The sequence below is a fragment of the Gopherus flavomarginatus genome, chromosome 1 (genome assembly GCF_025201925.1).
Source record: "Gopherus flavomarginatus isolate rGopFla2 chromosome 1, rGopFla2.mat.asm, whole genome shotgun sequence".
NCBI classification, from domain to species: domain Eukaryota; kingdom Metazoa; phylum Chordata; order Testudines; family Testudinidae; genus Gopherus; species Gopherus flavomarginatus.
In genome coordinates, this window is record NC_066617.1 from 85,979,591 (window position 1) to 86,556,306 (window position 576,716).

The 576,716-nt window shown below is 41.9% G+C and overlaps 1 protein-coding gene across 1 annotated transcript; it reads right to left on the reverse strand.

Moving 5' to 3' along the window:
• Nucleotides 1–283,346: 283,346 nt before the first annotated feature.
• On the reverse strand, nt 283,347–286,765 carry BTG1 (BTG anti-proliferation factor 1). Its single transcript, XM_050935956.1, has 2 exons — nt 286,426–286,765; nt 283,347–284,631 (listed from the first exon to the last, which is right to left on the reverse strand). The coding sequence occupies exons 1-2, from the start codon at nt 286,571–286,573 to the stop codon at nt 284,267–284,269; spliced, it is 513 nt and encodes a 170-aa protein (XP_050791913.1). The 5' UTR covers nt 286,574–286,765; the 3' UTR covers nt 283,347–284,266.
• Nucleotides 286,766–576,716: the final 289,951 nt, after the last annotated feature.

The window sequence follows — 576,716 nt, forward strand, 5'->3', positions numbered from 1 at the left end:
TTCAATCTTTAAAGGGGCCATTTAGGGATATAGGGCAAAAATCTGTTGGATGATTGAAGTGGGGATTGGTCCTGCTTTGAGCAGGGAGTTGGACTAGATGATCTTCTGAGGTCCCTTCCAACCCTGATATTCTATGACATTTTGTTTCAGGTCAAACCAAACAAAATAGTTTCAAAATTTTCAAAAACAACAAAGAGTTCTTGTGGCACTTTAGAGACTAACAAATTTATTGGGGCATAAGCTTTTGTATGAAGTGAGTTTTAGCCCACAAAAGCTTATGCCCAATAAACTTTTTAGTCTCCAAGGTGCAACAAGGACACGTTGTTTTTGCTGATACAGACTAACATGGCTACCACTCCGAAACATGTCAAAATTTTCAGCGAATCAAAAAAAATTGGAAAAATTTATTTTGATTTTGTCTTTTTGATCTTTTAAAATAAAATAAAAGGAAATGAAGGGCAAGATTCATAATAGTGCAGCAGCAGCCATATGCTCCATAGCTCACTCATCTGCTAGGAAGAACAACTAGGTTCAAGTCCCTGCTCCAGAGGAGGGATTCAAATCTACCTCTTCCACATCCCAGATGAGTGCTCTAACCATTGGGATATTTGATCTAGGGGGTACTCTTATTCCTTAGTGAGATCTGACAAAGGGCAGGAAAGAGAGAATCTTTCTAGCAGCCTTTTTAAACAGCAACAAAATATGCTACCACAGTGCGGCAGGTTCTGTGTAGCCAAAGCAGGAGTAGCCTTTTGTGAACAGAAATATGTCTAGCACAGGAAGAAACAGATGGTTGGTGGAGCAGGCGTCAGTCTGCCACCAATCAATAATGTGAAGCCTGGTGCTATATGATTCTAATAGAATTTGTGGGAATGAGAAGTGTGTGTTGGCTCATAATTCAGACAGATATGATTCAGACATAGAAAGAAGAAAAGAAAAATCAATATTAGGAAATCTCATCTGTGGTTGCCATCTGCAGGCTCTGAAGATTGAGCTTTCTGTAACTTGAAACATTAATCTTGATGATCTGCAGGGGCTAGGGAGGAAGGAAAGGGAACACTGGGTAACAGAATAAGACCTCTTAACAATTTAATCATTAACCTCTTAACCATTTTCCGTGTCACTCAAATAAAAATTCAGATTGAGAGCACAAAAGGTGTGCATCTTTTCAATACTTTGAAAATCACATCACAATGGTAACCCAAATGTAAAAGGAATTAATCAGAAACTTCCTTTTGAAAAGTCAAAAATGGGGATACAAGTGAGACCATCATTGTGTCCCCTACACCCACTTCCAAGAAAGAAGCAAGCCTCTCTTTCTACAGCACTTTCCTCAAACACACATGCAGAAATATCAAGAAGGCCATGCTTGCACGGGTCATAATTTAACATAAAACTATCGATAGTAGATCAATCATTTGTAGAGAGTTACCACTGCAGCTTAATATAGAAAAGAGATTAATGTATTCAGTACAACCAACTGCAATTTAAGGGTTAAAAGGGCAGAAGACTAACGTTGTAATCAACTCAAATCCCATCTAGAGTGAAAATGATTCAGGGCCGGGAAGGAAATATAAAGAAAAAAGAGAAGCTAGATACAATAAATGATTATTTTTTTAAAGTGCTATTACATCAGGACTGCACACTACTTATATCTGAAATTCTCTTCTTAGACAAGGGTTTGGCAAACCTCTCCAGATATGTGATATAAATGGTTAAAAAATCATTTTGATTTCCAAAGCTATTTTGAATGCTTACTTTAATTCTGCTTTTCTGGTCTATGTCTTAATCAAATAACCCTGTTGCAAGTTAGCCAAGGGACACAGCTGGAGCAAATGGTAGGAAATCAAGGAATATAATTTTCCTGACTCAGAAAGATTGAACATTTTAGGGTCAGTGTGCTTAGTCAGTAGTGACAGAGGAAGAGGGTAACAGAGAAGGACAAACTAACTAAATAGCTTCTAGGCTGAGAGGAGAGCACCTCCATTGCTGTGTTCATAATACAAAACTAATGCTGGCTTTGTAAGATGAAAAAAATCATGCATATTTCTCATTATAAATTCTAGGCCAATGGTTTTCAATCTGTGGTCCGCAGACCCCTGGGGTCTATAGACTATGTCTAAGATTTCCAAAGGGGCCTGCACCTCCATTTGAAATATTTTAGAGGTCCACAAATGAAAAAAAGTTGAAAACCGCTGTGCTAGGCCATAGGTTGACAAGGGAACAAAATAATGCCAAGTCTTTTCCACATGTGAAGCCTCCCTAGCACACAGCTGCAAAAGGTGTTCTGCAAAGTTTAGCAAAATATTAAGAACAGAAATGTACCTCCTGACTATTTGTGTGGTTGCCTGATTTTTTAGCTCAGTGGCTCTCAAACTTTTGTACTGGTGACCCCTTTCACATAGCAAGCCTCTGAGTGCAACCCTCCTTATAAATTAAAAACAATTTTTAATATATTTAACACCATTATAAATGCTTGAGGCAAAGCAGGGTTTCAGCTGGAGACTGACAGCTCGCAACCCCCCATGTAATAACCTCGTGACCCCCAGTTTGATAACCCCTGTTGTAGCTTGTGTAGGCCAGCAGAAAACCTATAGTTGACCCTGTATCTGACTATGAAGAAAAAACACATCGGGGCCCTTAAGTGTAAAACATTTTATTAAGTAAGGAAAGTCTCAAGTTAAAGGGTCATAGTGTTTAGGGCCCAGCAGATCATCTAGCTTGACCTGTGCTCCACTGGCCATCTAGACAGCCCACATCAAGCCAACAACCAGAACGAGGCCAAAGTATTATAGCCCTCAGGATTGTTCAGTTATGCTCTCCAGGGACAAATCCTAGAAGCCTTACTCAGCTAAAATTCCCACTGAAGTAAATAGAAGTCTTGACTGAATTAGGCCTCTAGGATTTAGCCAAAGGGTTCCTGTTAGGTACAGAAACCATTGTTTTAATGATATTTGATTACATTATAGAGTTTGACTTTAGAGCTTGTTGAATGCTGCAATATCTTTTCTGCAGGTGGTCAATGGATTTATCAAAGAGATAACAGGCAGGAACATTTTGTGTAGTTTAAACAAAATTAAAATGACATTTCCATTTGTCTCATTCTGTCCTGCAGCTTTTGGCCACAGACTTGCATTGGGGGCAGTATAGCCCTGAGACCTATTTCATGCCCATACTAAACTAGCCTTGACTAGCGTTGTGTAGGTCTGGGAATTACCTCACCCCCATACTAAACTAGCCTTGATTAGCCTTGGAATTTCACTGCTAAAATGCTCCACTGCTGCTAAGGGACCCTCACCTCAAGAATGCCCCTAACAAGAGTTATAACACCAAGAGTTGTAAAGTAGAGGCACCCAGGCACTGGAAAGTTTAGGGAGATACAGAAAGACCAAGAAAGGGTAAAATAGATACGTTTCGACCAGCGAAATTATTCTGACCATCTGCACAAAAAAAAAAGGTCATAAATAAGTTACAATTCAGGCATGAAAGATAAAATGTAAAAAAAATATTTAAGCAGAGAGGAGGAAACATAGGTGCCAGTGAGCAACTGGTTAAATTTTGTTACCTACGGGTATCGAATAATGTGATTGGTTTAGTGAAGTTGAAGGAGGTAGCTAGTTTTATCTATATAATGTGAATAAAAGCAGTGCTCTTTGGGAACCATCTCCAGACTGCAGTTCAACATCAAGCTGCCAGAACTCTGACCCCTTTGCATGTTCATGATGTGCAGAAGCATCACCGGAAATCCCCAGACGAGTAAATCCTGATGGGCCATTGCGTGAAGTTTGTCTGGATATTGGGAGTGGTGAGCATAAGAGATTTGCTTGGCATAGGTATTCTCTCTGTGTTGCTAATAAATAGATGCGTAGAGCATAACTGTGTAAGGCTCTTTCACTGGGAAAATGTTCTGCAGACCCATATGGTCCTGAGCCCTGTAGGTAAGGGTGAGTACTTACACTGACTAGGATTTCCCTGAGTCCCACAGGTGAAGATAGGTACTTTACACCCCACACCCTCAGTAGGGAAAAAGTGGGGGAACCTAAATTAACCAGGTCATGCTTTGAGCCCTCCGTAGGGTATAGGCGACATGCCCTAGATTTTTGCAGGTAACAGCAGTGCAGAACCTCAGCCCCTCAGCAGGAACACTGTGCTTCGCAAAGGCCACAGGTGCATGGGGAAATGCACCTACTGCTACTCCCCTTTCAGAGGGTGCAGCATATGCTCTCCTGCATAGCCAGCCAGCTGTGCTGACTGCTACAGAGGGAGCACAGCCATAGCCGCTTTGGAGCAGCTAGCATCCAAGTGGGTGTTGGCAAGGAGTACTCCCTGCACTGAGGATAGTGCAAAGACTTCAATCATAAATAATAATAATTATTTATTAGCCCAGTGACACCCAAGTATCCCCATCAGGCCCTGATTGCACTAAGCACTGTACAGACACACACAAAATGTGTCCGTTTAATACAATATAAGAAATTGTGTCCAGCGTCTGTCCACGATGGGGAGAGACAGCATATGTAGAAATGTAGGCGCCAGCCAGCCACCATCTATTTTAAATTTTCACACTGCATGCAAGTGGCAATTTCCAAATATCTATGTTTAGGAGATAGCAACACAAGTCTGTATTTATGAAGTGATTCTTCTAATGACTAGATGGTCAATAAATATTTCTAAGATCTATTTGGGCGCCAGCTAATTCAGAGAGACACCACTAGCCCTCCTCCATTCTCACTGGGCTATACTCCTGTGTCTCTAGGAACAGTTTTGTTTCAGCAACTGACCAGGAAAACCCTCCTTTGTCCTGCTGATTACAGGTAATGTATGTTTCATTCTTCCCTGGAATTAGAATACAGTTGGCTTTCCTTAATTTCCATCAACCAAAACAAAGCTAAGTAGCACTCCTCCATAAGTTTTCCACTTTCTAGAACTAAACCATTATATTGTTTTCAGATAAGCAATGAGCCCCAAAGTACTTCAGCAAGTACCTAACTAGAGCAGGACAGGAAATGTTTGTTCCCAAAAATGTTTCTGATGGAAACAAAAATGACTAGCTTCTGGTAAAGGTCCCTTGGCAGCAGGGCCGGTGCAAGGAAGTTTTGCACCCGAGGTGAAACTTCCACCTTGTGCCCACCCACAGCCCACAGCTCCTTGTCCCCCCTCCGCCCTGAGGCGCCCCCCTGCGACAGCTCCCCCCCCTGTAGCCGTGCAGCATCTTCCCACCCCAGCTCACTTCTGCTCCGCATACTCCTTGAGCATGCCGCCCCCTCTCTAATTCTTTTCCCCTCCCAGACTTGCGGCTCCAAACAGCTGATTGGCGCTGCAAGCCTGGAAGGCAGGAGAAGTGGAGCAGTGACAGCGCTTGGGGAGGAACCACTGTAAAAAAAAAATTAGGGGCACCACTTTTTGGTGCCCCCAAATCTCGGTGCCCTAGGCAACCGTCTAGTTTGCCTTAATGGTAGCACCGGCCCTGCTTGGCAGGCCTGAGAAAATGGACAGGGCATATTCTTTCCATTCACCCTCAGGCTTATAATACATCAGGGGACATTGATGTTTGTTGAGATCAGCATGGGAACAAACCTGCCAGGCAGTGTGGCTTTTTTACCTGAGTTAGTTAATAATTTTAAACAAAGTTATATTATGGTATCTGTGTCTCCTTGGTTCTGTGTCCACCTCAAGGAAAACTCTTTACATTTTGGACTGTTTGAATTCTAAGGGGATGTTTCCTGTGTTATTGGACTTGGTTGTTCCACACAGTTTTCTTTTCAGAGCATGCCTGTGCACTAATACATCTGGGACCAACTTCTTTCCCACATCACACTGTTCTTTACTATTTCGCAATCATTTAATTCACACAGAACTGTGTCTAAAATACTGATTAACGGAGACAACTTAATGCTGTGGAATCAAGGGCAAGGAAATACCTTTGTTTTCAGCTTTTATTTCACAAGTAGGTGAAACTGTATGCTATCATTATTTTATTAATTATTATTATTATTACTAGTACAGTAGCACCATTGAGCCTCATCTAGGTCAGGATGCTGTTGTTCGAGCCTGTACAAACCTGTAGTAAAAAACAATACCCTGAAGAATTTAGTCTATGGTGAGATTTTTCTGCCTATATTTTCTCTCTCTCTCTCTCTCTCTCTCTCTCTCACACACACACACACACACACACACACACACACAGCGGTGGCTCCAGGCACCAGCACGTGCCTGGGGCGGCAAGCCACAAGGGGCGCCCTGCCAGTCCCTGCAAGGGCGGCAGTCAGGCAGCCTTCGGCAGCTTGCCTGTGGAAGGTCCCCCAGTCCCGCAGATTCAGCAGCAATTCAGCGGCAGGTACGCCAAAGCCGCAGGACCGGCTGACCTCCCGCAGGCATGCCGCTGAAGGCAGCCTGCCTGCCGTGCTTGGGATGGCAAAAAAGCTAGAGCCGCCCCTGCACTCTCTCTCTCTATCTCACACACACACACATACACACGGACACACTCACAGTTAATTAATGTAAAGCAGCTCCCACATCCAGGGTTCCTTTTAATTATATAAACCTCATTATAAAAACAATACAATTTAAAACATAAACCTAGGCATTACCAAGCATGGAAACTATCATTTAAGGATTATAACTATCATATTTACATAATTACTGGAGCAACCATAACTATAAATTAACCGAGTCTCTTTTTGCATGGAAATTTCCTAGTTTTTAAAATCCATCCCTAAATCAATATAAAGAGACCAGAAATTTAATATCAAATTTGGTAAAAAGCATATACATTGGGTGGCATTTGTTTTATGCACTTAAATATGGGCCTAACTAAAAGCATATAAGTAGAAAGGGACTGTCCAAGTAACTGAAATTATTGATGTGAATTGGAGGTCCTTCCTAGAGTAGAATGCAGAAGGCGGGTAACAGCAACTCCAACATCATTCTTGGCCTGCCAATGACACATGCCTTGCTATATCCTGTGAGCTGTCTTACAACTTCTCCTTGGAAAAGTTTTTAAAATGAAAATACAGCCTGGTTTCTTGTTTTTTCTTCTTCCTCCTAATCATGCTAAATCCTAATCAGTAGAAGAAAGATAACAACCATAAGCTGAAATTACCAATAATGATGAACAAATATTTCTCAATACACCAGTCGGGTTTCTTTGTCCTTTCTGATCATGACATGATGTCATTGTTCTGCAGCTTTGGCCTATTTTCTGCATTGCATATGATGGGTCGATTTGATTAAAATAAACATCTTACATAACAACCCGGCTGTGCACTCAGATTTTTTTTCTTGTTTCAAGGAAATTTTCCCAGCATGAATCCTGCACATACAATTAACATTTGCCAAATTTCATCTGCAAAATCTGCTAGGGTATATAAACATATTAAAAAGCACAGCTGATGTGCTCCACCATCCTTTCCTCCCTATAATCATCACAGCTTTGTACTAGGGGAGGAGAGAGAAAGAGGCAGGTTAAAATAGAAAATCATTCTCTTGAAAGGAGAATTTAAATAGAAGATTGAGGATCAGAGCAATTGTATGGCTGGGATTAAATAAATCAAACCTTTTCAGCATCTGTTCACAGAGAACACAAGAGATCCACCATAGACTAGAGTCACAGTGGAACAAAATATGCTGACCTGGTAGCTTGCAGTGTTCTGTTAACAGTATGGACAGAGATGGATTGTTTTACATACTGTAATCAATAACACAGACTATCGGCTCTCTTTTATTTTATTGCTTCATGTAATTGTTTTGTTTAAATATGGGCCTTTATTTGTATGTACCAGGATGGGATAGGCTACCGGATTGAGGAATGGAGAAGAAGAATATGATAAAATTATCTTTAACAAAAAAAGATTAAAAGGAGAAAATTCCCAAAATATGAAAAAAGGAACTACCATTATCCAGTGTAAAGAGCCATATGCTTAATTCTTTCACAGTCAAGCAAGAAAGTTTGTACACTGTGGATGGGATTTTCAGGAGCATTTAGCATTGGTCTTTTTTCCTACTGAAGTCAATGGGAGTTTTACCATTGATTTTAATAGGAGGAGAGTTGGGCCAAAGCTGAGTGTTTCTGAAAACAGCATTGCCAGCTCTCAATTTTCAAACTCATGGTATTGGTTTAAATAGCATGAGATTTTAGAAATTAATACATTTAGGGTCATTTTTCCTTGCCTTCTGGTTTTGAGCCCTAAGCTCTCAAGTATCCAAGCTTTCCTCTACAACCATGAGGGCTAGGAACTTACTATTGTAAAGAAATGAAGTTGTGATTCTCATGCAATCATATCACTCCAGGAACTGGAGCTTTAAACACACACAAATGAAAAACATATATCATGAGACTCATGATAAATGTCAAGAACTGTCCGCTTTGCAAAAATATCACCCTGAAGCTCACTCTTGGAGTAGGGTGACCAGATGTCTCATTTTTAAAGGGACAGTCCAGTTTTTTGGGAACTTTTTCTTCTATAGGCGCTTATTACCTCTCACCCGGTGTCCTGTTTTTTCACAGTTGCTATCTGGTCACCTTACCTTGGAGCCATTATTTTCTCTACATGCTTGCTATTTCTGCCACTGCAAAACTGCTAAAAGGCTCATGTAACACGGCTCCTACCAACTCCCATCTTCTCCATGGTCTTTGGGCTTCTTCCTTACATTGTCCTGTCAAAGCCCTTAGTGGTGCACTTTAGTGAAAGAGGACACCTCTGTCCATGTTATATTTGACTGAGATCATGAGTGGGGACTCAGACTCCAGGAACTCTTTACCCTTCAGCCTTGCCCTTTACAAGTTGAGGGATTTTTGTTCCTTTCAGGGCAGTTTGCATTAGACAACCATTCAAGAGTGGGCTTCTTAAAACAAGATTTATGAAAAACAAAGAAAAAATTGTAGGAAAAGAAAAGAAATGGCTTGTATAACATACCTCATCTGAATAATTTGCAAAGCCCAGCATAAGTTACAGAGAAAAGAAGATAAAATCTTATGTTCTTTGCAAACAAATTCCCTCAGACCTTTTTTTGGTCAGCCTGGAAACCAGCTCCCTTGCTGTGTTCAGAGATCTCTTTTTTTTCCCCCACTCTCTTCTACTCAATCTGTTTATCTAGTCCTTAATGTTAGAGTTCATTAGCATATCAGGATGAGGTTTCATCACTAGTTCCAAAGGAAAGTTTTATCAGGAGTACCATCTGGAAGAAATGCCCATGTAAGGTCAATTTTCCCCTCAGTACTCTTAGATGTTCCCCACCTTTCTGTCTCCAAGGCCAGAATTCCATAGGCCATCCGGATCTCCCTAAACAGTTCTTCCAAGTCAAGGTGGCTGGCATTTGATTCAATTATCCATTGTTCTGGGTTTAGTAGTTAGTTCAGGCTCTTATGCTTCTTTTAACATCTCCCCTATCTGTTTCCCTTGCAATGAAATATATACCACTGACATACCCCAGAACTTCTGTCACAGGCCTCTTCTGGCTATTCAGTTTAGCCCTCTCTCGAGAAGAAGACATGGGGCTTGATTCTTCACTCTGTTATATCAGTTTTACCTTTATGTCCACTGGTTTTAACGGCATCATCCTAGCAGTGAACTGGCACAACAGAGTAAGAGTCAGGCCCACAATTCCAAATGCAGAAGAATTAAAATCTTCCTCTATATTAAAAAAGAGCTAATTCACATGTGATGCAACTAACTGCATAACTCATCTCTATATTTTAATAAATAAATAATTCCTAAACCCACCTACTTTAATTTACCTTATTGCAAACGTGCCTTCAATAAAATGGCCACCATGCTACAGAACTACATTTACCAAATGCCAGGCTTAGTGTCAGGGTTCATATCATCTTCTCAGGTTTAACAAGCTCAAACGTCTAATCCTGTCTGCAACATGGCAAGCTCCAAACTATAAGGGAAAAAGGCAGGGTAAGTACAAGTGCTCTATCTCTCACTGGCAAACCCACTAGGTAAACAAACATATAAATCAATTTACAGCAAGCAACAAAGCACGATATCCTTTACCAATTGACCCCTTAGAGAGACAGGTAGCCTAGTGGGTAGCACACCCAGTATTGCCTCTCTGTAGTAAGGCTATTCAGTCCAATTCCTCACCTAAGGGTGTGTTTAGCTTCACCTTGGGTTTGCAGTGTCCTTGCCCTCTTTTTATCAGAGGGTGAGATAAATTGGAATGTGGCTTATGACCCACCTGCAGCAGAGACATCTGGTAGGGGAGTGCAGGCCCACCCACTCCTCTGGGCTCTGATGTAGGGCCCAATGAGAGTCAGTGTCTGGCACCTTGGAGTGCTCTCAGAGTTAACCTCCCTGTGTCACTTCCTACCATCTGTCCCTCCTCCAATGGCTCCAAGTCAAGGTAACAAAAGGCATCAAGCGGAGTGCCCCAAGGTTCAGTCCTGGGGCCAGTTTTGTTCAATATCTTCATTAATGATCTGGAGGATGGCGTGGACTGCACTCTCAGCAAGTTTGCAGATGACACTAAACAGGGAGGAGTGGTCGATACACTGGAAGGTAGGGATAGGATAAAGAGGGACCTAGACAAATTAGAGGATTGGGCCAAAAGAAATCTGATGAGGTTCAACAAGGACAAGTGCAGAGTCCTGCACTTAGGAAGGAAGAATGCCATGCACTGCTACAGACTAGGGACTGAGTGGCCAGGCAGCAGTTCTGCAGAAAAGGACCTAGTGGTTACAGTGGACGAGAAGCTGGATATGAGTCTACAGCGTGCCCTTGTTGCCAAGAAGGCTAACGGCATTTTGGGCTATATAAGTAGGGGCATTGCCAGCAGATCAGTGCTATCCTTTTACCCCATTTGGGCTCACATGAGGTTTGTACACTCCATCACACCAATCAATATGACATCCACCACCTCTCTCTGGGGAGCATGATATTTAGTTGGCCTCTCAAATATTTACATTTCCCCAGAAGTAACTCCTCCTATAGTTGAGCTTCTTAAAATGTATAGGCTTTTTTAAATATTAGTTTCCCCAATATCCTTCTGCCTTTGGGTAAATTATCCCTAACCTAGCCTAAAGGGATTATTATAACAGAGTATTTCAAAGGTCATTTTTAAGATATCTCTCCCCAAGTCTCCACTCCCATTTCCTTCTCTCTCTTTTTTTGTAAATTAAATTACTATACTGGTAACATTAAGGAACATATTTTGAAAGGAGACATAACCCAGCATCTAAATTAACACGCACCCAGCAATTTTTCAGGGTACCCAAATCTTGTATTTGCATATGCTAATAAGGATTTAACAGACAAGCTATCCAATTTGCATGTATATATCCATGTGTGTTTTTATGCCTGAAAATGTGTTCATGCAAATACAAAGGCTGCTTTTGAAAACTTTATCCCAAACACTTAACACCTATAAAAGAAAGAACATTTCACCCTGACTTTGAATAAAGTATTTTCAATGTGCTGGACTTAAGCCAAACTGCCTCTTGTAATGTTACAGAAATATGTGATGCTAAAGACCAATACATCAGATCAAATGAGAACATATCCTTGGAATTCTGAGTTGGCGGCAACACTAAATTCTTAACTCATCTTTAAATTTAAAAGTGCAGCATAAATTAAGGCTAATGAAATTATATAAAATTAAGTTATTGCCCAGGGCCATGAAAAGGTTCACTCTTTATTAAAACAAGCTAATTCCATGTTTAATTTTCATTCAGAATCTTCACAGATTGTGGACATTACAATCCTACATGGTTGATTTGAAATCACCAACAAAGAATATGTGTACTTTGAATATGGGGCCTGATCCATAACTGAAATCAATGGGAGTTTCAATAGTGAGGAATCAAGCCCATAAGCAGCAAATGATCTGAAACTCTCAACAATGTGAAAAGTCTGTATGCGAATTATTCTTAAGATTTGACTTCTTAGACACACTGAATTTTAAGTAAGAATTTCTTAAATAGTCTGTAGCTGAACTTGAAAAGTACAAATTGTGGAGCAATTGGTGTCACATTAAGGCTTGATAAGAGAATGACTTTCAATTCCCTGGTTCATAAGTGTGCTATTGATGGCAGGGACATGGTGTATGTTTGTTAGGTTTGATCTCAGAGAAGCTTCTTATAAGAGGTAAAACACTGAAATAAGTGGCTGCTCTACATTGAAAGAGGAATTTGCAGAGTTGGAGTAGGGCTAAAAGACAGCTTAGACCAAAGGAGTGTGGCAAAGTCAGTGACAGACTAACCCTTTTTTGCACTAGACTGAAACAGAAAATGCAGTCATTCCTCCGCAAGACAGGAAGTACAACCTTCTTCCAAATTCTGTATGACATGAAATATAAGTGAAAATGCATTGGTCACAGAATTCAGGTGATCCGAAAGCATCCAGTATCCAAAACACAGTATCCAAAACACACACCCAAGTCCAAATAATGTGAAAATGGAAACTCATCATGAAAGTCATTTGTGTACCCTTTTTTTCCTCTGGATTGCTGGATGTTTCCTTTAGCTTATTGCTGCCTGAAGTCTTGTCCCATTCAACTCATATATGCAGCACTAAATACAACTTGGGATGTAGAGGGAGGTACTTTAATGAAGAACCCACACCTGAATGCATGTGAGCTCCTCCTAACATTTACTGGTTCAAATAGATTTGGGTACCCCTTGCAAAGCTTTTATATTGGGAAGCCCCACCTACGAGATGCTGTGTGCAATGTTCATCCCCTTTCCATGTGACCCAAACTCTTGAGAACTGGGAATGGCATGCTTGGAGGTTGCAGATAATAAGTTCTGAAGTGATACAAATGATATATGTGCTCGTGGATAGAGATTTCCCTTTAAAATGGAAGGGGGAACCTATGATGTCCTCTAACCATGGTCATGATAGAGACTTGAAACAGTTCATGTTCCACCTCACTGTGGCAGTAGAGCATGAGCAGTAAACATCACATACATTTTGGTAGGGTCCCTTAAAGCTGTAGTTTTTTGAGCATTGACTAAATAGGCCCTGTTGATATAAAAGGTCCTATCTCTCCAGAAACAACATTAGCAGGATTCAGGAATAATGGTCAGCTCTCCCTGATGGGTAATCCTACTCCTGTATGTACCATAGTGACTTCCACATCAATGATATTTTTTCTTATATCTTTAGGGGGAAGAAGCTGCCCTCCACTGTCCTACTTCAATCTGCAGGGTTGCCTTTTAATTCGGTTGGAAGGTGAAGAGGGATCTGCCAACATTAAAAGTGAATTCCATGGGTATAACTATAGGAAACGTGATGTAAGAGAACACACTCTCAAAAATTCAGATCTGCTGAGACAACCAGCAGCTCAGATCTGGCAGGTTGAATGATTTGATTTTTCAGGTGTTGGTCAACCACAGCTTCAGCTGAAGTCAACAGCAGCTGTAGGTGTTCAGCATTCATGGAAATCTTAACCCCATATTAAAGTATGAAAGAGAACTTTCCCCATACTGCATCTGCTTCATTAAAACTGAACTCTTGAACACCAAATGGAAAATTATATTATTATTGGCTGGCCTGGAGTTTAGTTAAAGGTAATCCTACATGTACGTTAATGCTGGCCAGGTTGCCATGAGAATTGATATGTGGTAAGGATATTTGTAAACCCTGGGCATCCAGACCTTATCCAATCAGAACGGATACATACTGTGTATGATTTATGAGTGCCGCCAGTTAAAAATTGGATGCCAAATTGAATTTGTTCCTTAACCCAATTGTGTGTATATTTATATGTAAATAACAAATACAAAATATAATGTCAGAAAGGAAAGGAAAAACCAATCAAGAGGATTAACAAGATTTAATATATCACCCCTCACTTCCTCAATTACTACTCAAGAAAGGCCACAGAATGAAAAGGAAAAAAAAACCCTCAGAATTCAGACTTTGCCAGTCCTTCATTCCCCATAATGATAGCACACAAAACTTCTGAAGATATAGGCAGGCAGTGAAAACAAGTTCACTGCATTCCTTTGGGGAAAAAATGGGATGTCGTTGCTCAGACTGAGTACAACGTATTTTTTCTTTCCTGCCATAAGTACCCACCACTATAGGCCTGATCCAAACCCATCCAGATCAATGAAAAGACAATCACTGACTTCAATGGGTGTTGGACCAGGCCCTTAAGTGAGGATCCACTTTGCAGACATTAACTATACTAGAAGGCAGTGGTTTAATTGTGTTTCTCTCTGTATTATAGGTTCCACACAAACATTTTCAAAGTAGGAGCAATCAAACATTTTCACTGGAAGGCTTTGTTCATGAGTTTCTTCTACCTCTTCAACCAATTAACCACCATCATTAATCAGCTTGATAGCGAGGGAAAAAAACAACCTTAAGGGTGAGATTCTGCAGTGCATATCTAAGCCCTCTTTTCACTATCCTGATCCCTGTTCCAGGGACTGGAGCCTCAAGATCTTTCACCAGCCTTCCTGCACTGTCCTATGGACCACAACACTGTCTACTGCAACGCTAACCTCAAAACAACCCTGCCATTCCCAGCATGCCCCCTGCATAGCAGGCTGGAAGGGGTCCTCCAATGGTAGACTTATGGCTATCTTCCACAGTGCTTGTGCCAAGGAAATCCTTCCCCTCCAAAACCCGGGCTTTTAGGGACCTTTACACCACCCTGCTCTTTTACCAAGTGTAAAGGGGCTAGAGTGGGGGGTAAGGATCTCACACTAAGCCTCCAATCGAAAATGATGTAATATTTTATTTTTTTTTCTCTCTGTCTCCTCCTGACCTCCACTTCCACTACTCAACTACTTGGAATTTTTAGTGGCCTCCTTTCTTGTTGTGCCCTCTAGGCCCATCTACCAGATGAAGCCAGCAGAGTAGAACTAACACTCCAGAGATTCCATTTTCCTGTTGGGCCACTGGCAAAACTACTCTACGTAGGAAGTGAAACTGACCTGACCCAATTTATTTTGATTCTGTACAAAAAGAGTTTTCCCTGCAGCCCAATAGGGCTCAAGTGAACTTGACTAAGTTGCACTGATTTCTTTCCAGTGTGGTTACTCTTGCCAGCTCTCTTGGGAAGTTTACCGTGCAGGAGAGGCAGCTGTGCTACTACCCCCCTGCAGAGGAATTTTGAAAATAGGGAATCCTTGCAATCACTAATTCAGGCACCTGGAAGGCTTTATGTTATAGTCTCTCAGCCAAACTGTGCTCTTGATCCACTTCAATGTGGTCCTAACTTTAAGCATGAGTAGTTCCATTGATAGCAATGTGATTACTCATGTACTTAAAATTCATCATCACATGCTTAAGTGTTTTGCTGGATCAGGACCTGTAACCACTGGTGCCATGACATTTGCTGTTTTAATGTGACTTTGTTTAGTTTCTCATTTGAAGTTGTTTCTAAAAAAAAGGATCATGTAGTGCCACAGCCAGTGCTTTATCTATGGGAGAAAAATATGGTTCAATAGCTCAAAAAACTCCCCAGTACTCTCCCTTAAACTGTTCACCTACTCATAGGTTTTTGAAAGTGGACTTGTTTATTCTTTCCAGGTTCATAACAGAGGACAGGAAATAAATGAGTAGAATCCACCATGGTTTTGGCACTTGCAGACTTCAGCCAGGTTACCAAGGGAGCCAATGCTGCTGCAGCAGTGTTTGCATTTATGTACAGTCCTCATATTTCTCCAGTTCTGAAGAAGGCACACGCTGCCTGTTTGACACTTTCATTTTTTTCTCTTGCCCACATAAAATAAATATAAGACTTTCTTCAATTTCTCATTTGGTGTGTAGGGATTATATTTTATTACGTTTGGATTTCTTTAAATATCTATATTCACTAGAATCGTTTTTTTTTAAATTCTTCACAATGATTGACAGTTAAAATAAAGGCATCCTTGAGTGTATATATCTTATTCCCTTATTCACTAATTGTTGGTGTAAAGAAATGCCTGGCTGCTAATTGAAGAGACATGGGTAGTAAATACTACTTGCAATTGTTACTACTCATGTCTTGATGAAAAAGTTTGAAGGAGTGATATTACTTATCATAATATATGTCATTAACATTAGGTTATTTTGAAAAGAAAATCTCCTAAAACACCATAGTATTTTCTACAGGCTCTTCATCAGGCAAATTTCCCACAGACATCATGCCAAGCCCTTTTCAGCATCAGCTCCCAGCACAAGTCTTAACAAGGTGCACTTCAGTTTTGATTCCCACAGACCTTCCACCAGTGTTTTGAAATGTCATAGTGTTCACATAATGGATTAAGTGTGATGCTTTCATAAGAAAATAGACATAGGCATATCCTGCAGGAATACAATTATTTATATAGAACCCAGCATGGGCTGTGCACTTATGGCTCTTGACCAATATGAACATCTGAGTGCACAGGTTTGGATAACATTAGAAATTCTCACCCTGCCACCCAAAACGCAAACCAAACCTGAATTGAAAATATTTCTCCTCATTCTTTGTCATTTCTACATTCACAGACAAGACCAGGAGTGAAAGCGACAAAGTGCAATGTGAGAGTCAGACATGCTAGACTGCTGCAACACAGACCCAAGTCTGGGCCATGCCCCGAGAGCTGCAGACTTTAACCAAAAACTGCTCAGCCAGTCACCTATCTCCAACACCCAGCTCCCAATGGGATCCAAATCCCAAATAAATCCATTTTACTCTGTATAAAACTTATACAGGGTAAACTCATAAATTGTCTTCCTTCTATAACACTGTTAGAGAGATATGCACAGCTGTTTGCTCTCCCAGGTATTAATCACTTACTCTGGGTTCATTAATAAACAAAAGTGATTTTATTAAATATAAAAAGTAGGATTTAAGCGGTTCCACTTACAGACAGACCAAAGTAAGTTACCAAGCAAAATAAAACAAAACACGCAAGTCTAAGCCTAATACATTAAGAATCTGTTTACAGGTAAAATCTCACCCTCAGAGATGTTACAATAATCTTCTTTCACACACTAGACTCCTTCCTAGCTTAGGCCGAATCCTTTCCCCTGCTACAGTCCTTGTTAGTGCCAGCAGGCATCTTAGGTGAAATACAAGGTCTTTCTCATGACTGTCAAGTATCAGAGGGGTAGCCGTGTTAGTCTGGATCTGTAAAAGCAGCAAAGAATCCTGTGGCACCTTATAGACTAACAGACGTTTTGGAGCATGAGCTTTCGTGGGTGAATACCCACTTCCTCAGATGCATGTAATGGAAATTTCCAGGGGCAGGTATATATATGCCCGTGGAAATTTCCATTACATGCATCTGAGGAAGTGGGTATTCACCCACGAAAGCTCATGCTCCAAAACGTCTGTTAGTCTATAAGGTGCCACAGGTTTCTTTGCTGCTTTCTCATGACTGGGACCCCCTTTGTTCTGTTCCACTCCCTTTTACAGCTTTGGCACAAGGTGGGAATCTTTTGACTCTCTAGGTCCCCACCCCTCCTTCTAAATGGAAAAGCACCAGGTTTAAGATGGATTCTAGTTCAGGTGACATGATCACATGTCACTGTAAAACCTCCTTCTTCATTACCTAGGAGCTGGCTGACATGTACACAGGAACGCTTGCAGGTAAACAAACCCATTCACAGTTCATTGATTCTGAAGCACCCTTAATGGCTTCCACTTAATGTGTTTACATCAGTAATTCAAATTTATATCTTATTCTCCTAACTCCAGACATAGAAATAATACATGCAAACAAATAGGATGACCACACTCAGTAGATTATAAACTTCGTAATGATACTTTACAAAAGAACTTTTGCTTAAAGCATATTCCAGTTGCATTATATTCACATTCAAAGCATATTTTCATAAAACTTTATGGAGTGCAATGTCACATAGGCACCTAAATATCTTTGTGAATCCCACTCTTGACCTCTTGAGTCCCAATTCCCTATCTGTAAAACAGGGATAATACTACTCTCTTTCTTTCACCCTTTATATGTCTGGTCTATTTAGATTGTAGTACACTCTTCTGGTCAGGGCTATCTCTTTCTATGCTTTTGTGTGAGGTACAGCACAAAGTGCTTCCATCTCATTTTGGGCTTCTAGGTGCTACCGTAATAGAAATAAATAACAATTTACCTTATTATGAAGTTTGTTCTAGTGTTTCCTATAAACACTGATTTTTTTTGTATACTGAGATATGTAAACAACCCTTTGTAATGCATTTATAATAAAATCATTCTTTTCTTTCATTACTTAGAAATGGTTTTATTCTGTTTTCAGGAGGGTGACCCTGATTTTAATGCTTTGTTCCTGATATTTTTTTCCTAGCCTTGCATTTTGGTTTTCTAAGTCACTCCGTTGAGCTAGGTGCGAACAGTCAGGAGAAATTTAGGCCTTCTGTATTAGCTATGTGATATTTAGTAGTAAATTTCCCTAGAGTGCTGGATGAAATATGATCAATTGAAACCACAATCTGTTTAGATTTTATTATTGTGCAGTTATTTCCCTTCTCAGATTGTGGCTGCAATGGAAGCTAAATTCACAACTAACCCTTTAACACATTTAGATTGGGGCAAAGAAAATATAGATCTTTGGACTTCCCTTGAAGATCTGGCAGTGCTTCAGGTCTCTCGAGCACAGGGAATCCTACAAGAGCAAGTGTTGCTGCAAAGAGAAGAGTCATGCCCTAAAGGTTGCCCTTCCTCAGTCTTTTAGGTCTTGACTAGACTAGGATTTAAAGTGTGATGCTAGCATGTGTTAGCTAACAAGTGCTAACTAACATGTTTGAGGGTATGTGTATATTTCAAACTGGAGATATAATTCCCAGCTCAAAGAGATATACCTACACCAGCTATGATTGAACTAGCATGTTAAAAATATAAATGTAGCTACAGTGGCATGAGAGGAGAGAGGGGCTAGCCATCCCAAGGACATACCTAGCATCTAAGATGCACACATACTCACGGTGCTTAGCCCTTCCTGCTACTCATGGCAGCCGGTATCAAGCGGAGTGCCCCAAGGGTTGGTCCTGGGGCCAGTTTTGTTCAATATCTTCATTAATGATCTGGAGGATGGCGTGGACTGCACTCTCAGCAAGTTTGCAGATGACACTAAACTGGGAGGAATGGTAGATACACTGGAGGATAGGGATAGGATAGAGAGGGACCTAGACAAATTAGAGGACTGGGCCAAAAGAAACCTCATGAGGTTCAACAAGGACAAGTGCAGAGTTCTGCACTTAGGAAGGAAAAATCCCACGCACTGCTACAGACTAGAGACTGAATGGCCAAGCAGCAGTTCTGCAGAAAAGGACCTAGAGGTTACAGTGGAGGAGAAGCTGGATATGAATCGACAGTGTGCCCTTATTACCAAGAAGGCTAACGGCATTTTGGGCTATATAAGTAGGGGCATTACCAGCAGATCAAGGGACGTGATCATTCCTTTCTATTCGACATTGGTGAGGCCTCATCTGGAGTACTGTGTCCTGTTTTGGGCCTCAAACTACAGGGAGGATTTGGAAAAATTGGAGAGTCCAGCAGAGAGCAACAAAAATGATTAGGGGGCTGGAACACATGATTAATGAGGAGAGGCTGAGGGAACTGAGATTGTTTAGTCTGCAGAAGAGAGGAATGAGGGGGGATTTGATGGCTGCTTTCAACAACCTGAAAGGGGGTTCCAAAGAGGATGGATCTAGACTGTTCTCAGTGGTAGCAGATGACAGAACAAGGAGCAATGGTCTCAAGTTGCAGTGGGGGAGGTTTAGATTGGATATTAGGAAAAACTTTTTCACTTAGAGGGTAGTGAAGCACCAGAATGTGTTACCTAGGGACGTGGTGGAATTTCCTTCCTTAGAGGTTTCTAAGGTCAGGCTTGATGATTTAGTTGGGAATTGGTCCTGCTTTGAGCAGGGGGCTGGACTAGATGACTCCTGAAGTCCCTTCTAACCCTGATATTCTATGATTCTATGGTGCTGTGGCTACACTTTAGCTTTAGCACAATAGCTCAATCATGGCAGGCATGTCTACCCAAGCTGGAAATTGGACCTCCAACTCAAAGTATAGACATACCTGAAAAGCCACCTAGAGTAGGCAAGGCACACTGCTTTAACTTGCATTAAAGTGGTTGAGTTAAAGCCTAGAGAGGAAGCTTTAATTTGCCGATTTTAGCACACTTTAAAGGCAGTGTGTCTTGTCTACAATAGACTTTTAGAATGTGTTAGCTTACACATGCAAGCATCAGGCCTTATTGGGTGATGGGTAGAGTGTGCAATAGAAGCCACTGGAGTTAGATCCTTGGAAGGAATTAAAGTACAGTGTCCTATACCACCCCTGAGTGCAACTCCTTCATTAGGAGAAATGACAGGGGGCACTAGAAGGAAAAGAAGAGAATATGAAAAGTCGGGAAAGTTGCATGATCTCTGTCCTTCATGCAGGATACTCCTCATGTTTTGGGGGTGCAAGAAAAGGAGCTGGTGAAATCTTTGGAGGTGTTCACTTGCCTGTCTGTTGTTAACCTTGTCCCCGACACTTGAAGCATTTCTTTTTGGGCAGGAAACAAGTACCTGAGCCCAACAAATGTGAAAATTATTATGGATGGAGGAAAATTTTCTTTAGGCTTGGTTCAGATTCAGTTTGAGTTCTGTTGAAAGGAACAGGTCAGTTTTCATAAGAGTTAACCTGTTTCACACATTCTTAATTATGGAGCTGATCCAAAGCCAATGAACTTCAACAGACTTTGGATCAGGTCCTATGTGAATAACATTCCCAGATATCCCAGTTTTACAGATATCTCCATTCTACTTACATTTTTAGAGGGATAGTAAATTAACTACATGTCATATTACTGCTTCTCCTTCTTGCCTATCAGTGAGGCAGGAACCCAGCCCTGTCTCATACACTGGTAGCTAAGAAGGTGGAATAGTGAACAGAAGCTTTTTGTTTGTTTGTTTTAATCTTCATGGAGCAGACTTCCTGCCTATCTATCTATCTATCTATCTATAGAGAGCATGCACGCGCTATAATGAGATGAAAGTTTTCTTGCTTCATTTTGGCTCAAAGCTAAGCCTGTTCTTTGTGAAAACATATACATTCTTTTATACTTGATAAGCAGAGTTGCCAACTCTTATAATTTTATTGTGAGTTTCATAATATTTGATGTTTTTCCTAAAGGCCCAGTTGCTGGAATCAACAGATTACATAAGAATCTCAACTTTCTCTCCTTTTTTAAAAAGTAATTTTCTAGCCCTGATAGCTGAGGAGAAAAGCTTAAAAATGTGAAGCAAGAACAACCTGAAGACTTAGAAGACAAAGAAGAGGAACCTAAAAATTCCTTTATAAAAATCTTGTGATTTCTTCAGTCCTGGCTTATGATTTTTAAAAACATGGTGGTGTCAGTACTGGATAAGTCTAATTTGTTTATTATATGGGCAGTGAAAGGTTTACAATGTTCATAACTATTCATTTCCTTTAAATGTTTGTGTCTTGTAAATTCCTTGGTAGAGAAGTGCATTGTTATCACTCAGCAACATTGGTTTATTTTTCAAACTTTGGTTTATTCTTGGAATTTGCCTTTTTTTTAAAAAAAAAAATCTTCTTTTGTGTGGCTGCATGCAAGCCACACTTCTTAAAATTATAAATACATTTCATGGAACATGTCAGCAAAATATTTAATTAAAGGGTTATGTGATGCTATTTAAGATGCTAATGGTTTCTGTTGAGCTCTGCCTCATTTAAAAAACACTTCACAATATAGGAAGGGGTAAGCAGGGACAAATAGTTATAGAAGAATGTATATTGCAACACTGGTTAAAACAAAACAAAACTCTCCAGAAAAACAGTGTGTAAGCAAGAAGAAGAAGTGTGAGTAATCTGAGAAGAAGTACCATAGTAATATGAACATTAGAATTTCATAAATTAACAGTGACTTGCCTCAGACACACCAAAAAGCTGAAAATTGATCATGTTTGTCTAAATTCAAATACTACCCAGGTCAAAAAGTTCTTGGAGCTTTGGGAATGCTGTGGCAGACTATAATTATGGACATTTCTGATGAGGTTTTAAAGGGGGAAGGACCCTCCTATTAGGATCTATTTGTGTGCCTCGAGGAAACATGTTAGTCAGTCTAGATTTGCTATCAGTATTCAGACAAATATAAAAGCCCAAAGCAACTGTGCTCTAAACAGTATGGGCCCAATTCTCAGATGGTATAAATCAGCATATCTCCACTGATGTTGTGGAACCTATGCTGATTTACACTGGTTGAGAATCTGGCCCTGTGAATCTATGGCTCCAGAGGAGTCTTTTCCAATGAACATGGAAAAGCTTTACATAACCTGGACTGTGATGTGCAGGAATTGTTGATTACCTCATGCATTGAAGAATTAGCAAATCACTTGTAAGGGTCAAGAGGGATGTTTCCCCTCCATTGCCTTAAACACTTGACAGAGGACACCAAGTTATGGCTGGACTACAGTGCCTATATGGTGCCCATTCTACTTATGTGTTATAAACGGCAGGTTTATGGTAGGCTTTCATTTCCAATGAAACAGCAGGTAATGGCCACTGTCAGGGGCACGAAGCTGAACCAAAGCTTTTAACTAGTGTATCAATGCCAGGGTTTCTCTGTCAAGCTGCATTACTTTAGATATGTTAAAATAAACTGCTTTTTGACCTGTCATTTGCTAGTTAGCTTACTGTAATCCTGTAATTCATTCTGATGGTTTTGTTTTGACTTAGCCATTTCTTACTTACCAACTGGCTAGAGAACAGCTTGCTAACATCTCTAGGTGGGTGTACATCCCCCCCTCAAAATCTTTTTCTACACTTCTATGACAGCAAGACTTATTAATTTGTTCCTTAAAAACTCCAAACCATAGATGCTGAAAGCAATGAAAGTAGAACAGGTGAGAGTCACATGCCAAAAAGAAAGAGACCAGAGGTTATCTAAAAAGCTTGCTGTGTAAAGTAGAGCAAAGTCTAGGCCACGCCAAGATAAGGTGATTTCTTAAGTCTCTTTGTTATGCTTCTATCCATTTCTCCATTAAAGCCACTGAACAAAAAGAACAGCGAATGTATGGGAGCAGGTTTAACTTAAAACTGTTCAAAATGTAGTTTAATGTCACAAAGAAGTAATACAAAGAACTGGTGGTGTGTTTCTGACACAGGGCAAGGCAAAAAGAAATCAAATACACTTCAATTGCCTCTCTATTTCATTAATTATTATATTATTATTGTGGTGAGCTGAATGGGGTATAAAGCATTTATGTTCTTCTTGTCACCAGTGAGTATCCCTGCTTATCTCATAAGGAGCCAGGCAGGACTCAATTCCTAAACTGGGAGGTCTTGGATATTGAGACAAGTCCCCATTGTCTCATTTGAAGGTCAAACTAAATGATCATAACAAGCCCATCTGGCCTTAAAATCATTTTCTATTTGTATTATGCTAACACCATGATAACGTAACCATTGTGCCAGACATTGTAAAGACACATGATAAGAGACAGTCCTTGCCCTGATGAACTTATCGTCTAAGGACATATACTCAGTTGAATACTGAAGAAATGAACACAATTCCCTTACTGTTAGGCACAAAATAGTCTATTTGCTCTATGGTAAAATGAAATTACAATGAATTGTAAAATAAAAAAGCATAGGATTATTATGTTGTGTCAGTGTGAATCAGGTATCTTTTCCTATGCTTTTCACTCTTGTTTTTTCATACACCACCAGCATTTTCCAATCTGTTAATATATCTATGGAAAAACATATTGCAACTTAGTATAAAACATGCATTTTCTTTCCAACACTATTTTTAAACATTTTTTTTAAATTGGTTTGCAAAAAGCTACATAAATGGGATAGATACTGTTAAATACCAGACATTTCTGCTCATGTCTCTTAATTTGGAACCAGAACTGAATAGACACTTTTCAATAAATTTAATGGGCCTGAATCATTCAAAATATTACAATGGGCTTTCAAAGCATGTATAATATATAAATCTAAAAGTGATGATGTCCATCATCTGTCTAATAAGGTGCTTTTTGCATATATTAAAGACTCTTATTGACCCTGTCCTGTCTTCATGCTATGTGTTCCTTACTCAAGCTTGTTAAGATCAGGAAGAATTTTCAATTACAAATGCAGAATGTCTAAAGAGAAGACTGTTTCTTTTCACCAATATTTTTTCTCATACATTTTCTTATTCAATCAAGGGCTCTGAAGAACTGCAAAGACTGCATTATATCCCATTATTTTACAGTTCCAACACAGCACTCATTTCAGCTAAGTAACGATGAATTCTAGTTTTTAAATCAACATTACTGGTTCACTAAAAGACGTATGTGTATATGGATAGTTTTAGGTACAATTAGGGACCCCAAGGCTTGTCTTTTTTTTTAATGAGGTTTGTCACAGCCTTCTCTACTCTCTAAGGACAACCTGCAGCCTTCATTTTCATCTGGTGAAATTCATAGAGTTTAAAACCAGAAAGCACCATTAGATCATGTAGTTTGACCTCCTATATATCAAGGGCCATTAAATTTTATGCAGTTACCCATGTTGAGCCAATAACTTGTGTTTGACTGTGCACAACCTATATTTGAATGAAGCACATCTTCCAGAAATGCATACACTCCGAATATCAAGAGATGGAGAATCCACCACTTCCCTCCGTAGTTTGTTTCAATGGTTAATCACCCTCATTGCTAAAAATATGTACTTAATTTCTAATTTAAAATAGTCTGGCTTTAGTTTGCAGCCATTGGTTCTTGTTATGCCTCTCTCTGCTAGCGTTAAGAGCCCTTTAGCACCTGGTAGTTTCTTCCTCTATTGGTTCTTATACACTGAAATCAAGTCACTGCTCAATCTCTTTCAAGTAAGTTAAACAAACTGAGCTCTTTAAGCCTCCCACCACATTTTCTCCAGCTCTCATATCAATTTTCTGTCTCTTTTCTACACTATCTCCAATTATTCAACATTCTTTAAAAAGTGTTCTAGTGTCGGTCTCAGCAATGGTGTCTACAGAAGTGCTATCATCTCCCTATTCCTACTCTCTTCCCCATTTATACATGCAAGGATCGCATTAACCCTTCTTACCACAGCACCACACTGGGAACTCATGTTGTATTGCTTGTCCACTATGAGCACTAAATCCTTTTCAGAATGTCTTCTTTCCAGGATACAGCCCCTCATTCTGTAGGCACGGTCTGCATTCTTTCATCCTAGATGTATAACTTTGCATTTGGCTTCAAGAGAGTCAGATTGCTCTGTTTGACTGCCTTGTCCTCATAATTATTTACCATTTTGCCAACCTTGTCATCCACACATTTTATTAATAGTAATTTTATATTTAACTCCAGTTCATTGGTGAACATATTACATAGCATTGGAGGCCCAGGGTGTGCACAGGAATAAAAATTTGGCTGCTTTTGGAGGGGCACTTTCTGTGCCCCCTGTGGCCAGAGGAGCTAACTCTCTCTGCTTCCCCCACCTCCCACGGCTGGAGAACCTAGCTTTCCTCCCCCCTTTTCCCCCCCCTCCGCCTGCAGTGCAGCCCTGGGGCCAGTAGAACTTGCTCTCCCCCAGCAGCTGGAGGAGCTGTATCTCCCGCTGTGGCCCCAGGGCTGGAGCAGCTGTCATCCCCTCGCCCAGCCCAGGCTGGAGGAGCTCGTTCTCCCCACCCAGGACCCAGAGGAGTTCTGTGCCCCCACTGATTGGAGGGATCGTGCCTCTATTTTCCCCCTCTTGTGCACACCCCTGATGAAGCATAATACTGAGTCCTGTGGAATCCCACTAGGAAACCCCTATTCATTGACTAGTACATTTTGAGATCTGTCAGTTAGACAGTTCTTAACCCCTTCAACATATGCTCTGCTGATATTGTACTGCAATAAATTTTTAAATCAAAATTTTATGTGGTGCTAATTTGAATACCTTACAATAGGTAAAGTATATTATATCTATGCAATTACCATTATCAAACAAATCTGCAATCTCAAAGAATGAAATGTTTTGTTTAACAAGATATTTCCCACAAAATGTTTACTGGTATTAATTATATTTCTAATTAACTTTTTAATTCTTTATCAGTTGAATCCTGTATCATTTTGTCTATTAACTTGCCCATGATTGATCTCAGACTAACCAACCTATAGTTATTGAGGTATTCTCAGTTGCCCTTTTTGAATATTGCCACAATTTTAGCAATCTTGCAGTCTTCAGGAATGTCCTCATATTCCAAGTTTTATTAAAAACAATCACCAATCAGAGGTCTTCTAAAACAACTCTTTTAAGACTTTTGGATTCAAGTTATGGAGGCCTGATTATTTAAATATGTGTACCTAGCAGATGCTGCCTAACATTGTCCTCTCTTACTAAAAGATGGAAAGCACTTAATCATCCTCATGTGATATGAATACATAATCCTGCTTCTTTCCAAATACAGAGAAGAAATATTTATTGAACATTTCTTGTCTGCGTCATTATAAACAAGTTTACCGTCTCCATCTAGTAATTGACCTGTACTATTGTTAGGATTACCCCCCACCCCCCAAAAAAAATAGTTTAAAAAACACTTTGTGGCCTTTACCCATGGATTTTTCCCTGATATCTTTAGCTTCCTTTATAAAATTTTCTAATATATATATATATATATATATGTATATATATATATATATGTATATATATATATATATATACACACACACATATGTATATATATATATATATATATATATATATATATATATATATATATTTCCCTCTTTTTCCTTTTGTTTTATATCATTTATTTATTTCTAAATTGCTACCTTCACTTCTCCACTGAATCAAGATGGTTTTCTAGTCACGGATATCCACTTTCTTGATTGTGGAATCATGGCTTTTTGGCCATTTAAGAAACTCTCTCTAAAGAATTCCAAATTTTCATTCAGTTTTTAGTTTCTAATTTTTTACGACCATCAGTTTTACTCACAATTTTCCTCGCCTTTGGGAAATTAGATCTTTTGAAGCACCAACTATATATATTGTGAATTGAGGCTGTCCTCTGTTTGCCCAGTCCATGATCACTCATCCCTAGGCAACCACTAACTTCCAGTCCAATGATTAATTCATCTTTATCTGTCATAATGAGGTCAAAAATAGAGAAGCCTCGTGTTAGATGCAATATATTCTGTGAAAAAAGACAGACACCTTGACATTTCACATGCATATTCCCCAAAGACCCAGAAATTGGGGGAGCACAAAGGTGGCCTAAAGGCTGTGCTGCGTAGAAATCTGAGGTCACTGAAGATTTGTGTCTACATATTTATTCTCTCTGTAAAGAACCATGCCGACATACTGAGATATATACAAATATTGTTAGTGCTGGCACAGGTGCCAAATGCCACCCACTCATATCAACAATGTGGGAGCCTGATGGGGCCAGCGGTGAAAGGGGGACACTCACCAAGGGACAATAAGTAGCTCCTCTCCCTGGGAGTCTTTGGCACCCATTGGCCAGCTGAGGGAAAGGGGTACTGGTTGACCAGCATTCCCCAGCTCGCAGGATTTAGCCCAGCACAGGACCATGTGGAGTCTCTTTTGATTCTGTTCCAGCAGCCCATACTATCCACCTGAACTAGGAATAGGAACCCATCCTGACAGATGCTGAGGGTCTAGCTGATTGCTTGTTTAGAGGGTCAGGGAGGAATTTTTTTTTCCATGGATCAAATTGGCAGAGGATCAGAGAGATTTTTGCCTTCCTTGCAGCACCTTCAAGCCACAGTGGGTTAAGTATAAATGCACATAGAACTTAACTGAGATACTAGGGGTGGGAAGGTATTTGTTGCAACTTGCATACAGTTTCTGGTGCAGTTAAGAGAATAAAATGAACAATTCCCAGAGGCAAAAGACCTGGGATCTTGGTGTTGGGCCTTGGGCTCATGTGATAGGGTGAAACCTTAGGGCCTTTATGGGCCAAGGTCAGACCTTGTGGCCCTTCCAGGCTGAGGTCCCCATCCTGCTGCACCCTCTGTCCCCCTTGTAGTGGGGAGGGTGCCAGGACTCAGAGAGAGCTGAGTCCTAGTGGGTAGGCTGAGGAGAGCCCATCCTACATTCTGGATTATATAGTAAGGAGCTCTGTAACCTGGTCCCAGTTACAGTTTATATGGTAAGTTGCCCTGTACCCCCACTCCACTAGAATCAATTAAATGCCTGGTTTAGGACAATACGGGTGATGGGCAGATAGCACCCCTCCCCTGTGCTAAAGTTTAATAAACATTGCTGCCAGCTGCTTAATTCCAAGCATGTGGCTGTCCTCATTTCACCACTGTGTCCACATCAAAGTCACTTGTCCAAGAGCAGTTGTAGAGCCAGGAATAGAACTCAGGATGAAATCCTGACCCTACTGAAGTCAATGACAAATCTCCTTCAATAGGGCCAAGATCACACGCCAGTTTCCCGCTCCAGTATCCTAGCCATTAAACCACACTACATCTTACTGGAGCTATCCTGACTTACACCAGCTGAACCACCAGATGGCTTAAGATGTTGTTCAGGTCTGGACAAAAGATTTTACCTTTGTCTTCTTATATGAACTGGTTCATGCACAAGTCTAAAAATTAAATATTTAAAATGTTGGCTTTACTTTGGCAAAACAACCATTGACATAAAATATTTTGTCTGAGGAAGACACTCAAGATTTGGCCCTAATTGAAAAGAAACTGCGTATGTCAGTACAAAAAATAAACAGCTGGAAGCCTTGTGTATTTTACTTTGTAGATAATAACCTCAGATGAAAGCACCATGTGATGGCTTCATAGAAAAGATTGTTCAGTAGAAACATGGTCTAAACCTTTTCAGAGCATGTTATTGATATTTCATGAGTGTTTGATAAAGAGAGGCATTAAAGAGATGGTGTTAATTTGTGCGGGACAATATGTGCCTTTGGAAGGCAATAGAAGGTGCTTGTTGGACATTGCAGGTTCAACGTGCTTTAAGTAGCTAATTAATTATCTAAATGAAAAAAGAAACCATTTCAATAATTACCATTTAAATAGAAAGAGAACATGTAGTGTTCAATACTATTGATTGGGCTCTCTCTGTATAAAACTTTTTTGTGTGTGGAAACCTTTTTTTTCTTTTTTGTCCATTACAATTGCTTTTTGTTGAGGGATATTGTGAGGTTTATGAAATGTTCTGAGTAACTCTAACACTAGGCATCAAATGAAAGGTCACAAGGGATGGAGTACAGAAAAGGTTGAGAAATATGTCCTAGACTCTTTCGTTATGAATAGACCTGGCTGAAAAATTCTCGACAGAACAGTTTTCTGTCGGATAATGCAGTATTGTCTAAATCAAAACATTTTCTGGGAGAGTGTTGATATTGATAGAATTTTTGTTGTGAAAGTGATTTTGACTTTCTCATTTTGTTTTGATCATCTTAAAATGTTTCATTTCAATAAGTTGAAAATGTTTTTGTTTTGATTCTCTCATTTTGATTTGTTTCATTTTGATTTTTATATTACATTTCATTTTTTATTTGTACATGTGTATATTGTACTTATATATTATGTAATATCTTATATTACGTTTTGACATTATCAAAAATAAAAGGTTTTACCTTATCAAAATTAAATGTTTCAATGGTTCCACATGGAATTTTTTTGAATGTTCTTCTATGGGAAATTTCTGATTGGAACAAAAACAAAATGTCAAAATGTTTGAATTTTGTGCAGAAAGGAATTTCCATTTTCTGACCATCTCTAGTTATGACCACAGGCATATCTTCACTATATTTGAATAAGACATGCACAAAAAGTAAGGGACATTTTATCAAACTGGTAGAGCACTGGTTTTTCTGTTGTTGTTGTTAGTTTTTTTTTTTTTAAGTGACAATATCTGCAGAAACTACCAAACCATATAAACAGACTCCTCCATAATCAGTAAATGTCTTTGGAGCCCCAGGCCAAATGGAAAATTTACAGAACAATAACTAAGTACACAGCTTATGATAGATGAAGTATTAGCAGCTTTGGAGACTGTAGTGCAGGGGTTCTCAGACTGGGGTCATGACCCCTAAGGGGATCTCAAGGTAGTTATATGGTGTCACAGGCTGTCAGCTCCATAGAGCTGAAAGCCACCCACATTAGCTGTGCTGAGTAGAGCTCTGAGGTCACTGAAGGGGGCTGCGGGAAGTGACGTGGGCCAAGGGATGTGCTGGCCACCACTTCCTGCATCCCCCATTGTCCTGGAACAGCGAACCGTGGCCAGTGGGAGTTACGATCAGATGAACCTGCAGACACTGCAGGTAAACAAACCATCCCGGCCCACCAGCAGATTTCCCTGACAGGCCGCATGCCAAAGGTTGCCGATCCCTGCTCTGAGGCTTTCTATGTGAAAGGAGTCACCAATACAAAAAGTTTGAAAACTGCTGGTGTAGTGCAAGATTCATCTCCTCACCCTATTAATGTGACCTGAAGAAGTCAACTTTAGAGATGAAAGGGCAGTTTGTTTCAAAGTCCATTCAAAGTGGATCTCTCTGGTGACATTGCTAATCAGGCTGGCCAATTTGTGCATTGTTTCTATGACTAGGACGTGTAGCCACTAAGAACAGTCTATAAACGCTAACTCATTTCATAAAGGTTGCCAAATACTCACACCTTTTAGATTGCAATAATTTTGAGTTACTATTTACCAGGGCTGGATTTGAACTAGCTACCTTGAGATTTAAGTCTCTAACTTCTGAGCCATACAGTTTGTCCAAAAGAACACCCTTCCAATTAAAGTTGTATTTTTATGACTGTTTCGTTATCAGGGTTTTGTTTGGTTTTCTATGCAGGTTTTGTAGGCCCTTTGTTTCAAGCACATTTCTTAAAATCTGCTTCATAAATGTACAGTGTCTCCAGTGATAAGTGCCTTACTTATTACCTAAATAGGATTTATGGGATTTCATCTAGCAGAAATGCTAATGCAGAACAAATTCTTACTAATTTTTCCCCTAAGGGCAAACTTAATCCTGGAACTGTAGCTCTTCTGATACATCAATACCTGCAACACAATAAAAAGAGGTTTTCTGTATTCAGTATAGCCTTCCAATCAGTCATGCAGAAATGTCTGTAATTTCAGTGTGTTCACAATTATAAAAAGTCAGCAAAGTATTTTGTAACAAGAGCTGAATGAAATGTATCTATCATACACACGCGCGCACACACATATCACGATTATGATTTCTTGTTATTCATGATCTCTGTGTTTCATTTTTCACAAATATTTGGTTGACTCCAGCTAATCTGTAAAAAATGTTCACAAAACTCTGATCCTGTTCCCATCAAAATCTGTGGGAAAAATTCCATTGATGTCATTGATGCTGGATCAAGCCCAAATAGCAAACATTTCATGAATTCATCTTATGCAAATAAATTTTTATTCCAATATTCATACTGAAAGTAGTCCCATGAATATTTCTTTCTTGAAGTGATGAGTGAAAGAGGAAGAAATTTTGGGTAGAAGTGAGGGAAGAAGTGACAGGAAAATAAAAGGAGTTAATTGAACTAATAAGGGCTTGTAAAATACACCCTTTGGAAATGGCATTGTGAACAATTACAGAAGTACTGCTGACTTCAGCTGATTGTGTTAAGAAACAATAAGATGGTAGAAAATGCAGATGGTAGAAAATAAGAAAGCAGTGGATTCAAGAAATGTAAAGACTAAAATGGTAACATATGTATCCAATGAGACGCCTTACACCAGTGAGGAGTGTCCCTGAGGCCCCTCCTCAGAGAGTTGCCACTAGTACAGTTAGGGCCAGATTAACAAAACATGTTTAAGGGCCTTATGATACATTTGGAAAGATAATGGAGCAAACAATTAAGCAATCAGTTTTCAGACACCTGGAAGATAATAAGGTGATAAGTAACAGTCAGCATGGATTAGTCAAGAACAAATCATGTCAAAACAACCTAATAGCTTTCTTTGACAGGGTAACAAACTGTGTGGATGGGGAAAAGTGGTAGATGCTGTATATCTTTACTTTTGATACTGTCTCACATCCCCTTCTCAATAACAAATTAGGGAAATAAAACCTAGATGGGTGCATAACTGGCTAGAAAATTATTCCCAGAGAGTAGTTATTAGTGATTCACAGTCAAGCTGGAAGGGCAAATCAAGTTGAGTCCTCCAGGAATCAGTTCTGGGTCTGGTTCTCTTCAATATCTTCATCAGTGATTTACATAATGACACAGAGAATATATTTAATAAGTTTGCAGATAATACCAAGCTGGGAGGGGTTGCAAGTGCTTTGGAAGATAGAATTAAAATTCAAAATGATCTGAAGTAAGTTGGATAAAATTCAATAAGGACAAATGCAAAGTACTCCACTTAAGGAGGAACAATTAGTTGCACACAAACAAAATGTATAATGACTGCCTAGGAAGCAGTACTGTGGAAAGGGATCTGGGAGTCATACTAGATCACAGTCTAAATAGGAGTCAAAAGTGTAGCACTGTTGCAAAAAAAAAAACAACAATCATTCTGGGATGTTGGAATGTTGTAAGCAAGACACGAGAAGCAATTCTTCAGCTCTACTCTGCACTAATCAGGCCTCAGCTGGAGTACTGTGTCCAGTTCTGGGTGCAACAGTTCAGAAAAGATGTGAACAAATTGGAGAAAGTCCAGAGAAGAGCAACAAAAATTATTAAAGGTCTAGAAAACATGACTTATGAGGGAAGATTGAAAATAAAATGAGGTCTGTTTAGTTTGGAGAAGACTGAGATGAGACATGATAACAGTTTTCAAGTACATGAAAGGTTGTTACAAGGAGGAGGGAGAAACATTGTTTTCCTTAACTTCTGAGGATAGGACAAGAAACAATGGGCTTAAATTGCAGCAATGAAGGTTTAGGCTGGACATTAGGAAAAACTTCTTAACTTTCAGGGTGACTAAGCACTGAAATAAATTGCCCAGGGAGGTTGTGGAATCTCCATCATTAGAGATTTTTAAGAGCAGGTTAGACAAACATCTGTCAAGGGATGGTCTCGATAATACTTAGTCCTGCCACGAGTGCAGGGAACTGGACTAGATGACCTCTTGAGGTCCCTTCCAGTCCTACGATTCTGTGATATATGCACCTAGTAGAATTTACAAAAGCACTTAAGTGAGTTAGGCATCTCAGTCACATTGATTTTCACAGAGCGTATTTATATGTCTTAAAATCTAGTCGTTTGAGTTTTATCCACTGATGCCAGTGAGAGCTGGATGAAGCCCTTAATGTAAGATGGACAAGGGAAAATATATTTTGTATAAAAAGCACCACCCAACTACATGCAGGTGTCAAATTGAAACAATAAAAGTCATGGTACTCTTCCTAGTTCCACACACAAATAAACTCTACCCACAAATAATGCCAAAATGAGAAACCTCTCTCAATAGATTGTGCGGTTGTTCAAAATATGACCATATGTTCTTCCTTGGACTTAACTCAGTATGGATTCAATACACCCTGCTGGGCTTTTCGAGCTTAGCTTTCTCTTGGTGGGGCTGAGATGCCCAGCTGAGCGATATGGCCTAGACATCTTCATTACGGGACATAAAAATAAATGTGTGGTTCCTATTCCCACCAAAAAAGTGGTTCCCATTGCTGGCACCAAAATAAGTGGTCAGAGTAGATTGCATAGATCTTCTTAATAATACTTTTCCTCTGTATATTAGAATAGTAAATAATGTCGGCACTTAAGGTCTCACCATTGAGTATCTGAGTTGTCACCCACTGGAATGAATGGATCAGGGCACACCTCTCAAAGCCCTTGTTTCATACATTCTGCAAACCCAGGAAGATATCACAGCACTGGTTTGCATTCAATTTACATAGTCAAGCTTTTCTTCACAACCAAGCAGCTAGAAACTAAGGTCTGGTCTATACACATTTTTTGTACCAGTATAACTATTTTTTTAAGTGCTATAATTATACCAGTATAAATGTACTTCTACTGGTAGAGCTTATTCTACTTACTGTACAGGAATATACTATGCCAATATAAGAACTTTTATATCTGAGTCCACACTGGGAGTTTGTATTGCTTCAACTATACAGTACTATTAAAACTGTACAATTTGTGTGTGTAGACAAAGCCTTACTTGGGGATTTTTGTAATGAAACTGAGATTCAGGAGAATGAACAGGAAGCTTGCAGGAGGTGCTAATATGTCATACCACTGTGTATCAACCCAGTTTGAGCCCTGATTGCATGTGATTAATAACTATGGTGAATGATTGGAGACAAGTGGATTCAATCCATGCACTTGATAGGTATATAAAATAGCATGTGTATTTACTATAAACGACATGGGGTTCAACAGCTCTCTAGACCACATCAGGCAATCACACAAGGGTCTAGCTAAAACTTTTATTAAAAGGACCACACCTGTACACACACAATTAGAATGTGGTATAAGAAATTAGAATGCAACATCTTCAAGAGGCTCAGTCCTAGCCAAATTTGGCTTCCATTTTGCAACTCCACACAGGTATCCAGTAGAACAGAGTTTGGGGTGAAGGAAACATTTTTAGTTCCACCAGTGATTAGCAGTATCTGGCAAAGAAAAATAAACAGCTGATTTGGTTGTGGCTTTTTAATTCCTTGGAAGAGACCATATTAATGTATATCTTAATAACTCCAATAGCAATCACCATTGAAAGATTGTACTAAGAAAAGTAGTCAAGAAATAATAATTGGAAAACAAGAAATTTGTAAAGAAAAACTCTTCAAATATGTATTTCTTACAACTATTCATATTTGTTTAATAGCATGGATGCTAACAGTTACTGCTTAGATCAGGTGATTGCCTTTCAGAGAAATATTTTTGAATAATGCCTTTAGGCCCCAATCCTGTGAAAATTTATGCATGTGCTTAATGTTACATACTGTGGGCCTGATTTGTAATTACACTAAGGACTCTTTACATCTGTCTGATGGTGAAAAGGGGATTTAAAAGAGTATAAATGTAATGTATGCCTACTTTAACACCAATTTATACTGCCAAAGCATTGTAACATTGCCTTAGAGTAAATGAGATCCAGCCCTTGTGAATAGTGCCATTGATTTCAAGGGGCCTATTCACTGTGTGTAATGTTAAATATGCATGTAAATCTTTACAGGATCAGAGCCCTATAGAAACTATCGAGTCTCTGACCTCTAATTTCCTGGCTGAGACTGGAAGAGAACTCTTTGCAATTATATCCTCTCAGCCTTCCTGTCCAATATCATATACTGAGTTATTGCTCTCCTTCTTTAATTATTAGGGCTTGTATTGTCCCTGGATCATTGCCTGTTGAGGAGATTAGTTTTGATTCTGAAGTCTATTACATATGGTCTATGGTTGTTACCTTTAATATGAAAAGCTTTGTTAATTTGCTATCGAGTATGGATTACCTCTATCATAGCCGCGCTAGCTGCACGTTGGAGGTAATTCTCCCCATCTGTGACCCTTTACGATACATTAAACACACCTTTTCATCTGCATTTCCATTACAGTTAATCACATTGTGGAACAGATTACACTAAATATATTATCAGGACCCACACATTAACCAAATGTCACTCAGATTTGTCGGTGGACAATGGGCTGAATCCAGTGACACATGTTTTTAATAGACTTTGAGCTTTCAAGTCAACAGTAGCTCTGCCTGCTTCACCCAGCAACACAGGCAACTGCTGTCAATCCAAACACAGTTTAGATCAAGCAGCTCAATATTTTTATATGATCAGAACTGTAATTTATTTTTAAGACACTCTTTCTGGGTCTGTGCTCCATCTGGCATGGTTTCACATATCGTAACATTATTTTATCTGTGGTCTAATGGATGAACAATGAGTGTGTTTACATATATTGAAACAACAACGTTTAATAGCTGGAGATGTTACATTTCACAATAACTGGGGCAGACTGCCAGGCATGTAATTGTTAATCTATTAATTTCATTATCTAATTCAGCAACCAATATTCTTTGGAACACAGCTTGAAAAGATATAGGTCAGGAAAGCCACCTAAATGTAACATACACACAGATCTTTGAAAGGTGGCACAGATCAGCTGTATATTTTTAAATTATAATGTTCTCCTCTGTAATTTAAATAAAATATTGCATATGTATGTGATTTTTTAATTAGATGAAATTCAGTTTATAGGTAATGGACTTTGGGAGGAACAGTCTGAACTAATCATAAGTTGATGAGATCTCAATTAACTGGAACCACTCAGAAAAAAAAAGATCTAAATGTCACTGAGGACAGTTCATAGTGGGAACAGGGGGAGGGACAGCTCAGTGGTTTGAGCATTGACCTCCTAAACCCAGGCTTTTGTTCAATCCTTGAGGGGGCCATTTAAGGAACTAGGGTAAAAATCTGTCTGGGGATTGGCCCTGCTTTGATCAGGGCGTTGGACTAGATGACCTCCTGAGGTCCCTTCCAACCCTCATATTCTATGATTCATGCAGAGCAGTAGTAAGAAAAAGCAAACAAACAAGATAATCCAGGTCAGCCCTCCCCTCCCAGCATCTTCTTAAAGTTGCAAGGTAGGAATGTGGTAGCCTGAGTGGTTTTTGTGGGAGATTTAGCCCAGCCAGTCAGAGCACAATTGTTCCATAGCCACATCAAGCTTTTCTGGGCAGAGATATTTGGCTGGCAAGGTCCCAAGTAGCTGCAACAACTTAAATGTGTGGCCTCTACTTTTCCAAGATGGAGATGCTGTTTCTCAGACTCTTCATACTGAAAAAAGGTAGCTCTCTTCAGAAACAAGGAGGGAGCGAATAATCTGCCATGATCTATTTTATTAATCTGAATCCTTCCTGTGTGTGAAGCAAGTAGCTCCCTTCCACATCAGCCACCACTACTGCCACCTTCCCCTTCCCCCATCCACTTAAAAAACCTACTGTTCACTGAGGAAATATGGTTCACTAGTATTTAAACAGGTTTCATACAGCTCATATTTAATCAGTGGAACTCAATGCCATGGGATGTTGTGATGGCCAAAAGTATAACTCGGTTCAAAAAATAGCTAGATATGTTCACGGAGGACAGGCCCCACAATGGCTATTTGCTAAGTCGTCAGGGATGCAACACCATGCTTGGAGTAATGCTAACCCTCTGACTACCAGAAGCTGAGAGTAGACGACAGGGATGGATCACTCCAACTGCCCTGTTCTGTACACTCTCCTGAAGCTCTTGTATTGGCTAAGTTCCCTCTAAGGCTATCAAGGACCACACAGGTGGTGAGAGGTGCCCCTCCCCAGCCCAGCCCCTCTGGAGCTGCGTCAGCCGTGGAGAGGTGCCTCTCTCCTGGCCCAGCCCAGCCAGAGCTGCCACAGAGAGGGACCCATCCCCTGGCCCAGGCCCACCCTGCCCATCCGAGCCCAGCAGGACCTGCCAAGGCCATGGAGAGGCACCTCTCCCATGGCTCAGCCCTGCCAGAGTTGCCGCAGCTAGGGAGAGGCGCCTCTCCCCTGGCCCCACCCTGCCAGAACTGCCACAGCCAGGGAGAGGCACCTCTCCTCTAGCCCCAAGCTGCTATGGTGAGAGAGAGGGCTGGGGGAGTCCTCTCCCTACCGCAGCCACTGGGCACCCTGCACCCCAAACCCTTCATTCCCAGCCCCACCCCAGAGCCCACATTCCCAGCCAGAGCCCATACCCCCTCCCACACCCCAAACCCCTCATCCTTGGCCCCAGCCCCGGAACATTCATCCCCTGTCAGAGCCCTCACCCCTGCACCCTAATCCTCTGGCCCAGACCTGAGCCACCTTCCATACCCCAAACACCTCATTCCCAGCCCCACCCCAGACCTTTCACCCCCAGCCAGAGCCTTCACCCCCCACACGCCTCAACCCTCTGCCCTAGTCCTGAGCCCCCTCCCACAGTCCGAACCCCTTGGCTCCGCCACACATCACCTCCGTATTGGTGCACATAACAAAATTCATTCCACACATGGACATAAAAAGTTAGAGGAACCCTGATCACTGGCCACTGTCAAAGATAAGATACTGGGCTAGATGGACTGTGGGTCTGACCCAGGAAGGCAGCACTTATGTTTGTTTCTGAGAGTGACAGGAACGTTCCTAATTCACAATTTGATTCTGCAAGACTCTGCCACCTTTCCTAATCATAATTTACAAATACTGTATATAATATAAAAAACAGTAAATAGAGAGGCATCAATTAGCATTAAGAATGGATGAGTGGGACTAGTGCCTGTCACAAAGTGTACAGGCATTCCCATGAGCTATTTGCTCTCCGTATTAAATTCCCTTTCTCAGTAAAGGTCTGATGCAAAGGCCCTTGAAATCAGTGGAAATCTTATCCACCCATTGCAATGGTCTCTGGATCAGGCCCTATGAACCAGTCTAGAATTTATTCTTCCCCAAGTCCAATCTTATTGCCCATTATCAGGAAGTGCCCTCACAAACCTTTAAGGCAATTTCCTTAAATAATTGGAAACATGTAAAAAAATGGGCATGCCTCATATTTTCTACAGGAAATAAACACAAATAGGATTTATATTCTGCTTTCCTAATGTTTCATCGGCAATGTGAACTGTTTACTCTGCAGCTTATACAGTTCTAATGGAAAGGAAAATGGCTAACAGGCAAAGATGGTAAGATTTTTTTTTAATAAACTTTAACTATTTGCAGCACTAAATGAACACAATTTGAAGTAAAACCTTTATTTTAATACATACAAATAAAGATATAGTATGCAAATATAAGAAGAGGTACATTGTGTTCATTTTAAGCCTTACACAAATAAAGCCAGTGTTCTGCTAATATTGACAGAGCCAGAATTTCTATACAAAAGAATCTGCCTATTTGTTCTAGTTAAACTGTAAAAATAACTATTACACAGTACAGAGGTTACCATTGTTCTTCCACCTGCTAACAGCTAACTTGTTTTTAAAAGCATCTGCAGCAACCTATTTACAGGGTTGATAAATACACAACTCGACAAATTCTGAGCAGGTATTTTCAATAAATCAGGGAATGGATGCAAATAAGAATGTGAATTTCAAGGTATCATACCTTCCAACATCCCATAACAAAGAAGCAGCAGATTGTACATTTGCATACATTTTCATATATTTGCACAAACAATTAAAAGCAACTGCCTTGCACAGTTACAGCTATCATGTAACAAAAACAAAACCTCAAAGAAGGAAGATAATTGCATGCTTTTATGGGCCACCTAATGTGTTTATGATATGACATAAAATTAGGTATAGATACAGAGGAGGGGGGATTTCCATGCCATATTTCCAGTATAGTTTCCATCATCTTTGTATATTGACAATCCCTAAGTATGCAGAGTGAGGAGAACTAAGTGCCTGCACATACCAATATTAATTTAATGGTAAAAAGAATATAGAAAAGGCACACTATGTCATATGAGGGGTCTAAGAAAGACTTTCCCATTTTTTCTTCAAAGGAATTCACTCTTTGACTCCAGAAAAAAACCTAATAATTTCTGAGGTAGCACCAGAAAGTTCTTAGTGAATTTAAAAGCAAAACAAGATTAAATGGAAAATCTAAGACTTTTCTTAGAATTATGTCTCATGAGAAACCATGATTCAATCTGGATTTAGATAATCTAGAAGTAAAGGAAACAGAGGATTGCTTCTAAATAATTCCAGTTTCAGGTTATTTCTCAAATTATTCTGTCAGTGAGGCAGAATAAATAACCTCGCCCATCCTCTACAGAAGTTGCTAGGGATTCAGACCCCACTACCTGGTGCCCTGTTGAAATTTAAACTCTTTTAAAAAGCCAATATTAGTAAATATTGTGGATTTAAATGTTTAATACTGATGATGATCTTCAATTTCCTCCCACAAATGTCACACAAATGTTCCTACTCCCCTATAATTTTCCATACCGTTGCTCTTAACATCATCATCTTTTTACCATTAGCACTGCCAAGTAGTATTTGAAGGATCAAAGTGACCCCAACATTGGAAACTCCAGGCAGATGTGGAGGAAAGGCAGACTCTTCTTTCAGGGCGTCTGTAATTCTGTGTGGATTAAGAGGGAAATGTACTTCATTCTGTGTCTTCAACACTGAGGAATGTTACACTGGACTTTCTAACCAGAAGACATTGACTGTTGGGTTCAGGAAGTTAATAATGCTAGTCTTGGCTTTATAGATGAACACAATTTTAATATTATGTCTCTTGCATTACTTTTCATGCTCAGGCAACAAAAATGTTTTGGTCTCAACACTAAGCTGAAAATCTGGTCATTGCTATAACATAAAACATTCAAATATTTTAGATAGACAGACAGATAACATCCTGTTCCTGATGGTGTCCAGGGGGATTGGTGGGAATGTTAAAACTGCAAGTTTTATGTTTTTTAGGAAAAATAGTGCTTCATCCAAAAATTCATTTCAGAAGCGCAGTATTCATTATTCACTGCTTGTCATTTATATTCTCCCAGTTAAATAACTTCAGTTATCCAGTCAGGGACCAAAACAATACCAGATGGGTGAGATGACAAATTACACACCATGAATAACCATAATAAAAAGTCTATAATGTGAACAAATTGAGTAGTTCATAAGAATCCCATAGGTTGAAGTTTGCATGCAAACTATTGGGCAAATAGTGTTATACAGTTGCACTAATTGAAGTCAATTTGCTAATGATTTGCAAACTAAACAAAAGAGCTTGTTTATGTTAGATAATTTATTTGCAATGAGTAATTCCATCAACTCTATAAAGCAGTGATCTGGTTAATGTATCAATTTAAATATATGGAAATATTTTGCATCTGCTGACCCAAAATATTTGCAAATTTAAAAGAAAAATGGTGGAAAAATCATTGTTTTCACTTAGCTAAGGACCAAGAGTTAAAAAGCAAAGCACATTATGCTAAGAAAAGCATAACATATTTCCAAAATATTTCCATGATATTTATTTTATTATCACTCCTCTTGTAAGCTCTAGCAGAACCCCCACTGCTCATGGAAAAGAAAATTCAGGTGGCATTCAGCTGCTTGTGTCTCTGATCTATGCTCTGCTGTACACACTTAAACAATTAGCTTAATTTTTGTAATTAGTTTTGATCTGTGACTTGGAGTCTGTGGAATATTCGGAGCTGTTTCACCAGGCATCCATAAAAATGGTAAGCAATGTTATAGCTGAAGCATATGGCTGAATAAATTCTCTCTCAGAAAACCTGGAATCAATACTATCAGCCAGGAACATGTTGTGTCATGTATTTTTTCCATTATCTTTAATTTGTGCTTTATGAACTCTAGGCGGTGTGATGTGGAGTCTAATGAAGGGAAGAGGAATAATTTGCTGGGTTGACATGATACACTGTGAAGACATACTAGATATTCACAGACCTGAGAACAATAACACTTTATTTTTTTTTTGAGTTACGGTGGTGATATTGAAACAACCTGCCAACTCTCAATGAATAATATTCCAGCAAATGGTTTTCATCATAGAAAAGAAATTGGAAATAAAACACATTTCTGCCAGATATACAGAAAGATAACAACAAAGCTGCAGTCCAAAAAGTAAAGAAATGGGACAGAACAATTTATCAATTATTAGTTACATACACAACCAATCAAGTTAAGAACCTATACATCTAACAATACAGTGTACTTCCCACAATGGCCTTTGAGTGAATTATAGCCTGTTCAGCTGCTGCAACCTCTCTATTTATAATATTGGCCCCAACCTGCGAGGTATTGACCATAATATGCATGCCACAGTATAGTATTGGTGATATTAAGGAAATGGTCATGACTCTGAAATCTGAAGAAGTCAAAGAATGGTTTAAGATATTCTACGTTAATTAACCCTTTAATAGGTCTAGTCAAAAATAGGGGTGAGGGATCTATTTTTTTTTTAAATTCAAAATTTTTGACTTTTTCCCCCTTTTCTATAGGGAAACCACAGACCTGGGATAACTTTTTTTTGTTAATTTTGTTGCAATTTTCCCCAATATTTTTCATTGTGTTTTGTTTTAAATTTAAATTTTGAAATTTGAGAAATTTTAATCAGCTCTACTATCTTAGTGTTACTATATGCAAAACATGCCCACTTTTAGGTACCTAGCCCCTAAAGGAGGCTTTCCCTGACATGAAACCATCCCAATATGCAACCATCCATTTCTCCAGTAGGCTCTGGTTTCCCATTGACCACCACCATTTTATCATTAAGCATCCTAAGAGACTGAATCCCTACCTTTCTCTCCCAACATCTTCATGGAAGGGGCAGCTGATTGCTCCTTGACTTACATTTGGGGACCAGTTGGAATGCCTTCAGAACAATTTTATATTTTATCTACAAATTAATCTGATCTAGAAATGACCACGCAATTCAGGCAGCCAAATCATCATCTAGTGTACATCAATACAAAATTTTCACCTGTGTCCAAATGTGAACTTGAGCATATTACATGCTGGGAACACTAACCAATTTACATTGGAGTGAGAGGACTCGCTCACTGCCAACTCTGATGAATGATCATATCAGAGGAAGAAATTAGCCCATGTCATCCAGCCACTATCATTCCTTATAAAGTAGCCTACCAGAGACCATCATGACAGGAAAAAAAAAACATCCCATGGTGAAGCAGACATTTAAAAGTCAGAACCATACATACTATGATGGATAATAGCACACAGAGTATCCAATAAGTTTGGGGGCACAAAGATACATATGTGAGATTTATAATCTAAAACCCTGACCTATCAAACAATTAGACCATGCAGCTGCAAAGAGCCTCACTGACTTCAGAGGCCCTCCTACACAGGATCAGGTGCAGGTTAGGGGCTTAATAAGACAAGTGATAAAAAGAGAGGAAAAAGATACAAAGTAATGGGCTTAAATTGCAGCAAGGGTGGTTTAGGTTGGGCATTAGGAAAAACTCCCTAACTGTCGGAATGGCTAAACACTGGAATAAATTGCCTAGGGAGGTTGTGAAATCTCCATCATTGGGGATTTTTAAGAGCAGGTTGGACAAACAGCTGTCAGGGCTGGTCTAGATAATAGTCCTGCCTTGAATGCAGGGGACTGGACTAGATGACCTCTCGAGATCCCTTCCAGTTCTATGATTCTATGAAATTTTCATATATGCACATGCATTTGAACAAGTTTTTTTGATTATATAAAGTACTACATCCCCCCACCTGTGATCTTTAAAAGAATTATTTTTCCACTATTATTTTGTCGCCAAAGCAAGTGCAGCTTGTCATCCATGCCTCATCAGAGCACATTGTTCCAGCTAAGAATGGGCAAACTGGTATGTATAAGACCCAGCCCATGCCTTCTTCACACAAAGCTCATACCAAAACAAACACCTCAGCATTTTCTGGTTTTAGGTTGTGTTATGGTATAACCCCCACTCTGAACCTTAGCGTCCAAAAAATGGGGTACCAGCATGAATCTCCCAAAGCTTAATTACCAGCTTAGATCTTGTAGTGCTGCCACCAACCAGGACTTGCAGTGCCTGGTACACTCTGGTCCCCCCAAAACCTTCTCAGAGGACCCCAAGACCCAGACCCCCTGGATCTTACACAAGGGAAATAAACCTTTTCCCCCACCATTGCCTCTCCCAGGCTTTCCCTCCCTGGGTTACACTGGAAGATCACTGTGATTCAAACTCCCTGAATCTTAAAACGGAGAGGAATGCCCCTTCCGCCCTCCTCTTTTCCCCTCACCAAGAGGTAATACAGATTCAAGCTCCGTGAATCTAAAACAGAGGAATTCCATCTTCCCCCCTCCCTTCTCTCTCTCTGTCTCCCACCAATTCCCTGGTGAGTACAGACTCAATTCCCTTGAGCCTCAACACGGTGAAAAAATCAATCAGGTCTTAAAAAGAAAAGCTTTTAATAAAAGAAATGAAAAAGTAAAAGTTGTCTCTGTAATTAAGATGGTAAAGGTTACAGGGTCTTTCAGCTTATAGACACTAGAGAGAAGCCTTCCCCTCAGCACAAATACAAATTAAAATCATTCCAGCAAAATACACATTTGCAAATAAAGAAAACAATCAAAAAGACTAAACCGCCTTTCTACTTGTACTTACTATTTAAACAGAAAATTAGAGAGCCTGTAGGTATGTCTGGTCACTCTCAGAACCCAGAGAGAACAACAGACAAACAAACAACACAAAACAAAGACTTCCCTCCACCCAGATTTGAAAGTATCTTGTCTTCTGATTGGTCCTCTGGTCAGGTGGTCCAGGTTCACTGCTTGTAACCCTTTACAGGTAAAAGAGACATTAACCCTTAACTATCTGTTTATGACAGGTTGCAAACAGACATACAGTAGAAACTCAGAGTTAGGAACACCAGAGTTACAAAGTGACCAGTCAACTACATGCCTCATTTGGAACTGGAAGTAGGCAATCAGGGAACAGCAGAGACAAAAAAGCCCCAAACAAACAGAAAATACAGTATAGTGCTGTGTTAAACATAAATTACTAAAAGAAATAAAATAAAGGGAGAGCAGCATTTCTCTTCTGCATAGTAAAGTTCAAAACTGTATTAAGTCAATGTTCAACTGGAAACTTTTGAAAGAACAATCATAACATTTTGTTCAGTTACGAACATTTCAGAATTACAAAAAGCATCCATTCCAGAAGTATTCATAACTCTGAGGTTCTACTGTACTGCAATAAAAGGCTATTCTCAGTATTTCACAATCTGGAAGTACTAATAATCACACAGAAAAGTATATCTTTGAGACATCTCTTGTCCTGGATTCTAGATTTAGAAGAAGGAAATACATTTATAAAAATCCCTTGACGTGTGGATGCTTATCCAAACTGAATCTGCAAATCATTTGTGGTTATCCTTTGAGGCTGTCTGAGAATTGCTGGACTTCATTTTATTGGTCTGCTTTCCACCCATGCTGAAGTAACACATAGCTGGGCTGGTACCTGGGAAATAAATTATAATCTTGTGAGACTGTTGCATCAGAGGTAACGCCCCCTATTCCCTTCTCCATCTTCTTCCTTTCTCCTTTTTTCTTTCCTTGTGGTGTATTGAAAGCAATATTAAAATGATAAATTATCACTTTGAATTCTCGGTGGTTTTCTTGGTCCTGCTTACAGGGTAGGTGTCTCTGTAGGGGAGTATGTGATTGGAGTCTAGCAGCTGCAGTTAGTCTCCAAAGAGCCAGCCTAAAGCAGGATGGGGTGAGTTGTGTCTCTCTGCCTTACAGATCAGCCTGCTTCTCTCTCCCTCTCTCTGTTTTTGGTTCTTGTACATTAAGATTCTGAATTTTAAGAAATGAAGTAGTGTTACACTGAAACCTTCCAAGAAGAGTGTTCCATGTTTTTATCTAACTGCACTGTGCATATGCTGTGAATGTAACAGTCCCTACATCCTCTCTTCCTCCTTTTTCATCTCTTTCTCAGACGTGAGCCCCTGCATGCTGAAGCTACAGGAAAGCAACATGATCACACTACTTGAGCTGGTCTGATAGCAATATCTTTCAATAGAACAGGTGGTGTTTCAGAGACCAGATAGACAAACGTACCATATGGTTACATAGGGTCAAACCGTTGTATTTTGTCACAGCCCTGCATAGCAGATGTTGCAGTGAGGAGCTCCACCACCATCAGTGGTAATACTGGGAGTCATTGTGTCATTTGTGCTTCCTGGAGCATCTCAGCATGCAGGTGGAGTGCATCTGCTGCATCACCCTTTAGGTAGGTCAACATGTACTTCTCCTCCTCCATCACTCCCTTTACTTCCCATTTTGGGATGGCTTGTGTCTCATGGGGCACTAGCTCCCTGCAGTCAGAAGAGTGCCAGAAGGAACTCAATTATAGCTGTCCTTTGTGCAGGAGATGGAACGCTCCTTATGCCCACCCCTACCCACTTGCATATCCACACTGGACTACCCACAACGTGGCAGAGAGCTTACCAACAATTAGAACAGATTTGCACACACATCTAACTTACTGCACCAGACAATGGTTTGTGGATTTAACATGCAAAGCATTTTCTCAGTGCTGTACCTGTCTAAAATTTGGCCATCATTCCAGCACAAGTACACACAGAAGTGAAAGCACAGCAGGAAATAGCTTTCAAAATCAGTTAACTACTAGATCTGAAAACATTCAATATACTTTCAAAAAGAATTTTCAAGTCTATTTTGGACCTATTAGTCCCATGGAAATACAATAGACACACATGCCTGTGTCTATCTCTGTATCTCCTACCTTCCCTTCCCCACTTTACTGTCCAGATTCATTAGTAGTAGAAATGATAATCTAATACAGTAGAGATCAGCAGGATTCCTAATGATTCAGAAGGCACTTGATCAGCGCTCACATACTAAAATCTTTGCTATATACACTGAGGAACAATATTTTTAATGTGCTACAATTATGGTACTTATTCAAAATGAAAGCTATTTATTTCCCAAAACCAAAGGGAGATTTTTAAGTCCTGAACGATGGCTATATCAAGTCTACTTTTAATTGTGTTTTGAATTCAACAACTGTTTACAGAAAAAATGAAGTAAATTCTCATTAAAATGCACTTTTCTTTACTTGAATATGTGCAAACTACCCACTTGCAAATTTGCCAAACACAAATACACGCTACTAGGGAGTAGCGTATACCTACTATCCAGTTAATGATAATTTTGACAAATTTTCATGGCACAAAGTATATAGAAAACTAGGAAAGATTCAACATATTTACATACAAAATAAGAACAATATTTGTATCTACATGTATTGCTTCATGACATGAAATAGTAGCTATGAAAGGTAACAGAAATATTCAACTAAGAATTTTTCTGTTACTAAGCAATAACCAAAACTTCAGGATAACAGAGCTAATATCTTGAAACACAATTAATTTTATGTTACATTCCAACTTCCTATTGTACTCCATTCAAATCAATTTGCTAGTTTGACATGCCCATAAGAATTGTAGATTTCCTTTTTTGAAATAAATCTTTTTTTTTTCAAATTCAATGTGCTCTTAAACTCATGCTTTTCTAAGTTTTAGATATATCTGTTATAAGATCCTTATGGAAAGCACAAATACTACTGCTTCTCAGGAGAAATCAGTACTAAATATTATGTTAATACTATCTGTGTCATCCCTGAATGTAAAGTATATTACACAGAAAAATATATTAAAAGTATTGTAAAGGTTTCAAAGTCAAACACTCAAAATTTAGGAAATGCCAGAATGCAGATTGCCTCTGCAAATTTAAATTTCCTTCATCACCCCCTGTACATACACATTATGACACACAGGCCCAGATTCACAAAAAGTACAAAAGCACCTAATTCACAAGACTCTCACTGAACCCTGTAGTTATCTAAACTCACTTGGCACCTGAGTGTTTTCAGTAAAAAGTTCCGTTAAGTGCCTACGTTTCTGCCTCTCTACACGCACACTGCTATCTCCCTCTAGGTGTCCGGACGTTTAACTCCCACCTGAGCCCCAGAGAGATCCACAAGCCATTTGTCTAACTTCTGTGCAGGGCCCAATCCAGTAGATATACTCAGGGGCTGCCTAGTTGATTAAGCCACTATAGGCAAATTTACATAAAGTGGCCAGGGAGTGGGAGGATGAGAATTACCCTTGTAACTTTTAGCCCAGTTGTTAGGGTACTTGCCTGGGCTGTGGGAGACCCCCAGTTCAAGTACTCCCTTCACGTGATGAGTAGCAATCTGAACATGGATCTGCACTTCTCAGGTGAGTGATCTAACCACTGGATTATGGAATAGTCTGATGTGGGACTCCCTCAGTCTATCCCGTTGAAGCTGTTCCAGAATCACTTGGGTTAGAGTGAAAGAAAAAGAGATCACAAGAGTGAGAATGACTCTATAGCTTGGTAGCTAGAGCACTGTCATGCTCACTCTCTCTCCATCTCTCTGGCCCCACAACTCTTATCATTTAATCCAAAGTAGAACAGCTTCAAAAGAACAGAATTAGGGAGCCCCACATCAGAATATTTCATTGCCAAATAGTTAGAGAACTCACCTGAGAGGGGGCAGAGCTGTTTTCAAATCCCTTTGCTTCACCAGGCAGAGGGGGATTTCAACAAGGTCTCCCACATCCCAGGTGAGTACTCTAACCACTAGGATAAAAGTTCTGAGGGATGTCCTCCACCCCAATCCTGGAAGAAAAAAGCCTTAGACACCTAACTCCTGAAATATTTCATGCTTATGCTTTGCTAGAGAGATAAGCACCTCCCTGCAGTCTGGACTTAGGCACCTATCTCTGTGAGGGGGTGGAGTTTAGCACACCCCTGTCATCAACATCGCCTGTTGGCTAGCTGGCTTTAGTAGCTCGCATTCTTGGGCAACTCCCTCTCCCTATTCATATTATAGGGAGCCTAGATGCCTAACTCAGGCTTTGTTCATTACATTGTGTTCCTCTGATTTTCTAGGCACCTAAGTACCTTTGTGAATCTAGGCTAGTTTTTCATTACATGATCACACATTATTTTTTCCACAGGACCCCTGCCTCATTCAGTGCAAACATTGGACTGTACTCATTTAATGAGCTGCTAGTCAATATTTTGTTTTTTCTTCATGTTCAGCGTCTGTCCTCAGGCCTGCTTTACAACACATTATTCAAACCCTGCTCTGAAGACAGAATTATTAATCTCCTCAAGGGTTTTTATATGGTGCTCATCTGTCATCACTATAGTATCTGTGCCTCATAGGGTGCTTCACAAATGTTATTCCCTTTATTTTCACAACACTCCTGTGAGAAGAGAGGTTGATACTATTCTCCTGTTACAGATAAGGCACAGAGAGATTGAAGTCAAAAGTGTCCAGTAATTCTGGGGTGCCCAATTTGAACCATCTAGGACCTGATTTTTACATAGCACTCTATATGTTCAAAGTACAACTTTGACTGTACTTTGATGTCCCATTGACTTCAGTTGCAGTGTAAATGTTCAGCACATCTACAAATCAGACCCCAGGGTCTCAAGTTGGGTGTCCAGAGAATGATGAACACATGATTAGTGACCACCTATGAAAAAGCTTGGTTTAAATGAGTTGTCCAGCATCACATAGGAACTCTAGAAGAGCTAGAGATAGAATCCAGTAATCCAGGGCAGCTTTCAGCTATCTTAACTGTCTTAAGCATCACACCATCCTTTCTCCTCCTGCCATCCTACCTCATTCACTACATACCTTCCTAGTTCTTCAACAAATGAAGAAGGGGTCCTACAGATAATTGTCTCCTTCACTACACAGCTCTGGTCCATCCCCAAAGCCGGTCCAGTCTGTGCACTGAATGAGGTTTTTTTTTTCAAAAGCAAACAAAAAAATAACAGAAATTATATCATGTGGCCTCATATTGACACCCACACAGATCAGCAGATTGGAACCATTAGATCCACAGCCACTTGAGCTGATAGAGTAACTGGTAGTAGTAGTAGCTTGTTATCCTCTATGTGGACCAGCTGTGGAGGGGAGCGAGACACATACTTTGCCAGTGGATTTCACAAACATTTGCTAACAGGAGAGGAATGGTTAGACTTAGAAATCATGAATTCCATTCAGGCTGTGGACGGGAGTACATCTCAGTGGTTACCGATCCTTCTGCCTGTTTTCCCCAAACTCAATCCCTTCTTCCGCATCCCCTTCAACCAGGCCCAGACTGCCCCAGATCCTTGTCTCCAGTCCTTCTGCCCAGCTAGTTCCCCTTCTTCTGGCTCCCAGGGCCGCCCAGAGGATTCAGGGGGCCTAGGGCAAAGCAATTTCAGGGGCCCCTTCCATAAAAAAAAGTTGCAATACTATAGAATTTGTCATGGGGGCCCCTGCAAGGCCCAGGGTCTGGGGAAAATTGCCCCATTTGCCCACCCCTCTGGACAGCCCTTCTGGCACCTTATCTGGTCCAAGCCCTGACCCCCAACTTCTTTCCTCCACCTCAAAGTTTCCCAATCCCAGTCTTCTTGCCCGGACAGTTCCAGTCTCACATGCCAGTTCTTCATCTGACTTCAGTCTCTCCCCTTCACTAGCTCCTCTCCCTCCCCCATTTCCATCCCCAGATACCAGTTTCCTTGCCCAGTCAGTTCCTGCCTCTTCTGAGATCAAAGATACGTTGGTCACTTCAGGCATTAATATATTAGTATATCCCTAACTCTCAATTCTGATGAATAACAATGGAAAAAGCAATGTACCAATCCAAATAGCAAGGGGCCTGAATCACCCCTGAATCACTCCAGGTCAATTCCTTTGAAATCAGTGTCATTTCTGAAATCAAGTAGTCATACTGGAGTAAAACTGCAATGGTGAATCAGGCCCTTGGGCTCTAGTTCTAATTCCTAAGTTCCAGCAACAGCACACTTGGTTAATGTTACTACGACAATTTTTTTTTAAGTCCTTATGGAGGCTTGAGATATATTCAAGCAAATGTTATTTTTCATCTGCACTTAAATGACGTTCAGCTTCATCTGTGCAGTGAATTACAGTACGTCAGGCACGTGTTTGCTCCTTCTGTTTCTTAAAAAGACGTTATTGTGGTATGGAATAGCAGACATTTTACAGGGTTGAGCACTGAAGCTTCTGCATCCACTTGCAAAAACAAACCAAAGCCCCCTCAAACCCTCTTAAAACTTGTCTGTATTTGTTTCAATAGTTGAAGAGCTGCCAAATACAAAGAAACCCTTGGTAATTAAGATCAGGTATCTCTCTTACTACTTTAAATTACAGCATTTTTATTGGTTTTTTTCCACTTTGATCAATTGCATGTTGTTTTCTTCTGGGATTCTCCTTGCTGTGCTTTTTTCACTGGGGTCCAATTTGCTTTCTGTGAATTTGGCACAATATCTCCTTTTTAAATTTCAATATCTAGGACAGTCCAAGAATTCAGTGGCAACATCCTTACTTACACCTTCCAAAAATCCCATCAAACAAAACGAATTTTCCATGATACTAGCTTAAAGCTGAACAAGTTGTTTTCTTTGATAAGGATGTTGAGGCTTTACATGCATTGTCTCTTTTAGACTTCTCTGGTGTAACTCCTCTGAATCAAACTGGATTTATCACTCCCTCTGGATAGACCTGGGATTTTGATCAAAAACGAACAAACAAACAAAAAAAAGCTGATTTGTCAAAACTGCAACTTTTTGCAGGAATGTACTGGGTTTAACAGAAAGTTTTGTTGGGAAGGGTTTCTCAGGTCCATGGTGGAGAGTTTATTCCAAAAAGGCAGAAGGAGAGAGCATGCACATGTGCGATAGTCTGGTGATTACAGCATTCACCTGGGATGTGGGAGTACTGGGTTAAAATGTCCACCTCTCTGTATTTTTCATGACAAAAAAAAAAAAAATCAAAACATCTCAGTTTCCATAGAATGCAATGGGAACAGATTCCAAAACAGTGAAAATTTCCATTGGATGGGAAAACCACTTCCTTCCTAGCTCCACTCCCAGATACACAATTTGCTATGTTAAACCTTCCTTTCATCTTCTTCTGACTAGGAAGTGGCTTACCCAAAATCAGAGCAAATGAATGATTAAGCAGCAAATCCAGTGTGGCCATCTCTGACAATTTTATCATGAACATTGTGATATTTGGTGGTTTTCTTAAAGGCTAAGCTCCTAAAGTACCTTGAATATGTGAGACTCTCAGATGTGACACGAGGGGACCGTAAAGGCATCAAACCAGAAGTCAAAAAACCCTAACCCTGATTGAATCCCCCCCTTTTTTTTTAAATCATGATTTTTTAAGACAATCTCATGATTATTTTGAGTCTGACTCATGTTTTTGGAAGCTTTGGATTTAGCATTCCTGACTATAAGACCCTCCTTTTTTCCTCAAGGCCACAATGTCTCCCTGTTGTTTTGGTAATTTATACTAACCAGTTCTCCCAATTCCAATTAAAATAGGTTCCTAGTGCATAGTAATTGTGGTTAAATTATACAGAATAATTAGTAATTAGTTCCCTTTTTACTTGGACTTTGTAGCAATAATTTCCTGGAGGGTTTTTTATTTTTTTTTTAAACATTTAATGAAGATTTATTATGCCATGAAATATTCAGTACAAACTCCTTATTATAATACAAACATCATAACAATACCTAATAATTAAAATATGTCAGGACAGTAGAAACTGTAAAATAAGCATGTATCTGCCACTAAATGCAACAAATTGATTTTGGAGTGAGTGTGGGTTCCAAGTCTTTCTGCTGTTATCAATACTGTACATCAATGCTTTTTGACCATGTGACTCATTCTCTGGCCTCCTCTTTTCTGAGTAAATGTCAACAGGAAGGATCATTTCAGCATTATTAGTGTTTTTTGCCAATTATAAGCAACATATTGCTATTATTGGGTGCTTATTTAACTGACAGAGGACTGCAGTCAAACATGGACAAAGGAGTAAGGTCAGTGAATGAATGACACAGATTACGCGGTATTAAGTAATTCAATTGGCCCTACTCTGTTCTTTTTATTTTATTTTTTCCCTTTAGATGTGCCTATCCTCCATGTATCTTCTGTGCATAGTGATGGACACTTATTCTCCCCTTTTGGAGTACAAGTTGAATAGCCATAAAGAAATTTAAAGAAAGATTTGGTTTGGACCAATGCAATGGTTCTCAAATTTTATTCTTATGTAATCTATCTATCTAGATATATGGTTCCATTTCCTCATCTTTGGCTCAAACCCTGCTAGAAACCCCAGTGCCAACTCTGTCCATATATCTATTCAAGGGCACCATCATAGGACCTAACCACATCAGCCACACCATCAGGGGCTTGTTCACTTGCACATCTACCAATGTGATATATGCCATCATGTGTCAGCAATGCCCCTCTGCCATGTACATTGGCCAAACAGTCTCTGTGCAAAAGAATACATGGACACAAATCTGACATCAGGAATCATAACATTCAAAAACCAGTTGGAGAACACTTTAATCTCTATGGTCTCTCAATAACAGACCTAAAAGTGGCAATTCTTCAAAACAAAACAAAACAAAACCTTCAAAAACAGACTCCAGCATAAAGCTGCAGAACTGGAATTAATTTGCAAACTGGATACCATCAGATTAGGCCTGAATAAAGACTAGGAGTGGTTCGGTCATTACAAAACCTAAACTTAATTTCCTCAATAGTAATTTCTCCCCGCTGTTACTCACACCTTCTTGTCAGCTGTCTGTAATGGTCCACTCTCTTACCACCTCAAAAGTTATTTTTCCTCCCTTGGTATTCTGCTGTTAATTGATTTATCTCATTAGATTGACCTCAGACTTAGTAAAGCAACCACCATCGTTTCATGTATTTATATCTTCTCCTGTATTTTTCACTCCATGCATCTGATGAAGTGGGTTCTAGCTCACAAAAGCTTATGCCTAAATAAATTCGTTAGTCTCTAAGGTGCCACTCCTTCTTGTTTTTGCTGATACAGATTAACACGGCTACCACTCTGAAAACTATATAGTTCTTAAACCTTGAATCAAGTAAACGTAAATAGTCTTTTAAAAAAGCATAATTTATAGATTATGCAAGAATTTGTTAACTTTTATGATTCTACCACAAATCTTTCAATTCATTACAAATCTTGTGAATGGTTAAGTTCAGTGACATAAAAAAAATCCCACTGCATATTAGTGCTCAAGAAGTGGAGCTACTGACCGTTCCATATATGTTAACATTAGAATCAGTATAAGGTAAAAATCCTGATTGAAGGTTGTTGGTTTTTTTTTTAAATTTATTTTACTATTTGAAGCACTTTGGTCTAGATCCTCAAATGATATTTAGACACCTAACTCCCATTGAAATCAGTCAGAGTATGTAAATACCTTTGAAGATCTGGGCCCTTCAGTCTTCAATTTTAGAGCTCCTGATGAGTATAAATATCCTAAAGTGTAACATTTTTATTATGCTTTCATACGCCATTTAAAAATACAGAAAGGAGGGTCCTCAGCTAGTGTAAATTGTCCCAGCTTCATTGAACCTGTGGAGCTACAGCAGTTTGTACTGGTTGAGAAACATTTACCTGGCCTCTGCTAGCCAGTTCTGTGCTTACATTTGCTTCTGTGGTAATTATAATATCACCTAGATAGTTAATGCTTGGGTGTTTTATGAAGAAAAACCAGGGAAACCCAACTTCAGGGAAATCCAGCATTACATAAGGGTAAATGAAAAGTGTTGGGAACTCAGAAAATCAGCATGTAATTAATTCATTTAAGAAGTACAATAATGTCTTTTCAATACTTAGATTTGAAATTGCTCTTCATTGGATTCGATTCTGCACAATTGTATTTTCTCAGTTAAATTTTGTAAAAGCATGAAAAATCCAGTTAATGAAGGAGGCTTTAAAAGAGACAATACTCTATTCTAAATTACTTTACATCTATGAATAATAGAGGAATATAATCCCTTTCCATTAGAAATAATAATAATAAATCCACAGGCTTAAGTGACTGAAGACCTAGATGACAAATCTTATTTAAGATAATGCATTTTGAGTATTGCTGGCCTATTTACTGATTTACTGAGCCAAAAGATTACTCTCAAGAGAATTTTTTTTAAACAGAAGAACTGAGTAATTAGAGAAAGAAATACTTAGAACAACCTCTTACACAGTACAGCAAGAAGCTGGCTTTCACTTGGAAATGCTATCAATGAGCCCAGCTGCTTCTGTTGCTTGAGAGACAGAATGGAGGACTGTAGCAGTAGTTTCTTTTTGAAGTGAAGTCTCTAGTCCTCCTCAATCACAGCTGTGGTGTTCAGCAGTGCCTGAGAACCTTCAAAGCTTCTTTAAACTTAACGCTTATTATGGAAAGATGAATTGGGAGCTATTTTTGGATTCCTAATTTAGTTTCTTTATTAGCAGCAAAACCACAAGGGTTACGCTGTTGGTGTGCTGAGACTACCGCCTATCATGCTGACCAGTTTTGCTTCATTGTTTCTTTGTGCTACCTGTCTATATCCACCTGTAGTCCCTTGGCTTAGGGTATGTCTACATTACAAGCACTACAGCAACACAACTGCAGAGCTGCAGCTACACTGCTATAGTGCAGACACTTACTACAGTGACAAGGATTTTTCCATTGCTCTAGTAAACCCACCCCCTCAAAAGGTGCAAGGCAGGTAGATGGAAGGATTCTTCCATCAAACTAGCTGCATGTACAGTGGGGGTGAAGTCAATCTAACTACATCACATATGGTGTGAAATATTTTACAGCCCTGAGTGATGTTGCTAGGTCATCCAAAGTTTTAGTTGTAGACCAGGCCTCAGACATGGATTGTAAGCTTTTTGGTGCAGTGATTGCATTTGTACAGCACCTAGCACAATGGGCTCCTGGTCCATGACAAGGGCTCCTGTGCACTATGATAATAAAAATCATGTTTTATAATTCACAGGCACTGCTGGGTACTAAAACTATACTGGAGGAAGGTTGAGAATTGAAATAGAATATTATAATGATATGTGTGTTTTTTTTCAGTATAACTTCTCATGGTCTCCTGATATCTGGCAGCATCATAAACTTGTGTGTTTACATAAAATTGTCACCATGTCTAATTGTTCTCAGTGAGACTGAAGCCAGACTGTGCCCAGTTAGGATGGCAGCCATTTCCATGCAACCCGAGTCAGTGGAAGTCAGGCCTCTATCTTTCATAGTTACAGTCGAACTGAAACCGCTGTGTTCTCAAAGAAGATGGCTGTTCTCACTGTCTCTGTGGCTTGAAAGCTGGACAGGAAACTGTGAGAGGATGAGAAACCCCTCACCAGTGAGGGGGTAGTAGGAAGGCTGAAGGCAAAAAGCAGTGGGAAGGTAGGGGCAGGAATGAGACTGAGACTAATGCAGGGAGAAAGAGAATGTAGGGTGCAGAGAACATATTATATAGGATGGACAGAACTGAGGGCTTGTTCACAGCAAACTGTGGTGTAAATCTACCCTTCATTAGCCTGCTGCACACTAAGTGTCTGTGTGGACCCTGCAGCCATGCACTAGTTCACTTTGATCTACTGCTGTTTGAAATGGGAGTACATCAAAGCACACTAGTGAATTGTTAGTGCATGGCAGCAGGATCCACACAGACACTTAGCATGCAGCGGCTAGTGCAGGGTAGATTTACACCCCAGCTTGCCACAAACTACATGTTCAAGTAAACAAGCTCTAAGACACAGCAATAAATTGAGCCATGTGTGAAAAAGCAATAGCATTACTGAACTAAATCTGATGGAGAAAACTGAGTAATGCCCTGACAATGACAACCAATGTGAATTATTCGTTTTGTGGGTTTTCTACAATCCTAATCACATGCAACCCCTCAACTACAAGTTAATAGGTTCCCGCTTTATGAGGAAATTTTAATCCTATTTTTTTTAAAAAAATCTCACATTTTTACTGAAGTAAACATAGTAAATTGTCTGATTTGCATGTAATTTAGTATGCATGTAGATGTTGGTATGAACAGATTATGTAGTCTAGCGGACATAAGCACTAAATCATATTTTAAAGATAGGGCATTCAAATCTTAATAAGGTTGGGCTCTGTTACCCTTCGTTTCTTCCCTACCAATTCATTCTTTCCACTTTTCTCAGATACAAGAAAAATTAAAACTGATGAAGAATATTTCCAAAGCAAAAAAGTCAGAGTATAAAAAAAATGGTTCAAACATAGAAAGACGTGATATCAAGTTTTTTAAAAATACTCATTTTAGGAAAAAAAAACATAGTATCAGTAGAATGCACAACCCCCTTTCTTAGGAGCTACATCAATCTCAGTACTAATGGGGCTCTCATCACCATAACATAGCTAAGCACTTGATCGTCATTAATGCATTTCGTCCTCAGAACATCCCAGATGAAAGCTGAGGCATAGAATAGATTAGGTGGTTTGCCCACATTCAAATGGAAAAATCTATATCAGAGCCAAGAATCAAACCCAGGTCTCTCAAAACCCCATCAGATATAATCTACCAGACCATCTAACCTACCTGCTAGAGACAGACCAAGACACCAGTCATGCAGTGAGCTCCACACTCCTGCAATGATCCCCCCATACAGACTGTCTTGTGAAAATTAGGACACAGATAAGCCCTAAATACATTGTGGGACTTGTCTACACAGAGACAGGAAAATTAATCCAAATTAACTGCAGGTGTGTATTTAAAGTGGGTTAGTTAAACTGCATTCACTTCCAAAGTGAATTAAACTACATTGAATTAAGTTCACTTCAATTCTGAACAACAGCATCCATGCCGACATCTGTATTTAATTTGGATAAATTTGCCTGAGTGTCCCTGTGTCAGGGAGCCCCTCCATAACTTGAGCATATAAACAGCAATGTTTTTCTAGTGTGACTGGCTTTCTATCTATCATGTCTGTCTATGACTGAACTTTATTTTTTTTTCAGTTTTACTTTAAACACTCCCCTCTCCCCAAAAAAGAACAATGCAAAGGGGAAAGACTCTGGATCTGAAAATAATATACATATAATAAACATTGTCCAGTTTTGTAAATCTCACAAACACATGTATTCATTGAGTAGAATCAACAGTGTTGTGTATTTTTGTCCTGTTGTGCCACCTGCATTTGAGAGAGAGCTTTTAAATACTTCCACTATCAATTTTATTGATGATTTAAAACAAAACAAAAACAAAAAAACCCTCACACAGCAAGTATGCAATATCAGAGTACTTAAGATTCACTCATTCAGCTGTGTTCTCTATAGCTGAATAATGACTGAACTTTTGTACCATTACGTCAGTGTTTGCCTTCGGTATTGAAATGTTGCTTACCATTGCTTGTTTTTCCATACAGGCTGAATTAAAAAAAATAAATAAATAAAACAAAATTCAGTGCATTCAACCTTGCTAGTTTAACTGCATAGGTTAGCAACGTCACATTTTAATGAGAAAATGAATACTCAGACTTAAAACTTTACCCTGCTATGGATCATCTCAGACAGATGTGCTTTTGATTCATTTTTAGTATAATTGAAACAGATTCACTGACAGCAACCACAGCAGGACTCCTCCTCTTTGTTCAGCTTTTCCATACAACACAAAATAGATGTCACTCTAGATAGGCTTGTGTATCATGCCAACAACATCTACATCCTCTGTGAGCTTAAAATATATTCCTGTTTATTATACTTCCAGGAAAGTAGAATATTTTCCCTTACATATTTGTTTAAAATCACCCCATACCCTTCCCTGCCTTTCCCCTCTGTTAGTTTGTTTTATCACACAACTGAAATGTATAGCTCTAGATTACCATTTTGTTTTGTTTATTTATTTTTTAAAACAAAAATCCATTTTTAAACTGTTCTACATGTTTTTAAAAGTAATAGTAATAAAAATAATAATGAATCTTAGGATGACCAGATAGCAACTGTGAAAAAACGAGACAGGGGGTGGGGGAGTAATAGGCATCTACATAAGAAAAAGTCCCAAAAAAACAGGACTGTCCGTATAAAAATGGGACATCTGGTCACCCTAATGAATCTTATCTTGCTTTGTAAGTAAGACCACTCAAAAGCATTACACAACTCTTTTGATCTCAAATCATAATGTTTCCAGAGAGACCAAACACAACAGTGATCAATCCGTTTCTATCTTTTCCATTCTGCACAAATGGGTCTTTTGGTTTTAATTATAAGCAAACATGATGGTAGTTATGATGTTTTAAAAATTCTCATCCTGTCCCACACACAGACCCTGCATTTGTGGCTCAAAGTAAATATGTAGTTTCTCTGATTTTAAAACTAATAGCGGACCAGTGCATCCCAGGGGTAACTCCACTAAAATAAATGTCCTCTTAGGGCCATGGTCCAGATCCCATTGAAGTCAGTGGGAGAAGGCACTAAGTCTCTTTGTACATTAATTTTGTCCTTTTAGCCTGAATTTGAAAAACATCTAATTTTTTTGTTGTTAGACAGTTTTTACTAATAGTGCAATGCTCTTTAGCACAGATTGGTCACAAGATCTTATCTGCAGCTAGATACCTCTGGCACACGTAGCTTGTAGTTACTTTTCTGCTGTTCGACAGATACATGCCAAGCCATGATACATATTATTCCTAGCATGCAAAAAGAAACAAAACCAAACCAAAGCTTGAAAACCACTAGACTGATTTACCCTCACTTCTTAAATGGGCTCTTCAGTTCATAGCAGCCACAGGTAGTGTACTGTGTATATAAAAAGGGACAATTAATTGTTTTTTTGTATGTTGCCAACTTTTTTTAATAGCAACAGTTAAAAAGGAACCTCTACTGTTTCCTAGCTTCATTTCTCTGCTATCTATTCCAACACTGGTGCAGTTCACATATGAACCTGTTGCTAACCCAGGTTAGTATTCTTTTGCTGAATTGTTCAGACTGAGTATATACAGTTGGCTTACAGGGCCACCATAATGTGGAACTTTTTATGTTAGTTAATCTCTTTGTTTTTCTCTTACCACTTTAATTATCTCTCTGCAGAATGAAAAATGTTAGATACGTACAAAGCTAACTGTTTCATAGCAAATAAATACTGTATTTATGTTAGACACCACTGAAAATTGACCATTTCCAGAGATTCTTAGAATTTCAATAATCTAAAATCAGTAGCTTGTAGCATTATAGCCAAGCACATGAAGAGCGTTTTGTATGAATGGTGAAGTATTGTTACTAGGTAATGCTCTAAGGTTGCAGAGTGGTGTCAGAAGAAATGCATGTTTCTGACTTCTTGTAGTATATACAGTAGTTAGCCATGCTGGGGAACTTGCTAATGGTCTTCACTGTTCGTCAAAAGTGAGCAGGAAAAGTATAAAAAATTACTCGCAGTAAGGCCCAGATCCACAAAGATATTTAGGATTCTAACTTAAATTGAAATCAATGGCTATTAAGAGACTAAATATCTTTGTGCATCTGGACCTAAGAGCCATGAGTCTTGTCACCCTTATTGAGTAGCAACTTACTCCATGAGTAGCACCTAATAACTTCAATGGGACTCTGTGGACTAAGATACTGTTTAGCTGTTTCTAACATGGGCTATTTGGGGAAATTCACTGCTTAGTAAGGCTAAGATGATGCCAGTGAACCTCAGTTGCAGAAGTAGAGAACATAAATAATATGCAAAAGTATTTAAAAAATGAGTTTAGCAGAATTTAATATGCACTTCTTTAAAATAGCTTTTCCTGTAAAAGTGCACTATTGATATAGACTGTTCTTAAACCAACATACCATTCACACAATATCTGGATTTCACAAAATTAAGATCTGACTTTTCTTTCTGTCTGTAAACAACTTATTGGTCACAGGCCTTTTACAACTCCATAATAGCATTAAGACACTCAAAGAAAGCTAGTTTTTTGTGGGGCCTCCATTGAAGAATTCATAGGGCAGTGAGTAAAAAAACAAGTGATCAGATATCACAACCAGACCGGCTCTCACAAACAAAAAGGCTAACAAATGACAGGAGCGAGGCCTGTCCTCCAGGTTTGACTTTCAGTGTAGTACTGAAAAGACAAAACACTTGACATAGATTTGTCAAACTAAAATCAACTGGCTTGTGAGACAGTAACTGAAAAGAAATGGAACTAGCAAAACACGGGGCAATCTTGTCTTTGCTTCTACGTTCTAATTCTTGTCTGTGTGTCTTTTTGGATTGCAAACCTTCAGGGGCCAGGGTTGTATTTTCTTGTAATTTTGTATGGTTCCAGGCATAATGCCAATAGACTCTCTGGTCTTAATTATAATATAAATTAACAGTATTTGAAAGACACAATGGCCATACATAGGACTTCAAATCCACCCTGCCTCTTAGCCTAGTTACTCAATGTCACCTTTGGTTTTAAGTGCATATTTCCCATAGGTGTGCATCAACTTCACTGCATCAACATATTTTGAAACTGAAACTGAGCAATAAGCAGAGTCAATGAAGTAATTGTCTAAACGTTCAAATCACATAAAGTGGCACTATGGCAGTGTACTAACTAATATTCCCATGGATTCTTTTTCATGGCTACACCTATGCCTAGAGTAGCAAATGTTTAATCTAGAAATGACAATGCAAAATCAAGCTGAACAGAGTCATCTATAAAATGTCTGTCACCCCAAGTGATATGCTGTCCTCTAGAGTGTAGGGTAAGCAAGAGAGTATTTAAACAGGGATTTTTACTACAAAGTGTTAAGAACATCACTTCAAAGACAAGAATGCCACTAAAGCATGTCCTTGCCTCATTGTATTAGCACTGCAGGCAGAGGGCTTATTAATATCTTTGGCATGCAAGTTTGTTATGCAGGAGGCAGGAAATTTGCCCATCAGTGTTAAATACTTAGATACTTTTTACTAGGACCGCTTGAAAAATTTGACAGAACAGTTTTCTAACAGTGCTATTTTATCAAAATATTTTACAGAAAAGTCAATTTTAACAACTTTTTTGGAAATTTTGATGGGAAAATTTCAAATTGAAATAGCAAGATTAATGAAAATGAAATGGCAAGATAAACTGAAACAACATATTCTATTTCACATCAGTTCTGGCATTGTGTTTCTATTAGACATGAGGGGGGAAATGGCTTCAACACTGCATATGTCTGACTGGTCAGACTTGTCAGGTGTTGTTATGGGGATTTTTTCATTAGATAAATGCATCCATTAACATTGTGAGGATGTGTAATTGGTTCAGTTTACCCACTTGCGATGTTATGGCCTGATTTAAAGGGAAGCTTGAAATACAGTACAGTTGATGCTCAATAGCAGTTTGGAGGTTAAACGTAAGAGAAGCCACACACAATTCTACAATGAAAAAACTAACTCCTTGCACCCAAATGTGCATCCAAACATTTCAGTTAGTTCCCAGATCTCTGACACAAGTAATACTTGGAAGTCAGCTGTGAACTGTCTTTATTGCACTGGGTGCCCTAATTGCTCTTCCAACTGATAGCAATTTCACAAGAAGTCATGTGTATGCCTGTGGGTGCACAAGACTTTTTGCTGCACATTGTGCAAGCTAAAAATGTGGAGACGGGCCCAAACCAAAACCCTGATCCAGAACTGATACACCCAAACAGAACAATATTCCCACATCTGCATACTCACAGCCTGAAGGATTCCAAATCAAGATCTAAATTCTTGCAATGTGTGAGGTGTTTTGATTTAGGAAATTTTAGTGAAAGGTAGGGCTGGGCAAATACTTGATTTTTCATTTCAGTGGCCAGACCAAAAAAATAAGTCTGTCTGGTTTGAACTGAAACTGATTTTTTTTTCTTGCTAAAACAGAAAATGGGGGAAAAAAATCTGTTTGAGTTGGATGAAACATTTCCAATGTCATTTTGATTTGACATTTTTCTACACAAAATGTTGATTCAAAACAGAATGTCAAAATGAAGTGTTTCAACATTTCTGGAAAAAATTGCCAAATTTGCAAACAATTTTAGTGCCCCGAAAAAGGCATATTTTAGTGAATTTACTGTTTGCAAAAACATCTCCCAGCTCTAGCTAAAGATTTAAACAGGGATCAGGAGCACTGGATATGGAGTTTTCATTCAGGCCCATCTCTGTTAATAACGTCAAGGATGCTTTTTCCCCACTTTTAGCAGCCAGGTGACGTTGTGTTTTGGTTTGTTCTTTTACTTTGAGATTAATTATTGCTCCTGCCCACTATTTATTTTTCAAAATATTTTATCAATTCTTTGAACAATGTAGCTATGACAACGGTAAAGTCGTAATAATCCCATGAAAATGAGTGTGTTTTATTGCTTAATATTAGTGCCACTTGCCCTATACAAAGGCTGAAACTTTAACAAAAACAAGAAAATCCACAGTTGTAACTGACACTTGGGCCAAATACACCTTTCACTGGTGGCATAAGTCCACTGTTTGTTTATATTTAACTCAAACTATAGTACCTAAGTGTATAATAGTCTATACATAAAAACAGTGGTTAAGAATTTTGAACTATTTAGTCACAGATTCACAGTAGAATAGTTAAGGGAAGAGTGATGGTCTAACCTCAATTTTTGACTAATGTTTTAACCAAACAAGTTTAAAACCTGTAAACTACATATTCCACTAAACTTTGTTCACTCTGAAGAATTTAAGCAATATATATAACAATGGCTCCTGGGGAGCCAAAAAAGTTTTTTTCCTCAATAGATCGTGATGCTGATTACGTATTATAAATAATGTTAAAATTAGCACATCTAACAAAATATTATGCGAAGTTGTCTGTTACAAAAATTCATTCTGTTCTTTCAGGTAACTAATGTGTGACAAAATACAGTTAGGAGAATTCAAAACCCCGACTGTATATATTTTGCAACCATGCAGTAAATAATGTGTTCACATATATTACAAAAATGAGTGAGTTTACTTTAATTTTAGTATAGCCCAGTCCTTTAACTCTGATGAAATCTCTGTAATACTGCAGTACAAAGAAAAATCATGGCTATTCATTGATAATTACACTTAAATAACATTCTGGCATAAATCAACAAAAGCCAGAAAAATTAGTTAAAACAGGACATGGTTTTTAACTACAGAATTTCCTGACTTGTTTGTTTCCATCTCATTCTTAATGTTATCTGACTGTTGTTTCAGTCTGGGAATTGAATTTTCTTTTAATTTGAGCAGATCATATATTTATTTGTGGGCTCTCTATCTTCATCAATCAATGTATTATACCAGGCAGCTTCCTCTCCTCACAAAAGATAACCCTGAATTATGTCATGGCTCAATTCCCCATTGCTCCACCAAAATAATGAGTTTGCACGTCAGAAGGATCATTTACAAAAATGAGTGGGGTGCTATTATATCACTTCCATCTGCTATAGGATGATTCCATTTGCAGAAATCAATCCCCTGGAAGAGGATTTCTTAGCTACTATTTGTGTTGGAGAGGTATTTCAGAGAGGAGTGTACTTTCTGGCAGGATTAAGAAAAAGGGAAGGGGGGAAAATCACATGGATGCTGCCTCTGGAAAGCCAAGAGTTGTTTTTATCTTCCTATTTTTGGCCCTTAACTGGAAAGGTGAACTAGAGTTGAATAAGTGGCCCTCACTCCGCATAAGATTGGGTTGCAAGACAATGGGGCTGAAGGAAACATCAGTCCTAATAGATTTGGAAGGGCCAAAGTGGCCATGTAGCTAGGCCACTGCTGGCTATTGATGGGTCTGTGGAGTATGTAGTAGTGGGGTGGCATTCTGTTCCCCTTCTCCTGTAGGTGTAGTGTTGGTCATACAAATCTGTGTTGTGCATTAACCCACTGGCATGCCCCTGGCTGCATGAGCATCATTCACATTCACTTTGTAGGATCTTGGGAAATGATCATGCAAGCCTTCCTACCACACAGTTAACATCCATGCAAACAGTGCCGTTTACTTCAATGGGACTAGGCTACACTAGCATGGGCATGTCCAGTAGAGACCTGAGAGTTATATTGATGGGAATGCCCTTGTAGTGATCATGGATGGAAGAAGACTAAGGAGGAAGCCAAAGACTCGATACCTGGACCAGATATCAGAGGACCTTAGAGAGACCAATGTGCATGACAGCCAGGTGTACAATCATGAGTTTTGGACGAAAGATATAAAAGTCACCAACCCCAGCTAGAGAAGTGGTATAAAAGGAGGAGGAGGACGACAATGACTATTCATATGCACGAGGACTACTCACCAGAACATTTGGTATTAAAGGATCACACCCCTGTTGTTGATGTCAGAGAAGTGGTTCACTGAGCAGCAGATTTCCCAAGTGTGGGTTGTTGGTCACTTTGGTTCCATGTGACAAATATAACAAAACTTTCAAATGTGCTCAGCACCCAGATTTGGTAACTTATTTTCAAAAAAGAGTACAGATTTCCTTTTGATACCTAGATACTGTGGCCATATTTTTGGAAGTGCTTAACACTCAGAAGCTCTCATTGTGGAAAATCTGCCCACTTATTTAGGTACCCAACTGAGACTTTGTTATGTACAGGAATTGGGTAATATCCATTTAAATAGTTTGGGGGAACCCTCTAGTGGGCCTCCCTATCTTCTATTTCTGTAGCCACCGGAACACTGCCACTGCAGCAGCATACACATGTACTTAGGTGTTGTAAATGTATATATAGTTAGTAAACATGGTTATTTGGAACCCAACAGTGTCCGTGTTGTTTCTACATATTCTTAATGTAGTATAAACAGGAAAGGCTTGTTAAGATCATTTGAACATCTGACTCTTATTAATTATGGAGTTAGATCTTTATATACCTACAAAAGTTACCTCAGGATATAGCATATTGTTACATCATCATATCTGCTGCCTTGCTCACCTGTGTGGATTCTAAACAGATATTCAGGATCAGTGACAATTGTCTTGCCTACAGAAATGCATTAAAGCAGTCTCAGAAGAATAAGAAATTTCTGTTTAATGCAAATCAGTAATTACTGTCAACATTTTGGCTTGGATATTTTGACAATCAATTATGGAAAAAACACTTTGTTTTTGTTCTTTCAACATAAATCTTAGCTGTCACATTTCATCCCTCCACTTAGTGTACATTGTGTCACAGTGTGATCTCATCAGGTGTCATGAATCATAGCCTAATTTGACAAAACATGACCCGATGCAGCTTGACAAGAAGCTTGAAAAAACAAACACCATGTTGATTACTGGCCAACACCCACTGGCCCTAGTGGCTCTGGCACTACTACCATTAAATTGATCACTAACCCATGACAGCCAGACACTAATCACAAAACGATCTCAAATCATAAAGGAGGGAATAATATAGATAGTAAATAGCTTCCTGAAGTGTTCAGATTAATATAAAAAAAAACTTCTCAAAAATATCCTATGAACATGCACTTAATCCTTTCATCCTGTGTTATACTTTTTATGTTCTTTTCTGACTCTTTCAGCAAAGGGCAAATTAGAGCAAATTGCAGATTCAGTGGAACAATCTTACTTTTTTAAGTTTAGGATTCAATCAAAATAAAATACTAAAAATTGAATTATTATAGCAAACATCTTTGCTCAAATCTTGTTATAATGTAGTTTTCTTTAAAAAAAATCAATGTTTTATGACAGTTTAATTTTGCACCTGAGACCACTATACTTTATATCAAGTGAAAATGGATAACAAATTAAATTCATGGACCCTCATTAAACATGAAATTACTGAACAAGAACCAGCCTGAATCAATTAATCATTGCGTAATATGACTTTAATTTTCTAATACTCCCAAAATCAAAAGTCACCATTTGCATCATTTTTCATTTTAGTAAACATGACTAGCATTGTTTAGAATTGAAGAAATACATAATTGTAGTCACTTTAATTACTTGCTTAATCTTTCTCTGTGAGCAGTCAGTTGAAAACTACAGCTGTTAAAACTGGATATTGCATAACAAAGCCCATTTATTCTTTAATATTTTTCTCTTGCTCTTTAAGAGAATATGAAGCAAAGAAGACAGATACAGATTTACATTACTACTACTGTCAACATATGCAAAGTAACCATATTTTAAAACACAGGTAATATTTCAGTTATAATTATCATACAGTGTATGGTATGTAGAAAGGATGACCATGTATCCCTCCAAGGATTGATTGAAAGCTTATTTAAGTCAATGAGAGTCTTCTATTGCTTTCAATGAGCTTTGGATTAGGTCCCAAAAAATGTCTGGTTTACCTCTTAAACAAAAAGGCATTATTTCCATTTTTATAGATTCCCCTAGCCAAGGAGACTAATCTTATCACTTGGGTTGCTCAAAGTTCTTATGCCAAAGAAAGTCTTTTTGAATAATTCTCCATAAAAATTCTCCATAAAAAGAAGTCATGTTCAAAAGTTTAATGTTTTATTAAATTATTTCAAACAAAAAGAGAAGAAAGGGAAGGGGGAACCCTATTCCCCAAAAATCATTTAAAATCAATTTTGTGGAAAATATTTTCCATTTTTTCAATCAATCCTAGTTATGACATTTCTTCTAAGAAGTTGAATGCATAGATGGGTCCTAATCTCCACACCACCATGTCTGAAACACACTTTGCTAAGGCACCTTCAGGAAACTTTGGGCCCAGGTCTGAATTCTCTGATTCAAGCATCGCTCTATGATAGGCTAAAGTGGAAAACACCAAAATTCTCAAACTTTGGGAAGGTTCAACTGGGAGCCAGCTCTAAGTATGAATCTTACCTGGTTTCTCTGGTCATTTGTACCTCTTTATGGCAGTTGGACAGAATCTAGTTCATTAAATATACAGAGTTTACCCTTAAAAAAGTGTACATTTGCTTTTGATAAATACATAAGGTTACCACAGTATTGGCAGTATTCACTGTACTTCTCTGTGCTTACTATAAAGAAAGTTGAAGTAACATTTAGTTATCTAAGGCAACTGACAAGTTTTTATTAAGAACTGCCATTGTAATTAGAGTAATGTGCATAGTAAAATCCAAATAAAATGACCGTATCTTGACAGCTTCTGATTAACCTCAACTATTATGCTATAGGTTGCTTGCTCTGACTACAGAAGACTTCATTCCCAATATCTAATATTCTATTGCCCTCTTGCTGTCCGTATGCATGCTGGAGCTGATATTTGCTGCCTTTACATTACTTCTTTAGCTTATCATAATAGGTGTCTCTCATGTCAGAGCTGATTCTTATGATAATGTGCAATACACAGCATGTGTGTTGACCAGGATCTGTATATGCAGACACATTTGGGGCCTGATCCAGCTCCACTGAAGTCAATAGAAGTCTTTCCGTTGGATTGGACCCTTACTGCATCTAGGTGAGCATTGGCTTATTTGTAGCTTCACTCCCTCCCCTGACTGAAAACACACCCACTATTTGCTGGCTAAATTACAAAGTTACTTAAATGTAAAGGGACACGGAGATCAATTTTATGCTGCTCTCTTTGAGACTACTGTTTTGGAAAAATATTTTCACACTATATGTTTTATTAGGCAAAGGGCTTGTGACAATTTAAGGTTTATCTCCTGGAACTTGACTGACAAAAGTCAGAATCGTATTCAAAAGTGAAGAAAGTATATGGCCAAAACAGTCCAAACAGTGTATAAAATTGAGAAAGTTAGAAAAATATTGGTGCATGCAGTAAATTAAAACTAACCCAGGGACTTGGAATGCTCTTGCATTGGTCCTAAGGCCTTGATCAGCAAAGTACATTTAATTGCTTTGCTGAATCAGCATTCTGACCCTTTCATGATTAGCAGAAGGTTTAACTTCACCCTGATTAAAAAGAGAGCAGATGAAGAAGGATGTTGAATAATCTTTCAGACATGTATCAATCCTTAGTCAGTCACTCTTTGTACTCTGTTGTGGTACAGCATATGCACCAAAGTTTGACTGCTCTGAAATTTTTAGAGAGCTCATTTCTATCAGATAAAAATCTCCCAGGCTCTTTTTTCTCATATTGAGAGGATTGTGGTGTCTGACAGAAAACCATCACAACTATTTGTTAGAATTCATACACACACACACACACATATATCTGACCATGTTTATTTCATCTAACAACTTTCAGATGTGAACTCTTATACGTGTTTTCAATACTTAACTGGATTTTCAATAATGTGATGAATATTTGTTAGCAAATAAAATACAGCAGAAATCTCTCCTTTACAAATATGAAATAACCATGTACATGATTTTATGTTTTTATCTACTGTGACAAAGTTCCTCCTCTATCTTAGTGGGTCCTGCGCTTATTGGTGGATTTGCTCACCTCAGTGATCTTCCCCTCTTGTGGAACCCACAGTCTGGGTCAGCTCCTCCGGTATTTGATCAGGAGTTGGGAGGTTTGGGGGGAACCCGGGCCCACCCTCTACTCCAGGGCCCAGCACAGGGCCCTGTGGATCGCAGCTGTCTATAGTGCCTCCTGTACCAGCTGCATGACAGCTACAACTCCCTGGGCTACTTCCCCATGGCCTCCTCCAAACACCTTCTTTATCCTCACCACAGGACCTTCCTCCTGGTGTCTGATAACGCTTGTCCTCCTCAATCCTCCAGCAGTACACTCTCTCACACTCAGCTTCTTGCTCCTAGCTCCTTACACACGCTCCTTTTCCTTTGGCTCCTCCCTGCCTGACTGGTGTGAGCTTCTTTTTAAACCCAAGTGCCCTGATTAGCCTGCCTTGATTGGCTGCAGGTGTTCTAATTAAAGTAGCTATCTCTACTGCCTTCAAGAAAGATCTTAATTGGCCCCAGGTGCCTTGATTAACCTGGTGCAACTGCCATTTGGTTACCAGGTTACTAGGGATTTGTTTAGGCTGGGGCTAACATACCTGTTTCTCAGTACTTTACTGTAGCCATCTGGCCGCGCCCCATAACACTACATAGTAAACCTCAAACTGGTCAAATGGGGTGTGGTCTTCCTCTTGACGGTGATGCCATCAAGAAATAGGAACTACCATATCTGCGATTTTCTGTGTAATTGTTCAAAATATAGGAGTATTCTTAAAAAATAGAATTAACCCAGATTCACTGTTGACCATTATGAGGTTTATTGTAGGAAGCTGGAATCTAATGCAGAACAGTATGTAAATTCAATCATCATCACTTGCTGGTACGGTTACACTCTCACAAGAAGATAGGAAAATACGTCTGAGCCAAGATACATGAAACCAAATACAAAAGGATGCACTATATGTGCTAGATTAAAGAACATCTGATTTATGACAAGAGGTATTTAAATAACAAACCAAACGCCTATAAACAAAGAGATATGAATGAGTATTACTGGTGAAATCTGTCAGAGAAATGACTCTCTTCCCATTTTGGAAGAAAATGAAAGGTTAAAAACTTTAACATGAACTCAAAGACCTTAATGGTTTGTATAAAATAATGATTTTAAATTACTCTACTGAAAAGTATGTGCATAGGTAGGTATGTATACAAAATCAATGATATAACACATTTTCTAATAAAAGTGTATTAATATAAAGAAAAATGATTACAGATAGAATTTGTGCTACCACTCTGGATGAAGTCTCTAACAGTGGGTATGATACTTCATGTGCCCTGTACACCACTACAACAGCATATAAAAGCTGGGATGGGAGGGAGCTAGAATTGGCCCTTTGGGGTTTTCAGGTAGGTCTTCCAGGTGTCTTACACAATGGAAGGATTTAGTGGGCTTCAAACTAGCCCACAAAAGAAATAGAAAGGCCCCAGGAAGTTTTTAAGAGTCATTTCTGGTTTCCACCATTTCCAGAAAATGATTTCTTTTCCTATTATATTATCAGAAGAGACATGATATTAAGGAACATTTTCAAGTAATAACCATACAGATAATTTGCAAAAACAGAAAAAGTAGAAGTTACTGCCTCCATTTAAGAGCCCTCTATCTTTCAGAAGTTGACATTAGTCAGATGTCCATTCAATCAACCTGGTTGGGTTCTCACCTCCCCATCCCTCATTTCCAATCTATTTTTGTCATCCTCTTATTGAACAGAACTTTTGCTTTGTGTGTTTGGTTGGGAAGCAATGTGTCCTATGAGGGAGAGCAATGGAGTGGGATTCAGAAGATCTTTGTTTTATTCCTGGCTCTTTCCCTGGTCTGCTAGGTGTGAGTTAGTTCTCCATCTGTAAAATACTGACCTCTTTTGTAAAGTACTTTGAGATCTATTGATGGAAAGTGCTATATAAGAGTTAGGTATTATTATTAATTATTATTTTTATTTATTTAAGTACTTCATAGAATTGCCACGTAATGGTACCTTGGCAAATTACAAGATACAAAATCATTTGGGACATTTATTCCACAGACAAAGGTAACGTTTACTTCTTGAATTATGCAGTTATAAGAACCTACCTCATTTTGAGTGCCTCTGAACTCCTTTCATTCTGGAAACTGGTAACATTTCATAATGGATATCATCATCTCTCGCCACTGTAGTGCTTTTCAGCTGGGACAAGAAGGAGCACATAACTCTTCAGCAGAGTATCTTTTCAACTAAAAAGAATATTACTATCATTATAAAACCTTGTTTGCAAGTCAAGAACATAATAACATTATGCATCTACATTTTATGAGATAGGGGCCATGACAATTGATCTTTGGGGAGTTAAAGAGTACTTTATGCCTGCAAGTTTCATGAACTGCTACCTTACAACTTTTCAATATTCACAGGTACAATAAGGCTCTTCATTATGTTCCTACCTGTTCAAAACCAGCCAAAGGGCTTCTGTGGGGACAAATTGTTACCAGTTCTTACTCTGAAGACAATGTGTGTGGCACAACTTCTACTGTCGTTCTGTAAAGATGTGGGGGAGGCTGCAGAGGCCAAAGATCACACTCCATTTATGAAGGTGGGGATCTGAATTGCAGAGGTCAGAACAGACTGGGGCAGGCTGCAGTTTACAGCAGACTCTCATTGCTGTGTTATGAAGTGTTTAAATAAAAATAAGATAATTATTAAAACAAACAATCCTGATTCCGATTAAATCTGTATTGCTATTTTAACCTGAGTTAGCTAACCTGGTTTTTGACAAGTGTAGACATACCCCAAGAAGAACACAAAGTGCTATTTGGACCAGAAAAAAAAGACATATTTGTGAGCCAATCTATTTATCTTGAAGACAAGAGGAGCTTTTCTGTTGACTTCAGCAGGGCCATGATTTCACCCAAGCTCTTTGTGCTTCATGCAGTACATGTTTACACATAAAAAGGGTGTGTTCTTCACCCCCAAAGTAGTAACTTGAGTTCAACCCCAGGTTTCCCTATAAGTTTTACTCATGCTGCTATCCCAGCTTTTAACTTGGGCTAGCAACTTAAGTAAAGCCTATGGGGAGCCTGGGGTGGAACTCAAGCTACTACCCCAAGTTAAGAACACATCTTTTTTGTAGTGTAAGATAACATGGCTCATTTGGAATATTAACACCAAGCTGATACTGGAATACGTCTGGATTAGTAATCAACTCTGAAAAAAATATTGCAGTCCATGAAACTTGGACTTCAACCAACAAATAAAGGAAAGTTGTGCAGCTCACATGAACTTTAAGCTGCCCTTTAACTTTTGACATCCATAAACATTATGATGCTTTTTTATTCCAGTAATGTTTTGCTTTTACTTTGTGTCCTTCAGTGGTGGCTATTTATGTATTGGTAAATCATCATGATGACTGGGTTGTCTTCCCATAAAGCCACCGGCCAAGGAAAAAGTTTGATTCTGAAAACACTAACGTGTGAATAATTTTACTCATGTGAATAGTCCCATTGATTTAAGGTTATTCACATGTGTAAATGTTTGCAGGATCAGGCCCTGAATGTTTTGACCTTAAAGTGTTTTGCAGATTGAAGCTGACATTCATATTGCAATAAAATGCTCAAAGCACGGAATGAAGCAAGCAGTAATATAAAATAGATATATTCCCTGGATCATCAGGTTTAACAATTGGATTTATATTTATTTGCTTTCTTCTTTCAGAGAACATAGATTAGAGACCCAGTTATCAGCAAGAAAAATGCTCAGATGTGACTAGATTCAGAAGTTTGTAAGAGTGAGTATGTGTGTATACATTTTTTCCAATTTTGGCCCACAATTACCAATAAATTTACAGAACCTAATATATTTCACTGCTTTCCTCTGATGGCAAAGAACCATGGAACTAATTACTATTAAAGTTATTATGAACTACAGTATGGAATACTGTATTGCACTGTATAATTTATATTGTATAGAGGTCATTACCATCATGAAATAAACAAACATAACAGAAGACAGGACACTCCTGTCATCACAATGACTATTAGAACTGAAGCTTCCCACGACAAGTACTGTTCTGTTTTTAAGGGGTTACTTTTCGGAAATGCATCCACAGTTCATAAGAAGGAAAGAGAATGATAATGTTCTATATAAACAGAAGAATACACTAACCCCAAAACACTCTGAATAAGCAGCTTCCTTACAAAGGGAACCTATTTCAAGTGACAGCATTCATGTTTCTATTAAAGTATATTCAAGAGATGGCCATAAAGTTCCAAACATTCTTTCAGCGTAGGAATTTTACACCTAAGTCTTTATAACAAAATTGGGGTGACATCTTCTACAAGTGTTAGTAAAAAATGAGGAGCATGTCAAAAGAGTTTGGAACCTGATTGACATCAATGAGAGTCTTTTCCCATTCATTTCAGTGGGCTTTGGCTCAGGCTCCTGGTGTCTGTTGAATAAATATAGGTTTTTCTTTATTTTAGTTTTCTAAAATATCCCCCCTTGAAATGTTTACTGAATTAATACAATAAAGCTATAGATGAACTGCAGTTTAGATCTCATAACTGTCTTGATAATAACAAAGCCTCACATTCTTCATTAAAACAAAGTCATGTGCGTGTTGTGTCCAGTGATGTGCAATGTCATTTAAGACATTTCATCATTCCCTGCTTGAGCACTTCTCTCTAATCTGATGAGGTGCCCAGGGAAGAGACAATGATAGCCAAGGCATTAAAATGTAATCAAGATATGCAAATTCATATCTAACAGTGATTTGCTTGGAAAAAGAAATTAATCTAGTGATGGCCAAATAAACAGTGTGTAATATGGATAATTAATCACCAAATTAGCAGCTGTAGTCCCACGAGAAAATTATGCAAATAAAAAAAGACCCCTCCCCACCTACAGGCACAATTAAACCACTTAATACCAAACGCTAAACAAAACACAACCTCTGGGAACATCATAAAACAAGCAATCCAGTCAACCTTAATGGGTTATACTCCAAACTCTGCAGTAATAGGTTTGTACAGTACTTCACTATATTAAGTGTGTGGAGACTGAACTATTTGCTCACAAAGATCTATGTCTTATTGCACAGTATGAGACCACCAATCTTGCTTCAGCACCAGATCTCACCATACGCCCATATAATATGAGACTTGGATACAGTGAGTGAAGCAGAGGCAGGGATGAAGAAGTAAACCTTCAAACCCCAGTGCCTAGCCTGAGTAGCAGGGCTGAATATTGAGGACAGTCATAGCAGAGGGAATGATATAACCAAATCATATCTCCTCTATGCTTGTGCAAGTTGCCTGTCCCAGCTGGAGTTATTCCTTTGAGACAACATTCCATTAGAGCTGGCTGGGGATTTTCTGTTGATTTTTTTGGGAAGGGGGGGGGGAAGATGGGGTTGTTGTGAAACTGAAATTTTCCGTGGAAAAATGTTGATTTTTTTGCTGAAAATGTTCAATCTTCCATCAAACATTTAGTTTGGGATTGGTTTGACATTAATCTGTACCTGCCTGAGCCCTGCAGTACCTCATTGGTGTTGTAAAAGCAGCAAAGAATCCTGTGGCACCTTATAGACTAACGGATGTTTTGGAGCATGAGCTTTTGTGGGTGAATACCCACTTCTTCAGATGCATGTGGTGCATCTGAAGAAGTGGGTATTCACCCACGAAAGCTCATGCTCCAAAACATCCGTTAGTCTATAAGGTGCCACAGGATTCTTTGCTGCTTTTACAGATCCAGACTAACACGGCTACCCCTCTGATACTCATTGGAGTTGTAATTCAGGTGTCTCCTCTCTCCACTTTTGTCAGTGGGTTGGGGTCCTAGGCTGGACTACATGTCTCAGGATGCACTGTTTTCTCCCCTTCTGGCTGAGCTATGAGCTATGGCCAGGGAGCTCAGTCCAGACGAAAACATAGGGGCACAAGGCTACAGCTACAACTCCCATGAAGCACTACAATGGCTCAGATAGACCCGGATTAATGTTGATCTGATCAGGAATGAAATGTTTTGATTGGTTTTGTTTCATTACAAATTTTTTGATGTTTCAATTTTTTGTCCTAATTTGGGATGAAAACAAGAGCGGAAATGTTGGAGTTTCCCATGGGACAGAAATTCCATCTGATGATCAGCTGAACTTTCAATGTTCCATGTAGAACTGGGAAGGCATATGTCAAGAAATAACTTTTGCTGGAACACAGGCAAGGGAGCTCAACTGAGAGTTTTGATCAAGAATAACAGAATTTCTCACTTCGGATCTATGAAGCCCAAGCAGTTTTAAGCACTTAAAAAAAAGAAGTTACTTTTGAAAGCAAAGCACTGCAGGTTATGTCTACACTAGGGAATTGGGGAGTGGTTCCCTTTTCACAAACACTAGATCTCATCAAGCTGGCACAAGTATAAATAGTAGTGTAGCTGCAGTAGCACAGGCAGTGGCACTGTTTAGCTGTGTTAAGTATAAACCTGAAAGCAGTGGGTACATATTTAGCACAGCTAAGCCATGTCTCCACTGGTGCTACTCATACTACCACAGCTACACTGCCTTTTATACCTGCACTAGCTCGATGAGAGATAGCACAAGTTCAAGCACATGAGGAGGGGAAATCACAGCCCTAGTTTGTAGTGTGGACATAGCCCAGGAAACCTAGTTCAAAGGATAAGAGCACAGCTGTCCTGAATTCTCACAGTGGGAAAAAGCACAAATTGGGTTGCTTAGATAAGTATAAGTTATAGTGGAAATGGTTGTAGTTTTGAAAACTGTCAAGCTGGCCTTTCTGATGCTGTAGTCCACACTTTGCCTTTTTTAATAGTTTGTTTAAGTACGCTCAGGTGTGTTGTAACCACACCTCCCAGTGGTTGTATAGACATACCCTTAGTAGTTTGAAACAGGGAACATCAAGAAACCTGTCTACAATCACTATTTCAGCTACACAAGGTATATGACAGACTTCAGTATGTTTAATCAAGCAGTGCCCTATTGTTCACATTAACATGTCCAGTGTTTTTATGAGCATCACATTTCTAGCAGTTAAACACAGGTACACTACGGAAGACCAAATTCTGCTCTCGGGTGCAACTGGTATAAATCCAGATAACCCTCATTTGTAACAGTAGATTTTGGCCCATAGAAAAAAATCATGGATGAATTAGTACTGAAAAGAATAGCAGTAGACCTAACTGGAATTATTCCCCTTATATAACTGATAGTTATGGTTCAGCAAAATGTAATTCTAAATGAAATAAGAAACCTGTGATAAAGACATCAGGGAACAGGTTTTATGTGGAGATGACAATAAATTACCTGGTAAGACAACTGTATTGACAGCATTTTGTTTAATTATTATGATGATGATAACATCCAGCACATATGAACAGCAAGTTAAGGGAAAATTAAGCCCTTTGGGGAAACATTTTAATTAAGGTAAGATTGTTAGATTTCTCTGAAATTCTCTGATTGGCAACTTTTGCTATATTATTTTTTGCATAATAGCTTTTAGGAACAAAAATACAATAATTAACCTCTTATTTGAAGAACCAAAACTATCTTGCCAAGAGTGCATAAGTATTAGTTGACTGTTTATTTTGTGTAGCATAAATGTCCACAGGGATGAGAATATGCAATGATCAGTGCTTTTTCAAAAAAAAATTTTTTTAAACATAGCCCTTATCTGATTACTAATGCACACTGAACATATTTATCCTTCCAATGCTCCCATTTTGCAATCACAAAGCTTCAGTGCTGGTAGGAAAAGATTAGGCCTGATATCCCATCTGGAAACTAATTTAGTGGGAAATTGCACAGTGACAAAGTGATGATGATTTTAAAGGCAGATGTCTTATTAGTTATGATTTATTGAGATGATCTTCCCAGACTGATGATATTTTTTCCCATCCCCAAACACTCCAGAGAGAACAGAAGTAAATATTGCCTATTTTAGGGCCTAATCTTGCAAACCTGTAGTCACATAAGTAGACCCATTGACTTCAGTGGCACAATTAATGTGAGTAATAGATAGCAGTTTCATATGATACTTATTAACAAGTATCCTGAAGAAAAAGAGGGGAAAAATTCTGATCGTTTCATTTTCTCAGTTGACTTACCTGAATTTTCCCAGGATTTTCTGATCTATTATGCAAAATTACAATGAATGTTTTTGTGGAGAGTTCAGGAATCAAGAATTCCATATGTTTTGATATTTTGGGCTGCTTATTATATAAAACAATCAAGTTAATAGATGTATAAACTTGCAGAGTCTTAATGAAACAGCCCATCGGGATTATAGGAAGTTAGTAACTGTATTCTAGGAACCATAATGGCAGAGTCACCAGTGGCTATAGTCACAAGAAGTCTTCCTATCCACATTCTCATCACTATACATGTTGTTAAAAAATTCCCAAAAGAAGAATCCTCACCACTATCACCAACAGAAGTAACAGCTTCTAATCCGAAGCTGTGTTAATCTTTAAAATACATTTTGTTCTATGTCCTTGAATACATTGCCCATCTAATACTTTATCCAATCAAGTGTATTAATCATACAACACATGCAAACTGTTATGAGGCAAGGAGAAGGATTTTTAATGGAGAGACTTTCTCAGGTTCATAATATAGCTTCACTTAAGGACCTGACCCACACATTCCACCGAGAGAATTCCTGTTGATTTCAAGGAGATTTTCATGGGCAGGACACTTACAATATCAGCATAGAGTTTGTTCAGAATTTTAAAAAATGTTTAATAACCCTCCCTTGAGCAACACTGGGTTTGAATGAGTTCCTTCAAACCAAGAGGGTATCTCTGGTGATAGAAAATGTAGTTCCTTCTCTGTTGGTTGCAGAATTAGGCAGTGTTAGTAGTTTGCAAAAGACAGAATACATAGTAGTTAAAACAACGAGGAGTCCTCGTGGCACATTAGAGACTAACAAATGTATTTGGGCATAAGCTTTTGTGGGCTAAAACCCACTTCATCAGATGTATGGAGTGGAAAATACAGTAGAGAGGTATAAATACACAGCACATGAAAAGATGGGAGTTGCCTTACCAAGTGCTGATATAAACTAGCATGGTTCCACTCTGAAACCTGTTACACAGTAGTTGTTATTCATAGGCAACCTCCTATTTAAGGAGACAACTCAAAAGTAGCTTCAATTCTGCTCTGCTTTTATTAGGCCATCTCCATTACACAACCCATATTTGCCAGTTTCTTGGAGAGTCATTTAAGACAGATTAAAACAAAAACCATCATGACCCTTTTCAAGATTCAGGATCATTTAAGTCAAACCCACTGCTTCCTCCAAAGATTCCCCAAGCAATACAACTACTGTGGTTCCTCTGCATTGGGAGGGGATTGGATGTGGGGTGAAGCACAGGGAATGCCCCCTCCACCACCATCAGCATAGAATTCAGCTCCACTGTCTCCCCTTCCATTACTGCACAGCATCAGCTAGAGGGGACAGGGCCTGGATAGTCTGCAGAAGGGACAGTGATGGAGCTGGGGAATTTGCAGCTGCAATGATCTTCCCATTGTCTCCTGCTCTACTGGGGGCCATAGACTCTGAGTCCTGGTCTACACTACGCTTCTAAACCAATTTTAGCAGCGCTAAACCAATTTAACGCTGTACCTGTCCACACAACGAGGCCCTTTATATCGATATAAAGGGCTCTTTAAATCGGTTTCTGTACTCCTCCCCGATGAGAGGAGTAGCGCTAAAATCGGTATTACCATATCGGTTTAGGGTTAGTGTGGCCGCAAATCGACGGTATTGGCCTCCGGGAGGTATCCCACAGTGCACCACTGTGACTGCTCTGGACAGCAATCTCAACTCGGATGCAGTGGCCAGGTAAACAGGAAAAGCCCCATGAAATTTTGATTTTCATTTCCTGTTTGCCCAGCGTGGAGCTCTGATCAGCACGGGCGGCAATGCAGTCTCAAATCCAAAAAGAGCTCCAGCATGGACCGTACGGGAGATACTGGATCTGATCGCTGTATGAGGAGACAAATCTCTTCTATCAGAGCTCCGTTACAGAAGACGAAATGCCAAAGCGTTTGAAAAAAAAATCTACAGGCTGCACAATGCTGCGTGACAAGCGTAACGGGAAGCCGGAGACTCAAATGGGTGCTCATGAAGGGAGGGAGGGGGTACTGAGGACTACAGCTATCCCACAGTCCCCTCACTCTCCGAAAAGAATTTGCATTCTTAGCTGAGCTCCCAATGCCTGTAGGTTCAAACACATTGTCCAGCATGGTTCAGGGTATAGCTCGTTAATTTACTCCCTCCCTCCACCACGTGAAAGAAAAGGGAAAGAAATAGTTTCTTGACTTTTTTTGAACATCATCCTATGTCTACTGAATGCTGGTGGTAGACGCGATGTTGCAGCAGTGGAAAGCAGTATCTGCTCTTCTCCCTTCCCCAGTGGCAGACGGTACAATATGACTGCTATCCATCGTCACCATCAGCCCGTGCTTGATAACTGCTGAATACCCCTGGCTGGCCTCGGGCGCCTGGGTAAAAATAGGAATGATTCCTGGTCATTCCAAGTAGATGGGACAGAACGGATGGCAACAGTCCTCATCATAGCAACTGGGGGCTGAGTTCCATCAGCCCCCTCCCTTTCCTGTGTAAAGAAAAGATTCTGTACTGTCTGGACTATCACAGCAGCGGCATGCTGGGCTACTCTCCTCCACACTGCTTAATGTCCTGCCTGGACTGTCATAGCATCGGGAGGCTGCCTCCCCCTCATTTTATCTCACTAACAAGTCACTGTTTGTTATTTCTGCATTCTTTATAACTTCATGACACAAATGGAGGGGACACTGCCACGGTAGCCCAGGAAGTTGGGGGAGGAAGGAAGCAACAGGTGGGGTTGTTGCAGGGGCATCCCCCATGAATGGCATGTAGCTCATCATTTCTGCGGGATCTGACACGGAGCAGCTGTATTCTCTGATACACTGGTTCTCTAGTACACTTGAACCATATTCTAGGCAGGACTGATTCTATTTTTAGAAACCATAAAGGAAGGATTGACACAGGGAGTCATTCCCAGTTTTGCTTTTGCGCCCCCAGCCGATCTCAGCCAGGGACACCCATGATAGCAGCAAACAGCACAGAAGGACAGATAACCGTCATCTCATTGCCAAATTAGACTGGCAGCAGACAGTACAGAACGACTGGTAACCATCTCTGCTTTCATGCAAAAGCAAATGAATGCTGCTGTGTAAAAATCAATGTACCCTGTTCTTGCAGCATTTGCAGTAGAAATGTAAAAATGCTTCTACTGATATTTCACTAAATTTATGACATAGAACTCACATTGTGGGACAAATGGATTATCATATAAGGAGGTTTTTTTCCCCAAGGAACTTATGTTGAGAACCGCTTACTAGCTGAAACCAAACTAAGTCTGCCTCTGACTGATAATTCATTACGCTAATAGATCTGGAGTTCTGAAGGTATAGTCTAGAGGTGAAGAAGTCAAAAGTTAATTATATTCTCCCATTCTCTGTTATTCTAGATAATGAGAATAATGTAAATATAAAAACCAAAAATGAAAAAGGTACCTGATTGTACTAGCTCTACTTGCTGAAATCCATTTCAAAAATCAGTATAGTGTGAAACCAACCATGTAACACCTGAAAATAGAATTGGTCTGCAGAGCATGTTGAACACTGGAATATTAAATATAGCTTGAGGGGGGAAATCAACTTTTTAAATAAATCACAAAAGCATTAGCAAACTGCCAAACCATACTCCCCATTTAAGTTCAAGGTTTAAGAGACTTTAGATATGACAGAATTTGGGAAATCTGTGGAATATTAGGGAAACAGGAATTGAAGGCACTAATGTTGGTTTTATTTCTGCAAACTCAATAGCTTTGAGTAATTTGAATAATTGCAAGCTTCAAAAGGTTGACAGGTTTCACCTACGCAAATCATTTGCATTATCTGCTGCATCTGTGATCAATTAAAGCATTCAAAACACACTATTGAACATCAACTTTTCTTCCATCCCCACCCTCTATAAATTCTTGACGTGAGTGGATCTACATGCAGTGGAAACACCATGTGGTGTAGTTTCGAGGAATGTGAAAGTGACACAGTATAGCTAGGAATACCTCAAAATACATAGTTTTCTTCTTATATAGTCAACCTATCCCAAATTTATCTCCATTTTAACAATTAAAGCATTTGTGCAAAATGTTCTAGCTTGCTGTTGCATATACTGATGTATTTTGAAAGTCTGTTGTGTATCTGATTCATCTCTCTCTGAAGGCCTGACTGTATGATTATATTTGCTTATCATAAATGTATCAGCCAGTTCTTCTTACCCAGTCATCCGGCAGGATGTTAAAGCTCAATTTTCTAAATTAAAAACAACAACAACAACAACAACAACAAAACTCAAACCAATGCTCCTTGAACAGCACATATTTCTCTACAGCTAGAAACCAACATTCAAAATGAGCTTTAGATGGTGTGGAATAATCAAAGCCAGGCCTCAGATTTACTAATGCTTAGAACTCATTCTTCTGACGATTTAACATTCATATTACAGGAGTGCCCAGAAGCCACAATCAAGGTCAGGTTCCTGGTGTACACAGTGCTGCACAAACACGTTCATAGACAGTCCTGAGGAACTTGCACTCTTTATTCTTTCTTGTTGTAGTTATATACAAACTGATTCACTCTAATATTATGGACCCCAAATTGTTAACAGATGGTCCGTTAACAAAGAAATATGGAGCCAAATTCCTGGAAAAAGGTGTCGTTTGGATGTACATTTTTTGGAGCAGCAAAACACAGCAAATTCAGTCTCATTTGCATGAAATTGTACCTGAGTTAAAGCCCACTGGCAGTAGAAAGACTCCCTCTGACTTCCGTGGGCTTTGGATCATGCTTATTGCGCTTAAGCATATGGAGTTAGTAGCGTGAACCAAAACAATGGTTTTCTCTCTCTCTCTCATATAAATCTTCGCTGTGCCCCAGTGACATCTTTGTTCCTTTTATGGAGCAGAACAGTCAGCAACCTCCTCAGATTCCAAATCCCAGAAAAAAGCAGATCATCATTAGAGTAGGGAACATTGGTATGGTGAGGCTTTCCAAGCCAGAGGATGATGACCAGCTAAATATCAATGACCGAAGCTTCGATTCCCAGGGCTGGCACCTTACCAATGTATTGGAGTATTTAATAAGCTTCTCTTTTCTACTATTATTGATCCATTGGTGGAAAACCCACCCAACAGAGTTTTGAGAGGAAAAATATCTGCAAATTTCTCCTGTTCAGGAAGCAGGGCTCTGCTTTATGAACAGGCTGTGGGAACAGCCTGCAAAATCCATGCAAATCTCAGGGATCTGGAGGATCAGCAGGAGGCCAGAGGCACCTGTGTAAATCTCCCAGAAGCTTCCTCCATCACTTCCTTACTAATACAGCACCATTCTAGCAGTTCTGTCCAGGCTTGATCATTGCCTGTTAGCTTCACTCCCTCTGGGGCACCTGGCATTGGCCACTGTCGGTAGACAGATACTGGGCTAGATGGACCTTTGGTCTGACCCGGTACGGCCGTTCTTATGTTCTTATATTTATGTTCTTATGGCTCCTGCAGCTGGCAGCTACCCTGAGGATCCCCATTGCAGTGAGGAGCCTGGCTTTAAGATAATTCATGTGTATGGCCCAACTTAATTTGCAATATTGCAGAAATTGTGGATCCCACAATATTAAGCTTCCACTGCAATTTTGATGCTGAATTCAGGGGTATGTAAGTTACATTTTAACAATCAGCCCCATGCACAGCTCCCTCTGTCAGCTCTGGGCAGACGGCGTTTCCAAATTACCATAATTAAGATCTATTGTTACTATTCTGTGATTTTCCATGTCTTGTCCGCAACTCAGGTGCAATTATTTGACAATCATCCTACAATTTGAGTAGGGCCTTATGCATGTGATTATTTTTTTGGCCTTATCTGCACAGGGCTAGTGGGGAGATAATGTACATGAAAGACTGCCGTTAATTTCAGTGGAAGTAGGATCAAATCCATACTTGGACACAGACTTTTTAATTGCATTTTTTGTTACTGTATCATTCAGATCCTCCCTTCAGACACTGAAGGTTTTTTGGGCATTCACTCTATATCTTTATCTGTAAATAGATGAAATCTGTGTTCTAGCAGACTGATTTCTATTATTGCATCTTCCTGTGATTGAAGTGTCGTGTTGTGTGCCTGGAAGAATAAATGAATGCTATTTTGTTTAATATTATGCTTGTTCCTATTTGGCCAAGAGGCCAACTAGGTCAAGTCCTCTTATGCTAGACACACAGAAAGTGACAATCCCTCAAGGCCTTACAATCTAACAAAACTAGAATCTGGACATTACGTAGGCTAGAAGGAAAAAGCTACTATGGTCCAAGACTGAATTTAACACTGTAGGTTTTTCTGCCTCGTTTTCTTGCCACACAAAATAGAAGTTATCTAAAGACCAAAACCACGTGCGTTCCACATTTATGATGACAGGACATCATTTGTCTCTTTTGACTAGGGGCTTTCTTTCTACCACATTTTTGTAATGCTTTGCTTCTAGCTGACAATTAAGGGCTAGATTATAACAACGCAGTCTGTCCTGAGCAAGGGACAATGCATAGCAGCACCACCCCAGAAGCGGATCAGAGAGGGAATTGTGGTTCTTGGTCAGGATTGCTTCCTTGGTCCCTCTTTTTCTCCAAAGAAGCACTAATCTGCTACTGGTTGTGCCAACAGCGATTACTTCCCTCTCTGTGCTATTTAGCTCTGCTGACTGTCCATTAGGTGGGTGGAACCAAGGCTATAACTATTCATTACCTTTGTCCTGCTAATGGTATGGTATCATAATGGTGTGGCAGGTCACAAACCAGCAGAAACTGTTTAGCTTGTTTGTATGTTACTAAACATCGTTGTGCACTGTATGTATTCATTAATGTTCTATTTACTTAGGGCCACATTTTGGGCAGTCTGATATTTCTGCAACTATAAGGGGATATAAAGGTGCTCCCTTATTCCTCTGCTTTTGGTACCTGCATCATAGCAAGGACAGCAGCCTCCATAGGGCTGCTACTCCCTCTCTTGCGCATATGACTGGATTGAGTGGGTAGGTGTAGGGAGTGATGGAACCAAGTGAGGTGATCTGTGTTACATATTAGGACTGGGGCATGAGGGGGAACTCAGAAACCCAATTGTGATACTTCCCTTCTAAGATCCTTCTTCAAATGCTATGACCTTCCATATGGGCAGTTCTAAACTTTTCTAAAACAAGGCACTGATCTTTTTAAACCTGGCTTTCAAAAAGGCTCAGTGTGAAAATATTCCAACTTTCCATGGCTGACATTTTTCTGGTCTTACTTGGATTGTTTTGTCCATGTTGTTTTTTACCAAATAAAGTGTTTTAAGCTTGTGTCGATGCTTCTCAGGCAAAGTATGATTTTCATTTCAAGCTGTGCTTGAAAGTTTGGTGCACATTCAGCTTTGGGGAGGAAAAAATGGGGAAAAAAAGTAATAATAATCTGTCTAGGGTGTTTATATTTGAGTTAAATGATTTATGAGCTTTTTAAAATAATTTCTAGTACTCTCATACTTTTAATATACTCTTTTTCAGCTGTAATCCTACCTCAATCTATTTTGGAAGCCAATCAATATGAAAGCAAAGCCTTATTTCATGTTTAATGAGTGAGTTGTTGCTTATGGCTTGACGAACTGTGATCCTCCAAGAAGATCATGGTGCTTTTTTTTAATGTACTTCTAAATTTCTATTAATTATTGGCTGATCATCAAAAGAACCTGGTGACTGGGTCTGGCATGGATTCATGCCTGTCTGATTGATTCAGAGCAATACGTATTCGGTATTTTTCTTTTAGTTAGGCTGTAGTCAATGTGAATTTAAGGTGAGTGTAACATACTGCCAGCAGTCTTGAACATACATCCCCTACATTGTACTTTGTGCAGATACTTTTACATTTTTTTAATCAGATTAAAATGATGCAAGTGACGGAGATGATATGATACTTAGCACTTATTCAGCTCTTTTCAACTTCAAAACACTTGACAATATTAAAGGCTTAATTTTAATTCATAGAGCAACAGACATGCTGGGGAAGAGTTGCTCCACTTGGGTGGTAGTAGATGGGGGCATTAAGTTTGCAGATGCAAGGAGCATATATGGAGGTGACATTACCGCTGAACCAGTGCTGAGTCTGTACAGGACTCAAGAGGGGAAGCAATGCATGGTCCAACAGACAAATCAAATGACTGGGAATGAAGAGAGCTGGTTTCTGTTACCAGCTGTGATACTGAGTCAACCTAGGACCCTGGGAAATTGACCCACTGATTTAAGTCACTTAAGTCCCAAACCTGAAAACATTTAGGGATGAGCTTAACTTTAATTTTGCAGGCAGTGCCGTGGAAGCCAATAGAATTGCTTATCGATGTAAAGTTCAGCATGTGTATAAGTGTTTTCAGGATTAAGGGCTCAGGTCCATATTTTCAAAAGTGGCTTCTAATTTTGGTGCCTCTGTTTTTGGATGCTGGATGTATAGACTCCCTCCCCCACAAATATTTGTTTTTGAAAATGTTTATCTTTGACCTGCCAGTCCCACAGCTGCTCCACCTGTCAAATGGTAATGATAATACAGACACAGCCTTGTAAAGCATTTTGTGAACTATAGATTAAAAGTGTTGTGTAAGGGCTAATAAAGGTCCCAGTTCTGCAACTGATAGTATACAGGGACCCAGAAGAAGCTTCACTGAGTTCAGTGGGAATTTGTATGGGCACAGCAGTCCTCCCATCATTCTATCAATCACAGGATTGGACCATAACTATTATTATCCTCTAGCATGTTTTTAATTGTATATCTGTTTGATACTATCTGAATCTGATTGTAACGAAACTCCCATTGAACTGATAGGAAGAAGATGAATGAAAGCATTTTCATAATCTTTAACATGGGGGAAATGTCATTTTTAAAATAATTATCAAAGCACATAAAGACCATGTAAACTCTAGGAGAAACTCTTAAGAGATTATGAATGAGGGAACAATTATGCAGACTTCCTTTCCTACAGTGTTTCCAAGTGCATCAGTAACATACCACAAGTGCACACCATATGAGAAGATTAATCAACTATCATTCTTCCAGGAAGGGATGTTGCTGGATCTACATTCATTATATAGTCCACCCATCATCTGTTATATATTTAGGTATTTTTGTTCTAGTAACATGAGAGATATCTGAAGGCATATGGTCAGAGTATAAATATTATATATTTGTAGAACATTTTACTTAATATAAGAAAATGGACACCTTGACTATGGCAGTGGCAAAGACAGATACAAAATACAAAGGAACTTACTGTTCTAGAAATAAACTTCACATTAAAAAAACAACGTAAGAGGACAGAACTAGCAATAAAATGTGAACGCCTTCAATTTTAAGAGCCAAATTCTGTCTTTGGTTACACACACGTCCAACTTTTATTGGCTTCCCTGGACGGTGTGTTTCTGTTTGTAACCAAGGAAAACATTTGGCAATAAAAATCTAATTTACTTCTCCCCATTTATGCTTTTTGTATTACTATTTACACTTCAGTTACCCCAGGCAGTGGAATTAGAATGCACTTACCATGACCAAAAGCAGTTAGAGATGGACTTCAAAAAGGGTAATGCAAAAATGTGCAGGCACTTTTCTGCACATGCAAGGTTTGAGTATGCAAACTACAATGCACACCTGGTTTGAATATACATATACTCACACACTTTCCTGTGTGCCCAAGTGCAAGTCAGGAGGACACAAAGTACACATGCATTACTCCAAATCTGGTGCACATCCACATGCACACACATTATAACGTAACTTCCTCTTGTTCTAGGCTGTGTACAGAAAGTTAAAATTCAACCTACAAAAATAGACCAATGACTATAACACTGCATAATATTTCTCTAAACAAAATGGGATATTTTTGCAACTGCAAATATTGGTACATGCAGAAGAATCAGATTTTAAAGTTGCTTCTATTTCCTTAATGATAGCTATAAAAAAACCCACAAAAAGGGAATATTCCACAAATTTCAATTAAAGCCAGAGCAGCTGCCAAGAAATAGTACAGCCAGAAGCTTCCACATCAAAAAGTCTCCCCAGGAGAATAAACACACATTTCTAACAATAACAGGCTGCAAGATACTGATTCTTAATTTTGCCCCATTCCAACACTGAATATTGCTCATCTAGCACCTCAGACAATATACTTTTTTAAATGAAGACTATTTGAAATTGCTCCAGTTTGGAATATTGGATGCATTCCCGGCAGTGATGAATGAGTGGGCAGAGCTCAGATGACGTGGTCAAAGGTACATGACAATTTCTCATATGGATTATAACCACCACATACTGTATATGGTATATAGTCCACACAGATTGAAACTGGATGTTACATTTGCACAAGTACCACTTTATGGTGAAACCATCTTATTTCATCAAGTAGTATAGGCAGTCAGTCTTTTTCATTGAGTTTTTCATTTTTCATTTCATTTCATTCATTTTTCAATCTTCCAAAATACTGGTGCAATATAGTTACCAAAAAACCAAACAGATCAAGTGTCAGAAAATTCATAGTTAAGATTAAGTACAAAAGACACCCAAACACTTGTAAGTGCGAAACTTCAGTTTAGGCACCCAGACAACCAACCCTAGGTCTGCTCCTATAATGATGTTCTGAGAAAGGAGGAAAACCAAACCAAAATAAGACAGACAGACTATCCATTCACAACATATACTTTCATCTCATCAGTGATTATAAATGCTAGAGTTTTTCACTCTGAGTCACATAGAGGTTCACCAAACTCTAACTTTTGTACAGCCATGCCCAGTTTATAGAAAAAGACCTACTTTATAAAGCCCTAATTAAGGAGTGGATTCCCCAGTCCATACTGATGCTGAATAATACCTCAACGCCACAAGTAGTGTGATTTAAATCAGTGAAGCTATTTGCAAAATAAGGTGCCAATAATCATTGTGGGTAAAGGGTGATAGAATTTGGTCCTGACCAAGTAGCCACAGGAAATCTATCATTCCATGCCCCTCATTAAGGCTCTCTTTGCCATCAAATATGCATGGTTGCTGCCAGATCCCTTTGTTGCAGAGAGACAGCACTAATTCTTTTCCTTGCAAGTCTATTGTCCCAGCCCAATCCTATGTGGCTCATGAGGTGTGAAAGGATCACAGCACAAAGTGATAGAAGTGTAGTATAATTCCTAATGCTGTTTTTGAAGAATGTGAAAGTAGTGTTTGTCATCTGTAATGCCGCCTAGAAGATTGGAAAGCCTTTGTTCTGTTCTTGGCAGCATGTTATCTGTTAAAGTATTGTTGGAGGCAAACATGGGAAATTATGCTGCTCACAAAAGAATGACAAAGACTGAGCACATGGAAGATCCTGATATTGGTTATTGCAAGCATTTTATTTAGTAGAACTGAATATTTCAGTCACAACAAATGAAACAAAAGGAGAGGCATTCCCATATATATATATATGCAATAAAGTCTTCAGTAGTTAGAAAGAATAGATGGAAGGAGGATCTGCTGAACACTTTAAGAGGAATTAATTTTGACCTGAAGGATAAATGGGCAGACTGTGGGCCAAATGCTTCCACAGATTTCTAGAAATATTTACATTAGGTGCGTTGTAATGCCCCTTTCCTTATTACTGATTTTAAGATGTGGCAGCCAACTCATTCAGCTTACAGTAAAACACTATGGGCCAGATTCTCAGCTAGTGTAAATTGGTGTATTTTCAATGGAACTATACATATTTACACCATCTGAGAATCTAGCCCACTATTAATATTCATTTTTGTAGCGTCATGAATGCACTTTACAAACTTGACATACTTCACAAATGACAGAATAAGAACTGGAGCCAAAATCTGCTCATTTATAATGATGTAAATTTGGAGCAACTTCATTGGCTTCAGAGTTACAGCAGTGAAATAAGATTAGAATTTGGCCCTAGTCTGGCTCCACCAGTCATGTAAGCCAATGTAGACAAGATAAAACACAGGACAACCGTTCATTCATGGGAGGATGCTGAAGAAAACAAGGTAGGAAGACTTTCTTTGAGAAGAGAGATTTAAGGAGGGGTTTGAATAAGACAGTGGACATTTAGAGGACAAGACGTGTGAGGGTGTTGCAGGACAGAGGTCAGCTTGTAAACAGTGATGAGAAAAGATCTCTTGATCTCATTTTTTCTCTAATACACAAGTCATCTTAGCTCTTTAAAGGTCTTTTACAAAAAGGAAGAAACTGCTTAGAAGCCCCCATTTTCTATTCCTTCCTTTCTTCTGCCAGCATGAAGATGAATTTTGCTTAGACATCAGAGACTCATTTGCTTAGACATTATGGTCTCCTGAAATAAAATATACAAGCATACAGATTTGCTTCCTCCATTTATGCTTAGGGCTTGTCTACATCACAAAGTTGCAGCGCTGGTGAGGGGGTTACAGCGCTGCAACTTAGGAGGTGTACACATCTGCAGGGCATCACCAGCGCTGCAACTCCCTGTTTGCAGCGCTGGCCGTACTCCCGTTTTGTCTCGGGTGTAGAGTATCCAGCGCTGGTGATCCAGCGCTGGTAATCAAGTGTAGACACTTACCAGCGCTTTTCTTGACCTCCGTGGAATAAGCAGGTATCGCAGCATACCTGAGGAAGCCTCTCTGGTAATCAAGCAGGTCTCCTTCCCCGGTTTGCTCTCGCGTTCCACGAACCCCGTGCAAGCAGGTCTCCTTCCCTGCGGTTTGCTCTCGCGTTCCCCGAACCCCCGTGCAAGCAGGTCTCCTTCCCTGCGGTTTGCAGGGGGGTTCGGGGAACGCGAGAGCAAACCGCGGGGAAGCAGGTCTCCTTCCCCGGTTTGCTCTCGCGTTCCCCGAACCCCCCTTGAAGCCGCCCAACAGCGATGCAGTGTGGCCACATCTAACACCACTTGCAGCGCTGGTTGCTGTAAGTGTGGCCACTCTGCAGCGCTGGCCCTATACAGCTGTACTAATACAGCTGTAACAACCAGCTCTGCAAAATTGTAGATGTACCCTTAGGTAATCATTCTGTGACTGTTAAACAAAGGCAACAAAGTCAAACTCATCTACAAAGAGCAGCTAACAGCTGAAAACATTTATTATGTTTAGCTGCTTAAATTATAAAAAGGGACAACTGTATAGCTCAATGTATTTTTTTCTTCCCACAAGTGCTTCCCTGATCAACTTAGCAAGCATCTTCTATTCTGTGCCAGCTCCCTGATTTCTGTTGCTGAGTTACTCACAGATAAAGTTAATTAAGCTTTTGACCTGATGTCCCAGTTGCTTCTTAGAATAGGAAAGTCAACGGCCCACACTGCTCCCAGGAAATAAACATTTTTTTCAAAGCTGTTGAATTTCCTAAAGTTCTTATTTTTAAAAAGAGCAAAAGAATTTCCTTCATACTGTATTGCAAAATAGAGTACTACAGCCACAATGTTACCCAGTGCTTTGCAGCCTTTCACAGAGACTAGGAAAAGTAATTTCTTTTTGCCCTCTTGTTCTTACTTATTGGCATGTGCACTGAGTGCTCAGAAAAGAGGTCAGACTGACACCCCTAAAGAGCAAAGACTTTCATTTACCCACAGAAGGGACACAACAAAGACAACACTGATGCAATTTCCTCCATCTTTTGTTGCCAATGTGCCTCTACGCAGTTCAAGAGAGATTACTTCTACTAGTTTTCTGAATAAGATCCAGCTAGACAATAAGATTTTTTCTTCCATTCAAAGGTTAGGTCTGCCTGCAGCTCATATTTTAGAAGGAGTTGTGTACTACTGTGCATGTATCGGCAAGGCTGGATTATTCCATGACGCTTCTGTGAACCACCTAAGAAGTGCTAGGAAGTGAGACTTTAGTAGAGAGGGTGAAACGATGTAGCAGGAGATTACCAAAGCAATGTTGGGGCAATAGTATATAAAATAACATACAATAAGATCCTCAGCTGTTGTAAATAGATTCAGTGGAGCTAATAGAGTTCTCCAATCTACGCCAGCTGAAGTTCTAGCACTGTATTTCTTAAAAGAGCAAAAGTAAGCTTTCCAAAAGATCAAGATCAGTAAGAAAAGTGTCTCTCTGTCATTAGGAGACACTGAAATTAGACAAGGGCCTGAGCCACTGAATTCAGATTCTAATCTGGATGGGTGTTTGACTCTAGTCATTTGATCTGAGATAGTGGTCAGCCACAAAATTCAGATTATCGTGCAGACTTTCCTAGTCTTTGGAGGGTATTCATATCTCAGATACCCGAGTTTGTTTGTTTTTTCCTCCTCTCTCTCTCTCTCATTCTTTATATAATACACACCTTAAACTAACTGTGTGGAAGACATACTTTGTTGTTATAGTTGCATGTCTATCTTTCTCTTAATTGGATTTAAATCAACTCAATATTTGGGGTGGGGAAAAGATATTAGTACATCAGACAACGAAAGTAAATTACTTGTTGAACAAACTGTCCTTTTAAAAACAGTGGCATGAATTCTCTGAGAGGAAAAAAATTGTAAATTCTCAACTGCCCCCTTTCTAGATTTATTTTATATTGATTTCCTCCTGGGATGGTATACAGACTTTGTTAGCATTCAGACTATTTTTGGTTTTGTTTGATTATGGGTTTGTTACTATTATTTTATTTTGGAGAGAGGTTGTGGCTGCAATTGAATTAGCTTTCTAAAACCATGACATTGCATTTTTGTAAAGAAATCAGTTTGCTGTAACACTATGTAGCCAAAAGAAACAATGCCAAGAATAAATATTGATCATATGGATTTTCATCCCTCCTAGCACACCAGCCTTCTCTGGATTAAAGGAAGTAACAGAAACCTCAATGTGCTAGTTTTACAAAGGAATTTAGGTGTGGTGATGCTCAGGCACCGAGAAAATCACTATGATTCACAAAGCCAGAGTTAGGTGCCTAGGCTTCCCATACAATTAGTGGGGAGAGAGAGATTTGCCCCACACTCAACACTAACATTACAGTTATTTCAGTATTCTTTCCCAGCAGGATCCTCCTCTGCTGTTGTTTTGTTTTCCAGTAAAATATCCAGTCTCAATCCACTGAGACACAGCTTCCATCTGTATTTCTTCCTTCATGTAACATTAAGGGTTACATTCATAAAGGCCTTGGGTGCCCAGCTCCCTAAATCCTCAGAATCAGGCCCCTGCTTGTCTGCCGCTGAACCTAAACTCATGCAATGCCTGATATTTTCCAGAAAAAGTTCTCCAGGAACTTATGTTTCTCCATCTGAGCATGCACACCCCAGAACCACACCGGGAGTCCAGACGCTTAAGCCCCATAGCAATGTGTGAACTGCAGGAAGAGAGGCATTCCTCCATGTAACTCACTTATGGCATCCAATCCAATAAGCATGTTCTGAACTTGCCTACCAGAATAGGCCCCAGTAAGGGGCTTATGCAAAACAGTAACCGCAATCTCTCTTTCAAGAGCTGTTCCACTTGGGCTAAATAATTTTTCGTCATTGGGCCACAGAGACAAGAAGCATGACCAGTAGTCTGGTGGTTAGAGCACTTACTGGGGAAGTGGCAGATCCAGAGCCCTACTCAAATGACTTGTAAATGTATTGATCCACAGTGGAACAGCTTCACCAGGAGAGACTGAAGGAGCTCCACATCAGAATACCCCATAGCCCAGCAGTTATGTTACTCTCCAGAGAGGTGCAAGAGCCCTCTCAAATCCCTTCTCCCCCATAGCTGGGCAGCAGACTTGAACCAAGGATTGCCCATATCCCAGAGGAGTACCCTAAGCATTGGCCTAAAAGTTGTACATGAGATTCTTCCCCATCTCTGCACTATTTTTTGCAAGTTCATGCGTGGGGCCCAATCCAGTAGATGAGTTCTGAGCATGCTTACAAGATTGGCCCCACAGGCCAGTTAGGCAGAGGAATGCCTATCTTTCTCTGATTTGTGCATCGCTCTAGTGCATAGGCATCCGGACACCTAGAATGGGGCTGCACTGAGCATGCTCAGAGGTAGAAACATAGACACACTGGGAATTTTTATTATAAAAATTTAGGTATCAAGCAAGTTTAGCACCTACCTAGTTTGGTGGCAGCTGAGTGAGGTTTTTGTGAATCCAGTGGGGCCTGATTCTGGGATTTAGGTGCCTAAAGTGATAGTTAGGTAGGTGCTTAAGTCCCTTTGTGCATGTTTCTTACTTTGCACAGGCAAATTGCAAGAGTTCCATTGACTTAAATGGGGTCAGAATTTCACTTGTAAACTTTATGAAACTAAAGGCCAGCCCTGAAATTATTTTATATTATATATGTACTTTTTTGTTATGAGAATTAATAGTTTAATATCTGAATAGTGTTAAGTTAAAAATTATGAACAGGATTGTTTCATGAACAGGAATTTTCACTATTTGATCATCCTGTTTAGAATAAGCCAATGGGCTGATTTAAGGGAGATTGATCAGACATTCTAAATAACAAATACCATATTCCCAAAGTGAACAATTTAAGTGTTCCCTTAAAATAATCCATGAGCAATGGCAAAGAGTAGGCCAATTAGTAAAAATCGAAGTCTGTTCCTGAATAATTAGCCAAAGGAAGAACAGAGAAAAGGAGCTACCGGATACATTTTCAATGAATCGATCTGACCTATTTTATATGGATTGGTCTAGGTATCTGAGTGGGGATTTTGCTCATATTCTTTATGGTTGCATCACACCTGAAAACATCTTTGGGGATAGTTTCTATGTTGCTAGCTTTCATTAAAAGTATGGTTTTATTTTCATATAGACGCACTCGAGGCTTAGGCATTTTAATAAATAAATGAAAGCGATACAAAAGGAAAGTACTGGCATTTCAGTTTATGGCTGGCTTTCTCAGACAGTTTTGCTTTTCCCCCCTCCCTCTGCATGTGTGTCTGTGTTCTCTTTGAACTTTGTGTTGGCTACTAAAATAACCTTAAAGTAAGCAGGTTTCTGGTAGCTTTCATCCGCTACTATAAATACTATTCTGGGAACTATATTCATTTGATTTACCACCACCATGAAATATGTGATCTTATGAAATCTCTGTCCACTTTTCCTTGTATGGTTAAAAATACCCCTTTTATGGATTCTTTGCAGTGTCAATATAATCTGGGGAGAAAATACGTCTCAGGGTATGTTTACACTACAGGATTATTCCGATTTTACATAAACCAGTTTTGTAAAACAGATTGTATAAAGTTGAGTGCACGGGGGCCACACAAAGCACAATAATTCGGTGGTGTGCGTCCATGTACCGAGGCTAGTATCGATTTCTGGAGCGTTGCACTGTGGGTAGCTATCCCGTAGCTATCCCATTGTTCCCACAGTCTCCCCCGCCCATTGGAATTCTGGGTTGAGATCCCAGTGCATGATGGTGCAAAAACAGTGTCGCGGGTGATTCTGGGTAAATGTCGTCACTCATTCCTTCCTCCGGGAAAGCAATGGCAGACAATCATTTCGTGCCCTTTTCCCCTGGATTGCCCTGGCAGACGCCATAGCATGGCAACCATGGAGCCCATTTTGCCTTTTGTCACTGTCACCGTATGTGTACTGGATGCTGCTGACAGAGGCGGTACTGCAATGCTACACAGCAGCATTCATTTGCCATTGCAAGGTAGCAGAGATGGTTAACCAGTCGTTCTGTACCGTCTGCTGTGCTCTTGTAAATTGGTGATGAGATGATGATTATCAGTCGTTCTGTACCATCTGCTGCTGTCATGGGTGCTCCTGGCTGACCTTTGCTGAGGTCGGCCAGGGGCGCAAAGACAAAAATGGGAATGACCCCCCAGGTCTTTCCCTCCTTTATGTTGTATATAAAATTAGAGTCAGTCCTGCCTAGAATATGGGGCAAGTGTACTAGAGAACCAGTGAACCAGAGAGCACAGCCGCTCCGTGTCAGATCCCACCGAAATGATGAGCTGCATGCCATTCTAGGGGTGCCACTGCAACAACTCCACCCATTGCTTCCCTCCTCCCCCAACCCTTCTGGGCTACCGTTGCAGAGTCCCCCCCATTTGTGTGATGAAGTAATAAAGAATGCAGGAATAAGAAACACTGACTTTTTAGTGAGATAAAATGAGGGGGAGGCAGCCTCCAGTGGCTATGATAGTCCAGGCAGGACATTAAATGGTAGGGGGGAGAGGAGCCCAGCATCCCGCCACTATGATAGTCCAGGCAGTACAGAATCTTTTCTTTAGACATGAAATTGGGGGGGGGCTGATGGAGGTAAGCCCCCAGTTGCTATGATGAGGACGGTTACCAGCCATTCTGTACCATCTGCCTGGAATAAGCAGGAGTCATTCCTATTTTTACCCAGGCGCCCCCGGCCGACCTCACCTGAGGCCAGCCAGGAGCACTCACGGGATGATGACAAGGATGGCTACCAGTCCTACTGCACTGTACTGTCTGCCACCAGGGAAGGGAGGGGAGAGGATGCTGTTGTTCAGTGCCACAGCACCGCATCTACCAGCAGCATGCAGTAGACATAGGGTGACATAAAAAAGTCAAGAAACGATTTTTCCCCTTTTCTTTCACGGGGGGGAGGGAGAGTAAATTGACGAGATATACCTTGAACCACCCTGGACAATGTGTTTGACCCTACAGGCATTGGGAGCTCAGCCAAGAATGCAAATACTTTTCGCAGACTGAGGGGACTGTGGGATAGCTGGAGTCCTCAGTCCCCCTTCCCTTCCTCCATGAGCGTTCATTTGATTCTTTGGCTTTCCGTTACACTTGTCACACAGCACTGTGCTGTGGACTTTGTATCATAGCCTGGAGATTTTTTTCAAATGCTTTGGCATTTCGTCTTCTGTAATGGAGCTCTGATAGAACAGATTTGTCACCCCATACAGCGATCAGCTCCAGTATCTCCTGTACGGTCCATGCTGGAGTTCATTTTGGATTTGAGACTGCATGGCCACCCGTGCTGATCAGAGCTCCATGCTGGGCAAACAGGAAATTCAATTCAAAAGTTCGCGAGGCTTTTCCTGTCTACCTGGCCAGTGCATCCAAGTTCAGATTGATTTCCAGAGTGGTCACAGTGGTGCACTGTGGGATACCGCGCGGAGGCCAATACCATCGATTTGCGGCCACACTAACTCTAATCCAATATGGCAATACCGATTTCAGCGCTACTCCTCTCGTCGGGGAGGAGTACAGAAACCGATGTAAAGAGCCCTTTATATCGATATAAAGGGCCTCGTTGTGTGGATGGGTGCAGCATTAAATCGGTTTAATGCTGCTAAAATCCGTATAAATGCATAGTGTAGACCAAGCCTCACAGTCACACTGCAGACTATATTTCCAAGCATATGGTCTACCTATATTTTCTTTGTTACTATGCTGTAAAACTTGAAGCCCCTCTGATATGCAACATTAACATTTTATTTGTTTTCTATACAACTGATATTTTTTCTAATGGAATATCCAACAGGCATTTTTCATGAGAAATATGAGAATGTGTAGATGTATTGGGGGAGAGGAGGTGTTTGTTTTTTTGTGGGGGGAGGAGGGAGCAGGGGTGGTTTCTGGCTGGTAGGTCAACAATATATTAGAATTCTGGATCACTGCAGTTCTGACACTTACACAAGTACTGTCTTGAATTCATCCTGTCAAATTTAAGGTGCAGTGGGAAACAGAGTTTTTAAATGTTTCATCCTCTTCCCCTAACCCCCAAAGACACAGTCAATTTATTAAAGAAACACAGTTCTTCAACTATTGCAAAATCAGCCCTGTCTCACTAAGCTGTTAATAAAATAAAGGTAGAAAAGATGGAGAGAGATAAAATGATCCTCTCTGAAATTCAGGTAATGATTTGTAAAAATGTTTCAGGAAATACTAGCCACAGATCATGGAATCTGAACAATTTGAAAGCCCTGAAAACTCTAGTTCGGTAAACAATGTAGCTGCCATTAAAAATATAAATTTCATCTTTATAAAGCACAAAGCAAAGATGTGATCATTAGGAGTTGCAACCTTATCTCTCAACATTTAAGTGATTTTTGTGGAAAATTTAAAGCAATAAATCGTGATATATTATTTTGCTCCAGGTTTAGTATTTTAGAGACTTGTAATTTTATTATTAACCTGGATAAATAAATCTTGTTTTCTACTAATTGCAGTAACAGTTTCCAAGCTCTGGGATGCCATGATAAGAGAATGTGAGTTTTGGCAAGAAATTAAATGATATAAACATAATTGGGACGCAGTAGGAGTGATATTATTTAATGTCAGTGGTGACTGAAACTGCTTTCCAAACCACTGAGGCTTTGTAGGTCTGTTCTCCTTAAATTAATTTCTCCTTCTCAAAGGCCATTATCTTAAATTGCATGTTGTATAACCAGTGCCGCCTCCTTCCAGCCCACATCACCATTTCTAATGCAACCCGGTGGTGCATATTGTGGAAAGCATTCTTTCCTGGTCTCAGCATCCAGGAGATTACAATTTCCAGTGTGTAATGGGAATGGATTAGATTTTGTACTATTTCCCATTCTCTCTCCAGCCATTCTCATGTGAATGGATTCCTGCTGATGGACCATTTACTGTTCATTTCTTTTTCCCCCTTCTCACAAGGATGACACCTTAAAAGTTTTAATGTTGCAAGCAATGAGACACTGGCCTAATTTAACCTTTGTGATATTCTTGTATTTCCAGCAGCTAACATCTCCTTTGCAGAACCTTGGAGCTATACAGTAGGGAAGCACTGGCCAGCCAAACAAATTAGAGACTATTAAAATGTCAGTGCACTACCAGTTCCATAGCCACTAAATTCAGACCTCTCTCTTTTTGTGGCAAAGACTGTAAGGTGGCAAAGGAGAGAAGGGAAATGTCACAGCATGAACCCATTGTCCATCCTTGAGACAGTAATTCTAACAAGAAAAGGAAATGGTGCAAAGGTCGCCTGATCTCGACACAGTGGACAATCTTAAGATTCCACACTCATAGCCTCTTAAGCAATGCAGTTCCAGCAGTAGGAAATTGCAACGCTTCCATACCTGCTTTGAGTTCTCATCTGTTCTCAACAGGTTTAACTAAGAAGTTCAGATCATAGAACAGAAAGTCATATGTCAGTAAACACAACACCTACTGCATTACATTTACCAAGAGAGAAGAGAGAAAGACACAAAAGGGAGTATGTGTCTTAATTAAAACTAAGATCATATTATCTTCTGAACTTTTAAAAATCTCTTTATGTCTTTGGCATTGTCCGGCAGTGATTCCAGATGAAATTCTGGCCCCATTGAAGTCAATAGCAAAACTCCCATTGACTTCAATTCGGTCAGGATTTCATTCTCAGTATTGCATACAGGTATTGGTACTAGAGTTTTAAATAGTGTGTTTTCCTTTTACTGTTGTATTTACAACATTGTAAATGTTTCCTTTGAAAGATTTATTTTTATGGCACAAATCAATAAACAAATTAGTTAAAAAAAATCTATAATAAAAATGGATTCAAAGTTTAAGGACTCAGACTTGAAAGAGCATCTTAGCATTAGATTTCAAGCTGTAATTTGCTATCTGTATCAAAGCTTCTGTTGGAATGAAACAGTTAGCCATCATGTAGTTAAACTGATTGGGCTGGATTCTCATCAGTCTCAGTCTGTCAAAGTTCACTTTGTACCACATGAATGAACGTAACCTGTCTGGAGTTTTGTACTGGAGATGTACTAGGGAATCTCTGCCGGCCTAAAGTTCCTACAAAGCTGCCTCCTATCCCAGCATCTTCACATGTAATACACACCCCCACTGCTGCAGGGGGGAAGATGAGGGTATGTTGGGAGTGAGTCGAGGGCAAGCTGGGGGCAGTAGTGTGTGTTTGGGGAGCTGAGTTCCTCTAAACCTAATCTCCTGCTGGCCTTGGCAGCAGAAATTAGAGCATGCCCCCTGTGGCTCTAATTTCCTCCAAGATGGAGCAACCGGTTGCCACTCTCTGCTAGTTCTGAAAACTGGGGCTCAGTAGCTCAATTCAACAAATGTTTTAACTTATAAATAACAATGTATAAATTACATATATTGCTCATGGAGGAAAACTGTAGCTGAAAGTGCTTTAAAAACAACAGAATGAAAAGTCACCAGATCCTAAAAAAAAAAAAAAAAAATCTTCCAAGTTTGACTCACAACAACAGACTCAGGAATTTTTGTGCAAAACCCAGTTCATATTGGTTCACAGGCTCCAGAGTTGTTAACGCTTTGCATTCAAGCTGGGGTCAAATTTTGTTGTGAACCCGCTGGCAAAGTTCAGATTTAATAAATTATTACCTGTTCACATGAGTTCATGTCAGCTTCTGATGTACTGACCCATAACTGGGTATAAGCCGTTGCTCTATGACAACAACCAAACTCTGGTATCAAAGAAACAAGTTCCCCCTCTGAAACTGGGCTATAATTAGGTCAGCCAAAACATGAGAGTTCCCAGCAAATGGGGGAACTGCATAAGATGATAATGCACTAGATCACTGCCTGCCAGAGTCCAACAAACACAAGTTAGGAGAAAATCAAATTTTGACTTTTCCATCTTGAGCAGAGAGTTCAGCTAAATAGTAACTTGTATCTGTCCTGTGGAGGAGGGGAAGGAGGAGTGAAAAATATTGCTTAGCCCCAGGGGAGGTGATGGAGCATTGAGTAAAATTTCCATGAAGCCAGTGGAGTGAAGAAAAAATTGGTGGTTACTGATACAATTAAACCGGACTGCAGCTCGAACAAAGGATTTGGTATTTGAAATTCGTGGGTTGAAGTTTGTGAATAACTATTTCTTTGTGTGGAACAATTACATTTTCTTGCAGGTTCAACTAGGATATATATATATATATATATTCTACCTGTTCCCCCCTCCTGTTGAAATATAAAAGGGGACCTTGTCTAAAACAGCCACAGCCATTTCTCACCATTTAAAAAACAAACAAACAAAAACAACTTCTACTTCTTGACTATGAGAACTGAGAGACATGAGAACTCAGAACTTATTTCCCCATCTTAATCAGCTTCCCACTTATTGTGTAGAGTATTGGTGGCATTTTCGTACTTCCCAGCCCTTTGCCTGGACATCGCAAGTGAAGAAATGAGACTCACTGGGATGGTCATGGTTTAAATGGATGGATACAACTTTACTAACCAGTTTATCTAAATTTAACAGTTAAATGTTTGCGACTAATAGTGTTTCCAGTTATGTTACTCCCCAACAAACCTGCCCAAAGGGGTGATCCATAAGTAACAGCTGACCAAAAAGGCCCTTTATTCATGGGAAGGAAGCCACCTACATTCATCCCCTCACTCTCAATCAGCCAAGCCAGATTTAGCTTCAGACCAAAATGCTTCACTCTGCGTTTTTCTTAGGCAAAGAATTTGGGCACCTTAATCCTTGGTCAGCACTGAAGTTGAACATCTCTGTTTCAGGCTTCATTCACTCCTCATCTTGTGTTTGAGATTTATCCTAAAGGGCCACTTATCACTGAACTCCAGCCAAAGAAGTTGCTACAATAAAACTACTTCCTACTAGTACATAACTGAATTGACTGTCTTCCTCAGTCAAATTCCTGCAACTTTCTACCCTTTATAGATGAACCTACCAAATGCTTTAGGGAAAGAAATAAAAACAAACAAACAAAAACCCTCAGTGGTTCATGTCACTCCCAGTGAATGACCAGCCATGTCCCAAAGCAAACCAGGAAACCCAGAACAAAACCTTCATATTGTGGAGTAGGGATTTCAAAATGTACTCAGCGCTGGCCTAATTGTTTCCGCTAAAGCCAATGGTAAAGTGGGTGGGCCAACACTGAGCACTTTTGAAAATCCCACTCACAAAACTGTATTATACACACAACCACAAAAACTATGCAGTGGGGAAGCAGGACAGGGACACTTCATCTGTTGGTAGCTACAACAAAGTTTCCAGTCCCAGCAGTCAATTATTCTCCCAAAGCCACTGCAGAGCTCTACAGGGCAGCCCTTGAAATAGCATATTCCCATGGATTGAATCAGGCAAGAGATCCATGGAGCACAGTGTCCCCTGCTATTTCAGTCAAAGACACATCCCAGGAAGTTAGGATGAGCATTTCTAATAGTATATAAAACTCAGCCAATGAGCCTAATATTGAGGTCTCTTTCAGGTGAAAGTTCTACTTGAAATCAGTAGGAATTTTGGTTGAACAAGGACTGGAGAGGATCAGAGGACAAAATCCTGAGCTCCTTAATTAACCTTCTTGGCTGCTACACAGTTATATACTAAATTAATTCTCACACCAACTGATGAAGATTAACCCTCCCCACATATTGCTAAACCATGAGGGCCAAAGATAGATTAAATAAAAAGTAAGGTTCATAAATACTCTTCAGAAGAACATCCTTTTGCCTTGGTAATGCATGCAGCATATTGAACCCAAAGTCATGTCCTGTCAAAACAAAATCTGAATGGTATCCCCTCCAATGGCTGTGCTATTTCACATGCAGGATGTTTTTACAGAAAGAGGCATACAGTATTAGTCTCTCCAGCAAATGCACTTAATATGAGGTTAGTTTTAAAATTGAAGACTTTTTTCAGCAGCCTTGATATCACTACTTGACCTTTAAGAGTCTTAAGCAGGTCTACAGACAATATGCACTATGCAGTGTGGGGTAAATTTCCACAGCAATGCTTGGTGATTTATCTACATGATTTCCATTAACTTGAAGAGGAATCACACAGCTGTAATGTAGTCATCCAAAGATGGTGCAAGACCCTGTTTATTATAGATGTTTTATCATAAATATAAATTGACTAGAAGATTTGTAAACTCTCGGGAGGGGTGGTTTATCATACAGTTTGAGATGAATTCTCTTAAGAGTGCATTGGAACCGCCATGGACCTTTTAGATTTGGAGAAGACCTAAGTTACACAGAAGGTCCCACAAACTCCTATAGGGGAGAGAAAAATAAAGCAACTATAGTTGCAAACTGAAGTTAGTAGGCCAATGATAGAATCTGAGGGTTCGGCTACACTTGCAGGTGTGCAGCGCTGGGAGTTAAAGCTATCTTTGTACAGCTGTGTAGGGAAAGCGCTGCAGTGTGGCCACATTTGCAGCTGTGTTGGGAGTGGTGCATTATGGGCAGCTAACCCACAAAGCACCTCTTCTCATTCTGGCACGGTGGGTTGTGGGAAGGGGGCGGAGGGGACGGGTCATTCTGCTTCCTATCCTATCGCCCTGTGCTGCATTGCTTCACATCCCAGCAATCCCTGTTTTTCCGTCCACGTTTGGCACCATCTTGACTCTCTCAACAGCTTCTGTGCGGCGCGATTTCTGTGGGAAATGGAGCCCGAACTGCTGAGGAGTATGCTGACGAGTCTCGCCAGCGCATCATGTTTGGCAGTTGACCTATTCCTTAAGATCCAAAGTGACTAGGAGTCCAACGATGATAGCTAGTCACGTGACGCGTACGACACGAACTTGCTTGTGGCATTCATGGAAATGCTCAGCACCGTGGAACGCCGCTTTTGGGCTTGGGAAAAAAGCACTGAGTGGTGGGATCACATCGTCATGGAAGTCTGGGATGACGAGCAGTGGCTGCAGAACTTTCGAATGAGAAAAGCCACTTTCATGGGACTGAGCTCACCCCCACCCTGCGGCACAAGGACACGAGATTGAGAGCTGCCCTGCCCGTGGAGAAGCAGGTGACTATTGCAATCTGGAAGCTGGCAACTCCAGACAGCAACCGATTGGTCGGGAACCAGTTTGGAGTGGGAAAGTCGACCGTTGGAATCGTGTTGATGCAAGTTTTCAGTGCCATTAATCGCATCCTGCTAAGAAGAACCGTGACTCTGGGGAACGTGCAGGACATTCTGGATGGCTTTGCACAAATGGGTTTCCCTAACTGAGGAGGGGTGATAGCTGGGACGCATATTCCTATTCTGGCACCACCCCACCTAGCATCCGAGTACGTTAATCAAAAGTGGTATTTCTCCATGGTTCTCCAGGCGCTTCTGGATCACCATGGGCGTTTCACTGACATTAACACAGGTTGGCCCGGAAAGGTGCATGATGCACTCATCTTTAGGAACACTGGCCTGTTCAGGAAGCTGCAGGCAGGGACTTCTATGCCAGACCGGTAGATCACAGTAGGGTATGTCGAAATGCCCATTGTGATCCTTGGAGACCCCGCTTACCCGTTAATGCTGTGGCTAATGAAACCGTACACAGGGAACCTTGACAGGAGCAAGGACTGGTTCAACTACAGGCTGAGCCGGTGCCAAATGACTGTGGAGTGTGCTTTTGGCCGTTTAAAAGGGCGCTGTCGATCTTTGTATGGGAAGCTAGACTTGGGGGAAAACAGCATCCCCACGGTTATATCCACGTGCTGTACCCTCCATAATATTTGTGAGGGGAAGGGTGAAAGATTCAGTCAGGCATGGACCTCTGAGGTTCAACGCCTGGAGGCTGAATTTGCACAGCCAGAGAGCAGGGCTACTAGAGAGGCCTAGCACAGGGCTTCAAGGATTAGGGATGCCTTGAGGGAGGAATTTGAGGCTGAAAACCAACAGTAATGTTTGATGCCTTGCACGGGAGTGAAGTGCAGTGGTTACAATGTTAGTAGGAATCTGTTTTTCCTAAGCTGATTTGCAGTGCCTGTTTCTTTCCTAGGCTAAGGTATCTTTGACTTTCTGCAATAATAAAGACTGTTTTCAAAGCCAAGAATTCATTTACTGAAAAGAAAATAACTTTATTGACAGACCCACAACATTTGGGGAACCTAAAAGGGCAGGGGGGAGGGAACTGTACAGTCACAGGTTTGACTATGTCCTGTCTGGAGTGCTGTGCAATGACTGCTGCACTTCAGGATGCCTATACTGCATGATGATGAGAATTGAGTGCAGAGGGTAATGGTCGTAATTCTCAGGAGTGGTTGGTGAACGTACAGGTGTTGGAGGCAGGTGGTGGTGGTAAGAACCTGGATGCTGGGAAAGGGGATTTTGAGCTGACATTGGAGCACAAGGGAAAGAGCTTTGGGACGGGGGGGGGGGGCAGCTGCGGTACTGCTCTGCCTGCATGGCTACGAGTGCCTGGATAGAGTCCGCTTGCCGCGCCAGGATGCTTATCAGCTGCTTTGCGCTTTTCTTCCTGTCCGCTGCGTTTTTCTGGCGGATCCTGCTTTCCCTTTCCCTCCAGTCCTGCACTTTTTGATTCTCTATGACAGAGTGTTGCATAACTGCTTGCAGCAGGTCTTCTTTGCTTTTTCGCAGTTTCTTCTGGAGGTTTTGTAGTCTTTGAGCTGTTGATAACACGGGCAGCTGAGATCTCAAGGTTGCTGCTGGAAAGGCAAAAAATGCAACACTTAACAGAGGCAGCATTGTTTATACCAGACAGTTATTCCCACACATTTAAGGAGTAACATTCTTCACAATAGCATAATTTTCCCATCCCAAAGAGAGTGCACATAACCCACAAGAGCTCTGAAATGGTGAGTAAGGGGGACTGATTGCTTCAGGGCTCTACTGTCCTAGGGGTTTCTGTGCGTTGGGGAAAGCAAACAGCTGCAGGGGGCATGTACACTGAACACTCTCCCAACATTTTCCACAGGAGTTGATCCTGGAAGATATCTCGCTGCTGCGGGTCACCTGGAAAGTGTGGAAGGGTCTTCTACAGCAATGCAGATTCCCCCCTGGTCCCTATGCAGCTTGCCTGTGTCTTGCAATGGTCCCCCCACCCCTCACAGCACAGTGGCACAGACGTGTTAGCCTGACTGAGACAAGGACCACAGTGGCTCTCCCAATAAACTTGCGCAAGTGCATTGCCCATGCTCTGGCTGAAACTTTTGAAGAGATTACCGAGGCTGATTACCGCGACATGATAGACCACATCAATGCACTGTTCCACATCTAGGCATGCATGCATGCAGCCCTAACCCTCCCTCCTCTCCCAAAAAAATTCCATGCTGAAAATAAAAGCCACTTGCTGGGAACCCACTCCTCTGTTTGTCCTCCACCAAGTACCAGCTGCTGCGACTGGCTACCTTCCTCCTGGCTTGAGAAGAACTCCTGGCTGCATGCCTCCAGGGACTCCCCCCACCCCAGTACCCTCACTCTCACTTTCCTCCTCCTCCTCCTGCTCTGAAGTGTCCATTGTGGTCGTCAGAGTGGCGGTGGGGTCACCCCCAAGTATCGCGTCCAGCTCTTTATAAAAACAGCAGGTCGTAGGGGCAGCGCCGGAGCGGTGGTTTCCCTCGCGGGCTTTGCAATAGGCACTCCGCAGCACCTTCACTTTAACCCTGCACTGCATCGCATCCCGGTCATGGCCCCTTTCCAGCATGGCCCTTGAGATCTGCCCATAGGTATCATAATTCCTACGGCTGGAGTGCAGCTGTGACTGCACAGCTTCCTCCCCCCAAACACTGATGAGGTCCAGCAACTCACCATTGCTCCATGCTGGGGCTCATTTGGCACGTGGAGGCATGGTCACCTGGAAAGATTCACTGATTGTACTCCACACCTGGCTGAGCAAACAGGAAGGGGATTTTTAAGATTCCCAGGGCATTTAAAGGGCGGGTCACCTGAGGCCAGGGCAGTAGAGTTCGAACTGATGAGCAGAGTGGCTGAACAGGCATTCTGGGATACCTCTGAATACCTCTGGAGGCCAATAACATCACTTTTGGTGGCCACACTGGGCGGAGCAGCGCTGCATCACCAGCGCTGAAGTCATTATTCCCCAGGCCGAGGTGGAGTACAGCCAGCACTGTAGCCAGGGAGATACAGCGCTATATGTGCCTTGCAAGTGTGCACGGTGAGTGAGTTGCAGTGCTGTAAAGCCACTACCAGCGCTGCAACTCTCCAGTGTAGCCAAGGCCACAGACAGTTACAGATGGTGGTGAAATAGAAGCTACAGAGAAGAGACTCTTGCTATGGAATTGGGAGACTCTGAGGCAGGTAACAGTTTATACACTATTTAGGTTGTAAATTCTTTGGGGCAAGGATTGTCTCTTTTGTTCTGTTTGTACAGGGCCTAGCATGATAGGTTCCTGGCCCGCAACCACGTTGCTTAGGCACTATGGGTAATACAGATAATTAATAATAAGTAAGGCTACATTTTAGTCATGGGTATTTTTAGTAAAATTCATGGACAAGTCATGGGCCATAAACAAAAATTCACAGGCCCACGACCTGTTCATGACTTTTACTACAAATACCCACTGTGATTAAAACTTGGGTGGGGTCTGTGGGTGCTCGGGGTAGGGGGTGGTCTGGGGGCACTGCAGGTGCTGGGGGAGGTGGCCTGGGACCCATTGGTGCTGATGGGGTGGCTGAGCTGTGGTGCAGGCATGAAACTCCTGCTGGTGCTGGGGGGGGGGGGGGGGTAAGGTTGGCAGGGGCTTCCTACCCAGCTCCACATCCCTGCAGCTCCTAGGCAGCAGAGGAGCCAGGGCAGGGGCTCCGCTGCTCCCGCCTAAGCACCAGCTGCCACAGCTCCCATTGGCTGGGAACTGCAGCTAGGAGCTGCTGAGCCATGCCAGTGGAAGCAGCCCCTGAGCCAGCACCAACTGCTGCAGAAGTCACAGAATCCATGACTTCCATGACAGATCTGCAGCCTTAATAATAAGGTATATATTTTCAGCAAACAGATCATCTGCAGTCTCAGCAGAGGGCAGAGCACTGGATGTTGATCACAGAGTTTGGGCACTAATACCAAAGATATTGGCTGTCCCCTCAAGAACATTCATTTATGAGGATTGGGAAATATTAATATTACATCATGCCATGTTTGTCATCTACTCCCATCAGTATTGCTGCCTAAAATTAGAGATAATTGTGTTTTTCATAGATTTCCCCTGAATTAAGATATTTGTCCTGTTTTATTTATCTTTAGTATTACAATTAAATAAATTCAGGATCAACACTCTTAGATCTTAAAAAGACTTACAGAATTTAAAAAAGATTAAACCAGTAAGGTTCTATAGAAATGTATTGGCTTTCTAGGGAATTGACTGAGAGAAACTGATTTCCTTTCCATAGCTTTACATTAACTTTTAGAATACTGTAGTAAGGAAGGATTTTTATTAAATTCAACAAAATAGTCCCAAAACCTATGGAAAAGTTCCTTTTTTCTATTGAATTCTATAATGCTCTTCTATAAGGGATTATTTCACTCAGTTTCCAAATTGCAGACATCACACTAATTTGTCTTTTCAAAAATACACCATAATGTGCATGTTCTAATAACACAGACACTGAAAATGAGCATTTAGAGTCTCACATTTTTGCACAAATGTTTTTGTATGGAAGGAATTTTCACAAAAGCTTGACCTTTTGAACAGACATCAAATGCTCTGGACCAGTTCGACTGGATATTCATTTATCAGAGAACCTAACTCCTTTGGTAAGTGAATCACCAGGAAACAATAAAAAAAAAAATCTAAAAATGAGGTTCAATATGTTCTTTTGATAAATTATATCACCACCGTAATTACCAAAAACTCAACAAATGAACGCATTTACATTCCCTTTTATTAAGGGAACATTAGTGCTTGGCTGTACTCCACAATGTTATCTGTAAAGCTTCTTTTTATCAATGCTGTTTCAAGTAAAAGTACCATCTATAACAGGCAATGCATGATGATAATTGAAACTCTCAGGGAAAAAGCATCTTATTAGTAACTATCTGCCTGAAGTGGAGAAAATACGGAGAAATCAAAGCTCTTAATTTTACCTTAGGGTACTTGTATCATAAAAACAGACATACATGTACAGAACACCCAGACCTTCTCTAGGTACTAGTAGGCATCAGTTAAAACCTTTCATCAGTTAAATTTAATGGGTATAATCCTGGCCTCATTGAAGTTATTGGTAAAATTCCCATCAATTTCAACTCCAACATATGGAATTTTTGAACATCTGAGGTACAGTTTTAGGAGCCAAAGCCACACTGGTTTTGCTTCTTTGTATTTTTTTCCTCCAAAAAGCATACCTCGTGTATAGAGGAACAGAGATTCTCTCCCCACCACTCCCTTTTTAAAATAATTCATCCTCATTTTATGTGTCTTCATACAACACATTGAGCATCACTGAAAGCCCACTAAGTAACCAAGAGCCTTTCCACTAACTCTAATCGGTTTCTAGTTAAGCCTATAGCTTGATATCACCAATACAATCTTCAGGATTTTTCCAGGCATGAACTAATGGAGTGAGACAGTGAATTTGAAGAGGGTGCAAAAAGTATTCTTAAAAGGTTAGATTATGTTACAGTTACTGTTTGAGTAGACCTGTTCATTTCAATGGCATCAGCCAAGCAGTGTAAGGTACTACTCAGTGTCAATAAGGGTGGCAGAATTAGCAAATAATTTTATTTTGCAAATAAAAAATGCAATTTTTCTTTAATGGCAGTAACATTCCTTAACATCTACGTGAGTGACATTTTGTTCTCAAGGATGTCTGCAGAAAGTCTCACAACTACTCATGTGAATGTATTATCATATGAGTGTTTTGCAATGGAAGAGGTCACATACCTATCTTGAAAGCACTTTGAGTTTAGGATTCGGAAGGGGAAGGAGAGAAGCAGTTGGTTCCATAAAATCTGGAAATTCTATATGGGAAAAATGACTTCTATTAAAAGAGAATATGTGCAGTGGTACCAGGAAATCTGATAACCCTTTTCAGATTATGCTGAGGAAGTCCAGAGAGCATGAGAAAGAAAAGCCAACCTCACTTTCCCCATACTGACCAATTTACAATTCATTTCCCCTATCACAAAGTATTTTCTCCTATATATAATAGTGATAATTATAGGCTTTTTCCTTTGACCCTGGCTGACTATGGTAAACTGGAAAGGAAACACTGTTTATTTATTCATTTTCACTTCAAGTAAAGACTGCTACTATATCTAGAAACAGAATTTTAAACCTAAACTGCTATTTGGTGGGTCATTTCTTGGGTTATGTTTCATCCTCTGTTTTCATATTGGTTCTTTGGTTATTATTCTTTAAAAGTTGTTGTGTTTGGTGTTTTTTTTCTGGTACATATGATTCAACCTTTGCGGTCTCAATTTGTAAAAGCCCATGTCCTTGCTTTATGCATGTTTCTTGTTTTTCACTTATTACAACCTACAAAAATTATATAAAGAAGAGAGAAAAAAGGGACGCACCTTCCTTTATTGAGAGTTGTGTAACTGAAGCCAGTAGTTAGATATACTCTCAAGGTTCAACATTATGATATGGGCTAAGGGTTGATAATGCCTACTGCCGGAATATTAAATCACACTGAAATCTGGTTCAAACCACCTACATTTGTGACATATCTGTGAAACATGAGGCTGCATGGTAGGCAAAAAGGATTAAAACAGATGTTGAAACATAACTGTGTACTGTATTTTAGGGTTGGGAAACTCATTTTGCCAAATTTAGAAACCACTTAAAAGTCACAGTTTGTGGTTTTAGAATAGCAACCAAACCTTCTTAGAGTTATGTTCCCTTTGTCTTGGCAAAAAGGACATCCTAGGCTGCATCTTGTTTCTCTCACCTTATTTCCCTTCTTAGTCCTAGAAGCAAAGACAAGAATCCAAGAAGAATCTGTATTGTCTTCATAGCATAGGTTTCCTTTTACATAAAACATATTTAATTTCATTAAATGGGATATGTAAAATATATTGTCTACATAGAGACAACAATATTTTACTTAATGTGAAAAGGTTTTGCAAATCTAGACATTCTAGAGCATATGTAAAAGCTCAGAACATTAACAGGCTCTCAGTTTTCCTTGTATATTGATATACATACAGAGTAAGTTACATATACACACACAAGAAAAAATGTGAACTTCTATTAAAGCAGTTGGATCTACCTAGTAAGAAACAGTATGCAAACATCACTGGGCTGTCTTTAAAATACATTAACTAAATTGTCCATGTCACCTCATACTGGGGTATATATGCAACTAACCAGCTGTTTTGTGACTAGAAAACCTCATTAGCAAATTAATAAAATAGCTACTAAGCAAATCTCATTATTTGTCTGACACCTTCTGCCATACCAATAGCACTTCGCAAACAACATATTTTGATGTGAGACACGCAGTATGTGGGGGTGGTGCGTGGAATCTTTGTGCTGGATATTGATTATTCCCCATGTAATATGAAAAGCTTTCTATTTTTCCAGCTTTATGCAATATATCAGCGGTAATGGATTCATAATCATTATCAAGCTTGACAGAGGCTTGGCTACCGTGACAGGTATCTTCTCAATTTTCCTGTCTCATACCTTCTTTTTCCCTCTGGAATATTGCTTACATAAAATCCAGTATTAATATTGCTTTTTTGCTGTTTAATATCAGTTGTTGATGGCAGCAATCACTCTTTTAATCCAAATGAATAGATAATTGCTACCGAAGTGCCAAACATATTGGCACAAATTAAGCTGTCGTCAAGCAAACCGTAATGCTCAGAATTATTGCCCTCAGGTAACATGGGATTTTATTACAGATTTGTGCATCTGAATATTGTTTCTATTGGTAACTATCATACCTAGTTACTGGGTGCTGGCAAAAGGCAGCATATGATACTATACTGGTTCAATTTTATACTCATCATGAAAATGGATTAGGTAGCTGTGCAAATTGTTCTCCTACTTCAACTATTATTTACTTTTTTTTAAATATCTGGTTAGCGAAATGGTACCTTAAATCCTTCCAAAAAAAACCAAACAGGTTTATAAAACCTTCCTCCTGGAAATTATTTTTTTCCTTTGCCTCAAGTAGCACTTATTTACATATCCTGGGCTGACAATCCTTTATAGAGTTTCCAGGCCTACTCTAAGTAGAATAAAATATTTTCCTTGCAAAGAGTTCTTGAGGTTCCTGTGCTTGATCTTCCCCAGTTCACAGTAGGCTCAATCCTGTGAGGTATTGGTGCTTAAGTCTTCCATGGGATCATCAACTCTCACAGAATTCAATAGGAGTTGAGGGCATGAGGCACCTCTCAGCACTCCTCAACTTGAAGGAATAAGCCATATGCGCAACAACTTCACTGTCAGTGTATGTTTTGTTCATCTTCTGCATCTCGTTGTGTTGGGCTTGTGCCTTTTTTTCTATGTTCACTTCATCTAAACTACAACATTAAGTCGATTTAAATTAAGCTGGCATACAGTCACCGCAGTAATTAAAGCTGTGGTTCACATGCACACTATTCTCCTGTCAGCAGTACGCATCCTCACCAGGAATGCTTCCACTGACTTGACAAAACGACATTTTGAAAAATGGGATAGATAGAGAAATTAGATTACATTCTAAATGCTCTTAAACCATTTTGATAACTCCATACAAATAACATTTTCTTGCTGTTTGTGTTTTGCAGTTTTAAACTCTTATATTTATATCACAAGGCATTTAGTGATCTTTAGAGACATTGCCTAACTGGTATACGTTGTAAAAGTGGCTTTCTAATATAATAGATAGGTGTTATTATTATGTTGCTTAATCACAGCTTACATTGCAGTTTATTGCACTTGGATACTATCTCAGATCCATCATTTATAATTGCCATATGTTCAGAATCATTAAATTGGCATTTTATTAAACACACAGGATAAGGTGTAAAATATTTTTTCTCATCTATCATTTTAAAATTCAAACTACTGAACATAATCTTACCCAATGAGGCCATAAAACACTTTACAAAAATAAATAAATCATGGTCCTTTTCTTCTCAACAAACCCCTTAAAGATAAAACTTAACTATCCCCCCAAACTCCGTACACACATTCACACACAAAACAAGTGTCAGGGTATTAAGTAAATCAAACACCCAATTGTGACTGCTTATAAAACTTTCATTAGACCAGTCCTATAGAAAACAAAATGCTGTAAAGCCCAATAAAATCTGAATTTAGGCTAAACTTTAGCTATAAGTCAGGGAGTTTGCATTGCATAATGATTTTAAGAGCACTGACAGCATTCTCATGTGATAATGAATTCAATAGTGTATTAAAACTATTTAAATCCAGATTAGTTTATGTTTAAGTTTGAGAAGGAAGCCTGGAGAACAAAAAGTTATGATCCTAATCATAACCTAAAGAATATGACCAACATTTTCAAAATTGGAGCCCAGATCCTCTAAGGCACCTAGTTTCCATTGAAATCTATGGGAGTTAGGTGCCTAAGTATCGTTTGAGGATCTTGCCCCGGGGGCTTAATATTACGTACCTTGATTCATATTTAGGTACCCAGCTGAAGACCTGATTCTGTACCATTGATAGCCAATGAGAGCTCCTAGGTACTCAGTACCTCTGACAATCTGGTCATTTAGTGAGGTGTCTGCATCAGATTTCAAAGCCTCATTTTAGGCAGCCACTTTTGTAATTGTTGCCCTATATTTTCAGTATCATATATAAGATGATCTTTTGCTGAATAAAATACAGTGAACTGAGCATCTAGGGGCTTGATCCTGCATCGCTGAGATCAATGGGAATTTGTTTCCTTCCACACACCCCATTGACATAGGGGGAGCAGGATCAAGCCCCTGTTTTGGCCTTATCTTATTTCAGAGATTTAAATAGTAGGAGTGAAATCCTGGCCCCACTGCAATCAGTGGGGACTTTTGACATTGTCTGCTAATGGGGCCAGGATTTTACTCTAGGCCCTGAGCCTCCAATAAGATTTGTGTGGGAAGAACCCTATAGAAGTCAGTGGAACTCCACAATGGCACAGTAGCTTCTTTGGATCAGCCAGGTGTTCTGCAGGAGTGAAGTCCATATCCTCAAAAAGGTATTTAAAGTGCAGTTAGTTACCTAAATACCTTTGAGGATCTAGGACTGTGTCTCTAGGGCAGCATCAAGAAATATCAGACTTTGCTATCCTTTGTACATGACTAATTACATGTTATTAATGATGACGATGATGATTTTCCAGATTTGCTCACTATCTTTGAGAGAACTAAAACCAAAAGATTTTACAGCAAACCATCTCTATTCAGCAAAGCACTTTCACACACAGGCACAACTTTAACCCCATGCTCAACTATCTTTGATTTCCATGTTAAAAAATGCTCTTAAGAGCTTTGTTGCATTGTGGCCTAAGAGGGGCTTCAGGGGAGATAAACAAAAAGTCTTTTTTATGAAATAACTTAGGGTCAAGTATTTCAGTCAAAAATTCCTGAAATAATTTTGGCACTAAAGCACATGATTATCTCCCTAGGCACCTTCTTTCAAACACTATTACTCACAGGTTGAAGTCCTCGGCTTCTTTCCCAGAGCCTCCAAGCTGCACTGCAGTAGAGCGTTCTCTTGTGCTAATGAATTCAATAGCGTATTAAAGCTATTTAAATCCAGATTAGTTTTATCTTGATCCTTAATTATATCCTTTCAATTCCCCACCCCACTCCCCCACCTGTTCTACGGAAATTTCCAACTTCTGAATCTTAGGGAGAAAGATATCCAAATTAGTGCTATTTTCAGAAAAAAAATTAGGAAATGTCTCAGATTCTCTGGTACAAATGAGCTGTGTTCCCTTGATCTAGGGCTATCTTATGGCCAGTTTAATTTTGAGTGTCACTTAGAGTAGCTATCAGGAGTGCTTTGAGGTCAACTTTAAATAGCACTGAGCTGCCTGTGATCTCCAGGGGCCATTCCAGTAGCTGGTATTGCTGGAGTGCAGCATCACTGTGCATTTGGACACATTCGCTTTTCCCAGGAACATGCCCTTCACCAGCAGCTGAGAGGTAAAGGGTGGCATAGAGCCTTCATACTGACTCTCCGCTACTCAGAATTTCCCCCCGTGCAAGAGGAATTCTCAAGGAGACATTCAAGCCAAGTTATGGTACTTTTTTGCTTAGGGTCAATAGTTGGATCAAGAATTTGACCCACAGCGTTTAAAGCATTATCCTCCTCTCCAAATCCCAAAGAAGCCAAACCTACAGACAAAACTGGGCCTGCATGGGTAAATGGGAGAGACTACAAACTATGAGGATACATTAGTCTCTGAGAAGCCTCCAGCTTCTCTGCTGATTTTAAACTCTTTACATTGATCTGAGAAGTCTAACTTATCGAAAATAGTTAGATGACCCGTGCTTCTTTGAGTCTTTGATATCCCTTCCCTCCTCAAAAAAAAACCCAACAACCTGTACTGTATGTCACTCCATGGTTTAAGACAGCTATAAAATTGTACCTACATATGGCCAAACAGACTCTTGCTGAGAAGGGGACCAATATCATCATGCACACCCCCAGGTCCTGTACTGAAAATAAACTGCAAATCTGCTGGCACATGCCACCTTCACCCAGATGGAGAAAAGCAGTGTACCTGGGGGGCTGATGGTTGCTGTCACCCATAGTATCAAGTCATTCTTGCCTCCTCTTCCCTCATAACTCCCCCTAAAATAGGCTTCTTGGACTTGACTTTTGTTTGATCGGGGGGGGGGAATAGGAGAAGGCAGTATCTCCCAATAAACCAGCCACTTGTGGCACTCAAATGGGACATCCTTCACCACAGGTGCTAGAACTAGGCCTTGAAGTGGTTTCCAGTATACATAGGGTTTAGAGTTTGGTTCAATAGCTCTCAGCACCCCCATTATAAAAATTGTTCCAGCACCCCTGTCCTTCACAGAAAATTGTGCTGAGCCTTTCTTACATGAAGAATGAAATAATTAACCATGTTGACAATCTAAATCATCACCACTGGGCATTTGAATTAACATCTCACTTACATGAATGGGGCAGTTTACATTTGCTCAGAGCTATTGTTCCAGGCTCTTCCTAGACACACAATGCCACCCCGGAGATCTCTTTATTGGTTACACTCAGTTCACATCCTTTTCTTTGTAACCATAACAGCTTGTAACTTTTTATTTTTTCTTCTTAAACTGAAACTTGAGATTCTGGAGAGCAAGACAACACCTCAAGAGAAGCATGCCATACTGCCATGTACTAGCCAAAACCTGGACTAGGGAAATGTTTTAAAAACTGTACCATTACAGTATGTGTGCTAACCCATGATGATGATGCTAAGGTGGATTCATTATGTGTGAACAGACACGTATATCTCATCTCTCCATATTTAAGTACAACCTGTTATTCTCATAACTGCTGAGGACATGCAATTTCTTTAGCCTTCCCTGACAGGTAAAGCTGCATTGCAGATATTTTCCCCCAGTTTGACCCTGCTTCCAAAAATATATTGGAGAAAATGTAGGATGTCCTAGAACAGTGATCAATGATCTCCTGTCAGCCTTGGATTTTGGTCCCAGAGAACGGGCAATATTGTGAGGAAGACAATATGACTTATACAGCTTGCATGAAAATATACATTTTCATAGAATCAGAGAATATCAGGGTTGGAAGGGACCTCAGAAGGTCATCTAGTCCAACCCCCTGCTCAAAGCAGGACCAATCCCCAACTAAATCATCTCAGCCAGGGCTTTGTCAAGCTTGACCTTAAAAACTTCTAAGGAAAGAGATTCCTCCACCTCTCTAGGTAACCCATTCCAGTGCTTTACCACCCTCCTAGTGAAAAAGTTATTCCTAATATCCAACCTAAACCTCCCCACTACAACTTGAGACACTTACTTCTTGTTCTGTCATCTGGTACCACTGAGAACAGCCTAGATCCATCCTCTCTGGAACGCCCTTTCAGGTAGTTGAAAGGAGCTCTCAAATCCCCTCTCATTCCTCTCTTCTGCAGACTAAACAATCCCAGTTCCCTCAGCCTCTCCTCATAAATCATGTGCTCCAGCCCCCTAATCATTTTTGTTGACCTCTGCTGGACTTTTTCCAATTTCTCCACATCCTTGTAGTATGGAGCCCCAAACTGGACACAGTATTCCAGATGAGGCCTCACCAATGTTGAATAGAGGGAAATGATCATGTCCCTCAATCTGCTGGCAATGCCCCTAAATAAACAGCACAAAATGCTGTTAGACTTCTTGGCAACAAGGGCACACTGACTCATATCCAGCTTCTCATCCACTGTAACTCCTAGGTCCTTTTCTGCAGAACTGCTGCCTAGCCATTCAGTTCCTAGTCTGTAGCAGTGCATTGGATTCTTCCGTCCTAAGTGCAGGACTCTGCACTTGTACTTGTTGAACCTCATCAGATTTCTTTTGGCCCAATCCTCTAATTTGTCTAGGTCCCTCTCTATCCTATCCCTTCCCTCCAGCGTATCTACCACTCCTCCCAGTTTAGTGTCATCTGGGAACTTGCTGAAGGTGCAGTCCATGCCATCCTACAGATCATTAATGAAGATATTGAACTAAACCAGCCCCAGGACTGACCTTTGGGGCTCTCTGCTTGATACCGGCTGCCAACTAGACTTGGAGCCATTAATCACTACCTGTTGAGCCCAATGATCTAGCCAGCTTTCTATCCACCTTATAGTCCATTCATCCAGCCCATACATCTTTAACTTGCCGGCAAGAATACTGTGGAAGACCGTATCAAAAGCTTTGCTAAAGTCATGGAATAACATGTCCACTGCTTTCCCCTCATCCACAGAGCCAGTTATCTCATCATAGAAGGCAGTTAGGTTAGTCAGACATGACTTCCCCTTGGTGAATCCATGCTGACTGTTCCAGATCACTTTCATCTCCTTGAAGTGCTTCATAATTGATTCCTCGAGGACCTACTCCATGATTTTTCCAGGGACTGAGGTGAGGCTGACTGGCCTGTAGTTCCCCGGATCCTCCTCCTTCCCTTTTTTAAAGATGGACACTACATTAGCCTTTTTCCAGCCATATGGGACCTTCCCGGATCGCCATGAATTTTCAAAGATAATGGCCAATGGCTCTGCAATCACATCCGCCGACTCTTAGCACCCTCAGATACAGCGCATCCGGCCACATGGACTTGTGCTCGTCCAGCTTTTCTAAATAGTCCTGAACCACTTCTTTTTCCACAGAGGGTTGGTTACCTCCTCCCCATGCTGTGCTGCCCAGTGCAGCAGTCTGGGAGCTCACCTTGTTTGTGAAGACAGAGGCAAAAAAAGCATTGTGTACATTAGCTTTTTCCACATCCTCTGTAACTAGGTTGCCTCCCTCATTCAGTAAGGGGCCCACACTTTCATTGATCGTCTTGTTGCTAACATATCTAAAGAAACCCTTCTTGTTACTCTTAACATCTCTTGCTAGCTGCAACTCCAAGTGTGATTTGGCCTTCTGATTTCACTCCTGCATGCCTGAGCAATATTTTTATACTCCTCCCTGGTCATTGGTCTAATCTTCCACTTCTTGTACACTTCCTTTTTTGTGTTTAAGAACAACAAGGATTTCACTGTTAAGCCAAGCTGGTTGCCTGACATATTTACTATTCTTTCTACACATTGGGATGGTTTGTTCCTGTAACCTCAGTAAGGATTCTTTAAAATACAGCCAGCTCTCCTGGACTCCTTTCCCCCTCATGTTATTCTCCCAGGAGGTCCTGCCCATCAGTTCCCTGAGGGAGTCAAAGTCTGCCTTTCTGAAGTCCAGGGTCTGTATTCTGCTGCTTTCCTTTCTTCCTTGTGTCAAGATCTTGAACTCGACTGTCTCATGGTCACTGCCTCCCAGGTTCCCATCCACTTTTGCTTCCCCTACTAACTCTTTCCTGTTTGTGAGCAGTAGGTCAAGAAGAGCTCTGCCCCTAGTAGGTTCCTCCAGCACTTGTACCAGGAAATTGTCCCCTTCACTTTCCAAAAACTTCCTGGATTGTCTGTGCACTGCTGTATTGCTCTCCCAGTAGATATCAGGGTGACTGAAGTCTCCCATGAGAACCAGAGCCTGCGCTCTAATAACTTCTGTTAGTTGCCCGAAGAAAGCCTCGTCCACCTCATTCCCCTGATTTGGTGGTCTATAGCAGACTCCCACCACGACATTACCCTTGTTGCTCACACTTCTAAACTTAATCAAGAGACTCTCAGGTTTTTCATTTTGTTTATCCTCTCTCTCAATAACTCATATATTTGTGGCATTAGCAAAACCAGGAAGTTAAGCTACTCAGGGCCTCACACAACTCTTAAAATGTCTTTTCCTGCAGGAATGGGGAACCAGCAGAATTACAGAAGAAAGCATTGTCAAATAGCATTGAAATGGAAGATGAAGATAATTAGTGTTTGCCTCATTTTCTGCTTTGCTTGTCAGGCACATCGTATTATCTGAAATACAGATTACAGCACTGGAACAATGGCTTTCCAAGTTCCCAATAGGTGTATACCACATTAAACATATGTGAGATATCCATAAGTGTATCATTTTGATGTATTGTATTCAGCTGAAAAACCGCATCCCCTGCCAAAACGCTAGACCAGGATACAATGTTTTCAGCTTGGAATCCTATTTTCTTTCATTCCCTCTGGAAGACAGGAAACTTCAATAAGCAAACCTTTTATATCTTGTCTTGCACCTAGTATTTGAATCAGCATCAGAAGTGTAAACTCATCCGATAAGCCTTCCCTTAAGTTTGCACTGTAAATAGGATTGTAACTCAAGAGAAACTTTGGCTGGCTCAAAAGTCAGGTAAGTGTAAGTCAGTTCAATTTACAGTGACGTTTTAAAGATCAAGCATTTTTTCCAGGTTTGTTGAAAATATATGTGATCCAATGCACAGAGGAGTGAGCAAAATATACAGAGCCAGATCTAGAGCATCACTGATTTGCAATGGTTGCATATCTTGCCCTCAATTTTTTTAAAATGTGCTGCCACGTGAACACCTCCTAAGCAGTGGCAAATGCTCATCATGTTTCAAATATAAATATCAGCCTTGTCCAAGTCTTTTTTTATTATTATTATTTATCCATCCTTTTCATAGACTAGATGACCTCCTGAGGTCCCTTCCAACCTTGATATTCTATGTTCTTTGATCATTCTCTCTTGCTAACATCTTCTCTTAACAATGACCATCAAGCCTCTTGGTGTCATTTGTCTACCCATAAAATTCTAAGTTATGAAACATTGCTTATTCAGGGAAAGGCTAGTTTCATGAAAAATAAAAACCCATGTTCTCACCTATGCCCAGGGTTTTCTGGGAGCAGCTGGGACAGAGTGCAAAAGAAGCCATTTGCAGCTCACTGATCCTCAGGGCCGTTTCTAAGATGGCATTATTCAAAACTACTCTGTGGACAATCTCAGGGCAGGGGCGCCACTTCACCTGGCAATCCCGTCATGCCAATAGAAACCTCAGCCTGCTAGCTAGCAACGCAGGCTTTATGGGCACTTTATGCCATCCAAACATCTCTGAGGATTAATTAGCATAACATTTTTGCATATGCACTCAACATATTAGCCACCCTAATAATTTGTGGATTTGACTTGTTAACTTGTAAATATTGACACCTGTATAGTCTAACATAACAATTTCCAGTTCATTTGCTACTCTGACAGGGATATACCTTATAAGGTAGTGTACTCATTATCAGTAGCACCTCCTTGTGTCAGGGTGCGATGCTGCAAGGGGTCCTTATCTCCAGCACCTCCTGCTGACCATCTGCCTCTTGCCAGGTCTTCTGTGGCTCAGTCCTCCAGCCAGTCACAGAAAATTAAAACAGTCCAACTATAAGTTCACAAAATCTCCCAACACACAAAAGTCTTCAGCCACCTTTTGGGCTACTGCTCAGCTTGACCTGTAGGGTCAGGCTCCAGCCCCACCTTAGGATCAGCATTGCTTCTGTTGGGCTTCCTCAGGCACTGATAGGGGAACCCTCCACTCTGGGTTGGGCTCAGGGACCCTATATTAACAGATAGGCCTGCTTCTTCAGATGTGCATCTGTTTCCGCTCCTACCTCCAACCCCTCTCAGGCTGCTTTCCTACATTCTGGGCTTCACACAGCCTCCCTTTGGTTCTCAAGCCTCTGGCTTCTCCTTTCCCTGTTGAACTAACCACTCTTCTGCCCCTCTCAGGCTCCCCTAAAGTACTTTTACTAACTCTGACCTCAAGGCGTCCCCCACAGAAGCCTAACCCATTCTCTGTGGATTTTCCTTCCTGCCTTCTTGTTCGTTTAAGCCCCTTTTCACAGTTCTCCCCACCCTATTCCACAGGAGTCTGACTTAATCTCTGTGGGTATCACAAAGAATCCTGTTTCCTCTACAGTCTCTTCCTCTACTGAGTTCTCTCAGCTTCCTTATGAGGGCTCAGGTACCTAGTGATCCTTACCTAGCTCTGCCCACTGCCCCAGCCAGAGGCAATTAGTCAGTTGGAGGTGCACTAATTGGCTCTTAATCACTTGTTTAACAGATGATGGGAATTAGTCTCATCATGTAACCTTCATGAGGTAGTGTAGATAGAGAGTACATGTACACATCTACATTGCAAAAAACAAAAAAAAAAAAAACAAAAAAAAAAAAAACAAAAAAAAACACATGACAGCGTGTCTCAGAGCCCAGGTCAACAGACTGAAGCTCAAAAGACTCATGCTATGGGACTCAAAATAGCAGTGTAGATGTTCCCACTCAGACTGGAGCTCTGAGCCAAAGACTTGGGTTTCAGAGTCCAGGCTCCAGCCAAGGCTGTAACATCTACACTGCTATTTTCAACCCTGTAGTGTGAGCCCCGCAAGCCTGAGTCAGTTGACCTGGGCTCTAAGGCTCACTGCCATGTGAATAGAATGTACACACATTTTATTGAGACTAAAAAATTATCCCCTTCCTGGAGCTTAGCTGTATAGACAACCCCAATACTACCACCCAAAAATATAAACCACATCCTAAACTTTTCCCTCAAGTTTGGCTGCTCATAAAGTTTCCCCAGCAGGTTCTCCTTTCTCCTAGACCCCAGCAGGTCTACCCTCTCTGTCCCAGATCTTTGAGAGCCAATTTCACCTCCCTTCTGTCCAGAGCAGAGTTAACATGCTATATGTCACAGTAAATCAGCACAGGGGGGAGAATGCAGAAGAAAACGGTTCAATTTTCAAAAAGAATGTTCTAAACAAGAAGGTTCTAACCAAAAGGACTACTCTTAGTAAAGAACCTCATGTTCTTAGCAGGCAGAGCTCTAGATGGTCCATTCTATTTCCTGGCTTGATTTTCACTTTGTAAATCATATCTTTTGTCCTTTACAATTTTGCTAACCAAAAAAAAAACAACCACACAACCCAATAACTTCTCTTTGTTTTAGCGTGCAGAATGCACCTGCAGACTTGGGGACAAACTTAGGTCTGCACATGGAGCATTCATTGCTTCAAAGGGAGATGCTCTCTCACATCTAAGGACCAACTCTGACTGCAAGATTCCATAATGAATATGAAAAGGGAGGCAAGTGCAGGTCATTTCAGTAACAGTAACTGTAGTCTCAGGATAGCCCAAGAGGGAAAAGACACAAGGGGAGAGGGATAGCTCAGTGGTTTGAGCATTGGCCTGCTAAACCCAGGATTGTGAGTTCAATCCTTGAGGGGGACACTTAAGGTTTTGAGGCAAAAATCAGTACTTGGTCCTGCTAGTGAAGGGAAGAGGCTGGATTCAAGGTCCCTTCCAGTTCTAGGAGATAGGTATACCTCCAATTATTATTATTATTAGTTTATAAGGAGACACTGATTGTTACAGAGAAACTTTGAGTATCTCATCAGAGAAAAAGTAGAAATGCTGAACATAATTTAACATGACGATTTCAAGTGAGTTGAGTTTTTCTTAGAGAAAGCAGTTTTGCTACTTGGCTTTGGATTCAAGAAAATGTTAATCTTTACTACCATCATTATTACTGTGTGTTCCTTGTGTTTCCCAGAAAAGGGAGGGAAAGATTTATGCATGTATTTCTTTTCTCTCCAGCTTTGTGGACTAAAATAACCCTGGTATATATGAAAATAAGACAAGATTCTGTCCCGGAGAACCAAGGTAGGGATATATTGTTTCAAATATATTAATGTTGAATTTCACTATATGGTTCATGGTTGAACTACAATCAAGAACAGTAACTTTCACAAAGGCCAGAGCTCAGTAGGTTACATTTGTTAATCTTTAAGGTGCCACAAGGACTCCTCATTTTTATTTTCCCTCTGGAGGTACTGGGACTTGAACACTTAAAAAAAAAAAGCTGCAAGTAAATCCTCCCTATGGGGAAGGCTAATTGGTTGAAGGTTATAATATGCTCATTCAGAAAATGCTTGGCATTCTCAAAATGGTCAGAAATTAGGATACATTGTTTTACATATGTTTTAACTTTTTAGGGTTGTTTGTTTTTTCCAGGTTGGTGGGCTTTTCCCCTCTCTTCTTTAAAACATTAAGTGGAGGCATAGGTATGGGATTAACAAATATAGACCCCATAAATGCCCCAATGCTGCAAGTAGACCTCTTCATCCGGGCCATTGTTTTGTGGCTCTGCCCAGGAACAGGGCTCTGCCACGTAGAAGATTGTGCAGAATCTGAGCCTAAATATATTTTATCCTGATGAAGTGGATTTGTTTTTTGGGGGCAAAATTACAACAAACTACATGAAATGTTTTTAGTAAGAGCTGGAATACCTTCAAACTGTACAAAGTGCTTAACTCACAATAATAGATTTAGTGAGAAAACACATATATAGAAAGTGGGAAAAAACAAAGGATTTTTATTGTGGTGGTATCAGACAGAGAAAACAATCTTACACCTTTCAGGCTGAGAAAAGCTGCATGCGTTACACAAAATTAGAGGTGAGAAAACTATCACTATAGTTCTAAAATCAGATTCCCTTCAGATCTTGAAATGCCTGGTGCTTACAATTTGATCTGTAAATCTCCATTAAAGTAATGTAACAAAAGTTTAATGGAAATTTAGGGGCTTTTGCACCATGGGCCAAGTTCCTCACTGATGTAACTGGTGAGTGGAGTCACACTAAGAATCAATCCAGCCTCATGTTTCAAAACTGAAGACTAACCTGGAGAAAATGGAAGGGAATCTATTTCTATTAGTGCACTGTGTTGTAGGGAAAGAACTGAACTCAACAGTATTAAAAACCTTTCCCTTCCTCACAGTCAAAGAAGATGCTGCCCTATAATGAAAAATTGGGATAATGGAGCAACTGCTCAAATATAGAAACCTCAAGATAATTGGGATTTGCGAAAACACTGATCCATCCAAAGCCCACTGAATCAATGAGCCTTTTCATTGATTTGGATGAGGCCTGAAGTGAAAATGGGAAGGCAGTTGAGGTTTGGGATTTAACTGAACTTCTATCTGAGATTAGACCATGGTGGGTTATCGCAGCAAACGCACTCCCACTTCGATCACTGCAGAGCTGTTGGATCTGCTCAGTATATGGGGAGTGGAGGCTGTGCAGTCCCAGCTGCGCTGGAGCAGAAGGAATTTGGATGCCTAAGGGCAGATTTCTTGAGGCAGGCATACCATAAGGCAAGGGAAGCAAACCATCGCTCAGCTGCTTCACCGAAGACCTCCTGGTTCTATAACGTGCTGGATGCTATCCTCGGTGGCAACCCCGCCTCTATCGCCAAGAGCCGTGTGGATACTTTGGAGGATACAGAGGCAGCGGAAAGAGGACCTAACCCAGAGGACGAAGTTATTGATGAAGAGGTGGAGTTAGATGAGGATATGCAGCTCCCGGTGGGGTCAGCCACTGGGGCAGGCAGCCAGGAACTGTTCTCCACTCCAGAGGTGTCTAACCAGTCTCAGCAGTTGCTTTCTGGTGAGCAAGAAGCAGGAAATGAGACTTCTGGTAAAGTGGCTGTGGCTTGGGTAGTGCGGAGGTGGGTTCAGGGCACAGCAATATAGGAAGCTGGCTGTGTTTCTGTGAGCTGGACATTTCCCTGTGTAGCTAATCACTGTGGCAGAACAGGGTGTTGATGTGCACCATGATCTCATGGGAATCCTCCAGAGACATCTCCAGGAAAGTTTCCTGGAAGTACTCAGTAATCCTCTGCTGATTGTTTGGTGTCAGAGCAGCTTTGTTCCTCTCCCATTGTAGGAAAATTTCCCATGCCATTCGGCAATCACTTGTGCAGGGACCAAAGTGGCACATAGATGAGCAGCATGGGGGTAGGGCGGAAGCCACAAGCATGGAGTAGATGTACCCTTGTTTCCCTGCTAACCATCAGCAGTGAGATGTCTGCTAGAATTACCCCCACCTGTGGAGAAAAGTGTGGGAGAATTTTAGAATTTGTTCCCTAGAATGCTGCACCTTGACCCTTGCAAAAAGTGTGTGCCATTTTCTCCATCTCGAGCACCCCTCCACCCCCACCAACACTCACCATGCTTTGGGTGTTCGCAGAGATGTGTTCCTAACTAGGATCAGTGAGAAAGTGATGGCAATGTTGCAAAAGGTGAATTTACCATAAATGTTTCAATGCTATGCATTAATTTAACAATCCCACCACTGTGCATTGCCTCCCATGCTTCACCAGATGTGGCCTTCAGGAACACCTCACACACTCCAGCTGAGGATCGCCACCGATAAGAAAGCGCCCAAGATGCAGCAAAGAAGAGATGTACCGAGGGGTCCTGCAGTGTTCCAATGCAGAAAAAAGGGAATGCAAGGAGTGCTGGGAAGCCGAACGGCAGGACAGATAATAGAATCACACATTTGTTAAGGACACTACTGAGCGGATGATTAAAGTAATGGAGGACTGAACACAGATGCTGAAGGCCTTAAAAATGCTGCAGACTGAGCAGATCAGTGTTCGACCTCCACTGCAGCACGTTCAGAACTCTTTTCCAGGCCCCTCTCCCAAACTCCGCCTGCACATTCTTTCCACCGTCCCGGACTTCTCAGTTTCCCCTTCACTCCACCCCCGCAGATAACTTTCACAAGGATATTTGGACCTGCACATAGCTGTAAAAGTCTGCCTTTCTCTGGTTCCTTCTTTCCCACCAAGCATCTGTGTGTTTGTGTGTGCTGTTTCTTGTGAAATAAAAGCAATCTTTTATAATGGTAAATCATCTTTATTTTTTTTTCCGACAAGGTGAGATTGCAGGCACTGCCAATACATGCACAGGTGTTTTAATCACTTTATTACAGGAATATAAGGCCCCGTGTAAGGTTTCATGAGCCATGGCAGTAAGGGGTATCCAAGGTCCCCCAGGATCACTATAGGCATTTCAACACCCCCTCACTGTAATCTTCGGGTTAGGAAAGAAAGTCCCTGCTTGCAGATTTCTGTACAGGATGGTGTTCCTGAAGATGCATGCTTCATGCACCTTCCCAGACTACCCCACATTGATGTCAGTGAAATGCCCACGGTGATCCACAAGCACACAACATTATGGAGAAGTACCCTTTCCTATTGATGTACTCAATCGCAAGGTAGTCTATGCCAAAACTGGAATGTGTGTGCCATCTATCACTACTCCACTGTAAGAAAAACCCATTTCTGCAAAGCCATCCACTGTTTCATGCACATTTCCCAAAGTCATGATCCTTCATAGCAGGATGTGATTTATGGCCTGAACACTTGTATTAACAGAGCCCTAACACTCGACTTCCCCACTCCAAATTGATTTGCAACTGACCAGTAGCAGTCTGGAGTTTCCAGCATCCACACAGCAATTGCCACATGCTTCTCTACCAAAAGGGCAGCTCTCATTCTGGTGTTCGTGCGCCGCAGGTCTGGGGCAAGCTCCATGCAGTTCCAGGAAAGTGGCTTTCCACATCCGAAACTTCTGTAGCCACTTCTCGTCATCCCACATCTGCATAACGAGATGATCCCACCATTCAGTGCTTGTTTCTTGAGCCCAAAAGCAATGATCTACCCTATGCACCTGCTCTGTGAATGCCAAAAGCAATCTAAAGTTGCTCCTATCCATATCATGCAGAATGTTGGGCACCTGCAAGTCTTCTTCACTGCCATCTGCGATGTCTCCATGACAGTTAACAGAGCAAAGGAGTGCAGTGCGGGATCCCTCCCTTCTTACAAAGATGCCGGGGTGCACAGCAAAGAAGGGCTGTTGAAAAAATGCCATGAAAGAAAGCTGGAAGCCCATGGAGTGCTAGGACAGAAGCAATCCATCATGGGACATTTAGCACTGTCCCAAGATGGGCTCTGATCTGCTCTGTCATTCCACAACCCCTAGTGACAGTACTATGGGATAGGTACCCACAGTGCATTGCTCACACTGTCGATGATCGTGTTCCTACTGTGGATGCGATCTGCTGATAGAGGGAGCAAGTGTGAAAATGAAATTGCAATTTTTATGATGTCAACTTTTGGGCACGAACATCATTTTTGCCAACACAAATTGGTAGTGTAGACATGGCTGAACTCTTCAAAAACTCTTATGTGACAGATTTATTATTATTATTAATGGTAAATTGGGTAACTAAGTTTTTATCTTTTTTTTAACATTATGCTTACACCGATGTTGCGCAGCTCCAGTTTAACTAGAAATTTAATATCCTGTGAAGATTCAGAGTATCTCAAGTTTTTCTATTAGAGCATATCATTTTTACTTTGTGCAACATTTTTTTTAAATAAGTGGATTTGATCCCATGTTGTTAATTGGATCCAGGAGACAGCAGTTGTCTCCTTCTCGTGATAACAAAGGAATTGCAGAATACTGTCATTTCTGTTATTTTTCTGTTTTGTTTTTCCCCTCTTCTTCCAATTCCATTTGTGTAGCAGGACCCCATTATGTGATGTCTTCTCTTTCTTGAAAGTTTTTGGTTAAAAATGCCCATAAAGAAAAATGTTTAAAAAGGAAAACTCCTGAATAGAAATTGTTTTATAGGGCCAATATAGATTATTGGAAAAGACTCAATGGGTTTTAGATCAGGTTCATAATCCTCTAGCACATAAATGAAATAAACTGGGAAGTGATGAAGTTTTACAGAACAGTTCTTGCTAAATCATTCTGATATTCATTATCAGAAGTACCAGTTCACTGGAACATGAAGGAAGAACCCTGAGGTTCTATTCACACCCATGGTTTTTAGAGGATGCCACCCTTTCCAGTTATTAATTATTCAGTTTCATACTAGAAGCTGATTAAGAGCCAGACTGTGATATTTAGCAACAGGCCTAAACTGAGAGCTGTGCTATCATGGGGGCAGCTCCAGGATAGATTGTGCCTTAGGAGGGCCAATCCTTTTTCTGGTTTCTGAGTGCACTGAGAACAGGTTTCAAACTCCGCAGTGTAGATGGTATTTTAAGCCTTGTCTACACTACAAATGCTTTGCTGGTATAGTTAAACTGGCAGAACCCAAGTGTAAACACAGCTTATGCCACCAGAAGGAATATTTCTGTCAGCATAATACAACCTCCCTGAATGACATTAGTTATGGTCAACAGAAGCACTTTGTCAGCATAGCTTGCCTCTGCACTGAGGGCTTTGCCAGCATAGCTATGTCAGCTACGGCGTATCCAACACAGTTATGTCAACAAAGCTTTGTAGCATAGAGCTGGGCTACATGATACATAAGTAACTGCAATCTTTACAGTTGGCCAACTGCGCTCATTGCTAACCCTAGGGTATGTCTACACTACAAAATTAGGTCGAATTTATAGAAGTCGATTTTTTAGAAATCGATTTATACAGTCGATTGTGTGTCCCCCCACTTAAGACAATTAAGACCATTAACTCAATGGAATGCATCCACAGTACCAAGGCTGGCACCCACTTTTGGAGCATTGCACTGTGGGTAGCTATCCCACAGTTCCCACAGTCTCCACCGCCCATTGGAATTCTGGGTTGAGCTCCCAATGCCTAATGGGGCAAAAACTTTGTCACAGGTGGTTCTGGGTACATGTCATCAACCGCCCCCACCCCATGAAAGCAACAGGAGACAATCATTTTGCACCTTTTTTCCGGGGTCCTGTCAACTGGACCCACTCAGCCCGCTGCCTGCCTGGATGATCGGAACCCCAAGCAGGCAGTGGGCTGACCGGGTTGGCAGATGGAGCCCCAGACCGGCAGCGAGATGAGCGGCTCAGCTCGCTGCCAGTCTGAGTGGCTCATCTCCGCTGGCTCCTGCCAGCCGGGGTGCCACTCAGCCAGCAGACCTCGGTGAGGTCGATCAGGGGTGCCTGGACAGACATGGCTATCCTCCTCTTAGAGCACCGAATGAGAGTGACTCCAGGTCATTCTCTTCTTTAAGTTTCATCTTAAGGAGATTCCGTCCTGCCTGGAATATCATGCGAGCTAGAGGCTTATGCCTCAGGCTGCTCTCCCAGCCAGCAGCACAGCGCGGTTGCTCCCACCCCAGCCTGCCCCTTGCTCTCATGGCTCATGAAGCCTGGACAGTAGTAAGGAGCAGTTCAACTTGTGGAATGACAAATCCAGAACGAAGCATTGCAGTCTATGGGCCACGTTAAGATTATTTCAGAGTCCTAGATAGCATTAGTTCCTATAAAAGGCTTCATGAAATTTTCCCCCCACCCCTAACCAGAGCAGCTGAAAGGATAAGGAACCCGGGACTATAACTTATAAAGAGCTTCCATATTATTTAACTCATAATTGATAAAATTCAAAGTAAAATTTTACAGCACAGTCTGTTCTAAGACTAAAAATGCAGGAGGGGAGTCAGAAAGAGGAACTGACCTGTTTCCACCCGGTTTCAAACCAGGGATGTTTTGTGCTTTAGGTAAACATGATAACCACTACACAATGGGGCTTCTTTTTTTTTTTTTGCCACAGACTTTGCCAAATGCACAGGAATGTTTTCTCTAGCTACAAAAGCTACCTAATGCAATGTCTATATCTAAGGCCTTCCTGCTCACAAAAGCGGTCATGCCCTCGCCCAATGCTGACACAGCAACCTGGCTTGAGCAGTATCGCTAGCGAGGAATGATACTTTTGCCGTTAAGCAAACACAGCAATTCTTTCCTGGTCTCTGCCACTGAATGCCTCCATGCAGTCCCCCCAGAATGTGTCTATGTTCCCCCTATCATCTCCGTCTCTGAAGTTATCGCAGATTAGAAAGCAAAAAAAACACACTTGCAATGACATGTTTTCTGAGCTCATGCCTTATCAGTGTGGGAGGACTGCATGAGCTAGGAAAACATGTCATTGCAAGTGTGTTTTTTTCGCTTTCTAATCTGCGATAACTTCAGAGACGGAGATGATAGGGGGAAGGTAGACACATTCTGGGGGGACTGCATGGTCACACATGTTGCTGAGTGATGCTGCGTTTGCCACGCTGGCCAAACAGGAAATTAAATTTAAAAGTTCCTGGGGCTTTTCCTGTGTACCTGGCTAGTGCATCTGAGTTCAAAGTGCTGTCCAGAGCGGTCACACTGGAGCACTCTGGGATAACTCCTGGAGACCAATACCATCAAATTGCATCCACATTACCCCAGATTTGACCTGGCGATGTCAATTTCAGTGCTAATCCCCTTCTTGGGGGAGGAGTACAGAAGTCGATTTAAAGAGCACTTTAAGTTGAAAAAAAAACAGCTTCGTTGTGTGGACAGCTGCAGGGTTAAATCAATGTAATTCTGCTAAATTCGACCTTACACTCATAATGTAGACCAGGCCCTAGTTTTCTAAATAAATAGAAAAATAAGAAATAAGTAGCTAAACCATCTTATATTTCACATACAAAACTAACCCAGGCCTATAACTTGTATATTCTAAACAGAGTGTTTCCATTTTCCTTTATGTGGTTGTTTCATTTGCTCTTTATGAACCCAGTTGAGCAAAGCACTTAAGCATGTGTGCAGTCTGATTAAAGTTAGTAGGTCTACTTCTGTGCTTACAAATGCTTTTTGGAACAAGGTTTATGGATCCACTCTAGACAGCTTTGGGAAACAAATACTGTTGCTTCATGTGAAGTAAGTAGAATTATACTATATCATGAAACCACATCCCTCAGGCTTTCAGCATTCTTTTAAATTAACAATGCCTTATAATTATCAAAACCACCTGTGAGAACTTGCTGATGCTGCATAGTTAAGGCCCAAAGTTTAATAAGTCTCATAAGAAATTATCTGAAAAAGCCTCTGGGTTTTCTTTAGTCTGGCAGGAACATGTCATCACCTCCACCGCCGAACAAGCATATACTTTTTTCCTGCTTTGCTATATAGTTTTTTTCTTGGTTTGCTCAGCTGGTAACACAAAGCTATGTACCTCCTAAAGGAAACAGACAAGCCATGGACATGAGCATGTCTAAGCAATTAAAGGAACTGCATACAAAAAAGGCTAGATCCCCATGTACACCAGAGCACCTAGGAGGCTGGGGACACAGGTGCTGATGAGAGGCAGGGGACTGTGATGAGGATATGCGGGAGAGGCCTGGGGAATGGAGCCAAAGTGGGGGAGGGAGAGGGGACCTAGCTGTAGGATGAGAAGTTGGAAAAGTGTTGTGGAAGTGGAGTCAGGGTGAAAAGATAGTGACTGGGGCAAGGGCAGGCTGGAGGAGCTAGAGGCAGACAGGTCTGTAGCCAATTCACAAGTTGAAAGAGGTTATTATTCCTCAGTCTCAACATTCTTCTGCTGCTAAACTGTGAAACCCACTGGAAAAATGTTCGCCTCATCTTCCACTAGTGGCTAGCCCACATAGAGGACAACAACTTATTACTATTAGATAGTCTGTTAGCTCAAGTGACAAAGCTCTGTGCAGCAGATCTAAAGCTTCTAACACTGCTGCTGACCTCTGTGGGAGTCAGTATTGTTCCATATGAAGGAATTTCTGGGTTTTTTTCCCTGTTTGACTTTTCAAAAAGCTAGGAAATCTCTCTCTCTCTCTCTCTCATTACACACACACACACACACACACGTATTAAAAGAAACTTAAGGTTGCGAACTCAAGTACTCAAAGGCTAGTCCCATATAACCTTAATTCATTCTTGTGAGTATGCATTATAATACAGTTTGTAATCACATAATCATACTATTTTTTCCACAGGCCCTGCCTTATTCAGTGCACAGGATAGACACTATTCAGGGATGAATCAGGATTGTCTAGTCAGTAAGGCTGTGAACCCTCATCTCGTTTATTTCGGGTGTGGGAAGATATATAGTGAATGAGAAAGAGAAAAGGTAACCTGATGGTCAAGACAATTGAATGTTGCTCTGAAGAACTGGATTCTCTCTCTCCTTCTGCCACATAATTCCTATATGATGCAGGCAAAATACTTAGTCCAAACTTTTCACAGGCAGTCACTAATTGTGTGAATCTCATCTTCTGGGTGCTCAACTACAGACCCTGGAGTCCAATTTGCAGAAAAGTTTGTGACTCAATGACCTGTTGATGCCAACAGGCAGAGGGCACTGGGGTACATAAGGGGTATAGCAATCCCATGGATCTAAATATACACACTAGTCCAACAAAGAATGGTCATGCAAGGTCTCTAATGAAAGCCTGCATCACAGTGGACATCATAACTTATTGTGAGATGTATGTACAGAAAATGTGAATATTACACACACACACACTATATGTTCTCCAGGTGTATGAATTAAGACAGGTAATCTTAATGTATGTAATCCACATATTCCTGGCAAGCAGAGGGGAAGAGTCACTTCTTTTACTCTGCCTGGTCATATGCATATTGAGTATTGTATTGTTCACAGTGACTGCCATTTTACAGTTAGAGTGAAATGCTAACTGATAGATTATGGGGGCTAGGAAAAAAAACAGAAAGAGCAGAGGTTAAAACTGTTGGGAAAATGACTTGAGGTCAGCTATCTCGGGGATATGGGAAATGCCTTGTGAGTTAAGTTTAGGTTCTAGAAAGTACGTTATGATTTTGTTTTATACGTAGCCATTTGTTTTCAATATTCTTACTTTCTGTCACTTGAATATCTGTTCTTTGATACACATATTCTTGATTTCACTATATATACACACCTCCAAGTGTTGTGCATTAAGCAGAGCGGTGATCATGAGCTGAAGCTTGCAACTTGCGGTATACTATTGTCTGGGGAATAGCACATCTAAGAGTTCTGTGAATTTTCAGTGGATCTGGGGGCTGGGCACTCCAGAGGCACAGCTGGAGGATGCAGCAGTTGGTATATGCCTGTCGCTAACCGGTACAGAGTGAGCAAGGCCTTTGGAGGCCTGGAAATGCATGTGTTGCCAGAGGCTGGTGGCTTCAGGGAGCTGGTCAACAGGAGTGACAGACAAAAAACTTATGGGTATTCCAAGGAAGCATCACAGTTCTCTGAAAAATCATACTATAAACATCTCAAATTGGGCACCCCAAATTCGTGGGTACATTTGACGTTAATGTTTCTGTGTCCCAGATGTGAAGGGGGGGGGACATCATCATCTCACATCAGATGAATTATGTGTGAAGATGAATTAATGCCAGTGAAGTATTCAATGCTATAGTCACAAAAAAGTGCTATAGTGGCACAAAAAAGCCCATGAGGAAATTAAGAATTCTGTCTCCAGAGAAGTGTTTGGATAGCGTGTAGCAAATAAGGCTTGCTGAATGATCAGGATAATACAAAATATTGAATTGGTTAAGTGAGCACTGTCCATTCTGTTCACTCAATGAGGCAGAAATCTTATGGAAAAAAAAGATAGTGTGTGGAACAATGCATATGGATAAGGGGGGCAAATTGATATTGCAAATGAAACCTTAAATCTGGTGCTTACTAATTTACTTGACTTTGCAGTGTTATACTTTTACGTAGTTCCTTGGATGTAATTTATTTATAAAACTTATTGGGAGAAGAATATAATAAGGTCTGATAGTAAATTCTCTCTTTACTACTGACTCAAAAAGGAGGGACCATTTATTTAGGGAAGGCCACTAGAAATTGTTAAATGATGTTCTTTCACACATATACGGGATTTATTTTAAATGCACATTGCATTCTATTGATGTGCACAGCATAGCAGTTCTTTACAATATAAAAGAATGGCAGAAAAAATATTGTAAAGATAAATCATCCCTGTCTTAGATAAGTGTCCTGACACACATTTATGTTTGCCTCTGGCAGGAATTCTTGTTCTGTTTCTGGGATTTTTAAAAAAAAAAGGAACTCCATTTTCCTCTTAATACTTCATTCTTCCAAAATATTGAAGAGACCACAGTTCCAACAGCTAAGCAAGTAATGGCTTTGTGAACCAATTCTGTAGAGATGTAAAACCACAAGGGTTTCAGAAAGCTGTATCTAGAGATGCAAACTCGGATGCTACCATAATATAAACATTCAAGTTATCTGGCATACACGTAGAGTAAGAATTCAGGAGAGCTTAAAGATGGCTAATGAGGGACTGAAAGTCTCTAAATTAAAGGAAAGGGGAGTGGTTCCTGAAAGAGATGCAGCAGTGGTTAAAATATGAAATTTTTAGTCCTATCAAGCAACCTAGGATGAATGACAGAAGATGAAAATCTAGGACAGTAAAATTCAGGACAGCACTTTTGGCAACCTTTATTGTGCACATCAAGTACACCAATACAGAGGTGCTTAGTGTTTGTGGATTTTGAAGCTACACAAATTAATGTGTTTTCAAAAGCTGAGGTGTTGTGAGTTTCTAAACACCTTTGGACTTTTTGTTGTTGTTTTAACCGCAACATAGTTTGCAAGCGTTCAGATTTTTAATGCCCTTGCCCAAGCATCTGCAAAAACAAAGTCTTGCAAAAGCAAGGCAAGATGTGAATCTGCATCATTCATAAATTATCCAAACACACAGTCTGAGCCTTGGACTGTCAATAAGACGAACTTATCAGAAGAACAACACAGCATTGACTGGAATTCAGTAAATATTCCCAAAAAAAAAGCAAATAGAAATGGGAGTTTCAAGAACATGCATAAGCCTCAACACTTATTAATCCTTCCATATGAGATCATTTTATTTTTAGTATCAGACCAAAGAAGGAAGTATTGGGCATTATGCAAAACTGTAAAAGTTACATGGTGAGACTGATATTCTTCTGTTCACATGGATTTCCCTGTGGATTGATTAAAAACATAAAACCTGGTTCTTCTTTTACTTACATTGAAGTAAATCAAGAGTAATTCCATTTGAGTCAATGCAATTATACCAGCATAAAACTAGAGGAAGATCAGAATTAGGCCCCCTATTTTCCTAAAGCTTTAGTTCATGCATTCTAAGTAACAAACCCTTTTTTCACATTCAAAGTCTGAATCAGTGGAAGACTTGATACGAATTTCCCCCTCTTAAAATATTTGTAGCACAGAGCAGAAGGGAGCAAAAACCCATAGCTTCTCCTCTGGAGAGCAAGAAGAAAAAAACCCCACACTTTATGTGTCTCATATCTTCACCTGGTGGCAAAATCATTTTCTGTATAATAAACAATCCCTTTCTATCTGTAAGTTCTGATACTAGTTTTCCCCTAGCTGTATTTCTTCATTTTTTTGTAATGAGTTATTTATGAGTTGGGATACCCCACCCCATCCCCTAGGCGGGGGAAGTCTGTTTTCAGTAGAGGTAATTATCTTTCCTGAAAAGATCAAAAAAGCCCTCCAAGGTATACTGAAGGCCACAATCCTATAACTGGCAGGAGGTAGCATATGTGTGGACAAAATAGACCTTTTCCAGGTTTAATTTCTAGTGGTGCTCCTATGTTTAATATGGAAATAACAATCCACTTCTAAGCTACCTATGCCTGGTTTTGACTCTTATCTAGATTCAGCATGAACATATTTTATTTAGTCATCTTTAATCTCTGCAGAACTGTCCTCCATTGAGCATGATGTTAAATGAGCAAAGCAACAAAGATCGTAGTATCTTGGATTTGACCGGTAGGTGCTGTTACAATATATAATAGATTATAAAGATCTACACCAATGTAACTGAGCAAGTTCTGGCCCAAAACATATGCTGCTCCTACTCCTATGTAGTGTGGGAGGGAGGGGGGAAAATCATATTTATGCTTAAGGTGACTTATCATTTTAAAATTAAGTATGGGTAGCTCAGTATGTTAAAAAAATGTGATCTTTTATCCCTCTCCTTCAGCTGAGACAAAGATTGTGCTAAAAATTCATTTCAAGTTAAATAAAGTTTATTTTTTGGAAAATATAGGTTTAATGGAAATGTATTCTTACTAACCCTGCCCCAGAACATAAGGTGTTACATCTTGTGAGACCATACTAGTAAGTAGAGTGGGTATTATTTGTTACTGTATAAGTTGTTCAAAAGGTTCTCACGTATTCCCACAGCATGAAGGGTTTATTAAAGACTGCAATCAGAACACTTTGCAGCTTAAGTACTTTTATCCTTTAGACTTAAAACTTCCATTTAAGTTTTTATTTGCTACAACCCCAAAGAGCCTGCAATGTCAGTGCCTGAAGAAATGAGGTTTCGGAGGTGATTATAGTATTATGTGGAACAAGAGCTGTTATGATCTGGAAGACAGATGCTAATAGTGAGTCAGATAAAGGTACATATTTGGCACTTGCAAGCTATCAAAGTGCCTTTCTTTTAGTCTCTGGTAAAGCAACATGCAGTTTACTACAAATTCAAAATGTATAGCTCATATATATGAATATAGGGATAGTTATACATTTTAGCAAAACTACAAATCACCATGTTTTCATTTAGGTAATTAAAAAGTGCAGCACACAAAAATCTGAAACCTACTCTAGCACATGAGACTGGTCAATGTAGAGCTTGAAGCTAGGTGCATAGTTACTGGGACTTCACGTGCAAATCTTTTGCCATGGCTGCCAATACCTAGTAACACAGCACCACCCCATATTTGTCATGAGAAGGATCTGTCATGCTGCAGCCCGAGATATGTGAGAACAGTGATCTGCCTTTTATGCAGACCTCTTCAACCACCCACCAGCTTGCCTGGTTTCTAGGCACTTTTTATGGTCATTTATGCCACAATAGGACATGACAGTGGAACATGCTGACCGCACATTGTGCCAAGCAATGACAGCTGTTAATCATTTTCTTATCACTGACCCAACTATCTATCCACCAGGTTTTGATCTGCCAAAGCACCTGTGGTCATCTCTGAACCATTTTCAAACAGGACTGGGCAACTATGCAGTAATCTCTTTACATGTTTTTTTTCTAATGAGCCACGATGCAGCTGCCATCAACTTCAGACTATGTTGCATATCCTGGACAAGTGCCCACTGACTTATTTTGATGGTGGGCTACCGGCTCTCCGCCTGGCTGATGAGGATGCCATCAAATGGGTGGGGATATTGTGCCTATGCTGAGAGAGATTATAAAAGCTTAATAATATGACCATATTCTAAAAATATTTTACATAGCGTCTAGATGACTTTCTAAATGTATTGTATAGTGGTCAACCCATAACTTTAACTTTTCCTAAATACTAACAACAGCACGATTTTTTTAAAAATGGTTCATTTTGCATTCCTTTGGCATTAATCAGTATGAAATATATCTACTCTATTTTAAGCCCAGATCCATTGACCCTGGGTATTAGGAGAAGAAATGAGTTATGGGTAGGCCATTCTCATTTATAGTGAGTCTGAATACATGTTTTTATTCCAAGAACCTGCACAAGGTCTAAATTGCCTGAGGAAAAAAATTCTGCCCTCTCGTATTGGTACATGGGAGACAATACAGGGAGCCCCTTTCCATGTTCAAGCACATATACAGGAGCAGAGCAAAAAGGGATCATCTTGCACATCAACAGTAATACAGGGTCTGCAGGCCAAATTATGCCCTCAGACACCTGTGTAAACCTATCGGTTTTGGATTATGTTTTCCTTGACACCTATGCATAACATGTTTAAATCCGATGGGTTTACACGGGTGTCAGTGAAGGCAGAATTTGAAAACAATGGATTTGCAAAGTGTGATTGAGGGCCTAATTGGTCTTGCAGAAACTTTATTGCTGGTGATGATGAACAAGATAAAAGAACCCAGTTTGGCTGCAAGAACCAAGAGTGAATTTGCTGGGTATGAACTTAGATAAAAAGCATTTTGTTTCTTGCAAACTGAGCAAATTATTTGATAAAGAAAAAAACTGAGATGGGGAATATGGAACCCCTCAATACCACTTAAAAAAAAGACATCCACAACCCACCACTTTTGTAGAGCAAAAATGCATTTTAACTATAGCTGGCATTACCAGCTGCTATAAAAAACAGCAATGTTCATGATCAAATATTTTCCCCAACCTACACTAATTTTAAGTGTCTAGCTGATGAATTGTTAGGACATGCAGTACTAACAAATAAGAAAAATGATAAGTAAAATATTCATGTTCTGAGCTGCTTCATTTTCAGAATATCAGCACAAAAAAGAATACATTAAAATAACTCAAAAAAAAAAGTCGGGAAATGCCAGAATTAAGGTTTTCCATGCAACTTTAATTTAGCTCCCTTTTGTGTATGCATTATGATAGAGGTAAGTGAAGATCCTGTTAAGTTATATATGAGTATTTCCCTGGTCAGTTAATCTGAGCTGCAAATACTGCAAAATGAGTAATATCTATTTGGCTTTTAAAAAGAATTTGTTTTAACTACATTTACATTTCCTTTGTTTGCGCTTTTCACAATTTCCTAGGCAAGTTCTCTTGCACAAATGTTCACCAAAACACAAGATTTTATGAAAATATTTCAGAATATTAAATTATTACTCAATTGTTCACATGAAAAACCCAATTCTAAAAGTCAAACACATTCAGTGAAGGAACAGAAAAATATTACATGAGCTACATGAACAGTAAAAACAGCTTGTCTTTCAAATATTCAAAGAACTCCTCTTTAACAAGCTACTGCCCCAGAATTACTTGCATAAATTTAATGAATGTCAAATATGAGTTAATTCTCATCTGTTCAGAAAATTTGCAATCAGTTAAAGTGAAGCTCATTGAATATGTTATTTTAACTATTCACCCATCTCTACACTTAATCAACAGTCTTCCTGAAAATTATAACATATGTACTTTCTAAATTACTCCTTAAATAAGTATCCATGTATAGATGTACAGCATAACATTATCCCATTAGGGGAAAAATCCTACCTTCAGTTCCTAGGAAGTTCCACAGCTTTCTCTGCACTCCTGAGTAGCCCCTCCATCCCCAGTCTGTGGGAGAGAGATGCCCAATAGATTGAAGTCATGCAACAAGCACCACTCCTCCTTTGACCCATTTCTCAACCATCCATCTTGCCCTCCACACTATTAAGCCTGTGACCAAGATGTTTGCTCCAGCTGTTAGTTACTGATCATTTCCAAATTTGTTTTAATTGTTGCCCACAGAGAACGTGACCCATTGGCCACTGAGTTCCACAATGCAGCCTGTAGCTACCCTTGATATGGGCATGAGGCCTGCAGAAATGACAAGTCCTAATATTCAGTACTCCAACTTGATCGCAGCAGAAACTTCTTGGATGAAGGTGGAGGACTACATGGTATAATTTACAATTTCCAAGCACTGTTATAAAATTAGACTAACTGCAATCTCTTCTGTTATACGGAGTTGTTGTGGGCCAAGGGTTGTTAGCAAGTTCCAAATGCAGTCTTCACTGGGTAAAATTCACTCACCACTTTTATTGAATTCTTCAATTAACTTTATCAAGGAAAATATATTTATATTCATTATAAAAGGAGTTTCTCTTAGGTAGTCAGAGTCCTTTTGTCATGGCCTTTACCAAAGCATTGCAAACACAAAATTTTTGATCTGTTAAAGCATTTCAGCATGCATTTCAGAAAATACCTTTAAATCCTAAATGCGTTTCAATTTAAACTGCTGTTAATTTCAATTTAAACTTGTTAAAAGGTGTATGGTTTGATGGAAGATGGCCACATTTTTTTAAACCTGAGTCATACCATTTCCAGTAAATCTGTTGTCACAGATTAAGGCCCTGATCCAGCAAAGCATCTATGCACATGCTTAACTTTAAGCACATGAGTAATCTCTCTCATGTCCACTGTAGGCACTGGGTCAAGGCCTAAATGAACAAGGAACTAAAAGCCTGTTGATCCCAAGGCACAGTATCTTCTCTTCTGCAGAAACTCAGATGTGAGGAATTATTTTGGGGTGGTTTAGCTCCAACAAGGGGAAATCATATGGTGACTAGCATGTTAAAGTACATTGCAGAGGAGGGGGCCACAGTAGCCAGGCAGATCCCACCCGCTCCTCAGAATCAGAGGTAAACATGGGCAGTGGCGGTTGCTAACTGACACTCCAATATTTCACAAGGCAGCATCTGACAGTTTCAGTGGCACATCTCACAGCAGTCAATCACCACCCACAGCATAAGCAATTCAGTCAGCGAGGTGTAGATGTTAGGAGGAGGAGTGGAGAACAAAATAGACGGTGGGTGATTGAGGTTAACGGACAGCAAGTCACAAGGGGCACAGCCCATACAAACCACAATGCACTAAAAATAGCAATCAGCTGACAATTATGTAGGAGAAGGCCAAGTATAAAGCACAAGTGCACTGGCAGATATCAGCTGTAAGATGTACCAACAAGCACTGGCATAATACACCTCTTCCTCATGACAAGTAAATTGTTTTCAGTCAACTTAAGTGCTGGCCAATAATTCACAATTCCTTTTTATTCCAGCTACCTACTACTGGACATTAGCATACTTGTGTGTAGTGTCTGACCTGCAGATCCACCCATTTTTTTACCCTGCTTTTAATTGATTTAGTGGGAATATTCATGGAAATAAAACTAAGCAAATGAATGAGTTTCCAGGATCAATTGTCCTTAGTTAGGACAATTTAAAACCAAGCTTGCCCTGTTATTAAAATGTTTAACATAGTCTTCACTTCCCCTAAATCCATTTGATATGATTCATTATTAAACACTTTTCACCTTTGGCTATACATCTTGGGGGCCTCCCATGTTATTCCGGCTAACATCAGCCATGTTGTATGGAGTTAGCTCAAAGGCTTCCTGTTTCAGATAGTAGCATGCAAAGATCTCCAGGGTTTGACATAAGCCACCTATATTAAGTCAAACTACACCCTTTTTTGTGGATGCAGTTTCAGATGTGACGGTAACAAAGGAATCTGAGAATGTGTAAGCATTCAAAAATCATGAGTCAGGCTCTGGAAAATCTTTTCTTTTTTAAATTATACATTTGGGGTCTGTTTCTTTGCATTTCTGGTTTTGAGCATTCAGGGTACACTTGGGTCATGTTTTCAAGCTTTTCTGTGCCACCAGGAAAGCTAGATGGTTTTTTTAAAAAAATATAAGTTGAGACTTCCATGTAATCAATTGTCTTCAGGAACTGGGGCTTTAAGCATATCATCATATATTGCAAGAGTTGTGATAAAATAATGAGATTGGCAACGTTGCCTTTTGGTCCCTGTGCCAGGGCAGGGATGAATCTGGGTAATACATATACAGTGCAATTCTGTAGCCACTCAAACTACAATGATGTTGCTATCAGGAATTGCTACAGTATTGCCAGTAGGGCAAGGGAGTATACAGCTGCAAGTTATAGGGAAGAGCAGGTCTCAGGGCCCAACCTTCTTCCCATTTAATGACATGGAAGCCTTAGAGCTCTGTCCAATGCCAAATGAAATCAATGAATCTTTCCATTATTTACTTTAATGGGTTCTGAATCACACTCTTAGCGAATGCTTGAATTGTTGGGTTTTTTTTAAGAAACTTGAGATGCTCTCAGGGGCATGCAGATGATAACATACTGAAAAAAGGCAAGATGCTCGTTTCACAGTTGCTCCCTTTTATAGCATTATTGCTTTTTCTCTCATGTTGTCATCAGCAACTTTTAGTGTGAAATTAAAGGAAGGCTTCTAAAAAGGTGCTGATGCTGCATGTTGTATGTAAGATTGCACATCATATGTGTGATCTGCATCCTGTTTTGTCTTACAATGCAGTACTCATGTCATTATTTCCTCTCAGATTGTGCCCAAAGTATAAAAGCAGTTGCTTCATGGAAAACCATGAGAATGATAGAAGTGTTTGCTTAGTGCTGGATCCAACAAATCCTTATTTGTGTGAGTAAAACCCATTAAAGCCAATTTCATTGAAAACAACTGTCTGCTCCCTTTCTTTCATGTGCAGATAATGGAAATGCTGGCAGACCCATAAGTATTCTTTTAGTGCACTTAATACACCAGGACCCTGAGTATGAATGCCTTGAAAACTTAAAACTCCCACTGAAATGAATGGAAGTTTTAGGGGTAATAAGGTAGCAGGATCAGTTCCAAGTTTCCATGTCTTTTTCTATGTATCTGTAAAAATTGTGCATATTGCTAAGGCTTAAAATTGCATTTAATCATTTTATATCTCACTGTGACAGGGTGCTGCACTCACTGCTAGGATGGGGCGCCCTCTTGACAGGGCCAGCTCCAGGTTTTCTGTTGCCCCAAGCAGCGTGGGGGGGGGGAAAAGCCGATTGGCAGCACTTCGGCGGCAGTTCAGCTGCAGGTCCTTCACTCCCTCTCTTCCTCTTCAGCGGCAGCTCAAAGAGGAAGAGAGGGACTGAGGGACCTGCCGCCAAATTCCCACAGAAGATGTGGACGGGCTGCCCAAATAGCAGATGGAGTGCCACCGCTTTGTATTGGCCCCCCCAAGGACCTGCTTCCTTCGCTGGTGCCTGGAGCCGGCCCTGGCTCTTGGTCACTCTAAGGAATAGCTTGTGAGGTCAATGCCCCTTCCCATGGTTGCACACCATCTCTCTGCCTCACTCTCTGGGTCAGCAGCCCCTCTCTCACTCCACAACCTGTTTCTCCCTCTTTGTGACTTGGCTCTCCAGCCAGATCACTCTAAATATTTTCCCCTTGTGGAAAACCAAAGGGTTTCAAAGTCTTGCTCCACACTAGAGGCTTCAGGAAGTCTTCCCATTCACTGCCCCATGGTGCCACTACCTCAGTGGCTGGCAAAGGAATTGGGACCTGCCCTCTATTCTGTGTTCCAGCTCAGGGACCCTTTAGCCAGTAGTCAAGGTGGGCTTCCTTTTAGACCTTACTGCCTTTATAGCACCAACCCAGCTCATGCCTCCTAAACTGATCTCCCTCACTCAATCAGATTACTTGGCCACCTGATTCCCCTCAGCTCTGGCCTGTTAGGTTATTTAGCTGTCTTCTCAGTCTGCATTAACCCTCTCAGGGAAAGTGTGGGGTAAACATCCCATCACACTCAGGCCCTTTGTCTGAAATGGGCCAAGAAAATTAGTCAAGTTTTCATGCTGCATAAGCCCACATCTGAGTTTATAGACACCTCAGAATATCAGGAAATCATCTGCAAACACTTGGAAGGTGGTAAGGTGATAGGGAATAGCCATCATGGATTTGTAAAGAACAAATCATGTCAAACCAATCTGATAGCTTTCTTTGATAGGATAACGAGTCTTGTGGATAAGGGAGAAGCGGTGGATGTGGTATACCTAGACCAGGGGTAGGCAACCTATGGCATGGGTGCCAAAGGCGGCACACGAACTGATTTTCAGTGGCACTCATACTGCCCAATACTGGCCACTGGTCCGAGGGGCTCTGCATTTTCATTTAGCTTTAAATGAAGCTTCTTAAAAATTTTAAAAACCTTATTTACTTTACATACAACAATAGTTTAATTATATATTATAGACTTGTAGAAAGAGACCTTCTAAAACCCTTAACATGTATTACTGGCACACGAAACCTTAAATTAGAGTGAATAAAGGAAGACTCGGCACACCACTGCTGAAAGGTTGCCGACCCCTGACCTAGACTTTAGTAAGGCATTTGATATGGCCTTGCGTGATATTCTTATCAATAAACTAGGCAAATACAACTTAGATGGGGCTACTATAAGGTGGGTGCATAACTGGCTGGATAACCATACTCAGAGAGTAGTTATTAATGGTTCCCAATCCCACTGGAAAGGTATAACGAGTGAGGTTCCACAGGGGTCTGTTTTGGGACCGGCTCTGTTCAATATCTTCATCAACGACTTAGATATTGGCATAGAAAGTACACATAAATTTTGCAGATGATACCATACTGGGAGGGATTGCAACTGCTTTGGAGGACAGGGTCATAATTTAAAATGATCTGGGCAAATTGGAGAAATGGTCTGAGGTAAACAGGATGAAGTTTAACAAAGACAAATGCAAAGTGCTCCACTTAGGAAGGAAAAATCAGTTTCACACATACAAAATGGGAAGAGACTGTCTAGGAAGGAGTACGTCAGAAAGGGATCCAGGGGTTATAGTGGACCACAAGCTAAATATGAGTCAACAGTGTGTTGGAAAGAATGCTGAAAGAATTGGGTTTGTTTAGTCTGGAAAAGAGAAGACAGAGGGGACATGATAGCAGTTTTCAGGTATCTAAAAGGGTGTCATCAGGAGGAAGGAGAAAACTTGTTCACCTTAGCCTCTAAAGATAGAGCAAGAAGCAATGGGCTTAAACTGCAGCAAGGGAGGTTTAGGTTGCACATTAGGAAAAAGTTCCTAACTGTCAGGGTGGTTAAACACTGGAATAAATTGCCCAGAGAGGTTGTGGAATCTCCATCTCTGGAGATATTTAAGAGTAGGTTAGATAAATGTCTATCAGGGATGGTCTAGACCAGTATTTGGTCCTGCCATGAGGGGAGGGGACTGGACTCGATGACCTCTCGAGGTCCCTTCCAGCCGTAGAATCTGTGAATCACTTTGCAGCAGGTGATGTATCATGAAAGCTTAAACTATTCTGCAGAATCAGCCTCAGAGTAATTAATTTCAGAATCTTAACTGGCAAAAATGAAAAATGTTCCAATGCACACATTCCATAATTTGCTTTTTAGTTTATTCTGAATTACCTCAGCTCAGCCCAGCAATTCATCAGTGCATAAAGCATGCAGGGACTGGAAGTGTGAATTATGCACGAAGTATTATTTAGCTCTGATGTTCTGAAATCCTGCTGCATGTTTGTGCAGGGTATGCTGAAAAGTAGCACTAACAGCCATGTGAATATTGGTGTTTTGTCTTTGGAACGTACAAAGCCCTGTCCTATTTGGAAATATGGTCAACTGTAATAAAAAGCTGGTAAAAAAAAAACATCAACAGTGTAAATAAATGATGGCTTTAAAATATGAATCATAGTATAAATAAATGATTTTTCCCCTGCCTCCCTCTGTCTTCAGATAGAAAAAAAATCAGTTAAGGGAGTGTGTTATTCACTCTGTACAGACTGCCTGACCAAACAGGTTTATTTACTTCCATGATGTGGACATATCCACCAAAGAATGCAAACTTGATGTGCAACCAATAATAAATGTGTCAATGACATAATTTATCTGTTTTGTTCTGGCATGCTTCAGATTTGAATATAGTTCCCTAGGGATTTTAAAAAAAAGAAGGAAAAAGATGCAGAATTAGACCTTTGAAGAAGGAATCTAAGTTAATCATAGCAATTAAAATAATGAATGAGAAGTCATTTCTGATGCATTATATAATAATCACACAAAAAACATTGCTAAAATGAATGCAAGGCCACAGGCATATATTACTGATGAGTGTATATTGCCTTTCAAGAATATTTCATTTCCTGTATTTCTATTTTTTTCAAAATGATAGAGTTAAGGTTGCATGTCTCAAACAAATTACTTCAACTGTAGAGCTGGTTGAGAAGTTAAAGAGATTGAGACATTTTAAAAAATTCAATATTTTTGCTCCACAAATTTCTAAAAGAATTTTTAATTCGTTTGAAGTTTGTGGTGAATTTTTGGTTTAGAAATTTTCTTTTTTTTTTTGTCCCTCCACCCCCTTTTTCCATTATGCCACTAACGGAAGAAAGGAGGAGTAAGGGACAGCAAATGTTTCTCCAAAAAGATTTTCTTCAATTAAAAAAAAAATCCAAAAAAACTGACCACCCCAGTGGAATTCTCACATTGTAAAGACAGCTTGAGGAAATAAGAAACTCTTGCTGTGTTATCCATTAAGTGTGACTTCAGGAACTGCTTGTCCAGTTCATGTCACATTTGGCAGAAAAAAAATCTCCTGGGGCTCTAGACCTAACACACCAGTTTTGAGGCTGATATGACTTATGTGAATTCTGGAAGACAGAGAAAAGTCAGGATCATGGAAACTCAGTTGCAACTTTAACTATGAAACTGCTGATCTGTAATTTAGAGCAGTAGCTTCACCTATTCTAAACTGAATTATACATCTACAGCTATATCTTTAATCTAGTGTATAGTTTATTTTTTAAAATACGAGCAAGATAATTACATCAAAGCATAGTCCTGACTTCATTCTGCGATTTTCCCCCTGTGCCTTACTACTGAATTGCAAACACACAGTATGGAAGCGTATAGGATTGGTGGCAGGCTTATTTAAATCTTAACTGAAGTGAAAACATATTTGAAAGAGAAAAAGAGATCCTTTATATTCATAAATAAAGAAATGCAAGTTTCCCAAGCCAAAGCATGCTGAGCTCTTTGCCAAGGGTTAGATTAGTTCATGAAGAAATATTTTACTGAAAAATAGCTAAATCACAAACCAACAGCAATCACTGCTCCTCCCACCTCCAAAACTGCACAGTGGAGGAAAAGTCATATTGGATGTCTACCAGATTGTGATTACAAACACTGCAGAGAAGTTACTCACTCTCTGTTCGCTATCCGCAAAAACTTGGCTAGCAGTACTTTCATCAAGACATGGTAGCTGGCCAGATTCTGTGGTGCAAGGCCTCACTTTGTGTCTAATTGCTGGTGGGCCAGCCCTAGGAAGATTCCTCCAGAGCAAGGAGAATCCTCCAAGGGCACAGTTTTGGGATGGAGGCTTCTACATTGACCCAACTGTCCTTGGTGAAAGTGAAGGGATGTGGAGTAAAGCGGAGATGGCCACGACACACAGACCCCATCCCTCCTCCCTACGCCATATTGCAGTCATCACTGGCTATGGGGTTTTGGATCCTTGACTGGGCTTAAAGGAGAGCTTTATGTCACTTCATCCCCATGTTGCAGGCAGATCAATGAACCCTAGCATCTAGCTCAATAATTAGCAATGAATGCCATGGATGATACCTTTTATGCAACAATTGTTCCATCTCATGAATGGCATGGCTGAGAGAGTGTGCTCTGTGTAAAGTTATTGCTGAAATTCATGTCTGCCCTTACAAAGCCTGATTACTCCAGTTTTGTGCTGGGAGTTAAGTGGGTATAGATGCAGAGAGCCTATTACACATTGGTGCCTTACGATTAGCACTGGCTGCCAGTTAGTTCCCAGGTGAAAGTGAAGGTGTTAAGTTGTTTGGGTCCTGGCTATCCGAGAGATCATCTCTCTCCCTGTGAGATACCATGGCAGTTGCAATAACTGAAGGTGCTTAAGTTAATATGCCCCATCTTGGTTAAAAAGATGAAAAGCACATTGTCAGGAGCCTTCTGTGCAGAGTCGTTGACTCTGGAACTGACTTCTCCCCTTTCTCTGACGGAGCTCCAATATGCTGGCCTTGATAGCATGTGGCAAGCCTCATCATTTTTCAGGTGGGGTGAACTGAGGGCACTAAGTTAGTTTACTTTGAGCCTTTGTTTACCGTGTATGGAGAAGTTCTAAACTTTGACTGGGGCTGTTAATATTATTGTGCAACAGTTCTGGTGGCATAAGGGATCTGTGATAGGTGTGTTTTTTCCTTGGGTTCTTGTACAGTCTAGATGGGCATTTCTGAAAAAAATTGAAATAAATACATTAAATTAAGGAAACCCTGCCGGTTTACGACTCAGTGGTTCTAGTGTGCCTAGGTATTCACATTCTGCTTCTTGGACAGCTTAGGGTCAGATTTTCAAAACAAAACAACTAAGCAACCAGCAGCTCCCATAAATCTCAAGAGGTCCAAAGCCCTGTTGAAAACTTGGCCACGCGTCCTCTTCTCTGGCACCATTACAGTATTTACAAACTTCCAACAATTTCCTGACCTAGAGTTTTCCAAAGTACATTTACCTAGAGCTCATTAAATGGATATTATTCCTGAGGCGAAAAACATCACCACCTATAACAATATTCAGCTGGAATCAAAAATGGAGCTGTCACTCCACACATCTTTGTACAAGTTTCTAGGACCTAAATCAGATATTACAGCTGACAAACAAGAAAGCTACAATGCAGAGACCACACAGTAGCTATTCACAGCTCATTTTTCAGTTTGCTGGCAGTTCTGAAAAACATATGTACATTTGGGTCAAACTGCAATGATTTTTTTAAAAATTTTAGCTAATTTAAAAAAAAGTTGGAAATTTTTTTGTTTTGGGACAAATGAAACATCTTAGTTATTTTGAAAGAGAGCAAAGGAAATGAAGGGCTGGATTCCCAAAAGCTGAGGAGGAGGAGCAGCAGTCACCCATCTTGTACTCAATAGCTTAGTAGTTAGGACACTCATGAGGAGGATAGAGAGCTGGGTTAAAGTTCCTGCTCCAGATCAGAGATTCAAATGTATGTCTCCTCCCTCCTAGCTGAATGCCCTAACCACCAGGCTACAGTCACTCTCATTTGTTCTCTGGCCCAGTGACTATTCAAATCCCCTAGTATGCCACAATGCTCAATGCCATAATCTAGATTTTATAATTCAGTTGCTTTTTTGCTAACCTATTACAGTAATAGATTTTAATAGGCATTTGCTGATGTTTATCAAGTATCACAACAGATACAATGAAAGTAACTGCAGTTTATTAAATGAAAGCAAAAGACATCCAGTAATTGTTTGGCAATCTCATGCTAGCCAGTGGCAGCATCCTCATTAAAACAAAGTTTGCTACTTCTTATGTGTGGATTGTACGGAACCATTTCAGTTTTGCTATAAATACGTCACCTTGCATCCCAGATCACATGCCATCTGGGTTGCGATTTTCTTATTAATTAAATAGTAATGCTCTGATAACATACTTGTAGATTTAATTTACGTGCTAGGCTTTGACAATTCTTACCACGTTGTGTTGCATTCTGAAGAACAAGATTCATTGTGCTACATCAATTTATGCCAGCTGAGGATCTGTGCCCTAGTGCTACTGAGTTAGGGAAAGTAGGAGGGCTAGAGGACAAAGCTGGCTGGTTAATACCAGTATTTTCTGTGAACCATTGTCAAAACAGTTTTTCCTCTAGTACTATACTGACCTCAAGCATTATTAACAGAGTTTCATGGAACAGATGTTCTTCAATTTGCATAATGACGGACAGACAGCCTTTTCTTTATTAAAGGTCACTGAAAACCAATGCTTCTGTTCAGTCAGCCCTGCCTTCATTAAGCGATTTCAGGACAAAACTGCTTTGTCTTCACTTACAGCCTTGGCGATCACTACTTTACATACTTTAATCAGATTGTTTTGCCTCCAAAGCATTTGCCTGTTTCATCCCACATATGCCCAGCTTTTCTTAGCTTTGTTAATTTCTACTAATAAAGCATTATTTTTGTTTAAAAGTTCAAATCTCTCTGAACACAGGCCTAGATACTCAGGTTCTGTAGATTGGGGTAGGTCCATTGATGAAAGTGGAGCTATACCAATCTATCCTGATTTACATCAGTCCCTTAGATGCTTCTCCCCTTCCCCCCACCTCCTAACAGTCCAGGTATAGTAGTACTCCTACCACTTATATTCACATTGATTTCTCACATAGGCAAAATTCAATTGACATTAAGTTTCTAATTAGAGCTAGTGGAAATATTTATTATAAATTGTATTTGCTACAAATTTAGCCTCACTTATGGTAGCAAATTGTTCACAAACATCCTTATTTTCTTTAAATGTATTCATTATCTGTATGCCAAGTCAAATACCTGGACAAATTATTTTCAGCTTGTGTGTTCTTTGCTAATACCTGACTCCGGTATTTTCTATTCGTCATTGCTGTGTGTGGTAAGTTACATGGAATTGTTTCTTTTCCCTGATTAGACGACAAACACCTAAAGCAGAAGAGCACACACTGAATAATGGCCATCAAATACTGAATAAATACATATACAGTAAGTTTTTGCAGATGAATGATCATTTGTGCTAAAATTCGTGAAATGTTGCAGTGCCACATGGAAGACAAGGATGTGATACTTTGCTCACTGGATCAATTAAGCTCAAAGGAGTTACAAAAGTGACATGTATAATTTCCAGTGATGCCTTGTGATCGCTGACATCTCACTTCTTAGTGCCAGCCAAGTTCCATAATTAATGTCCCAGATAAGAAATACATGTTTGCCTTCAGGGCAAAAGGTAAGCCCTGTGTTCTCAGCCACACATAACTGTAGAGTTATAGAGAAATCAGCTATAAGGCTTAGGGAGAGAGGAAAGGTAGAAAGACCTCATCTGGACCACCCAGTTGTATCAGTTGCATCAAGGGGAGAGAAAGAGAAAAACATGTTCAGATGAGTGACAGAGGAAAGGGAAACCCATCACAAAAATAGAAAGTAAAAATAAACACAGAATTTCATGCTTTAAAAATCACTCAAATGACCAAGAAATGGAAGATGTACCCACATGGTAAATAATATTTTTTCTACATGACATACTTTCAATTTTCAGTTAGCTTTCCAATTTTCCACTATGTGGTTTTTATCACTGAATCACGCACTAGCATTTGCTGCTATATTACAAGGAACAGTATGATGATGTTAAAATAACCTATTTGCCCATATTTCAGATTAGTTTAATATGACTAAGAACACTCATAATGCTAGACTTGCACATGGGCAATTGGATCCTCTGCTGCACAGAGCAAAACATGTAGTATTGCTTCCTACCTCTTCTGAATTATGCATAATATTTTGCCTAGTGTTGCAGGAAAGGAAAGGGTGCAGCAGCCCTTCTCACCAACTCCTCTTTCTACTTGTGGGCAGTGGCCAGGTACAACCCTGTTCCTTCCACTTCTGTACAGCAAGTTCTGGGGGATGCTAAGGTTGACAGCAGCACAGGACCTACTTAAAGACAGGGAGGAATGGGATGAAGTCCCTGCTGCCTTCACATGGGCCAGCACCGCAAAGCCAAGGTGAGAGGACTAGAATGTCTTGCACCCTGCTGCGGGCTAGACCACACAATTTGAAGGAAGCCCAGCACAGGGGCCCATGTGGAGCTGCCCTGTCTTGAGGAAACACCAGCAGAGACTGTGCCTCAGGAGAATTTCCTCACAGAGATTCTCCCATGTCGGGTCTTCGGCGTCATTTTGGCAGCGGGAGGCCCTTCAGTGCTGCCAAAGACACAGAGCGACTGAAGGGCCCCACGCCGCCGAATTGCTACCGAAGACTCAAACTGCCACTGGGTAAGTACAAGCACAGCAGCTCTCCCGCTTTGCTAAATCCTCTGGGTGGCCTTGTTAAGTACATGAGAAGCAAGAAGCCTGCGAAACAACAAGTGGGGCCACTGGATGATCAAGATGCTAAAAGGAGCACTCAAGGATGATATGGCCATTGCAGAGAAACTAAATGAATTCTTTGCCTCGGTCTTCATGGCCGAGGATGTGAGGGAGATTCACAAATCTGAGCCATTCTTTTTAGGTGACAAATCTGAGAAACTGTCCCAGATTGAAGCATCGTTAGAGGAGGTTTCGGAACAAGTTGCCAAACTAAACAGTAATAAATCACCACGACCAAGTGGTATTCACCCAAGAGTTCTGAAGGAACTCAAATGTGAAATTGCAGAACTACTAACTGTCATCTGTAACCTATCATTTAAATCAGCTTCTGTACCAAATAACTAGTGTGACACCAATTTTTAAAAAGGGCTCCAGAGGTGATCCCAGCAATTACAGGCCAGTAAGCCTGACTTCAGTACTGGGCAAACTGGTTGAAACTGTAGTAAAGAACAAAATTGTCAGACACATAGATGAACATAATTTGTTAGGGAAGAGTCAACATGTTTTTTGTAAAGGGAAATCATGCCTCACCTTTCTACTAGAATTTTTTGAGGGGGTCAATGAACATGTGGACAAGGAGGATCCAGTGGATATAGTGTACTTAGATTTTCAGAAAGCCTTTGACAAGGTCCCTCACCAAAGGCTCTTAAGCAAAGTAAGCTGTCATGGTATTAGAGGGAAGGTGCTCTCATGGATTGGTACCTGATTAAAAGATAAGAAACAAAGGGTAGGAATAAATGGTCAGTTTTCAGAATGGAGAGAAGTAAATAGTGATGTCCCCCAGGGGTCTGTACAGGGGCCAGTCCTATTCAACATATTCATACATGATGTGGAAAATGGGGTAAACAGTGAGGTGGCAAAAGTTGCAGATGATACAAAATTTCTCAAGATAGTTAAGTCCCAGGCAGATTGCAAGAAGCTACAAAAGGATCTCTCAAAACTAGGTGACTGGGCAACAAAATGGCAGATGAAATTCAGTGTTGATAAATGCAAATTAATGCACATTGGAAAACATAATCCCAATTTATACATATAGAATAATGGGGTCTAAATGAGCTGTTGCCACTCAAGAAAGAGCTTTTGGAGTCATTGTGGTTAGTTCTCTGAGAATATGCACTCAACGTGCAGCGGCAGGCAAAAAAGCGAACAGAATGTTGGGCATCATTAAGAAAGGGATAAATAATAAGACAGAAAATATCATACTGCCTCTATATAAATCCATGGTACTCCTGAATACAGATGTGGTTTCCCCATCTCAAAAAAGATATATTGGAATTGGAAAAGGTTCAGAAAAGGGCAACAAAAATTATTAGGGGTATGGAACGGCCTCCCTATGAGAAGAGATTAATAAGACAGACTTTTCAGCTTGGAAAAAAGAGACGACTAAGGGATGATATGATGGAGGTCTATAAAATCCTGACTGGTGTGGAGAAAGTAAATAAGGAAGTGTTATTTACTCCTCATAACACAAGAACTAGGGGTCACCAAATGAAATTTATATGCAGCAGGTTTAAAACAAAAGGAAGTATTTCTTCACACAATGCACAGTCAGTCTGTGGAACTCTTTGCCAGAGGATGTTGTGAAGGCCAAGACTATAATAGGGTTCAAAAAAAGAACTAGATGAATTCATGGAGGATAGGACCATCAATGGCTATTAGCCAGGATGGGCAGGGATGGTGTCCCTAGCCTCTGTTTGCCAGAAGCTGGGAATGGGCGATGGGATGGACCACTTAAGGATTACATGTTCTTTTCATTCCCTCTGGGGCACATGGCATTGGCCACTGTAGGAAAACAGGATACTGGGCTGACCCACTATGGCCATTCTTATGCTCTGATTCTGCCATCCTTACACTGTTTCTTGTAATGATAACTGAATGAGAATAACTAAAGGTGAATGAGAGGGCTTAGTCTTTAAAAGAAGAAAAGAGAGGGGAAAAAAATAAAAAAGTGTCAGTGAAAATACTCAACAAGAAAAATGATCATACCCAGGAAGCTATTGAAATATACAATATCGTATTTAAAATGACAGAGTAGATTCATGAAGCATGTAGGTGGCTATACTTAGGCCATTAAACTACAACAGAATAGGTAAAACCACAACTCATTTTTCAAGGGTCAGTGAATTAAGTGCCAGCAAAGGCTTTTTCTGTTTCAGGTATAACTGGAAAGAACTCTGAAGTTTGTGGGGACATATCATTGTTAGCCTGAAAATGTTTCGATAGGCTTTTAAAAATGTTGTATGTGCTCTATAAGATATGGCGGTTTTTTGTTTTATTTTGACATTATCAAAGTGGGGCAGCAAAAGAAAGGTTGAAGGAGTTTTTGTTCCATGTCTGTAGAGTGCCTAGCACAATGAGGTCCTGGTTGATGACTGAGGCTCTTAAGTACCACAGTAATACAATACAAATCTACTGACCTACCAGGGCTGCAGAGTTGCCCCAGAATTAAAGAAAAAAAAAAAAAAGAGAGAGGCAAAAACCATGGAGCAGACACAGAAAAAGGTCACAGGTTTTAGGATTTAATTTTTAAAAGTTATGATAAATGAGAAGCTGCATCTCAGGGCATGGGAGCTTGGATTCCCCAGGGCTCTGTGGACCACAGGTTGAAAACCACTGCTCTAGAGGCCCGATCGTGGAATATTTAAGTCACTTGGTGCAGAATTGGACTCTAGCAACAGCGATACTAATCCCCTTTGGCCCACAGTAGAAAACTTCTGTGTAAGGCACATTTGCTCTGGTTTTTCACAATGCTAGGATCTAAATCCATATAAACCCATTCACTATGAATGTCCATTGCCTAATTGCTGAACAGAATTTTAAATTTGTGATGCTAGGTAAAACTGTCCTACCATTTTACAGTCCTTAGACAATTTGCAATGTATATAGTACATATAATTCATGACTTTCTTCTTTAAACCAATACAACTTCACTTGTTCAACTGCAGTTGAATTTCAGTTTGTGTTGATATTATTGGTGTTTATTTAATATGCTATTGTCTTGCATGATGACACGCCAAATGCAGACCCTCAAGAGTTTACACGCTAAGGGGATAAACAAAAGCCCATTCAAGGTGGTGGGAAAACTCCAATTGACTTTGTTAGGTTTTGGGTTAGACCCTAAGTTTTCTTACAACTATATAGCCTATTAGAAAAATGATGAGCTGTTTTCAATGCTAGTATGTCCTTTTTAGCTTCTGTTATTCCAATGAACCAGCTCTTGTAAGGAAGTACAAAATAGAAAGCCCATGATTACAAGTTTTTGTTACAGATACATTTCTTTACTTTGGAGTTAGTACAATAGATGGGAACAAAAGCCTGCAGTGATATTGGTAAACCCTGGGGAGCAAAAGACAGTATTGTTCTGTTTTAATTATCCCATCTGCATTTGAGAGTGATTTATTCACTGGGTGATGATTAAAGAGAATCACTTTCCACTGTTAATAGTGCATGGTAATACAATTTGTTGGGAATTGCCATTTTCCTTGAAGGAAAGAGAGCTGAAAGTCATAGTACAGCTAAGTATGAACTGCATCTTTACTATTTAATTTCCCCACACACACTGATACTAGTTCTTAACACCGTCAAACATACAAAATATTCCCTCACAGCAAGAATGATAACAGAAGGGTGGGAAGCCACAATCAAACAACAAGGGTGTCATAGCAAAAAGTTGTGCTTTAAGTGCCAACATTAAATTATTCCTGCAGAGTGAAATTCACCCCTGTGCAGAGGGCCAGCCGAAGACCTGTGCATGACTTAAAGTTCACTCAAGCCCTATTTTAGGTAGTGAAGTGGAACTTGAGTAGTTCATAGCACTAGACTGGCCTCCAGATGGGGGATGAATTGCTTCCTTTAATTTCAAGTGCATGGAAGGATTTTTTAAATGAAAACAAGAGGACAACTTCAAAACTGAAATACCCACTGTCTCTACAAAAAATTGATTGAAAACAAGAATTTGCATATAAACCACAGTACTGTTATCTCAGATCAAGATCTCTGGAGTTTTACCCTAAGTTTCTCTTTCCTTAGGGCAAGATTTTCCAAAACAGGAGCCTAAAGTTTTAAGCCCATATTTCAGAATCTGAATATATGCCTGATTTTCAAAGGTTCTAAGCACCCAGCAGCTGCACTGAAACCAGGCCTCCTTATTTAGTTGCCTACATATGTGCTTAGAAGCTTCACTTTAGGCACTCATTTTGAAGATCTTGGCCTAACTTATGTTTTAATTATTAAAATCTAAGTGCCCATGATGTTTTGTTTTTAAAGTTAGCATTAATGAGGCAGATAAACCAAAGATCAACTGACCAATCAATAAGGAGATCAGTGACCTCTCCATCACCACATCCAAAATTAGCATTGGTCTGCGATGGAAATGGCAGATGCAGATGGAAATGAATAATGCCTCAATGCTTACTACTGATGTCTGTGGAAGGAAGGCTAAAGGAAGGGGTTCTTGATGCTGCCTAAAACTCAGTGAGCTCCCATTGATAGTTGGGCATTGGGAAAGCAGGACCAGAAGCTGGGCAACAGCCTTGTACAGTTTCTGATATTGATAGTATCAAAAAACAGTACCTTGGCTGGGAAATAAAATTACATGTCTAACTGCGACTAGCGCTGCACTTGACTTGAAAACATTTAATGGTACAGTGGGGAAGAAAATCAGATAGAAGCTGTGTCTCATGGATTAAGACTGGATATTTTACCGGAAAACAGCAAGGATTATAAAAGGATTCTGCTGGGAAGGAATATTGAAATAACTAATCTTACTGCTGAGTGTGGGTGTCTAAGTATAAACTAGTAACCAAAAGCATATGGTGAAGGAATATATGAAGATAATTACATAGATGCAGGACTTCTTTATAGCATTTTTTTTTAAATCAAACCACAATAGGAAATATATCCAAGATTTCTAGAGGGTATGTTGACATACTGTGTGATACTTTGACAAGTCTCACACACTCTTTCTTCATGCAAATTTCAGCATAAATTCTGAAGGAGCAAGTTCCTTGCAATTCATATACTCAGTGACACACTTGGCAAAGAAACAATCAAGTGATTTAATGAATAGTGGATAGAAAATTGCAATGATATTTGAAATATTGTCAAAATGATTAACTGTATGTTCTAAGTATTTCATCCTAAATAGCAGATATTTCTGGCTGTTAATGCAAAATAAAAAAAGGCTGTTCGATAACTTTTGTGCATTCAAACTCACAAATTTTCAAGGAGTCAGTCGAACTAAACTTTATTAAATATTAAAAGGTCTTCGCTCATTTCTCTAAAGAGTATTGCTTAAGTATCTAGGGTTCAGTCTTTAGATCTGGATCTATGTTTGGATTTCAAAACAATTCCAGTTCTGAACATGGGCTTTGTTTGGGCTAATCTCTACTTTTAGACCAAATTTGGAAAAATTTGATCTAAAAGTAGAGATTAGCCCAAACAAAGCCCATGTTCAGAACTGGAATTGTTTGAAATCCAAACATAGATCCAAATCTAAAGACTGAACCCAAGATACTTAAGCAATGCTCTTTAGAGACATGAGCAATCTCATGTTTTTTATCCCAATCAGACAGATACGCATCTCTTTGGAATGCCCCAAATTCCAAAAACTAAAAATAAATACACAAAGTATCTCACACACACACACTTTATTAGCCCCCCATTCTAAAATTACATCCTATCTGAATAACTGCTTAAAATATCTTGCCCAGGCTCTGGGGACCTGCTGCTATGGCCTCAGTGATTAATACATCCAATCAAACCCAGAAATGGCAAGATGCCATGTGAAAGTGGAGTATCCTACCTGACAATGCTAAGCAGGAATCACATAACATCTTAACCCTGTTTTCACTCATGATTCTCTTAAGTTTCACCTTTTGGGCTGACATTTTCCATATTTGATCACTACTTGAAGATGAAAATTTCTTTGCTTGTTTTAAAGTTTGAATAAAGTCCTTTCCATGGATTTCAGTTTATGGGGAAAAAATTGTAGCTTGTGTATCTAGGTAAAACTCACAATCTTGCAGATAAAAATAGAATATTGAAAATTTTTCATGTTAGATCCAAGTGAACTAAAGACTGAGGATCCTATACCAATCCCTTACGGGAGAGTGGCATACAAAGAGGCAACTGTTGTGCTCCTTCACTAACATAGCTTTTAATTATTAATCCTGCCCACACAGTTGTGTGCAATTTGAATGTGAATTTAGTGTAGAGAAAGATGCTGTTAGCTCATAGCATTTTATAAAAAAACAAAACTAACAAGTAGAAAGGAAATGATTTCCATTAATACCAAACTACCATTAAAGGAATGTAACAAGTCATTACATTTAGCGCATGTAGGACAAAGGTGGTCTAGTAGAAAGTATTCTTTTCCATCATTGCTTAGAAGCATTTTGGTATATTAGAGGTGCCTAGAAATCCTCTCTCCCTCTCATTCCATGGCACAGAATGGCTTCTCTGATTCATGCTGTATACAAGAGTATGGTTTACAGCATTTTATTTTCATAGTCAGTTCCCCACATGGTGGAGTCCAAATATATACAGTATTTGGACAAGAGTGTAGTTGTATAAGATACTGAGGCTCAGTCAGTGTACCCAGGGTGGGTCTGATCTGGCCACTTGATGAGAGCAAAGTGCCCATAATCAGCAGCTTGCAGGAGGAGGTCTTGTATTACGCTGTGAGATAAGATGAAATCACAGTCTCTCTGTTGAGACTATGCCTCTTTTCCTGCATAGCATGATTACAAATTATTCCCTTCTTTGAATTTTAATATAATGAAGCAAGAACTAAATGTCAGAGGAGAAAAAAAAATATGTTCCACTATTTTTGTGGCATCCTCTTTGCACATCCAACCTACTCCTTTGTAAGAGCAGGGAGTTACACTTGCTGCCTTGGCCCAGCGTCCAGCTTTGACAATTACACTATGTGCATCCAAATTCAATCTCATTTCAGTTGGGTGCAGTATTCTTCATTTTCCTTGTTAAATTGTTGTGCAGAGTCAAGGCTGTTAACAACAACTGGCTTTAGGCCGCTTTTCAGTTACAGGTGAAGAGAACTCAGTGTATAGTTTGTATACAACTTGATGTACTTCCACTGTAATATAAAGTCATCTTGCTTTACTATAGGGTTAAAGATCAACATGAGAACTGTATTTTTACAAGCCACACATAAATTAAATATCTTTAAACATAGCTTCCATTATTATTGTTAATCAAAATAGCTATTAGTTGATTGAGTAGTATACTTTAATATTTTGTTAAAGGATATAATAATTTTCCTTTCAAATAAAGTCAAAACCATCATGTATGTCTGTGTCTTTGCCAATGTTAATTACTAGGCATTTATGAAACCACCACCACAGAACAAAGGCCAGTGAGCAACAAGGTGATTATTAATTCATACCTGCATCATTACTAAGTCTAGCTTCTGCAGCATACCTTGTTTGAACCCTCATTCACTCTGATTACTTGCAAGCACTCCCAAGGAATCATTTCATTTTCAGTCACTGAAATTAAAATTCACTCCAAGTTATTGCTGAGCGCCCAGAAGAAAAGAATCAGTTCCACAGCAACTGGGATTAATTCACACTGTAGCTGCTCAGTCTTTTGCAATATTGTACATGTAAAAGAGCTTTTGTAACCAAAGGCTTCACAAGATGTTTTTTTCCAGGCATGATTTTGAATTAGGTAACTCTTCAGCAGTCAGAGCAACAAAGCAAGCCACTGCCAATCAGAGTGAATGGGCCTGTAAATACACTCACAATTTATCGAAGAAGAATTCTGGAACGTAATGTCTAAAAAATGGCCAGAAGGTAAAAGGATCAAGGACTGAGTAGGAACTGGAAAGATGAAAGTAGAAAGAAGGAGAAAAGTGCATGCAGTGTATAAAATACATGAACATTGACTGAATGCAGACAGCCTATGTATTATTTTATGGTACAAGTCCCTGAATTTATTGTGTTTACAGTTACTGTAAATCATCCAAGCCATCTCTAATGCTGTACCTCAGTAGATATCATCAATCCCATTGGATATAGTATACAGTAACACCTCACTTAACATTAGAATCATAGAATATCAGGGTCAGAAGGGACCTCAGGAGGTCATCTAGTCCAACCCCCTGCTCAAAACAGGACAAATCCCCAACTAAATCATCCCAGTCAGGGCTTTGTCAAGCTGGGCCTTAAAAACCTCTAAATAAGGAGATTCCACCTCCTTTAGAGGTAACCCATTCCAGTGCTTCACCACCCTCCTAGTGAAATTTTTTTCCCCTAAATCCAACCTAAACCTCCCTCACTGCAATTTGAGACCATTATTCCTTGTTCTGTCATCTGCTGCCACTGAGAACAGTCTAGATCCATCCTCTTTGGACCCCCCTTTAAGATAGTTGAAAGCAGCTATCAACTATGTGACTTGTTTAAGTCCACAAAGTTGGTGCCAAAGCCTAGATAAGAATGCTGAAGGCTCTGGCTCTCATTCACTTTTAGTCTAATAGACGATGCTGCTTCTCTTCAGTTGTGCTTGTTTGTGGCCAACAGCCAATTGCCCAGTCAGCAGAGGAATTGGATCAGCTTCAGGCAGCCGAACAATGGCCAAGAGGTAGCTTATAGCAGCTACAGCATCATTAGTGGCAGCCTGATTCAAAGAGTCAGATTTGGAGAGGGGGCCCCCTCTCCAAAACAAAAATTGAGGGGCTGATAGACCTGGGTCACAGTCACACAAAGCCAGGCTAAGTAGCTGCAAAAGGAATGGTAGGTAAAACATAACTTTTAGGGAAAGACCCCACACAAACATTTTCATCTATAGTGTTTGGTTTCTATAAAAAATCACAATTTTTCAAGGCTATCACCAAAAAAAGAGAAAGGTTAGAAATTTTATTTAATGAAAAAGGAAGTTAGCCTTGATCTTTGTATAGCTTCAGGTCCAACCACCATGGACTTCATTGGCATCAAAGGCTGTTTCTACCCTTTGAACCAGATCTAGCTGATGTAAAACTGCCTAGCTCCACTGAAGTCAGTTTACTTGGTTAACCAGATAGTATTTTAAATTGCAGTATACTCTGCATATAATATAATCTAAAAGTCTGCTCTACAATGAAGACTGTCTTGCCATGTACACACAAAAAAACCAACACACGCACTGCACCCTTTTTCTATCTGAAAATGCAGTATATGCAAATATGAATGTCAGCAAATTTGACAAAAGATGTAGGACATTTCTGAAGAAAATATATTCACCCTTATATATGTGAATTGACAGGATGTGTTTGAAAATGATAGTTTTGCCATCTTATGAAGTTGATTTCTCACTTTAAAAAATTCTACTGTGATATATAAAGTATAAATAGGTCATAATAATGCCTAGAGACTAACTTTGACAGTCACTGTAACCTTGAGAGATAGAAGCTTACCACTATATCCTTTGTAAATTGGAGCTTATGTTTTTACTGACCCACCTGAGGGGAGCACTTGTCATGGGGTTCTTTCATTTGGAAATTTGGCAAGGTAATCAAAATACACTTTGCTTTTATAATAATTTAGCTGAAAAGACAAACTTGTACTGTTTAGGACATTCCCTGGTTGGTAGGGCACAGTCCTTTGAATTGCTGAGAACCCTTTGTGAGGAGAAGAGCATCATTTCTCATTGGCTTTTGGTAGCTTGCCCAGACCAAGTCCTTTGCAACTCAAAGAACATGAAAGATTGTAAACTGTTGCAAAATGTAAGTTACCACAAAGTGGATTCAATTTTTTTAAATGCAGCATTTGATTATGTTTCCATTACAAACAGAGAAAAGAAATAGAAACTATAATGATGTATCAGAACACTACAGAGGTTAACACACAATGAAGTACAATATACTGGAGACTCTTTAGAAAATGAGATTTTAAAAAAAATCTTATTAATAGATTTCAAAGTATCTTAACTATGAGGAGATTCTCACCTAATAAGCTACTGGCATTGCATAAATAATGAAATACTGAACTTCTACAGGAACTAAGTTGGCATTTAAAAAAAATGTCACAAGTTACATGGATGAACTCAAGATTTCTATTTAAATGGCTGCTGCCAGGTGTCTTCAGATGCTCAGAGCTATTAGGTGGAAATATTAGACTTGCTGACTTTCTATTTGTTCTCTGGGTTGACTGAGAAAGCAATCCAGGACATGTAGCTACCAAGGACTGTTAGACTGTAGTCTGGCCCACACCCTTTCATAGGGCATATGGGGAATAAGATTCCCCTTTACACTCCTGCACAAACCTACTTAGTGCTTGAGTCTTGGTGCACTGGTGTAAGGGGATGCTGCACACCAAATATTCTCACCACCCCCATCAGCTAGCCAGGAAGTGGGCTGAAAAGTGAGCAGAACCTTGACTCAACCCATCCAGCAAACCAGCCAGCACTGCTGAGCTGGTGGGGATGGAATAATTTGTAGTAATGGGCTGGCAGCAAAACTACCCTTGTGGACCAAAGGGATGGTAGTGCTCTGTGGGATCACAACAGAACTTTGGGCAGATTGTATAAGAACAATCTAACATATGTTTTTAATATCCTGGCTCTCTAAAGTAAATTGTTAATAGATACCCTACAAAACATTGAATGAGCTACTGACTGCTGAGGCCCTGCAGGAAACTTGAGATGACAGTCCATGCCTATAGGTTAGAGAGGTCTGGCAAGAGGTTTTGGGGAGATACAGGATAAATTTAAAGAAAGAGAATGAGAAATTTAAAAAAATTAAAACTCACCCTATTTTCCTGACTAGAGAGATCAGACAAAACTGTGCTGCTATACTAGAAGACATATGAGAATTCAGACAAGAACCCGGCCTGCACTATAGCACTTCTACACCACCAGAGCAGCACAAAGGGGCCATGAAGCTACCCTAAAGTGGTGTAGAGGAATTCTCATAGATACTCTATGGCAGTGGTTTTCAAACTTTTTTCCTGGGGACCCAGTTGAAGAAAATTGTTGATGTCTGCAACTCAATGGAGCTGGGGATGAAAGGTTTGGGGTGTGGAAGGGGCTCAGGGCTAGAAGGGAGGGTTGAGGTGTGGGGCTGAGGGCTGCAGGGTGGGGCCATGAATGAGGGGTTCAGAACATTGGAGGGGGCTCTGGGCTGGGGCAGAGGGGCTCAGGGCTTAGGCTGGGGGTGCAGACTCTGGGATGGGGGTGAAGAGTTTGAGGTGCAGGAAGGGTTCTGGGTTTGGGGGGCTCAGGGCTGGGGCAGGGGATTGGGGCACGAGTTGGGGCACAGACTTACCTTTGGCAGCTCCCGGTCAGTGGCGCAGCTGGGGTTCAGAGGCAAGCTTCCCACCTGTCCTGGCACCGCAGACTGTGCTGCACCCCGGAAGCAACCAGCAGCAGGTCCAGCTCCTAGGTGGAGGCGCACAAGCGGCTCCATGTGGCTCTCGCCTTCAGGCATTGCTCTTCCACCCCCGGTGCTGAGCAAGACTACCCAATTCCTTACTAGGTCGCAACCAAAACTTTGAAAAAAACACTGCTCTATGCAACGCCACACTACCACGTAAGAGGAATGTGAAGGACAGGATACAGGTAGGAAGGGTTTGACCTGACCACGCTGCTGAATTGAAAGGAGAATACATGGCTGGGCCAATAATGTGAGAGCAATATCTACATCTGCATTGCAGGAAGATGCAGAATAGCAGTAAGAAGCTGGATGCTGAAATGAGAATTTAGGTAGTTAGCCCAGTTGAACCAAAATTATGAGAACTTTGTTAAGGTGTCACTCCCTCCTTCCTTATATCCCAGGTAACATTCAATGAACTGCACCTGCCACAATCAGTCAGCAGAACTTCAGTGGCTTTATGCAGGAGGCTAACACCCTATTACACCGTGGCCTGGCCATTGTGCGAATATTATCAGGTAGAGTCTAGTTCTAGAGGCCTCAAGGAGTATAATCATAATCTCTAAACATGGTCCAGGACGAAGTAGCTTTAGCATAGGCTTGTCATGATTATCAGAGTTCGAATTCATAGATTCTAAGGCCAGAATCATCTGATCAGACCCCCAAAACAGGCCTTAGTTTTAACACTTCCCTGAATTAATTAATTCCCATTAGAATTAGAGCCTCTCTCTTTTAGAAAGACCCAGTCAGATTTAAACATTTCCAGGAATGGAACAGCCATCACAGCTCTTGGTGAGGTGTTCCAGCTGTTAATTACATTCACTGTTAAAAGTTTGCATTTATTTCTAGTTTGCATTTGTCTCACTTCAAACTTCCAGCCATTGGATTTTGGGTTTTTTTGGCCACAGTTTCATACTGAGAACTCATATTTGGCTGATTTTTCACCATGACCCTGAAATCTTTTTCAGAGTAACTGCTTTCCAGTGTCCCATCATGTAAGTATGACCTACATTCTTTGTTCCTAGAGATGTATAATTTTAAATTTGTCTATATTGAAATGCATATTGTTTGCATGTACCCAGCTTCCCAAATGATCCAAAGTGCACTCATATAAGTGACCTCTCCTTTTTATTATCATCACTCCAACTTTGGGGTCATCTGCCAACTTGCTCAGTAATAAATAAAAAAGTAAGATCAGGCACCCTTGTGGTAAGTACTATCCATACACATTGTAATCTCTTTAGGTCAGGCATTTAATCTAAATAAACTAGACAGACCAAAGGGGTGAGGGGAAATAGATGTACAGAAATGTGAAGTGACTTGCCTAAGGTCACGCATCAGGTCAGTGGCAGACTTCCTGACTCCCAGGCCAATGCCCTAGCCATAAAACCACACTGCCTTTGCCAGTGGTTCAGACTTCATTGTGTAGTAGGATGCTGTAAGCACTATGCAACATGACTCATGCTTGTCACATGCAGTTGCAGCTAACAAGAGGAATAGTCAGTTTTCATAACTATTTTGTGCCGGGTTTTTTTTGTTTTTTTCCTTCTTCAAATGAACTTGTTCCTTTCATAGCTTTCAAGGCTGGAAGAGATTGTTATCATCTAGCCTGACCTCCTGTACAACACAGGCCATAAAACTTCCAAAATAATTTCTAAAACAAATCTTTTAAGAAAAAGATTTAATCTTGATTTAAAAATTGACAGTGATGGAGAATCCACCACAACTCTTGCTAAACTGTTCTAAGGGCTACTTACACCTTATTTTCTGTCTGAATTTGTCTCGCTTCAACTTCCAGCCATTAGATTGCATTACACCTTTCTTTGCTAGACTGAAGAGCCCATTATTAAATATTTGTTCTCAATGTAGGCACTTACAGACTAATCAAGTTTTCCCTTAGCCTTCTCTTTAAAATAAACAGATTGAGCTTCTTGAGTCAATCACTGTGACACATTTTCTAATTCTTTAATCATTCTGATGGCTCTTCTCTGAATCTTCTCCAATTTATTAACATCTTTCTTGAATTGTGGGCACCAGAACCGGACCCAGGTTCCAGCATCAGTAGCAACAGTGCCAAATGCAAGAATAAAACAACCTGTTTACTCCTACTTGAGGTTCCCCTGCTTATGCAGGAATTGCTTTAGCCCTTTCCTGGCAAATGAGGTGGAACTGAGTCCAATTACTCATGTCAAGCCAGACCATGGTGAGGCTAATTTCTCTGAAGATAGGATTAGGGAGGTAAATGGATCAGCAGGCTGGAAACAGATTGTCTGTACTAGCTCAGATAAGGGGGAACACCCTAGGAGCTATTTACAGCAGCCAAGATAATAATGGATAAGGTAAGCATGGAATAGGAGATGAGGTAGAGTAAAGGTATATCTGCACTATGAAATTAGATTGATTTCTAAAAAATCGACTTCTATTAAATCAATCGGAGACAGTCAATTGTGTGTGTCCCCACTAAGCGCATTAACTCAACAGAGTGCATCCACAGTACCAAGGCTAGCGTCGACTTTTGGAGTGTTGCACTGTGGGTAGCTATCCCACAATTCCTGCAGTCTCCATCACCCATTGGAAATCTGGGTTGAGCTCCCAATGCCTGAGGCGGCAAAAACAGTGTCACAGGTGGTTCTGGGTACATGTCGTCAGGCCCCCCGCCGCCCTCCCTCTGTGAAAGCAACAGCAAAAAAATTGTCTCTTGCCTTTTTTACTGGGTTACCCATGCAGACGACATACCACGGCAAGCATGGAGCCTGCTCAGCTCACTGTCACTGTATGTCTCCTGGGTGCTGCTGGCAGACGCTGTACTGCAGTGCTACACAGCTGCATCCCCTTGCTTTGCCTTGCAGATGGTAGATGGTGCAATACGACTGCTAACCGTTGTCAACATCTCGTGGGTGCTCCTGGCCGACCTAGGTTAGGTTGGTCAGGGTTGCCTGGGCAGACATGAGTGCTCCTTGCCAGCCTGGGTGAGGGTGGTCAGGGATGCCTGGACAAAAATGGGAATGACTCCAGGTCATTCTCTTCTTTAAGTTTTGTCTAACAGAGATTCAGTCCCGCCTGGAATATCATGCCAGTTGGAGGCTTCTCTTGCAGGCTGCTCTCCCAATCGGCAGCACCATGCGGTCTCATCTAGCCCAGTCTACCCCTTGCTCCCATGGCTCAAAGTCAGGACAGTAGTAAGAAGCAGTTCAACTATAGGCTGAGCAAGTGCAGAATGGTTGTAGAATGTGTATTTGGATGTTTAAAAGCTCACTGCTGCTGTTTACTGACTCGGTTAGACCTCAGTGAAACCAATATTCCCATCATTATTACTGCTTGCTGTGTGCTCCACAATATCTGTGAGAGTAAGGGGGAGATGCTTATGGCGGGGTGGGAGATTGAGGCAGATTGTCTGGCTGCTAGTTACGTGCAATCAGACACCAGGGCAGTTAGAAGAGCACACCAGGATGTGCTGTGCATGAGAGAAGCTTTGAAAACCAGTTTCATGACTGGCCAGGCTACGGTGTGAAAGTTCTGTTTGTTTCTCCTTGATGAAAACCCTCCCGTTGGTTCACTCTACTTCCCTGTAAGCCAGCCACCCTCCCCTCCCCCCTTTGATCTCCACTTGCAGGGGCAATAAAGTCATTGTTGTTTCAAATTAATGCATTCTTTATTAATTCGTCACACAAATGGGGGGAATAACTGCCAAGGTAGCCCGGGAGTGATGGGGTAGTTGTAGGGTCACCCCCTAGAATGGCATGCAGCTCATCATAGAAGCGGCATGTCTGGAGCTCTGACCCAGAGTGGCCATTTGCATCTTTGGTAGGCTTGCCTCAGCTCCTTAAGTTTCACATGGCACTGCTGCGGGTCCCTGTTATAATCTCTGTCCTTCATGCCCTTGGAGATTTTTTCAAATATTCTAGCATTTTGTCTTTTGGAACAAAGTTTAGATAGCATGGATTCGTCTCTCCATACAGTGATCAGATGCACTACCTCCCATTCAGTCCATGCTGGAGCTCTTTTGCAATTCTGGGACTTTATGGTCGCCTGTGCTGATGAGCTCACCACACTGGCCCAATAGGAAATGAAATTCAAAAGTTCACGGGGCTTTTCCTGTCTATTGCATCTGAGTTGAGAGTATTGTCCAGAGCGGTCAAAATGGAACACTCTGAGATAGCTTTCGAAGGCCAATACATCAAATTGTGTCCACATTACCCCAAATTCAACCCAGCAGGGTCGATTTCAGCACTAATCCCCTCATCCAGGAGGAGTACAGAAATCGATTTTAAGAACCCTTTAAGTTGACAAAAATGGCTTTGTTGTGTGGATGTGTGCAGAGTTAAATTGATTTAATGCTGCTAAATTTGACCTAAACTCGTAATGTAGACCAGGGCTAAGTCATGCATTGACAGTACATGTGGTATAGTGATTGTTTCCCACAAGGTGACTGAGCTAATCCCAAAATGTGTAATGCATTATATAATAAATGCATATTAAGGAAGACGTTTGCTATGTAACTTTGGATGTGTGGTACACCTTTTACCTACCAGCTAAGTTTGACTCTTATCAACTCAGCGTAGCTTTGTTGTATGCCAAATAAAGGAACCTGAGTGACAAGACTGGAGTCAAACTCAACTCATGGGGAATTGAGTGGAGGTTGTCTCAGAAGAACCACAACAGTAAGTGAAATAACAGCCTGTCCAGTCCACTGTTATTAGTTGTTCACTATGGCTCTGTGGGATTTTTAATTTAGTGTTCTATACATATTCCCAAATGGCAGCCCCAATTACAGAGCTATTGATATCTAAAGCTCTGGACAACGATTTAACTAATTCCTTAGCTAGAGTACAATGAGGACAAGACCACTAGTGTTTTAAGATTAGCTACATACAGTGAATAATTCAATATACAGCTTCTTCTTCTGCTTGCACAACAGATCTCAGTTTCTTTCATTTAGAGTCTGATCCAAAGTACACTACAGTTAATAGAATTAGTCTCATTGACTTCAATGGACTTTGGACTGACAGTTATTGGGGGAAAACACTCTACTTAGTTTAGATTAATCAGACAAGTCACAGGGATCAAAGGACAATATTTGCAGAAATACATGCCTACCATTAAGCTCATAAATAAGTGACCTAATTCTCAGAATTACTAAGCATCCAGCTGCTCCTACTGATGTGTTCAGATGATAACTTTTACAGATGACAAAATTAGGTAGCTTAGTCTAAAACAGAAAAAACTTAGAGGATCTTCAGAAGGGCTTAAGATGATGCATGGCCAACAAGATGGCAGATCTAATGTTGAGAAATAAAAGGTAATGCATATTGCAAGGATTAATTTGTTTAATATACATTACTGAGACCTAATAGAACTGTATCCTCTCACGAAAAAGTCCCAGACATAAGTGTGAACACTTCATTGAATATGTCTGTTCAAGATCTGGCAGTAGTCAAAAAAGCAAGTAATGACAGAAAATAGCACTTGGTAAATAAATGGGGTGCCCTTCTCTGAAATAAGCTGTAGCAGAAAGATGGAGATCAAAGATGATCAGCAGATAGGATATGAAACATGGAGACATCCCTGTGAGAAGAGGAGATGAATGACAGGGAGTAGAATAGAGATATGTAAAATAATGAATGATACAGAGAATCTATACCAAAGAGAACAATTAAATGTGTTGTCTTTCACTCTACAGCAGATAAATAAAATGTTTATATAAAACAGTACTTTCTCTAAGTAATGAGAATATCTACAGTTAGGTTAGAAAATGAGAGAATCATTCATATTTCAGTGCATAGGCCATTCAATAACCAATAGAGACTACAAAGAAATTTCATAATTTTGTGTACTACAGGGTTTTCCATATCCTCCAGTACATCTAGTACAGGCTATTGTTCAATATGTGACAGATGGAATATTGATTTGATACAGTATATTTCCTCTGTTCATATGTTTATTTTATATGAGAGTGAGTAGCTAGTTTGAAAATAGGCTGTAATGTTTGCAGATGGAATAGTGATGGGTGAATTAGAGAGAGAGAGAGAGAGAGAGAGAGAGATTAGCTAGAAACCCCCTAAAGAGAAAAAAAATGATAACTGATCATAGTGGAAATTCTGGTTTAGAGTGTCTGGTCTGCATTTACAAAACAGTACAATAGTTTGCTTGATCTAAACTTTTATTAGTAATGGGGGCTAGTTCAAATATTTGGAATGTAGCAATGTAAGTGCTCATTGCCTACATCAAAATACAGCCTTGAATTTTAGCCTCCAGGATGTGGGCAGCACAATCATACCAGAGTAGAGTAATCCACTACAGTGCTTCAGTGTCCCCTCTCTGAACAACCTGTGACTCACTTCTTGTTTTTATTTTCTCATTCCCAGTAGTCAGTCTGGGTGGAGACAGGCAAATTTTGGCCTAAATCAGTAACTGCTTCTGCTTGTATTATCATAGAATATTAGGGTTAGAAGGGACCTCAGGAGATCATCTAGTCCAACCCCCTGCTTAAAGAAGGATCAATCCCCAAATGGCCCCTTCAAGGATTGAGCTCACAACCCTGGATTTAGCAGGCCAATGCTCAAACCACTGAGTTATCCCTCCCCCCACATAATTATGGCAGTTAGCCTTGCACCACTTCCCTAAATCACAAAATCTCTCAGAAGGCCATTCGTCATTAAGGTTATGATTTAGTCACAAGTATTTTTAGTAAGAGTCATGGACAGGTCACGGTCAATAAACAAAAATTCACAGCCTATGACCTGTCCACTACTCTTACTAAAAATACTTGTAATTACATCTTGGGGGCGGGGGTGGGGGGAGTGGCGGGACTGACATGTCAGTACTGGGACCATGGGGTGGGGTGCTGCTGGGGCCTGTCTGGAGAGGCATTGCTGGGGAGTGGACACACAGGGCCAGTGGCACCAGCTACTGGGGGCTGCCAGAGCAGTGGCTGGTGTGGCTGTCCAAGAGCCACCTGGCCCCAGAACCAGCTGCTTGGGGGCCCTGGGGTCAGCCACACTGGCCCCTGCAGAAGTCACGGAAACTCACAGAATCTGTGACTTCTGCAACCTCTGTGACAGACACTGAGCTCTACTCATCACTGCTTTTTCAGATCTCCCCCACTCTTACACTTGATCTACTACAGATCAAGAGAACTTGGTCAGCCAGAATCATCTTCTGCAGAACTCTGATACATACACCAGGAGAGAATGACAGCAGTAGCTAGACAGAAATTAGAGTTCCTAAAAAGCCCTCCTTTCACCACTTTCTAGCTGTCCATAATTCTCCACTCTTGCTCATTGCCCGTGATCACGCAATGTCAACCTAACCTATGCTTGGCTAGTATTTCATGCATAGTATTTAACTATGGCATGCATAGGCCATTATTTTGACTCATGTAGATTTTGCATGACCACAAAAGTCATACCATTTTTTATATTCATACCCACACCTGTGATTAGTTTACAAAATTAAATGCATATTCCAGGAATTCATTAATATTTCCCTTAATGGCTCACTCCTATATAGACTACAGTTTGATTTGTTTTTCACTCTGACATCACATTGTGCTATATAAAGAATTGTGGTGTATGTCCCCATGGGATTACTATAAATTCTGTTTCAGTGGATCACACCTTTAAATTTCTTAGAGTCTCCACTTTGCTGGAATTAGATGCTATTTTGTGTTCATTGCAGAGCCATCCTGTTGTAAAGGAGGGAAAACCACACACAAAAACTCCATAAAGACTTGTATGTTGGGGTTTTCCCCCACCCCAGTTTTGGTGTCTCCACTTAATCTAAAATAAACTTGTTCAGACAAAGTACATGATTTCTTATTGTATGGCAAGCCAGAAGATGTCCATGATACTTTTCTCAGTTATGTAATTTATCCACACACACTTTTTTCTTTTAGATTAACATAGAGGGGGGCTGATATAATTAAATAAGTATACTGCACATTAAGGTTCATCCTTCTGAACTATTAACAATTTTTCAAGGGTTTTCTTTTGGGGGGGGCAGGAGTGGGAAGTGTGTCAAAGAGCAGCCTTCCCCCTCCTACACAAAAATCAAATTTGCAACAACAACAAATGTTTTGAAACCATTTTTTATTTTGGGAGGAGGCGGCTTGTTTAAAGGTTTAATATTTCCTTCCACCTTCACCGTTAGTGGAAAAATGGGGGGTAGAGGGGAAAAAGACGGACACATATATCTCAAAGGCTGCCACCACCACCTAGCACTCACACACTAAACCCAACAACCAAAATTTGACCAGGTATTTCCAACCACAGGAAACTAAAAACTTACGTGCCACAGGGAAAGAACAGGAAGGACCAAGGTGCACTAATACCCCAGGCCCCTGCAACAGTTGGGAATGGATTAAATTAAATATACCAGAGAGTCATGTCTAGTGACCTGCATCCACACACCACAAAGGATAGTGAAAAACACCTGAGTCACTGCCAACCTAGGCTGGGAGAAAATTCCTTCACAATCCCAAATGTGGCAATCAGTTAGACCCTGAGGACATGAGCAAAAACCAGCCAGCCAAGTACCTGAGGGAGAGAATGTTCCGTACCACCTCGGAGCACTGGCCCACTTTAGGCAGTGTCTCATCTCCAGCCATCATATCTCTGATGCTTCAGAGGAAGGAGCAGAGGTGCCAGAACAGGGAGAGTCTGGGGACCATGGCCACACCACTTTACCAGCCATAAGGACGAGGACAGGAGAGAGTGGGGGCCTTTTGGGTGGGGAGGGGCAGCATTTGGTGAGGGGCACCACGATTCAGGCACAGGCGGTCCTCCCTCAGTTAGGAAGCTTCTACCATCCTGGGAAGGAGACCAGAAAAAAACTTCGCAGAATACACTGGAAGGGAAATTAGGAATCCCTTCCTGACCCCTGCAGTTGGCTGGCTGAAGCTTTGAAGCCTTCATTTTTAGAAACACAATACATATGCCGGAAATAAGCCCTAGGGCTGCTGTGGGGGAAGAAAAACAAAACAAAACAGCAATACAGACATGCTCTAAATAAAGACATTTGAAAGTTCTGAATAAATGAGTTGTTCCTTTTCAAATCCTGGGGAAAGAAAACAAAGTAGCACACACCAGCTGTACTACTAGTATTTGTACAACTTAATATTTCAGATTCTCTGGTACAGTATGGCTGGAGTATGGAATCCAAATGCTCATTCATCAAAATACTCAGTGACAGGGTTTCCCTCCAAGTAGGGCTATTTAGTAGCTTTCTGAGGAACCATTTTTCTACTGGAAAAGGCTGATTCATTGAAAGGGAAACACTCCAACCAAAAAAGTCACCTTTGAGAAAAACTCATTTGGAAACAAAAGTTGAGGAAAAGCATTTTGATGAGTTTGAAATCTTCTATTTTGGGAATAGAATATTTCAATTCTGTATTTCAATTATTTTCCATTTTTTAATGAAAATGGTATAGTATTGTAAGTACAAATCCTCACCTCTAGAGGAGCCCCCCATCCATGGACGTAGCATTGTAGGAGACTGTCTGTCTTGACCCCCTTTTCAGACTGCTTTCTCAGCCACAGTGACCACTCTTAGCAAGTCTCGAGACTCTTCCCTGGAGTTCCTCAGTGCATTTTCTGTGGTGCCAAGTCACACAACAGTTCAGTTCTCTTCCATGACTCAGCTCTAAACATAGGGTCCTCTGCCCTTCCTAGGCTCAACTTCAGTTCCCTTACCCTTGTAGGCCCCAGCTCAGGAATCTCCCCACAAGACCCTACTGTACTCCCTATGGGTCTTTCAGTCTGCTGTCTAAAAAACTTTTCCTCCTTATTCCCTCCTTTAGTGAGTTCCCAGATCTATTTCAATAGTGCTCTCCCTGCTTCACCACCACAGCTGGGGTCAGTCTTTCTAATTCATTGCACAAAGCTGGGGTCACTAATGAGCCCTTATTTGTCAGAAAGTAGAAGGGATAGCTGCTAAGTCACATGCAAGGCTGAACCCAGCTTTCCTCAAAGGGCCAGCCGGCCTGCCCATCAAAATCAGAATGAAGCATTTTAATTGCCTTGAAATGATTTTGGAGGATGTAGGTGGGGATTTCAGTGCATGGGGATAGTTCAAAATATTTGGTTTCATTGCAGAATGACAGAAGCTTTGCAGTCACAAAATTCCCGCCAAATGACAAATCCAACTCCCACACAGTTCTACACCAAAGCTATTATTTGTTTTCTATGATTGGATATTTTGTGGGGGTTTAAAGTAGAGCTGGCTGGAGGATAACAATTATGTTTTGTGGCATCTTTTGAGGCTGTGATGCTTGTTTTCTTTCTTCATTAAAATGAAAACAAACCCTGTTGAACTGGGATGTGGGAGACCAGGTCCAAGTCCCTGCTCTGTCTCATTTAGAATAGAGTTTTTCATTTCAAATCGCTTTGAATTAGGTAGAGCAGGTACTTAACTGTGGATGTTCTTCATCCCAGACTGGTACCCTAACCACACAGTTACACATACTCTTCTGATTAAAAATTTGTCAAAATGTTTGGGCATTGACAAAATAGCATATTTTGCAGGAATAAGAATGTTCCAACCAATTCTAATTTAAAGGCTAGTTTAATTGGCAAAATGGTAACTTCTTAAGGACAATTTTCATTTTTCCTTTAATATCTTTTTATTCATTGGAAGGACGTTTTTGTCCTGTTTTTGCTCTCTCAGAACTTGGAACGCCACAAAGATTTTAAAAAAAACTATAATAAAGGGATTTAGAATTTATGCAAATACCAAGGAGGGAAAAATGGTAAATAGTGGGCTTTTCTGATAACATTGCTTTTAAGTCCACAGGACTCCATAAGGAATCTCAGTGAACTCAGTTCATTTATAGTCCTTTAAGTGGCCTGTTGGTTGCTTAATTTTTTTTGGAAATAGTTAGAGGTAGACAGACAGAGGATCTTTCTTTTCTTCTGCCGCACTATTTTTTTTGTTAAACACTCTAGCTAGTTTTATTTTGTACTGTGGACTTTATAGAAAATGTGCTTTCCATAGGAGAGGGAGAGCATTCAGTTACAACTGCTGCAAAAGTAAGCTTGCAAAATGTTTATGGCAAAATACCTGGCTTTAGACTCTGCTTTCTCAATGGAGATGTTGGTTAAGCCTAATTTTCAGTAAATGCAGGGGGGAAATGCTGTGTTGATGGGTTGAGAGTTTCATATGGCCCACACCCAGTCATTAATGAGCTGTTCCAAACTTTGCCTGTCCTATGCTAATAGCAAGGTTTGCTAATAACATGTAGGTTCCCATAATCATGTGGCAATTCTAGGGAGAGCGGATCAAAACTTCAAACAATCCAAGTAATGGCTCCCAACCAAAAAGAAATTTGATGAAAATATATATTTAGCTTGTGGTGTACTATGTGCTTCACAATATGCTGAGAGAGAAGGCTGTGGTTTGTTATTTTGAACTTTTTTGTATGCAAAAACAGCAACTCCTCCCAAAACCCCCAGGCATTCCAGTAAAGAGAGCTAGAGTCTACACACAAATGTGGTGGAAGATAATGTGGATATATACACTACATTTATTTCTGATTTTATTTCTGTATTATTTATGCTCCCACATCAGTCTTTTTGAGAAATCTTGTTTATGGAGATTACTCTCAGGGCTACAAATATTGCAAGTTGGTGGGAGGGAGGCAGGTCTATTCTGTCCCCAAACCATGCCTGCCGATGGACCTGGTAGGCCATGGAGAGGGCAATACAATGTACTATCCCAAAGAATGCTGAAATAAGTCTTTGTGCACTTCCTGGAGCTCTGAGAGGGACTGTCTCATGACACCATGCACTTTACCCCCTCCTCAGAGTCATAGCTAAATGCCATGAGCTGGTCCTAAACCTGAACAATTTAAAAGATTCACTCATGTCTTCAGTATAGATGGGCCAAACTGTGAAATTCAGCCCTGGATCTGAATCTGAGGGTCTGCTTAAGCTTACCACAGCAATTAACCTGCCTTCAGAATCTGGAGTTAGATATGAACTCAAATCCCCTCTCCTCTCTGATACACTGTGAGGAGGCAGCCCCACCCCACACTAGGCCCAGCAGCATAAGACCAGTAGCTCTAGTGGCAGAAGTCCTGCCCCCCTTGTACTGGGCATGTGCCAAGTGCTCTGGGAGTATAAAAGGAGAGAACTCAGCTCAGCCTGAGCTGGTGGCCACAGGGGAAGGACCTATCCAGGAAGCTTCTGTGGAGAACCAGCCACCACCCTTGAACTCACTAGGACCTGAAGCTTCCCCTGGCCAGTATGAAGCCCGACTGTGGGTGAATCCTGATAAGGCAACGGACTTGGAGGCCCATGGAGAACCCTCACACACTTCTGAAATTTAGCGGTGTTTGGTGCTGGACCAGAGTTTGGATTCAGATCTATCTCTAAGCCTGAACAACTACTTGTACATATATTTAATTTCTTTTGTGTTCTTTTGCCTGGCACATTTGTCACTACTACTTTCCTTGGCCTGTTTCAAAGCTGTTATCACAATTAGATTCTGGCTAAAGGAGCTCTTTCCAAAGAAAAGCTAGATATAATTTTCCATGGTGTGAATTAACACACTTTGAACTTTGGCTCACCTGGGTAAAACTAAGCAGACTTAAATATACTAAAGTTTATATATTTATGCTTCATGTCACCTTCAGCTACACAAACCCTTCAGACAGAAATCCAAAAGCCATCAAACAATCAGAGCAGCAGAGACTGCTGAACTGAACCCTGACAGTTTTACTCAGCGGATCTTTGTGTTGCAATGTCATGAAGCAAACATGGCGGTAGAGGCCAGACAATCAGAAATCAGCCAACCCTCTACTGCTCCCCTCTTCCTCACTACCATCTACTGTAGATTCCAGGAAGAGAGGGAGGAAAACATGTTTGCCATACTTTCTACTCTTTCTGATTTCAGGAATCCATGGATTGGGCTTTATAGCCCAAGTCAAAATTCTCTCATGCAGTAATATGGTTAAAGGTAACTTCTAAGCCTTTAGTCAGTGGGGCTCCTCATGGGCAAAGAAGTCGACCAACTTGGATGCCCCTGCAGTATGATGGCCTAAAACAGGATTTGTGCCTCATGCAGCCACAGGTTACGTCAAATTAGGGAAGCAGTATAGTTTAGTGGATAGGGCACTGAAGTGAGAATCAAGAGAGTGGGATTCTAATACCTAGCTCAGCCACTGACCTTATAAGCAAACTAGGAAAATATGGTTGTGACAGGGTCAGGCCAAATGGATACAGTAGAGCGTTCCTACTGGGAACCAGGAAGTGGGCGGGCCCGCCCACTGCTAACCAACACCCCCTCCCCCCAGCCTGAGGGGAGGATCCACAGGGCCTGGAAACCAAATAATCCTGGGGGACAACTAAAGAGATAACAGGGAGTGAGGTCAAAGGGTCAAACAAAGGGAAGCTGACAGGGACCCCTGAGCAGAGAACCCACAGCGCCCACTGCTCCTCAAAGGTGTCAAGGGAGCCAGTGGACGCCACCCAGAGGAACTCTGCTCAGATGCGTGAGTGGATGGAGGATTGGGAATAGGCCCCATAGTCACAGGAGACCCCATCTGCCAACCTCCTCTCCTTGGTTTTATAGATGGCCATTTTAGCCAGGGCCAGGAGAAGGTTGACCAGGAGGTTGTGTGGCTTTGTGGGGCCACAGATGGAGAGTGCATAGATGAGGCGGTGAGGGGAAATGTGCAGCCAGAAGCATAACAAAATATTTGTGAGGAGCTGGAATAGGAGCTGCAACCTGTCACACTCCAAGTAAACATGCGCCAGGGGCTCCCTTATGCTGCAGAAAGGGCAGGTGTCCGGGACGGGGGTAACCATGCCAAATACACACCCATGCTCACATCCCCATGAAGGAGCCACCATATGATATCCCCAGCAGGCCACGGGACCAGGTAGGCTGGCCCACCAGGGCTCCTCACCCTCTGGAGATGTCAAGAGGGGTGCGAGGGTGAGGAAGTGAAGGGTGTGGAGCACAAGCATGTAAAGATATTTCCTTGGTGCAGTCTGGAAACAAACTGGCTGCAAATTGTGCAGCCAGCTCACAGTGAAGGGACAGGGGGGCTGGTTCGGTCCACGGGGCAGGGGCCCGATGAAAAGGTCTGGAGGGTCAGGGTGGAGGGTGGGCAGGGCATTCCCTCTCACAGAACCCGGTCAAGGTATGCCCGAGCAGCGGGCGGCGAAGCGACCTTCACCTCCTGAAGTATGTGCTGGGGAGTACGAGGCCTGGAGAGCCCCAGGCGCAGAGTGAGCGTCAGAGGATCCAGCCAGTGTCCCTAGTCGTAGTCCAGGAGGTCTCCGACTCTGGTGACTTCTGCCAGAACCAACTTCTGGTGCACCAACGGGGACTCCGTCACCTGCACATGGAGCTGGGGATTGTGTAGCAGGGGCTCCACGAGGAGAGCTGCTCCCTCAGTGTTCGCCACAGACCTGGTTGCTAAGAATAGCTTTCAGGTCCGGAAGAGGTCCTGATAGAAGACCGGCAGCCTGAAGAGGTCTCGCGGAAGATTTCTTGGATGCAGATAAAGGAGCTGCCAGTCATATCTGAGCCCTCGGAAGTGGCACATGAAGGCATGCACCAGTACTTTCCACGCCAGACTACCTGCACCATAAAGGAGCTTCTGCAGGGCCTGGAGGTGGAAGACTTGGACCTGAATGTGTAGACACTTCAGTTCCTGCCCTCCCTCCTCCAGGGGAAGATGGAGGACTCCTGCAGAGACTCAGTGCAGTTCTGCCTAAAAGAACTCCAGAATCACCGTCCGGAGATCGGCCAGGAAGCCCGGGGCCGGGATCAGGGTGTTGAGCAAGTACCAGAGCATGGACAGGACTAGCACCAGTGCCCTCCCTCAAAGGGAGAGGCACCGGAGTAATCCTGTCCATTTCCGGAGCCGCTCCGTCATCCTGCCTGTTAAACCATGCCAGTTTTCTGGTGGAGATGGATGTGTGGCTGAAAGGTAAACGCTGAGATAGAGCAGTGAACCCGCGCTCCACTGGATGGCCTGAAGCATGGGTTGGAGGGAGCTCGCCTGCCACCCGTCCCCGACCACCAGGCCAGAGCTCTTGACCCAGTTGACCTGAGCGGAGGAGGCTGCTGAGTAGATGGCCTGGTAAGCCTCCACTCGCGCCAAGTCACCTGGGTCCTGGACCACGAGGAGCATGTCATCGGCATACACTGACAGGACCAGCTGCAGCTCCAGCTTTCACAGCATTAACCCAGCAGCACCAACCCCATCAACCTCCTGTGGAGGAGGCAGACTAAGGGCTCGATCACCAGAGTGTACAGTTGGCCCGAGAGGGGGCACCCCTGCTGTACTCCTCGTCCAAAGCTGACTGGTTCTGTCAGGGTCCAGTTGAGTCTGACCAGACAAGTAGGTCTCTACATGGGGCAAGGCAGACACCATGAGGCAATGGACACCATGCTTCCTGGTCAAGGTGGGGAAGGGGCCCCGGCTGCTAAAGATGGTAGCAGAGGCTGTGGTTGGGAGAGATGACGCAGCGGCAGGCAAGGGGGTCTCTGCCACCTGGCATACACCCTAGGGGCTGGAGGAGGGGCACCCGCAGAGCTGGTGGAGGGAGCAGCGTGGATGGATGCCACGGCCGGTGGCAGGGTCGTGGCAGTGGGGGCAGCCCCTGCCCTGGAAGGCATGGTCTTTTTAGTGGGGCCCTTATTCTTCTTTCCCTGGCCTTTCCTGCCGGCTGGGGGGATCCCCCAGAATTGGAAGGAGCGAGGGACATGGCAGCAGTGGAGGTCTCCCCAGTACTAGCCGCTGCCAGAGCCCCAGTGGGGTTGGTAGCAGGTGGTTCGGCAGCAGCGGTTGAGGTAGAAGCTAGTGGAGTGGACGCGGGGGCAGGTGGAGGAGGGGTGATGGGGTCAGCTTGAGGGGTCTTGTCCACTGTGTCCCCCACCATAATGGAGGGGGAAGACAGTGAGGGAGGGTAGGGAAAGAGGGAAACCACTCCTCCCCACTAGGCTGCAGGCAGGGGAGGAGGGAGCCAGAAGGGGAGGGCTAAATGGGTAGGTGGGGGCTATCAAAGACTGAGGGGGAGGGTCACTCACCAACTTGAGATAGAAATCTGGCTCTCTAGCTGCACTAGGGAATCGGGGGATGTAACAACATGGGGGGGTTGCAGTGAACCAGGGGTCAAACTCAAATTGGGGAGGGGCACAATCGCATGGGAGGAGGCATTGTCGCATGAGGGGAGGGGCTAATCAGGGCTGGGAGGACCACAAGGAGAAGGGGACAAACAGGTTGGAGGCAGGACAGAGAGACCCAGGGGCTGGCTTCAGGGCAGGGGCGGGGCAAACAAATCTGTAGAGGGAAACGGGCGAGGCAGACAAACAAACTGAGGCTGGGGAGGGGCAAAGGCCGTAGGGACAAATGGGGTAGGCAGCAAGGGGTAAAGCTGGGGGCCTCTTGCAAAGGAGAGGGGGTCAGTCCAAGGGGAATATGTGCGCCCACAAGCAGTAGTAACCATAGGAACTGTACAGTATCTATTTGAATGAAACAATTTTTCTTCCAAAAGCCTATAGAAATTATCAACCATTTTATTTATATTTTATTCCTTTTTAGAAACCATGAAAGTAAAAATGGGGAAGATTCTGGCAGACTAGGAAATTTTCCCCACTGGTAAATGTTTGTTTATTTATCTTTATTTCTCCTCTTTCTATAGTAAAAGCTCTTGGAAGTATTGAGTAGGCCAACACGCCCAGCTAACTCTTATGTTCTCTTGAAGGGCACTGATGCTTTTGAGTGCTGTCAGAGGTTCCACAGCTCCCCTGAGAGAGAGGGGACCCTTTGTGCATATCAAAATTAATATTCATGTCTTGGATGTGGGTGTTGGAGTCAGCAGAACTGAGCTGCTGCCAGATGTGAATATTAAGAATGTGCATCCAGTCCAGAAGAATGAGACATTCAATGAATCTGGTGGAAAGCATATTTTGTAACTGCTAAAATAATTTATTTTCACTGAAGTCTCTGACTCCTGGCTCAGTTAAGTGAACTTTGATTCAAGTGGAAAGAAAAATGAGCTTCCCGGAATGTTAAAATGGCAACATTGGAAGACGGTTATGAAAGTGAATGAAACCAGGAAGAAGACACCCTTACAAATATTTTACATCATCCACCTATGAGCTACCGCAGTGAACTATGCTCCATTTATCCAGCTCCTGGCAGACCTAATGCTGTTGGTCATCACTAAGTTCAGTAAAAGCATTTTACTCACTTCCTTTAGTGACTTATTGATCTTTAAACTTAGATGGTTTTTAGAGTAATCATGATAGTATCTGATTGATTGTGGAAAAAGTCAGTGGTGTGCCTGGAGCAGCCACTCCATAAAGATTTCTGTACCATGCCAGACCACAGCAGGACCAAATGATAGGAAATGTGGGGCACCACCTCAGCTTTGCCTGGTAGAATGCTGGCTTTTCCCTTTTCCCTAATTGTCTTCTGTCTCTCTTTGCAACCCTCACAGTCTGTGGGCTTGTAAAGCACTGGAGTCCCCACTTCAACGAAAGTTTGTGCTGCCAATTATTATTTATTTGCATCGTGAAAGTACAAACACAGAATAGAAGGATCATCCCTGTGCTGCAAAGGTCACAGTCCAAGAGTGAATGTTACAGAGATTATGACAGGAGTGGGATGGAGGAGAGGGAAGACAAGGAAATCAGCAGCAAGAATATAGGCCAACTATGTGCCCAGCTAAATGGTCTTGAGTCTTATTTTAATAGGAGACATTAATTACAGATTACTTAGGTCATAAGATCTTTGAGTCAGGGCCCATCTTTTTGTTGTATGTGTCTAGCATAGTTGAATCCTGATTCCTGACTGGGGTCTTTAGGTACTACAACACCACAAATGAATTGTAACAGATTAATTAGATAACTATCAGAAGCCCCTACCTGCTAAGACTCTAACCCTTTGCAACTGGGTTTATATTGCAGAAAACCTGAAGCTTGACAAGGGATCTAAAGAAGGCTTTGTGAACTAGGGTCTGTTCTCTTTCCCCCAAATCACAAGTTAACACTTCAAGTTAACTATTGAATGAAATCATTAAGACAAAGCATCCAGTCATCCCTCCAATACCACTTTATTACAAACTGACAGGAAACCATCTTTAACCTCACCATGAGTGGTTTGTCAGGTAATCCTGATATTATAATTGTTGGTAAAGTAGGAAGTTGCCCCCTCAGTGATCTAACTGAAGTCCCTACATGGTTCTTGATAATGGGGGTGGGGAGAAAGGTTTAGTTTCCCCTTGCTACCATGAACATTCTTCTCCTATCAGAAATCATAAGAGACTGAGAATGCTACTAGTATGTTTGAAAAATTCTGCAGAATAAGTGGCCAGGTTTCCTAATGAACAGTCTGTCACTCAGTTCTGGACTGTGGCACTCCACATTACATCTCAAAACATAGCTGAGGGATGCTTTACAACCTGGCTTAGTCCCCTTCTGGATGGTCACCAGTCTGTTGTAAATGGACCCAAATGCTAGGTCCCCTTGATGTAACTGTTCTGCCAAGTGATATCAACAAAGGCCAGGTTCAAACATCTAGGTGTTCCTTTAACAATTAAACACCACTGGCTCCCAGGAAGCTGGAAAACTAAATACCTTCCCTGTGAGCCCTTAATAGGCACTACTTCCCCATTCACAAGCACTGAGTCTCTGTCTGAAAAAAGGAAAACTTTATTGGGAGAGGGGAAGTGGCAGGGAGAATACAGACTCAAGTTGCAAAAACCAGCTGTAATAAACCATTAATATCTGTATATGACTAAGCAAGACTCCCTCTCACCCATCCCCAGAAAAGTCTTGGGCAATAGTCTTTCAACTCAGGTCTCTGCCTGCAGTATGAGGGTTCAATAAGGCAATGTTCAACAGCCACTCCCACTCCTCTCCCTCTGTATCCCCAGGTACTGTTGTCCAGGGTTGGCAGAGTTCCAAGTTCAAGCAGGTCCGTTGCCAGCCCTTAAAGGAAGTGCTTTCCTGGTACGCTTTGTGTGCTGCACCACCTAACCCAGTAATTCCAGCTTTAATAATGCTTGATATATGAATCTTCAGCAGATTTCCTCAGCTATGCTGCTGCCTTCTGTGCCACCTCAGGTCACAGAGGCTACCCTTCTGAAAGTCCTCAGAGATAAATTAATTGCATATACGAGCCCAGAGTCCTTATCACCTAGAATGTGCCCTCACCAGAAGATAGAAAACATTCTCTCCCTTTGTCTTTGTCCAGACTCCATTAGGCAAGTGTGCTAGACTGAGGTTCTGGATAGGGTGACCCATCACTCTAAGCACAGCTGGTGTAGTTCTCGTGCCTTTCATTACCTGACAAGAATAATGAAGCTTTATTACCTCAAAACTTAACAGAATTTGGACCAAAATGTTCCAAGCTGTCACATAATTCAAATGCATATGTGGCCTGCTTCATTCAGTCATTTCCTCTTGCTCACCAACAGCTTCCAGCAAAGAGCTCCCTCCTCCATGGATCCTCTATCCATCTGGAATTCTGCAGTAGCTCTGGACTGCTCTTTCCCCAGCTCACCAGCAGATGGTTGTAGCAAGCTCCCTACTCTTTAGAGCTTCAGGCCACAGGCCTTACATGTGCTTCTAAGCCAACCAGGTCTAGGCTGGGTCTTGTTCATACCTCTGGGTCTCTAAGGATTCCTCCCAGTCTCAGACTTCATCTGAAACCTTCCTTGGGACATGTAACTCCACAGTCTAGCTTTCTCAGACCTCCTGACCCCCTAGTTGCTTACACATGCTCCCCAGGGCTCCGCCTAGGTCTAGGCATGCTAGCATCTAGTTTAACCCCTTTGGGGATAATGTAACAGGAAAGCAAGAATACAGACTTAGCAAAGGAATTTCTTAACCACAGACACTTGACTCTTAAGAAGAGAAGTTACAAATCTTTTCAAAGCAAGAAAAATCCTGAGACACACCCTCCCCTAATCTGATCTCATACCTTCTGTGAGTCAGAGGTCTTGTCAACATTGCAGTCTTCCCTTTCTCCCTCCAGCCTGGTCTTCTTGCATATGGTGATGGATGGCCCCCTCCACTGAGAAATACTTCTTCTTAAATACAAACATCATCCCTTTTGCAATGTACCCAGGCTGAGAAGCTGAAGATCTACTCACTCTGTCAGAAGGTGCATAAAGAATAGCAGGAGCTCAGCAGCTACTCAAGTGAGTGGCATGGCCTGCATATTGGCTCCAATGGAGTCATGACTGATAGTTGCAAGTAATCAGCAGCCACAGAAATGGACAATAAATGCTATTTTGTGGCATCAACAGACATCATGTCCAGGAAAAATGGCAGACCATCAGAGGGCACAGTGATACATGAGGCAGACACCTTTGGGAGAGGACACTGAAGTAACTATATATTTATCCTCATTCACTTGCTCATGTTCCATTGTAAAAGGCAAATCTGATACAGTGGCATGTCAGCTTAGGCCAGTGGAAAGGATAGCATCAATTTTTTGCAATAAATATCCATGCCTTCCATTATAGAGGCCATCACTTACTTGAAATTTCACACCAAACAATCTACAGTCCACTGTCATGGGAAGACTGGCCACTTCACATCTCATGCCAGCAACACCTGAGTTTAATCTGGAGTCTATTGTGGCAATTTTAGTGCTAAGGATTCTGAGTTTGATGTCCATGTGGCTGTGAAGAAGCTAGGATTCTATAGCCATTTTCTGTACCTCTGAAGTCAATACAATGAGAGCTTAGGCCTTAGCTGACATTGGTGGTATCTGACCAATCACCTTCCCCGAGGGATGCAACAAGCAAAATTAGGCCTGGTTAACTGTGGCTTTCATGCTGGTAAGTCATATCTGTATCTGATAAACATGGAAACAAAGACTGTTGAGGAGACACGACACTTGCTAGGAAATTCAGCAGTGTGGATGTTAGTGTGTGCGGGGGCGGAGAGTATAATTCAATAAAAAAGATTAATTTTGATTAATCAAGTTGCTCCCAAGTTAGATACATTCATTGTTCCACAGCAGGATCTATGGTGGACAGAACACTATGGACTAGGCTATGCCTTCGGTTAATTTGGATGAACCCTCACTCCCACGACCAAACTGCCTGAACCTTAGCTCCATATTGCGGGAGAATGGCAGGGCATCAGATCTTGGTAGGGAACTTAGCTCCAGGTCTGGTGTGGAGCACAGCACCTGCTCTCCAAATACCTGCCCTGGAAGAAAATGAGTGGGAAGGAAGTAGAGAAAAGCAGAGAATGGGTAGAATCTTGGCTTTCACTTGCTGGTCGGAGCATCTTGCCAGGTGCAAAGGCGGAAGTAAACTCAGACAAGGGCTACACTAACTTACTTTCCACTACAAGAAAGAGAAGTCATAGGTGAGCAGGTTAGGAATTGGGCCTCATATAGGTCCCTCTGAAGCACAATATCTCCTGGATATTCTCCTGCATCTTAGGGCAGGTCTACTCTACTGCCTAAAATGATCTAACTTACATCACTCAGGGGTGTGAAAAAGCCACCCGCGGGAGAAACACAAGTTACAGCAAATTAAGTGCTGTCCATACCATGCTATGCTGGCAGGAGATGCTGTCCCACCGACATAATTTCTGCCCCTTGTGGAGGTGGCATAATTATACCGATGGGAGAGAGCTTACCCATTGGCATAGAGCATCTTCATTAGACATGCTACAGCAGCTCAGCTGCATCGATGTAGCACTTCCAGTGTAGACCTGCCCTTACACAACACACCTTGCTGAGGGCAGGGCCTAAAAAGTACTGTCTAGCCCTGTGCAATAACAGCAAAGGGAACAATAGCTAAGACCTTCCTTCCCCTTTAACATTCCTTTGTGATGCCCTGACTCTGAGTGAATATAAAAGCCAAGGTTAGAAAGGGAAGTTTTAATACATATCTTCCCCAATCATAAATATATACCTTGGGTCATGCAAATAATATGTAATTACATGCTCTATAACAAGGAAATACAGCGAAGACATAAGAATACAGACTGTAATAGCCGAGAAGGAAAGTTTCTGAGCCTCACCACTGGTCTTTCACTTTTTTGTGTGCATAACAGAGAAGAATAGTCTTGGATTCCATTCCTAGCTCTGCATTTCAACAATAGGGTTTTCCCAGGAATTGATTAATTTTATAATGTAATCTAGTGTTTTCTTCTGGAATTAGAAGTCACAGAAAACACCAAGAACAAATTCTACCTCTCAGTTACACAGTTCTAGCATTTATACCACAATGTTCTCAGCATTATGGTATCTCAAGCAAAGGGAACAGATTATAGAACTGTGATTCACCTGAGGCAGAGATCAGTGGAAATACTCTGGTTTTACACAAATATAAATTGCAAAGTTTAAGTAGACTGATCTTTAGTCTGTCAGACAAAGGCATAACAAGATCTGATGGTGGCTAGAAGCTGAAACTTGACAAACTGAGACTAGAGACAAGGCACACATTTTTAATAGTGGGTAATTAACCACTGGAACAATTTACCTCGGGATCTGGGGGATCATCCATCACGTGACCTCTGTAAATTTAGCTTGGATGTCTTTCTAAAATATATGTTCTAGCTCAGCTAGAAGTTAAGGACTTGGTGAAGGAATTACTGGGTGGAATTCTATGTGCTATATTATACAGAGAGGTCAGACCATGTGATCATAATGGTTCCTTCTGGCCTTATCATTTTTAAAAAAATCTATGAATCTTCAGTAAGTAGCTTGGTGAATTTTTACCTTTGGCCATTGCAAACCATTAAATATTTTAGGGCTAATGGAGTGTAATTGAAGAGGAAGAAATCAGGGTTGTACGTCAAGGCAATGAGTCAATTTTGCCACTTATCTGGAAACCCAAGTGTTGTTGAAGAAGCATTGGTATGAAAAGAGGCATGTTTTGAGGCATGAATCACTCTCTCGTGAGTCCAGAATGGTGATTCATCTGAGATGGTACTGGAATAGTACAGATGTGTATACAGGAAAATACTTGGTACCTTTATGACATCTGCCTACAAGAGGAACTCCTGTCATTCCTGCTGATTCAAAACACTGAAACAGAACTGCTGGAAGAATTACCCCAGTGACAGACTGGGGTAGCATGTTATGATGCTTCTCAGTACACTCAGGGCTGTGAGTCACTTTGTTACCACCTGCTTCCAGTGTGAGGGAGTCTTGCATGTACCAGAGAAATGCTAGCTCCCTAACGCAATCAGCCTGTCAGACACTCAAGAACTGTCCTCTGGGCTTCACCAGCCCTATCTTTGCCTTACAGATTGCACACCAGTCCCGAGTTCATTCAAAGTGTCCCCCTGTTGTGTCTAGCCCCCAACCACTGAATATCCAGAGAAATCCCAGATCCTCTGTTCTCAAAAGAACAGTGTACCACGGTTTACCAGCTTTACTTTAGATCACCTTTCCTGTATTACAAAGAGCACTTGAGTTCAATTATAAAACAAAAGGAAATTTATTTAAGAAAGAATAGGGATTCAAATAGAAATCAGAAAGAGAGATGAGAACAAATGGTTACATATAAAGCAACATCATAAAGTACATTCGAAAGCCTAAACTTAACTAATAAGTTACCATTCTGTCTAAAGAAGCTTTTCTCACACAAAGATCTCTCCAGAGTTTTCAGCCAAGCCTGGGTGAGATCCCTTTTTCCATAAAGCAAACTCGCTGTTCATTTACTTCCTGGGTGAAGGATGCCAAGGTGTCTCTTTGCACCTCTCAATATACCAGAATAGACCTTTGATGTTCACCTCAAGAGAGGGTTCCCCCACTGTCCCACTGTTTACCTCTTCCTATTAGTTTCCTTCTCAAGTGTCCACCAGCTCTTCATTAGCATTTGACTCAGAATGTTAACAGACTTCTATTGTATGACAACACATAAGGTTAAGATTTTGTCACAGTTATTTTTAGTAAAAGCCAGAGACAGGTAAAGGCAATAAACAAAAATTCATGGAAGCCCGTGACCTGTCCCTCACTTTTACTAAAAATAACTGTGACAAAATGGGGCTGATAGAGAGAAGAGAGGCCAAACACTGGCCACTGCTGTGGATGACAGTTCTGCCTGGCCCCCCACCACCTGTGGCGACTCGGTGTTCTGGTGCCCCCCCACCGTCCATGGCAGCTCAGAGCTCTGGGGCTGCCAACTGGAAGCTCCAGGGTCCCCGTGCCAGCTGTGGCATCTGAGAGCTACGGGATCCCCTGCTGCCCAAAAGCTGTGGGGGCCCCTGCCACCCACAGCAGCTCAGAGCTCTGGGTCTCCCCACCACTGCAGCAGCTGGGAGCTCCAGGGCCCCCACTGGCTGACAGCTCCAGCCCCGCCACCCAAGGGCTGATGCGGAAAATGTCATGGAGGTTCCTGGAAATCATGAAATCCGTGACTTCCGTAACCTCCGTGACATAATCTTGCCTTAACAATACATAATGGTCTCCGCGGAGAGAAGTGTCTCCCACCTCCTGTCTAGAGTGGTTTCCTGAAGACACGCTACCTTTGAGTGACCTGTTTTTAACTAGAGACCTAGACAACATATATTTTAATGTACTAACTCCTCACATATTCTCTGTACATACATCTTGCAATGGTTATGATGCCCTATGAGACAAGTTTTCATTAGAGACCTTACATGACATTCTGTTTGTGATCCCCAGGGATCTCGGTATCCCTATGTACTCCAGTGCCCTCTGCCAGTTAGCATCCAGTGGTTCTTGGTCACACATGGACTATGTCAAGGCCATATTTCTGAAGAAGATAGCTCAGTGCTAGTAAACAGCATTAACAGCTTTGAGACTTGTCATGTTCTCTTTTCGTGTCTGTTCAATATTACCCAAACGTCCTGACTGCTCCCAGAGATTAGTCCCAGTTTTATTTTATTTTCTGAATAAATGCAATTTTTAAGATTAGATCTATATTTTCCTAAGATCTTACTATTTACTTTGTGGTATCCTTTCTTTCTTAAATGTCCAAGTACCTACTTTTACAGACCTTAATAGAAAGGGAAGCCCAAGACCGTAAAATCTTGAGAAAGGATTCCTACAACCTGAAAAATAAATACAAATTATTTTGGTTTCTGAGGAACAATTTGTGTCTTTTAAGTCAAACATGAGTCTTCCAAGCAGACTGAGACTTCTCTCTGTATAATAATTCTGTTGTTCTGTTGAAATGGAAATCATGTAGATTTCTGTGTTCTCTGGAGCTTATCTTTTTGCATTGCCATGTCATCCGGTGAGCTAGCTGGGTGAAAGTGCAAGAAGCTCAGTGGTTTTCTCATCCAAATTCTGAGTGAAAAGATACTAATGCAGAAAGAAGCAGGCTCTAGAGCAGGTAGAAAGATGAGAGCCCATAGTAAATAACTGTATATAAGAAGCAACTTTTGCTGTAGCTCAACTGGGGACAAAAAACCATATACACACTCCCCATATATTTGTGATAATTAGAAGGATGAAAACATCATTCTTACAAAAAAATTGTTACAAAGATATGCTTTGGTTATTGAATGTGATTGCCCCTGAGTTCACCAAAATATTATGATATTCAAAGGGAGGGGGAGGAGCATAAAATTCACAACTACAAAGCCAGTGTTAAAGATCCACATTCTATAGGAGCTATTAGTCACTCATAAATGTACTATCAGACAGCTCTCTAAATGTGTAATAATTTTCACTATGGAGAACTGCTACAGTCAAGTGTGTAGACCATATAACTACACAATTGTTAAAACATTATCTATCTTCTAGATTGCTGTGTACAGTGAATATATATTTAGTTATCAACAAAAGGTCTGTATTTTTTCAGCACTCCTTGTTTTCTTTATCTTCAGTGCATGCAGCTAATATTTATGTTCTCTTTTGCCTTTCAATCAGCTTACTGATCTGTCAAAATTATAACTTACTATTTGAAGTTTGTTGATCTAACACAATTGTGAATCTCTCAGGATCTCTTGATTCGGATATTAAAATATTTTTTCCTCCAGCAACAGCATTAGAAGTTATAGTATGCGCTATAAAATCTTTTCATTAATTCATCTACTGACACTCAGAAATATACAGTCCTTTTGCGGGGCTTTTTACTGTAGGATCAAGATTTTTACTTTATGATCCTTCTACTGCCTTTTTCGATGGATCATTTTAGATTATGAGATTTCCAGGACATATCAGACAGAGCTTATTCCATGGATCTATATTTTTCAAAGTACCTTGGAAGTCAAACTGACTGTTGCTAACCGGGGGAGTTTGCATCCAAATACACAGCACAATTGACAAGATTAGTGCTGTAACACACAAAGCTCATTGGACTCAGTGCAGCTCTTACTGAAAATTCTAATCCCTTACATGATGCCAACAATATATTCTTCGGCTCTAAGATTTTGTATGAGAGCTTTTCTTTCATCGTGCCTTCGTTCCAATGTTTCCTTTATACAGAATTTGTCCTCTTCTTAATGCCTTTCCTCCCTTTTTACTCCACCACCACAGACTGTAAAAATACGGTATATTCTGATTGAGGCATTACTAGAATCATGCATGCTTTACTTGACTTTAATGCTTTAGACCTTATGAGAAAGGGTCATATTGTTGCTGAATGTATCAGTTAATTACGTCTCCTTTAACAGTGTTGAAATTCCCTTTTCAGCTCTTTCTTATGCATATATAGTTCACCTGGACTCGTCCTAATCAGTCATATTTTTCAATAAAACATTATAAGTCTAACTTAATGGGAAAAATTTCTATGCAGGCAGAGTGCTAGTTTTCAAAAAAATTAAATTATCTTGACCTCCCTCATTGATTTTACCAAAAAGTTTATTTTATGGGCTGAATCTTTGCCAACTTTTTAAAAAGTATAGATTCCATGTGATTTTGTATAAAGTCAGCTCAAAATAAAATACATTTCTTTATTTCTATGTTATTTTCATATAATTTAAGAATGGCCAAACTGATTTTTTTATTCAGTTAAATAATGCTAAGTTTGGACAGAGATCTGCTCTGTCATGTTTTAGCTTGGAACAATTTTTTACAGTTTAAAAGACAGTTTGTAATGGATGCTGAACAAACCTCAACTCTTCTAGCCAAGAGCTGTTTATAATGAATGTCAGAGAGTAAAATGGTGGTGAAGATGAAGCTAGTAGCACAGTATTGCTTTTGACGAAAGCATAAGCTACCAAAATCTGCTTTGATTTCTAGCTACCAAATCTTGTATTTGAACATTTGGGCTCCGAATACAAACGACAGATGAGCCAAACATCTTCTTACTTAGAGTCTACCTTTTAAAAAAAGGAATATACCTATGGATCTCTTGGATGGGCCATCTTGTTCCCCCTTCAAATGACTTTGAATAAGGTTGGATCGGTGTACTAGATTCACTGCAGCAACAATGCCAGGCTCTACAGTAGATCTACAGCTGGTTGGGAAATGATGGCTTTTCCTCACAAAAACTGAAATAAAAATGTGCTGCTCTCAGGGCCACCCAGATGTGTGGGGGGCGGACAAGTGGGGCAATTTGCCCCAGGCTCCGCAGGGGCACCCAAGACAACAGCTGAGGCCCTGCCCCTCTACCGGAGCCTCAGCCCATCCAGGAGCATCCTGGCCAGCTGCAGCGGGGCCCCTGAGCTCCGCCCCACTCAGAGCCGCGTGGTCAGGGGGCGGGGCTGCGATCTCCAGCGGGACCTGAGTTCCCTCCGCTCGGACTGGAGCTCCCAGCCCCGCCCCCTGACCACGCAGTTCTGAGGGGGGCAGAGCTCAGGCCTTGCCGGAGCCACAGTATAACGCTGTTCAGGTATGCGAGGCGCTGAGGCTCCGGGGTGGATTGGCTAAGGGGCAGGGAGTCCCGGGGACAGTGAGGGGACAGAGGATGGAAGGGTTGGATTGTGGGTGTTCTGGGGGTCTGTCAGGACTCAGCGGGGGGGTGGAGAAGGGTTGGGGCAGGCAGGGGACAGGGAGCAGGGGTGGGGTCCTGGGGTGGTGGTTGGGGGGGGTCTCTGGGGGATGGTGAGGGTACGAGGAGCATGATGGGTAGGGGATTCTGAGGGGGGGTAGTCAGAGGGCAGGAAGTGGGTGGGGGTCAAATACAGGGCAGGGCCAGGCTGTTTGGGAGGCACAGCCTTCCCTACCCTAAAGCTCATTCAGCAGTTTGAGGCTTACAGAAGAGCCAAGCTGTTAGCTTTTCCATTAGGGCTACCATCCCTTTCACTTCTCAAATGCCAAGTTATAGTCTATATTTAATTTCAGTGCCATAGGGAGATTCATGTCAGGGGAGGGTAGCTTCATTTAAAATTAGCCACTGGGGGAGGGATCACATGAGAAGAGCAATATCCTTCCCAACCGTACCAAGGGAGACCCCCCGCTCCCTTGCATTCCCTGAGGCTTCAGAGGGGTTAATTCAGTGGTTCTCAAACTTTTGTCCTGGTGACCCCTTTCACACAGCAAACCTCTGAGTGTGACCCCCCGCCCTTATAAATTGAAAACACTTTTTTATATATTTAACACTATCATAAATGCTGGAGGCAAAGCGGAGTTTGAGGTGGAGGCTGACAGCTCGCGACCCCCAGTAATAACCTCGTGACCCCCTGAGGGGTCCTGACTCCCAGTTTGAGAACCCCTGGGTTAATTTAATTTTAGCACCTTGTGTCCATTCACATGCATGTGCTATTTTGAGCATTTCAGTTTTCACAGCATAGGCTCATCCAGATTCTGGAACAAGCTCAAATGCTCAATTCGTGGAGTATGTACATAAGCTATACTAAAGACAAACAGTAACCATCTCCAGTTTGTGAGGGACCCCATGGAACCAATGTCTAAGAAACAGATACATTCATGGAGGTTAAGTCTATTAATGGCTATTAGCCAGGAGGTGTAAGGAATGGTGTCCCTAGCCTCTGTTTGTCAGAGGGTGGAGATGGATGGCAGGAGAGAGTTCACTTGATCATTACCTGTTAGGTTCACTCCCTGTGTGGCACTTGTTATTGGTCATTGTTGGTAGACAGGATACTAAGCTGGATGGACCTTTGGTTTGACCCAGTATGGCTGTTCTTATGTTCTAACCTAAATGAACCCAAAGTTACAGAGACAGATATGAGTCAAGAAAGCCAGCAGAGTAGCAGAAACCTGGAAAAATCTCTGACTGGATGGGTTCAAGCATTTGGTCACAAGCTGACGTGGTTCAAAAGTTTGGGATTTTTTTTTAAGCAGAATTTGTTTAAAGAAACAATACAAAAAAATCAAAAACAGCAAGCAGCAAATATTTGGCCACACACTTCTGAAACCCCAAACCATAGTCAGGTTTTGGCAGACTAATTTCAGCTTTTCAATTAAAAAAACCACAACAAATTTTGAAGGAAAGCAGACATTGTCCATAATTTTTTTTCTGCTTTTAAAAACCCCTAGTTTTCAATCCAAAAAAAGTTTTGATGGAAAATATTTGTCCAACACTTTTAATGAGCTTTAGTGCCTTTTAGCACTAGCTGATGCTGAGAACCAGTGATACCTTGTAAAGAAGTTTTCTCAAAACTAGGTTTGTGCTGAGATGGGGAAGATTTATTTTTCCCAGGGCCGCCCTTGTGCAGGGGGAGCAAGTGGGGCAATTTGCCCTGGGCCCTGTAGTAAGAGGAGGCCCTAAGATATAAACCTTGTATCAGAGGCCTGGTATGAGGCCTGAGGCCTAAACTAAAGTAATGGTCAAGACTTTGCTAACATAAACCAAAGTTAAGCTGTGAGCCAGAGGCAGGCTCTGCTCACAGAAGCTGGCAAGGAAAGGGCTGATGCAAGAAGATATGTACCTAAAAGGTATTGAACACTAGATATCAGAACATTCACATACTTGCACATTCCACACAGATAACAAGGAACAGACTGACCCATCCCAATGACAGGGGCAAAAGGGTAATATGATGGATAGAGTTGTTTTGTTCTAACCAACATGTATAAGGTGAGAGGCGGCACCTTACTATATAGAGGGGTTGCACCTCAATACATCAGGAGTGATGTGTAACTTGTTTGTACCTGTGTATGAGAATGCATCCCTGGGGCAGTGTCTTTGTCCGGCCGAGGGGGCAGTGGAAAGTCCCGCCACTGACTGAACCGAGTCCACTGACCGGGGACACTTTCTCGTAGTATGCCCGGTAGATTAAGTAATCTACGGGGAACTGCAATTGTGTCCATACGGCAATAAACCTGGCCGACGTGCGTTCATACCTTACTAGACTCTGTGGTCATTGGGGGGTTCTCTTCCGGTCTGCTGTGTCAGCTATCTGCAGAGTTGCGGCAGCACACAGAGGGAACACACGCACGCAGCCGAGTGATATCAACACTGAACAGAGCAGAGCACCACACCGGTAGCACCTCTGACAACAGGCCCCACAGGGGCCCCCATGAGAATATAGAATTGCAATTTTTTTTATAGAAGGGGCCCCCAAAATTGCTTTGCCCCAGGCCCCCTGAATTCTCTGGGAAGCCCTGGTTGCTCTTGGTTTTGTCAACATTTTTCTTTGAAGATTTTCTGTTGTTTTTATTGTTGTTATTGTTGTTGTGTTGTTTTTTTCTTTGTTAAAAGCCTGAAAAGCAAGATTTTGTCTGTGTTCATTTTTATTTGTTTTGTTCTCTGAAAGCAAAAGGTTTTGGTTGCCCATAAGTAAATAAACAAAAACCTGAAAACTGATTTTTTTCCCCCAAAAAAATGGACTTGTTTGCAAAAAAATTCATCTTTTTTGAGAGAAAATGGTCTTTTTGAAAAAATTGAGATGGAAATGTTTTTGACTAGCTCTAGGCAGAACTCTTGGGTCATATACTGGCCCCCGATTCCATCTGCTTTTGCACTTGTGACAGTGCAAAGTACCTGTCTGTTTGTGGAGTTCCTGGTACTATGCCACTCTCTCTGCTGTAGGAGTCATCAGGGAATTGTTGGGGAAAGGTGGACACCGCACTCTGCAGATGCTTTGTGGGCAGAATAGCCCTTGGCAAACATTATCAGTTAACACAATGTAGAGCAGCCCCGAGTCTGCTTTAAGTTGAACAACAGGAGCATAAAAAGTCACCTTTTACCCCCTAGATATTTTTCACACTGTATCATAGCTGTTCCCCATTTCCCTTCACCTCCTCCTCTGCCCTGTTACTCTAAACTCATTCACATACTCTTTTCCCTACAGTTTCAGTGTAAGTCTCCAGCATGTTGCGGGGATGAGTGACTAACTCTTTCCAACGATGACCTCTATGGACTCTCTGGAAACAGATGTTCATATAAATTACAGTAGCTCTCCTGGCCCTACATGTCCCCTATGATTAGCATACTCCCTGGCAACTGCCAACTATTGTTCAGGCAGAATTTGGAAAGATTCTTATAAATATTTGGAAAAGTTATTTGTTTTTTCAAAACATGTATTCTTTATCATTTTGAGGGAAAAGCCATTCCAGATATAGCTGCCCATCCACCAGCCAAAACTCAGTTTGTTTTCAAGGTGTGGTTTAAACATTCTATCCAAATCCAACAAACCTATGAATGTATCATTTTACTGTTCTTTTCCTTTCTCCTGCCACCTTTTGTTTCACAAAATATTGAATCCATAACAGCATACAGATAAGATATTTTATCTGGCTTGGTTATTTTCCTCACCATCCTTTTTTGTAGCCAATATTAAAACCTTATCAATCTCATAAACACAAAGACAAAAATGTACGTGTTTGTGCATCTAGGATTTCTTGTACGAACTTCCTTTCAAACAGCTGCCACTTGTATGGCATTATCAGATACAGAGAACATGAAAAGGTGGAAGTATGCATACCAACAGGATGATAGCTGCTGATGATAGCTCATCTCAATTGATTAGACACTTCCTGTTGGTACGCACACTTCCACCTTTTCATGTTCTCTGTATCTATAAATATCTCCTGTCTGTGTGTTCCATTCTATGCATCCGAAGAAGTGAGCTGTAGCTCACGAAAGCTCATGCTGAAATAAATTTGTTAGTCTCTAAGGTGCCACAAGTACTCTTGTTCTTTTTGCGGATATAGACTAACACAGCTTGGTACTCTGAAACCAGAAATATTTGCTGATTGTACCTAAGAGGGGAGAGGGAGGGCATACAACAAAGGAATATGTTTGCAGTAGCTTTTAAAAAAAGAAAATCCCTGTGTGAAATTTTCTGGCAATTTCACGGTCTCTAAAGACATCCTAGATGACAACATTCTGTGACACCATTATCCTGGGACAGTCTGTGAAAGCAACTATGGGACTCTTGTTATCCAGGGTATCACAGAGTCAGTAGTGTAGCTGAGGATAAACCCAGGTAAAGTGAGTTTACCTACTTTTCATTTGGGGAATATGGAGTTTAGTTTAGGTTCGTTTACCAACTTCTCTTTTTACCACTATACTACTGTACTGCATGCTGCGCTCTATGATGCGTTTAGCAAACCAGGAATTGCTACCAGCTTTCCTGGAAGCATATGAGATATTTAAAAGATTAGTTTGAACTTAATTTTGAGTTGATGACCTGCCACGACGAGGTAACCTTCAGCCCTTTCTTGGCTGGTAACACAACTGGTCAGGCTTTCATTGCCTGCCCCTGAACCTCAATCCTGTAACATGGAGTAGTAAGGTCATGGAAATCTTTTAGGGGGGTTAATACTGGTTACCAGAGCTGCTCCCCACTGTTCCTGGCCCCAGTTCATCCTTGGCTTCCCTCTCCTGTGCGCAGATCCATGGATCTTTGGCGCGTTCCTCCCTGGGATGCGGAATGAGGGGGAAGGTGCCATCGAGGTGACTGATCCCATGGGAGAGGGAGGAAATGTGCATGCAGCAGGCACCATCCATCCACAAAGGCTGAAGGAATGATGCCATCTTATGTTTAGTCCTATGTGCAAGTTAAGCAAAAACACCTGTTCTTGAGCAGGTAAGTGGGGAAAGAAGGGAAATTGGGTGAGCTTGGCTCTATGTCCTCTCCCCTTATGCCAGTACTGCAAAGCCAGTGTTCTCTGAATCATACTGTGTTGCTGGCCTAGGCCATAAGGATATGATTTAAAAATACCCTCCACTCCACTGCCCCTGGAGCTAAGGGGAAGAACAGGAGGAGGCGTGATTCAGAGGGGTGTCTCTGAGGCACACAGCCTCTTGAGGATCCTTTTGAAGCAGTGCAGTTTATGCACCTCAACTTGCTCAGTAACAAAGCAGTGTCATTTATCCGGCACACCCATACTGATGTGCCATTAGAAGTCCCTCAAGTATCAGAGGGGTAGCCGTGTTAGTCTGGATCTGTAAAAGCAGCAAAGAATCCTGTGGCACCTTATAGACTAACAGACGTTTTGGAGCATGAGCTTTCGTGGGTGAATACCCACTTCATCAGATGCATGTCAACGAAGTGGGTATTCACCCACGAAAGCTCATGCTCCAAAACGTCTGTTAGTCTATAAGGTGCCACAGGATTCTTTGCTGCTTTTATAGAAGTCCCTCAGTTAGTGATTGCTGAAAACCCAGGATTACTGATAAATGATCAAAATAGAGGATGATGGAACAAGGTGATCCATTTAGTCATTATGAAATGAAGATGTAGCTATTTACATGCTTTCAAGCACCAACCCATACTAAACACAAGGCCGGACTTCTTTTAGGTCATCACACATAGGAGAACCCAAAACTATTTTACAAGAGCATGTTCCAAATTAATTTTAGGTAGGCAGAGACATACGGCTGAACTTGTTCTCCTTTGCCTAACTAAATGACCAGGCTAAGTTTCCCACCTGTATAAAATATACGCCAATATTTTTAGCAAACATTTTATACCTATTGCAGATTTGGTCACAGACCAGGCTGAATTGTTGACTCTGCTGGAATGGATTCTGTGGTGACTTTTCTTGTTCAGTTGACCAAGGCTACGTCTATAGATCTGTAATGATCCATCCAAGCGTGATTTAAATATAAAGCAATGGAGCTGCCAATCCTGTGAAACAGGGGTTCAAAAATTATAACCCAAGCCTCAAAAATCATGAGATCAACTTTAAAATCATGATGTCTTTAAAAAATAAAATACATTTTGGGCTTGTTTTATTTTTCTTCTGTTTTCGGAGCTTTTAGCCTACACTGGAGTCATGCTTTCAAGTTTGCCCCTGTGAGTAGGGTCCAGTAAACCTAGCAGTAACTTAAAGTAGATTAGAAAACACCTGTATTGTCCAAAATATACTACAGCACTCTAAAGTTTAAACTCTTAAAAAACAGAAACAAAACAAAGCAAAAAAAAAAAACCAGCTTTAAATGGGAGTTTGCCTGGTCAAGGACTGAGGGCCAGATTGTACAATCCTTCTTTGGGATGAGCAATTTCTTACTCTGAGTAGTCCCATTAACTTCAGTGAAAATAGTAATGGAGTCAGGTACTTACTGTGAATAAGGGTGACAGAATTTGATCCTGGGTAAGGACCTAAGGATTTTACCCATTAATAGGCCACCTCTTGAGTAAGGAGTGGTGCACAAACTGTATCACACCCCTTGAGTAGCTCCAGGAGTCACTGAGTCACAAAAGCCCTGAAGATGCTATTCCTCCCCTGCTTCCCCATTGCTCTTTTGTGGGACCACACAAGCATAGTAATTGGCTGCTGGCCTATAACAGCAGCAAATTACAATACGCCCCATGCAGCCGTGGCTGTACTGGCTAATCCACTTGAAGAGTGGAGATTGGCCAAGGCTCTCCCATTTGCCAGCCCACACTGCCATTGGCTCCAGGAGGGAGGAATAAGTGAGCACACAGCACCCACTTGCCTCTGTACACCTAAACCCAACATTAGAGTAGTCTTCATTGCCCCACTGCACTGGGCATGAAGTTACAATATAGCTCGGTGCTTCTCAAATGTTTTTTTTCCATGGACCACTTGAAAATTGCTGAGGGTCTTGGCAGACCACTTCATGATCTTTCCAAATATTGTTTGTACCATTACTAACTATTGTAAAGCGCTTTGAATAAAAGTGCTATATTCTGATTGGTATATAAAATGAAAAAATCAAAAACGTTAATTTACGTTTTTTTGTTCTACAAATAAAAGCACACAACTCATATTTTAATATCAGTAGTCTCTCCCCCACCGTGGCAGCTACCGAGCTGGGCTGGGAAGGAGTCGGGGGGGTCTCTCCCTCTCTCCCCCGCGGCAGCAGCCCTCAAGCTGGGGCTGGGCAGGAGGGGGTTCTCAGCAGCCACAGCCCTGGAGCTGGAGAAATTTGCCTCTTTCTCTGGCTGCCACAGCCCTGCACATCCCAAATTCCCCTTACCCCTCTTCTCACTCCATTTCCTCCTCCCACTTATGCCCTTTTTCCCCCCAAGGCCACCACCTCACCTTACATGTGCATCTTCTCCAGGGTCCAGGCACCTAATTAGTGAGTGACCCTTTATTCTCTCATGTGCAGGCACCCAGGTACACATGTTAGAGGGAACTATCCACAGACTACCTGAAAGGAGCTCACAGACCACTGGTGGTCTGTGGACCAAATCTGAGAACCTCTGATATAGCTCATAGTTGGCTGACCTTGAGAGGCCTTGCACTCAACTCAACAGCATGTCTCTGTTTGTCTGTAATGTGATAACTCTGGAGCACCACATCTAGTCAATTCCAAGATTTCAAGGAATGATCTAGGCAGCAATGGGCAGAATCTTGGTGATCTTGGTGAAAAGCAGAAGAGGGTTGAATGGATGGTAACCATTAACATTCAATGTTCATGTTTCTCTCTCACAGGTCCCTTCTTCTTACTTCAGCAGCTGGCTTGGGAGCTCAGAGTTCATTGAAATCATTTTCTCTCTCCCCTTTCACTCTTTTCATTTGCTTCTTCAGAGAGATCCCATGAAGATGGCCGCCTTTGGAAATCAGTGCTGCTTGAACTTTGTGAGTAATGAAATTTCAATCTATCACACAATGACAGATGCAGCCTTTTCTGCTTTCCTACTGGAGGAAGAATAGCAACTGCCCAGTGTGAACAACAGAACTGCTTTCCAGTTCTCAACAACTGGCTATCATTGAACAGCAGTGCATAAAAATAATCCATGGTGATCCCAAAGGTGGCATTTCTTATCGGCTCTGCCACACACACCAGAAGTTGATAAGACAGACAGAAAGGACATAATCGCTGCTATCAACCTGTCAAGGTAGTTTATTGTTATTTCATCATCATCATCATCATCATCATATATTTAAGGAAAAGCAGCTTTTTTATGTAATAAAAACAACAGAATAAAGTTTCCCCTTTCACCCTTCTGAACTGTGATAAATGACAGAGTAGAACTCATGTGTAATATTAAAGTAATAGACGAATAGCCTTACATATGTCTTAAGCAATCCCAAATTTCTTCTGATTGGTTCATAAAATGAAAACAATCAAAAATGTTCTTTGAAAATATCATGTGTCCTAAAAAAATCCTTCACAGCCATATCTTGTCCTTCTGACTCCAACTGTTTGCAAAGGAATAGTATACATAATTCTGTTAAAATTATTTTGAGGCTTAACACATAGTAATTGCTGTGCTGGAAAAGACTGATGGTCTTTCCAGTCCATTATCCTCTCTCATACAGTGATTTATAGCAGATGTTCCAGAGGAAGGAATAAAATCTCAATGATGTACTTGGCAATTCTATAATACTATCCCTTGGGGGGAAATTTAATCCTTTCCCCAGCTGGCTATCAGCCCATACCCTAAAGTCTGAGGATAGGTAATTGTTATCCTAATCATATAACTGCAAATGATATTCTTATTCATGAGTGCTTCTTTTTGAGTCTTACTAATCTATTTCCCTTTGTGAGATCAAGTGGCAGTGAGTTCCACAAACTAATTCTACTTTGCACCTCCTTTTACTTTATCTGGCCTACATGTGTGCATCACTGAATTTCCCCTTGTATTTTTATCACAGGATGGGATTAAAAGGAGTTTCTTCCTGACTTTCTTGGTCTGTATTTTATATAGCAGTATTATATCTCCTCTTACTTCTCACCTTTTCAAAAGAAAAAAATATCCTTGTTTTGAAAGACTCTCCTCATCTGAAAGTCACTCCCTATTTCCCCTCTTCTCTCTCTCCCTCACACACACACAAACACACACACATACACAAAGCCCATGTACATCTAATCAATCTCATTGCTCTTCAGGGCTAAATCTGATCATAGCAATGCCAAGTGAAGTTTATATCAATTACAGACTAGGGCCAGACTCTGCAATTTCTAAACATGTTGAACAGCACATATGCATACTGAGTAATCCCCTTCCAGAGAAGGGGATTACTTGTGTGAGTAAATGTTACCTGCTCTAAGGATGTAGAAGTGCGCTCTCATATTCAGTAGCATTATAATATAACCCACTGTACACAGAATTACCAGAGGTGTCCCTTTTCTGATCCACTCTAGTGTTATTGCCTAATAGACTGAAAGTTTTCTACGTGCCAGTATGGTTATCAGATTATTTCCTCTGATCTAGGAGGAAAAGTAGTAACAGCTCCTGTTTCTTATTTACCCCAATTTGATTGAAAAACAAAGAGAAAAATAATTTCTCAACTAAAAAAAGAAAACTAACTTTTTATGTCTTCATGATATACAGGGCTACAGGGCAAGGAAATGTATAGAAGGTAGGAGATACAATGAAGCTCACTATAGGGAATAGAAGTCAGCATGGGGCACCAATGCTTCCTTTCAGAATGTAGCCAACAAGGTTAATGTCTGGCCTGCTGATAAAATTCTGGCAGCTGTTACAGAAAACACAATGGGCATTGTTGCCATTAAGAAAGTGGCTTTGTTTTTCCTGGCATGAGTTACTGTTTGCAAGCAGTCTTAAAATAGAAAAAAAAAGCCAGTCAGATAACTTAAAAATAAAAGGGGTTGTGCCAGAGTTGTTACTCCGCTATATTCCTAGGAAGAATTATTGGTTCATTGTTCTGCAAAGGTTACTTATGTACCTGAAATGAAACTACCTTCAAAACTCATTGCACACTTAATGCAGCTTCTGTCAGAAATATGATCCACCATACTTAAAATGTACCAACTCAGACATGCTGTCTAAATATCCAGTATATTTGCATATGAAATACAGTTACATCCTGTTTTAGTCACTTCTTCTCACTCACTAAGGGGCTCCCACTTCTTTGTGTGTGTTTCCCCAACAAGTAAAAAGATGCTGAAAGTACACTTCTATTATATGGGGCAATGTCACATACCTCATATCCTCCTGCAATGTTGAAATGTTTTGCCGTCCAGTTTCTGCCTTCCAGACATGATATCAGATACTCAGCACACCCTGGTTTACACTAACTGAGTCTCTGGACCAGCGAGTATGACAGTAGATATTTTGTTTGCTCCACTGATCTTTATTTCTATTCTCTCTGATAGTTTGCCATTAAATGGGCATTAGCAAAATTAACAAGCAGGAGAAAGATGAGACTAATCATTATAAAACTTCGCATTTGAAGTTGCTGATTGCTCTGTTCTGTAAATTCAGATATGACAAGCAAAGATACAGATACATACAGATACAGATACTGTACATACCCCTGCACTATGTGGCTTGCCTCAAGGCAATAGAAAGAGACTCAATGGATGCTGGTATTTGTTAACTTGAAATTAAGCCACTGTTTGAAATAATTTTAAAGAAAGAAGATAAAACCTCTATCCTGAACAAATCTCAGAGACTCAGATGTTAAAAAAAAGCAGTGCCAGAAATTGTGTGCATCTGATCACCAATTAAACAACTGACTTATGTTTCTTTCATTCCTATGAAGTCAATGGACTAACAGTGGGGTAAATGAGATCAGAATCAGATTTAGTGGACCAGATTCTCTGGCTTTCTCCAGCTCCTTTGTGCCACTCCAGTAGCACAAAGAGGCCAAAACCGGCTAAATTTCTTCAAGCTGAAATGTCTCCCAGTCTGAGGAATCATCTGATGACATAGGCAACTCCTGACCCCAATGGAGGGGACATGTTGAAGCCAAAAATCTGCTGTGCTCAAGCTAAGCTGACAATCTTTATGGGATCTTTACCAGCTGGCACAAGTTAGAGCAGATCAGAGGTGGCCCTAAACTACTCCAGGGCAAAGGTAAGTATAGAGCTGTACAGAGAACCAGGAGTCTACAAATGACTTCTTTGGATATTCATGTCCCATGCCAACACCAGAGAATTGGTGCAGCAAAGAATCTGAACCAGGGTCATTTAAAACTGGTTTAGTATTGTAGCCATGCTTGGCATCAGCTGGTGCAGTGCAATCACACTACAAATCTGTTGGTTTTTATTTTAATGGTTATACCCTATATACACAAAGCTATTGCTGAACCCATGAATTCTGAGAATCCTAAGCCACCTATCCTACAATTCCCAGTTCAGCCTCTGGGAGAATGTGCATTTAAAGAGATGGGTGGGAGGAGCTAACCTGAAGCAAAATTGCAGAGCATCTCTCATTTTCATATAATACAAGATTTTTGCAAGAGGCAAGAGCTTTTTCACATGAGTAACAAGTGCAATGCTAATGTTTCAGTTCTGCTGTTTAGAGAAAAAAGGCAACCAAATATTTTGAGCAAATTCTAGCAAAGAAAGAAAAATCCAGTTTTTAGCAGACAAGATGTTTATTGTTTAGCCATATATTACCAGAGATACATAATAAATTATATTCTCTAGTTTGGTAGAACTATAGATCCTATTCCAGGCAAAGAATTTCACTAAACTACAGTTAAATGTAGCAAGACAGATAAGTAATTTAAGGGTTACATTCCTAGATCAAAGTGGTCTAATTATTCAAAAACAACCTTTCAAAAGGCAGGAAATTCAAGTTAAGGTTAAATTTAAAGGAAATCCAATCCCTGCCTTATTCCTCAACCACCACCTTACAAGATACACAAGAACTGAGCCAATAGCTTAGTTGTATTACTGTCCTAAGCATACGGTGATACTATTGAAATTAGACTGATGTAAAAGGTGGTAGCAGACTTTGCGCTTATATTTGTAGCATAATGGTGCACTGCTACGTAAAAACACATTGAATTGTTTGGATTAGTTTCCAGGTTTCCACCCTCAAACCCCAAAACACGCCATTGAAAATGTGGAATTTACATTTTGCTAATCTACACACCCCATAATCTACTAAGCAAAAACTGTCACTCTCTCCTCATTTCTGAGCAAAGATGTAATAGCAGAGAGCTGCTGTTAATCTCATATTGCGGGTTTCATTCATTTCACAAACTCCTGTGTATGTTGTACAGAGCATTTACTGGCAAACCAGGAAGTATTATAGACACAGTAGGGATCAAAAATATTTTAAACTAACTAAATTACACTTTCAGATTATAGAGACAGCTCCAGCAGCTAAGGATCAGTGTGTGCGCTATGTACTCTGGCCCTTTCTCATGACACACTCACAACATGCCCTTGGTGTACCTCTCCCTGTCCTCGCAATCCCACCCAACACACCTCTTATTTACAAGAGAGAAGAGGGTGGTGTAAAGCTGACCCCAAATGTTTTTTCCATGGATCATGCCCTTGTGCCAGGGGAATCCCCAGTTCACCTTTGGAGCAGATTCTTATGCCTGAAATAGCACAAAGTGGTCAGAACAGGGGCAGAGGATCAAGGCCTCAGACACTGGGAATGGGTCTCCCAGCAGAACCTCCCTGAATTAGCAAGCTTCTGCTGTACCTGAAGCCCCTAGTGCTTTTAAAGATGAAGGATGACAGTTCCTTGATCAAAGTAGTTATTTGATTTTTTGCATAAATCGCAATAAATTGTCAATGAAATCCTTCAGTTTGGTTCATGTAATAAGCAAATATCAGGTGCATTATACTCGTTCAATTTTTATCTGATGTGAAATATGGTCTTACAATGAGCTAGCTGATCTTATTCTAAGCAAAATTATGCCCAGTCTATTATAGCAAGCAGTAAAATAAACTAACTGAGCACCACAATACAGAATGGAAATTAGAGAACTCATTCTAGTTGCATTCTGACCCACTTGCATAGCTTCAGAGAGTGCAACAGAAATTCCTCTTTCAACAATTCAGCTGCTTATACAGAGCTACATTTTAATGTTAAGGAAAATGAGAGCTGAAAGGAGGAAGCAGAGACAGACTGCACTCTAAAACAAAATTTCACAAAAAGGTCCATTTTGTTTACACCCAGACTTTAAAATGAAAAGTCCTAATTTTTGCCCACAGAAATATTATTACAATGATCCCTACCTGAAAGTTCACAAAAGGCTGTGTACATTTTCTCAAGTTCACTTACTTTTTTTTCCCCCCAAAACACAATTTTGATTATGGAAAAGAAAAAAGGGAGTAGGGGACATTGTAAGCATTTAGAAATGTCAGTCATTGTGCAGTGGCACTTCAGTCCTGATCCTGCATCCTTTCAAGCCAATGGGAATTTATGCCCGGTTACAGAACATGATGAAAATACTGTTATCACTGCAAAATGGAACTTTGCTGCAAGATAGTGTACCCCAGAATTGACTGTGGCAGGCAGTGATCCACCTATCCATTCTCACTCATACATGACATCTGCAGCTATTGATTCTCTAAAATGTTTTTGTAACTGTGAACATGAGGGGCTGATGGAAAACTTTCATACTCATCTTACAGAGGTATTTGAGGCATAGGTGTGATGGGAATTCTCTCAAATACCTCCATGAGCTGAGTGTGAAAGTTCTCCTATCGGCCCCACTCATTCCACCCTCTCCTCATAATGTTAACCAGCACAACTACCTGCTGCTCTTTGCCCAGGGCTTCTGGGAAAGCACCAATTTAGCCTTTACTTGGTACATAGGTTTCGTGCCAACTCTGTGCACTGGGATGAATTTCACCATTTGTGAACTAAGGAACTAGTAAACCAGTTCACTGTATTCACCTAAACAGAGCAGCAGCAAGAAGCTACAAAATGCAAACGCATACTTATGGCAACATGCAGTCCATTTTATGTGTCCCTCACCTCTTTCAATGGCTGCAACAAAAGGATTCCAAATGCTGTAGCTTCTTTTTCCCCCTTCGCATGCCTCTACATAGTGCAGTTGCTGTCTCAAAAAAGCAAGGTGCATTATAGGAGAAAGATGCTGCCACATCCATCCCCACCTCTTCCTTTCTCCGTTTTGTCATGGAAAGAGTGGGGCTCTGTTCATATATACAGGTTCTCTATTTTCTCCAAACCATTATTATCTGGTGTAGCTGCTTTTCCTATCCTTATTTGTGTTAATTTCCATGTTTTAACCTGGGCTTCTTGCCCACATTTATATGGATACCTGTTTTGAGGAGAGGGACTGCAAGACTCTTAGTAAGTTCCAAAAGATCTAGGTCTTTTTATGTCAGTTCAAAATAAGAAGATAGTTTTGCACTCTGTGGTCCATCCACTCATTATTTTCTCATAGGCAGGCTGTGGCTACCCCATGGTTTCCTTCCCACAGTCCCCACCCTCTTTCCCCACCAAAAACAAAGGAGGAAAGGAGATAGTTAAACCTTGCTCATCATACAGAGAGTCCCTTCACATGGATCTTGCTTTTTTGCAGAGAGCAAGAGGTTTTAAACCACTTCCATGACACTATCTAACCCTTGGACTGGATCCCCCCTCCCCAAAGATCCCTTGTGGGTCTAGGGCTGTGTATATAGGAAATAGCCACCAAGGGCTAGGCTGGGGACATATGTTTCACCTCAGCCCACCAACTAGAGCTCGTTGGGAAAAAAATATCCATTTAATTACACAGAGTGAAACAGCTCCAACAGAATAGACTGACTCGACACCCTTCAAACCAGGCAGACCAGGGCTTTCAATGTAGCTCTCCCACCTCCTACAAGTTTCCTTACCTCCAGGCTATGAGCTATTTTAGGGAGGAGGGAGCGCTAGCTCTCTCCCTCTCTTTGCCTCTCTCATTTTTCCACCAAAACTTTTGAAAGATCTCATCTTTGGTCCACATTGAAACAAAAACAAATTCCAGACTTGACATTTTTCATTAACTAGAAATGTGTTTGGCTGGTCATGGAAAAAAATGCACATTAAAAACACATAGGCAGAAGCTGTATTAACTTTCTTAAAGTCTTTCCTCTATGTTAGGAACCCCCTTGAAGATGGATTCTCTGACAGCGGGGCTTTAAACTCCACCTCCTAGGACAAAAATCTGAAAGGAACTGTGTGATCAGGCCCCTGATTTTTAGAGTTTCTATGAATATAAAGATGACTGGGGCACAATTTTACATCTTTCTTTTGATGTGATTTGATTTCCTGTTATCATCCCTTTTCCTTTGTTCATCAGGCTCCCCTTGTTGTGACAAGCAAAACTTGCTGATCATATCGGTTAGCTTCAAATCAAGGACCTAGATTTTAAAAATTTGATCTTCTGCTCCTCAGACACATAATTTTCCATCTCTCCTAAGAGAAAATTTGTGAAATTACTCAACACAGAACTGATTAATTGGTCTGCTTTTGAAAATGGAGAAAAAGGCAATACATTTTGGAGGGGAATATTTGAATTTGGTCTTATCTAACATTTCATATTTGATACACTGCACTTTATCATGTAAAGAGTAAGACATGTACTCAGCAATAGCATGTACAGAGCATGGCCTGGAGAAGCTGTGTTATTGGAAGAGGGAATGTTGGTCCAGACACTACAGCTATGCCTTATTCTAACCATACAGAATGGTGATAAAAGAATCCAACTCAGGCACACAATCTAATCATCCACCATATGCACGAATGAAGATAATAGGATATTTTACTCACCCATTAAAAAATTATATGCACTGGGTGAGGGGACAGGTAGAATTTTAAAAGGCTGCCATATGTTTTTCAAAGAGGGACATGGGATCCGGGGTGGCTCCAGGCCCCAGCACGCCAAGCCCGTGCTTGGGACGGCAAGCCGCGGGGGGTGCTCTGCCAGCTCCGCGGGGGCGGCAGGCAGGGTGCCTTCGGCGGCTTGCCTGTGGAGGGTCTGCTGGTCCCGCAGCTTCGGTGGACCTCCCGGTGGAGCCACAGGACCAGCGGACCCTCCACAGGCATGCCTCCGGGAGGTCCACCGGAGTCGTGGGACCGGCAAGTGGCAGAGTGCCCCCCTTGGCACGCTGCCGTGCTTGGGGTGGCAAAATGTCTAGAGCCGTCCCTGATGATCTATCGATTGTACCTGGTGACTGACATTAGGGATCTCACTTTATACCTCCTCTAAACAATAGCACCTGTAACAGTGCATCATTCCTAGTGAGAGTGGTGGATACGAGCTCCTCATGTGTTTGTAAATTAAATTCACCATAACCTTACCAACAACAAGCAATAAAAAAGATGAAAAGGTTTGTAAGTGTTTTAAACATGGGTGCACTTTATTTTGCCTTTAAAATGTTTCCCATTTATTGAAATTTGCCAGTAAAATTTTGCAAAATAGATTCCATGCAATTTTAACAACTAAGTACAGTTTGACATAGCATATTGACATATTGGGTCAAAGTCATCCTTGCTGTAACATCACTGAAATAAATGAAATTATACCAGGGATCAACTTACAGAATAAAATGTGTATACTTTAAAGTATTACTAATGCTGTGCTTTAAACTCTTCAACAAAAGTACAAAACTTACAACTTAATGGCATGGGGGTGGCAGAGATGAAGCTAGGATAAAAGCTGGTATAGTGTTTAATGTACTTTTCCTCTGTGTAACTATTATACAGTTTACCTTTACCTCATCTCTAGCCAATCAGAATGCAAAAAAAGTCTGATGTATAACCATCATTACCAACAGAAATTGCATAGCTTGCTGAGCACTTTCATCCTGATTGGCTGATGAAAACAGAATTTGATAGATGCAGGAGAGATCCAAGATGTTGTTGTTTGCTTTTAAAGTATACTCATATCGAAGCTTTGAGATAAACTGCTCATAATCAAGAAAATGCCATTGCGTATTGTCTAGCAGCTATTTGCGTGATAGTTTATTTCTTAAATACTTCTCATGGGGAAACAAATAATTACCTCATATCTATAACATTATAGCATCAAAGATAATGGGAGTGTAGAATTGCAGCTTACTTGCCCACGCACAAAAGAAAATTATATATCATTGCCACATCCTGATTGGCTGATGATTACAAGAGACTGGTAGTTAGATTAATTTTCTTCCTCCTTTTTATTCTTAGGAGATTTGAATGTTCTGTTTCTTTGGTTTCCTCACTTTGTCCAGCCAAAGCCTGTAAATTTGAATTCATACCAATTTTGGCTAAGGAAAAAAAGTGTATTGTCAAGAGAGGTTTCAAAGAACAATGGAGAATGTTCCCAATTGTGGCCTTCTGATGTAGGGAAAAAAATATGGCACTGATCAAAAAGGCAGCTTTAAACATAATCTCTGGTATGTTCAAGTAAATAAAATGAAGACTGAATTTCTAGGGGGCTTTCAAGGTAGCAATGAGCTTTATTATTTTTTACATTTTGATCACACATAAGTAAGCAGCATATAAAGCAATGCAAATTAGAATGTTACTAATATATAGTTGTTGCTTCATATTCTGCTTTGTCTGGCCCCAAATCACCCCCTCAAACCCTTTTACATTTTATAGCCTATACGCTATAACAGGGTTTTGGTTTTGGTTTTTCCATAAGGCATGAAGATAAACCATGCATGAATCAATACATGAACAAATCCGCTCCTACTCTAGTTTATTGATGCACTTATCCTTTAGGTCTTTGAATAATCTGCAGAAACTGAAATTGTAGCTGGGCTACACTTCAGCTGAAAGTGTCCAGTGAGGTTTCATGTTCCAGATGAGGCCCTTTGTTAGGGATTGTGCAAGCAGGAATAAAAATATCCAAAGCTCTGTACTAAACTGTATGCTCCTCATGCAAGCATTTAGGACTCAGAGCACACTCAAGGCTGAATTTTGGTGTGAGCAACATCACTGCCAGCTCTTAGCTTTGCCATGTCTGATCCTACTTAAGTCAGTGAGATTTTTGGTTTTGAACTCCGTGAAACAAGGATTTAGTCTTGTTACATTTTATACCTTGGGGGAGCATACTGTAATCCCTATATTCCTCATTTTCATATAATCGTGATCTTACATATAAAACATGCCTTGTAAGGTATCAGGGGAAAGCTTATGATCTGCTGAAAGTCATTTCTCTATCCATATATATGTATCATTAATGCATATGAAGTTATGAGAATTGTGCTGCATGGTAGTCACTAAAACATGCTGTAAGTTGGGGAATCAGCCAGATATTAGTTCTCCAGAGGCAACAGCAAGGAAAGTAACCAACGCCCAGGCGGGGTGTCAAAAAACCTATCAACAGCCATTGCCCAGCAAGGGAGCTACAATGCCATGACTCACCTGCATGAGGCCACAGCAGGGGAATTGCTCAACCATGCTTGGAGAGACTCAGCAATGCCTCCTAGACATGCCTGGACTTGTGCTCTCCAAGCACATGGCCTGAGGGTATAAAACAGACAGATTGGACACATACTGGGCCCTTCTGCTCCTCCCCCTCCCCCCCCCCCCCCCCCCCCCCCCCCCCGCATGCTGCAAGCAACCAAGACACTGAGAAGACAAGACTCCAACACAGGAGACTGGCCCAGGTTTAAGGAACAAACCTGTATATTAAGGACGGCAATATCCAGTGGAGTGAGAAAAACTGCTTAGTCTAGTTGCTGCTCAGTCTAATAGGGTTGAGTTTAGACTGTGTGCTTATATTGTATTTCTTTCAGTAGCTAACTATGACTTTTTGCCTTTCTCTTAATATCACTTAAAATCTATCCTTTATAGTCAATACATTTGTTTAATGGTTTATCTTTACCTGTGAGTTTGTATGAAGTGTGGGGCAAATCTGTTCAGGTTTGATAAAGGCTGGTATATGTCCACTTTCTGTTGTTGAAGTGGTGAACCAATTAATAAATTTGCACTGCTCATCTTGAACAGCGCAAGACAGTATATTCCTGGGGTACAGTGCTGGAATCTTGGGGGATTTGGCTCTGGGGCCCTTCTCTGTGTGATTCATGACTGGCTCTGGGAGCATTCATGCAATCCAGCTGGGTATGGGGGCCCCACATGCAGTTGTGCTGAGTGATCACAGCGCCTCAGGGGGTTTGCTGCTGGTCACTAGCAAGGCATTGTGAGATACAGCCCAGGCTGGAGACAGTGAAGGGGGCACAGAGGTCCCACAATCCCAGGCTGTACCCCAGGGGGATCCCGTCACAGGTCCATCAAGTCAATGGGCCTGGCCTCATCGCTTTGAAATCAATGGGTCTTCTGATGCAAATTCAGTTGGAGCAGGACAGAGACTCCTTTGGCTCCAGCCGCTGCAGGGGCCAACTGTGGAGGGGGATTCTCACAGTGTTTGATGGGGAGAGGATGAGGGAGCTCAAAAAAAGTAATCTAGATCTAGGTTGGTGGGCCTCAGAGAAGTGGGGGGGGGAGGTATTTCCACAAAGGCAGCTGAGAAGGGTTTGATTTTTTGGGGGTGGGTGAGGATTGGGTCCCATTCAAATGCAGATTCTTGGGACTTAGTCTGGTCAATTATTAATAATTATGTGTACTACCACAGTACCTAGGAGGCTTCACCGTGGACCAGGGACCCATTGTGCTAGGTGCTGTACAAACACAAAACAAAAGTAGTTCCTGGCCCAGTGAGTTTACACTCTAAATAGATTATAACCAAGAGGCTCATATGTATATTAATTGTTTGTCCTCTTTTCTATCCAAATGGCAAAGGTTCTCCCTAACAATCCTCACTTCGCAACCCTTTTTCCAATATCTGCAGCCAGCTCTGAGTACTGAGGCAAATTCCAGACACACTGTGGTAAACAGCAGGCCCACATTACAGCAGAGAAGCCAGCAAACACGGTAGTGAAGTGAAGGATCAGTTCTTCAGTTGTTCTTAAGTTTATAAAAACTATGCTTGTAATGTTTTGTCTCGGCCCAAAGACAACTTTATTTATTTTTAAGCTGGCACAAAACTAGTTGAACTATTTGTGTCTCCTATACCGCTGATATATTTGTAAGCATACTAACTATTCTATCCATTAATCTGGTTCCTGAGGGCTCAATTCTACTATTCACACTCCTATAGAGTAGCACATTACTATGTAAGTAGACTGATTTATTTCAGTGGAATCACTCATGGACTAAAGGTGCCACTCAGCATGAGCAAGGGGGCAGAATCTAGCCTGGAATGCATGGAAGGTTTCAATGCATTTGTTGAGAAGCTGTTTGGACTAGTGACAGTAAAATGTAACCTTGTGAATAGTGACTAAGAAATATGTACAAATGCTTTCTCTCTCTTTCAGAGTTTGCACCATAAGGATGAATCATTGAACAGTAGTTTTCCCTCAGTTTTCTCTATACGTGTTGCTGATGTGGTTTCCAACATGCCTCTCTTGCCCAAAAAATGATTTAGAATGACATTTACCCCCCTGAAGAAGTCAGAAAAAGGTACATACACATCTGAAACCCTCAGAATAGGTCTTCCATGGCTCATTGGCCTTGCACAGGGGCAAATTTACTTCTTATTTCACATTTAGGTCACTGGATGAAGGAGCATGGATTGAAAAGTCTTTGTGTGGCATTTGATGGGACAGCATAACTCGTTTGAAATGGATGTGTGAGAACAGGATGATTACCCAAGGCACATTTTACATTGGGTGGGAAGTGGGAGGTCCATATATAAAAACCTGATTCACCCTTCAGGTGGCACATTTCCATATTCAAAGAACAAACTAAAGTGGAAAAAAATACCCTTATTACAATTGCAGAGTAATTACCATAAGCAGGAGTGGATACCTTGTTCTGACATGTTGACTGCAGACTCAAGCTGTACACCACTACCACTGCCTCAGAATTGTTGCTCTCAGTACATCTTGCTAGCTCATGCTAGTGGCCCATTACTCAACTGTTGCCACAAGTAACAGCTCTCCTGGTATCTTCGGAGAGTGCTAGATACCAGTTACCACACAGGCAAAGGTAGATAGGCTATATGTCACAGTGCTATGATTATATGCAGTGCCGTAGCTGCGTCGGCTACAGACTATTAGAGAGAATAGGTGGGTGAGGTAATATCTTTTATAGGACCAAATTCTGCTAGTGAGAGAGACAAGCTTTCAAACTTGAAGAGGACCTGAAGAAGAGCTCTTGGTAGCTAGAAAGCTTGTCTTTTATCGGACCAACTTCTGTTGGTGAGAAAGACATTACCTCACTCACCTTATCTATACAATGCAATGACATCAGTCTCAGGTTTTGGCTCTTTTATTGGTTAGTGTGTTTGTTTATTTAGTTTTAAGATTACCTGGTTCTGAAGCAGTTTTGTAGGTCTCTAACTAAAGCAGAGCGTCTCACTTTATTTGAATCGAGGACATTGGGAGTATAACAAAAACAGATCCAAAAATGTCATTTGTGAGGGGGAGTAGGAAGGGAGCTCACATCACACAAGAAAGGGTTTGTAAACAAAAAGAGGTGAGCCTACAAAGAAGCCTTCCTAGCTTAAAGCCAATTGTCTTCTAGATAGATTCTATTCCATGGGACATTGAAAAGTGCATTTGACTTATTAATCACACAAACCTCTATGGTCACTAACCAGACTGGATTGATTAATGTACCTGCCGAGGTGGAATAAGAAGACTTCACATTTTATTCAGCTTTGCCATTTGTAATCTTTTCATTTGTTTCTGTAACCGCATACTGATTTCAGAAGCAGAATTAAACAACAAATAAACAAACCCATAAAGACGGGCTGAGGCAGACTGGGCATCTGGAATATTTCTAAAGTCGAAAACAGGGGAAAACACTTTGTGAGGCCATCTTTATATATAATAAAGAAAAGACGCAAAAAAGGGCACAAACTGATTTTTCTCCTTCCATAGCAGGCACTTCTAAGGACCCAATCCTGCTATCTCTATGCAGAGTTAAACTTCACTGACATCAAGGGGCATTTTGTTTCCATAAGGGAAGCAGGATCAGCCCCTAGATGGAATTTATAGAAAATGTAGCTAATTGTGTTCATATGTAAAATTTTAGGCTGAAACAGGAACAGCTTTGCCTACTAATATGTGGAGTAGTTTGGTCTGTTTTTGTAAGAGGATATATTTAGCCATACCACAGGGGTGCCCTCCCTGTTTACATAGAAATGTTCATGTTATATAGACATGGGCCTTGCCAATAGTTTTGGCCACATGCTGCTTTGTCTGGCCTGTTTAATATTTTATTGACTTTTCATATAAGTAGCATATTGAAGTATATATGGTTTTAAATAAGAAGTATTCCTATGTTACATCATGTGGATATGTGCCAACATAGCTGTGACACCTGGCCTAGATAGAGTATATGATCATATTTTATTTATAGGCATTTATGTGACCTAGAAATAGGATTCTTGTAAGGTAATTTGTTATGACAGATAAGCACTAAACCAGATGATTGATAAACAGAATATAAAAAGAAAATGTTTTATTTTGGAATACTGACAAGTGTAAAAAAACAAATAAAATAAATAAGATCTTCAGTATATTTAACTGAGAAATGTCCATGCCTTTCCTTTTTTAAAATTGTGTGAAACGTGGTTTCTAATCCGTAATGATGTGGAGATATATATTTCTAGTACCCTGGAAATATATGTTAATGCATAGTTGCTTTTTACTCTTCTTTTTCTATGTAAGCATCTTTTTGTGATGCAAAGTGGTATGATTGCATACAACCCTATCAGAGCTCTCAAGGTAAACAGGTTGACCTAGGTGCTACTAGACAGTGTTTCCCTCTTGGAGGTGGGAAAAGCTAGACCAGGGATAGGCAACCTATGGCACATGTGCCGAAAGCGGCACGTGAACTGATTTTCAGTGGCACTCACACTGGCCAGGTCCTGGCCACCAGTCCGGGGGGTTCTGCATTTTAATTTAATTTTAAATGATGCTTCTTAAACATTTTAAAAACCTTATTTACATTACATACAACAATAGTTTAGTTATATAATATAGATTTATAGATAGAGACCTTCTACCAATGTCAAAATATATTACTGGCACGCAAAACCTTAAATTAGAGTGAATAAATGAAGACTCGGCACAGCACTTCTGAAAAGTTGCCGACCCGAGCTAGACTGATTCAAGAAAGGTGTGGTGCAGAGGAAAGGATCGCTATTGGCAGGGAAAACTGCAGTTCTCACAAACACTGCAAATGCATGGGCAGAGTCATCTCTCTTCCCTTCCTTGCTCCCATTGTGAGCCCTCGTGTAGCCGGGGAAGGGAGTTGCTCACAGGCACAGGACTTCTGAACCAGCCTATTAGCTCATGCCTTCCTTCTCTGCTCCTCAGGCACTCAGTTCCACCTTACCTGGCACCAAAAGACACCTTGTTCTCCCTGCTTCCCCAGCAGCAAGTGGGGGGGAGTGGAAAGCAGCAGCAGAGATACCACAGTGAAGGAGAGGGAGCTGAAGAGTCAGCAAACAAAAGAATAAGAATGGGAAAAAAAGAGAGAAGCGGGGGAGAGAAAGGAGAAAAGTGAATGCATGAGAGAAAATTGACAGAAAAGAGCAACTGTCTGAGGACATGGTGTAAAGGAACATCGGGATTGCCCATGTAGCAGTCTCTCCCAACGGAGCTCCAACAAAAAACAAAATAAAACAAAAAAATTAGGGCCCTCTGCTATGAGCAGGCGATATGACAAGGCAGCAGGTGGCACCCTTCCCTTTGAGTCAGTGCTGAACCAGTGCCCCAGCATGGTATTATAGGGAACTGTACTGCCAGAGGTGCAGAATTGGATTGAGACATAAAGCCAAGAGCTTTACTACCTGTGATCATTAAAGATCCTATGGCATGTTTTGGCCAAAGTACAGTGTGAAACCTGGTTTCCTGATCAAACTTCAACCTGGGTCCTTACATTTACCTGCCTAAATTCCCCATGGAGTGTCAATAGTCTTTTTCACTTGCTGCTCTATGTTGCAGAGTAGGGGATAGTGCAGGCACCGGGCACCCCCACCCATAGAAGCAGGTGGGACTTTTGGCAATGGAAGTGAAGGGCATTGCCTTTCCCTCTTCTATGTGGGTAAGGGCAGAGGTGACCAAATTTAGGAAAGTATATGTATGTGTTTGTGAGAGCTGGAACAACTCGATTCCCATCATAGCAACCTTCAACAGCAACCAGCTGCCCCACTGCGCCTCACCCAAATACCTGCCACTGAATCCATCATTGGGGGATAAACAAGTTATGGCCCAGATCCTGGCTGGTGTAAATCAGCATAGCTCCATCAACTTTGCTACACTGTTTTTTGCCAGCTGAAGATCTGGCCCTGAAGTATTTTGGCATTAGCCAACATCAATGTAATGATTAATAAGAGAAAGAATTTTTAAACACAAAGGAGTGTCCCACTCACTAATCCCCTTGTTACAAAGCTGAACTGTATTTTCTTTTTAAAAATGATTTACAGATGTCTATCTAGGGAGGGTCCGAGGATGGGGACAGATAGGGACCCTGCTGACATAAAGAGGCGAGCTGTTTGTTTTAACATCTAGTCCAATATCCTAAAGTCATAGGATAATTTATCAAAAATAAAACATAATATTTAAACATTAACATGTAAAGTTCTATTTTATCCCGAACAAAAAGTACCACACTCTCTTTATCTAACCAAAGAAAAATGGTTCAGATTTTCAGCAGTAATACATTTTAAAGCTCCTTACATTTTCTACCCTGTAATTAAGCATTTGTCTATGAATACTTGGGGTTACTGAATTAACAAAGTGTACCATGGGCCTAGATGCTTTCAGAGTGAACATGCTGGAGTCATCTTCTGGCTGAAGCTTCTGTCAGCAGAACTCACACTATTGAGGTATGATGAGCTGTACAGTCACCTGCTAAGTCTGGTAGACTTCCTGCCTACTTTTGTGTGTGTATTATTTCCAGACTATTTTCCATAGATGAAACAGCCAAGATCTCTGGACCCAACCAGTGGTATTTTCATATGGACAAGAATTACTCACATGAGTAATGGTTGCAGTACTGGACTCTGTGGGCCTGATTGACTATTCTGTCATATCAGTTATACATGGGTATAACTCCACTGAAGTTGATGGTGTTGCACTGCTGCACATGGAGTGGTGAACCAGGCCCTATGACTTTAATTAGGAAGATGTTAAGAGGGAAAGACTCATAAGCATCCCAAAACAGCTGTTTTAGGGTCTGACCTTGTTTCAGTTGAAGTCAAAGGATGTTTTGCTCTTGATTTTAGTGAGAGCAGAATCAAGTCCCTACACTGCAAAACTATATTAAATGACAAACTGATTCTGATTGTGGTGCTGGGAAAAGTGAGTGTAGGTGGATATGCCTTTGAAAAGAGATGTCATAAAATGTACAATATCATAAAAAACATGTATTGAAGCCAGTTTTCCCATGGTTTGGTTTTGTGTAATGTTCTCACTTCTTTCATAATGGTTCTATTTGAATTTCTGTAGTTATTCCTGAGTCAATCTTTCTACTTCTAACCCTTGCATTAGTGTCTTTACCGTTCCTTCCTGGCTTCTTTTCGTTCCCATTGGCTCAGACAGGTTGCAAGATGAAAGCAGCACCATGACTATACTTCTGGGCTTTGCACCAGTTCTGTGATTCACTAATATTCTCATCGTGCCCATACATATTGGAAAATACCACCCCGTCTATGAAAGGAGCACTTTCATGGTTAAAAGGCCTATAAATTAAAATCAGCCTAAAAATCTGTATTGTGGTGAGTCTACTTGTTCTTTATCCCACAAAGCAGAAAAACAATCAGGCTTCTTAAAGGATGGCTGTATGCTCCTCAGCTGGGCATCCCTCCCGAAACAAACCAAGCTGCTGACTTTCTTACAGTATCCATGTGGTGCAAGCATGGACAATCACAATGCACGCTTCCTATCTGCTATCCTTTGCTCTTCAGCTTTGTCCTGCTAGGAAAATCCACACTTCACCACTGATGAACTGCGGAGGCTATATAATCCACAGGGCTCAAGTATTTATCACCAGGTGGCCTAGCCTCATTCAGAGCAGAGTCTGATGATGCAGCAATACAAATACTAAAGCCTTGTCAACACTGGCTCCGCTACCACAGATGGAACTGTGTTGAATTACACACAAGTCCTATTTTTTTCTGAAGTCACAAGTTCTCCTAATCTTGTTAGTTGGCAAGCATCCAGGCTTTTAGGGACAGGGACGGCTATTGATTATATGCTTCCACAGTGCCAAGTACAATAGGCACCAACCTGATTGTGGCTTTTCACACTACCATAGTATAAATAAGTGTTGATTAATAATAACATATGGGGCAGGCAGCACCACCTATATACTTAATGTTGCCTAGCACTTCCCATTAAAAGATCCTGTTTTCAGTTAGTTATAAATTTTGTCAAATGTTACCTGTTCTGGCTGAAGTTTTCTACGCCAGGTGTATGCTTTAGCCTCTTATTTATTTTCTTATCTATTTTCAAGAATGAGATTAGGGAGAAATCCTAATTTTTCCATTGTGAAGGGAACATTAAATCTGTCTTTTTCTCACAATTAAATTTTATGTGGAAAAATTATTATTTTCATTGAAATTCTTTGAACAAAATTAATTACAAAAAACTTTTTTTAAAAATTGTGGGGGAAATCCCCATTCGCTCTCTCACTTTTTTTTTTAATCTCTATTCCCCTACTTTTTTGTAGTGGAAAAAGGGATGAAAGTAAAAAAATGTGAAGGGAAAACCTCAAACCAGTGAAAAGCATGATAGTCTATCCATTCCTGAAAAAGCCATGTTACTCCTACTGAAGACTACAGGAACAGCCCCTGGGAAAATCAGTCCACTCTTACATAATTTTAAAATACCCAAATTTGAAAATATTGACTACTAGGCATAGCACAGGCCATATGGAACTAGAGGACAACAGTGAACCTGTGATAGCAGTCTCCAGACCCATTACCTAGCATGGGACATCAATCCATTTCATATAGATGATTACCATGGGTATGCACTTGTGTGAGCTTACTACAGGGGAGACACACACACACACACACACACACACAATGGCTGGATGGGGGCAACAGGAACCTTACACAGTTGATGCCACATCCTGTCCTATTGTATCATGGTGAGTGACATGGATGGGGTACCATTCATTCACAAGGTATGTTAGCAAGTGCTGCACTGTCATAGATCCTTACACATGTTCTGTATCCACTTGGCTTAATTTAAGGCTACTTTCCACACCAGGGATTGACTGCCTATTCATCATGTGCCCAGGAAATTACCACTGCCCTACTTCCTCCCATGTTTCCACAGCTGCATACCTTTCTGCTTTTGAAAGCGAGGATACACTTTTTATTTGTTTGTCTAAATTCTCTGTGTACCTGACAGCCTGTGCAACATTGTATCTGGTTTATATGTGCACAGGTGCTGAATTCAACATGGGGTTCTTGTATATGCCTGTTCCGTAAATGCAGCTTTAGAACAGTTTTGACATTTTCAAAACTCAGTAAAATGTGCTTAAAAAATACAAGGCAAATTGGTTAGCAATGCTAAAAAGAATTTCTTAGAACCACAAAGAAGAGCGTTTCTCTACAACAACAAAAATAAACCAAACAAGGAACAGCAAAGCACATTTGTTAAATATCAGCAAAATCAGCCACTGTGAAAATCTGACAAGCGGTTATTGACTGCAGAGGAGTGTATGTGCATTCACCACATCACTGCCACAGAGGTACAGGATGTTATTAGTACAATATGACCCTTTACTCAGCTGTCACTAAACCACACTGTGCTTGCTGTCAATTTGTTTACGGCATTCTAATTGACATTTCATGGAATCTATTTTAGAAGATCCACCTTTCATGATAATTAAATAACCTCTCCAGATATCATAGTATTAAAGAAACAAATCCAATGTTTCCCCCCGCCATTCAAATAAGGGTCTCTGAAGTTGTACACTGATGACTTGAGCACCAAACCTTCAAACTCTCATGCATGTGCTTATCTTTACTACTACAGGTACTTCCTAGCCTTTGTTAGTACAGGAGTGGTGGGGAGCGGTTGCACCTGCTTGCATACAAGTCAGTGGCAAAACTCCCAGTGACTTCAGTGAGACTACCCATGGCTGTACAGTTAAGCACATGTGGGCTTGCAGGATCAGGCCCTTGATCCTGCACTCATTGAAGTTGCGGGGAAATTTGCCACTGACTTAATTGCATGCAGGACTGAACCCTCTGAACTAATAAAAACTGGCACATACCTCTCACCAAAGAGCTAGATGCATCTGACCAGGACTGTGAAGTAGAAGCTGGCTGCAGGTATTCTGGTAATCGTCTCATCTTCCAAAAGTGGAATCTACTCAGGCCAGGTCTTTAAAGATATTTAGGCACCAACTGGGATTTTCAAAAGCACCTAGGCACTTAAAATATATTAATTCCCATGATTGTTAGGTGCTTTTGAAAATCCCAATAGGTGCCTAAATACCGTTAAAGAACTGGCCCTTGTTCTAGGTAATAATTTTGTGCACTTCTACAGAACTGTTCATCTGACTGACTCTCTCAGTGTTTTACAAACATGAATTAATAAAGCCTCATGACACCCCTAATTATCATCAGGTTTAATTATTGGCAAACTGAGGTGTAGGGAGTTTATATGACTTTTCCAAGGTTTCAGAGTGACCAGAGCTAGAAATGGAACTCAGGTCCTGTTTTCAGTGCCTGACTATTAGAACATACTGCAAATAGAAGGTGAGAACAAGATTAACAGAAATAAACAAACATTAAGACATTTGCAGAGGGGGGCTTTCAGTGAATTTACAGAGATGGTAAACATATTTTTAATATGCTAATGTGCAACTGGGATGCTGTGTTCTGCTCTAAGCTATATTATCTGACACTTACGTATCTCTTCATGTACAGGGTACAGAATGTGATAGTGTTTATTTGTCTTGCTAAATAAAACAAAACACCTGTGATCTCAGGCTCCCATGATCAATCTTGCCTCCTTTTTCCTCAAGGACCACTACAGCTATCTTTTCCGCATAGTGAATTAATGGCACTTCTGCAGTTTAAACCTTTGCTTTGTGTACTCTGGGTTTATTTCTATGAGTCACGAGGCTGTTCTTTGTTATCAAGTTCACAGTTTGGGGCTGCAAAAATATGATTTCCTTCTTCTCACACACACACACACACACACACACACACACACACACACACACACACACACACAGCTTAGTGACAGAAAACAGACACAAAAATTATTGTTCTCATTTCCTTTCTGAGCTGATTTGAAGAGATCTTCTCCACCCCTAAAGTTACAGGGTATTGTTTTGTTTATATTTCTGCTCTGACACTGAAGCAGGTACAGACATGGCAGAACAACACGTGTATCTGCGGCAGCAGAGTCTGGTGACTCATTTCACAAAACACAAATGTTTGTTGCAAAAGCTGAAGTTCTGCCAATGGGAAACTCACAAGTCTCTTCACAGAATCTGAGGAGGAGATTAGCATTTGCAGTTGCATGCAATTTTTAAATTTCCTGGGGCAACATTTCTCATGCTGAACAGGCAGGGTTGTTGTTTTAATCACTCAACAAACCTCTTATAAATAGATTGCTCGATCGCTATCTAGGCTGTATTTGCTGGGTTAGTGATCCTAGCTGCCAATAATATCCACATCTGTCCTGACAAACAAGTATTCTGTGAACTGGGCTGAGGGTAGCAAAAAGGGAGTGTGTGACCTCAAATCATTAGATAGATCCCTAGCGTAGTACTATTAGAACATAAAGATGAACAGCAGCTGCTCCCTCCATCTTGTCCTACTAAAAGTCTGATTTGGCCTCAATTTTCACATGTGACTAGTGAATTTGGGTACCTATGTTTTTGGCAATCCAATATTACACATCATAAAAGGGCTGACTTCCAGAGGGGAGTCCTGAGCACTTTCTGAAATTCAGGCTCCTTTAAGAAATCTCAAGTTGAGCACCCAAAAACTGAGTCCTCCAGGCCCCCATTCCCTCCCAAATCACTAGTTGCTTTTGAAAATGTGGGCTGCTAAGTACTCAAATCACCACTCTTAAAACAATTCTTTTACAAGGCCTGGTAGACGTGTGGTGGTACCTAATATCATACTTTATGACGCAGGCAGTGTAGCCTAATGGTGACCACATTGGGCTAGGATTCAGAAGGCCTCAGTTCTGGGCTTGGCTCTGCCATTGGCCTGGTCTGTGACCTCCCTACCTCAGTATCCTCCCCATCTGTAAAATGGGAATAATGATACTGAAGTCCTTTCTAAAGCACTTTTAGATCTACTGAAGAAAAGTGCTAAGAGCTATGCATTAATTCTTATTCTATAGCCAGAAAAATCACCCTAAAAGAATCCCCTTGAATAAAAACATTCCTTTATAAAGTTGAGGACCACCCTCCTCCTCCTCCCCACCAAGAAAAGCAGTCTTTGGCCTTCTTTGCAGATTCACCATGTTGAAGAACTTGGGCTGGGCTGAAAACCCTTATGATGTTTTTTATAGGTAGGTAGAGTGACCTAGGTAGGGTGACCTAGGCCTTATTTCACAGACTGAACCCCCATTGACTTCACTGTGAAGAATCCAGCCCCAAATCAACACAAGAGAAGCCCAGAATTCAGATGTGGGGATGTGGTGGGAATAAGGGACTGTTTATTTGTTATATTTAAAAAGCTGGCTTCCTGTTTGCCCTTGCTGCCAGCAATTCTGTCACTCATCTCCTGTCCTGCCCTGACTTTCCAAACCTACCATCTGGAGACAGCAGCACTTCCTTTCAACAACCGAGAAGAAGTGTTGTTTTGGGTGGCACCCACTGAGACCCTGATCCAACTCCCATTGAAATGAATGTGACAGCAAGCTATGCAATAATGATCCAGCCCTTGTTGCTGGGGAAAAGAGCAGTGAGGAGAGAAGAGAGGACAGCCCACAAACAAGAGAGAGAAGCTATATGGGAACAGCTGAATGGGGACAGCACTGACTTTTTGAAAAACCAGAAGTGGCCCATCTAAACTGAGGCATCTGGTCACTTTAAAGAGAGGCTCCTGAAATAAACACATGGCTCTTTGCACCAGCCATGTCAGATATTTGTTACTGTTGCTCTTAATGTCCTCTAGTCCCTTACTGCCTTAGTTCTTCTACTGCATTACCACTTTTACATTCCAAGTAATGTAGCCCCAAATGTCTCACTGTCTATGCAATTCATGCTTCTCCTAGTAAATTGATGCTTATTGCTGACATGATGAGTAAAAGCTCTTGGAAAAGTTTTTTTAAGATTCACATCTCTTTGATCTTGGCAAGGATAGAGGGAAACTACCCCGATTTTATGACTCAACCCTCAGGCTGCTAGGCGATATAGATCAACTTAGGGAAGAAATTCTTCTTTATTTGTTACAGCTTCCAAAAAAATAGCTATTAGATTTGTACAACTTCTTATATACCTGTAGACTTGGCTCTGACTGTCATCCAGAGACTGCTGGAAATTTTATATAGCCCTCTGTGACGAACTGGGAATGTTCTTAATGTTTTCTCTGAATACTGTGTTGGTGCCTCAGTGTCCCCATGGCAGTTCTTAAGTATGTGGCAGAGCAAGGGCCAGTGCACCTAATTGCCTGGCACTCTGTCTCCTAGCAACTGATGGCCTGGGCCCCTCCTCTGCAAAGGTGCCAGCTGAAGGTGTTGAAGACAAAGAGATCAGGTGACCTCCTGGCCCGGGAAAGGGGCTGAGCAGAGAGGAGGGGCTGGAAGGGGTTGTTAGTCTGGAGCTGGCTGAGGGCAGACATGGGGGTCTGGCTCACTGACCCCCAGAATGGACCTGGCTGAGGGGTCCGGTTCTCTGTACCTACAAGCTCTGTTTTAGACCCTGTTCCTGTCATCGAATAAACCTCTGTTTTACTGGCTGGCTAAGAGTCATGTCTGACTGCGAAGTGGGGGTGCAGGACCCGGTGGCTTCCCCAGGACCCCACTGAGGCAGGCTCGCTGTGGGAAGCGCACGGAGGGGCAGAGGATGCTGAATGCTCCAAGAAGAGACCCAGGAGGTGAAGATGTGTGAGCTTCTTGCCCTAAACAAGTCTGCTCCAAGGGAGAGGAGGCTCCCCAAAGTCCTGCCTGGCTTGGTGGGGAGCAGTTCCAGAGCATCGCCCGGTGACTCCGCGACACCCTCCACTTACTTTTTTTTTTTAAATAAAAGTTCCTAGAAACGTGTATGACCTTTAGCACCATAATAGTGGAGTGCCTCACAATTATTAATGGATTTTATCATCAGAGCACCACTCTGAGGTAGGGAAATAGTGTCTTTATACAGATGGAAAATGAGGAACAGGGTCGAACCATTGACTTGCCCAAGGTCACACAGGAAATTGCACCTAGTTCTCTCGAGTCTGACTCTACTGCAGTCTAAACACACACACACACACACACATACACACACACATGATGACCTATTTCACTGAAATGACTGTATTTAGTTGTTAAGGACAAAAACTATATTGGAAATAAACACAACATTTCTCATCAGTGATGAAACTCAAGCTCAAAAGTGGAATGAAGCCTAAAAGTTGCAAGATCCCTCTACAGTTTATTTATAATTAATCCATGTTGCTCACTTAGGGGGAAATTAACCCTTGTGTAGAAGGCCAGCATAAGGCCTATGCAACATTTAAGTCTCGTTTAACTTCTCAAAATAGGGCTCTAACCCTAAGGGCTCGTCCAGACTAGGAGAGGAAAATCGATCTTAGATACGCAACTTCAGCTACGTGAATAACGTAGCTGAAGTCGAATATCTAAGATCGAATTACTCACCCATCCAGACGGCGCAGGATTGATGTCCGCAGCTCTCCATGTCGATTCCAGAACTCCGTTGGGGTTGATGGAGTTCTGGAATCGATATGAGCGCGCTCGGGGATCGATATATCGCGTCTAGATTAGACGCGATATATCGATCCCCGAGCAATCGATTTTAACCCCACTGATACGGCGGGGTAGTCTGGACGTGGGCTAAGAAACCCTCAGTGCCAACTGGCAAAGAGTTCACTGTACTGTAACAGCAACTGCTATCCGGCCTGACAAACTCACAACACCTAACACACTGCTTTCTTAATATTTACCCAAAAAGGGTTGTGCAAGGTGTCTAACGGAAGCTTACATCATAATGATCCTCCTAATAATTGTGTGATATACGTACAGATGATATTTGAGAAATTGCACGTACATATTGAAAATATGTACAGAATCTACATCCCAGGCAGGTTTAGCTAGGCAAAAGGATGTGGAATCACATGTCTGCCTAGGTCTCCAATGTAAATTAAACATTGTAAAGCCAACACAAAGCAAGACTCATTTCCATGTAAAGTCAACAGGAGAAACAGGTTGATGGGGAAAAGTAAACTCAACAGAGGAGAGCTTACCAGAATCTGAACTCACCTGGGTCATCCTGCCTCTGGAAACAAAGACAATTAACTTTGGGTGTATAAGAAAGCAGCACCAGGACCTCTCTTTTATCATCTACTTGAGGGGTAACTGGGCAGTGCAGCTCTATCCATGAAAACAAGTTCTCAACTGACTTGGATTGAAACATTGCCGAAAAGGCTTAGGTGAGATAAGACTGCTTTAGATAAGGATTGTAGCCTGTAAAGTTAATTTGTAATCTCTAGAAAGACTACACTTTTGTTTTATTTGTAACCTGTTGTTCTTATTACCCTTGCTTACTATCTCTTAAACCTTAATCTTTGTTAATAAAAACTATTTGTTTTCACTATAAACAGATTATAGAACTGTGGTATATTGGAGCTGATGCTCAGTTGAATCAAAAGGTTGTGTTTATATACCAGGGATGGGCACCCTTTGGCCCATGGCCTACCAGGGTAAGCACCCTGGCGGGCTGGGCCATTTTGTTTATCTGCCGCAGGTTTGGCTGGTCGCAGCTCCCACTGGTCGCAGTTCACCGCTTTAGGCCAATTGGGGGTGGGCAGTGGCAGCAAGCACATCCCTCAGCCCACTCCGCTTCCTGCAGCCCCCATTGGCCTGGAGCAGCAAACCACGGCCAGTGGGAGCCATGATCGGCTGAACCTGTGGACACGGCAGGTAAACAAATTGGTCCGGCCCGCCAGGGTTCTTACCCTAGCGGGCCGTGTACTAAAAGTTGCCAATCCCTGATATATACTATTCCCTTGGGAGTAGTGAACCAGATAACTACTGTGAATGTCCAGTCACAGGGACTGGATACTGCAGGGGAATGCTCTTCAAGGGGGCTCAGGGACTGGGTGCACCTATTGTTAATCTTCACAGCAAAGTAGGACTTGTAGAATCCTGAGGAGAGTGCTTGTGTGGGTGGAAGACCGACGCTGTACAGTCTCTGACACTCAACTCCTACAAGAAAGACTTCCTCATAGTGGAGGCAGGGAGGTAACAAGATAACTTCATCCTGGGCACCCCAAGAAAGTGTTACAAGGGCTTAAGCAAGACCTAAAATTTGTGCCCAGGTCTTGCCTTGGCCCTTGGGACAGGGGTTGAATTTCACCTTCAATGATCATACAACCAAATTCTCTCTTCAGATGGATCCACACCATTTCCATTGCAGTTAACAAGAGAAAGTGACACTGGCACATCCAAAAGGCAGAACTTGACCCAAAGTAGACAAGATCTTAGTTTGCGCACAAGCCAATGCCACACTTACTCCTTGATGTTTGTTCCTTACATTCAGATAAAGATAGCTGGAAGAGCATTCTGGATAGTGTTTTGTATAGAATTCCACCCAATGTCCCACTTCCATTCAGAAATCCCATGACCAGGGCTACTACAACTTCAATCCTAGCCCTACATTTCTATAAGGGACCTTGAGAAATCATTAAGTCAAGTCCTCTGTGCTGTGGCAGGAACAAGTAAACCTATATCATCACTGATAGGCATTTGTCCAATCTATTTTTAAAAATCTCCAGTGATGGGATTCCACAACCTCCCTTGGAAGCCTATTCCAGAGTTTAATTACCTCATTGTTAGAAAGATTTTCCTAATATGTAACCTAAATCTCCATTGCTGCAGATTAAGTCCATTACTTATTGTCCTACCTTCAGTGGACGGGCAGAACAATTGATCATCATCTTCTTTATAACAGCTCTTAACATATTGGAAGTCTGTTATCTGGTGTCTCCTCCTCACCCCAATCTTCTGTTCTCAAGATGAAACATGCCCAGTTTTTTCAACCTTTCCTCAAAGATCAGGTTTTCTAAACTTTTTCTCATTTTTATTTCTCTCCTCTTGACTCTTTCCAATTTGTCAACATCTTTCCTAAAGTATGGCACCCAGAACTGGACACAATACTCCATCTGAGGCCTCACCAGTGCCAAGTACAGTGGGACAATCACCTCCCTTGTCTTACATACAACACTCTTGTTAATATACCCCGGAATGATATTAGCCTTTTTTGCAGTTGCATCACATCGTTGATTCATATTCAATTTGTCATCCACTATTAACCCCCAGATCTTCTCAGCAGTACCACCACCTAGCCAGTTATTCTCCAGTTCGTAGCTGTGCATTTGATTTTTCCTTTCTAAGTGAAGTACTTTGTGCTTGTCTTTACTGAATTTCTTCTTGTAGGTTTCAAACTATTCTCTAATTTGTCAAGGGCATTTTGAATTCTAATTCTATTATCTAAGTCATTAATAAAACTATTGAATAATACCAGACCCAAGACTGACTCCTGTGGAACCACACTAGATACACCCTCTCAGTTTAATAGCAAACCATTGATAACTATTCTTTGAGTAGGTCTCTCAACCAGTTGTGCACCTACCTTATAGTAATTTCATTCCGTAGTCTGCTTATGAGAATGTCACATGGGACTGTGTCAAAAGCCTTACTAAAACCAAGATATATCACATCTACTGCTTTCCCCCTAACCACTAGGCCAGTAAACCTGTCAAAGAAGGAAATTAGGTTGATTTGGCATGATTTGTTTTTGACAAATCCATGCTAGCTTTTCCTTATATGCCTATTATCCTCCAGTTGCTTACAAATTGTTTAATAATTTGTTCCAATATCTTTCCAGGTATCAAAGTTAGACTGATTGGCCTATAGATTCCCAGGTCCTCTTTGTTCACCTTTTTAAAGACAGCTATTACATTTGCCCTTCTCCAGTCTTCTGGAACCTCACCTGTCCTCCAAGAGTTGTCAAAGATAATTGCTAATGGTTCAAAGACTGCTTCAGCTAGTTTCTTAAGTACCTTTGGATGAATTTCATCAGGCACTGCTGACTTGAATACATTTAACTTACTTAAATATTCTTTAACCTATTCATTCTCTATTTTGGCTTGCATTCTTTCCCCCTTATTGGACATGTGATTTTACAAAGCAGAGCAGGATTATTTCTTTAATGACAAAAGATTTTCCAGCCAGCTCTGCATTCATGATTGGTTCATGATACAAGATCACCAAGCGTATTTCATCAGCAAATAGTGAAGTTGAATGCAGGTTAAGTTGAACAAATGGAACTTTATTAAACTCTGTACATTTCTCTGTCCATGTGGCTGAGTTGTTTCCAGCTTAATTCCATCTGTTTCCTATTCCTCTGGCATACCCTAAATAACAGTCCCTCCAGGGAACATGAACCATCTGACTCCAGTTCCACTGAATATGATCCAAAGTAGATGTACAACACATGACAAAACTTTGGCAGCTTCTGTCAGTCATGGACATACCTTAGAGTCCAATTCCTATTCTCTGTCAGTTATGGCGAAAGATGACATTGGAAATCCCCTGCACCAGATATGATCCTGGGTTCTATATAGTCCTGGTAGAAGTAGAGGGTGCATTCTAATGGAACTATACCCTCTTACACCAGAACTGAAGCTGGCTTATTGTAGCCAACGCAGCTGGTACTGAGGATTCCCCAAAGTCAGATAAATTAGAGCAGAAGCAGAACATTGAAATTGATTATTTAGCATCTATCAAACAATTTGGTGAGAAGGTTTGTAGCTGTGGACCTCTATAGAGAGAAATCTAGGAGCAGAACTCAGCACAGTGCTGATAATAGGAGGCCATGTAGTCTAGAGAGTACAGCAAAAGCCAGAGAGCCAGGAGAGAGCATCATTATCTCACTTTGTTGCCTATGACCATTATCTTGAGCATCAGTCAACACACCTGTAAAATTAAGTAGAGGTAGAACCACATTACACCTCATCCTACATTACACCTCATCCTGAACTCTACTAGCCAAAAAAATTCCAGTGAGGCAACCATAAAACCTGCCTAATAAACTACATTACAGCTGGCAGGAGATGTCTGGATACTAATTGAAAGATTTATTACAAATCACCAATATTCTTCATGCCCAGCCTCACATAGCTTTGTTTATTATACGTTATTTAGAAGAGAGCTGGGAGAGACTTCTAGGATGATTGACCTTTATTTAGCAAACAGTGCTGTGTGAGCAAGAGGAAAAATGGAAAGCCCATGCACACCTCCACTACTTAAGTTTATAAGCAAACAATTCATGCTCCGGCTGTTGAAAGGTTGTTTATAAGCTTTATGCAAAAAGATAGTATGAATGTATTTGTGCAGAAACAATTGAGTGATTATCTCTTAAATTCCATCATCTGAAGTGCAAGGGAAGATGTCTGGAAAGGTGATTGTAAGAAATATGTGAGAAACAAAAGAAAAAGTTATTGTAAGTCAGGCCAGCTCACCATCTATGTTACCCAGAATTGTATAGTGCGGTTTGGGTGATAATGGGGTGGAATTCTCTTATCAGTTTTAAAATTAGTGACACTGGTTTAACTTGTGCCTAGACTAAAACTGATAAGACAGATAAATCAATACAAGCCAGGTTTAAACTGATAAGAGAGCCCACACGCACAAGTTTAACTCCACTGGTATGAAACCACATCTCTAATTATACTGATACAATGTAGACTAGGCCTAAGATCTGAGAGAGAGAAAATGAAATGGAGCAATAGAAAAAACAACATACAGATCCTCCCCTTGCAAACACAAAGATGTATCAAAATAACTCATGGTTCCATAATACCCATCCCCATAGCTGTTGATTATTTGGCATAAGTGAGGGTCCTGCTCTGGATCTCCTACACCAGTGCCCAGATTTTCCTGTCTGCTAAGATAATGGAGCTGTGTTGCCAGTACTTGGTATGTTTATGGACTAGCAAAAACATATAATATATCACCTGTCAATGAAAACTATTTAAAAACAAATCCTATTGTGATTAAGGGAAAAAGTGTAAAATGTCGGTAAAACCATTTGAGCATTTCCTGGACCAGTAATGCTTTCCTTGCCAATTGGTAAGCCTGCCATGAAGCCTGTTCTCTAACCCATTTCATACTGAGAGAAGAGTTGTGTAATGAGAGGTGAAATTCACCCCGTGCAGACAGCTGTGGCCAGGCATATGCACCACTTATTAAACCTATTTTGAGGGATTACATGGGATTCAGATGGAGCACATGCCTTTTCCTAGCCCTTTGCACAAGGGTGAATTTCACCCTTCGATAGTTTTCATGATATGAAATCTAAGTAATTGCTTTAAAACAACAACATTTTTTCAAGAGCACTTTGGAAATTTCTCCCACATTTCTGTAGGTCCCAGTTCAGTAAGGTACTCTAGCCTATACCTCCCTATAAGCATGTGAGTAAGCCCGTTGAAATTAATAGGACAACTTTGAAATTAATTGAATCAGGGCCAAAAGATCTAGAAGTTCACATTAATTTTTGAAAAGATCACTTTAATTATAATTGATCACATGATGTATTCCACTGGCGATAACGGGACAGGAAATGTAATCAGTTTGTTTCCATCAGGCTAAGTAGCAGACTTCATAGCTGAGGTTTTAGCAGATAAATTGTAGGTAAAGCACCTGAGATAAGCAGGTCAGTGAAAAAAAGTTTACCTATGTGCAGAGGATGTACACAGATCTATGTTTCACTGGTGCCACCACTAAGCCTTTGCACTGTACAGAATTTCACCTATTGTGAATAGCAGCTGGTACTGTCATCCTTGTCATTGTTTTTCTGCTAGAAACCTATACAATGGGAAGCACCTACCTCAAATTGTTGATTCTGATCCAAGAAATCTTGTCTAAATCTGGTTTGTTTTCCATCAGGATGTCTTGGAAGTGGACTAGACAGTAGTCCTGCTGATTGCTACAAAAACAGGAGTTAGCAGGCAGAAAAACTAAGTTTATGCCTTTGTGCCAAAAGCAATTGACCTTAATGCACTGATTGCAACTGATACTCTGATATTTGCCCAAAGTATCAGAAAGAGAAGTACATTAATGTCTTGACTTTAAAATCGGGTTCATTGACTCTTTTGCCACTGGGAAGGAAAAATAAATACACAGAATAACCACTGTAAATAACACTAGATACTTGTTATACATTGTGCAAACTTTATGTTATGTCTCAATGATTGGCCTGTTAATATGAATTCAGTCTAGTGGTATTATGGAATGGATAATGAAACATCACCATCTGTAAACTGTTCAAGATACTGGAGAATGTGTTGCCCAGTTTAAAAGTAACATTGTCAAGATTTACAGGCCCCAAAGGTAACATACAGCATTTGTATTTCAAGTTTTTCCTACTCCTTCTAAAGGCAGGTAGCAGCAACAAATGAAATTCCAGTTTCTCAGCTGAGAAACCTAAAAGCCACAAAGTCAGAGCACTGGGTCTCTTTGGAAGTATAGTGCACACAAATCTGGCTTACGAGATTCCCGCTGTCACAAAAATGGAGTCATTTCAATAGTGCAAGAATAGAGCAGGAAGGCAAAGGGGAGGGAGAAAATTACATTCATAAGCATGCCCACAAAAAAGCTGGTAAGTCTAATTTCTGAACTGGCATCCTTTAGTCTCCATTAGCACCCAACATACCATGTCTAGGAAGTAAATCAGATATGGCAAATATATATATTTGATACCCTAGGATCACATTGCTTTGGTACATTAAGAATAATTTACAATCCCCTCTGTGACTCTGTTTCCAAAGAGTCATTCAACAACAGAACAAGCAATGAAATGATAATAGGAAAACTGGAATAATCATCATTGTTCTGGGCAAAATTCTCCTCTCAAATCAGCCCGGTAGGATTCGGTATCAGCATACTGTTCCAGGGGTGCTGGAACACTTTGTATAGTGTGGGCGCTGAGAGACATTGAACAAAACTGTAAACTCTGTATCTGATGGAAAGCACGTCAAGCCAGGGGTGTGGCAGCACCCCTAGTTCCAGCAGCTATGGCCTGTTCTCCTGATTGTACACACAGCTGCACTCCCGCTGGAATCCTGGAGTGCCCTGATCTGCTAGCAATATGTTCACAAGGGAGTCGCATAATATTTTCCACCATAGCACCCGAAAAACTCTGTGCCCCTGAGTTGTGTACACAGCAGAGAGGAAGGGTGAGAGAGTGGGTAATCTATTCATTTGTTTTCCAATTTAAACAAACGGGCTTTTTCATGCCTATAACCAAACAAGAAGCCAATGTCACAGGGGAACGAAAACTGAAGACGTTTTGCTGCATGTTAGTATGATTTTCAGGAATGATATAAAAAGTATGGACCAAATTGTGACTCACTGAAGACCCTCACATCGCGGGGAGCAGCGTGTAAGTAGGAGCAGCTCCTGTACAGTTATTGCTACTCCTGTTCCCATGCAGTTGGTCAGGGATTGAGCAAGCTGGCATAGCTGTGCCATCGTGCTGAGGACAGTAACCTGTACCATGGATAGGCCTGGCTTGGACTGTTTCCTCCCAGAGCAGGTGGTGGGGAACCAGGAAATAGACTGTGACTTTGAGTCCTTGTTTGGTTCCCAGGCTGCCCCTGGGGCAGCAGAACATGGTTCTGCCCCTTATCTGGGGCTTGGGTCAAAGGCCCTGTGACAATGTGGCCTCTGGCGGGACACAATGAGGGTATCAATTCAGGACAAATTGCTTAGAACAAGGCAGTCACAGCCCAAGGCTGGGATTCCTCCGCTATTAAGGCAAACCAAACCAGCCAAACAGAAAGGACTTCGGTTTTACCCCACTGGCTAACCAGAAGTCATACAAGCAATTCCCTCGGACACACCGGTTTCCCAATATCATCACCAGTTCCGTTTCTTATGGGGATGAATGATTATGAAAACCAATACCTCAGTAAAAGAAAAAAGGTTCTCCCGATCCCAAAGGACCAAGCCCCAACCCAGGTCAATATACCAGTTTGATCTTACCCACAAATCAAACTGTTGCCAATCCTTTAGAATCTAAAATCTAAGGGTTTATTCATAAAAAGAAAGAAATATAGATGAGAGCAAAAATTGGTTAAATGCTATATAGTAATGGCAAATTTCTTTGTTTAGGCTTGTAGCAGTGATGGAATAAACTGCAGGTTCAAATCAAGTCTCTGGAGTACATCCAGAGCTTGGATGGATCATGCAGTTCTTTGATCAGAGCTTCAGTTTATAGCAAAGTTCCTCCAGAGGTAAGAAGCAGGATTGAAGACAAAATGGAGGGGCTTTCAGGGACTTTTACATCTTTTGCCATGTGGAAGGACACTCCTTTGTTCTTACTGTGGAAAATCACAGCAGCAAGATGGAGTTTGGAGTCACATGGGCAAGTCACATGTCCATGCATGACTCAGTTCTTTACAGGGAGAGCAGCCATTGCTCACATGCTACCTTGAACGTTCCCAGGAAGACTCCTCATGTGAATTGGAGTCTCCCAAGGTCCATTGTCAATTAAGTGTTTCTTGATAGGACACTTAATCTGAAGAGTCCCTTCTCAATGAGCTGGCCAAATGCTTCACTGGTTCTATTTGGAATCAAACACATTGAGATACAAGTATATAGCCAATATTTATAAGTTCAAATACAAAATGATACATGAATACAGATAGCATAATCATAACCTGCAAATCATAACCTTTTCATAGACACCTCTCACGACAACCTTTGTACAGTATTTGCTGCAAATATATAACAGTGGTTGCAACAATGATCTCTATGGTCACAGTTCATGTCAATAACATCACACCCCAGTATGGCCCGACATGGATAGTACATCAGAGAGTTCAACTTGTGTCATTTAATGATTGGGGGTGGTGAGTGAAGACTTTGCGAGAGGGACATATCCTCTTCTGTGAATCTCTTTGGAAAATGCCTATCTTTTAGTGCAATCTGGACCATTCCAAAGGCAAAACAATGCTGCTCTTCTGAAGTATTGTTATGGGCCCAGATAAGTCACCTCTGCAGTCCCTATCAGTTATGGTGCTCTACACAGACTGAGCACCTGCTCCCCCTCCCACGGAGGGTCTGGGCTACACCCAAGGCCTGCGGGGCCAGGGAAGCAGGAACTGTAGGGGGCCGCTTTGGGGGGGCCCACAGGCCCAGAGTGGCCTGGGGGATTAGCGGGGGGCCTGGTGCCGGCAACAGCAAGTGGAACAACCTGGCCCTGGCCCAATCCGCTCCCCTCACCCCAGCTGTATCGCTCGGGGGAAGGGGTCCGCTCCTCCCCCCGCACTCACCGGCAGCGGGAAGTGGAGCAACCCAGACCCAGCCCATTCCTCTTCCCCCACCCCAGCCCCAGATGTATTGCTTGGGGGAGGGGAAGGGCCGCCCTCCAGACTCACCAGCAGGGGGAAGTAGAGTGACGCGGCTGTGAGCTGGCGAAGTGGAGCAGGCTGGGGCCAGGTTGCTCTGCTTCCCGCTGTTGCTGGTGAGTGTGGAGTCACTGTGGAAAGAGGTTTGGTGGGGAAAGAAGTGGTATTGGGGGCATCCAGGGGAAGAGCAGGGAGGAAGGATAAGAGGCAGAGCAGAATAAATTGTCCAGGGCCCCACACGCCCCTAGGGATGGCCCTGCCCCTTTCAGTAGGTGCAGCCCATGCAGGGGCAGGCCAGGAGATAGGGCTGGTCGCCAGAGCTGGTGCTGCCACATATGCAGCATGCAGCTGCATAGGGCACCATGAAATTTGGGGCAATTTGGTTCCCCAAATTTCATGGTGCCCTACGCAGCTGCATATCCTGCGTATGCCTAGGGATGGTCCTGCACCTCTGGCAGGAATGGTTTAGCAGTAACCGGGGGGAGAACTCTTATCAGTGGCAGGAGGCTCATCTTGACTCACCCCTTACCTTGGGGAGAGGATTTTAAGAGGCTGAGAACAAGGTTATGAATTTGAGAGAAGAATTTAGCTCTTTTGAGTCAGGAGCAGTATATGCCAGGCATCAAGGAGGCCATTTTCCATAACTGGAAAGTTTTAAAGGCAGCTAGATTCTTGTTTGATGTTCTCAGGCATACCAGTTTAAAGCTAATCAGGCAAAGTAATTTTCTATTCCTCTGAGTTTTGTACTTGTGTGTTGTGTTGGCTAAAGGACCTGATATTAGCCAGACTGTAAAAGAGCTATGAAATCTGAGATTACTGCTGTGCCCTTGTGGTTCATGCAGGAATCTATAGCACTTTTAAGCTCAACCATCTTTATGAGAAATTGACTTGATTCAGGTAAAGGGAAGTTTTGTCAAAGTGCTCTCACTATTAAAGCTGAATAATTTGGTAAATTTACAAGCCTGCATTTTCAAAACACTGGGCTTAAAACAATTAGACCTAAACGAGAGCCAGAGTCATAGCAAGATTTCACTGGCAGTTCCCATTTGTGTCAATGGTGGGAAATATGTAGCAAATCAAGAATGGTTTACAACGGCTCTGTATAAGTGACAGCTCTATTAACTATTTGTACCAGGCTAAAGTGTTTTACTGCTGTTTTTTAAATGTAGGCTCTTTAAAAAAAAAACTGTATCATGTTAAGATATTTTTGTTATGAACAAATAGGAACATAAGAACTTTATCAAATTAAACTGAGGACATATTGGTTTAACTCCTGCTCACCATTCCCATATAACCCCATTGACTTCAGCAAGAAAATGTGCATGAGCAAGGCAAGAAAGATTTGGTTTATTGTAAATAAATTTCAAATAAGCCCACTATTTATTTTACAAAAGGGAAAAATATTTTCAAACTACAATCCAATTAAAATCACAGGGCTCCAGTCTCATTTTCACACTGGTGCAGCTCCTTACACTCCAGCAGAGTTACTCTCACCATAAACCAGTGTATGTGAGAGCAGAATCAAACCTAGAGGTGTCAGTCCTATTTTGTTACCTGTCATTTGGTTCTGGAGGGGGGAGGTCTGGAGAGATTGTAGTGATATGAGCCAGGAAAAATTATGCTTCTCGTCTATCCTTGACTTTAGATGAACAATTCTCTTTGTCTCTTCTGTGCTTGGTGTTATCTTTGACTGGAATAAAGGTTTACAAGTCTGCAAAGCTGAGCAGATTTCAAAGAAATAGTCGGGAAAAAAATAAAAACCTTAAATGTAATCTGTATTTTAAAACCCACCAAAACTTACAGAATCTGACCTTTTTTAGGATAGCATCTCCAGCTACTTTACACTAATTGCAGAGGATACACGGATATTACACTACTCTGCTTTATATTTTACAAGTAATATACTGACACCGCTTTTTTCCCCAAACACAACAGCAAAATCACAATAATAATGATAATATATGGGAACAATACGTAAACAGTGAAGCAATGGAACTAAACACTGAAAGAAAAGCAAGTATTAAAATAATAGAATGGATATTAGATAAGTTCAAGGCTTTCTATTACTTTTTTAACATATTTTCAGAGTAGAAAGTTTGGGAAGGCCTGGGCAAAACTCTGAAAGTAATCTGGGGCATTCCTCTGTAGGTAAACCTATTAGCCATGTGGTCCACTTCTGTGTCTCTTAAAAGGAAAAAGCCTTTCTTTTTGGTAAAGCGCAACCATATTAAAAACGGGGTCAGCAACAGTTTTTATGGAACATGGCACAACATGTCTCCTGCTGATTAACACTAAACCTTTCCACTGACTGACCACGATTAATGGATAAATCCTATTCCCAGGGGAGTTTCGACAGTGACTCCCTGATTTCCAAGATATGCCCCTAAGTGCAGTACTAGTTGTTTGACATGTTCTAAAAGTGATCACATCTCCTTGGCACTTATCTAAACAGTTGCTCTAGAAAGAGAGAAATACCAGTGGTAGCACCAAGCATTCATTCTCTGTTTAGACAAAGATTTTCAGTATGAGTAGAGACTTCCCCTTTTCTTGCAGTATAACCTGGAGGAAGAATAGACTTCTTGTGTGAACATGTGCTGTAGCTGAGCTCTTGTAGAATTAAACAGTAAATTTACTTTTAGAGGCGGAACCCCCCGCCCCCCAACAACCACATGACTTTAAAACAAACACCAGTCACTAGAGAATTACCAGCTGTTCTGGTTAGAAAAGTGTATTCATCCTCCACAGACCATAATTCCCCCACAACCAAGAATGTAGCCTAAAGGCTATAAAAATATAAATACATTTTCCATCAGGGTGATTATATTATATATATATAGCTCCTTAATAGCAAAATTATATAATACAGAGTAGTAAAATGGCACAAAGTGTGACTGAATCAGACCATAGACTTTGCAGACATCAAATTTTTTCTAAATACACAATCAATCCATAAATAAATATGAAAAATAATTAAATTCAGCTGGGGAAGTGTCACTCATATTTTAAGCAATCCGCTTACAGTCCTTGACTCAAAATGATAAAAAAAAGTGTTGGCAACAGAGCTAGTTCTGCAGAGATCACAACTTCTTGGCCTTTTTGTTACTATTATTTTGGATGGAGTTGATATGGACATTTAATCTCCCAGTTGATGTGAACAAGAAAAGAATTGGTTTGCATGTAGCTTTTCACCAAATATAAAACAAAAGGCAGTGCTTTTTCCTCTGTTAGTCTTTTTCAAAGAAGCTAACATGACACTAGTTCTAGTGCAGAGTCCCTTAACACAGAAAGAAAATTATGGACTATCGACCTGAACGTAGTGAAGGAATCACAACTCCACATCGATTTAGCCTTATAACAAAGATCCTTTAAAGAGGAATGAGGTTTGCATGATCTATGTCACTCAACCCGGGTAAATTATCCAAACTACCAGGGCTAGACTAGAACCTGATAGTCTGCCCTAAGTAAGGGAGGATGTACAACTGCACCACATCTGCAGAGACACACAATTCCTCCCCTGCTCCCCACTTGTTCTGTGAGGAGAAGCTCACTACTTCTCCCTTTTTTCCGCACAAAGCTTTCCCTATGCCCAGCTAGCTGCTCTGACTGACAAGTAGGATAGAACCAGGTCTCTTCCCACTCCCTTCCTGCCCACTAGCTCGCAGTGGGGAGTAGCAGGAGAGCAGCCCCTGAAGCAGCCCCTGAACCAGGCTGAAGTCACAACCTGAGCAGAGAAATAAAGAAGGGGCCCTGCATTGCCAGGTGAGGACTGTGACAATCTAGGTCTTAATTCTTTGACTACAGCAGTGAGAAATTCAACAGTTAAAATTTGCCCAGGTTGGGGGAAAGGGGAAGGTGCAGTGTATCAAAAGCAAAACGCACACACCTTCCTTCAGAATGCCATTCATGCCACAGCAAGAGAATGGCAAAAGAAAGTATGTCACCATGAGAGAGAACACAGTCTATGTCACTATGAACCAAAATGGCAGCTGCCTTCCCTCTGCAGCAGGGAAAGTAATGCCTCCCCCTTTATAGGTGCAGTGGAAAGATAAGTGAATAGAATCAAGCTATTAACCCCACTCCAGGTGTTCAATTTTCTTTTTAATGTTCATGTGGGTTCACATGCCATGAGTTTCAATTTGAGTTTCACACTCAGACAAGCCCCCAAAACTCAAAATGAAATTCAGATTAAGCCACTGAATTTTGCATTTCTTCCCCCCATGTGGTTCCATGAATTGCTCCTAGGCACCAGTTTTGCGCAAAAGTTTTGTGAGCTTTTCAATAAATCTGGCATGAGTTTTGGACTCATAATGAATATGCCTGGTTTCAGATTTCATTATGAATGCTGAGCATAGCTCTAGTTTAACCTTGTTCCTGGTCATGCCCGCTTTTTATGTGGCACTGTTGTTCTAGGAAACATCCATCAGAATCATAGAACACCCCAGCCCTTACTGGTTGATAAACAGTAGATAGAAAAAGTGCACCTCAGTCTATTCGGTAAAAGACTGAATTCTAGCATGAAAATATCAGGAGGATGTTTTGTTCAACAAAATTTCCTGATCAAAGGTGTCTAACTGCCCATGTGGGGTTGAAAGCAAGTAGCACTTTAAAAGCTTAGAAAGATTTCACTAGCAGGTTATTTGTATCAGTGTTGATTGCACACAAAAAAATTAAGTTAAAAGTATAATATTAAGGTTGCAAAGTCAAGTAGCCCAAAAACGAACAAGGCCAAATTTTCTCCTGCAACTGAATTCTGCTCAGCATGGAGACTATGTGAGGGAGCCAGTTAAAATTTCCTGATTCAAAGGGCCAGCCCCAGCTGAGAGGCTGTTCTAAGTAATGCCACTGGTGCAGAATCCTTAATGGACTGTTTGTCAGTGTAGATTAGCCACGGCAGAGTTCTACTGCACAATAATCTTCCCCATCCCAACACACTGAGAAGGGGGAGGTAAGTGACACCAGAGCTGGTTACAGCAGCTTTCCATCAGCACAAAGTTTCCCTATAATAGGGGAATTCCCAGCTGGTCATTTGCAGCCAGAATTCCGCACTGTGGAGCTTCCTGAGCAGTGCAAAGGTGTTGGATCTTATTTGAGAATGTGGACCACAGACCCTGCCTGAAAGATCTCATCACTTAAGTTTTAGGCATGACAATACAAGTCGATGTGACAAATGTGGGAAGGGGAGAGGATGGGGAAGGATGAGGGTTACATAGCCTGGTGATCATGCGGTTATTCAGTTTAAGTATGTGCCAATCGTGGTGGTTTAGTTGAGCTATTATAACTAATTAACTAATATAAATAAAGGAAGATTACAAAATAAGATATAGGATTATGGAGGCACAGAGCACAGGCATTGTGGAAGAGGTGAATTTTCCAGGAGAAGCTATAGTTGGAGTGAAGTAGATTGGCAGACCAGACCACATCCACACATAGGGACAGCAGCAAGCAAAAAAGGTGCAGAGACACAACGAGGTAGACAGTCTCTTGCCCAGCTCTGTTTTGCCATGAGAAATGTTGAGATTTTGAAAAAATTTATCGTCCAAAATAGGGATGAAAAGTCAGAATCTCAAATTTTGGCAAACTGAAAATCCAAAAAATATTAGATCAGGTCAAAATTTTTCATTTCAATAATTTCAATTAGGGTGGGGGTTTTGTTTTTATTTCAACTCCCTCCCCCCCCCACTTACTTTTTAAAAACCTTAAATTAACTTTTCATTTTGAAAAATAAGTTCTTTTGAGTCAAAAAGATGGAAATTTTTTTGTTTTGAAAGTGTCAAAATAGAGATGTTTTTTCCAATTTTTTCCAAAATGGGAAATTTGTCATAATCGACCTTTTCCTGTGAACAGTTTTGGTTTAGCTGTATCGGCATTTTCGGACAAAAATCCTGACCAAATGTAGTAAACAGGCCCTTAAGCAGCACATATGAGGTTCTGAATTATGGCAGGGGCCATTTCAGACCAAGCCTGTCACTTTTGTCTACACTGCAATTAAAAACCCACATCTTGCCCGTGCCAGCTGACTCCAGCTACCTTCCCACCTCCCAGGGTCCGAGAGCCAGGCTCCAACCTGAGCACTGCCATCTGCACTGCAATGAAACAGCCCTGCAGCCCAAGCACCTTGATTCAGCTGGCATGGGTCAGACATGGGTTTTTAATTGCAGTGTAGACATACCCTTAGCACTATCATCTCCCAATTCTTACCCTTGCTGAGACTAAACTCAGTGTAGCTGAGGATCTGGTCCATGATTGGTGACTTTTTTTTTTGCTTGTGTATTGCAGGTTGACATGATTATGGAGCAGCTAATAGATATTCTCCAAACTTAATGGATTTGTGAAGCAGGTGAGTGTTGCGATCCATAAGTACTTCACTACCTGCACACTATTCACTGAACACTCCAAGGGCTGATCTTTCTCATGCTAAGGTAAGTGGAAGTTTTGCCATTGATTTCAGTGGGGCCCACTGAACTGAGACTATTCAGTGTCTCATGTTGTGGATTTGTGACAACAACATCATTACGTAAACACATAACACAATCACAAACCCATGTTCTCCTGCAAGGGTGTAGGCCTGCATCTTAAAGGTCCTTAAATGTCCAGTGCTTAATCTGTTCCTGACAGCTGTCATAAAAACAAATAAATATTACTTATGTTATTAGATGGTGAAATTCACCCATCAAACAGCAACACAAATGAGTTTATAGCTTTTTAAACTTAGTTATTGCTTCATCCTTGTTTATACTTTTCTGTCAGTTTGGATGGGATTTTAAAAGCAGAACTGAATATTTTGATATAAACATTTGTGGTAAGCATTGAGCCATAACTATGTCGCAACCAAAATACAGTTGCTCAACTGCACCTGTTAGTGCAAATACTTTGACATAAAAATGTGTTCTTCAGTGTTCTCTACAGGGAAAACCAGCAACAGCCTGTTATCCGCAGTTCCAGCTGGCAACAAATTTTGTTACCTTTTCTTGATCTTGCATAATGTTTTACTTGCAACAACAGAATCCCAATGATAAAACTTGTTTTTCATTTGTTATCAAGTGCAAATCAAGACCAGCAACTAGATAACCTTGAGGAATGAGGCTGAACTGAACTATGTATTTACAGCCAAATACTTCCATAGGATGTGCATTAATCAGTTTCAGTAGGAGCCTGGCGTAACTGAAAGCAACATTTTCTCCTTTATTTTTATCCACAGCTAAGTTTGTGTTAAAGAGAATCACAGAAACGTAGGGCTGGAAGGGACCTCAAGAAGTCATCCAGTCCAGCCCCCTGCGCTGTGGCAGGAGCAAGTAAACCTAGACCATCTCTGATTACTGTTTGTCCAGCCTGTTCTTAAAAGTTTCCAATGATGGGGATTCCACGAACTCCCTTGGAAGCCTATTCCAGAGCTTAACTACCCTTATAGTTAGAAAGTTTTTCCTTATACCTAACCTAAATCTCCCTTGCTGTAGATTAAGCCCATTTGTTCTTGTCCTACCTTCAGTGGGCATGGAAAATAACTGATCACCATCTTCTTGATAACAGCCCTTAACACACTGCAAGACTTATCAGGTGGAGGTCCCCCCTCAATCTTCTTTTCTCAAGATTAAACATGCCCAGGTTTTTGTAACCTTTCCTCACAGATCAAATTTTCTAAACCTCTTTGTTGCTCTCCTCTGGTCTGTTTCTAATTTGTCCACATCCTTCCTAAATTGTGGTGCCCAGAACTGGATACAGAACTCCAGCTGGGGCCTCACCAGTGCCGAGAAGAGCAGGCCAATTACCTCCTTCATCTTACATACAGTTAATACACCTCAGAATCATATTAGCCTTTCTTGCAGCTGCATCACATTGATGACTCACATTCATTTTGTGGTCCACTATAACCCCCAGCTCCTCTTCAGTAGTGTTACCACCTAGACAGTTATCCCTCATTTTGTAGTTGTGCATTTGATTTTTTCCTAAGTGCACTTGTCTTTGCTGAGGAGAGAAGGTAGCAGCCTACTGAAAGTTTATTATCTTGTATATTCCGAGATGTTCTTCCACAATACTAAGTGGAGGGAAACTTTTAATTAGGGAAGAGGACACTGGTAAGAGCCAGATCACGAGCAGCCCTTATACGTGTGCTAAGAAGCCTTCCTCCACTAGGGCAGCTCTGCAAAGGGTTCTCAAAATAGCAGTCCCTGTGCATTGGGCAATGCAGATGTTATCCCCAGTTGCTGCAGCTCAGGTTATCTGTGGGGACTGAACCCAGAACATCTGGATCCAAAAGCTTGAACTCAGCTCCTTTAGCTCAGAGGAAATAGCAGACTCATTCAACTTCTACACATGGTGTAGTCACTAGAAGGAAGGCATGTTAATATGGGTTACATAGGGGAGCAAGACTATGCCTGCCTGAAGCAACGTCTCTCCAGATCTCCTAGGGTAGTGCACCTCTGTACTATGCGCTCTACAGCGCAATGGCACAAATGCCACAATCTGGCTCTTAATATTTATTGTTTCTATGCTACCACAGAGCATGGACAGTGCTTTACACAGACTGTAGTCTAGAGCAAATGGCATAGGAATTAGAAAGGAGGAAAAGTGGGGAACAAGCAGATAGGAAGATACACAAATTTTCTCAGTAAAATGAGAGAAAAGGATGTTGAAGGTGAACTGAAAAGCCTGCCAAGATTTTATTTCAGGCTTAAATCCCTGACACTGCGAGGGGTTGAGTGCTCCCTGTAACAAATGGGAGTTAAAGGGTACTCAGCACCTCACAGGAGGTGGTCAGAGCCTCATAAGATAAGATTCTTACAGCAAATTGGGGAGAGGGCAGGAAAATTCTCTGCATCTAAACAAACTCACAGAGTCAGCTGGTGAAATCTTGGATGCACCCAGGCCTTTCATCCCGTGGGACAAGATGGACCTTTTAAGGGAATTTGAGGAGTGGAATTTGGGTGACCTGAAAGCGGAGAGGCAAAACTGAAATATAAGAGATTTGTTCAGAGCCCACTGACAGCAGTGAGTAAGCAGAAGAGGAGCCCAGAAAGCTTTTGTTATTTTTAAAAATTAATTTTACCTTTATAATTCAGAAAATAAATGTTTGGAAAACAGCAAAGGGCTCAGAAGAGGATACTTGAGGAAATAGGGTTCGTCTTTAAAATTTGCAAAGCCAACATTGGATAATAACAGAAGGAATAAATGTCAGGAGGGGGAAAAAACCATTGTGTACAGTGCTAGCAAAAGGGCATTACTCATAGCTTGATATAAGCAGCCAGCAACTCCCACCTCGCAACAAAAGTCTTTGTAAAGAAAAATATTCTGAAACTACTGCAGTTGATAACTGAGGCCTGTTTTGGGAAATGCCTTCAGGATCCAACTGTGATTGCAGCAGAGGGAGAGGAAATGACATGTTTGTAACCAAAATAGCTAAAAGTCCAACAATACTTGAGACGTTTCAAAATAGTAGCTGCATTCAGAACTGAAAAGCAAACATAATTGGATCTGTAACATGACATGCACAATCCAAATATATTTTTCTATCCATTTGCCTGGGTCTCAGCTGGGGAGAGTGAAGGAGGCTCCCTTGTACCTTTCTAATCAAACTACCTCACTCTAGGTCAACTGGGCACATACGAGCAGCACATGTACTGGAACAAATGGAAAAAGTGCAAACTGAAAATGAGGCATTATAGTTAAGTCTAGAAAAGGTGCTTATTCATATAGGGCCCGCGCCAAAGCCCACTGAAGTCAATGGGACTTGTTCCACTGAGTTCAATAGGCTTTGGCTCAGTCTTATATGGCTAAATCCTTGCCCTGGTATGTTTACAGCATGATTCAGAACTGCACAGCCAGACTCAAAGGCATGATTCGTAACCTAAAAAAAATAAGCAAGCTACTGGACAGCAAATTATGGCTCCAGTTCTGCAATTGTCTGTGCATCGGTGTTAGCCACAACATCAGTACTAGGCCAGGCAACCATACAGAAGGCCAAGAATTAGTGCAAGGGCATTTAAATGGGCACAAGGTGTTACCTATGGACACTGATATTTTGGGGCAAAATTAACATTTTTGCAATAAGATCAAGAGCTTTACAAAATATTCCAAGCATAATTTTTAGTTTTGCTACAGCAGGACTTGCCAACCTCTTAAAAGGAAATATATTAAAATGGAATCAGTACAGCAGAGAGCAACAGGTATTGTAAGGTACTTGAAAGGATCTTCATGTTGAAAGAGATAAAGGAATTTAAGTCTATATTTTGGGAGAAAGATGGACAGGGAAAGTGTGAAGAGGATCCTTGTTAAGGAGATGGAATACGGGTGTAAAGCAAGAGCCTGTTTATGACAAGTCTATCTGGAATAATGCAAACTGGAAGATTCAAAGATACACAAATTGAAATTAGAGGGCTCATCCCTTGCAGACAGAATTTCTTTATACACCGTGCTTGCCACCTTTTGATAAGCCCATCCCCTACACTCAACATAACCATTTAAACTGGGAGGGGAAAGGGAGAAGCACTGAATCAATCACGGGTAAATATGTACTGATCCCTTCTTCCATTGTAAGCAATAGCAGACTGAATTACATACAAACTTTTCTAGCATACAATTCACTGGGACCACAAGCAGGAGATTTTACACTGCATTGTGCAACCTCTACACAAGTATTTTATTGGCTATTTGCTGTGACATAAACAATGACATAGAACAAATTTATAGTTTAATAACTATTCAAGACGAAAGGAAACTTCTTTGCCAGTAATAAAGCTATTTCCTAGGACAATAGAGCCTGATTCTCTGATGCCTTGCCCCTTGTGAACTCTTTTACCCCACTGCCAATCGGGTGTAACACGCTACTGTACTGATGAGGCAGCATTCTATACTCAGCATTCTATACTCCCAATGACTTCAATGGGGCAAGGATTCGCAAGCCTCCCCAGGGAAGTTTTATTTGCTTTAGGATTGAGCTTAGCACCATTTCCCCTCTGACACACGCGCCTCCCCCACCAGGCACAGGCACAGGACAGAAGTCACCATTTTGAAGTAAAAAGTTGTGTATAGTGAGTTCTGGGGGGCGGGTGTGTGTGTGTGGAAATAGTGGAACTGATTCCTCTTCGTATGTTCTGAATCTTTGTGAGCACAGGGTTAGCGAGCGACATGGATACTGTAAGAGGAGGTGTGTCTATCTAATGGAGGAGATCACTGTTTTCTTCATTATCCTACTTTATCTCCTCAAGCAGGTTTCCACCACGCTCCCAGAGAGACTTTCACACTGACCCACAAAAACTCCTACAATGTTCAGGGGAGACTTTCAAAGGCACAGATGGCAGGGAGGTGCCCAGCTCTCATTGATAATCAATGGCAGTTGGGTACCTAACTGCTCTTTGTGCCTGTGAAAATCTCCCCCTTCAGCCTTTACATTTGTATTTAAGAAAAAGTCAAGGTTATTGTGGCTTCTTGCAACCCCAGTATTGCAGCCATGGGCAAGAGATGGTCATTAGTAGAATAAATCTCACCACCCCATTGCAAGGAGGCAGAGAAAATTCACCTCCTTGGCTCTACATGAGTAGATTAGAAGCACCCTACTGCTGAGGTAGACTGGGCTGCTGTGGAACAAGGACTTCTCGTAGGTCTGTATGGGTCTCATCCACTCCTTCCACTGTTCAACCTCCAGACAGACTTGTTCCACTTCTTGCTTCCCTCTATGAAGCCTCCTACCCCATCTGTTACCCTCCAATGATGCATTAGTCCTTCCACCTGACAGCCACTCCCCCTCCTGCATCCTCTCTGTGCCATATCTCTACCCCCAACCCCATGGCACCTTAACTCACTACTTCACATAGACCCATTTTCCCCTCCTGTCCCTTTCCATTGCTCCCTAAGAGGCTCAATATCAGCCTTCCTCCCCAAAATATAAACTCAGCTGTGTTGCTAAATATGCCACTCTGAAGCACCAGGGATCTTTCGCACCTGACACAGGGAAAAGGAGCTATTGTTTCACGAAACAGCTCTGAGGTACTAAGCCTACTTCCTCAGGCTGGGGTAGTGGGTTGGGTGATCAAATCAGATGGGGATAATTGTCTGCTGGGAATGAGGCAGCAGGATGCTATTGAGGAAGGTACAGTGGATGGGAAGGAAGGGCACTTAGTTATGATTAAGGCCCTTCATTTTCAGTTTAAACCATTTTTTACTAGAAATTTTCCAGGTTTTACAAAAAGCATTATTCAGTTTTGCAGTAATACATTAATCTGTGTGTATATGCAAAGCTGCCTGTTGAAGTAAGGCTACATATTAGTCTAGAAGATACACATAATAAACAATCAGGCATGCATGCAAGCTCTGAAGAGCATGCACATCTGAACATACAGATGAATCTCATGCCCACCAAATACACATATCAAGCTGTCAGCAGATAACTGTTTACAGATTTGACACACTAAAATGGGATTCGAGATATACTGTTTTCTTAAACTCAGAAGTGGCATTGTGTTTTGAGTTCTGTTTTAATTCTGCAACAAACCACATTAATGAATAGAATTCAAAGCATTAATCTACTGAATACTTCCCCCCGTCTTTCTGTCCATCAAAATAAACCCTCATATCTACCCAGAAAAATTACTAATAGTTTTTTGCACTGATTTTTCCCTGTTTTTGTTGTGGTGGTAATAAACACTGATAAATTCCCAGGAAAAATTAAATGAAATAAAAGCTTAAAATGAAGGGCCCTCGTTATGACATAAGGGCCACTTGGAAATTGCATTTGGGAGACTGCCCATTTATCATTATGCCCCAGGGCTGCCACTACCTATGACCTATTTGCACTAGACCTAGATGAGAGCATAATTTTACCATTTGGTCTCCACAAAAAGGGGATTTGGTTTGGTTTCAGTACAGCCTTGCTCCAAAGATAGTTTATTTTCACAGAGTGAAAACGAAAACATCATTTTACCAGCTGGATCTAAGAACTGAGCCTTATCCTTCCCCTGCCCCTGCTATGGGGGGAAAAAAGCAGTCTAACAGAAATATTTACTCTAGTTAACTGTAACCTATGTTTAGTAGTTTGGAGGCCAAATTCTACAACTGAATCAACATACTCTGATCTCTTATTATGACTTTTATATCATTTTCTCTAGCAATAAATAGAGTTTCATTCCAAATCTCTGCAGTTCCATTATAAACACTTCCCATTAGCAATTCACTGTAAGGCACTGAACTTATTTCTTAGTTTCCAACAACCTGACAGAAGAAGCATTGAATTTACTAAGGAAGCAGGACAATGGCAGATTGTGCAGGTTTGCTTTCTCAAGCAACCTCACACACATAAGAAATATACATCTAAAAAGTTCAAACCTGAGGTGGTAATATAAATGCACTGTATATAGTACACAATCATGTATCCTGACAGCAAAACTTTCGACGAGTTTGTCAGGCAATGAAAGAACCAAAAGAAAGGAGTATGAAAACCTCTCTTTCCTCCCACTTCTTTTTAAATGCTTTGTGTTTCTTATTGTCAAATTACATCACTAGTTTGGAAACTAGTCAGCTACTCATCCTGCTTGTACCAATAAATGAAGTAGCAAAAGTTGGGGGGCGAGGGGGAAGTATACCACAGTATCTCAGTAGACATGAAGTTTGACACCGAACGTGGACATAATTATGACCAGTCATTTGCTCTACTGGGTCATATTCTACCATGTTCTGGTCAGGATATACACATACAAAAATCTAGGTTAAAGGACATTCACACAAAATCAATCACTCAAAAACTAGGAAATATGCCTGTGTAACCTTAATTCAGTCTCTTGTGAGTATGCATTATTATACCGTCTTTAACTACATGATTACAGGCTATATTTTCCACAGGACCCTTGCCTCATTCAGTGCATAGGATGCATGGTGCTCTAGCAAGTATTCAATATTTAATTTTAACCTCATCCTTCTAAGCCTCGTGCCTTATTTACTTTGCAGATCAGCCACTAGAGAGCAATGTGACACACACACTTTGCCAGATATATTTGCTGATGGCAGAGGAATGGTGAGATGCAAGAATCTTGGCTTCCATTCCAGCCTATGTTCTATTGTGGTGACAGACCCTCCTGCACCTGTTTCCCCCAAGCGTGACCAGTTCTACCCCCTCCCATCCAGCCTGCCCCTTTCTTTCCTAGTCCTGTCTGTTTCTTGTCCCCATTGGTTTCTCATCACAGTCTCCTTAAACAGCCAGGCCCAGTCTCCCACTGTAGGCTCACTGTCTAGGTCCTAGTCTTCCCTTCACTCTCTATACCAGTCCTAAGACTCACCTGAGCTCAACATGCCACATTCCCATCCCCAGTCTTGTACCAATCTCTTTGCGCTCCCCCAATCCCTCATCCAATCAGTCTTTCCACTACAATCCTTGTCTCTCCGTCCCAGTATCCCCACATCAGCTCCTTGTCCAACTTATTCCCTCCATCACCCTGGCATCTGCAGGTATAGCTCTTGTCCACTATGCTGATTCCTGGATACAAAGTGAACGAAAGAAGCTAGATGAAAAATCACTGAGGCCATGTCTATGCTGCAGATGGGAGTGTCTCCCCCAGCCCAGATACATGCTACATCTGCTCAAAATGGCACCATGGCCTATGGCTCAGACTAGCCACTCAGGTACATACCCAGCAGGAGAGGAGGCTTATACTTGGGTAGCTAGCTCATGCCATTGCCCATGCTGTAACCTCCACGCTGCTATTTTTAGCACACTGGCTCAAGCAGAGCTAGCATGTGTCTATCTACCTATGCTGGGAGGCTCCAATGGCAACTTAGCCTAAGAGTTCTATCATGGCTTCACAGGCCCAGGCCAGACTGTAGAGAGGTTAGAGAAAGCAAATGCACCATGAGCAGTTCCTGGAGACATTCTGCCTTTGGAATATCCAGCCAGAGAGGATGCCTTTGGCAGCAGAGAAGGGAGTATGCCCAGGTGTAGTTCCTAAACCTCCCTTTTTGGAGGCATCATGTGTGCTCCCTTCCCTTACAAGTGTCATTCCTTTGGAGAGACCTGTATTGCTGGCAGCACTTCAGCTTCCCATACCCAGTGTACAAGGGGAAGGAGAGCATTTTACATCCTCACCATCTCTGTGTGCAATCACACAGGCCAGCCACAATTTCACCCTAATAGTGTGAAGTCCTAAATTAGGTTTCTTAGAATAAGGAAATAATAGCTGGGAGGGTGGGAGGGGGAAGAATCCACAGGCAAGCATTAGTAGTAACTGGGCTCACCAAACTGATCAGATATTCAGAAGAGAGCAGGATCAGTTTAGAAAATAGCTAACTGGCTAATTCATCTTGTTGAAATGGGGGTGAGGGATAGCTCAGGGGTTTGAGCATTGGCCTACTAAACCCAGGGTTGTGAGTTCAATCCCTGAGGGGGCCATTAAGGGAACGGGGGTAAAAATCTGAGGATTGGTCCTGCTTGGAGCAGGGGGTTGGACTAGATGACCTCCTGAGGTCCCTTCCAACCCTAATAGTCTATGATTCTATGAAATCATGACAACAATATCAGCAGAAGAAACAGAAAGAACATGAACAGAATGAGACAAGATATAATAACAGGTCAGATTGGGAAGAAGCAGCATGCTGAATGGCATCCACACTGCAAGAAAGAATGAACTTCCTAAATCTTACTAATCTTCTTGTAAAAGAACATAATCAACTAGTCATTAGAGCTGGAGGGTCAAAACTTTTTTTTAACCCTGAGGGAAAATGGCCTTTCAACCAAAATGAAAATGTTCATGGAAAAATATTAAAAATAAAAAACAAAACCAAAAACCAAACACACTGGAAACTCAAAAATTTGGGGGGGTGTTTGTAAATTTTTTTAAACTAAACATTTTTTTAAAATAAAAACCAAAATTTGTTCAATTACATATATAATTTTATTATATATGAAATTATGAAGACAAAAATCTGATGAAAAATTATCCTGGTTTTCCAGCTAGTTCTACTAGTCATTCATTTCTATGTTTTCCCTAGGTGTGAACCAGAGGGCCAGGAAGAAGGCACTTAACATAGATAATCTAACATTTCAGGGCCTCCAAGGAAAAAGAATGTAATTTAACTGAACATGAAATTGTTGGACAGAGTAAGCTAAAGCTTTCCATACAGGTTATATTGGAAGAAACACTTAGTTTCTTCACTCAGCCGTTTAGTAGATTTCCACTGCCACCCTGATAATGGGAAAGCAGCTATCATAGCTATATAGCTCAGATGAACCATAGCTGAGAGAAAGAATTCTTTCTTTCTAGAAAACAGAGGCCTCATCCACTGAGATAAATGCATTCAAGGCATAGGAGATTAATTGTATTCAGTCATTCTTATTAAAAAAAAATAAAAAGTAATGTAGAGTTAGTAACAAAGGAATGTGAGGCAAACAAGTCAGTATTTTCATCTATAAAATTAATAATATAAATAGCTCCAAAGTTGCAGCATTGGAACCTGGAGTTCAACAAAATGGAACTCTGAATGAGATCAAGTTGTCACCCAGAAATGGGAAACTGTTTTCTGATAGAACTCCAGAGAACACTGTCACATAATTCCAAGTGGAGACTGTGACAAACTGAGTGTGTTGCCTCAGCAACCCAGGATGTTAAAAGAATCAATTACTGCATTAATAAAGTTAAGGATTGAAGGTTGAGAGGACTGATAAAAATGCAAATTGAAATGGCCAAAAATCCACAAAGGACAAGCAATGGAGATGAACCCAGAAAGCAGTTCAGCCAGGAAGTTAGCTTGTGAATCAGGAGAGCGATCAATGACAATGAGTCTTCGAAAAATGTGATGAAAATACTGATACCAAATTGCACACAAATGACATTAAAGCACCAGGCCAGGAACAAGGAAAAAAGCTAAATCCATCTCTGCTACCCAACAGCTTAAGAGAATCTGAAGCTGGTGGTTATTTTTCTTTTCATACACACTGGGAATGAAATGGCCAAGATACGACCACACCTCCATCAACACGACATAAAAGTGGCTGAAACAACAGAATAACTCTTAATAAAAAATTAATTAAGTAACTAGGACAATGCACAAGAACCCTCATCACTAAGGGGAATGTAGCCAACTATGATATGTTCATCAATCTCTGCAAAGTGGCTGTGAAAAGAACATCCCCTAGGACTACAGGAAACCTGTACTTTCTGCTGGTTCACAGACATGTAGGCACTCTTAAAGGAGTACAGGCCAACAGGTAACCCTGTTACTGCAACCATGATGATGTCCAAGGCTACAATCCAGAACCACTCAGATATTTTGAGAAATCCTTATGCTGGAATTTGGTATGTCAGAAGATGACATTCAGATCTTTCTTCTTCGTGGTGATTATTCACGTGGAATGTGGAAACAGCTGGTTTTTGAGGGTCCTCAGTCAGAGTTGCCATAATGATAGTACTCCTCCAGTATTTTCAGCTCTTCTGTTAGGATACATCCACTTGGGTGAAAGTGCTTGCTCGGATGGCAAGTGCAAGATCATCCACATATCCAAATTTCCATGACTGGGTCAATGGCATATCACTGATATAAATATTAAAGAGTGATGGTGCCAGGATAGATCCCTGTGGGAGCCTATTGTTCAGTAGATGAAGTCTGCTGGTCTGTTCCATTAGACATATGCAAAACTTGCGGTTCATGAGCGTAACTGTCAGAAGGCGAATGTTGTTCTGCAGCATACTGTTTTCAACATTTTTGGTAACAGGCCATGCCACCAATACATGTTGGCTATGGACAGGTCCACAAAGGCTGCTGCTGTTTTGAGTACATTTTGATAGCTAGCTTTGATGTGGGTAATCAGTGTGAATACCTGATTGCAGGTGCTTCATCCCAGTCTGAACCTGGATTGCTCTTTAGGGATGTAGTCCTCAATGATGCGTGTATTCTCTGGAATAGCATCCTTTCCAAGAGCTTGCATGTTACACACAGTAGTGATATTGCCCAGTCGTTTTATGGATCTTCAGCTGCTTTCCCAATTTAAGGATGATGGTGACCTTTGCCCGTTGCCATAGTTTGGATATTTGTCCAAAGACATGCTTGTTCATAAAGAACTGCATTAGCCAGTTGCAGCCATACTGACCTAGGTTTTACAGAACATTTGGGAAGATGCCTTCTGAGTTTGGTAACTTATCACCTTGTCTACTTCTCTGATGGATGGCTTTGATAGATTTGATGTTGCTGGGTAGTAAGATAGGGAGTAATGAAGCTCCTTCTTCACTTTCCTTTTGTGGTAACACTCTATTTGGGCCTTGGAATTTTGGAGGTGATGGCATCAACTGTGACATGTTGCCATTCTGCATTGGGGAGAGTGTGATGGGATCCCCAGGATACAAGCTGAAAACAGGATACCACTGTGCTCCATTAACTTTCCAGTCTGGGCAGTCTCTCACAATGTTTTGCTAGTGACAAGCAGCAAACCCCTCCAGGAGCTGTTATAACTCAGCACAACCACATGTGGAGTCCCACACTCAGCTAGATTGCATGAATGCTCCCAAAGCCACTCATAAATCACACAGAGCAAGACACCAGCCAATTCCCCCCAGCTCCCCCGCCTTGCACCCCAGAGCTGTACCGTCTGACCCTGGTCAGAAGCCTGACCAGGGTAAGTTTATTACCCAGTCCACCCCTCCCTCAATGTGGAGAAGACATGCACCAGCCTTTGTAAATTGAGTTGAGATGTCTCAAGCACTTCAAGCAAAATACACTGTTTTAGTTAAAGTATAAAACAGATTTATTAACTTCAGAAATATAGATTTTAAATGATTATAAGTGGCAGGCATAAAAGGTCAGAGATAGTTACCAAAGTAAATAAAAGAAACACACAATCTAAATCTTAAACCTTATTACACTAGGCAGTATTTAGAGCAAGCAATTTTCTCACCCCAGTATATGTTACAGTTCTTAATACACACGCCTCTCTTAGACCTGGATCATTCTCCTCAGTTGAAGGTTTTGTCTTCTCAGTGCTCTTGTTACTTCCAGCATAGGTGTGGGGGGGGGAGAAAGGCCAAGACATGCTGCCTGTGTTCCCTATTCTATATCCTTAGTCCATGTGCCTAGAAGACACTTGCCCAGACATGTCCTGGTGGGCTTTGCTGAGTCACTGGGCTGGGCAATCACCCTGGTGTGGTCTTGTGCAACTCAGTCAGAGTTGAGCAAGCCCCTCTGAGTGGTGCTTGGACAGCTGTCATTGAATTGTACATTGTATTGAATTGTACATCCCTCGTACAATTCAATACATTGTACATAGAATTGTACATACACTGTCATTGTATTGAATTGTATATCCCTTGATTACAACTCCTCTGCTGATTAACGGTCATTCAACACCTGCCTGGGCTGGAGTCCTTTGTATGTCATTAGCAAACTTACAACATATTTCAGTCACAACCATATAGCAATATCTCATAACTTGATATACACTAACAATATATATGTTTGGACAGAACAATGGGTTTCAGCAGATCATGACCTTTCTAATGATATCCTACATGGCATGCTTTGTATATATCATAATTAGAAGACAGTGGTGAATATGATGTTTCCAGGGTGTTGCTGCTTCGAGGTACAGAGTGCCACAGAAGGTTAGCGCCACCAAGACTGAGGACTGGGTGACTGCTTGAGTGGGTGAAATCTAGGCTCTGCGTAGCTTTTTCCCTTCGCTTTTGACTGGTAGTGTTCAGTGACTCTGGGAACATCTGCCAGAGACTGCTGCCAAGATAAAAGCTCGGAACAATATAATCCACAAACTATCCAGGACCAGTTGGGGACCTGACGTTAACACTCTGCGGACAGCCACCTTGGCCTCTCATCTTTCCTACAGCTGAATATTGTGCACCAGTAAGGGCAGGTGCTCGTGTACAAAATTTGTTGACATGCAATTGCACACTGTTATGAGAATTACCACAGGGATGCTATCGCCAACAGTTTGACTCTCTGTCCTCACATCTCTTCAAAGGATGGTGGAAAGATAAGCAACTATAATACGAGAATATGACTGTGCAATAATGAATCCAGACTTGCCTATCTCTGAAGATCTCCCACCCCCCAACATGGTGCCTTAAGTCCAGGAATCCCTTCTGGTTAATGGCCATAGTTCTCAAAACCTCAGGACTGTCACCAAAAGACAGTGGCAGAGGCTGTGAGAAAACAGCGGGGTCAAGAATCAACATCTGATCATGGATAAGGCTAAGATTTTGTCATGAAAATTTTTAATAAAAGTCATGGACAGGTCACAGGCAATAAAGAAAAAATCACGGAAGCCGTGATCTGTCCCTGACTTTTAGTAAAAATATTGCTTTTTAAGTTGCCGTTGGAAAGAGCCATCAGTGGTGGAGCCAATAGGAGGGCAGAGGGGGCAGTCACACACCCCGGCCTTTTAGGTGTATCTTATCAAGAATATTTTTCTGTAGAAAAATGGCTACCAATGACTCATTGCTGACCCTCCCTTGCTCTTAGTTAGAAAGCCTGGCTCTAGTACTGAGAAGATGATGATCCCATAAGTGCTTAGCCACACAAAAAATAAGAAGGGGACAGAGGGTCCTAAGAATTCATTTGAACCTTGGAAAAATATTCTATTTCAATGCATTTTGAGTTTGAGGAGAGAATTGAGCAAGGGGTCATTATTGTTTTGCCTAAACCTGTTGTAGAGATCTTACAGAGGCTAAAAGCCAAGCAGCAGTCACTTCTACCAGAAATCATATCAAAGCAGAAGAAACAAATGAAAGACAGGTATGGGGTTGCAACTCTGTTCTGTGCAGAACAAGAGAGAGGAGGATACACACAAAAAATACCAGAAATGCAAATCACAATAACCACCCCAACACCAGGATACAAAGAGAAAAGAGGTTTTGAAATGGGCAGCAAATCTGAAAATATACAAACAAAAAACAGCAACCACCAATAAAAATACATTATAAATAGTAGCTTCAAGGCCAAAGTCTAGAGATTAGCAGAGCGATCAAGGAGTAACAAACAGCTTTAAGTCTTTGAAACAGTCCAGCAATCAACCAAACACTCTAGAAAGATGATTTAGAAAACAAGCATTATGAAAGCATTCTAACTGACTGACAATGACAGCCATAGATCCACGCTGGATGGGATTTGTTAATAAGTGTCAATTTCATGAAAGCAACTAACTACACCAATGGTCCCCAACCTTTTTCGTCTGTCTGGTGCCAGATAATGAGCCACAGAGGACCGTGGCGGCAGACGGGCCTCCACCGAATTTCTGCCAACAAGCAGCAACGTCAATAGGCGTCACCGCTGACAAGTTGCGTCATCCGGAGGCATCGCCGCCAAAAATTGGCAGCATTTTGGCGGTGACGCCTCTGGATGACGCAGCTTATTAGCAGCATTTTGGCAGATGCTCGTCCGCCAGCCAGTACGAGGGTGCACTTAGACGTCCCGGCGGGCACCATGATGCCCACAAGCACCGTGTTGGGGACCCCTGAACTACACATTTCCAGAATGGCAGGTCATAGCAAATACAGCAAAATTTTGCTGCCCACCGTCTCCCCTAATTTGCATAACAATACGGCTATTTCAACTTGTCGGCAAAGTTTTGTTATTGCAGTATTGTAGGGAAGTCTCATCGCTTTTATTTTAGAAAATATACCACAGAACTCCTTCTGGGATAATATTAAACATTATCATAAATAACTAAAATTAAACTGAACTTATCTAAAGGGTTAAAATACCCATTGTGATGCCATATCCTTGTGGGTGTATGTTTGCTTACTGCCTAATTAGCAAAATTCAGCATTTTGCAATGAGTCGCCTAATCATTCATGCCAATTAGTGTGGCTTTACTGTAAGTACAATTCTTAGCTAATCAAAGGGCTTGTGATCTTCAGGCTGAAGCTTCACAGCACACCCAGGGCGTGTCTAACCTGCACGTAACCTTGGTCAGATAGCTTTGCTTACATAGTGGAGAGTAGTGCAAGGTGTGGATAGCAACATCATAGAACTAATCCAGCAGTAGGAACACAGTGACTGGAAAGTCAAAAGCTGATAGTTACACACTAATATTTAAGGATTTGATTCGGCTGTAAAAAAGCGAACAAACAAAAACCAGTTTCTGCAAAGTAACAAAAGGCATCATTCCTTGCTTCCCCAAAAAAGTAATGTTTTGCATGGCATAGACTTTAATTGTACCTGTTCATTGTTCTTTATGATGACAGATATTCCTAACTGACATCCACCCTGCACAAGTGTGCTATTGTCTCAAGCCCCAGTCCGGCAAACACCATACACATACTTAACCTCACACAGATAAGCAGTCCCACTGATGTTAATAGAACTACTAACGTGCATGAAGATCAGCATGTTTCACTAAGTGTTCGCAGGATCATGGCCTAAATGATTAACATGTATCATGTTAATCATGTAACTGAGAGTAGAATTTTTTTTTTATGCTAAAGAAACAAATCCCACATCAATGTAAATGTCCAAAATGAATAGGGTGTGTGCGTGTGTTTGGTCTGAGTGTTCTCCTGCCATTTCAGAACTTTTTTTCTCATTGTGTCCCACGTCTGCGCCTTGGCAGACTGCAAAGGAAGTCTGGACATGTATTTTTGTTTTCACTGAGTCAGGCCTCACACTAGTCATCACTGAAAAGGAAACCAATGAAAATTACATGACCAATGAGATTTCTGGCAAATGTATTTTTGTTTAAAAGTTTGCCTAAGTATGGTGGCTCTACCAATATTGCCTTCTTGCTTCTAAATGAAGCCTTCCTAGGACAGAATCTAGAAAGTGAACATGGTTAGACCATAAAACTTGATGAATCCACTTTTCCTTTGCCTTGGGCACACCACTTCCATTCAGCAGAGAAAATAATACCCCACCTACAGCAGCTTGCCCAGAAGCTGCACAGCAACAAGCCTCTGTTTCTTCCCCCACTCCTTGAGACTGACATTACCTTGGTGCTGAATAGTCTGGTGGGAAGAGTTCAATGCAGGGTTTGCACTTTCCCAGCCATTAGCCAGCTGCCACTGCATTTCATTATCTTAGGCAGGAGGAGCGAAGGCAAAGCAGGGAGGGGGGCAGGGGGTGGCATACATCAAAGGCAGTTCCAAACAGCGTGATGGTGTGGAAGTAACTGAGCCTGGTCAACATTAATAAGTTGCAAAGTTTTGTTGTTTTTTTGGAGGAGGGGTTGCACACATGTGATGCCATCTGGCACACTAACTGCAAAGGCCAGTGGTAGATTAAAAAAAAAAAAACTGCTTCCCCTAACTTGTTTATTCATGTAACAGTCCTGATAAACAGCAAGGCCATGGAGCAACTGCCTGCTCTTGTTGTGCATGTCTATTGTTTTGCAGGAGAACTGTAAAGAGCTAGGGAAAAACAAAGGTAGGGCACAGGATTTCATGTAAAACAAAGAAAGTAGACCATGAAAAACAGCCTTTAGCTGGCTTTTTGTTAGCTTTATTTCTTGGCTGTGACAAAAAAAAAAAGAGTTGAAAAAGTGTTCACCCTTCTAAAAAAGCTGCCTACAAACTAAAATAGGTAGTGGGCTTTGCACAACACTGTCTAGAACCCTTGTTCTTCTCTTTCAACATACTTCAGCTTTTGTCCCACTCCTAATGATTACAGTTCATTACAAAACCCAGTATGCTTTAGCCATTGCCATCTATGCTTGTCCAAAAGCTCTTGGAACCTGGTTTCCATTAACAGAAATGGCTGATTAATGATTTTGTACAACTCTGGGTTTTACATTAAGGAAAAAAGAAAACCTCGCTGAATGTTACAGAATATCAATGAATATCTGTACTGGGAAGTCGTCTGCACTAGAACTGAACTGTCTTGTATTTCAAATTTGTTTGCAGATCAGAGAATAAACTCCAGCACATTTTATAATTTTCAATTTACTATGTATTCTCACCAGCACAATGCTGCATTTTCAAGCTTCTTTTCCTGGCGAGAAGGGCTCTGAACTGCCACAGCTAAATACTGTGGTATATTCTTTGGTCAACAGATTATTTTATTACCACCCTCCCTTACTCAATTAACTCCTGTCTTTAAAAACAAGAGTCTTTTGATTGTTATATGAATAAGATGGAAAAGAGAATCACATGCCAAAGAATCTGCCTTGAAAAATGCACCAACTTACAACATCACCTTAAAAAATATTATGCATATATTCCAGGTTTTTTAGTGAAAGGTTCAGGTTTTTAAAAATTGCTTGCTACAGAGAAGACATCTTTGTAATTGTGGTTGTGGGTTTTAAATTATAAGGCCTTGATCTTGCAAGTTGATCCACATGGACAAACCTCTGTACTCACACAGATTCCAACAGGGGTCTGTTTACAGTATCAGGGACTCGGGGTCCAATTCTGAAGCCCTTACTAAGGCAAAATCTCCACTGACTTCACTTGAGAGTTGCAGCAGCATTGGGCCTTTGAACTGGTCCTATTATCTTCAGCTGTTTTGTACTTACTGTAACTACCTGTAGCTGCAATATATCTTGCGGTAAGCTAACAACTAGATTGCTATCTCAGACTTATTTAGAAATTGTGCTCAGAGAAATTAAGCTGCTGGCAGCCAACATTAAAAACAAATCCCTGACCTTGACTGTTCTCAGTACAATAGCTCTTTTCCTGCTGTTTTCTGAGCAGTAGTGGGTGGGACAGAGGAGGTGGAGGGAGTGGGGAGAAGAGATGGCCGCAAATAATAGGACAGACACATTCTACTAAAAGGATAAAAGAATATATGTTTTATTACTATGCAAATTTTTAATTATGAAGACAGGAGGCTACTGCTGGAAAAATGCATAAGAACTTGATTTATATTGAATAGACCCTCTCCCTTCTCCTCCATAGCATGGAGAATAAAGAAAGCACAGAGAGTTTCCGGAGTTTTTGCAATTTTCCTGGGAAATGTGTTCCCTTTTCCTTACTTCTCCATATCAGAAAAAAAACAAATCCTTGTGGCAGTAAGTTGTTAATTCCATTTAAAATTAAACGGACTCTTACAATCTCTCCCCTGCCTTTATCCTGGCTTTGTGCCTAATTTGAATGAACAAACGGTGCTCCATGGCTTTGTTGTTCAAACTGCATGCAAATGATATTCTTCTCCCTTTTAGAATGTGGTGGGCATGCTTTGGTGGGTAGAAGTCAGAGTACCCTGGGCCAAAGGAAGAGGTGGAGGAAGGAGAACAATCTCAGTTAAATAAGCTGATTATTCGGTTCTGTTTATTTATTTTAAGAAATCATGGACAATTAGGTATGTGCATTATATCAACACATCCACCAGGCAGATTTGTGCCAGCAGGCCTAGCACTTTCTTAGCAGATCACTCAAGCTGTAAATAGACATGGCAGCATTAGACTTCTGGGGGACACATTTTTACGTGAATGACCTGGACAAATTGTTCAAGGGCAATATGATGAATGCAAACAGGCTTTCCTTCAACATAAGGAAACCAGATAAAAATACAGTGAATGATGTCTCCTCAATGAGCATTTATTCCTGGGTTACGAGGAGCTTCCCTCTGTTCCATGTGCAGAGCAAGATCCTCAGTTGGTGTAAGCCAGCCCAGTTCAGTTGACTTCAGGACAGCTATACCGATTTTCACCAGTTAAGGATCTGGCTCAGTACAGCTCCATTTGGCTATCACCAGGCCATACCCCACCTCAGGGAGAGCACACAACTGTATATTTTGGAGGATAGCAGGGAAGAATACTGGGCAGCCAACATGCCTGTTCTGCTGTACAGAAGATTCACAAGGGAAAAAATATATTAATATTAAATCTCAGAGACCCCTTTGTGGCTGCTACTGCACAGCCTAGGGAAGGGAGGCAAGAGCAGCCTTATTCCAGAAGGGGACTGCACTGCTCAGGGGAGGAGAGCACTGTAAGCTAGCTATGTAGAAGCACTGGATATGGTGACATGCATTCCTTTGGGGGTGAGGTGAAACCCCTGCCGATTTAAAGGCAGGTGGAGGATGGCTTTTGCCTCTCCCACCAGGAAGTATTAGGAGGCAACTCTACAAGTTAATAGTATTCCGGGGCAGAACCTCAGCTTGCATAAATCAGGGTAGCTCTACTGACTTCACTGGAGCTATGCCATGTAAGGACAGCTGAGGACCAGGGCCCACGAGAGGTAGGGGGAAGCTGGTACACATTACCGGAGCCCAGCGCTCTGGAAGGGCGCCCGGGGCCCGGCTTCCCCAGCTTCGTTGGCCCTGTTTAGCAGGTCCGCCCTTGCTGGGGGGCCCAAAAAAAATTTTCACCGGGGCCCAAACCCACTCTCGGCGGCCCGACGGAGAACCTCTTCCTCAGAGTTTTCAGTCCACCTGAGAGAACATGGAACGGAATATTTTAGTTCAACATTACTGGCGACTGCATGCTCAGAGCTAGATTATGGCTTACCTGACTGCACCTGCACCAGGGAGTAGGATCTCCTCTACCCTGAGTGGCTGTTTTAGGATACTTCTCATTGCCAGCTTGTTCATAACAGTTAGACTACTGTAGTAGCTTGGCCCTGGATGGTGGGAGTGAGAATTAGGACTGTGGGCCCAATACTTCCTCCTTTCTAGCAGGTAGCTAGGCAAGTCGTGGATTCAGGGAAAGGAAGCTGAATCCTTTTTGGGGCTGCAATAAATTATTTCTCCCCACGAACAGAGAGGAGTTGGGAAGAAATTATGCTCTCAGAATCACTGGCCTAGCTATTCACGAACTCTAGCTCAGAGCTGATCCTTATGGCTCAACTGAGCCCTTAATTTGAATCAGAGGCAGTAGAGAATCCATTCAATCAATGGCGGATTTAGAGTTAGTGGGGCCCTGTAAGCAACTTCATTTTCTGGGAGCCCCACCCCGACCCCCCCGGAGACCCAGCCAAGAAAAAGAACACTCTCTCTTATTTACCCCCCTGCCCCATTTTTCATTCTTTTTTTCTTCATCATCCTCCTATATTGTAAGTAATGGGAAGTAAATGAAAATAAAGTGAGGTACCTTGATTGGGGCAGGGGGTTGGGGTGCAGGAAGGGGTGCAGGGGGGCAGGCTCTGGGAGGAAATTTGGTTCCTGAGTGCAGGCTCTGAGCGGGGGCAGGGGGTTGGAGTGTGGGAGGGGGTGAGGGGTACGGACTCTGGGAGGTAGTTTGGGTGCAGGCTCTGGGCTGAGGGTTCGGGTGCAGGAGGGGGCAGGGGAGTGGCACTTGCCTCAGGTAGCGCGGCTCCCAAAGCGACCAGCACACACACCCCTCCGGCAGTGGCTCCTAGACTGGGGGGCAGGGCAGGCAGTCTCTTTGTGCCGCTGCCTGCAGGTGCCACCCCCGCAGCTCCCACTGGCCACAGTTCCCGGCTTGAGAGCTGCTGGAATATGCTGTCCGCTTCAGGGAGTGAAGCGGCACAGAGGGAGAGAGGCAGAGTGGGCAGGGATCCACCTTAGCCCTGCTGCTGACACGTCTCTGCACTCCCCTTGGGGAAATGGGGGCAGCAGGTCTCTGTGTGCTGCCTGGGGCTTCCCCCCTGCCAGGGGCATGCAGAGAGGTGCCAGCAGCCAGCTGCTTCCGGGAGCGGTGTGAGGCCTCTGGCCATGGCATGCAGGCACCCTGCCTGCCTGAGTCCTACTGTGCTGTCAGCCAGGACTCAGGGGCAGGTTGTCAGATATTTGTCCTGCATTTTGGGGGCCCTGGCCCATCACATGGCTTGTGTCATGGTACATCCGGCTCAACCCATCTCATTCACAAAGGAATCATAAAACAGCATCCCACATGCAGGTATATCCACAGAATGCTACAAAATACCAGGAGAGAGAAGATCAAGAAAAATAATGGCTCTCATGTTGTTTTTGATGGTGTCAAGTAAGAGTCATTCTCCAGCTCTTCCCCCTTTCCATTTCACTAAATGTCACTGTGACTGAGAGTTTCTAACCATTCCTGTAAACTTCCAAGCTGTTTTCAGGCAATGTTACCATTAGAAGACTGCTGTTAACATCAGCAACTAATGAGTAATGACAATCATTTGTGATGGCACAATTCAAGGAAACAAAAATAAAATGAAAGGATAAGAATTTTATGGGAAACAAACACACTGTGGGTGGGATTCTCCAGTTTCCTAAAACTATATAACAACATCATAACTCTGCTACAAATTATTCCTTGCTAGGGGATTAGGATACTAGCCCATATTCAACCTTCACATTCCGTTTATACCAACCTGCAGTAACATCAGATGTCTATTTCTTTTAGTTTGTGGGATTTTAATTGAAGACATTTTAAAATACCAAACCAGGTCACTAAAAGAATGAAAATCACAGTACAAAGTTACACTAGTTTGGTGTTCCCAGGAAATGAAAGTTCTTAGTCCATCTTCAGCAAAACAACAGATTAAAGGATAAATCATAAGATATTGATAGAAACAAGATTTTCTTAAAACAATTTAAGACTATGTTAAAATCTTTATCTTCTCATCAAGGTGCCTGCATTTCTGATAAGATTTTTTTTTCTTATTTTTTAGTCAGGCTTAATCCTAGCCATCTATTTCTTCATTATCTAAATTCCTTATCATCATTTTCTCTTCCATTTGTTTCAAAATTTGTACCTATTTCATATGTAAAACACACACACACACGTTTAAGGTTCTGAACCAAACTAACATATTATGAACTACTGTATCCTACAATATGAGGCACAGACCATAGCTGAAATTCATGTTACACTGGCATATATTGTCTATACAACATGTACAGTACACCACCATTTATCCAAATGGCCTAGGGGACAGCCAAAAATGGATAACCAGGCAACCAGATAAACAGAAGTGCTATTAACTAACATAGGGAGATACTGTGGATTCAGAGAAGTAGGATTTTCAGATAAATGGAATTAGGATAACTAGAATTATGTTGTATTTGCAAGATGTCAGACTATTTCTTTGTAATTTAACAGTCTGGATCATTACCCTGTCTAATGAGGACTATAAATTTCCTTTGATTTAGGAATGAGGAGATTCCTGAATATGCTTTTTATTTCCATTCTCCTGGTCTAACAAAATGTCTTACTTTTCATATTTTCTGAAATATCAGTAAGCTCCAAGTTTTCCAGGATATGGAGAGAGGGGACATTTTCCTATGTGAGAATATAATTTACAGTATCTATTTTTAAGTGACTCCTGAATGTAAAACATACTTTCTTTGGCTGATATGAAAGAGCATGGCCTTCCACAGGCGGATAAAGATATTAATGATAAAGCACAGTATTTGGAGACTGAATCCGGTACACAAAATGTGTTTTCTATTTCTTTCCTTTCAAGAAGCACACAAATTGGATACAAATTCAAAGATAATTAACCAAACTCAAAGACAGTTTAGTAAATTAGTTTTATACAGTAGAAGATCCTTAGTAGCAAGCTAAATTTAGTTTGACAATGTTAAACAGAAAAGAATAGCTGCTACCCATAGGGAATACATACCTAGGATGCAATTGACTGACCTCATGTGATTGCTATGCCACATAACTACAGCTGACAGTGCACTGATTTGGCAGTAAATAAAGTGGACCGTTAAGGAAACAGCTTGGCAGACAGCAGTGTGGCACATTCCAAATCCCCATCACAATATTCATGTTGTATATACAGAGAAGAGAAAAAAATATAGTTCACTCATGAAAGATTCATACGCATAGAGAAAAAAAAAAACCTAGCTACTGTTTTTAAGGGACTAATTAATAGCCTGATGTGAAAATGACAGTATGACAGAGTTCCAATCACAATAATGCCTCCATCGGAGGGATTTCATACTTAAGAATGGAGGACAGATTATATTGTACACCTTGGTTTTGACCTTCTAATCTAACATTCATCCCTAATTTCTCATACTTGCATATTAAAATAGATAGATATCTAAGAGTAGCAAATAAACACATCAACTCAAAAAATCAAGAGTAGAAACAAGATTATCCAGCAATTGATGCTGCTCTCACAAAAACAGTTTTACTTTGTTTTGTGCCAGCACATTTGCATCAATGCTTTCATCATAAAGCTAAAGGGGTATGGCTAACCGTTTACTCAGCTCTATTGCACAAGAACCTATTAAAACATTTGCTCAAGTCATGCATGGCTTTAGTCACATACACAATAGCCTACAGACAAAAGGCACAAGAGACAAGGAGCCCTTTATTTATCAAAGTGAAAATAGTATTTCCCTGTGCTAATACACGTAAACAACACAGAGCTGCAGGATATCACTTTAACCTGCTTTGTTTGAGAGGGTTTAATTAATACTCAAAAGCTATGCTACTTGTGTCTGGAGGAAAATACACTGGTTTTTAGGTGAAAAGGTCGTATTAAAAAAATCTCTATCCATAGAGAAAATATTCCTTTGACATGGAATAATTTAAAGCTGTTCCATAATGGCATTGAAATTACATATTTATGTATTCATTTTATTGGATATGCTAGACACAGACACTTAAAATATTGGAAAGAGTGGGCATAAGAAGATGTCACTAAATAGGTATTGAAAGAACAATTATAGGTGAAGTTTACCTAGGTGCTCTGGGCCCATATTAAGCCCTATGCACCACTTGCCACAATCTTTAAAGGCCCATTGCACTGGGATCAACCACATCTTTAGTGTCACCCTAAGTGATTAGGAGGGGGGTGGAAATTATAAGATTAGATCCTCACTGGTGTAAATCAACAGAGCACCATTAAAATTGTCAGAGCTCCATTGATTTATGGCAGGTGAGGATATGGACCATAATGTCAAATAAAGAAGGGTTTTTACAAGTTTATCATCGATACCAAGGGCAAGACTGAGGGAGTGAGACAGTGGCATGATGGTACTCTACTATACGAAATCTTTTCTAAATCTGTTCAGTAGATCCATGTTCATTTTTTGTGCCTCCCCCCATACCAAATGCCAGTTTTGTAATAAGAGACCAGTTCCAGGTTAAGCTATGCCATTTTCAGGATAGAAGAAAAATGGCAAATACTTCAGTTTGGGCTGAGGTCCTGTTTACAGCAAGAGAAGGGAACACTACCTTCCCCTTTTGACTACTGCTGGGCTTGAACTCAACATCTGAAGAACAAATACAAAGAAAAGCAACAATTGTTTGGGAAAAATTTGACTCCATATTGTTATAATTAGCAAAAATCTAGCTTGCGGTGAGTATAAAATAGCAACACTATATAACAACACTCTGCTATAATGCTTTTCATTCTTAGATTTCAAAGTGTTTGACAAAAGCAAGTAAGCATCATTATATACATTGGGACACTGAGGCACAGAGAAGCAAAGTAATTTGCCCAGGCTCATCTAGCAACGCAATGGCCAAGATAGGTCTAGAACACAGGTCTCTTAAATCACAGTACTCTATCCACTTTCCCACCCTGCCTCACTTAACTATGTTACAAATCCTCAGCTGGTATGAATCTGCATCAGTCTACTAAGTTCAATGGAGTTACACAGATTTATCCCAGATAAGGATCTGGCCCACAATGTTTAACCCTTCAATGCCAGGAGTGACAAGTTTTGGAGGTAAAATGTCAATTACGTTTTTTCTAGTGTTCACAGCTGAGGATCTGGACTTACTTGCTCCACAGACATGAGAGATCAAATTAATGCAAAAAAGTAATAGCTCTTTTAAGACTCCCTGTCCAATCACATGGAGGATGATGTTTGTGTTAGTTGGATGCTGGCACCTCCCTGGGCAGATTGCTTTTGCAGGACATATATCTAAGCACTGCACACACATTCATGCCCCAATCCAAGTGAATATTAATTATGTCTACTGTGCATTCTTGCTTTGTGTTATAAAAATTGAATTGTTAGAAATTACTTCTAATTGACCCTAAGTTCACCGTGTTTTATTGTCAAATTCTTCAGAGTTCCCCCACTTATATGCAGTAATATTTCCAATTTTAAACAGGATAATAATTTATCTTATTTTTAATCAACCATACATCCAAAACAATTGCAATATCAAGCATACTACAATTTAACAAGGCAGAGAAGTATTAGCAACAGTACAATCCTTGAGATATCACTATTGGGCTGGATTGATACTGTTTTGGTTATTCAGATAGGAGATAGAAAGTCCCTTTATTTTACTTTTGCACAAGATGTGCTGCCATTATATTAATCTCAGAACACTCTCAACGCGGAGCCGAAATGAGTTCATAGAAATTAAAACATCCACTCAGCATTTATGATACATCACAGAGTATGAAAACACAGGCCCCTCGGAAGACAATGGCAAAACACCCACTGACTTCAGTGGGACCAAAATGATATCCTCTTTAAGCATTTTAAAGCAGTACAAAAGATCTCTCCTGTCTGGTCACATTAACAGTCCTCATTTCCTTGAGGACCTTAGAGGAAAACTATTGTTCATGGAACAATGTTGGCTTTATGATTCTCCAATATTTGTGGTGATATTGTCATGTTATTTGAGATACTAACCACATACCGGAACACTTGGAAAGCATTTTACAAAGAAGGCTCAGATTCCCCCTGGCATGTCAGCTACTTTTTAACTCACCTCTATCACAAAGTACAGTAGTCCTGAATCCTAAGTAACCAGTCACAGAAGGATCATTCCAATGTACAAGAGTCCTCTGGTGGTATGAAGCTGGGTAAATGGTTCTAACACCTCTGTCCCAGAGCCATCCCTGAGGTGAATGTAGTTCTGTAGTAGAACTACAAATATATATTTGAAGATCAAGATCACAAATTTTCAGATCCCAAACTTCTTGCCTTCAAGGACTTCAATGTTTGCGTAATGTAACTTCAGTCCATTTTAGAAAGTGCCAGGTTATCCACATTCTTCACTCAAATCCCAGTCCAGCTCTGTACATTGTGTTTATCAAAGTTGAGCTGCCTTTTTCTTCCCGTGTGACATCTACTTGAGTTCAGGTGGGTGGCCTTAACCATTTCATTTTTTAATAATACCTTTATATCATCTCCTTCTCTAAACTGGAGCTTTTATAAATAATCATTCTGCACAGATACTGATAAGAGGTACCAGTTCCATACACTAAGAAGTTTGTGGAAATATTTCTTAAAGAAATGCTGGTCAACCCTATTTTAAAACTGTATTTTTTTCTGGTAGGTACCTGATAGTACAGAGATAGTGTTGGAAGCATTCCCACTTTAATGAATCATTGTAGGGTTGAAGGAGAGTTTCTACATGTGCATGCAGCACTCATGTAAACATACAAGTTCTCCCTGCTTAAGAAGATGATAATAGATCCTGTAATATCCCTAGGCTTTATTTAAAATGTTGTTCCCTGGGATAATTGCACCAGGCACAAGAAGTGAGGAATGGGAAAAATAAAATAATTCACATGGTCACACAAGGAACATACAGCCAGAGCTGACCAAGACACAGCATAGCACAGGCTATTAACATTCTCAATGTACAAAGTGAGAACACACTAAAAATACTGAAATATACCGGATTCTCACTAGAACGTGGGATTTGAGATCCATGCATGGTACCGTGTTATAGCGGGAACTGCATTAAAATGAATTACAATTAAAGTAATTAAATTTGGGCTTCATGGCTGCGACTGCATTTTATGCGAATTCGTACTATATAGATGCGCATTCTAGCGAGGATCCGGTGTAATATGGATTCATAGTAATTGATTCATAGAGTTTAAGCCCAGAAATGACCATCTAGTTTTACCTCCTGTATCTCACAGACAATTACTTTTCACCTAGTTACTGCTGTATTGAGCCCAATAACTTGTGTCTGGCTAAAGCAGCTCTTCTAGAAACACATGCAGCCTTGATTTGCAGGCAACAGGAGATGGAAAATCTCCACTTTGCTTGGTAATTTGTTCCAACGGTTAATCAGACACACTGCTAAGAATCTGTGCCTTCTTTCCAAGTGTAATTTGTCTGGCTTCAGCTTCCAGCTACTGTTTTTTGTTATGCATTACTTTGCTTGATTAAAGAGCCATTACTATGCAGCATTTTCTCCCTGCGAAGGTACTTCTGCACTGTACTCAGATCACACCTTAAATATCTGCATAATCCCTAGGCCAAATGGCTCCCCAGGCAAGGAGCATCTTCAGCGCCCTGCCCCTTCATTTGTTAAATTTTTGAATACCTTATGTTTATTGCATTTGTAGCCATTTCATGACTTTGATGCACGATTTGCATGCATGATTTATCCCTGTCATATAAGATGATACATTTGCATACTAGGATCTGTAAATCTGTGTTTATCCATGCCATATATAAGCAAATACAAAAATTCATTTCCTCTAACCTTATAGAAACTTTTTAATTTTAAGAATAACTGAAATGTACTAACATTAAGTCATCAAACATTACGTGTGAAACATTGTAGAAGTAGTAACAGTATTTCTTTTATATTGTTGCATAGATAGAGGTTTGATATATATCTCTAGTGTGTCATTAGTCACTATTTAAACTCTTCAAGTCTTGAAACACAAATACACTTTCACAATTACACAATAAAATGAGGTTCACACTATCGTAGTTTCATTCTTATATCTCACTCATTCATGATCCCCCACCCCTTATATACCTGTGAGGGCATGGCTGACAACATTCTACGAGGTTCAAGGAAAATATAATTCTCAGAAAGTCTGGAAGGTTCCACCACATTCCACAAAGGTCCAGAACATTTTAGGAGGTTACTGAAAAATGAATCCACATATGAAACATTTTACTTCAAACATTCTATTTTCCCTTTTGTCGCTAATAACAAAAACAACAGTCCTGAGCATGGTGACCTAAGTGGTCACCTGGGTTGCCTGCCATTAAATCTGACCCTGGCCCTGTAAGGGCAAGTCTACATTACCTTGCTGGAGACTCAGAGCTGCAGACTGGGTGGGGAGTAGGGTTGCCAGTTTTGGTTGGACGTATTCCTGGAGATTTAATCACGACATAATCTTTAATTCCTGGAGACTCCAGGCTTATCCTAGAGGGTTGGCAACCCTAGTGGGGAGTCCCCCACATTTCCCCCAGCCTCCTGCAGCGGAGAGGGGAGCTGCAGTCCAGATGCTGAGGCTTTTCACAGGGAGGTAGGTGTGGGCTTCATTCCTTGTTTCTACATGTATAGCTTTGCATTTGGTTGTATTCAAAATACATTTTGTTTGAATGGGCCCACCTTACTGAGCAATTCAGATCACTCAGTGTGACTACCGTGTCCTCTTCATTATTTAGCCCCTTGCCAAAACTTTGTAGATGACACAAAAAATATCAGCAGTGTTTTTATATTTACTTCAATATCATTGGATAGTACTGGATTTAGTAACGATCACCGGAGAACCCCACTGAAAGCCCCCATTGAGTGATAAGTCCCCATTGATAACTAGTTTTAAAGATCAGTTAGCCAGTTCTTAATTCATTAATGTGCACTTTATTAATATTGTATAGTGCTTAACTTGACATAGATATTAGTGCCAGAAAACCTGTGTGCATTGGAGGGTTTGGGGCCTAATCTTGCTTCCTTTGATATAAATGAGGGTTCTGCCATTAATTTCAATGAGAGCAGGAGCAGGTACTTACTAGTCTCTTAAACAAAAATTTAAGCTTGATTCTCTAATGTTGCTATTAGTACAAGGAACTTTCATTTGCAATAATCAATAGTGTTCATTCCCATTAATTTGAGAACACTTTGATCAGTTTTACATAACTGAGTCATAACTAATCATTATAAAGGCATTTACTGGATTTGACTCAAATGCTGCACTAGAATTTAGAGGCAGGGAAATCATACCAGAACTGAGTAGCAACTGATTCTGGCAGAAAATGGTTCTTTTATTCAAATTACATCTTCCAAAATAGAGTTCAAGCCTTTACACTGGATAATTTCATTGAGTTTGAACTAAGAATGTCAAGTTTTAAAAGGTAAACAAATGGGTTGTTTCCAATTTTATTAGTAATTTACAGTTAGAATAACTTCACCTAGTTGGCAGCATTATTACAGTGCAAAGATATACTAGTACAACGTTTCTTGTGCAGTTCTTGTCCTGAATTAGCCACAGCTCAGGCTCAAGTGAAGTGTGATATTTAACATTTCATTTTGCAATAAAATTTGCAGCACACGGTGTACTGCAGACAAGCTAAAGTGCAGATGAAATAAGCAAAGGAAATGGAAAAGATAAATGTTGCCCCAATTAAATGTTTAGATGTGAAGCAGAACTGATAACTGCCACATATTCAAGTGTCAAGTTGAGCTCAGAGCATTTTCCTGACACAGACTGACATTCCACCATCACTGATCTTAAAGTTCTGCCCACCACTAAGTAGGCAGATAAGTAGCAATAAAAGGAAACTTCTATATATAGTATATTAAAACTAAGGTAAGAGGGAGTTCACCACACCTAAAAGGACACATTTAATATCTATTTAATATCACATCTATTGCCCTCCTCCCATTCCAGTGAGTCTGCCTGTCCTCTGATACACTGAATTAGCATTTCTGCACTTCCATGAAAGAGGTTTGTTGCAGGAGCTGCCAATTTAGCATGGGCAAGCATCCTGGATTAGTAACACTGGGAATAATTTAAACATATTGAAAGAGTATCAGGGTAAATCTGAAAAACTGTGCACCCACCCTGTCATATGTAAATTAAAAGAGGACAATGATTGTGATACCTCTCTTACCAAAACAATTTAAATGTGCCCCAATCCACCGATAACATCACTTAGCATTTATATAATGGTCTTCAGCAGTGGATCTCAAAGTGCTTTACAAAAATATGAGTAAATATTATTTCCATTTTACAGATAGGGAAACTAAGGTTATATGATTTACTGAAGCCCACAAAGCATAGCAATGGCAGAACTGGAATATAACCCAAGTCTCCTGACTCCTAGTGCAGCATGATATCCAGAGAACTGCAGAGCACTTTATACGCTATCTTTTCAGTATGTAAATGTGATTCTGCTCTGAAAATGACTGTAAAAATGGCAGCTACTTACTCAACAAGGCTGGTCCGTGTACATATTCAGAGTCATAGCCATTCATTTTAGTGACTACAATATGTTTTCAGTGATTTTTTTACTCCTCTAGGCCTGCAAGGCCAACTGAAAGCAACGGAGATTCTCTTTCACCTAATGCATCAGCAGCAGAATAGTTTACGTGTCTATCAGCCACATCTGTGAAAGCCCCACCGAATGGTTGCACAGGTGTGACTCAGGGCATAACTTGGTTTGCAGAACAATTCATTACTAGTCATGAGAGGGAAAGAGTCCATTCAAAACCTAGACAACATTTTCAGGTCTGACAGTTTAAAAAAAAAAAAAGCCCTCCCCCCCCCAATACATTAAATATATGTAATCCCATACATTTAACCATTTGTGCAGTCCCTTTTCAGAGTAAAACTGCACTTTAAAAAGTTTAATTTTCTGCTCACTGAGCCAAATTCTTCCAGCAAATAGACTAGTGTAAATCCATATATAATCTAATGACTTCATCTAAAAGTTACTTCAGAGTTACACCAGACAGCAGAATTTGGTTCATTCTGTTTAGGTTGGTTTTATTTACATTATATTGACTATGGGGAAAAAACCCTGAAGAAAGCATCAATTATTGAAAGAAATCTTCATTTCCTTGCAACAACCATTTTACTGCCTGTAAAATTACAAAGTAAGTTTAAAATATTTTGAACCCTAATTATTCCCATACATGGACCACACTCAGTAGTAAGTCACCTCATGCCATTAAGTGTTCATTTTACTTTTTATAACTCCCGTGTCAATGCAGACCTCCAGATATCCTCCGACTATCTTCATTTGCTTGCCAAATGGCAAGTGCCAGTCTAAGAATTAATGTTCTCATGCATAAGCTGTACAGAGTGTTTTCAGCTGTTTCCTACCATTTTCCAATTACCTTTGATGACATTGGACATCAGACTTGCATCTGAATCAAAGCATAGAAGGCAACTTTCTCATTCTAAATATAAGATCTAATACAGTGAGTTTTCTTGAAGGTTTGGTTAAGTATTAGTCATTACCTAGGTCCAAATCAGTTTTCCCTAGAGCGACAGGATGCATAGCCTACAAACTGCATAGACCATGACAATCTGTGGAGAATTCCACTGCTGACCCTGAGAGCATGCACAGAAATAACCAGCTACTTTCCACAGTGTTTTCTGGCATCACCACACACTCATACACAGGGCTAACTCAGGAAAGATGTTGCTACTAATTCCCCCTACTACATCCACTGTATTTCCACTGGGTTGCATGAAGAGTTATGCTGAGCAAAGCAAGCTGTTCCTCAGGCCTTGGCTACAGTGGAGAGTTGCAGCACTGGTGGTGGCTTTACAGCGCTGCAACTTATTCACTGTCCACACTTGCAAGGCACATACAGTGCTGTATCTCCCTGGCTACAGCGCTGGCTGTACTCCACCTCTGCCGGGGGAATAACGACTGCAGCGTTGGTGATGCAGCGCTGCTCCGCCAGTGTGGCCACCAAAAGCGCTGTTATTGGCCTCCAAAGGTATTCGGATGTATCCCAGAATGCCTGTTCAGCCACTCTGCTCATCAGTTCGAACTCTACTGCCCTGGCCTCAGGTGACTCACCCTTTAAATGCCCTGGGAATTTTAAAAATCCCCTTCCTGTTTGCTCAGCCAGGTGTGGAGTGCAATCAGTGAATCTTTCCAGGTGACCATGCCTCCACGCGCCAAACAAGCCCCAGCATGGAGCAATGGCAAGTTGTTGGACCTCATCAGTGTTTGGGGGGAGGAAGCTGTGCAGTCCCAGCTGTGCTACAGCTGTGGGAATTACAATATCTTTGGGCAGATATCAAGGACCATGCTGGAAAGGGGCCATGACCGGGACGCAGTGCAGTGGAGGATTAAAGTGAAGGAGCTGCGGAGTGCCTGTTGCAAAGCCCGTGAGGGAAACTGCCACTCTGGTGCTGCCCCCATGACCTGCCATTTTTATACAGAGCTGGACACGATACTTGGGGGTGACCCCACTGCCAATCTGAGGACCACAATGGACACTTCAGAGCGGGGGGGAGGTGGAGGCGGAGGAGGGTGTGGAGGAAACCGGGAGTGAGGGTACTGGGGTGGGGGGAGAAACCCCAGAGTCCCAGGAGGCATGCAGCCAGGAGCTCTTCTCAAGCCAGGAAGAAAGTAGCCAGTCGCAGCAGCCGCTACTTGGTGAAGGACAAGCAGAGGAGCGGGTTCCCGGTAAGCGGCTTTTATTTTCAGGATGGAAATGTTTTGGGAGAGGAGGGAGGGTTAGGCCTGCATGCATGCATGCCTAGGTGTGGAATAGCCCATTGATGTGGTCTATCACGTCGCGGTAATCGGCCTCAGTAATCTCTTCAAAAGTTTCAGCCAGAGCGTGGGCAATGCGCTTGCGCAAGTTTATAGGGAGAGCCACTGTGGTCCTTGTCCCAGTCAGGATAACGTGTCCGGGCCACTGTGCCGCAAGGGGTGGGGGGACCATTGCTACACACAGGCAAGCTGCATAGGGGCCAGGGCGGAATCCGCATTGCTGTAGAAGACCCTCCCGCTCTTCCCAGGTGACCTGCAGCAGCGAGATAGCTTCCAGGATTAACTCCAGTGGAAAATGTTGGGAGAGTGTTCAGTGTAGGTGGCCCCTGCAGCTATTTGCTTTCCCCAACGCACAGAAACCCCAGCACAGCCCGGAAGCAATCAGTCCCCCTTACTCACCATTTCAGGGCTCCTGTGGGTTATGTGCACTCTCTTTGGAAAATTATGCTAAAGTTAAGACTGTAAACTCCTTCACTGTATGGGAATAACTGTCTGAAATATAAACAATGCTGCCTCAGTTGTGTTGCCTTTTTTTCCTTTCCACAAGCGACCTTGAGTTCTCAGCTGCCTGTGTTAACAGCAGCTCAAAGACTCCAAAACCTGCAGAAGAAGCTGCAAAAAAGCAAAGATGACCTGCTACAAGCAGTTATGGATCACTCTGCCAGAGAGAATAAAAAACTGCAGGACTGGAGAGAAAGGGAAAGCAGGATCCGCCAGAGAAACGCAGCGGCCAGGAAGAAAAGCACAAAGCAGCTGATAAGCATCCTAGCATGGCAAGCGGACTCTATCCAGGTGCTAGCAGCCATGCAGGCAGAGCACTATCACGCGGCCCCCCCAAAGCTCTTTCCCTTGTGCCCCAATGTCAGCTCCTAACCCCCTTCCCCAGCATCCAGGTTCTTACCTCCACCAGCTGCCTCCAACACCTGTACGTTCACCAACCAGCCCTGAGAACTATGACCCTTACCCTCTGCACTCAACCCCCATCACCATGCAGTATTTTCATCCTGAAGTGCAGCAGTCATCGCACAGCACTCCAGACAGGACATATTCAAACCTGTGACTGTACAGTTCCCCACCACACTCCCCTGCCCTTTTAGGTTCCCCAAATGTTGTGTGTCTGTCAAAGTTATTTTCTTTGCAATAAATGAATTCTTGGCTTCGAAAACAGTCTTTATTATTGCAGAAAGTCAAAGATACCTTTGCCCAGGAAAGAAACAGGCACTGCAAATCAGCTTAGGAAAAACAGATTCCTACTAACATTGTAACCACTGCACTTCACTCCCATGCAAGGGACCAAACATTACTGTTGGTTTTCAGCCTCAGATTCCTCCCTCAAGGCATCCCTGATCCTTGAAGCTCTGTGCTGGGCCTCTCTAGTAGCCCTGCTCTCTGGCTGTGCAAATTCAGCCTCCAGGCGTTGAACCTCAGAGGTCCATGCCTGACTGAATCTTTCACCCTTCCCTTCACAAATATTATGGAGGGTACAGCACACAATATAACCGCAGGGATGCTGCTTTCCCCCAACTCCAGCTTCCCATACAGAGATCGCCAGCGCCCTTTAAACGGCCAAAAGCACACTCCACAGTCATTCGGCACCGGCTCAGCCTGTAGTTGAACCGGTCCTTGCTCCTGTCAAGCTTCCCTGTATACGGTTCCATGAGCCAAGGCATTAACGGGTAAGCAGGGTCTCCAAGGATCACAATGGGCATTTCGACGTCCCCTACTGTGATCTTCCAGTCTGGGAAAAAAGTCCCTGCCTGCAGGTTCCTGAACAGGCCAGTGTTCTGAAAGATGCGTGCATCATGCACCTTTCCAGGCCAGCCTGTGTTAATGTCAATGAAACGCCCATGGTGATCCACAAGCACCTGGAGAACCATAGAGAAATACCCCTTCCGATTAACGTACTCGGATGCTAGGTGGGGTGGTACCAGAATAGGAGTATGCGTCCCATCTATCGCCCCTCCATAGTTAGGGAAACCCATTTGTGCAAAGCCATCCACAATGTCCTGCACGTTCCCCAGAGTCACGGTTCTTCTTAGCAGGATGCAATTAATGGCCCTGCACACTTGCATCAAAACGACTCCAACAGTCGACTTTCCCACTCCAAGCTGGTTCCCGACCAATCGGTAGCTGTCTGGAGTTGCCAGCTTCCAGACTGCAATAGCCACCCGCTTCTCCACCGGCAGGGCAGCTCTCAATCTCGTGTCCTTGCGCCGCAGGGTGGGGGTGAGCTCAGCACACAGTCCCATGAAAGTGGCTTCTCATCCGAAAGTTCTGCAGCCACTGCTCGTCATCCCAGACTTCCATGACGATGTGATCCCATCACTTAGTGCTTGTTTTCCGAGCCCAAAAGTGGCATTCCACGGTGCTGAGCATTTCCGTGAAAGCCACAAGCAATGTCATGTCGTACGTGTCAGGCGACTCACAATCATCGTTGGACTCCTCATCACTTTGGAGCTTAAGGAATAGCTCAACTGCCAAACGTGATGTGCTGGCGAGACTCGTCAGCATACTCCTCAGCAGTTCGGGCTCCATTTCCCACAGAAATCATGCTGCACAGAAACCGCTGGGAGAGTCACAATGGTGCCAAACATGGACAGAAAAACAGGGGTTGCTAGGAAGTGAAGCGATGCATCACGGGGCGTTGGGACAGGAAGCAGAATGACCCGCACCCCTCCATCCCCCTCCCACAACCCACGGCGCCAAAATGGGATAAGGTGCTCTGTGGGATAGCTGCCCATAATGCACCACTCCCAACAGTGCTGCAAATGCTGCAAATCTGGCCACACTGCAGCGCTGTTGGGAGTCACGGGTAGGTGGCGGGGGGTTCACACTAAACAGGCTCCACAAGCTCCCAGGGAGACGGAAACAGGCAGAGCTGCCTTGTTTCCCTTGTTTTGCTGTTTTCAGGACTTTTAAAATGAACGTTACATGAGAACAATTGCTGAATTCAGAATACTGAGACAAGGACATTTGGAGAAGTTTCTCAGAAATTTTAAACTGCTAAAATCCTCTCTTTTTTTATACAAAGCTATTTAAAGTATTGTATTATTCAATATTTTAAGTAGCCTGAAAGGTTTTGAAATGTTAGCACACTGGTGGATCGACACATTATTTAAAAAGCAAAATCAACTATAATGAATTGCCCAGAATAATTTCCATTTCAGAGGGTTCTTTTGTTGAAATCATTAGCCATGAGGTCCTGTGCTTCAATTCATATCAAAGCGCTCAGATGGAATTGCTACCTTGTAAATCACTGCAGCTCATCTCTTATTCTATATATTGACCTTGTGTCTGCAGCCCTACATTGGATCCATACTGTCTGCATCTACATCTGGAAAGCAGACTGTGGAGAATCTAATCATTCAAGAATCTAACACCAACAAATCAGAACTAGGATTTCTCTCTAACTTGATTGACATATAGTAACAGTAGATGCAGTCAAACACATACCAAATTCAAGGGGCATAAAGTGGGATTAACCACTGAACTGTGAATGTGTAAAATCAGTTTCACAAACTACCACTCATGTCCTATTTAACAATTATATAGCCTGAATATTGCAAACAGAGCTCACATTCATATACATAGTTTGGAGCAGATATGTGAAGCTTGAAAGATTCTTAGAGAGTACACTTACTTCAAAAGTGAAATTTTGTCAGGCTCATTAGTTTAGGAGCCTGAGGCAACATGGCTAATGGGTAAAGGGAAACTGTCAACAGACAAGAATGTGAGGGAGGCAAGTCAGAGGTTTTCAAACTGTGGTGTGTACCTTCTTGGGGTAATGCTTCTGGGGCAGGCACAATGTGATTATCAAGGGGCTCGAGGACCTGGTGTGAAGTAGAACATTCACACATCCAGACTACTTTCTGTGGAGCTGGATGAGGTAGCACCTCTCTGCATTGCAGGAGCAGTGGCATCAGCTGGAATACACTAGAAGGCTTTGTCTACACTGCCACTTTACAATGCTGCAACTTTCGTGCTCAGGGGGGTAAAAAACATTCCCCTGAGTGCAAGTTTCAGTGCTGTGAAGCACCAGTGTAGACACGGCACCAACATGGGGGAAAAAAAAGTGTCCCAATTTTTCACACTCCCAAAGAGGAGGGGGTTATAGTTGCCTATATAAGACAAAGCCCCTAAAACTGGGACATCTGATCACCCTCCCTGCAACAGGCTGTGGCATGGGGTCTGAGCAGCAGCATAGAGGAAGCAGCTGGAGCCAGCAAGCAGTCACCAGGTGTAGACTGGTAGGGATCTCCACTGACTGAGAGGAGCTGGCTGGGGCTGCAAGAAGGACTGTAGTTTGGGAGAATGAGAGCAATGAGGCTGGAGGGAGCTGAGAAGGGTGTTTGGGCACAGGGCTGGGGAGGAATGGGGAAGGGAAAAAAAGGGGGGTCATGCCTAGGCTATGAATCTCTAAAGGTGGGCACAACAAAAAAAGGATGGGAACCTCTGCTCTCACTTATCCCATTGCAAATACACCCAAAGAACAACAGAAAGCAATAGGATATACTCTGCACCAGCCCCCACTGGAGTGTGTGAATGTGGTGGATAGTCAAACACTATCCCAAGAGCTAAAAACAAAGAAACTGCTATTCATTAATGAGGCTTGCATGCTGCTTTTCTGTCTCTTACTAGCAGGATTATTTGTCTGGCCTTGACTCACCTCCCAAATCACACTGAGGCCAATTCCTTCAAATTTTTATCACAAGTTTATATTATTTGGTAGTTTCCTTAAAGCCCCAGAGCTTCTGGGATCGTATGATGAGAATCTCAACTCACATTTTAATAAAAGCAAACAAGAAAGCAAGCTTCATCACAATTGCAGAGAAAATCTTGAAAACATGACCCCCTAAAGGTTCAAAAAACAGAAGGCAAATAAAGGTTTGGAAATGTATGGCTTAAAAAATAAGTGTTTAAAAAAACCACACTCATATTTTGGGTTTGACTTGTGATTTTGAGGCATTTGGGGTGAGCAGTATTGAAACAATCATGTTTAGCGTGAGATAACGATGCAGGAGTATGCACCAATCATTCATTTCAGCACATTCTGTACCTCCAGTGTGTAAGAATAAAGTTGGAAGCTTCTCCTTGGTCAACGGCAAGGATTTTAGGGTTCACTACAGTGTCCCTATAAATAGAAATAACCCTCTGCCTTACTGAAAAAGCATTTCAGCTATACCTTCGTCCTTGAACACCGAAGCACGTGTGATATATTCACAGGAATAGTCCCATAGGCTTCAATGGGACTCTTCAAGTGAATAAAATTTAGCATGTACATAAATATTTGCAGGGCTAGGCCCAAAATTTTAAGAAGGTATAGTCTCTTGGAAATCTTTCTTCCCTATATTGCCTCTGTAAACTGATAAGAGATTACTCATAAATGTTGGAATAGATATAAAAGAGGGACAGTTCACCAGGGCATTTGTGTTGAAAAACTTGTCACAGGATTACATGGATTTGATAAAATGGGAGAAATGTAGGACATACCTATGTATAGATAATGCCCATACCAGAATAAGGCACACTAACCACAAGCAATAAGTCTATTCAGTTAATTGAGTTCCCCTTTCTCTTCAAATTGCCCAGTGAGTTTAACGAATAGTGATTTGAAATTGTTTAGATAAACGGTATTTGCAAATATATTACCAGCAATTACTCCAAGTATGTGTTATAACTACTGCTTTGAATATGCACTGTTAGTATTCTGCTGTTCATGCTGTGTGAAGTCACCCTTCACATGATTGTTATTGTTCAATGATTAGCTGTCTGCCAAATGCAAAGCTTTTAAGATGGCCACACAAACACCCTGGTGTGAACATTCATGCAAATACATATTTTCCTCAAGTGTTCTTCTTCAGAGTATTTACACAAGTATTTGTTACACTGTTTTCTCACACTTGGAAAGAAAAACGCAGATGTAAATAAAATGCATCAAAAGATCCAAATTCAGACTATTTTCCTGTATTCTTCCAGACCTAGCTCCTTCAGAACTTGGCACCAGACTTAGCATTCATTTTAATGTCATCCTGACTCATTTATAAATATTGGTACTGCCATTTCCACTGCACAACCTTGCCTCCTATTTTGAAACTTCGGTACACACTGGCCTTATAGTGATTGCTGGCTGAGGAGTGAGTCTGAAAAATGGAAATGCTAAAGGTAGGGAAAGAGATATGTCTGGGGTTTAAAGGAAAAGTGCATTGTAGTGCAAGTTACAATTGTAATTAGAAAAGTTAATCATTTTGATAGCTTGACTCTATGATCTGGGACAGGTCTCACCCCTGCAAAATTATTAAGTAGGGATGATTGTATTTGAACTTTAATAGAAATTAGTCTCTCAGTATATCTACTCAGTGAATGAAGCCAGCCTTGACTCAAGCTGACATTTTATTGATGTTACAGACAAGACTGCTTGCTGGGAAGTAGAAAAGTATTTCCTGTGTGGTAAATAGGAAATAGATCTGCCATGTTGCAAGTAGAATATCTTAGTTTTATTTTCAAGTTAATTTTTAGCTTGATATTAAAACATGAAAAATGTAAGTTATATTAAAGAGCTAAGGTGGCAAAACTGCAATTGCCCTTAAAATAAAAGTTTTGATCACATTTGTGTTGGGGTGGGGTTAGGGGGAACTACCCAGTAACCAAACTAGCACCTGTTCCTAATTTATAATTCTTCTGTAAAGTTCACAAATGGGGAAAGATGGATTTTTAATTCTAATGTACAAAGTAGTAATGGAAAGTGTGGAGTGGCTAGCGGGAAGGGGCAGATTAAGGTTTTTTTCTGCTTGTCTTTTTTACATTAAGAAATGCATGACTTGCCCACCCTAGAAACCTCTCTGGTGACTTGAGAACCAGTGAAATAATGACATCATTATGACCCAAAAGATGGAGAGATGAAACTATTCTAGTCAGATGGTTTAAAATACTTGGTTTTACACAGATATTACAAACCTCCAATATCGAACATTTGGGAGGAATGTTGCCTTTAATAAATATTCATCCACTAGGGTATGAGAATACTCAATACACAGATAATAATTTCTAGAAAAAATGAAAAAACTAGCTGAACATATTTTTGTACTTGGAAATTAGATGCCTAGACCTCCTACAGCACAAAGTACCAACAGCACACTAAGAATTTTCCTAGTGCAGTTATGGGCAGCTGATACTGTTACTACTAGATGCCCAATCTATTTTTATGTAACTTAAGGAGAAAGTTGTACCCTTTTCTTACCTCACACCCTTAGCAACTTCTCCTTGCTGCAGCCTTGGACTCTAGTAGCGAAAGCCTCACTGTCCCAACCACCCTCCAGTTGTCCGCCATTTTGTTAGATGCTGCCACTCCTTGTGTGTACGTAAGGCTGCTCCAAAAACATTAAATGTTATTTCCTTCCCCCACTTCAAACATTTAACCACTGGGAGTTTACTTTTAATAAGCAAATACAATTACTAACACACAACAAAGTTGCACTGGATTCTAGTATGTCTCAGCGGAACTGCAAGGCCAAAGGTTGGCATCAAGTGTCAAATACAACCACTACACCACCTAAAAACCCCTTTCAAATGTTATTGTGATAAGCCACAATTAGAAATCAAGTAGCTGATAGCTAGAACTTCAAGATGGAACTGCTGTTCCTTAGGTTTAAAAAACAACAAACACAAAAACTCCAGAAGTCTCCCCCAACCTAGGACTTGGTCCTTGCAGTGCAGCTTTGATTTATGCTGGATTTCCCTGTCTCTTAAGGGTATCATGAGGCAGTTCTCTCTCTGAAATTTAATAATAATGTCTGTTAAAAAAATGCGGTAATTACTCTCCCTATGCTATTGAATTTGAATACCACTTCTGGCCCCATTTGGCCTACAGTACTTTGCTGTCAAGTCACAAACAAGCTTATGACAGAATTACCATGGCAAGACTTGTGTCACAAATGCAGCATTATGACTTGGCTTCATTATCTACTAGGCTTCAGTAGAACAGAAGCTAGGAGGGAGTGATGCCCTTGTTCAAACATATTTTCAGTAATTAGCAAATGTGATAAAGCAAAGAATTAGCAAAAGGTACAGAAGGTTAGGCTTTAGGGTCTCACAGGCTTAAATTTCTACTGTGAAAATCCACTGTACAGAAAGCACTGATGTGTTAAGAATATTTCAGGTCAGTCCATGTACGGTAAGTCAGCCATTTTACTGTTGACCTACTTTATATCAACAATACATAGTTTGCCACAGCATATTCTCCAACTCCAGCCAAAATAAATTGTGAAACCATACATTAAAGTGCAGTTTCAAAGCAACGGATGTTAATTATACCCTGCAATTTCTATGCTGAGGAAATTAAGTGTCACTACTAACTCTTGATACAACATTTACTGTCTAAAGTTTGACTTGCTTTTCCAGCCTTTGAAAGCCACTGAATTAACATCCTGCTTCACAATGTTCACTTTATGCCACACTGGAATGTAAATGTAAAACACATGTAAAAACTTCTGTTACCCCAAGAATAGATGTAAATATCCATTCCTTTTTAATCCAAATGTTCTCTCTAGTCCACATATTCCACTCCTTAAATTAAAAACATCTATAAAGTTCAGTCAAATGACAGCTTTTGCCATGTACAAAAACCATTTTCCCTTTAAGTCAATATATGGACTAGAGAAAACTTTGAAAAAACCCAGCGTGACACTTGATTTGGGAGCATTCAGCAGTAAACTCAACATAGATGTGCAAAACAGAAGCAATATCACCATTTTGCTATATGGAACAGCTTGTTATGCATTAAAACTAAAAAGAGCACAGATTTTAAATGCTTATGTACTCAAAGTGACCATGTAAAAAAAAAATGGCACTTTGTCTCAGCTGTTCAGCAATAGCTGCTAATACAGTGGCAAATGTTCACTAACTACATCACAGAAATACTAACAGCACTAGGAGTGAACTTGACTCTTTCCAGTTTGCACATCAACAGAGCTGTTTAAGTTCCCTTTGCAGTACCCCCTTGCAGTTTCACTGTCTCCAAATTATAATGCAAGTTACACCTGCACAGCTTCACTGAAGATTAGAAGTGCACAGGTTTAAAAATACCATTTAACTGTCAGAATCATTATGGCTAGTAATGATGCATTATCCAAAACAGCTTCATTTCCAGATCCCAGAAGAATATATAGTGCTGGTAATTAAGATTTTCTTCCTACTTGTTAACACAGCCAATTTGATATAGAATCATTGAGGCACAGTAAGTGTGGAAGGACTTCTGAATTGGAATTAATTTGCAAATTGGACACCATTAGACTTAAATAAAGACTGGGAGTGGATGGACCATTACACAAAGTAAAACTATTTCCCCATGCTTATTATTCCCCCCCTACAGTTCCTCACATCTTGTCAATTGCTGGAAATGGGCCATTTTCATTACCACTGCAAACAGTTCTTTTTCTCTCCTGATGCTAATAGCTCACCTTAACTGATCACTCTCCTTATAGAGTGTATGGTAACACCCATTGTTTCAGAGAGAGAGTATAAAAATCTTCCTACTGTATTTTCCACTGCATGCATCCGACGAAGAGGGTTGTAGCCCACAAAAGCTTATGCTCAAATAAATTTGTTAGTCTCTAAGGTGCCACAAGTACTCCTGTTCTTTTTGCGGATATAGACTAACACGGCTGCTACTCTGAAACCTGTCACATTTTTATAGTAACTTTTTGCTGAAACACTGCACTTTAAGCATCAAGTTATCTACAAACTATGTCAGGCTACATGAGACTTGACAAAAAGTGGTGAGTTGAGGCCTCTCACACAGACAGCATTGCGGAAAACCCTTATTTAAAAAAATCAGTAGAAAATGGAGATTTAAAAAAAGCAACTGCCAAGATTTATTTTTTTTTAAATGGCTGCCTAACATTAAGGCCCCTAAATCACTCTTTAGTTACTTAACTGTGAATCTTAACACAAAGACCTCATTTTCTAAATCTTGGTTTAACTACTGAAGAGGGGTATTCAGCTCTGGGTAACAAAGGAAAAATAACTATGTTTTATTAGTGCTCCTCTGGCCACTAAACTGCAGTACGACAGCTCTGAAAACAGACAGTGCAGTTGTCTACAGGGAAGATGGCTAGGAGGTAGAAACTTTAAAAAAAAAAAAAGATGAGTTTCAGCTATGTGGAACTACACAAAAGACGAAGGGGGAGGGAGAAGAGAGATGCGCAAGGCAGGCAGGGTGAGAGGATGCATAAGAACCAGAAACATTTGTTATGCCAGGTACACACTACAAGGTACTTGTTATCATGGGGTAAATAATTTCTAACCTTAGCAGATTCTAACCTGCTTAAATATTAAAGCCAGGCAAATAGTTTAACAAAGCTTTATGCACAGTGAAACTCACTACCCTCAACACACTGAAACAGAAAAATTATTCAACACTCAACATGCAAGGCCTAGTAATTTAGCTAGGCTACTCATACAAGTCATCCTGGGATATGCTCTACTCACATTGTCTATTGATATGTTTGTGTTACTGCAACTTAAGCCTGGACAGTTTGTCTTCCTTTGAATGCAAGATGCCATTACAAGTTTAATTTTATCTGCAACATTTGTCCTGTTTGCACTGAAACAAGTTTTAATGGCCTCTTGTAGCCAAGGTTAACTAAAAGCCCTCCAGTATTAAAGCTTCCTATGCTCTTGCTACTGCTCATGTCAATATTTTGACCATAGAAGGCAGTTGTGTTGGATGGACTATATTGAATAATTCCAGTGTGGGGGGGAATCAACTTTTCTGAAAGCAGACATTACTAATCGTAGCTGCAGCTATATCTAATTTGTCATAAATGAAGCAACCCTACCTTAAAAGGATTAAAAGGTTAACCACCTGAGGCAGTATACTCATTCTAAGATAAAAGTCACAGTCAGCCTCACAGCTGAAACACTTGTTTGCAAAGCTATGCCTAACTTATGAGCAAGACAAAGATCATGTCTATAATCTGATCATGCTTTCACAATTTGCATAATGAATGTCATAAATGCAAGCCATACAGCTAACTTTTCCTCATCCTCTTCTTGCTGGCTGAAGAGAAGCCTGTTTACAGAAGCCCCTGCACATTACACCAAGCAGTTCCATTTGCTGTTCTGTGGTGTAAAGATAGCAAGTTTCAGACAAGTTTTTTCCTACCTTAGATTCACAGGAAACCACCTGCAACATTTACATTGCCTCATCTATTCAGATGTACTAGTGCTGTCCACAGAAGTTGAACATAAGTTTGCCTTTGTATTTTAATACTTCACTTTAATCTTCCAAATTTTAAGCAGATGGATCTTTTCAAAATGAATACAGTGAATTTTACAAGTGTGTGTAAATTTCAGAGATGCAAAATTAAAGATTAACAAAGCAGCATTTTAAAGCACATCTGCAATTTAGAAGCTGTGACAAAACTGCTGCTGTCAGACTCAAAAGTAAACAAAAGCCTCAAAATCCACTACTTGACCAGTAACTTAGGTGACTTTAACTGAGGAAAGCCCAAGTATAGTAATGTTGGCACATAATGTTAGATTAATATGTTAGGGGAAAAAGGTACTTTAAAACAATTCTTAGTTTTACTATGATCCGAACTTGCATGTAAAGCTGAGCTTCCAAGACAGGAAGGAGTTTTGTTCTGCCTCACTACTCAGCAACAGTCTATTAGAGCAGTGCTGTACTTAAGTCATCAACAAACAGGAAGGCCTAGATTTGGGCTGTCGGCCCTGCATTGAAATCTATTAAACCATGACTAAAATATTGTGATTAAACAGATATGACTACATGTAAATTAAAGCCAGTCATCAGCAAGGTTTGTCATAAGTGGAAAGTCTCCAATTAATTTATTTAACTTCTTTTGACAATAAGTTTAGATCAGAGTAATGATTCTGCCATGCACTTGCTTATCAGTTACAACTTTATGTAAGAAGTGAGACATTACTGGAAGGGACTGAGTTGTGTAGGCATTTTGTTCCATGCTCATGAAACAATGTGCACATTGGATCATGGCTCTGAAAATCATCTCATCAATATTTTAATAAAATGGCAGTAAAGTAGTATGTAACTTCTCAAGTGTAACTAACCCTTGCCAGATTTTGCTTTTAGTGAGGTGCTTAATTGAATTCATTACTTGGAATACACTTTTCAATATGGGCATATCAATTTAGTATCCACCATCTTTTTAAATCTGGGAAAGAAAAGAGATCACATACCTTTAGTTTGCTGAATCCCATACTGATTTATAAGTGAAAATCTTGCTTGCATCTGAAGAAAGTGAAAGGCAACCAACCTTTCTGCCAAGTAGTTAACCTGCTCTTAAGGCTATGGGACATGTATCCCAGGAACAGCTAATAGAGCAAGGAATCCATCGGGGAAGAATTGAGAACTTTTTTCAAAGGTAGATCAAAATGGACACTGAAGTTAGCTATATCCTCACTTCATCAGGAAACCATGTAAACTTTAATCCTCTGGATTTATTCCAGTCATCTTTGGTGGGTGTTATTTGTCCCTTTTCCTCATAGCCTGGAATTATTGGCCCTGAAGTTATTTCCATATTATGACTGATTTTTAAAAAAGGTATTAACATGACATGTTAAAATACTGTGTTTCCCTAGACTTCCCAAATGTTTGTACACAAGTGATCTTCATTAATCCATGGCTGTATCAAGTGTTTTCCCAACACTGTGCTATTGATGTTCTTATCCTTTAGGGTACAGTACCTATTTTACATCTACTGGGAGGATAAATCATTTGCCTGATCCTATATAATCACGACAAGAGATTAATTAAAATGCCAAGATAGGAAACAATTTATTATAGAGAAGAAAAATTTCTCATCCAAAATATAGAAATCTGTACAACTTTGCCACAATCAATATACATGAACTGTACAAATTTACACCAGTTCATAATTTACCAAATAAAAGATGACTAACAAAGTTCACAAAATAGATGGTGGTTTGTGGAAAAGACTTTTACCCAATAGGTACATACAAGGAAATTACAAACCAGACCTCCACTTTCTAAAAATAAGAAGTTTACTCAGTCTTAGAAAACTACAAGCTAGCAAATGTACAGATAGCTGGCTGGTGCTAACACCACAGTTCAGACAGTGTCTTTATATGGTCTTTTTTAAAAGCCTGTTGCCATGGCAGATTCTGGTCACCTGTTACTTTCAAGGCCAATACACAATATGAAGACTGACCATTTTCCCAGGTCATGCTTACCAGTTTATGTACATTTATACATATTGTAAGTGCTAGGTAAAAGTCAGAAAATTTCCAGTACTATTATGTTTATAACAAGTCGTTACTGAGCTGCCAAAAATGTAACAATTTGTAAGTGTAATAGTGCAAATTTACTCTGCAAGACCAACTGCAGAGCGTAACTTTATAAATACAGATTCGGATTGAAATAATTTGTGTAAAAATTAAGTAAGATGTCTGGGAGAAACTGAAACCTTCCTTGGACCTCTTCACTCCCTAGCAAACAGAGTGATCATTCTGACTCACAGGCTGTTAAATCACTGAAAAGGTACTGTCCAAACTACGGCACTGTCACTTGAAAGTTTACCACTCTATTGTGTGCCTGATCTTCACAGCTGTGACATGGTTTAAATTCCATAATCCATCCCCAGAGGAACCCACCCAAAGTAAAAACCAATTTTATCCATCCATTTTAAGGTGATTCATCCATAGACTATATCTTAACCTGATACAGTCATCATATTGTAGTTTTTGGAAGGGCTTGTTCTGCCCAAGAGAAGTTCCTCCTTACAGCTTATTCTGCTGTCTACCATTTGCATGTTGGTGTTATTTTGGCTACCTCCTGCTGGTGCAGCTTCATACAGCACACAGATCGAGCCATCCTCTCCAATACGATAGGAGACTTCATAGGGGTCAACCCATAGAGTGAGTTCACTTGGAAGAAGCCGAAACAGTTCCTGACTTCTCAGTCCAATCCGTTGTGCTGCTTGTCCAATCAGAGGATCCATTTTATGGTTGATCCGGATACAACGGTAACCTGATCCCTTGCAAGGCTTTTCTGGGAACCAGTGATGTTTATAATGCTCTACAGAGTAAGAGAAAAAGATTGGGCTGCTTAGCTCTAGATAAGAGTCAGAAAGATGTACTATGATTGTCATGTACTCTAATTTTTTTTTTTACCCATTTCACAATTGACATTGTCAAGAATTTTTATTTTTCCAGCTCAACAAGTGAATAACATTGTCAGAATGTCTAACATAATAAATTGTAAACCTGAAAGAGAACGGAAAAACTCGTTTGGAGGCAATTTACACTACTTACTGTGATCTCATGTGGCAAGTATTTTTTATGAGTTAACTGCAATTGAGTCATTACTTTTACTCAACACATTTTTTGAAAGTTATTCAAATATAGGTGCATGTTACATGGAGTAAAAGCAGGACATTACAAAACTATAGTATCAAGCTAGTTGTGTGTGAAGCATTAAGGAGTTTCAGATATCCCAGATTTACAAATATTCTCAACTTTTGGAGGAAAAATACACTTAACGTCTTGAAACATTTCAGTGTTATTTTCCTATTGCAAGTACTGCCAACGAAACTGTAACAGGCAAAAGCAGACTAGCAACGTTTACTGACAATTTTAAATAAAGACCTTATGTATTTTGAATGTTCATCTTAGTGCATACCTCTTTACTACCTTTCTATATCGCTTGTTGTCCTAGGGCTAAATTCTTATACCTCTACTCACCACAGTTACCCAAGTAGCAGGGTAAGGCGACTGAAATATAACCAACAAGATTATTAGAACTTGGCCCTTGGATCAGAAACTGTATAGAGAAGAAACCAGATTTTCCTATGTGGTTGTATAGCACCTAGGACAAAGGACCCTGACTGGTGCCTTTGAAGGGTACCACTATAGAAATCTTTCTATAGTGCATTTTCAGGAAATTAGGTCCTGAAGGAACCTGACTCCCATTTCTGTAATATTTTCAGATATAAAAACAATTTTAATACACTTTACACTTGAAACTGGATGTGGTTTTCAGTACCTCACAAAGTGCTGATGTCTTTCAGAGACTGTTATCGGTCTGTGTCCAAACAGATTTTTGTAAAACTTAAGGCTTCAATTTAAATCCCTCCCCCTTCTCCACCACCTTTGTAAGCAGCCAGGAAAGGACCCTGATTTTCCTTATTTAAAAACTATGTTACTGTATTATAATACTAGCAACAAAAACAAGATACATGATGTTGGTTGACTACATCATCAGATATTGTGGCTTTTTAAAAAGCATTCCTGTTTCGGCCAAACTCATGCACTGTATAAAACTGCAGAGCTTGAAAATGCTAGAGAGGTTTCTTCCCAGAAGCCAGGCGTGTGTCTTTGTTTCACTACAAAGATACAAATTAGAGGCTTGGTTTAGGAACTGGAAAGTGACAAAGGGCAAGGGCTTAAGGGTGGCTGTGCTAAGTACTGGGAAAGCAGAACAACCAGGCTTGTAAAAACACCTGGGGGCAAACTGAGCTTCTGGGATGGGGGAATAAAGGGATCCAAGGTGGGCCAACAGCTAAGGTGGGGGAAGGGATCCCGTGCGGGGAGCCATCCCGGGGGGGCACTGCCCCCCCCCCAACAGCTGAGGTGGGGGAAAGGATCCCGTGTGGGAAGCCATCCCGGGGGGGCTGCCCCTCCAAGAGGTATGGGGGCGGCTCCCAGTGTCCAGCTACCACCTCCCGGGGTGTGTGTGGGGGGGGGCGCTGAGTGACTCCCCCTCTCCGCCCAGGCCCTGCGGACGCCGCCAGCGGGCAGCACGGGCGAGGGCGGCTGAAGACGGCGTCCTGTTCGCCAGAGCAGCCCCGGGCCGCGCGGCGCCGCCCCTCACCTGCCAGCAGCTCCTGGAGGCTCTGGCTGAAAGTCTGCAGCTGCCGCTCGTTCATCAGCCCCTTGGTGCGCAGGAACTTGGAGATGAAGCCCACGGCCGCGGCGATCTCGCGTATCATGCTGGCCCGGGTGTACAGGGCGGGATGCATGGGGGCGGCGGCGCGGCTCTAACGCGGGGACAAGAGAGCAGCGCACCCCAGCTCACATCCCGGGGGGGGCGGGGGCCTCCTCCTCAGACAGGGGGGCGGCGGCGGCAACAGCAGCGGAGGCGAAACCCGGCAAACAGCGAGCATCTCCTGCTGCGAGGATCGAGGAGAGCCGCCTCCGTGCGTCGCCTCTTATAGCCGCCGCAGGACGGAAATGGCGTCGGGGCCGGGCGGGGCCGGGAACCCGCAGCCACCAATCCCGCGATCGCACCATTGTGACGAGAGTTCGGGAGGGCGGGGTCCAGGGTGGGATGACGTAATCTGATTGTAAACAAATAAAGCTTCGGAGGCGAGAGGTGATGGGAGGCGGCAGGTGCCTGGGAACAGAGCGTCTGGCATTGAGAGCAGCGGGGCAGCTGCAGCCTGGGGGAAGGGCCTGTGCAAGACGTACATAATCTATATATATAAGCTACAGTTTAACAAAATACAGGCATAGATATGTCAGGACTTGTACCTCGACAGAAGGGGTTAGGAAGCAAGACGAGATGTATCTGAGCATGCACATTTGTGTGTACACGTGTATAAATAATGCTGTATACAAAGTGAGAACTATCCAACTACACAGTACTATGTCTACAGAGTCAAGTATCAGAGGGGTAGCTGTGTTAGTCTGGATCTGTAAAAGCAGCAAAAAGTCCTGAGGCACCTTATAGACTAACAGACGTTTTGGAGCATGAGCTTTCCTGGGTGAAATGGGTATTCACACAGGAAAGCTCATGCTCCAAAACATCTGTTAGTCTATAAGGTGCCACAGGACTCTTTGCTGATATGTCTACAGACAGGCTCATACCAATCAAGTATAAATATACCTACAAGGAAAATCCTCTGTCCACAGACAATAAAGAATTCATACTTAGAGAGCTCAATATCTGTATATAGCTCTGTATCTAGTAAGAGAAATATCTGCCTACACACATAACACTATAGATTCACTACTTGTATGCAAACATATCTGTACATATAGAGAATATGTATGTAAATAGATACAATCCCTGTATATACATATGCACAGATATACAGATATGCTAATACATATGGACTCTACATTAACTATGTGTATATAGTTCTCTATTAATACATTCATATGTAGCAATGGAAATATCTACCCAGGCAATATAGATTCAATACATGTACCCAAAGAGGTGTTTGCATATATACCAATAATGTACATCTGTCTAGAGAGAGAAACATCAGTTTGCACAGACACATAAGCATATATTTAAGATACGTACAGAGAGAGGTGTATATTTAGATAGTGAACAAATATACACCGAAAGTTAAAAATATATGCATGTACACACCCCCTTAAACTGTGGTCATGTTTATTGGTTATATGTCCCTGTGTTTTGATAATTAATAGTGGTTGGTGTGGCTTTTCTAGTTTACATTGTATGCACAAAACTATGTAAATTAGCTTGGGTGTAAGACTGCAAATTGCTGCTGTGAGATTCTATAATGTTTAGGAAAAGCTGTGTGAGTGAGTGAACTATGTTGTAAGGGTTGGTAGTAATAGTATGTAGAAAAAACAATTTACGTCTGCATATGTGTGTTTTGTATTATATTTATGGTCAGAGTTAAGGCTTCTTATTGTTTCTTTAGGATAGAGGTTGGCAACTTTTCAGAAATGATGTGCCAAGTCTTCATTGATTCACTCTAATTTAAGGTTTCGCGTGCCAGTAATACATGTTAATGTTTTTAGAAGGTTTCTTTCTATAAGATTATAATATATAACTAAACTATTGTTGTATGTAAAGTAAATAAGGTTTTTAAAATGTTTCAGATGCTTCATTTAAAATTAAATTAAAATGCAGAGTCCTCCGAACTGGCGGCCAGGACCCAGGCAGTGTGAGTGCCACTGAAAATCAGCTTGTGTGCCGCTTTCGGCACGCGTGCCATGGGTTGCCTACCCGTGCTTTAGGATGAGACCAGAAATATGTTGGCTGTGGGTGTGTCAAGGTTTTTTCCTCCACTTTGAACTTTAGAGTACAAATGTGGGGAACCTGCATGGACCCTTCTAAGCTTAATTCCTAGCTTAGATCTGGTAACGCTGCCACCAGCCAAAAATATAGTGTTTGGCACACTTCCCGTTCCCCCTTAACCTTCCCTGGGGGAACACAAATCCAAACCCCTTGGATCTGAACACAAGGAGAAATTAACCTTCCCCCCCACCAATCCCTGGTGAGTTCAGACTCAATCCCTTGGATTTTAAAACAAGGAAAAAATCAATCAGGTTCTTAAAAAAGAAAGCTTTTAATTAAAGAAAGAAAAAGTAAAAATTATCTCTGTAAAATCAGGATGGAAAATGCTTTACAGGGTATTCAGATTCATATAGACTAGACGGACCTCCCCCTACAACCTTAGATTCAAAGTTACAGCAAACAGAGGTAAAAATCCTTCCAGCAAAAGAAAAAAGCATTCACAAGTTGAAAAAAAACAAACATAAGACTAATCTGCCTTTTCTGGCTATTACTTACTATTTTGAAACATGAGAGATTGATTTAGAAAGATTGGAGAAAACCTGGGTGTACGTCTGGTCCCTCTTAGCCCCAAGAGCGAACAATGAACAAAACAAACAGCACAAACAAAGACTTCCCTCCACCAAGATTTGAAAGTATCTTGTCTCCCTATTGGTCCACAGGTGTCATCCAGGTTCACTGAGCTTCTTAACCCTTTACAGGTAAAAGAGACATTAACCCTTAACCATCTGTTTATGACACACCCCACAAATCTCAGACTGTGGAACCACACTGGTGGTGATTTCTTCCTAGAACTTTAGAATAAACAGATTAAGAAAACACATGCACCTTTACATATACTACTAATTGTGTAAACTACAAGACTTTTTACATTTCAAGAACAATTTTTAACCAGTTGATTCTGGGAAACTTTCATGGGAGAGTGCATCAGCTACTTTGTTAGAAACTCCTGAAATGTGATGGATTTCAAAATCAAAATCTTGGAGAGCTAAACTCCATTGAAGCAGTTTTTTGTTGTTTCCCTTGGCAGTATAAAGCCATTTTAGAGCAGCGTGATTGGTTTGTAGCTGGAACCGCCATTCCCAAACATATGGGTGTAGCTTTCCAGGGCATACACAATAGCGTAGCATTCTTTTTCACTGATTGACCAGTGGCTTTCCCTCTCAGACAGTTTCTTGCTGAGGAACACGACAGGATGGAAGTTTTGATCCGGTCCTTCCTGCATTAAAACTGCTCCTACACCACGCTCAGATGCATCTGTGGTTACTAGGAATGGTTTATCAAAGTCTGGGGCCCTTAGCACAGGGTCAGACATGAGTGTCGCCTTAAGCTGGGTAAAGGTCTTCTGACACTCATCAGTCCACTTAACTGCATTTGACTGGGTCTTTTTGGTCAGGTCTGTTAGTGGGGCAGCGATTTGGCTGTAGTGTGGTACAAATCGCCTGTAATACCTGGCCAAGCCTAAGAAGGATTGGACCTGTTTCTTTGACTTTGGGACAGGCCACTTTTGGATAGCATCCACCTTGGCCTGTAGGGGGTTTATTGTTCCTTGACCCACCTGGTGTCCAAGGTAAGTCACTCTGTTTTGGCCTATTTGACACTTTTTAGCCTTAAAAATTAGGCCTGCCTGCCTGATGCGCTCAAAGACTTTTTCCAGGTGTTCTAGGTGTTCTGCCCATGAATCAGAAAAAATGGCCACATCATCGAGGTAGGCAACTGCAGATTCTCCCAACCCTGCTAGGAGACCATCTACAAGTCTTTGGAAGGTGGCGGGTGCATTTCGCAGCCCGAAAGGAAGCACATCAGATTCATACATCCCTGCATGGGTGATGAAGGCTGACCTTTCTTTGGCGGGTTCATCTAGTGGTACTTGCCAGTACCCCTTGGTTAAGTCTATTGTAGAGATGAACTGGGCACATCCCAATTTTTCCAATAGCTCATCGGTGTGTGGCATTGGATAGTTGTCTGGACGAGTTACAGTATTTAGCTTACGGTAGTCCATGCAAAACCATATTTCCCCATCTGGTTTGGGTACCAGAACCACTGGAGATGCCCATGCACTGGTAGAGGAGCGGATTATACCCATCTGTAGCATGTTTTGGATTTCCCATTCTATAGCAGCTTGGGCATGAGGAGTCACCCGGTAGGGTGGGGTTCTAATTGGGTGACAATTACCTGTGTCAATGGAGTGGTATGCCCATTCAGTCCATCCTGGGGTGGCTGAGAACAATGGGCCGAAGCTAGTGCACAGCTTCTTGATCTGTTGCCACTGCAGACGTTCCAAGGTTGTGGAGAGGGTGTCATAAACAGATAGCTAAGGGTTAATGTCTCTTTCACCTGGAAAGGAGTAACCTGAAACACCTGACCAGAGGACCAATCAGGAAACAAGACTTTTTCAAATCTGGGTGGAGGGAAGTTTTGGGGGTGAGTTCTTTGTTCTTTGTCATGTGTCTGTACCCTCTCAGCTCTGAGAGTGATCTTTCTGTCTCCTGGCTTTCTAATCTTCTGTTTCCAAGTTGTAAGTACAATGATAATAAGACAATAGGTTTATATTGTTTTTCTTTTGTATTTACATGTGTGTAGTTGCTGGAATGTTTAAATTGTATTCTTTTTGGATAAGGCTGGTTATTCATTTTTTTCTTTTAAGCAAATGACCCTGTATTTGTCACCTTAATACAGAAAGACCATTTTTATGTCCTTTTCTTTCTTTTTATATAAAGCTTTCTTTTTAAGACCTGTTGGAGTTTTTCTTTAGTGGGGACTCCAGGGAATGGAGTCTGCAGCTCACCAGGGAATTGGTGGGAGGAAGAAGTCAGGGGGAAAATCTCTTTGTGTTAGATTTACTAACCTTACTTTGCATACCCTCTGGGTGAGGGGGGAAGAGAGATTAGCTCTCTCGGTACTTGTGTTTCCAGGACTGGAAACAGGGAGGGTGGAATCCCTCTGTTTAGATTCACGGAGCTTGCTTGTGTATATCTCTCCAGGAACCCAGGGAGGGAACACCTGGAGGGGAGGAGGGGAAAGGGAAATAGTTTATTCCTCTTTGTTGTGAGACTCAAGGGATCTGAGTCTTGGGGTCCCCCAGGGAAGGTTTTGGGGAGACCACAGTGAGCTAGGCACTGTATAAATCCCTGGCTGGTGGCAGCTTTACCAGGTCCAAGCTGGTAACTAAGCTTGGAGGTTTTCTTGCTAACACCCATATTTTGGACGCTAAGGTCCAAATCTGGGAAAAAATGTTATGACATGGTGGCAGAGGTGGGATAGATAGAAGAATCCAGAAGCCAGTAGAAATATTATTTTCTTTTTCTCTGCTTGGGCTTTTAAGCAGAGAGAAACAGTTTGGTTTTAAAAGGAACCACAGAGAATTTTTTTTCTGCTTTCTCTTGCAGTTTTTGGCTTGCGTATTAAGCAAGGAACCATTAAGGAACTATTAAGGGTCTTTTGTGAGACAATAGCACTCCCATTGAGAGTCAAGTATCCAGCACAATACACATGCAAATAAAGTGGTTTTTCTGGTTTACTTTACATTTAAAAGATTAGCTAGAGGAAGAACGGGAAAAAGGCACTGTTGCCAGGCAGACCCCAGGAGACAACAGAGCCAGCAGTTCAGACAAAAAACACCGGAGGGCACCCCAACACAAGAAAACAGGAACCATGCCTTCCAAGACAAAAATGGAGGCTGAGAAACAAATCAAAGACGCAGAGCACAAGCGAGATATGAAAAAAAATACAGGAACTAAAAATAAAACAAAAAGAGATGGAGCTAAGGGAAAGAGAAAAAGAAGCTACCCACAGGAGAGAGTTGGAACTCCTGAGGGAAACCCACCGGCAGGCCCTGGAATTAGAAAAGGCTAAGCAACATGCTCCAGCCAATCCTAACAACCCTTCGCCAATTATGGTTCCACATCCCAAGAAATTTCCCACCTACAAGTTCCATTAAACCTCTCCACCAGGCCATTGGTTTGATGGTGGTAAGGGGTGGCAACCAAGTGATTCACCTCATGAGCTTCCCACAGATCTTTCATGGTCCCTGCCAGGAAATTACTTCCTGAATCTGTAAGGATGTCAGAAGGCCAACCTAACCTGGCAAAAAATGTCTGTTAAGGCCTGGCACACAGTTTTAGCCTTGGTGTTTCTAAGAGCTACTGCTTCCGGCCATCGGGTAGCAAAATCCACGAAAGTCAGTATGTACTGCATTCCTCTGGGTGTCTTTTGTGGGAAAGGACCCAGAATATCCACAGCTACTCGCTGAAATGGGACCTCAATTATGGGGAGTGGCTGGAGAGGGGCTTTGACCTGGTCTTGGGGCTTTCCTACTCGTTGGCACACCTCACAAGACTGGACATAATTAGCAACGTCCTTGTCCATCCCCTCCCAGTGGAAGGACTTCCCCAACCTGTCTTTGGTTCTGTTTACCCCAGAGTGGCCACTGGGATGATCATGGGCTAAGCTTAAGAGCTTTCCCTGGTACTTAGTTGGAACTACCAACTGTTTTTGAGGATGCTAGTTTTCCTAGTGTCCACCAGAAAGAGTCTCCTTGTATAAAAGTCCTTGTTCTACAACATACTGGGATCAGTTAGAAGAGCTGAGAGGCGGTGGGGTGCTCCGTGCCACCGCCAAAGGTTCTGAAGGCTGTCATCTGCTTCCTGCTCAGTCTGGAACTGTTCCCTTGAGGCTGGAGACACCAGTTCCTCCTTAGACTGTGGACTTGGGCTTGGTCCCTCTGGAAGCGATGTAGGTGATGGGGTTGTTTTTGTTGATGGTGAACCGCTTTCCGCTGGTGCACGAGGCGATATTTCAGGCTTTGGCTGAGCCTCTTGGGTAGAGTTGTCTGCTGCTTCTGCCTGTTCAGGCCGGCTGGCGCGCTCTGGCATTGGGGTTGGAGATGGGTTTGCAAGCACTGGCGTCAGTGCTGGCAACGATTCTGGTGCTGGTTGTTTTTCCAGTTCCGGTTCTGGGACTAGATGCACTATGGCTGTTGCCGTCGTTGGCAGGGGATCCGGGTCCACCACCTCTGTCTGGGTCTCCGGTAACACAGACGGGGCCCTTGTGGATGGCTCAGGAACAAGGATGGGTCTGGAAAGTTGCCTGGCTTGGCTGCATGAAACCATTCCCACCCTCTTGGCCCACCTCACCTGATTGGCCAAGTCTTCCCCCAGTAGCATGGGGATGGGATAATTGTCATAGACTGCAAAAGTCCACATTCCTGACCAGCCTTTGTACTGGACAGGCAGTTCATCTGTAGGCAAGTTTACAGATTTTGACATGAATAAGTAAATTGTCTCTTGGGCCTCTGGGTTGATGAATTTGGGGTCCACTAAGGATTGGTGGATAGCTGACACTTGTGCCCCCCTGTCTCTCCACACGATAACCTTCTTTCCGCCCACTCTCAAAGTTTCCCTTCGCTCTGAGGGTATTTGAGAGGCATCTGGGCCTGGGGATCTTTGGTGTGATGGTTGTGTAATGAACTGCACTTGGTTGGGCTTCTTGGGACAGTTGGCCTTTATATGTCCCAGTTCATTACATTTAAAACATCGCCCAGCTGACTGGTCACTGGGCCGAGGTGGGTTGCTGGAGACTGGTGAGGTGGGACAATAGGGTGTCTGGGGCTTTCCTGGGTTGCAGGTGGGGTCTTGGGTTGCCCTCAGTGATAGGGTTTATTTTCTGTTTGCCCCCCGTGATATTCACTCCCCTTGCTAGTAGCTTTCTTCTTTTCTGCCACTTCCACCCATTTGGCTCCAACCTCCCCTGCCTCGGTTACAGTTTTGGGCTTCCCATCTAGGATGTACCTTTCTATTTCCTCAGGAACACCCTCTAAGAACTGCTCCATTTGCATTAGGAAGGACAGCTCTGCCAGAGAGTTAGCATTTGCTCCTGATATCCAGGCCTCCCAATTCTTCCGAATGTGGTAGGCGTGTCCGGTAAATGACACATCTGGTTTCCACCTTAGGGCTCTGAACCGCCGATGGGCATGCTCAGTTGTTAGCCCCATTCTGATTCTGGCCTTGGTTTGAAAAAGTTTATAATCGTTCATGTTTTCCCTAGACATTTCAGCCGCCACCTCAGCTAAGGGTCCACTGAGCTGTGGCCTCAGCTCTATCACGTACTGGTCTGTACAGATGCTGTACCCAAGGCAGGCCCTTTCAAAATTTTCTAAGAAGGCCTCAGTGTCATCACCTGCCTTGTAGGTGGGGAATTTCCTGGGATGGGGAACAGTACCTGGAGAAGGATTGTTAGGGTTGGCTGGTACATCCGGCCTAGCCTGTGCTAAGTCCAGTTCATGCTTTCTCTCTCTTTCCCTCTCTTCCATTTCTTTTTCTTTTATTTCTGTTTCTTTTTGTTTCATTTCCATAGCTGTCCTGTGGGCAGCCTCTATGGCTTTCTCTTCTCTTTCTCTCCTCTCCATCTCTCTCCTGTGGTCAGCCACTTTGGCTTTCTCCTCTGCTTCCAGCCTTGTCAATTCCTGTTTAGTTGCTTTCTTGGCACTCATTTTTCTGTTTTCTTGTGCTGGCGACACCCCCCTGCAGCTCAGGGCTGCTTGGTTAACAGAGATTTTCTAACTAGCTATACCGGAGAGGTAGAAAGAAAGAAAACAATTCAGCTTGTGAATGCCTTTTTGCTGTCTGTTTGCTCCCAGCTTGAAGCCTCCTCCTAACAAAGATCCTTGTTAAAAACTTAACACATCTGCCCTCAGGCTGCTTTCCAAGCAGCTAGAAAGGAGAGAAAAAAAATCCTACTGGCTTTTGGTTCCTAGAAATCCCAACGCTGCTCACCATGTCAAGGTTTTTTCCTCCACTTTGAACTTTAGAGTACAAATGTGGGGAACCTGCATGGACCCTTCTAAGCTTAATTCTTAGCTTAGATCTGATAACGCTGCCACCAGCCAAAAATATAGTGTTTGGCACACATCCTGTTCCCCCAAAACTTTCCCTGGGGGAACACAAATCCAAACCCCTTGGATCTGAACACAAGGAGAAATTAACCTTCCCCCCCACCAATCCTTGGTAAATTCAGACTCAATCCCTTGGATTTTAAAACAAGGAAAAAATCAATCAGGTTCTTAAAAAAGAAAGCTTTTAATTAATAAAAAGTAAAAATTATCTCTGTAAAATCAGGATGGAAAATGCTTTACAAGGTATTCAGATTCATATAGACTAGACGGACCTCCCCCTACAACCTTAGATTCAAAGTTACAGCAAACAGAGGTAAAAATCCTTCCAGCAAAAGAAAAAAGCATTCACAAGTTGAAAGAAAACAAAAATAAGACTAATCCGCCTTGCCTGGCTATACTTACAATTTTGAAACATGAAAGACTGATCCAGAAAGATTTGGAGAGCCTGGTTGTACATCTGGTCACTCTTTGTCCCAAGAACGAACAACGAACAAAACAAACAACACAAAGACTTCCCTCCACCAAGATTTGAAAGTATCTTGTCCCCCTATTGGTCCTCTGGTCAGGTATCAGCCAGGTTTACTGAGCTTCTTAACCCTTTACAGGTAAAAGAGACATTAACCCTTAACTATCTGTTTATGACAGGGTGGTACAAGAAAGGTGGTTGAGATAGAAAGGGGAACTAGTTAGTGTAGTATAGACAGGCAGTTGAATGACTTAAATGTTTATTTTGTGCTTTTTCCAGTTTGTGCTGGACCACTGGAGGAATATGCAGTCTAGCAACCTGAAACCAAAATTAATTTTATTTTGTTTGGATTTCCCAGCTTTTTAAACAAACATGTACCAGTGCCAATATTTATTCACATTTATAGCAGTTAAGGTTGATATGGATTATCTCTGATTGATTGCTTTCTTGCAGAGGCCCAACAAACTCTTACCCCAGTGTCCCCTACAGTCCCTCTTCTGGCCCCTGAAGAAATACACTCTTCCTTAAGTCCCCAGTTCTCCACTCACACATCTCGACTATTATTTAATAGAGTAGTGGCATTCCCAAGCACCTAGGAACCCTGGGCATGACCCAGGACACTATTGTGCTAGGTGCTGTACAAACACAGAAGAAAATGATGGTTTCCTGCTCCAAAGAGTTTGTAATCTTGTAAGAAAGGACACAATTGATGGAAACAGGCAGACAAAGGAGTACAGGGAAACAATGAGACAATACTGGTCGGTATGAGAGGCAGTGGTCTCAGCATACAGTTCTCAATTTTTTTTGTAGGCATCATGGCAAAGGAGAGTTTCAAGGAAAGTTTTGAAAGCGGATAATGAGGTGGCTGTACAGTGTTAATGGGGAGCTCCTCCCAAGCATGTGGGGAAGCACAAGGGATATTATGAAGGTGCTTGTTTGAAAATTTAATAGATGAATGATGGTAGCTCGCATCACTGGCCAGCCAGAGATGGGGGTTAACATTTCTGTGCTCTACCATCCTGCACAGCCCTCCAGACACTCACATCGCACTATGATATGCTTTCCCCACTTATCTTTGTTCTCAACAGTACTCACTGCTTCCATGTCCTTTTTTTTCTTTAAAATGAGGGAAAGGGATATTGACATGTTTTAGTCACAGTTGGAGTGACCCCGGAAGGATAAGGGCCTGAGGACTTTGCATATTGGGCCTTCCTCCTTCCTGGGGCAGAGAGGGAGGAGTTGAAAGAGGGAGAGTAGCTCCAAATGGCCCTCCAGCCTACCAGAGATGGCAGTTTTGTTAAGATCAGAAGATTTGATAAGTTTTGGATACATAGTTTAGTTTCCTTGTTGACGTGGTAGTTTTAAGGCCCCTAATCAATTGCAGTCACTGCCACTAGTACTTACAGCTTTTTTGCTGCCCCAAGTGGCAAAGTGGGGGGAAAAAAAAAGATAAAGCCCCAATCGGCTGCGCTGCCGCTTCATTCTTCTGTGGCAATTCGGCGGTGGGTCCTTCGCTCCGAGGGACCCACTGCTGAATTGCCGCCGAAGACCCAAAGACCCGGACATGCCGCCCCTTTCCATTGGCTGCCTCAAGCCACCTTCTTCCTTCACTGGTGCCTGGAGCTGGCCTTGATTGCCAAGTATTCAATAATAATGAGTCAGCCCTCCCTCTCCCCCTAAATATGAGATTAGCTTAAAAATCATGATTAAAAAAAAAAGAATTTGGGTTCTTTCTAGGGTTGCCAACTTTCTACAAGCACAAAAATGAACACCCTCGCCCCTCCCCTGCCCCACCCCTTCTCTGAGGCCACACTCTCTGCTCAGGGGATCAGGGCAAGAGGTTGGGGTGCAGGGGGTGAGGGTTCCAGCTGGGGGTGTGGACTCAGGGGTGGGGCTGTTGATGAGGGGTTTGGGGTGTAGGAGGGTGTTCTGGGCTGGGACTGAGGGGTTCTGAGCGTGGGAGGGGGATCAGAGCTAGAAACCTCCCCATTTTAATTATAGAAGTTTTTTTGCATTGAAATTGCCCATTTTTAATCCTTGCCCCTCAGAGAAACTTTGAAATTCAGACTGTTTCTTCCACCTCTAGTATATATAAAAATAGACATATGTAGAGGAGATGAACTGAGGTATATGTGCATACACAGCAAATCCATTCATCAAGAATGACTTCTTTGGTGGACTCTATTTACACAGAACTGCAGAGTGAACTCATTTGTCAAAGTGCTTGACATTTGACCATCCATAGGGTTGGTACCTGTGTCACAGCCCTAGTCTGCTGCCTCTGTGTTCATAGTAGCAGTTTGCTGTATTACGTTTGCTGCGAGCTAATTGGAAAGTCTGTAGATCTTTGGGAATCTGCGGCACTACTTCCTTTCCCTGCTCCTTTTTCAGCTGTCTCCTCCTTCCTTAGCAGATCCAGACGCAAAGACTTCAGCAAGGGAGACGTTTGGCACAGTCAGGCTGCAAGCCAGTGACTCAACTGTGATGGCAGGGCACTGTTCCTCCTGTGTGATCATTTGTAACTTGGGAGGGTTTCTCAGTTCTGCATCAATAAATTGGACCATACTTTGGATGAGGAGGGTAAAAATAAATATTGAACAGCTACCCCATTCGCTAAGTACAGTCCACCCTGTGTACTGACTGAGATAGGGGTCCAGGAGGAAAACAGTGCATAACCCTGTAATTAAGGACTGTATCCTAATGTATACATACAAGTGGGATGAATTAAGATTGTCTAGGCAACCCTAATTCTGACATTTCTAACTTTTGAGTACATGACTTTGCAACATTATTTTCATGTTGTTTTGGTAGGAACTGACTCTCCCTACTGGTCTGGGGATTGCCTTGCTCATTGTGGATTCTACCATCATAGAAATAAGTAATACAATGTGACTACTTTTAGCTAGGCAATAAAACCTATATCACCTAAATATTGCAAAGCCTGTCTGCCTACCCAGGCCTTTCGAATGAAGGTCAAGATTGTAGAGCCGAAAATAGATTAATTAGAATAATGTGATTTTATTGTTATGGGTCTAGAGTCTTTGGATTAATGTATGTCTGTTTAAGGAAATAAATAAGAGGCATTTATCATTTTTCTTACAAGTGATTTTTTGATTGGGAAATACTTCCCATCTATACAAGGAAGTGCTATTGTGTAACTGTTTTTATGCAGTATCTTGTTAAAACCTTTCAGAGTAGTGAACAATTAAGGATATCTCCCTATATTACAGTTGTGTCTATGATTTTTATTGTATTTGGCATTGACCTCATAATGAAACAGGAGTTGAAAAATCATTGGTGATTGTTACTGAAGAATTGCATTTATTCCTGAGATTGATGAAAGGGTGCCTTTTCTGAGAGATACTGTGTGCTACATGTAAGACATAATATATGTTAGCAATCCATTCTTATTATCGAAAAAGATATTATTAGTGTAGGTTGTGAATATTATAATATAAGTGTTATTAATCAAGCATTTTTAAACCTATGGCAAGGTCTTATTTCTCCCAAAATAGCATAGCTTGTTTTGCATGATGTGTAAGACATGCACTTTTGAGTTATCTTAATCTTTGCACTAATGAGGAGGAGGAGCACATGTAATCGGCATCTCTGCAATGAGGTGGAGATGAGGGCTCTTCAGCTTGGGCTATAGGCCTTTCTCTCAACCTAGTATCACACTATGTAATTGTAATTGTTAATCAGTGTTTAGTTTACATGAGAATAATGGTTGATTGCGCCACCCCTGACACATTCTTCCAAGCTGAAGGAGTCTTGCTTTGAAAACCTGTGGTAGTCTGAGAGAAACTGAACTAAGTATCAAACTGAAATATCCCAAATCTCTAGATTAGTGTGTCATGAAGCACCAGATACCGCAAATACTCATATGTTAATCCCATTGAACTTGCATAAGTAAGAGGTTGACGAATAAGCTCAATAATGTAAAACACATCACTACGTTAACAGAAAGGTGAAGAGAAGGAATGGAAAATTCATGAGCTGTGAGAGAGAAGCTATCAGGACAAGTCAAAACTATTCTGCAAAACTAATTCCATTAGATCGAGCTCATAAAATCATAGGATGACAAATTCTGCTTGCCTTATTTCAAAGTAGTATTTTGCTCCATCAGTAATCATATAGGATATGTCTACACTTGGAGGCAGAGGTGTGATTTCCAGCTTTGGGAGACATACTCGCGCTAGCACTCATCAAGCTAATGCCCTAAAAGAGAGTGCAGCTGTGGCACACGAGTTGTGGGATGAGCTAGCTGCCTGGAGTACATGCCCAGGGTCTGTCAGGCATGTCCTTGGGGCAGCTAGCCCATTGTGCTGTGCACTATTTTAGTGCACTGGCACGATGAGAGCTAGCATGAATATATCTCATCAAGTTGCAAAGAGTTCTGTGGTACCTTATAGACTAACAAACGTATTGGAGCATGAGATGCATCCGACGAAGTGGGTATTCACCCATGAAAGCTCATGCTCCAATATGTCCGTTAGTCTATAAGGTGCCACAGAACTCTGCCGCTTTTACAGATCCAGACTAACACGGCTACCCCTCTGATATTTCTCATCAAGTTGTAATTACATCCCCAGGTCCAAATGTAGACATACCCATTGATTTCAAAGGGGCTACTTATGGAGAAGGGACTGCTCATTGTGAGTAAGAGTGGCAGAATCTGACCCAGAGGGATTACAGTGAAGGTTTCTGTGTTGTTTCTTTGCTTTCTCCATATGCTCAAGAATGGGATGGTAGCATCCACATGTGGCGGCTGAAAGCAGATTCAGAAAAAAATCTAAAATCTGTATATATTTCCAATGGAAAAGTAGCAGATGTCTGGAGCAAGTGTGGTACTTAGATCAAAATTATCTTTGCATTACTGAACTAAAAAAAAATGGAGAGAGTGGAAAGTAGAGTATGAGCTGCTTATTTTAAAGCTTTGTCATGGATAATAAAGGCTTGTGTGCAACAAATAGTTAGACATAACCATTATCGTTCTTCTTACTCTTTCAGTGTGATTTGTTTTTCACTATACTCACTTATGAGCAAAACTGGGCAAGAAAAGTACAGATAAAAAAGAAATTGTCAGAAACCGCATCCTGCATGGTAATGTAAATTTATTAAGAAGATAATTTTAAAGCCACATTACTGATTATAAAGACATACTTAACCTTTTGTTGTTGCACTCTGCAAATAGCGTATCTTAACTCCTAGGCCTTTATCCTCAGCTGCTCTGGAGCTCCATTTGATGCAGCTGGGAAGAGAGAAGGGCAAAAATGGCCTCATGCTTCTCTGGTTCCCAGAGTTGCAGGGGTCTTTTTGGCCCCCAGTATAACTTCAGAGCAGGCCTGAGGGTGATCTAGCTATCCCAGTTTATCATGGCCTCGCAGGGATTTCCAGAGCAGTGTATTCCTGCTATGTTTCCTTATGACACATCATGCCCCTCCATGTCTGGGGATGGTAGGAAGGGGCAGGCAGGGATATGTTGAGGTCTAAGAGAATACTCCACTGCCCATTTAGAGCAGCTTTAAAGACTCTTTGTGGCGCTGAAGTGGCACTATGGGACATGCCTGGGTAAAGGATTTGGTCCTTACTGATTTCAACTGGATTTTTTCTTCACAAAAGCAATCTAGGATTGATTCATTGACTGTAAGGCCAGAAGGAACCATTATGATAATTTAATTTGATATCCCACATAACATAGGACATAGAACCTCACCCAGTAATTTCTGCATCAAGACCTTAACTTCTGTTTGAGCTATAGCATATCTTTTAGAAAGCCATCTAGTCTTGATGTATGAAGAATCCACCATGTCTATACGTATCTTGATAAATTGGTCCAGTGGCTTGGATCCTTGCTTTTCTGCAATAGTTTTAAATATTATTTTTCTGTCTTTGCCTCAAGGGTGTAAAAATAAAAAAAAAATCTAAAGAATTGAACTTTACTATCATCATTACTCAGGGAAAATATAGTTTTCCATATCTGAACTAAATGTTAGGACTACAGAATGCTAGAATTCAGAATCCAGCAAATATCAGGACCTTGCAACTCATTTGTGTAACCAGCCTTTCCGATTAGAATACCTCACTTTACCATGTTGTAAAAACGGCAAGACAAACAATTTCTGGAACTCCTTTGGATCTAGAAGAGATCTTCTGTTTAATTTTGTGGTGTGTCAGGGAAGTCCTTGAGCCAATTCTGCTGTGCTTGTGGGTTTGGAGACTGTGGCCTGATTTGCACAAGGTGGCTGCTCGGTGCCTGATTTTCTAGAAGTGCTCAGTCCACATCCTCTGAAAATCAGCTCCCTTTAAAGGCATTTCAAAATAAACACCCAAATATTTAGACACCTAGAATCACTAGTCACTCTTGAAATTTTAATCCCAGGTGTGCCACAAAGAAGTATAAAGAGCCCTTACTCATCGAGACAGGAGTGTATAGCCCACGTACACCTGCCTCCCAAAAATATGCCAAGTATGCACTATGACGCACAAGAGATTAAAGAACTTTACAATAGTCTGTGGACTGTTCATGTAAAAAGAAATTGTAAGATCACAATGACCTCTCTGTACAGAATCCAAGATGTTGCAAATTGTAAGTCACACCTGGGTACTTTTTCTCCTTTCTGAGAAGGACAATGTCATAAATGCAGGTACTTGCTTTGATTTTTTAAAACTTGTAGTATTCCCATGAAAAGAGAAGGCAAAACCTGATTTATTATGGTACCATTTCCCCGCAGAAGAGGATGGATAGCTGAATGTTAGTACAAGTGTTCTACACATGCATGCCTGATAACACTAGAAATAGAAGAATTTAAATACAAACAGAAGCAATATTTTAATTTAATATCACCAAGACTGGGGAAGAGGGGCTTCTGCTCACTGATTTTGGAGAATGCAGGATGAGTACAACTAAAAGACTGAAAACAGAAATCATAGCAATGAATATACATGTGAAAAATTAGGCCAATGGTGTCTAAATTAACCAGATGTCTCAAACATGCTTGTGATGAAGAATGAGAAAAACAAATCTCTGCTTTTTTAGATGTTCACTGTTCACTAATCTAAAAAAAAAGTGCAGCCTTGTGATTTATGTCTCTCACCCCACACACTCACCCCATGAAACAGTGACCAATTTTCTTTTTGTCTCAGATGTATTTACAGACAGAAGCAAACAAACAAACAAACAAGAAACCCGGACCTGATGTGCTGTGTACAATAAAGAGAAGAAATGTGACTAGCCGTGTGGGAGGAGACACTTGGTTCTTAGATGTAATGCTGGGTACTCCTCCTCAGGAGCTGCATAAGAGTTCCTCCTGGCAGGGAACAGAGTGTTCTGCTTAGCAGGATCTAACATAAAAGCAAAGACAGTAAGCCGCTTTTTAGAACTAAGCAGTACATTAATGCGAGAGCCTGCAGAGGATGATCCTAACATTATAGTTCAATGTTCTGCACTTTAACTTGTTTTGTAGTTCTTTAAAAACTGCAAGCGAGTCTTTTTCAAAAAATGAGGCATAATTTGTTGCAACACATTCATTTGGTAAAAGACCCAATTATAAAAAGGTGCATAATCTGTGTCACTGGTCTTCATGCAATATCCTTGTAGCAGCAGTCCTCCTCACCCCCGAATTCACCCCCCGAGAATCCTGCAGAGAGCGCTCCATGGGTCAGGGTAATTGCTGAGGGAGTGCAAAAAAGACTTGAGGATGGGGTTAGAGAGACACAACTTGTTTCTGGCCCCACATCGCTGAGTTAGTCTGGAGATATATGGTCTTTTCTGCAGAGCTCTTTCCTCTTCTTGTCCCCTGGGTTTAATCACAGCCAGCTGCAGTGCCTGGTAGCCAGGCTCTGACAGAGCCATGCTGCCAGGGAACCAGGCAGGATGATGCCAGGAGACAGAGCTAACAAAAAGACGTTTGCTTCTTCCGCATCAGAAAAGGCCTGGGGCTGGCTCCCAAATCTGGTAAATCCCAGGAGATCTGCTGGATACCATCTCTAGGTTTGGGTGCATGTCCCTCAGCATCTTCCATATGAACAATATGGTATGATGAAATGATGTGGGGGATCATTGTGAGGGTTGCTCACAGATTTTCTCCTAGTGGTTTGTCTCAGGAGGAAATGATCTGGCCCAATATTATGTAATTTACTATGTTGTGTTTAAATGCAGACTCATCAGTTTATCTGAAGAAGACATAGTAATACATGGCTTTTCAGAGAAAACAGATCTCATTGCAATGCAATGAATTCTCTAGTAATGGATAATGCTTGGGAACTGGAGTCTATAAATGTGTGTATATTTAGATCTGCAGACTACCCAGTATTTTAAATATAGATCATTTTAAGAATCTCCTGTTTTGCCCATGAAACTCCATTTAAGTCAGCCAGGATGTACGGGTGTAGGGCAAAATTTTCACTTCATTTTGTTATTCCTCTCATAGAATTGATGCATTTCTACATGAATGTAGAGGTTCCCAGATACTAGGGGAGTGGGTGTCTTAGAAATACATAGGATAATAAATAATGGATGAAATCCTGAAACCGTGAACTCATAGCCAGACACTGTGTGATAGGAACTGGTCCACGTTGGGGGTGATGGTGAGCTCCAAGAGGGACTGTTCTTCACTTGTGTTGGCCAGGAGGAAGGAGAAGGACCACAACACTTGGGGTAGCTAGTGTAGGGGGGATACTAGAAGGGAGCAGTCCCTGCACACATGGGGGAGGGATAGCTCAGTGGTTTGAGCATTGGCCTGCTAAACCCAGGGTTGTGAGCTCAATCCTTGAGGCGGCCTTTTAGGCATCTGAGGCAAAAATCTGTTAGAGGGTTAGACTACATGACCTCCTGAGGTCCCTTCCAACCCTGATATTCTAAGTGCAAGATGTAGAAAGCTTCATGTCTTTTCCCCCTTCCCAGCACACCCCTGCTCAATGACCAATCACAATTTGACTTTCGGTTTGTACACAGGCAAAACTCCAATTGATTGTAGTGAGACAAATCTTGAGAGGTGATGAGCACTCAACAGCACTCATGGATTTAAAAGTTCTCAATATCTCTAAAAATTTGGCTCCTTGAAAGTTTAGACTGAGTTGGGCCTTAAAGATTTGTCCCCTGAAGTTCTGATGATCATTTAATGCTAATTTGTAAAGCTTATTTGGTAATTGTTGATTTCATTTCACTTTGAATCCAATCATCTTAAATGACTTCAACTCTGTTTCTAACAATTTGTCCAAAAACCCCACACCAAACCCTTCCATCGCCTTCCATAAATTAGCTACACTGGCTTCAGTTTTGCAAACTCCAGGCTGCAGAAATGCCTGCCTTCAGTGAACATTTTTGAATTAGGACAACAGGCATTTTATTGCTCTTAATAAAAGTAAATAGAGCAATCTTATATCTGAGAATAACCCCGTAGAAACATTATCTGTAATAAATACAAATCATTTATCAAGCTTGCATAAAATAAATATAACGCAGTATTGTTCATTAATTTCAAAGACTGGAGATCAAGCATATATTTTAGAGGGGGAAAATAATCTCTTTTCTATTTTAATTTTAAGTGAATTAACAGAAAAATAAAAGATAGTGGAGCAGTGCTATTTTGTAAGTGACATGGGTCCTCTCCAAAAAATGTGCATGTGTTTGGGGGCAGGGGAATGGTTAATCACCTTTAAAGAGCTTGTGCCTTTGTTGTAAAATAATCACAAATGAGAATTCTTTTAAAAACAGGCAACCTGTCTATCAAAGCATGAAGTCAGCTCATTTTTAGGTGCAAATGTTGACTGCTGGCTGTTATATATATTTACCAGAGGCAATAGGCCCTATCCTGCTTGCATTGATGTCAATGGGAGTTTTGCCACTGATTTCAGTGTGAGCAGTATCAGGCTTAACATATTTGTCACTATGTTGAGTCATTGAGAAGCTTGTTCTCCACCCTGATGTTCACCATACTGATGCCCCTCTCCCTTTCATGCTCCCTCTTCTTCAATCACACTGTTAACTGAGGAAGCATTACGCCACTGGGACTAAATGGCTCCTCCTTGAGCTATTGCCGATGCTAAAGTATGAGATCAGCCATCATGGAAAGAGACAGAGTCAATAGAATGCTCCTCAAGAACTGCATCTTCACAGTGACCCTTTAGCATCCAGTTCTCAAAGGTTATGGACTTGGGAATGTAAATCCGCTCCTGCCCTTTAGTTTCCTGGACATTAGAAATTCAGTGGTGTCACTTCAGAGAAAATCAGACCTAAAGGCCCAAGAGGCAGTTCCTTTTTCCATGACGTAGCTTTTGTTTCTAGAGTAATCCAGTCCACTATTTCTCATTACATATCTAACTGAGCAAACAGTGGAGAATATCATCCAGAAATATTCATCTGAATTCTAATTAGCCCATATGCCCAACCCCATTGCAGTCACTTTGTGCAAACATACAACCATTTGATTTTTACCAGCATAGATACTGGCCAAAAACAAAAACAAAACCAAACCAGGTTTTCAAACTGTATGCTCAAATAGTCAGTTAAAGAGAATTTTGAATGGCATATTCATTTGTAAAATAAATAGTTTGCTTTGTGTTGGTTAATGAGAAAGAGAAATAATATCGCTATGTCACAATATGTCACAATGAACCCAGTGAAAACTGCAAATTGTCCATCTTCACAGACAATTTGCAAATAATCTGCAGACCAAGAATTCCAATCTGAAGAAATTTGCCAATTCTTTCAAATAACAAATGTCAGAATTTCACAACGTATTTGTGTGCAATTTGAAAACATAAAAAAGTTTATGAGGGAAAATGTCCGTTGTCCAATTCTATTTTCAATTTAAAACTACACAACATTTTAAAGAGTTTTGAAGGAACGTTTTGAGGGAACCAGATAAAAACACTAGGAAAAAAACTGTGGTACATTTTGGAGCAAAAAATTGTAACACACTTGAATAAATAATAACATAGATAAGTGAACAGATAATTTATAACTACTAATAGTACATCACACTTTTATAGCTATTTCATCTATAGCTCTCAGAGAACTTTACAGAGTTCGATAACCATTATTATTCCCATTTGATATTTGAGGAAATTAAGCCACAGAAAAATTAAGATCCAGATTTTTAAAAGTGGGCCAGTAATGTTGTTACCCAACTTGTGATTCACTGGGCCTATTTTTCAGAAGTGCAGTGTACCTGCAATTCCAACTGAAATCAAAACCACTGACTACCTCTGAAAATGTTGGCCTAAGTATCACTCAACATGTCAAAGGCAAAAGAGATAATATATTATAGACCTTTTGACTCCCAGTCAGGTGCTCTATCCGTTAAAGGTTCTATACCCATTAAAGCAGCCCTACAGCAACAGCTGATAGGGAGCCAGCTGCTGCTGTAGGACCAGATTGTACCCAACGTAGTGTGGGTGAGTGAGAGAGGTTGCAAGAGCCCCCTTTCCCCTTGTGTTTCTGTGCAGGGGTGGGATGCAATTAAAGTCCTTGCATTCCCAGGAGCACAGGGACTGCTTCCTCCATGCAAGACACCTCAAAGGAATAGAAGTGGGACTGTGGCTCTCTCTCTAGATCTCTACCCCATTGCAATTCTTGATGTAAACAGTGTGTAGTCCTAAAGAAGTTCTCAATAGCTCCATGTGTGTGTCCAGCTACAGGCAACTCTGGGAACCGAGGAGTATAAAGGTAACTTCTGGTCATTTTTGCCTCCTGCCCTCATGAACTGTGACAAGCAGAGCTCTGGCACAATTGAGGATCTGGGCTACTGACGGGAGTCAGATCCACTTGCTACTGATAATGTAACTGCCTAAGAATATCTGCAATTAGGAAGTCATATATGGATTAAGGTACCTTCTCTGCTATATGTCCCCCTTCTGAGACAGAACACTTTGCCTGTTGACAGGACAAAGCAATGAACTCCATGACCCATTTTCTAAACTTATGCTTTAAAACAGACCCACAACGACTCTGTTATTCCTTTTTCTGAGAGGGGTTCCCAGGTCTTCATAAAATTCCACTTTTCTCTTTAACATTGAGAAGGCTGTATAAGCATGATATCAGCCATTTAATTATTTGGGTGCTGGTAACTATGCCTTCCAAATCATTCATTTTTTCTGCTAAAGTCCTTGCTAAAAGCTGCTTCAGAAGCAAACTGCTTAGAAACAAACATTTAATTTCATCATCACTACAGTAATTTGAGAGAGACATTATTTTGTTATAATGTTGCTTCTCATGAAAAAGCATGAGTTACCAAATTATTCTTCTTGAAATATGTATGACAGACCGGTGATAACTTTCTCAACAAGCCATTTCATTTTCGCCATTGGCAAGCCTATCCAAAGCTGGATTTAACCTTTTTCCTGTCTAGTCAAACTAGACTCCTCTCATATCCCCTCAAGCACTCAGAAATACACCATACACAGTCACAAAACGCTGTAGTATTCCTAACACTTGGCTGCTCGAGGCAACAACCTGCTCTGCTGATATAGTAAAACTAGCCCTGATTTTATCATCCAAGATGATTATCAGGTTGCCTTATCTTCTTCAAAAATATATATGCAAATGCTGATTGCAGAGCGAAAAATTCATCCTATGCATTGAGTGTCATTCTAGCATAAAGAAGCTACGCAAAGGGGTGCTGTGGCAGAGTTACATTTGTGATGCTCATACCCCTTAATTCCATTAATGGCCCTACCCTAAAGCAACAAAGTTAGCAGGAAAGAGCTCCACCATTGCTACAGATAACATAACAGCTAAAAATACCCATGATTAGAGTGACATGCATACAAATTAAATTAGCTATTCTGTTATAGACACAGGCCAGTCTGCCTGCTGGACAGAACAGAATGATGAACTCCATGACCCATTTTCCCAACCTTTGCTTTAAGGGTCTTAAATCACAAATAGGTAATTAGATCTAAATAGCTTTGTGTGATTGAAATAGATCAACAGTATACATGTGTGGCCTAGGAAAAAAATGAAGGCACCACAATGGATTGATTTAGATGGAATTCTGAGACTGCTTTCAGCAAGTATGTCAAACACATTCTGAAGGAATTGCAAGAAGTTATGTAAAGAGTGTCAGTAACGAAAGCCAGCCAACCATACATTTTCCTGCCTAGTCAAAGTCATAGCTATTTGAAAAGAAGGAACCTAAGATGAAAATCTTGAACAGGTTAAAAGGAAGGACCAAGGAACAGATTTTGATCCTTCAGAAGATTATAGCTTTTGATGAATCATTCTAAAAAAGAAAAATCAGGCAATACTGGAACAGAAAAACACATTTCAGAATTAGAAAATGCAAAGGCAATAGCATACTAGGTAAATACATGGGTAGATAATTCTACACCATGCTGAGTGTGTGTGCGCGCGCGTGCATGCAGAAATGCATGGAAAAATGTGCCTAATGAAAAGAACATAAAAGTGCACCCAGTGTGAGCTGAACCTGATCTTCATCAAAGATGCTCAGATACTTGTCTACAAGATAGGGAGAAGTCACCAAGCATGCAACAATGTTCATTTAAGGCAAGTGCATGGGTCAAAAGCAGACAGGAATATGGATGAGAGTGGCAAACAGCTATGGGATAGATTGCATCCCAGGAAAGTTGATTAAGCAACAAAGGTGTCAAATTCTCACCTCCCAGTATGAGAATGTATTTAGTTTGCAAGTAGCAGTCTAGCTGCAATCTCCCATCACACAAGCATAGGTTCTGCTGCATAGCGACATGTTTCCGTGCGAGTATTGAACAAGGGAAATAATGGTGAATGAGACAAGACACTGCCACAGAATGCTGCTGGAGCACAAGATGATGAAAAAGTTCCCAAAGAGCCATGGAACAGAGAGTGAGTGGTTGACAACCAGCTTCACCAGTCATCACCTCACCAAAGCGCCTGTGTCAGACACCACTTCAAAGCCACAGTAAGGTGAGAAAACAGTACAAACAGGAAATCTCTCCACGAACACAATGTACTGTAAAGTCTCAGTGCACATGTGAACCCATCCATTTGTCAGCTGCTGGATGTTACTGGGAGCGCTTGTTGTTCTGACATGCTCCTGTGGACTGGGTTCCTGGTCCTGCGATATAAGTAGGCATCTCTGATAGGATCCTCATGGGAAGTATCTCACCTCGGAATGTATACACTTCCTGACCTCATTAATCTAGTATTTCATGGGCACTGTGCTATTCAGTCTTTCTACTAGCATATTTGAAAGCTGCCTGAGTGCACCCTTTGCCGTGGTGTCTGAATGCCTTTTTCACTCTATTTATACACACAAGAGAAGGTAATGTATGGTACAGTGTTGTGAGCTATGAACATGTCCTCTTTGCTATGTGCCGCATGTCTCTGGACCCCCAAAGTGTTGCACAGACACTTCAGCACTGTGGTTCAGCACATTATCTCCACACAATGTCATTCATGAAGGTCACACCACATTTTCTGCTACTTAGTGATTTGTGTGCATTTTGGTCTCAGGTACACCATGTGTCAGAAGGGAAGATTGGGCCTAGAGTGCATCTGTAGGATCCTGGCACTTTTGTTCAAGGTGTTTGAACTCTGCAAGCTGATAACTCTCATGAACTGATTTGTGTCCAAACATGATGAACAAATGGGAGGTCAGAAACAAATAACATATTTCGTTCTGTGTTTGTGCAGCACCTAGCACAATGACGTCCCGGTCCGTGACTGGGGCTCCTAAGTATGACCATACAAATAATAAATAATAATATGTGTGGCTATGCATGTTGGAGAAACACAAATCACACAAGCACAGTACATTTTATCCTTTGTCTCCCCCCGCACCTCCGAGACAATGAAGTTTTTGAGTTCCAACAAGCAGATTGAAAAATGAAACTATAGAGTTGAAAATGCTGAAGGGAGATTAGTACAGCTTCTCTTGCACATATTTATTCACAATTGATTGCTTTCACTGCAAATGTGGTTTAGTTTGTTGTTTTTTCCCTCCTTGGATCATTTTTTTCCCACACCAGGTTGGTACTTGCACATCTTTCTTTATGCCACAATCAAAAATAAAAGATGAAAGAGTTTAAAAAGAGGAGTGAATCATATTCCATTGTTACAGTCAGGTATACAGTATGTCAAGGCAAGACATTGATAACATCTAAATCCATTTGGTATGCAGCTATACTTAGGTGGTCACATACAACACTGACATTTATTTTTCTATATTAGAGAATTATCCAGTATCTAATGTTTATTCATCTTGGCATCTAATATGGAGTATACATGATAATATGAAAATATCTGGGAGGGGAAGCATATTATGATAATATTTTTCACATTTTTCCTCAAGCATGCTTCAAAAACATATTTCATCGTTAAAGTGCAGACATAGGAAATATACTGTGATAGTACAACTTTTAAAAAAAATATTGCATTATATGTATTGTTTCCTTTATTTTCTCTTATAGATTTGAACATTTTGGCCTAGAATTGTCAAAAGTCACTGGGGATTTTGAGTGTCCACCATGAGATGCCTTTAAGATGGCTGATTTTCTGAGACTGGGTCTTCAGGCACCTCACGGTGGGCACCAAAAAACAATAGAATTCAACTCAAATGCACATATTTACTGTGAAATATATTTTATGTACAAAAGGTCTAAGCATCAATGCAACATTGAGAGTGAGAAACAAAGTACTCAAAAGTTAGAAAAACCCAGAAGTTAAGACTGTATGGTCAGCTTTGTGCATCTGCTTTAAAACGTAAGGCTGTTTTCTGGTCTCACTTACTGGTGTGAAACTGAAGTTTTAAGTCACTGAAAAGAGTCTTAGAACCAAGCATCCCAGTCTTCTTAAACCACTTATACAGAGACTCATGATATAAAAGAGCAAGGTTGAGACTGAAGTTTCAGCCCTGCTTCCCTCTCCCCAGCCTCCAAGTGCTCCTGCACCATGGCCATTATACATGCCCAGGGAAAAAATATAGAAATATCCTCCCTTGCAGGCTATGAAAGGCTCTTGAGCAAAATAATTGTTATAACCTCTGATAAGGAGACAAGCAGCATTGTGAGAATGTAGACATCAGCCCAATGGCAATGGCTAGACTGTATGCAAGGAGCAAAATGCAAGAAGCAGAATTATTGGGACAGCAGCACAGTGTGTTTCTGAACAAGAGACAAAAGGGTAATATTTAGATGGTGGCCTTGCCAGATATGAAGGTCTAAGAAATTTATTTAAATTGTTTTATGACAACAAGTTGTCATCCTGGGGTCCTACGAATTATGAATATATTGTAAATCAGGCTTTGCCTCTGAACCATGAAGGCATCAAAATCGGGAGGGAAGAGTTGCAACAGGATGGGTACTTACCAACAACAACTCATTATCTCTGAGCATATTGCCTTCAAAGAGCTCTTGAATGTGCAGCGAGAGCAGATACTGATTTGGAGAGTGTAGTGCTTCAGTCACTATTCGGTTTTGGTACTTCTCCGCTCCCTTCTTCTAAATGCCCACAGTGGGGCTCTGTGGAGGCAGCATCAGGAAAGAAAATTAGGATTATTTACCAACAATAACTCACTTCCCAAATGTATTTGATCTACACATTCTCTTTCTCTCTCTACCTTTTCACCTCCACTTCAGTTCTCAGCTCTTAAACAGAGCTTCTGGGTGTGAGGTGGAACTGAGAAAGTGTTCGGGGTAATGGTATTTACGCCCTTAGTTTATGGGAAGTAGGCTCTAAAGGAGCCAGCTGCTGCTAACGTAGGCACACAGTACTATGTGAAGATGATGTCATAATGAAGGAGAACCAATCCTTGATTCAAGACAGGAAAGAAGCCATTTTGCATGGTGAAAGCAGTAGACTGCCAGAATGATGTTAAGAATTAGCTATGGCTGTTTTGGTGTACTGAGGTAGTGGAGGCGGAGGCCCACTACAACTATTGTTTGCCTAACTCAAGGCTGATTCACCCACAAGATGATGTCCAAAAAGCATCATAAACCCTGTGTAATGGGGCCATCACGGAAGTACATCCAAAGCTGCTCTCTGTAAACCACACTTCTTTTGCTGAGTTTACATCAAGAGATACACCACTAATGCAAACTTGTGTTACACATATATAGAGCCTGTATCTCAAAGCATCTAGAAGCACGTTGCAGATATAACAGATTACAGTATAAAGATAATTTTATGCAGAACTGAAGTGAAGTAACATCTGTAGTATAACATGGCAACTTGCACGATTAAGCAATTTACTTTCTGCAACATATGTAATTTGTTACACAACCACATTGCACAGCTGTTCAAGGCAGGAAGCAGTGGTCAATACCATATTCACTTGAAACTACAGAAGGGCAATGGTACTGTCGGCAAAAAGGCTGCTAATGCAGATTTTTCTGGTGAATACTGTAAAGGTTCACTAATCTAAGCATCATGGATATGAGGTAATTGTCAGGCTACATTTTATCATGCTAATTTTTCAAGTATAAATTTCATAGTATTTATAGTAATTGAAATTCAACAGGGTTTTGTTATAACCTCATTTAAAGAAAAGTGTGTTTAGATGTTCACCCAGCCTAGGTAGAATTGAGTGAGGAGCCTCTTAATGAACCTTTCCTCAGTTAAGACCCTGATTATGTCAAAAACACCTTTATAGATTATTCTGGATGTTGTCAGAGCAGTGACTTTGCAGTAATCTATAAAAATATTTATATATAAAACACTGCACGTTATTGCTTCATGCGGGTCAGAGAGTTTATCTTTGGAGAACTATCTGTAAGCACGTCTGTTACTTATTTCCTGCCTTGACTCTGTGTAGGAGTTTCAAAGTGTGTGTAAATGAAAGAGTGAGCAATACATCGTTAAAACATGTATATACTGAAACATGTTGGCTCAACTGCTAGCATCCTACACCCAAAAGATAAAAGCTTCGAGCCACACTCTGCCCTTAGTTACATGGGTGAAATTCTTACTGCAGTCAGGGGAAGGGGGGTCACTCCCAAATAACAGAGCAGAATACACAAAGGAACTTTGTTCAGAAGAAGAGTTCAGCAGCTAAAGTTACATGATAACCCATTTAATCATTCACTTTAGATTATATTTTTAAAAAATTGACCAGTCATTTAGCAATTAGGATCTTATATTTACTGCAGTGAACTTGACGTTCTTCCTTTCTTCTTAGATTCAGTAAGTAAAAGAAAGGCTACCTCTTTAGAACCTGCTGTAAGTAGTGTAGTTGTACCCATGTTGATCCCAGGATATTAGAGAGACAAGGGGGGTGAGCTAATGTCTTTTATTGGGCCAATGAAAAATATTACCTCACTCACCTTGTCTATTTAAAACCTGACCTACATAACCTATATGTCAAAATATGCTCTTTCTTCTATAACTCCTCTTTTACTTTTCCAAAATTTAATCTAACATGTCAAGAATGAGTATAACATAAACAAGCACAAATGTCAGCCAGCTATAGATTAGTTCTGACATGCTTTGCAGGGGAGATGAAAACAGGTCTCATTTGTATAAATAGAAGGCGGCTGATGTATACCATGGAAAGCAAATACTATCATTCTCTTAAGGCTCCCTATTTTTCAGTCAGAAATTCTATAAGTATGTAGAGAAGCCTCACAAACTGTATCTTCTGTTTCTAGATCATAGATAACTTTCACTGAACAGAACTTGGATTTATAGAATTGGAAAATCTTCACACCCTATTCTAATAGTTCTAACACCTTTCAGAAGGACTAAATACCCTTTTTTCAAAAATGTGTAATCTAAGCAGGTGTAGGTGTTCCGTTTCAAGTCAGCTTCTTGCATTTCTCTTACACTGCAAGAAAATATGTTACTTTCAGTCCCTGATTGCCTAAAGAGTAGCAGAGTTGTGATAACTGAGAGGATAACAGCTCAGTTTCGCAGAGCAGTGGCTGGATGCCAAGGTCATAAGAAAAATGTTCATTAGGGTGACTGAAGCCACTTGAACTTTGGTTGCAGAATACAACCACCGCCAGCAATTATAACTTTAATAAGAATCAAGCTATAACTCTGTAAAAATAATCTGATTTATACTGCAGTGGTGCTCACAATGAGCTAGGCATTGTACAAACATGTAGAAAAGTGCGGTCCCTGCCCCCAGCAGCAAAATTTGGATCTGAATCGAAATTCACACTGCAAACTCCTCACAGAGCTTGGGGCTCTGTGCATCCAGGAACTGAGTTTACAGCCATTTCTCATTTACAGTTTGGGGCTTTGGCTATTAATGACGCTGGTTTATTTTCCAGACTCCTGTGCCTCCATCTTCCACCTGCAGGCCAGGTAGGAAAAGCTTTAATTCAATTGACAAATTCATAATCATTGTAATTTCTACATTTATCCATTTTTCTACAAGAAAAACACATCTGCCACTTGTCCACTGCCTTGCTCCACTGATGTAATGCTGCTGTTGTATCTTTCAGCCTGATCCAGTCCCGAGCCTGCTTCTGCTTTTCACATTGTATGTTCCATGATGGAACTGTGATGCCAGGGTAAATCTGTGCAACACAGTACAAATTACTTTAGTACTTTCACGCCACTATAATTCCTTTTATGTGAAAATGCCTTAAAATAGTCTTTTAATTAAAAATCCAAATCTTTGATCATTTTTTGTAGCATGTTGGTCTACAAAAATATGGAATTTGTATTACACTTCTGTCACCCAAATTTCAAGAGAACTCTAGAACTAATTGGCTGTGCATGCAAGACAACTGTACATTATTGTACATGGTATGGATATTTTTACATGGATTTTTTTCTTAAACATCTGACCTGCTATGTGTTTTTTCAATGGGATTTCTAATCAACTGCACAAAATGCTTTAACCCATCATCAGAGCAGGTCAGTCAATCAAAAATGAGTGCAATGTCTAAGAAATATTAATATTAATTAGTCATATTCTACTCAGTCTTCCTGCAGAATTGCCTTTGATTTAACTATGTTGGACTAAATTCAGCCCTGGCACTAGTAGATGTAACTCCCATTGAGTTAAGGGGGGGTTGCCTCTCATTGTAGTAGGGCTGAATTTGGAACTCGAAGACAACCTATTAATTGTTGAATAAGATCTATGGGGCAGCACAGGCACTAGAATAAAAACAAAAGAATGGCCATACTGGGTCAGACCAATGGTCCACGTAGCCCAGTATCCTGTTTTAAAAGTGGACTGTGCCAAATTCTTCAGAGGGAATGAACAGAACAGAGCAATTTCAGGTGATCCATCCCCTGTCATTCAGTCCCAGATTCTGACAGTCAGAGATTTAGGGACACCCAGAGCATGGGGTTTTGTCTCCGACTCTCTTAGGGAATAGTCATTGACGGACCTATCCTCCATGAACTCATCTAATTCTTTTTTCAATTCAGTTATACCTTTGGCCTTCACAACATCCCATGGCAACGAGTTCCACAGGTTGCCTGTGTGTTGTGTGAAGAAGTACTTCCTTTTGTTTGTTGTAAACTGACTGCCTATTCATTTCATTGGGTGACCCCTAGTTCCTGTGTTACGTGACAGGGTAAATAACATTTTTCTATTCACATTTTCCACACCATTCATAATTTTATAATCTTCTATTATAATCCCCCATTAGTGTTCTCTTTCCTAAAATGAACTGTCAGTCTTTTTAATCTCTCTTGATATGGAAGGTGTTCCATACCTCTAAGCATTTCCATTGCCTTCTCTGTATCTTTTCCAAATACTTGGTTGATGAGTGTTGTATAAATAAATAGACAGGCAGAATCAGATTGCTCTCTGTATGAGTCTGATTGGATATTAAAGGAAGACAGACGCTAAAAGCATGGGCCTCTGGTTCAAGGAAGTACTATTAACAGGTCTACAGACTGACCAAGGGTATAATCTAAACATAGAGATAGTCATGTCACCCACCATCACCTTTGACTAGGATCTGCAGTCTCACTGCTGTCTGTCAGCATTGCTCTCTGTGCAATGGCAGAAAGGAGGTCTAGATGAGTGAGGGAAATCTGCTTAATGTATGGTGGAGAGGGGATGAGGATAGGCGACAAGTCCGATTATCATCTCTGTTTATAGATGTTGCCATTTGAACCCTAGCGTTCTGAGCTGTTCATGTGTGCATCCCGTCATCTTGGCTCAAATACTGAATATGTCATGTCAGTCAGGAAGAAAGTGAGAATTATTGTTTCAAATGCTTATCACAAAGGACAGCTATTGTTAGTTAATCTTTTCCCATTACTTGATTATACATTTAGACTATGTTCTTCCTGCACCTCCTTTCAGGGCATCATGGACACAGACACTAAAAACCACAGGAGATCATCTTAATCTTCAATTACTGTCCAAAGAATGGATTCAGATAGTCTTATTCCAGATGAACTACAGACAAGCACAAGATGCCTACAGGCAAAACCAGAAGCAGTAATTATCTTTTTACAAAGGTTGATAATGTTTTAGCTAATCCATACACAAAATAAAACTCTTTTCTTTCATTAGAATAAGCTCATACTCCCTTTTATTTCCTGACTAAAAGGTAGCATAGTGGGAATTTTGGAGTTACTCTAGGTCTTAATTATTGAGGGTAAAATCCTGGCTTAATTGAAGTTGATGGCAAAACTCCTTTTGATTTGAATGGGGCATGGATTTCATTCCCAGGCTTCTAGGTAATAATAAAACTGATGTATGTTGTTTTGGTTCTGGATCACTCTACGGTCTTCAAGAACTAGAATGATGTGGAGAGAAGAACATGTCCAATTCAGGAGCTCAGAGTTTCAGTTTCAAGCTTTAAATCTAAATCCACTAGAAATAGCAGGAAATGGCACGATATGCCCCCTCATATCATTAGATTGGAGCAACTCAGCTATCTGACATGCCAAGTCAAACAAGCACACTCAGAACACTTATTTCACTTCAGAATGGGCAACTTAAAAACATGCTACTTCAAGTTCAAGCCCTCCCATCACATTCGCCCAGTTCAAGTGCATAAAGGGAATACTTACGGTTTATGACTACAACTGGGCAAGAAATTTTGTTATTTCCTCAAATAATTGAGTTTTATTTTTAAATCACACCAACTTCACCTACTAAGTTATTCACAAATGTATTCAGCCAATTATCAGTCCTGTTTGATATCTGGGCAAATAATTTAAAAGATATATTAGCTATAATAATTTATTTATAAATAATTTTGAATTACCTCTTCCCTTAGCCAAGGCAGTGTTTTGTGGGGGGGTGGGTGTTTGTTTGTGGTTGTTTTTGTTTTTGTTTTTGTTTTTTTTTTTGACAAAAAGCTGTACTAGGGTGCTCCACTTACAACACAGCAAAACCAGCAAAGAGCATCCACAAACATTTACTAGATTAAAAACTGAAAGTGCACATCAGCAGCATTTGTGCCCTAGGTTTATTTGGGTTTTTTTGTGAACATCCAAGTGAGCAAAATTTTGTTTGCAGCAGAGTTGATGGCTAGGGAAATTGTTGAAAATGCATATTTGTGGTGTGAAAACTAATTCAAATATATATCTACCCAAGTACTTGTGCCAGTAATATAAACAAGGCCATCTGGAAAGCAGTGTGAGTGTAAGGGAGTCACCCAAACCAGTTAGCAGAGTTATTATCCTGCTACTTAGATGACTAGTTGCACCATGCAAATTACTGAATGTTCATAACATTAGCTGCAGCAAATAGTTGGGGAGTAATCCGTTGGCTGAAACATGTCAATATAAATCATATACTGAATAATTTGAAATCAGTAAATTCAGAGATATTTACATGTGTTGTTCACTAGCTAACATAAAGAGGGGTGATTGTTTGTAATAGTAATTCACCACAGCCTAGTCCAAAGGAAATAGGAATTTACTGTCAAAGTGGAAGGATATCAGAATAGCTACCTGGCCTGATCTGACCTGTCCATAGTTTAGGCTACATGGCATTGCCAAGTCAGCTTGGCCAAATAAGCCCTCAAAAATTCAGAATCTGAAGAAGGGCCTTTTAGGTCCACATACTAATACTCAAACCATTTTAGCTAGAGCAGTGGTTCTCAAACTAGTCCACGGACCACTGAGCTCCATTCAGATGGTCTGCGGATAGTTCCCTCTAAAGTGCGCGCCTGGGTAGCCACACATGAGAGAATGAAGGGCTACCTACTTAATTAGTGGAGCCATGCAGGCATGGCTCCATGAATTGGGTGACTGGCCCCTGAGAAGACGTACAGGTAATGTGGGGTGGTGGCCTCTGGGGTAATAGGAGGTAGGTGGGAGGGGACAGTGGGGTGAGAAGTGGGGGTGGGGGGGAATTTGGGACATGCAGGTTTGTGGCAGCCTGCGAAAGAGGCAACTTTCCCCAGCCTCCAAGACTGTGGCTGCCGGGGAAGGACAGCTCTCCTTCCCAGCCTCAGCTCTGTGGCTGCTGTGGTGGGGGAGAGACCCCCCCTCCTTCCCAGTCCCAGCTCAGGGGCTGCCACGGTGGGGAAGAGAGGGCACATCCATTGCATTAGAAAGGTAAGACAACTGATGTTAAAATATGGGTTGTGTGCTTTTATTTGTAGAACAAAAAAACAATTATTATTAGTTTTTTATATATAGCGCTTTTATCCAAAGCACTTTACAATAGTTAGCTAATGGTATAAACAACATTTGGAAAGATTATTAAGTGGTCTGCCGAGACCATCAGCAATTTTCAAGTGATCCATGAAAAAAACAGTCTGAGAACCACTGAGCTAGAGTGTTAGGCCATATCAGCCTTGATTTGGAAAACCCCACAGAGCAAGACCAGAGAAGAGGGGGGCAGGTTCCACCATATAAAATTCTGTTGTGTGTGTGTAGGTGGGAGGTGGTTGGTGGGGGGGGGACAAACAGATATATCCCTACAGAATGGGCAGTGGATTCAGCTCTTAAACCCTGCCGCAAGTCTACATGGAGATATTGTGTCTTTCTGCACACTCTTCGCTCCCTGCAGCTCTCTCTCAGTCCCATCAACACAGTTCCACATCCTTGCCAGCAAATAACCCTCTTGCTAGGTAGTTCCACAGTGAGGAGAGGCTTGGATTTCCCCTGGGATTGCTGAGGGGACAATGCAGGTATACCCCGGCTCCATCCCTCTTTTCCCTGCAAATGGTTCTCCTGGGTGTCAGCAGTGTGAATCCTGGAGACATTATCCAGCCCTATATTTACACACAGTTCCTGCTAGCAGGGTAATCGGACAGTTTGCCTGGCCAAGGTAGAAAGGGGTGAGATATGTTATGAACCATTTTACAAAGTGTGGTTTTACACAAGAACAATAAATAACAGGAACCTCTGAAGGGTGACTTTCACCAGCAGGATTACCTAGTGGTCAGGCAGGGATGTGGGAGATAGTCCCCTTCCCTGGCATCTCCCCTTTTCTCTATAACTCCATCCTGTGGTATCTGTCTCTTCTTTTGCAACTCAGCCCTGTGGCTGGGTTATGCTTTGGGGGTATACAAAAAGAAGAGTTCAATAACAGAAGTCTTCTAGGACTTCAGGGCTTTCTCCTTAGCTTTGGGACATAGGGTCTAAATCCCTTGTGTATTCAGGGCCTTCCCCAGCTGGGAAGACTCCTATTGTTGTCTCACCTTTAGAGGTTGGTAGGGGGGCCCAGGCCCACCCTCTCCAGCAGGTTCCAATCCAGGACCCAATGATAGGCAGCTAAGTCCTTCACTTTGGGTTGTTAAATAGCTGCCTCCCTGTATCACTTCCCACCTGAGTTCCCCTATTTCCCCACAGGGTAAATTAAAGAACTGAACCTATAATAAAGTTTCTGACTTCCCCAGACAGTCATCAGTCCCTCCTTTGCAAGTTTGTTCAGGTCAGCACAATCAGGTCTCAACAAGAGCACCTAGAGCGCCCCCAGAGCAGAAATCTATCCTTCCAGTGCTTGCTCTGCCTTTAAACTCCGCCTCCAGTTTGTTCAGGCTTTGCAGGTGTGGCTGGGTGGGCGGGGCTGCCTGGGTCCAGAGTCGCTCCTTAGTCCCTTGTTCTCCAGCGTGGGGTTTGTACACCCCATCACAGAACCTACCCCCTGCTTACCAAGTGAATTTGTAAACAGACAGTAGGGTGGTTCATCCTGCTTGAAAGAGTTCTGTTCTGGCAACTAGCAGAAGTTACTAGATTGCAGGCCCTGGTTCTCATGGGAGACTTTAATCACCCTGATATCTGCTGGGAGAGCAATACAGCAGTGCACAGACAATCCAGGAAGTTTTTGGAAAGTGTAGGGGACAATTTCCTGGTGCAAGTGCTGGAGGAACCAACTAGGGGCAGAGCTCTTCTAGATCCTAGAGGCTCACAAACCGGGAAGAATTAGTAGAGGATGCAAAAGTGGATGGGAACCTGAGAGGCAGTGACCATGAGATAGTCGAATTCAGGATCTTGACACAAGGAAGAAAGGAGAGCAGCATAATATGGACCCTGGACTTCAGAAAAGCAGACTTTGACTCCCTCAGGGAACTGATGGGCAGGATCCTCTGGGAGAATAACATGAGGGGGAAAGGAATCCAGGAGAGCTGGCTGTATTTTAAAGAATCCTTATTGAGGTTGCAGGAAAAAACCATCCTGATGTGTAAAAAGAATAGTAAAAACGACAGGAGACCAGTTTGGCTTAACAGTAAAATCCCTGCTGATTTTAAATGCAAAAGAGAAGCTTACAAGAAGTGGAAGATTGGACAAATGACCAGGAAAGAGTATAAAAATATTACTCAGGCATGCAGGAGTAAAATTAGGAAGGCCAAATCACACTTGGAGTTGCAGCTAGCAAGAGATGTTAAGAGTAACAAGAAGAGTTTCTTCAGGTATGTTAGCAACAAGAAGAAAGTCAAGGAAAGTGTGGGCCCCTTACTGAATGAGGGAGGCAACCTAGTGACAGAGGATGTGGACAAAGCTAATGCACTCAACGCTTTTTTTGCCTCTGTCTTCATGAACAAGGTCAGCTCCCAGACAGCTGCACTGGGCAGCACAGTATGGGGAGGAGGTGACCAGCCCTCTGTGGAGAAAGAAGTGATACGGGACTATTTAGAATCACTGGACGAGCACAGGTCCATGGGGCCGGATGCACTGCATCCGAGGGTGCTAAAGGATTTGGCAGATGTGATTGCAGACCCATTGGCTATTATCTTTGAAAACGCATGGCGATCGGGGGAGGTCCCGGATGACTGGAAAAAGGCTAATGTAGTTCCCATTTTTAAAAAAGGGAAGAAGTCCCTGGAAAAACCATGGAACAGGTCCTCAAGGAATCAATTCTGAAGCACTTAGAGGAGAGGAAAGTGATCAGGAACAGTCAGCATGGATTCACCAAGGACAAGTCATACCTGACTAACCTAATTGCCTTCTATGAGAAGATAGCTGGGTCTGTGGATGAGGGGAAAGCAGTGGATGTGTTATTCCTTGACTTTAGCAAAGCTTCTGATACGGTCTCCCACAGTATTCTTGCTGGCAAGTTAAAGTATGGGCTGGATGAATGGACTATAAGGTGGATAGAAAGCTGACTAGATTGTCGGGCTCAACAAGTAGTGATCAATGGCTCCATGTCTAGTTGGAAGCTGGTTTCAAGTGGAGTGCCCCAAGGGTAGGTCTTGGGGGTAATTTTGTTCAATATCTTCATTAATGATCTGGAGGATGGTGTGGACTGCACTCTTAGCGAGTTTGCAGATGACACTAAACTGGGAGGAGTGGTAGATACGCTGGGGAGTAGGGATAGGATACAGAATGATCTAGACAAATTAGAGGATTGGGCCAAAAGAAACCTGATGAGGTTCAAGACAAGTGCAGAGTCCTGCACTTAGAACAGAAGAATCCAATGCACTGTTACAGACTAGGGACCGAATGGCTAGGAAGCAGTTCTGCAGAAAAGGACCTAGAGTTTACAGTGGACGAGAAGCTGGATATGACTCAACAGTGTGCCCTTGTTGCCAAGAAGGCTAACGGCATTTTGGGCTATATAAGTAGGGGCATTGCCAGCAGATCGAGGGACGTGAACATTCCTCTCTATCTGACATTGGTGAGGCCTCATCTGGAGTACTGTGTCCAGTTTTGGGCCCCACATTACAAGAAGGATGTGGAAAAATTGGAAAAAGTCCAGTGGAGGGCAACAAAAATGATTAGGGGAGTGGACCATATGACTTATGAGGAGAGGCTGAGGGAACTGGGATTGTTTAGTCTGCAGAAGAGAAGAATGAGGGGGGATTTGAGAGCTGCTTTCAACTACCTGAAAGGGAGTTCCAAAGAGGATGGATCTAGACTGTTCTCAGTGGTAGCAGATGATAGAACAAGGAGTAGTGGTCTCAAGTTGCAGTTTAGGTTGGATATTAGGAAAAACTTTTTCATTAGGAGGGTGGTGAAGCACTGGAATGGGTTACCTAGGGAGGTGGTGGAATCTCCTTCCTTAGAGGTTTTTAAGATCAGGTTTGACAAAGCCCTGGCTGGTATGATTTAGTTGGAGACTAGTCCTGCTCTGAGCAGGAGGTTGAACTAGATGACTTCCTGGGGTCCCTTCCAATCCTGATATTCTATAATTCTATATGCTGTGGCTAGCACAGTCTGATCCCCAGTGCAGACAGGGTCACTGAACTCATGAGAGAGGGAATCTCTAGTGACTCTTCCAAGAGACACTGACTGCACACCCATAGAATGAGGCAAAACAAGTTCCTTCTCACTAATAGGCTTTGAAGTAAACAGACTGATACTCTGTTACTTACATGTTTAAAAGTCACCAGAAAAGTGCTCTTGGGATTGCTGTATTGGGCAGGGAGGAGCACAGTTCTGGCCTGACTTGATTTGGGTGAACCTTTCATGTTGACAGGGATTTTAATTCTCCATGGTTAAAATAACTCCCTCAGAGCATTTCAATTTAAATCTAGAGGGGCAGGGCATGATCCTGCAGCCTGGACTCACATGGCATGAAAGCTAATGGGGACAGACTACCTCTCTCAGGGTTGCCTGATTAGGCCCAGCAGCCAACATCTAAAATACATGTATATTGGGGTTTTGTTGTTGTTGTTGTTTTCTTTTCAAAGGGAAAAGCTGCCGCCAATTTCTTTTGATTTAAAAGAGAAAAAACACTCTGAAAAAAAAAGTCAAGAGATGTAATTGTTACTACATTCACATTGAATCAACATAGCTTTTAAAGTATATTTGAGCTTTATTTAGGATCAGAATGGAAACATATTTCATAAAAGCTCCTTGAACTTTTGGAGGTGTTTTGTTTTTTGGAGTGGGAATGGGAAGGATAATGGCAAAACATAAACCAACCCATATAGGCTCAACAGATGAGTTAAATTAATTTCTTAGCCCCTCTAGTCTTCATGACCCAATTATGAGATGCTTATGTTGCTGGTCAGGTCAGAACTTGTTCACAGAGCCAAGTGTCAATTTTCCACTTACAGATTATGCTGGCAGGAGTCAGTCTGTCTGCTTACACAGGATATGTCTTTGTCCTTGACCTGCATTATTCCAAGAGCTCTTTATTGCAGAAATGAGGAGTTAGACCCTTGAACAATTTACAGATTTGGTTGATTAGTAGAATAAAAACCTACCGCTGATTAGTTTTGCCCTCTACAGTAAATGTGCCTACAGTAACAGAAAAATAACACACTTCTTCAATGACATTGATAAAATATAACGTACTCATTCTAACTCAACAAAAATGGGGAAAGTGCTCTTATTGCAAAGGCATACTTTGACATATACAAAAAAGTAGCTAAGTGCTATATTACCCATAGGAATGATAAGAATGAATAGGATGGATAATCAGTGGCCTATGGCACTCTTCTGTATTGTGGAATAACCTAGCTCCATTCTTCCTTAAGAATCCTGCTCAAGAGCCTATTGTGTCTGAGAACATGAAAGGAAGTTTCTCAGTACTGGGGATTTGTTGTGGAAATTTGGCAATTTCCTTTGTAGCCCACATAGAATAGTATATACAGAAACTGTCAATGCAAGTTTCATAGAAGATCAGGGTTGGAAGAGACGTCAGGAGGTCATCTAGTCCAACCCCCTGCTCAAAGCAGGACCAACCCCAGTTTGTTGAGTTTGCCCCAATGAATAATTCTCAGGAAGTAACTGAAGAAATTAGAGTAAAATAGGTGAAGTTAATCTCAGTCACTATGGCTACACCTACACTTAGAACTAAGCGTAAGATTCCCAGCTCTAGCAGACATACTTGTGCTAGCACTCATCCAGCTACTGTGCTAAAGATAGTAGTGTAGCCTCGGTAGCATGGGTAGCGGCCAGTGGCAGCACAGGCTTGTCGGCCTAAGTATGTATCCAGGGGGTCCAGGTGAGTTTGTACTCGGGGAGGCTATTCTGTTCCACACTTGCCCATGCTACCACAGCTACACTATTATTTTTAGTATGCTAACTTGATGAGAGCTAGTACAAGTATGTGTGTGAAAACTGGGAATCACATCCAAGAATCCAAGTGTCCACATAGCCTATGAGGAAAAATATACTGGTATATTTGTATAATTATGGGAATATACAGAGCATATGTGAATGTATATATTATAGATGTAAATTTTATATAATATACATACACATATGGCCTACATTTTCAAAAGTGAATTTAGGTGCCCAGCTTGAGCTATCATAAAGAGACCTTACTTTTCAGAGGATGTCTGTTTAGCACTTTTTGAAAATCAGCCCTCCCCCTTGAACAGTGTCTCAGGTTGGGGCCCCAAAAACCACTAGTCACTTTTGCAGATGTAGGCTATATATCTATACACATCCCATACTGTACACCCCCCTCAACTATGGTGCCACAGACATGACATAGTCTCAATTTAAAATCAAATTACTGGCAGCTGGACAGCGTATAAACTCAAGTAAATGGCTTCCTATAAATCAGGTACATGGTGCGCACTGCAAATGTAGATGTTAAAACTGTAATTGTTAATGATAAATAGCATTCATGCACATTAGCGTAAATGAAGATGATTTATGACCAAAACTCTGATTTTGCTTGTGATTCCACATTTTGATTTATTGCACACACATCAGGTTTATTTTCTGCACAAAAGCTAATAAAATATTACATTTGGGAGTTCAGCACAATTTCTTCATACCCAACTCAGGAAAAACTGTCATTATGCAGCAACTCTGGAAGAGGCTCTGCAGCCTTAAGATACCATGCACTTGTGTATGTATATATTCAAATACATGACATCTCATGGGAACACAGACTGGAGAGGAAGTGGGAGGCATGTCTCAGGCACTGGGGCTAATCGTTTTTACATCAACCAAGAGTTATCAATCCTTTGGCTTAACAGGGGTCCTGGAATGGCTAATATTGCCTAGATCCCGATGATAAATGTAACAACAATCAGATCATGTGTAGACTCTACAGAAAGAAGCCACTACCACCACTCTCCTCCAACTCAGCATCCTCTACAGCTATGGGTTTTGCAGGCTGGCAGCCTCTCCCAATACTCCCCCACTGGTCCCTGTTTTACCTACATAGCCTTTTCCATTATTAGCGGGAAGTATACGTTCCGCTTCCCCTAAGGTTAACAAGAATGTTGTGCTGTGCTAGCAAGTCCAGCCAGCTTTCAGCACATCCACAATGAGATCACTTTGCTTTTATTTATTTTATGAGTCAAATTGCACAGTAGAGGCTGGAAGATCTCATTTTTAAGGGTGCCCTTGCAAGACAGCTGTTGCATGACACAGCTGTTACAGAATACCAGAGAAAGCAACCTTACAGATTACTACCACAAATCTAGGTAATTAAATTATGCACCTAGCATGCAACATTGCAAGGCTGTTAGTGTGGCACACAGAGATAATTTAAGTGTCCATGTAGATTTGACTTCTCCAGGGTGAAATTTGCATGTGCTCCATGGATACGGGAGGCTCTGAAAATAAGAGAGGCGTTAAAGAGTGTTGATACCACTTATAGGGCCTGGCCTATTGCACTCCCATCATGTGAGCTACTCTCTCTGCTCTGCGTGCACTGCATGTGTCATAGTAAAGAGTAGGAGGAGGATTTGATGAGCACAGTGAGCCAGGCTCAGCAGTATCCTGGCGATATTACTGAACCTGGCAACAATACCAGTGGCAAAGCGCCCATGAATTATAGAGGGAGGGAGAAAGAGCCAGAGAGAGGGAGGGCTGAGAGGGAAAAGAGGGCCAGGGAAAGAGAGAAAAATGAATAAGGGACTGATGGGCAGCTAAACAGAGAAGGGAGAGAGTTATAAAAAGAGGGGGATAGAGGAGATGTGTGGAGGAAAGTGAGAAGACAAGGAAGATAAAGAGAGGACTTTGTAGCAGAGTAAAGGGATTCATGACTTTCTAAAGTCCCCTGGCGCAGAATTCTCTCAGCATCTCTGCCATAATAGTAGAACTAATTACTACAGTCAGCTTGCCACTCAAACAGTCATCTCACACACTTTTCATCACTGACACCTAGCAATCCCTTTGAGTATCTCTGCACGAGAACGCCAAGAGGTCTGTGCATAGTACAATAATCACAGGGACCTTAATTGTCTTCCTATTGCGAATTTACGAAGCAGCTGCACCATTAGGCCTTAGTGCATAAATATGAATGATGTGGGCTTGGAAACACAGCTCACTGCTGAGGAAGATTATCATGCATGTCCTTATCCATGAATACCAGTAGATAAATAGCTGTTCTGCTTGACCTTTATTGTAGAGCAGAAAGGATTTTGGAGAGCAAAGGGTGATTGTTCATGTGCTCCATTCTATCAGACACACTCTGCTCTTCCAGCCCATGTGGCAATGTTTTGCTCTAACAACAGAGGGGTTCTCAGGCGTTGGCCTAGCTTTCTTCTGTACCTAAGGCAATGCTGCGTTTGCCTTCTCTGTTGTAAACATTTCTTAAAGAGGGGGCTGAGGATTTTCTCCCTGCATTTAAAAAAACAGTGATATATTTAAGAAATATATTTTAAAACACAAGGCAATCTTCATATTTTCCTCCTTTTTCCCTGCTCACTTTTATTTAGAGTCCTGCAAAACCAGAACACTCTGTTGGATATTTGTGTAAAGAGGATTCCGCTCTTCTTAAGGTTTATATGAAAATTAACCTGCAATGGAGGGAGGGGGAAGCATTCCCCACCTCCCTTGCCTTGTTTGCATTTTTCCTGAACGAGGTCAGTGCCTCCCTAGGGAAGTCAACCTCACAGCTTGAGAAAGACTGCCTTTAGGAACCCTGAGCTTTGGGAATAAACTGAAAAGGTTTGCCTGATTGTTTACGTGCACTGAATCTTCTTTGCTTTGTTAGTGAAGCGGCAGAAGAGAAACACAGCAGGGATTTTTTAAAAGTTCACACTGTCACAGGAATGAGTAATGATAAATATAATAGTAAAACAAAATCAGGGACCTGACACTTTTGTCATAAAAGTTCTAGTTATGGAGTCTCCAGAAAACAAGATAGACAAACTAAGTGAACTTCTGAATATATGCACCAATCAAAAATTTGTTCTTTGATTTCTTTATCATGACTTGCCGTAGTGGCCATGATTTAGATACCATTTATAGAAGTTTCATTCTGGTGTAGATCTAGTGACATCAGTGGAATTACTCCAGATTTCTATTCATATAAGCAAAGCCTTGTCTCCACAAACATTTAGCTTGCAATAAGTTGGGGTGTGAATCTACTCCTCGCCTCCCTAGCTCCTTCACTGCCAGTGTGGGTCCTCTTGGCCCTATCACATTGTGCCCTGGAGGTGCTTATATGGTGTCAGAGGGGTCAGTAGGGTGAATCTGGGGGCAAGATGGATAGTAATCCCCTTTAGGCTTGTCCTGAGTCTTGTGAGGTAGGAGGATAGGAAGTAGAAAATTGTCTTATTCAAAAAGGCAAAGGACAGACCAGCGAGAGGTACTGTGAAGTTATTCATGAAGATGGGCCCTGCAGAAGTGTTGCAGGAGTGAAAAGGAGTCGCAAGCTAAAGCAGAGGAGACGGACATGCAGCTGGTCCTCATAATCACTGAAGAAAAATTAAGCAATTTCTCAGCTTTAGATTTTTGCAGACATGCTGAAAGTGCAGAGAAAAAAAAATTGATGGGGTTCTGGAATGACTGCCTGAAGCATTCACTGTTCCCAGTCAGGAAGCATGCATGTTATAGAGCATTTACAGGGGAACTGTTCTCTTTGTGGCTCTGTGGGCCGGCAATATCCATGTTTACCTCATGTAAATTAAGAGCACCAACCACTCTCTCAATCAGCTATGGCACTGCATACAAAAAGGATGTTTTCCTTATTTGACTCTGCCACTGGAAGGGGGAGGGTTGAGGCTGCCATTTTGAGGTGGTGAGCAGATTTGGGGGTGGGGGGTAAGGGGACTCCAGTACTGGCCAGGCAGGACAGCTGAGGGAAGGGGAAAGGAAACCAGCTACGTAGGAATATGACTTCCACGGCGTGGGCTTGAAAACAGTTGTGGCTTCAGCACAAGCCTCAGGCTCAGAAAATCTTCTAGCTCACATGCCTGCAATGGCTGCAGCCATGGGGTATCTACAACAGTAGGGCAGTGTAGCATAAACACAAGAAGGTAAATAGTAAATTATTTAAAAAATAATAATAATAATGCCAACGTTTCCTCTATAGGATCAGTCTCAGTCCTGGTCTGGGTTTCTGCCTGGGATTTGGGGCTGCTTGCTACAGAGCAGGAATTGGGCTCACCTGCTACCTGGCTGGCATTAGGGTCCTGAATCCTGAACAGATCCTGGCTTTTTGGGGAGATTTCTTGACTGGCTTCCTTGTGCTCATCCTCTGATGATTCTTGCTGTTCATCCTTTGTGGGTTGGGGAGGGGGAGACATGGAGAGGGATGGAGAGAAGGCAGCCAGCAGGCTTCACTCACCTCCTTCCCAGGAACATTAGTTCTCTTTGAAACAGGATTCCAGAGTTCATCATAAATGTGGAGTCTTTGTGCTACAATGTGTACACGAGCATTTTGAAAGAACATTAACTCAAAACCTACGGATATAACCTCTCATGTAGATTGTGTGTAGACCACTAACACTTTGGCCTACATTTTTAAACATGACTAATGATTTTGAGTGCCTGGTTTGAGACACTTTAGAGGGGCCTAATGATCAGAAAGCGCTGATCACCTTGTCCTCTGAAAATTAGCCCCCTTTTAAGGCACTCATAAATCACCACTCAGCTTTGAATGTCTAATGTGGATACTATATCAAAAAGGCCTTAAAATTCTAGATATGAAATAAGGACAGCGGGACCCCAGTATTGACCCAGGCCCAGCAAGTCATTGGGTGGCAACCTTTAGCCACTGCACCATGACAATACAATCAACTGTCCCAGGCTCCAGATTGGATGGACAGGCAGCACTCTCATTCTCTACCTGGACTACATAAGGGCCCACACACACGAAGATGAAGCTCTCTGAGCAGAGTGGCACCAGCTAGTTGCTCCCCAGCCTGCCTTGCCCTGCTGTCTCACTTGATCTTGGCTTAGCCACCTTGTCCAACCTCGTCTCCCTTACCCACTGACTCAGCCCCTTGGATTGGATCTCCTGGCTACTGGCCTGTGCAAGAACTCTAACCATTGGCCCAGACTGCCTCTGATACTGCTGGTTACCTGGCCACCTACACACACTTGACTACTGCTCTTAACTGACCCCTAGCCAGCCTCAGCCACTGGGCATTACAGAATATGAATCCAACCCTGAATCCTGTAGTGATGAGCATTCCCTAATCTCACAAGGATGATGAAAGACAACGGAACTACCTGCATGAATATGGAGTAACAGGATAGGATCCTCAGTTAGAAGTGTCATCATTGTTATCGTGCCTTAAGCAAGAGCAGCGATTTCCCTGGTTGTCTTACTTAACATGCAAGGAAAGCTTCATTGCATGCAGCACCTTTGAAGGTAAAATTAAGTCTTTTCTCTGATTTCTGCCTAATGCTCTACATTTAAGAGTTCACAATCACAATGGTGTCCTATTTCAGTATACAATTTCTAACTATAAAAGAAATTTTCATTTTCAACACTGAAGTTTTCCAAATTGGCCCCTGACAAACAGATGATTTAAAAAAAATTAAAACTAAAAATCTTACATTTACATAGCTAATTTTTCCAGGCACAGAAGTTGCTGATGGGGACCTACATGCTCATGCAACCGTAATCTCCACAAACATGTACAGAGAATAATTACATAGACACAAAGGTATAAGTATTTCACTGCTGAGTAAATACTTTCACATGCATAGTTTTGTGTTTGTGACTGAGAATTTGGCCTATAAACTATCCCAAAACCAGGTCACAGATTCTTAAACTATATATAGAAATAGTCATTACTGGTCACACCATCTCTTGTATGTAATGTGGCGGCTATTTACCATTGCACAGCAACACTAAAACAGTGTAGAACAAGAAGTTGTGGGGCAGGGAGATGACTTCCTACCATCCCCAATGTAAACTTCAGAGCAAATTTAATTACTCAGCTTGCATTTTAGCCAGAATATGGAATCTAACATCTCTGCCTTTTTAAAGAGTCCTCAACACATTTTACCATTTCCATTTTATGGCAACATCCAAAGCATAATGTCCCATAACACCATGTTAGTCAATCAGAAGGAAGAGTGACAATTACCGAGTGACCAATACAAATCACTAGTCCTACATAGGAGTTCCTTAAAGATTTTCCCCATTCAAATACTAATCAGGCCTGAGCTTAGTGTGCTTTAAGAAGATTACACAGTACAAGCTCATATACTGAAGCTGCAATCTCAGCACATCATCAGCTACATTTTCAAAAAGGGAGGCCCACAGTATGAGCTGTCCTCATTTAAATGCACAATCAATCACAGTAATTGTTCAAACATGTACCTATGTGCAGTTGTGTACTGATGTGTCAAGGCCAGTCACAGGACACTTTTTTAGCCATATTACTAGGGCCCTACCAAATTCACAGCCATGAAAAACACATCATGGACCATGAAATCTGATGTCGTCCTCCCTCCTCCTCCAGTGAAATCTGGTCTTTTTGTACTTTTACCCTATACTATGGATTTCATGGGGGAGACCAGCATTTTTCAAACTGGGGATCCTGACGCAAAAGGGAGTTGCAGGAGGGCTGCAAGGTTATTTTAGGGGTTTTGTGATTTTGCCACCCTTATTTCTGTGCTGTGTTTAGAACTGGGTGGCCAGAGAGCATCAGTTGTTAGCCAGGCACCCCGCTCTGAAAGCAGTGCCCTGCGAGTGGCAGTGCAGAAGTAAAGGTGGCCATACCATACCATACCATGCCATGCCATCCGTACTTCTGCACTGCTGCCTTTAGAGCCGGCAGTGATGGCTCTAGCTTTTTTGCTGCCCCAAGCACAGCAGGCAGGCTGCCTTCAGCAGCTTGCCTGTGGGAGGTCCGCCGGTCCTGCAGATTCGGCGTACCTGCCGCAGAATTGCCGCCAAATCCGTGGGACAAGGGGACCTCCTGCAGGCAAGCCGCCGAAGGCTGCCTGATTGTCGCCCTTGTAGGGACTGGCAGGGCGCCCCCCACGGCTTGCTGCCCCAGGCGCACGCTTGGAGTGCTGGTGCTTGGAGCCGCTGCTGAGAGCTGGGCATCCAGAGAGTGGTGGCTGCTGATTGAAGGCCCAGCTCTGCAGGCAGCAACTCAGAAGTAAAGAATACCAGGCCATCCTTACTTCTGCGCTGCTGCTGGCAGCGGCTCTGCCTTCAGAGCCGGGCTCCCAGCCAGCAGCTACTGCTCTCCAGCTTCAAAGGCAGTGCAGTTGCCAGCAGCAGTGCAGAAGTATGGGTAGCAGTAACACAACTCCCCCTACAATAACCTTGTGACCACACCACAGATCCTTTTTGGGTCAGAATCCCTACAATTACAATAACACGAAATTGCAGATTTAAAAAGCTGAAATCATTAAATTTACAATTTTTAAAATCGTATGACCATGAAATTGACCAAAATGAACTGTGAATTTGGTAGGGCCCTATATATTACCCACAAATACACTATGACTCAAATCTTCTGCTGGTGTATATTGGCATAGCTTCATTAAATTCAGTGAAATTTTGCCAATTTACACCAGCTGTGCACCTGGCTAGATCATATTTTCACAACCACTACACTACATTTTGTATATATAAATATTGTGAGAGAGACATGGTTTGGTTTGTGAACTTGAGACATTTTTCTCCCCCTCATTGCTGTATATATGGAAGACTCCACTACATGGCTTTCACCTGACCCCTAGTACAAAGCAAGTGCCTTATTTTAGGCTCAAATTTACCTCTGCTCCTCCCATACATAGCTTCACTTTTTTATTGTTTTATTTATCTTAGACATTGTCACGCGTAGGACAAATGTTATACAAAATGTTATTCATGCTAATAATACAAACTTTATCATTTTTATCTTCCTACCCTCTTACTTTTCTTATTCACCTCATTATGGATCTTTGTCTGAGGTTGTCCCCCCCGCCCATTTGCGACACAACCTTGCCAAGCTGAGAGGTGTTTACTCTCTCCTACTGTATTTGCCATATCCCCTCTCTTCTACCATTCCTCAGAAAGGAATTCTATTCTATTCCAGAAAGGAATATTATTCCTTCTTCAAACTGTCAACAACTTCTCAACTAACATACGGTGATTCATTTTGCTCCTTTATTACAATCCCAAAGGCTACTTTGTCTCTAACTATTGCAATCCAAGACACAAAACATTTTTTGGTTATTCCACCACTGAAATATGGTTCTGAATAGAAGATTTACTCGGATTTTTTTTTATCAGAGTTTAATTGTTTAAAATACTTCATACTGAGGCTAAGTGAAACTTTGAAGAGATCAGAGAATTTGGTCCAGGAATTCACAGGTTTTATTTTTCAACTACAGTATATACTGCAACTCCTAGGGATTACTGTCATCCATCTTGAATAAATTATATTGAATATTGTTGTTTTCAGTGCAGTTCTAGCCATGCTGGTCACAGGATATTAGAGAGACAAGGCGGGTGAAGTAATATCTCTTACTGGATCAACTTCTGTTGGTGAAAGAGAGGAACTTCTGAGCTACACAGAGCTCAGAAGATGACCTGAAGAAAAGCTCTGTGTAGCTCAGAAGCTCATCACTTTCATCAACAGAAGTTGGTCCAGTAAGAGATATTACCTCACCCACCTTGTACTGAACTATTTGATTAGGCCCAGATTTTCAAAACTGAGCCCAATTTGCATGCATCTGACTAGCATGTTTGAGGTCCAGTATGCACAGACAATTTGAGGATTTGCATACGCACACCTGAGCTTATCTGTCATCCTTACCTGTACACATACAATCATTACATGCACTTTAGCAAATTTGACCTAGCATTAAAGAAGCCTTCACTGCTTCTGCCCACTCTGTAGCTATTCTGTGGAGAGCTGTAGTCTTCCATTATGTCTGTCAAGCAACTTGCAATGGAAGGAAAACAAGAAAATTTCTTCTAAAATCCTCATTAGAAAAGACTAAGTGGAGTTTTACTTTGTGAACGAAGATATACAAAAAGAAAATCTTTTCTCTAAAGATTAATTTTTGAGCAGAAAAGTCATTGTGCTATCAACAAAGTGTGCACAACACAGTTTAATTTCTATAAATTCCACATACTCCCTCATTGATTTCTCCTTCATTTCATTTTATGGATTCTCTGTTACGCAAATGAGCATAATAGCCGCTTGCTGTGTCATAACTGTAACAAATAATGCAGTAGTGCTGGAATGTCACTGACTGCCCTTTTAGTATGATCTTCCCCTTTACAAGTCTATTATCTATGCATTCTTGTTTCCTCTCCTTCACCACCATCCTCCCTACTCTGCCAGTAACCACTGCTGACCCCTGAACTGAAATAGGGCTTGTAACTACTGCTTATAGAATGCATAACCTACATGCCACTTGCAACATTTAGAAAGAAATACGGTTCTTCCTTTCAACGGTTCTTTCTGAAGCATCTTAGCTTATCGTTCTTCTCTTTTTTCCTCCTTTTAGCTCTTAAAAATCTGAGAATGACATCTCTGAGCATCATCAACCTCCCAAGCTACACAAATAAGACAATAAAAAGTTTTCCTTTCTTAGGTCACTAGTATATAAGGCAATTTGATCAGGATCTTCAGCAATTCCTTGTGTTGCAGTAATAAATGTTAGAAAGCAGAGCAGTTTAAAGGAGAAAACACAGATTAGATCAGGGGTAGGCAGCCTATGGCATGCGTGCCAAAGGCGGCACATGAGCTGATTTTCAGTGGCATTCACACTGCCCAGGTCCTAGCCACTGCTCTGGGGTCTCTGCATTTTAATTTAATTTTAAGTGAAGCTTCTTAAACATTTTAAAAACCTTGTTTACTTTATATACAACAATAGTTTAGTTTTATATTATAGACTTATAGAAAGAGATCTTCTAAAAATGTAGACTTGGCACACCACTTCTGAAAGGTTGCCAACCCCTGGATTAGATCATTTATCCTACTGAAAGGATTTTATTATTAGGCATGCATCTTTGAAAAAATATATACGTGTGTGTCCATAGACACTTCTGATCTGCATTTTTCACTAACTCAGTCCCTGTTAAGGCATTGAATACAGTGATACAACTAAAAAAAATTAAGAACTATGGCAGCATGAAGGGCTTTGGCTTGAATGAGACAGGGTATGTGTATTTTCATCAACAGGGAAAAAAGAAGTCTTTACTACATTTTGATTTCATAGGCATATAGAGAGACACAGGTGCCAAGTTAATATATTTGATCTAGTCCATAGTTAGAGCAAAATCAGGCAATTGACAATAAGCAGCTGAGTTCAGATGAAAATCATTCACTTTTGTTAAGCTTGTCAAATAGCAGATCCAAATCCTGTTTCTTCATTATTCATGGAGTTTAAGGCCAGACAGGACCATTAGATCATCTAGTCTGACCTCCTGAATATCATAGACCATTCTGTTTGACCCAGTTACACCGAGCTTATAAGACCTAAATAAAAATTATTTTTTCTCTTGTCTGGTTACTCAGTTAAAAAATGTCTGAAATGGATGGATTACATAATTACAGGATTTCCAGGTATTTAAGATGATAACATTCAGAATATAAGTACAGTAACATATTGACTTCATGCTTCATTTTGGAAGTGGTGGGAAAAAGGCGTCCTTTTTATCTAGCCTCACTGAACTTTGGGCACTTAGCTAAAATGGGAACTGGTTCTGAACCATTCCTTATTTGGGATTTGGTTTTGTCAAACAAATTCCTAAAGGATAAGGTTTTGCCCATCTCTGATTTTGCTAAAAAATGAAATTAAATTTTCCTTTGATGTAAGTATTTATCTCTGCTTCACTTCAGCCTCTCAGGTCAATAGTTATTCCCTAGAACAGTGATCAATGGCCTCAGTCCCATGTTCTGCTGGATGTTTTGCATTGCCCCCAGGGCACTAACTATCCCTAAGACTTAGGGAATACTCCTCTGGTTAGACCTGCCATGTGTTAAAATACCTGGATTCACCATAGCAACTTCTACATCACCCCCTTTTGCCCGCAGGAGAAAAGGGGTCATAGGTGAGGTGACCTTATGTCCCAGCAACGGCCAGCCCAGCCTTTCAGGTTGCTCTAACTTGACTAGTACCCTGAAGGTTCCAGAACTGAGAGCAAAATGGTGACTCCACGCCCAGCTTCCCCAGCTGAGCCAAACATGAGTCATAGCTGAGCATCTGGCCCAATATTTGCTTACCACATTGTGAAAACCTCTAAAACACAATAATAACCTAGCATTACTGCAATGCTCAGATTGTGAAGTCAAGTATCCAACTTCCAAAAGTTAAGGTTTCTTCTCAGCTCAGCTATTTTCCACATCATGTATATTTTATGGCATTCATTAAAAATGAAGAATGGTATCTTATTTTTTTGCACTGATACTACAACCACATTGTGTGTGGTATAGGAATCTTTGATAGATTAGATACACACATTACCGGGTTACATTTAAAAAGGAGGGGGAAAATGAGAAAATACTATTTATATGAAATATGGATGAGTTTATATTATCAGGGCTTTCACTTTGGATACTTCCTGACTTCTGAGGGCTTTATCTCAGAATGCTAGTATTACGTTTACACTAATTTTTACATTATTTCCTAGTTTATTTTCTTTTACAAAGAACACAAAGTTTTTAAGAAATACCAAAGAAATTGACTTGTGTAGTTTACAATCTCCACTGGCTTCATAAGCACAATTTCCTTACTTCACCCCGTTCCAATTGCACAGTTTACAGATTTCATTTGCTTTTCCAGTGGTGCTTGTAAAGTCCTTCTTTCACTGAGTTTCCCATATGCATCTTGTGCATCTTTATGAAATCCCCTGGATTCAGCGTGTTTAGACTATTCCAATGTGCCCTGCATGATGCTAAACCTTAAAACAATTGGGAGACAGAATGCAGCAGCTCGCTTACTGAGCAGAGCAGGAGCGTATGATATCACTTGTGAAAGTCTGACCCTGCAGCCCACTCACAAGTGGGGAAATGGCTGCCCTCTGTCCCCTACCTGCTCTTTTCAGTGCAGTATGAGAGTGTGCTTAAAAGGTGTGCCGGGGGGGAGAGAGGGAAAGGTGTTAAACCTTCAAACTAAACATTGGCTACAATGCTTTTCCTCAGATTTGAAAAATAAATAAACTCAATCACCCTTGGGTAGAGGCCAAGCAGATATTTTCACCCCCATAGGGGAACATTTAGAAAAGTTCTGTGTGAGAGAACAGGGAGGACTCACTTGAATGGTTTTGGAAGCTTAACTATACAGGGTGTCACCAACATTATTGTTGCTTTTGTTTATTTGTATTGTGGCAGTGCTTAGCAGCCCCAGACATGGACTAAGACTCCATTGTGCTAAGCACTGTACATAGATAAAGACAGCCCAGATATTCAAATGTTGCATCCTTCACAAAAAATCAACTCCTTCCTGAAATATAGTGAGAGAAATTAATATCTGTGTGCATGCAAATTTTGCGAAACTACTGCTTTCCAAGATATATGTAAAATTAATGTGAGGCTGATAGCTCAGCAAGCTGGAGATCATAAGGCCTGGTTTATGATGTATTAAAATCTCATAACAACAATTTCAGAGAGTTAGCATAATGTATTATTCAAAGTTAAACACTATCTTGAATGATAAGGCGAACATGCCATCAGGCTATAGTAAAAGATAACTTTGAAATATCCATTTTCATTTATCTGCAAGGTCATTTACATAAAGCAAGATCATAATGATGTATTTTTCCTATGTAGGAGGAAATAAATGTACTTCATTTACAACATAATCAGAAAATATTAAAATGTTGAGAGATGGCCATTATTAAGTCATTTAACTTTTCAGACAAAATAAATTGTCATAGATTTCATTACAAAGGCTGACGTAAATACATTTCGTTTCTTACACTGAATGTAAACAAACTTACTTTAAAAACTATACAGAACATATACCAGGCAGAAATATATCACCACAGTAGGTTCTTGACAAATTATATTCTCTTTATCCAATTTTTCTGTAAGCAACTCAAAAAAGCCATGCAACCAAAAGTAGAATTCCATCAACAGGAGTTACTTAGGGCCATACATTGTCCTTAATCCACATATGAAATATTTTAAGGCCTTTAAGCTGATAAAAGGGTGATCTCAATATTAGTAATGAGGTGGAAAGGAGGGCAGTCGAAAGAGGAGAAAACGAAAAAGGCAATGGATTGAAAATGACTTTATCCATATGCCACTCAAGACAATCCGCTATCCTAGGCAAAACTTCACTCTCCCACCCAATAGAAGAGAGGTTCTAAATGGGGCAGAGGGCCCACTTGGGGAGGCACATCAGACTTCCTGCGTGGTGCAGTAAGCCTTCTGATGGTTTGGTGGTGATTGTAGAAGTGTGAATGCCAAGCACCAGGTCACAGCATTACTCACTCCGGTTTGGCCCGGCCACCCCTCCACCAGGCCAAATTTAAGTGAGTAGTGTTGTGACCTAGTACATGGGGTTGCAACAGCATTCATGTTTGGCTTGGAGCCCCTGTCACTTTGCACAGACTCTGCAGCCCTAGGCAGCTGCTTAGTTTGCCTATAGCTAGAGTGGCCTCTGCCTTTATCCTTAATGCTGAGCCCGCCTCTGCCTCATACTGATGTGTTCAGAAATCTACAGAAGTCATCACTGCCATGCCTTCTAGTCTAGAATGCATGAGGAATGCTACAGTAGAAGAAAAGGGTCCTTAGACTCAGTGGCCCAAATTCAGAGGCGATGTGTATAGCTATTTTTGCTGTAACCATTCCTTCTAAAAATGCATGGTGGTAAGAGAAGCCATAATCATAGATGAACCCAGAGCTAGTGTTCTGGCTATGCCAAGAGAAAAAACAGTCTCCACGAGGTAACACTGAGAGATGCAACAGTGTAGGCCAGAGGATGAATTTGATACTGGGGCAGTTCAAACTGCCTTGTGCCAAAATGTTCTGAGAGAGAAACAGACTCCTATTGACGCAGACATACTAAAAAAAAATTATCAATAGAGATTGATTGCAGATATCCAAAAAAACATCAGAAACTCTTATCCCGGACCATATGACCATTATATGCCAATGACGGAGAAGCTGTCCATCAGGAACTGTCATCAAAACACAACAGCTGTAAATACTAATATGAGACATTGTGGGACTAACAAAATAGTTTAGTTTACTGAAAAGTTGCACAGGACAATGAACTAGAGCCTGAAATTAGCAGGGTGATAGCCATTCTAACCAGAGGTGCATGAGACACACAAAACACTATGTGAGATCAAACGAATGGAGTTTCAATTTACACCACCTGAGAATCTAGCCCTCTGCATGCAGTGGTTTTTTATTTACTCAGACTCTGTCTACTGTGACATCTTTGGCACCAGTCTTCATTGTTATTTATATCATAAATCTTTAATCCAAATACCAGGCAGGTTTTATGAACACAGTTATGGGTCTTACACCTTCAAACCTGCTGTAAAAGATCTCCCAGTTTTTATAAACATCTCTCAACTGTTTAGCTTTGTAACAATTTCTTGACATCCCACTTGGCTCCATATTCTGTGAATTCAATATACATCACAGTCAATGTTGGTTTTATAATGCAATTAAAAAATATGTTCTTGCAACATTTGAAGCAATCCAAAGTATGTATGTAGAATGTAGCAATTTCACAGACCAGACCATCAGAATAACAGTTAAATCCAAGAAAACAGCATAATCCATACCTTAGTATTAGACAGCATTTCAGAGCCAAAACCTGCAGCAAAGGTAAATACATTTTGCAGCAAGTCTAATTAAATTCTGCAGTCACGGTAACCTAGATAGCTAGAACTCCTTATCCTTGAAACTCATTGTAACTGCAGAGTTATAGAAGCTTTGTCTACACCTCAGTTTCCTTAGATTTCTTCCTGCTTTTGGCCATGAATAAAAGCAGTCTTCTTTTGTATCACTAGCTGTTAAAAAAAGGGGTGGGAGCAGAACTGTCATTTCAAATGCAAGATGCTGAGTCCTTTCTTCCATATTTATCTTGACAAGTAATTGCAGGCACCAGTCACTCCATTCATGTGCCTCTGCACCTATCACACACAGAATCTCAACAGCAAAGCAAGTTTAAAAGAGTATTTTAACAAGGATTTCTTTTCCCATTTTTTTGTCACTGCCTTATTAGTGATGTAGGATTGTGATGGATTTCTACAGAATGAAAGGATGTTGTCAAGCTGATCTCAGGCCAAATTGGACTCTGAAGAAATAATCAGATCCTTTCCTTACACAATGATTGATGCCTCTGGCTCTAATTTAATCGTTTCGTTCATTGTTATCAACTACGCTTGGTCCATCGCAGGGTGAAACCTCCAATACTGGTCTCGATGCTCATTCTGAAGCAGATGGTTCAGATTTTTACCCTGTTTTGGCCCTTGCAAGTTATTGTGATGAAAACATCTACAATCAATCCCTGCTCCTACTGAATGTGCTGGGAGCAGTCAAACCAGGTGGTATCCATCTGAAGTTTGGTATCAGATTTGGGGCCTGGGTAAAATACAGTGGCCAAGATTTTCAAAAATGGGTTTCTACAGTAAGGCTTCTAAATCAGCATTTAGGTGTCCAGTGACTGGCCTGATTTTCAGAAGTGCTGAGAGTTACTGGGTGCTCAGGACCCTTGAAGATCTTATTTATACACCTAAATATGGAATTAGGAGCCTAACTTCTAGCACCCATGTTTAAAAATCACAGCCAGCTTCTTTCTCAGATCATTTATACAATTCTAGCAGTAGAAAAGTGACACCTTGCTGTTTGTTTTCATTCTGATACACAGATGTCTGCCATTGACAAATGATTTTGAAACTAAATGAACCAAGTTCAAATGTAGAATGCTAGGATGTCATTTTTAATCAATAATGATCAGGGTTCAGGATATTTCCTGGGGATTAATGACTGGGCAGGAACAGTTAATCACCTCAAGCCATTAACCCCAACTGTTTATTAAGCCCAGGATATACACTGACTGAGCCCTAAATCATTATGGCTACTATAAACATTTCCCAAAAAAAATAAACCAGAAAACTTTTTGGATGGGTATTTTGTGTTATTTATCTTCTGAGCTTGTACATGTCTAGCTCTGTATATGTTTACATAAGGTTGCCAACTTTCTAATGGCATAAAACCTTTGCCCACCCTTCCCTATCCCTTCCCTTAGGCCAGTCCCCCGCTTTCCCTTCTCTGAGGCCCCACCTCCCACTCACTCCATCCCCCCTCCCTCTGTCGCTTGCTCTCCCCCACCTTCACTCACTTGCTCACCGAGCTTGGGCAGAGGGTTCGGGTGCGGGAGGGGGTGAGGGCTCCAGCTGGGGGTGCGGGCTTTGGGGTAGGGCCAGAAATGAGGGGCTCAGGACTGTGGCAGGGGGTTGGGGTGCAGGCTCTGGGAGGGAGTTTGGTTGCGGGAGGGGGCTCAGGGCTCAGGCAGGGGGCTGAGGTGTGGGAGAGGGTGAGAAGCACAGGCCTGGCGGCGTTTATCTCGGGCTGCTCCCGGAAGCAACCATCATGTCCTGCTCCTAGGCTCAGGGCAGCCAAGCAGCTCTGAGCACTGCCTCTGCCCACAGACATTGCCCCTGCAGCTCCCACTGGCTGCCGTTCCTGGCCAAAGGGAGCTGTAGAGCTGGTGCTCGGGGAAGGAGCAACATGTGGAGCCTCCTTTGCCATGCCTCTGCCTAGAAGCTGAGGGACATGTCACTGCTTCCGGGGAGCTGCACAGAGCCAAGTAGGAAGCCTGCCAGCCTTGCCAACTGGACTTCTAACTGCCCAGTCAACGGTGCTGACCAGATCCTCCAGGGTCCCTTTTCAGCTGGGCGTTGCGGTCGAAAACTGGACACCTGGCAATCCTAGGTTGCCCCTCTCTATGGTAGCTGCACATGTGCTTCACATCTTGTGCATAGTGGTACAGGGTGTTTGTGGACAATCAAAGCCTGGCACATTAGTGATTCAGGTTTGTCTGAGTTTCATTTAGCTCATAACATTGCAATTCACACTGAAAAAAGGTATGGGGACAATTCTGCCTATTCAGCATTCTAAAGAGGAACCTCTTCCTAAAGCTCACTCTTGATATAGTCTAATAAGGTTTTTGTTTCAGTTTATTTTATAACGTTGTTGTTTAGCGGGAAGCATTGTTGCACATTCTAATCATCTGTTTCCATGACCTTCACCTTTATTGATTTGGGGGCTTTTTTCCCCTATGTTTAATGTCGTCTCTGAGATTAAAGTCATTTTTCTCCAGCAGCAGCAGGTTAACAGCAGCTTTGCTGTTAAGAAGTAGAAATCATTTTGATTAGTAAAAATTGATTTGTAGCCAGAGAAAATATGTTTTTAAGTCACTAAAACCTATTTAGGGAGCAATGCAATAGAAATAGGCTTCTAGCTGTGTGACATAAGCAAAGACAACATATTTAAAATATATAAAGAAAAGACAGTACAAATGAGCAAATAAATGAAAGACAACATTGCTCACTGCATACTTATGAGTGCTATGAAACACGGCAAATTTGCAGAATAAAAGTAAGCAGGAATTTTTTTTTCCCTCCCAGATATTATTTTAATCAGGTTTATAGTTGAACTGGCTGGTAAATCATATTATGCGAAGTAATTTTCCAAATAGATACAGTAACATAACTCAGTATTTTGAAAGTGTAGCAGGTGAGATTCTAAATTACAGACTAAATTTACTGCAAGAATCTAATAAACTGGAACCCATTTTCCTTAACAATTTATAGTTCTGTTTTGATTTTACAGCTTATTTGCTTAACTTTATTACTGCATTAATTTCTTTTTTATGCTACTCTATTCTCCACTGTCATAGTACCCTTTACCTTCAATCATTGTATTTCAATAACCCAGGCACTCTGGCTGTTTACAACATATTTTATTTCAAGTACCACTGGCTACTTTTCCCTATTCACACACATGAACGCTAAGTAATGCAACCCCTGTTCCTCACTTCCAGCTACAGTGAGCCATGCAGCATTACTAGCCTGATACAAAAATCAGTGGAAAGACTCCGATTGACCTCAAAGAGTTTTGAATGAGCTTTTATGTTCATTCCTCTAGAGCAGGCATTACAATTTCTGGTCCTAGACTCCACTTGCCTAATAAATGTATTAATTCTACACAGCTCTTCTTTATTCTACAAAAGAGGACACAGAACTATAGCAAAAAGTATTTAGAAAATACATCCTGTTCACCCATACCACATATGTAAAACTGTTAAAAATTAACTCCTCTGTAAAACCATCTTTACTGAAATAGTAAAGCAAGTTGCAAACAATTGCCAGCAAAATCTCTAATAATGATTTTTCTCCTTCTTCCATTCTCTCTCTCTCTCAAGTATTTTGACAGTTGCCATTATTTGCGGTTACAACAAAATAATTTCTGTGGAAAAAGAGAGATGCTTGTGCATGAATTATACATTTGTATTATAAATATTTGAACCATATATTGTTTTATGCTAAAAATGTTACAGAATTACTGGAAACAAAACCAAATAGCAGCTACACAATCACCACTTCCTGTTTAGAACAAAGACCTAAGGTATATGAGCTCATAGCTTGTGTCTGTTGTCTGGAGTTTCCCTTCAGTACATCACCAGTTTCGCCTAATTTTTGTTTTGATTTCGTTCTTGGGAGTTTTCTACAATTTCTCTGAAACTGTACAATTTAAAGCCATTAAGTGCCACTGATTTGGTAACAAAAAAGATAAATACTGTAGCAGACTGATTATTCAAAACCTACAATTTCTCCACACATCCCATCAACTTTCATGGTGCTTTCATGGTCAGCCAACCAGACTTGATTTTCTCTGTAGAGCCCTATTTAAAGGTGTTTAACTCAAGAATATTTTAAAATAGGGCTCCCACATTTTCTATTTAGAATAAACATTCCTCTCTTCCAAATAGCACCTTTAAATTCTTTTGGGGTATGTGTAGGAGTGCACATATATCGGTGTGTAATAGATATTTCACACAAACTATTTTAAGAGAACCTTGAGGTCACACTGATAAACTTTCAAAAGTCAAAAAGGGTCATCATTAAAGTTGCAAGTGCAAACTTTCTGTCCCTTCAAATGAACATAATGCTATTTTAACTACATGATCACATACCTTTCCTCAAATATACCATACATTTTTCTACATCCTTAGATGTAGCATATTGCAGTGTTGTATACTAATATGTATGTAGAAAAGAGCTAGTTGTAGAAGTTTATCTGAAAATTATATAGTAAACCATACTTAAGCAGTAAACTACATATTAAGTATACAACATTAAAGGGTTGCAAGCATTGCAAAGCACTTCACAAAGCAGCAGTGAAGTCAGAACAGCATTAATTGAAACACAAAAGACAATAAAAGAAAAATGCTTTAATTCTAACTTTAAGACGACTCACTCAGTGTGTCCCCCCTCTGAGGCATACACCCATCAATCACAACCAAAATGGCTTTTGACAAAGCCCGCTGGAATGCTATTGGAATAGGTGGATCTAGAAAGCAAAGGAGAATATGGAAGAGCACAGCCAGGGCAATGAGAAGAGGCTGGGTAAAGAGGTAGGGACTGATTTTTAACAGTTTAGGTTATTTCCATCACTTCGGCTGCAGAAGTAAACAGAGGTTTCACTCTGTCTGGAGTGGTTCACAACCATGAGTGCCAACCACAGGGCAAACTATCAAAAAGCAGGGCAGATACCCCAAACTGATGGTATGTTCCAGATAAGGTGACCAGATGTCCCAATTTTATAGGGACAATCCTGATATTCAGGGCTTTGTCTTATGTAGGTGCCTATTACCGTCAAACCCCATCCCAATTTTTCACACTTGCTATCTGCTTATCCTAGTTCCCTAACTAGATTTCACCAATCCAGTAACAAATCTGAACTCCTGGATCACTGTCACAGTCTTACCAGAGAGTCACAGACAGTCCCCTTGGGCACTCCAGTCTATCTTCCCACTCAGGAAACTGAACTTAGTGATAAATGTTCACTTACACCAGAAACATTACAAAATATTCAGGTTCTCCTAGTCCCAAGAGATCAGTCACTTTGTACCTTAGATCTCACACCCAAGATAACACTGGTAGCCAATCCTACAGGAAAACTAGCTAAAGATTAATTAACTAGGAAAAAGAAATAAGAGAGATATTTACAGGTTAAAGCAGGCAATGTATAATAAGCCCAAAAGAGTTACAGTCTATGATTCCAAAAGGTGACAGAGACCTAGTAATGCGTCCACTGAATGTCTTTTCAGTCTAACCCAGGTTGCCACTGGAGATCTCTGCTTTTTTTTCTTAGTTCCAGCTCTTATAAGAGGTAACCATTTCTTCTTGTGAGCATCTCTGTATGTCCCTCCTCCAGAGTTCAAACCGATGTACATAAATTCTTCATGGGAGGATGTGGGAAATCAACAAATTTTTTGTCCTATAATGGCCCATTTAGTCTTGATAGTCATTCTTGATGGGCAGGGGAACCACTCTTCTTGCCTAGGTTCACAAGCTTAGAGCAGGCATTTTTACAATTATAAAGCAAAACTTACATATTACCTTATAGCATGGGATACAAACATTATAAGTAAGGCTGTGAGTTTGTCATGGAGGTCATAGAAGTCATGGATTCCATGACTTTCTGTGACTTTAGCAGTGGCCGGTGCAACTGGCACCATCCCCCACCCCGGCAGCTGCAGGAGATTGGCTGGGGGTCTCAAGGCTGGGGGGCAGGAGGGAGTGAGGGCTCTGGGCGGTGCTTACCTCATGGGGCTCCCTGGAAGTGGTAACATCCCTCAGCTCCTAGGGGGATGCATGGCCAGGGTGCTCTGCATACTGCCTCCACCTGCAGGCACTGCCTCCGCAGCTCCCATTGGCTGGGAACCACAGGTGCAGAGCTGCATGGCTGTGCCACAGCTCCTAAGCAGAGGTAGAGGGATGTTGCTCCATCTGAGGAGATGCGGAGCCAGGTAGGGATCCTGCCAGCCCCACCAACCCCCCGACCCCAGCACCAGTGCGAGTCCCGGGCTACGTACCACTGCCCCCCAGCATCAGCAGAGACCTTGGGCTGGGGCAGAGGGTTGGGGTAGGGGGAGGGCTCCAGCTGGGGATGCAGGGTTTGGGGTGCAAGAGAGTGTCCCAGGGCTACAACAGAGAGAGAGGACTCCCCCCAGCTCTGTGCCCCGCAGCAGCACCTGTGCTGGGGGAGAGAGGCATCTCTCCCTACTGCGGAAGCACTCTGAGGCTGGGGCCACAGGATAGGTGCCCTGCAGGCCTATTTAGCACCACCCAGTCATTCAGGGAACCTTTCCTGAACCCAGCCCCTGCAGGTCCAGGCCGGGGCTGGGTTCAGGAAAGGTTCCCTGAATGACTGGGTGGTGCTAAATAGGCTGTTGCACACTCGCACAGCTTACAGGGAATTTAGCCCGTGACCTGTCCATGACTTTTAACCAAAATACCCGTGACTAAAATGTAGCCTTAATTATAAGTAAGATTAATGCATGCAGCAATTTACAAGCATTTCATAGCGTCTAAACACATCTTTACAAGTCTAACTATCTTGAACAATATTAACATACAGGTGAGCTGGTCTCGCTTCCAGCTATGAACTTGTCGGTGCTCAGCTGACTCCTACAGCCTTGGCAAAAGCTAGCATCTGTTTACCAATGTCACAACAGGAAATATCCTTTAAACAGTCTGCTTCAAAAGTAATTTGCAGGGTTCGTGTGGTCCCAGGATATTAGAGACAAGGAAGGTGAAGTAATAACTTTTATTGGACCATCTTCTGTTGGTGAGAGAGAGAAACTTTTGTGATCTACAGAGCTCCTCTTCAGATGTTCTGAAGTATACTTCTGACGTGAAGAAGAGCTCTGAGTATCTCAAAAGCTTGTCTCTTTCACCAACAGAAGAATATCCAGTAATAGATATTATCTCATCCACCTTGTATCTTTAAAAGCAATTGACATCTTTGGGCACTGCAGTTAATGACAAACTTGCTACCCTTCATACGTCCCAGGGGAAAGAATTTTAAATGCCTGAGTATAATACTCAAAAGTCCTTACCCTGAGCCAACTATAGGAGACAGTCAAAATACATTATCTTGGCATCACAAAATATGAACAGAAGCAGTAAGCAAAATCTTGAAATCAGTTCTAAGTTTTGATAACAGCAGATGTAACTGGACTGATTTTCTGTTGGGCTTGGATTTTGTAAGAATTTTTGCTAATTTGTTTTCTTTGGGTTGATGTAATCTCAAAGACAGTGCAAGACCAATAAGGTAATACATTGCAATACACCATCCTTTAGTTTACAAATGCTTGCATAAGTAGTTCAATGTCACCTTGGAAAAATGTAGATCTAAGTTTTATATCTATATATTTGCAATTTAGTGTTAATGTAAGTGTGAAACTAATGCCATTAGCTAAAGCCAAGTTGTGACTGGGGTCCGAGGGGAGCCAACTGAGATCACTCAATTAGGGTGAACTGCAAAGAATGGGGCAGGCAACCCCCAAAGCTGGCGGATATTCCAATACTTAGATTTACCAAGCCAGCACAAAATAGCTTCTATAATATCTCACTGGTTACCCGGAAGCCAACAACACAGTTCCCTTGAAGTAACACAGCCTTACACCTGCACCCAGACACCCGAGACAAATATGATGAGGATTACTGAAAATCTTATTCATCATATAAAAAAGTTCTACCAATCCCAGAGGATCAGACACTTTACATTCCAGATTAATGAATATTCCAGATATTACCCAAGTACATGCTTACAGGCAATTCTTATCAACTAAACTAAAATTTATTTATTAAAAAAGAAAAGAGAGGGAGTATTGGTTAAAAGATCAGTATATATACAGACATGAGTAAAATTCTTGAGCTCCAGATTCATAGCAGAGATGGTGAGCTTTGTAGTTGCAAAGAGTTCTTTCTTAATTAGTCAGTGGGTTGTAGTCCAATGTTCACATTCAGGGTATTACGGGTTAAGCTTCCCCTGCATGAAGCCTCAAGCAGATCTGAGGTGACAGGATCAAGACCCAAGGGTATTTTATACAGTTCTCAAGCAGCCTCTTGACCATGCAGTCCTGGGTGAACAATAGGCTTTTATGTAACCTTCTGTTTCCCAAATCTCACCAGTAATTAACTACATGGATTAACATAAGATAATTTATCCATTAAGCAGTTTATCACAAACTTTAAAGAGACATATAGACAATCACATTATTGCACCCAAGATTCATCTAAATGTTAATATTCTCTTTTGATCTCTGAATCAATAGGTATAGTGACAGACAGGAACTGTCTGTTTACAAGGCTAACATCTAAGATATAAGTAAACACACACAATTAGTATCACTTCTAATTCTCTAACAATACAGGTTTGCACTTCAAAGTTCTAGCCTATCTAGCATGGAATGGCCCTAATTACCATTCACATGCTTTCTAACATGTCACTAAAGGTTGGCTTTCGGTTAATTAGCCTGCAGGCCATCTGTCATATTATGTACAAGATTCATTGCAATTATATAACAGTGGTAGCAATAAATGATTTGCATGATTATATTTTAATCAGATAATGTCACACTGGCATATGAAATTGTAAACTTTCCCTACTTCAGTCTTGCACTATTTGATCCTTGTCATTGCAATCTAGGGCAGAGACTGCAGATATGTCATTGTGCTTCACTGAACAAGAGTTTCTGATGTTGAACAGTCAGACTAAGATGAAACCAAACTCTCTGCCATTTGTGACCTGAGCTAGGATCTCCACTGGAAGGAAGTTACTACACGTTCGCCGGCTTTGCCAGCGGAACTTCCCTTCCCCCAGAAAAGGGTCTGAGCAGAGCTGGTTGAAAAATGGTGAAACACTTATACAATTTTTTTTTGAAAATTTTCATGAATATTTTATCAGAACTTCAAAAATTAGAAATAAAAATGCAACCAGCTCTAGTTCCAAGTGCAGAGAATGATTTGTGATGCACCTGAATCCACAATCACACCTCACATTTTTGGAACATATAGGACAAACTTTTGATAGCAGCCACTCAGCAAAGTTTAGAGGATGGAATTACTCCAGGATGATACCCAAAGCCCATTAAAGAATTATGATTAACCCTTTCCTGAGATATGCATGAATTCGTCTACTGCATCCCATCCCAGAAATGTGATTACATAAAGACTGAATTATCCCTGAAAAATGTATCTACTTATCACCAGCCTAATGATACAATTCCAGTTTATGAGAATGAATGGGAAAGGCAAATGGAAACCTATATGCAGAATAAAGTGGCCCAATATGAGGCCAGTTCTTCCGCTGGTGTAGTTGGACTTCAGTGGAGCTGTGTTGATTTATACCAGCTAAGGATCTGGCCTATGAATTACCAACGTACAGCACAGCTTACAAGTAATGGCTGAAAGGATCAACGAGGTCCCTGTGCCAGTTTCTGCCATAATAACAAAAGTTATGATGAATGAAGTAGGACTTACACCAGGTAAGAATAATTCCAAACATGCCAGTATAGGTTCCTACCAGCACACTTGATCCAATGCTTCAGGAAAGACCAAGTGGTAATATAGTACAGATTCATATTACACTGAAACAGGGGCATAGGATTTAAGGTGCAGGGTTTCAAAGGAGACTAAGGGAGTTAGGCACCCAACTCACATGGAATTCCAATAATCTCCTTTAAAAATCCCAGCCTAAACTTTTCAAAAAAGTTACATGCAATTTTAGATGCCTCCATTTTGGGTGCTTAACTTGAGATACCTTTAAAAGACCCTGATTTTCAAAGCATGAATATTCAGCACTTTCTGAAAAGCAGGTCCATGTAAATTTTGCCACTCAAAAACTGAGTCACCTAATATCATGTCACTTATGAAAATGTAGGCCATAGGTGTTTTAAGGACATGAGGTCATAAAATGCCTCCTCAGCAATAAAGAAAATTAAGAGAACAGTCACTTGTGTTTATTTTATTTTCTATTGTCATCTCTTAACAAATCCTGAATCAATTCTTGGTCCATATGGCACTCCAGTGGGGCCAAAACATCAACACTGTGAAAATGAAAATAGATGATTCCATTTGCCCCATTCTTGTTTGTATTACAATATTTATCACAAGAATGAGACATCATGATTTTAATGCCAACTCAGACCTGCTTAATCTGTGCTTAGTTTATCCATATGGTTGGCTAGCTGAGAGATTTAAGTGGTAACTAATCTGAACAACAGATATACCACTGATTTACTCATCTTAATTTTGCTTGAATTCAAGTAAAAAGTGACCTTGCCAACTGATTCAGATGAACCAGATTTGACTACCATTCTCTGAGAGCTGGTACCAAACTGTGCTGCTCTAACCTTTTTGATGTTCTGTAATCTAATTCACTGGCCTTTCTTATTGTTCTCTACAGACACGCTCAGAAACTGTGGGGAAGAGGAGAAACAGATGGACAATCAAAACACAGACTGTTGAAAAGGTCAGCTGATATATATTTACTCTTGCAAGGAGATGCAAAGGGCAAAAAGAAATTACATATGTGATATAATTTTGTGATTTGATTCTTTGTTCATGGTGATGAAAGAGTTTTGACTTAAATCTAAACATTTGAAAAAGACAGATTGATTACAGAATTATATTGTCAAAGGTAAGAATCTGATGGTGACCAATGTCATAGTGAAGTGGAATATCCAGACAGTAACTCCTCCACATACACTCTTGAGCACACTGATATAGGGTGACGAGATGAGAGGAAGAAAATATTGGGACACATGGGGGGGTGCGCCGGCAGAGGGGAAAAAAAAAAAGCAGTGCCGTGGGCAGAGCAAAAAAAAAGGGGAACGCTGCCATCGGAGAAAAAAGAAGGAAAAAACAAAATGGAGTGCTGCAAAATATCGGGACAAATTGCATCCTGACCAAACATTGGTTGGGACGCGGGACAAATGCCTAAATATCATGATGTCTAGTCACCTTAGACTGATAGGAAACAGTCACAATGAGAATCAAGCCCACGCATACTTTGCCTTGATTTGGTGACTGTTAGTGAACACTGACCATAACCCTGGCAGTAAAAACTATGAGGGTGAAAGGCATAGCCAAATCTGCCTAGATTTGAATTTGTGGCTCAAGAGAGATTAGATATTTTTAACAGTGTGCCATCCCCTTCTGCAAAGCCTGAAAACAAGGCTGCTGTTCTGGATCTTTCCTCCATTTTCATTTGTAAATTTTCTCTTGCTCTGCAGAAAATGCTTCCCCCACCCCAACCATTCCCCTTCCCCAAGTCCTCTTCTGCGTCGAGCCCCTGACCCCCTTGTCTACAGTCTCACTCGGAGCTCTGTGAAAGAGAAGATTCTGAGGGAGATGTTTGTTCTCCACTGAGTAGTGTTACACCCTGCTGCTTCAGCCTGTGAGGAATATGTAACAGTACATATACAGTATTGCACTTTAAAAACACTGTATAAATCACCTCACACCAGAGGTACTTAAGTAAATATCCCCTTTTTACAGATGGGAAAACAGCAGGGAGAGGTTAAAAGATGGTAAACAGGCTACAGAGCAAGGCACTGTTGCAGACATAATTGAACATACATCTCCACTCTCACAGTCCTATGCCTAACCCACTAAACATCAGAGATTCCCTGGCAGTCTACCAGCCTCAGTGTAGCTCAGTTTTCCTATACCAGTCACGTGCCATATACACCATATAGGACCATTGTCCGAGATCATGGGGAGGGAGACAGGAGCTAGCCACCTATCACATCCTTCAAGTTATGTAAGAGATTGCACATAGTAGGTGATTTTTGGAAGCTGCAGAGGCAAAATGTGTCATCTTGATCAATGCTACTGCAGCACTGATTCCCCACCTTTTCCCTGTCTACCCTTCCTCCCCTAAAGCTGACCCAGTGGTTGAGCTCACACATCTTAGGGACAAAGTCATCCCTAGTATAAGTAAGTTGAACGCAACAATGGATCTGCTTAAATAAGGGCTGAATCTGAGCCAACAGACCTCAGTTTATCCATCTGCAAAATGAGAGTGTGTGATATTTATACAGCTCACAGGGGTATTAGGGCACCTAATTAAATGTTTGCACAGTACTGCATAAGTACAAAGATTAATCTGTGGCAGAGGTAGGATTAGAACTCAGAAATCTTTTTTTCCAGCATTGTGCTCCTTTCCTCTATACTGAGTAGCTTCTGCAAGGGGACAGCCCCCTCTTTTCTGTACAGTGTTTAGGAACGCTGATTAGGCTGGAAGTAAGCTTCCCAAACTGCTGAGTACTATGCGCCTCTTAGAAATGCCACATGGCGCAGCTGCTCTGATCCAGGCTTGTTGCGGCCTGCATGAGGACAACTGCATTATTCAGCCTTCTTAAGGCTCATGTGGCACTGTGGAGCAGTTTTGGAAGTTTGTGTCTGCCTGAGGGAGATTTCACAAGCTCTAAAAGGGACCAATCTTTTTGGCATTGACTTCAAAGATACCAGGATCAAGCCTTAAGGGTTGACTTACATACTCTTAGAAAGACAAGGTGGGTGAGGTAATATATTTTACTGGACCAATTTCTAATATCCAATAAAAGATATTACCTCACCCACTGTGTCTCTCTAATTCTGGGACCACCACAGCTACAACAATACTACATATACACCCTTATTTACTTATTATAGCGAAACCAAGGCTCAAATGAAATTATTCTGCTAGTCAACCAACCTACTTCCATTGGATAGCAACCACCTACAAACCTTTTCCCCCAATTTAGGCTGAACTGCCATCAGGATCAAAAACATTTGTGTCCTGGAACAAGCATTTGTCTCATCTAGATTCCTCCCTTTTGTCTCCAAACGCTTATCTGGTACTCAACCTCATTATTTCTCTCTATTTAATGGGTTTTATACTGCCACTCATCATTGGCGTATTTGAGCCCCTTCCACATAAAATCTATAGGAATATCACTAGTGGACTTCAGGGAGTCATGGGCATCTCTCCCTTTACAGGTCCAGAACTCTGCTTGGGGTAGGGAAGTAGGGAGGGGTTTGAGAATAAGAGGTGTTTGAATTGTGAGCATCATTTCTCAAAGAGGAAGGTTTTGTAATGTTTCCTAAAGATGGTTACACTCTACATTCTCATGATCTCTGCAAAAATACTGCAAAGCTGGATCCTCCCAGAGAATGCTTTGTCCCCAGCTCTCATGCGCTTCATCCTAGGCTTTGTGATCTGCATTGTCTGAGAGGAACACAGCTATCATAGAGGTTTATAGATCGAAATTCAGGCTCGATCCATTAATTGCTTTGAAAACTAGGACCAAGGCCTTAAATTAGCATTGGAAACTGACTGGGAGCCAGTGGAGGGACTTGAGCACAGGCCTGATATGCTCACAATGGCTTGAGCCATGGAGTAGGTGGGCAGCTGCATCCCATGGTAACTGAAGCCTCTGCACTGTCTTCACATTCAGCTTCAGATACAAAGAGTTCCAACAATCCAGGTTTGAGCTGATAAATGCAGGGGTCACTGTGGCCAGGTCCTTATCCAGGAGGAAGGGATGAAGTTTTTGAGCAAACTGGAGACAAAAGCTGGCATTTTTATAAAGCAATGCTACTTGTTCATCCAAGCTTAACAAAGAGTCAAAGAGGACCCCAAGGCTTCACACTGCTTTGATAAATGGGGGCTGTGAGCATTCAATGGAAGGCGGAGCCAGCTCTTTGCAGCATTTCCCCTTTCCAACCAGCATCAACTCAGTCTTGCCTGGGTTCAGCTTAAGCTAGCTGCTCTTCACCCAAGACCTGATTACATGTTGGCATTCTGACATTTTAGTGGTTATGGTGGCTGCATTGGCTGAGGAGGAGATAAATAATTGAGTGTCATCAGCATAATGTTGGCAGCTAAGCCCACGGCATCACACTCGCTCCCCCACTAACTCAACTTGGATTCAGCAGTGGAGAAGGCATTTTGCCATATGTGCTCATAAGTTTTGATCACAGCCTTTTTATCCACATTTTGACCAATTTACTGGAGCCTCTAGGTAAAATTCTGCCACAAACAGAAGGGAAGCTTGGGGTGATTTCCCTGTGTCTGATGGAACTTACTTGTCTTTGAGTACCGCTCAACTATTTCTGCAGTAGATGTGAGAAATGACTTATCCCTACGGCATCTCAAAAATCCTATAAGTCAGCAAAGAAGTGACAGAAAATTAAATAAGATTTAAAAAAAAAAATAAATACTCTAGAGGAACAAATATTTTGCTTTTAAAATGTATCCGTTTGCACCAAGTGTCAGGAATGTTAAAAACAATTTCCTAGCAGAGGATCCACCAGCCTCTCTAGGTCATCACACACCATATGAAATTGAAGACTGTGCTGCTGCACCACCAACATATTCTGCTCAATTTTGGGGAACAAAGCATAAATCTTTCCCAAAAGTTCACATAATGTAAGTTTATTTACAGCTCAGTCACAATTATGAGAAATACTTGTTTGTTTAAATGGGAAAGCTAATATAGATTCCTCAGGCTATCCTCTTTGCACGCACATTTCCATGGGGTTCAATACAGACTACGGATCCAGTCCTGCAGAGGTACACTTGAGAGTAAATTTATGCATGCAACTAAAATTACTCAACCATTGGCATTTGCAGGTTTGGGGGGTAAGAGTGGACATTTTTGAGAGACACCTTTGTTAAATTTTTGGTAATAGAACACTAATATTTTCTGTTTTATCTCCACTTCTATATGGTATTCATTACCCATACCACTGCAGCTAGTACCAAAGAGAAATTCAGCTGATAAGGGGAACTGCTGCTGGTACAGAAATGAAGAAAAATGATCTGATCTCTTACAAGAATGGAACATATAGCGCTTTCCTGATAAAACTGGCATCATAATTGTTTTTTTCATCTTTTTTTCCTTTATTTTTGGACCCAGTCTTACAAAAAGCTCAAAAAATCCACATATACCATCACAGAATAGAAATCTGAGCCAAGAAAATACGGGAAAAAGAAAAAGAAGCTAACTGAGTCTTGTATTCACCTCTGATAGAAATAAATAAGTACATTCACAGGCTCAACAATGAAGAAGATAATGGTTTAGGGCAAAACCATTCTTTTTCATTGTGTTTCTTGGCATGAAAGTCTAAGCTGCCTGTCATAGAAGTATAAAGGTAGAGACTACTTAAAGAGAAAAACAGCCATTTTCACAGCATACCCAATATGTTCCTAACCTACACCCCCATCCTGAAAAGTACTCCACACAGCTATCAAATTTTAGTAAATTGTATTTACTTCTTTTAGGCTTCTTTTGCAACACCATTCTGGTGGATACTAGAAAACGTTTTAGCTCACAATATGCTATGTATCCTCTTTATAATATCAAATGTTTGCTGCCATCTAAACTTTACAGACCAGAGAAATTTAATTTTAAACAAATTTAAATCACTCTTCATGTTAACAGAAAAAGTCAGCGTGGTTTTCAGGATTCTGTTCTGGTGTGGATTTTTTTCCAGTTGGCATTTTTACTGAGATTGAAATCCACATCTCAATTTTCAGACACAAGAATTTACAAACTAGAATGAGGGAAATGGTGCAGTGCATTAGCCTGTTAGCAAGTAGGAAGGCAGTGGGCTGTGGCTGGAAAAAGATCCATAAATGACTTGACCACAAGAAATAACCAGAGTTAATAGTTCCCAGCCATCCTAATTTTAGCAGTATGGTCTTGGTTCCGATAGATCTACTCTTCACATTCTCAGGGAAGCCTGTCAGAGAATGGGCCATTTTTTCATGAATACGATGATGAAAATGTAACAGGAACTAACAGTACTTACGAGCTAAGACAGAAATGCAGCAACACATTACAAAGCGGACACTTAAGGGCTACAGTCGCTGGTTTCTGCCAAATTTAAAGGGGCATCCCCACAAAAAGCATGCTGGGAAACCTACCGGGGGGAAATCAGTGACCACCAAGCAGTCATGAAGAAAGGTGCTAAGAAACAGGCCTTAACACAGGTATCATATTTTATCTGTATTCAATCTATCAAATGCTGCAAATGAACTTAGTGAGACAACAATCCTAGATTCTCTGGGTCTGATTTTGGTCTTAGTTATACCACTGTAACTCCATTTACTTTAGGAGAGTTAGGGTATGGCTACACTTACAGCTGTACAGTGCTGGGAGTTACAGCTGTCTTCGTACAGCTGTGTAGGGAAAGCGTTGCAGTGAGGCCACACTGACAGCTACTAGCACTGCAGTGTGGCCACATTTGCAGCATTTGCAGCGCTGTTGGGAGTGGTGCATTGTGGGCAGCTATCCCAGCATTCAAGTGGCTGCAAAGTGCTTTTCAAAAGAGGGGGGTGGGGTGGGGTGGAGTGTGACAGGGAACATGGGGGAGACAGAGAGAGTGGATTTTTGGAGCTGACACTGTTGTCAACTCCCTGCCTTGCAAGTTCTAAGGACTGGAAGATACACAGCACCTACCTTCAATCATTTTAAAAGTTTCGACCCCTTCCCCCACTCTTCTCTTATTCAGTAAATGCAAATTATGCACTCCTAAATAGCCTTCAGACCACATAAGCAGCTGCTCAACACAGACTTCCCCCTCCCCCTCCGCCGTGTGGCTTCTCTCCTCAAGCAAACAGCTGTGAACATTCCGAAGCAATTCCCCTGCCTGCCTCTGCTCGCTCGCTCGCTCGAGCAAACAGGAGCTGTGTTTGTTTTTTAGATAAGCAGCTCCGGGATGCCCGGAGTTCAGCCACCCTTCCGGTTTGTTGTGAACAGGCATTCTGGGATACCTCCTAATACCCTGGAGGCCAATTACAGCACTTTTGGTGGCCACACTTGATGAGCAGCGTTGCATCACCAGCACTGCAATCATTATACCCCAAGCAGACCAGGTGTACAGCCAGTGCTGCAGCCAGGGAGTTGCAGCGCTGGATGTGCCTTGCAGGTGTGGACAGTTACTAAGTTGCAGCGCTGTAAACCCACCACCAGCACTGCAACTCTCCAGTGTAGCCATGGCCATACTCCTTGACTAAATGAGAGGTGAATCAGATCCAGAGCCTATGTGATATGCACCTTCCTTTGTCCTTGCCTCAAAATGGGACTTCTGTGGGTTGACATGGTTAGTGCGTCTCTATCTGAGTCAGTAAGAGCTATTCTGAGCTCTTTCAAAGCTGAAAGTCTTTTAGATCAGGTGTACATTACACACTGCCAGCAGCATTTGAGCTAATGCCAGATAATTCAGCACTTTTAGATCTTTCATCAGCTTTTTCTGCAGTCATGGTGCTCTGTTCCCTTGGCACAGATTGCCTAGTTTTCCCTACAAGGAATATAAACACTGTATCTGCCTATCTTACATGTGATATATTCTGGAGGAGGCCATTCACTATGAAGGAATGGGAGTGTCAAGACAGAAAAACCTGCAGAAAACTATCAAAATCTTCATATGGCTTTATAGAGGTAGCTCTTAAGACAGGTACTGAAGTATATGCCTAACTTTAAGCACAAGAGTAGTCTCATTAAAGAAGTGAAATCGGTGGGGCTTAAAAGTGTTACTAAATCAATGGCATAAAAAGGGGAAAGTGCCCAAGAAAAGAAGAAACAATCTTCTCCCCCTGTCTTCTTCCAAACTAGTGAGAAAACAAGCTCAGGGAGTTCGCAGACTCAGATTGCACTAGGAACCAAGGGGAGACTGAGAAACTGACTGACTTGCTTACAGGGAAGGAATAAACCATTTACAATAAACTTGAGAATGGCTTGTCTTCCCCTGGAAAAGCAAGCACTCATTTGTTACTCATTTTGCACTTTTTTGGGGGGGTGAAGGGAGAAATCAGGCTGAAGAAATTCCTTATTCCTCATACATTGGTCAGTGCAGAGAAGAAAGAGAAGAGCCTTATAGTGGAAAGCGAGATTGCTTGGTTTCCTTCCCCTCCCAAGCTCAAGTGGTTTGTGTATGCTGTACAGATGTAAAATTATATATATATTCATTCCTAGACCATCATTTGACTGGATACCACTTTGTGTAAGAGGGGAGCAAGGAGGACACCTAAGAAAATCATTAAAGAGATGTCACTGTCATAGAAACAAGGACCAATGGAGCAAGAAATGTGTCATTAGAGAGACTGAGATGGAAACACTGGGTTGCCTCATGCATCACAAGACATGAAAGCATCTAATAATAATAACAACCTTGTGCTCTGCCAATTCTGCTCCCTTTCACATTTCTCTTGCAGTGCCTCCTTTCTTCCATACACTCCTATGCTCGGAATGATTTCCCTGATCCTGGCTGCCATGCAACCTCCCCCTTTCAAATCCCTGCTAGAAAAGGTTTCTTACAGCTCTCTCCATCCTTGGCCCATATCTTTGTGCTAGTTGATAAATATTGAGGGCCGCAAAATAAATGAATATATTTTAAAAACTAAAACATAAAGCATACAGAGAAGACTTGTAACCTCATGACATTTTTCTGGGTAAAATTCCCTCCGTCTCCATCCCAAACTTCTAACTCACCTCTCCTTCTGTTAAGCTACGCTTTATCTGACTTAGATTGAAGGCCCATCAGCATAAGGACTGTGTCTTATCTGTTTATCACGTGCCATGCATGCCTATGCTACAGTATAAACACGAATAGAGCCCTGCACATCTGCAGATATCTGCATCCGTGGATGTGGATATCTGGGGACCATGTTTGTGGATTGGGTGCAGAGACAAATTTTGTATCCATGCAAAGCTCTAACCATGCACTAGTATTATTATTCTAGGAGAGGAAGGATACAGTTAAGGCAGTAGATAGAGACTCAAAGATCTGGATTCTTTTTTCAGCTCTGCAACAGAGTTCTTGTGTGACCTTGGGCAAGTCATTTAATCCCTTTCTCCCTCAATTTCCCACCTGTAAAATGGGGATAATAGTACTTCCTTTCAACCATCCTCTCTGCCTGGCCTTTTTAGATTATAAGCTCTTCAGGGGAGCACCTCTCTTTTACTATATGTACATACAATGCTTAGCACAATGTGATCCCATTCACAGCTGGGGCCTCTAAGTGTTACTTTAATGCAAATAATCACTGATATCTGATTATCACCATTGATATATCAGATTACTGGAAAAGCTAAAATACTTTCCTTTGTGTGTGTGTGTGTGTGTGTGTGTGTGTGTGTGTGTGTCTCACACACACAGTCTTTCTTTGGTCACCACCACACATGCATTGACCTTTGAAATATGGAAATAAAAGTGCTCTGAAATCAAGATGACAGGCTCAGCAGTCTGACTGTCGTCATTTGGAGTCAGAAACAAGTGGGGCTATAGTTTGCAAGCTGTCTTCATAATTACTTGAAGCAGTTGTCACTCTGGCTCCAGTTTGTTCATTACACCCCAAACAAACAGCTGATATTTGTTAGAGCACATAAGCCACTTTGTTGGTGCAATGCTCTATATTGTGGGAAACCCTGCAGCTGCAAGTCACATGCAGTTCATAGTATTTTCTGTTTCCCTTGCTTTATTTGATTGCATGCATTCTCTTTATAGCAATGCCCTTTTACTGGAGAGGGGGAAGAAAGGTCACAATAAGGTAACCATTAGCTAACAAAAGCTCAAAAGGCTTAAGGTTTATGATCCAAATCTGGTTCTCATTAAACAAATACTTTTGCAGTGGTAAGGAATTCTAAGCAATAAGCAAGTAAGAGCTAGAATTCAGACTGGTTCTGAAAAGTTCAGTTTCCTTCCTTCCGTCCCGCCCCAAATAAGGAGCTAGCTGGTGAGTATCTTACCACCCACACAACCTAAAAACTGTTAATGAGTTAGTTTTATGGGTCCCTTCTGACAAGGGGCTGCATGGTCAGTTGGGAAAGGGTTCCTCTTTGGTACCTGAGATAGGCAGGTCTTCCCTGACTCCTGGCAGTGTCCCATAGCTGGAGTGACGGGTGGAGAAGGTGCATGTGGTGGTTTTCACCTGGGTTGTGAGTCCGCTGGGAAGAAAAAAGGCTCCTTTTTAGTATCGCTTCTTCCAGCTCTGGGCTGGGAAGGCAAATACCGACAGGAGGGACAGACTAACATGGCTGCAGAGCTCCCACTCAGTACGGCAGCAAGGGCAGGGGTTGTGGGGACTAACGAGGTGCATGCCCCATGCACTCCTCCCAGGCTGGTGGGGAAGCTTCGTTTGCAACAGCTGCCACAGTTATCGGAATGGCAAGCACACTTGTGACACAAGGGGTCTATTCTGCATAACTATACCAATGGAACATGGGTTAGCTGTGGCTATAGACCAGGACAGACCATTTCCTGCACTATGTCAGGTAACTGGGATTAAACCTCAGCTGAAACACAGCTGAATACAGTTTGTCCTTGCCTACATTTGCAATTTAACTGCAGCCATTCAATTTTGTCAGTAACAAGACAATTTTGTAATGTAGAGGAGGCCTCAGGGAGGGCTGAAATGGTAACAAGCAGAGCTCGCCTGAGCATTTTGGAACAAGCATGCAAAATGGCAGAAGATATCAGTCAGTTATGGCCCAGCTAGAGACCCTGGGCTTAAGCTACAGAGTAAGGCCATGGCTACACTCACACTTTACAGCGCTGCAACTTTCGCGCTCAGGGGTGTGAAAAAACACCCCCCTGAGTGCTGCAAGATACAGAGCTGTAAAGCCTCAGTGTAATCAGGGCGGCAGCGCTGGGAGCGCGGCTCCCAGCGCTGCACGCTACACCCGTAAAGGATGTGGTTTACATGCAGCGCTGGGAGAGCTCTCTCCCAGCGCTGCTGCTCTGACTACACTCACACTTCAAAGCGCTGTCGCGGCAGCGCTCCCGCAGCGCTGCCGGGGCAGCGCTTTGAAATTTCAAATGTAGCCATACCCTAAGACTCATGCTTTTAGCTCTGGAGGTCACTGGTGTGTCAGTCAAGATGGCAGCTGTCACACACTAGCTTATCACACATCAATATTAAATGGGAAATGGGGGACAAGGGATTCATTGATACTAGATCCCTCACTTTCACAGGCCTTAGGTGGCAGGCCAGTCCTCGCCCACAGACAACCTGCCTACCTGAAGCATATTCTCACCAGTAACTGCACAACACACCATAGTAACTCTAACTCAGGAACCAATCCACGCAACAAATCTCGATGCCAACTCTGCCCACATATCTACACCAGTGACACCATCACAAGACCTAACCAGATCAGCCACAACATCACCGGTTCATTCACCTGCATGTCCACCAATGTAATATACACCATCATATGCTAGCAATGCCCCTCTGCTATGTACATCGGCCAAACTGGACAGTCCCTACGGAAAAGGATAAATGGACACAAGTCAGATATTCAGAATGGCAATGTACAAAAACCTGTAGGAGAAAACTTCAATCTCCCTGGAGACACAATAGCAGATTTAAAGGTAGCCATCCTGCAGCAAAAAAAACTTCAGGACCAGACTTCAAAGAGAAACTGCTGAGCTTCAGTTCATCTGCAAATTTGACACCACCAGCTCAGGATTAAACAAAGACTGTGAATGGCTTGCCAACTACAAATGCAGTTTCTCCTCCCTTGGTGTTCACACCTCAACTGCTAGAATAGGGCCTTATCCTCCCTGATTGAACTAACTTCATTATCTCCAGCCTAATTCTTGCTTGCATCTATATACTTGCCTCTGGAAATTTCCACTACATGCATCCGACAATGGATATTCACCCATGAAAGCTCATGCTCCAATACTTCTGTTAGTCTATAAGGTGCCAAAGGACTCTGCTGCTTTTACAGATCCAGACTAACACGGCTACCCCTCTGATAATTTATACTAGATATTATCCTCCCCTCCCACCTTTTGAAATCCAATATATCATACTAGAAACACCTGTACAAAATAGATCACTGCACGTCTTTACCTAGCTGTGTCTAGTTTCTGCATGTATGAAAAGAAATCAGTTTTTAAAAGAGCTTTTGCAAATCTGGCTTTCTACAAAGTAGCTATTCACGTTACACCCCTGTGCACCACTGCCAATAAAACACAGGGCTCAATCGCTTAAAACAAACAACAACAAAGAAGTGTCTCCAGAATATACTTATCTCACTGTGCCTTCTTGAGATAAGGACTTTTTATTTGGGGGGAGAGGCATAAAGACAGGTCAGAACCTAGAGTCTGCCTGATCCTCAGATGCCTTAAATGTGCACAGCCATTTACACCAGTGCAAAGTGAATGTACGATGCTATCAAATCAGTGGTGCTGGGCACTGAAGAATCAGGCCCTACCATCTTCAGGAATGCCTAAGAGAGAGGCAGGAAAAGGGCTCTGTAGTAGTATGACCACACTAGTAAGGCCTGCTCTCCTGGGAGTTAAAGCTGCTGAGACTGCAGTAGGTTTATACATTTGGAAGGGGAGTCAGTCTCCTTTTTAAAGGTTAGCAAATCCCTCTCTCAATAACAATTTTCTTCGGCCCACTTATTAGTCAGAAGTGTCTGGTTTCATATGCTGCAAAGTCTGTTGCTGCAGCTGCTGTGCTGCTGCTGCTGCAGAGACAGGAGTAGTCATGCACGGAGGCACAGAATAGAAAACCCTTAAATAAAACAATAATGCTAGGTGCATATATTGCACTCCCAGTATCTATTTATCCATACTACAAATTACATTGCAACAGGCAGCGCTTGAAAGGCAAATGTTTAACAAGGGGAAATTTGGGTGGGAGGAGACAGGGGGTTGTGTATTTTCCCCCTGGCTCTTCCTTCTATTTCCTAATCTTATTTCTTTATTTAAACAAGTTAACAAGGTGAGAAGCATTCTCCCTCCGTTTGAGTCTAGTAACAGGACATAGGAGAAAGTGACAAGACTATCATTCAAAGAAGAAGGTTACACTAATGCCTTGGTACTTCATTTTCTTGACAAAGAGTGCATCTGACATTTAATACCTAACATCTTTCAAGAAATACAATGAAGTGCTCCACTATTTTGACCTTTCCTGGGCTGTTTACTTCTGACTGGTCCAACCATTTCACTCCTTTCTATCATTATAGACTCATCAACCAATGAAATGATGATTATAGTCAGGTATAGTGAAATAACACAAAATTAAAAGAAGCACTATCAAGGTTTTTAGGCCTCAAAATTTGACATACCTTAGAATTGTTACAATTGAGCATTAGACTCAATTGTAACAGAATATTTTCTTTAGCTGGTTTTTATTAATTTCCAACCTCATCACATGAATTTTTTTAAGAATGCGTGTGCTCCCTCTTCTGCTCCTGGTAACTAAGAAGTGTTCTCATGAGTGTGCTGGGATGCACAACTAGATGATTTGCCATGATCAGGCACATTCATTCACAGAACTCGGAGGAAAGACTTGCTCGCTCATCTCTAGTTCACCTCCCAGCCACTGCAGGACTGTTCCCTGCTATATGTGTTTTCTGTGTGTCCTTTATGTGGCCTAGTATAACTGTCTCAAGCAATGTAGTTTATACAAACATTATAATAATTAGGGTGACGATATTTCCCAAAGGGAAAACAGGACATAGCGCAGGGCTAGCTCGAGCTGCTCGCCTGAGACCTGCCTCCCTGCCCCACATAGGGCTGGTGTCATTGCTCGCCCGGGTCCTCACTGCCCCCTGTACAAGGCTGAGGCTGGCATCACTGCTCACCTGACACTTATCTGCCCCCCCCTCCCCTGCGAGGCTGGGGCTGGCATTGCTGTTTTCTGGAGCCTCACCTGATCCCCACCTGAGTCCTGCCTCACTCCCTGCATGGGGCTGGCATCGCCACTCATCACCCCTCTCCACATGTTCCTCTGCACCTCACATTTTTAACAAAAGTGGGCATTTGTCCCATTTGCTCTTTCCAACTGACCAAGTTGGCGAGAGTAAACAGGACAAATGCCCACTTTTGCCAAAAAAATCAGGATGGCCGGGACAGGGCTTAAAAAAAGGGACTGTCCCGGCCAAAACGGGACGTACGGTCTCCCTAACAATAATAGTCATACCTAGCTCTTACCTAGTATTTTTCATCTACAGCTCTCACAGCACTTTACAAGGAGGTCAGTGTCATTATTCACATAGTATAGATGGGGAAACTGAGGCACAGTGTGGGGCAGTGACTTACCCAAGGTTACCCAGCAGACTAATGGTAGAGCCAGTTATAGAACCCAGGTTTCCTGAGTCCCAGGCCAGTGTTCTCTCTAGTGGGCCACATTGCCAAAAAGCAAAGCCAGAAACAAAGAATTTATGTTCAGGTTCCCAAGAGGTTAATACAAAAGTATATTCCAAGGCAACTGTGCTGTACCCCCTTCATCCACTCTTGCTAAACTCTTTCACAAATAAAATACTATTGATATGCTGCAGTTCACAGCAGTTACAAAAGATCAATGAGTGCATCACAGCTGGTGGCTACCAGCAGCCCTGGCTTCTCCATGCGCTGCAGTGACCCAAATTGTTAGCAAGGTTATCACAAATACTCTGAAGTAACCCTGGTTTCTATGGAAGTTACCATACAGTCAATGCAGCACAGCACAGCCTATTGCTCAGTAAACAACTTGTACCACTGCTGCACAGGGAAGCAGGGGGAGGGAGGCACAGATTGAAAAGTCACTTTACGTTACTTGGTGGGAAAATGGGCAAGAAATTCATTATTTGAACTGTGTAGTGCCAAGAAACAGATTTGATTAAATGGAAGCTAAAAGCTTAACGGCAAGTCTGTGCCCATTCCACTAATGTAATTATTGGAGCCACCTCACACCACTGCTTTCTAAAAAGCTGAGGTGGCACCACGGGTTCTAATAACGCTCCCTGCAAAAAAAAGAAAAAAAAACCAGGCAATTAATTTGCCATGAAAAGGCTGAACTGTAAAATTACAAGCTGAAATGAAAAGAGAAAACCCAGATCTTTTCCTGCTTGGAAATACAGTGGCTATATGTTTGCAGCAAGTGCTTCAAGAGAACTGAAATAAATAAACAGAAACCCAAACGTTACCCTTATGGATAGGAAGTCTGGGCCTCTCTTTGCCGTTCTCCACAGTGTGATCCTCTAGTACAGGGGTAGGCAACCTATGGCACATGTGCAGAAGATGGCACACGAGCTGATTTTCAGTAGCACTAGCACTGCCCTGGTCCTGGCCACTGGTCTGGGGGGGCTCTGCATTTTGGCATTTTAATTTAATTTTAAGTGAAGTTTCTTAACCATTTTAAAAACCTTATTTACTTTACATGCAACAAGAGTTTAATTATATATTATAGACTTACAGAGAGAGACTTTCTAAAAACATTAAAATGTGTTACTGGCACACAAAACTTTAAATTAGAGTGAATAAATGAAGACTCGGCACACCACATCTGAAAGGTTGCCAACCCGATCTAGTTTATTTTAACCGTAAGCAGATTTTATAGTTAAAGAAGCAAAATAAATCAGAAAAGCAAATTATTGTAGGCTGTCACCATGAGCATTAGCCCTTCCCTTCAGCACAACCCAGTAGCACTTACCTGTAGCCATTTTCCTTGAGGGGTAAGGCACAGTGGCTAGTTACAGCCCTCTCCCCTCCTGAGATTTTTGGGGGCCCACTTCCATCTGGCATCTTCTGGGGGAAGGAAGTGGAAATAGGCTCCTGCTCCTGAAATCCCCCTGGCAACATTTTTGGGGTGAGGGGTTTCAGGAAAACCTCTGCTAGCTTTCTTATAGCCTAGGCCTTGAGCTGTCCCACCTATGATAACTCACATTGAAGTGCCCCTTGTTACTGCATGATACAGTTTGGGATACCTCAGACCCTAGCCTGTTCTAGGGCTGTGTGAGGAGGCAACAGCAGGAGCCATTCCTGACCCACTGCTGCTGAATGAGAGTGAAATGGATGGGAAGTGTTTTCCCCGCAAGATTGTTGCCATGAGAATGGGAGGAGGGACAGTTGGCCTCTGACCTGGCTGTTCAAAGACAGGAGACAAAACAATGCATGAACATTAACTTATCTTCCTACTGCTATTACTAAGTGCATAGGAATTACCACCCCTGTTTAATAGATAAGGAAACTGAGGCAGAGCAGAAAAGTGACTTGCACAAGGCCACACAGTAAGTCAGTGGCAGAGCCTGGATTAGAATTTTGGTGTTTCCATTAGAGCTCCCAACACAGTATTCACTGTTCTGGATCAATCTGCCTCCCTGCACTTTCTACTATTCTTCAAACTCTGTGGTAGCTGTTACTGCAGTCACCATCCTCCCTGCCTGACCCCCACAGTTCTTTTTCAACCGTTGTTATTTTCCCTTACGTTGTTCCAAAATACAAAAATATTCCGGAAAATAACACTTCCCCTCCAACAGGAATATCACACATACATTGATATCAGATCCTGCAGACTCTATGTAATGAGAGGACACACAATGATTTTAATACCAATTCCATACTACAATATTTTAAAAATATTTATTTTCCAGCCTTATTTTTTCCCTCTGTAGTCTTATTAGAAACCTTGGGAGTTCCAGCTTCTAGCGGGAGGGACTACTGGACCCAGGGACCAAATGAAAGGGGGGGACAACAAATGAGAAAATCAGGAAGTGAAGATCATAGGTTCAAAACGAGGGTACCAGATGGGGACACCGAGCAAAGAATCCCAGACAGCGCCCACTGCTTCTCAAAGGTGTTGAAGGAGTTCCCTCTGCAGTCGTATTGGAAACCCGGGAAGTGGGCGGGCGCAAGTCCACCCACTGCTAAAGGCCTCTCCCCCAGCTTCTAGCAGGAGAGACCACTGGATCCAGGGACCAAATGAACACAGGAGACAACAAATGAGAAAATCAGGGAGGGAAGTGAGGGTCAGAGGTTCAAAACAAGGGTACCAGATGGGAATACCAAGCAAAGAACCCCAGACAGCGCCCTCTGCTCCTCAGCGGTGTTGAAAGAGTTCCCTCTGTAGTGGGGCAGCTGCTCCACTCCTGGAGAACAGGGAAAAAGCAGTCAAGCAAGGCTGATTGGGGAAGCAGCCACAGCTGGGGCCATGCCCAATCAGGGCCCAGCTGGCTCTGATAAGAGGGCTAGGGGCCAGGAGCTGAGGAGTCTCTCTAGCTGTAGAGAGAGAAGGACCTGGCTGCCAGGGAGATTGGGTACTGGGAATAGCTCAGGGCTAGGAAAAGGGCAAAGGTAGCTGGGGAGCTCCAGCCTGGAAAACCCTCAGACTGCAGGCCCAGGTGAAGGCCCAAAGTACAGAGGAGTAGCCTGAGGATAGGCAAAGGCAGCAGGTCCTAACCCTTTGCCAACGATGAGTGGCCTTTACAGACTGCAGTTTGCCACAATGAGCGGGGGCTAGATGGCAACTGGCAGTAGCCACTGAGGCAAAGTGGGTGAGAGAGTTGGGAGTTCCCCTGGGAGGGGAGACCCAGAGTGTGAGGTACTTCTGGGGCAGAACCCTGAGGTAAAGGGCACCAGGGTCCAGGAGGGACATGGGGGCCAGCAGCAGGCGAGACACCGGCCTGCAGAGGGCACTCCGTAACCTGGAAAATAGCTAATTCCCAGAGGAACAGTGGGAGGCGTCGTACTGGTGAGTCTCAACCTCGCTAAAGCCTCTTTCCCATTCCTGCTTTCCCTCATGATACATCTAGCTTAAACCTGAAATGCTCTTATGTTGCCTAAAAAGGCAGCCCTTTGAAGTTGCAGTGACCTAGGAAGAATTGAGCCATTTCAGAAAAGCAGATTTCCTTGTAGCAATATTTTTCCTCTGACCATGACTGAATTCTGAAAGTTTTAAAAGTTTGTTTTTGCCTTTAAGGCTTCTGTGAGCAGTAAACACAACATCCGAAGAAGCTCTTAGAAGGAGGACATTATGGATAGGGAGCGATCAGCTGTTGTGACCTGCACAGGATGTTTGTCTTTCTCCCAGAGGATAGAAGTGACTTTGTCTGTACAAAGTGCAAGCTGGTCTCCATATTGGAAGAGAAGGTTAAAGGACTAGAGACCCAAGTCTCAACCCTGTGTTGCATCAAAGAAAATGAAGACTTTCTGGATAGAAGTCAGTGTTTGGTACTGCAGGCACAGCATGCTGGAGAATCTGAGAGGGCAGTGCAGAACAGAGAAGTAAATTGGCAGCATGTGTCCTCCAGAAGAAGAAAGAGGAGAACCTATCTATCCCCAATGCAGATAGAGGTAAGAAACCATTTTCAGGCTCTCTGCACAGGTACTACGGTGGAGATTGCTTTGGAAGAGTCATCTGAGTGAAGGGATCAGAAGGAGATCCCATCAACAGGAAGGCATGGGATGCATTGTCCTAGGGATCAGGGTTCCACGACCACCACTCCCAAAAGGAACAAATGGGTGGTGGTGGTCGGGGACTACATCCTAAGAGGGACAGAGTCATCCATCTGCTGTTCAGACCGGGAAACGCGAAGCGTGCTGCTTGCCTGGTGCTAGAATTCAGGATGTGATGGAGTGTCTGCCGAGACTGATCAAGCCCTCTGACCGCTACCCATTCGGGCTACTCTACGTGGGCTCCAATGATGATGCTAAGAATGACCTTGAGCGGGTCACTGCAAACTACGTGGCTCTGGGAAGAAGGATAAAGGAGTTTGCAACGCAAGTCGTGTTCTCGTCCATCCTCGCTGTTGAAGGACAAGGCCCAGGTAAGGACCATCAAATTTTGGAGGTAAATGCATGGTTGTGCAGATGGTGCTGGGGAGAGGGCATTGGATTCTTCAACCATGGGATGTTCCAGGAAGAAGGATTGCTAGGAAGAGATGGGATCCACCTAACGAAGAGAGGGAAGAGCATTTTCACAGGCATGCTTGCTAAACTAGTGAGGAGGGCTTTAAACTAGGTTCGCCAGGGGATGGGGACCTAAGCCCAGAGATAACTGGGATACCAGGAGGAAACACTAGAATGAGAGTGCAACAGGGGAGGCCTCCTGATTCAGACTGAGAAAGTGGGGCAATCAGCGAATTATCTTAGGTGCCTGTACATGAATGCAAGAAGCCTGGAAAACAAGTGGGAAGAATTGGAAGTCCTGGCACAGTCAAGAACCTATGATGTGATTGGAATAACAGAGACTTGGTGGGGTAACTCACATGACTGCAGCACTTTCGTGGATGAGTATAAACTATTCAGGAAAGACAGGTGGGGGAGAAAAGGTGGAGGAGTTATCCTGTATGTAAGGGAGCAGTATGACTGCTCAGAGCTACAATATGAAACTGGAGAAAAGCCTGCTGAGAATCTTTGGGTTAAGTTTAGAGGCGAGAGCAACAAGGGTGATGTTGTGGTAGGCATCTGCTATAGACCACCAAGCCAGGAGGATGAGGTAGACGAGGCTTTCTTCAGAAAACTAACAGAAGTTTCCAGATCACAGGCCCTAGTTCTCATGTGGGACTTCAGTCACCCTGACATCTGCTGGGAGAGCAATACAACAGTACACACACAATCCAGGAAGTTTTTGGAGAGTGTTGGAAACAACTTCCTTGTGCAAATGCTGGAGGAACCAACTAGGGGCCATGCTCCTCTTGACCTGCTGCTCACAAATAGGAAAGAATTTGTAGGGGAAGTAGAAGTGGGTGGCAACCTGGGCAGCAGTGACTATGAGATGGTCAGGATCCTGACAAAAGGAAGAAAGGAGAGCAGCAGAATACAGATGCTGAACTTCAGAAATGCAGTCAAAACTCCTTCAAGAAACTGATGGGCAGGATCCTCTGGGAGGCTAATATTAGGGGGAAAGAAGTCCAGAAGAGCTGGCTGTAGTTCAAGAAGCCTTATTGAGGGTGCAGGAACAAACCCTCCCAAAGTGCAGAAACAATAGCAAATATGGCAAGTGACCAGCTTGTTTTAACTGAGAAATCTTTGGTGAGTTTAAACACAAAAAAGAAGCTTACAAGAAGTGGAAACTTGGACAGATGACTAGGAAGGAGTAAAAAAATATTGCCTGAACATGCAGGGGTGTAATCAGGAAGGCCAAAGCACAACTGGAGTTGTAACTAGCAAGGGATGTGAAGGGTAACGAGAAGGGTTTCTACAGGTATGTTAGCAACAAGAAGGTGGTCAGGGGAAGTGTGGGACCCTTAATGAATGGGGGAGGCAACCTAGTGACAGATGATGTGGAAAAAGCTGAAGTACTCAATGCTTTTCTTGCCTTGATCTTCACAGACAAGGTCAGCTCCCACACTGCTGTACTCGGGAACACAATATGGGCAGGAAGTGAGCAGCCCTCAGTGGTGAAAGAACAGGCTAAGGACTATTTAGAAAAGCTGGACATGCACAAGTCCATGAGGCCAGATCTAATGCATCCGAGGGTGCTGAGGGAGTTGGCTGATGTGTTTGCAGAGCCATTGGTCATTATCTTTGAAAACTCGTGGTGATTGGGGGAGATACCATATGACTGGAAAAAGGCAAATATAGTGCCCATCTTTAAAAAAGGGAAGAAGGAGAATCTGAGGAACTACAGCCTCACCTCAGTCCCTGGAAAAATCATGGAGCAGGTCCTTAAGGAATTCATTTTGAAGCACTTGAAGGAGAGGAAGGCGATGAGAAACAGTCATTATGGAATCACCAAGGGCAAGTCATGCCTGACCAACCTGATTGCTTTCTATGATGAGATAACTGGCTCTGTGGATATGGGGAAAGCAGTGGATGTAATATAGCTTAACTTTAGCAAAATTTTTGATATGGTCTCCCAAAGTCTGAATGGACTATAAGATGGATAGAAAGCTGGCTAGTTTGTCGGGCTCAATGATAATGATCAACAGCTTGAAGTGTAGTTGGCAGCCAGTATCAAGCAGAGTGCCCAAGAGGTTTGTCCTGGGGCTGTTTTTGTTCCATATCTTCATTAATGATCTGGAGGATGGCATGGATTGTACCCTCAGCAAGTCTGCAGATGACACTAAACTGGGAGGAGTGGTAGATACGCTGGAGGGTAGGGATAGGATACAGAGTGACCTAGTCAAATTGGAGGATTGGGCTAAAAAGTCTGAAGTTCAAGAAGGACAAGTGCAGAGTCCTGTATTTAGGATGGAAGAATCCCATGCACTGCTATAGGCTGGGGACCAACAAGTTAAGCAGCAGTTCTGCAGAAAAGGACCTGGGAATTACAGTGGACAAGAAGCTGGATATGAGTCAACAGTGTGCCCTTCTTGCTAAGAAGGCTAACGGCATATTGGGCTGCATTAGTAGGAGCATTGCCAGCAAATTGAGGGAAGTGATTATTCCCCTCTGTTCAGCACTGGTGAGGCCACAACTGGAGTATTTCATCCAGTTTTGGGGCCCCCACTACAGAAAGGATGTGGACAAATTGGAGAGAGTCCAGTGGAGGGCAATGAAAATGATTAGGGGGCTGGGGCACATGATTTATAAGGAGAGGCTAAGGGAACTGTGCTTATTTAGTCTGCAGAAGAAAGGAGTGAGGGGAGATTTGATAGTAACCTTCAACTACCTGAAGGGGGGTTCCAAAGAGGATGGAGCTAGGCTGTTCTCAGTTTTGGCAGATGACAGAACAAGGAGCACTGGTCTCAAGTTGCAGTGGGGGTGATCTAGGTTGGATATTAGGAAAAACTATTTCACTAGGAGGGTGTTGAATCTCTGAAATGGGTTATCTAGGGAAGTGGTGGAATCTCCATCCTTAGAGGTTTTTAAGGCCCAGTTTGACAAAGCCCTAGCTGGGATGATTTAGTTGGGGTTGGCCCTGCTTTGAGCAGGGGGTTGGACTAAATGACCTCCTGAGGTCTCTTCCAACTTTTTTCTTCTATGATTCTAAAAGGCATCGCCATTTGGGAGGGGAAGGGGAATGTACTTAAATCATGGAAGTATTCCATGAAAGCAGATGGAGTCAGAAGAATGGCTACAGACTCTAGGCTCTGGTAGGGTCTAAAGTTATTCACACTAGCTTCAAATGAAATAAATGTATAGTGAAAAGTAGCCATGTTTGGGGGATTATCCCTTTAAGAGGAATTGGACTCAGCCTCACTTGTGACTGATCAGCTTTCCTCCAAGTGAGCTACTGCTGGTTTTTATAATCACTCCATCCGTCTCAGCTGAGAGGTATCTGATCAGTCACAGATGAGGCTGGGCCCCTCCCCTTAAAGAGCCAGCCACCCTCTGTTAGGGATATGCCCTGTGTTACTGGGTTCTTTTGCTCTGTTTTGAAAAACAGATTGTTGCCTTTTTATTTTTAAAAGTCTTTAATTCAATTTTGAACAATTGGGCAAAGCATTAATGCAAAATAATTCAGTTAAGGTGAGATTCTGATACACTCACTCCAGCTGATAAGCACCTTACTCCACAAATAGATCCCTTTATTTCAAAGCGACTGCTCAGAGCATAAGGTACTTACTATTCAATGCAAATGAGGGCATCAGCATCTGCCCCTTCAAACAGAACATGTACGCATACACTAGACACTTACTCATCCCTAACTTTTTGCTTTTTGATCTCAAGATCAGTCTTTCTTTCTAAGAGTTTTATATGACTACCAACATCCTAGTATCTGAGCACCTTCCATATAAAATGGATAGCACTAGAAAAATCTCTACTTGACATGGCATCTCTGGATCTTTTCCCTTTTCAGGGTTAAAACTCTGCTTGGGATAGGGTTTGAGTTTTTTAATTTTGGGGGGTGATTGATTTCTTTCAGTGCAGGGGGGTTTTGGGGGCAGGATGGCATGCAGGGGTGCCAGAGAGCTACTGGATACTGATCCAGATGGAGTATGGCCTCACTCTAAACCATCTGAGGTCCCCTTGTCCTTTTAAATGAATGTCCTGCCCATGAGACACTCCAGTGTCTGCTCTATTATGAAATAATTGACATCCAGGTGCTGCGGCTGTGCTACCAGTCAGCTATCAGTTCATGCCCAAGAATGCACCCAGGCACAAATTGTTTCATAATAATTCAAGCCATGTCTGGTCTTACTGCTTAATAAAATTAGCACTGTGATATGAACCAATGTGTCCTGAAGTAAATTTGTGGTTTTTCCAGGAGTTCACTTGAAAGAAAAATCATGATCATATGACTGAGGCAACATGTAACTCTTTCGTCTCAAGTTTTTTTCTTCTCGTTACAAGCCAATAATGGGGTCACTTTTTGTTCTGTGAGTAACGTGAGAAGGCTTTTATACATGTGTATATACTGTGAGTCATTCACCAGTCAGAAATGAAGGCGGGGGGGGGAGACCCCAGAAATTTCCATGTGCTTCCAGAGCTTTATTTCAATGAAAGCAACTCAACCTTTTCTCCAGTTTCCTACAATGACAAAAGAGAAAGGAGGGGCCTAATGCTCTAACCTCGGTGCTGGGAGACAGGAACTCTTAAGATCTTTTGCCATCTCTAAAGAATTCCCTAAAATATCCATGGAGGTAAAGCTTCTCCAGAGGTCTCCTTAGAGAGAAACCTGGGAGGTTTCTGCCAGCATTAATTTAAAAAAACAACAATAGTAAGTATCAGCCAAAAGACTGAACCCTGAACCTGGCATCATCCCAACAAAGATCATGCAGAAAAGTTACTGAAGATTCAGAGTACCACAGCATCAGCTAGGCTGACTGAAAGGTTTGCGAACATGCTGTTGTAAAGCATGTATGGCAGACCGGTTACTTGTTCTGTTATGTTTGCAGGGATGTGCAACAGCCTGGCCTTTTTCTGAAGAGGTCAGCCTATTATGGAGTCATGATAGGCATCCTTACAGGGCATGTACAGTTCATATGGCTGCAGGTAGTTTGTTGGACCAAGCCTCAAATGGGATACTTTTTAAAAATATATATATATAATTTAAAATTGGCCAATTTAGTATATCTGAAGACTGATAAAATCCTGATAATTGGCTCCCTGGCTAAAACTCTTAATGTTCTTTTGCATTTCAGAGGGATTTTTTTTTTTAAAAAGTGAGAACTACTGACCCTCAGAAAATAGTGACTATAATGGTGATAGTAACTCCAGAAAATGCTGTTTATAATGGCCCACATGCACTTTTAATACAGCAGGCCTAATAGTGACACTATGATATGTAAACAATAATGCAAACTTTGTGCAAAACCTTATCTACCAACTGAGAAAAGTGCAATCCTGAAGTCAGTGCAATCCCGGAAGGGCAACTGAGTGGATCAAAAAAGACAAGAGGCCTTGAAAGGCCAGGGTAGACTTTTGTTGACATCATATGTGTATTGGAATAAAAAATAAAATTAAAGGCAGAGAAACTGCTGAGTCTGTTCTCTGTGCCTTTTAATTGGCCTAAGAATGTCTCACTTTAGGTTGGGAACTTGGGAAACATGTACATACTAGTTTTGGAATTTCCCAACTGGAAAAAACAAGGAGTTTTAGCTTAGTGATTGTTATATTTTATTAACACAAACATAGCACCCTACCACCTTGTCAGGAGAGGTTTTGACTGAGTCCTTTTTTACTTTAGAAGGGCAAGAAGATACGCACAGACTCCATTGTAGATTAGCCCTCTCTTCGCCCAGGAGAAGAGAGAGCTACTTTTTTCCCAAGCTTTTGTACCCAGGACATCATTGGGGCTTTGCATGGATGCAGGAATGCATCTGTGCAGATCCAGCTGAGGCTTGGAACTACTTCAGAAGAAGTGTTCTTGGTCCCCAGCTCCCCTTCTTTGCCTCCTATCCCCAGCCAGCTCAATCCCCAGTTCCTGAATGTTTGCACATTAGAGGAGCAATTGTAGTTACTGTGTGTGACAAAGTGGAACTGTTCTTAAAGTTTCCTCTGAATACTGTGTGGGTGTCTCAGTTTCTGGCTGACACTCTGTCTCCTGGCAACTAATTGCCCAGGCTCTTCCCCACTGCAAAGGGATGCTAAAGGTGTGGGAGAACAAAGAGGTCAGGTGACCTCCTGGCCCGGGAAAGGAACTTTGCAGAGAAGGAGGGGCTGGAGGGAGTTTCAATTTGGAGCTGGTGCCGGATGGGCAGTGAGTGCAGATGAGGTCGTCTGGCTCGCTGGGCCCCAGAATGGACCTGGCTGAGGGGTCCTGTTCTCTGTACCTACAAGCTCTGTTTTAGACCACGTTCCTGTCATCTAATAAACCTCTGTTTTACTGGCTGGCTAAGAGTCACATCTGACTGCGAAGTGGGGGTGTGTGCAGGGCCGTCTGGCTTCCCCAGGACCCCGCCTGGGCAGACTCGCTGTGGGAAGTGCATGGAGGGGCATATGCTGTATGCTCCAAGGTCAGGCCTGGGAAGGTGAAGCCGTGTGAGCTTCTTGCCCTGAAGACAGTCTGCTCCAAGGAAGAAGATGCTCCTCAAAGTCCTGACTGGCTTTGTGGGGAGCAATTCCAGAGCAAAGCCCAGGGACTATGTGACACTGTGAACATCTGACATTGCTAAGATAGAAAGTAAATAAAATGCAAAGAGGCCAGGGAGCGGAAAAGGGCACAAGGAAAACTTGGAAACAGTAGAAGATCAAAGGGGAAAAGAAAAGAATTGGATCACTGACTCTGAGCCAGGAAAAGTACACACATGAGGAAATTAGAGCAGGAAAAGCATTTAATATTAGATCATCCCAAGGATGTTCTGCCTTCTGGAAAACTACTATGAGCAGGGAAGATTGTGGAGATGATGTCGAAATTCTTAACAGTCTAACCGGTGCTACCTAACAAATTAGGCTAGTGGCTGTACATGTGTGACATGAGACATCCTCAAAGTCTGATGTCTGAGTGCTGTAGTCAGTCTAATAGGAAACAGCAGACAGTTTGTTAACTTTGTATACATATTATATTCCTACAAAAATTGTATTAAAAGAACATTATTAAGGTTGCAAAGTCTAGCACTGAAAAGGTAGGAAATGCCAGGAAAGGTTCCCTTTGCAACCTTAATTTGTAACCTTCGTATACATGTATTATAATACAGTTTTTAATTGCATGATCACATACTATTTTTTTTTCCATAGGACCCCTGCCACCTTGAGCACACAGGTCTCAGTTCCATTCTGGTCACCTAGTCAGCCCCAGTATCCACTCCTGAGGCTTCTCATCCAAGTCTTCTTTCCCAGCCATTCTCAGTTCCCCCTGAGACTGGCTCCTTGTCATGGTCTCCCTCCACACTTTAGCTCTTCATCATATCTGTCTCCCCTCCCACCTCCTCCCCCTTGCCACAGTGGTTCCCAGTTCCAGTCTCCTTGCCCACCCTGCCCCAGTTGTCCCGAGCTTTTCCTCTGATCTCAGTTTCCCCCCACATATTGGCTCCTAGTCCCTCTTGTTTCCCTTCCTATCTCCCTGTCCCAATCTCCTTGCTCGTCCAGTTCCAGTCCCAACTGTCCCCTTTCTCTCTTAGCTCCCAGTCCCCAATTCCCATTCCCAGTTTCCATCTCCTCCCACTCTCTGACTACCTCCAATCTGAGTCTCCCACCAAGGCTCCTTGTCCTAATCTACTCCCATATCTGGCCCCAGGCCTGGCCTTCTCCCCTCTAAATTCAAATCAGGTGGCTTCTTCCTCTGCATTGGCTGGGCACCAGCAGAGGATCACAGGAGAGACAGGCTCCCTGCTCTCAGGTCTGGTGCTCACCTCCCTGCAGCATGGCCTAAGCCCCAATCTAGACTGTAGATTTTTTCTTCAAATGCATTTCCAGTTTTTGAAAACTATTTAGTTCCAATGGTTAAACCTGAGTTTTGTCTGTAAATTAAGGGGATCTGTCTTGAAGACACACAAGAACAGGAATGGAGGGGTAGCAGCTTGCACCTTCTCCATTCAGGACTCCCATGGCTAGTTTGAACTTAGGTGCTTGTTAAGGCAGCGCTGAGAGCTGCCCCAACTTGCACTCCTATTGTAATGGATCACATGGGACACTGCAGAAGTGCATAGAACATGAAAATATCAAGCCATACTCCTGCTCCAGATCTGCCCCCTCCTTCCTCTTCCTTCACTTTGTCTCCAGTCTGTCCCAGAATACCCCTTCTTGGAACTGCTGCAAAGCCAGCTCTGCTGCTGGTACAGACCAAGGCCCCTGCTACAATGGGAGTATTTCAGAGGGGATTTATGAGTGTATTACAATCTCCTTGCACCACTCTATACTGAATCCAGACTACAGGCAGTAGGTATGCTGAGTAAGGAGGTGTCATTTCTACACACACGTCACTTTTACTATAAATGTTGGCATGGCAATGCAAAGCCTCACCCTGCTACGTTTGAGACCTAGAACTGCAGTAGGATCAATGTTCTCATTCCCTGCACCAGTAACCTGTGCCACAGTGTGCTGTGGAAGAAGGGCAGTATTCTGTAGGTTCTTTACTTTTAGGCTAAAAATTAAGTTAACCCAGCTACATCACTCAGGGGTGTGAAAAATCCACATGCATGACCAACATAGTTAAGCTGACCTAACCCTCACTGAATGGGTGGTGGGTGAACACACCATTGGGAGAGGTTAGCCCCTGTCCCCGCCCCCTCTGCCCAAGGCCCTACCTCCTCCGCAACCCTCCCCTTCCATACCCTCTTATCCTGCTGAAGCCTGGAGCACACTTCCCTCACAGTTGCCAGCCCCCCTGCGCACCCCTAGCCCCAGCACGCTGGACAGGTGGCATGGCTGGAGCACCCCCAGCCTTTGGCGGGTGGGTGGCATGACTGGAGCACCCCCAGCTCCAGCACTGGGTGGGTGGGCAATGTGGCCAGAGAGCCCCAGCCCAGGGGCAGGCAGCGTGGCCAGAGCACCCCCATCCATAGAGTGCTTGGTGGGCAACACAGTCCCAGCGCCGGGCAGGTGGACGGGCAGTGTGGCATGGCCTAAGCCTCAGCACCCCCAGCCTTGTGTGCACCTGCCTGCCCCAGCCTCCCTGCCACAGAAGCATAGGAAGCAGGCAGGAGGGGGCCTGCAGGCAGAGCATGGGCGGAGCCACGCCAGGCTGTTTGAGGAGGCACAGCCTTCCCCTGCCTATGCTACCCGCTGCCCAGGCCCTACTGTAGACAGTGCTAGATCAATAGAAGATTTCTGCCACTGAGTTAGCTGCCACCTCTTGGGGAGGTGGATTAACTATGCTGATGGGAGAACCCCTCCCATCAGTGTAGTGAATGACTTCACTGAAGTGCTAGAGTGGCAAAGCTGCAGCTGGGCTGCTGTAGCATTTTAAGTGTAGACAAACCCTGAGAAAGCATTAAGATGGCACATGCCATTACATCCTGTTTGCAAGAACTGCTGGACATTTTCCAAAATATTATCCCAATTTATATGCACCACCAGAGACAAAGGGATTGAATTAGCAGTTCTATGGGAAAATCTGATCAGAGCTGATTTTAGGATTTGCAGGAGCTCGAGTGAAGTTAGTTTGAGAGGTTCTATAAGGTCATGTACTCACCACCCCTTTGTGGCAGGCTACAATGCTGCAAGGGGTCCTCATCCCAAATTCATTTTTGTGAAAACTGAAATTTTATGTAAAAAGGAATTTGCAAAAAATTCTAGGCCACTTAGGAGCCAGCTAGTTTAGGAACCAGGGAGCCCAGGATTTGGGCATTCCAGGGTAGTCTTGTGAGCTTAGCAATGCAGCAGCCCACCCAGCAGCCAGCCTGCTTGGTTTCCAATGACAGTTTCAATGGAATCAATATGTCCCACAGAATGTTTTGATTCCATCCAATCAGTATTTTTCAACCAAACATTGTTCTGTCTGAAAATTTTTGACCAGCTCTAATACTCACACTTCCACTAGCTATCTGTGGAGATCACACAAACTGCACCAGACTTCTCCTGGGCAGGGAGGTGAAGTTTGAACTCTGAGAGAGGAAGGGAGACAGGGCTTACGGTGAGGCACTCATACCCAAGTGGTAAGGATTCAACCCCAGCATCCTAGATGCTCTTGGCTTCCCCTACTGAGGATCTTGCAGTGCAGAGAGGACACTTCACAGAGATGGTACAGAGGAGTTCCTGGAAGAGACCAGTGAGGTGGCAGCAGAACTGAGGCAACCTCAGCCCTCCTTTGTGATTGAACTGAATCACAAAGCTGGGTCAGGTGATGGCACCTCAAAGTGGGACTCAGTGAGCTGCTTCAACAGGACTGAAGACAGATCTTCAGAGAGCACTACTTTTAGACACTTGGACCACTGCCACTGACCTGAACTGTGAGCAGGGCTTGTGGTAGGTGGAGTAAGATAGCCAGGGAACTCTTGTGTGTTGGGCATTCACAGAGACTGTCTGGGGAGGAATGGACTACTGGCTTCAATCTTTATTTGAATGTTAGATTATTGCTGAATTTTCAGATTCTATGTCCCTGTTTTCCCTTATAAAGATTCTCTTGTCATGCGTATAGCCTCAGAGTGTTTGCAAGGAGGGGAATTTCTGCATGCTAAGGGCAACCAGAGGAGGATTTATTTATTTTTCCCAGAATTCTGGGTCAGTTTTATTCTTCAAGAGGGACCCTATACCTATTGAATTTGGCCCTACACATTACATTGCTTCAATGTGCCAGCACAAAGACTCACCACATATGGATACAGCGTAACCCTCGAGTCCCTCCATGACTTTTTCTCTCTTTCCCTCCTTCCTGGGCACCCCTGAGTTTTTCCAACCCATCTCAACCATGTTTTCCTTTTTGCCTGGGTTCCTGATTCTCCTCTCATCTCTCATTCACTTTCTTTCCTGCATACCCCATCCACCCTATTACTCGGTCTCTGTTCTCTCTGGGGCACCAATTTCTTTCTATCCTCCTCATTCTCCCAGATTTTGCATTTCTCCTTCTGTTCCTATTATCTGTTTGCCACTCTTCACCCACCTACATCCCTCTCTGCTGCCTTCCTCACTACTCACACACCACTGGTGAAGGGAAAAGGGGTCTTCATCTACCCAGATTTCTTTGGCTTCTAACTGTGCTATGTTTCTTAGGAGATCTCAGGTGGGGGGCTGGGCCCTCCTGTTCTCTGTTGCTCCTGCACCAGAGATGAGTTCCTGAAGCTCAGTGCTGAGATAACATTCAGGGCCCCTTATTTCCACCTCACCATGGAACTCAACTGTCTGAGCTGGTCCGGCTGTACTGGCTGTGATGCACACCGCTCCCCAGCTGTGTTACCTCTGTTGGCTTGAGGTTGCAATGGCAGCTCAGTGCGGGAGACTACAGATGTAGCCAGCTTGCTGAGAGACAGAAGGAATTGCCAGATGGCCTAAGCTCTGGTAATGGTGACCACAGTAGACATCTTGCAGATAAAGTTGTCAGGACCTTCCAAAAAACTGGATGTCCCTGGTCATGGACTTCACAAACCCCCAAAGCTAGCTTTGTGTGTGAACCAATTTCAATCTTTTTCCAGCACTGCAGTTTCATTCAGGGAGACACTGGAGTCTATGAAAGTTCTGATGAACTCCAGTGTGTTGATTCTGATTCTAGCTGGGCTATTTTCTGAATAGCAACATCTGTGAAAGATAAGGAAACTAATGTGTCATTCAGCAGTCTTATAGTAACTCCAAAAATATCCTACTCAACAAAACTCATGCAGATTAAGAGCTTTCTTTTCCAAGGAACCATGTCTGCTCACTTGATATGTTCTGTCTTGTGATTTTCAGGAGAAGACTTTAAGATCAAGAATCAATAGTGAAGTGCAGGAAGGGTAGCACTCTGCTGACCTAGCCACAGGTAGCTCCTTTTATCTTCATGAGATGAAATCAATGTCATTTCTGTAGCTAGTGCCTCTTCATTCAGAATCAATTTTTCCAATGATGAAATATTATTGCTGAAAGCACTCCACTGGAGAGGATGGTACTTCTATAGCAAATAACAGCATATGCTTTCAGCAGGTATTTATTAGGGTAGGAAGCACAATACCTATTCAGCCTTTGAATTGACAGGAAAATTTGAACTGGGAGAATGCGAAAATCTCCAGTACCCATGACATTCTAAAGGGGACAACCAACTGTTTGAATATAAAGGCCTTCTTTCTAAAAATCAGGGCTACCACACAGCTATGGAGACTCTTGCTCAAAGAAGAAGAATCATGGATAAAAAGCATTGTCATGCTAAGTATTATTGCAATGATAGTTATCATTACCTCCATCACTATCATTAGTGTCCTATTTCCAAATCCCATGCAAAACTGACCTCCTGATTTTCAGATTTTTTCACTCAGTTACTCTACTCTACCTTAACTTCTCCCAGTCTTGGCCTTTTCCCAGGCCAGAAGGTTCCATGCTGGCGGCAAAGCCTTCCCAGTTCCTTCAACTGAAATGGTATTGTCCAAAAGAACTTGGATCAAACAATCTCGTGGCTGGGGCTAAGGTGATGAATTGCAATGGTGGCCTACAGTGAAGAAAACCAACACTTAGATTTTTTTTTCTTATTTAATTGAGTAGGAGGAGTATAATAAGTAAAATGAATAGAAAAAATCAACCATAATAAATAAGCGATTCTGCCTGGACTAAGTATGCTGGTCTTTCATCAAGGATTCTATCTTGTTATTGCCAAGATCATGTACCATGCCAGGGTGACTTATGTTTCCTTTTAGTTTGTGCAATTCCTGGAAAATAAAATGCCTCATTATGTTTTGCAGTAACTGTAGCATATTTGGATTGTGCCCCACAATGTCTAATGATCACAGCAATTTCATTTTATTTCACTCAAAATGAACAGACGGGCACTAGGGATATTTAATGCCTGCTTGTTAAAGGACTGCTTGGTATTCACAATTTAAAGCATTTTTATTATTTCAGCTGAGATGATTAATAAATAACACCTGTTATTTGAAAGATTTCTAGTAGAGGATGTGCATTTAAAAATGTCCTACTGAACATATTCCAATGTACTATGGAATGTGCATTGATGAATGTATCACTACACATATTCCAAGCAGGGGAAACATCCCAAAAATGTTATGACATGTACTTGTGTAGAGTTTGTGTAACACTAACAAAAAACTCCACCCATTTTGCTCAACTCCTCAGTCTGAAAATTCAAGATAGAGAAAGTCTAGATAGATGAAATATATCTAAAATTGAATGTTATTGAAAGATATTTGGCATTTCCAGGCATAGTGGATGGCTTCCACCATCTTGCTGAAAAAGGACATGAAAGGTATGAGAGTCAAAGGTAAAAGCTTTTGGATTTCAGTTTTTGGCTATATACTAATGTAGGCTACATTGCTTTTGGATTTCAGTTTTTGGCTATATACTAATGTAGGCTACATTGCTTTTGGATTTCAGTTTTTGGCTATATACTAATGTAGGCTACATTGCTTTTGGATTTCAGTTTTTGCTATATACTAATGTATGTCTAATTTACACTACAAGAGAATCTGAGCACCCACGCCTGCATTTGAAGTCAAGCCCTCATTGTCTAAGGTTGGTTGGCGGCCAGAGTGGTATGAAGGGGGCACCTTAGTGTAAATAAGAATCAGGTCCAGACCTTTCAAAAAGTTAAGCTGCCCACCTCAGTATTAACCACACTGCACTTGTCCAGTATAGTACGGCCAAACAAGATATGGCCTCAAAAGTAAAGGTAGTGTGCTGCCCACTGATCTGTTTGTACTGTGGTGACTGGCTGTGGGCTGGCATTACACAATAAGTATTCCAGCAAAACCTGGGCAAAACCAGCATAAAAGGGACATGTGATGGTGTTGCACTGTACATTGTTGTGCAAGAGAGGCAGTAGGCTTCAAATATAGAAAAATGGCATGGATTTAAATGAGACTTTACAAAGAATTCACTCCAGAAAATGAATGCCAGACAAGTCTATACTAAAGCAAACATGCACAAAACCCTTTCTTGAAACAGAATAAAACAAGAATCCAGATATTCACAGCATTGAGTCACATTCATGCTCTCTCACACTCTTCACTCACTACACACCCTCAAGCTGTTTCCAGCTACCATACATGTGCGCGCACACACTCATATGATTTATCTCTGACTTCTCACACATACAAAACCGCCCATGCTCGCTTTTTCTTTCCCTACCCATCATACGTCTTTAATGAGTCAAAAGAGAGTGAGAGCACAAGCATGAGAAAGCATATGAGCAGCTGTGCGTACTAGAGATAGCACAAGTGTTGGAGCGTGTGAGAAGTGTGGAGACAATGCAAGAGCGTGAATTACCTTAAAATCATCTAAAACATCCTCTCTCCCCCAACTCTCCAAAGCCATCCCACTTCTTTTTGGTTGTCTATGAGCCTTGTTCTGCAGCTAAAAAGAGATTCAGTTTTGCTGGTATTATAATTAACGTAAAAAAAAGAATTGCACTGCTATGACATTAAAAGTACCCCAGTGCCAGACAGCACACCAATGTCATGATATTTACCCAAAAGGTGACATGTAATTTATCATTGGAAAACAATAACTTACAGATCATTAATATTCTTGGGTGATGTAGGTATGGTTAACACACAAAGAACTTTACAGATGGGCTGGAAATATGTGACTCAAATATGTTTAAACCAGGTATGCTGGGAGAGTTAAAAAATGTTTTTTCTCCAGAGAAAGAAAGAGGCCCTACCTGGTTTCAGGTGTTGGCAGGAGCAGTGCCAGGGTTTTTGGCACCCTAGGCGGGGGTCCTTCCATGCTCCCAGTCGTTGGCGGCAATTCTGCGGCAGAGGGGGTCCTTCCGCGCTCCCGGTCTTTGGGGCACTTTGGCGGCAGGACCCACCGCAGAATTGCCGCCGCCGACCCAGAGCGCGGAAGGACCCCCCACCGCCGAATTGCTGCCCCCTTAAATCCTGGTGCCCTAGGCGACCGCCTAGGTCACCTAAATGGAAGCGCCGGCCCTGGGTGTTGGCCAAATTTAATGGGATATTGATTTGTATCAGAGGTTGCAGGAAGAGATCATTTACATTGTAAAAATCACCAGTGGGGGAGGAGCTACACCAGACAGCATGGTATTTATACCCAACAGGGGAAAGGAACTTTAGCTGGAGAGGCCCTTCAGAAGAATATAAACTGGACTATAAAAAGAGAGGGAGCAAACCCCTAAGTTATCCATCTCTTGGGGGAACAAAGAAAGCAGCACTTTGATTCTCATAGAATCATAGAATCATAGACTCATAGGTCAGAAGGGACCAATATGATCATCTAGTCTGACCTCCTGCACAAGGCAGGCCACAGAACCCCACCCATCCAATTTTATAACAACCCCTAACCCAGGACTGAGTTATTGAAATCCTCAAAATTGGTTTGAAGACCTCAAGCGGCAGAGAATCCACCAGCAAGCGACCCGTGCCCCACGCTGCAGGGGAAGGCGAAAAACCTCCAGGGCCCCTGCCAATCCGCCCTGGAGGAAAATTCCTTCCCGACCCCAAATATGGCGATCAGCTAAACCCTGAGCATGCGGGCAAGACTCACCAGCCAGCACCCAAGAAGGAATTCTCTGCAGTAACTCAGTTCCCATCCCATCCAACATCTCCCCGCAGACCATTGAGCGGACCTATCTGGTGGTAATCCAAGATCAATTGCCCAAATTAATGATCCTATCATAACATCCCCTCCATATACTTATCAAGCTTTGTCTTAAAGCCAGAAAAATCTTTTGCCCCCACTACTTCCCTCGGAAGGCTGTTCCAGAACTTCACTCCCCTAATGGTTAGAAACCTTCGTCTAATTTCAAGTCTAAACTTCCTAATATCCAGTTTATACCCATTCGTCCTCGTGCCTACATTAGTACTAAACTTAAATAATTCCTCTCCCTCCCTAACGTTAACCCCCCTGATATATTTATATAGAGCAAGCATATCCCCCCACAGCCTTCTTTTGGCCAGGCTAAACAAGCCAAGCTCTTTGAGTCTCCTTTCATAAGGCAGTTTTTCCATTCCTCGGATCATCCTAGTAGCCCGTCTCTGAACCTGTTCCAGTTTGAATTCATCCTTCTTGAACATGGGACACCAGAACTGCACACAGTATTCCAGATGGGGTCTCACCAACGCCTTATATAATGGTACTAACACCTCCTTATCCTTGCTGGAAATACCCCGCCTGATGCATCCCAAAATCGCATTTGCTTTTTTAACAGCCGTATCACATTGGCGGCTGATAGTCATCCTGCTATCAACCAATACCCCAAGGTCCTTCTCCTCCTCTGTCGCTTCCAACTGAAGCGCCCCCAACGTATATCTAAAATTCTTATTATTAATTCCTAAGTGCATGACCTTGCACTTTTCACTATTGTATTTCATCCTATTTCTATTACTCCAGATTACAAGGTGGTTCAGATCTTCCTGAATAGTATCCCTGTCCTTCTCCGTGTTAGCAATACCCCCCAGCTTTGTGTCATCCGCAAACTTTATTAGCACATTCCCGCTCTTTGTGCCAAGGTCAGTAATAAAAAGGTTAAATAAGATCGGTCCCAAAACCGATCCTTGAGGGACTCCACTAGTGACCTCCTTCCAGCCTGACAGTTCACCTTTCAATACGACCCGCTGGAGTCTCCCCTTTAACCAGCTCCTTATCCATCTTACAACTTTCATATTCATCCCCATCTTTTCCAATTTAACTAACAGTTCCCCATGCGGAACCGTGTCAAACGCCTTACTGAAATCTAGGTAAATTATATCTACCGCATTTCCTTTATCTAAGTAATCCGTCACCTTCTCAAAGAAGGAGATCAGATTGGTTTGACACGATCTACCTTTAGTAAATCCGTGTTGCAATTCGTCCCAATTACCATTGACCTCTATGTCCTTAACTACTTTCTCCCTTAAAATTTTTTCCAAGACCTTACATACTACAGACATCAAGCTAACAGGCCTATAATTACCCAGATCACTTCTATTCCCTTTCTTAAAAATAGGAACTACATTAGCAATCCTCCAGTCATACGGCACAACCCCCGAGTTTATCGATTGCTTAAAAATTGTCGCTAACGGGCTCGCAATTTCACGCGCCAGTTCCTTTAATATCCTCGGATGGAGATTGTCCGGGCCCTCCGACTTCGTCCCATTGAGCTGTTCAAGTACGGCCTCTACCTCAATTGCGGTAATATCCACTTCCATATCCACATTCCCGTTTATCATCCCTCCATCATCGCTAGAGTCCTCACTAGTCTTATTAAAAACTGAGGCAAAGTACCTGTTTAGATGTTGGGCCATGCCTAGGTTATCCTTAACCTCCATTCCATCTTCTGTAAGAGTGGATCCTGGCTGGAACAGCCAGTCACACTGGAGAAGTTGCTGTAACTTGAGAAACCGTCTTGAACAAAAACAATAGCAGATTATATTAAGTTTTAGTTTTACAAGCATGTTTTCCTTTTATCTGTAGACATTTTTATCTTAATTCTTTCTATTTGGTATCATGTATACCTATGCCCTTTTGTTAATAAACTTGTTTTATTTTTATCATGAACCATTTAGTGCTTTGTCTGAAGTGGAAGGTTTGTCAACCTCAGTTGAGCTATGAAGCTGCTGTGTACTGTCTCTTTAAAGGAGCAGCAAATCTGGTAAACTTTGCAGATGGATGTCACTGAGGAACTCAGGAACTGGGGTTCACTGATTGTTAATGGCTAGGCCAGGTTTGAACAGGCAGAGTCCTGAAAAGTTTGCTGGCAAGGCAGACAAGCTGGTGTGTCAGGGAGCTGACATATAGTTTAGCAACAGCAAAGCTCTCACTTGCTGAGGCTGACAGGGGTAACAGTGAGTCACAGTTCTGGGAACCCCAGTTGGTTGTCACAAACACCACTAACAATAAGCCTTTCCCCAAGATGAAACTGCCTGTACATTCAGTTAAACAGAACTTACACGACTATTAGTATCAGTAGTAGCACTGTCTGGTAATTCTCTCTAACATTACATTAAGAGAGCAGATTAAGGTGGAAAATAATGATTCAGAACCAGAAACCTACTGCAGAAGATTCAATGCTTTATAATCTATAGGAAGGAACTGAAGAATGCAAACTAGTAGTTAGAATAGCAGACATCACAGGTAATGGTGATATGAGTTATTTATACATTCTCATACAGTAGCACTGTTAGCATTAGTACTAGCTGAATGGTATTCATTGGATACAAAATTAGGTGCGCATTTGTATATTAGTCCCATTATCTATTCAGTATTCAAAAATACTGGAAGACTATCACAAGTGCACAAATGGCACACTATGGATTTTTAACACATTTTCAAATGCTGGAATTTAAACTCCAAGCTTCAAAATTCACCAACTAAGAATGTTTGCAGGTAGGACACACATACATATTTTATGTCAAAGACAAGTATCTGTGGCTGAATAAACATATTGCCTATTGAACACATGTATTCATTCAAGTGGGGCAGACCAGTTTTAAAGCGGTGTGAATTCAAAACCACTAGAGAGCCTGAATGTGCTCAAATCAAACAGAAACTCTACTGTTTGCAAAATATTCCTTTTTGGAGGGAAGATGGGGTGAGGGATAGTATTTGATAAGGTCTAAATATTATCAAGATCTACTATGCTTTATTTTGTAGCAATAGTGATTAATTGGTTTCCCCTAGACATATCATCTTTAAAATCTAAAGCTACATGGCTTTCTACCTTAACTAACATGTTACATAATCAACATACCCGTAGAGCCCCAACCAGGGTTATTCTATCTACTACCCAAGATCCACAAACCCGGAAATCCTGGACGCCCCATCATCTCGGGCATTGGCACTCTCACTGAAGGACTGTCTGGATATGTGGACTCTCTACTCAGACCCTATGCCACCAGCACTCCCAGCTATCTCCGTGACACCACTGATTTCCTGAGGAAACTATAATGCATTGGTGACCTTCCAGAAAACACCATCCTAGCCACCATGGATGTAGAGGCTCTCTACACGAACATCCCACACACAGATGGGATACAAGCTGTCAGGAACAGTATCCCTGATGATGCCACAGCACAACTGGCTGCTGAGCTCTGTGCCTTTATCCTCACACACAACTATTTCAAATTTGATGACAATATATATCTCCAGATCAGTGGCACTGCTATGGGCACCCGCATGGCCCCACAATGTGCCAATATTTTTATGGCCGACCTGGAACAACGCTTCCTCAGCTCTCGTCCACTTACGCCCCTTCTCTACCTACGCTACATTGATGACATCTTCATCATCTGGACCCATGGGAAGGAGACTGTGGAAAAATTCCACCAAGATTTCAACAGCTTCCACCCCACCATCAACTTCAGCCTGGACCAATCTACACAAGAGGTCCACTTCCTAAACACCACGGTGCAAATAAGTGATGGTCACATTAACACCACCCTATACCGAAAACCTACTGACCGCTATGCCTACCTTCATGCCTCCAGCTTCCATCCTGGGCACATCACACGATCCATTGTCTACAGCCAAGAACTGAGGTACAACCGCATCTGCTCTAACCCCTCAGACAGAGACCAACACCTACAAAATCTCCACCAAACATTCTCAAAACTACAATACCCGCACGAGGAAATAAGGAAACAGATCAACAGAGCCAGACGTGTACCCAGAAGCCTCCTACTGCAAGACAAACTCAAGAAAGAAACCAACAGGACTCCACTGGCCATCACATACAGTCCCCAGCTAAAACCTCTCCAACGCATCATCAGGGATCTACAACCTGGACAATGATCCCACACTTTCACAGGCCTTGGGTGGCAGGCCAGTCCTCGCCCACAGACAACCTGCCAACCTGAAACATATTCTCACCAGTAACTGCACACCGCCTCATAGTAACTCCAGCTCAGGAATCAATCCATGCAACAAACCTCGATGCCAACTCTGCCCACATATCTACACCAGTGACACCATCCCAGGACCTAACCAGATCAGCCACACCATCACTGGTTCATTCACCTGCACGTCCACCAATGTAATATACGCCATCATATGCCAGCAATGCCCCTCTGCTATGTACATCGGCCAAACTGGACAGTCGCTACAGAAAAGGATAAACAGACACAAATCAGATATTAGGAATGGCAGTATACAAAAACTTGTAGGAGAACACTTCAACCTCCCTGGCCACACTATAGCAGACCTTAAGGTGGCAATCCTGCAGCAAAAAAACTTCAAGACCAGACTTCAAAGAGAAACTGCTGAGCTTCAGTTCATCTGCAAATTTGACACCATCAGCTCAGGATTAAACAAAGACTGTGAATGGCTTGCCAATTACAAAACCAGTTTCTCCTCCCTTGGTTTTCACACCTCAACTGCTAGAACAGGGCCTCATCCTCCCTGATTGAACTACCTCATTATCTCTAGCTTGCTTGCATATATATACCTGCCCCTGGAAATTTCCACTACATGCATCTAACGAAGTGGGTATTCACCCACGAAAGCTCATGCTCCAAAATGTCTGTTAGTCTATAAGGTGCCACAGGATTCTTTGCTGATGATACATATCATTATTATTCCCATCTGCTCTCCTCTTTTAACTGCTCCACTTGCCCCAAGGATCCAGTCCCTTCTTCTCATCTCCCTCACACCTATTCTCATCTCCTCACTTACTTGTCTCCTTAACTTCTCATTCTTCTCTAGCTCTTTCCCCGCACAATAAAATGCTTTTCTCTTTCCTTTTATCCAAACTAAAATCACAGCCTTTCTTTCTGACATCTCCTCATGGATGTCTAGCCTTCAGCTCAAGCTCACCATGGCTAAACCTAAAAGCTCTTCATCTTCCCACAAGCCTTTCCTGCTAACTCCTTTCTTGATCATTGAAGACAACACCACTATCCTGCCTGTCAGTTAGGACTCTAACCTGAGTATCATTTTTGACTCAGACCTCTCTGTAGGTCCTCACATCCAAGCTACATCTAAGTCTTTCAGATTCATTCTGCACGACATCTCTAAGAAACAGCTTTTCCCATCAATCCACACAGTTAAAACTCTCCTCCAGGTTCTCATATTATGAATCTTGATTATTGCAACTTCCTTTTTCCTAGTCTTGACAAGAGCAGTCTTACCCCAACTCATATTCATGCAGAATGCAGCTGCAAAAATCATTTTCCTAGCACAGTGGTCCATGACTACTAAGTCTCCTAAGTGGTACAATACCATAATCAATCATAATATCATCTCAGATGTTAACTGTTGCAAAAGCCCTACACAGGTACCCTACCCTGGTGCTCAGAGCTGTTAAAGGGAATGTGAAAATTATTTCTCTGTCCCAGCTCAGTAGTGCCTGATATGGTGAAGGGTAAATTCCTTAATGGAAGGTGAGTGGGTATCAGCCCATCCAGGGCCATATATAGTTTGTTTGTTTAGCATGGACTAGCACAAATCCTGCACATCATGTTGATAACTGTAACTATGCCTTTCAAACTTGACTGTACCTCATTCAGTCACTGAGTATAAGAAGAAACCATTTCAATGAGATACACAGGAGAGGCCAAAAGGTACTTAATCAGCCTAGCCCTGGAAAGAACTTGTTCATTGTACAGGGAAATGATTGAGCAAGCATAAGGTGCATAACTGTGTATTGTTTGTTATTTTCCTCTGAGGCAGAGACAAAGAAGGGATTTTGAAGCTATTTGTTATGCCAGAGATTTATTGTAAATGGCTCAAGGAAAACTGATAAATAAGTGCAAAAGAGACAGGCCTCCTTTCTTCTAGGTATGGACTAGACTTGAATAGGATCATTTCAGTCCCACTAGTATCCATGTATGCACACTGGATCAGACCCTCAGCTGGCATTAATTGGCACACCTATGTCTCTTAACTTGCCTAGATCCAAAGGTGTAATATAGTAAGTGATAAAGACCCAAAATGAAGGACACAAAAAAAAATTTATGCAGGAAGAAACAAAATGCTGTGGGACTCATTGCTTAAGAATGAAAAACTCTTTCTATAATCTCAGATTCATGATAATTACAACAAATTTCAACAGCAAATGCGAGGGACACCAAGTTTGTGAGTCTTCAGTAACTGTGACTAAAAGGAGTGACTCACTGGAAATGAGGAACAGCTGAGGGATATGGGTATAGGAGAGTTACACCAGCTGAAAGTCAGGCCCACGGTTTTAGTAAATCCATTTGTTTTTAATCAGACTCTGAAGGCTCCCCACTACTACTGTGCTCCACTGGTAATCCATCATCAGCGTGGATCACTCCTACAGATGGTGACGGGCAGAGATGTGCATTGAGATTCTGATGCGTACGCTCAGAGAAGTGAGTAGCAGTGTAACAATACTAGAACATTGGAAAATACATGCTGTTTCTACCACTGCTACTTATGGAAACAATTTAACAACACTGATTCTCTTTTTCCAAATGAGCTGTTCTTTTACTCAGCATAGTTCATAAACTTCCCATAGCAAGCACTATAGATATTTTAACAGGGCCAGGAAAATATTTGAACAGGGCCAGAACCAAAACTCTGGATCCAAACACCACTGAATCTTGAAGGTGTTTAGATCTGAAGCTCCACATATAAATCAGCCAGAAAGTTCTGAATCCTGACAAGACCTTTTCCTACTTATAGGCATTGGGAAGCTGTGATGGTGGCATTTATTTACCAGGTTTCTTCCAAGCTAGAATCTTACTTACATTCTGAGTTTCAGATTATAACGGGTTTTCCTGTGTTTCCACCAATACCATATGCATTTGACAGGGGACTTCCACTGAACCTGTGCTCTCACTGTTTACATACTGTGTTCCAGATAGTAGTAGGAGACTTGCCCTCCACCTATTTCTAGGTTACAGTTTCCTGGGATCTGGATGGTCTAAGGGTATGTCTACGCTGCAATCAAAAACCTGCAACTGGCCCATGCCAGCTGACTTGGGCTCATGGGGCTTGGGCTAAGGGGCTGTTTAACTGCTGTGTAGATGTTTGGGCTCAGGCTGGAGCCCAGGCTCTAGGACCCTTCAATGCTGCAGCCTGAGTCTAAATGTCTGCCCTGCAATTAAACAATCTAAACGTTTAAACTCATGAGCCTGAGTCAGCTGGCAAAGGCCAGCTCTGGGTGTCTAATTGCAGTGTAGACATACCTTAAGAGTCCTTTTAGTCCCCCATTTGTTCATTGGGTTCTACATGATAAAAGAGGCCTGCACCTCCCTGCCATACCACATTTCAGATGGTATAGGGACCCTTTCCTGCACTGTTTACATTCCACGTTCCATGTTGTAATAGGATGCATTTTTCTGACCCTGTGCTCACAGTTCTATTTTGAAACTGGACGGAGTTTTGGAGTTGACTATTGGCCAATTTTGTGTTTAATGCACACAAGCCCAGGGATTATGATAGGCAGTACTGGTCCCATTTCCCTTAAAGGGGCTAAGAGACCCTATGACACAGGGCTACCACATTTTTTCCATCTTATGTGCCACATTTTAATACAAAGACTGCCTTGTGAATCACATCCTCACTCACCCTTTCACAATGGCACAGACTACTTCCCTTTGCAATTGTTTACTTGGAAAAGAGGTATTAGGAAAGAATTTAATGTTGTTTAGCTTCTTCTAAAGCTATTTAGCAACTGAGAAGAAGCTTACATCATGTGACTAGCCAGCCCTCCACAGACCACAAGCAATTGTTCTGTGGACAGTCAGCATGCTACAGACCACAGTTAAGAAGCTTGGGTTTACAGGAATTTGGAAGAAGCCCAGTCTAATGAGGTAAACATCAAAGGTGCTTTTAGTAAATTGCAGTTCAAGTGGCACATCTGGGGTTTGCAGTCATTCCTTCACATAATCCATGAATGAAGCCCACATGAACGCCAAGTTCCTTTGTTTTACGTATAGCTTTTTCCAGTGAATATATTGCCAGTACTTTAACTAGTTCTGCAATATCACAAAGTGTCATTTTTCTTCAACAAACTAATATATGTATTGGGCAGCAATAAGGCTGTGTGGACACATTTTAATTTTCTTTAAAAAAATGCTTGAAGTTTCTTTAAAGATGCAGAATTTTTATAAGGAAACAAGTACTGATTTGGGGGAATTAACTGAATTCTGTTGAAATTCACTGTCACTTTTAACTCTTTTTTAAAGGAAGTTATTTTTGTTTGGTAATAATTATTTGTTATAATGATTATCCTGTGCACTGAATGAGTAGGGGTCCTGTGGGAAAAATATAGCTTGTAAGCATGTCATTAAAGACATTAAAATAAGGCACACAATGAGGCAGAGTTAAAGTTGCAGAAGAAACAAAAATTCAGGCATTTCCTAGTCTTTGAGTACTTGACTTTACAGTCTAAATAACAGAGTTTTTTTTTTAAATGCAATTTCATGGGGCCGCGGGGGAGTAAAAAAGGAAAAAACAAACTATAATCTGAAATTGTAAATTTCCTCAATACCAGGGTTCAAACACTGAACCTTCAACACAGCCTTACACTGCTTAAGCAACAGTTAGTGCAAGGCACACCTCAGACCTCTTTATAGTTACATGCAAATGCACCCCCTTCAGGTAGTGGGCTTCACTTCTTTCACCTCTCTCTAGTGGTACACTGCAGTTCTACTGCTCCTGGACTGGATATCTGGGTTACAGTCTCTTTATTTTCCAGCCACGTTGATACAACAAGCCCAACTGTATTTAGCACCTAGATTACTAGGGACAAGTGCTGGGTCGTCAGGTCAGGAGAAAGGTTTAGCTGCACTCTTCCCTCCATCTGCGGAGGCTGTCTATTTCTATAGTTCCCAGTGCAGCAAGTGCTGCTGCTGCACCTTTGGTGCCATTATGAGCCTAGCACTTTCTAATGTTCTTGTTCAGTTATTATTCTGGCAGGCTTTCAACATTTCCCTGAAGACCACCAGTGAAAGAAAGTAAATGGTGATTTTAAACAATTTATATCTTAGCTAAACCTGAATGGAATCACATGGGATGAGGACAAGGCTCTTCTTTAGTCCAAGGGGTTTCTCCCTACTAAATTTCATAGGTTTGCGGCACACAATGAAGGTGATAGACCTCAAAAAAAGTTATCAGAATCTTTTATAAAGGAAAGTGTTGGGCAACCTAAATATAAGAGTCACTACCAGCTTCTCCCCATAATTCTTCAGATTCTGACTTGTAACAAGTTCAGCTAAAAACTACGCAGAAGTGTATATGAATAATAAAAATCTTTATGACATTTCAATTTATTTTAAACAGCTGAATAGATTTGCATTTCCTCTGAGTACTTAGAAAATATAACAATCACAGCAGTGGTGCAAGTGGAACTAAATCTCTAAATCACCAGCACAAAAATGTTAAAAACTAATAGCCCAAGGTAGACAGATAGATGCAGAACACAGTCTACAATGTGTGAAACTGCCTAATAGCATAGACTAGTGTCTCAGGGTCGAGCAGATCCAATCTGACACTATTCCAGGGATATCAGCAGATGACTTCAAACACTGTATCAAGAGACAGAAAGCTTAATCGCTGCTCTCTCATACAGCACAATGAATAGTGATAATATTCCTGAATTTAGAACTCATCAAATATCATCTGTCGCCTTTGGCAACATTGTCCCAATTCTCTGAGCTCAAATCCTTTAGTGAAGTGTGTCAAATACACTGGAGGCAGATGATGGTACATGAGACATGCTAGAGCTTTCTTGAAAGCCTTCATAAGAAAAAGAACATTTAAAACTAGAATAAATGTATGGACATTCTAATATTTACTCCCTTCAAAGACACTTTCAAGGCCCTCTATTCCCCCACTTATGAGCTCTGCCATTCCAAGAAGTTCATTGCCAGAAGTGATTTTTATGGGATTCACTTCTTGGAGTGAGGTTCAAAAACGGGCTCCCAAATATAGAGTGAAGTATCAGTTAACCTTCCTGTAATATAGATCAGTCAGTAGCCACATATTTGGAAAAAACAAAATCTTTGCAGGTATTTTGTCTATGGGAAGAAGTGGGACAGGTTTTCAGAACTGGCCATTTGGCACTGGTACAATTTGTCAGCAAGGTGACAGAGGTGGCTTGACTTCCAGATCCTTGTGCTGTTAGGCACTAGTTTCTTTCTGTACCAAGCAAGCAACACTGATGTTCTACTTTCTTGGACACCAGACCAATGTCCAAGAAAGATGTGAGTGTCACGGATGGGAGCCTGAACTGGGATCACCTCTGCGAGGTCCAAGGCATTTTTTATATTTCACTGTATTCGACTGACAATCTTTGTTTGAAACTAACTTATGAGTTGAACCACAGTAATGCCTTTTGAAGTACAGTCCATGAAAGCCATTAAGCAATGAAAAATAGTTTTCTTTAAAAAAAAAACCAGAACAATGGGCCGTACTTATTCAGTCTGTTCACTCTGTTTGTTTAAAAACTCAGGATTGAACCTCATCCAGCTGTGTTTGGCCAAGGTTAAACATAATGAAAGACTGATTGCAAATGTGGTTTTAGTAGCTAACAGTCCTTGTGGGGGTGCCCTAGCTGGTGGTTTCATTTACATCACCAACCTGAGCCCGAGGGCACATTAAGCAACTAAGCTAATAGAATTTTGGAGCAAAAGGTTACAAGATCCATGGAAATTAAATCTGTTACAACAATAATTTTTGTTTTTAAACAAGACTTTACAAAGCAAGATCACTAAGGAATTCTTTAATTGTATTCCTTAACGTCACTATTTCCTTGTATATGGTACCAGCAAAGTGAAGTGAAATCATTTCCTGCAACCCAAATTTAATTAATATAGAGAAAGACATTAGAATACAAAGAAAATTCAAGTCCAGGTCCTTCCCTAACAGCTAAACATTGGCATATTAGATACATATGTCATGGACTGGGATGTAGGCGGTCAGACCTAGTGCTCAGGGCAGTGGTGGCCAAGCCTAGCAGTCAGAGCAGGACTCAGGAACTGGGATCAGGGCCAGAGACAAGCAGGACTGAACCCAAAGGCCGGAGTCAGTAGCTAAGGATAGGGCATAGAAGCAGGGATATGGAACAAGGCAGGAGGGCAGGAACCAGGAGTAGGAAAGGAAGACAGGAATTAGGAACAAGGCAGGACTCAGGCCAAAGGGCAGAGTCCAAAGTATCAGCCAACCACAGATGCACCTAGTCGCTCAGACAAATTCCTGTGACTCCTTCTTGCTTAAATAGTGCATCTAAGCCAATTAGAAAGGCTAGATTTCTCTTCCAATCAGGAGCTTTGTGGGCAGTGTGTCTGGTGAGCTAGGGGCCATCATTCCATGTCCCCTGCTTGTACCAGTTAGCTGCAGAATGGTAGTGTCTGAAGACAGTCTGGGAACCCACCATTCCTCACACATTATGCCAAATAATTCCATTCTAAAATCAAAATTTTACTCTTCAATATTCACAGTGGATCTTGATTTCAATATTCTTCTCCCCCAACATCACTGAAACAGCTTCATACTCTGTTCAAGATTCAATATATTGCGTTAGCAGAGTAATTGGATTAGTTGATTATGAGTTGTAACTTGAGCTGTTGCAGCTGGAACTGTTGCATTACTAGCTTGAACTTCAGCAGCACTCAAGCTTCAACCCAACACGGGTTAAAGTACCATTTAACTCAAGCTAGAGATTTTTGTGCATGCATGGAACTCAAGTCAGCAGTAACACTGGAGTTAAAACCTGAGCTAACTGTCCTGTAAAGACTCACCCATAAAAAACTGAACATGGTGCTGATGGAGATAAGTGTCTGAGGTTATGCCTACTTTATGGATTCTATACGAGCATAGCTGTGTTGCTGTAGCTATGCTGACATAACCCTGTAGCATAGATGCAGCTCCCACCAAGGTAGGAACACCACCTCCCTAAATGACAGGAACTATGTTGCTGAAAGCATTCTTCCATTAACACAGCTGTATCTCCACTGGGGGTTAGGTTGGCATAGCTGCGTCAGTAAGGGGTCTGAAAAATCCACACTGCTGAGCAATATAGTGATGTTGATATAACTTTTACACAAAGATTAGGCCTCTGTATAGATAATACCAATTGTAACCCTTCTGCCAGGCCAAATTGATAGCAGCAAGGGCCGGGTTCAATACATAGGGGTCCCTTCCCTACAACGTAATGCAAAACCAGCTCGAGCTCCCACCCAGTGACCTGGTAAAATCTTACACACACCTCTGGGCTCCTCAAAGAGGCAATACTTTCCCTCTTGCAAGCACAGAGTCTTGGTGTAGCAGAAAAGGTTTAATTACATGAGATAAACAACAAGCATTAAATTGGGAAAACATCTTAACTAGAGGTCATAGACCAAACCGTGAGCAAAGACCCACCCCAGGAAATTGGGCCGTGTCCTTTTCCCTTGGCTCTTGAGTCCAGCAACCCCCAAATCACCCCAAGACTCCAAAGTCCAATACCCCAAATGTCCCTAGAGTCCAGCAACCCAAAGATCACCCACAGTCCCAAAAATGCCACAACCCAAAAGTCTCTGTCCCGGGTCAGTGCAGCCCCAGAGTTTGAAAGTCTATCTGCAGAGGACCCCCTCCCCCAGCCTGAGTAGAAAGGGACACCTTACATGGTCTGGGGCCAACTGCCCTGCCTCTCCATGGGGTTCTGCTCCACCTTCTCCACGAACTGCTCCGCTCTACCAGCCACTCCACTCTGCTCCTCCATCCATCCTCACAAACTGCTCCGCTCCGCCAGCTGCTCTGCTCCACCAGCCGTCCTGTGATCCGCTCCAGCTGTCCCCGCAAACTACTCGGCTCCATTCGCTCTGTGGGCCACTCCACCCGTCCCACAGCTGCTCCGCTCTGCCAGCTGCTCTGCTCCACCAGCTGTCCCGTGATCTGCTCCAGCCATCCCCACAAACTGCTCGGTTCCATTCACTCCGTGGCTCCACAACTGCTCCACTCCGCGCTGCCAGCTACTCTGCTCCACAGCATAGCTTCAGGCTCCCTCATTAGTTAGCACAATACTCAGTACTCTCAGCTCAGCAATTCCAGCTCTTTAGTGATTTCAGCTCTTAGTGATTTCAGCTCACAGTAGAGGAGCCCCAGTGCTAGTGCACCATTAGCCCAAAGTCAGTTCAGCTCAGTAACCTGTATCTAGATTCTTAAGGGAATCAGAAATCAACTCTGATATTCCACAGTGGAGAGAGAAGTAGATAGAACTGGTGCTTCCAGCTCACACAAGGCACCTACACCACCAGGTTAAGATACCTGTCCCCAACTTCCCTCAATTCACTGGGTTTTGGAACCCATGTCCCTTGTCTAGCAAGTGCTATTTAGTTGATAGTGAAACCCTTTATCATAAAACAGTTTCGTAGTTCCTCATTTACTTAATCAGGGTGACACTTTCTTCCTTCTGCCCCAATAACAAAGAAATTGGGGATTCCACAGCTGTGAAAGTAACCATTTTAGGCTGCCATGGGCTATGCTAGGCGGAGTGGGTGTGCCTATGCAAACACGATCAGCCTCTGAAATTCTTTTCCACATTCGCCATAATTCACCACCAGATGTCAGGGTAGAGCTCATCCTGACTCTGCTTACAAATAATTTAGTGTGTGCATAGGAGAGGAGTTATAATATTTAACTAGATCTTTGGGAGATGTTATGATGTTTATAAGATAATGATAAGCAAGGGCGAGAATTTCAAAGATTGTAGATAGTGAAAAAAGTGATAATTAATAACAATAATAGCAGAAAGAGACGTCAACAGGAAAACAAGAGAAAGGCACAAACACAGGCTAGAAGGTCAGAGGAAATAACTATATCTAGTCTGTATTTTTCCAACATGAGTAGGAAAAGTGTCATAATGAATACAATTTGAGGTGCTGGAGAAAATATTGGGCTACATGGTGAGCAAGGCAGATGTAGAAATTGCTCACAGAATGAGATGCCTCAGTACCTTTATAACAAGACTGGCAACAGCACAAAAAAACATCAATAAGAAAGTTCAGAAGTGACTTTCTGAAAACTGTAAGAGGTCAGATAAGTGTGGCGTGCTCCAAAGATAACTATGGAAGAGAAGAATAAAATGAAAAAAGTGAAAGATCACATCACTATCCCAGTACCAATCCCAATCCCAGAGGCACAAAAGAACCATTAGGGGTGAAATTGATCCCAATGCAGAGGTTCCTGCATTGGGTGAAATTCATCTTAAAATAATAATTTATGGGGAAAAAATGTATCTCAGAACCTTTACCATTGTTTCACTAATTACAAAAAAGTCCAGAACAAAATCATGAGCGGTGACCAGACCTGAGGAAATTTTGAGAAAAATGATTCAGGAACACAATGTTAATTTCTAAATAGAATTTTGCTTTGCACCCCCTCTATAGTCATATGTGTGAGTACAGTTTTGTTCAAACAAAATTTTCACAGAGCATGAATTTGGGGTCTGTAGCTGAAATACATACAATCACAAAATAAAATTCATTGTGGATGGAAGAAGTTTATGAATATTAGTTCATCCAGTCTCAGAACAAAAGTAATATTATGTGAACAAAGTGACCAATCACACAGCTCCTACATAAAACAAATAAAGGAATACTCACAGAAAGCAAAAAGAACGAGGAGTACTTGTGGCACCTTAAAGACTAACATATTTATTTGGGCATAAGCTTTTGAGGGCTAAAACCCACTTCATCGGATTTTAGCCCACGAAAGCTTATGCCCAAATTAATTTGTTAGCCTCTGAGGTGCCACAAGTACTTCTCCTTCTTTTTGCTGATACAGACTAACATGGCTACCACTCTGAAAGCTGACACAGAAAGCAGTCAGCAAGCAACCCCATTGTGCAACCAAGTTTCAGCCTAAACAGCCAAATAGTTTTGAAGAGTGTACAAATTAGCAAAAAATTAGTCTATTCATGAGCAAAAACAGGGGCACATTTGTCAAACTGTTTAAGAACTAGTCACTTCTTTGTGGTGACACAAATATGACAAACTTGTTCTTTAATGATTGTTCATTCAGCAAGTCAAATTTGACCATTTCACTTTCACAAAGAGAAACAGAGACATGAAACAACATAGATGGAGGAAAGGAAAACAAACTGGTAATAAAAACATCCTTAACCTATGACATCTGGCACTTCCGAGAGACTGCACATCCAGCGTATAGGATGATGAAGTGGAACTTTGCAATGTGGGTTTTATTCCAGGTTCTGCCACTGACCTACTGTATGTATGACCTTGGACAAGTTTCTTCACTTCTTTGTTTTCCCTCCCATAATTTGTTTGTCTTGCTGTCACAGATCCACAGAATTGGTGCTCTGGGACAGCTTTGGAACAGTGCCTGGGAGGACCCCGACAGGGGGCCAGAACCCCTTAGGGTCTCACCCTTTCACTAGGGTAAGCCACTTGGCTTCACTGCCTCCCTGGATTGAACCTCAGAGTCTTCAGCACTCCTGCTTCACACTGAAGCTCCCATCAATAAGTCCACCTGAGTTAGACACCTGAGGGAGACTTGTACACCCAAAGGTAGCAATGCATCCCCACTTTCAGCATCTGCAATGGACTCTTACCCAGCATTGTAAAAGCAGTAGGGTTTATTAGCCATCTAGAACATAGCATAGAAAGTTCTTGGTTAGCACAGAGAAAAGAAAGTTACAGCTTGGTCCATTCTGGTTATCCAGAGCTCCAGCCAAGTAGTGTCCACTCTTGATTCCCACTTTGTCCCTCTTTGTTCCAGTTCCCAGGCCAGATCCACTTGGCCTCTCATCAATCCTTTGTTGTCTAGCTGGTCAAACACAGCTGGCTTCCTGTGGAGGGAGTGGGCCCTCAATGGTCGTCAGTTTCTAGGTAGTAAATATCCTGGTGATTGAATTTACCACTGTCTTCATGGACCTCCACTGACCTGGGACCCCAAACCTAAGACAGCAAGGCACCATTCACACCTCTGTCATAGTCTCCCCAGGAGTAAACAGCCTTTTCCCACAACCTAGTTAACCATGCAGCATATAGGGGAAACTGTGGCACACACAGTATTCAGACAAAATATTACAGAAAATTCCCACTCTGTCACACTTGCCCATTTATACTACAGGCTTTTCAGGGAAGAGACTGTTTCATTTTTGTGTTTGTACAGCACCTAGCAAAATGGAGCCCTGATCTCAGTTTAGGCCTCCAGAACTACTGTAAAACAAATTATAACTGTAATAATATACTAATAATAATGCCACAGCTGCCTAGTTTAGACAAGTTGAGAAAATGATACCATCTAATGGACGACATCTAAGAGCCTTACTCAAGACACAAGTAATGGTATCTAATAGCAAGAAATACCCCCAAAGCAAAAGGCCACAACTTTGTGTTGAGCTGTACACAGATCAGAAAGGTTTAGACGTGTACTTAAAAGAAATTTGGTAAGCAAAGCCATATTTGGTAAGCTCACATATCGCTACAAGCGAGGTCAGCATTTAAATCCTCTCCCCTCCCTTCTGTTTAGGGGGGAGGGGCAGGAAGAGGGAAGGCCACATTTGATGAAGAAAAGTCTTTTTGAAGTACTTGCTCCCTTGACAAGAGTTCTCAGTGTGGCAACACCTAAAATCAAGATACATCAAAGGAGTTTCAAAATAAACAGCAGCTGAATGAAAGCGAATGAGAAGATAGAAGGAATAAACAATAACTATGCGTATGTTTAAATCATCTGAAAGTGATTGCAGCAATGTGTAAAATATCTAGAAATAGATATTTAAATGGCAGCTTATTTCCCCAAGGAGAAAAAAAATCTGAATAAATTCTGTTTATACTAAACTGCATCCGTTTTCTCCTTTGGTGAATCACTGTAGGAGCTTTCCCTACCTCTCTGGTTCTCTATGTATAAAACAGAAACCGCTTTGGCTCCTGCCCAGATTTGCAGCCAAGAGATAGTGGATTTCTGGAAGCTAATTTAATGTCACTGTTCAAAGCCCACCACACTATGTAAACCTTGCATGTAAATGTTGCTTAGTACCTTTTGTGCCTGTTCTGCACTGGGGTGAATGTCACCCTAAAAGAACAAATGTCTTTGCTATGGAATGTACATAAAGAGGATGACGACTGAGGGGACAGCACATTTCTGAACCACTTTTCACAGTGCATTACTGCTAGGGCTTGAGGGCTGAGGAACCTTCCTTGGGCAACTTGCAATGTCTTCACCCCATAGCGAGGGGGCAATAGACAGGAATGCAGATGGAGTAAATGGGAGGTACAGGACAACAGGAAAACGAGAAGGAAGAGACATGAAGACACAAACAACATTAAGGCATTGGCTTTAGTTCCCAACAAACTCTCTTTCATGCTTTGCTATTGATGGAACTAACAAAACCACCTAAACAATGGGTCAAACCCAATGACGTTACACCAGACATTAACCTGTGCTAATATTGTTACTTTGTAACAGCAGTGTATCCTTTAGAAGACTTTTTTAGCTGATTTCAAATTAAATTCTTAAAAATTAAAAAAAAAATAAAAAAGCAGGGGCGCAAGCCTATTCTCCATGGATGTCATAAAAGAGTAAACTAATACTGTCCAATACCATGGCTTTGTATTTCCTATATTTACAATGCAAATCATAATAAATGTATTCAAACAGTATCCTAGCAAACATTTACTTTGCAGCACCACTGTAGTTATATTTTAACAGGGTGACAGAATCATGGCCTTTCCTCGGTGGTGGGTTTGTTTGTTTGCCTGCTTTTTGAATGTTCAAATTTCAAGTCTCCTTGCAATAAATGTTTTATAACTAACAAGGAAAGATTAATATTTTGGGTCAAATATTATCTGACAAGATGATGTTCCAGCAGTCATTATCAGTCACTTCTCTCTTTCATGCAATGGATAAGAAGTACAGTATATCAGTCATGGGACTCCTTTAAAATGCCTTGTTTTTAATCTATGTCTGATTGTGATGGCATATGGCAGACAGGAGGGCACCAGCAGAATACTTCAGATTCATTTCACATATGTTGAACACAAGGTGTTTAAAGATAAGGCTCTAGATACTAATGTACATACTTTTACATTGCCCCTATGTCAAATACTGTAGCATGCTTGATACGTGCTCTAACTGTGCTGTAGCAGCAACTGCAGATTGTTTGATAGTACTTTTTCACTGATATACTTTACACACACACACACACACACACACACACACACACACACACACACACACACACACACACACACACACACAGAGAATAATTAAAAATATGACAGATGAAAACTGATATCAAGCCTAATTCTGCAGTCCTTAGCCAAACAAAGTAGACATTGCCATTATTACATGTGGGTAATATTAGTATTATTTGCATTATTTCATAGCACTCAGTAGTGTGATTGGTGCCTCCCAGTTCAGATATGCAAACATGTTCCCCATCCGGATGCATTTTCAGTCTAGTCTCATGCAAAGGCAGAATGAAGAGGGCCACAAACCATGCAGGGGAGGCGGGAAGGGGGCTGGAGTTTCATATGATCACTGCTTGATAGGCAGGCTGAAATGTAGGTCACTTTCACTCATATTCTCTCCCTGTTTTGCTCTCATATTTATCTAATGCATCTATCACCATGAATGAAGCCATTTATTGCTTCTGATATATGGTTCTCCAGTTATAAACCAATTCTCATTACTCGTCTCAAAGCATATTAGGTAAGATTCTCTCGTCCAGTCCAGGCCCTTTGTGAAGCTCTGTTGGTGTGAAGGTGTTCTAAATTGGCAGTAACTTACTAGCAGAGAATTCCTCAGCTGGCATAGGCCCTGCAGAGCCAATTTCTTTGCAAACCCCTCTCCTAGCCCTCGTGTAGGAAACGTGGCAGAGGTAAGAGAGGGAATGGCTAGAATGCGCTGATAATTCTAAGTGGGTGAATGGTCCCCAGTTTGGGGTCATATATTGGTGGATACAGTTTAAGGTAGCCCTCAGGCTGCTCAAATCTGAAAATTGGCAAGACCATTACCTAGCAGTCTGACAAGCACCTGCCACCCTCCCTCTGCCACACCCAGTGGAGACTGTGTGCAGCAGATTAATATATAACTGATTATCTGGTTTATTAGATTTTATGCCAGTTGTCCTCTGTACATAGTGTCCTGGATTGTTTAGTTTAATATAAAACCATTAAGCTATCAGTTACAGGAAGCCTCCTTTGTACTCTGTCAATCTGTAAAATGGCCACATGTCCTGAGCTTCCTGTTCCTGGGGACTGCAGATTAGTGAATAATAATCTATTCTTTTCCTTCCTTGTGAAACAGTTTTTTCATTCCAGTTAACTCAGTTACTTATGCTATGTTAAATACAAATCTGTATTTCCTCCTTAATGTTTACTAGATCAGCCCAAAAAACATCACATCACTCTCAATATGCCCCTGTAGCACTTATAGTGTAGACTAGTTTAGAGACAGGAGCTGAAGGCACTTCATATGCTTAAATCCAACCTGGTGCATCTCAATAACAACTGGAACACCTGGCTAAATGCAGGGGCATTTTACTAGGGCTGGCAGATAAGGGAAGTTTGCAAATACTCTGGGTACACGGGCTTAAAACAATTACAATTTAATGTAAAAATTGTAGTTCCTATTTGAGCCCTAAGGAGGACAGTCGGGCTTCTCTAACCTAGTGACTGGGATGCCTCTCCAACTGGGTTGCCAATTTTGGTTGGATGTATTCCTAGAGATTTCATCACATGACATAATCTTTAATTAAAGATTAATCTTTAATTCCTGGAGACTCCAGGCCAATCCTGGTGGGTTGGCAACCCAAATCCAGTCTCTGCTAGAGACAAACAGGAGCTTGCAGGTTTCCACCTCAGGAGCAGTTAGTGATGGGTCTCACTGGGACCCCTCTGCACTAGCTGCCTGGCCAGTCTCTGCTGCTTCCCCATGAGATCTGCACAGACCTGAGTCTGGCAGCAATGTCCGGCAGTCACTCCCAGTTCCCCGGCTCCTGCTGCAGACGGCTATGCACGCCGTTCCCCAGCAGCTTTCCCTGCACCCACATTCCCTGCAGCTTCTGGCTTGCCACGTGGCTGCCATTTCCCCAAGTTCCAGGTTCCTTCCTGGGCAGGGCCAGTGCAAGGATGTTTCGCGCTCTAGGCAAAACTTCCACCTTCCCCACGCCCCCGCCCTGGGAAGCCCCTCCCTCCCCCCCGTGGCAACTCCCCCCCTCCACCCTGAGGCACCCCACTTGCGGCAGCTCCCCACCCCCCCACCCTCCGCCCTGAGGCACCCCTCTCCGCCCCTGCTCCACACATGAGCACAAGCACTCTAAGCAGCCGTCGCTGCTTCACTTCTCCCGCCTCCCAGGCTTGCGGCACCAATCAGCTTCGGCACTGCATGCCTGGGAGGAGGAAGAAGTGAAGCAGTGACAGAGTGCTCAGGGAGGAGGCGGGGCAGGGGTGAGCTGGGGTGAGGAGTTCCCCTGCATGTCCCACCCCCCCTTACTTGCTGCAGGCAGCCCTCCCCGCACTCCCCTGCACCAGCTCCTTCCGCCTAAATGCCGGCGGCGACTGGGGCGGCCGAAGATCCGGCTGCCATGGTTGCTGCTGAAGAAAATGGCACCTTCCAAATCCCAGTGCCCTAGGCCCAGTGCCGCCTAAGTCACCTAAATGGTTGCACTGACCCTGTTCCTGGGTCAGAGTCATCCATAGACTTCCTGCCCTCCCCTCTATCAGCCAGGAGAAGGAGATGTGCTCACATGGCTGTCTCACAGCGACAGAGATCAGTGAGGAGAAGATTAATGGGAACAGTAGTTTCCAGCTTAGCAGATTCATCACAACACTTTCTCCTTATTTCCCCATCTTCCAGTGTTGGTCAGATAGCTCATATTGCCCTGAAAGTTCACAGCCAACCCTACTGCATCTTGGCAGTGGGTTACAATAGATGACTCTTGCAGTCCCTTCTAACCCTATGGTTCTATGATTCTATGTGAAACGGGGCCCCCTTGAGGCAACCTCTTCCCCCCGCCCTCCAGCATGTCTCCTACCCAGAACTATGCAGTTTCCAATTTGGGCACTAGGATTCCAGCAACAGTGTTCCTCCCACCACTGCTGTGTGGAACTGGGGAATGAAACTGCAGGAAGGAGCCAGCTAGAGACTCCAGTCAGTAGAAGCATCCTCAAAATCCAAGCAGAGCCATTCAAACGTCCATGATTTCAGAGAATTTTCTACAGTTTTGACTGGGCTTTCTCTGCTTTGTGCTGATGGGCTGTTTTCTTCAACCTCTCTCAGTCTTTTTAACCTCAGCCTCACTTCACTCCTACCTCTCTTAACCTCCTCTCCCCATCCTTGTCCCCCTCACCCTCTTTCCTTCCATATTGCCTCTTCCTTCCCCTTTTCTTTCTAGTTAGCTTATCCCCTCCTGACTAAATCTCCCCGCATCCTCTGTGAAAAGAAAAAAATCACGTAACTAACATACTATTTACTGCAATCACATTGTTCACTCTGTTTGTGTGTTAGGGTCGGGAAAGGAGATTGCCTGTGTAGGCTGTAAGTTCAGGGCAGGAACCATCTACACCTCTACCCCGATAGAATGTGACCCAATATAACACGGGTTCACATACAACGCGATAAAGCTCTGTCACGCTGCTCTGAGCAGCATGTTAAGGGTGCCAGGCCAGGCGGGGGCAGAAGGGTTTGATAAAGGGAAGAGGGTCTTGGGGGTGGTCAGAGTTTTTTCCCCCTCCCCAGGGTCTGGGGGGCAGGAGCTGTGGGAGGGCACTTTTAGGGGTCCTGCAGTCCCAGAGTGGCCCAGGGGGTTAGCGGGGGGCTAGGAGCAGCCAGCTCTGTTTTCCTCGACCCAGCCCCAGCCGTGTCTCTCTGGAGGAGGTTGAGGGAAGGGATCCCCCCACACTCATCCCCCCCGCACTCACCAGCAGCAGCAGAAGCGGAGCAGCCTGGCCCCAGCCCGCTCCACTCCATCAGCTCCCAGCCACAGCGCTCCACTTCCCGCCGCCGGTGAGTACGTGGGGCCATCCTTTCCCCAATCTCCCTGCACTCACCGGCAGTGGGAAGCGGAGCGCTGCAGCTGGGAAGTGGCAGAGTGAAGTGGGCTGGGGCCGGGCTGCTCCGCTTCCCGCTGCTACCAGTGAGTGCCTGTCAGGAGTGGGGGAAATAGAGGTTGGAGCAGCCAGGGGACAGGGGGATTGGGTAGGCAGTGGGGTCCTGGGGGTGATTAGGTAATTGGAGGGGGCAGTCAGAGAACAAGGAATGGGGGGTAGGGGCAAATCAAGTTTGATAAAATGCGGTCTCACCTATAACGCGGTGAGATTTTTTGTCTCCCGTTATATCGGGGTAGAGGTGTACTACTATGTTTGTACAGGGCCCAGCACAATGGGGGCCCATTTTTTGCTGGTCTTTAAGAACTATCGTTATGAACCAGATTAATAATTAATCATAATTTACTTTGATGTATCAAAACAGTGCCTTAAAAAAACCACAACAGCAACCTTTGCAGGGTTCCAAGAGTGCAGAGGGAGGCACACTTCTGACTGGGGGACTTACTTTCTAGCTCCACCTGTAAATATACATTAACAAGGGGAAAAAAAATTGTTCTAATGACCTGTTCCCTCAAAGCCATATGCACATGCTTAACTTTAAGTATATGAGTAGTCTCTTTGGCATCAGAGGGACTATTCACAGGTAGAAAGTTGAGTCTGTCTGATGTCTTGATGTGCCTGTCTTTCTAGTTTTAGGGCCTAAGATTTTACATGCAAGTTACATTTAGAAATGCTATTAATATTCTCAGGAGCTCCAGCAAATGAAAAGGCCCCATGTTCATGCTAAATATTTATTTTTATTGGCTGAGCTTTAATAAATGAATTAGAAGATTATGAAAGGGATGCATATTTTCTCCTGGAAACTAGAAATGTGTTATTTTGGAAATGTTCTCATGCCATTATAACAGACTCAAAATGCATTTGGTAGGATGCCAAGGTATAAATAGCGTTACTAATATAAAATAATCATGAGAGGGTTATGTTTATCTAACCGAGTATGTTTTTTGAAGATAAATGAAGCTTTCAAGCTTGTAGTCTGTCAGAAGGCAATTTTTTTTCTAAATATTTGTGATTCTGAAGGTCAAGAGGCAAAGAATTATTTGAAAAGAAAAACCTATCAACTTCAGACAAAAACAAGGGAAGGTGCTGAAAATACTAGACCAGGATGAATTACTATTTATATGAAATCATGAGTTATTCTCACTAACCAGATTTTCCCACATTTCTTATTTGTAATAATGTACCAAATCATTTCTCCAAATAAATTACAGACACTGGATTACCTGTAAATAGAATCCTATGATTATTACTTAGTCATTGTGTGTGACTGGTCACATAAGTCTCATAGTATTATTTTCTGGTCCATGATTGGATGACCTAAACTCAAGAGACAGGCCTGAACCAACCAGCCACTGGAGCATTGAATCCCACAGAGAATTAGGGAAGAAGCATTTTAGGAGAAGAGAGGACAGCAGGCCTACCAACAGAGAATTTTAGTGCATTTTATGTCATTTCCTGACTTCTTTTGCACACAGAAGTTTGGCTAAATACAGTTGTAGACCCCAAATTTTAAAACATCTGGGTTCTTTCCTAACACATAGAGAAAGAGAGCAGGAGATGTATTGGTTGTTTAGTCTATTTCCCCTTGTCACAGTGACCACCAAGTAATTGGAGAGACTTTTTGCTGTGTCTCCCGCCTCCACATTTCTGCCTATGATAGCAGAACTGATGGCCCTCCCTTCTCTGAGCAGCTCTTTGACATTGCATTGAAAGGTGTCCCATATCCGTATCTCAGTGCCGTGTGTAGAGGATAGGACTGCTTCATAGTGTACTTGTTGTCAGGCACTACCCCACTTCAGACAGCGGGTTCTTTGTTCTGGGATTGGAACATTTTGGAAGTATCTCCAAGCAAGAGATTATTTGGATATTGCAGCATTATTTTCCCCCACTCCATGTCCCTCTCATTTATATTATATAGACCCAGGTCTTTCTGAAACCAGACTGAGACCACACAGAAATACATAGTCTTCAGAAGGAATATGGTAGCTTTATAGTGCAAATTTTTGAATGGAAAATTGAAATCTATGACTCACTTCACCAGATAAAGCGGACTGGACCTGCTAGCACATAAGACCAATTGTCAAAGCCCATCCCAAAATGCATAGGTGACCATTACGCACGCACACACAAAACAGGTAATCATACATGGGAAATTGCACCTGCAAAGTTTTAAATACACAGTGTAGTAAGACTGTGAATTTTATTGTGTATTTTGAAAGTTCACTTTTATACAATATACCACATAGTAGATAGTAAATGGGAAAGTCAAATATGCTGACCCACATATGATGTATTCCAAGAAAACAGTATGTGATACTCTAAGCCTGTTAGCTCTCTTCATAACCATGGTAGAGTCTCTGAAATCAGTGTAGGTACAGTGGTGTAAAAATGTGTGAATAAAGGAAAATCTGGGCCAATACATTATACATGAATAGTGACATTATGTCTTTAAAAGACTTCTAGCTATTTGCTTAAGCAGCTGCTGAACTGCAGGCAACCATGTTGAAAAGACTAGCCAGAGGCACCAAGCAGATGACATGCAATTTGCTGAGTTCCTGCAAAATAATTTTAACTGCAAGCACTTAGAATGGATGTTCAGAGTGCAACAACATGTGCTTCTTGAAATAGCTATAGAGACATAGCTTCAGAGTTTAGAAGCCCACTAGAGGGTTACTACAATAACAGAGCACATGCAAGTACCCTTCTAAAAATCTTTCCACTGTATATAAATAAACCCATTGCCAGCCAGTTATTTTAACACTCTCTCTCTTATTGACTCACAGTGCTTCTGGTTGGCATGTTGATTTACTTCCTGGAAGATCTAGTTCATTTCCTTATTTATCTCTTTTCCTCCTTCTCTACTTGTTTTTCATTATTAATAGCCGATGTGTCTTCTCCAAAGAGTTGACACCACAAAGAGCACTTTGTTCAAGATGGCCCAATATAATGCAGATCGTTTGTTTGTTTGGTTGTTTAAAAAGCCATATACAAACTATGAAAGGTCAAAGAGACTCTTAGTGGTTTGCAACCTGTAGTGGGGCAGTCACCCCGCTCAGGCTCAGAAAGAGTTAAAAGCCGGCCCTTGGAGTGGGCTGGGGCTGAAAGCAGATGAGGAGGGCTGATTGGGTAGGCAGCAGCCGATGTGGCCACGTCCAATTAGGGTCCAGCTAGCCCTGATAAAATGACTGGGAGGTAGGCAGGGGGAGTCTCATTCCAGTGATGGAGTGGGAAGGATCTGGTTAGAGAAGGGTATCTCAAACAGAGCCATGCCGGGGAAGGATAGGCAGAGCTGGGGAACTCTGGCTAGGCAAGTCCCCAGACTGAGGCTGTGCTAAAAGGGCCTGTGGTGGTACTGAGGGTGCAACCAGGCCAGGAAAAGGCAGCAGGTCCAAACCCCCTTCTCAGTGATGAGCAGCCATTTCAGACTACAGTCTGCCCCTGAGAAAAGGAGCTATATCAGTGGTTCTCAAACTTGTTCCGCTGCTCCAGGCCACTGGGAGCCATGATTGGCCAAACCGGCGGATGTGGCAGGTACACAAATGGGCCTGGCCTGCCAGGGGCTTTCCCTGCACAAGCAGCAGAACAATTTTGGGAACCACTGGTCTAGATGAAGACTGGCAGTCAGTCACTGAGGCAAGGTGGGCTTTGGGGAATGGGGGCTCTCCAGGGAGGGGAGGATCCCTTAATGATGGGGCACTGCTGCGGGGCAGTACCCCAGAAAAGGGGCACTGTGGGCCGGGAGGGACGTGGGACCTGAATGAAAGGGTGGTACTAGAAAAAGGGAGAAGCAGGTGGCCGCAAGGGAGATGCTGGCCAGCAGGAGGCGCTTAGAAGCTGAAAGAGCTAATTCCCAGACCAACCAGCAGGAGATGCCATGCTGGTGAGTGCTCCGCCTTGTTAGATATGGTGGCGAATGCAGGCATAAACAGTCACCCGGCTACAAGGGGAAGGAGAAGGACTGGGAATAATTGCCTGGAGGGGACAATGGATCCTGGTTACGTGGAGGTGTTCTTTGCTGAGGGTTCCTGCACTGTTCCAGGCTGGGCTCCAGGGTCACGCCTCCTGAGGAAAGTGGCAGTCCGACAGCATGAGAGGCTTCAGAGACTTGTACATGAGGTCAAGGAGACCCAGCAGAGGCATTGTGAGGTGCAGTGGGCCCTGCAGGAACAGTTGAGATGGCTGGCAGAGGAACAACAGGACCTGGTAAAACTACTCAGAAGGGAGTTTTGGAGGAGCCGTGGAGAAGGGCATGAGAAGCCAAGTGCCAGGGCCAGGAAGCCTGTGGCAGAGCGCAGGGCTTGTTATGTCTGCGGGTAGTGTGGACATTTAAAAATGGATTGTTCCTACTGGGATGGAGGCAGGGCGCCTCACCCAGAGCAGGGAAAGGGGCAAGTCCCTAAGACAGCCCACCTGGTGAGGAGAATCAGGGGGCTACAGACATTTTCTGCCTGTGGACAAAAAGGACACTGTAGGAGGAGTGCCCATGCCCAACTTGGAGGGTCCAGGTGAGCCCCTGCAAGAAGGGGGGACCTGGGACAGACTGAGAGAGGCCCAAGGCAGCAAAGGGGTGGAGAGTCTGGTTTGGCTGCCCTGAGCAGGACCATATGAGGGTGGCTGAGGAAGAAGGGGCTGGAGGACCAAGAAGGGTCAAAGGCAAGCAGGAGGGATGCTGCGGTGATAGCGGTAGACCTGCCTGCAAGCCATCCTGGAGAGATGGGTGAAAAGGAGACTGGGACAGAGTGGGCCCAGCAAGAGGCCGGGACCCAGACAGTCATGGAGCAAGCCACTGCATGGACCCAGACTCTCAAGGAAGAGGTGTTGGGGGACTCTGGCCTGTGTGCAGCGCTAGATACTGCAGAGCAGGCCTGCTGCAAAGCAGAGGCAAATGCCAGGGAATGGGAGGCAGTGGTAGACGAACAAGAATGTCTGTGTAAGCAGCTGGTTGAGGCTGAGAAGAGGTGAGCACACCCAGAGGGGCATCCCCGGGGCGCACCAGGCAGAAGCCCCTGGTACGCCAGGGATGGTGATCTTGAAGGAGGGGGTGTGCCAGGGCAATCATCCCGCTCCGGCTAAGAAAGAGTTAAAAGCCAGCCCTTGGAGAGGACTGGGGCTGAAAGCAGATGAGGGAGGCTGATTGGGTAGGCAGCCGCAGGTGTGGCCACACCCAATTAGGGTCCAGCTAGCCCTGATAAAAGAGCTGGGAGCTAGGCAGGGGGAATCTCACTCCAGTAGTGGAAGGGGAAGGACCGGGCTGCTGGCTAGAGAAGAGTATCTCAAACAGAGCCATTCTGAGGAAGAACAAGCAGAGCTGAGGAACTCTAGCCAGGTGAGTCCTGAGGCTGAGGCCATGCTAAAAGGGCCTGTGGTGGCACTGAGGCTGCAGTGGTGCGGCCAGGAAAAGGCAGCAGGTCCAAACCCCCTTGTCAGTGATGAGTGGCCATTTCAGACTACAGTCTGCCCTTGAGAAAAGGGGCTAGATCAGAGGTAGGCAACCTATGTCACGGGTGCCGAAGGCGACATGTGAGCTGATTTTCAGTGGCACTCACACTGTCTGGTTCCTGGCCACTGATCTGGGGGGCTCTGCATATTAATTTAATTTTAAATGAAGCTCCTTAAACATTTTAAAACCCTTAGTTACTTTACATACAACAATAGTTTAGTTATATGTTATAGACTTATAGAAAGAGACCTTCTAAAAACTTTAAAATGTATTACTGGCACACGAAACCTTAAATTAGAGTCAATATATGAAGATTCGGCACAGCACTTCTGAAAGATCACTGACCCCTGGACTAGATGAAGACTGGCAGTCAGTCACTGAGGCAAGATGGGCTTTGGGGAATAGGGGTTCCACAGGAAGGGGAGGATCCCTTAGTGTGATGGCAATGCTGTGGGGCAGTACCCTGGAGAAGGAGCGCTGTGGGCTGGGAGGGACGTGGGGCCTGAACGAAAGCGTGGTACTAGGGAAAAAAGAAGAAGCAGGTGGCAGCAAGGGAGACACTGGCCAGCAGGAGGTGCTCAGAAGCTGGAAGAGCTAATTCCCAGACCAACCAGCAGGAGGTGCCATGCCGGTGAGTGCTCCTCTGCTTTGTTATACAACTACAGTGTGCTTCAGAAAGCAGACTGAACTGTTAGATTGTATGTGTGTTCTACAGTAATTCATTACTTCCATGATGCCAGGTCAACTCATATTTCCATTAGGTCAGTTGCTGAGCATCACAAGGGGATTTAGCTGGCCTATTTTCTACATATTTATGTACAAAATAGATTTAGTCTATATTTTACAGAAAGAATAAGGCAGTGACTTAGTTTCTCTTCTTTCTTTTTAAATAAAGTAGCCTCAGTTTGGGTTCCATGCAGTTGTACTCCACCAATTTTTAGGTTCTTTGTACAATCAGCATTCAACTATTTCTCTTACCACATTTCAGTGGCTTTTGGAACCTAGTCCCATCCCTGTGGTAGGGGATTTCTTTACTTGAAAGTTGAGTTCCACAGAATAACAATCAATTCCTGTAACAGAAGATATCCCCTTTCTTCAGGGAAGATGAATTTTAAGGGAGCAAGACTGTATACCAGGAAGTTTTCTAGCCTGAAAGTTTTGAGGTTAGGTTAGTATTTACTGGCATCTTATGGATTTGCTACATTGAGCTGTGCAAACTTGTATGAACAAATAAGCTTTAAAAAATGTAGGGCCTAAAACAATCAGTTATGGGTATGATTCTATTGATAATTAATAGTATTGCATTGCCCTTCAGACAACTTCAAAATTAGTAAATTATATCTGTGCTTAAAAAAAAACAAAACACTAGATGCTTTCTACATGTTTTATACACAAAGGTATAAGCATAGGAAGTTGTGGTAGTCACAGGGTGAAATTCAGGCTCTAGTAAGTCAATGGGAGTTTTGCCATTGAATGCATCCATGAACTGTATTACACAGCTTACACAAACTACTACATACAGACCACTAACTGGAAGAATCCTACAGGATCTCTCCCTAATTTACTAACAACTAAAGTGTGGAATGGGGTGTTTAAACTCCTTTTTTCAGGTGCAAGAAAATTTTTGGCTTTTTTTTTTTTTTCTGGTCTGAAGATATGCAGAGCCTGTGTCCTTACACTCGCAGGTGTGGAAATGCTACAAATACAAGAAGTGTGAAGAACAGGAAAATATACAGTAATTGGGAACTCACTAACTTCTTTTTCACTGTAAAGTGAGTCCTGGCATAAAAAGATTTGTTGAAACAATTTTTAAAAATGTTTAATGGGGCCTTATGAACTGTACAAACAATATAAACACATAAGCAATCTACGTGTTAACTATATGTGATGACACTGACAAAAGCCAATCACGCATTCACCCATTTTCTGATAATTAACAGCTCTTATCTGACAGACGCCATTTCCTACACATGCTTTTGCTCAGTGACAAGACGTGAAAAGTTTGCTGAAGGCAGGACTATTTTTGGCCACAGTGACACTTGCGTTGCTATGAGATCTCAGATTAGTGGGTAATTAGGTACACAATGATTTCACACAGCTGATCTGTAAAACCAAGAAGACAATGTGGTTTACTTCCCTGCCATGTGTGTATAAGTATGGTCAAAAATTATGGACAAACAACTTGTTTTCTTTTGGTACTATTTAAAGAGACAGGCTACATCCTGCTCCCCTGTGGGAACCCCCTAAAAATACTGGTTTATAATGCAAATGTAGAAATCCTATAATCATTGCCATCATAGGAAAATTGCCAAATGCCTCCAGATACAGCACATGCAGTTTTCAGTTCAAGTCTGTCAGAGCTGGAATACCTTCACAGCTCTTATTAAAACTACACCGTACTAGCTAGCTCTTGTTCATTACTGAATTGTAACTCAGCTCACTAACCTTGCTCCCTGCCCTCTGTCACTGCTCCTCATCCTACACATTTGCCCTATGAATTTGGAAGTAGGCGCTCTCTGCAGCATAGTCCTGGTATGCATGAAAGCATGAGTATTTTGATTTTTCTTAATGAATGCAGCCCCCATTGCAGGGAATGAAACCCACAAATAAGCATGTAGGGGTCTTGAATGGGGGTGTGGAGCTAAGTTGTATGGGTAAAGTAACAAGCACTGTACCTATTTCTTTCTGTAGCTCTACTGCAATAGCCAGCTACAGTATTTTCTGTATTCAGTGTGTATGTAAATAGCAAAAACATGTTGCGTCTGACATTGAAAGATTAGCCTTCTTGACCACATGCCTGGGTAATGATTAATTCATCGTTTTAATTATAGGGCCTTTATGTAGATAAAAGCACTATTGACTGACTCAATTACAGCCCCAATGACAGAAGCAAATCTATTTTTCAATATTTTTGGCTAGCACAAGGCTCCCATAGAGCAAATGCACCTGGTCTCAGTGCTGCCTGTGCCAAACTTACATTTGCAGTAGGGATAGAAAAAACATGTGCATCAAGTAGAGAAAACACAGCCCACAATATTGAAGCATGAGCAGAGTGGCATTCATCTTAGTTTTTCCATTTTTCTTTTGTCCTCTTAAGTTGAACTATGGGGGCTGGATCATAGCAGTTAGGTCACAGACTTGTGCAGGGCAAAGCACAGAGCTGCATCATCCCAGTGGGAAGACCAGAGAGATTGTGCCCGAGGCAGACAAGTCTTTCCCCATGCTGCTCTTTGAAAGAAGGGATCTACAGTCTGGTTCATTCTTCCTAATAGATGAAGCAGTTGTTTGTCCCTGTTGTCCCCATTCCACAACTTGTTACAGAGGTGGGTGGGACTACGATCCCATCTTCTGTCTGTCCTCTTTTTTTGAGCATATTTTTAAGTTTGCGAAGATTAGATTTTTTTTTTCAGTAAATGTTAGTAAACTTCGACTGCTCTGTACCCACACAAACCAACAAAAATATCTCCATCAAAAATAATCAAAATTTACAGGCAGGCAAAGTAAGAACAGTGCTGACTGGTAACTTGTTCAAGTTTGATTTAAGGATATTTACTTTGTATATTTTGACGTGATGTTTTAAGTTTTAAAGATTTAACATTTTGAATCAGAATGTCTACTATCATTAAATAATTATTGTCTGACCTTCCCACAACTGCGAAAATTCGAAATGATTTTAAAAAATTGAAAAGACTTACAAATAAACATTGATATTATTCTTCAAAATTATAAAAATATGAAACTGATGTCTGCCAAATCTACATATTTTGCATCCTTGTGTGCTAAAACAAGGACCTTGCTATAGTGGGTTTTCCTATTATGGATTGCATGTTACAAGTTATCATCCTTTCTTCTTTTTTTTTTCAACTCTTCAGTCTCTGTGAGTATCCTCACACATTTGGGTTCTGAAAGGAATTTGTTAAAGCCCTCACTTTGAAATGAGCATCAATTTAGTTTGAGCCCAAATGATGCAACACACACTGTACCACCCAACACTGGGGACCTTTTCTCCCTGCAGGGAATCAGAGGAAGCTGGCAGGAGAATATAATTCTCTTTTCTTGCTAGGTACTATATAGGTCTCAAATGGTAACTGTAAATGGGGAATCATCACCTAGTGCAGGGGTCTCAAAGTCCCGGCCCCTGGGCCATCTGCGGCCCGAGAAACTCCCCACTGCAGCCCACAGAGGAGAAATGCATGCAGCCCCGTGGCCAGCAACATCTACTGTAGGTGCCACCCCCCGCAGCTCACATTAGCTGGGGCAGAGGAACAGAGATACCATCATCAGTTGCCGGGCAGAGGCAGCCATGGAGGCAGCATCACTTTTTCCACAATGAATATAAACAAGTCAAAATACTGAACACAACTATCTGATGCACACCTTGCTGCAATCCTGAAGGTTTCAACTGCTCAGTCATTGAGGCCAAACATCAACAAACTGACACAACTGAAGCATTGCCAGGTGTCTGGCAAACACTAAAAACTCTCCAGCAGGTGAAGAATTGTATAAAGTTGTGTGACAGCTTTATTATTTCCAAGAAATTCGAAATAAAAAATACAATATAAGTTTTCTTTTCTGAACACCATCTTCAGTGACATTATTGGCCTGCTGGGAGGATTTGAGGACTGACACTGGCCCTAAGGTAAATTGAGTCTGAGACCCCTGATCTAGTGGGTGTGTTTTTAATGGCTTCCTTAGGGATCAGTTCTTGGCCCTACACTATATGACAAGGAAGAAAACATAATATCATCACAGATAAAGTTTGCAGAAGACTCAAAGACTGAGAGAGTGGTAAATGATGAAGAGGACAGGCCATTGATACAGTGATATCTGGATTGCTCAGTAAACTGGACACAAGGAAACAATATGCATTTTAATATGGCCAAATGTAAGGTCATACCTATAGGAACAAAGAATGTAGGTCATACATACAGGATTGGGGATTTTATTCTGGGAAGCAGAGACTCTGAAAGTTTTGGGGGTCATGGTGGACAATCAGCCGAATATGAGCTCCCTGTGTGGCGCTTTAGCCAAAAGATCTAATGTGATCTGTGGATGCATAAACAGAGAAATATTGAGTAGGAGTAAAGAGATTATCTTACCTCTGTATTTGGCACTGGTGTGACCACTGCTGGAATACTATATCCATTCTGGCATCCACAATTCAAGAAGAATGTTGATAAATTGGAGACCAGACAAAGTGGTTACTGGTTTGTTATTTTCTGTTTATTTTGGGTGAGAGAAATAAGCACAAGAAAGCAGGAAAATAACTACCAGTGAGGCAGCTACAAAACTAGAGCTGACCAGACTGGAAGCAGAAGAGAAGGCAAAGGACCGTGAGTTTCAATTGAAGCTCAAAGAAGCAGAGGCAGCCAGGGAGGAGACTGCACACAGAAGGGCTATGGAGGCAGAGGCAGCCAGGAAGGAAGCTGCTCATAAAAGAGCCGTGGAACTCAGGCAGCTGGAGGCTGACCAAAAAAGGCAGGAGAAGGAGAGAGAGAAGCGGCGAGCTCTGGAGTTAAAAAACAGAGAAATACAGGCCCAGATTGAGGCCTAGAAGCATGAACTGACTGTTATGGACTGAAAGAGACAAAACCATGCAGCAGCTAGCTCCACTTCCCCCAAAATCCACAAATGGGAATGATTATGTCTGCAGTATGATGAGTCCAGTGATCTTTCCAAATATTTCATCACCTTTGACAGACTATGCAAAAAATGACTACGTTGAAGGCAAAATTGACTGGAAGAGCTCTGGACATATTCAGTTGCCTATTGCTGATGCTTCAAACTATGGTAAATTTAAGGAACTGGTTTTGAAACAGTTTCAGATTACACCTGAAACCTACAGGGTTAAATTCAGGAGTCTTAAGAGGGAATCTGGATTGAATAATGTGGTTTATGTAAATGAAATGAGATTTGTTAGATAAGAGGGTCAGGGGAAAAGGTATTGCAAGCTTTGAAGGGGGGATAGCTCAGTGGTTTGAGCATTAGCCTACTAAACCCAGGGTTGTGAGCTCAATCCTTGAGGAGGCCGTTTTAGGGGTCTGGGGTTTGTTCCTCCTTTTAGCAGGGGGTTGGACTAGATGACCTCTTGAGGTCCTTTCCAACCCTGACATTCTATGATTCTAAGGAATGTGTGATTTGGTTACTCAGGAACAATTCCTAAATATGTTGATGTAAAACTATTTGTGGGACAAAAAGGTGGGTGGATTGGCTGAGTTTGCAGACTCTTTCAAATAGTCACAAGCTGAAATTAAACATAAACCACTGGCAGAGGGGTACAGGGTTGGTAGAAAGCAGAATTACCATTTTACTCCTGGGGAAAAGGAGGCTGGGCATTCACCTCCCCATTCCCCTGGTACTCGCCTCAGGACTTCTGGACAACCAGGGGATCCAAGAAGGTGCTTTCACTGAAATTCCCCAGGGCACCTTAAAACCAGCTGTCCCAAATTAAAGGAAAGTAAACCTCCTTTGTCCCATGTTAGCTCAGTTGCCCTCAGCCTTGATGCCCCAGAGGGCACTCCTACCTCTTATCACACCAGCTTGCTGGACATGGGGCCTAGTGAAGCTGACAGGGAGCACCTCAAGGTTATCAAGAATGATGGCATGCAGTTTCTGGGGTGGAGGGATACTGCAGCTCAGTTCTCTCTGGTTCAACCAAGTGTGGTTCCAGATGCTAGCGTTTTGACAGGGCAAATGACCCACATTAAGGGGGTGAGGCCGCAAAGGGTCCCTGTACCCCTGGCAAAGGTTCATGTGGAGTGGGAAGGTATGGAAGGCGATTTATTGGTGGAGATGCTCGAGGACATCCCCGCAGACATGTTGCTGGGAAATGATTTTTTTCAGCAAAACTAGGACTGTTAGTGTGGTAACTTGCAGCATGAAGAAAGGCAGTGAGAGGCTCCTAGAGGCGGAGGAGAGAGCACTACCTGTCGGTGAGGAGGCTGTTCCGGCTGATGACTGTAGGTCTGATGCAGCTGAACAGCTAACACATCCTGCCACAGGGAACACGGGGGTGGGTGACTTGGAGGGAATCCCCAGAAACAGGGCAGGGACCTTGGAACCCACAGAGGAGGTGGGGGAGGATCCCATTGACATGACAGTGCAGGGAGGCGAGGTGCTTCCAAGTATGGGAGATGCAGAGCCAGGCCTCTGCTCAGCTGAGGACAACAGCTCTGAGGGGCGGGAGAGATGCAGTCAGTGCCTAGGGATGGGGATGCTATCTTGAGGGTTGTCTGTCAGGAATTTGCAGCTAAACAAAGGGCTGACCCCTCCCTTGAGAGCATAAAAAAGTGTATCTTGGAGGGAATTCCATGAAGGGGGTGGGGAGAAGTTTTTTTGAAGAGGATGGGAAACTATATAGGGAGGCCTCCTGTAGGGAAAAACCGAGACCCCGGTCAACCCTATAAGTAGTGGATTGCACCCAGCCAACACTGGGGTGGGGGGGATTAGTGCTGGTAGCACATGACAGTCTCTTTGCTGGTCACTTGGGGGTATGGAGGACTTATGACAGGCGAGGAGGAATTTCTAATGGCCAGGAATACAGAGTGATGTGAGGGATCATTGTAGGACTTGTGCAGTGTGTCAGGAGAGGAAGAAACAGGTGAGACTCTATAAGGCGCCACTGCATCCCTTGGCTGTTATTCAGGAGGCATTCCAAAGGGTGGCAATGGACATAGTGGGTCCTATGCCACGCCCCACTCGGAAGGGGAACAAGCAGACTTCACCATTCGGTATCCTGCGGCAATCGTGCTGGCTGACGTAGAAGCTGAGACATTTGCAAGAGCCCTGCTCACCATATTCAGCAGAGTGGGCTTCCCTAAGATTTTGTCTGATCAGGGGGCAAATTTTATGTCTCAGTTGTTCAATGAGCTATGGAAGGTGTGTGAAGTGAAACAGCCTTCACAGGAGGTTTGTGGAGGGGTTCAGTGACGTTGTATCCCCACAGACTTACGTAAAAAGCATCAACCTAAGAAGATAATTTGGTCAGAGACATGCCAGAAAGGCTTCATCAAGGTAAAAGCACTCTTGTCTGCAGAGTCTGTGCTGTTCAGCCCTGACTTTGATAAGCCTTTGGAACTGTATACTGCTGCATCAGACATAGGGTTGGGTGCTGGGCTGATGCAGACAGGGGAAGACAGCAAGAAGCATCCCATTGCCTTCCAAAGCAAAAAGTTGTCCCCTGCCGAACAGAATTACTCTGTCATAGAGAAGGAATGCTATGCCATTGTGTGGGCCGTCAAACAACTAAGGCCTTATCTCTTCAATAGTATGTTCAGTATTCTAACTGACCATTCACATTTGGTATGGCTTCACCGGACTAAGGGCACAAACTCCAAACTGCTACTTTGGATCCTGGTCCCGCGGGAATTTGTCATGGAGATTATGCATATTAAAGGAAAGGAGAACTTAGTAGCAGATGCCCTGTCCAGAAAAGAGGAATTTTAGGTATACTGCCTCCACCATGGACTGTGTCCAAGTCTCTGGCAGTAAATTCAGGAGAAGAGTGAGACATTATTGATAGGACCTATGACCATATAGATCATTGTTGCAATCAGGGTCCTATGGTTGCACCGGGTTTTGTACAGAGGAGGCCAAGTGGGGAATCTATGGGAAGGTTGTAATTTGCTGGTTATGGTTATGCTGTCTGTCTGTATATATCATTTTTATATCTGAAGTTATGAGCATTGGCGCTATGCTTGTGTTTACAGTGTTTGCTGTAGGAAGCACATAAGGCAGATTTGGTCAACATCATGTGAAGGGGTTATTCAAGTAATTGGAAGTACTTATCTAACAATGAACTATGGGAGACACCAATCCACATCTAAGCTTTCCTGAGAACGTTCAAACGAACCTGTAAATAATGGCGTCAGCCTGCAAAAAAGCTGAATCATTCACAGCCATGTGACTTGCCCAGGTGACTGCAAAACTCCATCTTGTTGAAGGGATTTTACACAGGAGAACAGAGGGGTTTCCACGCACAAGAGAGAGACTATATAAGTCCTTGGAAACCTCTCCATTTTGTCTTCAGCTGACTCAAGAGATAGTCTCTCCACCCCAAAGAGATGCCTGAAAGAAACTGGAACAAAGGACAGTAACTACAGAGGTGTGAGTGATTGCAGGATCCAGACTAGGAAGGAGTCTAGTCTGTCAAAGAAGTTTATTGGAACATCTCTGAGGGGGAGATTTACCTGCATTTAGTTTCCTACTGTTTTAGGCTTAGACTTGCATGTTTTTGTTTTATTTTGCTCGGTAATTTACTTCGTTCTGTCTGTTATTACTTGGAACCACTTAAATCCTACTTTTTATATTTAATAAAATCACTTTTTATTTATTTAACCCTGAGCAAGTATTAATACCTGTGGGGGAGCAAACAGCTGTGCATATCTCTCTATCAGTGTTATAGAGGGTGAACAATTTATGAGTTTACCCTGTATAAGCTTTATACAGAGTAAAACAGATTTACTTCCTAAGCTGTTTTCAGTTAAGCCTGCAGCTTCTGGGGGACGTGATTCATACCTGGATCTGTGTCAGGGTAGCATGTCTGGCACAACCAGGCAGGGTACTGAAGTCCCAAGCTGCGGGGAAAATGGGCTTGGAAGTAGTCTCAGCACATCAGTCGGCAGTCCCAAGGGGTTTTCTGTGACCCAACCCATCACAGTAGTATTCTCCACTTTCCATCCTAAAATATCATACAGTACTGCTATAAGCTTTTACGGGTATGTCTACACTGCATTGTAAACCTAGGTCTGTGGGACCTGGGCTCGTAGACTGTTTCCATGCCCAGGCTTAAGCCTCCGGACTACATTGTAAACCTGGGCTTATAATTTCTGATCTCACAATCATGCTAAGGCATACATAGTGAACTACACAGACATTCTGACTTGAGTCTGTGGCTTGAGCTGTGTTGACACTGCAAAATGACAGGGCTGGGACTTGAGTTGCAGATGGACTCAGCTCTGACCCCCACACTCAGCAGGGTTCTAGGGCCTGAGTCAAAATGATTTGTGTGTAGACAAAAGGTGAGCTACAGCTCAGACCTGAGTCAGATCTTGGCCTTAATGTGCAGTATAGACATACCTTTAGATAGCTGCCATGTTTCACTGAAGAAGGTAACTGTAGTTCTTTGATGGGCAAAGTGATAAGACTATATTGTGAACATATATGCCCTGATACTGTATAGTGCTGAGTTTTATCGGCACCCCTCAGTTTCCCAGAATGGAACATATTATGATAAATCATTTTCTAAAGTTGAAAATTATCAGATTTTTATGGAGAGTGGGAAGTGAAAGGAGGGAAAAAATCCCAGCTTTGAAAGCCTTCTATTACTCAGCCATATCTCTGAGCAGTTAAAGAAGTCTCCATTCAATCTTAAAACGGGAGGGGAATTCCCTAGGAAACAAAAAAAGGAAGTTGACATTTAGTTTGGCCTGTACAGCCTAACTGAGTCACAAGAAAAGGTTAGAGTTAGAGTCCAATCAGATTAAATAACAATTAGTGAAGATCACAGAGGTGAACTGTAAGACCTGCAACTATGCACAAGATCTTTCATCTTCCAACAGCTTCTGGACATTTGTTTTTAAACTTCTCTAGCTTCTCCTTTATTTTATTCCTAATCCAGTTAATTCTCTTCAGTAGCCTTTGCTCTACAGAACACTAGCAAGTAACCTTCCTGCAAATGTAAGTCATTGGCAAAGATTCTCTAGGTTAAAATCAATGAACAGAGAGGAATGAGAGAGAGAGAGGAATCAAATATGGGTCTTATGGGACATTAACTATGTTTGTTAAGGGTTTCTCATTACGGCTTGGTGTCTATTATAAACGGATGGTATTGCAATACAGCCCCATGAAATCTACAGCGATCAATAATTCAGTCTTGAGAGCTTTATACATAATGGGATCCTATCCTAGAGTTGTGTTGTTAGTTCAGGTGAAGATGTTAAAAGAAAAGAAGAAGGGTGAGGGGAAAAAAAGGATTAGCCTTGATTGTCTATATTAGCCATATTTCTGAATTCTGTTAGCAGGGTAAAGGGCAATAGTGCAAATACTTTTAGCTAAAGGAACTGATCACCAAAGGCAGATAAGCCTAACAGGAGATAAAAAAGGCATTTGTATAAAGTATGCTCTGTGATGTCAGCCATGGCCAAGTATAAAGAAGGTGAGCTTTATGGCCTTCTTGAACTAACTTGGTCTTTTGCATAAAATGCTTCACCGAGATGGATTCAAATTATCCAAATTAAAAGGCAGTATTTGGGTTAAAACCCTGTGAAATCCCTGAGAGTGTAGGACATAAAAGAAAGAGAATGATAGTTTAAAAGATTGTACAAATACCCCTTGCAGCTATGTGTGAATTATTCTGTTTGTTGTAACTTGAAAACCCAGTTTTTGCTAGGGCCCACTTGTCAGATCAGAAGTTAAGGATTGGGAGAATTCTATTTTATTAACTCTAACCACCAGCTTTGCCTCAGTTTTTACAAACTTGCCAACAATGAATTAGATGTTTTGGGAATACAAGAAAAGCCAAAGAAAGTTGTTTGCTCTCTGTGTTTATAACTGGATTAAATGTTCAGCTCATAAAGGCTGGAGCAAGAATGGGTACTCGAGCAATAAGAAAGTAAAAGAATTAATAAACAACAGGACTGAAATCGAGTCGAAGTAATTAGCATTAGTGAAGTACATGTATCTCATTTATCATGGAACTGTAGACTTCCAAACATGACCTGATGATAAACCATACTTATCCCAGCTCATTGGCATAACGTCTGCTAGATAGACAGTATGTGGAAGTGCCACAGTTTAGAAGCATGTCACTGTGCTGCTTAGCAGTGTACAATCAAGTATTGCACCAAATATATCTTCTCAAAGAGATACACCACTTAACTTAATGGAAAGATAAAGGTTTGCTTGCATGACTGAACTTTCATGCTATCTGGATAAAGAGCCTGGGGAGTGTGAAATGAGTCATGTGTAGCTTCTTTCTATGAAGAGCATCATAGAATTTACTGAGAAGGTAGCACTTTGGCCAATATAATGGGTTGAAGGAATCAGTCAGCTGTTTTCTATTACACAAAGAAAGACAGTCTGTAAAGGGGAAAGGGCAATTGCTCATACAATAGAATGTTCTGCTTCCAGCCAAAAATATTGATTTCTTTCTGTATTAGCTGGCATAGGGCTATACTTAACTTTTAAGGCTATTAGTTGCTAAGTGACAGAGACTAACAACAATACATCTCTGAATAATAAAATAATAAATAATAATAGATTCTTTTGTGTACTGTGCTATTGTTACATCTCAGTATCAAAAAAACAAAATGCCCAGAGGACCAAGCAAAAACTACAATGGCTAGTCTTCGAATACATCTAATATTCTCTGAACATTCTGAGGTTGCTTCTCCTCTCACCAATCCTAGCGAAAATCAGGAGTCCAGGGAGCTGCCCTGATGTAAGTAAGAGGAGAATCAGGACCTGTGCCTTTTTGGTTGTTTTCTTAAAATGATTATTCTTTGTCTGCAAACCCATTTCAAGGATCTTAGTCACACAGAATTAGCTTGCACAGATTCTTTCTTGGGAAGTAAACAGTCAATACATTTGCCTCTTCTAGAAAAGAAATCCCAGTATAGAATCTATCAACGGGGACTGATTGCACACTGGTCTTGAAGTTGTATCAGTCTGAGGTTTTTCTTATCATCCAGTCACTCAACACCCCATCACTTCCAGCATCAATAAAAGTAAAAAACTAAACTACTAAATTAAATTTAAAAGAAAATTGTACCTCTAGGATTTAAGCTAGTGTATGCCAGAAAACCAGTACCCAGTAACAAGATGATATAATGTTGGAGTATCATACTGTAAATAAAGATGGCCTTTAAATAGTCACAAAATATACTAGTGTGTGTGTACCTGGCAAGCGGAGAAAGGCAGGCAAAAGACAAGTCAATATAGCAGCAAACAGAAATTACTTTTTTCAGCATGTGTGTTCTTGATCCAGAAGAGAACAGGGAGGGAGTCCATTTTTTTTTTAAAGAAAACAGCAACACTTGTTATCAATCAATTTTTTCACTGACAAAACCTCATTAGCTTTGTTTTAAATGAGAGTCCTTCTTCCATTTGTGTCCATTCCAAGAGAAACTGGAGGAAAACAACCATTTTGCCCATATGCCATTTCTCAGGGGTTTTCATCAGCAGGAAAGCAAATATGCAGCTAAGTTTTGCAACATGTGCTTCAAAATTGCCATGTAATATCACAAAAAAACACCATCAAAGTGAGGTGGTTAATTCGAAAAGTTAGATACAGTTTAGCACTTCTATTTTTATGCTTACTCAGTGGGAGGGAAAGTTGACTGTCAAATTACCAAAAAAATGAGTTTCACTACAAAAATTTTTGTAACACACAATAAAAAAAATTATACATTTCATCCAGTTCCCACTCCCACGTGTCTGATCACACTGACAGGGGATACAGCCATACTGCTATTTAACTAGGTAGATTCAGGCTTGATGTATCTTGTAATATGAGTTTCCAGGATTCTCAACTGGGTGCCCTACTCTTCAGCTTACTCATTCTGGTGAAACTGAGAATCAGGTTACCACAGAAAAGGAAGTAAAAGAAATAGGAAAATAATATGAAGAGATGAGATTGAACCATCCTCAGTGACAAAAATTAATTCAAGAGTAATTTCTCTTGCAACAACATGTAGTCCTTGATCCCAGAATTAAGCCTGACGTGCAGGCCTCAACTGACAGTGGATTGTTACAGTAAAGAACTACTCAAAAACAACACATTAGAAATCTGTCAAAAGATTATTAAAGAAACTCAGCAGAACTGTTTGCCTACTTTCCAGGGTAGATATTTCCACTGATTTAATTTGATTTAATGGAGCACAATGCAGGGTCATTTACCCAATAACCACTGAAAAATTCAAGTAACAATTAGGAATATCCAAAGTGTTTTGCTTAAAGTCAGAAAACAGCCAGGATCTTTATGCAACCCTTGAATCTAATATGAAACTTTGAGATTTCTTTAAAAGAGAGAAAGAGAGAGAGAGAACACACTTCTGCTTTTGATCAATATCATCATGTGATGCTTCCTCACTACTACCTGCCCTTAGCATAAGGAACTCTTGTCTGTGCCTGCCATGGTTCAGTTCCCCAACTCCACCTGTCACAGGCAACACAAGCACTCTCCTCCAGGCCTTGCCAGCCCTGCTGTCACTCTACAGATTAGCATTTGGCACACCCCAGTCCACAAGCCCTCCAAGCATCTCTCTGGAGTGTCCATCCCCTGGCCCACTGGATACTCACAGTATTTACCTATCTGCCACTTCCAAGGAAGCAGTACACCCCAGTTTTACCTCAGACGACTGCGCCGCTTGACACACAGCACTTAGATATGTTTATAGTGAAATAAAGAATAAATTTATTTAACAGAGCATAGTGATTCAAGTAATAACTAGTAAGAGTATTGGAAACAAATGGTTACCTATAAAATAAAATCATAACATGCTTAATTAACAAGATATTCTTATGTCCAATAAAGTATTGATCATCCAAAATCGGTGTAGCGCTTTACAGTCAGGCTAGCTTTGACCTTCTTTTCATGAAACAGACATGCTGTCAGTTTGCCTCCTGGGTAAAGGATTCCGGGTGTCCCTTTGCACGCCAAGATATACCTGACCAATCCTTTGTGTTTATTCCTAAACAGAAAATCCTCCTGCTGTTTGTTTCTTCCTGTAGATTTTCTCTCTTGTAGATTTCACAATCTCTCAGTTGGCATCTAACTCAGTATGCATCTAGGCATGTAATACACCAGACACAAATGGCCAAACCGGATGATAAATGTCAGTTACCTCCTGCCTGAAAGGAACATCTCCAAGATAAGGCAGGTCACCAGGAGATATAGATACATAACTCCTTAAATATTATCCCTACATACATTTCACAGTGAATATGATGACCAGTGGGCTATGGGTCTCACATGCCACCCCTTGGTGAACTATTGTGCAAATGTCTGACCCAGGGGATCCCTGTAAAACCCTATCCAACCCCTGTGCTCTCTGCCAGTTGTCACCAAGGGATCCCTGGGTCACATAGCACTAGAAAGGTTGTTCTTGCAGAGTTGCCTGCCTCAACTCTCTTTCTTTTTAAATCCCTTCCCATTCATTTTCACACAGCAGGAAAGAGGAGGAAAGTCAAGAAGTGCTTCTCCTCTACATCCTTGCTAATGCAGGATTATTCCCCACAGGGCATTAGCTAGTGTTTTGATAAGTTATCAAACCCCGACATTACTAGTTGTTGGAGTGTTTGACTTCCTGCCTCCTACTTCTGTGGTCAAGATGCCTCTGTCTTTAAGGCAGGGGCCATAGGAGAACCCAGGTCCTCCCACTCCTCCAGGTCCCAGCCCAAGACCCCATATAAGTCAACTTCTGAGTAGGGGAGCTCCCAGCAGGGAGTCCATGTCCACTGCCCTGGGCTACTTCTGACTGTTGCTCTTTCAGATTGGTGCGTGGCCCCAATAGTTCAAGTTCCTGTGGTGACTTGTCTCTAGTAGTGCTCCCCACTGGACCCTAGTGGCATCCTGCTGTGATTCCCAGGTTCCTCTACATGTGGCAGCTGTAAGTTTGGCAGGGTCAAAAACCCCCCAAGCATGGGCACCAGGTTTGTATAATTTTTGGTGGTGCCCAGAACAGGTCCAAGTCCCTCCCCCAACACCTACTTTGTAAACCGATATATATCCTTACCCCTGTCCACCCCACTCCAGCTAGGGCCAGGAGCAGGGCCATGACCCCAGGAGGGGGACTCGGATAGGGGTAAGGGGGACAAGCCCCAAGTGGAAACCAGGGATTGGCAGCAGAGCCCCAGGTGGCAGTCGGGACCCCGGGCGCAGGGCTGGCAGTGGAGCCTCAGGCAGCGGCCAGGACCCCGTGCACGGGGCCAGCAGTTGGAGCCCCAAGCAACAACCAGGACCCCAGGCGCGGGGCTAGCAGTGGAGCCCCAGGCAGCAGTCGGGACCCCACGTAAAATGTGGAGATGTCACAACAGTCCCCGCACCTCTAGTTCCCACATCTATGAAAATAAGTTTAAGTGTGCCCTTCAAGTTGATGCTCAGTGGACAATTGTGAACAGAGATATGGTTCACATCAAAATGTATCTAAAATATAAGCTCAAACATTGGTGGAGCTGGGCCTACCTTCCTAAATATTGGTGGAGCACAGGCACCACAAGCCCATATAAATCACAGTCTATGCCCACAAGGTCTCCTATGCTTCAGTCACCTGGGTTCCTCTTAGGCCACATGCTCCTGTCAGCTGTTATAGAAAAAGTGTGCTACACTAGAAGGTATTTTTGACTGAAAGCAGAGCACTCTACTGTATGAGCAATTTCTCTCTCCCTTGCATACTGTCTCTTTTGCCCGGGAAGATGGGGCTTACTTCCTTGTGGTTGTCTTGACAGGCAGGCTAGTGATCAGCTAGCTCCTGCCTCTTCACCAATCACCCCAAACTGAGCCAGGCTCCCTCCTTTTCTCTCCCTCCAGGCCTGGAATTGGCCGCAGGTACAACAGGACAGAGCTAGCTGGCCCAAAGGCTCTCTTTAATCCCTTCTGTGCCAGTGGGCAGTTTCTCTACTTCACCACACTTTCTCAGGAAGACTCATACACAACCTTATGCATCACAGCATTGGGAAGAGTTTCCTGATATTCAGCCAAAATTGTCCCAATAAATTTGCCTCATTCCTCTTAGATGGTCCTACATATGACATCCTAACTCACTGCTGTACCCCCCTTGGAGTTTAACACTCTTCAGTTATTTGTAGACTATTGAGGGAGGGGAAGTTGTTCTATAGGTATTAATGGATAACTGTGGCATCAAATGGTTAACCCATAAATTCCAGATACACTATTTACCATATATATCACAGACTTGTGCAAATTGGTGTTTGTACAGTTTTGAAGATAAAAGGCTTGAATGATGATGAGGAGGAACTGGACGAACAGAGGTTGTGGATGTCCAGGGTTGTCAAGTACTACATTCAGGATGCTCATTAAAACAATAGCTGTTCAACACACGTATTTATGTGTATTTGAAGATTGATGGTGTGTGTATTTTTACATGCATTTCTCTGTTGCTCTTTTGCTAAATATATATTTCCAGACAAAAACAGAGTTAAGATTGAGAGTCCATATCAGTAATTTAGGGTAAACTGAATCACAGAGATGTTGTAACTATCTCCCAAACAAGTATTATAAACCTAGGAAATTCAGAGTTAAGGTGTAATTTAAAAAAAATCCACACATGATAAAGTATGGAAATAATTGAGGACACCCAAACAACTCTGCTCTATTATAACATGAGGGATTTTTGTAAATTTAATATGTGTCTTTTAAAATCAATTTAGACTAATCTAGGGCCACACACACACACTAAAATATCACTCAATTATTATCAATAACATAATAATAGCTAGCTCTTATATAGCACTTTTTGTCCTTAGAGTGCAGTGATTTACAAAAGGAAGTCAGCATGTTATCCCCATTTTACATATGCAGAAATGGAGGCACAGTGACTTGCCCAAGGTCAGCAGCAAAACCAGGAACAGAACCCAGATAGCCTGAGTTTAAGCCCAATACTTACCCACTAGGCTATATGATAGTAGAAACAGTTCAACTTTTATTATAATGAAATGTTTTCATGACCCTAAAACAAAATATTTTGAAATGATGATTACCTTTTCATCCAAAATTGAGATGAAACCAAATATCAAAATTTCAGAATTTCTCATGGGATGGAAATTTTCAGCTAGCTGAATGGTGTCACTACAGAGCAGAGTTAAGGTTGCTAGGGTGCTCTAGAGTATATTTCCATAGCTTAATATATTTGGATTTCTTTCCAATCAAACTTAACTCTAAATTTCCTGGGTTTGATGATTGGTTTGGGGATAATTATAATATCCCTGCAGGGCAGTTTACTACAGCTGTGCAGAGAAAAGTAATTGTGTTTCACAGAAGATTTTGATATATCAAAATTTGGTTTCATTCCAGTTTGGAACCCTCCACCCCAAAATGCTCCACAAGGCAGTATTGAGAGGTGACCCAGGCTCCCCAGCAACCTGCCAGATAGGTGCCACCAAAGAACCAGGCAGACAAGTTGGCAGGAAAGCAAGCAAGTTTCCTACGGAAATCTGGCTGGTGAGTAGAGTACTGACAGAATCCTGCCTGGTTTCCAGAGGAAAATCATAAAAATTATGCCAGCTCTGTAAAACATTTCAAGTCAGACACATATGCAGTTTCTGATGAAAAATGTTTATTCTCTAGTTTACCCTAAATTGCTGCACATTCTGCCTCCAATGTAGTGCAGTTTTTGTCTGGAGATTCATATGTTGAAGCTTTTTGTGCAACTGGAGAAGAAATATATTCCTCCTTCCCCTTGGTTCTTTGCTTTCTGGTAACAGTTTACCAATGTTTATTGGTGCAAATGATTATGAACCTTCTTTCAGAGTTCAGTTACTGCAATTCTAGACATTACAGTATTTATAAGATAAGATTCAGTTCTGCTTAACTAGGATCACAACTTGAGTGGTTAACGTTTGACAAGGAAGTCACTCTTTCCTTCTCAGATACTACATGTTAACTGATTCCTTGAGATCAACAAGGGTTGCCCCTTTAGTTAGGTTCCAAGTTCATTTAAGCAAATAAGTTAAACACTATAGTTCCTGTAAGATTAACATATTTCCAGTACTTTACTACACTGTGTTGGAGGAGAGGAAAATCCCCTTATCTGCACTGCTCTGATGTGTATGATAGAAAACTCTCAGTGATGACTCATGTTGTAGTACAACAAGCCTGTGCATGTGATGACTGACTTTCACGGATTGGGAAAGTAAGGGGCTTTCCACAGAACACTGCTGCATTCTGAGTGCTTTGAAGGGAGATTAGCTATTGTGTCTGTTAATTGGTTTGTGTGAAATCTTGGTCAGCAGAAGGACCCCAGAAAGAAGGGCCGGTACAAGAAAGTTTCGTGCCCTAGGCGAAACTTCCACCTTGCGCCCCCCGAGCCCTGCAGCAGCTCCCCACCCCCCCTGCCCTGAGGTGTGCCCCCCACCCCGCGGCAGCTCCCCACCCGCTGGCCTAGGGAGCCCTGCGGTACCTCCCCACCCCAGCTCACCTCTGCTCCACGTCCTCCCCGAGCACGCTGTCCTGCTCTAATTCTCCTCCCAGGCTTGCGGCGCCAAACAGCTGATTGGCGCCGCAAGCCTGGGAGGCGGGAGAAGTGAAGCAGCGACTGCACAGTGGAACCCATGGGCTGCCGGTGGCACGCTGACCCAGGGGAACCCCCGGGCTGCCGATGGTGCACTGACCCAGGGGAACCCATGGGCTGCCGGCTGCCGGCGGCGGCGCGCTGACCCAGAGGAACCCCTGGGCTGCCGGCAGCGAGCTGACCCAGGGGAACCCCTGGGCTGCTGGCTGCTGGCAGCGCGCGCTGACCCAGGGGAACCCCTGGGCTGCTGGCTGCCAGTGGCGTGCTCACCCAGGGGAACTCCCGGGCTGCCGGCGGCGGCACGCTGACCCAGGAGAATCCCAGGGCTGCTGGCAGCAGCTCAGACTCTCTCTCCCTCATCGGCCACTGAAATGCTTAAAAAAAAATTGGGGGGCAACCGCCTAGTCCGCCTAAATGGTAGCACCGGCCCTGCCAGAAAGCACATAATGCAGCAGAAAGGTATGGAATGGCCGTGCTGGTGAACACCATAGCCCATGGCCCCGTGCAGATGAGCTTGAATGAACACGGAAAGTTGTTTGTAAGCTGGAGGAGTAGCGGGTGAGTTTTATGAACTTCATGAATACACTCTGGGCCTCTGGAACTATTGCAGGCCATAAGTTGTACTCTGTTGCAACTGCCTGCTTCTTGTCTTGCAGGATTCTCTCTAGCATGAACAGCTGTTTTAGTTCCTATGCATAGCCAGTTTCACTGTAGCTAATGTAAAATTTCTTGCTCTTATAAAATACACAATACTACTTTACACTATGAGCTCCAAACAGGGAAGCTGTCAATAATGGTATTGCAGGATTTTGGGATATTTTTCTAGCATCACGCTATATTATTATTTTAACATAGTACATCTAGAGAGGAGGGAAAGAATATAGCTTGGAGGAACTGAAACCTTCTGTGGGTTCCCAGAGTGAGCCTTTGAAGCCCTGCTATTCAGCTTGCTCTGGGAGGGGCGGGGAATCTGCTTTTACTATTTACAACATTGTAGGCCTATTGTGCCTCCACTGAAGGAGCAGGACTGGACCCTGTGAACATGTGGTACAGCTCACTGTTATGTTGTTGTTTAAATAATATCATTTGAAATTTGTCACTGTTGCATGAGTTCCTACAGTCCCTGACTCTTTTGTATTCAGAGAAACAGTAACAAGCTGCCCTTTGTAAAGGACACTATGCCCTTAAATCCCAATAGCAAAAGTCAGTATGTTTTCATATGGTTTGCATTGGAGATTTCCCCCTGATAATGGAACAGAGATGCCTTTGAAGAGCTGGATGATAGTGAAGCCATGTCTCGCACCTCCAGATTATCAGAAAAGTAGGAGATAACATGAAATTTCAAAATCCACCACTAGAGGAGAGGAAGAGGCTGGCAATAAACTTTTTAAGGTGACTTTTCCCCTTCTTCAGACTTGGCTTTATCAGTGCGGTGGGTGCACTTCACTGCAGAGTTTAGGTTAACTTACATGTAGATAACTTGTGCTAAGAAGTGAGAGTGACTACTCTGTGAAATAACACTCCCGCTGCACAGAGTGATCATGTTAACAAATGATGAATTGTGTTATTTCCCCTCACACAACACAAACACGCTCCCCCCGGGCCACCCAACTCATGCTATGCACACCGCCACTTGGGCTAAGGGTTTTTTTGTGTGGATGGAACTCAAGTTAGGAGCAACACAAATTAAGGACCAGTCTACACTAGAAGTGTTATGTTTGCTCTGTAGCTGCAGCACTGTCACACATCTGGTGAAGATGCGGTATGCTGACAGGAAAGAGCTCTCCCATTGGCATGATGATTCGACCTCCGCAAGAGGTGGTAGCTATGTGAGCAAGAGAAGTTCTCCTGCTGACATACACTGATCTAAGCATCAGTATGGGCAGTGCTAACTTATGTTGCCCAGGGGAGTGGCTTATTCACACCCCTGAGTGACTTAAGCTATACCAACGTAAGTGGTAGTGTGTACAAGCCCTATAACTAGAGTTAACTCTGCAATGAAGACAGGCCCTCAGTTTGATGGGTGTTTAAAATAGTAATGAGTGACACATTAATCAATAGCGTCAAGTTTCAGGCCACAAGTCCCTGCATTTCACTCTGAGAGCAGCAAAAGACAGCCCAGTGGAGGTTCTGAGTAGGGACTTTAGTGCTTCTTCCTTTCTTCTCTACAGTGGTTTCCCCTACTGAGGCCAGAGAAGTGGGTTGGAGGAGGGATGTGTGATTTTTGCATAATTTTTAACTGAAACCATGCAAAATAAACAAACCCCCCACAACTTAGTCCTTCCCAATTTAAAAGTAAAACAAACAAAGATTTGATGAAGCCCCCGGCTAGAAACCAAAACTTCTGGAGTTTCTTACAACTCTATTCTAGTAGCGGCCTCACAGCACTCCCATATGGTGCTAAGCTTCCCCTCATTTTATAGATGGGTAATCTGAAAAAACACTCAGTTCCACATTTTCAAAAGTGGCTTTAATTCTGAGTGCTTCACTTTTTGATACCTAAAGTATCTCAAATTGGGCAACCAAAAAAAAATCAGAATTAAAGGGACATCATCAGTTCAAAATTTGGTTAAATAAATAAAAAAAAAAAGTAATTTCAGGTGCTAAACCTGCCTCTAAGTTCCCCGTTACTTTGTGTGTGTGTGTGTGCATGCACTTTTACACAAACATTTTAAAGAATGTTTCTTTCTTCGTGTGGCTGTCTGAAAGACTCACACAAAGAAAGGGGAAATTGACCAACCACACAAGGCAGATAGGAAAAGTGATTATCAGCACAGTGCTGTCAAATGCACAAAGCAAACAAACTATGGGGGGAGGTGAGGAGAAGAGATTTTTTTTTCCCCCTCTGCAATTTTTTTTCCCAGCTAAGATTGTAAGTCTTACTTGTAACAAAGGCAGGTAAAATATTTACGGCAGAAGGGGTTATATTTAAGTTCACACTATCCCCTTAAAGGTCACTTTACCTTAATGACTTACTCAAGGTCACCCAATGACTCAGTGTCAAAATTAGGGTTGGAACCCAGACCACCTGAATCCCCTGCCTATGCCCTACTGTCCCACGCAGCTAGGTCGCATCACCCTTGGATAGTGCACTGAAAAACTGATATAATCTACAAGTGAGAGAAATGCTCTTTCTGGAATCAAATGACCTGGTTCGCATACTTCTTTCTGCTCTGTTAATTAAGGTTCAGAGCAAAAGTAACATCATGAATATGCAATTATGGAAAGTTAATAGTTTTGTAAGAAAAAACAGAACAGTATATGGAAAACAATGCTTCACACTTTATTTTTGCTGTATTCGGACATATTTCTGTGTAGAATTTGCATGCTGTCTTTTTGACTAAATATTGCCACAGTTTATATCCACTCCTGAAGATATCCTGAAGAAGGCATCACATTGCTTCCAGCTCTGGATAAACAGTCTATAGTTAAGGTTTCCAAACAAACACTCTCTATTATAAGACAGTTTTCAGCTGCTTATAACTTCACTAAACTTCAACCATCGGGACTGAAATGTCCCATGCAGACTTGTTTACTAAGGGGGAAGGGATAGCTCAGTGGTTTGAGCATTGGCCTGTGAAACCCACAGTTATGAGCTCAATCCTTGAGGGAGCCACTTAGGGATCTGGGCCAAAAATCAGTACTTGGTCCTGTTAGTGAAGGCAGGGGGCTGGACTTAATGACCTTTCAAGGTCCCTTCTAGTTCTAGGAGATTGATATCTCTTCTATTATTTTTTTATTATTAGATTGACATTTTTTGAAAAAACTCTTTCTGAGAAACATCTAAACAGTTTTTGCTGAAGTTAGGAAAATGTTTTGCCTTTGTTAAATTCTTACAGCTGTTTCATTGAAAAGCTCTCACCCCACCATCCTTTCAAGCAGGGATGTCACTCTGAAACTACAGTATCAGGATGTGCCTTTTTCCCTCCCTGTGAAAAATCTATCCAAATTGGGCTAAACAACTAATCAAGACTTTGCCTGTGATGGCTTTTTCTACAGCCAGCATCCACTGTGGCACCAGGCACTGAGACGATGGAGACTATCTATCCTGCGTTCTCAGTGCTCATGCTGAGAATGCCCAGGAGAAGGCTAAAGCTGGCTGACTAAAATGCAGAGGGCTGAGAAGGAGGGATAAGCTATGCGAGTGATAGGCACAGGAAACAGATACAGGCTACAGGGCTAAATGCTAGAGCAGGGCAGGCAGGTTGTATGGAGAAGGAAAGGTCTTTAGCTACTAGATCAGACTTCTTTCCAGAACCTTGACGAGAACCCAGGATTTTTGAGTCACAACCTCAAAATTCCTTTGGTGCCTAGCAAATAATTGTGAAACCCACTGGCAGTGTGTGTCTCATCCCTCACTAGTGGCTGGTCCATATAGAGGATAACAGCCTTTTGTTTCAGTCAGTTACTCCATTAACTCCAGTGACAGAGGTCTGAGTTGTAGATCTTGGTTATAACCCATGTAGGGAACAATATAGTTCCACACGATGGAATTTCTTGTTTTTTCAGTTTTATAAAACCTTTGGAAATTACATACAAAGCTTTCTTGATTTACAGGAGAACGAGAGGAGAATCAGGCCCCCAAAGTTGTTACCCAACTGGCAGATATTAAGTGGGGAATTACAAAAAGATTTTTCCATTACTTAGAGATGTAAATGTGTTTTTACACAAGCACACACATGGTATCTGAGGAAAGCTGTAGTTTCTTTAAAACCGTAGCTACCAAGTTTTGTGCAGCTATTTTATGCAGATTATGTAATGAACTAATTTTCTTATTTGCAAATAATTTGCATAAATGCCATAAATTTACATTTATGGACAATATAGTTGGTCCCAAGCAGCAGTAATTTAGGACATGCAGCTGCACAAAACTTAGCAGCTATGGCTGAGTGGGAGGGTCTGTATTTAAATGTAACTGTGATCTGGTTGCTTAGGGCTGTGGTCCAGCCATCCGAGAGTAACAACTTATTTTTGTATTGGATAACAATAGGGTAAACAATCAGGGTTTGAGGTCCCTAAGCACTGTACAACAAATCTGGTCTGGATTTGACCCAATGTTGTAAAGATGAACAGTACTGTGTCCTGCTCCAGATCATCCAGTCCCCCAAATATTTTGGTGTATGAACAGTCACTTCTGGAATCTATAAAAACAGCAAAGAGTCCTGTGGCACCTTATAGACTAACAGACATATTGGAGCATGAGCTTTCGTGGGTGCTTGTACAGATCCAGACTAACACAGCTACCCCTTTGATTCTGGAATCTAGAGAGTTGCAGTGCTTCATCTCCTAAAGACAGCAGACTATGCTGGCATCAACCTTGTATCATAATCCAGAAGCAAGCCCCTGACATATAAACAGAGAGCAGTTGTCACCTTTTCCTGGAAATCAAGTATTAAACTCCTCAGTAGGCCTCTAACTGCTGACATCTTGGTGACCACACTCAGTATTGGAACCCAGGCCCTCAGGAGCTAACAGCACACTTAAGCTAAAAAGTCAAGCTTTCAGCCTGGGCCTGTAACAGACTCACATTGCTAGGATTCACAGGAGGACACATAAAACACACCAAACAGTGACTGAGATCTGCACTTCAGTGTGAGGAGAGAGAAACCTGGCATTGCACCTGTGCCTTTGTCTTGCATACCACATCATACAGCACTGCCACCAAGTTACTGGGTGGACTGTGGTCCTTTCCTTTCCCAGGTGTTCCCTGAGAAGGATTTCTTTGCCCTTTATAGGGTATTAAAGTCAAGACATGTTGGGAGGTTCTTGTTAAGTGCACTGTCCCATATGATCCCTCTTCCATTGCTCAGTTTATTCTCCTTGTGGTGGGTCAGAGAAGCCCCGTACCAGCAAAGAAGGGGTTAAGGAGAGCCTTTGGGCCTAGCTAGCCCCTCCCTGCTATGCCTGCAGCCAATGCCAAACCTGGAAGGAAAAAGAGGAGAGACACTGGCTCAGGGCTCACTGGCCAGGAAGGAGCTCTGTCTGAAGGAGCTTCACTTGCAGAGACAAGCCTGCCAGCTGGAGCAGGCGCTGGGGAAGAACTGGGAGATCCTAAGGAGCTAGTCACTCTCAACTAAGACACTAAGAACCAATTCTGAACAACAGAGCAAGGATGACCCCCTCAATCCCACTCCCAGAAGACTAGGGGGGACAGACAAGAGTTGAATTACAGCAGAGTTTTCTTTGTAGAACATTTTTGAGACTGAGTCCAGAAAGGAGATAAAACTGATGGTACAGTTAGCTGGCTGGTTGGCACCCACCTCAGTGGACAATGAAGACAGAGACTTATTCCCTCACCCTGGGAAGGCCTTTAGCCATAAAGGGGCATTTGGAAGGTCCCCAAAGGGGTGCTGCTCCAAATAAGCCATTACAGTCCTTTACATTACTGCCTCCTAATAACTTTCACCACTTGTTTTTCTTACATAATAGTTCTTGTGCAACTTGGTATTACTTATTTCTGTTCTGGCATAATGAGAATTCTCTTTAAAATAAAGTCCTAAAAAGTGTAGTTTTGGGGAAAATAATTTAAGGGCCCCTTCATCCCAGTTTAGATCCTTGTAATCAGGCTTTGTTTGAACAAGACTGTACAGTTCCAGTAGAAAACTTCTGAAGTTATGTATAAAGAATGTAATTTAAATGCTAAGAGTTTCCTCTTAAACCATTTACCTAATTACAGTTAACCCTAATGTCTTTCCATTTAGTGTATAACCTTTGTTGACAGCAAGAGATCATTTGGCAAACAGATGTATTAACTAGAAAGGTTAAACATGCCAAAAGCCATGTGTGAGCCTAAGCATATATAAATATTTATTGGAGTAAACAAATTACTCTTTGGCTATGGAAAATAAAGATAGCTCAAATAATATTTTACAAGTGATACATGCCTTTTTTGCTATATTGTCAGAGAATGAATGGCCATGAAACCCATCTTTGTAGGACCTTATATTTTGCAGAAGAAAAAATTATAATTCATTTTAGAGGTTTTCCTACTTCCCTAACATTCATGAAAATGGTCCTAATTTCACAGACCACCTGTCTATTTGAAAGTAGGTCCTATCTTGAATAAAGGATTCTGATTTTCACTCAAAAATGGTCCTGCTTTCAAATGATAACCTGGCAGGAGGCACTCAGCCCCTCACAGGATATAAGCCCATATACTCAACTCCCCATGTTAAAATAAAATTCTTACAACAGTTAATTTAGAACCTTGTAACCTTCTTCCAGGCTCTGACATTCTTCCAAGGACAAAGCACTCTAAAATTTGACAGATGTTTCCCAGAGCTGTTTGAAAAACCAAACCAAACAACTTGCAAGAAATTTGATATTTTTACTGCTTTTCAAACTATCACTTTGATGAAATCCCGCCTCTTAAAAGTTGACTAGTGCTTATTGTTAAAATGTTGGTTGTTTTTCAGCTTCCATCACAAAGCAAATTTATCACAAACAACTGTTGAAAACTTCAACACTAGAACAACAACAACTACAGTCCCTCCCTACCATTTGTACAAGACATTAATTTCACTGGAGCTATACAACAATGGGTCCAAGCCTCACCTAGGTGCATCCTGAATACTACCTACACAAGGCTAGTAGAGAGGCCTTCATGATACCTAGAGGGGCGCACTTTGGGCCCCTATCTTGGCTTTCTGCACCACAGTCCATTCCACCCTTATTGTTTATTCTATTCTATACTTTAATTTTTAAAACCAATCAGCATCCAGAAAAAAAATGTCAAAACTATGTTCTAGATGGGATACATTTTACTCCCACACATACTTTTGCACAGCTCCCATTGACTGATGAGATTTGTAGGCTCATCTTCTAACTCAAAGACAGAATTTAGCCCTAAATCTGGAAGTGCTTAGAGTTTGAACTGCAACTTTGCTTCAGTACATGCCCAGTTTTTCCCTGAGGCCCCTGGAAAATAGGATTCACATAGCCAAATCATGCAGTCTTTAAAATTGCCCTACTTGGGCGAAAGTGCCCGGGACTTTAAGGAGCATTTTGTCTGGGTAAGGCCTGGCCAAATGTGAATAATGACTATGAAAATCATTTGCAAGATTTTTTTTTTGAATACTAGAAAAGTGTGAGGATTTCTTCCTTTAGTGTTTCCAACTGTCAGACAATGCTTTTTAAATCCAGGTTGCAAGTATTATTCCCAAAATTTCAAGCACTATTTACATCATATTCTGATGTACCCTCAGACATACACCATATTGTACTACTTGTTTTATATAATTTAATTCATACTCTGATATGCACATTAGCACATGTACCTGTCTTCTTGTGCCCTAAAGGAAAGCACTTGGTAAGAAAGCATATTGCAGCAGTAAGAGTTGTCAATAATCCTCTTGGCCTACAAGGGAGTCCATTAATTTAAAACCTTTGTAGCCTGATCAATTGCTTAGGACTTGGGATTGTGCTCAATAAGATTTTTCAGTCATCTTAAAGGACCCTCAGACTTTAAAGATGCTACGGAATTGCTGCTGAGAGTAGACACTGCAGTTTTGTAGGTATCAAGCAAAATTTTGTGTGTCAGTCTATAGCAATAATATTTTGCTCTTTCAGAACCAATAATTCACTGCTTGCTCCACTAGTAAATTCCATTAAGGAAGTCCAACTATAGTATGGTTTTTGTATGCAGCTACAATGTGCTTGGTCCTATCTTTGCATTATTCTGCCTTACATCCTATTTAGGGTAATACATCAGCTATAATTGTCTTAAATGCAAGGAATGTAATTCACTGCAGAAAAGTTTCATTGTATCTAATAAGAAAGAAGCTTTCATCAAAAAAATAAAAAAATGATCAATTTTCAAACATAACTGATCATCTCTGATCAGCCTCAATCAGCCTTGTGATCACCCTCCCCCTGTGTGATTAATGAAGGGGCAGGGATGACCTAGGAGAGACTGTCTTAAAAAGTCAGAGACCAAGCGACCAAGGGGAGCTAGCGAACAGGGGACTGCAAACAGACTATATTGCCAGTGCCATTGCTGCTCCTGTCTCCTCCACCTATATCCAGACAGACAGCTTAACCATGGATGCCTCTACACAGATCCTGGTGTGGACTTGCAGAGACTGTAGCCTGCATTTTCTACTCACAGAAAGCCAGGCTGGGGGGACCATCCAGTGTGAAAGGTGCCTGCTGGTGGAATCTCTCAGGAGCAGGTGGGAGAGCTACAGGAGGAGGCAGCTAGGCTGAGAAGCATCTGTGCCCATGAGGAATTCCTCCAGAGTATTAATATGGAGACATCTAAGACTGAGGAAGCTATCCATCTAGAGAAAACTGCTGTTACACCACTGAGGGAGGAGGATATGGCTCTGTCACAGGGAGGACACTGGCTGCTGGTTACTTCTGGTGGCAGGCAATGCTCCACGCCTACTCCCAACCCACCCACTATGGTGATAGAAAACTGATATGCTACCCTGGCAATGAGGAATCACCTCCAAAAGGTGGAGGAGGAGAAGTCATGTACCCCCAAGGCTAGGAGGATCACAACCTCCACTCCCAGAAGGAAATGTACAATAGTGATAGTTGGTGACTTTCTTGAGAGGGATGGAGGCACCCATCTATCACCCTGACATGGTATCCTGCCTGCCGGGGGCCCATATCCAAGACGTTACAGAGGGATTGTTGAGGATCATCCGTCCCTCTGACTACTACTCCATGCTACTCATCCATGTGGGCACTAATAATACTATGAGGTATGACCCTCAGCAGATCAGAAGTGACGACAGGGCTCTGGGAGTAAGGATGAAGGAGTTGAGAGAATAGGTGGTGTTCTCTTTGATCCTTCTGGTCAAGGGTAGTGGCCCAGACAGAGACAGATGCATCCTGGAGGTGAATGTCTGACTGTGAAGATGGTGTTGCCAAGAGGGCTTCAGCTTCCTTGACCACAAGATGCTGTTCCGGGAAGAAGATTGCCAAGCACAGATGGGGTCCACCTATCGAGGAAGGGGAAGGGGGAGGGCATATTTGGATACAGACTGGTTAACCTAGTGAGGAGGGCTTTAAACTAAGTTAGAAGGGGGCAAGTGACTAAGACCCCCAGGTAAGTCAAAAACAGGGAGACTTAGGAGAAAGGTCAGAATCAGGGGGTGGGGGATGGGACATGGGCTGATATAGCAGGAATAAAGGAGAGAAGATAGAACTGGGGGTGGGGGGGAAAAATCAGATCAGTATCTTAAACGTCTGTATACTAATGCAAGAAGTATAGGGAATAAGCAGGAAGAACTCAAAATGCTAGTAAATAAAACAACTATGATGGTGGGATAATTTGCATGACTGGAATATTGGTATAGAAGGGTACAGCTTGAGATGGAAATAGGAGATAGACTTGTTGAAAGTCTCTGGGTAAAGATAAAAGGGGGAAAAAAACACGGGTGATGTCATGGTAGGGGTCTACTACAGACCACCTAACCAGGAAGATGAGGTGGATGAGGCTTTTTTATAAAACAACTAACAAAATCATCCAAAGCACAGGACTTGGTGGTGATGGGGGACTTCAACTACTCAGACATCTGTTGGGAAAATAGTACAGCAGGGCACAGATTATCCAACAAATTCTTGGAATGTATTGGAGACTATTTTTTATTTCAGAAGGTGGAGACAGCTATCAGGGGAAAGGCTGTTATAGATTTGATATTGACAAATAGGAAGGAGCTGACTGAGAATTTGAAAGTGGAAGGCAGCTTGGATGAAAGTGATCTTGAAGTGGTAGAGTTCATGATTCTAAGGAAGGGTTGGAGAGAGAGAACAGCAAAATAAAGACAATGGATTTCAAGAAGGCAGACTTTAGCACACTCAGGGAGCTGGTAGGTAAGATCCCATGGGAAGCAAGCTTAAGGGGAAAAACAATTGAAGACAGTTGACAGTTTTTCAAAGAGACATTATTAAGGGCACAAAAGCAAACTACCCCACTGCATAGGAAAGATAGGCAAGATATGGCAACAGACCACACAGGCTTAACCAAGAGGTCTTCAATGATCTAAAAATCAAAAAAGAGTTTCCGACAAAAAGTGGATACTAGGTCAAATTACAAAGGATGAATATAAACAAATAAAACAAGCCTGTAGGGACAAAATTAGAAAGACCAAGGAACTAAATGAGATCAAACTAGCTAGAGACATAAAGGGCAACAAGAAAACTTTCTACAAATACATTAGAAGCAAGAGCAAGACCAAGGCCACGGTAGCCCCATTACTCAATGGGGGTGGTGGGGAATAACAACAGAAAATTTGGAAATGGCAGATGTGCTTAATGACTTATTTGTTTCGGTTTTCACCAAGAGGGTTGGTGGTGATTGGACGTCTAACATAGTGAATGCCAGCGAAAATGAGGTAGGATCAGAAGAGACTAAAATAGAGAAAGAACAAATTAAAAATTACTTGGACAAATTAGATGTCTTCAAGTCACCAGGGCCTGATGAAATACATCAAAGGCCTGGTCTACACTACGAGTTTAGGTCCAATTTAGCAGTGCTAAGTTGAATTAACCCTGCACCCATCCACACAACAAAGCCATTTACTTTGGCATAAAGGGCTCTTGAAATCAATTTCTGTACTCCTCCTCGACAAGGAGAGTAGCGCTGAAATCGACATTGCTGGTTCGAATTAGGGTTAGTGTGGACGCAATTTGACGGTATTGGCCTCTGGGAGCTATCCCACATTGCACCATTGTGACCGCTCTGGACAGCAATCTGAACTCGGATGCACTGGCTGGGTAGACAGGAAAAGTCCCAGGAACTTTTGAATTTCATTTCCTGTTTGCCCACCCTGGAGAGCTGATCAGCACAGGTGACCATGCAGAGCTCATCAGCACAGGTAACCATGTAGTCTGAGAATTGAAAAAGAGCTCCAGCATGGACCATACGAGAGGTACTGGATCTGATAGCTGTATGATGAGAGGATTCCATGCTAGCAGAACTCTGTTCCAAAAGACGAAATACCAAAACATTTGAAAAAGTCTCCAGGTGCAAGATGGAGAGAGGCTACTATAGGGACTCACTATAGTGCTGCCTGAAAGTTATGGAGCTCAGACAAGCCTACCAGAAAACCAAAGAAGCAAATGGATGGTCCGGTGCAGAGCCGCAAACATGCCGCTTCTACGCTGAGCTGCATGCAGTTCTAGGGGGCGCCACCACTACCCCACCCCGACCCTGGATTCCGAGGAAAGGGTAATCTCAGCCATGCCTGAGGATTTTGCAGACGGGGAAGATGAGGAGGAGGAGGAGGATGAGCTTGCAGAAAGCACACCGTTCTCCCCATCAGCCAGGATCTTTTTCTCAGCCTGACTGAAGTAGCCTCCCAACCCTCCCAAGGCAGTATCCCAGTCATAGAAGGGACCTCTGGTGAGTGTACCTTTGTAAATATAAAACATGGTTTAAAATCAAATTTTTTTAATGATTAATTTGCCCTGAGGGCTTGGGATACATTCGTGGCCAGTACAGCTACTGGAAAAGTCTGTTAACATGTCTGAGGATGGAGTGGAAATCCTCCAGGGACATCTCCAAATAATCAATGAAGCTCTCCTGGAGGTACTCCAAAAGCTTTTGCAGAAGTTTTCTGGACAGGGCAGCCTTATTCCATCTTCCATGGTAGGATACTTCACCATGCCATACTAGTATCATTGCATGACAAATCATGGCAGCGTATGGTCCCGGTGTTTGCTGGCATTCAAGCAACATCCGTTCTTTATCTCACTGTGTTATCCTCAGGAGACTGATATCGTTCATGGTAACCTGGTTGAAATATAGGAATTTAATTAAGGGGGAAGAAGTGGCCATTCCTATGGGGCTGTTTGCCTGGGGCTGAAAAGAAATCCTTCCCTGCAGTTAGACAAGTGGTGAAGGGCGCAATGGCCCTGAGCTGTTCGCGTTTGGCTAGCAGGGATCTTCCCTGATACCAGCCATGCGGTGGAAGGAGAGGTAAAGCGATCTTCCCAGAGAACTGGATGAGTGGGGGTTAGTTTGGTTTCTGCTGCTGCACGTTAACATGGAAACCGCAGCACTCAACGGGCTTTGCTTGGTATGGGAAAGGAGGGCGCTGCTTTTATGAAGGTTGCAGAAGCCGAAAGGCAATGGCTTACCATGTCCACATGCAAGTCGAATTCTGTTGCCTGGTCCTGTGTCTGTGATCTCTAACACCAAAGCCACAGGCACTCAATGTTAAGATGCAAAATGCAACCTTGTACCGAAATCACACGTGCTACGTATTGTGAATAGTGTTGTTCACTGTGAAAGAGTACATGCATTGTTCTGTCAAACATATCATTTTAAAGATCTCTTTCCCTTCTTTCCCCTCCCGTAGCTGCAAATTTTTCAAGCCTCCTTCCTCTGTCCCGAAGGCTATCTCAGATAAGGTAGTGAAAAAAACCACATGCGACATGAAATGTTCTCTGAGATTATGCAGTGGACCCGCAGTGAAAGAGCTCATTTGAATGAGTGGAAGGACACAGTATCACAGTACAGGAAAGCAGCTAATGAACACAAGGACAGAAGGGAAGAACGCGAGGACAGAAGGGACTCTCAAGATAAGAGGTGGTGGCAGGAAGATCAGAGAAGACAGGATGATATGCTGCAGCTACTGCGGAATCAAACAGACATGCTCTGGTGTCTGGTGGAGCTTCAGGAATGGCAGCAGGATCAGAGTGCCACTGCAGCCCCTGTATAACCGCCCTCCCCATGTTCCATAGCCTCCATACCCAGACACCCAAGAATGCGGGGGGGAGGCTCTGTGCACCCTGCCACTCCACCCCAAGCAAAAGGCTGTCATTCAACAGGTTTTGAAGTGGCCTTTTCCTTTCTTCCCTCCTCCACTCCTCCCACACCCCACCTGGGCTACCTTGTCAGTTCTCTCCCTATTTTTATAATCAATCAATAAAGAATACATGGTTTTTAAATGATAGTGACTTTATTTCCATAGAAAGCAAGCTGTGATCAAAGGGGGGAGGGTGTGTGGCTTACAGGGAATGAGTCAATCAAGAGGGCAGATTTTCATCAAGGAGAAACAAACAGAACTCTCACACTGTAGCCTGGCCAGTCATGAAACTGGTTTTCAAAGCTTCTCTGATGCGCAGCTCTTCCTGGTGTGCTCTTCTAATCACCCTGGTGACTGGCTGCGCATAATCAGTGGGCAGGCGGTTTGCCTCAGCCTCCCACCCCACCATAAAGGTCTCCCCCTTACTCTCACAGAGATTGTGGAGCACACATCAAGCAGCAATAACAATGGGGACATCGGTTTGGCTGAGGTCTGAGCGAGTCAGTAATGTGCGCCAGCGTGCCTTTAAACGGCCAGATGCACATTCTACCACCATTCTGCACTTGCTCAGCCTGTAGTTGAATAGCTCCTGACTACTGTCCAGGCTGCCTGTGTATGGCTTCATAAGCCATGGCATTAAGGGGCAGGCTGGGTCCCCAAGGATAACTATAGGCATTCCAACATCCCCAATGGTTATTTTCTGGTCTGGGAAGTAAATCCCTTGCTGCAGCTGTTTAAACAGATTAGTGTTCCTGAAGATGCAAGCGTCATGAACCCTTCCCTGCCATCCCACGTGGATGTTGGTGAAACGTCCCTTGTGATCTACCAGTGCTTGTAGCACCATTGAAAAGTACCCCTTGTGGTTTGTGTACTGGCTGCTCTGGTGCTCCAGTGCCAAGATAGGGATATGGGTTCCATCTATTGCCCCACCACAGTTAGGGAATCCCATTGCAGCAAAACCATTCAAAATGACCTGCCCATGTCCCAGAGTCACAACCTTGGTAGCAGCAGCTCAGTGATTGCTTTGGCTACTTGCATCACAGCAGCCCCCACAGTAGATTTGCCCACTCCAAATTGATGCCTGACTGACCAGTAGCTGTCTAGCATTGCAAGCTTCCACTCGCTTCTCAACTGTGAGGGCTGCTCTCATCTTGGTATTCTGGTGCTTCAGGGCAGGGGAAAGCAAGTCACAAAGTTCCAAGAAAATGCCACACCTGCAACACTATGCAGTCTCACCAGTCTATGCTTGTTTCCCAGGCCCAAAAATAGACGTTCCATGGCTAGAACCTGCCCCATTAACAGCATGATCTCCAAAGCACCGGGGCCTGTGGTTTGAGAGAATTCTGTGTCCATGTCCTCATCACTCTCGTCGCTATGCTGCCACCTCCTTCTCGCCTGGTTTTCCAGGTTCTGGTTCAGCATAAACTGCACAATAATGCACGAGGCATTTACAATGTTCATGACTGCTGCGTTGAGCTGAGCGGGCTCCATGCTTTCCATGGTATGGCATCTGCACAGGTAACCCAGGAAAAAAGTGGCAAAAGTTGTCTGCCATTGCTCTCATGGAGGAAGGGGAGGGAGAGAGAGCGGGGCCTGACAACATGTACCCAGAACCACCCACAACAATGTTTTTGGCCCCCCATCAAACATTGGGATCTCAATCCAGAATTCCAATGGGCGGGGGAGACTGTGGGAACTATGGGATAGCTATGGGATAGCTACTCACAGTGCAATGCTCTAGAAGTCGATGCTAGCGTCGGTACTATGAATGCACACCGCTGAATTAATGTGCTTAGTGTGGCCCCATGCACTCGACTTTATACAATCTGTTTCCAAAAATCGAATTCTGTAAAATCAGAGTAATCCCATAGTGTAGACATACCCCTAGAATACTCAAGAAGCTGGCTCATATCTCCTCAGTCATTAGCGATTATCTTTGAAAAGTCAAGGAAGACAGGAGAGATCCCAGGTGACTGGAAAAGGGCAAATATAGTGCCAATCTATAAAAAGGGAAATAAGGACAACCCGGGGAATTACAGACCAGTCATCTTAACTTCAGTACCCAGAAAGATAATGGAGCAACTAATTAAGCAATCGATTTGAAAACATCTAGAAGATAATGAGGTGATAAGTAACAGTCAGCATGGATTTGTCAAGAGCAAATCATGTCAAACCAACCTGATAGCTTTCTTTGACACGTAAAAAGCATTGTGGATGAGGGGCAGAAAGCGGTAGATGTGGTATATCTTGACTTTAGTAAAACTTTCGCTATGGTCTCACATAACTTTCTCATAAACGAACTAGGGAAATGCAACCTAGATGGAGCTAATATAAGGTGGGTGCATAACTACTGTCTGGGAATGGTTTTCCAACCAGTTATCAGTGGTTCATAGTCATGCTGGAAGGGCATAACTAGTGGTGTCCCTTAGGGATCAGTTCTGGGTCCGGTTCTGTTTAATAGCTTCATCAATGATTTATCAGAGGGGTAGCCGTGTTACTCTGGATCTGTAAAAGCAGCAAAGAATCCTGTGGCACCTTATAGACTAACAGACGTTTTGGAGCATGAGCTTTCGTGGGTGAATACCCACTTCCTCAGATGCATGTAGTGGAAATTTCCAGGGGCAGGTATATATATGCTGGCAAGCAAGCTAGAGATAACGAGGTCAGTTCAATCAGGGAGGATGAGGCCCTGTTCTAGCAGTTGAGGTGTGAAAACCAAGAGAGGAGAAACTGGTTCTGTAGTTGGCAAACCATTCACAGTCTTTGTTCAATCCTGAGTTGATGGTGTCAAATTTGCAGATGAACTGAAGCACAGCAGTTTCTCTTTGAAGTCTGGTCCTGAAGTTTTTTTGCTGCAGGATTGCCACCTTAAGGTCTGCTATAGTGTGGCCAGGGAGGTTGAAGTGCTCTCCTACAGGTTTTGTATATTGCCATTCCTAATGTCTGATTTGTGTCCATTTATCCTTTTCCGTAGAGACTGTCCAGTTTGGCCGATGTACATAGCAGAGGGGCATTGCTGGCATATGATGGCATATATTACATTGGTGGATGTGCAGGTGAATGAACCAGTGATGGTGTGGCTGATCTGGTTAGGTCCTGTGATGGTGTCGCTGGTGTAGATATGTGGGCAGAGTTGGCATCGAGGTTTGTTGCATGGATTGGTTCCTGAGCTAGAGTTATTATGGTGCGGTGTGCAGTTACTGGTGAGAATATGTTTCAGGTTGGCAGGTTGTCTGTGGGCAAGGACTGGCCTGCCACCCAAGGCCTGTGAAAGTGTGGGATCATTGTCCAGGATGGGTTGTAGATCCTTGATGATACGTTGGAGGGGTTTTAGCTGGGGGCTGTATGTGATGGCCAGTGGAGTCCTGTTGGTTTCTTTCTTGGGTTTGTCTTGCAGTAGGAGGCTTCTGGGTACACGTCTGGCTCTGTTGATCTGTTTCCTTATTTCCTCGTGCGGGTATTGTAGTTTTGAGAATGCTTGGTGGAGATTTTTTAGGTGTTGGTCTCTTTCTGAGGGGTTAGAGCAGATGCGGTTGTACCTCAGTGCTTGGCTGTAGACAATGGATCGTGTGATGTGCCCGGGATGGAAGCTGGAGGCATGAAGGTAGGCATAGCGGTCGGTAGGTTTTCGATATAGGGTGGTGTTATTGTGACCATCACTTATTTGCACCGTGGTGTCAAGAAAGTGGACCTCCTGTGTAGATTGGTCCAGGCTGAGGTTGATGGTGGGGTGGAAGCTGGACCAGGCCTTAAAGAGAAACTGCTGAGCTTCAGTTCATCTGCAAATTTGACACCATCAGCTCAGGATTGAACAAAGACTGTGAATGGCTTGCCAACTACAGAACCAGTTTCTCCTCTCTTGGTTTTCACACCTCAACTGCTAGAACAGGGCCTCATCCTCCCTGATTGAACTGACCTCGTTATCTCTAGCTTGCTTGCTAGCATATATATACCTGCCCCTGGAAATTTCCACTACATGCATCTGAGGAAGTGGGTATTCACCCACGAAAGCTCATGCTCCAAAACGTCTGTTAGTCTATAAGGTGCCACAGGATTCTTTGCTGCTTTCATCAATGATTTAGATAATGGCATAGAGAGTACACTTATAGTTTGTAGATGATACCAAGCTGGGTAGGGTTGTATGTGTTTTGGAGGAGAGGATTATAGTTCAAAATGATCTGGACAAACTGGTGAAATGGTCTGAAGTAAATAGGATGAAATTCAATAAGGACAAATGCAAAGTACTCCATTTAAGAAGGAACAATCAGTTGCACAGATACAAAATGGGAAATGACTGCCTAGGAAGTAGTGAGACGGAATGGGATCTGGGGATCATAGTGGACCATAAACTAAATACGAATCAACCATGTAACCGTGTTGCACACAAAAAAAAACCAACCCCACACAACATCACACCGAACATCATTCTGGGACGTATAAGCAGGAGTGTTGTAAACAGATATAAGAAAGAATCCTTCTGCTCTACTCTGCACTGATTAGGCCTCAACTGGAGTATTGTGTCTAGTTCTGGGCACCACATTTCAGGAAAGATGTGGACAAACTGGAGAAAGTCCAGAGAAGAGCAACAAAATAGATTCATGTTTTCTGGACCTCTACCTATGAGGGAAGATTGAAAAAATTGAGTTTGTATAATCTGGAAAAGAGAAGAATGAAAGGGGATATAATTTTCAAGTATATAACATTTGTTACAAGGAGGAGGGAGAAAAAAATTGTTCTTAATCTCTGAAGATAGGACAAGAAGCAATGGGCTTAACTTGCAGCAAGGGAGGTTTAGGCTGGACATTACAAAAAGCTTCCTAACTATCAGGCGGGTTAAGCACTGGAATAAATTGCCTAGGGAGGTTGTGGAATCTCCATAATTGGAGATTTTTAAGAGTAGATTAGACAAACACCTATCAGAAATGGTCTAGATAATACTTAGTCCTGCCTTGCATGCAGGCGACTGGACTAGATGACCTCTCAAGGTCCCTTCCAGTCCTATGATTCTATGTGCTCCCTTGTTACCAGTGGGGCTGTGCACTCTATTCTCCTCCCAGAACTTTTTACCCAGACTCTACATGCTTGCTTATCCAGTCACCACCCTTATTGGGGTCTGGGTTTATTCAGACAAAAATTCAAAAGTAAAACTCAAAGTTCCCAATATCTGTGCCAGGGCCTCGCTCCTACTCAGAGTGTGGGTGAACAAAAGGATTCCTTCGCAGAGTCCTTTTATCAGTTCTTAGGATGTGACCCTGCTCAGAGCTGACCCCCTTACAGAATTCCCAGAATCAACCCCCATCCCAAGAACTGCTTCAGCTCTCATAGAAGGAACCAGCTGCTTGAGGTTCCTTGCCCGTGCCAGGTGTCTCTGGTTTAGCTGGTCTGCTCCAAGCTTCAAGTCTCCTTTAAGCTGCTCACTCACTCCTTTGCTTTTAATTTGAATGGGCATGTCAGGGAACCCACTGCACAACTCACCATCTTCATTTGTCCTGGACAGAAAATCCATGTTCTGGTGGTTCTTGCTGGAAGGCTGTATACAAAAACAAAAAGGCTGTAAGGCAAGGTACCAACAAGAGACCAAAGCATTTGAATTTATCATCTGGAGCCATCAGAACGCTGTGCAGCCAGACAAGAAGAAAGGGAGTCCCAACCAAATAACAGTGCAGGGCTTTCCCTGCCCACTCTATTGGTAAATATTCAATCCTTGAATAGGAGTAATGGGTTTTGTGGCCCAGGAGTTTCCCACTTGTCTACAGAATGGGATGTTCCTGACTATGGAACTTCTGGGACATTGCTGCTCCCTGGACCCAGAGTGAGGTCTCTGTGTGTGAAATAAATTCTTGACAGAAATCAGGGCTACATGGTACAGGTTTGTTACAGAGACACCATTTAATTTCTTGGAACAACCCATGACCTTGGGGAGACCAAGTGACCTGCAGAGGACCTGTTTTGTTTTTAAATGAGATCCACAAGGGGAGCTGCTAGAGAGGCAAACCTGGATACAAGTCTCTTTTCACACCCTTTACCATTCCCCACCAGATACCATCAGTATGTGGTCTCCTGCTTTCCTAATGTGCATTCCTTTAGAGACTGAAGGACTGCACGTTATACTGGCATCACATAGGGACTGTGTATTTACATTCCTTTAGGGACTGAAGGACTGTAGCTAAGTCCCTGAGATGGGTTGGTCAATCCAGACTGTAGACCACCATGTCATCCAGGTAGTCTGCCACAGAGGATTGATGTGGCTGCAGCAATTGATCCGTTAGTCTTTGAAAGGACACATTAAACTGAAAAAGCCTACAGGTACTGAGAAGGCTGTCTTGGCATGGGAATCAGGGGAGAGCAGGATCTGACAATAGCCTTTAGTTAAGTCTAACAAAGATGTATTGGGCGCGGCTAAGCCAAATCTACCAGGTCATTAGCTTGGGGCATTGGGCCTGCATCGAAGTCAGAGTTCACAGTGATTTGGCAGAAGTCAGTGCAGAATCCCATGGTCCCATCTTGTATAGGGATAAGGGCCATCAGACTATACCAGGAATTTCGCAGTTCCTCAGCCACAACTAGTTTTAATGTCTCCTGGACTTCCTGTATTAACTGGGACTTAAACCCCTTTGAGATTGGATAGAACTTTTAACTGGACTGGATGCCAGGTTGTATATGAATCTGGTGGGTTACTAGAGGTTTGTCAAGGAACTGGGGAAGATACATCCAGCTACACCCACACCAGAGTCTCTAATTTCCCTGTCTGGCCAGTGGACAACTCAGCCCCAAGGGGGAAGCACTTTAACCACTATCTCAACAGGTTCTGGGAGCGGAAGTCCAAAAAGCCTCAACTCCTTCTTCTGAACGGATGAAAGAAGAGGTTTTCCTGCACCCTCCAGGGCTTTAGCAGATTCACAGGATAGATCTGTTTTGCTCATCAGTCTGGGAAGTAAACCTCAATTGACCAGATCTATCTTCCAAATGACGTCATAAGGGCCCTGCCATTGGCTAGGAGTTCTCTTTCCGCTATGGAGTGATAGGAGGATTCAGTCACCCAGTTGAAATACCCTCGTCCTAGCTCCCTTATAGAATAGTTTGGCCCATTCAACTAAGGCAATCATAACGGAGGACAGTAGATGCACATGTAGACTGGGTTTCCCTATGACTCCTTGACTAGATCTTAGATACCCCAGGTTGTTTCCCACAGAGAAGTTTTAAAGGGAAGAAGCCAGTAGATACTTGCAGTACCTCTTACACTACAAATGAATGGTACAGCAGCAGTTGATCCCAGTTTCTGGTTTGTGTCACAACAACAAAAACGAAACAAAAAAAAAACCCCACCACATCTCTCTCTGCGTAGACTTCAGGGTTTTATTAAACTATTCTACAGTATCTGTTCTCAAAAAACTGGACTCAATACTCATTAGAGCCAATAGAGAGAACCTCACTGATTTCAATTATCAGGAGTAGCCGTGTTAGTCTGTATCCACAAAAACAACAAGGAGTCCAGTGGCATCTTAAAGACTAATACATTTATTTGGGCATAAAATTTCATGGGTAAAAAACAAATTTGCCAATTTAACACCATTAACTTGGGCTTGAATAGGGACTGCCCTCAACTCTCTTTGACAACAGTAAACAGTGAAGGTGCTTTTGACTGGCAGAAGATGCTGAGAACCTCATGGTATCAGGACCTGTTAAGTTCACATTTTTTTAAAATATCATTTTCAAAGTCACCCACCAACTTATTCACAATCTCAGAGAAGACCAGACTGGTTATTCAAAATTTAATTAGGTAAATGGTAAATATAGTGGTTTGAATTATGAAAATTCTCTCAGCTCTTAAGAAGTAACTACATAATTTTATTAAATAAAAGATTTAGTGGGATGATTAATTTATTTTGCATCAGAGTTCTTGTTTGCTGGTGCCTTTTTCCTTGTGAGTGTTTAATGCAGGAGCCTGACCTTTTGCTGGGGGCATTCGTAACTGTACAAAGTTATAAAGAGGGGAAGGTCTGTGAAAAAATGGGAATAAAACTAGATTTACCATTTATCATTTATGCTGCTTCCCATCTACATGTAAAATCAATAGCAAAGTCCTTAATAGATGGTATGGAGTCTCCAGCTCTTCTCCTGTTAAAACTCTGCTTAGCTATAGGTGTGGTGTGTGTGTGAGTGCATGAGTGAGAGAGACAGCCACATGGCATCACACTAATATTTATTATCAGTACTGCTATATTTAGCACCCAAACTCTTCTGGGCACTTTACAGAGAAGCAGAAGGATTGGGCCAGATTCCTGAGTCTGGCCCAACTGCACTTAGTGCAGGACTCAGGGAAGAACTGGCTCCAAGCTGCGTTTCTGCTCTCCCAGTTCTGGGGCAGACTAAGGGCTGAACTGGGCCTTGGTCCAATCCTTTGACTGCTTTGACTGACAGCAAGTGACACTATGAGGGATAGTCCCCTAGAGACCATTCCCCTGACTGAGGATCACCAGAGTGCAAAGTGCTTTGGCCATGCTCCTGACTGTTCCTACACCAAGGTGGAGGGCTGGGAGCAAGTGATATGGAGCTGGCTATGCTGGCTTCATACTACTGGGACAGTCCTATATGCCAGGGGACTCTCTAGCTGCCTCATTAGGACTTCAAGTCTCCTGCCAGCAAGTCCCTCACTCCCTCTGGACTTGCCCAGGTTCCTTTGGAAAGTTTCAGCCTACATCTTTATTTAAATTCAGTGAGACTACTTACGCACATACTTTATTGGGCTGGGGCTTCTGTCACTAGCATATCATGAGTATGAGGAGGAGAAGGGTAGCTAATGCACTCCATAGCCATGACAGGGTGCGGCCAGTTGGATTTTGTGCTTCCCCGTGGACAGCCCTCCCATCTCCTGAACTCCTGATGGCATCTGCAGCAGGTACAAGAAAGTACCTGCAGTTCCTCTGCAAGGCAGAAGTTATCATCAGAAGAATTTCCTAGGAAAATTACAAAAATATATAATATAGTCTACACAGTGGGAGATCAGGAATTATTATGCACTAGCTACTTGATCACTCAAGCCACAACAGCGGATTAGCGATATTAATCTAAAAGAAAAGAAGTTTCATAGTGTGACTAGGAGGAAGTAGATTGCAGAGTTGCCTGAAAACACAGCTTTTTTTTTTATCTGCAGACTCTTTTCCTCATGACTTGTATTGTAGAAAGAGCTAAGTAAGTGAATCTGTGAAAGGGTTACTGCTCTCCCCACTGTTGACACAAAAGAACATTTTGCACCTGTTCTCAGTGAATGACGGTTTGTTTTGTGTAAAAACTAGTTCATCACCCATGTGTCTGAAAAACAGGCAAAACCCAATTTAATTCTAGCTACAACCAGTGTGATATGTTGAAAGAGGAAGCATGAAGGGCAGATCTATTGGAATCACGTTTCATTAGCTTTGACATGTAAACATACTTTCACCTGAAGGTTGTTGTCACAGTGAATGCAAACAAAGGAGATAGCCAACTAAGCAGAAGCAATCTAATGTGGTCTTTTCCTTTAATCCCAAGACTATTACCTGCTATTATATTAGATCAAGGCTGACATCATTTCTGAGCTGTCAATGAGCTGATATTCTGAGGCATCTGGAATATACCAAGCATATAAAATGTATAAAACTACATACTCAATATTCTTTTTCATGTTTAGTTACTGCTACAATTTCTAAATCTGCAGTTATTGATTTAGATAAGATAAGATAAGATTTCTCTTCTGCAGTTATTGAGACATTTTCACTAGATTTAGATTTGTATTAGATACTCAGCTGGTAAATAAGTGTAACTCCATTTGATTTCAATAGAGCTACACCAGCTGAGGACATGCCCTATCTCATCTAAGAGTCAGGTGACATGGTAGGTCATAGAACATAGTTGAATCTAATGAGATGTTAGGAGTCAAGTTTAAGTTTTTTAAATTGCAGGAAATTGTCCATTATAAACAAAAATAGGGACAGAGAATTTTTTTAAAGACCTATTTTAAAAATCCCATAATGAACTTTATTGTTTCTTCTATTTTGCTTGCACCTGTTGGTGCTCTAACAGCTCAAGTGTTTTTCGTCCTCACTGCAGACTTTAAAACAAGACTATACAGAACTCTGCCAGCTAGTGCTGCTGCTGCAGCTGAACAGATCCACTTTCCTTTCCATCTCCACTAGTCTGACCTTCAAACTGTATCACCCCCTTTTTAATCCCCCAGTCTTTATTTCAGATCTTATAATAAGTCAACAGACAGTAAAAGAAAATTCCTGTGGGAGCAGAGCCTATGGTCCTATTATAAAAGCTTAAATTCCCCACCTGCTACTTGACCAGTGCAAAGCTTGGCTTCACCATTCCATTCCAGATTATGTAAAAGTATTTAAATCCTGAGTGACAGTATTTCCTAAAACAGCTGTCAGGCTCTCCATTCGTGTGGGCGGTGGGGGGACTCTTGGGAAGCTTGTTGAAAATTGTCCTGTTGTTCACTCCTTTGACGGAACAGCTGCCACCTTTTTAGTCCAGGTGAAGGTAAACAAAAGAGTAATTTACAAATAATGAGTATTTAAAATATATACTGTTTTAGATATTGTTGTCTCTCCCTTGCTCTCTTTCTTCTATTATTTCTAGGCACCAGTGGCCTATTTTTTTGTATCATCACAGAAGGCGACGGGCAGGGCACACTGGCTCTGTGAATTGTTGATTTGCCAACCCTACTCAGCTTAATGTTTCCAGGCAGGAGATTAAACTGAAAAGGCGCTATCATGTTTGCAGTCAATCAAATATTTAACTATCCCCATTTATCTTACTTAAATTGTACCATTGTCAGGTACTGCCACCCTTGGGGGCATTTCAAAATAAGCTGTTTTTCAAAAGAAACGAGCCTGGGATTCAGTAAAATGAAGCCATTTGTTGCGACAATGGCTAGCATTCTACAGTATCTGTTCTCAAAAAACTGGACTCAGTACTCATTAGAGCCAATAGAGAGAACCTCACTGATTTCAATTATCAGGGGTAGCCGTGTTAGTCTGTATCCACAAAAACAACAAGGAGTCCAGTGGCATCTTAAAGACTAATAGATTTATTTGGGCATAAACTTTCATGGGTAAAAAACAAATTTGCCAATTTAACACCATTAACTTGGGCTTGAACAGGGACTGGGAGTGGTTGGCTCATTACAAAAGCAGCTTTGCCTCTCCTGGAATTAACACCTCCTCATCTATTATTGGGAGTGGACTACATCCACCCTGATCGAATTGGCCCTGTAAACACCGGTTCTCCATTTGTGAGGTAACTCCCTTCTCTTCATGTGTCATTATATAATGCCTGCATCTGTAATTTTCACTCCATGCATCTGAAGAAGTGGTTTTTTACCCACAAAAGCTTATGCTGAAATAAATCTGTTAGTTTTTAAGGTGCCACTGGCCTCCTTGTTGTTTTTACTGATTTCAATGGGATTTGAATCAGGTATGCCTATATTTAATTTATACAGATACTTAGTGATTTCAGATCTGTTCATGCACTGTATTATTTTTGGGGAGAAGAACATAGAGGACCTGATTCTACTTCCACTGAAGTGGAAGTCAATTGGTTGAATTCCGTGGGAGGTGGCTTCAGGCCCATGATGTGTTCTACATCAATAGTTTTCAACCTGTGGACTGCAGACCCCTGGGCATCTGCATACTATATCTAATGGGTTTGTGAAAGGTTGTTGTTATCAGAGGACTGTGGTTTTCAACCCCCTGGAGGTCTACAAACTATATCTAAGATTTTCAAAGGGGTCTGGACCTCCATTTGAAATTTTTTAGGGGCCCGCAAATGAAAAAGGGTTGAAAACCAATATTCTACATCAACCACAACTGATGTAAACTACTCTATCTGTATTTAATTAAGAAGAAGATGCATAATACATAAACAAATCTACGTTTTCATATGACATTATTGTCATCCTTGTACTCACTTCCCCTCATCTGGACATCGTTTATTTCTTCTATCTTGCATCTTGTGTAAAATTACATTGTAAGCTTATTGGGGCAAGGACAATGGGCCAGATCCCTGGCCCCTCGTTTGGCTGCTTTACACTATTCAGGCAGAGCAAAGCAGCCAGAAAGTTGTCCTAATGAGGCAGCTAGAGAGTCCCCTGGCATAGAGGACTGTCCCAGTAGTGTGAAGCCAGCATAGCCAGCTCCATATCACTTGCTCCCCGCCCTCCACCTTGGTTTAGAAACAGTCAGGAGCATGGCCAAAGCACTTTGCACTCTGGTGATCCTCAGTCAGGGGAATGGTCTCTAGGGGACTATCCCTCATAGTGTCACTTGCTGTCAGTCAAAGCAGTCAAAGGATTGAACCAAGGCCCAGTTCAGCCCTTAGTCTGCCCCAGAACTGGGAGAGCAGAAAGGCAGCTTGGAGCCAGTTCTTCCCTAAGTCCTGCACTAAGTGCAGTTGGGCCAGACTCAGGAATCTGGCCCAATCCTTCTGCTTCTCTGTAAAGTGCCCAGAAGAGTTTGGGTGCTAAATATAGCAGCACTGATAATAAATATTAGTGTGGTGCCATGTGGCTGTCTCTCTCACTCATGAACTCACACACACACCACACCCATAGCTAAGCAGAGTTTTAACAGGAGAAGAGCTGGAGACTCCATACCATCTATTAAGGACTTTGCTATTGATTTTACATGTAGATGGGAAGCAGCATAAATGATAAATGGCAAATCTAGTTTTATTCCCATTTTTTCACAGACCTTCCCCTCTTTATAACTTTGTACAGTTACAAATGCCCCTAGCAAAAGGTCAGGCTCCTGCATTAAACACTCACAAGAAAAAAGGCACCAGCAAACAAGAACTCTGATGCAATATAAATTAATCATCCCACTAAATCTTTTATTTAATAAAATTATGTAGTTAATTCTTAAGGGCCGAGAGAATTTTCATAATTCAAGCCACTATATTTACCATTTACCTAATTAAATTTTGAATAACCAGTCTGTTCTTCTCTGAGATTGTGAATAAATTGGTGGGTGACTTTGAAAATGATATTTTAAAAAAATGTGAACTTAACAGGTCCTGATACCATGAGGTTCTCAGCATCTTCTGCCAGTCAAAAGCACCTTCACTGCTTACTGCTGTCAAAGAGAGTTGAGAGCATTCAGCACTTTGCAGCAGTAAACCCTATAATCCCTATTACATCCTTCCTACAGCCTATTAGAGTGTGGGAACAGTTCATCAGTGGAGGTTTCAATGATAAATACTTGTACATTTTGCAAATATATATGTATATAGTGATTAAAGACCCTTTACAGCCACAGAATTGCATTTTTATCCCTTAAACGTTCATTTCTATTTTTAGAAATATTGATTTAATACATTAAAGAGTTTTACATGGGAAAGGAGAGGGGAATGCTCAGTGGTTCCCACCATGTATCATTAATCATCCTCCACAGAATCTACTAACATTTCAGGCTTTAACGAAGCAAGTACGAGGACAGAGAAAAAGCTAAAATCTGTTTTGTCCGAGGGATTTTTGTATGTTTAATCTGCTTGTCTGTATTCAAAAGGCCAAGGTTCTTCTATAAATAAAAGGGAACCTGTAATTTTACTGTCTTCAACTAGTGCTGCAAATTGGTATGTTCTGAACATACATATGAGTCATTCTTCCTAGAGAGCCTGGAATTGGACTGTCCTGAGTCCCCTTCTCCCCCACTGATGTCAGGGAAGTTAAGGGCACCTTACACCTCATGGGATCAGACTCTGAATGCTCATTAATCCAACTGATATCTTAAATGGAATGAGCTTGGAAGTTTAAGGTCAGTCCCCAGTGGTCTGTGGTAACATTATCAGAAGAGCCTTTTGTCTCAGGAGTGAATAAACATTGGAACCTATCAGCCTTGCCCTTTCCAGAGTTCTTGCCAGCACTTGTAGCCTGGAAAAAAAGATTCACATGTATAAAGGTTCTGCTAAAGTTATTCATTGTCAGCACATTGTGTGATATTGTGATAGGGCTGAGTTCCTGGTATGTAGCATTAACAGAGGAGGCAACAGCTCTAAACAGTTGAGCCTCAGGAAAAGCAAAAACATGAATTTAAGATTTCTGAATCAAACAATTAAACCATCAAAGACCTTTGGTAACTTTGAACCTGCTGACACTTAGCCTTATTGACATGACAATGCATGCATTATTACCCAGTACATGATGCTATATAATTTTGCTTCTTTAATTCCTTAATTCTGTCCTCCTGAACAATTTCTGACTTCAATGTATGCCAAGTTCAGAAAGAGTTCAGACTCATCACTCGCATGGGAGGATTGAAACCGCAGGGTTCCATTTCATGGAGCCAGTGCACTGGCACGGCAGGAGTAAGAAGAGATACTTAAAATTTGTGCCATCCTGACAAGTACACTCAGTGCTGCTCAAACCTGTAAGCTTTCCTCATCACAACAGAGAATTCCAACTCAATCTGCAACCTAGGGCAGCAAAAGAAAAACATGGCATATTAAAAGGATGCTGTCAACATTGATAGGCCCAAAAGGTCACTTGCCTTTTTCCCCTTTCAGTACATTTGTTTGAAAAATCCACTTAAACACTTATACTGTGGTGGTGTTTTATTTCCTGAAATAAACTACTCAGTTCTCTTCTATAAGCGTATCAATGCCAGGAACTACAATAGCCCAGTGTGCGTGCATGAAAAAAGAAAGAAAAAATTCTAGGAAAGGAACAACTTTCCATTTCAGGCTTTCAAAAGGTTATTAAAAACAACTGTGGGAAAAAAGCAGGATTTTAAAAATTGTGAAAAATACCTTGACAGGTTTCTTTTCAAATTTAAGTTACAGCTCCAGTGCTCAATACAAGGCAACATGCCACTTTCCTACAAAGTTAAATTATTTTAGCTCTTGATTTATTTACACTTGATAATGAAACAATATATCGAATGGTGTATGTGATCTAGTTCAGTGCTTCTCAAACTTTTTTTTTCACAGATCACTTGAAAATTGCTGAGGGTCTTGGCGGACCACTTAAAGATCTTTCCAAATGTTGTTTGTACTGTTACTAACTATTCTAAAGCACTTCAGATAAAAGTGCTATATAAAAAAATGTAATAATTAATTTTTTTTGTTCTACAAATAAAAGCATATTTTAATATCAGTAGTCTTACCTTTCTAATGTGATGGATGCGCCTTCTCTCCCCCACCGTGGCAGCCACCAAGCTAGGCTGGGAAGGAGGGAGGATCTCTCCCCTGCCGTGGCAGCCCCTGAGCTGGGGCTGGAAAGGAGGAGGTTCTCTCCCTGGTGCTGGAGAAAGTTGCCTCTTTCTCTGGCTGCTGCAGCCCTGTATGTTCCAAATTCCCACCAGCCCCTCTTCTCACTCCACTGCCCCCTCCCACCTACCCCATATTCCCCCCAAGGCCACCACCTCACCTTACATGTGCATCTTCTCCAGGGTCCAGGCACCTAATTAGTGGAGCTATGCCTGCGCGGCTCCACTAATTAGGTGGGTGGCCCTTCATTCTCTTGTGTGCAGCCACACAGGCACGCACCTTAGAGGGAACTTATCCATGAACCACCTGAATGGAGCTCGTGGACCACTGGTGGTCTGCAGACCACAGTTTGAGAACCTCTGATCTAGTATATTAAAATGCAATGTATCCAAATGAGGAAAATCCTCCATTCACAGTAAGGGAAATGCTTGCTATATTATGGAAGATAGGACCACCATCAGCAACTACTGTGTTTTGTTGATGCTTTAATAAAATAAAGTGAGTATTGTGGAGGTATCATTTCATTCCATATCTGCAAGATTATAGGAATGCAAAGAACTGTATTTGACTGAAATGGGGCTGACTGATTCATTAGTCATTTATTGCACTGAACTGAAGTCCAGAGATCCAAATTCTATTCCTAACTCTACTACTGACCTGCAGTGTGACCTTGGACAAGTCTCTTCAATTCTCTTTACCTCAGTTTTCCCCTATGTAAAACATGAGGGTGATAATTACCATCTGGTGCAAAGGACTTTGAACAAAATCCTGGCCGCATTGAAATCAATGACAAAGTTGCCAAAGACTTCACTGGAGTCAGGATTTCACCCTTTGAGACCTATGGATGAAAAGTTTAATTATTATTACTTAAAGGCAAGTCAGTGGTTCATTCTTTAAAGGTGTGTGCGTGTTAGTTTGTTTTCAAGTGAATTTATTGCTTGCTTAAACACCAGATTAGGAAGAGAAGAACTACCATATTGGAACAAACTAATTATATAATTTAATCTGCTAACTAGATACGGCCCACGGCCTATAACCAATGCTTCAAATGACAGTGAAAAATCCTTGTCATCAACGTAGGCAACTTTACAAAGAATATTGTACCACAGGGGAAAAAAATTCTTGGCCCTCGCAAGTAAATTTATGATGTGAAGCATGAGAATTAATAGCCCTTGTAATTTTATGCTAGTTAGCTAAATTGCTGTTCCTTTCTTATTTTTATACTTAGCTACCTCACAGGGTTGTGAGGGCTTAATTGTTGTTTATAAAACATGTGGAGATCTTTACATAAAAGGGTGCATATAAGTGCAAATCATTTTTTTTTTTAACCATTGCAGTTTATCTAGCCTGAGGGCAATATGATGCCCTCTGCTTTGAAACAAGGAGGGAAGCAAATGCATGATTTCCCTGGCAAAATCAGAAGAATATTCCCATGTTGTCTGTGACTGAAGAAGTGTGTAAAGACAGCTCTGCAGTATGACAGTAGTACTGCATCCCCCTCACATAACCACCAGTAGCTACTCCACGTCAAAGAGCTGTAGATGCAACTGTAGTTGCATCTACATTCACCTGTTGCAGAAAAAAATATCACCCTTTGAAGGGGGTAGTTACATGCACTGTTGATTAAACTACTAGAAAGTAACTGATTTAGCATAAGTAAACAAATACAAATATAAATAAAAGACCATTTCTTTACCCCTTATTTTAATGGGAATTTTTCCAATTTAGAAATGTGATCTTCTTTCTTTCTCTAACCCCTGTGAGGTAGCTTAGACATTTATTTAAAAAAATGTCTAATCTTTCTTTGAATCTTATTGAGCCATTTGCTTAAAATATATCCTGTGGCAGCAAGTGTTACAGGTTAATAATACAGTGAATTAAAATATGGTTTTCATTTATTGTTTACAAACGTGTTGTCTCTTAATTTAGTCAGCTGCTCCTTTTGCTTTTACCAAGTACGGAGAAGTGCATGATTGACCTCTATACAAATCGTTATTATTATGTACAGGATAAAATTTCCACAATATTGATTCCTTTCCCCTAAAACCTAGGGAAAGCCCTTCACGGGTGCTCCATGGGAGTTTAGATGTGTGCCTGAAGAGTGGATAGGCCTTGTGGAGATGGTTATTCTTTGTACTGGTATGTCTTCAAGTAGCCCTAAAAGAGAACAGATGCAAGTTACTGCTAACTGGATCATCAAGGAACTCAACCACATGTATCTTTAAGCACGTGAATAGTCCCCTTGACTTCAGTAGCCCTCCTCATATGCCTAAAGTTACACACATGCTTCAGGCCCCTGCAGCATTGGTGGCTAATTAAGAGAGGTTCCACACTGTGAAAGAGAGAAACATTGACAAGTAAAGGCACTCTAGGGACAAGGGAGTTAGGCTGTGGTGAACCTAGGACAGTATCCAGTACCTCCCAGGAGAACTACTTGGTTCTTAGGGAAACTTTGGGAATGAACTCACAAGGCAGTCCACTTAGTGCAAACCCTGCTAACCTAAGGAAAATAGCTGATGGAGGCTCTGACTTTCCTGTAGCTTTTGTCCCCTAAATTGATCAGGCTGGTCCCAAGTGATTTTAAAATAGTAGCTCTTTAAACACATTCCTTTATTATTAAAAAAAAAAAAAAGAAGTCCATAGAGCTTCCTGAATATATGTGTCTTCTTGTAGGAAATCCCAGATTTTTGCCCTTTTCTCCTTTTTCTGAGTTGTCCTCTTGAATGTGGCAAAATAATGCTTTGATTAGCATGAATTCACCCCTCCTTTTGGCTACATCCTCTTGGTATATACAGTAATTGAGACTTAGTAACCTTTCACACTACATCTACTGATCCTCTCAAAGAATCTACTGTATTATGTGGGTCAATGGAACAGCAGAAGTCTGAGTCAATTCTTGTCAGCATGTCTGATACAGTATAAAAACTGCATAAACTCCTCCATGTAGCCAGCTTTGTTTTGTATTAGTCAGAAAAGGTCAAGGTGAAATTGGAGTATGGATAAAATTGGTCAGTATTTGGAATCAGTCCCACTTGAGCTTGATTTCCTGTTTCTCAAGAGGAAAAAAAACTCCCTTTTATTGTCTGGATACCAAGTTTTTTGAATGTTGACATACATGTAACACACAAGTCTGACACACAGTAATTCTTTGAGTGCCTTGAGTAAAATTATCAATATGAAGAGACTCTTAAGTGCACATGGTTGGCAGCTGCTATAAATTCACCTTATAAATCTTAAGGCCAAAGCTTGTAGTCTTTGCATCTCTGTTTATATTGCAGTCTTTGTTTATTCCGAAGTGGATATTCACCCACGAAAGCTTATGCTCCAATACATCTGTTAGTCTTTAAGGTGCCACCGAACTCTTTGTTGCTTTTTACAGATCCAGACTAACATGGCTACCCTTCTGATATTTTGTTTATTCTGCGACTTTCAAGCACAGGTATAATGGCTTCCTAGAAGAGCTGCTACCCAGCTGAAATTCAATTTGCAGTCATACATATCTTCTTAGGAAATACCCACATGGGATTTATGGCCAGGATTTTCAGAACTGGCTGCTTCCAATTAAGTGTCTAAATGCATATTTAGGGATCTAAATATACAGACTGATTTTCAAAAGCTCAAGGTGCATATAGGAGCTGCTGGGTGCTTAGCGCCTTTGCAAATGAAGCTTTCAATGCAACTGTAGTTGCATCTACATTCACCTGTTGCAGAAAAAAATATCACCCTTTGAAGGGGGTAGTTACATGCACTGTTGATTAAACTACTAGAAAGTAACTGATTTAGCATAAGTAAACAAATACAAATATAAATAAAAGACCATTTCTTTACCCCTTATTTTAATGGGAATTTTTCCAATTTAGAAATGTGATCTTCTTTCTTTCTCTAACTCAGGAACATCCTACTATCTTAGAGCAAATCCCAAGGGAGGACCCCAGAAATACCACCAGGTTCCCTTTGGAGAAGCAGAAGGGCAAAACCTCCAAGGATTCCAGGGTCCTGCAGGGAAAAGCAGCTGCATTTGTGTGCCAGTCTCTAGCAGGATGCTCACAATGACTCGCCAGTCATCCATACACAAGCTTCCCTGCAGATGCAGAATGACAGTAACTGTCAATTTGAGTAGCATTAGCTGGCACCTGGATATACATTGGGCTCAGATAAAATCAAATTGGCATGGCTGCTCTCCCAGCCCTGCCCCATTATACCCCCAGCACACTCCATCACACATTATAAAGCCCCATTTTTGCATGCATGGCATGCAGGGACTTTTGAATAGGGTGATCAGATGTCCTGTTTTTAAAGGGACAGTCCCATATTTAAGTCCTCCTGCAGGTGTCCTGACTTTTCCTTTAAAATGGACAAATAGTCCCATATTTTCTGTCTGCCCCTCCCCCATCAGGTCCTGTTGGTCCTGCTGCTGGCTGGGTCTCTGGTCACCAGCCACCTGCCCACTACTAGTGAGTTGGGGTGGGGGGGTCCAGTGGCTGACGATGGGGGTGGATGTGCAAGGCTGGTGACAGGGCGAAGATGTAGTGCATGGGCCCAGTCACTCCCCCTGCTGGTCCATCAGCACAGCCCCTGCTGCAGGCCAGCTTTTGGCCAGCAAGGCCCCACCCCTCATCCCATTTCTTGCTGGCACTGGCTGTGAGCTGCGGTGGCTGGTGAGTGCAGGAAGGCACCAGGTGGCAACCAGTTACGTGTCGTTTCTACTGCCCACTCATCAGCCCTTTACATGCTCCCCACTCTCACTGTCCTCTCCCTGCTTTTCCCCTTTGCCCACCCCAGCCCCACTGCTCCTCCATATCCCCCCCAGCAGGCGGGTCTCACGCCAGGCGCTGTGCGGAGAACCAGTCCCTGGTCAGAGCGCTCAGCTCACCAACAGCCTGGCCAGCAGGCTCCTTCCTTCCCCCACTGCCTCTGGCTGGGCCAGCACCCCAGGAAAGCCCAAGACCCTCCTGCCCAGAGCACTGTAGAGGAGAAGCCAAGCCCTGCATGTGCCAAAGCTCCCCACAGTACTGGCATGGGGAAGGCTCTCCACCCTCAGCTACACTCTGGAGTGGCAGGGGCGGGGGGAGGGGAAGTGATTTCCAGCCTGTTCACACCTGCAACCTACAAGCTCCACAGCAGACTTGGGCATGGGCTTAGCACTTTCTTCATCTCCCATCCCCTTTGCCCTGGGTCCTGCCTTCACGGAGCACGGGGATGCTCCATCCCCTAGGCACCCTCCTCTGCTGAGCCACCTCTCTGACTGGGTTTGCTCAAGTCCCTGCAGTCAGGTTCCCTGGGCCCTGGAGCACAGTGCATCCTTAGGGCTTAACCCCTTCCTGCCCATGCTGTAGCCCAGGGACAGGAGGCAGCAGGGTTAGAGAGAGAAGAGCTGTGCAAAGATACAGGCCAGATCATCCCTTTCCCCCTCCTTCTCCCCTGCAGTTGGAAGCAGCTCCTGTCCCTTCCCTCCTGCACAGTGCTGAAAGGCTGCTGCTGGCCACATTCTGGTGTGAACCCTGGCAGAAATCTGGGGGAGGGCAGGGAGGGACATGTGACCCTGCATGCCCCTTGCCCATGTGTTGCCTCAGGAAGACATGGTGCTAGGTGCCAGGAGAGGTGGGTGCATTCTGGGGGCCCAGCAAGGCATGGTGGGTGGAAAGCACCAGGCAGGGAGGATCGGGTCATTCAGTCACCCCCCCCATGTGAGAGAGGTGTATGGGAGTGTGTGTGTGTGACCTCTCCCCGTGTGTATGGAGAGGGGAGGGAGGTGTCACCCCTCCCCTGTGATATATAAGAAGGTAAATAAAAAGAATCCAGCTACACAGTATATCTTTTTAACAGGGGCTCAGTCAACTTGCTGTTAATTCGAACATTTGTACAACTGATTGCCATTGAACTCACTTGAGCATGAGTAATTTTACCAGGTGTCCTGTATTCAGTATAGGGAAATATGGTCACCCTGCTTCTGAAAGATTATGGAGACAGGGGCACTCAAGTCATAGAGATGCTGCACCTTCTACATACCCCTCTTTGTGCCCACCTCTCCAAAGCTGTCCACTGCTTTCTGCTCTCCAGTGCCCAGGTTAGTAGAGTTGAATATACTGGCCTCTGATTGCAAAGTCGGATGGGGGGAGGGAAAGCTCAGTGATTTGAGCACTGGCTTGCTAAACCTAGGAGTGAGAGCTCCAATCCTTGAGGGGGGCCATTTATGGAACTGGGGCAAAAATCTGTCTGGGGATTGGACCTGTTTTGAGCAGGGGGTTGGACTAGATGATCTCCTGAGGTCCCTTCCAACCCTGATAGTCTATGAGTCGTTCCCAGTTTTCCTTTTTAAAAAATTCTTTAATACACTTTAAAACAAATATTTCTCCACGGTCCTGTGCTCTGGCAAGTCTCTGCTGTCTTACACCTTTTCAAGGGTGCAGCAAGTGCTGCTTCTGGCATGTCTCTCCAGCACCACTTACTTTTTTCAAAGGCATAATGCATATAAGTACCATCGAGTGGACTGTGGACTTAATCCTCCGATACATCACTGCTCCTAGGTGGCAACATTTTCCCTAGGTCTTTTTCACTATAAGTTTGTGAGGCTGTAAATTATGCCTTTCAGAGGCTAGGACTGGGTGTTCTTCTGGAACTAAGCCAGTCAGAAACAAGCTGATGGAAGCCTTGATGAAAAGAAAACAAGGTTAACAAACATGAAGGATAAAAGGGATAGACATTTGAAATCTTTGACTACTCTCATTGACCTCTTACTCATCATTAATCTTCCGCCTATATTTACTGTAAGTAAATTGAAGAGCAAGCTCTGTGATTTCCTGCTGGGACTGCTGCCTCAGCTCTGCTTTGTCACACACCCACAGCGTGCTAGCATGGACTGGTTGTGCTAAACAAAGACTAAAGGGCTTGTAGAAGGGAAAAGGAGGGGCCAGAATGATACCAGCACCATTCTTTGGACTGGCTAATTTGCCATGGGCATTGAGCATGCATGCAATGGCAGATGTTATGCTGAAGAGAATGTAATTAGTACGACTATGACTTATATTGGCCAAACAGCAAGACGCCTAGGATCTTGATTCAGATAAACATCCAGAAATGTGGCCATATAACAGACATTACTTGGTTTGAAAACCAGTGTGGAAATAGCTTGAGAACAGGATCTTAATGTGAGTTTTCTAGTTGTCCTGGATTGCAGCCTAGCCAGAAACACCACAAGAATAACCTTTGTTGCAGAATTCAGGTATTTCTGCTGCAAGCCTACATCTCAAAATCAGGAAAAACATTTATATGAGGGGGGTAGGAAACACTTTTCAAACTCTTCAAAAGAGATGTGTGCTTAGCTCAAGTTTTGGAGGAAGGTGCAGGCCGGTTATTTTATCTAAATAAACTGGTTTGTCCATTCCTATCAATGAGACACTACTTGAAGATACTGGATAAATTGGGCATAGAATTCATATGGACCAGAAGGCATATATGTTACTGGATTAGATAAAAAGAATTTCACTCCTAGATCTAGAGAGATATTTCCATCCATCCCAAACTGCATCTTAAACCTTTAAGATTTGTAGCTCCAAATAGCGCAGCGGATGCAGAATGCTAGAAGAAGACATGGAATATGGGTAACACACAAGTGCAATGAAACAGCAGATTTATATATTTTAAACTGAATATGGCTAGTATTTGGCCAACTATCAACCAGCTATAAGGTGTCACGCCTTTAAAGCACAGGCACTCAATGGGGTGCTATATAGCAGTTCATTATCCCAGCAGAAGTGCTTGGCAGCATTAGCTCTGAGGCAAGCACAGAACCCTCTCCTGCCTCTGAGGCACACAGGGGGAGCATGACTGTTGTTTCACCCTTTCAAAGAGTGCAAGGCACACTCCCCACCTAGGGCCAGCTCTGCCAGCAAGTGCAAGGAGGCAGTGGATGGACACACCTCTATCTTTGTCCTTCCCTCCCCCATGTGCGCCTTGGCTTGACTAGGAAAAAAGGCTGCAGTGGATATTGTCTTAAACAATTCCCGGCTAAAGTTTTGGGAGTCACCACCACCTATTTCAGTGTCAAGATGAAGCTTTGGAGAAGCCAATGCTGCTGTGCATGCAGCTAACATCATGTCTTTTGGAGGTCCTCCAGGCACTATCCCTGTGCAGGGTTGCTAGGAGAGGGAGAGGCTCTTTGTGCCCTTTCCCCACTCCCATGCACACCTACACATGGTAGATAACAGTTTTGCCCTGCTTTAGCTGTGGTGCCAGGAGCCAGGAGAATAAATGGTGGATAGCGTATTGGCAGGCTGCCTGTTGTATACTTCCTTGCACCTCATTACATAGCAGGAGTACTGAACACGTACCTTAGGAAAGGACTAGTTTTCCAATGTGTGAGAGAAGAGATATATTCCTTGCACATCAAGAAAATGAAGATTCATCTCAACTAATGTGGGACACATATTGGAGGTAAGGAAACATTCAGCAACTCTAATTTAGAACTTAAAGCAACAGTAACATTTCTGAAGTGTTAACAGAGACTTATAAAATACTAACTTAAAAATAACAGAACAATAAATACATTCTGAAGCAAATGCAGCAAAATTCATGCAAGTTTCCATATTGCCCTTCAGAAGTTTCAGAAACAGGAGTGATTTTTTTTCTTCCCCCTCCAAAGCTGGTCACAAGGCTCTTAGTTGCATCATTGTCATGGAATAACAAGATGATACAACGAGATAACTGCTGGGAGACATGAAGGAAAAAACGACACACAAAGCTCACAATCCAGACTTGAATCCTCTATGCAGATCCAAAATTGCAACCAGCACTGTTCAAAGTTAAAGCAAAGCCACAAGTCTTTGAAGTGGTGTATGTGATCTGACGTAAGAGACAGGACTATGGTACGGATATTGCAAATGTCAAGGGTCAGCTTAGCACCAGGTATAATATGCATCAAAACTGAACTGTGTGTGTTTCTCATCTGCACCCCATTAATAAAACCCCAGAGTCCCTAGTCCAGAGCAAAACAGCATCATTCCCACTGAAGTGATTTTCCCAGCTCTGTACCAGAATTCATTTCTACACAGGAGAAGAACTTTAAAGAACAAGATTCTGAGCAGATGACACAGTCTTGCGGGAAAGGGACACAAAATCTGCTCTCCTTTACACTGCTGTGAATGAGAGCAAAAATAGTCCTTTATTGTGTAAAAGGCAGTAGTTTTAATTCACTCCAACAATGAAAACAAGGCGCATGGGGACTACAAATGGCTCACAAGTGAATAGGTTTTATTTCACAGAAAAAGCAGTGGTGATGGACACAGCAGAAGAACTTGACTAGAGCAGAGCCAGCAGCCCAGTTCTGTTCCGTCTGGTCAAGAAGCATTTAATCATTAGTTTCAAGGAGGGCAGGATGAGTCCAACAGGCCGCAGTAGCATCTCCACACAACTATTTTCAATACATTTGTGTTAATTTCCAGATAATTAAAGTATTTTAGTGCTAGAAACTTGGCTTCCCTCTGATCAAACTCTACCTGCACCTTCTTAACAACAAGTTCTCTCACCATCCAGCTGGATTGTATAGGTCACTATGGTGGTACATAACACTACTAAAGTTAGGCATGCAAGAGTATCAGCAAATACAGGACCCTGTCCATTTTGCAATCATAGGGTTAGTCAGTTGACCTTTGTTACAGGGTGAATTGTTCCAGCTCATTTACACATGTCCATGTGTGAATACTTCATATCTGTGATGCAACAAGAGGGATTATAAGAAGAGTAACTTCCACAACATCTCCACCAGTAACCCACACCCCTTTGTTCTGTCTGGATCATCTGCCATATGAGATCTCATCTTGACACAAGATTAATTAACAAACTCCAGCTTTATTGTGGCTTCTTCAGCCTCATGGCTTCTCAGAGATTTCCCAGGAGGTGTCCCCTCCCGTTTAGTTCTCCCCAGGAAACAATATGCTGCCTGAAAGTATCTGCTAGCACTTTCATATGGTTACAATACCAACCTGAGGATATTTAAACTAATATCACACCAAAAGACAACTAACGCAATACATTTTTGTGATAAAAAAGAAACCTCATAACCTTGCTTTTGTGAACCTCTCTCCCTTGTTGCCTGATGTGAACTCTGTGCTGTTTGATCTAACATAGGTCATAAATTAATTACACAAGTCATCACATTGAATTCAGGGACCAGTTATGTGAATAGGAGTTTGCAATATACAGGCCCAGTCTTGCAAATTCTTCAGGGTAGGGAGTCATAAGTAAAACTTTCAAAAGCACTTCCAGGATTTAGGATTGTAAATCCTATTGGATTTAGGGTCCTAAATCATAGAGGTACTTTTGAAATTGTAACTCGTCTCTTGATTCTCTCTATAAAGCACCACACATGCAAATAGTCTTATGCACAAATGTCTAACAGTAATTTAACTTCATATATTTCAGTGAATAATCTTCTTTTTAGTGCCCTACCATTACTGTGTTCACCAAGGTGGGTTCCTGAGAGAAGATACTGCAGAGTATTCTCAGCATAAAAAGTAATTTCATCATATCGATGAACACCTGAATAATTGAACATTCAGTGAGGATTCTCATTAAGAGGTAGTGCTGACCTCCTGTGATAAAGATGAGGGAGTCTGGACTTCTGCTAACTGCATCTCCCTGTATGGAAGTATAGGGTGCACAGGGAAAGATTGCCAGGAAATACCTTCTTCAAGATGAAACTGTAAATCAAAATCCTGTCTGCTTCAACTCCACCGTGCTTTGAGGGCATATTTTAAAGGTGAACCTGCAACTATTCTGCTGAATCATGAATATTCTGCCCTATATCTGAAATTTCCTAAAGATGTATCATGAGAAAATGTGTTTTCATTAACCAGATTATTTATTATACATAACTAACACATGGTCGGCAAATCCTGCTTTTACAAGTCATGGGATTTTACAAGTGTAACAGCAAAAAATGTGGTCCAGGATTTCTACTGCTTTTTTATAAATGTTTACTTTAAGACCTAAAGTTAATTGTGTATTTTTGTAGTGTGTAACTGATTTAAGAAAACTAAAATACCTTTAGGAATGATGAAACGTGGTGGGTTGACAGCATCAGAAACTGAATTTGTCTGTTTAAATAGAGACCATGTGCCCCACCTCAGCCCCACTCAGGGGGCATCTCATTTTTGAGATGAGGCTGACAAGAAGGTTGTCTGTAGAGCTGGTCTGGAATTTTTCAACAGAAAATGTCAGATTCATTGAAACAGTGACCTTTTGTCAGAAAATGCTGATTCATTGACACCAAAACTGTTAATGGGAACGTACTAGGAGTTTGAGAAAACTTTCATCAGAAAAGGTTTCTCAGTTCCAGAACAGAATCTCTGGTCAAAACCAGAGACAGAGACCAAAACCCCTGAAGAGCTAAAAATCATGTGGTAGTGCACTCAGCTGGGATGTTGGAGACTCAGATTTAAATCCCTGCTCTGCTGGATTTAGAGCAGAGACTTGAACTCAGGTGAGTAGCCTAATTGCCAGCCCATTGGCTTTTTAAAAAAGGCTCCAGAGGTGATCCTGGCAATTGCAGCCCAGTAAGCCTAGTTGCAGTACTAGGCAAATTGGTTGAAACTATAGTAGAGAACAGAATTACCAGACACATTGATGAACTCAATTTGTTGGGGGAGAGTCAACATGGTTTTTGCAAAGGGAAATCATGCCTCACCAATCTGCTAGAATTCTTCGAGGGAGTCAACAAGCATGTGGACAAGGGGGATCCAGTGGATATAGTATACTTAGATTTTCATAAAGCCTTTGACAAGGTCCCTCACCAAAGGCTCTTGAGCAAAGTAAGCAGTCATGGGATAAGAGGGAAGGTTCTCTCATGACTCAGTAACTGGTTAAAAGATAGGAAACAAAGGGTAGGAATAAATGGTCAGTTTTCAGATTGGAGAGAGGTAAATAGTGGTATCCCCCAGTGGTCTGTACAGGGGCCAGTACAGTTTGACAGATTTATAAATGATCTGGAAAAAGGGGTAAGCAGTGAGGTGGCAAAAGTTGCAGATGATACAAAACTACTAAATATAAAGTCCAGCGCAGACTGTGAAGAGATACAAAGGGATCTCACAAAGCTGGGTGATGGGGCAACAAAATGAATGGCACATGAAACTCATTGTCCATAAATGCAAAGTAATGCACATAGGAAAACGTAATGCCAACTGTATATATAAAATGATGGAATTTAAATTAGCTGTTACCACTCAAGAAAGAGCTCTATGAGTCATTGTGAATAGTTCTCTGAAAACATCCAATCAATGTGCAGCAACGGTCAAAAAAGCTAACAGAATGTTGGGAATAATTAAGGAAGGGATAGCTAATAAGACAGAAAATATCATATTGCTTCTATATAAATCCATAGTACACCCACTCCTTGAGTACTGTATGCAGATCTGGTCACCCCATCTCAAAAAAAAGATATATTGGAATTGGAAAAGGTATGGAAAAAGGCAACAAAATTGATTAGGGGTATGGAACAGCTTCCATATGAGGAAAGATTAATAAAGACAGGGACTTTTCAATTTGGAAAAGAGATGACTAAGGGGGGCTATTATAGAGGTCTATAAAATCATGACTGGTGTAGAGAAAGTAAATAAGGAAGTGTTATTTACTCCTTCTCATAACATGAGAACTAGGGGCAACCAAAGAAAATTAATAGACAGCAGGTTTAAAACAAACAAAAGGAAGCATCTCTTTACACAATGCACAACCAACCTGTGGAACTCCTTGCCAGAGGATGTTGTGAGGGCAAGACTATAACAGGGTTCAAAAAAGAACTACATATGTCCATGGAGGATAGATCCATCAATGGCTATTAGCTAGGATGGAAAGGGATGGTATCCCTAGCCTCTGTTTGCCAGAAGCTGAGAGTGGACAACAGGGGATAGATCACTTGATTATCTGTTCTGTTCTTTCCCTCTGAAGCACCTGGCATTGGCCACTGTCAAAAGACAGGTTACCAGGCTAGATAAGAACAGCCATACTGGATCAGACTATGTTCTTAAAAATATTAATGGGACGGGAAAAACGCTTCCCATCCAGCTCTATTTGCTAGACTGTAGTAGTTACTGTGTCCACTGGTTCACTAGAAACCAGATGGGGATCATGAATTCATTTCACATAGTCCACTAAACAGCTGTTAGATTGTCTGTCATCACCCTCTGCTCACCCCCATAAACATTCATGTTATATTTATTTCTTTAGATTTTTTTTACATGTAAGACACAGACACAACAAGGCTTTGACAACTTTGTCCATCTAGGGTTAGATTCACTGATAAACTCCAGCCACTTTGTGCTACTACAATGATGCAAAGCAGCTATTAACCTGGTTTAAACCAGTGAATCTGGTCTTTAATTTTCCAGAGTAGAACACAAAGGACTGCCCATCTCACTAAAGAGATCTGTTGAAAACAAGACCCCTTATGACTGCTATGTAGATCAGTGACTCTCAACCTTTCCAGACTACTGTACTGCTTTCAGGAGTCTGATTTGTCTTGAGTACCCCCAAATTACACCTCACTTAAAAACGACTTGCTTACAAAATCAGACATAAGAAAAGTATCCCAGCACACTATTACTGAAAAATTGCTCACTTTCTCATTTTTACCATATAATTCTAAAAAATCAGTTGGAATATAAATATTGTACTTACATTTCAGTGCATAGTATGTACAGCAGCTGGAGCCAGCTCTGTGTAGAAGACATGGCAGTCAAGCTCACACTCTCAACCATCCCCTCTCCAAATGCCTGGGGAAATAGAAGAGATTTGCAGCACATCAAGCAGTTAACAAATTTGGGGTTGGGGCCAGTAAATTCCAAAGAAAGGGTCCCTCATGGAGACTGCCTGTAATGTGAAGGGTACCCAGCAGCTTGCCCCTACTTTCTGGTTTAGCCTATTCTTAGTCACTAGCTAATCTTAATTTTAAGGTCTGATTGTGCTCCCTAATTAGAGTGAATGCCCATCCTTTATTTTAAGATGTATTCCATTGTATAAAATGGTACTTTTCAGTTTTAAAACATTTAATTGTACACTTGAAGGCAGTAGAAATATACACTTGAGGGAAAAAACAGGATATGCTAAAGGAAATGGTGATTCCCTAGAATATCTTTAAATAAAGAGTTGTCCCTTATTTTTCCACATGGTTTTCCCTTATTTCCAGCCAACAACAGTGGTCACCCTATGGGGGTGGTGTGGTCACACTGCACCCAGGGGATCTCAGAGAGGGGATGCCTCATGCATGTCCCTCCTCAAGCTCCCCAGCATGCAGACTGCACCATCATTTATGGCGGTGCAGCCTGCTTCCCTCAGCATTCCCGGCCAGTGATGTGGGCCGCTGCAGAGAAGAGAGCGTGGGCTGTGTGCTGTCTCTTCCCTGCCCCCTTTCTGGTGATTTAGAGCCCAGGAGTACAAGGAGGAAACAACAATCCCAGTGTTCCCTGAGTGCAGGCACTGATATCACACCCATCCCTTGCACCAATGGTATAAAGGGGAAGGAAAAGGAAGGCTCCTTGTGCTCTACCCCTATAAGTGCATCTGTGCAAGGGCTACTTTCCCTGGCCCTCCCTAAAATAAGGTTGATTTCAAAGATACTGAAATACTAAACCTAGCATGAAATAATTCCTTAGTTTGACTGTTAACAAATATGTGAAAACTCAAGTGAAAGTCTGGGCCTATTCAGGCTTTGTGCTTAGGTCCATATGGCTGGCATATTCAGATGCAATCTATAACACTAGTCTGTTAACATGCAACATTATTTTATTATCAATTTTTTGTTAGAGAAAACTAGTGTAAGAAGGAAAAATCCAGTTAAGGCAGATCTGGGAGCCAGCAAAGCAGGGTTTTATTCCAGGGCCCAGTCTCAGACTGCCTCAGAGACCCTCAGCAAGCCTCGAGCTCTGTCTGTCTACATTTCCCTGTTCCTAAAAGGGGAATGATACCTACCTATCTCAGAAAGACACAGTGAAGCTTCTTTCATTGGGGATTATAAAGGGCTTTCAGATCCTTGGATGGAAGGTAGAAGTGCCAAGTTTTTTAAACAACCCCATTTTCGTAGATCATAGAAACATTTACAGAGAATAATTACTTAAAAATCAACCTTTAACTGCTACATCTTCAAATACAATATTTATTAACTGTAATATCCTATGGCCTGATGGGCTCTGGCAATCCAGGCCAGCAGTGAAGTCCCTTGGCAGGCCACTATCTGCTGCAATACGTTTTAAAGCAGCCTTTGGGTTACCCTACTTGCACTGGGGCTGGCTCAGCCTACAGTATCCCTCTCAATCAAGAGGCAGAAATACAGCATAAAGCCACCAATGTTTTCTGCGTCCTTTCTCATGCACTGATCCCTGCTCTGGTGCTTCTGGACAGGGCCGGCTCCAGGTCTTTTGCCACTCCAAGCAAAAAAAAAAAAAAGAAGCCAGGGTGCCGCACCTTGAAAAGTGCCCCCCCAAGCACATGCTTGGAATGCTGGTGCCTAGAGCCAGCCCTGTTTCTGGGGGAACCTACACCTGTATCCCTCTCTGAATGTGACTTCTCTCAGATGGTTTATTCACCAAAAATCTGGTTTGTTTTGTAACACATCTAAACTGTGTTTATTCCTTTCCCTGTGGAAATTTGGAGAGCCAGTTCCAGCCAGAACATACACTGGTGTTGTTTTACCAGTTGTTCTGTTGGTGGATAATTTCCCCATTTTTCTGGAGCAAGAGGGAAAAATCCTAGGTTGCATTTCCTTCAGATTGTAAAAGTAGAGGAAAATATTTGTCTTGCTGCAGCCACTCCATATCCTCTCAGTGCATGAGGAGGAGGATTAGAGTCTTGATTTCTTGCCTGATGGGGAAATCAACAGAAGCACAGGGGTTTTGTTTTTTTAAACACAGGACAGATCAGACTTACCAGATAATGCAGATGTCGGATTGATTGGAATTTCAAGGAATACATTATGAATATGACCTATTCATCCTTATTTTGACCTGATGTTTTCTGAAGAGGGGTTTGGCTTGGCTCAGCTACGCTATGAAAAGCAATCAAAGCAAAATAAATTAGTAGAAAATCCAGATAAAAGCCTCTGCTAAAAGATGCTGACAGCTGTGTAGTCAAGGAGGAGTACAAAGTGCCAGGCAGCTCTCTATAAAAGCAATAAAGGTCCAATTCACATACAGAGTGAAACACAGAACAGCTACAAAGGGCAGCCAGTAGATCTAAGGCAGAGACACTCAACTGGAGGAGTGCCAGCAGGAAACAGATAGTAGTACCATTCTGATTGTACTAGGTGGAATGGTTAGTCCAGACTGCCATTTCTATGATATGCAGTCTGGTTGTAAATGTGTGAGACCCAGGTTATTAGACAGACAAAGTGGGTGAGTAATATCTTTTGGACCAACAGAAGTTGGTCCAATAAGAGATATTATTTCAGCCACCTTGTATATCTATGATAAGCATAAAAAAGCAGCTATGATTTGGACCTATGTATTTTTGCAAAGTGTCCCCCTAGCAACAATTCTATTAAAGACAAGACTATTGAATTCAATAGGTGTTTATAATCCACTTCACTGAGCCTAGGATTTCATCCAAGGCATCAAGACAAAGAATAACAAATTTAAATTATTTAGATGCAGTGCCAAAGACATGTTATGTACTTTACAGAGCAAATCAAGAAAGCATAACATGGTCCCTGTCTCAAAGGTAACAGCCTAATTTTAGAGACTACACAGCATCTGAGTGTAACACACAAGGGTGGGAATGGGTAAGATGTATGTCACGTACTGAAAGGAGAATATAGCTAGATCTCAAACAAGTAAGTTTTAGTATCATATCCTTGGTGACAGCAATATAGGCCAACCTATTTTTAATATAAATTTCAGTCCCTTCAGCTCTGATTACAAATATTGAAATGGGAAAAAAAACTAGTAAGAAAGAATGCCCAATACATTTTATTTACAGTTTCTTATAAATAGCTAATTACATGGTAGGTCCTTGGAAAATTAAGACTTGTCATGTACCACAAATGTTTAAAGTCAAGTGGGCTGGATACAGATCTGGAACTCAGGAATCCCCTTAGCTCTGCCTTTGCCTCCTTGCATGGCCTGGAGCCAGTAACTTCACCTCCTTTTCTTAGGCCTGGGCTACACTAGGACGTTTGGTCGATATACACCTTTACCCCGATATAATGCTGTTCTCAGGAGCCAGAAAATCTTACCACATTATAGGTGAAATTGCGTTATATTGAACTTGCTTTGATCCACCAGAGTGTGCAGCCCTGCCTCCCTGATGCACTGCTTTACTGTATTATATCCGAATTTGTGTTATATAGAGTCGCGTTATATCGGAGTAGAGGTGTAACTATATCACTCCTGGGTTTGAAAAATCCACACCCATGTGATGCAATTAAACGGACCTAACCCCTTCTATAGACAGCACTAAGTCACAGGAGAATGCTCCCGTTGGCCTAGCAAACACCTCTCAGGGAGGCAGATTGCCCACCTCAATGACAGAACCCTTCCCATCGGCATAGGTAGTATTATCACTGAAGCACTACAGCTGCACCGGTTTAAGTGTAGACAAGCCCTTAGTTTCTTTATATGTATGGAGGATAACATAGGCTGTAGCAACGATTGCTTGGTTAATGTTTGTCTGGTGCTTTGCAGATATAAAGTGCTACGTGCTATGAATTATTACTGCAAACAAGGCTGGCCATTCACTGGCTTGGTTGTGGGACTACAGGGGACTGGCGGCACTACCCATGAGATTTCTTTCTGATTCTCGTGGCACAGCCTCCTCCCTCTGAAAGTGCCACTGGTTTCTTTTATTGGAACCATCATAATAAGACAAAATTATTCCAACAACAGCCTAGTTAACATACAGACTCATCCAAAAATCAATGGTACTGTTTGCGCTTTGGATCTTTTACAAAGAGATCCAATGAGCTCACTTTTACTGTGGGATGGTGAAGAAAATAAAGAAGCCGAGTCCTTAAGCTACCAAACATTTGACTTTGCAGGATTGAAGGTATTTGGGGGAAGTAAAAGGAGGTTCCGCTTTCAATGCCAGTTTGACCCTTATGCAACTGCTGCTTTGCAGCTGCCCTCTCTTTTTAATGTCTTCCCCTCAGTGGTTTGGCTGAAAGCAGAAAGTTTAGTGGTGGATAAAAGCTCTCACACAGGGAAAAAAAAGTAATCTAAACATTTTCCAAGCTCAGAAGAGGTTTGAGGCTTGTGTGAAGGGTAGACAAGGGTTCGCTTTAGGTCCTGGTGACTCCAAAACCAGCTGGCCTGCTTCTAGGTGTAACCAAAACAAAACCTGAAAGAGGCACATTAAGTTCAGTTCCACTGAAAACAGAGGGTGAGGGGAAAATGGAAAAGGACAACACTGGATGCTAGAGCATGAATGAGAGAAAATTCCATTATAAATGGAAAGCTAAGCCAGCTGTGTTATTTAATGGTGGGGAGCAGATCCTGTGCAGGCACAGGGACTGCTTTTCATAAGTTTTCTTATGATACTTATGCATTCCATTCAAACAGATAGTTCACACCACTGCTCAAAGTCCCATTTAAAGTCAGTAGAGAGACATACAAAAGTTGATTTTCCTTTGCAATAGGTTTGGCCATGTCTTTTCCTCATCTGTTTCTTGCAGTTTCATGTGTTTTGAAATCTGATGAGGTATTAGATTCCAATTAACCCAAGAATGAAAAATTAGAAGAATTTGACACTCAGTTTCAGCTAGTTTTGAACCTCCAAAACCCTTCAGCTCCTGAAAGTCCCCATGAACATCCTTCAAGAGACATGTTCTGAGGAAAAAAATAAATAAATAAAAGACCCAAACACCTTGCAAACCTCTCTCTTTCCAGGGAAGAGGGGTGGCTGGCTGCCACCCTGTTCCCCTTGCAGTTTGAGGGGTTAGCAATGTCAGTTTGCTCCCCCTCAGTCCACAAATCTTGTCCAGAGTCTCCTCACTGCTCTATTCCCTTTATGCCACACCAGCACCCAAGAAGCAGAAATTGGCCACACTTCCCCAGCTAGGAATTCCCTCTGCATATGAGAAGCCTTGAGCCAGTACAGCTGTCTCCTATGACAACTCCCCACACACATCAGTGAAGTGTAAGTTTTATCAGTGAGTGAGAATATATGGGAATCCAGCCATATGAATGGGTCAGGTCTTTCAGGCGGTATAAATTAGCATAGCCTCATTGATTTCAATAGCACTACATCAATTTATAACAGTGAGACTGGACTACTTTGTGCCTAGGTTTGTGGAATTTACACGCTAAGGTGGCTAGAAGAAGGTGTAAGCTATCTTCCAAGTTTATCTGACACACCACTGAATCTGGGGCTGTGTTTCTGAAGACACAATAAGAATTATAGCCAGAGAAGTGACAACCACTACACTTAAGATTCAAACCACTTTCCATTATAACCCCTGACTTTCAGATGCTCATACATTGTGAAACAATTGCCTTGGGATTGGTCTCTACCCATAAAGGTAAAAAGTCATTTTTTGAACATTTGAGCTGCTTTTGCTATTTGAACAAGAGGAGACAGTTAAAAAAAATACACGTTTCCTGCTTATAAAGAGTAATATAAAGGTTTAATTGGAACAGACTTACAGCTCAAGTGGCTGAGGTGTGAAAGTTGTCATGTGCATCTAACGATACTCCTTCATCCCCTGAATTGCAATTTAGGAAGGTCAGAATGCTGTTTGAAAAGAGAAATGTTTAGAATGAAGGTATGCTGACAAAATAAGCAACACAAGTAACAAGGAAAAGAGTTTTTACAATGTAGTAGCCAAGTTGATCCAAGATAGACACCTGAGGCTTGAACCGTGAACCCACATTTGGGCACTTAAATCAGTGGCCAACATAAAGCACCTACCACCTTCCCCCACAGCCAATGTCTAGGTCTATAAATATACATTAGCATCACCGTCACAGTGGTCTAGTAATTAGTGACTGTTACGGCAGTGAAATAGTGGAAAGCAATGAAAAACATTGGGACAAGCGACATGTATCAAAGGCTGCAGAACCTTTTCAATTATATTTCTTATAGGTTATTATCTAATTAGAGACTTTGTGTCTCTCCCTTGAGCATTACTAAGTTTTTAAATACATAAGCTGCTATTTCTCAAGTAATGCATATAATTCACTGAAAGTATTCAGCAGCCTTTGATATACAAAATACTTCCCTGAATATTTTAAATTAACTCCCCCCAAAACTGTTCATGCAATAATTAGGTTATATGGTTAATCAAAAATCAGGAAATGTGCAATTTAACTATGGTAATACTCCTATACAGGAGGGCACATTCATTTTCTGATCTGATCTTTTTAAAAACCATACAACATTGCATGAACATACTTTTTTAGGCATTTAATTTGATACCCAAAATCTGTGTTTATCTGCTTAGTACCATTTAATAAAAACTTTCCATTCCAGAAGTTGCATGTATAATTGTACGTACGCAAATGAAGTAGGGGAATTTGTTCACGTATACTTAAGTGTGTGCGTGTTTGAATCAGTATAGATTTACTGGACATGTGACGAATTTAGGAACCTTTAACTGACCTAACTGATTTCAACACTCCTATTTTTTTCTTCCCAAGAACACATCACTTCAGGGAAAGTTTGTTGATTAATGTGCTCTCTCAACTTCAGAGAGATATAGAGATTACATTTCCAGCAGAAAGCCTGGAGAGGTTAGAGCTGGAACTTGTTTCAGCCTGTAAATCAGAGGACTATGCAACATCAGCCAGGCTCTGGTATGATTTGGTTCAGAGCGATTCCTATCAAACTGCTTGATATCAGCATCCAAAGATCAGGTTTCTAACCATGATGCAAACAGATGCAATTTTCTCATGATGCAAACAGATACAATTTTCTCATGATGCCTTTATGGGTTTAAAAAGTCCATAAAGTATTGCAAAATGAATGGTTCACGTCAAGAATAACTGAAGTCCAGAAATTATGCAACACATCACGTACACAATGACAATAACTTCTGGGTTTGTCACCCAAACAGTGCACAGACTGGTTGGTAAATTGCCTAAATGTGACAAATAATGAGTGTGTTGGTTGAGCAAGATTGCTACACTACTTCAAAACTTGTGGTTGGCAACAACACGCTAGATTGCTGAGTCTGCTCTTTTGTGAAGATACTAAACATAGTGGCTAAATAGAGCAGAGACAGTTTTTGTAATGAAAAATTGCAGGATTAAAGTACAGTGCTCAGTGCAGAGATCTAGTTTATTACAAATCGTTTGACAGCTAAGTGGTAGTTTAGAGTTTCCTATTCAGTCTTCTGAACTGTAGATGTGAACATTACATCACATTACGACTGATGAATTTTATCCCAGTGCTTTACATATAAAATAGTTACAAGTCTGAACACATGATCTGGAATATTTTTTCAGTTGAAGGTACAATCAAACCAAGCACATCAAAAGCTGAAGTAGCTCCTCTGAATATTCAGTGGGGGAAATATCTAGTTATTACGGTTATTGAAATAAATTTTAATTCACATGAAACAAAGATCAAAGCATTGCAACACAATTGAAGTTTTTTTATGGCCCTTCACAATCATTAATGGATTTTAGCCTTATAACATGCCTGTGAAGTACAGGATGGATTTCCACCAACCTAATTGCATATGTTTGTCTGCAGGAGCATATATTATGTCAGTAAAGATTCTCCAAGCAGTCTAGGTCGGACATTTAGACATCTCTTCTATTAAAATTAGATATTTATATAAACCCACTGGATTGCTTTGAAAATCTCTAACAAATTGTTCTTCAACTGGCCTGCACCCTTTGAAAGGAGAAAAAGTTTCTCAAAAGGTTATAAAATCATATCAAATAAATAAATGTTATGGGGAAAAAATGAGCATCTGTTCATGGATATTCCATGAGCCAAAAAAAAGGGGGGGGGACAAGCAGAAGCTAGATGCATCTGATGAATTATTCATTGCGAATTATTCACTCAGCTGTAATAAGATAACAGCACAAGTGTCAAAATGCTTAAATCTAGGCATTTTCAAGGACCACTTTTGTGATCTCTCTGCCCTTTGCTTTTAAAACCTTATGGAAACCTCCATGGAACAGATGTATAGGACATTTTTGTAACAAGCCACATACAATTTAATAGAGAATTATATATAACCCTGCTATAGCATTCTACAAAGATTGCTTTTAAAAGGAAGTTATATTGTTTAAAGTAATGTCTATTGTACCCTTAAATTTTTTTTGAAAGTCTATTCACTTCATTCCTATTAAAATCTATGTGGGACTTTTCCACAAGAGAATATCCACCCACACAATATTACTATCTCCTCCCCTGACATCCCCTCCTCGGGTTACAAAAAAAAAAAACCCAAAAACTAATACCAATCTTTTCAGTTCCTCGCTTCTTCTCTGCCAGTTGTAGATTATTTAACCATCCTCCAGCTGATTTTATGCGGTTTCTAAATGAACAAGTAGTTTGCTAAATGCATTGTGCCAATAAACAAACAGAATGCAGTGGGACTTCCCCTCCTTCCACCACCATTAAGTTGTTTCTAAAAAGAATGAACTTTTCTTGAAATTGATGAGCAACTCAACAGGAACTTTTAAAGTATTTTTGTTTGTTTTTGTGGGGGGTTGTGTGTGGTGATACGGCTGGGGGGAAGGGGTGTTGGTGATGCTCATGGGACTTATAATTAGTCACAAAGTACAATTGTCTGTTCAGCTTGGATCATTTGTTTACTAAGTAAAACTGCCAAACAAGATCTGCTGGTTTTTCCTGCCACTTGAGAGAGGATCGCCCCAGGCTCACCGAGAGGTAAACAATACCACCCAAAGATTATCAAAAGGGATCACAATATATAGGAACTGACAGAGAAGAGCAAAGCACTTGCAGGAATTCAATTCTAAGGGATGGATTCAAATTCTGTTCATTTACATGAACTACCATTTCATGGCAGAACAGAAAATGAAAAGCAAGCAATGGCTCCACAAACAAGTTGGTCTAACGTTGCTGTTAGATTGGGGCTGGGGGAGGTTAAGCTAAACAAGAAAGATTTTCTTCAAACAATCAGACATCTGGCTCTTACTGTATTCCAACACAGCCCCTGAAATCTGATCTAGACTCATATAGCAATAAGCATTCTTTGAAGTTACACATAAACACAAAGGCTTTATCAATACAGCTATTCATAACCAAGTGTAGGGAAATTCACCCAGCCCCAGCTTGTCCCAACACAAAACATGATCTCCATCACAGCATCTAATTCTGAGGAAGGAGTCCTACTCCCCCAGCACACAGTCCAGAGTTACTCGAGCTGTGTGTGAAGCAAGTGGGAACAGGAGTGGAATTCACCCTTCAACTTACAAACAAGTTACAGGGCTGCAACACAGCCCTTTCACAGCCCTAATTATTAAGTGCGTAGTGGCAACAGTGTGTTAAGAGCTTTCTTTACAGGCACCTCTGAAAACAAGGTTAACTTTGTTCCAAAGAATTTACTATCAAACAGCTTAAATTAGCCTACATGTTGGAAGAGCAGGCACCACCCCTCCACTCCTTGATGGAAGGATTTTCAGTAACTGGACTGATACCAGTGGATCCTATACCCCCTGCCTGCCCACCCCTCCAATGACTCCCTCCATGCTTACATAATTGAAGCTAGCACAAACAAGCCTGTGATATGATTGTGGTGAAGTGGGTTCCCTGTCCAGCCTCACTGCAGGGCTTACCTGGTGCAGGTTCCTTGGCACTTGGGAGATATCCACTGCAGAGTTAAGTTGAGAGATTGGGTGTGTCACTAGGTCTTCTGGGGGATAGTCCCTGGTTCTCTGTGCTTCAGTAAGCTGAGTTACTCTGATTTTTTTCTCAGTGAATTATGGGACAACTTGTCTGTCCTTATGGACAAACAGAGGGAATTGTGGGCAGGCAATGGAGGACTATCAGCACTTGAGTGATTTAGGTTGTGTCTTCACTACAAAGTGGACAGTTTATCTGTCAGAGTGAAAGCAGAACCCAAGTGCTAATTCACACCCACAGCCAGGCCTGCTTACTTGGGTTGAAAGCAACAAACTTGAGTAAAGGGTGTGGATGTATATGGAGGGTGGAGTGACCACCATCCAAAATTGGGTGGGACAGTCCCAAAATGCCCTAGTCCCAGTCCTGTCCTAGGCACCGACTTCCCCTGTTCCCGGTGGGTGCTCGACCTCCCCCGCCCTGGCCCCGCCCCTCCCCCATTCCACCCCTGCCCCAAAGTCCCCATCCCCTTCCTGCCCCCATTCCACCCTATTCCCCCAAGTCCCCGCCCTTGCCCGGCCTCTTCTCCACCTTCTCCCCTGAGTGCACCATGTCCCTGCTCCTTCCTCTCCCTCCTGGAAAGTCAAAAGCGCCGCCAAACAGCTGGTGGGCAGCGGGAAGCACTGGGAGGGAGGGTGAGAAGAGGGGACATGACATGCTGGAGGTGGGGAGAAGGAGGGGAGGAGGGGGGAGCATGGCTTCTGGTGGGTGCAGAGCACCCACTAATTTTTCCCCATAGGTGCTCCAGCCCTGGAGCACCCATGGAGTCAGTGCCTATGAGTCCCATGCTGAATGACTCCAGGACTGCATTTGTCCCGGATTCCCTGCAGTGCAGCTCTGTACCTGCCCAAAGCTCAGAGGTGGTGCTAGCCTTTTCTCGGTGCAGGGGCTGAGGTGGGCCTTAGCCCTTCTGCCCCCCCACCCCCCGCTCTTGCCATGAGGCCCTACCCCTTAATCTTCCTTTCTCCCACCCCGCCCCTCCTGAGGTCCCAACCCCCTGGCCAGGACAGAAGCTGGAGCCAGGCAGTAGTAAGCTGATCAGGGAGCCCCAGACCCTTCACCTGGCCTAGGCGGTGTGCCTTGGAGGTTGGGGACATGGGACAGGGGCTGCTACCCAAGGCAGGTGGAGGTCTGAGGCTTCACAGGGGCCCAGGTTCCCTGGGTGGCTCTTATTTTGGCCCAGCTCTGGCTTCTGGCCTGACCAGGGGTCAGAGCTCCTGCATGTTTCCCACTTTTGCCTTTTGAGAGGTGGTCTCAGAACACACAAACTAGGGGTCACCAATTGAAATTAATAGGCAGCAGGTTTAAAAGAAACAAAAGGAAGTATTTTTTCACACAACACACAGTCAACCTGTTGAACTCGTTGCCAGAGGATGTTGTGAAGGCCAAGACTATAACAGGGTTCAAAAATGAACTACATAAGTCCATGGAGGATAGGTCCATCAATGGCTAATAGCCAGGATGAGCAGGGATGGTGTCCCTAGCCTTCATTTGCCAGAAACTGGGAATGAGTGACAGAGAATGGATCATTGATGATTACCTGTTGTGTTCATTCCCTCCGGGACACCTGGCATTGGCCACTGTTGGAAGACAGGATACTGGGCTAGTATGGCCGTTGTAAGGTTTTTAACACCTGATTAAAAGCCCAAGTTAACTCTACTATAAGAAGAGTTTTAAACAATGGCGTAGCCAGTATATAAATATATTGTTTTCCCCAGCACACTGTGTCTCATGATAAAAACCTGAACGTGTATATAACTGTCCTTATACAAGTCAAGTGACCCTGCTCTTACCTTAAGACTTCTTACAATTAGCAAATAAGCTATAATTATTGTTTCAGAAAGCTAATTATGTTGTTGAAGCCTATACTGCCTTGTAAAATTACACATAGCGTTTCATTTGAGCCTCTGATAGGCTGCACCCTGAAAATCTCCTTTGTAAACAGGTCGTTCAAATATCTTTGTGACTCCTTCGTACTCCCACAGAAAACTGACTAATGTGTACACACCTTTAATTACAATTTTGTCCTAGGCATCTGATAGAATTACACAAAGAGTGCTCTGTTTGTAGCTGATATGGGTAAATATTGTAGTGGCCTTCCCCACCCCCGGTGCTTGGGTACAGGTGGCTGCCACTTGACAAAGAGAATGGAAAACTGGAACTGTATGTTCACATGGTGTGTGGTACACAGGTCACCAGCTCTGGCAGAGGCAGTCAGAGCTCTGATGACACTGAAATTTTGGGGCTTTATAGTTAGAGTGGTCTTGACAGGAAACTCAGGCTCCATCATGTACTGTAGATGACAGGGTCTGCTTGAAAGAGAGACATTCTCTTGCTACAAATTGGGTGTGTCAGTACACCTAAGACTGACCAGCTGCCACAGTTTAAATGAGGGAGATTATAAGTGAGCTATTGAAACACACAGCAAAATCTTTCTTTGTTAGATGGTGAGGCTTTAAGAACGGACTTAAAAGAAAAGCAAAATGAGTCTCCACGAGGGAGATCTGGCAGATCTCAAGACACAAAATCAACTTTGACATAAGCATGTACAAAGGCCAGAGTGTCATGGCCATCTTTGTTACATCTCAGACTGGCCCCATCATTGATGAATGATAAAATTCCACCAGTACACTGAAGTCCATGGGGATGTGTTCCCTAGTTGTAGAAGTATATGAATAAGTGCTGCACCTAATCTGTTTCACAATGCAGTGCCCTCTCATTCTACATTGAAACATATTGGAATAGGGAGAAGAGATTCTTACAGCAAAGGTCCTCAATCTTTACAATATCCGGGATTCCCCTACCATCTAGCCAGGGGCTAGCTAGAATCCCATAGCTCAGAAGTGGGCAAACTACATCCTGGGGGCCACATCCAGTCCTTCAGATGTTTTAATTCAGCCCTCAAGCTCCCGCTGGGGAGCAGGGTCCAGGGCTTGCCTTGCTCCAATGCTCCAACCAGGGAGTGGGGTCGAAGGCTTGCCCCGCTCTGTACTTGCTGTGGTGCTGCACAGCTCCCGGAAGCAACAGTATATCCCCTCTCCGGCTCCTATGCTTGGGGCAGCCAGGGGGCTCCGCATGCTGCCCCTGCTCCAAATGCTGCCCCCACAGCTCCCATTGGCCTGGAACCATGGCCAATGGGAGCTGCAGGGGCAGCGCCTGTGGCCAGGATGACACACTGAGCCACCTGGCTTCCCCTCTGCATAGAAGCTGGAGGGAGGATGTGCCGCTGCTTCTGGGAGCTGCTTAAGGTAAGTGATGCCTGGAACCTGCACCCCTGACACCCCCCCACACACATCCCAACCCCCTGCTCCAGCCCAGAGCCCCCTCATGCACCCTGAACTCCTCATTTCTGGCCCTACTCCAGAGCCCACACCTGCAGCCAGAGCTGTCAGCCCCTCCCGCACCCCAACCCCCAATTTCTTGAGCATGTATGGTGGGCCATACAATTTCCATACCCAGATGAGGCCCTCGGGCCAAAAAGTTCGCTCCCCCCTGCCATAGCTCCATGTTTAATAGTATGTAATGGGCAGGGTGGTCATGACCTTTGATACCCATCTCAATCCCCAGGCTGGGAGGGATAGCTCAATGGTTTGTGCATTGGCCTCCTAAACCCAGGGTTATAAACTCAATCCTTAAGAGGGCCATTTGGGGAACTGGGGTAAAAATCTGGGGACTGGTCTTACTTTGAGCAGGGGGTTGGACTAGATGACTTTCTGAGGTCCCTTCCGATTCCATGAGAACTCATGCTTCACAAGACAGAAAGAGACAGGAAAAATATAGCAGCAGTATTTTATAATAGGCAAGAATTACCCTCATTTTACAGATAGGTAAAGCGAGGCACAGAGGGTAAGCACTTACCCAAGACCATAAAATGAATCAGTGGCAGACCCACGAATACAACCCAAGTCATCTTATTCCCAATACCTTGCTCTGTCTATTGGGCCATGCACAAAGCCATGAGAAAACCTCAAAGTGACAAATTTTAGACAACATGCTACAGCAATCACTATTAAGAAGGGTAAAAAACATTGCTATTTTTATTGAGTGTTCAGTCTTTATGTAGAACAGGAACTAATAGCAATATGTCAAATACCACTGTGTGGAAACTGTTGGCAAACGTTGACTCTTTAATGGGGATGGCTGTAAGATGCTAGACTTGTATCCCTTGAGACAGACCCAGGGCCGGCTCCAGTGTTTTTGCCACCCCAAGCGGTGGTGAGGGCTGCGATCGGCACTTCCTCTGAGAGGGACTGAGGGACTCGCTGCCAAATTGCCACTGAAGAGCCAGATGTGCCACCTCTTCCCATTGGCCACCCCAAGACCTGCTTGCTCTGCTGGTGCCTGGAGCCGGCCCTGGACAGACCATATGGAAGCATGTTAGTGGTTCAGAGATTGTTGTTACTTTTGGGGTATCCATGGACAAACCTAGCCATCAAATCCCAACATGACTGCCCTGTTAGCCAGAGTTCCCCAAGAGAAGTTTCCAAACACCACAAAACAGCAGAACCACAGACTTGCATTCGAAGTGGGTCTGCTTCACTACAATGTCCCTTTTAAACTGTAAATCCTCCAAGACATGGATTGTGTCCTGATCCATATTTGTACAGCACTTAGAACCATAGGGCCCCCAGTCCTGACTGAGGCTTTTGGACACTACCATAGTCATAACAACCACCCTTTCTTCTATGTGACATTGTCTTCATCATTACAAGAAATGTGTGTGCTTGGAAATGGTATAAGTAGATAGTGAGGTTAGGAATATGACAGCTACCTATGCAGCTAGGAAAGCAGTAGTAGAGACAGCGGGGTTGGGGAGAACAGTTATTGCTCTTTCCTGTTACTTAGAGGACTTTGGCCTTGGTGCACCTCGTGGTCATTATAACAAGTTTTGTGTAAATACGATCAGCTATTCTATAAGCCACCAAAAATTTAGTTCTTCCATTTTGCCTTTGTTCTTTTAAGGAGATACAAGTTGCTCGGAGGTCGCTCACGTTACCATGAAATGAAAGTTGCCTGTAGGGTAACTAGAGCTTAAAAAAAAAACAAAAAAACCCAACAGTTCAACTGTCTAATATATTGTGATTTATTTTGTCTTCAGAACACATACTCATGGTGTGAATTCATGTTGGCAAGCCATGAACAAGGTCAGCATGTTGACACTGGGTACAGATTTTTTATTTTCACAGACACTTAAGGCTGGGTCATGTGATCACTCATGACTGTGCTTTGCTAGTCAGTGTGTTCTACTGTATATGAACTAGCACATACCCTGACCTTAAGGCAATAAATGCAGCCACACCAGCGATTTCAAGGAGAGTTTTCCATACAAATCATTTGCAGGATAAAACCCACAATACTGTCAAAAGAGCGGAAAGGCAAGCAGCCAATTACACATGAATTATTCTATCTTCCTTTCAACACGACTTGGGTGGGGGTTTTGTTTTGGACCCTGGAAGTTCTTCCAGTTGCTTGGACATTGATAGGTACTTAATGTTTGTCTGTTTGTTGACTGTCATACCATTACCATAGGCAGCACACAGGGTTGGGAGCATGTCTTTCCGGCTCTTAGGTGAAGCACACCTGGGGCAATATTTTACTTCCAGACTAGGGCAAAAGAAAGGATTAGTCAGCCCCAAGTTTGCTCAAGGAGTTTGTCCTGGGCTTCTTTCAGGCCTCCTTGCAATTTCACAAGGCATTAAGGTAAGCCTGCCTCAGTTTCTCTTTTGTTAAAGGAAATCACTATTTAGTTCCATGTCTGGTAATTTCTTGCTCCAGCATCTGGCTGGATAGTTAGCAGTCTCTCCTCTTGAGGCAGGAAAGAGTCAGCTGGGTCAGGAGACCGCTAACCCTAGCAAAGGGTCAGTCTCCAGCCTTCGTTCTTCAGGCCGTACAAACCTCTCTGATAGAGACTGAGGAATCAAGGCCCACTCAGTCATCTGGATTCCAATTCAGGTACCCTGTGTGATGCAGCTGGAATCAGTTCCTTCTAATCCCTTACTGCTTCTAACCTCACCTCTCCTATAGGTTGTTGCACAGATACGTTCTGTGAGCCTCTTCTTCTGGAGATCAAACTACCTGGACAGCTTCCTGCCAGTCCATTTCTGCAGCACCTTGCTCTCAGTGGTTCCTCAGCCTCTCCAACAGTCGCATCCCTTCTGATCTGCTGTCAGCCCTACCAGAGGAGGCAGCTCATCTCCCTGTGAACCCTTGTAAAGGTGTAGGCAGTCCTTGCACACTCCCTTGTGGCCTGGTGTGGTGCTGTGGTTGTGCCCCACCTTAGTTCCCTTCTCCCCACATCCAATGGGGCAACCTAAATGTGTTTAACAGGCTGGAGCAAGAAGAAACCAACATACACTAACAAATGACATGTCTTCTTTTAATAGAGTTTTAGGACAGGAGAAAGTACAATACACTATTCATAAGGGCCTCACCTCAGGGCCCTCGGTTAGCTCCCACACTTGAAATTCACGAAGTCTCTAGTTAGGCCCATTTTTTAGAGCCTGAGAGGCAACGACCACTCACTGCAGCCTGCAAAGCTTCCCATCACCCATTTCTCCTGCTCAATCTTCTGTTTATAGAGCCTAGAAATAGGGTTGCTCTGGCCTGGGCCTCCTTGATTACTCTCCATCCTAATCCTTAAAAGAGTAGCACACTCCTACACAACTCTCCCCCTAGAATCTTGTGTGGCCCTAGAGCAACTTCTACTGTCTGGCCATGAAGTATCTCAGCACTCCATAAGGGCAATAACTTTGACCTCATTAGGCTCCTGCCCTCCCCACCTTCCTTTCAGCTTATCCTCCAGCCAAAGGAGCACTTCCTGCTTAACATCACCAGGGAAGTTTGCAAGGCCCTTGGCCATACTTTTATCCTCACTACTGACATACACAGAGATCAGGAACTGTGTTCCCCAACATCTTACATTGCTCATCTGATGAACAAAATCCTCCGTATAGTCTTCGGCACATCATAATTCAAAACAAACTGTAAACCTTGGAAGGTGTGCCCTCCGGCCATAGCAGGAGTCATCAAGAGCATTGGGTTTGCATCATTCATAAACTGACATGAGGCTACTTCCCAGTCTCTTTGACAGCAGCCTCACAGGATACACTCACAGGAACACACTTCAGAATGAAACTAGTTTTTCATCCAATCCAACTCCCTCTTTGGTTTTCTAATTATGTCCGACTGCATCTTTTTTCCTGTGGTCTTTAGTAAAAGACTTATGAGAGCCTACTTCCAATCCTCTTGTACCCAGGCTACTTTGTTTGTAGTGTTATCAGCTGGGGGAGAGGGGTCACATTTATTCTCCTCCCCCTGTAGGCTGGCACATCTTTTCTTTTGGGATGGAGCTTTTTTTTAATTCCCACTCTGGTTAGGGCTCCATGTGGCTGTCTCCAGGCCTCCAGGTGAGAGAAAGCCTTTGTCTCTCTCATCTACTTTATTTTTCTCCTGGCCAGGTGTGTCTACATTAATAACATAGTGGCTTTTCCTTTCAGTGGCTGAAACACTTTACCACACAGATCAACTTTCACTTGAAAGGTTTAAAGTCTGGGGAATATCTTCAGGGCTGCCCTCTCCACTTCCAGGAGTTCCGCCTTCTCATCCTGTGATCTGGTACTGCTGGAGGATTCTCTCACAAAGCTCTTCCTCATCTCTCTCCAACAGGTGGCCTTCAGGTGGGCCAACTCCTGCTCCTTTTCTATGCCTTGAGCCAAGACATTTTCCCAGGAGGAGCCTCTCTCTTCCGGCTTCTGCCAGGCTTCTGCTTTTGAGGCCTGTATATTGTTCGTCTGTGCAAGGATGTCAGCCAAGATTCTCTCAGCTACAATAACCTTCTCTAATTCTTACCAGCTTATTAGTGGATGAGTTTGCTAAATAGTTGTAGATGGTATCACCGTTACCACAGCTTCCATTGTTACAATCTCCATATTCGTGTCTGTTGATGTCCTTCAATGGGAAATCCACTCCTCCCCTTGAACAGGCTTCTTGAATATCCAAATCATCACTCCACTCTACCATATAGATAGCCTTTGGTAAGCTATTGCCATGCTCTCCATCATATTGCATGTACCAATGCTCTTGTTGTACACCTGTGTCTTCTCCAGAGTTGTAAATGTTAGTCCTTCCAATGCCTTAACTTGTTCCAGGAGCCAAGTCTTTTCCTGCTTCAGGTTTTATAGTTTCTGGGTTACTTACTTTCTTCTAATCAAAGCCTTAGGCTTGTAAGTCTCAGTACACACTCTTCTAGTCTTTTAACTGCCTTACTCCTGGCCGGCAGCTCATTCTGGAGTTGCTCCTTCTCAAACTGTAGGGCTTGTTTAAGGTCTGCCAGTTCCAACTCCTGGGTAGATTTCCTCTTGTACAACTCCTTTTCCCCCTCAATTTCCTGGTGGCAAGCAGCCTGGCATTTCTTGGACTACAAATCCATTGGCTTTTCCCATTGGGCTATCATTTCCAAGGCCACAGGAAAGACTAGTACTTGTATGACATCGCTGATATTGTTCTTTCCAACTCCTGCATCTTGGCCTTTGAGTCTGTCTTTACTTGGCTGACCTGAGGATTTATATTCCTCAAGCTGGTTGTTTGCTATCTCATTATTGTTCTGCTCCTCCTCCAGCTGAGTCTGGTATTGCTTCTTCTTTAGTGCCGCTTGACCTTGAGAACTGGCAGTCCCCACTATCTAACCATCCCTGTTGTGACGTGCCTGGCACTTTCCACATTTATCAGCTGTAAGTTTCTCCTGCATTTGGTTCATCTCGGCCTACATCTGTTTCTTTAACTGTGGGGCTTCTTGGATACTAACCTGGATCTTCTCCTGAAGACAGCATGCTCATTTTCCAATGTGTTGATTCATTCCTTCAGCTTAGTCACAACCACGTGGTTTTTCTATTTCTCTACAACCAGCTCTTTCTGCCTGTCTTCTAGTTCTGCTTTTGTTCGTGTCGCTCAGCTAGTTTCAGTGAGAAAGATAACTTGCAGGCCCAAATGCATGCCAACTGTTCAATAACATCATCAGAGCCCTTGTCACACCTGTGCCCGAAGACCCCTGGAACTTTTGACCTCCTGTCAGTCTTTGCCCTGGTTCCCCCACTGCAGAAACCTTGCTGCCCCTCAGAGAAGCTAACTAGGTCATTTTCAGGCTCCTGTATCAGGTTACTTAAGCTCCCCACAAACTCATGCTCTGAGGCTGAGGACTGAGTCAAGGCATCCCTGGCAAGGATCATGGGGGAGGGAGAGAGAAGTCTGAAACTCATGGCCAACCTCTGCCCCGGAAGCTTGACTCTTGGCATCTGCTTCTGGGGCACCCAGGTTTGCTCAGGCCTACAGTCTCTTACTTCCCCATAATGACAGTCCCTTGGGCCAAAGTCCTTGTAGGGCAGCATCTTCTAACATGCACCTTTCCCTCCACATCTAAACTTGTTTTAGGACCCAAGTCTTTTCCTGCTTGAGTTTCATTACTCTTCTTGGCCCCAAACTGTGTCCCTTCAGTTCTTTGTCCAGCTTCTGCTGCTGTCTGGGTTCCTTAACTCGGGGTCCCAGTATTCTTAATAGTCCAGACCTGCCCAAGGCTGTCAGCACCTGTGTCCTCCCACCATACATAGAATCTCTGGTTCCCCAGGAGAAGACCCAACCTATTTAGGACACCCAACATACCCAGTTGACAGGACCCCATATGTCTTTCCCTTTCAACATTCATGATGGCCTTCAGCCCACCAGGTGTCCCACCAAGCCTGGGAGCAGAACTTCTGAGGGTCTCACTGTTGCTCCATCCATCAGTCTGGAAAAATCAGACATCTCACAGCTATGGATAGCCGAGGGCCATCTTGGCATTCTCATCTCTCCTTGATGGGAAAGGGTTTCAATCCCTGTGTAGGCACCCTATGTACAGGTGAGGGCAGCCCTACTAACCTCTTGTGGCCTGGGGTTGTGCCACATTTTAATCCCCTACCCCCAGTTGGAGCAGCAGTAGCTTTGTATTAACAGCTTGGAGCAAGAATAAGTCAACTCACACTAACAAACAATATGTCCCATTTTAAAAGGGCTTCAGGACAGGAAAAAACATAATATAAAATTTATAAGGTCCTCACCTCAGGGCTTTAGGTCAGCTCCAAACCTGAAGTTCACAAACACAGTCTCTAGTTCATCCAATCTCCTAGAGCAAACAACCACCACTGCAGTATGCATGATTTCTACTCTCCTCTTGTTCAGCTAACTCTTCCTGTTTATATAGCCCATCCCCAAGACAGAGGCAGACCTCCTTGATTATACCTCAAGTTTTTCCACCTGTAGTCCCCTGCCTGTTCCTTAAAAGGGGTAATACACTCCTTGAGAGCCCTTCAGTGGGTGGGACAGAATGGGGTCTAGACACCCCAAGATAGAGCCCGTTCCCAGAAGATGGGGGACAAGGCCTGCCACTTTCCCATGGCCAGCCAAGAACTCTTTCCTGGATGAAAGGAGTGGAGTTGGGAACATAAAGTAACCATTGATCAGCAAGAGCCCAACTTCAAGATAACGATCTATGAACATGGCAGAAAGAGGTGGCTAGGTTTGGGTTCTGCAAATTCTTTTCTTTGTTGAACATTGTGGACAAGAATTCCTACCCAAAGTTCTCCAAACCCAGAAACCCTCCTGTCCAACATCATAGTAAATCATAGAAAGAAACAATATCCAAGAAGTAGTTTGAGGCAAGAGATTTACTCAACTCTAATAGAGTCAGAGCAATTTCTTGTCCTACCTATAGCAAACAGGTCATAACCTTACCTGTCCACCACCTGCCTCTGGGGCTCTAAACACCCTTCAGTTCAGCAGATCTGAATTGTATTTCTCTTTCTACCTAGCTCTGTTCCCTATTGCATCTCATTTGCTTAGACCCTCTGCCCCAGCCTACAGAGAAAGTTTGAGATCTGTAGTAGCCAAAGCTCAGTTTGGTCTTACACTGGCTTCACTTCAGGTTATGTACAGTGTTGGACCACAATGAATGATACAGAGCAGCCATCTTCATTTAAGTTGCTGCCAGGCACAGCAGAGGATCATATCTCTCTGCACCCCAAGATCTGTGGAAACTGAACTGCCATATATGAACAGTTTAGAGACAGCTAGATAGATAATATAGCAGGCATTAACAGTCCAGTGGATGGTCTCTTAACTGGTCTACAAGTATAGTTACCGTATACAAACATAGCATTTCTTTACAATTTCTTATTAAGGATTTAAATTACTGCCTCATTTTTAAGAGAATAATTCCTTCTTGTGTATAAGAATGAAATAAAAGCAGGGTTTGATAGAGCCCTCAGCCCATTCTCCTACTCTGAACCCTCATGCTATTCTGTGCTTCTCCCCCTCCCTGCTCTGTGCTGTACTCAGAACCTCTTATCTGAAGATTCTTGGAATCTCAGAAACACCTGTGTTTGTTCTGACATTTAACCCAACAGTATAGATCATCCCAGTGCTTTAAGTAGGATTTGCAGGTGTTAACGTAACTTAGCACAACACAGCTCTAGTTTTATGATCATTTCTTTCCAAACCATGGTAAAAATCACTTCTACTCACAAGCCAAAGGAGTGGGTCTGCTTGCTGGCTACCTAAATTAGGTCTTTGCAGCGGGGCTTCTGTTGTAGAATAGTACCGTACTTCTTTTCACTTCTCCTTTGTGGTGCTTATGGCAGCACCTACCTGGGAAAGGCTTGTCAGCATTTTTATTCTGAACTCCAGGTGAAAAAGGTATTTGTAAACATTCACTCCTACCTAGGATTTGGAGTTGGGGTAGCAGGGTGTGAAGGGACACAGTAAGCAGTTGGTGTTCACAAACAAATCTCTATCAGGGCTGCCTGGTATTACTGCTTGAGAATGAGGGGGGAAAATAAAAGAGCCAAACAAACAAAATCCAAGTAAAAAAAACCAGATCTGTTGTTTTTAACAATGATGCATCCCAACAACATGTTGTGATGGTGAAGGTTAAATTCCTCTTGGGTATTTTTAATGAAAACACAGCTTGCATTGATGTAGTATTTAGGGACTGATCTTGGTCTCAGATAGTCAGATGCATCTCATTGCAGTATCTTGTAAAAAATAAATAAATAAATAAAAAATCAGCAACTGTGCCAGAAAATTCACGGCCAAGACTGCAAACGTAGTTCCTGCATGGGCCTCTAAACAGTAGGTGATTTCACATAATGCACCCCATGTGGCATGAGAATAGGGGGAAAGAGAGGGGAAGAAAAGAGTGACTGAAAAGGCCAAAGCACCTTAAAAGCTTTTCCTTGTTTATTGGTAACTGTCAGAACCTTTCCACCCGCACAGTATTATCTGCTGTGAGTTAACTTTCTTTGTTGTTTCAGAGTAGCAGCCATGTTAGTCTGTATCTGCAAAACAAACAGGAGTACTTGTGGCACCTTAGAAACTAACAAATGTATTTCAGCATAAGCTTTCATGGGCTACAGCTCACTTTTTCTGATGCATAGAATGGAACACACAGTCAGAAGATATTTATACATACAGAGAACATGAAAAGGTGGAAGTATTCATACCAACTTAGTTCCACCTTTTCGTGGGTACCTCCACCTTTTCATGTTCTCTGTATGTATAAATATCTTCTGTCTGTGTGTTCCATTCTATGCATCCAAAGAAGTGAGCTGTAGCCCACGAAAACTTATGCTGAAATAAATTTGTTAGTCTCTAAGGTGCCACAAGTACTCCTGTTCTTTCTTTGTAGTGAAATTGCTCTTTCCATTTACCTGTTATGGTTTTGGAAACAAATAATTCATAGAATCACAGAAATTAAATATGGACAAGACCTACTAAGTCATCCTGTTCCTCTCTTTAAATATAGGAGAGTTTTGTTCAGTATATTTTCTAGTGTTTTGTAATTCTTTATGAAACAGATAGACCTGATAAATTTGTAGTGGTACTGATAAGAGTTCATATTCTTGTACACAAGTACTAAAACCTGTAGGATCTATATGTAGCGGGGATAAATGCTTTTAGAAGTCAGGTCTGATCACAAAATCTGAATAAATTTGAGAGGAAGAGTGGGCATTCAGCAGGTATTTAGCGCCTCTCAGGCTAGGGCCCAGTGACTGGAACTCAAATTCATTCAGGTTCCACGATCATACAGCATTTCCCCGAGGTGCTATGTACTTATCCATCATAGCTTTTGCTTCTTGTGTAGAAGAATATATACTGTTCTCAGACACTATAACAAGTGCACTGGCATCAGTCAGAGATGCTTGTGCTCAGCACCTCTTAAGATCAATCCCATCTGAAATGCTTTTACCAGCTGACTGTATTTAGATGTCTGTCATAACAAAGGAACCAATGTAATAGGAAAATGCCTCCCTTTGAAAGGCTGCAGAAAACTTCAGAAGTTATACTAGATCATCCCCTGTCACCCCACCTAAAAAGAGGAAAAGAGAGAAAAGGATTAAATGCGGCCACACAGCAGTACCAGTATTGGTTGAATGGCGCCTCAAGGTGCTAAATGCATTCAGGGGCGTAACAGACTCAGTCACCTCCTAACAACCCCTTTGTGGTCAGGGTTGGCTCTCCATTCCCCTGCCTTTGTTTCCTGTCTTCAGGCCCCAGAAGAACTTCAATAGAGGCTTTCTTGTGGCCAATTATACACCTGTCTTGAGTCTGGATTTATTAACAAACAATTCAAACTATCTTCAAAGTCCCAAAATACATCAACACAACACCTGTTCACATCTGCCAGTTCCAGAATTATTCTTCAGTCCCAGGCTGCTTTTTATCAAGCAGTTACTCCAGCCCCTTCTGGAGTCCCTTCCCACTCTTCCTGGCAGGAACTCGGCAGTCTTCCAACCCAGAGTCCTATCTTCCCCAGGAAAGGGTTCATCTCTCTCCCAGTGCAGTCTCTTCTCCAGCTTTGAGAGGTGAGCACTCAAGGTCCTCTACTGTTCTGGCCCTCTGCCTTCTTCAGAACCTCAGACGCTAGTCTCCAGGCCCAAACCCTTCTCTCAGTTAGGGACTCTTATAGAAGCCTCCTGCAGTGCCTCTCCCTCTCTCCAGCTTCCTACTGATCTTATAGGGGACAAATGTCCTCCATTAGGCCCTCTCAAGGCTGTTAACACAGCAGAGATGGGCTCGAGCAGTTCCTTCTAAAAGGGCCTATGACAAGTGGCCTGGTCTGAAAGATGGTTGCCATAAGAACACAGCCCCGCTTTTTTGCCTAAAGAAACTTTGGTTGTTGCCCAGCTGGCCCAGATATTTATAAGCTATAGCTAGACAGTAACCAGTATCTTACCAGTTAAGTGGATGAACTTTTACTATACACCTGCCAGATTACCTAAGTGTAGCATTGTCTAACCCAAAAGCCAAAGTGCAATGAAAACATGTGAAAGATGACTGGCACTGCCTGGCTCAGATACCCCCTGTAAAGTTTACCATGAGTTATCAATGGGACTCATTTTTATTTCAATCAGCAAACTAATTTCCAGATGCTCACGATCCATGAATGTATAAATCTTCTTGAAATATATTCAGTTTGCAAATATCTACATTCATGGTTGATTTACAGTGTGTAGTTAATGCCTGGTTATTTCATTGTGTCATTTGCCAGTATATGAATAATTCATGATCACACATTAACAAAACCCAAGAATGGGTAGATTCAAGATATTGACTCACAGCCAAAAGCAAGAGACGTCAATGAATATACGTGGATAGTTTAGGACTGGGGATGGAGGGAGAATATACTTAAACACCTCAGTTTTCTACAGCAGCTCAAATGTATCCACAGGATGTGGTACAGAACGATGTTAAAGGTGGGGAGAACATACAGTGCACTACCTGAAAAATGTTGCTGAAATCTGATAGTTGAAGCATTCTGTCAGCCCAGTAACCCGATAATGAGCTCTCTTCATGCTACCATTATTCAGGCATGGATTCTGGACTCACTTTGGATGGTGGTGCAGAAAGAGGTGACATGATCCAAAGGACAGGACATGGAAGCTGAATTTATTGCACATATTGTACCCTCTACTGGCTGACTTGTGTAACAGCTCTGAGCAAGGTCATCTGAAGCTGTCAGCTCGCCTTATTTATTGACTGGTATAAGTCACCAAAACATGTACATGGGAATTAAATCAAATTTAAGAAAAACAGTGCCAGCACGGAGAGTAAGTCCGATCATGTACCATGCAACCTATAAAAGAAAGAAAGGTAAAGAGCTTTAAAATGGAGATTAACAGAGACAAGACACTAATGTGCTTTTTGTGAAATGGGGAAGTATGGCAAAGAGTTAAGCTATAACAGGGCCAAATCCTGCAATCCTTTATCTGTTAAGAAGAACTCCCATAGTTGGAGATTTCGCTGAGTAAACACAGCAGGATTGGTCCCATAGAGTCAAAGTCACCACACTGGAAGTCACCAAACTCTCAAAGAAGCCATGATCTGTAGGGGTAACCTCACAGACTGTCCTGTTAGCTACTCCTGTAGTAGAGTAAACTGGTCCTTCAGTTAGAATTTCCTGTGTTACACTATAATTTATCACTAAAAACATCCCTAACCCTAAATGCTGCCCATAAAACCCTACTCCCAAACCAAGTACTAATGTTTTGAGAGCAGAAAGATATCCCACATTCCACTGTCTACCTGTTGAGAGCAGATAGCCAGGTTCGGAGCCTCTTGTCTGCTGACATTATTTAAAATTGCCAGTGCCCTGAAGTTTTTCCTCCATTTAGTTGCACCTCACAGCACCTCAGGAGCTCCAGAGCTGATTATTGCTCACACAACTGAAAGGGGGAATCCAGAGATATGTCACAAAACTTAGAGCCCAAGCGTGAAAGTTGGTGGGTATCTGAGGTCATTTTTATACACTTCACCGTAGATATACTTGGAACTGTATAGACAACTAACAAAATCCCAAACAATTTACAACTGAGATACAATAATATATGCATGACATAAAAGATGGTGGCATCAGACATGGGGATGAGGGGAAGGAGGACAAGATTTACATAATATTGTGTTATTTGTATTAGGCAACATAGGCAGTATTTGAAGAAGGAAAGAGAAATACAGGAAATACATGGTGCTCAGGATCAAGAACTCTTCGTTATAAAAGGAAGATATGTTTAAATTTGCATCCTGTTTTTAAAAAAGATTACAGTGAGAAAAGGTACATTCTGATGTCACCTTTGCCAGTGTAAATACAGAGTTACTTTAGTAATGTCAATAGGGCTATTCGAGATTTCCACTGATGTGACTCGGAGCAGAATCTGGTCTACAGTTTAAGTCTGTCATATATTGTTAAGCTGCAATATATTTCAAAAATAATTCAGACTGGAAAATAATTTGAGGAGAAGTGGTGACAGCCTAGATAAGATGTTTCCAAGTATGCCTCCAAAGCCAACTTTTCCATAAAAAGGCTTAAAGCATGAGCTGACATTTACTTTCTTTTATTGCAGTCAGACACAATAAATGCAGCTATAATTTGGCTTTCTCAGAAGCAGAGCCATTGATCAGGGTTATTAAAAAGTTGTTTAAAATTTCAAGTGAGTAATTAGTTTTGCATCATGCTCATCTGGTATCCAGTGAGACTGTGGTCAAAGACTAATCCCAAATCTATTCATTTCAATTGGGTTCTGAATCAGGCCCATACTGAATACTATGGCATCTTCAACCAGTCTTGGAACAGCTATGCCACGATTATACTGTAAATGGCAAAAGTAACCCACTTTCATTTTCAGGCAAGAAGTAACACTGATTACTTATCATGCAGGCATTTTTGTTTTAAACTCCTACAACTGTTGGGGTATAGGAAAAAAAATAAGTGAGATGAAAATAACAAATGAAAAGTTCAGGGTGAGCAGCAAGAACTTCCTAATCTGTGATTTGTTAACTGAGGGATAGTCTCCCAAGGTAAATTGCAGAAGCTACATTGTTGGGAACTTTTTAAATTAGTCTATACGTAAGCTTGGAAGGATTCGATTTTTATCTGTAAATGTTTGTAAATGTCAGTTTCACTACATGCACTCACACAAGTTGAGTAAACCATATTCCAACAATAATAATGAAAATTTACAGATAGGCAAAGAAAAATGCTGCTTGAGAGCTTAGAGTTTGATTTAAGGATATTTCTTTTTATATGCTGATGTGTGATGTTGACAATTTGTTTTAAGAGTTATAAAGCTTTAACTTTTAAATCTCAACATCTACTGTTATTTAATGATTATTTGACACTCCTCCATTGTGTGACCTCCCCATAATTTCATACAATTGTGAAAATTCAGATCAATATAAAAAATTCTTAAGAACAAACATTGATATTATCTGTCAAAATGGTAAAAAAAAATTAATTCTGCCAGAACTATCTATAAAAGATACTAGCCAATGTACTGTAGGAAATAATTCTGCACTAGCAGGGAAATGAACTTGATGATCTAATCAGCCTTTTCTCCCTTTCACTTGTGTTATTTTAGAAATGTAATCTGTTACTTTTGCAACACTGAGAAAGACTGAAATGCAGCCTACACCTTGTGTATTTCTGGTTCTGACTGAAATAAAGGAAAGAAAACTCAAAATGTTGCTTCAGATGAGCTTGCTTTAGGAGAACACTCACAACCAATATTATTCTTTGTGCTTCATAATGGCCAGTGTCAATCTCACAAATGCTGAAAGTTTGTGTATGGAGGATGTTTTAAGTAAAGGGGACAGACATAGTAGAAAGTTTGGTGTGGGTGGCTGTCTCAACTATTATCTTTCTCTTTCAGCAAAGGATTAAACATTGATTTAGCTGGTGAATAGCACAGAGAATGATGGCTGTGGTAACAGCTAAGTAGAGCCAAATACTAAAAGCTTCCCCTTGGTATGATCCTTCCAGAGCACAATGTGGAGTGGGTATGCAGCTGCTGAGAACGTGATGGGTTGCAACTGAGAGATGAATAGGACACAAGCTTCCCTTTCATGTTGTTTTTAAATGCTATTTCTAATGCAAACTGACAATTAGAAAATGAGGCTTAATTTGATTCCAGGGTTTATACATTTTTAGGGGTACATCTTAAAATGACATGGCATGAGGGAGTATGTGCCTTCCCCAGGAAGACACCCCGGGTATGTCTACACAGCAAAACCAAACCAAAATGCAGCAGCAAGTCTCAGAGCCCAGGTTAGCTGACTCAGACTTGCAGGGCTCAGGCTGCTGCGAGGCTAAAAATACCAGTGTAGACATATGGGCTCAGGGTCTCCAGCCTGAGCCTGAGCATCTACACTACTATTTTCAGCCCTAGAGCAGGAGCCTTGCAAGACAGAGTCAGCTGCCCCAGGCTCTGAGACTCCTTGCCATTGGTTTTTTTTCTTTGCCGTGTAGACGTACTCTCAGATACCATAGTTATCAGAGAGCCCCAGTAAAACCCATTAAAATTCAGATTTCAGAAACTATCTCACAGTCTGAAAAATCCATCAGCTACAGGGTTAAATCTAATTCCATTAGGCACATTTCCAGCATAGGCTTGCTCAGCCCATTTGACATTTGCTTATTCGCTTCATGCTGCTTCAGAGCCTAGTACCACAGCAGCGCTACAAAACTCTAAGGTGCCACAGCATATTTCAGCACCCCCAGGATGCTTATACTTCAGTGAATCAATCTGCACCATTCACCTTGTTATTAGGAATGGTTCTTTGTCAGCTAATCAAGGTGGTCTTCTATTTACTGTAAATTTAGCAGTATAAGTGTATTCTGGCCTCACAAAGTACAAACAAATTCCTCTCTCTCCAAAACTGCACTGCTTAGCATGTCAGCACAGCAGAGTGTGGAAACAGAAGACAAGTATTATTTCAATGGAACAAAGTTACCAGACCAACAGCAGATATATTTGTTGGCATAGAGTGCAGTGAATTTTGTATGCAGCAGGGAAGAACCTGTTTAACCAAAGATCAAGTCTACACAAAAGAGTTGCATTCAGCACTGGTAAAGAGACTCATCTATTGCAAACAGTGCCAAAGATATAGAGTTCCCTGGAGACAAAATGTGGAGCTAGCTGAAAACGTGCTTGCCAAGTTGAAATGAAAGAGACAACATAATAGTAACTATTGAAGAAATGACTGGGCCCAGTGGCACCAGACTGTCTTTCAGCCCATATTACCAACACTTGTTCATATAGCAGTGTGTTCTGAAGAAGCATGTGTCAGTTTCCATTTGTTTACAAATAAATTAATGCAGTGCAAAGTCAAATTAGGTTGGTTTTGTTTTGTTTTTAAGTCCTAAACAAAACTGGAAAGGATATAGTTAAGTGATAACACTAACAGAGTGCAACTTCATGCCATAATGATGGCCTATTGCTGACAGCTGAGAAAAGCTAAGAGCAAAAATTAAAATAACCACCCCTCATGCTCTGCAAATGTTAATCACTTGTCTGCTAAATTCAAGGGTAGCAGAGTATGGCTATGGGCCAGATCAAGTCCACCACATCCTAAAATGTGGCTGAAAACCAACCTCCTCCAATTCAAAAAGGTGTCCTGAGTAGACACCAGGCCCTCCCATGCAATGCACAGTTTTGAACTGGAGTGTCTTCAATGTTAGGGCCTGCAATTTCTGCAGCACATGCTGTTGTAGAGAGAGATGAGAACAGCTATATTCTGTTTCACTGTGTACAAGTTAGGTTCAGAACTTGAACTTACGACAAAATATAAATGCAGTTGGGTAAAACATGGGTGCCCCTGCTCTAAATTATCAGATAGGAAGCTTTTTTAATCTTCTGTATCAACTATTTGGATTCTCCTCAAGAGTCCAGGAAGATAACCTTGATTGTCATTACAAAGCTTTAGGTTTGGTTCAGCCTCTGCAGCACATACTACAGTGTTCACAATAAAGCTTTTTTAAAGTTCTTCCTTGGATTCTCTTTTCCTGAGAAGGAAATCAGAAATAACAGGCTGGAAAAAAATTTCAATTGAACAAAGCAGTTTTGTCCAAATTGAAATATTTCATGAAACAGTTTGATTTGATGTTTTCTTTTTATGAAAAAGTTTCCATTTGAAAATTTGTTTCCAATTTTTTACCTCAAAAATTGAAATTTTCCATGAAAATTGTAAACAACAGTATTTGAATTTTCACAGAAATAAAATTGCATGTTCCACCAGCTCTACTAAAAGTATTAGTTGTGATCTGCTGATTCTGCCTCCCCTAAAGGCTGCAGCCAATCACAAAGAAACCCACTCCATAGTAAGTTTGGTACTTTGGTTTCTGAAATCTTTTCAGTGCCTGAGTAAACATAGTCTTTCAATACTGAAGGACAACCACCTATTTAAAAATGGAATCTTCCTGTGCACACAGCACTGGACTAGATTTAGAGACCTGGATTCTATTCTCATTCTGCCACTAACTTCTGGTATGGCCGAGTATATGGGCCATGTGTATTTGCTGACATCAGTGGTCAGATATGGGCGAGTATTTAATATGACTTTCCCTCTACGTTTCAGTCACCGAGTACTCTGTACTGATTGTCTAGTGCTTAGTTACAAGGTAGTCTCAACTAAGTCTGGGCTGTCTTCAAAGGCACCAAACTAAATTTAAGTCAGTGAGACTATTCAGGGATATAAGGGGTGCAGGATCAGGTCTTTATATCATTTACTTACACCCATGAGGTTTTAACTAGAACTGCACTGAGAAAGGTAATTACATTTCATGGAGGATTTTGATATTCTGCAATTTCGTTTTGTTCCTGTTTGAAACAAACACCCCACATTTTGAAGTTCTCCATGAAAGGAGATACCTTGGAGTCTTTTACTCTGGGTTAGTCCATCTGGCTGATTGCCACAGACTCTGGAAGACCTGGGTTTACTGCCTCATGGACAGTCCCCATAGTTTTGGAATTTTTTCACCCACTCCTGATTTGAAATTGATTCTTCAAGGCATGTTGCAATGCTCATCCTCCCACCCACCTCCCCCAGCCTTTGAAAATGGGGGTGAATTGTGTGGAAGAGATGAATTGTTGGAGATAGAGAGAGAGAGAGAGAGGATTGCTTTAGTTTTAGTTTGCCTGGCTTAAGTCATATTAGAGAGTATTGCTGAGGTCAATTATGTTGCAATTAGTTTTTCTTCCCCTTTTAAGTTATATCAAAAGCATCAAAACTGTGTATAGGGCATGTCTCCTTTCCCATCTCTTCAACATGTTAAAGTGTTCCAAGATTAAAAAGAAAGATATGAGTCTGGTTCACTTTTCTGAAGCCAGTTTTCTTGCCTCCTTAATAAACATCTAATCTTACTGAAAATGTGTTAAATGCAAGCCTCAGGAAACTTTCCCCCTTGAAATAAAGAACTTTTAATACCCACTTCCTCCTTTCAGTTATGCGCTAAACACAGCTTGTGCGGTTTGGGTATTTTTTGTTTGGTCTGATAGACTCTCATAAAACTCCCTTTTTTCAGAGAAGTGGCACCAATTAGTGCTTCTATTTTCAAAGGTTCATAATGAAAACATTACTAGCCACTGTTTCCAGGAGTTTAAGTCAGCTGTATGTCTGTGTATTTTATATGTATACACACACCTAAAATCCTTATATTTCTGTATTTACACACAAACACACACACTTATGCTTCCCTTTGGCTTGAAACTTGATGTAAAAGGTCACAGCTAAAGAGCAAATTTTTATAGCATGCTGTAATGAAGAGATGCTTTTTCATGATAAGATTATATAAAAATAAGTGATTACATGAGCTCCACTAAACATACTGTAACTGAGTTATTCGGTTTAGAAATGAAGTTCCATACAAGTTTTTTCCCACAAAAATATAAGGATTTCTGGCACAGATAGAGTTAGCACCCTCATAACCTGCATACTAAAGGAGTCCGCAGGTAAAGGCACTATGGATAAACCCTAGTGGTTCCATACAGTCACATCACAGCCTATACACAGTTCCTTGGTCAAAATGAGCAAACTTGCCTCTAACTATCTGGCATTCAACCAGCTGACCACCGCTACCTATCCCCTCTTCAATCCAAGTCTTAAGGAGAATTAAAACAGACAAAGCATGTACCATACACCCAATTAACAAGTAGTTAGTCCGCACAGGAGGAGGAGAGACTGACACACTACAGCATCATGCTGATCAGATGATCAGTGGTCAATATTTATTCACCATTCAAGATCTGATTGCTGACCAGTCATCCAGCTTGTTGTGCATCACAGAAATCTGATGAACAGTGCAAGCTGACTTCCATCTCCCTAGGCTACTCTGTGTACACCACAAAACCAAACAGGGTGAAGACATGTCTGGAGGTGGAATAGACATTCTATTCCCAGCTGGGCCAAAGATTCCCTTAAGTGCATCCACTAGATCTGAGAGTCCAAAGAGCAGACTAACTACTCTGTTCACCTACAGAGCTCCAAATACAACATGCCGGCCAAAGGAGCTGAGAAATGCTGACTGACATGGTGATGAAGTTCTCAGGGCTCATCATCTTGACCCACTACAACATCTATGAGGACAATGTCTCTGACTAAATGGCACAAAATCTGTATTATCTTTCCACCTCAAGTTTTTCAGTGTCTATTTTGAAACACAACCACAATGATTTCCTGACAGAGACACCAACTTTATGAGTTCCTGGGAGGTGCTTGACCCCTACTCCACCGCAGGCCCCACCCCCATTTGACAGCCCCTCTCCCTCAGCACCTTCTGCACGCCACTGAACAGCTAATCACTGGCAGATGGAAGCAACTGGTGCTGAGGGGGAGGAGCTGATTGGCAGGCTGCCAGTAGGTGCTGAGCATCCATTATTTTTTTTTCCCATGGATGTTCCAGCCCCAGAGCACCCAATGGAGTCAGTACCTATGTTTCCTCGGTTCAGTGTGGGCATCAGGAGACCAAGAACCAACCCTACTTCTCCCATTACTGGTTTGGTCAGGGGCAGGCAATTTTAAATTAGTGTAAGGGTGCCCTTGAGTGCAGTGGCACCAAGTGGCAGTGTGGGTTGCAGTTTACACCCTGTGATTGGGCACGCCCCCATCCCACAGACAGCAAGCCTACGAGCCTCCTTGCACTCAGGCATTGCCAATTAGGCACGCCTATAGAGCATGCTCTGCCTGGAGAAGGGGAATTTATAAAAGGTGAATCTGGCCACAAGGGAGGAGGGGGATTTAACTGAAAAGAGATGCTGCTAGAGACCATGAGGGAGCCCATCAGCCAGGGGAGCCCAGCCCAAGGCAATGACTAGCCTGTCCTTTTCCCCCACTTTGTTTAGTGCAGAAAGACACTGCAGCCCCGAAAAAACAGCGAGGAGTCTGGTGACACCCTAAAGACTAACAGTTTTATTTGGGCATAAGCGTTTGTGGTAAAAAAAACCTCACTTCTTTTTACCCATGAAAGCTTATGGCCAAATAAATCTGTTAGTCTTTAAGGTGCCACTGGACTCCTTGTTGTTTTTGTGGATACAGACTAACATGGCTACCCCCTGAGAGAGGCTCTGGACACCTGCTTTCCATCACTGTCCAGTAATTGGACATGAGAAACAGCGCCAGGGTCTGGAGATAATTAGATTTAGAAAGGACCCCAGAAGTGAACCCAGCTCCTGCAGAGAACAGGGAACTTGCCCAGGAGAGGCAATTCCAATTCTTCAGGGCAAGAAACATAAAGAGATGATGACCAAGCCCAGGGAAGTGAACTGGACTGAAGAACAAGGATCTGAATGTGGAGGAAACTTGGAATTATTTTAAGTCAAAGTTGCAAAAGCTATCTGAAGCCTGCATCACAAGGAAAAATTGGTAGGGAAGGGTTGCAGCCCAGACTGCAAACATCTCAAATAGGGTATTAAGAGAAAGTAGAACTACAAGGAATGGAAGATGGGAAAGCTACCTCTTGAAAGTCAGAAAGTGTAAGGGGAAAGTGAGAACTTTCAAAAGCCAAACAGAGTTCGACCTTGCAAAAGAAATTAAAACCAATAGTAAGAGGTTCTATAGCCATACAAAGAAAAAGAAAACAAGGAAAAAAGAAGTGGGACCACTAAGCACTGAGGATGGGTTGAAGATTAGAGATACTCTAGGCATGGCCCAAAACCTAAACAAACACTTTGCCTTAGTTTTTAATAAAGGTAACAAGGAGCTTAGGAGTAGTGGCAGAGTAGCTAATGAAAATGAGAAAATAGAAGTAGAAACTGCCACATCTGAGGGGGAAGCTAAACTCAAAGAGCTTAATGGGACCAAATCAGGTGCCCTGGAAAATCTCCATCCAAGAATATTAAAGGAACTGGAACATGAAATTGCAAGCCCAATAACAAGGATTTTTAAACAAATCCAAAAACTCAGGGGTCGAACCTATGATCGGAGAATTGCTAATATAATACCTATGTTGCATGGCTGATAAACTCTGCTACCCCATGAGGGCGGGGGAGAGGTGTGTCACAGCCCCGCCATCAAGTCTGAAAAGCTGCCTCACATCTCGGGGCTGCGTGGCTTTGTGGCCTTAGTCCTAAACATGACCCTTGCTGTCAGAGCAGTGCGGCCCAATTGCCAGAGTCAATACTACAGCCCTTGCTCTCACAGCAGTGCGACCTAATGGCCGAGTCAGTGACATGGCCCTTGCTCTCAGGTCAGCGTGACACAATGGCCAGAGTCAGTACTACAGCCTTTGCTCTCAGGGCATTTCAGCCTAATGGCCAGAGTCAGGGATACGGACCTTGCTCTCAGGGCAGTGCAGCCCAATGGCTAGTGTCAGTGACACAGCCCTTGATCTCAGGGCAGTGCGTCCCAATGACCAGAGTCAATACTACAGCCCTTACTATCAGGTCAGTGGGGCCTACCAGCCAGAGTCAGTACTACAGTCCTTGCTCTTGGGGAAGTGCGGCCCAATGGCCAGAGTCCATAACCCTGGTGGGTGTTGGCCAGGATGGGGGACCCGGGTCTGCCCTCTCCACCGGGTCCCAACCCAGGGCCCTATCGGTGGTGGGGCTCCTACCAAAACATGCGGAGCCTTGTTTCAGTTCTGTAACCATTTTCCCGCAAAGCTTCTCTAGGTTACTCCCTACCTGAGTCTCTGCGGTTCTCCAGTCTCTCCACTCTCTGCAACATCCCAAGCCAGTGTGTCGGGGTCCATCTCTGACTGGTTGGTCTCCATGTGTGGGAGTGCAGGAGGTCCTCCCTCAGGAACTAGTGACACACCTCTGTCCCCTGCTGCTGGCGGTCAGCCCAGACTGAGCTGCTCTGTTGCCTTTAATATCCTGGCTCCAGTCAGAGCATGCCCAGCAGAACTGGGGGAGGGAATGGTCTCCTTGGCTAAGAGAGAAGGATAACAGCTGCTGTATCAGTGAGAGGCTAATAAACCCCATTACAACCTGTTTTTAACAAAGGGAGAAAAGTTGATCCAGGAAACTACAGACCTGTTAGTTTGATCTCAACTGCATGCAAGGTCTTGGAACAAATTTTGAAAGAGAAAGTAGTTAAATACACAGAGGTAAAGGGCAATAGGTATATAATATAACATGGTTTTACAAAAGGTAGACCTTTTCTTTGAGAAGATAACTGGCTTTTTAGACAAGGGGAATGCAGTAGATCTAATCTATTTGGATTTCAGTGAGGCATTTGATAGAGTTCCACATGGGAAATCATTAGCTAAATTGGAGAATACTGGGTTAATATGAGAATTGAAAGGTGGAAAAGGAACTGGTTAAAGGGGAGACCTACAGTGGATCATACTGAAAGGTGAATGTCAGGCTGGAGGGAAGTTACCAGAATACCATACAATAAGACCTGGGGGACTTTGAAAACTGAAATAAAAGTTCTGGGATGAAACTTAACAGTGCAAAGTGCAAGGTTATGCACTTACAATTTTTGCTATAAGTTGGGCACTTATCAGTTGAAAGTGACAGAGGAGGAGAAAGACCTGGTGTATGACAAAATGTGCCAGCATTGTGATGCGGCCCTGAAAAAGGTTAATGCAGTCTTAGGATGCATCAGGTGAGGTATTTCCTGTAGAGATAGGAAAGTGTTATTGCCATTATACAAGGCACCTAATCTGGAATACTGTATGCAATTCTGGTCTCCTATGTTTAAGAAAGATGAATTCAAACTAGAACAGGTGCAGAGAATGGCTATTAGGATCGAAGGAAAGGAAAACCTACCTTATGAGAAGAGACTCAAGGAGCTTTGCTTGTTTAGCCTAACGAAAGGAAGGGTAAGGGGAGATATGATTGCTCTCTATAAATACATCAGAGGGATAAATACCAGGGAGAAGGAGGAGTTATTTAAGTTAAGCACTAATGTTGACACAAGAACAAATGCATATAAACTGGCCATCAACAAGTTTAGATTTGACTTTAGACAAGCGTTTCTAACTATCAGAGGAATGAAGTTTTGGAGGAGTGAAGCCTTCCAATGGGAGCAATTGGGCAAAAAACATAATGGACTTCAAGACTGAGCTTGGCAAATTTATGGAGGGGATGGTATGATGAGATTGGGTACAATGGCATGTGGCCCATCTGCAAGTGCTAGTAGCAAATATTCCCAACAGCCGCAGATGGGGCACTTGATAGTGAGGGCTCTGAGTTACGGCAGAGAATTCTTTACCAAGTGTCTGGCTGGTGGGTCTTGCCAAAAAGCTCAGGGTCTAACTGGTCGCCATATTTGGCATCAGGAAGAAATTTTCCCCCAGGTCAGATTAGCAAATACCATGGGGGGTTATCACATTTCTCGGCAGCATGGGGCACAGGTCACTTGCTGGTTTAAACTAGAGTAAATGGTAGATTCTCTGTAACTTGAAGTCTTTATTTGAGGACTTCAGTAACTCAGCCAGAGGTTATGGGCCTACTACAGGAGTGGGTGGGTGAGGTTCTGTGGCCTGCAGTGTGTAGGTGGTGAGACTAGATGATCCTGATAGTCCCTTCAGGCCTTAAAGTCTACGAGTCTATGAGACTACACACCCCAGTATACTAGTGAGTGTGAAAATAAGGCCCATGACTTCAGTGGGAACAGTGGAGTAAAGAGAACAGGATTTGAGGCAATAATAAGAATTTCAATTTGCATCATGCAGTGCTTTGAAATGTGAGATTTTTATTCTGCATCACTAAGTCACAGACAACTATAAGTGGGATGCACTGCATGTTGCAAAAGCCAGGCACAATAGGGTCTCTGTGGAGTAGAGTTTCAGAATTTACTGAAAGGGTTTCTTTGCATTAGTGGATTTAAACTAAACTTTTTTTTACAAAAATCTTTTCTATGGATCACTTTTCTTCACTGATATGTGCATTTCATTTAAGAAGTTTAATTAAGCACATACAATGGGGAATTTTTGCTATGGTCATTAGTGGAAAGTTTCCATTTTACTTCAGGGTATTACTTACATCATTCATTTTCTTAGCTTATGTGACACTGGCAAACAGCAGCAGCCACAGCCACCAACAAAGAGCAGAAAGATTTTGTAACATCTTAAGGCAGCCTAGTAGAACTGCAAGATATTAATTAGAGTTAAAAGAATCCCAGCCACACTCTGGGACACAATATTCTATCAAACTCCCATTAGACTGTCATTTACCTTTTTGACATTTTATTTTTCTTGTAGTGTTTACCAGGGTGTTTATAAATACAAGTTCTTGTTCCTAAACATATCTTCTCTTCCTCAATGATCCATAATCTGGTATTAAAGAAGAAAGAAAGGGAAAGAATCATTATTCCCATTTTAGAGGTGGGGAAACTGAGGCATACAGGTGCAGTGACTTGCCCACAGTCACCCAGGTGGTCAGTGGCAGAGCCAAGCATAGAACGAAAGTATCTTGATTCCCAGTGATTCAGTGTACAATGCTGCCACTTTTCAGGAAATAAAGAGACATCCCTAATATTGTAGCTTCACCAAATAAATCAGAGGTCGTGCTGCCACTCATTCTGTTCATTATAGGTCTTTCCCCCATACTCCACCAAGACTTGCAAGACCAGCGGGCAAATGATCTCAAATTTAATTTGGTTAGAGAAAAAAGAAAGTCCTTCTTTCTCTCCCAGAAATGTACTACATATTATTGCCCCTGTCAGGGATGATATGAAAGTTGGCTACCCAGGGCTGATTAGAATCTATTTAAGGCTTTTATAATTATAGCATTCTATATTATAGAAAGGCTAATGCTCCTACTTACACACAAATTCATGGGTAATTGTTTGATGGGAAAGGAAAGGCAATGAAGAAGTAGTATGACTATTTAATTAGGTTTCTGGAAATGTATTACATTATTTAAAGTTTGCTTGAATGCAGCAAAGGTTTGTTAAGTTTCCATCATTTTCCATGCTTGTTAAGTTCTGAAAATATAAAGTGTTAGGTTTAGCACTGGACATATGAAAGGCTAAATGGTGGCTTTAACCCACTGCCTTGATATGGGAGGGTGAAGGACTGTGAACCAGCAACATTTCATATTTCCCAGCACCATTTGCCCTGAGGCAGGCACAATGCAGAGGGGAATATACATGAGCAACGTTTGGATGCTTCAGTCAAAGCTTTAAAGGAACAATATTTAATGCAGCACCGGAGTTGCTACTTTTTAGAGAAATGAATGGTTAAGAAATGTATCATGCTTTGTAATTATCCGTATCGATACTTGTAAAAGCATTGGCCTACATTTTCAAGAGTACTGCAGGATTAGGCCTGGGGCTTTTGCAGTGAAGTACGTTCTTCCCCCTCCCTGTGTGGTAGATGCAGATACGCAAAGTCTCCATGAAAGAGAGCAGGCAGTGCTCATCTCTTCTGCACATACTATCACTGAGCCTCACAAGATGGCAGATGCCCTGCAACCAGCAAAGTCTTAAAAGTTTAAAGATGGCTGTAATTAATGTAATCAATGCAAATCAACCTGGTTTTATGGAAAATAGATCCTGTCAAACTAACTTGATATTTTTTATGAGATTATGAGTTTGGTTGATAAAGGTAATAGCATTGACATAATATACTTAGAATTCTGTAAGGCATTTTGATTAAAATACTATAAAGCTATAATATTAACATGTCACACACTGAATAGATTAAAATATAGCTAACCGATAGGTCTCAAAATGTAATTGCAAATAGGGAACATTCAATGGGAAACATTCATTTCCAGTGGGGTCACACAGGTGTTGGTTCTTGTCCCTACGCTGTTTAACATTTTTATCAATGACCTAGAAGAAAAGATAAAATCATCATTTATAAAGTTTGCAGATGATACAAAAATGTGGAGAGTGGCAAATAGTAGTGAAGATTGGTCACTGATTTAGAGTGATGTGGATCACTTGGTACACTGAGCACAAGCAACCAATATGAGTTTAAAATATGGCTAAATGTAAACGTATACACCTAGGAACAAAGAAAATAAGCCATACTTACAAGACTGGGGACCCTATCCTGGAAAGCAGTGACTCTAAAAAATATTTGGAGGTCATGGTGGATAATCAGTGACCATGAACTCCCAGTGAGACACAGTTGCCCACTAAAGTGATGCTGAGGTGAATAAATAGTAGAAGTAGAGAGGTTATTTTACCTTTGTATTTGGCACTGGTGAAAGCATTACTGGAATGCTGCGTCTAGTTCTGGTGTTCATAATTCAAAAAAGATGTTGATAAATTGGAGAGGATTCAGAGAAAAGCCATGAGACTGATTAAATGATCAGAAAACATGCCTTATAGTGATAAATTAAATAGATTGAGTTCTTTGACTCTAACAAAAAGAAGGTTAAGGGGTGACTTAGCTACAGTCTATAAATATTTACATGGGGAACAAATATTTAATAATAGACTCTTCAATCTAGCAGAAAAAAGTAAAAATTGAACCAAGACAAATGTAGACTGAAAATAAGGTATAAATTTTTGGCGGTGAGAATACTTAACCACTGGAACAGTTTACCAAAGTTTATGGTGGATTTTCCATCATTGACAATTTTGAAATCAACATTGGATATTTTTCTAAAACATATGCTCTTGGAATTATTTGGGGGAAATTGTATGGGCTTGTGTTGTACAGGAGGTGAGATTAGCTGATTGCAATGGCCCCATTTGGCCTTGGAATCCATGCATCTACATCAAAGTCACATTAGTTACACACAACTTGCACATTTGCAGCTACTTGAATGCTAATATGGAAGTATGATCCACCATTACAGGGACATTGCAACATTGTATCATACCTTTCATTTTCACAGGTTTATCGGAACTGACACTTGATAATCCTTGTCTGGAAAAAGTTTCCAGTTTATTTTTGACTGGCCTTGTGATATCAGAGACGGGACAGACCATCTCTTTTTATTGAAATACATGACTTGCTAGCGACACCTGTGGTGGAAAACATAGAAATACAGAAGGATTCTTACTGTATGCATATTACCAGATTAAGCTTATGGGAAAATGTTTGTTACTTGTTTACTTTCGTTCAAGATAAAGTTACACGTTTTATTTGGGCTTTAATATATGATTGGGATAAATTAGGTTCACTTCAGAAATAGTCATTCCATTTGCAAAACAACTGAGAAAAAGCTAAGCCCTCATGTAGAGCAGATACACATTAGCAATAGGCTTAATGTCCCTGGGAGATTTTTCAAAATAGCTTGGAACGTATGGTTCTATATTTACAATAAATATCTTTATTTACAAGAATTTTATTTCAAAAATCCCAGCAGAGACTAATTCTTTTTGGCAACTGAAATATTACTCATGGTGCTGTTCAGCTGCATGTGATAACACATATTAAGAAGCAAATTTGAGATCTATTTATTTAAAGAACAATGTTAAAATGGATTGTGAATTATATTCCACAAAGAAATTTTTAAGGAAATAAATGATTTGTGCAGATGCTAGATAAGAGTCTGTATAGATTTTCCTTGTTTTTTATAGTGGGCTTTGTCTGAACAAACATTTTCCTATTGTTTGGGCAAAGACTTCTAGGAAACAAATGCCTGTGCACTATTCTATCTTGTCTATGCTAGAGTATCTGTCTTTGCAAAGTTAATGTAATACCAGAGATTTCCTTCTATGGCATTTCATGTTTTATGTATACTGTAATATCTCTTCATAGTGTAATCTTAAATATTTCAATACTGTCCACATATTTAAAGGGAAAAGATCCCCTCCCCCTGAGTTATGTCTACTAGAATTCTGGATTTTATCTATTCCATGATCTCCTTGGATATGACCTCCCCTCACCTCCCCACATAGCGTGTACAAAGAATCTTATTCTTGAAGTATGTTTTCCCCCATACAACAGCAGTAGAATACTGCTCTTTTTGCAGAAAAGTAAGTAGAGTTTGAAACTTTGGAACAGTTATTCACTGGATAGAAGAGAAAATAGTGACACAGAGTCAAGCTGTTTCCATAATATCCATTTTATGGAGTGGCCCAGATCTCAACTGGAGTAACTATTAAAGTTAATGGAGCTACGGGCATTTCGGGATCTGGCCTATGATTGAGGATCTAGCCCAGTAGGTGCACACAGGGCCTGATTCTGATCTCACATAATGGTGATGTTGACCACAGTGGAATTACATTGTTGTAAAATCAGTGTGAGATCAGAGTCAACCCAAAATCTGTTGTTCACCTTGAACAAAGATGGTACACATCATACATAGCAAAGCCTTATTAAGGTAATGGCATCCTGAGATCCCCAGCTGAAAACATCTAGGTCCTAGCCCTTAACTTCTTTGCCTGTACTCTGGTTTGGAAACCCTTGCCTTAAAGCCACACCTCTCCCTACCATATGGTCCATGAAACTGAGCATAGTTTTGCCTAGATGGAGTGCTCATCTGGGTCCAGGAAAAAAAGGATGCGAATACCTGACCTTAATGATCTGGGTGTAGCTGCAGTAGCCACATCATGCAGATATGAAAATATCTATAAAGGGGCTTTACCAAGAGAACTTCAAATCAAGTATTTATATCTGAGTACTTCAATCATACACATTTCACTCTTGCATTCAAACAGAGCAGTGTACTACTGGAGTAGAGATCAACCTCTTCCTTCATGAGGGCTGATGATAATTACTTTTATTGATGTCTGGGGATGGCATGGCACAGAGAGGCTGAAAGGAAAAGACTTGTACTGGAAATGCAGATGTTGTGCTGTAAATTATAAAGGTACTTTTCATGGACAGGAGCAATGGAGACATGAAGGGGAGCAACCTTCAAGTCAACCAATACAAGGAAGTCTGAGAGTCTGACCAAATTAGTTTAGCTAATACCAGACATTCTTCTAGTTCTCTGGCTTTTGCAGAGATAAGAAAGGGAAGAGGGGAGAAGAGATTGGAATTCTGTTAAATGCCTATGTTTATAATAGTGCCCAAACAACTAAGGTGATGATTGATCAGGTAAAGAAACATTCTGGCTCCACTGAGCCACAACCTTCGGACAGAAACAGAAAGTTAAAATTAGTTGCAGTCAGATTTCCCTCACCCCAGTATGGGCTTGGCTTCCACAGTGAACATTGCTTATTAAATTAGACCCTAAAGACTACTTGATTAGAAGTGTATGGATGCAGAAGTTTAGTTTCCTCATGTGGGAGGAGTAAGATTAAGAGGTTGGCACAGATTTGTGGGAGTGAGAGGTTGCAGTAGAGAGAGAAATTCTCTTCCCTGAGATTTACATCAGGGTGTAGTAAAACTAGATAAGAAAGAGCTTGATATGTTTATGAATGGGATTATATGCCTGGTCCAGGAGGCCTCTTTCAGTCCTATCTAATCAGAAATATTTCCCTAAAAACCAGTGACCCTTGAATGATAGGGATATGAGCATGGACTTCCCTCCCCTAAGTGACTCCAAAGGGACCTGAAGCCTAAGGCTCTATAGCATTAACCTTGAGGTGGATTGAGTTTGGATCCATGCCTGAGATATTCAGCTACTACCTGGAACCCAGATAAATTCCTGAAAACTAATTTAGGGAATTTGAAGCTGGTCTCCTGTTTCAATATTGGTATTTGAGAGCCATTGGATGGTACCTCAGGAATGACAAGCCACCCTGCAGTTTGGATCCCATTGAAGCCACAGGTTTTCGTGAATGCCTCCTCTGTTTTACAGTCAAAAGGGTCCTAAGGAGACCCATTAGTGTACAAAGAGATCAGAAGGCTTGGAATGGAAAAATACTACAAAGCAGTCAACTTCAAGCTATGAAATCCAGAAGTCTTAGAATTTTGGGGAAGGGGCAAATCTAACTTGCAGACTCTTCAAATAATTTGCAGAAAAACAATGGAGAAGTCAGAGAAAGCATACCATTCTCCCCAGCACCTTAACTATTGCTGAAAGGACTAATACAACCTCCTCAAAAGTCTCCCTCTCAGGAAAATAAGAAGCCCAAGACCCTCCTCTTTAGCTTGTATTTCAACCTGAGAGTTTAAAAATATCAGCCATTGTTGGCAGACAGGTCTGGCAAGAGAGAAGTAGATGGTGTCTCCACAGGCTGTGTAGTTCCTCCACTTATTTCTGGGTGGGTTTTTTTTGGTGGGGTGGGAGGGTGAAGAAGGGGAAGCAGAGAGAGTCTCAAAATTCACTGGCTCCCCGGTGCTGGCTCCTATGCTGAGGCTCAAGACATGAATTAAAATGATGTCAAAATGGGGGCTCAGTTTGAGGCAGGAATACACCGGGGAGCCTGTAGGAAAAAAATTGGTGGAGAAGAGTCTAGCATCAGAACTGTAGCTCCTGAAAGACAGAGGAGAAACATGCCCAGGACTCCCTTGAAACAAGCCATAGAAATGGGATATGTCATCAAACATCATCTCTAGCATATCATTGTGGTCAGAATCCTCCATCCCCCAAATCTATGGGACCTTAGGGCAGTAACACTGCCTAACTCCGTAATAAAGACACGTTGTGATTTATCATTCTGTACTATTGTGAGCAATCTTTTTCGATAAAACAACTGTTACCACTCCTAGGGCAAGTTGCAAATAATTCACTGGGTTCAGTGGGTATTATAGTACTTTTCCCAATGTTAAGATCAATACAAAAAGTTATTTGGGGTAAATGGTAATAAAATGTATATTTTAAAGCTTCTCACTTAAATAAAAAAGTTATTCGAATACCATTTGTATCATTGTTAACATTTAATTTGCCATTTCAATGCTTTTTTATTTCTTTGTTATAACTGGAGTTGGTCCCAGTTTGGGGACAAACAAGATTTAAAGGCTATAGAGAGGGGGAAGGGAGAAAGATTTTACTGAAGCAAAATAGAAGGCTTTTTAAAAACAAAGTATCTGGTCCTTTAAATCTTGACTGTCAGATGTGGGCTGCTATCTCTCTATATAGCATGCTTGTAATGTGTTCTACATTGTTTCACTATGCCTCCCTGACCCAGCAATCGGATGGCTCACATGAACTCAAGCAGGGAAACAATTCCTCATTCACAACTAAACAGCAACTCATAGCTGTATGCACTGTTATGTCCCTTTCTACAATAGCTTGGACAGATGAAAAAGAGAGCATCAGAAACTGCTTCAGTGAAAATAGCATTTGAGATCACATGAGCACAAGCTAAACTTGTGTAGAAGTACTCACCGAAATGACTGACAGCTCTCAGTCAAAGCCAAATTTACCACTGCTCCTAGGACCGGTTGGCCTAGTTTTACAATTAAGCCAGGCAGGACAGTTACAGACCCCCATCTGAAGAACAATGTGCTCTTGATGAGTGGGGCAGTTCTTAATCTAAAATGCTACCTACCAGGCTTCAGTTATAAACATCTTGTAAGACAATGAGGCTGGGCAAACTGAGAAACTTTATCATACTAGCCAGTACTAATTTCAGTTAATTTCAATTTAGCATCACTAAGATGCATGAATGAATACCATACACAATACACTGGTATTTCTAATATTTAAACTGTTAATACACCACAGAGTGATATTAGCCTTTTTCACAACTGAATATCATTGCTGACTCATTCAAATTGACATCCATTATAACCCCGAAATCCCTTTCAGCAGTACTAGTGCCTAGTTAGTACTTCTTCATTTTGTAGTTGTGCATTCAATTTTTACTAAGTTTTGTGCACTTGTCTTTGTTGAATTTCATCTGGTAGATCTCAACCAGTTCTCCAATTTGTCAAGGTCATTAATTTATTTCAACATCTTTCTAGATATCAAAGCTACGCTGACTAGTCTATAATGCTCCTGATCCTCTTTGTTTCCCTTTTTAAAGATAGGTACTAGTTTGTACTTCCGCAGTCCTCTGCACCTCAACTGTCCTCCATGAGTTCTCAAAGATAACTGCTAACAATTCAAAGATTGCTTCTGATAGTTCCTTAAGTACCCTAGGATGGTACTGCTGACTTAAATATATTTAAATGTTCTTCAACCTGTTCTTTCTCTATTTGGTTTGCATTCCTTCCCTGTTGTTGTTTATATTAATTATCTTAAGCAACTGGTCACCATTAACATTTTTAGTGAAGACTGAAACAAAATAGGCATGAAAACACATCAGTATTCTTGATGTCATCTGGGATTAGCCCTCCTTCCCTACTAAGTAGAAGACCTACATTTTCCTTCATCTTTCTCTTGCTTCTAATGTATTTATAGAACCTCTTCATATTGCCTTTTATGTCCCTTTCTAGAATTCATGTTGTGCCTTAGTCTTCTGATTTTGTCCCTATGTGCTTGTGCTATTCTTGTGTACTCATCCTTAGCAATTTGTCTGTCCACGTTGCCACTTTCGTAAGTTTCCTTTTTGCTTTTAAGGTCATTAAAGAGCTCCTGATGGAGCCATATTGGCCTCTTATTATTCTCCCTCTATTTCCTTCGCATCAGAATAGCTGGCAGTTGTGCGTTTCATAGTCTCTTTGAGAAACTGCCAGCTGTTTTATCTCTCAGATTTTCTTCACATGGGACCTGAGCTAACTCAGAGAACTGGTAGTTAAAGTCTGCTTTTCTGAAGTTCATTCCTCCTTGCAAGTCAGAATCAAGTCAAAAATGGCTGTCTTCCCCCCACACCCCACCCCACCACCACTACGGTCACTTACTTCACTTTCTGAAACAAAAAGTTGTCCCCAGTAAATTCCAATAACTTGTTGGACATTTTGTATTTTGCTGTATTACTTTTCCAACATTTTTTTTCATAGTCCTTGCCTGTTCATCTGATCATGTCACTCCCCTCTGAATCCCCAAACTGCTTCTCTATCTGGTATTACATCAGATTTAAACTGATGGTAAGTGGTCACCTCCTTCAAGCCTCTGTACCAGTCTCCCCCTTCCTACTTGTCTTCCCTAGGTGATCTTTGCATGGACTTCAGGTCCCTCCACACCACCAGCGTTACTGTCCTTGTCCAGGATTCACTCATATGTGAACATTTTGAATAATCTCTTCAGTGACTTCTTTCAGGAGATTTCTTGAATTTTCTGAGGATTTTCAAGTAAATCTGTTAGGCTCTGAATTCTAATCAGTTGAACACTAGCTTTAAAGGAAGTTCATGAAAAAGAGCATCTCTAATAAGAATCTCATGATTTTTCATTTTCTTCAAGTTTAAGGAGTAGAGATTGTATAAAGTCAGAACTTTGCAGACAATTATAGTTTAGAGGTCTCTCTGGGGTTATGTAATTATCAAAAATGGTTCTTAGCATCATTCACCAGAAATGAAACTTTGTGTTGCGGTCTGTCAACAGACTACACTGGCTGCTTCCATTCTTCAGCATGGTATGCAGATGCTTTTTTAAACAATTGAAGAGAGGCATATAACATCTTCCTCAACTCCAGTCTTATGTGTTATTGCAGAATCCCTGCACTGCTTCAGTGTACTTGGGAAGGCAAGTGCTTCACTGAGATTTCAGTTCTTCACTGCATGTCTGCACACAACCCGACCTTGCATATGCTCACTAGGTATGTGTTCATGCTCAGTAGCAATAAAAAAAGGGCATGTCATATACAATATTTTTTGACATGGCACTCGTTCTTTGGTACTCCACATTCTCCTGCTTACCTCCTCTAGCTTAAAAAGAGCTGTATCTTTCCAGCCTGTCCTTCTAACCATGCACAGCTATATTTTGCTAGCTCAGGATTGAGGTCCTTGTTCAGCAGAGGGTGTAGCAAGAGACTGAGGGTCTGGTCCAAATCCCATTGCAATCTGTTTGGATCAGGCACTAAAATGTTTCCCTCCCCAAGAGGTTGAGTGTGTAATCTCCAGAGCAGCCCCAACTTCTGCCAACTAGCTACTCATAGTATGACTCTTTATTTACAGTTCTAACCATAGATAGACCCTCTGAAAAAGAGCCCACCCTTGTGCAAGCAAGACACAACTGAGCAGCCAAGAGAGCATTTCTCCCTGAGATTTCATTAAATACAAACCTTCTGGAGTCTCATGTGCAAACTGTGTCTATGCAGGCTGCAAACACAAATGCACATTAGCATCTGACTTGAAAATAAGAATCTTGTACATACTGAAATGTCTTGCCTGTTAATTATAACAACATCATAGTGTCTATTTTTGTATGGATTTTGCATGGGCTATGCACCATCTTAAGCATCTCATTTGACTTGAGTTCTAGTCCAGCCTCTGACACTGACTTGTTGTCTGATACTGGTCAAGTCACTTAACCTTTCTGTTCCTCGGATCCCTGTCCCACTCCCTCTCCCAAGCAACCTTTTTGGTGGGTTAAGTCATCTATTTAGGTTGTAAGCTCTTTGGCACAGGGACTGATTCACTATATATTATAGTTGCTAGCACGATGGACCTAGTTGGGGTCACTATTATAATTCAAGTTATAAATAATGCAAGTGTTTGTTTACAGAGACACATTTTGAGAATTATCAGATAAATCTGCACGGAAGACTACAATCATGTTTTTACTTTTATGTCATATATTTTATCCCACAGTATCCCAAAGCATTTTTCAAAGTGTGTAGGGGTCACTACACAGACACACGACTAAAATTCTGCAAAGAGTTCTGTGGCACCTTATAGACTAACAAACATATTAGAGCATGAGCTTTTGTGAGTGAATACCCACTTCGTTGGAAGCTCATGCTCCAATACATTTGTTAATCTATAAGATGCCACAGAACTCTGTTACTTTTACAGATCCAGACTAACACGTCTACTCCTCTGACTCTAAAATTCTGCCACCTCCAGTGTGAAATTCAGAAGCCATTTAGCATCACACAGCAATATTACACAATATTTTATTCTGCTATACTAATACTGTTTGAGGTGTTGGATATGATCTGAGAGAGGGAATTTTAGGAAGGTAGAGTGAAATGAATCATTTCAGAATTTGTACTGGACAAAGGAGTAACACCATTACTTTTGAATACTGCCATGGCATCTTTAAGGAATCTGATGCCTTTGGGATAAAACCATTGTTTTATCATTCATCTGAGGACTCATCTACACTAGAAAGGGTTTGCCAGGATAGCTATATAACCTATATCTGCAAACTCTCCTAGTGGAGATGTAGTTTATACTGGCAAAAGAGTGCTTCTGTCAACATAGCTTATACCCATTCCCCAAACAAAATAAGCTAAATTGTCAAAATGCTGGTACAACTGCAACTGCACTAGGGCTTTTGCCAGCAGAGCTATGTCACTAAGGCCTGGTCTACACTGAGGGTGGGGGGGAGTGTTGATGTAAGATACGCTACCGAATACCGTAGCTGAAGTCAAAGTATCTTATTCCGACTTACCTCCCGTCCTCACCGTGCGGGATCGATGTTCGCGGCTCCCCCGCCGACTCCACTACCGCCACTCACTCCGGTGGAGTTCCGGAGTCGACGGGGAGCGCGTTCGGGGATCGATATAGATGAGACGCGATATATCGATCCCCGATAAATCAATCGCTATCCGCCAATACGGTGGGTAGTCTGGACATACCTTTAGGGGTGTGATTAGCCTCCACTCTCCTAATTGACATGCCTATGCCAGCAAAACTTTTAAGTGTGGACCAGGCCTTTAAAGAAAACAACTGTAACAGCAGAATCCTCCCCACCCCAGTACCATATGGGGCTATTGGTTCACTATTGCCACAAGAAGTGCTGACAGCTTGCATGTTAATAGTGGTTAATGTATAAACACCCAGGATGCAACTCTCCATAGGAAAAGATTTTACGTAGCTTTAACTCTGAAATGTAAGGTGGGGCTAAAGCACTCTTTTTAGAGTTGTTAGCCCTTTCTGAATTTCTATTCTCTTGCAGAGGAGCTTCACAAGAGGGTGGTCTCTGAGTAGACTTGAACTAAAGGTTTCCCAGGTGAGAAGCACAAGGGTGGAGGGGGAAGGGGAGGCACAGAATATGGTAAGCATTTAGACTTGAGAAACTCTGAAGAGAGACAGGGGTGCAAGAAAGGTGCTTCAAGGGACACAGGTACTATAGCTGATGCTTCTGCAAAAAGTATTTGCCTGTGTGTTGTTTGCTAACATGCCTGTTCAAGAAATTGTGCACATTTTCTAAACAAGTTACACTAACAGCTTGTCTAAATGGGAAAGTTTTACCAATTAAACCAGAATAATTCCTCTTGTGAACACTCTTATTCTAGAATGAGCATGGTGTTTTTAGTTTCGCTTAAAAAGCATAAGCTAAAACAAAAGAGAGGCACTCTTATTCTGGACTAAGAGTGTCCACATGGGATGTTCTACTGGTATAACTATATCTGTTAAAATTCACACTCAAAGTTATAGCAATATAACTTTGTTATATTCATATTGACAAGCCCTAAGAAAAATCACTGACCTCACATAATAGATTCCTGCTCCATATGGTAAGTGAACCTACAAGGGCCCAAGTTCTGCTCCTGCTTAGCAAATGGACACCAGTATTAACACAGAGGGAAAAATGCCATCTGCTAAATCACCAACTTTAAAATGCAGCATTCTGAAGTTCTCTTTATGATCTGTCATCCAAATATTCACCAGGCCCAATCCTGCTCATCTCATGAGAAATAAGATTGTGGGGTGTAAGGCTGCAGAAATTGGTGTGAGGAAAACCCTATAAAAACAGGGAAGTGCTTAAGAATTAAAAGATGCATGTAGAAATGTTTGCAGTCATAGCTTAAAATATGGAACATATGTTGGATTATTATAAGCATCAGAGACAGAATTTTCCACAGCCCTGTTAATGCCAAGAGATCCGGAGAATATCAAACTTATCAGAGAATGTGGCTTTGAAATTTCCCAATAGAACTGAACATTTTTATATTCAAACTCCAGGAAGTGCTGCTCCTTAAAGTTGCAAATGAGTTAGTGGTTTATACTTCTCTACTCAGAATGAAGAGGGAGTGATAGCCACTAGAATTGAAATAGAAGACTAGCACGGACAATGTTGAAAATGTGCTGATTAGTACTGCTGGATGTAAAAGTGGCATCAGATACGTATCATACTCGCTACTGAGTACTACAGGCCTAATCTTGCAAACCCACACAAGCATGTTTGCAAGATTAAGATTTTAGTTCAGAAGGTTTTGGGGAAGGCCTCGAAGAAGGGAAAGAATAAGAGTGAGACCAAAGAATAAGGGAACAGAGTGAGAAGCAGAGCTAGCTGTTAGCATCAAAGCATCTAACTTTGAGGAATTTGTTCAGCCCAGGGAACCATATTTCATTGTGATATAAAAGTCAAGTATTTTAGTTAGTCAGCAAACTATACTCTCATTGAGTTACCTAGCATTTCCTTTGGAAACACTCATTTTAAATGAGTTTTAATTTTTCACAACAACTGGAACTTTTTTGGAAAGCAACCAGGAATTTAGCACCCTAATCTTTCTTGGGCTCTCTTGCCAAGCATCCCTATTTATATATAATTTGGCACTGATAAGTTTGTTTGCTGTTTTACAAGTATTTCTCTTTACATCATTGGCAGATAGAGACCTGCAACAGATAAAGGCTTGACAATTTCCCACTCCCCCCAAAAAAATCTGTAAATAGGATTTTTCAAACTGATTTACAAAATATACCCTGAAAAGAGTGAGATCTTTTTCATCCAACTACTTCCAGTAACTAGAGAATTTTTCCTAGCCACTAGGCGATTACACTAAAAAACATAGCCACCTAACACCATGATTAATGATGAAAAAACAGCCATGAACACTGGGGGAGGGAGGAATTTCCTGAATCAACAGCACCTACTGGATATCCTGATTAAAACTTAATTAATAGTTTCCTAATGAAGTGAAAAAACAATGTAATTATATTTTCACTTTTACAGTTACTGAAACTCAAGATGAGTGCTTAATGTTCAGCATTGAAGGCTAAAGCAGTCATAAGAACATATGAATGACCATACTAGGTCAGACCAATAGCCCACCTAGCTCAGTATCCTCTCTTCTGACAGTTGTCTGGTGCCAGATGCTTCAGAGGGAATGAACAGAACAGCGCAATGATCATGTTATCCATCCCCTGTCATCCGGGCAAAGCTTCTAGCAGTCAGAGGTTTAGGGACACCCAGAGCATGGGGTTCAACTCCAACTCAAACAATCTTAGGTTTGCTTTCTACTTTAGAGAAGCTGGAGGACCGGGGAGAAAAGGAGAGAAAAACAAGACATCCAGTGGAGAAAACAGAGTGAAATGGAGCAGTCACACTGACAAAACAAATACCAAAGATGAGATCCCTCACATCCACTCCAGCCCCTTCATGGAAGATAAAAGGTAGGGGTCAGCATAAAGGGGCCCTGTAAGCCTTGGTTGTGGCTGAGGTTAAGAAAAGATTCCTCTGACATAGGCACTGAAGCAGAAAGACATATGCTGCATTCTTAGGAGCCTGTGCTGGGGTCAGGACTTGTGAAGGGGTCAGGGGCTGGGCCATGGCACACAACATTGAAGAGATTTCCAGCAGCACTGCAGCCCCTGGCTTGCCATAGCTTAGACTGGTCCCCAGGACTGTCTGAATTACATACAAGGCCTCTCCTGGGGCAGAATGAGAGGTCACAAAGGTGAGTTAAAGCCATCTATGCCCCTTTCCCTTTGCGCGGAGAATTCTGTGCTGCACCTCTAAGAGACACAGCACAGAACCCATGAGAGTGGAAAAGCAGCAGAGTTAGGGAAAGGATAAAATATAAATTCAGTATATGCAACATACAGGTCTAAAAAAGATAATCTTAACAGAGGGCTAGATGTTGGAGATGGAAAACAGAAAATTACAATAGGGTTATAGGAGCAACAAGAGGGATAACAGTGGGGAAATCTGTTCCAGATCTTAGATGTCTACACACAAATGCAAAGAGCATGGGGAATAAGCAGGAAGAACTCAAAGTATTAGTACATAAGTTAAATTATGATTTAATTGACATCACTGAGACTTGGTGTTCAGGAAAGACAGTCAAGATTAAAAAGGGAGGTGAAGTTGCATTGTACATCAACTATACATACACTTGTTCTGAACTCCAGAAGGGAGGTGAGAGGCAGACAGCTGGAAGTCTCTGGGTGAAGATAAAAGGGTGGGGGGAAAATTGGGGTGATATCATGGAAGAGGGATCCATTATAAACCATCAAATAAGAAGGAGGAAGTGGACGAGGCATTTCTAGAAAAAATAAATATCAAAAACACAAGACCTGGAAGTAATGGGCAACTTGTACTTCCAAGACATCAGCTGGAAAAGTAATACATCAAAAGAAAAAAAATGAGTTACACTTAACAATGGACATAAAAGGCAATAAGAGGTTCTATAAATTCATTAGAAGCAACAGAAAGATGAAGGAAGGTTGGATCCTCTACTTAGTGGGGAAGGACAGCTAATAACAGATGAGATCAAGAACACTGATGTGTTTCATGTCTGTTTTGGTTCAGTCTTCACAAAAAAGGTTAAGTATGCCCAGAGACTCAAAACAAAACAATAAGGGGGAAGGAACGGAAGCCAAAATAAGAAGAGAACAAGTTAGATATATTCAGGTCAGCAGAGCCTTATGAAATTCATCCTTTGGTGATTAAGGAACTAGCTGAAGCAATTGTAGAACCATTTGAGATGATCTTTGAGAATCATGGAGGATGGATGAGATCTCAGAGGACTGAAGAAAGGCACACATAGTACCTATCTTTAAAAAGGGGAACTAAGAGAACCCAGGGCATTACAGATGAGTCAGCCTACCTTAAATACCAGGAAAGATACTGAAACAAATTATCAAACAATCTATTTGTAAGCACCCCTAGAGGATAATAGGGTTATAAGGACTAGCCAGCATGGATTTGTCAACAACAAATCATTCCAAACCAACCTAATTTCCTTCTTTGACAGAGTTATTGTCATAAAAGGAGTAATTTTGAGTAACTTTACTCATGTTTAAATGTCTGTAGGAACTGGCTCTTAGTGAAAGACTGGGCTTTGGGACTGGATGAGACAGTCCATTTATAAAGGACTGATGGTAGCAAGTCAGAGAGATCACTGAGAAGAGCAGTAGTGTGAACTGGGATGTAGTAGTTGTGGCTAGTTACACAGAATCTGGAGAGAGAAACGTGAGTAGCAAGATGGAAGACTTTAGCGGGGCTAGAAATGTCATACAGTAGTTCTGGAAATAGTTGCCTTAATAGAAAGCCAGTTTAGAGCATAGTAAGAATGAAGTGCCCCCATGTTATTACGCAACTCACACTTCATGAAACAATAGTCCTGCCATTTTCCATTCTCATTTGCAGACTTGAGATCTTCAGTCCTTGTAGTTACAGAGCCTAATTCTGTAGCCCATATATTGAAAAGCTCTTTTTACTCATGCTGCTAAGTCTATTGCCTTCAGTTGCCTATGACTATATATATATCAATCAAAATCAGGCCCACAGACAGCAGCAGTGTCTCACAGGGCCTTCTCCATTGGGTCAAATTCATAAGGGTGTTGTCCCAGGCCTGTTAGCAGCAAGAGGCCTCAGAAAGAGCTGGCCAGCACCTAATATAGTTTTAATAGTTTTCTGATGACAGTCTCTCCGTTACCTTGTGCTTTCTAGTGACTGATTATTATAGTCACCAGCTGTCTGATCTTTAGGGAAGAGACCATCTTTTTGTTTGTGTACACAGTACCTACTACAATGGGGTCTGATCCTTGCTCGGGACCTGTAGGCATAACACAATACAAATAATAAAGTGGTGCTGGCCACTCATGCTTCTTTTCTCTAGGTCCCAGGCCATAAAGCAGGAATCATGCTGTAGGGTGGAGTCAGGTTTCCAGGAGAGACACAGAAATGAGAAAGAGTGAGTGCTGGAGGCAGACTTCCCAGAAGAATAACCTGCAGTATTTCATTTCCAGATCCTTCTCTTTGGTAGACCAGAGAGAGGGATGAGAATAGAGATGTACAAGTCTTTGCTTCACCCAGTCCATAGGCATCGCTCACTATTAGCAAAACAAAAATCAAATGATTTCCTATACATTGGGTATATTCATATATATTGGCCTAGGCCAGGCGTGAAATCCTTACTATTATTTTGCAAGCCATCGTCAAGCAAACACCACCTGACATCATTCCTTATGTAACCCTTCTGCCCCTCTGAGTTGGCAGCAGCAAGGGCCGGGTTCAGTATCCAGGGGTTCCGTTTCAGTAACACAATGCATAACCGGCTCAAGCCCCCACCCAGTGACCTGGGACACTCACATACCACACCCCCCTGGGTGCCTCTAGGAGGCCATACTTCCCCTCTCGCAAGCACGGAGTCTGAGTGTAGCAAAATCTTTTTAATAAAGGAAGGAATCAATGCGGCATCCCATTGGAGAAACACCACAAACAGGGTTATAACACAAACCATAAACAAAAACCCACCTCCAAGTACCTTTGGCACTGTCCTTTTTCCCCTTAGGGTTTTAAGTCCAATCACCCCAAAGTCCAACAACCCAAAAGTCTCTGGTCAATGCCACCCCAGAGTTCGAGAGTTTATCTGTAGAGGTCCCTCCCCCCGCCTGGGTAGAAAGGGGCACCTTACATGGTCCGTGGCCAACTGCCCTGCCTCTCCGTGGGTTCTGTTTCTGCCTTCTCCACGAACTGCTCTGCTTTACCAGCTGCTCCACTCTGCTCCTCCAGCCGCCCCCAGAAACTGCTCCGCTCCACCAGCTGCTCTGCTCCATGAGTTGCTCCAGTTCCCTCTGCAAACTGCTCGGCTCCGCTTGCTCTGTGGGCCACTCCACCCATCCCACAGCTACTCCGCTCTGCCAGTCACTCCGCTCCACAAGCTGTCCCATGATCCGCTCCAGCCGTCCCCGCAACTGCTCCACTCCACCAGCTGCTCTGTTCCACAGTATAACTTCAGGCTCCCCCACTAGTTAGCACAGTACTCAGTGCTCTCAGCTCAGTAATTTCAGCTCTTTAGTGATTTCAACTCTTAGTGATCTCAGATCTTAGTGGGGGAGCCCCAGTGTTAGTGCACCATTAGCCCAAAGTGAGTTCAGCTCAGTAACCAGTATTTAAATTCTTGAGGGAATAAAAAAAATCAACTCTGACATTCCACTGTGAAGAGAGGAGGGGGTGGAACTGGTGCTTCTGGCTCCACAAGGAGACTGCACCAACAGGCACAGATACCTGTCCCCAGCCTCTCTCCATTCACTGCGTTTTGGAACCCATGTCCCTTGTCTAGCAAGTACCACCCAACTGAGGGTGAGTCATTTGTCACCAAGCAGTCCCACAGCTCGGCAGTCTAGGATAGGGTAGGCGTGCCTATGCAAATACACTCTCTGAAATTCTTTCCACCAGATGTCAGGGTAGAGCTTATCCTGACTCTGCTTACACTTACTTGGGCAAATTCCCACTGAGTAAAAGTATGGAACTCAGGGCCTGATTTTCGGAAGCGCTGTGCATCCAGAACTCCAACTGAAGCCAATAGGAGTTGCGGGTTCTCTGCACATTTTTTTGTTCCTCGAATCTTAGTCCTGATTGTATTTCATATCAGATTCTTTTTTAAAGTGTCTGGCCTGCCTTTTATACTCACTTACCATAATTCAAATTTCAAAATTCCCATCATACAGTAACAAAGTGTTCTGTTAATCAGACTGATTAGATTAACTGAATGATGTGTCCAGTGGCTGGTTGGCTTGTAGTTTGTTTTACCTGACTCCCCAATCCTTCATCTCTACTCTGCTCTTCTATCCTCCTCCCACTAGATAAAAGTGGATTATAATTACTGATTAGACCTTGAACACATGTTCATAATATTGTTAATTAAAATAGTGTATTAACTGGCTTGGTCCATTTAAATTTGTTGTATGCTAGAGAACATATTTTTACTCTCCTTAAACATATCATTGCAAGAGATATAAAAAAAATACCATCATGATCAAGAAAAGCCGTGCCTAGTAATGTGTAGTCATCTTAATCGCTTTGGTTGCTCAGGCAAGTTTTACTATACAGCTATTTACACACATATTACATGTAAAAACTATTCTATATAGTGGCGGAATCAATGCATTTGAACTAAACTGATTTCTGTTGCAAGGAACTGACACAATCTGTGATTAGCAGAACACTTTGTTACTGGAAATAAAACTGCATACACTTCTGAATGGGGTTATTCTGTATCAAGGTTCAGGACATATTCTGGTCTGTGCTTCAGTTATACATTTAGATAGTTCTCTCTAAAACTAGTTTTAAAAGATAAGTAAAGAGGTCAGAGACTACAGAAAATCTGTGAAATCATGCCCACAGTAAGGATAAAGGGAAGATAGTGAGTATCTGAGAATTTAGCACATGCAAAAAGTTGAGTCCACCAGTATGGACACCTCACCTAAAAATATGGTCTTTAACTAGACTGATTCAAGCATCAGAAAGCATATTGTAGACAACAATCCTGCAATGGTGGGTGATAGACTAGATTATATTATATGTCTTCTCCTCTTCAACTTCTTTAAATCTGAGAATAATTAGTATAGTTCTCCATTAAGGGACAGGCAGCTTATCACAGCAATTCTGTCTGCTATTTATAGTGATCTTTGAATACAGCAAAAATGATACAGGAATATTTTCAATGCTGAACACGGAAAATTTGTTCTTCCGTTAGTCAGGGGGTCACATTTTTAGTTATTCAAAAGCATTAGGATGACTGCCAGTTTATTATTCATCTATTGCTATTGTTAGGTGCTGCTGGTCCGTGCTCTGAAGAGTTTACATTCTCTTAGACACAAAAAAATATAGCACACTGGGGAAATCAGAGGAAAGACTGAGAATAATTCCTTATTAGTACCGTGGTTCACTTGCATGCAAATTTGTGAGTTTTCAACAGACACTTAATAGGGAGAAAGTTCTTGATGGTCTAGGATGCAGAAGGCATTTTAAACCCAGAGAGGCGGATGGTAAAAAAACATGGAGATAGAAATGAGAGGAGGTGAAGGAAGCATTTAGACTAGGATTACTGGCAAAGCAGAAAGTTAAGGGAACTCAGCAACAGACTAGATCAGAGAACTAAGCTGAAGAGGAAATGAAAGTATTCACAAATCCCAAGAGTTTTGCAATTTTTTTGTTTTTGTTTTTTGGGGCTTAGAAATGGTTGTTGTGTCAAGAGGGCATAAATGCACAACAGATAGTTACGCAACACAAGAACACGTTTACAGAAGTATATTCCTCATAGAAGTAGTAAGTCCTTGCCTAGCTCATGACTGCTCAGAAGGAAATGCCTGTACTTTCAGAGAGGAGGATGGAGGTATAACAGAAGGTTACAAGGAGGTCAGGCGCTAAGAGAGGCAGACACCCCCAAAATACATACAAATAGTGTTTCACAATAGAGAGATACAGCTGGTTATATTTTTAATGCCAAATAAGATGTCCCAATGATTTTTGTTTTTTTTTCCTGTTTGTGAAATATCTGCTAATTGCTTGCAATTTTTATTTGCAAGTATTTTTCAAACAGCCTAGATGAACAAGCTTCAGAATGTGAATTGTTTCAAATATTTCTGATTAGTTTCTATTTGTGGTGTGTGCTTTCTCATCTAAGTCGTATGGTAGTGTTTCTGCTCCTTTTAAAAGAGGTAACTAGTATATGCTGAATAGTAAATACTCCATTTTGCTACACATTTTCTGGTAAACAGTCATTCCCTTTGGAAGAAGTTGCCAGTACCTCAGTCCACCTTTCATTGTCAGTGTCAGGGTTATGGTATCCACACAGGGGAAAAAATAGGTAAGAACTTATATCTGAAGTATTTACCAGACTATGTGTCACCAGTAGAGAAAAGAGAAAGTGGGACGGAAGAGTCTTAAACTACTGGAACTGGCTTTTGTTTTTGTTTGTTCTGTGTAATTTGAACAGATGTATTTCATAAACTGAAAGAAATAGTGCAGTGTATTTCCTAGCAATGCCCTCATCCAAAGCCCAAAGAGCACAGAAGTCTTTCCACAACGTCAATAGGTTTTGGATAAGGCCCTAACAGTATAAATCACACCTTTACCATAATGGAAACATTCTGAAGTGTTAGATGAGACATGACTTCAGAAGGATTTTTGTGAAGGCAACACTGAAATTTTGGAACAGTTGCCATGACACCTTCTAACTTGCAATCATGAAGCTAAAGAGATGGCTAGAGAATTCAGCTAACTTGGCATGATGTCTACTTGCTTTGCCTGTTTTGTTATTGCTATACTATTCTGCCATGACCTCCTCTGCTTCAGATGTGCTTTTGCATCTGAAGCCTAGCCTGAATATTCAGTGTGTGCTTTCATAATGCTCTGGGGGTGGTTCAAAGAAAAATAAACTCTATAATTATAGGCTTTTCCAACTGTGGGGAAAAGTTACCAAAACTATATAATAAGGGAAGGAAAAACGTCCTGAAGTATTAATGATTGTAATAATAGGTAATGTATTCTATAAGTAATATGTTAATAAAATTTTAATAGAACTATTTTCATTTTGCTGAAATCATATATTTCAAGTTTTTAGCGATGCCATAGCAAAGTACCCTGTAATATATGTGAGTGTATGTAACAATATTTAGTTTTTAATATAGCACTTTTCATGCTTAGATCGCTGAACAATTCACAAAGAAAACTAAGTACATTAGGCTCATTTTATATATGAGGAAACTGTGAAGAGAGCTGAGGTGACTTGCTCAAGGTCACACAGCAGGTCACAGCAGAGCCAGGAATAGTAGTTATTCTACACTTCCCCTCTTAGCCCTGGTCTACACAACAGGGTAAGTCGAACTTATCTGCATTAGGTTGATTTAAAAATGACCGCATCCACACAACCAACCCCATTGCGTCGACCTAAAGGGCTCTTAAAATTGACTTCTGTACTCCTCCATGGAGAGGGGAGTAGTGCTAAAATTGACCTTGCTGGGTTGAATTTGGGATAGTCCAGATGCAAATCAACTGTATTGGCCTCCAGGAGCTATCCCAGAGTGCTCCATTGTGACTGTACTGGACAGCACTTTGAACTCCGATGCACTAGCGAGGTTCACAGGAAAAGTCCCGAGAACTTTTGAATTTCATTTCCTGTTTGGTCAGCATGGCAAGCTCAGCAGCACAGGTGCCCATGCAGTCCCAGAATTGCAAATGAGCTCCAGCATGGACACTGGGTCTGATTGCTGTATGGAGAGAAGAATCTGTGCAGGCAGAACTCTGATCCAAAAGAAGAAATGCAAATATATTTGACAAAATCTCACAGGGCATGTTGGACAGAGGCTAAACCAGGGACGCACAGCAGTGCCGCGTGAAAGTTAAGCCTATATTTGGGTTGGTTTATTTAAAAAGTTCTCATGAACAACAGGAGATCTGCCCTTAGTCTCACATAGTATAGCCCTCAGTAAGATGATTGCCATGTCCCTCTAATTTGTGTGATGAATCAGCTGAGCACTGATAGCTCAGCAAAGGGTAGTGCAGTTAATCTGTTAGTGATGATCTCCTGCTTCTCTTTCCCCCCTTCTCAGGAGGGGCTGGGATCTGCACAGGAGCATTCTGTGACTGGTGGGAGGGGTGGTTCATAAAGGCCGTGTGAGGACCTGAGAGGAGCTTGCTTTTGAAGGCAATGGGGATAATGCATACTGGGACCCACAAGGCATCAGGGCCCATATACCATTAGCAGCTAAAGCACCTGGCCTCAGCCATGGTGCAGTTGACATGCTATCATGGACTACGTGAGACAGGGTCTGGTGCCTCAGCACAGAGACTCTACCAGGGGTGGCATTTACACCCTTATAGATTAGGGGTTGGCAACCTTTCAGAAGTGGTGTGCCGAGTCTTCATTTATTCACTGTAATGTAAGGTTTTGTGTGTCAGTAATATCTTTTAAAAATGTTAAAATGTCTCTTTCTACAGGTCTATAATATATAACAAAACTATTGTTGTATGCAAAGTAAATAAGGTTTTTAAAATGTTTAATTTTAAATGAAACTTCTTAAATTAAAATGCAGAGCCCGCCCCCGCCCCCCGGACCAGTGGCCATGACCTGGGTAGTGTGAGTGCCATTGAAAATCAGGTTGCGTGCCACCTTCGGCGCACGTGCCATAGGTTGCCTACCTCTGTTATAGATGATAGTGACGCTGCCCCCAGCAAACATGCCAGGTTGTCCCCTCAGTGAAGATGGTGGCCACCTTCTGAGGGCCAGGCAGGGGACGAGAGACTGTGGAGGCAAGAGAAATGAGATTACAGGGGCAGAAGTGGAGCAGAGGGAGACTGTTAGGAAACAAGAACGGACAATAGGACAAGTCAGGTGGGGGAGCAGCTGGGGGATTGAAGAGGCTGCAGGTGAATGTAGAATGGCAGCAAGGGAGAATGTGATGGTTAGGAGACTCTGAGGGAAAATGAAGGAAATATGAAGGGAAGGGAGAATACAGGGAGAGTATAATTTGGGGCAGCTGCCCATCCTACTTAATCTATAAAAAAGGCTAGAGCAGCAGCTCTCCTGCATGCCAGGGATAGTAGAGAGTAAGTGGAGTCCTCTCCAAATAGCAAACAGGAAAGCCAGCATTTCTGTACATGTATTTAAGGTTGAATTTTGAACCTGAATCCCACACACAAATTAGGGGTGGATGGCTTCCCTCAAAGGCGAGGACAAACAATTGACAGACAAAGATTTTTTAATCTCCTGATTTGAGGGCATCTGGCTCAGTTTGAGAGCTTTATGTTGGCAATACTGTGCTTGGGCTGATGGGAGAAAATCACTAAATCAGAGAGGCTACATGATTATGTTTCAATTGACTACTCTCATGGTTGAGAACAACCCCATTTCCCAAGATACAGCTCTTGTTTCAAAAGAAGGAAGTTGTTCCTTTACAATAAAACCTACTGTTTGTGTGCTGGCTGTCTGAGGACATCAATAAAGTCATGTTATTATAAGAGATATTTTCATCAGACTTTAAACCTCAAACATTATTTCAAGCTCATCTTTTGCAGCAAGCTGGGTAACTCAAATACTGGACAAGGCTGGAGCTACATAACGAATGAATAGGGGCAGCGCTTAGCTGTCATCAATTAAGTCAGAATTCCTAGCATTGTAAAGATTCACACATTTTTCACCCACCCAAATCATGAAATGAGAGTCTGCACCAAATTCATCCCTTATTGCACTAGTTCAAAAGGGTTCAGAAAAGAGCTATGAGAATGATCTGATCTCTGGTGGAGGGGAACTGCCTTGTAGTCAGATTGATAAACTATATGGGGTGATCTTCTGAAAAGAGGAGATCCAGAGGTGACTTGGTCACGGTCTAAGTACCTGCACAGGGAGAAGACTTCAGATAGTAAAGGGCACAATGAAGCTATCTGACAACTAGAACAATTTACCAATGGATATGGTAGATTATCAATTAAAAAATCTTTAAATTAAGACTGGATGTCTTTCCATAACAATATGTGCCAGCTTAAATCAGAAGTTATGGTCTTGATTCAAGAATTACTGGGTGAAATTATATAGCATGAGTTTTGCAGAAGATCAGACTAGATGATCATAACGGTCCTTTTTGGCCTTGAAAACCTATGAACATCCTTGATAAAGGCAGCCTAATCACTTTTAGTTTCCTTCTCTTCCACTAATCTTCATATTACCGTCCTTGCCAACCTTTATTCCTGGATGGACCTCCTTACCTTAGTGCAGCAGGTACTAACTCTCCATTCAATCTCCTGAAAATAATCCACTTTTCACATCATGGCTACAAGTGCTAATCCACTACAATATAATGCTTTCAACCCCCAACTTTGTATCTTCTACAGCATTGATCTCTCTGTTGGCATTTAAGTGATAATAATTGAAGGTGGTGAAAACTTAGGAAATATTTGTGAAAAGAGTCACAATTCTTCCCCGTTTTCTCCAGCCAAGTTTGGGAGTTTCAACAGAAGATTTCAAAGATATGTAAATTCAGAAGACTGACTAGTGCAGTAGTAATCTATTAAGACCATCAAAAATACCATCCTCCTCAGTCCTGCATAGCTACTGTCATGATTTAGTGCATTTTCACAGCATGAAGATAAAATTAAAATGAAATTCAAATGTCTAATTTAAAAACTTAAATCAGGAACTATCTATTGCTTTCGCTTTCCCTGGGTTACTATGCGTTATTTCCTAGTCTCATCAGAAAACTGAAGAGACTTGGGCTGAACTGTATATGAAAGACTTCAGAGAAGTGGCAGCATTTAAAAAATTGCAACTGTCTTTAGAACATGGTTCCTGGAGCCCTTTACATGCAAAGAAACTGGGCTAACCCTTGACACCAGCGCTACATGGAGGAAGAGATGATTGCTCTTGTCTCATACTTAGAGTACATCTTCAGTACAGTGGCTACAGGGGCTCAGCTATGGCATTGTAGCTATGCTGCTGTAGTGTAGACACTTCCTGCATCGAAGGAAGGAGTTCTTCCATCAGTGTAGGTAATCTACTTCTCTGAGTAGCTGAGTTGATGAAAGAATATTTTTGTTGACCTAGCTGTATCTTCAGTGTAGGTTAAGTTAACCTAACCATATCACACATGGTGTGAAATTTTTCACCGCCCTGAGCAATGTAGCTTGGTTGACCTACATTTTAAGACAAGACTAGACCTCAGATTTCAGGGAAAGGCCCATTGTTTTGTCATGCAGTTTTATGGCACCTAGCATAACAGGGCCTTGATCTAGGATTGAGACTTTTAGGCACTATCACAATTTAAATTAAAATGTTGTGATGTTTGAGGTGTTCTGTTCCAGCGGGGAGCGATTTATCGTGTCTAGTCTAGACATGATAAATAGACCCCCGAGTGCTCTCCCATCAACTCCTGTACTCCAGCACCACGAGAGGTGCAGGCAGAGTTGACAAGGGTGTGGCAGAAGTCAACTCATTGTGGTGAAGACACCACAGTAAGTCAATCTAAGTACATCGACTTCAGCTATTATTCACGTAGCTGAAGTTGCATAACTTAGATCGATCCTGTCCCCCATGTAGACCAGGGCTTTGATAATGACTTTATGTGGGTGAAGTTTGCTGATATAGGAGTTGTAACCTAATTTGAATCAGCTGGGAAATGAGAGCTGGCATGTCTTATGTTAGCTTCAAGCATTTTCTGTTTTTCTGCAGAGGATTAGTGTTAATAATATGCTTGTCAGGTAACAAGTCTGAGGCAAAAAGTCCTTTTCTAAATTCACTGATGAGGGTTGTGAGTGTCTTAGAATAGAAAGGGCTAGCTGTGACTGTCTGAATCAGGAAAACCACCAGAAGAACACAAAGAAAAGAATCACATTCTTGTTTCTCTTTTATATTGTTTCCATAGTCTTTTATAGTCAGAATTTTATTTAGTGCATGTCTCTTCCCAGCTGTCTAGGGCACTCAATCTTTGGTTTACCGTGAGGCAGCACTATCAGAACCAGAAGCATCCTGCCATTTCTTACTGCTTAACTATATCGAGACCAAGGGACATGTAATTCATGGACTGGCTCAGTAGATATGTTTCTTCAGAATTGTTAAGCACTCATGAAAATACAGGTGCTATATATGAGCACTGCTTCTGTGTTCTTAAAAAGGATGATTACATTTTTGGTGGCATGGCAGTTGCTTTTCTACAGGAAAAGACTCAGATGCTTCCTCCTCTCCCTCCTCCCATTCACTATCAAATGCATTAAGACCATATTTTGGATTCAGTGCTTAGAAGTTTCATTTCTTTGGGGGAGGATTTTAAAAATTCTCACACCAAGCAAGTACTGGACCCTTGAACTAGAGCATCTACATATTTATGGATGGCTAACACCAAAAGTATACATTTAAAGTATTGGGTGACGTCTACTACAAAGACAACTTTGTTCCGGTGACCAATATGAGATTATCACAAGGACAGAAGGTGTTTCTGTATCTCTAGTAACAACAGTCCAAAATATTGTGTACTACCATTTCTGAAGATGCAACAATGTCAGAAGCCTAAAGGCTGCAGTAAGTTGGAAGCTTCTGCTTTAGACAATCATTTAGCACATTCTGTCAACGAGCCAGAGTTAAAACTAGATTCTTTTGGCACAAACTGTCATAGGAGTCATGGATTCCATTACTGTTTTAATATCCACAAGTTATTCAGGAATCTTGTGTACGATTAAGTGAATTGACGTAATGGTAAGTAATTGAACAAATTTCACTGAGAGAAGATCAATAGTTATCCTCAAGTGAGAACTTTAATTTTCAATGGCACAAGATGTCCTATAGCAACCAGGCCTCATCCAGTTAAAGAACTACAACTGAAAAAAGTAAATAGATGAGTTCACATATAGACAGTAGAGCTATTCCACTCATATGTTTCTGGAGAGACAGTCAAATATTGAAACACCAGTTTACTTACATATTTTATTAGGAGGTGCTTAATGAACTAGAAAATAGACTGATTTCTCATTATTAGGAGATTCAGGCATCTCATTAGGGCTTTGGACAAAATATTGTGACTATAGTCATGTCCACTGCAATTCTCCCTCCCCTGCCATAGCTTTTAAGGTTTACCCTAAACCCAGTCCTAAAGATGGGTCTTTTTATTGTCAAGAGAATCAAGACTCCCTAAACTCTGCCTCAGGATGAAACCAAGTGGAGTCTTTCATTCCTTCTCCCTCCAGGACCCTGGAGACAAACAAAAGCCCACCAAACCCTTTTTTCACACTTCAACCCATCTCCCATGCCCGTTTCCACAGCAGAGAAACAGAAGACCCACACTTCCTTTCATCAGGATGTAAACTTACTCACAAATTGTGTTAGAAAGATTTTCCTTTATCAGCCACCAGCGTCCCTCACCATACATGCACAACTCTCCAGCCATCCTCAGTAGCCTCCTTTTATAGGTCATGGTGGTTTTCTGACAGGCTAATGGTTTCCATCTGCCTATAGGCCATGCTCGTTAATCCTTGCCTCCCAGAACAGAATCCTAGCACACAGTAAGGCTTGCTGACCTCATCTCTTTCCTCACAGTTCAATATCCAAGATAGGTAAGATATCCCATCCCTCCCTGCACTTTTGTTATCAGGATGTGTGTGTGCTGGAACAGGCAGTTTTTTAATAAATTTAAAAAGTGTTGACCAAGCTTCACATGATCAAAGAACAATGTAGCATTGGGTATTTTTGGAAAATCTTCCTTCCATAGGTTTTCCTTTCTCAATCTTTTGGCATTATCATCCGTTTTGGTCAGATTAAATGTTCTTCTCCCTTTCCCAATTCAACTACCTGTTTCCTCATCGGCAGGGATTGATTAAACACTAAAGGCTCAAGGTACTCAGCTTTTCTCTTTCAAATGATATTGGTATGTCTTAATATAGCAAGAGCTTACCGTGAAAGCTGTAGACATCTTCAGGAATCAAAGCTCTGAAGTTGCTGGAATGCACATACCAGAGCTGAAGATCAATTGTTTCAGATCTTCAAATGGGAGACTCACCAGCAGAGGAACTTGGTCCTGATATGAGTATTTGATCCACAGCCCAATCAAACCCTGGATCTGGAAATGTTTTTATCCTATTATGCAACTTCACTATGCTGTGCTCTGTAACTCAGTCACCATCCTCCCACTTTATGCATACTCATGACTCTTCCAGTCTTTTTCCACCTTAAGTTATAGTGTGAACAGTAGCCATTAGTTACAGTTGAGGCAGGGGCGGCTATAGGCATTTTGCAGCGCCAAGCACGGCAGGCAGGCTGCCTTTGGTGGCTTGCCTGCGCGAGGTCCGCCGAAGCGGCGGGACCAGTGGACCCTCCGCAGGCACGCCTGCAGGACGTCCACTGAAGCCGCGGGGCAAGTCACCGAAGGCAGCCTGCCTGCCGCCCTTGCAGCGACCGGCCGATCGCCCTCAGTGGCTTGCCGCCCCAAGCACGCGCTTGGTGTGCTGGTGCCTGGAGCCGCCCCTGAGTTGAGGTCAGACTTTTTCATCTGTCATTAACAGTTGCTATGCAGTTTAAAGATAACCAGTTTGAGGGCATACTTTTTTCTTACATTAGCTATTTCTGGGATAATATAATTGACATACACCCTACCTTTGTTTCTTTTTTAGCATTCAAGTTAATTCCTGACCTGCTACCCCACAGTACCTCCATAACTCGGTGTGACATGAATTTCTGAAACAGCATTAATGCTACTTTCATCCCTTCGAATATGTGCTAACTACCTATGTTAAACTATCTGTTCAATCTTTATTTAGCTGTGACTCTCACAGTACCTTTCCCAGACCTGAGGAAGAGCTCTGTGTGGCTCAAAGACTTGTCTCTCTCTCACCAACAGAAGTTGGTCTAATAAAAGATATTACCTCACACACCTTGTCTCTCTTACATCCAGTGTCATTTAGGATGAAGTTGACCCCCCTATGCATAGGACCAGTATAAGGACTATGCACCACTTGAGTTCTGTTTTGAGGGGTTAAGTGGGATTTGAGTGGTGTATAGGCCGTGGGCTGGTCCTCTGCACAGGAATGAATTTCACCCTTAGTGATTAGTTATTTTTTAAAATGATTACCTATATGAGTACGAGGTGTTTGCTGGGCATACAAGACATACAATTTACATTCTAGGAAATGTTTTGTGGTGGGGTATGTGTAGGGTGACCAGATAGTGTGAAAAATTGGGACCAGGGTGCGGATGTAATAGGTGCCTATATAAGAAAAAGCCCCAAATATCAGGACTGTCCCTATAACATTGGGACATCTGGTCACCTTAGGCATGTGGAACAGCTGTCATCACTGTATCAGAATGTGGCAGTGGCTGCAGGGACCAAAAGTCATCTTCCATTTGGGAAGGCAAGGCTCTGGCTAGCAGTGGATGAATGAGTGTGGCAGGTTTTCATTGCTGTATTTTATAATGTTTGAATCATTTAATTCTTATATACAAGCGCTCTGTGCCTTAATGCAAACAGCAATATAAAGGCAGGGCAGGGATATACTTTTAAGGAAATTAGAAAAAGAGCTTGATGTATCCTTCATGTTACCATCTGTACAGTGGGCAAAAGTACAGAAAGACACAGGGGGTGAAGGAATAAAGATCCCAGGATTAATATTATTCAGCAAATTAGCCACTCTTCGGCAGCTTTTCTTAACGTCAGGGTAAAAAGGAAGCATTCATAGTTAATCATAGCAACTTAATATGCTGTGGGTTTCATCCTCTTGTGAAATCAATGGGAGTTGAAGTCATTCTCCACTTCATAGGACTGGACCCTTGACTTTAACTGATACATTCCTTATATGACATTCAAAAGCAGGTGGGTGGGGAAAATATATTTTTTCTGGTTTCATAAAATGAAACATTTCAAACCACCAAGTGCAACTTCCCCAATGTATTCCGGGTTCCTAACCACAAAATAATAAGCAATTTTCAAATAAAATGCTAATTCTCCTTTCAAGCAGACTTCTTTGGAAAATAAAATATTTCTAACCATATACCTATTCCTAGGAACACAGATATGCTTTTAATCCTACCTCCACTAATAAGTTTGGATAGGTGTTTTTGTATCTATCTCTTCTCTTCATCTGTGTCTCTAGTATAATAAGGCTTGAAAAAAAACAGCACCCCCAAGTCTTGTGCAACCCACAAACAGATGCAGAAATGAAAAACTAGCTGGCCACAATAAATTAAGAGAGATTTGTTAAACCAAATTTGACTGGGTTAATCCCAAGGGTGCAGATTCTCCATCTGTAAAAACTGTTTGACCTCAGATTTCTTTCTTTGAGTACATGGATGCGTCTTCCATGTCCCTGCTAGAGCAGCAAGGCAATAGCTATAATGTTTACCAATGATTCAGTCACTCCAAGTATAATGTGAGGGTGATACAAACTTGACCTTATTTCAAGCATACAAGCTTTAACTAATTATGCTACCCTGGGATGTGATTATAATAAAGATAATGAAAAAACTTCAAGGGAACTTTACCACATGCAAAAACTCTTCCAGACAGAGGAGAGGAGTCAATGGATATTGAAAAGTTTCAGGGAAGAGTTTACAAGAATAGCCTTCAGTCGTCTTATGACTCTGATAGCCAAGATACAGAATGCAGTGCCAGTACTCCTCCAGACGTGCCTACTTAGACCAATCTAGCTGTTTCACAAAGCTGAACCTCAGAGTTTCCGTGGCTGAATGAACTGTATATTTATTTGTAAGGGTACTATAATTTAGGACTTAAGTTTTCATTCATTTATATAAAAGAGTAGCTCCTAATTTATGAGTCCAATGCCTCGTGTTGTAGTAATATTAATAGTCTATCTGCTTCTTTTTCTTATTCTGAGATGTGTTCAGTAGCTGTATATTTAAGGATTGACCCATGACATTTCCATGACCATTCACAGACAGTGGTGAAATCATATCACCATTCCCAAAAGATGTCTTATGATCCATAATGCTAATAGTAAATTATCTCAAGGTGTTATGTTGTGTGGCATTCAATATGAGCATTTGATCAAGTTAATGAGTTTTAAAGCAATCTTTTGCTAAACCACACATCTGCAAGCATTCTGGAATTGCATGCTCAATATAGCACCAGCTTCAACTCAATTGCTCTTTTACAGATAACTCCAGTGGAAAAATCTCAAGTGGAAAAGCAGGGTCATATTGTGACAGTTTGGGAAGCTGTCTGTACAATTTATGGACTCTGTGTGAGATTATGAACTATATGTATCTGGGTCAGGTTACAAATTTCATTTTGAATGTGCAGTTTTTTTGCCTTTTCTGTTGCCTGTTTGCTTCCATGTTGGGCTGAAGTCCCAATGCTCAGAGATAGAGGGTCAAACCATTGGAAATCTATTCACAAATATATGGACAAAGGGGAATACTTTTTGTGAGATCTAAGTACCATTGTTAACATGAGCTATATGAAAAAGCAGCTGCATCCTTGGAAATCCAGTTTAGCCAACTCCTCGCAAGAAAAGATTTACCAGGAGCAGAACAAAGGCAGAAAGGTGACCAAGGGGAGTTTAAGAGAGCACACAAAAACAAGGGCCCAGGAAGAAGGAAGATGACCGCCTGATCAAAAGAAAAGGACCCAGAGGGAAGCAGGCTCCATTTTACAGCCCACAAACCACGCACTGAAGTAGACCAATGCTGGACAATCCAAGGGACTCTGACCCCAGTCCAAAAGAATACTCTGGAGTTGTGGGGAAACTGAGGCAGGAACATGTATATAATGTTTATTGTTTTGTATGATCTGTACTCTCTTGTGATTTATATGATTAAGTAAGAGTATTAATGTGTTAAACTCTGGACAGCGTGTATGTGTTAACTGCTTTACAATAGCTGGATGCCCTTGAGAGAGTTAAATTGTAACCTGAAGCCCTCCCATCTTTTGAGTGAAGTTCTGGGAGATGGTGTGATTAAACACAAGGGAGTCTGAAGGGTCAGCTTTCACCCCAGAACTAGGCAGCTGGCCAGCATGAAGGGTTGCAGAGTGTGCCTAAGTACCCCACGATTGGGGCAATGGCTAGACTCTGTCCAGACCCTGTAAATTTAAACCATTCAAAGTCAGGGACACAAAGGCTTGGATTCCCTGCATAACAGTCCTAGTGAGAGTCTGGAAGGACATGCTGGCTAGGTTCCATGACACATGTTATTAGGGAATTTAACCCTTCTAAAATTACACAGCTTATTTTGGGTATTAGTAAAAACTGATCAAGTTAATATATCCAGCATCAGTTTCAAAGCAAGCAATTTATCCAAGGGTACCAGCTTACTGGTAACCCATGGACAAGAGCGGGAAGATGCATGTAGCTGTCCCACTGCTATCGTAACTATTAGGCCTTTAACAGGACAGGACTGACAATGTATTTTAGGAATATGAGGAATGTACTTTCCAAACACTGTCAGTGACTCAGATCACAGGATTTAGTGATATCTGCATTGACATTTTGATTTTACAAGCTACAAGTAAATCATGCAAAGGAAAAACATGAAATAATATGAAATCTGCCAACCAATTCTTGGAAAAGAAACAAAGCGGTTATCAAAGTCAAGATCTAGCGTGTAGCTTTTAGTGTAGCTGGTGAAACAAAGCAGCAGGGTTTCCATTACGTCAGCTTGGCTGAAACATCTATTTTTGTTCAGTAATCAATGAGACAAAAAAGGGCTTTAGATAATATATATTAGTATAGTGGGGCCACAGACAGAACCAGTGATTGCAGGAAGATTAAGTTCATTGGACTGAAATTCTATTCCAAGTACAGTACTGGCCAAAAACATGCTCTTTAGAATTCCTCTAGGCCACACAAATGATGGCTCTTATAAAAGAGGTGTGTCCCAACATAATATAATGCTATTTTAAAGTTGGAGGGGTCAAATTCTTAGAACCCCTTTCTTCAAAGAAAGGAGTGTTTAGGGTGCTGGGTATTTTGCAGCCGTTCCTTATTTGTTACATCCTTGCCTGTTATTACTATAAGCCCTTTGGGGCAATGACTGTCTTTTAATAGCACTCATCTGTAGTAGCTAGGCACTGCTCTACTATTTAGGTGCTGCCTAGATTGCATGACTAAGAGCTGATGTAAACACTTTTGTCCTTTCCAGAATTTCAACAAATACTGGGAATCTTGTTTTACTTTATTTTAAATGCATACGGTAATTTTTTATCAGTCTCCCTAACTACCTCTATACAACCAATATGGTATTACATCTGGCCAAAGCACTAGTGAGCATAGTTTACAACAGTATCACAGCAATATTTGGGGCATTTCATGTCAGAGTTGCCAGGTGTCTGGTTTTTGACCGGAACACCCAATCAGAAAGGGATCCTGGAGGCTCTGGCCAGCACCGCTGACTAGTCAGCAGCATAGCAGGGCTTCACACAGCTCCCAAAAGTGACTGACATATCCCGGCAGCTCCTAGGTGCCAGGGCAGCCAGGGAGGCTCCGTGTGCTGCCCCCACCCCAAACATCAACTCTGCCACTCCCATTGGTTCCCAGCTAATGGGAGCTGCGGAGCTGGCCCTCAGGGAGCAAGCAGAGCCCCCTGGCTTCCCCTCTGCCTAGGGGCCACAGGGACATGCCCGCCACTTCCGGGAGCTGCTTGAGGTAAGCACTGCCCAGAGCCCACACCCTGAACCCCCTCCCACACTCCAACCCCCTACCCCAGCCCTGATCCCCCTGGATCCTGATCCCCCGATCCCCCCTGGAGCCTGCAACCCTCATCCCCTCCTGCACCCCACCTGCCCCAGCCTGGAACCTGTTCCTGCACTCCAACCCCCTTGTCCCTGGCCCTACACCACAGCCCTCACACACACCCTGCACTCCAAACCCATTCCCCAGCCTGAAGCCCCCTCCCATACCCCAAATCCCCCATCTCCAGCCCCACCCCAAAGCCCGCACCCTCAGCCGGAGTCCTCACCACCTCCTGTACCCCAACCACCTGCCCCAACCCAATGAAAATGAGCAAGTGAGTAAAGGTGGGGGACAGCGAGCATGGGGGCAGGCAGGATGGAGTGAGCAGGGGGTGGGGCCTTTTAGAAGGGGCAGGGCAGGGACGGGGCTAGAGTGTTCAGTTTTCTGCAATGGGAAAGTTGGCAACCCTATGTAACATGCAGCAGATATCCATACATTGTTCCTTGACTGCTGTTAATGCAAGCTGTTTTGCTTTCTATGCTCCTTCCTCACTATGTTCTTGTTATCCTAAAAGGTCTGCCTATCTGAAGACTGAATAAACAGAAAGGAAAGTATAAAGCAGTTCAAGATGTACCACTGTGTAATGTCATACTGCCACCTTGTGATTACTAAGTATTATGAACATCAGTATATAGTTCGCGTGTGCTCTTCCAATCTTAGGCCTGGTCTACACTACACGTTTAAACTGATTTTAGCAGCGTTAAACCGATTTAACGCTGTACCCGTCCACACTACAAGGCCCTTTATATTGATATCAAGGGCTCTTTAAATCTGTTTCTGTATTCTCCCCAACGAAAGGAGTAGCGCTAAAATCAGTATTACCATATCGGATTAGGGTTAGTGTGGCCGCAAATCGACAGTATTGGCCTCCGGGCGGTATCCCACAGTGCACCACTGTGACTGCTCTGGACAGCAATCTGAACTCGGATGCGCTGGCCAGGTAAACAGGAAAAGGCCCGCGAACTTTTGAATTTCATTTCCTGTTTGCCCAGCGTAGAGCTCTGATCACACAGGTGGCCATGCAGTCCCAAATCCAAAAAAAGCTCCAGCATGGACCGTACGGGAGATACTGGATCTGATTGCTGTATAGGGAGACAAATCTGTTCTATCAGAGCTCCGTTACAGAAGACGAAATGCCAAAGTGTTTGAAAAAAAAATCTCCAGGCTACACAGTGCTGCGTGACAAGCGTAACGGAAAGCCAAAGAATCAAATGGACGCTCATGAGGGAGGGAGGGGGTACTGAGGACTCCAGCTATCCCACAGTCCACAGCAGTCTCCGAAAAATATTAACATTCTTGACTGAGCTCCCAATGTCTGTAGGTTCAAACACATTGTCCGGCGTGGTTCAGGATATAGCTCGACAATTTACTCCCTCCACCTCCACGTGAAAGAAAAGGGAAAAAAATCGTTTCTTGACTTTTTTGAATGTCACCCTATGTCTACTGAATGCTGCTGGCAGATGCGGATGCTGCGGCAGTGAAGAGCAGTATCCGCTCCTCTACCCTCCCTGGTGGCAGATGATGCAGTAGGACTGCTAGCTGTCCTTGTCATCAGCCCGTGAGTGCTTCTGGCTGGCCTCAAGTGAGGCTGGCTGGGGGCGCCTGGGTAAAAATAGGAATGATTCCCAGTCATTCCAAGTAGATGATAAAGAACGGCTGGTAACCGTCCTCATTATAGAAACTAGTGGATGAGCTCCATCAGCCCCCTCCCTTTCCTATGTAAAGAAAAGATTCTGTACTGCCTGGACTATCATAGCAGCGGGATGCTGGGCTCCTCTCCCTTGCACCGCTTAATGTTCTGCCTGGACTGTCATAGCACCAGGAGGCTGCCTCCCCCTCATTTTATCTCACTAACAAGTCACTGTTTCTTATTCCTGCATTCTTTATAACTTCATGACACAAATGGGGGGGACACTGCCACGGTAGCCCAGGAAGTTTGGGGGAGGAGGGAAGCAACGGGTGGGGTTGTTGCAGGGGCACCCCCTGTGAATGGTATGTAGCTCATCATTTCTGCGGGATCTGACATGGAACAGCTGTGCTCTCTGATACACTGGTTCTCTAGTACACTTGCCCCATATTCTAGGCAGGACTGACTCTATTTTTAGAAACCATAAAGGAGGGATTGACTCGAGGAGTCATTCCCAGTTTTGCCTTTGCTCCCCCGGCCGACCTCAGCCAGGGGCACCCATGATAGCAGCAGATAGCACAGAACGACAGATAACCATCATCTTACTGCCAATTTACAATGGCAGCAGATGGTACAGAATGACTGATAACCGTCTCTGCTATCATGCAAAAGCAAACTAATGCTGCTGTGTAGCGCTGCAGTAACGCCTCTGTTAGCGGCATCCAGTACACATATGGTGACAGTAAAAAAAAAGCTGAACGGGCTCTATGGTTGCCGTGCTATGGCGTCTGCCAGGGCAATCCAGGGAAAAAGGGCACAAAATGCTTGTTTGCCGTTGTTTTCCCGGAGGAAGGAATGAGTGATGACATTTACCCAGAACCACCCGCGGCAATGATTTTTGCCCCATCAGGCACTGGGATCTTAACCCAGAATTCCAAGGGGTGGGGGAGACTGCAGGAATTATGGGATAGCTACAGAATAGCTACCCACAGTGCAATGCTCCGGAAATCGACGCTAGCCTCGGACCTTGGATGCACACTGCTGAATTAATGTGCTTAGTGTGGCCGCGTGCACTCGACTTTATATAATCTGTTTTACAAAACCGGTTTATGTAAAATCAGAATAATCCCGTAGTGTAGACGTTCCCTTAGAATCATAGAATCAAAGGACCGGAAGGGACCTCGAGAGGTCATCTAGTCCAGCCCCCTGCACTGATGGCAGGACTAAATATTATCTAGACCATCCCTGACAGGTGTTTGTCTAACCTACTCTTAAAAATCTCCAATGATGGAGATTCCGCAGCCTTCTTAGGCAATTTATTCCAGTGCTTAACCAACCTGACAATTAGGAATTTTTTCCTAATGTCAAACTTAAACCTCCCTTGCTGCAATTTAAGCCTATTGCCTCTTTTCCTATCCTCAGAGGTTAAAAAGAACAATTTTTCTCCCTTCTCCTTGTAACAACCTTTTATGTATTTGAAAACTGTTATGTCTTCTCTCAGCCTTCTCTTTTCCAGGCTAAACAAACTCAATTTTTTCAATCTTCCCTCATAGGTCATGTTTTCAAGACCTTTAATCATTTTTTTGCTCTTCTCTGGACTTTCTCCAATTTGTCCAGAGGGACAGAAGAGAGCTGTGCAGGAAATAAGACAGAAAAACTCAAAAAAGAGTATGTTTGTACGCACACTGAGATGAGGATGGAATGGGTGAAAAAATGGGTTTACAGGCTCATAAAAAAGCAAAACATATTTCATTATAATTTTAAAATTTTCTACAGAAACAAGTCAATTTTTTTATGGATGGCAAATTGTCATTTTGATAGAAAAAGCTATTTTAGCCTCCAAAAAAGGCAGATTTCTGCCTGAAGAAAATTCATGCACATTATGAATTTTTTGTCATTTACATCAGGAAGAGTGGTGTTGGCTGGTGAAGCTAGGAAGATTTCAACCTATTCTAGATCATATTTGCAAATTCTATAAACACTAGTTTTCACAGGTGGATACACACAACTAATGAAAATGTACTACCGTCCTGTAGCTTTCTTGTACACTGGGAAGGCATCCATATGCTGGGAACTGATGCTTGAGCTCTACCTACATAGACATTAATCAAAGAAAATCTCTCCTACTCCCTAGCAGTAAAGAGCCTAACCTCCTTGTGAGCCAGCTTCTACACCGTGACATCCTCACAGACAAAAATCCAATAGATTGCAAGCTCTTCTGCAGCAAACATTTGATTTCATTGACTTTCTAGAGTTGGGCTCACAGAACAGCTTTAAACAAGTGAGTGCTAAAGATGCCAGGCTTTCACTACCATTTTTGCTACTGCTCATGCCCCTATCAGGTTTCACTAAAGTAATTCTATAGTGAAGTTCAGGCAAGTTCTCATATTTATGTACTAGACAGCGAGCACTTGCAGCAGAACCACCTAGTGTCAGTGCTGATTGCCAGTCTGGAAAAGTCAGAAACAGACAGTAACTATTCAAAATTACTGAATTCCTGTTTCCTCATCATTTTTTTTCACTGAACAAACTGTTAAAAGACCAAGAGTATCAGCTTTGGGAAGTGTCATTGCAGTAGATAACTGTGCCTCTCCAGGCCATTTAATTCCAGTCCAGACCACAGTAGCTGCAAGGCACTCATGGAGAAACTTGGAGAATCTGATAGCATCACAGAGTTGGGAAGGGAGTGAATTAAAAATTGTGGCTTTAACTCACATATGAGCCTGTGAGGGAAGTTTTGTAAAATTAATGACAGCAGACATGTACAACACTCTTTCGATGAAATTACTATGGAAGATTCACCCAACACCTCCATTGCACTAAAAATATTGTAGAAGACTGCCAGCTTCTCTACAGTTAAGGTTGGGGTGCCTAATAATGGCAAGTTAAAGAAAAATCGCTTTTACCCATAGGACTTGTCTTCTCTACCAGCTAAATTGGTGCCACTGCAATCAATGCAATGGCGGCAATTTAATGGGTCTGGTAGAGACGTGATAAGCTGATGGCAAAGAGCTCTCCCGTCGACTTCAGTACTCCACTCCTCAAGAGGCAGAAGGTATGTCAACAGGAGAGTGTCTCCCACCGACATACTGCAGTGTAGACACTGTTGTAGATCCATCGAAGCTACATCGACTTAAGTTACATAACGTAACAAGCATAACTTAGATCAACTTACCTCATTAGTGTAGAACAGTCCTTATACAGCTACTAAGTAAGTGTTCTTATATGTTTTACAGGTGACCTCTAGCATGTCCGCAGAAAACAATGTCACTTAGAGCTGAAAGGAAAACCAAGCATGTAATGTGGGAAAGGAAAAGCCCAGCTCACACGTTTAATATGATTTTTGTTTCTGAGCACTGGCCTCTTTTTATGGGCTTTCCCTGGGGCAGAGTCTCTGTTCCACTTTACTCCCTTTGTACAGCTCAAGTGGTGCAATGGGAAGAGAAACTCCCTTGCTGAGGATTCCATCAGTAGATATAGAGACAGCTCCTAAACCTGCCCACCCACAGCCCCTGCCACAGGGGTTCTGTCAGGGATGGGGAGAGGAGGGGTGGTCACAGCACAATGCACTGTGGCTATCCCAGTTGGCACATGGTCCTTAGTGGACCATCGTGTACAGGCACAAGTCAAAGAAGCCTCTTTTGCTGTTCTAAACTGTGCTAGGATTGGGGCAGAGAATCAGCAAGCAACAGAAAAATCTGGCACCACAGGTCTTGTTTCTCCACACGTCCCTCTGCTGACACAATATTCGTCACCCCTTCATACTTTGGCAATGGGCACAGAATTCTAAACTGCTTAGTCTTGGACCCACTATTGAACAACATATGCTAAAAGCAGCAAAGAATCCTGTGGCACCTTATAGACTAACAGACGTTTTGGAGCATGAGCTTTCGTGGGTGAATACCCACTTCCTCAGATGCATGTCATGCTCCAAAACGTCTGTTAGTCTATAAGGTGCCACAGGATTCTTTGCTGCTTTTACAGATCCAGACTAACACGGCTACCCCTCTGATACTTAACATATGCTAAAATCACCCACTCACAGCTGGGATCACTGCCTGTTACATAATTGAAAACAAACCCAACATCCTCCATTTGTATTGCCAGCCGCAGAAAATAAGAGCCTGATGCTAGCATTTTATAACTAATTGTGTTCAGTTTGCCCAGAGAAGAACTGGCCTACCCACAGCAGCTGTTCAGTCCTTTGAAGCAGCCTCTGCTGTGAAGTCCTTTGGGATTGTGGATAAAGAGATGGCTCCAGCAGTCTATAGTAAATCAAAAGGTACCTTGGGAGCATTGGCACAGACATATTGTGAGGTGAGAGTTAGTTGTACTGCTTCCACCACAGCTGAACAGTTGGTCTGAGCATTACAGACGAGCTGGTAATGGAACTAAAAACAAAGCCTAGCCTGCTTTCACAGAAAGGCACTGCTTGTGGTCTATGGTGCTGCTAGGTCCTATGCAAAAGAGCAGAAGCTCTTTGGCTTCATATAACATGATAAATTGATGAGCTAGTCATATAATTTTGTGAGTGTGATGACTCTTTTCAGACATTTATTGCCCTTACTAACCCAAAGTCTTAAAAATAGATTTATTTAGTGTACTTGTGGAAAGCAAGCAAGCAGATCAAGAGTTACTATCTTGAGTCACTGCAAAGTCTGTCTCTAAGGCTTTCAAGGCTTGGTGAATATCTTTTCTACTCTAGCAGTTTTATTTTTAAAAAAAATAAGGAATCACAGCTCAGGCTTGGACTTCTGTAGCTGTAATGAACCATCTCCCTCCTCCTTTTAACTGCTTAGCCATTATAATAAAGTGTTATCTACTGTTATTTTTAACTAAAGAAAAGCTGCACTTTAGACAGCTATGGAAACATGTTAACTAGGGTCTTCGTTAGGTATAATGAAGTATAGATGATTTTGTTAGGGCACTTAATGCTTAAGTAGGTGATTGTTTCATATTTGAGTGAGCAAGTCAAATTATACCACATGAACACTGATCAGGCAATGTAGCCTGGGGGTGAATCAAAGATAGAAACAGAAAGTGACTCCACCAGAATGAAGACTGGAGGAGCATTACCTATTTTCTGGTTGGTATCTCTTCTAGGAATGTAGTTCTTATTCTTGGCTGGGAGTTTCTGCTCCTCCTTTGTCAGTGTGCTGGTAGATTAACCCAGGATCTCCCCTTCACTGGTTCCTCCTCTGGAGATTCTTGTGTTAGGGGAATCTGCCAGTACCCTTTCATTAGATCTAGTGTAGTTTAATAACTGGTCTTACCTAACAAATCTAACAGTTCTTCTAAGTGAGGCCTGGGATATGCAGCTAGGCAAGAAATCATGTTTACCATTTGAAAATCCTTGCTGAACTACACTATTTCTCCAGGTTTCAGTACCAGAACAATGGAGTTGCACCAATCACTCTGAGATTCTTTTGTAATTCCCAGTTTGATCATATCTGGTATCCGGTAGAACTTTCTCACTAGTTTCACATCTGGGTTTGCGCTGATGTGGTAAGAAAGCATAGAAGTTTTTCCTGGTGTGGATGAAACCACATCTCAAAAAGTGTCCATTAGCTTGTGGACTTGCTGCTTTTGCTGTGATGTTAAACCCTCCACTAAGGGAAAGTCTGCTGGTCCAAAGGGCCCTAGAACCTGAGGCTTCAAATCTAATGGCCTTTCTTCAGACTCTACCAGTAAGGCCTCCTGTTCTTGCCAGGATTTCAACAATACGCTTTCCCTTTCTCTTGTCCAGGCAGTAGATACGCTTTCCCTTTCTCTTGTCCAGGCATTAGATCACATAATCTATCCAAGCTACTCTCTTCACTACCTCATATAATTCTTGCCAGCTGGCTAGGAGTTTACTCTCTGAACTCAGAAAGAGAAGGAGGTTACTATCTCCTGGCTGAAATACATGTTCCTGGGCCCATTTGTTATATAGTTCCATGTGAGACTCCAGTTAAACCCTGCTGGGCCATCTACCCCACAGTTTCTGCTCTGGATGATGTACTGGACTACATGGGTTCTGTGAGAAAGCAACTTTTCCATTCTCCTCTTACAAGATTAGTACTCCTTGTGGTCATCGCCCATAAAAATGCTCAAAAGGGGAGAACCTTGGGAATACAGTATTTGGGATACCTCACAGATCACAAAAAAAAAGAGATATTCTATCCCACACTTTTGCATCCATTTCCATGAACTTCTGAAGCTCTGATTTCAGGGTGTATTTAAACCTCTCTGCCAGTCCTTCCATTTGTGGAGGACAGCCTGATGCATAGCTGCTATATCTCTTTCTTAACTTAAAGTTAGTCCCCTAGTCAGTAAGGATCTCAGTGGGCAATTCTTCCTGGGTGGTTATTAGCACTAACTCCCTGGCAACTACTGGGGTGGTCACTGAGCAAAGGGGGATAGCATCTAGATAACAGGTAGGATAGTCAACCAGAATCAAAATAAACCTGTGGCTTTTAGCACTCTTTATTTACCCTCACCGTAAGGGTGGCAGGACTAAGGGACCCTTGTAACTGCCCTGTGTGCCACTCATTGGCACTCTGGGAAGGATGCAAAACAAACCCCCCTAACTAACACACACACACCCCTAGTTGCCTGCATGTAAATTCATGGCCTGAAAAAACAGAATAACTGTAAAGTGTTTTGTTATCGGCCCCTCAAGTGGCCTGGAGAGGGCAGAGCAAGTGCCACCTGCAGAATCAGTAGCAGCTGGTGATGGAATTCCTGGTCTACTCAGGTAATTCTCTAACTAGAAGGGAAGATGGCCAGCAGCCTGCCTTTCCTGAATGACTTGCCCAATATGCCTGTCTAAAGGATGCATCTGTCCATTGCTCAGCCACTACATGAAAGGCATTGGACAGAATATCCAGTGGTAGCTCTCTTGGGCCCTCTATTTCTATGGGCCCTCAGTCTCTTTGTCCTGATCAGTGGAGGTGCCTTCTCTTGTCCACATTTGTGATTGCTATTTCACTTTCAACTCATGAAACTACTAGTGCCAATGAGTGTTTCTGGTATGGTCAACTTTGGCACATGACAAACAAATTCTGTCCATTAATGGAATGTGATTTCTTGGGACATGGACAGACCAGATGTACCAGACAAGTACCTATGGTATTTCTGCTACCTGTCCAAAATGAAAGGAAGACTGAATCTGGCCTTGTGAACTCAAAATATGCCTAGACACTGGTCCAAGGGGATCTGAAACCAGGGGAGAACTTGCACAACACAGATCCTGGTGTTATTATTTCATGTATTAATGGACACACAAAGCCTGCTCCCCTGCTACTGTTGTAATGCAGGCTGAAGAAGAGATTTTAGTGGGAATCGCAAGAATCTTACCCTAACCAGTGGTGACTGAAAGCCCTTCTGGGGTCTGCTGGATTCAACTACCGCCCTACAGTCCAAGTCCAGATAAGATGGAGAAAGCCTGTCTGAGGTGTTTACAATCATGTTCCTCCAGTGCACTTCATTTAAAAGCACTGTAATGGAAATGTTAGCTAGTGCTTATATTAAGTAGAATTTATGTATGTTTTCATGCAATGTAAAAATGGAGTTTGAGTTATAACTAATACTCATGTTACCACAACATAGAAACCATGCCTTCCTGGAAGTGACTCCTGAGCACAATGCTTTCAGATCCTCAAGTATTCATTCAGCCCTTTGGAATCAGATATTCCCTGGTGCTATGCACAACTTCAAACTAGCGATCAAAGTCACCTAGGAGCAAGAGGCTCAGCTTTCTAGTCACAAAACATTCATTTATACTTCAAACTAAATGAATTTTATTTTCTTACTCAACTATATACTTCAAGTTCAAGTCTCCCTCATGTTCAGCTCTATCAACTATTTCTGAGATATGATTTCTGCCCAATTTCTTTCCACTCCCTCTTGGAGATTTAAACTGCCATATAGAAGAAATACAATCATGTTATAGCCTTATAAAAACACATTGGGCCCTCTTGTCAGAAAAAAAAGCTGCTGTCCCTGGAAAAGGTGTGTGATTCTGCTGCCAGATAAGTTTCATTAGCTCAGTGGGATGCGCTAAAACCCTACAATAGACAAACGTTGAACTTGACACAATTGTATTTAGCACAATCTCTGCATCTGTTGAATAACTAACAGCTGTAGAGCAAAGCCACCTGTGTCCTCTTAGCTTCAGCCTTCCAGAAAAAGAACCACCCTTCCATGAGAGAAATAGTCAAAGTCCACAACAGGGAAGAAATAGGAGTTTTTCCTGTGCTTAGTTCAGACACAACCCATGACCACAGGAAAGGGGAGCAGGTACAGCAACAATACTGAGTGGCTGAGAAAGCAGAAGTGCAAATTTTGTTTTTAATAAAGTAACGCTCTTGCTCTTTTAGAGGCTATATTTTTGTTGCTGTTTTTTGTCTTTGTTTCTAAGGATTTGTTTGTTAAATCCATGATTATTTGCTCTAAGTTTGTAACAGAAATTGTTCTCTTTTCTGATCAGCATAGTCAGTGCTGAAGAAAATGTTAGAAACACAATATAGCGAATAACAGTTGTGCAGTTGTCAAGTATTTAACTCAAATGAAAATTAGCAAATAAAATTTGGCAGTAAAGCCAGTCCATTTTTCTACATTTGATCAATGAAGAACTTGTGTAGGAAGACAATGTTAGTGCTCTTTCAAACATAGGAACTACATTGCCTACTACAGCCATGTGACTGAAGTTTCCCTCCTCAAGGCCACTTTTGTTTTGCTGAAGCCTTGTCTGACCCAACCCCTGGCTACCTCTGCTCATTAACAGGAATCCCCAGTGACTTCCTCGCAGTGCTCTTTTTTCAGGATGCTTTTCCTGGGCTCTTTCTTCCTAGGTCTGCATGCAGACCTAACTCATACCACACCTTCTCCAGACGGGATCCCCAGAGATCTCTCTGCTTTCAAGCCCAGAGTGAAGCCTCTCTCCCAGGTGAAAGGCTCCTTATTGATATCAGATCCCAGGAACTTCCTCTGCTCCACTAAGCACCAGAAGTGCTAACTCACAACTGACTCCTGTCTCCATTTCTACCTCCAACTCGATCTTACTGACTGAGGGGAGGAGAACAATAATGCCAACCTCACAAGATTGAAAGTCATGAGTTAGATCTCCCCGCAAAAGTCATGAGCCTTTTTAATAAAATGTCTGTAGTATGTTTTGGTGTGTCTGTCTTTTGATTTTTGAACTCCTCCTGCCTATCCCCTGGGGTTTGTATGTGACAGTCTGTACTGCCCTCTCTCCTAAATGTATTGGGTATGGTGATTTTGGCCTCCAGAACAGGACCTCTTACACCCACATTTGCCCATCCCTTACCCAGCAGTTAATTCTGTCCCCAACCTCCAAATCAGTCCCCACATGATCTCTCCATTCCCTCCCATCAGTTCAGACCTCTCACCAGTTCAGTGCCCCATTAGTACAGTGCCTCACATATTCCAGGAATTCAGTGCCACCATCTCCACCCCAGCCCTCCCTCACCCACTATCCCCCACCCACTACCCCCACCTCTCCTCAGTCTGGGCTACTGGCAGTCCTCACCTACTCACTCCTGCACCCTACGGCAGACTGCAGTGTAAGCCACTCATCATAGGAAAGGTTGGGTCTGGACCTGCTGCCTGTACCTATTGCTGGGCTGCCCCTTTGCAACCCCAGTACTTGTCTTAGGCCCTCAGCTAGGCCTGCAGCCTGCGAGTTTTCCAGGCTGGAGCTCCCAACTCCTCTAGCCTTCCCCCAGCCCTGCTCCACTCCCAGTACCCTGCTCGGCTCCCTAGCAGCCAGACCCTTCTCTCTCTCTACAAGCAGAGGGAGACTGTTTGGGGTGCTGACTCACAGCCTCTTGTAGGGACCAGGTGGGCCTGATTGGGGCATGACCCCAGCTGTTACTGCCTTCCCCAATCAGGCTTCTCTTCCCAGCCTCAGCCATCTCTCAGGGCTGGCTTTAACCCTTCCAGGGCTGGAGCGGGTGACCACCCCTCTACACCTCCATTTGAGAGGGCCCCCAAACTGAGTGGCATTGTGACCCTAATACACAGGCACACAGCACCACTCAGGTTTGGCCTGGCCACCCCTCTGTCTGTGGAGGGGCAGCCAGGCCAAATCTGAGTGGTGTTGTAACCCCATGCGCTAGGTTGTTGCAAAGCAGATCAGATTTGACCCATTCATATCTTCATCTCCATTTACAGCAGGGTGGACCTACCAAACCTGAATGGTGGAGGGCTTGGGAGGCATGGAGCTCCCGATTTGGTTAGGGGTACTAGGCCCGAACCCCAACCACTTCAGATTTTGGTCCATGAATCCTCATAGCAAGGATGGGCCTATGAATTTCAGTATAAGCGCTGGCCAGAACCTCTGATCACTGCCATTGGCTGAAAATACCTGAAGGCCTTAGTGCTTGGAACAATAGCTGTTACCTTGGCAGCCATGCCAGCCAATCAGTGCTCGGCTACACAATCACATGACCTATCGTGGTGTGGAATGGTTCTGTAATCATTGTCCCCTTAGGTCCTGGAGTGCCACAGCCTAAGGTTCTTGGACTTGGTGGATCTCAAAGAGCACTCTCAACTCATATAACACACAGGCTCATCCCAGAGTAACCCAGACATCCAGCCTCTGTCACTCCACTCCTCCCCTAATGCCTCCCAAACTGCCTTGAAAACTTTCCTCTTTTAACCTCTGACCTTATGGAGCAGGAGAGAGAAAAATAGCAGATTCATCAGTGTCCCCTCCTCTGGTAAGCATGTGTCCTAGCTTCCATCTTTCCCACCATATTCTTATTGCATTCCTCTTTCACCCTGGTCTGAGGGTTGTCTGTTAATGAGTGCCTGATTCCAGCTCTTGCCACTTACTATGCCCTAGGATGTATTCCTTAATCTGTGCTATTAGACTGAACCAAGATAGGGGACTAGGTTCGCAGACCTTTGTAATTTGGCAGGAACCTCTGGCTTTGGGTACCTGCTTGAGCCTCTCTTCGGAGACAGATGACCCGTGTGGGTTTCTAAGACACTTCAATAGCTTTTTGGTATTTATTTAGTAGAGTAAATGCATAAAGTAAAAAGGTGATTTACAAAAAAAACCCAAACTTGACTGACACTATCTCTTAGATAGGACTGAGCTTAGCTATAAGCCTACTAGCCATTCATCTTCCTTCAGTTACCACACAGAGAGTATGTCCCTTCTTCTCTGTCTCTTTCAATCCTTAATCCATCCTGCTGGGTTCTGTGTACATGTATGTTTTTGTGCTAGGTTCATCAATACATTCCTAGTAAGTGGGTCTCCCCTTACCCACTCACCTAACCCACTCTGTTCACCTCCCAGGAGTTCTCATGGGCCCTCTAAATAGATGGCTCTGGGTATTTCAATAACATTTAAGGACAGATTCAACTGTGTCATCTCTGTGGGGGCGGTTATAAAAAAACCAGACAACTCTTGGAATCACAAATTCCATAGTCAGATATGGAATATATAAATCGTATTTTAGTTGCAGATCAACATACACAATTATTTCAGGGACACCTATGGTCACATAGAGTCACAGTCACCAAGTACGTCACTGAGCTTAATGACATAGCAGAAAACATGCCAGTCCTTAACAGACTTGTGCCAACTCCCTTATGTAGGCATATAGTCAAACGCATCTTTTAGCACCTAGACTATAAATCTTTTGGGGCAAGGAACTTGTTGTTTGTCTGGCACATTCCTGCTATTATGCAGCATCATGTACTATATAATAATAATGGGACAAATCTTGACGTTCTTAGGCAAGCTCCCTTTGACTTCAGTGGCAGTATGGACATCATGGTTTGGCTAATCATTTATCTGGATTTCTGCATCAGCATTTGATGCAGTGCATTGCAAAGTCTTATTGTAAAACTATTTCACATTAGTTTGGCTCAGAATACCTCACATGAATGGAAAACTGGCTATTGTACTATATACAGAGGGCGATAAAAAACAATAGATGACATTGTAATGAGATGTCTAGTGGAGTGCCATATAAGGAACAGTATTAAAAACATGCACATCGGGGCTATATATACAGAGGCATCACGTCACGGTGGAGAGTGGCAATACTGTTTCTTTACAGAGCACTGGTAAGACTGTAACTATATGTCTGGGTGCCTCACTACCAAAGAGCTATTGAGAAATGAGGGAATTCAAAGAAGAGGGTGGGGGGAAATTAAGCGGCTAGAGGGATAGATTTATGGCAAATATTTATTCTTAAAATACTGCTGAATACTACATCTGCCCCCACATCCTCCCTCTCCCTCTTCTAACAGTTGCTTTAGCCTCCTCCCAGCTCCCATTTGCAATATATCAGTCCCAACCCTTTTCCAGCCTTTCTCACAGTACCCTCTTTAAAGGGTTTTAGCAAAATTTCCTCACCACTGTTAGGCAATGCAGGGAGGAACTATCATCCCATCCTCATAGTATCTCAGCACCTAACAACATTTAATGTGTTCATCCTCACATCTCCCTATGTCAGGAAATACTATTATCCCCATTTTACAGATGAGAAACTGAGGCACACAGAGACTAAATGACTTGCCCAACATCGCATAGGAAGTCCATGGCAGAACAGGAACTAAATCTGGGTCTCCCAAGTTCCAGACTAGGACCCTAGTCACTGGGCCATCCTTTCTATTTATGACATGTGTTGTGTGCAGGACAGGCGCTAGGGTTTCTCGAGCCCTAGGCGCATGGCCATTTCACTGCCCCCCGCGCTGATCCTCCGTTGGTCCGTGGCTTCGGTGGAGCTGCCGCAGTGGTGCCTGCGGGAGGTCCACCGGAGCCGCGCGAGCAGCCGATCATCCGCAGGCATGACTGCAGCAGCTCCACCTGAGCCACGGACGAACGGACCCTCCGCAGGCATGCCAGTAGCAGGTCAACCAGAGCCACCTGCCGCCCCCTCCTGCAAAATGCCACCCACCAATAATCCTGGTGCCCTAGGTGATTGCCTAGGCTGCCTAAATGTTAGCGCCAGCCCTGGTTGTGTGCCATCTCCGTCCCTCCCTATTTCTGCCAGCCTTGCCTCCCCCTGGTTCCCTTCCCTGACCCACAGACACACACTCCTGTCCAAACCAGCTTCAGACTGAGAACCAGCCTTGAGTAGGTGGGTTAGTTGGGAGTAGGGAGGATTTATGGCAGTGGGATTCTTTGTATTGAGTCTGGATTTACTCCACTTCCATGCTGTGGAAAACCCTCCCTAGTCCCAAGGTTCAGGAATCCCATGAGCCCAACTACAAATCCCTTAAAACAGCTGATTCCCAGGTTTTTCTATCTGGGAACTAACCACAGTATTAAGAGTTAAAAAGACTATTGTAGTAATAATGCTATTGGCCATTTATATAGCACCTTTCAGTATCCAAAAGGAACTTACAGACTGTATATACATTTCTCATATCAATGGAAAGTAGCCATTGCTAGGATGAAAGGCAGCAGCTGTTTTTTATCCCATACAGCACAAGGCAACAGTTTAGGACAAGTTGCAAAGCAAAATATTGTATCCAGTTCCAACCGTAGGGTAACTTTTCAGGACTGTGTCAGGCTGCTTCCCTGAAAGAACATGTACTGGAAAAGAGCGAACAAATTTGTTCCCTCTGGCTTGGAGTGTTAACCACCTATATTTTCCTCTCCTGCTGTTCCTCTTCCACTCTCACCTGGTGTCTGCTCTCCCTACGAATGTAGGATAACTTCCTCCCCGTGCCTGGGCAAAATCACTGCTTGTCCCTTTCAGAGGAGTCTCCCCTCTTGGCATCCTTCTCCTCTCTTTTTGGACTCATTTTTGTTTTGCTGCCCTCCCAGTATCTGCATGCCATACTCATGCCACACGCTTTTGGGAAGTCTTAACAGTCCACTGGAAAAGGTGGGTCTAGGCTACATGGTTGGCAGTTGGTCAAAGAGAAACGTACCATCAATAAACTGACAGAGAAATATGGTGATTAGGAATATTAAATCTGCTTCATTAATGGGAGAACAAATCCCAAAATCATAGCTGCATCTCTCCAAATCACACTTGCATCCTCAGTTTGAGATCACCTTTCTCTGAAGCATCTAGTATTGGCCTCTATCTGAGACAGGACACCATTGATCTTATCCGGTGTTACATTTCCTGTTACTCAGTGTTCTTTGTCCTGGTTTCTTATAAAATAGCAGATTAACTTTTAGTTGTCACAGCTTCTTCACAGAGTAAATCTTGGCTATATTCAAGATTTTCTCAGCCTTTACCTGCCTGTTATAGATCTCTTTGCAGCAAGTTAAGATGACAGAAGATTTTGCCTTTTCTTGCATGGCAAATTTGTTCTCCTTAGGCAGCTGTGTGGGCAACTTCGCACCTTCAACACATATACGCTTCAGACTCCACTTCTTTGAAGTTCTGCTGTTTAGAGAATAATTATGGAAACAGCATGCAAGTTCCATCACCTAGAACTGATTGGCTAAATACTACCCCAACACCAGCAATCTTATCCCAGGCCCTTGGACCCCAGCTGCAACTGGTCCAGCCTGATTTGGAGTCATTCCAGGGACCAGTGAATTTAATACACAGTCTGCATGTACACATGCATGCACAGTGCATTCTTACAGGCAATCTCAAGAAGCTTGACAAAAAAAAATCTACTATGCCTGCTAATGACATGATTTCCAAATGGTCGTAATTTGGTAATATAAAAACCAATTTCCACCCCAAAAAGGCTGTAAAATGCTAATCACTGAGGATTATTTCCATACTAAATTGCAACTATCAATCTTTAACCTTTTTTGTTGTTAAAAAAAATGATGCAAACAACGTTTTAGAATGGGAAAAGAGTATTTTCCACCCCACTCTTCTCTTAGTGGCTGAACCATTTTTTTCTGAAACTTTCCAACAGCAATTATCTTTGAGCAGAAAACATAAATGGGGAAATAGACAGCAGAATGGTCATCTCTATGCCAGGGTTCTAGGAAGCAAAAAGTCATTAGGATCCTGAAAACAATGTGTTTGTTTTGTCTGGAGAAGAGAAAATTGAGGAGGGACATGATAAAAGTTTGAGTACATAATAAAGATTGTTACAAGGAGGAGGGTGAAAAATTGTTCTCCTTAATCTCTGAGGATTGGACAAGAAGCAATGGGCTTAAATTGCAGCAAGAAAGGTTTAGGTTGGACATTAGGAAAAACTTTCTAACTGTGAGGATGCTTAAGCACTGGATCAAATTGCCTAGGGAAGTTGTGGAATCTCTGTCATTGGAGGTTTTTAAGAACAAGTTAGACAAACATCTGTCAGAATGGTCAAATTATTTTGCAGTCCTGCTTTGAGTGCAGGAGAGTAGACTAGATGACCTTCCAGTCATATACTTCTGTGAGTCTATCTATCCACATGTCCTGTGACAATACTGTCAATGCTCTTTTGGCCTCTGCCTCCGGTGGTTGTTCTGATTTATAGAGTGCTGCTCATATTTATCTTTTATGCATCCAGATGCTTCAGAAATGGATACACTATAAGTTATCTAAATAAATAAATGTATGCTGTGGCATCAGAGAAAAGAGCACTAGAAGAAGAGAACAAAGGATACATTGGCTATAGATGTCCTTTGATCAGCACTTCAGAAAAGGACCTCAAAATTCACCATGCCTACCACTCTTTTCTTCTAATGCTATTCTTTTCTGCATCACTTTGCAGGGAATTAGATAAAAGAGCTCTACTTCTTGCAGTCAATAACAGGGCCAGTTCTTTCTTACTGCCATCCTTAATGGTGTAACTATTACATCATTTCTACACCGTGTGTCACCATCACAGCCTAATTACAATGTCTAAAACAAAAGGTCTATCTTAAAAGTTTCCATTCAGTTACCAGACTTGGAGCCTTCAAAAGTTGGTACAAGAATTCTCTCTTCCTGACCTTTGATGCTGATTTATGATTGCAAGTGTTTTCTTTATTATATGCACAGTAGAGGGACTATGAAATAATTGGATCCAGTTCAAAAATGGATAATTTATTGTATCATTAATAGTACTACAGTGGTGCCTGTAACCCATTCGAGTTTAGGACCCCTTTGTTGTACTGTATCTCTCAACAGTGGTGATAAGAAAGTAAATCAGTTTATTCATGTCTGAATATCAATGACATCATAGCAGAATTTTTGGAAGCCTTTACAATCCATTGCTAATTTCGAGCACTCAGCAGCTGAGCTTCCAGTGATCTGCGACACATCATCCATCCATCTCCTTTCTGGTTGTCCCCTTCACCATTCCTTCCATAATAACTTCCCCAAGGCTATTTCCATCTCAGTGCCTGATGCGTCTGTGGATTTCTGACCTCAGGGTCTGCTTTTTGTCAGTAATATTCCTAACATAATCATTCATCTTTTTTTTCTGTCCAGGAGACATACAAGAGTCTTCATGAGCACCACATTTCAAAAGCTTTGATTTTCTTCTCAGCAGCAAAACTTCCTATGATTCACATCCATAAATTGTTATTAAAAAAAAGGCTTTTCACCAATTGCGCCTGCGTACATTTTGAGATGCCACATTGTTTCCACACTTTCTTAAGGGAGCGAATCATCCCTAGTCATCTTCAGATTTCTTTGGAAAAGCCTCCTTCGTTGGATATGTATGATTCCAGGTAATTCAATTAGTCTTCTATCGCTACGGCTTGCCCATTAATCGTGATGTCCACTTGCCTCCTGTTTTAGTTAGTCGTTTCAATGTACATGCATTTTGTTTTTGTCACATTCAGGAATAGTCCATATTCCATAGTAATTGTTTTACAGACTCCAACACACATTGCATTGCCTTGGTGGTTGTAGCAAAGAGTGTCATGTTTCCACCATATATGAGCTTGGTAAAGAGGTGTCCACTAATTCCAATCCAAGCTCCTTCCAATTTGTCAAAATTTTCCAAAGCTTATCTCATAATAAATTCTATGTATGTGTTAAAGAGACAAAATACACTCTTGTCCCACACACTGCCAAGTGTAAAACCCCTCACAGTCACTTATTGCTGTTCCTCCAAAGATGGTCATATTGGACAATATCAAATGTTTTTGAGTAGTTAATGACGCACATGATCAATGAGTGATTGTACTGCCTACATATTTCAGTGATGTGACAGATATTCATGATTTGCATGTCTGCTTCAGCTCTCTCTGAAACCAGCTTGTTGTCATGGTCGCTCTGCTTCCAGCCTTCATTTCATGTGATTCTGAATTATGTAGAGCAGAACTTTGCTCGTGTGCAATATCAGGGAGATAGTATGATAGTTACTATAATCCGTTATCTCCTCCTCCTTTGGAAAGGGCAGAAAAATTCCCATTGTCCAGTCCTCCAGCCAATTTCTAGTCGTCCATACATCATTACAAATTTTCCATAGAAGATCAGTACCATATGCATTAATCACTTTAAATCGTTTGGAGGCATATTATCTACTCCAGTGCTTCCCCAGGTTTCATCTTCATAACAGCAGGCCCCGCTTCCTTTCACAGAATTGATGGCTCCAGCTTCCTACTCTCTTTTCTGTAGTCTTGTATTATGAGTGGCTGTGGTGAGACATTCAGATTGGCACAGTAATCTCTCCAGCTGCATTTAATATGATCACCTTCAGTGAGGACTCTGTCATCATGATCTTTTATTGCATTTCATCATGGAGAAAACCTTTTCGTAAGAAGTCTGGCAACTGTAAACATACTTTCTGTATTATTACTCTTTATGCTTCTCAAGTTGCATACATTTTGCCATTATATAGTCGTTCTTCTCATCTACTCTGGCTTTCAATTTGTCTGCTCAGTCCATTATAGACTTTTCTATGTTTTTTCTATCTCCAAACCATCCTTTTTCACTCTGAGTCATTTTTCCACCAGCTCAAACACCTTCTCAGTTAACCATGGTGCAATCCAAGATTTACTTTTCAAAATGTGTGCTTTGGCAGTTTCGAGCATAGTAGTTTTCATTTTACTCCAAAGTTCATTTGACTTGTTTTCTTCTCTCACCTAAGCCAAGTCTCAAACCTAACCTGGACAGCAGTTATGCAATTTTTGTTGATTCTGGACAAGTCCAAACACAATGGACCTGTTGAATATTGTATCTTTTAAATTTTTAATTTTATGTTGGAGGGTAACAGCTGATAGTCTGACCCACAGTCTGCATTTGGGAAAGTCTTTGTCCATTGGACTCTCGATCTACAGCTTTGCTGTATCATTACACAGTCAATTTGGTTCTTTGTCATACCATAAGATGACCTCCACCTGCATAAATGACCAGGATGGTGGGTGAAGACAGTGTTTATAATGACCAGATGATTAGAGCAGCAGAATTCAACTAAGCACATTCCTCTCTCATTTTGTGAACCAAGACCATTGTTTCCCATTACTTCTTTATGACAGCTTACAGCTCCAACTTTTGCATTCAAGGCCCCAAAAACAAGGGTTATAGCTTTACTTGGTGTTTTAGTGAGTGTCTCTTCAAGTTGTTCATAAAACTCTTCAATTGTGTGGTCATCAACTGCTGTCGTAGAGGCACAAACTGTATGATTGATGTATTGACTGGCTTTGCTTAAAGGCAAATTGTAATGATTCTGTCATTGTTTGGATTATATCCAACCAGCCATTTTTGATGTCACCTTGGATAAGATCAATGTGACCCCGTTTTCTCTCCTTTTCTTGGATTCTGAATAGTATGCTGTGTATCCATCCATCATCCTGAAATGACCCCCACCAATCCAATACAGCTCTGATATTCTACATATTTCTATCTTACATCTTTCCAATTCTTTGGTCACAAGGGTAGGCTTCTCTTCATACATACTCCTCACAATCCATGTTTCTATTCCAGTAATTCATTTCTGAAGGTTTGGGTCATTCTTTTCCTTGGTGCAAGCATCAGGCATTATACTTCCTGAAGAATTTGGTACAGCACCATCATAACCATAGTCTGTACTCTTAATGGCTGAAGCCTCCTCCCCAGTAGAATTTGTTAGGCCTTCTCACCTAGAGGTTCTCACCATCCAGCACCACACATGGATTGATTTGCCTTTGTTTGGCCATAATAGTTTTTCTGGGAGAAAGTACAGAGGGTAATTTCCTGTTGCCATACCTCTGGTTTGTGGCTGCTGTTGGCTAAATCATGATGTAACTCTTTCACTTTTCAATGGCATTTCCTTCATCGAAGGTCTCCCTACCCTTCTCAGGTGCTCATCTGTCAGAAGGCATTGGCACTTCCTGAGGTTTGCAAAGTTACTTAACTGCCGTTCAGCATCGAGTGTTGTCCACTTGCAGGCAGTGTCATTTATTGCCATTATGTTAGCAGGCTACAAAGCCTGAACTGGACTGTGACAGTGGTGATAGACAATATTAGTAAGATGGGCTGCACTCAAGGCTTGGGAAGCAGAGTGTCATGGGGGCTCAGCATGTCGAGCGGGGGGGTTTCCCCCATGTGCCCAGTTGACACATCCTGTTACACAGTTCTTGGGATTCCCTGTTGTGTGAAACAATCATGATCAAGGGGCTCAGGACCGCTGGTGGGGCAGAGCAAAAAAGCTATCCGTCACCCCAGCACTTCCTGGCTGAGACAACCAAAAAGCAGTTGTGGCGCTGACCCTCTGGGTAGAGCAGAGCAAACAAACAGTTTTTAGCCCCTGGGGTGGGGAGAGCAAACAATCAGTTTGTAGCCTCTGGGCACAGCAAACCAAACACTCAGTCTATATCAGGAGTCCCCGGTAGCCAGGCCTAGTGGCAAGTGCATGGCCCCAAAAACCAGTAGACTACCTATTAAGGGTTTGAGCATCGGCTCCTAACACATTCCCAGGGTCACTTCCTACCATAAAGCCCATCTCTGGCATCTCCTCAACTGCAGCGGCTTGGCGTCCCCATCAGTCTCTGCGGTCAGCTGGTCGGCTGCAGCGTCGTCCAGGTTCAAGATCCCAACAGCCAGGAGAGTCAACAATTCCTCTGCAGGACCTGCAACCAGAGACTACTCCTTGCTGATAATGAGGGAGCACAATGTAAAGGGGGACACATGACCATCCCACACGTTGCCTCTGGAAGGTGCCTTCCACCTCAGCTCCCTGGCCAGGGCAGCCAATCCAACTGGTTCCTGGGGGACTGGGGCCACAGGAGCAGGGAGCATATGCCTCTGGGCTGGGCCCAGTCCTGGCCCAGGGAGATTCACAGCACCAGTGTCTCCCCAGAGCTCCCACAGCCTCATGGACAATTCCCTGAGCCTTTTCCAATTCTGCCTCTCTCAGGCTTTCACTCGACCACTCTTCTGGGTAAACCCTACCTTCAGGATCTGGATCCCCAGAGTTTCTACTCTGCCCCTGGGTTTCCTCCTTTCCCTCTCTAATGCCCAGAGAGTGACTGCAGACTTCCTCACACCGCCCTTTCCTTCTGTCATCTTCCTGGCTTTATACTAGCCCCTCCTGTTCTATCTCAGCTGGGCTCCATCTTCAGTCAGGGGTTACTTATGCCACCTAATTCCCCTTCGGAGTGGCCCATTAGTTAATTGGTTCCCTTCTCAGCCTCATTAACCCTTTCTATGCTAATGTGGAGTGAACACCTCATCACAGCCACTAGTCACAAAATTGAAACCAGACCATGTGTTACTTCCCGGCTCATTAGCTGATGTAGCTTAATGTGAAAAAGCAGGCAAAAAGCTGAGGTTTTCTATTTTGAAGCAGTGCACACACATCTGTCAAGATCTGTTTATTTCAACACTCCGGTAAACCACATCTGGACATTGCGAATTGAGAAACAAGTTACACTTACTTTGTTTGTTTTTGTTAACTAGATGATTTCAATGCAAGACTCTTCTGTTGTCAAATTTTGGAAGCTACTAACTTTGATACAGGACAATAGATAGTCAAAAATGCCTAATAATTAGGATGCACTAATTGGTTTTTAAATATTTGGCATTGTCCTGTCTATAAAAGTGTATAACTAACTCCTGTTATGAAACTATCCAGTATTCATATAGGATTTTCTGAAGCACTGAGCAAACATTAGCTTATGAATTCACAAGTCCCAATGCATAATAATTCTTATCTTCCTCATCCCATTTTTAGATAGGCAGAAAAGTTGCATGACTTGCCCAAGGCCACATCATAAATAAGTGACAGAGATGGGCATAAGAAACATACTGTATGATCTTAGCTTACGTTCCCATGCTCTGTCCCTTGGACCAGCTGTTAATAGCTGTTTTTAGGGCCTTCATTGGGCCACTAAGGATTGTTACACCAGGATTGAATAAGGGTTTTATGCAGCTAAGCGATTGGGGGTGCGGGGGGCATGTCCTTGGCCAGAAGTGGAGAGGCCTCGGCCAAAAGAGGCATGGAAGGGGGCTAGCCTTCCCAAGGGGAAGCTTCACCAGCCACCCATGACCTGGACCTAATAAAAAGGTTGCCTGAGTTCAGTTATGGAAGACACTCCTAGGGAGAAAGGGGCTCAGAAAGACAGGAGCCATCCCAGAAAGAAAGTGCTCCCAGCAAAGGGACAGGAGCAGTCCAGGAGAACATACTGGGTGTAGGACCTGCCAGGGAGCTACTAGGGACTTACTTAGTGAATAGCAATGCACTGTCGGGGGAAGAGTTGCATCTAGCAGAACACCAAGCAGAGGCCTAAGCTCCAGCCAAGGAATTCAGCTTGAGAGTGTTCCACAGCCAAAAGGGCAAGACATAAAACAGATTAACCCACAGGGTTTTCCGGTGGATTGACTGAAGGTCTCACTTTTGTTTTGTGGTGTTCTTTTCTGTTAAATAAATGAGGCACACTCCTCTCCAAGGAGAGAGCGCTCTTTAATACTTGAAGGCCTGCTTGGGCTTGCTTATGTAACCCTTTTGCCCCTCTGAGTTGGCAGCAACAAGGGCCGGGTTCAGTATCCAGGGGTTCCATTTCAATAACACAATATAAAACCGGCTCAAGCCCTCACCCAGTGACCTGGAATAATTACATATCACCCCTCCCCGGCGCCTCTAGGAGGCAATACTTCCCCACTCGCAAGCACGGAGTCCGAGTGTAGCAAAATCCTTTTAATAAAGAAGGGAAACAATCTGGCATTACGTTGGGGAAACACCACAGACAGGATTATAATACAAACCATGAGCAAAAGACTCACCTCCAAGTATGTTTGGCAATGTCCTTTTCCCCTCAGGGTCTTAAGTCCAAATCACCCCAAAGTCCAACAACCCAAAAGTCTCTGTCCCTGGTCAGTGCCACCCCAGTGTTCAAAAGTTCATCTGCAGAGTTTTACCGCCCCCTAAAGCCTGGGTGGAATTGGGGAGGGCACACAGGGTGTTAAGAGGCACCTTACGTGAGCAAGGCCGACTGCCCCGCCTCTCCGTGGAGGTCTGCTGCAGCCTTCACCATGAATGGCTCTTCTCCACCAACCACTCCACTCCTCCAGCCGTCCCTGCAAACCGCTCCGCTCTGCTCCACTCACTGTTCCGTGGGCTGCTCCAACCGTCCCACAAGCTGCTCCACTCCACCAACCATCCCATGAACCCCGCAAACTGCTCAGCTCCACTCCGCTGGCTCGCTACTCCAATCATCCTGCAAACTGCTCTGCCAGCTGCTTAGCAGTATATCTTCAGGCTCCCCCACTAGTTAACACAGCACTCAGTGATCTCAGCTCAGTAGTTTTAGCTCTTTTAGTCATTTCAGCTTGTAGTAGGGGAACCCCAGTGCTGGTGCACTATTATCCCAAAGTGAATTCAGCTCAGCAGTCTCTAGCTAGACTCCTAATAGAATCAAAACTAGCTCTGCTATTCAACAGTGGAGAGAGAAAAGGAGATGCAATTGGTGTGCTAGGCCCTCCAGAAGGGGCCCATATCATCAGATACATACATCTATCCCCAACCTCTCTCCATTCACTGGGAATTGGCACCCATGTCCCTTGTCTAGCAAGTGCTATTTACTTGATGGTAAGATTTTCTGTCATAAAGCAGTTTCACAGTTCCTCATTCACATAATCAGGGTGACAACACTTTATTCCTCCTGCCCCAATAACAAAGAAACTGGGGCTCCCATAGCTGTCAAAGTAACCATTTTAGGCTGCCGTGGGCTATGCTAGGCAGGGTGGGCGTGCCTATGCAAACACGATCAGTCCCTGAAACTCTTTTCCACACTCACCGTAATTCACCACCAGATGTCAGGGTACAGCTCATCCTGACTCTGCTTACACATATTCCAGGTGCAGGGAAATGAACAGAGGCAGGGCTCACCAGCAGCACCCCATCTGACTGGCAGGGGCACAACCTGAACTTTAAACATATGCAACCCTGAGAGCATGTGTGTTAGCATATACCCTTGGCCTGGATGGAATCTCCCTGTTTTCAACAGATCTTTGTACAGGTATAGAACCCTCGAGTCACATATCTAATTACAGGGCTGTGGCCACAGTTAATTTCTTTCTCCTACTGCTTGTGTGGGGCCTTTCGCATTGTAAAAGAGAAGAGAAAAACATGGCAAAACAGGAAATGAAAAGGCATAGCAATTGACAAAAGGATATTGAGCCAGGAGTACTGCCTGAAATGACATTTAATTCATGTTTTTAAAAATTGACTGGGGGTAACACTTTTAACAGGGCCTCAGTGTCTTAGGCTCCTAAGTCCCATTTTCAAAAGTGACTTAGGCACTTGGGCACATATTTTTAAAGGTATTTAGATACAGATAGGAGCCTAATGAGATTCACAATCTATATCTTTAGGCACCCAACTACCTTTAAAATTGTGGCCCTTATGAGCCTACAACTACTTGAAAATCAATGGGATTTAGTCTTCTGAGCACTTTAGTCACTTTTGAAAATGGAACCAGGCCTTTAAGATATTTAGGTACTTCTGAAAAAGTCATAAAGATTTTAAGTTAGTGATGGCCCTTTATAAGAGACTTAACTGCAAGAAGATTACTTCAGTAAGAACGTAACTCTACCATGTCACAATGCCATGCAATAACTGTACGGTTATGATTGGAACCGTGAACAAAAAAATGCCAGAGTTGAAGAAATCTGATTTTTAAAGAGATTGATTTCTCACGCCTTCCCTCTCATGGTGTTACTACAGGTCAGAGGTAGATTTGCTCTGGTGCTTTAACTGTGTATTTACATACTGTAGCATATTTGGATTTCTCTTAAATTTAACCTTAATTTTGAATTCTTGGGTTTATAGTGCTTATTTTGGGAACAGTTGCTACATCTCTATGATATTTTAACCCTTAAATTACTGATATGTACTCTCAACTTTAATTTCAGTTTAATGTAGGAATTTTTTAAACTATTACAAGCTTCATACATGAACATTAAATGAGAAATATCAAAGAGAATGCTAGCATGTGATATTTATAACAAATTGAAGACGGAGTATCAGCCTTAAATTATTTGTGGGCATTTTAATTTTTAAGGACAAATTCTGCTGTAGGCACTGACATTCTGGAGCAGCACAAGCATCTGAAGCCTACTGGCCAGTTACATGAGGATTACAGCTACTTTGTGTCACTGCAGCAGTGCAAAGCAGCCAGTGTACATGGGTGAATCTGCCTTTGTTTTATTTACATGAAGTCACACTACTTTTAACAGTAATAGTTGTGGCTAATCTGTGACTTCTGAGGGTCAACTAATCTACCAGTGAACACTTCCAAGTTCCAACTTGCATACTGCCCACCTACGTTCCTGACTCATCCCAACCAATAAAAAATTAGCATATATATTAGCTAAGAAGATTTTATGACTGGTTGAGTTAGTTCTGATGTCACAATGGCCCCATTTCAGAATGATCTGAGTTGTTATTGACATGGCTCTATTTGTTGGTCTTCAATCATGACAAAGAGATACAAGAACTGTATTTACTATTTTTTTACTGTAGCCTATGCACCAGATTTCTATAAGTTTTAAATATATGGCAAGTTTGAAGAGTGTTTATTATTCTGTTATTAACTGTGCCCAGGACAAAAAATGATCTTACCTAGGATTCTATACTTCTTAAAGAATCCATTGTAAAATCAATGTTAACTCAAACAGAATGACTTGTAAATTCTTAGAAAATTAATTTTCAACTCAAAGATTCAGGTGTATAAGATTGGCAAAGAAACACTACATTCTTCATATATATATCAAAGAAGTTAAATCGCTGTTTTACATGCAAGACTCAATTTAACCTTAACTATGGAGCCACAACCAGTTCCTCCATAATATAAATTCCTTAAGACCCAGCATTTCAAGATACTGGTGCTAAGCCCCTCTCATTAAAGTTAGTGAAAATTGATCAGCATCTTGAAATAGGTATTCTTCATCTTGCAGGCAGGGGCCAGTCACAGTTTGCACCAATATATGTACCTTTCAATGCCAATGGATTATTCAAAATGATAGCTATATTACAATAGATAGATAGACATACTTCAGTCTGGTTTTCAAATATCTTCAGTCTGGACACTAAATTTTCATATGCAAACACTCTGCAAAAGTGCACACCAAACAGGAAGCTGGGTTTCTAACTACCTGCTTTGCCCTCACAAAATGTCCATCTACATGTGGCAACTGCATGACCCAGATTAGGACCCATTGGGATCATTTTGCTCTTTGGTTAATGTGCCTGATTTGTGTTGTAACATTCACTCTCTAGCCACTTACAAAGCAAAATTATCAGAATAAAGAAGCTAGAGAATCTTAACGGACTGTAGCAGGGTGGTCACCCTGCTCCAGCTCTGAAGGGGTTAAAACAGCCCTGAGAAAGGGCTGCCTCAGGGAGCCAATAGGGAAGGCTGATTGGGAAGGTAGCCACAGCTGACCCTATAAAAAGGCTGTGAGCCAGGAGCTGGGGCAGTCTCTCTAGCAGTGGAGAGAGAAGGACCTATCTGCCAGGAAGCAGGGTAGCAGAGGTAGAGCAGTGCTGGGGAGCTCCAGCCTGGCAACTCCTCAGGCTGCAGGCCTTGTGCAAGGCCTAAAGAAGGTACTGGGGCTGGAGAGGTGCAGTCTGGGATTAGGCAGAGGCAGCTAGTCCAAACCCCCTTGCCGATGATGAGTGGCCATGACAGATTGCAGTTTGCCCCATGAGCGGGGGCTAGATAATGACTGGCAGTAGCCACTGAGGCAAGGTGGGTGAGAGGGTTGGGGGTTCCCCTGGGAGGGGAGACCCAGAGTGTGCCAGGGTACTGCTGAGGCAGAATCCTGAGGTAAAGCAGCTGGTGAGCCACCGGCCAGCAGAGGGCACTTCAAGCTGGAATCGAGCTAATTCCCAGGACAACTAGCAGGAGGAACCGAGCCAGTGAGTCTTGCTTTGCTATGTGGGCAAAGAATGAGATGGGGGGAAAAGGGGAGGTTTTAATTTTTAGGATGAAATTCTGGCCCCACTGAAATCATTGGCAAAATTCCCACTGACTTTGAAGCCTGGATTTCACCTTAATTTTTCAAAAATTTCTTGGGTCAATGGCACTTAGATGCATTTCCACAACTGTTCTTATTATAAAGCAGTTGTTTTTTTATTCACCAAAAGTGATTTCTTTGGCAGGAAATATTTATGTTTCTCTCTGCCTCCTCCATCTGAGGGGCAGGAATTTTTCTCTCTCGCTCCTTGGAGGGCTGCTGTATGCATTCTCTAACAGCTGTCATCCCCCCTCTTATGCAGTATATCTTCCCCCTCAAGTAGCTGATATATGAATAGCCTCTACATGGACATTTTTGAAGCTATGGTATTTATTGTTATTCTTTTTAAGGGTAATGGGAATGGTGACAAATTATTTGATTCTCGGTATCCTAAGACAGCATTTTAGAATAATTCAGAGCTTCAGGCAGAACAAGGATGAATATCTATAATAGCTCTTGATTTAAGTCTCTACTAGAGCATTCATTCTGGATTGGTTTTAAGTTGTAGGGTGACAAACGGTAATAAAAAAGAATTGTCTGATTTGACAGAGCCAAACTAAGCAATGGTAATATTTAAAATAAATTGCTAAAGTAACTAGTTCTATCAACCAGAAGACAGATATAGGTGGGATTCAAAATTGCATATAGAGCTCAAACTTTCAAATGTTTTGGGCCAAATCCTGCCGCCTTTACTCACATTGAGTAGTAACTTACAATACAAGTGGACCATTGAGTCGACAATGGGGCTCTACAAAGGCACAAGCACTCACCTATATAAATTGACCAGATGTCCCGATTTTATACAGACAGTCCCAATTTTGGGGCGTTTTTCTGATATAGGCTGCTATTACCCCCCACCCTGTCCCGATTTTTCACATTTGCTGTCCGGTCACCCTATACCTACACACTATCAGTTACAGAACTGGAGCCTTAAGTGGGACTTATTTGTGCATGGCCTTGTGCTAGCCCCTCTGCACAGCATGTTTTTCACTCTTAGGCTATGTCTACATTATGACCTGGGGCGTGTGATTTGCCCTGCTCATGTATACACACTCATGCTAGCTCTCCTTGAGCTAGCATGAGTATGAACAACAGTGTAGCTGCAGCTGTAGCAGCGAAGACACTAGCACAAATAGGCCTGAAATCGGTAGATATGAACTCAGCACAGTTCAGCTATGCCTCCATGCTACCCTGGCTATGCTATGCTATGCTACCCTGGCTATGCTATGCTACCCTGGCTATGCTATGCTACCCTGGCTATGTAGCCATATACTGCTATGTATATTCATGCTTACTCAATGGGAGCTAGCAAAAGTATGTGTACATGAGTGAGGGAATCACACCCCTAGCTCCTAAGGTAGACATAGCCTAAGTGAGGACTGATTAACACATCCGATTCAAGTACTCCCATTGACTCCTATATCTTTCAGCAAAGGAATAGGGCTCCTTGGGGAGAGTGATGTGTGTGTGAGAGCAGGAGTGTGTATGAGATACAGAGATTATTTAATAACTGTAGTGGTATTACTGCCCCATTGTAATAAACCACTTAACCTCTTTATAAAAAGATGAGTTACCTAATAATTATATCATTAGCACCAAACAACAAGGCCACCCTTCAGTTCAGGCCTCTGTGTTTGTAACGTTTAAGTGACTGATGTTTAGTGTGTTACCTGCTTGTTGAAGAAAAGGCATATGATTGGGCTGCAAACAAGACTAGTCTTACCAAAATGCATTGGAACTTTCCAGCTAGAGGTGAAATGTTATGTGCTGGATCAATGACAACAGCAACCAGCAGATCAGAAAAGCCATCACCATAGCGAGTGCCATCACCACAGCATGGAATTCTCTCAACTTCTGGATACCCAATATAAGATTCCTTAAATTGACCTAATTTTCAAGATGTATTGAGCTCCCATCCTCTGAAAATTAGGCCCCTATAAGATAGCTCAGGTTGGGCACATCTAAAAATACTTGTTACATTTCAAAGTCTTGACCTACTATAAATACCCTTAAAATTTCTTCTAGTTTCACTGCAGGGTATTAAGTAGGGAGCAATATCAGAGGAGCAGGAATCCCTGTGAATTAGTTAGTGAGGGGGACGGCCTAACAAATGAAACATGATTAATTTGTGATTACTGGGGAGGACAAACTAATTCTCAGCAGGAGTGATGCTCATATCTTTCCTGCTGAGGCTGGTGACCTCATTATTATTATTTCTAATATGCCTGACTATTAACAGCCGTATTATTTGTGTATTACAGTAGCAACTAGTGCCCCATCTAATATCAGGGCCCTGCTGCATCAGACACTTCAATGTTACTGCAGCCTGTCCCTTCTCTGAAGAGTTTACAGTCTGAATAGACAAGAAAAATATAGCATGGAAGAAACAAAGCGTTCTTATCCCCACTGTACAAATGAGGGACTAAAGCACAGACAGGTTAAATAACAAGGGCAGCATTACACAGAAATGCACAGCAGCACCAAGAACTGAATGCAGATCTCAATGCAAATCCTTAATCACAAGACGGTCCTTTATCTCTTGAATACCCAGGTTCTGATCTTAGAAGTGCTCTACGTCTAGCCCTATATAAACAAAATTTAAACACCAGGAGTAGAATGCTGGCTGCCTTGAAATCAACAGGAGTTTTTTCCATTCACTTCAGTGAGACCAGGATTTCACCCAAGAATTCTTATTCCCTCAAGTTTCAGGCACAATGCCATTTGTGCTATTATAAACAGCTTTCCTATATTTTAAGCAGTGTATTATTGTAGTTGGAAATTGTAGGAAATACTTTCACAAATAAGCAATGAATTTTGAAAATGCATTATTCTTTGTGTAGTGTGAGTGTTATGTGACCTGGGCAGCTTCAGTACATTTTCTTTTCTTTTATGGCAACAGAAATGCTGCTGGCGTACTGCAGATGGCATTGTCTGCTGACTATAAAAGTTATTCATCAGAAGTGCCATAAACAAAGCTTGTGAGTCTCAGCCAACCTTTCAAAGTTGGTAGAATATTTTTATTTTAGTTACAACTCCATCTCTTTCTGCTTCATTCAGTTTTGAAGTTGTGTTTATGTTCAGCTTAAAATAA

Excerpts from the sequence above, each read along its gene's own strand:
- BTG1 (XM_050935956.1), bottom strand. The coding sequence starts at position 286,573 with ATGCATCCCGCCCTGTACACCCGGGCCAGCATGATACGCGAGATCGCC. Across the intron at positions 284,632-286,425 it reads CCTCCAGGAGCTGCTGGCAG|AGCATTATAAACATCACTGG; the intron begins GTGAGGGGCGGC and ends CTTACTCTGTAG.